This window comes from Schistocerca gregaria, chromosome 2, assembly GCF_023897955.1.
Source record: "Schistocerca gregaria isolate iqSchGreg1 chromosome 2, iqSchGreg1.2, whole genome shotgun sequence".
NCBI classification, from domain to species: domain Eukaryota; kingdom Metazoa; phylum Arthropoda; class Insecta; order Orthoptera; family Acrididae; genus Schistocerca; species Schistocerca gregaria.
In genome coordinates, this window is record NC_064921.1 from 59,956,606 (window position 1) to 60,533,321 (window position 576,716).

General features: G+C 40.0%; 2 protein-coding genes across 8 annotated transcripts in view; both read left to right on the forward strand.

Moving 5' to 3' along the window:
• The window catches only part of LOC126336312 (uncharacterized), an 11,482-nt gene extending 2,134 nt beyond the window's left edge, over window positions 1-9,348 (forward strand). For both annotated transcript variants that reach the window (XM_049999852.1, XM_049999853.1), the window contains exon 2: window positions 3,692-9,348. In XM_049999852.1, the coding sequence (XP_049855809.1) occupies window positions 4,906-6,015 (1,110 nt within the window). In that variant the 5' untranslated portion in view covers window positions 3,692-4,905 and the 3' untranslated portion in view covers window positions 6,016-9,348. The remainder of the gene's footprint in view (window positions 1-3,691) is intronic.
• An 86,186-nt stretch (window positions 9,349-95,534) lies between these two features.
• Window positions 95,535-418,478, forward strand: LOC126336313 (E3 ubiquitin-protein ligase UBR5). Of its 6 annotated transcripts, none has more exons than XM_049999857.1 (46): window positions 95,535-95,948; window positions 126,362-126,562; window positions 132,078-132,483; window positions 132,650-132,858; window positions 133,083-133,252; window positions 136,278-136,477; window positions 157,522-157,790; window positions 169,755-169,906; window positions 172,490-172,759; window positions 183,858-183,968; window positions 190,397-190,539; window positions 190,726-190,837; window positions 190,936-191,090; window positions 201,456-201,729; window positions 201,844-201,939; window positions 206,437-206,556; window positions 207,664-207,828; window positions 207,907-208,045; window positions 219,273-219,516; window positions 219,620-219,858; window positions 240,764-240,891; window positions 243,407-243,511; window positions 255,921-256,066; window positions 266,782-266,948; window positions 267,032-267,212; window positions 267,604-267,805; window positions 268,000-268,266; window positions 283,750-283,891; window positions 292,905-292,999; window positions 307,011-307,282; window positions 307,532-307,913; window positions 319,533-319,759; window positions 320,226-320,550; window positions 321,248-321,551; window positions 331,310-331,734; window positions 340,781-341,091; window positions 359,439-359,608; window positions 365,901-366,120; window positions 366,309-366,497; window positions 371,747-371,872; window positions 378,361-378,691; window positions 380,979-381,177; window positions 397,675-397,881; window positions 398,025-398,172; window positions 402,598-402,828; window positions 416,960-418,478. In XM_049999857.1, the coding sequence occupies exons 1-46, from the start codon at window positions 95,887-95,889 to the stop codon at window positions 417,170-417,172; spliced, it is 9,450 nt and encodes a 3,149-aa protein (XP_049855814.1). In that variant the 5' UTR covers window positions 95,535-95,886; the 3' UTR covers window positions 417,173-418,478. The 6 variants fall into 6 exon arrangements, with proteins under 6 accessions (XP_049855814.1, XP_049855815.1, XP_049855811.1 ...); XM_049999858.1 differs by having other exon boundaries at window positions 292,905-292,996; XM_049999854.1 differs by having other exon boundaries at window positions 95,538-95,948; window positions 207,652-207,828.
• Window positions 418,479-576,716: the final 158,238 nt, after the last annotated feature.

Here is a 576,716-nt window from a genome sequence, read left to right on the forward strand (position 1 = left end):
AGATGGTCATGTTTGAAAGTTAACTGTGTTCTGTCTTACGGTGCAGGGTTTTTTGGCTTTGGGAGGTGGAATTACATAACGGTATGCACAACAAACTGCATATCATTAAGGAGTCTGTGAATGTGAGGAAATCTTCCATGTGGTCGTCTCACAGTGAATCAGTTGTCATCTGCCGGCTCTACATTGGCCATACATGGCTAACGCATGGTTACCATCTCCGCCGTGAGGATCGCCCTAGGTGTCGCTGTGGCTTACCAATGACGGTTGTCTACCTCTTGCAGGACTGCTCACTTTTAGCTGCTCTGCAGTGGACTCTTAACTTTCTCAGCACCCTACCTTCAATGTTGGGTGACAATGCCTCAACAGCAGCTTTAGTTTTACTTTTTATTCATGAGGGTGGGTTTTATCGTTTGATCTAAGTTTTATCACTTGTCCTTTGCCCCTCTGTGTCCTTCACACTAGTGATTATAGGATGGACGTTTTAATGTGTTGCAGAGTTGCTACCTTCTCCTTTTTATTCTCATGATCTGCCAGGCATGGTAACCTGCTCTCTTGTTTTGCTCTCTTCTACATGTTTCTTGTACCTCTGTATTTTTCTTTTCCAATTTTGTCCGTTTTAGTGTTTTTTTTTTTTTTTTTTCATTCTTGTGGTTTTCTCCTTTCATCCAGCTGAGCTGTGTTTTGAATGTCTCGATTATTTTACTCCCACCCTTGTGGAATTATTTTAATCGGAACAAGGGACAAATGGTCTAGCAGTTTGAGCGCCCCCCTCTCCCCCTCCCGTTTCAAACCAACCAAGCGTACATCCAGATTATTTTTATTGTTGTCGTCGTCAGTGGCAGTGGGAAGTATGTTAGCGGCAGTGGTTGTTAGAGAAGCAGTTAGTTCTTCTACTCCCATGCATACTAGTGTGCCCGAGAAAGTTGTGTGGTGCCTAATAAATTAGTGATTATGGCAGGCACATAGTTCCAAGAAAGAAATGCAGTTGGCTGACTCCTAGCCACTGCCATGATCACAGAGTTACTTTAGTTAAGGTGTAGTGTAGTTGTGAAAAACCAGTTCAAGCTGAACTACGATCTGCACTCTCAATACAAGACAGAAATATGGCTTTCGTGTAAACTTTAAATCCTTACCTAGGATCTAACAAAGTTATGTAGTATGGTGTGAAGACGTTTGAAAAGCTCCCATTTAACATACAGCAAGTAAGTATAAAATTTGAAATTTTCCCGGCGAATCAATTGTTCAAATAGATTTCGGGCTTGCAGCCGGTCGTCGTAAACTTCTTCGCACGATATTTCGGCTGGACAACTGCCAGCCATCTTCAGGTGAGCCGAACGAGGACTGACGAAGACGTTCTCCGTTCCGTCTTATCTAGTACGCTGATAGTACTGCCGCGCATGCGTTGCAGTCGCGTAGACAGAAGAACCACACCACCCAGCAACAGCGCCTTTCGCTGGTGGAACTGCGAAACTCAGGTGCCGTCGGTATTGTCGCTGGCCGCAGGTATCGATGTCTTCTGGCGTCTTCGTCTCGAGAAAATTTCTGTGATGACGGGATTCCATGCATTATTCAGTTGGTAACCACTGTCCCGGTTCATTAAATTTCCAGCACTGCGTATTTCAACGGATTCTCTTAGAAATACAATGTTCCGCAACTGCAGATTTACTGGGTTGCAGTAGACGGGTGCAACGTTGATGTTCTATACAACGCTCTTCCACAGTACGTGTTGTCTGTCCTATATAGGCCATACCGCACTGACACGGTATTTTGTAAATTCCCGCCTTCCGCAGCAACAGATCATCCTTCACCGAACCCAGCAAATCTGAAATCTTAGAAGGCGGACGAAAAACAACTTTCACATGAAAAGTATTTAGAATCCTGTCTATTTTAAAAGAGATATTACCAACGAAGGGAAGAAAAGCTAGGGACTTGGCTGGCGCACTCCCTTCTTTATCCACTTCCCGGTTCCTGGCTCTAGTTGCGAAGGTCCTGTTAATTTTCCGGGTCGAGTAACCATTGTCTCTGAACACCGTCCTTAAATGTGCAAGTTCCTTAGGCAAATTTTCTGCATCCGACACCGTGTGTGCCCTGTGCACAAGGGTTTTAAGTACACTCATGGTTTGGGATGGGTGATGGCAACTGGAAGAATGCAGGTACAAATCAGTGTGACTCGGCTTTCGGTAAACAGTGTGTCCCAACGAGCCGTCACTCTTCCGTTTAACCAGAACATCCAGGAATGGAAGGACACCATCTTTCTCTAGTTCCATGGTAAATCAAATATTCTGATGGATGTAGTTAAGATGATGAAAAAACTCCATTAACTTTTCTTCTCCGTGGGGCCAGACTATGAAAGTATCATCGACGTACCTCCAGAAAATAGTAGGTTTACAAACCGCTGATTCAAGTGCTCTCTCTTCAAAATCCTCCATGAAAAGGTTAGCCACCAGAGGGGACAGAGGGCTGCCCATGGCGACACCGTCAGACTGTTCAAAAAATTCCTGGTTAAACATAAAATAAGTTGAGGAAAGAGCATGTCGAAACAAAGCAGTGATGTCCGATTCAAACTGTTGACCAATTAGAAACAAGGAATCCCCAAGAGGTACTTTTGTGAAAAGGGAAACTACATCAAAACTCACTAGAAGATCCGAACTACTTAAGTGGAGAGACCCCAGTCTATCGATAAAATCAGCAGAGTTCCGTATATAATGTGAACATTTGCCCACAAATGGTCTCAGCAAGGAAGCTAGATGTTTGGCTAAATCATACGTGGGTGCATCAATATTACTCACTTTAGGTCATAAAGGCAGACCTTCTTTATGCACTTTAGGAAGACCATACAGTCTCGGTGGTACGCTGCCATGTGGTCTTAACCGCTTGATGGTCTCTGGAGCTAACGACGAAGAGTTTAAAAGTGCACACGTCTTCCGTTGCACACGTGCTGTTGGGTCGTGATCAATCTTCCTGTACATGGTATCACTCAGTAGACTATACATCTTCTCTAAATGCAACCCACGAGGTAACAAAACGGTAGAATTACCTTTATCAGCCTTCAGCACCACTACTTCCGGATCTTGTCGAATGTTCCGTAGTGCAGCCCTTTCTTGAGCGGTTATATTACTGCATTGGGGAGGCGCTTTCAGAAGAACCCGACTAGTTTCCCTTCTTATTTCTTCAGCAGCGTCCAAAGGAAGGCGACGAACAGCTTGTTCAACACCACTTACAAAACTAATAAGAGGTACTGCACTTGGTGTAGGTGCAAAATTAAGACCTTTGCCCAAAACTGACAGCGTCGCATCGTCTAAAATCTTCTCCGTGAGATTGATCACGGAACGTCGCACAGTAATTTCCTGTGGCGTCGGGTGTTGTGGCGCCAAGCGATCGAATTTCGACATCTGCCGGGAACTAGCAGCCTTATATACCCAGTCGAACTTGGCTGAAGTCACCATTTGACAACTTAATATTTGTGCAAATGTACTCCTAGGTACTTCATTTGAAATTGATTTGCATCTCATTGACGAAGGAGTGGTGTATGCTAAATACAAAATTCATATTACTGATCTGTACATTCTTGATTCTTTTCTAATTTAACATTAGTGATGTTATTCTACTTATGTTTGTTCTTTCCATTACTGCCAGGTTCAATCAAAAGATGTTCAGTAATTCATTCAACATACATTTGATTTATTTTCAGAAACACACTGCAAATCCAGTACCACACCAGCACATGACTACAGAATTGCACAACCAAACTTTCTCTGCCACCACCCCGTATGTTCTGGGATGGTTACTAAGAATAGGCCATGGCCAATACTCAAGATCTTTATTTCATATTTTACAATCTGTGCCAAATTAATGTATCTGTAATATAGTGTGTCAGGAGGAAAGATACATGCTTTGAGAGGTGATACTAGTGGTGATTCTGAACAAAGAACTCCTTTTTCAGACCTTTTCTTTACCATTTATCGGTAAACTAATGAAAACAAATAGGAACGGAAATATGCAGCATCGTCCTTACTAATCGTGTCAGTATGCAGTTCACTTGAACGTGGTGCAGTTGTTTACCTCAAGTCTCAGTGTCCCCCCCCCCCCCAATCACGCGTGCGGGTTGGGGGGGGGGGGGGGGGGGGGGTAACAATAGGCCCGTGGTAGGCCTGCCTGTCGTAAGAGGCGACTAAAAGGAGTCTCAAAAGTTTCGGCCTTATGTGATGGTCCCCTCTCGGGTTTGACCTCCATCATTCCAAGTTCTTCCGAAGAGTGAGCCAATTGGTGAAGGGCGGCTTACATGGTGCATTGTATCCGTCGTGCATTGAGAACTTTAGTCAGCTTTCTCATCATCGCAATGCTGTCCCACTCGTTTTCCATCTCTTGGGGGAGGATACGTTCCTGGGTGCATTACCACTATGCACTGTGCAGTGTTGTTTTTTGCAGACGGTGACCATGGACGTCTTTGCACTTAATATCCAGCACAGTAGCCAGTCCGTTGTGGTGGGGCCGCCATGTACCCAGTTGGTTCTTGCCCCTGACAACACAAGGATCGCTCTGCCTGCTCCGTTAACTCCCCACGTATGCCAAGGCATAGATTCCCATCCCTCTGGGGCATTGGGACTCCTGTCAATGGCCATCCTGCCAGGTGGCCTTTGCTGCAGCTGGGTGGCACCCGTGGGGAGGCCCCCTGGTCGGAATGGGTGGCTTCAGGGCGTATGACATGCAATGTAGGGTAGTCATTCATATCTTGCTGGAGTGATTATGAGCTAAGTTGAATGCACAGAAGCTCAACCTCGTAGGGCTTCGCAATCCTCCTCCGTCCCGGAGACTGAATGGGTGAAGCCCTCCGAGCCAGTGAGACCCAAGGAGCAGCGAGAGAAGTCCAAGAAAAAGACCCCTCCTAAGACCAAGGAACTAGCAATGGCACCCCCCCCCCCCCCTCCCACTGCAGGCTCTGCGTCTGAGGATGAGGTGGAGATCCTGGCGTCCGCGGAGGACCTAGATCTCTCCAGTCCCTTAGCCACAATGGATAGCACTTGCACAGGTGCTCAGTTGGTGACAGCAGGTGAATCAGCGGCGTATTCTGCCTTCCCTTTCTCAGACATGGACAATGTCAACCTCCTGTGGAACTGCAGTGGTTTTTTCTATCATCTTTCTGAGCTCAGACAACTTCTCAGCCTTCATCCATTCCTCTGCATTGTTCTTGAAGAAACTTGGTTTCCAGTGTTGCACACCCCTGCCCTCCATGGCTGTCGGGGTTATTATAGGAACAGGGCAGCTTACGAAAGGGGGTCTGTTGGCATCTGCATCTATTTCCTTCACTCCCTTCACAGCGAGTCTGTCCCTCTACAAACACCTTTAGAGGTTGTTGCTGTTCGAGTGTGGATGCCACAGGCTGTTAATGTCTACAGTCTGTATCTTCCACCAGATGTTGATGTCCCACAGCATGTACTGGCTGCTCTGATAGCCCAATTGCCTACACATTTTGTGTTACTGGGCGACTTGAACGCCCATAACCCTCTGTGGGATGGAACAGTGGCAACAGGCCGAGGCAGCACCGTTGAGCATGTATTGGCACAGTTCGACCTTTTCCTTTTAAATGATAGTCCCTTCACACATTTCAGTGTGGCGCATGGCACATACCCAGCCATAGACCTTTCGATCTGCAGCGCTAGCCTCTTACCGTCTGTCCAATGGAGTGTGCACGATGACTTGTGCGGCAGTGACCACTTTCTGATCTGTCTGTCACTGCCACAGCATCTCTCTTCTAGGCGCCCCTGCAGATGGGCTATGAATAAGGCTGACTGGGACTTGTTCTCCTCCATTGCCACTTTTGAGCCTCTTTCCACTGACGCAATTGATGCTGTGGTTCACTCAGTCGCCATCGGCATCATTACTGCAGCAGAATCTGCCATTCCTTGTTCTTCTGGGACCCCTCGGTGGCGGACTGTGCCTCGGTGGTCGCCAGAGATCGCGGAGGCGATTAAAGATCCCAGGCAGGCGCCCCAGCGTTGCAAGCGGCATCCCTGATTAGAATACCTCATTACCTTTAAACGTCTCCATGCACGGGCCTGCCACATCATTCGCCAACACAAGCAGGAGTGCTGGGATTGGTATGTCTCCACCATTGGCCTCCATATCTCTCCGTCGCAGGTTTGGGCCAAGATTAGGCGACTCTATGGCTATCGGACTCCCGTCATTGTCCCTGTGCTTTCACTGAATGGAGCAGTTTGTACTGACCCCGACACAATTGCCAACTGCTTAGCAGAGTATTTTGCTCAGAGGTCTGCTTCTGTGAGTTACCCATAGGCCTTCCGCTCCATTAAAGAGGAGTTGGAACGTTGGAGCCTTTCATTTCACACGTGCCACCCTGAATGCTACAATGTTCGTTCAGCGAGTGAGAATTCCAAAGTGACTTAGCCGCTTGCCCTGATATGGCTCCCAGGCCAGATCGCATCCACTGTTAGATTCTCAAACATCTCTCAGTGGACTGCCAGTGCCGCCTCCTAGACCTTTACAACCGTAACTGGGTTGAGGGTGCGTTCCCGTCGCAGTGGGTGAGAAAGCATTGTAATCCCCGTTTTGAAACCTGGCAAGTACCCACTGGAGGTCGACAGCTACTGCCCCATTAGCCTCACCGACATTCTTTGCAGGTTACTCCAATGTATGGTGAGCCGGCGGTTGAGTTAGGTACTCGAGTCTCTGGATCTTCTGGCTCCATCTCAGGGTGGGTTCCATAAAGACCACTCTACCCCCGATAATCTGGTGAGCTTGTAGTCTGCCATCTATACGGCCGCGTATCAGGGCTCTGGCATTGTCTACACCGATGGTTCGATGGTTGCTGGTCGTGTCGGTTATGCTCTCACTCTAGGGGACCATTACGAACAACACTCATTGCCGACTGGCTGCAGCATTTTCACTGCTGCGCTGGTCGCCATCTCTCGTGCCTTAGAGTATATCCGTTCCTGCTGAGGTGAGTCCTTCGTTATCTGTAGCGACTCCGCGAGCAGGTTATGAGCTATCAATCAATGTTTCCCTCGCTCTCGTCTGGTGGTGGCTATCCAGGAGTCCCTCCATACTCTTGCCCGTTACGGCCACTCTGTGGTCTTTATCATGTCGGTCATGTCGGCATCCTGGGCAGTGAACGTGTTAACATGCTGGCCAGACAGGATGTCGATGCACCAGCCTTATCGATTGGGCTTTCCCAGAGTGATCTCAGGGCAGTTTTGCGGCAGAATGTACTTCGCACCTGGGTTGAAGAATGGTGCACCCTGCCTTCACCAAACAAACTTCAGGCCATCAAGGAGGCTAGCGGTGCGTGGCTCTCCTCCTTGCGGGTCTATTGGAAGGAGTCTGTTGTCCTCTGCCGGCTGCACATTGGGCACACCCAGATGACGCACAGCCATGAGGACCCACCTCTATGTTGCTGCAGATCCGCTTTGACGGTGGTCCACATTTTGTTGGCCTGTCCCCTTTTAGCTGTGCTCAGGCATACGTTTGCACTGCATGCTCCCTGTCCTTTTAACAGATGACACTGTTGTGGCAGGCTTAGTTTTGCGTTTTATTCGTGCAGTGGTCTTTTATCACTTAATCTGAGTGTTTGTAATTTTTTGTTTTGAGTCTGGCCTTTGGCCTACGATTTTAGACTGGGTTATTTTTTTTTTTTTTAGTGTGGCTCTAGGTGGTAGGCTTTTCCTTTTTTGTCTCTATGGTTGGCCAACCACTGTCAGACTCTGTGTGATTTTAATTACTTATGTCTGGTCTCTGTCTGAGTGTTTCTTGTACTGTGTCGCCTGTTGTCATCTCCATTGTTCGTTTTTATTCTGTGTGGGTGGTTGAAGTTTTGGAAAAAGGTATGGATGACCGTAGCAGTCTGGTCCCTTCAATCCCACAAACCAACAAAGTCTCAGTCTGACAGTGCTTGTCGTAGTGCGAGGTACAACAGTGCTGTTATGTGAACAATGAATACAGTTTAGTGTAGTCAAAATGCCACGAATTTTCACACATGCAGAGTATGCTGACATGGTGTTGGTCTATGGTTTGTCCAATGGGAATTTCAGAGCTGCTGTGTGAGAATACCAGCAGCGATTTCTGAATCGCAGAGTGACAGGCAGCAGGGTGTTTCACAGATTGTGTGCGGGTGGTATGCTTCCCAGTGTAAATGTTGTCTCTGAATGTCCTATACAACAAACTCTTAATGGAGGTGAGAACATTATTCAAGTAGTGGAACACAACACTACTACTAGCTCTAGAATATTCCACAAACATGAGTACAGTCTGTATCCCATTCATGGGCAGAGTGTACAACATCTACATGAAGGAGATGCTGACTCCCGACAAGAATTTTGTTAATGGATCATTGTCAGTGAGCAATTAATTCCACATATTCTGTTCACTGATGAGTCAACATTTACCTGAAACAGAATCAACAATATGTGCAACATGAAATGTGCATGCTACTGTGGAAACAAATTTTCAGTGATGTTTCTCAGTCAACGTGTGGTGCGATATTTTTGATGACCAACTCATCAGTCCAGTTATTTTACATGACAGTCTTGCTGGGATACAGTATCTTGAGTATCTTCAAAATGTGTTACCAGAATACGTGGAGGATATCCCTTCGGCAACATGAGCTTGTATGTACTTTCAGCTTGACGGAGCTTCTACACAGTCTGTATCTCAGCACAACATATCCTGATCATTGGATCGGTTGCCATGGAGTCATTGCTTGACCACAGAGGTCACCTGATCTCACCTCATTGGATTACTGTGTGTGGCGGTGGCTGAAGAGCAACATCTACAATCACAGTGTGGACACAAGAGAGGAACTTCTCACTTGTATTTTACATGCTTGTGCCCAAGTAAAGGATTGCAAAACTGAGCTCCGATCGGTGACACAGCACCTGTCTACAAGAGCAGCAACATTGAAGTTGGCGATGGACTGATCATCTGTGAGGAAACATATACAATTAAACAAACCATAACATTACAGTATCTTAATTTACCGTCACCTGCACCTTTCCCGTTCCTAGTAGTTTCCATTGGGTTACTCAGAGATGGTTAAGAAAAGGGCATATGTTTGTTAGAGGGTTTTTGTTCAGAATCACCAGTAGTATCACCCCTCAAAGCATGTACCTTTCCTCCTCACTCACCGTGTATATTAATGTGATGGCATGAACAATAGTAGTATAGAAACATGAAGAAAATGAAATGGTTTACATTCCACTGTGAAAACCTCTTGTTATGTTTATTAAAGTTGATTACACTTGTATCTCGTGTGTTCGAGTTGACTGTTGTAATGAATGAGATGTTTTAAGTATGTCATGTTAAAAACAGCTGTAGTAAAATAAATTTGTTTATTGCAAAAAAGGTTATGTGTCTTACATATGTTACATTGTTCCATTTGATAAGTGTGTTGTTCACAATCCCAGCTCCCATCACCCATCCCCAACCAGAGAAAGTAACTACAGAATCATTGCTGATGTTCTGCACTGTGTGTTTGTGTTTGTGTGTGTGTGTGTGTGTGTGTGTGTGTGTGTGTGTGTGTGTGTTGGAAGGGGGAGGGGAGGTGAGAGGAATGCAAACACTTTTGAGAAGAGTGTTTATTGGTCCATCCACTTATGATTGTAAGTGCAAGGATAATATTTTTTGACTGAGTTGCTTATATGGCTTCAAAAGTAAAGATGTGAAAAGTATGAAATTAAAATATTTTGTGATTGACTGTGGGCATGGAATGTTGTATGTGTATTATAATATATTCAATTATCAAAATTTCTTCACTTACTCTGAGCTGTTAGACATCAGCAGTATTAGGAATAAATGTAATACCTATTAGTGACATGAAAATTTCTGCCTGACCGTGACTTGAACCTGCTTTTCTCTCTTATTGCGGGGAAATATTCCATAAAGTTCTGGGTTTGCAGTCAGATGTTACTGAACCTCTCTTTTTTTGACAGCATAACTTCTAGCAATACCAAATGTTGATAGAATGAAGAAATACTGAAATCCATCTGTCCTAGAAATCTCATCAAAGATTCAATGTGTATAAGTTATAATGAGCCAATTGTAATACATTCAGCCAATAATGTACAGCTTCTTACTTGTCATGTGTTTTGTTCTTTTTCCTCCTCATCTGCTTGTTATTTCAGACTGATCATTCTCTGAGAGTATATAAAGGGCTATAAAAGTGAACCCTTATTTACAACAGTTTCTTCTATGTTTGTTCAATTTGGTATTAATTCATATTAATTTGGCTGCCGTCGTATGCCACTATCACTAAGTTTGCTTTTGTAGATCTGTGTACACATGTGCTCTATCATTATTATACAGAATTTTATTATTTTAAATACTGTGTTCTCCTCAGAAACTTGCAGTTATGTGCTGGGTTAAAGATTTCATTAAATTTGGTAGGTTTTCATAATCCAGCTAGCTTATCTGCAGTGCTAAAGCAATCAACAGTAACTTCATAAACATTGATTTATGTCCGCCATTTTCGATTTGAGAACTGTAGACTCACTTTTTTGAGGTGGGGGCAGCAGAAGACATGCTTCTACTGTACAAATGAGGAACTTGAAACTTTAGCAAGTTCAAATAACACGATTTGCTACAGCTCTACTTCTTAGATAGCTTTTGCCTTATATTATGCTGGTAGTAGTTCTACATTTACTCTAAAGCACCAAAAATCTTATTTATGTGGTGTTTCAGTAAAAGTCATTATTCATCCGTTAGAGTTCTGCTAATGCCAATGGTATAGTTACTTTTTCACTATACATGCTCTTTTGAGATAAATCTGAAATTTACTTTATTCAGAAGCCATATGCTCAGCAACATATCATGGAGTAACAATTGTTTATTTCCAAAATGACATAAATTATTTGGAAGTCCTCATTTCACTCTTTCAGTAAACATTTTATTATTTGTGAAAAGTTATTCATAATTAAACTTTCCATCACTCGGAAAATATTATTTCGGCCTAAGTATCTTTATATCATCATAACTGTAGCTATAATTTTCTTGCCCCAAATTTTCTGAACTAGAAAATAGTTTGTTACCAGAGTAATTTGACAATTAAGAAATTAAAACTACTATCCTGTGAAATTTTCAAGAGGCTCAGTAAACCCACACAGAAGTGCACATTGTGTGAATAAAATAATCAATCCAATTTTATTTATATCGCAATCATCTGTCTTGCTTCCCCATAATGTCATTGCCACTAATTTCAACATTGTTCTCTTCATATAACAATATGAATTTAGCTCCTAGTAATCGTTACAGTAACTTCTCCATGTTAGAGTGATTATTATCTATTTTCACCTTAAAATCTCAATGTAAGAATTCATAGAGTGCGCTCATCCATTCCACATTTCTGTGTCAAAGTCACTAATATAAGCAGATCTTACTGTTACAACCACTCAGTGTGATTATTTCATGAACTTGTTTGGAAAATCTGAAAAAGTACTTGGAATCATTTTGTGTGTCTGCATTGGCACTAATGCATTTATGGATACCAGTGCAATATTGAACATCACTGTAGATTAACCAAAATCCATAACTAATGGTTCAATCAGTTAATGAAGTAAGCCACCTTGTGCTTAACAATTGGAGTAACAGAAGTATAGTGGTCAAAGATGAAATCTATTAAGCACAGAGTCAAAATCTGCAATGTAAAATGTGGCTACTTCTGAACTTTAATTATAATTATCTTGTAAGTTAAATATTTCCACAAGATTTTAACTATGTTGATGAAAAGTTGGACTGCTAGTCTTTACAATGAGTAGAATTGTCCTTTCCAAATGTATGTTAGCTCAAAATATTTTCACTGCCATTTACTATAGCAAAATTTTTAATCAGACATAACTTTTAATTAACATGGTTTTAAACAAAACAATGAAATCTGACCTAAATAAAAAATGTGTAGATTTAGGCCTACATCTCATATGAATATTACTAAAAATCAGAACCAAAAGTTGCCCAGAGACAGAAAAGAGAGAAAGTTATTTGTATAGTTGGGGTGTAATTAGAGTAGATGGAGGATGTCAGCTTGATCTGTCACAGTATGCCAGGACTGACATATATCAACTTACCAAACGAAAGCGTTGGTACGTTGATAGAAACAATAACAATCACAAGCACACACACAAATTTCAAGCTTTCGCAACCCCTGGTTGCTTCATCAGGAAAGAGGGAAACGTGAAATTACCTTGGGGGGAAAAAGGGACAGGTATACAGTTGCTCACACACGCACGCACGCACGCACACACACACACACACACACACACACACACACACACACACACACACACACACACAAGCAAGCTTACATTGTATGCTCTTTGTTTTCATCCTAATTCTGTGTATTTGTTTCTTACTAATATAGTTGAATATTTGTAATACTGTCCTATGAAATGTAATTGTTTCCCCTTTCATGGATTTGTAGCAGCAGTAACAGTAAATATGAAAAGATGGTCAAATAATGTAATACTTAAATTTCAGTCACTGCATAGAAAGTAAACACTGTGACATATGGAAGTCATGTAATAATCCTTGTCAAATGTTCTCAATTATTTATCATGAAATAAACTAGAACTACTTATTGCATGTGGTTAAAAGACAGTACACCATTCGGCCATTGCATTTTTTGTAATTTACGTACAATGTATGTTATGCACTCATGAGGTGCTTGTTTATTATCCTGTATATGCTTTCTGAATTTACCGTGCAGTTTGTTTTTATAACAAAACGTGCAATAAGCATGGCATGAACACAGACATCATGTTACTCTACGTATCACTATGTTACATGCAGCTCAAAATAACTTGACACCTGTGCAGAATCAGTCTTGTTCTCAGCTCCTGGTTGTCTACCTTTTTGTTTAAGATATGTGACCATCTTACTCTGCAGTCATTTGCTGAGCAGTGTGCTTTGTCCACTATCAGCAGTTACCATAGTCGTCCTTGTGGTGCTTTTCTTATTAGGCACTCAAGTCAATTATATTCTTATATTAAAAACAAAGACATATTTACCCCTTAAATATGTCTGCTTGTGTCTGTGTATGTATGGATATCTATCTCTCTCTGTGTGTGTGTGTGTGTGTGTGTGTGTGTGTGTGTGTGCGTGCGTGCGTGCGTGCGTGCGTGCGTGTGTGCGCGCACGCGAGTGTATACCTATCCTTTTTTCCCCCTAAGGTAAGTCTTTCCGCTCCTGGAATTGGAATGACTCCTTACCCTCTCCCTTAAAACCCACATCCTTTCATCTTTCCTTTTCCTTCCCTCTTTCCTGACGAAGCAGCCGCCGGTTGCGAAAGCTCGAAATTCTGTGTGTGTGTTTGTGTGTTTTATTTATTGTGCCTATCTACCGGCGCTTTCCCGCTTGGTAAAGTCTTAGAATCTTTGTTTTTAATATATTTTTCCCATATGGAAGTTTCTTTCTATTTTATTTAGAATTATATTCTTAGTCGTACTGAGATGAGTTGTCTTTATGATCTTTTTCAGTCTTGCTAACGGTAGCTTAGAAGTTTTGCTTTTGAGTAGGCTTCATCTGCTGAACTACATTCCCTTACCAGGTAGTGCTCGCACACAACAGAACCCCCTCCCCGCCCCCCACCAACCCTACCACCACTTCTTAAGGGTGTCAAATATGCATCTGTATCTTTATTATTTTCAGTTAGCTATTCTCAGTCCCAGTATTTACTATCAACAAACATTTGATATAATAGTGAATGGATGTATAATTATTTCTGACATGGTTCCAGCGTGTTCAACAAATACTTAAAAAAAAAAAAAAAAAATCACCGTACGAGCAGGCCTTGAAGGCCCAACGTATGGAGGGCATGTGGTCAGCACATCACTCTCCCAGCCTTTGACAGCTTTTGTGACTGGTGTTGCTACTTCCCAGTCAAGCAGCTCCTCAATTGGCCTCCCCAAAAGCCTAGGTGCACCCCACTTGCCAACAGCACTCAGCAGACCCGGACAGTGACCCATCCAAGTACTAGCCAAGCCCAATAGCTCTTAAATTTAGTGATATGATGGGAACTGGTGTTACCACTGTGTCGAGACCATTGGCCAAGAAAATACTGGTTTCATTTTAATTGTGTTCTGACTACAGGAAACTAGGGTGCAACTGTCTTGTACATGTTCCTCAGTGTGTTACATAGCTCACAGAATTCAGTATGTTTACACAAAAAAACATAAAATACAAGTAATTTTTAATCACTATGGGCTCCTAATATATAGGTTTTCTATGTAGTATCATCAGTCATACCAGATTTGTATGTTTGCAATACTTTTTATTTCTGTATTACAAAATCACTGATTAAAACACAGGCCACTTAGAAATTGCTTTTCCACAAATAAAGAGTATTAGATACTTATTTAAACACAGGAAGCAGGTGTACAGGATAATCCCCCAAGGCAGAATTCAAATCCCTTTGTAGTACTTAGTGGTGTTACTAACACAATATACCTTATGCCCTTGGTCATTGCAAACCAAGTTCAACCTGGAATATTAAACAATGAATATTAGTGTAATAAAATCTCAATCAGTATTGTAACGTTTAATACAATTGCAATTCCACATTTTGCTCATCTTCACTCTCGGTGCATTTCATTTGCCACAACTGAGTAATAAAACTGTAAAAAAGTGATTGTAAGGATCACATTACAGTGTGTAGATATACTATCAGTACTGTATTACAATATTTAAAAATGCACCTTTATGCAAGACTTCAGTGGATACTGATACTTTACTTATGGAAAGTAGCAAAACCACTAACATTGACAGAGGCCAATTAATATCAAAATACTCAATTTGATATTTCAATTAAAGGTTGTCAACAATATGTTGAACAGAAACAAGCACACACATTGTCTATTTTCTTTATTAACAACACTTGGTTTGAGAGAGAGAGAGGGTGGCAATTTGTGGCATGTTCTGTTCATTAATTTGGCCAATGTATTTAATTTCAGTCTCAAATATTTTCCAGTCCAGTTCTATTTTGGCCACCCTGTGTCATCTCATATTTATGAAGACTTTACAAACATTTTACTAACCATTCATAAGCCATTACTGAAGAGACGAGACACAAACTTTACCCAAAATCTCACAGATTTCTTTGGAAATTGTGATTTCATTGAACTTAAACATTTCAGTTTGAATTGTATAATTAACTGTAGCTGATGTTGTTATTTTGAATAGTCAGAAGTATTTGCGTGTGTTTCTAAAAGAAAAAAATTGAGCCATACTAAATTCAGAATGCAGTGAATACTGTTACTAGCTAACAAGAATAAACGCTACACTAACCATTGTTGATTAGTATGTTTATGACTTTAATGTAGAATAGAAGTAAATTCTTCAGAGAATATGGCATTAATAAAAAGGAAAATCTTTGTATGCATATTCAAATAAGAGTTTAAAACTGCACCAGAATTATGGCCACAAAGGATGAAACTCAGTTAATGTATAAAGAACTGTTCTTCACCTGTTGATAGGGAAAATGAAACTACCTTAAATGCACATATCATAAAGCTATTTCTTTTATGTTACTTACTATCCCATGATAAGAATATAGTCATTTTTTTAGCACTGTCATAACATGCTCTTCCTGCCCATGTAATCTCAAATAGCCAAAAAGCTGTATTCATCTTTGAAGCACATAACAATATCTTCTGTTGTACTGTATGAACATTCCTCAAGGATGCATACAAATTCTTAGTATGAACTCATCATTCCAGACAATTCTCACGGCCAAATTCACAATTGCAAATGCTGAATGCATTCCTTGCAAAATTAGCAACAGTCCAAATTGTCTGGATTACATCTACATGACTACTCTGCAATTCACATTTAAGTGCTTGGCAGAGGGTTCATCGAACCACAAACATACTATCTCTCTACTATTCCATTCCCGAACAGCGAGCGGGAAAAACGAACACCTAAACCTTTCCGTTCGAGCTCTGATTTCTCTTATTTTATTTTGATGATCATTCCTACCTATGTAGGTTGGGCTCAACAAAATATTTTCTCATTCGGAAGAGAAAGTTGGTGACTGAAATTTCGTAAAAAGGTCTCGCCGCGACGAAAAACGTCTATGCTGTAATGACTTCCATCCCAACTCGTGTATCATATCTGCCACACTCTCTCCCCTATATCGCGATAATACAAAATGAACTGCCCTTTTTTGCACCCTTTCGATGTCCTCCGACAATCCCACCTGGTAAGGATCCCACACCGCGCAGCAATATTCTAACAGAGGACGAACGAGTGTAGTGTAAGCTGTCTCTTTAGTGGACTTGTTGCATCTTCTGAGTGTCCTGCCAATGAAACGCAACCTTTGGCTCGCCTTCCCGACAATATTATCTATGTGGTCCTTCCAACTGAAGTTGTTCGTAATTTTAACACCCAGGTACTTAGTTGAATTGACAGCCTTGAGAATTGTACTATTTATCGAGTAATCGAATTCCAACGGATTTCTTTTGGAACTCATGTGGATCATCTCTCACTTTTCGTTATTTAGCGTCAACTGCCACCTGACACACCATACAGCAATCTTTTCTAAATCGCTTTGCAACTGATACTGGTCTTCGGATGACCTTACTAGACGGTAAATTACAGCATCATCTGCGAACAATCTAAGAGAACTGCTCAGATTGTCACCCAGGTCATTTATATAGATCAGGAACAGTAGAGGTCCCAGGACGCTTCCCGGGGGAACACCTGATATCACTTCAGTTTTACTCGATGATTTGCCGTCTATTACTACGAACTGCGACCTTCCTGACAGGAAATCACGAATCCAGTCGCACAACTGAGACGATACCCCATAGCTCCGCAGCTTGATTAGAAGTCGTTTGTGAGGAACGGTGTCAAAAGCTTTCCGGAAATCTAGAAATATGGAATCAACTTGAGATCCCCTGTCGATAGCGGCCATTACTTCGTGCGAATAAAGAGCTAGCTGCGTTGCACAAGAGCGATGTTTTCTGAAGCCATGCTGATTACGTGTCAATAGATCGTTCCCTTCGAGGTGATTCATAATGTTTGAATACAGTATATGCTCCAAAACCCTACTGCAAACTGACGTCAATGATATAGGTCTGTAGTTAAATGGATTACTCCTACTACCCTTCTTGAACACTGGTGCGACCTGCGCAATTTTCCAATCTGTAGGTACAGATCTATCGGTGAGCGAGCGGTTGTATATGAGTGCTAAGTAGGGAGCTATAGTATCAGCGTAATCTGAAAGGAACCTAATCGGTATACAATCTGGACCTGAAGACTTGCCCGTATCAAGCGATTTGAGTTGCTTCGCAACCCCTAAGGTATCTACTTCTAAGAAACTCATGCTAGCAGATGTTCGTGTTTCAAATTCTGGAATATTCCATTCGTCTTCCCTGGTGAAGGAATTTTGGAAAACTGCATTCAATAACTCCGCTTTAGCGGCACAGTCGTCGATAACAGTACCATCGGTACTGCGCAGCGAAGGTATTGACTGCGTCTTGCCGCTTGTGTACTTTACATACGACCAGAATTTCTTCGGATTTTCTACCAAATTTCGAGACAATGTTTCGTTGTGGAACCTATTAAAGGCATCTCGCATCGAAGTACGTGCCAAATTTCGTGCGTCTGTAAATTTTAGCCCATCTTCGGGATTTCGCGTTCTTCTGAACTTCGCATGCTTTTTCCGTTGCCTCTGCAACAGCGTTCGGACCTTTTTTGTGTACCACGGAGGATCCGTTCCATCTCTTACCAATTTATGAGGTACGAATATCTCAATTGCTGTTGCTACTATATCTTTGAATTTGAGCCACATCTCGTCTACATTCGCATAGTCAGTTCGGAAGGAATGGAAATTGTCTTTTAGGAAGGCTTCTAGTGGCACTTTATCCGCTTTTTTAAATAAAATTATTTTTGTTTGTTTCTGATGGATTTGGAAGAAATGGTATTGAGCCTAGCTACAATGACCTTGTGATCACTAATCCCTGTATCAGTCATGATGCTCTCTATCAGCTCTGGATTGTTTGTGGCCAAGAGGTCAAGTGTGTTTTCGCAACCATTTACAATTCGCGTGGGTTCGTGGACTAACTGCTCGAAATAATTTTCGGAGAATGCATTTAGGACAATCTCGGAAGACGTTTTCTGCCTACCACCGGTTTTGAACAAATATTTTTTCCAACATACCGAGGGTAGGTTGAAGTCCCCACCAACTATAACCGTATGAGTGGGGTATTTATTTGTTACGAGACTCAAACTTTCTCTGAACTGTTCCGCAACTGTATCATCGGAGTCTGGGGGTCGGTAGAAGGAGCCAATTATTAACTTCATTCGGCTGTTAAGTATAACCTCCACCCACACCAATTCGCACGGAGTATCTACTTCGACTTCACTACAAGATAAACCACTACTGACAGACACAAACACTCCACCACCAATTCTGCCTAATCTATCTTTCCTGAACACCGTCTGAGACTTCGTAAAAATTTCTGCAGAACTTATTTCAGGCTTTAGCCAGCTTTCTGTACCTATAACGATATCAGCTTCTGTTCTTTCTATTAGCGCTTGAAGCTCAGGGACTTTTCCAGCGCAACTACAACAATTTACAACTATAATTCCGACTGTTCCTTGATCCAAGCACGTCCTGTAATTGCCAAGCACCCTTTGACATTGCAGCCCATCCCGCACTTTCCCGAGGCCTTCTAACCTAAAAAACCGCCCAGTGCACGCCACACAGCCTCCGCTACCCGTGTAGCCGCCAGCTGAGTGTAGTGAACTCCTGACCTATTCAGCGGAACCCGAAACCCCACCACCCTATGGCGCAAGTCAAGGAATCTGCAGCCAATACGGTCGCAAAACCGTCTGAGCCTCTGATTCAGACCCTCCACCCGGCTCTGCACCAAAGGTCCGCAGTCGGTTCTGTCAACGATGCTGCAGATGGTGAGCTCTGCCTTCATCTCGTAAGCAAGACCGGCAGCCTTCACCAAATCAGATAGCCGCTGGAATCCAGAGAGAATTTCCTCAGATCCAAAGCGACACACGTCATTAGTGCCGACATGTGCCACCACCTGCAGCTGGCTGCACCCTGTGCTCTTCATGGCATCCGGAAGGACCCTTTCCACATCAGGAATGACTCCTCCCGGAATGCACACGGAGTGCACACTGGATTTCTTCCCCTCCTTAGCCGCCGTATCCCTAAGGGGCCCCATTACGCGCCTAACATTGGAGCTCCCAACTACCAGTAAGCCCACCCTCTGCGATTGCCCGGACCTTGAAGGCTGAGAATGATCCTCTGAAACAGGGCAGGCAGCTGCATCTGGCTCAGCCATGTAACGTTATGGACATTAGCCAATCAGCATCAATATTTGGGTGTAGTCTGACAGTGCTGAGACAATACGCAATAGTTGAACTGGATGTGATAACTTCTGCGAACTACGTTACTTCTAGTCTTGTGTTATTTTATCAAGTTCTGTCAAATAATAGTTAAAGTAAGACACACCTTTAAACTTCATATTTCTAGTTCATTAATGAAGGTACTATACACGAACATGGATTCAGCCTATTTACAATGAGAACTGTCACAGACCTTGACATACTTCATTGGGAATGCTATATAATTTTGTTGTGAGGAGCGTACAGTATGCTGACTTTGAAGCAGCCTGCCCCTACTGAAGGAAGCCTACTGAGCTGCCTACCACCAGCAACCATAAGCAGAGTCACGATCGATGTAAGTCAGCGCACAAATGGGTGTTACGACAGCCTCCCAAATTAAAGATTACTATCAACAACATGAGAGACACAGACACCCCAGATGGACAATCGCAATGGTCGCCCCGAGGTGAAAAGCAAAAAAGGTGATTTTGGCCAACTGCGCAACAGAAACGATTGAGGCTACCTGGGGAGACAAACAATGAAGATTTACCAAACAGTGATAATTGATGAAGTAATCCACTGCAAAGTGTGGCTCACACTGCAGGAAGGACTGAATAATAGTACACACATCAAAAATAGTTTTGCATCACCTCAGTTCCAAGAGTTCCGGAACGTGTACAGAAAATGAAAACCACACATTGCATGTTGTACCACAATACAGCAAGACCTTCAGAGGTGGTGGTCCAGATTGCTGTACACACCGATACCTCAATACGCAGTAGCACATCCTCTTGCTTTGATGCATGCTTGTATTCATTGTGACATACTGTCCACAAGTTCATCAAGGCACTGTTGGTCCAGATTGTCCGACTCCTCAACAGTGATTCAGTGTAGATCCCTAAGAGTGGTTAATGTGTCACCTCATCCATAAACAGCCCTTTTCAATCTGTCCCAGGTATGTTCAATAAGGTTCATGTCTGGAGGACATGCTGGCCACCTAGTCGAGCAATGTCGTTATCCTGAAGTAAGTCATTCACAAGATATGCACGATGTGGGTGCGAATTGTCATCCATGAAGACGAATGCCTCGGCAATATGCTGCCGATATGGTTGCGCTATTGGTCAGAGGATGGCATTCACATATTGTACAGCCATTACTGTGCCTTCCATGGCCACCAGCGGAGTATGTCGGCCCCACATAATGCCACCCTAAAACTGTAGGGAACCTCCACCTTGCTGCACTCATTGGACAATGTGTCTAAGGCATTCAGCCTCATCGGGTTGCCTCCAAATACATCTCCAATGATTGTCTGGTTGAAGGCATATGCGACACTTACAACTAAAAAGAATGTGATGCCAAGCCTGAGTGGTCCATTCAGCATGTTGTTGGGCCCATCTGCATGGTGTCACGGTTGCAAAGATGGACATCATCATGGATGTCGGGAGTGAAATTGCACATCATACAGCCTACTGCGCACTGTTTGAGTCATAACATGATATACTGTGGTTGCACGAAAAGCATTATTGAATATGGTGGCATTGCTTTCGGGTTCCTCCAAGCCATAATCCGTAGGTAGCAGTCACCCACTGCAGTTGTAGCCCTTGGACGGCCTGAGCGAGGCATGTCATCAACAGTTCCTGTCTCTATGTATCTCCTCCATGTCCGAACAACACTGCTTTGGTTCACTCCGAGACGCCTGGACACTTCCCTTGTTGAGAACCCTTCCTGGCACAAAGTAATAATGCAGATATGATCGAACCGTGGTATTGACTGTCTAGGCATGGTTGAACTACAGACAACACGAGCTGTGTACCACCTTCCAGGTGGAACACCTGCAACTGTTCGGATGTCGGACCCCATCTGTGTAAGGTGCTGCTCATGTACGATTGTTCACATCTTTGAGTGGGTTTAGTGACGTCTCTGAACAGTCAATGGGACTGTGTGTGTGATACAATATCCACAGTCAGTGTCTATCTTCAGGAGTTCTGGGAACTGCAGTGATGCAAAACTTTTTTTGACAGTTTGTATTAGCAATTTCAAAGGAGATAAAAGACAGTGGAGACTGAGTGGTCTCTGAGAGACCATGGCAAACCATTATGGCTACTACACTGAAAAGGAAAAGATCAGTCCCAGCTAAGGCTGGAACTTAAGAAAATACCCCAACGCATAATATTATTTATTTGCCATTTTCTTATCATATTTTCATGTACTACACATTAAAACTGAAGAAACTGCAAAAAAGTGGGAATTTAAGGAGATGGGACCTGGATAAACTGAAAGAACCAGAGGTTGTAGAGAGATTTAGGGAGAGCATAAGGGGACAATTGACAAGAATGGGGGAAAGAAATACAGTAGAAGAAGAATGGGTAGCTTTGAGGGATGAAATAGTGAAGGCAGCAGAGGATCAAATAGGTAAAAAGATGAGGGCTGGTAGAGGCCCTTGGGTAACAGAAGAAATATTGAATTTAATTGATGAAAGGAGAAAATATAAAAATGCAGTAAATGAGGCAGGCAAAAAGAAATACACACATCTCAAAACTGAGATCAACAGGAAGTGCGAAATGGCTAAGTGGGGATGGCTAGAGGAAAAATGTAAGGATGTAGAGGCTTATCTCACTAGGGGTAAGATAGATACTGCCTACAGGAAAATTAAAGAGACCTTTGGAGAAAAGAGAAAGACTTGCATGAATATCAAGAACTTTGATGGAAACCCAGTTCTAAGCAAAGAAGGGAAAGTAGAAAAGTGGAAGGAAAATATAGAGGGTCTATACGAGAACGATGTACTTGAGGACAATATTATGGGAATGGAAGAGGATGTAGATGAAGATGAAATGGGAGATACGATATTGCGTGAAGAGTTTGACAGAGCACTGAAAGACCTGAGTCTAAACAAGGCCTGCGGAGTAGACAACATTCCATTAGAACTACTGACAGTCTTGGGAGAGCCAGTCCTGGCAAAACTCTACCATCTGGTGAGCAAGATGTATGAGACAGGCGAAATACCCTCAGACTTCAAGAAGAATATAATAATCCCAATCCCAAAGAAAGCAGGTGTTGACAGATGTGAAAATTACCGAACTATCAGTTTAATTTAAAGTCACAGCTGCAAAATACTAACGCAAATTCTGTACAGACGAATGGAAAAACTGATAGAAGTCGACCTCAGGGAAGATCAGTTTGGATTCCATAGAAATGTTGGAACACATGAGGCAATACTGATCCTACGTCTTATCTTAGAAGAAAGATTAAGGAAAGGCAAACCTACATTTCTAGCATTTGTAGACTTAGAGAAAGCTTTTGACAATGTTGATTGGAATACTCTCTTTCAAATTCTGAAGGTGGCAGGGTTAAAATACAGAGAGCGAAAGGCTATTTACAATTTGTACAGAAACCAGATGGCAGTTGTAAGAGTCGAGGGGCATGAAAGAGGAGCAGTGGTTGGGAAGGGAGTGAGACAGCGTTGTAGCCTATCCCCGATTTTATTCAATCTGCCTATTGAGCAAGCAATTAAGGAAACAAAAGAAAAGTTCGGAGTAGATATTAAAATCCATGGAGAAGAAATAAAAATTTTGAGGTTCGCCGATGACATTGGAATTCTGTCAGAGACAGCAAAGGACTTGGAAGAGCAGTTGAATGGAATAGACAGTGTCTTGAAAGGAGGGTGTAAGATGAACATCAACAACAGCAAAACAAGGTTAATGGAATGTAGTCGAATTAAGTCGGGTGATGCTGAGGGAATTAGTTTAGAAAATGAGACACTTAAAAAGTAGTGTTGTGTACATACTTCGCGTAGTTAGCGCGTACACAACTTTCCCACTAGAGCGCGCCCTGCTAAGCACAACAGCGCAGGCGCAGCGCTCGTCCATCTCCGCACTACGAGATGGCGTTGTCTTAGAGACAGACCAAATTCTGCTTCCACTGATCTGTGTATTAATATGTAAAGCAGCCAATGAGATTGCTGCAAACGTAGAACCTGTTCTCCTTGCGGATCACATTCGCGCAGTGGTACCTGAATGCTCGAGGTATTATAACGAGTGTACAGACCTCCGATTAGTCAGTCTGCATTTGTCTGTACCAGTCTATAGTCAAGTTTCAGTAGGTACTGGGAGATGAGGAAGCTTGCACAGAATAGAGTAGCATGGAGAGCTGTATCTAACCAGTCTCAGGACTGAAGACCACAACAACAACATATAAATTCAATTTTCTTGTCTTTTCCTTAGCTATATGTCTTATTTACGTGTAAAATTTGTAGGAACAATCTATAGAAATAACTTAAAATTGTAAGATTGAAATAAACAAATTACACACTTTTTGCACAAAAAGGGAAATAAATACAATAAAAATAAAATTAGTTAAAACCTATGGCTGTAAAGGGTAGTTAGCATGCCCTCAAACAGCTTGCTACTCCCCTCTGTGGAGGAGATGGGAGACGGGGACGGAAGGATCATAATGTACTTACCTTAAATTTTAGTGGCCGGGAGACCTTGGATACCACTGGAGCAATTTACGTCTGCTAATAGTAATACATATAAGATATAGTGTTAAGCCATGTTGCTAATGACATGTCATATCCACAGTTCTTAATATATGTTACTCGGTGAATGTAGTTGATAATTTTTTTATCTGTATTATTTCTCTGAAATAACACTGTTTCTTAAAACAGTTAAGAAGATAAGTTAACTGATGGACAACCTGTAGCTTGTCGCCTTTGTTATACCCCAGGAAAATGAAGAAAAGTGGTAGAATAAATTTATAAGCTTTTGAAACTTTAGGAAAATACTCATACGAGATGTAGTAGTGAGAAACATAAAAGTTCCCTCCCCTAGTGGACGAGAATCTGCCCCACCCATTAATTTACAATACTGTTCACAGTTTAAATTTAAAAACTGAGTGCACAATACATGTGACACTTATAAGCTAAATTGTTCTGTATGTCAAAATTTTACATTGCCCAAACTTGTAGCAGTTTCAGCACATGATAACATGAACACATGGATGGTTTCAGTCTCACCATTCTAAATAAGTCAACTTTCACTACTCACTCGGAACACAGATAAGCACTGAAGAAAACTTAGAGATATATTTTGCTGATAAAGGATTACAGATTTTTTTGTTTAGAGGAATTAGAAATATGCAACCACTTTCACTATAAACCTGACTGCATACTGAATGATCAACTGGAATTATAAGACCAAGAGTACCTCCAAAATTTGATACAACTCCTCTAATTAGAAATAATAAGAATTTTCTTTCTGATAATTTATTCGCCGTTATCCACACCTTTCAAACCTAAATAAGTAAATGTCTGACTATAAAATTATCTGTACTATAAATAAGTACCTTTGAAGTAACTGCAGAAGTGTGCCACACACACACGGACCAGGACTCGATCCCGGACTTACCACTTATCACAAGTGGCCACTGTACTATGCAAGTCCAAGCATGACTCACTGCCAGACCCAAACTTCCATATGTCATCACTCAGGTGGCTACAACCTGTACTTTTACATCAATTGTGTATATTCCTCTACAGGAGAGACATTGTACATGGGAGTTGCTTGTCTGGTGTTGGAGGATAAATATGATATTGCAGTGCCTGTGTTATTCCGAATTATGATGCATATGGAAGTTAGGGTGTGGCCACAAGTTGTGTTTGGCTAGCGAAATGGTTAGGTGACCACTTGCAATAAGCGAGAAATCCGAGTTCGAGTCCTGGTTGGGCACACATTTTCACTGTCATCATTCCATTATACAGCAGAGTCTGCTTTCAGCAGGGCAGCGGCCTGGACGTCATGTTTACATCCCTGCCACGTTAGCACACATGTGGTGTTGTTGCGATTTATAGCCGACTCTATGCAGCTTACTTCCTTTGATTCACCACGACATTGACAATGAAGATAAACATTGACGTTCAGTTTTATGGTCGAGTACGCGCAACTGAAAGCAATAGACTATGAAGTCTTTCGCGATGGAGTACTTGCATAAAAAGTTCTCAGTTTACTTGCTGCGTCAAATTTGGATAAAATCCTGAACTTTCAATGACTACCTCTGTCATCTTCATCAGGGGTAAAACTGACTGTCGTGGACTGGTGAGGCTTCCGCTTTTATAAGCAGTGGACGGCTTCTAATTGGCTGGATGACGTCACGGTGAAAACGGCATGTACGGAGATAGCGGCCTCTATGTTACTGTTAAATAAACATGAGATTCTGTTCGATGAAACAAATACTTGCTCACGCTTCAAACTATTGGGACTAATTTCAACTGCTTCCCTGATGACAGAATATGTGAAAATAATTTCAGCAGACTCTGGATATGCACTCAGCAATGCATGGAAGTGCGCAGTTGGTAAAGAAAGAGTGCAAAGGGAGGCTTCTTACATTCCTTGCAGTTCTCTGCCTGTTGAGATGGATGGCACTGCAAGCAACGCTGGACAAAGCATGCAGACAAAATCTATGGACATAGAGGCCGCCACCTGTCGCTGTTTTCACTGTGACGTCATCCAGGCAACGAGAAGCCATTCAGTGCTTATAAAAGCGGAAGCCTCACCGGTCCATGACAGTCAGTTTTACTCCTGATGAAGATGACAGAGATAGTCATCGAAAGCTCGGGATTTTATCCAAATTTGACACAGCAAGTAAACCGAGAACTTTTTATGCAAAAGCATTAGACATTGAACAGTTTTTACGAAGTGATGTTCACTTCGATTATTACGACCTAACGCAGATTTACCTTTCCATCGTGAGCAGTGTGGTCTACGTGGAACTTGTGAGTGACGCAACTTGTGAAAAGTTCTCAAAAGGACGAGCAAACTTCAGTTCAGCCACATTGGCCCTGTGAAAGCGGAACATTCAGATCTAGGCCAGAGGATGGCCTGTGTGTTCAAGTTGGAAACTGAGGTGCTAGTAGAGATGGTGATCACAGCATTGAGGCCCTGTGGTACTGTGATAAGACATATGCTGGAAAGATGGGCACACTATACTATGTACCCCATTCTGGAGTAGTACACAAGCTGAGCATTGACTTACTAACAGTAGTGGATGCCACGCCGTTGTAATTTCCAACAGCCAACCAAAGACTTGTTAGTGAAGTGGACAAGTGGGACTTCTCAGATCAACCTGTATGCAATGTCACATCACGCAATTGCTGACGGGGTGAGGAGATGATGTCACCCAACCCAACCATGCTCCAACTGACTTACCTGGAGGTCCTTGAAACTGCTCCATCTGATCGGCCATCAACAGAAGTGTTGCCTCGAGTTGACACTGAGCAGATTCTGATGCGGTGACAGGCCACTACAGATGGACATTCTGCACTGACAGAACAAGCCCCGGCATCAGCTTTGCAATGCAAGGAGGGAACGGCGCTCCAGGAGAGTTTGGCTACTGTAGACTTGATGGTGATAACTACTTTTCTTCCTGATGGCAACCACCCCCAATTGTATTTAATACCTACATCTCAAAAAAACAATGGGCTCCAAAGTGACAGAAGAAATGTCGACTGGCTCTATCCTATACCTGCAGCAGAAAGTTAACAGAAGACAAAGATCTCAATGGTGATGACCTTTCACAGTAGGAAGATATGATTGTTGGTTCTGCTGACAGGATTCGATCAGTAGCACATTTGAATGAGATCTCTCATAGTGCCACACTTCTGGATGAAGAGCAGCAGATGGATTCAGTATCTGATTAAGTCACGACTGTATAACAACCTTCAGCTATCCCATTAATTCTCAGTGATGTTTGTCAGCCCATGCAGGCAGGCTTACATTGCAATGTTGAGCATGTGATGTCTGTTCAATGGCTGAAGTGGTTGCAGTTGCTTCACACCACAACAATTATATGCCAGTGAAAATAGGAGGAGATCCATTGTTGACAGTGGGGCCTTCTTCCAGTCTCCCAACACACACCAACAATACCTCCTCCCAATGCCAGACCTACCGGATTGGCACCATCAGTCTGATTTCCAACTGTTCTATGGTCAAGCTGCAGATATTTTAAGATTTCTTGTGTGTTGCAGATCTCTTACATCACTCTCCTCCAGGATGTGTGCATCGAAAAGTTTCCATCTATTTGTGGATATGACATTTATAAGTGCAGTGCACAGATAATGACAGTGGTATGGTCGTTCTTGTGAAGGAAAGTATCGTGATCTGTGGTGTGACCTATTGAACATCAGCACGAAGACTTGGTATCACATACCAGGGCGTCAGGATTGTGAATGTGTATGCCCTCCATCTTGTATGTACAAGAGGAGAGAGAGCTTCAGATTTTATGTGGAGGAGGTTGCATCCTTATTCGAGGGATGCTACAATCGTATCATCCTAGGGGCGACTTCAATCTTGTCCTGTCACGACAGGATCAAATATCACACTTCAGCACATACAGAGAACGGCAACGCTTGGTGTAAGACCTTCACCTCGTCGACACATGGCAGAGTATCCACAGCAACAGCTACACGTGTTACCAGGCATTGAGTGAGTCATCTTGACTGGGTCTAGGTCTCCCAAAAACATATGGTGGCAACGTTTTACGTTGGTATGTGGCCAGCAGCCTTTACAGATAATAAAGCCAACCTCTGCACCATCTCCCTCCACAGAGGGAGTACTTGGAAGGTGAACATAACACTCCTGGAAGATTCAGAGTGTCAGCAGAAGACAGTGTAGACCTGAAGGGATTCAGAGCCACCACTGGATCATGGAAAGAAAAGTCAGATGCCGCCTCTATTGTGTAGCACCTTCATTGTGGCATCTGAAGATGAATTACAGTTGAGGGGCTGTTGGATGACAATAACACATCATAGAATATCTGCTGCAGAAGATTGCAAGCAATCTTCAGATGTCATCCACCCAACCTTCATCATCAAGACGTCAGGCTAAGATCACAATGCTTACATGTTGTCTCATGGGCACATGCTCCGTCATGACTAGCTTTGGCATGAACTGCCAGCCATGCATCTCATTGTCCATTAACGTTGCAGATGTTGCAGAGCAATGCTCTCCGTGCAGGATGTGTCAGATGTCTGGCTCCCGATGGCCCAAAAGGATATTTCCGAAGCCTTCTTGGATCACTACCAGTGGTTCTACATTGTGGAAGACCAGGATGTGGATTAAGTCTTCTGCTAGCTACCTTGTATCCTTAATGTCAATGCAACGGCAACATTCACAGACCCCATAATGGTGGAGGATGTCATCGATGCCCTGAGGAAATGGGCCACCAACAAATCGCTGGTCCCAGATGGTCTGCTGAAACGAGTTCTATCATACATTCCATGACATTATGATGCCCAGATGGGTTACAATATTCCAAGAACTGATCGACCCTGCAGTGCAGTGGCCACCTGCCTTTGTCGACAGAGTCCTTGTATCAGCCCCCATGCCATATACTGGATGGTAAGTTTACCATTACTAGCCTTTTATGCTGAACAGCGATTCAAGATATTTACAAAAATTCTGGGTAGCAAAATTCAGAATGTCCTGCACTGTGCCCTCTCTATGAACTAGATGTGTCTTTGTGGTAACAGCAGCGTACAGATGGTGCTCAGCAATTACCACTATGTCATCACACTGGCAGAGGCATGTGATGTGAGTAGGGCCTTTGTGTCTGTGGACTGACCACACTTTTGATAGCATATGCCACGATTATCTTGAGGAGGTACTGCAGCAGCTGCCTTTCCCGTAGGCCTTCATAAACAGCCATGCATCTTATGTGTGGTGCAACTTCACAGGTTACAATCAGTTGTCATATATCTCTATCACCTGCTCTGTGAGACAAGGTTGCCCCTATCAGTGGTTATGTATGCCATTGCCATAGAGCCACTGTTCAATGGAATATGATGCTGATGCCAGCTGCAGGGAATTACCATACCTTTTGTCTCCCAAGCATATGCGGACAGTCTTTTATTTTAAGTGTGTTCACCAGCTACTATTGTAAGGTCACTGGACTGGATTGCCCAATACAGTGCCATAGCCGGAAGTTGCTTGAACTTGGGGAATTTGAAGTGATGGTAATCAGCAGCAGCTGACCAGAAGGGAAATTGGACCGTATTCACTTTGGGACACTATGAAATGTTTGGTGTTATCTTTACATGAGACACTCATGCCTTACCTGTAGTCATCTAATACGACACATACATACAGATGTCTGTAGCAACTTGCTGCAATCTTTGAACATGGTCCACTAGGTGGCTTATATCGAGATGTATCTGGCAAGATGATACTTTTGGCCATGATCCTCCTGATGGTTGGTTGGTTGATTGGTTGAATGGGTTTGAAGGGACCAAACAGCAAGGTCATCAGTCCCTTGTTTCAAAGGTGGTCCATTTGGATGGACTTACATCTCAGAAGAGTCATGACAATAAAAGGTAAGGCTAAAAAATTTAAAAGTGCTGTCGTGTTGTCGATGGTGAAAACAAAAGGAGGGAATTCAGCAAGTGGGCAACCCCAAGGCCATTCTAGAGGCAAGAAATATCCCAACTCTGATGCAGTACAGGCAAGACCACCAGCTATTCAAAAGCATTCAACCCCTAGAATGTAAAAGTGTGTATTGTGAAAAGGAGTCTAACCAAATCTAAAAGGTGATGAAAACAGAGCAAAATGGGGAGAAAAGAGGATCTTGGTCAGGGAGGAGAGTCAGGAAGCTTCAAAACACAGCTTACAGTGCGACACCCCCAACCCTAACCACCCTGTCCCTACTCCAGAGGGAGAATAAAAACCTTTGAACTGAAAATAAAAACCACTTTCACAGAGGAAACTGAGAACCAGTTCAACCATCCGGGTATCATCTGCATACTAAGTACAGGCTTTCACACACTTTACCTTTGATATTGGCAGAGCCAAAATGTGGGCTACTAACTGGAAGGCTCAACAACCACAAATTGGGGGTGGATCATCATGCAAAAGAAAACCATGGGTCAGCCTGGTATAGCCGATGCAGAGACGACACAAGGTGGTAGAGTCCTTTTGTGAGAGGCAGAAGGAAGAACGTCACGGGACAGGTGTCACCATCATTGCATGAAGTTTATTAGGCAGGGAGGTAGCCTCCCAAGAGTTGGCCCACAATTCTGCAAAGTGGGATTTGATATGAAGCCGTAAATCTGCTGCAGGAGGGGTTACAGAGAAGGGGGGTAAATGACTCCCCCCCCAGACAAATGATCAGCAAGCTCATAACCTGGGATACCCACATGGCCAGGGACCTAAAGGAAGTCAACGAAACAAGCAGCATGGCGAAGGTCAGTGAGTTGGTCATGGATGGCCGAGACCAAGGGATGACACGAAAAACACCAGTCAAGAGCCTGAAGGCCACTCATTGAGTACGTACATAACAAAATGTGGTTGAGTTGGGAAATCGCCATCAGTTCCACAGTAAACACCCCACATTCAGTTGGAAGGAGATGATATTCCATGCCAACAGAGGGTGTGAAGGCATACCCCACACGATCAGCATATTTAGAGCCATCGATGTACAAAGCAACAGCATCCCGAAACTCCTATAAAATGTGGCGGAAAAAGCAACGGAACACCATCAGAGGGGATGGAATCTTTTGTACCTTGGTGGAAATCCATCCGAATCTGGGGCCAAGGAACTAACCAAGGAGGGGTGCTGTGGTGGGATCGTGGGAGACAGGACAAAGAAGGAAGCTGAAAGTCACAGTGAAGAGACCCAAGGCGGAGCCAAACTGCTAACCCACCCGAGGGCGGGAATCAGGTGAGCGACATCCTTGGTCTGGGAACAGGATAGAATAGGAAGGATGAGTGGGAGAGGAATGGACAGCGATTGCAGAAGCTGGGACTGCCAAACAGAAAAGGGGGGGGGGGGATCCCAGCTTCAATGAGGAGACTATCAACAGGGCTAGTAGGGAAGGCACCGGTGGCAAACGGATGCCACTATGATGGACCAGATCCAGGAAGCACAGTGTAGGAGCAACAGCCGAACCATATACTTGACAATAATAGTCCAAGTAAGACAGCACTAAAGTCCGATAAAGGTGGAGAAGAGTGGAACGATCTGCACCCCAGGAGGTGTGAGCAAGGAAGTGACAAACATCGAGTTTACAGAAACATCTTATCTTCAGAAGCCCGATATGAGGCAGCCAAGTGATCCTGTTGTTGAAAAGAAGACCAAGGAAACAAAACTGTACGAGGACAGGTAATCATTATGCTTTGAGGTACAGCTCTGGATTGGAGTGGGCCATATTACGGTGACAGAAGTGGACCACCCACAATTTTAAAGGAGAGAATTGAAACCCGTGTGAGAGGGTCCATGCAGAAGCATGCCGTATAGCACCCTGGAACTGCCACTCTGCAGAAGTCATCGAAGAGGCATTAATCCAAATGCAGAAATCAGCCACAAACAGAGCAGGGGTGACCAAAGGACTAATGGATGCCACAAGCCCATCTGTAGCAATGAGGAAAAGAAGTACACTCAATCCGGAACCCTGTGGGATGTAGGACTTCATCAGTACAACCAAACAAAGAGATAGAAAAAACGACCTGTGAGGTATATAGAGGCCAATCAGCAATTTGGAAAGACCATCAAGGTAACCTGCCCATCGAGGAGTGGGAAGGGGTCACTATCGCAAAGGTCATCGTATGGCGACCAGTGTAATTAAGGGAGGAGGGAGGGAGAAGAAATGAAGATCAATGGCAGAAAAGGTGCCTTCTTAATGACGGCTCCACTACCCATTTCAATACCATTCATGGTACAAGTTGTGTTGTGCAAGAAACTGGTCTATGAGGAGACCCCAACTAGATGGAAATGCACTGCCCCACAAGGGATGAGGAGCATTAAAATCCATGAGAAGAAGGAAGTTGCTGAAAAAGGGCAGTTAAGGCAGCAGGTGTTGAGTCCTGTCAGACAGGTGATAAATATTTGCAAACTGTTACTCCAGAGACCAGGTGGACCCTAAGAGTAACCGCTTCCAATGTAGTTTGAAGAGGAATCCACACGCTAGCAACGTCTGTACGGATCAACGTACAAACTCCACTAGAGGCCTGCATGGGGTCGACCCCATTTCAACAGAAAGCACGAAAACCCACGGAGGGTCGGTGAGTGATCATCAGTAAAATGAGATTCCTGCAGAACCACACAAGCAGCAGAGTAAAACAAAAAGAGGGATGTCAACTCCAGACGGTGATGGTAATATCCATTACAATTCCATTGGATAATCACAGGACGACGATTCAAATTGGGGGTGAACAAGCTAAAGCCACTCAAGGGACTGAGTCACCATCCGTCACCGACAAGAAGGGGGCAACATCCATGAACAGCGGGTCAGAGTCAGGTTGTGAAAGTGAGGACGGGACTGCTGGTGACACCAGAGACTCCTTGTCCTGGGACTTATGTTTCCTCTTCTTTTCTGCTTGTGATTGAGGGCAGCTGTGCTGCAAAAGGGAGCAAGCTGCAGCAAGGTCTGGAAAAAAAGAGAGTGGGCGACCTGGGGGCCCACAGACTGTGGTTCTCTACATCTACATCTACATCTACATGATTACTCTGCAATTCACATTGAAGTGCTTGGCAGAGGGTCCATCGAACCACAATCATACTCTCTACCATTCCAATCCCGAACGGCACGTGGGAAAAACGCACACCCAAACCTTTCTGTTCAAGCTCTGATTTCTCTTATTTTATTTTGATGATCATTCCTACCTATGTAGGTTGGACTCAACAAAATATTTTCGCATTAGGAAGAGAAAGTTGGTGACCAAAATTTCGTAAATAGATCTCGCCGCGACGGAACACGTCTTTGCTTTAATGACTTCCATCCCAACTCGCGTATCATATCTGCCACACTCTCTCCCCTATTACGTGATGATACAAAAGGAGCTGCCATTTTTTGCACCCTTTCAATGTCCTCCGCCAATCCCACCTGGTAAGGATCCCACACCGTGCAGCAATATTCTAACAGAGGACGAACGAGTATAGTGTAAGCTGTCTCTCTAGTGGACTTGTTGCATCTTCTAAGTGTCCTGCCAATGAAACGCAACCTTTGGCTCGCCTTCCCTACAGTATTATTTATGTGGTCTTTCCAACTGAAGTTGTTTGTAATTTTAACACCCAGGTACTTAGTTGAATTGACAGCCTTGAGAATTGTACTATTTATCGAGTAATCGAATTCCAATGTATTTCTTTTGGAACTCGTGTGGATCACCTCACACTTTATGTTATTTAGTGACAACTGCCACCTCTCACACCATATAGCAATCTTTTCTAAATCGCTTTGCAACTGATACTGGTCTTCGGATGACCTTACTAGACGGTAAATTACAGCATCATCTACGAACAACCTAAGAGAACTGTTCAGATTGTCACCCAGGTCATTTATATAGCTCAGGAACAGCAGAGGTCCCAGGACACTTCCCTGGGGAACACCTGATATCACTTCAGTTTTACTCGATGATTTGCCGTCTATTACTATGAACTGCGACCTTCCTGACAGGAAATCATGAATCTAGTCGCACAACTGAGACGATATCCCGTAGGCCCACAGTTTTATTACAAGTCGCTTGTGAGGAACGGTGTCAAAAGCTTTCCGGAAATCTAGAAATATGGAATCAACTTGAGATCCCCTGTCGATAGCGGCCACTACTGCATGAGAATAAAGAGCTAGCTATGTTGCACAAGACCGATGTTTTCTGAAACCATGCTGGTTACATATCAATAGATCGTTCCCTTCGAGGTGATTCATAATGTTTGAATACAGTATATGCTCCAAAACCCTACTGCAAACCGACGTCAATGATATAGGTCTGTAGTTCGATGGATTACTCCTACTACTCTTCTTAAACACTGGTGTGACCTGCGCAATTTTCCAATCTGTAGGTACAGATCTATCAGTGAGCGAGCGGTTGTATATGATTGCTAAGTAGGGAGCTATTGTATCAGCATAATCTGAAAGGAACCTAATCGGTATACAATCTGGACCTGAAGACTTGCCCTATCAAGCGATTTGAGTTGCTTCGCAACCAAGAAGGTATCTACTTCTAAGAAACTCATGTTAGCAGCTGTTCGTGTTTCAAATTCTGGACTATTCCATTCGTCTTCCCTGGTGAAGGAATTTTGGAAAACTGCGTTCAGTAACTCCGCTTTAGCGGCACAGTCATCGGTAACAGTGCCATCGGCACTGCACAGTGAAGGTATTGACTGCGTCTTGCCGCTTGTGTACTTTACATACGACCAGAATTTCTTCAGATTTTCTCATGGTGGTTGTGGTCGTCATGTGACAGCAGACCGTTTGCCTGGAAGATGCTGGGAAGGGGGGCCCAGGAGGGGCGCCCTTGACTGGCAGACGCCGAAGAAGTGGACACTTCTCCAGCTGGGGAGGGGGAGCGGTGCCCGGAGGGGAGGATGTGGGAACCGCAGGGGAGGAGAGGGGTTCGGGACTGGGGTAAGGAAGGGGAAGGAAGGGGTTAAGATGTAACTAAAGCATAGCTAGACGTCATTGACAGAGGATGAAGATGTGCATACTTCTCATGCGCCTCAGTGTAGATTAGACGATCAAGGGCCTTATAAGAAGGGAATGAAGATACAGGAGTATAAGCCAGCCAATCTGGAAAACATGGAGAATGATTGCCATGACAATTAACACACACAGGAGGGGGAACACAGGAACTCCCCTCATGGAGTGGACGTCCACAGTCACCACAGACAGGGGTCTGCAAACAGTGAGAAGATGTGACCAAAATGCAAGCACTTAAAACATCTCATAGGTGGTGGGATATCCGGCTTCATGTCACACTGATAAACCATAATCTTGACCTCAGGGAGGGTATCCCCTTCAAAGGCCAGGATAAATTAACCAGTATCAATGCAATTGTCCTTCAGGCCCTTCTGAACACGGCGAACAAAGTGAACATGCTGAACAACGTGAACACCCCGCCGTCCTAAACTGTTCTTAAGTTCCTCATCAGTTTGAAGAATTAGGCCTCTGTGAAAACTTACACCTAGAACCATATTCAAAGACTGGTAGGGGGTAACGGACACCGGAATTGTGCCAAGATGGTCACAAGCACAAAGGCCACAGATTGGGCAGCTGAAGCAGTTTTGATCAACAATGGACCTGACCGCATCTTGCTCAGGAAGTCCACTTCGCCAAACTTGTCATCAATGTGTTCCACAAAAAATAAAGGTTTGGTATTGGTGAAAGTATCCCGATCCGTCCTGGTGCAAACCAGATAGCGGGGGAAAGGTTTCGCCCCTAGCCGACGAGCCTGACCCTTCTCCCAGGACGTAGCCATGGAAAGGAAGGCCGAAGGGGCAGAAGAAGCAGCACGAAAAGAATCACTTCCATTCAAAGAGACGGCTGTAAAGGATGGCCAGAGTCCTGGACCCAAATGTGTTTCATTTGCATAGTGTCCACCCTGGTACCACCCACTCTCATCAGGGGTTCTCCCCACAGGCACCACCCAGCCACAGCTAGGGCTGTCTGGCACGTGGCCATTGCCGCGAGTTCCAATGCTCCAGGATGACAAGCAACCACTCTTACGCTTACATGAGGTGGTCACAGCTCAGGTATCAGAAGTGTGATCCCTGTGTTTTCAGGGAGCTCAGCCAAAGGGTACATAGCAACTATGTACCCTGGCTGGCTATGTACCCTAGCATCAGACAACGATGTAAAGGAAAAAGTGGAAGGAACGAGGAGGGCACATGCCTGAGACACTAGGTAAGCTGCTCTTCCACAAATGGCTCACGCTATGGAATAGAAATTTAGTAATGAATGTCAAACCACAAAGAGGGCCCAGAGAATGCCAAAAGGATGAGGTAATTACTCAACAAAACCAAATCTCAAAGCCAACATAACGAGGAGGATAGCGGGGCAACCTAAACAAGGACAGCAAGAGAGGGAGAGGAGAGGGTAGTGAGGAAGGGGCAAGGACAGGAAAAGAGGGGAAGGGAAAAGAAATGCAGACCGGGACAGAAGGAAGGCTGCAATAGTTCGGGGACCAGTGGTCACCACACACATACTCATGAAATGACCATGAGCCCCCAGGGGGGAGGGGGTCCTCCTGATGCCAAGTTGATAGCCGACAGTTTAGAAGCAGTCTTTGGTTCCTTTTCGAAAGAAGGAATGATTGTCAAAGTGCAATGTGACACTCTTCCTACGTCAGAGGGCAATCTTGGAACAGTCAATGTGTGGGTTAGTGCAGCTGCCTTATATGTTGCCACGATGATGTGGAACTACCGCCAGGACAGCTTCACAGGTACTTTGAACAACTGGCCCCCTCCTCTCACAAACCACCCACTGCAGTGGCACAAATTCTACCACCACTGTCTCACTTAAAGGAATTTTTTGTGGACTTCAGGTATGTCAACGCTGACCTGCTAAGTGAGTGAATGCAGAAGGAGCCCATGATGTTAACTGCCATATGATTTGAGGTGTGGCATATAATTTTATATATATAAATTTTCAGTTCCTCCAGTGTTACGTCTTTCAGTGTCACACCAATTTTTATTTTTAAAGGGGATCAAATTTCTCCCTCATACCACAAAATTGTCGTCTGATGTAGTACAAACTGAAAAAATAAATTCCTTTTAAAGCACAGTTTCGTATGTAATTTATATTCAAAACCTTACACCTATGTCACAGAACAAATTCTACATTGAGAATACTGTACACAAGTTTAAGGGAAGAAATGCTTCTGATAATTACTACAGTATTCAAAGAACATCAAAATATGAACAGGCTGAAATGAACAAACAGTACACGAGACTATGTTAATCAATTCAACTGTAAAAAGCTAAGGAGCATATTATTATCAAAATGAGAAATATGCAAAAGTGAAATGCCAAAATGAGCACTTCTCAATTGGTAGTAAATCAAAACAATCAGAATGACTGAAAGAGAGCACAATAACATGAGCTATAAACGAATAAGAGCTAAGCAATTAAGCAAATAAGAGAATAGGCAAAAATGAGATTCCAACCCAATGAGCCTGGCCGAACTCTGTCGGCAGTTATGTATGGTTGCGCTAGTGGCAGCACCTCCCGGCCCGTATGCAACACGCGCGTCTTCTATCGCAATGCACTCTTAGTGCTTGTGGCGGCGTCTAGGGCTCATACGCAAGTTGTGCGATTACTGTCGCAGGTCGACCCTTAATCTATGATGTTACAGAGGCCATCCCAGAAACCCAACTGAAAGCTGTCTACCCTCTGTTGCTTGGCCAGTGTTCTGGCATCTTGTGCATGGTTCTCTTAATTCCAATGCCAGAGTGGCCTGGTATTTGGTGGTCAATCATAAAAATATGAATCACCAGAGAGACTCTTTCATATGTATGGCTGATTCTCTGTTATGTCCCCAGTGCTGTCTACCTGATCCAGATGAACACCGTCTGGAATATGGGTCCACTGTGGAAGTTTATGAGACTGTTGTAGGGTCCTCTGCTGAATGAAGACCAAAATCAGTGACTTCAACATCTCTTCCTATTCCAAATATGACACTTTATCCATATCCTTAGATGAATGCAGTGATAGTTGCCTGTACTTGCAGTTAAAAGGACTTTGGTGGAATGCCTTGCTTATTTTGAATTAATTAACGTAAAAGAATGAGAATACTGTTTTATTCAGTGATTACTACATTATTACATTATAACTAGTAACAACTCTGGAAAATCACAAAAGGATTTCTTGCTTTGTTCTAAGGTTTTATTACTTTAGTACCCTGGATGGAGACAGTAAGAAAATTTTGAAACATGTCCGGTGAAATGTTCAAATTAGCACTCCTAACCTCTGATTTTATCATGTGTACTCCCCTCCTCCTAATACCAGAAATTTTGTGAATTAGGTTTCCTTTACAACTAGAGACAGGGTGCAACTTGACATCTGAAATACTGAATTCTCTATACTATACACCAAGATGTAGTTATCATCAGCCTAGTTCCTTGAAACTTTCACCAGAAAAAGCAGTTGGAGGACTCATATCTTTAGCACACAATGCTACACACTCCCCTGTTGTTCTATTTTTTATTACAACCAGTATTCCTGGAAGATCCATGTCAATGTAAGTTTTCTTACAACTGTGTGTGGCTTTCAATGAGTGGTAACCGACTGGAAACACAATAATGCAAAGTAGTATATGTGCAATATGTATGTAGCAGACTTGCTGTTTTCATCCACAATCTGAATTTATCCCATACTTCACTGTTTAGATCCCCTATTTACTTCAATATGTACACTTTGATTTTAGTCTTCCTCCTCACTGCATTGGCTCTCTCCTGCAGCATTACTTACACATAAATGAGAAGACATTACTGGATGTGGTCAAGCACTATAGACATGCTAAATGTGTTTGGAGTGAAACATGATCTAGGGCTAATGAAAAAAGTTTCTTACATACTAGAACAGGACATCAAAACAGCTCCATAGTGACAGATCAAAATTTCTTCCGTACCAGGATTTGAACAGAGATTTCTCATTTTACACGATTTGTCACCTTAACATCCAGCTATTAGAGCATGTTTCCTATCTGGCCCAAATCTCCATATGCTGGGCACTACTCAGTAGTGTACCCAATGTGTTATTCTTTGCCTGTAGGTCTACTACAATCCTGTTGGCTATCTGACATAGAATATTGGCCTTTCAGTCCAAATGCACTGTCAGGCACATATATTTATAAAGGTGTTGTGTCTGTTCTTTTGGTCACACATCCAAAAGAACAGACACTATGTCTATATATCATCTAGGGTTCAGTCACATCTTCTGTGCTTGGCTATGACAGTTGGTTTAGGCAGGCTATCAAGTTAGGGTGTGGTCACCTAATGGTTGGTTGGTTGGTTAAAAAGAGGGGAGAAGGGACCAAACCATGAGGTCAACAGTCCCTTGTTCCTAATGAAACAATGCCACAAGTGTGAGGATAAAACAGTTGAGACATATAACACAAAACAGAAAGAAAGGAAAAACCACAAGGACAAAGGAAAGGCAAAGAACACTAAAAGGAACAAAGGAGGACAAGAAAACAACATAGGCACTAGAAACAGAAGAGAGAAAAACAAGAAGACAGATTGCAGTGGCTGGCCAACCACGAGAATAAAAAGGAGAAGCCAGCCACTCTGCAACACATTAAAACCTCCACCCTAAAGCACTGCCATGGAGGACGCAGAGGGACAAAGGACATGCGCTAAAACTTAGATCAAATGACGAAAGCCACCCTCATAAATAAAATGTAGAACTAAACTAGTCAATGAGGCATTGTCAGATAAAATGAGCAGCAACGAGTCCGGTAACCCAAGATTTCGTTGCTGGGCAGTCGAATTGGGACAGTGCACCAGAATATGGCCCACTGTCAACCGGGTGCCGCACCCACACTGAGGCGGGTCTTCACTGTGCAAGAGGTAACCGTGGGTTGCCCAAACATGGTCAATGCAGAGCCAGCAGAGGACAACTGATTCCCTGCGAGAGGCCCACATGGAAGACTTTCACACATTCGTAGTCTCCTTAATGACACGCAGTTGGTTGTATGTATTGTTATGCCATTCCATCTCCCAAAGCTGAAAAACCCTATAGTGTAGGGCAGAATGCAGAACAGGTTCAGAGATGCGCATCTCCAGAAGTGGTTTCCATGTAGCCTGTATGGCCAGCCTGTCGGCAAGTTCGTTGCCTGGGATGCCGATGTGCCCTGAGGTCCATACAAACACCAGTGAACGATGGGACCAGCCCAGGGCATAGATGGACTCCTCGATGGACGCCACCAAAGGATGGTGAGGGTAACACTAGTCAATAGCTTGTAGGCTGCTCAAGGAGTCAGTACACGAAAGAAACAATTCCTCGGGGCATGAACGGATATACTGAAATGCACGAGATATGGCCACCAGCTCTGCAGTGAATACACTGCAGCCATTGGGCAAGGAATTCTGTTCAGTATGTCCTCCATAGACATACACAAAGCTGACTTGAGTATCAGCCATCGAGCCATCAGTGTAAACCACTTTGAGGTCTCGGTACTTGTGTAGAATCTAGAGGAGGTGGCAGTGGAGAACCATGGAGCGAAGCTGTGGCCTAAGTGTACACCATGGAGGTGGACCTCAAGTATAGGTGGTTAAGGCAAGGATTCCAGTTCAGAAAGAAAGGGCCAGATACGAACTGTAATTGGAAGACCTGACATGGGACACCGATGTGTGAGATAATCCGCTGTGTGTGGGAAAATGAGATGGTGATTCAGATGCGCAGGAGAACTACAAATGTGTGCTACGTAACTGGCCAGCAGTTGTGCATGCCTAACTTGCAATGAAGGCACTCCAGCCTCTGCCAGGACACTGGTCACCAAACTCGTCTGGAAATCTCCCGTCGCTAGTCTAATGCCACAGTGGTGCACTGGGTCAAGTAAACGCAACACTGAGGGTGCCGCCGAACCAAACCACACTCCCATAGCCAAGGTGGGATTGAACAAGGGCTCTGTAGAGCTGCAGCAGCGTAGAGAAATCTGCACTCCAGTTGGTGTTGCTCAGGCAACGGAGGGCTGCCAGCACTTCCACTTAAGCTGATGATGGTGAGGAAACCAAGTCAATGAGGCATTGAAAACCAGTCCTAAAAATCGATATGTTTCCACTACAGAGGGGGGATCGTCAGTAAAATAAAGTTCTGAACAGTGTGATGCCAGCAGAAGTGCATAATACAACTTTGCTGCTGAAAACTGGAAGCGGTGGGCGAGAGCCCATGACTACACCTTGTGGATGGCTCACTGTGGGCGCCACCCAGCTACACCAGAACTGGTGGAGCAGTACAACATACAGAAATTGTCTGCATACAGAGACGGTGAGAAGGACGGCCTTACAGCTGCTGCTGGACCATTAATGGCCACTAAAGATGGAGAGACACTCAATACACAGCCCTGTAGGACCCCAGTCTCCTGGTTATGTGGGGACTATCGGAGGGGTGGAAGCCACCCTGACATGAGCCAGAAGGCCACATGACTCCAGGACCCAACCAGACCAACCCAACCGCCGACACACCATACATTCCAGCAACTTACAAACAACATTGGTGAGGCTGATGGGCTGATAGCTATCCACATCAAGCGGGTTTCTACCAGGTTTGAACACTGGAATGATGCTGCTCTCCTGCCATTGCAATGGAAAGATGCCATCGCATCAGATCCGCTTGCAGATGATGAGAATATGTCACTTGTAGTCGGATGAGAGATGTTTAGTCATCTGGCTGTGGATCCTATCTGGTCCAGGAGCTGTGTCGGGGCAATGTGCATGGGCACTCAGGAGCTACCACTCTGTAAATGGGGTGTTATAGGATTCACTGTAGCGTGTAGTGAATGAGAGGACATTCCCTTCCAGACATCGTTGGAGAGTGCGAAAGGCTGGGAGTAATTCTCTGATGCAGAGGTTTGAGCACAGTACTCAGCAATCGCGTTTATGTCAGTAGATAACATAAATGGCGTGTTAACACTGGGAACACCTGTTGGGATCTGGTACCTGAAAACACATTTGATCTTTGCCCAGACTTGGAATGGTGATGTACGGTCGAGACTTATCTCACATAACACTCCTGCTTCAGTCATCTGATAAGTCGGGGTATGCAGGCACGGAGCTGTTTAAAGGCTATGAGGTGCTCCATGGAAGGGTGCCACGTATGCTGCTGTAGAGCTTGCCGATGCTCCTTAATTGCTTCAGCGACTTCCAGTGACCACCAAGGGACTGTCTTATGCCTCTGGCACCCTAAAGAACGAGGGATCGCGTCTTCTGCCACAGAAACAATTGTGCTAGTCACCTGCTCAACAATCACATCGCTGTTGCCGTATGGGGGAGATTCAGTGCTGACAGCAAAGGTGGAAGTTCCCCAGTCTGCCTTGTTCAAAGCCCATATGGGCAGGCGTATGTGTGCCTGATGCTGGGGCAGTGGCAGGAAGATGGGGAAGTGGTCACTACCACATAGGTCATCATGTGCTCTCCATTGGAGGGATGGGATAAGTCCTGGACTGCAAATTGATAAATCAGTGGCCAAGTAACTACCTGGTGCCACACTGAAAAGTGTGGCGGACCCAATATTTAAGAGGCAGAGGTCAAATTGCGTCAGTGAAGTTTTGACATCTCTGTCTCAGCCAGTAAGCAGGGTACCATCCCACAGGGGGTTATGGGCATTAAAATCTCCCAGAAGTAGGAAAGATTTAGCGAGATGATCAATCAGTGCAGCTAATATATTCAGGGGTACTGCACCATCTTCAGGAAGACATACATTGCAGACAGTTTCACAAGCTGCAACATTGTTGTGAATAAAACAGTGACCCATATATACAATAAGTTTCCTTTAATTTACATCTATGGCCACAAACTTTTTGTTAACAGACTACCGGTTTGTCTTAAATGACCATCATCAGATTTGCAGCAAAAATGGTAAAAAACATAAATACACTCGCAGATTGTCTACAGCTTAAAAACAATAAATAGACCATAATGAAAAGGACTACTGACAAATATATGCATTTGTGCGCTTTAAGTATGAAGAGGCATACCTGTTTTATAAAAACAATGTTGTAATGTAGTGTAGCCATAGTGGCATCGTCAAATGTTAAATGAAAAATCAGCACCAGCATCGTCAAATACATATAAATAACATCATATGCACGAGTCATGTCAGTAGCAGTACTGTTCAAAACAAGCTGCCGTACAGTAGCCACAAGATGTTGGTGTTTTAAGTTCACCAGATGTCACTAATGTCGGCATACACTAGTTTTCAATAATTAATTGAACAGCGCAAAATAAAGGGGGATACAATAGTTGAAGTCTGTAATGAGCTTATAACGTGTAAAAGGCATTACAGTAATAAAAAGCTATGCACTAGAAGACGACAAAAGTCGGATAATTATTTTGGGGTCAAAAACAGTGCTGAGCTAGCAAATACAATCAAAGGTATACATATACCAAATAATGCGACATTAGCATCCTTCGATTTAAAAAATCTTTACAGTAAAAGAAACTATAGACATTCTTAGACGTAATCTCCTGTGCCACAACAAGACTAGTACTGCAGAGTGTACAGAAGTAATTGAATCTCTAGATTGTTTCTTAGCTTCCAATTTTTTTTACCTTCAATGAAAACATTTATTATCAAAAAGATGGACTTGGGATGGGTAATTGCCTCCTTTGCAGATATTTTTATCCATGATTTAAAATGTAAATCACTGATTGGCAGATTTTGCAACCATATGTTTGTTCCATAATTGGATCAATTACAAGGCTGTTCACCAATTCTTTTAGTTTGAATGTATTTCAGGTTGCTACCATGTAAACCTGACTTATTGATTACTACAACATATATATGGTGTGTTCTGACTAACAAAACAGGTCTGTTCCGTCACACGTCACAGTGGCTTCAATCATTAATATTTTGAGGGAGACTCCGACGTCAGAATCAATTTGGCAATGAAGTAATTCATGGGTGAAAATTTGAGCAAGACTGGGACTTTAATCCAGATTTCACACTTTATGCAAGTGGTCACCTTAATGACTCTCCAGCTGACCCGAGTTCTCAACCTCCCTCTCATTACACCCATTCAGTTACCTCACTGCTGCAGTATTTCATGTGTTCTCACAAGAGATTTGAAACCTACTGTGCATCTACACTGATGATGTCATAGCAGGCAGTTTGCTTAGTTTGAGAATATGGGCCAGATGGGTAGGGGCAAACACATAAAGCAGGAAATCCAGCTTCAAGTCCCCGTCCAGCACAAATTTAAACTTTATCCACTGGAATTATTTCAGTGGCTAATAGCTGCTGATGTCGATACCTCCCTCGAACTACTTGTTAATCAAAGAGTGAAAATAACTAATCAGTGCTACGTAAAAAGGTAGTCCAGATTTTAGGACAAAACGTCTGGCTAAATATAACTCCGAGTCTGACTCTTCTGGTTTTGGACCTGAAAACCTTAGCTCCATCGCTTAGCTTACTGTTACTAAAGGTGGGCAATAAGCTCCTCAACTGCTTTGGTGGCAGAGCAAACAGATGCATTCATGGTTTCTTCAATGTTTTGAGTTTGTATGTATCTGTGATCTTCTTACAGATTCTGACGTTTTGTAAAGTATTTGTTGTGCTCTATGACAGGAATTTGAGTCGTCTCAACTACGAATGAACAACTGTCATTATCTCCTAAACTGCCAACCAATTAGAACATGGATAAATCAGTGACAGCATCAGTTCCACCACTGTTGCATCCTGTAACTGTGGACATCAGGTGTAAAGAACACCAAAGACATACCAGACTCAGGCAGGCAACTAAATCAGCCATAGCAGAGCATTGTTTGGAACTTGGCCACTCAATGGATTACAGTGACACCCAGATTGTGAGACAGACCTCAAGATTTTGGGACAGTATCATTAAAGAAGCCATTGAGATTAAGGTCACAGACAATATAATCAACCGTGACTCGGGATACCAAATCAGCACTGCCTGGAATCCAGCACTTGAGCTTGTGAAAACTCAGTGCAGGACACTCTGGGATTATACAAGAAATAGAAGTGGAGACCGAGAGAACAGTCGTGAGACAATGCGTCAGACATTAGAGACCAGATCTGACACACCCCAGATCATGAACTCGGCTTCAGGAAACGGCTAGGCCGCGCGCGGACGGCCGAGGGAACACTGGCGACCAGAGAGGGACAATTTAGCCGCGTCTGGCGGGCGCGGACCTCAGACGGAACACACGAGGCGGCGAGGACCGATTAGGGAGCACCCAGCACGAAACAGAAGTGGAAATCATAGTAACAGTCATGAGGTAGAGTATCCAACATCTCAGATTGGGTCCGACACACCGCAGATGACAACCACAACCGTTGAGGACGGCCAAAACGGGCGCCGACGGCAGTCGGAACGTCCGCGACTGGAGGGGTCCGTTGAAACCGAGTCTGGTGAGCGTGGGATGGAACACTCGACTCGGCGCGGACCGATTAGGGAACGCCCAGCTCCTCCCAGGCATAAATACTGGACTCCATCGACCCAAGGACCAGTCTCAGGTAGCACCTGAAGAAGACAGCGAGGCACGCTGTTGAAATATCGTGCGAGAACGACGCGAACATCCGGCTGGATTACCGAATATCCAATATGTCACTGTTGCATCCTACTTCAGAGCCACTTATAACATCAATCACGCAGGAACATACACCAGTTTCTGCACCAACAGCCTCTATTACGACCACAGCACCTAAGTCATCATGCCAATCTGGACCTGCATCGTGCTTTGCCTCTGCCAAACTGTGACAATGTGAAATTCCTGCCACTGGGTCGACAAAAAGAATTGTGGTTTATTGAATTGGGAGCAATATTTCAAACAAAACTGAATGCTGTAGAGAACTGCCGGCCATGTATCTTCCCATCAAATACTTCCAACATGTACGAGAAGGTCAAAAACACGTTGCAGTGTTTATTGATCATCAGCCTCACGTTCATTCTCCAGTTGGCCAATGGTATGTGCCGCATCACATCAAGCCAGACATGTAGACTTAGCTCAATTCTGAGCTATCATTCACCACAACAAAGGCAAAGGTAACACTATCGCTTAATGCATCTCACAAGCGGTGCCAAGTATTAACAGCACAAACTCTGCCTCACTTTCTCTGGCATACGTACTGGTTCATGGTTGCTCATATGAAACATGGTGTGACAGCAGTGACAACCAACTACGCCCACTCATACTGCCAAAACACGACTGAAATGTTTCCAACACAATCCCAGTATCAAGGCAATGGTCAAATTTGTGATGAGCAAGGTCGTCTGCACTGGGATCAAAAAGGACAGTCCTATGTGGTCCCATTCCTGCCCTGCACACCAACAAAAAATCTCACGACATGTGAATGCCACTACTCAGGACTTCCCTCTACCACTACCATGCCACTGGATGGTGCAGCTGATCCCGGCAGAGGTTTGAGTCCTCCCTCGGGCATGGGTGTGTGTGTTTGTCCTTAGGATAATTTAGGATAATTGGGTGTAAGCTTACGGACTGATGACCTTAGCAGTTAAGTCCCATAAGATTTCACACACACACACTACCATGCTTTACTCACATCCATTTACATCTTGTTGCCCCCTACCATGCATTAACAGTCAACGCTACAGCATGACCATTGTTGATCATTACACCAGGTGGCCTGCAGCCACACCTCTCACTGACATCACAGCTGAATCTGTGGCCACAGCACTGATTACTTGAGATCTCTACTCTAGTATTAATATAAACAACATCTGTATCACTTGCTTCCTGTTATCTTAAGATATTTCTGTTCGTGAATAGTGGAAAAACATATGACAACACAAACGTTTGTTTTTGGAAGTAACACTATAATTTGTTAAAGTCTGCAGTTCAACATGGTCCAATTAAATGATATAAAACATATATTCCATTTTTTAATAACTTGATGCAATAGAAGCCGAAGAAAAATCAGTGTCTTGTTCAGCCTACTAAAGTTTGTTAAAAGAGAGACTGATGAGCTAGACACTGTCTAAAGTAATGGTTGTTGGCGACAAATAGTGTGGCTGAGGCCATTGTATCATCATATTCTGTGCTGCTGTGAATGATTGATAATAGCTGGTGTTCCTTTTTGAGTATGCAGTATTGTAGCCCAGTGTCACAAAAATGAATATTGAGGAATACTTACCATAGATACTTGCTTCTATTTGCAGTTGAAGAAATGCAGAGGAAATGCTTCATGTGTAGTCAAAGAGTTAAATCAACAGGGTCACCCCAACAGCCCTTACACATTTTGTGATGTATGCCATTGTATACTGAATGACATTAATGAAGGGGAAAGCAAACTGAAAATACTGAAAAAAGAAATTGTGATGCAAATGCTCGATCAAGATCCACGATACCATCTCCATGGAGCTCTTCATTATATGACCACAGCAGATATTTCGCAAGTGAGTCACGTTTTTGATTTTTCACATATATGATTATTTTGTTTGTTTCAAGACATCTTGTGTTAGCAAGTAATATCAAATTTTAAGGGGTTTCAGCAAACACAGGGAAATGGATGGGTGGAGGGGCAAATTGTGCAATCATTCTGGGTGAGAATTGTTTATAGCTGTTGTAATGAACATTTTGTGTTCTGGTAGTAGAGGGAAACTCTCATGCTCTCTCTCCTGTTTTATATTTGATTTCAATATGGAAGTGTCTGCTAAACATCTCTGATGGAACACTCAGATCCCTGCGACTAGTGGAACACCTTGCTTTTCTGAATTAATAAATGTGAAATACAGAGAATCCGTTTTACTCAATGATTACTTAAATTTTAAATTATAACTGTTAACAAATCAGAACAAATCAAGACATCCTTTTGTGATTTTCCACAGGTTTTATCCTTTTGGTGACCTGACTGCAGACAGTAAGAAAATTATGAAACAAGTCTAGTGAATCATCCTAAACAGCATTCCTCACCTCTGATAATTATCAAATTTACTCCCCTCCTCCTATCATCTGGAAATTTAGTTGTAAAGGAACCCTAATTCACAAGAGACAGGGTGCAGCTTGACATCTGAAATACTGGTCTCTATACTGTGCACCTATATTTCTTAATCATTGGCTTAGTTATTTGAAACCTTCACGAAAAACGGCATTGCAAGGACTCCTATCTTTAGCACTTCCCTGTTATAATATCCTTACTTTCAGTATCAGTGAAAGAGCTGTGTCAGTGTGTGTTTTCTTACAAATGTGTGTGGCTTTCAATGAGTGGTACCCAACTGGAGACACAATAATGCAAAGCAGTATATGTACATAGCAGACTTGCTGTTTCCATCCACAGCCAATTGAGACTTATAGACTTATTCCATATTTCACTATTTATATCTCCTATTTATTTCAATATGCACAAACTGGTTTCAGTCTTCCTCCTCATTGCATTGGCTCTCTCCTGCTGCAGGATTATTCACACATGTATGAGAAGATAGTGCTGGGTGTAGTCAAGCACTACAGACATGTTCAACGTGTTTGGATTGAAACATTATATATGGCTGATGAAAGAATTTCTGTCTTCTACTGGAATAGGACAATCTTGAACAATGAAAATTTGTGTGACCAAAAGAACAGACACATTATCTAGGGTTCAGTCACATCTTCTGTGCCTGGTCACAATAGGTGATATGGGGAACCTATCAAGTGAGGCTGTGGTCTCCTAATCTCTCATTTTTTGCTTGCTTACTGGCTTATGCAGGACTGGTGGAGCAATGGGGCTGCAAGAGATAGAGCCAGAGGAGCAGCCAGCAAGCCCTATCGAGGAAGAAGGCCCACCTCTTCTGGTGGACTGGTTTCCTATATTGGAGGTGAGCAATCTCCACTTTAAAGGACTGAGATACTTCAGAGGCACTACAACAAGATTTGTGACTGCAGCAGTGAAGGCTAGAGTCGGCCGGAGCTCCAGTCATGTCAGACTGACTGTCTGGTTGGCAATTTGTTCTTTGTTAACAATAGTAAATGTTTCAAAGGTTAAATATATCATCGTACAACAGTTTCTTAGAAGTATCTACATATGGACCTTACTTTCTTTCTGGTATTTAGGTTTTTATTTGTTAATTTTTTTTGTGCCTGCAGTTAATTGGCATCCTCAATCATATAATGACTTCTGATGGATTAAAAAATTTACAGAGTGGGAAATTTGAAATGCTGAATAAGCAGCAAGGTAAGCAGGTATCTGCATGTTTTATAGGAAGTACACCTTCAAAGCAGCAGCATCATCCTGCAAGCAGATCAAGCAGATCAGGATCAGAGCTGACTGATGTTAAGTTGTGTAGTGGGCTCATCTAATTCATAGTGTTGGTATGTGGAATTATAAGCTGGAAAGCTTCCAGGCTGCAAAATGCGATCAAAAAGGATGAGAAAACTCTGACCAATATCTGAGATGAGACAAATATCTAGGATCACCAGATGTCACTAAAGTGACATGGACTAATTCCAAGACGTCTATGACTGCGTTTGAAAGCACATACTCATTTTCCGCGCACCCAACTGTGCCTTCCGATTTAAGAAAACTTGTACGCACACGGGGAATCCAGTTTGAGGACCTAAGGGATGGTACAGAAGATCTTCCCATCGAGATTCTTATCGGAGCAGATTACTATTGGAAAATCGTTAAAGATTCCCCTCCGATTCGACTAACGTCATCAGTTGTTCTGGTACCTTCCATTCTAGGTTGGATTCTTAGTGGAAGCAAACAAACACCACAGCTAACCTTGTGACGGCAAACTACATCAGTTTAGAGACAGCTACAACAGCAGACGATATTTTACGTTTCTGGAATTTAGAAACAATGGGAATCACAAAAGATGAAACAACAACTCTGAATCAGAAGAAATTGGCGTTATTGCAAGATTTCTCAAAATCCTACTGCATCGAAGACAAAAGAAGAGTGGTGTCTTTTCCCCAGAAAACCCGATGCTATGTTATCTAATAATCTTCAGCAAGCAGAGAAGATTTGCTTCATTGGAGAAAACATTTACGAACGACAAGAAACTGAAACAAATTTACGAGGCGCAAATGATAGAACACATCAAGAAGAAACATTTGAAAGTCACCCCTTCTGGACAGAAATTGCGTTACACATTTTATCTGCCACATCTTGCAGTAAAGAACGAATAGTTAGGTGTCGTCAAATGGAGGATTGTATTTGATGGTTCGTCGCACGACCAGAATGCACGTTCATTGAATGACTCTTTAGAAATAGGTCCTAATTTACTTCGTGATGTTCTTTCAATATTACTGAGATATCTTCTACATCACGTAGCCTTAATTGCCGATATCAAACAAGCATTTCTACAGTTAGTTCTTCACAGAAAAGACAGAGATCTCACGAGGTTTTTTTGGTACAAAGTAATCGTAGATCAACAAGGAAACTATATTACAATTGACGAAAGGGTTACATACCGCTTCACACGGCTACCTTTCGGACTTAGCTGCAGTCCGTTTCTTCTTGGAGCCACGCTGAAAGAACTTACTGTAATGCACAAAACGAATTTTCCGCAAGCTGTTTTACTTGTTGAAGATAATATGTACATGGATGATTTTGTAGCAGGTGCTAAAGATGACAATGCCGTAATTAACTTATATTATGAGCTTACATCACTCATGGGACAGATCAGTCTACCAATGGCAAAGTGGACCACAAATTCAAGCCAACTGATTGGAATATGGCAATCAGAAGGTGTCATAAACACTACAGATACGGAGGTACTGGGAGTTCACTGGAACACACAGACTGATACGCTCAGTGCTGTTCACAACAATGTTACCGACAATCGCCCTGCCACTAAGCGAGAAGTACTACGAAACACTGCTAGATTCTATGACCCACTGGGTTTGTTGACGCCTGTGTCCCTCACTGCAAAAATAATCTTTCAAGAAATTTGGTCAACAGGAATTGAATAAGATGAGCCTTTACTCCTTGATCTTAGCAAACGCTGGCGAATGTGGGTATCAACATTGCCATCATGTTCACACATAAAAATGCCGCAATGGGTTGGTGTATCTGAAAACACTGAGCCAGAAATCCATGTCTTTTGCGACGCATCAGAAAAGGCCTACAGAGCAGTCCTTTATGTATGGCGCACCACAACAAATATGGTATCAGTCCATTTAGTTTGCAGTAAAAACCGACTAGCTCTCATAAAAAAATAACTCTTCCAGGGCTGAAAATTCTAGCGACACTTCTTGGATCAAGACTACTTCATTATTTCTGTAAGCCACAAGCTATAATGCAAGTCGTGCAACATTGTGGACTGACTCAACTGTAGCCTTAGGATGGGTACAACATGACCCTAATGGAAGGAAAACCTTTGTGTCAATCCGTGTTACAGAAATACAACGACTAACGAATCTGTCACAGTGGAGGCACTGCCCTGGTGACGAACATCCAGCTGATCTAACCTCCAGAGGTACCATAGCAGATAAACTTCACCATGCTTCTGTATGGTTCCATGGATCTGCTTGGTTAACAAAGAACAGAACACACTGGCCTCGAATTTTACAGACAGAAGAGCACTCCTTGCCAGAAAGAAGAAATTAACAGACCAAGTCTTCATGGTACAAACAACGATTCCTATTTTAACTGCTACATGGTACAGTAGTTACTTCAAGCTGTTAAGAGTTACAGGATGGGTACTTCGCTTTAAACGGCACTTATTGAAAGAAAACAGAACATCTAAAGAACTAACAGCATCAGATTTGGGCGAAACACACTCACTGGATTCAAGTTGTTCAACAGCAACATTTTGCGCTCGAACTGCATGCACTGTACAACAACATGCCTCTACCACGTAATCCTCAGATAGCTCGCTACAACCCATTCTTGGATAATGGCCTTATTCGTCTTGGTGGACGGCTGCAGTTTGCAGAATTACACAGAGATCATCGCCACCCGATTCTTCTTGAAGGACATCATTATTTCACACGTTTACTGATCCAGCACTCACATTCGTTTGTATCACCTCGGAGTAAACATAGTGTTATCTGAACTGAGAACAGAATTCTGGATCCTTAGAGCTCGACAGGCAATTAAACGTGTTCTACACCGTTGCCTACCTTGTAAGATGGTGAAAGCTCACGTTGTTCATCAAACTGAGGCTCCATTACCAGCTGAACGAGTCTCACCACTGAAACCATTTACAGTAACAGGTATTGACTTTGCTGGTCCATTATATGTCAGACAGGGACATATTACGAAGAAAGCATATATTGCTCTATTCACATGCGCAATAGCACGAGCCATACACCTGGAACTATGCTCAGATATGTCAACTGACAGATTTCTTCAAGCCCTACAAAGGTTTGTCGGAAGACGTGGAGTGCCCAGCACAATTTACACTGGTAATGCTACTACCTTCCATGCCACGTACTTAGAGCTCAAGGCGCTCTGGCAGGCTCTTATGGCAAGCAAGACGCACAGATACCTCACCCAACAAGCCATCACTTGGAAATTCATCGCCCCACACGCGCCTTGGTGGGGAGGATTCTGGGAACGGATGGTGGGATCTGTCAAATGCTGCCTGAGAAAAGTTTTAGGACAGTCACAGTTGGACGAAGAAGGTCTCAACACAATCCTGGTCAGCATAGAAGCAGCACTAAACTCTTGACCAATTACGCAAGGCAGAGAGGAATCTGAGCCACTGCCACTGACGCCCGCACATTTCCTTGTAGGTGATCGACTCACAACACTACCTACTGGTCCAGAATCACCAGTTAGAAAGGACTTGTCCAAGGAATTTCAACTTCTGCAGAAGATGGTAGAACACTTCTGGAACAGGTGGAAGAAAGAATATCTGATCCTGCTCAGAAACTTCCATGAAACTCATCAATCAAGGCCAGGTTCAGGAAGGCTCCAGCTGGGTGATGTCGTTCTTCTGCAAGAAGATGTTCGTCCATGACACATGTGGAGGAAGGCATGGATAGAAGATCCTCATGAAGGTAGAGATGGGAAAATACGAACTGTAACCTTACAAAATTCAGAAGGATCCATAATCTCACGTCCCGTTCAACTGGTCATTCCTCTAGAAGTTGACCAGGGTGGGGAGGGTGTTGCGGGTTGATATTTGTAATTATAGACTTTCTGGAAATATTGATTATCCTTGAATTAATGTTTTATATTCCATGATGCACGTTCCTTGGAGAGAAATAAATAAATGTTGTATTGGAATCATGGTGTTGTGTGTCCGTAATAACAACGTAGGGAAAGCAAAACGGATGATCCAGTGTTTCTCATTCAGCATGTGAGATAATTTTCCGTAACGTTCATAATCATCTCAAAATAAAAACGAAGAAAAAATACATCGAAAGCTTATTTGAATTGAATATAGTGTAAGATATCAAACGCTTTGCATCTCGATGTCAAATGTGTCCACGTGCAATCTTTTGCAGCATACACATAGAATGTCAAAATTACCACGAGAATGAAGAAATATGTTGGTAGGGATGGAAGCAAGAGGAGACACAGTCAACAAATTTTCGATTTCACATGGCATTCATTTCATTTGAGATTTAAGAAGAAGTAAAGCGCGATATTACCTTCGTTAACACGAAAGATATGCCGCACATATGGATAACGAGGAAGTCTGCGTCTTCATAAGTTTCCTCCTTGAAATATGTATGCTCTATGCATGATCATTGTTTCCGTAATGTTATCCTCTTGTTTGGCCCCTAAACGATGAACAGATTCCAAATGCATGTCTCTGCATGAAAGTAGTTGTTCGAACCATTCCTGTATTTTTTGGCTTGGAATTCATGAAGCAGACCACTGTGCCCCCCCCCCCCCCCCCCTCGAGGGTTAGGTCTCAAAACTAAACCATTTTTTATCCACTAGCATAATTTATTCAGACAGCATCAGCACAAGACTATCAAACAAAACCTTCGTTTAATATCTTGCCTAATGATTGTCGTTTCTTTCTTAGTAGTGATTCTTGACAAAGCATTTTAACGAAGTTTATATTTTTGTATCTCAGATAACTGAAAAAAAATATATTCTTTTATTTTGTCAGTCTTCGTTTCTCCACTGCGTTGTAAATGGTTCTATTTATAAAACGCGTAGTAACGTCACAAGGGCGACTGTCGCAATGCAGTTGCAGTGGAATAGAGAGTAGGATGCGTGTGGTTGCACTGATTGAGCATGACAGCTATACGGCATCAGAAGCTGGAGAAAAGTCTGGAGTACCGGCAAGAACAGTTAGACACTGGCGGAAAGGATACCAGGAAAGGGGTTATGTAGGGCGGAAAGGAGGAAGCGGCCGGCTCCGTGTGTCTAATGCAGCAGATGATCAACGTGTTTTGGAGAATATACGTGCTAATCCATTCCTAAGTAGCCGTACCCTGAAAGAGCTACCTCAGTTTCCCGGCAGCGGAAGGACTGTTACGAAGAGACTGAAAGACGCCGGATTATATTGTCGGAGAGCTGCTATAAAGCAGCAATTAAACAACTATCAGAGGATAGACCGCATAGCTTTTTCAGCAGAAGATGTCGATTTTGGCTGGAGTAGAGTAATCTTTTCGGATGTTAAAATATTTTCTTCCTGTAGCTACGCCCCTGTTCAGGTGAGACACGAAATTTTCTCCGTGTAGTTATTAGTTTATGCTGTTAGCGACTTTTCATTTGTAGTAGGCACAAAATAACAAACAGTTCCCTATATCATGATTTTAGTAGTTCATCCTTCATCTGATAAATAAATGTTACCCTTGAATTTGTGAATATTTGCATTAACACGCTAATGTTTTTAGCGTTTGGTATATTTCCCACGAGGACAATGCTTCCAGCCATTAGCTTTTCTCATCTTAGGCTTCTCTCCACAGTTAATTCTTATACAACTCTGCGATTCGTTTCTATCTCCTTCTACCTTGTTTTGGTCATTTTTCGCTACATTCAGTATCCTGTTACCTGTAGGTGGACCATACTTTATTTTTTCAGGTCACATCTTTCACTTCCAATGAAAAGAGTACTCCATATAATCCATTTTGCAGTGTGTTTCTATATTTCTATCACTTGTACGTTTACTTCAAGGAATGTTATTCGTAAACATAAATGGTTTTCTATCGCTGTTCTTCGTTTTACTTTTGTTAAGCATTTATTTCTCTCTGATTCTGGTATGAATTAGCTGAAGTGCTGTACTTTTAATGCCATCAGTTTTTGTTGCTGTGTTCATATGTTGTTCTTACATTCCAGTGTTATTTTTTTCTCGATTTTTTGATAATACCTGAAAAATGTTGTTCATTTTGTTTCTGAATTTGGAACTATTAGAAAATTGTTAACAAATGTGATGCAGCATATCTTTTTACAATTGAATTTAACTGTTAATGTTTCCTGTTCTGTTGTTTGTATTGCTTCTGGAATATATATACACGGTGCTAAGGAAAGTGGTATTCCATATTTTGCAAATCGGTAGTACTGACTAAAACAAAAATGGTTCAATGGCTCTGAGCACTATGGGACTTAACATCTGAGGTCATCAGTCCCCTAGAACTTAGAACTACTTAAACCTAACTAACCTAAGGACATCTCACACATCCATGCCCAAGGCTGGATTCGAACCTGCGACCGTAGCGGCCTCGTGGTTCCAGACTGAAGCCCCTAGAACAGATCGGCCACAACGGCCGGCAACTAAAACACGACAAACTGCATATCGCAGGAGCTACACGCACTTCTTCAGTACAACAGAAGTGTTTTAAATATAACAACAGATGTGTTTCACAGTAGTAAAGGTGAAGAAGTGCTCATTGCTCTTAAGATATTGACTTCAGACTCATTTCTCTTGATTAGTGGATATATTTGTCTTGCTTTTGTCTATCCTATCAGCTCTCGAAATATGGATTACTTGTTTTTAATACCCTGTATTCGAAGCAGATATGTAGACAAAGGACGTCCACGCTTACTCTTTCCAGACTTTATATTCCTATTTTATTCCTTTTGTATTTTTTATTGGGATCTAATGTATTAAAAAATTGGAACTAATCAGCTCAGTCCAGGCCAGTTTTTATAATAGTAAAATTATACCTTCCATTTCGAACCATTCCTATAGCAATGAAGGAATTATTTCTTTATCGGTTCATTTTTTTCTCTTTTAACTACCAGCACATTCAAACCTGTAATTGATTTGATTGTTCATACTTTGTTCCCGAATAGTGCTGCCCCAATAAACCGATATTACCACTTATTAAAATTGTACGATGTTCATACGTTTCTTGGAGGCTTGTACTTTTCACTGTTGACTTTCTTAGCTGATTTTTCTTTTAAAGTTAAGCATAAGATAAAATATACTTCACAGTACCTTACTAACTTTACAGTCTTGATATATAACATATCGCCCAAGGTACACACTCTTTTTCTCCAGGTGATCTGTAACATGTCCCCCAAGATATACACCCTTTTTCTCCAGGTCACTTCTCGTAACTTAGAATAATATAATTGCGTAGTAATGTCCACATGTAAAATTAAAATGAGTTCAACGTTTCGTAAGGGTATTTCCTCACCTCCTGGCATGGTTGAATGATAACATATCTGTCAAACAGTAGAGGCGATGTCTGTATCACCTAATCCCAGGTCGTTCGCGCTTGTTTCTGCCAGCCACTTTGACATGGGAAGTGCCTGACGACGGGCCTACGAATCGGAGAGCGAACGTACTGGTGACATAGTTTGAGGTTGCTGGTGTCTCAACCTAAAGCCGTTCACCCTAGTGTGCTTTCTGTCAGGAAATATAGTCCTCGGAAAGTGGAAAGGATGGTTTTCTCATCCTCTGAAATTGTGAGACAGCCGCATCAGCTCGTTTCCAAGATAGTACACTGCTGTTCACGAGATTTGTTTCTTGTATATCTCTTTCTTTATTCCTATTTATGTTCAAATTTGATGTCAGCTGACAACTGCCTGCATTGCCTTGATTAAAAATTATATGACAAAGAAACAAATTGTTTTCATGTTTAATATTCTGTAGGCGCATGCAAATATATGAATTAGGTTACGATTTACAAAAATGGTTCAAATTGCTCTGAGCACTATGGGACTTAACTTCTGAGGCCATCAGTCTCCTAGAACTTAGAACTACTTAAACCTAATTAACCTAAGGACATCACACACATCCATACCCGAGGCACGATTCGAACCTGCAATCGTAGCGGTCGCGCGGTTTCAGGCTGTAGCGCCTGGAACCGCTCGGCCACCTTGACCGGCTACGATTTACAGCCGAGCGGTCTATCGGCACGGTAGCTCAGCGTGTTCGGTCAGAGGATTTAGCTACCTTCTGAAATAAAAATAACTGAGTGAACGGATTAACGAACACCTGAATGAGTGTCATCGGACGTCCGTCACGAACAAATTCAACGAACAATATAGAACAAAATGAGATTAAAAAAAAAAAAGAACAGTCTAAGGCGCTGCAGTCATGGACTGTGCGGCTGGTCCCGGCGGAGGTTCGAATTCTTCCTCGGGCATGGGCTTGTGTGTTTGTCCTTAGGATAATTTAGTTTAAGTAGTGTGTAAGGTTAGAGACTGATGACCTTAGCACTTAAGTTCCATAGGATTTAACACACATTTGAACATTTTTTGTTACGATTTACAGAGTTTATGATCTTAGTCATAACAGCTACGTTGCATAGACGAATTGTTCTTGAGCAATGAGTATTACACAAAGATACGTACTCGTAGTGGTATTTAGTTCTCACTAATATGAAAGGAAGACTTATTTCATTAACATTACTGGAATCAGCTATTTATCTGAACTGTAGGCGTTTACTCCGAGCGCAGGGCCGCGTTGACACGAGGTGTGAACATTCGACGTCAGCAGCCACGGTCACCTTCGGTAAATGCAACACATAGAGCGAACGAGCACGTGGAAAGTCCGTACAGAATATCTCGCTATAAAACAGATTTGTTTCTTCTATATGTCTTTCTCAGTGGAAAGATAAAAAAAGAATTGTATAGTGAAGGCTAGCAATAGTTTTGAATAAGCGAAGCAGATAAGTTTTACAACCATGCAACAGAGTCCAACAGTTCAAGAGACTGCTGCACTGCATTGTAGCTTGGACTACACAGCCATTGCAGTTGTCGAATTTTTCACAGTATGGAAATTAAGTATTCATAGTATTACTCAGAAGTATTTAATTTCTAAGTTAATGGATGATCATTTTTTTACAGCACCATAGCCCGATTCATAATAGCAGAGCCGTCCAGAACTGGTTCCAAGGTCAGCAGAGAATAAAACTTCTTCCTTTAGTGCCAAAATCACCAGACCTCAACCCCACTGAAAATATGTGGTTCAAAAATGCCTCTGAGCACTATGGGACATAGCATCTGAGGTCATCAATTCCCTAGAACTTAGAACTACTTAAACCTAACTAACATAAGGACATCACACACATCCATGCTTGTAGTATTAACCCCAAATTTGGTACACTGTTAATCAACCGACTGTGTTTAAAGAAAATACATAAGTAATCGGAATCGTAACTGGGCCTGCATAATAACTCCTCCTCCATTCTGTAAGCCATTTCTTCGCATTCTGTCTTACTTTCATCTCTCAAAACATAACAACAGGATTACCAGTAACATACAGGATAAAATTTTGTAACAGCTGATCTTGTAACAGCACATATAAAGATATTTTACTTACTATGGTTTCTCACTCCCGCAAAGGAATGAAGGATAACCCACAATGCTTGATTCATAACGTCACAGCACATTGTATCTCCACGCGGACGAGTACTACAAAAATTTTGTAACTTCTGCAATCACACCTCTCATATATTGACGTACATAAATGTTAACTAAGTCTCGCGTGGCTGGAAAGTTCACAAGGTCCCGGTTCCGAAATTTACGTTCCTCTCATATTCGTGCGCGGCGCGTTATTTCAACTGAAAAGAAGTCCTCTACAAGTTACTTAGACTGATTTTTTAATTATATCTCGGCACCATTAAATAATATATCATCCAAAACGTCCTCCCCAAAAGATACATAAATACATACACAGAACTTTTCACAATATTTACAGTTCTTGTATAGCGTGCATAGCAGGGCAACACGAATTACTGTTATGCTGTTTCCCCTTTATTTAATTCAGGAAAGCGATCTCACTGATTCCCACGAATCTTTCAAATCCCGTTGTTCTAAAAATCAGCTTCACGCGTAAATTTCTACTGACTCATTTCACAAAAGGTGACTTCTTATTCTTTCATATTAAATTAGCAACCTTGCCTTTACCCACGAATTTCAGAAACTCGTCAAATTACAAATTGAAACACACGCAAGCTACAAATGGCTCCTTTGAAAACTAATTCTTTCAGATCAAAATTAAGAGCATTACTTTCTACCATGAATTTCTGTTACCAGCTTGATTAGTTAAAGCCACGAGATAATATTTTCCTACACTTCCAGATCAGATTTTGAAACAAACTAACCAAAATCAAGAAATTTAAATTTATTATTACTAAAAACAATTATGGTAAACCAACACATTCCTACTTATAAACTAATGGTCCCTAGCACCCAGTCATCCACTCTTCATCATTTTCATCAGCCCCATGTGGTGAGTGCCAGGTCTTTAGGCTATGATAGTTCGTCACATGTATCCTATTTGTGTCGTACGTGCTTTACAATTGCATTCTAACACTTCACTGTTCACCGAATTACTCAAACGAAATACCAAATTCCGTTAACTTTCAAGTTAATCTTTGCGGTAGTGACATAGTATTCTCATATTTGCCTATCTTTTACCTGCCTATTAGCAATTTGGTTCCTTCAAAAATGTTATATTAAATTAAATGTACCGTGAAAGAGAAGGTTTCCTCGTAGGGTGGAACATTAAAGCATTAAAAAACCCATTCCCTTTCCCTTTGAGGAGAGCATTTTGCTCCGACACTTCCTCAGTCCATCCGGCTGCTTCAGTCGTCCCCAGGCAAGTGCGTAGTGATGGGCAAGAAATCGCGTATCTGTTAGAAATCACAGTGATTGAGAAGTCACAGATATCACAGTAACATCTTTACAAAATCTAACTGCGATTTCAGTCGCAGCTAGCAGTCGCAAGTAGCATTTCACAATAAACGCCGTGAGCCATCTGTTGACCGAATTCCATACTGCTTTCTGCGATTTCAGTGACAAATCGCAACTAAGAGTCGCAAGTAGCAACTAAAAAGAGCAGTTAACAGTGCCATCTGTTGGCCAAAGTTCGTACTATGCTCATCGCTGCGACACGCTATCGAGTCTAACTGCGATTTCTGTGACAAGTCGCAACTAAGAGTCCCAAGTAACAACTAAAAAACGCAGTTAGCAGTGCCATCTGTTGAGCAAAGCTCATACTATGCTATTCGCTACCGAGTCAAACTGCGATTTCCGTGACAAATCGCAACTAAGAGTCACAAGTAGCAACTAAAAAGCGCAGTTAACATTCTTTTCCTAGTGCCATCTGTTGAACGACGAACGTACTTCGTTATAAGAACCTTGTGCCTCACGAGATCGGGGTGCTGTGTGTGCGTATGAAGGACTTATTTCATTAGTGGTACAAGTCCATTATTGTTCATTTTGATATACGGAGTCGTAAAGTTAAATGAGCACTGAAAAATCTACAGTTGAGATACCGAAAATATTCAAGCATATGGCTTCTTGCTAGAAATGAACCTTTATTAATGTTTGTTTGGATCATTAATTTCAGAAGCATTGTAGACAGAAAAGTGGAGGTAATGGACTTGTACCAGTATTGAAATAAGCCCTTCATATTATATGACGACATGCACATTCAGCACCAGTTATGATTGGTCAAACACAGCTGTAACTCTGAATGTATTATATTAATAAGAAGCAACATTGCCTGTTTCTCCTAAAAATATCAAGTAACGTAACAAATGTGATTCCAATATGACAATTTTGGTTAATACTCCGCATGTCTACAGGACTTTGCAATGTTAACACAGCAGAACTCAGACATCTGTATAAGTGTAGTGAAATGAAAACTGCACTATTGAGTCAAATGAATGCCTCACTTTTATTCTGGCACAGTTCAAGACTCGGGATAAAAGTTTTGCCCCTGGTTCTGCATGGCAACTTCACACACAAGAACTTTTTGCCGACACTACAACCACTTACATAAGTAAACTTTTCCTGTGTTACTTTCAAGTACTGCACTTAAGCTATTCCTGATTTAACTGGAAGATCTGTACTTCCCACTTTCATATCAACAGCCTCAAAATGCATATTCTATACCTCGGGCTATGTTACAGGTCAGTGTCACACCAAGATTGTGGAGGGTTGCGGCGGCATGTCACTCTTCAACTAGTGTTTACCAGTAAATATGTGGCGGAAAATTACGGGTATAGGACGGCTTAAATATGTTTAAAATGAGATTTTCATTATTCAATCACTGTATTTAACATTTATTATTCCTTTAAAATCGCATAACAACTTCAATAAAACACAGTTTAATCACTCATCTGCACACTTATTTCACAATTATGTCACTTTTAAACTGCAAATCTTCTAAGAGCTGTCTTGAATCTTCACGAGTCTCTCTCAATAGCCTTGATGTGGATAGATACGTACAGCAACCAGCAATCAAGAGTCAGAACTGTGTCTGCAAAATCACAAGGATTATTAAACAATTTTTGCTGTCACTAATTACAAGCAATATAATTGACACAGTAGATTGCTAATATTTGCTATAATGAAAGCCACTCAATGAGGTATATTTCACATTTGCAAGAACGATCTCACTGAAGTAATTAAGTCCATCAAAACACTTAGAAACTAACCTCTCGTCTGACAAAAAAGGTCTAAAGACGCAGTGGCAATTTCTCCAGATCTCTTGACAATGATATTTTGAGTTATCAATTTACTGAGTGACTGAAATGTAGTTCGGGTACCTGTGAACATAACAATATGTTAGAATTCATTTTCTAAACATGAACTATTACGCTACTGTATGGCTACTTACATATTAATTACACTATTAATATTTTCACAGTTGTTTCTTTAATACATAATTAAAGCCAACGGAAGAACAAACGTAAAACTTACTTACCAATGACAGATTTGTTGAGATGCAATTTTCTGTGTGAGCAGATGTAACTTTTTCAAACGGTGGTAAATCGCAGAAATATCAGAAGTCACAGAAATCGCAGAAGTAGCAGAAGTCACAGAAATCGCAGAAGTAGCACAAATCGCAGAAGTAGCAGAAGTCACAAAAATCGCAGAAGTAGCAGAAGTCACAGAAATCGCGGAAGTAGCAGAAATTGCAGTGGCGGAGGGATATGCGACCTACAGTCCTTAACTGCGACTCTTAACTGCGACAAATCACATTTAAGAATAGCAGATACTGAAAAGTAGCATTCACAGAAATCACTGATATCGGAAAATCACAGTTTAGCCCATCACTACAAGTGCGTTTCTCTAACCATGCTACCGATCTCCCCCTCTCTACGGCAGGGGTGGTGTGCACCCTGGCCAATCAAGGCTCCAGAATTTCAAGCATTTGAAACTCCTGGCTGTCTTCTGCACAGCACACAATAAAATCTGCCCGCACTTTTCTACTCAATGAGCTTAACGTAAGAATACAGACAAACCTGGCCCCCTTCTCTCCAATGTCAGAGACAGATCTTCTACCTCAGAAAACTCTCATGTCACTGATTAGCGACACGTCATTGCCTTCCCATGATTCCAATAATTTTGTTTCAATATTCACTCCCATTCTATCCACACTGCATACTATTTACCTTCATCTCAAACCGATTGTGGACTATTTAGGATAAGATAAGTGTAAAATGTGTATTTTCATATATTATACCAAAATAATAAACTCATCCAGTTGCTCTGATCAATTTCCTAAACACAGCAGTTTATTTCAATAAAATTCAACAGCTCAGATCGAGCGTCTGATAACAGATACCTGATACCCTACGTAGCAAGATATTCTAACAATTACATGTTGCTAGTAATTCCCATCTGAATAGGCAGATATTTTTGTAGTGACAGTGCCTTTGGGCTATCAGGAAGTAAATTCGGAGGAATATGGCCAAATTCAGGGCGCTGCGTTGACCGTGCCGGTGCTCAATATGATCAGCCTGTTGCTCTTACTGTTATTTTGTTTCTTTCGTTCTGAGGTGTGATATAAAATTCTCATCCGCTGAACGATTTTCGCTTCTACTCCAAAAGCTTCTTGAGTAACCCTGCAGCGAACATTAAATAGAGATGATTCTTGTAGTTTTTGAAGTATAGGCATATGTTTAAGGATAACGAACTGTAGTCGAAGTTAAACCAGATGATGCTGAAGGAATTAGGTTATGACATGCGGCAGTGAGAGTGGTAGCCATTGTTTGTTATGTGAAAAGCAGGAAACCTGAGGCCTTCAGTGGTAAAATGCATGTAAAATGTAATAACAAGAAATCGTTTTTGATGGGGTAAGGATGCTAATATCATATATATTTGAGGTTCAGGAAACCTTATCTGGAAGTATATGACAGGCATCCTGCTATTATGTAATGTCGCTTGCTTTCAGTAGACAAACAGATAACCCATGTTAGGGCTTTCTCGTCATCTGAATCACATAAATGGGAATAACAATCAGAGGGTTATTACTAAATTGTAGGTGCATGGCCACACCGCATATCTAAAATTTGGAGAGCAGACTCTCTTGTGATAGGTTAGATGTCCAGATCCTATCATGAAATATTCAGGCTACGAAAATACGTTCTTCTTCCTGCCAGCGTGGTCCAGACTGGAATGTTGTAGTCATCCTTTGGCAACCCTGATGACATAACAATGATTTGCAGCTGGGGACTGATTTATCCTGTTAAATTCACCTGACATTTTCTTGTCATCTGTATGAAATATTCTGAATATTTCCCCTGAAGATATCTTACTGAGTTTGTGAGTACAATGACATTTAATGCAGAATCTAACCCTTGTCTAATCCTTCACGTTGCTAGTTATCAGTTATCTACTGCAGTCGCGATTATGGCAATGAGAATGTTTATGCAGGAATTCCTTGGCATCGTAGTTGTAAAGTAGTGACTTTATAAAACGGTAGTTCCCTCTGAAAGCAGTTCCATGTGTGCTGCAAAAGATGTGTCATATCAATTCCTTTCGGTAAGTTTTAAATGAGGTGATACCTGTCACATGTAAGTGTGTTCTAGCAAACTGGCAGGAGTTGCCATGATTGTAGACCCCACTAATCTTAAGTCACATCAAAATTACTGACAAAATTACTGAACAGATGCGAAGCATCTATAAGAGTTACGAATTTTTACTTTATTCATCAACTCAGTATGAAATAAGAGGGCAAAAACTACATGTACAATGACCAAGTTTGTTAGTATGCATTATCTGTGGTACATGTGGAGGTGAACACGTATGAAAATGCACAACCGCACTTTTGCAAACTTCTGTTTCATTTTCGCATCAATATTATTGTGAACCCACCATCTGGTATCAATGCTTTACATTGGCATCCATTATATCCAATCATTTTGAAAGTACACCTGATAATATGGATGAGTAGGACGCAAGACAGGACGTAGGTTAATATCTGTTTGACGACAACAGTGTGTACATTTTACTTTTTCTTAATAGGACAATGTTGCTATCCAATCATTTGAGGTTTAGTTAAAATAAGCTTACGCTGCAAGAGAATTCTCTTGTATTTTTCAATGTATGGTCAGTTGTCAGTCTGAAGGCCTTGAATTTCCATCGGTAACTTAGTGCAGCTCCACTGAGGGCTGTCTGGAGTAGGGTGGAGATAGCAATATGAAAGTGGCGATCTGTCGAAGACGATTTTCATATTGTGAGTGCGATTGGGACTTAGTATATTCTTCATGACGCTTAGAACCTTTGCGGTCAGTCACCCAATTTCAGAATTCATGTTGAGAAATCCTGCTAAATTCTCATAATATTGTCTTTTTATATTGGTGAGTCATCTGGATAGTCGTAACGTTCAATTGCCATCTCCATCGCTAATTTAATATTACGATCCTAGGAACTACCTTGCAATACGTTTTGTATTTCATAATCGGAACTATATGCATTAACCATCATTAGAAAAATGTCAGGGAGCACAATGCTGCAGTGCTTTGGTAACTACTAGGGAACCTGCTTGAGTCGTGTTCTAAGGAAAGGGTAGCTGCTGATTCACATTATATTACACTAGAGACAAGTACCGAATTTTCCTTTTTCTCTGCAAACATACAGAACTAAATTCAGTAACAAAATTCTATGAAGATATTTGCATTGTGCAAGCTCAACGATCAACCTGTTTTTATAGATTTTTTGCACAGCCATTCTCATTTGGCATTGCAACAAACTTCATTCATTACCTGCTTCTTCTTGTTACAATTATTATTGTCATTCTCTCACTTGTAAGAGTTTTCACATCCCTATTTGGTATTGATGCACATGAAGATTGGCTATGAAAGAAGGGAATAATGAATGTCACGTCATGCAAAATACACTCATTTATTTCGGCATCTCATGATCAGCTCTTCAGGAGAAGTGAGATACATGAAGATGTCAATGGGAGGACAGATACGCTGGCACAACTCTGCAACTTCTTCTGTTGATTTAACACAGTGTTACCAGATCAACTGGTGCTGCTGATTCAAAAATGTAGTACGGACTTTGCCACAGTAGCAGAGAGCAGCTAATTTAGGACCATGACCGTCAACTGCTGGTTAATGTGTTGCAACTGTAAATGGATGACTTTGTTTGATAGTCTTGTGCTGATGCTGTCTAAATAAATTACGCCAGTGGATAAAAAACGGTATAGTTTTGAGAACTAACCACAAAAAACAATGCATGATGGGTTTGAACAACTACTTTCATGCAGAGACATACATTTGGAGTCTGTTCATCGTTTACAGGCCAGACAAGTGGGTAACATTACGAAAACAATGATCAGGCTCAAATGAAATGAATGATATGTGGAACCGAATATTTGTTGACTGCGTCTCTTCTTACTCCCATCCCTACCAACATATTTCTTAAATCTCCTGGTAATTATGACATTCTACATGTATGCTCCAAAAGATTGCACGTAGAAACATTCGACATCGAGGTGCAAAGCGTTTGATATCTTACATTATATTCAATTCAAATAAGCTTTCGATGTACTTTTTCTTCGTTTGTACACTCCTGGAAATGGAAAAAAGAACACATTGACACCGGTGTTTCAGACCCACCATACTTGCTCCGGACACTGCGAGAGGGCTGTACAAGCAATGATCACACGCACGGCACAGCGGACACACCAGGAACCGCGGTGTTGGCCGTCGAATGGCGCTAGCTGCGCAGCATTTGTGCACCGCCGCCGTCAGTGTCAGCCAGTTTGCCGTGGCATACGGAGCTCCATCGCAGTCTTTAACACTAGTAGCATGCCGCGACAGCGTGGACGTGAACCGTATGTGCAGTTGACGGACTTTGAGCGAGGGCGTATAGTGGGCATGCGTTAGGCCGGGTGGACGTACCGCCGAATTGCTCAACACGTGGGGCGTGAGGTCTCCACAGTACATCGATGTTGTCGCCAGTGGTCGGCGGAAGGTGCACGTGCCCGTCGACCTGGGACCGGACCGCAGCGACGCACGGATGCACGCCAAGACCGTAGGATCCTACGCAGTGCCGTAGGGGACCGCACCGCCACTTCCCAGCAAATTAGGGACACTGTTGCTCCTGGGGTATCGGCGAGGACCATTCGCAACCGACTCCATGAAGCTGGGCTACGGTCCCGCACACCGTTAGGCCGTCTTCCGCTCACGCCCCAACATCGTGCAGCCCGCCTCCAGTGGTGTCGCGACATGCGTGAATGGAGGGACGAATGGAGACGTGTCGTCTTCAGCGATGAGAGTCGCTTCTGCCTTGGTGCCAATGATGGTCGTATGCGTGTTTGGCGCCGTGCAGGTGAGCGCCACAATCAGGACTGCATACGACCGAGGCACACAGGGCCAACACCCGGCATCATGGTGTGGGGAGCGATCTCCTACACTGGCCGTACACCTCTGGTGATCGTCGAGGGGACACTGAATAGTGCACGGTACATCCAAACCGTCATCGAACCCATCGTTCTACCATTCCTAGACCGGCAAGGGAACTTGCTGTTCCAACAGGACAACGCACGTCCGCATGTATCCCGTGCCACCCAACGTGCTCTAGAAGGTGTAAGTCAACTACCCTGGCCAGCAAGATCTCCGGATCTGTCCCCCATTGAGTATGTTTGGGACTGGATGAAGCGTCGTCTCACGCGGTCTGCACGTCCAGCACGAACGCTGGTCCAACTGAGGCGCCAGGTGGAAATGGCATGGCAAGCCGTTCCACAGGACTACATCCAGCATCTCTACGATCGTCTCCATGGGAGAATAGCAGCCTGCATTGCTGCGAAAGGTGTATATACACTGTACTAGTGCCGACATTGTGCATGCTCTGTTGCCTGTGTCTATGTGCCTGTGGTTCTGTCAGTGTGATCATGTGGTGTATCTGACCCCAGGAATGTGTCAATAAAGTTTCCCCTTCCTGGGACAATGAATTCACGGTGTTCTTATTTCAATTTCCAGGAGTGTATTTTGAGATGATTATGAGTGTTACGGAAAATTATCTCACATGCTTTATGCTGAATGAGTAACACTGAATCATCTGTTTTGCTTTCCCTACACTTGTAATGCCCCCCTTGCCCTCCCCCCCATGAATCATGGACCTTACCGTTGGTGGGAAGGCTTGCGGGCCTCAGCGATATAGATAGCCGTACCGTAGGTGCAACCACAACGGAGGGGGATCTGTTGAGAGGCCAGACAAACGTATCGTTCCTGAAGATGGGCAGCAGCCTTTTCAGTAGTTGCAGGGGCAACAGTCTGGATGATTGACAGACCTGGAATTGTAACACTAACCAAAACGACCTTGTTGTGCTGGTACTGCGAAGGGCTGAAAGCAAGGGGAAACTACAGCTGTAATTTTTCCCAAGGGCATGCAGATTTACTGTATGGTTAAATGATGATGGCATCCTCTTGGATAAAATATTCCAGAGGTAAAATAGTCCCCCATTTGGATCTCCGGGCGAGGACTACTGTCTTATGTCATTGTCCTGAGACAGCTTAACTGATTTTATGGTCAGATGCGAAGATAAATTGTCTCCAGTGAGAAATTTCTTACTTTTCAGCTTTTTCAGATATAGGGCAGCAACTGTAAGGACACAATCGTCGAAGCAGAACGAATCAAACCAGCCACATTTTGTATTTTGTATGATTGTGTCTTGCATATTTTGACCCAACTTCAGCCCAGCTTCCATATAAATGCAAAGCCTTATATACGACATAAGGGGGCAAACATTAGAGAGATTGATGCCTTTAAGGTGTTCATGACCCTTTTGGGATATTTTGATCCCCTCCGTGTGACTACCTTTCGTTTTCCTGGATTATATGTAAAGTTTGTCTCATCATAATTTATTATATTAAACGGCAGCACATTCTCCAATTTCTTTGACAGTTCATCGAAGTAACTGTGGATAGTGCCCGGTGTAACACCAGTTCTGGAGCGTTTTGTGTTTTGGCACATTCACACTGCTAATTGATCTTTGTGTCGCTCATAAATTATTCCACTGAATCACGGCCAGGGAGATTATTTGTAAACCTTCTCACTTCCTTCCCCTTTTTGTTCAAAGAATCATTTACTAGAAGTCTCAAGGTTATAAAGTCACTGGGATAGCGCCATTCACTGCATATTTTCAATCTATCTTCTTCAAAAGACAAGGCAGTTTGTCCACCCTGAGGGTTAATGTTGACGCCTCTTTTTAGATGTCTGTATAGTTCGCCAAAATGAATCCAATGTTTTTCAGCTACCTTCCGCAACCTAACCCCCCCCCCCCCCCCCCGATTTCATGCCAGAGAAGGCATTGTTTATACGAGTAGGTATGTGTTTTTTTTAACCACCTCCTATGATGGGTTTGTATTTCCCCAGCATATTTGAACATCAACTTTGAAACAAGGAAGGTACATTAGTTTTGCATGTAACGTAACTAGAGAATTATATAGTATTAATATGGCATATTAATAGTTTTTTTAGATTTTGTTATTGTGGGGTGAATAGAAACACCAGAATTCATATGTTTCTATTCACCCTGTAAAGTTGATAAACATAACCTAAAAAATTTGAAAATTCACAGACCTGATTTCATTGAAAGTGAAACAAAAACCAGTCCTTACTGTTTTATATAGATGTTATACCTAGTGCTTACAACGCCATTAACTGTCATATGTAGAATACATGTTTACTTATCAGAGAAGTTCAAAGCATGTAGGAAAACAACTTAAAAACTATCGACACAGACACAAGGATAAACATTAACCTAGAATGCTGCCAACACAACAAAACATAATTTCCTTGTTAGTCTGAAGTGTTCCCAACCCAAAAACAGTAATAGTTACTATCCTGTATAACCTTATAGTATTCAAAGTACTTGTGTATACGACGTTTTGTTTCTATTCACCCTGCTGTTTCTATTCACCCTGTTTTACAGTGTAGGTTCGTCCCAGAATCTTGTATTGTTTAGATATTCTTCAAATACTCTCAGAGGGTATCCTGTCTGTTGTTAAAAGAGCTCTGAGTTAAATACATCATTCCTGTGTGTTTCCTGCACACACCTAGACAAATACTTTGCCAAAAATGCCCATCAAAATAGAGTATTATTGTGGTAATTGTCTACTGTCTCAGTGCCTGAAGGGTGGCTTCCCCAGGGATGAAGCCTGTTATGCACTGAATTCTTTGTTTATGACTCAACAAGTTGTGTAGCATCTTTTTGAAATCCTTGTTGAACATGGCAGGATGTATTCTTTTTCCCACAGGAATGAATACTTGAAATTGCCTGTGTTTAAGTAGAATTTCATCCAATATAAAAGAAGATAATTATGACACTGCCCCCATACAATACATGGTCAGGCGATATGCCACTGTGACTAGATTCATTCCTGTATCATTGTCCACAAGACACAGGACTACTGCTTTCATTTACAATGATAGAAGTGGACGATGACTCATTTACACATCATGCAGCCTGGGTCAACTTTTTGGCACCATTCCACTACGGCTGGATGTGACATTCAATATGGCCCACCAGTTTTTCAAGTGTGCAAATTTGGAGTACATTTCCAGTTGCTGTGGCTTTTCACCCTGACACTATGGCGCACCTGTTATCTGTATCTGTGCAGAACTGTGTTGAAGGACAACCAGAACATTCTCTTCTTACAATGATCTTAGTATGGGACAACATCGGTACTTTTGGAAGTCCCTACTTACATGGTCCATTTTGCTAATTTTCAAGGAATTTTGAAAAACATTTCCTTTTCCTGAGAAACAAAGTTACATTTAGCATTTAGTGCACTGCACAAAAGTGAAACCCTTCCATACAGGCGACAGATATCTTTCTAAAACAACTTTTTGGATTTTATGCATCACACATGCTATCCCATGAAAATCTAGCTAGAAAGTTGTTAGAGCCAAATTTATGTGATGAATACCTATATCTTCCATAGTGCTCGCGAAAACAATATTAGACTAACTACATTGTGCACAGAGACATTAAGTAATGATTCTTCTCGTGCTCCATACTTGAGAGAACAGGAAAAAGCCCTAATAACGATACAGTGGGATGCAGCCTCTGACTTGCACTCCACAGTGGTCTGCAGAGTATATATCTAGATCTTAGGTAGGTGCATGGCATGGAACATTCTCGCTGCTGGAGGCGGCGCAGGCTTTGGAATCTTAGTATTTCCTTATTGGAAATGCTTTCTCTTCTTTTACACTGTCTTCTTCCTCTTGTGTTGTCTCTTGTGAAAGGGAAACTATTGGTCGTTAATGTATGTAGACCCAGCCCAACTTCGTGAAAATGTGTCGCTATGTTGTTGTAAGGAAGTGGTCGTCGTTGGTTGATACGCTGAGTTTTCGTTTTTCTCTTGCATTTCCATTGTTGCATCGCAGTTCAGCTACGAAGTCGACTTCGATTGTTTTACACAACAATGAAGGCATGAACCACGAGGCCAAGTGGAAGGTGGAGGACGTGGTTGGGCTTGACGAAATCTGCATCTCCGACGTTTTTTTTTATTTTCCTGCCTCTGACGTTTCATCTCAAAATGTTTTAGACAGCAGCTGAAGTAGTTGTACACCAACGGTTACCATCTTCTGCTGTGCTGCACCAGTTACTCCTATCCATGTTTAGTCCCTAGACTCTCCTTGAATTGGTTATAGCTCTTCAGAGAAGCACAAGGGTGTACCATCACTATACACAAGGATGTCTGTCGTTTCTCATCTGCTGAACATCTGAGTTGGTGGACAATAACGCTGCGTTCTATACTTTACACATTTGACTTCCCAAGAACAGTAGGTTTGACATGAAGCCATGAAATCTCCAAACTGCTGTTGGTTGAAGCATTCTAGTTTCTTAAAATCACAGCGATATAGCGTCCAGGTTTCTGAACTATAGAGCACGGTAGAAGCAACAACTGCTTGATACAACACTTTGTTGCCTAGTGTCAGATCTTTACTCAGGAAGAGCTGATATAGAAGACGACCAAAAGTAACTTGTTCAGCATGACTGCTCTGTATCCTTTTCGATGAGCGGTTATTTCATAGTACACCTCGTAGGTAGTGGTGGTGATAATCTACTTGTTCCAAAAGTGTGCTAGAAATAGAGTTATTGAAATCCAGAAGCATAGTTGTAGGAGTGGACTGTGTGAGTACCTATATTTTTTTATGTTGATTGTCAGGTCAAAACCGTTTATATGCAGTATTTAAAACAATTTTCAGACAGGTGCCGCTCTGTGGCTGTGTGAAATGGAGAAGCATTGTCATCTGGTCACTGTAATTCAGTTATCTAATCGAGACTTGCGAACTTTTAGAATACAGTATGGAGTGATTAAATGTCCCTCTGTCAAAACTGTATTTCAGTTCTACTCTTGCATGGCTTACAGACCTTGTCTCATAAAACATGGCTGATAGATACAGAGCGAACAACATTGGCGCAGGAAAACGTCCTTAGTAGAGCTCTTAAGTAATAGGAAATTTGTCAGATGTTTACTTATGGTATAGCACTTGGCCAGACATATTGTTATAGAAAGCTTGAATCAATTGAAAAAAGTGTTTGGGGTAGTCAAACTGTCTTACGATCCTCCACATCACTTCTCATGTCACTGTATCAAAGGCCTTTTCTAGGTCACAGAACACAAATAGTAAAAGCTTATTTTGTAACCTGCTCGTCTCCTGCAAGTGTCATGCACGGATCATATGAATTGTTCCACCTAAGAGCCGAAATCGACGCTGAGATTCAGGAAGTACAGTCTAGAAACAGTGTGAATGCGATTCAACAGAATTCCACCAAAAATTTTATCAACAACGAAGACCAAGATCATGCCTTGGTAATTACCACATATGCTTCAGTCGCTCCTATTAAAGTTGGTAACTTACATGTTTCCCACATTAGAAGGAACACAGAGTATTGTCTGGTTTTTGGAGTCAAGCCACAAATTCTAATCATTTCTAGGGGCATGTTGTCAGGTCCAGGTGTCTTTCTGGGTCTCATACTAGCTGGAGTCTCGTTGAATTCATGAAATGTCGGTGGAACTGCCATCCAAGGTGGTGTCGGCCGTTGTGTAACATATTTGAGAAAGTCATCAGCTGCAGTAGAAATACAGCTTAAGAGAATCTTAAATGCCCTTTCCAACGATTCAAGACGTCCTGGCTGTAAGTGAGTATGGTTGTACTGTCCACAGCTTTCAGGGTTCCTGATGAAGAACGAAAAGGCCCACATATTTCTTTTATTCGAGCGTAAAAATCCCCCTGATCCATGGTATCTGATACACTTTGAAGTTCCTTGGACATTTGTTGTCACAAGTTGTTTTTGATCTTATGGTAGTTTGATCTTTCTGCTTGAGCCCTTGAAAGTGTATTTTCTTTTCCATTGACGTTGGATGTTGGGTAAAAGCTAGGTAAGCATCGTGTTTGATCTTAATCACTTCATGGTTGTCATCAAACAAGTTATTTCTGTTCTTCGCATTGAAACCAATGGCCTCAACAGGCCTTTTGATGGTGGTTATTTTTTTTAAGTGGTCCACTCCTGTTAAACATACGTTGCGTTAACTGGCATATTGATAAATTGATGTAAAAGTGTGCCTTGCAGCTGAGAGGCAACAGTTTCATTCAACAGACTATTTATGTTTAATTTTCTGATGGAAGGGTTTGAGAAGTGAGATTGTGGTTATGAAGAGTAAGATTGTCAGATGGCTAACCAGCAGTTTGTGATCAGGCCAGCAGTCATCACTGTTTTGGGCTACTTTTGTTCTAAAAGATCATTAACAACAGAAAATACGTGTGCAATAAGAATGCCAAGTAGCGGCAAACAATTAATTTATATACATGTGACAGGTGTAAGAGTTAGTATCTCAGATAATTTTTAGTTCTAAAACAAAAGACAAAAACTTCAATAGTTATTTGTGTTCAGTTCTGTCTGTCAGAGTTTGAAGAGGAAAGAAGTTTAAGCTAGTAGATGCTGTACAGTTATTTAGTTGATCAGGTAAGTCACCAAAAATACCAGGGTTTTATTTAAAATGACAGTATACTCATTCTATTTGCTTTGTCATAAGGAATTTGTATTTGTATATTAATAGTTCACAGCAATTAACCAAGATAACTGATGTAGCATTACAGCGCTTAACTAACATTATATCAGCGATCTCGTATTGTAATATGTGTCCTTTCAGAAGAGCAACTTGTATCTTCTATATATCAAAGGCTAATGTATCCTTGTCTGGCAACTGTAGAAATTCTAATTTGCGAGAATACAACTCAAACTTCTCTTAAGAATAATTATGAAATTGTTCAATAAGTAATCTATATTGGAGATGTGCATGAAAGGACTATTGTAATTGTGTACTAATATTTATTTTATTTGTTGTTTAATGCTACAAACTGTTGAAGTTCAGGGAAACAATGTAACCAAAAATTAAGATTTATCTGACGAGAAAATTAAAAGCAGAATTGACATGAGAAAAACCAGAAAAGGTAAGGTCTAGTAAGGCTTAGTGGTGAGGCATTGGCAAGAGTGCACAACTGTTGTAGATTTTATTATGTAAAATGTTGTTTAGTTTGAAGCTGAAGCAACACCTTTTATTTCAAAATTCATGGAACATACACTCACCCTGCAATAGGGTATAACAATAAAATGTAGAACATTATTCTAACAATATGGTATCGTTTCCCTGCATCTTTCATAAAATGGCGAAACGCCATTAAGAAAATAACACTGAGAAAAAAATCTATAATTTCAATTTGTTAATTTTGGTAAGAGGGAATGTTTAATAATCAGACATCTGCTGTAAAAACTAAATTTTATTAACATAATTTTTGTACAGGGGTGGTTAAAACATATAGAAAATTAACAAAAATGGAGCATAACATTGAAACTGCACATTCTCACATAGCCAATGTTGTAGATAACGAAAATGACCAATGTGTGTTACAGAATATCACTGTAAATACACAAAACGTAGATAATAATGAAAACATGATACGAAATACGTTTAGTAGGATAAATTAAGCTCTGTCGCAGCCTTTAATGGTGGCTGACGTGTCAATGTTAGACGCAATGGCTATGGTCCAGCCTGCGGCGCCATCAAACGTCACTAACCCACTGCAAATCGTATTAAGCAAACATGGTAAACTGGACACAATGCAAAATGAATTGAATAACATAGAAAATTATCTCACTACCGAAACTGGACATCTTTAGACAAAAGCAGAATTAACCACACTCCAAAACAGAGACACTGCACTAAACACAAAAGGTGACAAAATATACACTCCTGGAAATTGAAATAAGAACACCGTGAATTCATTGTCCCAGGAAGGGGAAACTTTATTGACACATTCCTGGGGTCAGATACATCACATGATCACACTGACAGAACCACAGGCACATAGACACAGGCAACAGAGCATGCACAATGTCGGCACTAGTACAGTGTATATCCACCTTTCGCAGCAATGCAGGCTGCTATTCTCCCATGGAGACGATCGTAGAGATGCTGGATGTAGTCCTATGGAATGGCTTGCCATGCCATTTCCACCTGGAGCCTCAGTTGGACCAGCATTCGAGTTGGACGTGCAGACCGCGTGAGACGACGCTTCATCCAGTCCCAAACATGCTCAATGGGGGACAGATCCGGAGATCTTGCTGGCCAGGGTAGTTGACTTACACCTTCTAGAGCACGTTGGGTGGCACGGGATACATGCGGACGTGCATTGTCCTGTGGGAACATCAAGTTCCCTTGCCGGTCTAGGAATGGTAGAACGATGGGTTCGATGACGGTTTGGATGTACCGTGCACTATTCAGTGTCCCCTCGACGATCATCAGAGGTGTACGGCCAGTGTAGGAGATCGCTCCCCACACCATGATGCCGGGTGTTGGCCCCGTGTGCCTCGGTCGTATGCAGTCCTGATTGTGGCGCTCATCTGCACGGCGCCAAACACGCATACGACCATCATTGGCACCAAGGCAGAAGCGACTCTCATCGCTGAAGACGACACGTCTCCATTCGTTCCTCCATTCACGCCTGTCGTGACACCACTGGAGGCGGGCTGCACGATGTTGGGGTGTGAGCGGAAGACGGCCTAACGGTGTGCGGGACCGTAGCCCAGCTTCATGGAGACGGTTGCGAATGGTCCTCGCCGATACCCCAGGAGCAACAGTGTCCCTAATTTGCTGGGAAGTGGCGGTGTGGTCCCCTACGGCACTGCGTAGGATCCTACGGTCTTGGCGTGCCTCTGTGCGTCGCTGCGGTCCGGTCCCAGGTCGACGGGCACGTGCACCTTCCGCCGACCACTGGCGACAACATCGATGTACTGTGGAGACCTCACGCCCCACGTATTGAGCAATTCGGCGGTACATCCACCCGGCCTCCCGCATGCCCACTATACGCCCTCACTCAAAGTCCGTCAACTGCACATACGGTTCACGTCCACGCTGTCGCGGCATGCTACCAGTGTTAAAGACTGCGATGGAGCTCCGTATGCCACGGCAAACTGGCTGACACTGACGGCGGCGGTGCACAAATGTTGCGCAGCTAGCGCCATTCGACGGCCAACACCGCGGTTCCTGGTGTGTCTGCTGTGCCGTGCATGTGATCATTTCTTGTACAGCCCTCTCGCAGTGTCCGGAGCAAGTATGGTAGGTCTGACACACCGGTGTCAATGTGTTCTTTTTTCCATTTCCAGGAGTGTACACTCAACTCACTGATCAGGTTATAGGTATACATACACAGGTTCGCCAATGACATTGTAATTCTGTCAGAGACAGCAAAGGACTTGGAAGAGCAGTTGAACGGAATGGACAGTGTCTTGAAAGGAGGATATAAGATGAACATCAACAAAAGCAAAACGAGGACAATGGAATGTAGGCGAATTAAGTCGGGTGATGCTGAGGCTATTAGATTAGGAAATGAGACTCTTAAAGTAGTACATGAGTTTTGGCATTTGGGGAGCAAAATATCTGAGGATGGTTGGAGTAGAGAGGATATAAAACGTAGACTGGCAATGGCAAGGAAAGCGTTTCTGAAGAAGAGAAATTTGTTAACATCGACTATAGATTTAAGTGTCAGGAATTATTTTCTGAAAGTATTTGTATGGAGGGTAGCAATGTATGGAAGTGAAACGTGGACAATAAATAGTTTAGAGAAAAAGAGAGTAGAAGTTTTCGAAATGTGGTGCTATAGAAGGATGCTGAAGATCAGATGGGTAGATAACATAACTAATGAGGAGGTATTGAATAGAATTGTGGAGAACAGAAATTTGTGGCACAACTTGACTAGAAGAATGGATCGGGTGGTAGGTCATATTCTGAGGCATCAAGGGATCACCAATTTAGTATTGGAGGGCAGTGTGGAGGGTAAAAATCATAGATGGAGACCAAGAGATGAATATACTATACAGATTCAAAAGGATGTAGGTTGCAGTAGGTACTGGGAGATGAAAAATCTTGTACAGGATAGAGTAGCATGGAGAGCTGCATCAAACCAGTCTCTGGACTGAAGACCACAACAACAACAACAACAACATTAAGCACACAAGTACTAAGTGTTGGTGAGGCGCACACTTCTCTAAACACACATGTCGCAGCGCTAAGTAGCAAGGTAGATGGATATATTAGCAAATACTGTGAATGAAAGTTTGTAATTAGAAAGCAACAATAATTTTAGTCAAGTTAACAAAGATTTTCACCCTTTACTGGAGGAAAAGAATAAGAATTTTGAAATTTTTTTACAACAAAATTTTCCCACGACTGTCAATGATATAATTAAAGAAATGTTGACGGGTGATACATATATTGTACATTTTCCACCACAAATCGTCAGACAAATAGACAAACAGTCAAGTGATTACATAGCTAATCATAGATATTCTTTTGAGCCCATTCAGCAACAACATGTGTATGAGAATGTACTGCAGTCGCATGGCAGCAATATAAATAACATACTGTCTCCAATGTATGTGGGAAACGAGCATATTTTAGATAATGGGCAGGAATTGCATTAGCAGAAATGTTATAGGGTGAAAGTTTATTAAAATTCAGACAATTCCAAGTCTTCATCCATGAAAAGAGAACAGTCCATCCAGTTGTTTTTCTCACAGCTTTTAGACACGCCTTTCCCAGTATGTGGACAGATGGACAAAAGATATTTTATGTCCTCGGATTCATACAAGGTGAAGCAGTCATGTGTGTGTGTATTTTTGTCGATCATTGTACATATTGTGAATAATTCGAGCGAACTTTTATGGACAAATTGTGGTCAACTACGGTCCACGAGAGGCTTCGAAAAATGGTGTTCGATCCAGAACAGTTCAGTTCACAGCAAGTTAATCTTCGTCGTTTCTTTGGGAAATATTTGAACATGACACACTACTGGGATGATCCTGTGTCTTCCCGAGACATAACCCGCTTATTAAAAACAATATTACCATTCCACATCAGGGAAAAGGATCCAGAACAGTTCAGTTCACAGCAAGTTAATCTTCGTCGTTTCTTTGAGAAATATTTGAACATGACACACTACTGGGATGATCCTGTGTCTTCCCGAGACATAACCCGCTTATTAAAAACAATATTACCATTCCACATCAGGGAAAAGTGAATACGTGTACCAGATCATGGTGTAGAACAATTCCTTTCAGTCTTAGATTGCGATCATTAATGAAGACATGCAGAATGTGCAGAATGGCAGTTATGGCACACTTCAGTCAGAAATGCAAATAGCACAGGTTAGCCAACATAATCCACACACACAGAATAATTTCAACTGCATGACAGAGCGAAACATGCAACTATCTTTGAATGCATACAGTAATAACAATGGGACGCATTCAAATGGACACAATCTAAACAAAAAACGAAAATCTGGTAACAATAACAACAACTATCAGAATTACAGTCAATATGACACCCAAAACTCACTGTATTAAAATAATCCACAACCACAGTATTATGAAAACAATTATGGACATGGTGGTTTTTTCAACTTAAAAATCAGCAATGTAGTTGGGAACCACCAACAAATGTTACGCAGAAAAACAGTAATTTAATGGATCATGGTCAACCAAGCAACAATATGAAAAATCAACACACAACACCACACGTGCTAAGATAACAAAACAGTGAGTGGAACACATAATATCCGATAGTAAATATTATGGAGATGGCGAGTGAAGTCCCTCCTACAACCACACATTTGACAAACTAAATAAGGTCACATTTAATCTCTAGGTGGTGACTGATGATGCGTGGTGGATGATGATACAATAACAGACATGTTTGACACAGCAAATGAAAAACAGTACACAAACACAAGTGTAACTTGGGATGTATACAAGCCACATATACTTTTACTAAAGTACAATCATGATGTAAGTTTACCAGACAAGCTACTTGAGGATTGTACTCAGTGCTGATCACCAGTAAAACCAATACTTCTAGCAACAACTAAAAGTATTATAGGTGGTATACCGACGAGTATTATGATTGATATGGGAGTGGTGATTAGCGACAAATCTCACAATTTTATAAACAAGTGGTTGAATTAGGATCGATACCTGAATTTCTGGTTCAAAAATGCCAAATCTTGACTGCAGTTGGATGCAAATCAAAAAGGGTAAGTAGGTAAATATTTGTGACTCTGCAAGTAGGAAATGGTACACTAGAATGGCCATTCCTTGTCGTAGAAAACCTGATCATAAATTGCCTGACAGGCGAAGATTTATTGAGAGAGAAGGACAGCATAATTGACTTCTCACACCATAAATGTTTTATGAAGCACAACGGCTGTCTGATCGACATTAGTCTGGAAAAGAAGACACTGGACCACAATAAACACTGTCAGGATACAAAACCACTTATTATGTAAACAAGAGACACTACTAGCAATGAATTTGTATGTGATCATGAGATGGAAAACCAACAGTCCTTAATTAATGGTAAAGTAAATGAAACTTTAACTATTAACAAACAACAACAAAAAAAACCCTACACAAACTATTGCTAAACTACATCTACCTATTTACAAAGAAACCAGACATGGTTAATATGTATGTATATAACATGGAAGCTAAACATCACAGAATCTATTGTTATAACACATTTAAGATTCCTCTGTGCAAGCAGCTTATACTGCATGAAGAAATCAAGCAAATGCTTAAGTGGAACAAGATAGAACCATCAATATCTCTTTATTGAAATCCGTTATTACCTGTAACAAAACCAAATGGAAATATATGCTTAGTTCTGGATAAGTGTACAATCAACAATACCATCATGCCAGTCCACAAAATTTCGAAGAACAATTGGAGAAATTTTTGGGGTTAAAGTACTTATCAACTGTGGGTTTAAAAAAATTCGTTTTGACTAGTACCGTTAAGCAAATATTCAATGAAGTACACTGTGCTAATTTTTGATGGCCACAGTCTGTACTACCATTCAGACTCAATGTAAAGTCAGGTATTTTTATTACTGCTCTAGACAAAGTTCTAGGCGCAGAATTACTGGAAAAGTCAACATTGCACGTTGATAACATTCTTATAGTCACACATACATGAGAAAATCACATATACATATTAGAAAAGACATCATATAAATTCGCACAAGCTGGTGTTACAGCAAATCTAAATAAATCAAATGACGTTTCTGGACACATAATCAGTTATGAGGGCATTATCCCAGATCCTAGCAAATGGGAAGCAGTTAAGAATTTTCCTTGCCTGTGTACCAGAAAACAATTAAAATCTTTCCTATGCTTAGCGTAATTTTTAGGCATTTCGTGACAAATCAATTAATTGACAGCAAACACTTGCTGCCACTTTTAAAGAAGATTGTTGCTTGGGTTTGGACAGAAAAATGCACAGGAGATTTTAACAGAATAAAGGAAGCATTGGAAAACTCAAATATTTTGAGTCATCCTGATCTTAATGAAGATTTCCATACTGCAAGCGATGCATCAGACACAGGGCTTGGATCATGTCTCTTTCAGGTAATTGGAAATTTAACTATTATATTTAAGTATTATATTTTTGGAAGACATGTGAAGCTATAAACTGACCACCATGCATTAACCTTTTTAGTGACATGCAAACTCCTACATCTTCGATTATCGCGATGGGCAATGACCTTGCAGAACTACTCCTTTGAAATAGTATTCATTAAAGGAAAAGTCAACATAATTGCAGTCGCATTGTCACATCTGCCTCAGGGACTACCTCATGATATAGATGATATGGAGCATATGAACGATTATCGTGACGTGTTGATGCAGGACAAATACTACCATCAATATTGTCGCAGAAGAAGCCAAATAACACAGTCGCTGTAGTGTAATGGTTATGATACTAGATCGTTGCATGGAGGGTCACCTGAACTTAAACATTTTAATTTCTATCTTCGGTTCGAGTACATTCTAGAAGTATCCACAAATGGCAAGAATCATTGTACTGGAATGTTCTGTAGCAGTGTATATACTGTATGTGTTGTGGCCAGAGGCTCTTCGCTCCGCGCTCTTGTATGTGCAAGTGCTGAATAAACCTTCGTTAAGTGAAGTTGGTGTTCAGCATCCATCTACTTACACCTTCCTCAACGTGACGTTATTCTGATGGAGGCGCCGGGTATTGGAACTTGAGCTACCGCACATTATCAACGACACAGTGGCTCCCATGAGACCGCGACAGAGTCGCCGTTTACGTGGCGAGAAACCCGAGTTCGAGCTATATTCAACAGGTCGCAAGCTACCGGGGACAGAAGAAGAAGAGGACGTCACGATTACAGCAACTGTGTGCCACCACATGAGACATCTTTCCGGGTTCTCTGGTGACGATGGCCAATATCCAAACAAGTGGCTGAAGGTATATGAGCGCATAGCCAAATTTAACAAATGGAATGACTCCGTTTGTTTGGCTAACGTATTTTTCTACTTGGAGGGCACCGCCAAGCAATGGTATGAGAACAACGAGGAGAAGTTCACAAGCCAGGAAGTATTCCAGGCGAAACTGCGCAAGTATTTCGGTGACACACAACGACAGAAGTGCAAGATTGAAGATAAATTAAAGTGCATGGCACAGCGTCCAGGAGAAACGACAGTATTCTGCATTTAAGACGTCTTGGAGCTGTGTAAAATAGTGGATCCTCGAATGAAGGAGAAAGAAAAGGTTGCACATCTCATGAGGGGTGTTGCTGAGCACATGTATCAAGCCCTACTCCTGAAGGAGGTTTCGACAGCAGACGTCTTCATAAAATAGTGCCAGTACATCGAGACTATGCATCAAAAAAGAATTATACGTAAGAAGTTTGAACGGCTTCCAAACGTCGTATCGATGTCTGAAATGGAGGAATAAACTGATTTCCCAAGAATTCTTCGTCAGACAGTGAGAGAGGAAGTTCAGAAGGCACTTGGATTGCTTAGCGAGCAAAAATCAAAGACGCTTCAAGAGGCCATAAGAGAGGAAGCGGAACAGACATTGAACCCAATCTCTCGTTCTTCATTTCCCTTTAAAACGTTAAAAATGTCGAGACCCAGGCGAAGTTATGTTCCTACAACGCCGCATTAGGAACGTGTTTGGGCACCACAGAAGACTGGTGTCTGGAGGACCCAGTATAACCAACCAGTATGTTTTCACTGCGGACGACCGGGACATGTGGTGCGTTATTGTCGAGAAAGGCGGCGGATATTTGATGACGCCCGCTCCAGAAGACAGCGGACCGATCTTAGCTGACTCCAACTCCAGGACGACGAGGATGAACACGAAGAAGTGAGTGCAGGACGTAAGTCACCTCGCCGCAAGCTAGCCGCTGGAGAAGACGTTCCCCAACACGCCAAACAAGGTCTCCATCGTCTTTTAGAAACTCCAGCCGATCACCTAGCCACCGCAACCTGGAGAACTAAAGGTTGCGACCTTCCTTGGATGTGAGGCCGCCGAAGAGAAAAAACTCTGCCGTCGATCACTACAAAAATGATAGGAAACTTCGTCGATATCCTCATGGATGGCCGACCACCTTAGCTCTTGTGGACTCTGGAGCATCATAATCAGTCATTTCGGAGAAGTATCGTCGCCAGTTGCAGAAAACCGTATTCGTCGACAGCAAAACATCCCTGTTGAAGGTGGCTAATGGGAAATATGTAAAACCTATAGGACAATGTGTCATTTGTGTGGGTATAAGTGGCCATACACAGGCCTTAGAATTCATCATATTGCAAGAATGTAGTCATGAAGCGATTCTCGGATGGGACTTTATGAAAGCTTCTCAAGCAATTATAGATTGTGGTCGCTCGAGGCTTATGCTAGACGAGATGAGATACTGTGGACAGGAAGATGCACATCCGAGTGTGTGGAGACTATGTGTACTGGATGAAGTGATCATTCCTGCAGTGAGCGGTAGAAAGGTAGCTGTCATGTGTCATGCCACGCATCAACCCATACATCTTGTAGTGAAATGTAAAAGAAGCATACCACTGAAGAATAACTTGGTCATCCCAGGCTCTGTCGTCTCGTTTAAGAACGTATTCGGTGAATTGTGGGTAGTTAACTGTTGCCGAGAACAGCAGATCCTTCCAAGACGCATGTGTGCAGCAAACGCTGAGCTGTTAACTGCAGAACAGCTGACATCATAGAAACCACCCATGCCGAGTCTGTGGGCGAAATTAGCGCTACCACTACGAGACAAGATCTTCTAGTATGACTATCACCAGATCTCACTAACGAACAACAGAACAAGCTACTTGCCATTCTTCAAGAGTTCTCTGAATGCTTCAATCCACAGGTGAAGAGCAAATTAGACAAATCGACGGTGAAGCATCGGATTAGCACTGGAGACCAATCAACCAATAAGCCAGAGAGGATACCGTGTGTCAGCAATGGAACGTCGAATAATTCGTGACGAAGTAGGGAAAATGATGAAGAATGACATCATTCAGCCATCGCAGAGCCCATAGTCGTCACCAGTGGTTCTCATCAGGAAGAAGGATGGCAGCTGGCACTTTTGTGTTGATTACAGAAAGCTTAATAAGATAACTAAAAAGGACGTTTACCCTCTTCCACGAACTGACGATACACTTGATTGTCTGAAGGGGGCTAAGTTTTTTTCAACCATGTACATGTACTCGGGATCGAAGTAGATGAGGCTGATAGTGGGAAATTGATCAGCCCTGAGGGTCTGTATGAGTTTAAGGTAATGCCGTTTGGTTTGTGTAATGCACCAGCAACATTTGAACGAATGATGGATAATCTTCTAAGGCTCCTGAAGTGGACAATGTATCTTTGTTATTTAGATAACATTATACTGCTCTCAGAGACATTTGATGAACATATAAAAAGGCTGAGGGCTGTTCGTAAGTGTCTCCAACAAGCCAGATTGAAACTTAATCCAAGAAAGTGTCTCTTTGGAGCCAAAGAAATCAAAATACTTGGGCACCTTGTGTCAAACGTAGGTGTGCGGCAAGACCAAGAAAAGGTGAGAGCTATAACGGAATTTCCTATTACTAAAAGTATTAGAGATGTGAGAAACTTTCTCGGATTGTCTTCGTATTACCGTCGTATTATCAAAGACTTTTCTATCAAAGCCAGGCCACTCCAAGAGTTGTTAAAAGCCAATGCTAAATTTATCTGGGGTGTTGCTCAACAAGATTCTTTCGATGTGCTGTCTGTATGATGAGAGAGCACCTATAGAACTACACACAGATGCCAGTGGGTATGGGATCGGTGCTGTTCTAGTGCAGATTTTGGATGGAAAAGAGAAGGTTATAGCCTATGCTTATCGGACACTTACTCAACTACAGAAAGAGAATGTCTTGCTGTGATCTATGTGCAAATTTCGACAGTATCTCTATGGAAGGCCAGTCACAGTTGTTACAGACTATCATTCACTTTGTTGGTTGATAGGTCTTAAGGATCCAACAGGACGACTCGCAAGGTGGGCACTACGTCTTCCAGAGTATGACATTACCATGGTGTACAAGAGTGGAAGAAAATACCAAGATGCCGACTGTCTCCCAAGAAACCCTGTGCAAGACCATCAGCACTTCTACTGAGCAGAAGAAGGACGCCAAGATATCTTAAATTATGCTTGCCTTAACTCGGTCAGAGGATGTGAAAGGACAATTTAAGGTAGTTAATGGATTACTTTGGAAGAAAAACTTTGATCCATTTGGAAAGAGGTGGCTATCAGTGATTCCTAAACACATGCAGTTAGATGTTCTACAGAAATTCCATGACACATCTGAAGCTAGACATTTAGGATTTATTAAGTCATACGATCCCTTGATGCCTCAGGACAATTTAGCATTGGAGGGCCATGTGGAGGGTAAAAATCGTAGAGAGAGACCAAGAGATGAATACACTAAGCAGATTCAGAAGGATGTAGGTTGCAGTAGGTACTGGGAGGTGAAGGAGCCTGCACAGGTTAGGTTAGCATGGAGGGCTGCATCAAACCAGTCTCAGGACTGAAGACCACAAGAACAATAACAAGTCATACGATACGATGCGCAAGAGATTTTTCTGGACAGGCTTATTTAGCAGTGTCCGTCACTAAGTGTTGCACTGTCGAGAGTGCCAGAGGAGAAAGGCAGTTCCTCAGAAACCACCTGGCCGACTCCAATCAATTCCACCAGCCGAAACGCGTTTCCAGCGTGTTGGGATTGACCTCCTCGGACGATTACCAACGTCTGCTAGTGGCAATAGATGGATTATTGTTTGCACTGATTATCTGTCGCGCTATGGCATTACAAAAGCCGTGAAAACAGCCGAAGCATTCGAAGTAGCCAAATTCATCGTAGAAGACCCAGCATTAAAACACGGTGCCTCAAGGTCGTTAACTACGGATCGAGGGTAAGTTTTTCAATCGAATCTTCTGACGGAGATAAACCGTCTGTACGATATTACTCATCACATGACGTCTGCCTACCATCTGCAAACTAACAGGCTTACTGAACGCCTTAATAAAACCTTGGGAGACATGTTCGTCAGTCTTCAAGATACATATGTTCGTCAGTGTTGAGCAGAGCAACTGGAATGAGATGCTACCTATAGTGACGTTTGACTACAGCACCGCCAAATAAGACACCACAGGATTTACGCCATTTTTCCTAGTGCATGTGCGTGAGGCAACGACGACGATGGACATTGTTTTTCCGCTACATCCTGATGACGTGAACGACGACTACATCGGCCAGGTGTTAACCAGAGCTTAGGAAGCTCGGCAGTTAGCTACACTCCGAGTGGTGCAGTCTCAAGAAAACGATCGCCTAAGGTATGACGCGAGCCACCTCCCTGTTGTCTACCAGCCTGGTGACCTCGTCTGGATCTTCACTTCTGTTTGGAAGATTGGAATCCCTGAGAATCTACTCAGGCGATACTTTGGACCTTATAAGGTTGTAAGACAGTTGTCTGATGTTACTTATTAAGTTGAAGATTTCGACCCCAACACAAGACGACGAAAGATCAGGGATACGGTCCACTTCCTTCGAATGAAGCCCTATAAGGATCATGTAACCCAGGGTAAATTCGAAGCTCCAGCGACAGGCAACAAAGCTCCAGCGACAGGCAACAAGCGGAAAGATAACGAAGAACGTAGCGGCAACGGAAGTTCTAAGATGATAACCGTCAGAGCGAACATCAGTCATCGGGAGTCGGAGTATGCACGACCGAGGACTTGTTCCCGCACTAGGAGGACGTAACACCGAGATGTTGTTCTCTTAAGGAGGGAGAAATGTCGCAGAAGAAGCCGAGTAGCGCTGTCTCTGTAGTGTAGTTGTTATTGTACTAGATTGTTGCATGGAAGGTTAAACATTTTAATTTCTGTCTTCGGTGCGAGTACATTCTAGAAGTATCCACATGTAGCAAGAATCGTTGTACTGGAATGTTCTGTATCTGTATATATACCTTATGTCTTCTGGCTGGAGGCAGTTCGCTCTGCGCTTTTGTATGTGTAAATGCTGAATAAACCTTCATTAAGTGAATTTAGTGTTATTCATTCATCTGTTTACACCTTCCTCTATGTGACAAATTATCTAGACCTGCATAGTAACGAGTCAACACTGTCAACACTGCAGAAGACTGACAGTATGTGGAGCAAAGTAAGATCGACAATAGCAAACAACCCTGACCATCCTATTTGAAAGCATTACAATCTATATCAGGACATCTTATTCTATCATCGCCGTTCAGATAGTAATCAATAGTGCATTTGTATTCCACAAGAATCAGAAGAAAATATAAACTGACATATACATTTTACTTGGAGACACTAAGGCACAAAAAAAATTATGCAGAAACTAAACACTTGCTGTTATTTCACAAACATGCAGAGGAAAATTGACAAACTTATCAAAACATGTACTCTTTGTCAAAAGGCAAACCCTGAGAATCTAGGTTGAAAATGTAGAATAGCATCTGATTATTGACAGTAAACCTAAAGAAACTGTAGCTACTGACATAGGTGGACTGTATGCTAGAAGCAGAGGCGGTGTCAAGTATATACTCACTCTGTATGATCTTTTCTCAAAATGTGTGAAACTAAATGCCATGAAATGCGTGACAGGTAACACACCATTAAATGGGCAGTAGAGGTTATATAACTAAGATTGACAAACTGTCACCATCCTTTCGGACAATACAACGTATTACACAGGTTATAAATGGATGAAGTTTTACAAAAATAATGACATCTGAATTATTCTTATCTCACGATTTAAACCTCAATATAATCTTTGTGAGAGGATATTCAAGAAACTAAACTGTTTTATGCAAACGTACATACCAGAGAATCATTCCAAGTGGGTGAACTATTTGTCTCTTTTCGAGGAAATTTACAATAATTTGCCAATATATGACTGTAATTATACACCCACAGAAATTATGTCGATGTATAGGAAAGTAACGAATGGTATGACCCCTTCCAAACATCCCTGGCAACTGGAATCCTATGGCAAGATATGAGATGTATTAATTAACCTAGAAAATAACGCCAGAATTAGAAACCACAACTTGATAAAACTATAAGACAAACTCAGGAATTTACAAAAGGATTGGAGGTACTTTTGCATACTCACCCTAAGCGTCATACATTGGAGCGATGTAGCGCTAAGTATACACTTCTTAATGCAGGTCCATACATCACTGCTCACATTCCACAAGCTGACTCATATTTGCTACAAAATCTCAAAACAAACAAAATAAGTGGATAATTCTATCATAGAAATTTACATAAGTTTCATATAAAAGCATATACAAAGTCACTAAGAGATAATCAGGAAAGTGAATCACAAACCACAAATATAAAGCACAACACCGTGTTCACAGCTTACAAATATTCAAAATCGTCTAAGATGTTTTATTTCAGGTCAGCAGCTAAGAAGAAAGAAGAGATGCAGAAGAATAAAACTCTATTATGATTTAAATGATGTGAGAACTTGTCAACTGTACTAGTCCTTCACATATGGTATGTGTTGTAGAAAGTATTAAGAAAAAATTCCCTCGTTGTTAATTAAATGTGCTGGTTGTGTGCAGTATGTTCTAATTTACAAAAAAAAAAACTTTCTTACCCGTTACCAGGAAAGTAAACTTCTTCCATTGCTCTTGAAAGTAAGTGAAACACCAGCTGAAATACATCTGTACCAGCACCAAAGTATATTACGTCTGCATAAGTGCTTAATTTGAAGACGGTCTTGTTTGGAAAAGAATTCTCCTAAAATAACTAGCCTGTAAATTTACTTTTATACTTTGTAGGCAGCTGACAGTGAGACTAAGTCACCTTTTAATTATTTCTCACATCTGTCAATCTTTTTCATGTTTCTTTTTCTGACATTGAGTGGTAGCTTGTTTTTACCAGATAATCAACATATTTTGAATATTCTCTCTTGTTTCTATGTTTCATGTTTAATTTGTAAATTATTGAGAATGACAAGACCTCAGAAACTTGAAGGTAAATAATATTTTTTTTCCTGATAACGTGTATAGTTTGCTCCCCCCACTCCGTCACTGATAACATTATCCAGAACACTAGAGTGACCCATTGGGGTTTATCATTTTTTCTTCTGTCATACATCCTGAAACACTGAAACGCTAATAACTCATTAATTGACATTTAATATAAATAAATTGAACCTTTCGAAAGATTCTCAATGTACTAGTGGTTTGGAATGGCTTTTATTCATTGGACATTAGCTATAATACAGTTATAATATGAAACACATCAAATATGAGCTTGATGAAATCCAATATGGCGTCATACAGGTACCTCAGCCAAAGCACATCATTTAAAGGGGTGCAGCCACAGTACCTCTTGGATTCTACATGTGTCAGACCATTATTTATGGCCTATGTCATATGCAAATAAAGGAAACCTTCTGTGCTAAGTCAAGTGACTGTTTCTTGCAATATCTTTGTGTGTGGCATTCGACATCACAAATGAGGTGCACTAATAGTTTCATACTTAAGTTTCATATAGTACATTCACCCAGTTTCTGACCTGATTATAGATTACAATAATATTTCATTCAGTGGTGAGTTTTTATGTAATACATTTATTTTATGATTGTACATGACCTCGGTCAATTTGTACCTTGGTTTTACCAGGTTTGCTCTCCTACTGTTAGAAAAATTTAGTTTGTGCATGTTTGCTGAAGCTATCAATGCCATGCATCTATTTTGTAGATATTGTGCTACTGTAGGCCCAAACATCTTTTGTTGAACTACATCCCTTTTAGGATCAATTTGATGAAAGGATAATTGTATTCCAGATATCTATTTTTCTTTCTGGTGCTACAAGTTTTCGCATTAACATTTCAAGCCTATTATCTCCTCAATTAACTCTCTGTGTTATGAAGCTACATGGTCACATTTTAAATATGGTATTTATTTTTACATATCTGTAGTGAAACACCATTTTGCATACAAACACATAATATCTTTTGTAGGTTATTTCCTGCATTAATTCTGTTTACAATTAGTCGCTTTTCAATTATATAGGAATGTGTATGAAATGACACTGATGCTGCACATGTTATCTTATCAATAATAGTATTAGTAGCAATAAAAATAATTAATAGTATTACCATTACAACATTACCATGTTTATAATTCTTCGTCTCACTGCTTGGTTTTGAAATCATGTCACACAAGATGCACTTTTAGTTATTATAAAGTGTGAATTATTACCAGCTGAAAGCTTTTCATCGTTATTAGAAACTACATTTGCAGAAGGATTAAGCTTACATTCAGTGAAATGACAGTAGCAAATGTAATTATCATTCCTCTAAAATTATTTATCATAAATATTGCCAAGAAATAATGGTTCTAAGCGCAGGGCTACCAAATACTTCACTTGGGAAATCGAGCACTTCTTGCAATATAATGAGGTATATGTATGAGTCTAGCTTTTTACAGTTGTTTCGATTTCGAAAAGAAACATTCTGGACCATATTGCCAAACAAAGTGATCTTGTGGCCATTGTCGAAGAAGGATGATACTTCAGTTATTTTGCGGACACTTGTAAGATTTTTGTTTCATTCGAACAAAATCGTGTCTGTAGCCAATAAGAGGTTTGATAATATATACGGCTTTCAGTTTTCTGTCATAACAATGCAGTTTCTCTAGAAGAATACTGCTATTTAAAGATTAGAGATGTTCCAAAAGCATTCCAGTGGTCTTGTAGGGACTGAGATGACTTTAATTTTTTCGCATTTTGTGTCTCATATTCATAAAAATTCTCCACAATGTGAAATGCGTCACTAGGTTTAAAAATAAGATACATTTTCTCTGAATGAAGAGTTATCCATTTATAGTTCTGACTTTTTTTAAAAAAATTAATCTATAACTAAAATTTGATAAATCTAGCCCAGTCATATACATAATATCTACTCAGAACTCTGTGTCACAACAGGAGAGTTGTAGAGCAAATATGGTTTCAATGTGTTTTTAAAACCTTCAGTGTCCATCAGAACCTCTAATTCAGAATTGAGATGGTCAAATATTTTCGTATCTACACAACATGCTCCTCGAGAAGAGTTAGGAAATTTTTTCTCCCAATCGTTTATTAAAGAAGCTACTATTTTATTAAAAAAGAATTCTTCACAAAAGATTTATAACACAAGAAATTGTTGTGAGGCTGCAGTCAATGCTGATTTTTTTTAAATAGTTGCCTACATGAAGTTCAAAGAGGGACAACAAATGTCCTTACAGCAAGTTTCTGTGCATTGAAAATTTTGTATGTGTGAGTGGAATTGTCCAGGTGCATTATTCCATATGAGATCAATGAGTTAAAGTATGTAAAGTAATTTGATATCCCCAACCAAATCAGCAATTATATTGGGAGCAAATTTTGTTTAATTTTAACTTTTGAGATGATCTATAATACGTGATTGGCAGTTCAGTTTCTGATCACTGTGGGAACCAAGAAATTCTGAACATTTGCTCTGTAAACGTTAGTGATCCGAATACAGTAATTTCAAGAATTTATTCTCTGAAGATCCAAAGAAACTGATTAGGCATGCATATTCAAATACAGACATATGTAAACAGGCAGGATACGGCGCTGCAGTCGGTGACGTCTATATAAAACAACAAGTGTCTGGAGCAGTTAGATCAGTTACTGCTGGTACAGTGGCAGGTTATCAAGATTTAAGTGAGGTTGAACGTGACGTTATAGTCGGCGCACAAGAGATGATGGGACCCATCATCTCCGAGATAGTGATGAAGTGAGGATTTTTGCATATGACCATTTCACAAGTGTACTGTGAAGATCAGGACTCTGGTAAATCATAAAGTCTCTGACATCACTGTGGTCAGAAGAAGATCCTGCAAGAATGGGACCAACAGCGACTGAAAAGAATCGTTCAACATGGCAGAAGTCCAACCCTTCCTGATGTTGTTGCAGATTTCAGTGTTGTGCCATCAACAAGTGTTAGGGTGCATACCATTCACCGAAACATTACAGATATGGACATTCGGAGCTGGAGGTCCACTCGTGTACCTTTGATGTCTGTACAACACAAAGCTTTACGCCTCGCCTGCGTCCATCAACACAGAAATGGGACTGTTGATGACTGGAAATATGTTGACTGGTTGGATGAGTCTCGTCTGCAATTGCATCAAGTGGCTGGATGTGTACAGTTATAGAGACAATCCATGGACTCTGCATTTCAGCAGGGGACTGTTCAAGCTGATGGGGGCTCTGAAATTATGTAGGCATGTGCTGCTGGAGTGATATGTATTTCCTGATACGTCTAGATACGACTTTGACAGGCACTTCAGTCTACTGTCGCAGGTTCGAATCCTGCCTCGGGCATGGATGTATGTGATGTCCTTAGGTTAATTAGGTTTAAGTAGTTCTAAGGTCTAGGGGACTAAAGACCTTAGATGTTAAGTCCCATAGTGCTCAGAGTCATTTGAACTATTTGAACGACTTTGACATGTGCCACATACGTAAGCATCCTGTCTGATCGACTGCATCCACTCATGTACACTGTGCATCCCGACGGACTTGAACAAATGCAGCAGGACAATGCGACATCCCATCCATCCAGAATTGCTATGTAGTGGCTCCAGGAACCCTATTTTGAGTTTAAATACGTCCGCTGGCCACCAGGCTCCCCAGAGATGAACATTATTGAGCATGTACAGCCTGCCTTGCAATGTGCTGTCCAGAAGAGATCTCCACCTCCTAATACTCTTACGAATTTATGGACAACCCTGCAGGATTCATGCCATCAGTTGCCTCCAACACTACTTCAGACATTAGTTGATTCCTTGCGATGTCACGTTGCGGCATTTTGGCGTGCTCATAGGTGCCCTACATGTTTTTAGGCAGGTGTACCAGTTTCTTTGACTCTTCAGTGTAGACTTCCTTCATGTGCTGCAACAAAAGTGTTCTTAGCTACATTCCAATATCTTCTACAAAACCTTTAGAATAAAAGCAAGAGAAACCTTGTGATTGCAGCGGACTTCAACATAAGTATGTTAGTTGAAAGCACTGATACCACAAAACTTCTTGATTTAGTTCATAAATTAGTTTCAAGTTAAATTTTTTGGGGCCACTAGAAGAAACAACAGACCAGTTATCTGAATTCACATCATTATTACAAGCTATCTGTTCGAAAACGTAAATAAGTGCTGCATAGTCCAATTTATTTTGCATCATTCAGGTCTGTTTATTGAGGTCCCAAAAGCAGACAAATTAAAGCCTATAGAAATGTATACAAAATTAATTTCAGCAAAATCAATATGCATTTATTACTCAATTTACTAAATATTGCAAGCTGGCTTGTAGACCATTATACTTTAAGCACCATAAACAATCGGAAATAATTAAATTGTTTTCTTAGTTTATTTAATAAAACTTTTGATCCTAGATCTTGCCAAAAGAAAGTAAGTAGTAATCGTAAAAGGATTACATCAAGAATACAAATTTGTAGTGGCAGCAAGAGATAATTACATAATGTGTCAAAATGAAACAGTTATCCTGATTTGGTTATGTATGTCAAACATTGTAAAGCTGTATTCAGGAAAGTTGTAGTGTTAGCTAAATAAAATACCAAGTAATACATTTATCCTCAAAGAATCAGGAGCAAAAGTGAAAAATTAACAGATCTACAAATTGAATTTCAAATTACTTTACAGTTTAAATGTCAAATTGTTTCAACCAATTCTTTTTAAATATAGCAAATATGCTGTAAATATGGCAGTCTATCAATGCAAAGCAAATGTTGCGAGCTTGGAAAACCACCAGACCACACAGTTTAAAAAAGCCAAAGGGCTTAATAAATAAAATGTTCTTTAAAAAAAAAGAAACTCATATATGTTATATGAAATACCCACATCTGTAATGAAGAACGTGTATAATATCATTTCACAACGACTGTCGGTTATTATAAGCCAATCTTTTGAGAGGAGATGTTTTCAAGACCTATTTAAATACGCTGTAAAACTATTATTCGGAAAGAGAGCGGCAGAAAACATGGGCATTACCACCCTATCTCTCTTCTGCCCGTCTTCTCTAAAGTGTTTGTAAACATTGAAGCAATATAAAGTCAAAATGTTCTTAACTGACATAACTTTTAATAATCGGTTTGGATTCCAACAAGGAAAAAGCAGTTGACCCGAAAAAATATGTTCCACATTAGCTAAGGGTAAAAAGGTCACAGGAATATTCTATAATCTGACAGAAGCCCTTGATTCAGTGAACTACCCCTTCTTGTTCGCATATTAAAGATATATGGAATCAGGGACACTACCTTGGGTGGCTCAACTCTTATATTGAGTCCATGTCTGTTCCTTTTCTACAAAGACGAGGTATCACTTGATACTGATATTCATTCAATTTTATTTGCTAACGACATATCAGATGTAATTGATAATGAGGTAACTAAAAGAGAAAGTGTCAAAAATACGATAGAAAAACTTGAATGATGGTTACTAAATGTAACTAAAACTCTAGCTATGCAATTTTGAAGATAAATCATTAGGACACAGTGAAATAAAGGTAACTTGCAACGATGAGGATACGATACGAGCAAACCATATGACTTTCTTATGCCTAAATCTTGATTATAATCTAAATTGGAAAGCGCACATTGAGTACTTAACAAATAAACTTAACAGTTTAGCATCTGCAGTTTGTATTTTAGCAGGTGTCACAAACATAGACACCAGAAGGGTAGCATATCATTGCTACTTGTGTCAGTTATTTGTAATGACACAATTTTCTGGAGAAATTGAACATATATCAAGAGATATTTAGTATTTCAAAAGAGAACAACTGGGAGCATGTCTATTACCAAACATGGGGTATTCTGTCAACAAATGTTAAAAGATTATAAAGTACTATCTATTCCCTGTCTGTACATGTATAAAGTATTGCTATTCTTATATAATAATACTGAAAACTCTTCCCATTTCAAGCTCAACTGCAGCTCTCCCCACAGTGAGAATTTTGAACTCCCAACACTCTTCTCAGAAATCAATGCTCAAACACCTGACTATATATATCGTTTAAGATTTACAATAAAATAAAAGACAGTAGTGTATTTGACATGGATCTTAGTCCATTGAAAATATTACACTTCCCTTTTCTGGTGGAAAAGTGTTATTATTCCATTGAAGATTTAATCAACGTCGGTTTCACAGTTTGAACAAGGTAATTATACACTTTATTTGTGTGTAGCAGAAACTGCAGCATTCATTTGTGTAGCTGTGTCTCAGAAATGTATATAATATAATGTAAACTTTTTTATTTCTGTTAAAAATTTTCTTGTTAGAAATATTGACATGCCTCCTGTGCATTAAATCAAATGGTCTGAAAATTGTGTGTTGCCAGATACATATGTTACACATTTCACTCAGTTTTTTGTTATTCTTGTCTATAACATTTCTGAATATGTCTTTTATTGCTCTACATGGCTTGATTATGATGTTTGCATCGTCAGCAAACAAGAGAATATCTACGTCAACAGAATAATATAGGAGATCAGTTACATGTAATGACAACAGGAGTGGTCCCAGAATTGAACCATATGGAACGCCACTAGCAATTTGTACCTGCTCGCAAGAAGATTCATCATGAGAGGTACAAGAACAGTGTAACACTGTCATTTGCTTGTAGTAAGTTGAATCTGAAGGGAAGAAATTACTCATTGTGTCCCAAAAAATATATCAATTTATATTTTCTACAGAATAATGTTTATATCTACATCCCCTAATGCTTAAGGCAGATAAAATATCGCAGTTCATGAAATTTTTTGTTCGGCAATTATAAAACACTTGTGGAACATCAACTGTTACTGACTGCGAAACTTATGCTTTCCCATATAATCAACGTTTCTTAAATAAATTGCACTTTTTCAAAGTTATTATATTTATTACGAACCTTACTACTCAACGTGGACATAACTAGCAAACGAATATAATTATGACTTTTAGAATTCTCGAGTTTCCGGCGGAGTCATTTCGTAATTCCTCAACCACATTTCGACGAATAGACTGCCAGACTATCGTGGAGGAATTACGACATGACTGTGGCAGACCCCTCAGAATTCTGTAAATTAGAAATACGACGAGACAACATCAGAGTTACCAATTTAGCTTCTGTTTAGTGTGAAGCACGGCACAATATGTTTTAGATGTCATCTGAACATTATCACATTGCTAGCACTAACTTTACTTCCATTTAACTGTTTGTTACTACGTTTCGAATTACCGCGGTATAGGTTTTTCTCGGTGTCGTCACTTGTTTTGTTCGTGAACGTTCCGAACTGTGATATCTAAATTCTTAGTTGAGTTGCATGTTTAGTGGCATGTGAATCTGCGATTGTTTCAAAACAAATACGAGGCCTCAATATTTGGAAGCCTCCACTGGTTGTTTATTAAAGATAAACTGTAGTTCTAATAATGTGTTGGATTTTCTTAGTCCTTTCAATATATTGGTCGGAAAACACAGAGTGCAGCACAATCTACTCGTAGTTTGATCGCTGTCGTGGAAGATGGCTGTATGTAGTGATTGTTGATGGGATTGTGTGAAATTATGTGTGTTACAAATCTGATTTGAAAGAAAACATTTGGCGCAGGAAGAAATAGAAGAAATGTCGTCATTGCATTTTGTTGTTCATCCACTTCCAGGAACTGAAGATCAGCTGAATGATAGGTAAAAACATCATCAATTGAAGATTTAAACTTTCGATAAACTTGTCGTTATTCAGTTTGATATTGCCTGACTTTGTTTTACATACGTAACTTCGAAATATCATAAATTTAGGTTTCTGCATCATATGACGTTGTCTACATAAATTGCAAAATCAATACTATAGCAATAGGACCACCATCTTCGTCAGCCGAAAAAAGTATATTTTTCTGCTTAAGAATTTTAGGAATCCATTTCTGATGTTCAATTAACGGGAAGGCAGAAGTTTCATAATATTGTGACGTAGAAAGTTAGATTGCGCGAAACTTGAGTGTAGCGTGTAATCGTTAAATTGTTGAACTCTGATGTCCACGTAACGGATGGTTACTTGTTTGCGTATAAGAAGAAATAGTTTAGCGTTATGAGATATAATTGGATAAAGACTCATTTAAGAGAGATTGTTTGTTCTATTACTGTATGTATTTTATACTGCATGGTAATGCTAATGACAACACACTACTAATACCATTATTACTTTTTTCCAAATGCGAGGGTTTTACGGATGTTTCAGACATGTCAGTAAGTTTGGGTTAGTGGAAAAACTTAATTTAGTGTTCTATTATCAACCTGTAATGTGCTATAAATAATATTTATATTTTCTCTTACGTTTGAGTTAGTTAAGTTGTAAGTATATGCGAAAAATTTAATGAGAAATTCTCTTCCTGGTGAGAGTGGAGTAGGTTAATTTGAGTCAAGTATCAAGGAAAACTGCTAGCCTTGAAATTTATCAAGCTCAATATCTGTAATTTGTTTATATTTTGGATGTTGTAATACCATGCAATCTGTAGATGCCAGGATGGGTCCCTTAATAAAGTCACTGCCAACCATGTGGCTTTCCCTCCCACATGTAGGCTATCTTCATATGCCTGTATTTTCTTGTGTGTGATACTGATGATACTTGGATACTGCCTGACATCAGAAAAGAAAATTGTAGTTGATATTATACATTTGTGATCAGTGTTATTACCATTTTTTGTTTTGGGAGATGTAGAAAACGGTTATTGTAAATCAGTGTTTTCATGTGATGCCACAACATCTTATTTCAGTTTTGTGGTTATATTGGTTAGTCTAGAGGCAGTTCATGAGCCTGTGATAGGTCTCACAAAGTTCTGTGTATTGGAAAATGCTATTATGAAACAAATTCCCTGCCTGTCTGATTCACAACATAGTGTGGTAATTATTTCTTTGTGTGCATAACATTCTGTATGAGTGCCTGTTTTTGGCTCATCCTTGGTAACGCCCTCGATTGCAGTCCTCTGAACTCCTGTGTCAATCCACAGCGACATGGTTTGTGTAGCTGCAGCTCCAAGCGCACACAATGAATGACCAGTTAATAACTTGATGCTCTTATTTTGTATGATAACCTTATTCTCTGTAATTATTGCACTGCCTGGGTTATGCAGGTGCAAGATTTGTTGACATAAAGATACTAAGCTTAAGAGATAAGCAAAAGATTCCACAAATATTGTCACATATTGAATATGGAACATCCCACCTAAAGAACTATATTGGTCTTACAATGAAATCGTGTAATGCATAATAAGAATGGCAAGTGAAAATTCTTCTGGGGCTCAAATTGAATCTCACGTGTTTTTATTATATTCTGCAGTTGTAAAATTCTTTTTATATAAAATGAAAGGGCATAAAGAATTCGGTATTACAGTTGAATTAGTGTTATCTTTTTGTGTGAGTCTAATGATTTGAGGAAATCACTTGAGTGTGTCAGCATGGCAGTCTACAGTGTAAAAGAATGCATGCTACTTCACTGAGAAATGAGTCGTGGGCCAGAAATTGTAGCATCTGCAGTTTCGGGCTATTTCATACATCAAGGTACAGGAAATTCTTTTGTGTTGTCAGATGATCTATACTGATCGGGACACACAGGATACGAAGCAAATGTCGATGGATAAATCTACTGAAGAAGTAGAAAGAAAAATTTGGAGTCCGTCACACCATCATTACATTGATAAGGCATCAAAGTTTGCGTCTCAAAGCCCTTACATTTGATCTATAGGAAGATGAGCTTATTAAGCTAGTGGTTTTTTGTGAAAATAATTCATTTACCATTCAGGATATAATGCAAGGTTTTCGTGACGGAAATAGTCGAGTATCAGTCCTTTCGTTTGTTGTCTATTTTCCTCATAATGAGGTAGGCGGAGCCTGTGAGTTTTTATATTGTCAGTGACTCTCTAACATGGCACAATTACTGTTCATGTTTTCATCAAGGAGCTGATCAAATATGTGAAAATACAGTTAATTCAGCTTTCCCACACCCATTATCTTATTGTTGACTACAGCACATAGTGTAAAACTACCAAAAATTTTCTCAGTTAGTGCTATTGTAAAAGATACTTTGGAATGAGGGCTGAACAGAATTTTTTTGCTGCAAATCGTGAAAAGTTGTGTTGTGCTGGGATTGGATGCACAATACAGTGATTGGCAGCAAGTGCAAGTTTGTGAGGGGCCCATTAATTGGCAGATTCTTATGCCTAAAGAGCTGTTTCACTTCTGCATTGAAAGCATAATCGCATTGAACTTAGTTTCATGAGTGAAGAAGAAATTGAGGAAAATGAAATGTCAGAAGAAGAGAGGTTTAAACTAGGGCATACCAATACTCTTAACAGGAACTACAGAAAATCATCATTGTTTTCAACAGTAATTCAGGTCAGCAGAAATTGAAATGGCGTGTTCTTTTTTCTGGCAAAAATTAGTTACAGTGAAAAAAGTATCTTAACATTGGACCTGGAGAAAGGACAGTATGCTGCATGCATGTGTGAAAAAAAGAGTGGTGGATTGGAAACTTTTCTAAGGCTTCCACAGAGCAGGGGGACACTTTTGTAAGCTTTAAGCATCACATGGCCCAACAAATTAATTTTATTGGCCCTCAAGGAGTGAAAAGTGCTAGGTTTTGGATTAGTGCTTTATTCCTGCTCTTACAAGTGGCAACATCTGCCTGGCAGTGCAGTTTTCTTGTGATATTCAGTGACACCATAATGAAACTTCTGAAACATTTAAGTATCTTGGAGTAAACAAAAGGTTAAGATCATAAAGGAAACCTCTTCTAGATTTGGCTTGTAACACTTAAAGAAATGTATCACCAGGCTTGAGACACTCTGGTTATACTTTTCAGGCTTAGGATCCTGTGGTAAAGAAACCCAACCAACCACCCATGGCCACCATGGTGATGGAATTCTAGTTTTCTCACTGCAAAAGAAAGCAGCAGTTGTTAAGCCACCATGCTCCGTAGCAACACATTTATACAGTTTTACATCAGTACACCTACGTTCCACATAAACTGCAAACTATGCAATCAGAGAATATCTATACTTTGGACCAGAATTAAACATCAGTTGTATCAGAAAATAAAAAAGACACATTCAAAATTCTTATTAACATGAATCCTCTTCAAAAAAATGTCAGGCAGGCTGCTATTAACTTCACCAAAATTCACACATACGACAGTAGTGTAAAACTTTATAGAATGTTTGTTGCAGTTATTCTGCAATAATTTTATTACTGTGATCTCCAGTTCCTCAGTAATCCACAGTTATATTTCGAAGTTTATAACTAGTTTAATTCTCACCTAATGCAGTTCTTCATAGACTTGTCTCCTTGAGCGGTGTCTACGGTGTTGTTTCGATCCTCTTTACTTGTGTAGCATAGGCAATGGATTTCACTTTTCCACTGACAAAACTGTATCTACAAATTTCTGGCAGCGCAGTTGGTTTCTTCTACCATCATCACATCTTGGGCCTGTTGCTCTTCCGTTCGTTGAAACTAAAAAGTTCTTAGGGCTCATGCTCTATAGGAAACTTTCTTCATCCTTCCACGTCTTATGTGGCCGCCATCTCTACCCAGTTGCTCAATGTCCCAAGTTTCTTCAGCAGTACTTCCTGGGGAGCAGATAAGACCACCTTCCTCCGTTTGTACGGGTCCCTTGTCCATTCGAAACTAGGCTATGGGTGCTTCATTTATACATCTGTCCATCTTACACTGCCTCAACACAATACACCATTGTGGCATCCGTTTGGCCACTGGTGGCATTTACACTAGACTGGTTAAGTGTCTGTATGCAGAAGCTGCAGAACTACTACTGTTATACTGTTTGTCCTTAGCAGATATGCATGTCATTTGTCTGCCATACTAGGCCACCCATCTTATGCCTCCTTCTTCAGTGACTCCTTTGATTGCCTGTATGGAGTGTGTCCCTCTTTTCTGTTACCTCCTGTAGTTTGTTTTGACTATTGCTCCGGCGGCTTATCTTCGTGCTACCTGCCACTTTCCCAGAGCGTGTGAACCCTTCACCACCTTGGCTTCATGTGCCAGCCTGTGTTCACCTTGGACTTCACTTGCTTCCTAAGGACTCCCTCTATCACCATGTTTTTCTAACTTCTCACTGAGTGCCTTTGTCTACACTTCATTGTTGGCACTAATGCTTTTTGGTATCAGCTTCTGGAACACTGCACAGTATTTACAGCGGAGATCTTTGCCCTGTATTTTATGGACCCTTCACAAAGTCCCATGTTTTTAGCTATCTTTCCTTCCGTCAATTGGGCTTAATGTGTAGTCATTTTTTACTCCTTTTTAATCTTCGTATTCTGAGGTTCTGACATGGGCGCGTATGACCCTTGTTGTTTTTGTGTCTTAAAACAAACTAGTTTAATTCCATAGAATTTATTACCCCAAAGAACTGACTTAAATGTGTCAAAACGGGTCATGACAAAAGCTGATTTAAGCTTACTTCCTATTGATCAGGATTTTTTATACTGCCTTCCTCTTAGTGCAGTAAATACCTGTAAACATGATAAAAAGGTCAGATTCAATTTTAGAACCAGCAGAATATGGTCAGTGATTTCACTGGACCTTCACCTCTTTATAGTTTGCATAGAGTCTTGTTTGCTCACATTGCAAAACCAAATTTAGTTTTTTGGGTGGGTTAGAACGTAGTCTTTCTAATGTAAATGGTTTATGTGAGATTGCGGGAAATGCTTTTTGTAAGTGGGCTGAAAATATTCCTTTTTGAGATTTTTTTTACAAAAGTTGTCTACAGAAATTTTATGTTTGAGCAGCAAATTATCACATGCAAAGCTTCTGATTTGTTAAGACTAGCTTAGGGGATATAAGAAAGCTAAACTTCAAGTGCCAATGTTTTTTTTTTGTCCGATTTTATTCAAATTATCTGTATAAAAATTGCTCATGAAATTTCTTTTAATTATTTAACTGCAGAGAATGCAAAAAGTTGTACAAGATTCCCTAGTCCTGTTTCTTTCAAGAAAATATTTCCGGATATATTATGTCTCAATGTTGCCAAAAACTAATGGGTACGCTGTTGATAGAGCTTTCAATGCAGCTCTGCATGAAAGGGGTCAAACAAGAGGCAAGATCTCTGCAAGTATTAAATTAGTGATCATGGAACTTCACTAGTGTTTATTGGAAAGGTGCAAATGTTCAAGCAAAATTTCTTCAAAATACATTATGGTCATGTGAGAACCTCAACACCAATTGATGTGCATTGACCCAGATCCATGAGTGTGAAAAGAGGAAGAAGTAGATAATCTGTCCAAATTAAACTGAGGATAATTTGCTGTTGTGTATAATGCTTGAGACATTCAAATCGGCTCAAGAGCTGATCTGATGTAGGGTCTACTTTAGGTTTTCCATGATTCAGCTAGATCACTTAGCCTAAATGCCATTATGGTGCCTTGGAAGAAGTCATAACTGGTTTCAAGTCCCATATGTATGGCAGTCTGAATGTTAATCTGTAATGACATACTGTAGTCATCAGTATTACATCTAAATCTAATGCTCATTTTCAAATAATTAAGACTAATACTGCCTCGAATTTAACAGTTGCCTGCAGAAACAGAATTTTCCTGTTACTGTAGGCTGTGTGGTAGGTTGAAGGCTAGTTGAATGCTGGGAACTGTATTCTAAAACTGCAGTTGATTCAAGTGCAGTAAATGTTGAGACTAAGTGTTGTAAAAAAAATAATAACATAGATTAGACACTCATGTTCTGCTGCAAGTAATGTAAAGAAGACTGATGTGGATTACACAGTTAACAATTAACATGAATTAAACAGGTGTGTTCTGCTAGTGTAAATAGTTGTGTGCTTTGTAACCATATGGTTTTTTTCATAGTGATTCATTTGTACAAGCAAATTGCATGTACATTCTTTAACATTTTCCACTGAACAAGATGGCACAGTGTTGGAAATTGGACTCATATTTGGGAGAACAATAATTCAAATCCTCCTCTGGCCATCCTTTTCTAGGTTTACTGTGGTTTCCCTATATTGCATAACATGAATGCCGAGATGGTTTGCCTGGATAGGAAAAGAGAGGAAAGGACAGGACAGGTCGAATTTTTTCTCCAGTTTGAGTTGCTCCATCTCTTACTTACTACGTTATCGATGAGATGTTAGAACAGTTTTTCAATTTGAATGTGTTATGTATGAACTTCCAGATAATAATATTTGATGCGACATTTATTTACGTTTAATAGAGCTACTACTATCAGATTGATGCAATTCTCAGACAAATATAGCAGTAGTTGTAATTCACTTTGTTGTTTTACTAGGCTCTATTGTGGTGTATATCTGGAGGCTATTTGTGTGCTGACAGGCTCCTTGCATAATGTTTGTAATCTGTAAATAATCAGTTTTGGGAATCTGATGTATTAAAACAACATTTTTGAATGATCTGCACAACGCTTTCTTTTGAAATATGGTGGTGGTCGTCTATGTGTTGAACAGGCAGTTTCACCATGTATTCCGTAAGGTACAGTCAAATGAAAACAAGACAGATGGGTGGGCTCACATATTGCCAAGGTTGTTTACATCTACATTCATACTCCGCAAGCCACCCAACGGTGTGTGGCGGAGGGCACTTTACGTGCCACTGTCATTGCCTCCATTTTCTGTTCGTCGCATATGGTTCGCGGGAAAGCCTCTGTGTGCTCTCGAATCTCTCTAATTTTACATTCGTGATCTCCACGGGAGGTATAAGTAGGGGGAAGCAGTATATTCGATACCTCATCCAGAAACGCACCTTCTCAAAACCTGGCGAGCAAGCTACACCGCGATGCAGAGCGCCTCTCTTGCAGAGTCTGCCACTTGAGTTTGCTAAACATTTCCTTAACGCTATCTCGGTTACCAAATAACCCTCTGACGAAACGCGCCGCTCTTCTTTGGACCTTCTCTATCTCCTCCGTCAACCCGATCTGGTACGGATCTCACACTGATTGAGCAGTACTCAAGTATAGGTCGAACGAGTGTTTTGTAAGCCACCTCCTTTGTTGATGGACTACATTTTCTAAGGACTCTCCCAATGAATCTCAACCTGGTACCCGCCTTACCAATAATTAATTTTATATGATCATTCCACTTCAAATCGTTCCGCATGCATACTCCCAGATATTTTACAGGAGGAACTGCTACCAGTGTTTGTTCCACTGTCATATAATCATACAATAAAGGATCCTTCGTTCTATGTATTCGCAATACATTACATTTGTCTATGTTAAGGGTCAGTTGCCACTCCCTACACCAAGCGCCTATCCGCTGCAGATCTTCCTGCATTTCGCTACAATTTTCTAATGCTGCAACTTCTCTGTATACTACAGCATCATCTGCGAAAAGCCGCATGGAACTTCCGACACTATCTACTAGGTCATTTATATATATTGTGAAAAGCAATGGTCCCATAACACTCCCCTGTGGCAAGCCACAGGTCACATTAATGCCTGTTGACGTCTCTCCATTGATAACAACATGCTGTGTTCTGTTTGCTAAAAACTCTTAAATCCAGCCACACAGCTGGTCTGATATTCTGTAGGCTCTTACTTTGTTTACCTTTAGAGTACATTGCAGAAGTTTCACTGGGAAGACCTTTCAGGTTGTCGATACTGTCACAATCTCTGCCCATGTGATTTCCAGTTCTTTGGAGGCCTGAGGAAAAATGTTTGTGACTGTTGATTTACTTCTGGTGAAGCGCTGCATGCCTGGGCACATCATGGTTCTGTTGCAGTTGCAAACATTTTCCCATGAAGGCATTGGCTGTCTCGTTTCACAGAGCACTAAATGTATTTAGAGTTATGGTCATTACTTTTGAGTTAATAAACAGTTTACTTACCATATTTTCTTTTCTTTGTTTAGTACAGGGTGTTTCAAAAATGACAGGTATATTTGAAACGGCAATACAAACTAAACGAGCAGCGATAGAAATACACCGTTTGTTGCAATATGCTTGGGACAACAGTACATTTTCAGGCAGACAAACTTTCGAAATTACAGTAGTTACGATTGTCAACAACAGATGGCGCTGCGGTCTGGGAAACTATAGTACGATATTTTCCACATATCCACCATGTGTAGCAATAATATGGCGTAGTCTCTGAATGAAATTACCCGAAACCTTTGACAACGTGTCTGTCGGAATGGCTTCACAGGCAGATGAGATGTACTGCTTCAGCTGTTCAATTGTTTCTGGATTCTGGCGGTACACCTGGTCTTTCAAGTGTCCCCACACAAAGAAGTCATAGGGGTTCATGTCTGGCGAATAGGGAGGCCAATCCACACCGCCTCCTGTATGTTTCGGATAGCCCAAAGCAATCACACGATCATCGAAATATTCATTCAGGAAATTAAAGACGTCGCCCATGCGATGTGGCCGGGCACCATCTTGCATAAACCACGAGGTGTTCGCAGTGTCGTCTAAGGCAGTTTGTACCGCCACAAATTCACGAAGAATGTCCAGATAGCATGATGCAGTAATCGTTTCGGATTTGAAAAATGGGCCAATGATTCCTTTGGAAGAAATGGCGGCCCAGACCAGTACTTTTTGAGGATGCAGGGACGATGGGACTGCAACATGGGGCTTTTCGGTTCCCCATATGCGCCAGTTCTGTTTATTGACGAAGCCGTCCAGGTAAAAATAAGCTTCGTCAGTAAACCAAATGCTGCCCTCATGCATATCGCCGTTAGTGAACGTCTCTTGTGCAGCAATGGTAGCGGCGCTGAGGGTTTGCCGCGTTTGAATTTTGTATGGATAGAGGTGTAAACTCTGGCGCATGAGACGATACGTGGACGTTGGCGTCATTTTGACCGCAGCTGCAACACGGCGAACGGAAACCCGAGGCCGCTGTTGGATCACCTGCTGCACTAGCTGCATGTTGCCCTCTGTGGTTGCCGTACGCGGTCACCCTACCTTTCCAGCACGTTCATCCGTCACATCCCCAGTCCGTTGAAATTTTTCAAACAGATCCTTTATTGTATCGCTTTTCGGTCCTTTGGTTACATTAAACTTCTGTTGAAAACTTCGTCTTGTTGCAACAACACTGTGTTCTAGGCGGTGGAATTCCAACACCAGAAAAATCCTCTGTTCTAAGGAATTAACCACGTTGTCCACAGCACACTTGCACGTTGTGAACAGCACACGCTTACAGCAGAAAGACGACGTACAGAATGGTGCACCCACAGACTGCGTTGTCTTCTATATCTTTCATATCACTTGCAGCGCCATCTGTTGTTGAAAATTGTAACTACTGTAATTTCGAAAGTTTGACCGCCTGAAAATGTACTGTTGTCCCAAGCATATTGCAACAAACGGTGTATTTCTATCGCTGCTTGTTTAGTTTTTATTGCTGTTTCAGATATACCGGTCATTTTTGAAACACCCTGTATTTTACATGTATCTCTTAAAAGCAGACCAAGGAATAGGGAACTCATCCCTCTTAAAATTGGGGCTTGTTAATGTTTCTCTATGGTTTTTATTCAAATTTGCCAGAGATAACTTGGTTTTCACTGCAGGACTGAGACCACTCTGCAGTATACATACGAACTTTGTCTTGATCGTGAGAGAATGTTGACGTTCTCAGTTCTACTTTTACCACTGCTTCATTCCAAGATTGACATAGCACATCTCGTTCCTTCTAGTTTGCAGCAATTTTCTTCTGTTTTGTACTCCTCAGACAGACAGACAGACATAATTGCAGCTTAATCTGTATTTCAAATTTCCTCTTTCTCCAGAAATCCAAGATCTCGTTCTGGATTTTGTCCAGGATTATTCTTTATTTTATTGTATTTGTTTTTTTGGTCATTAGAAGTATGAAATTGTGGCACTTTTGTGTTTCTGCAAACAAATCTGTAATCACTTTGTAGAAATATTATTTTGTTTTGTATGTATCATTTCATCATTGTTCTTTTAAATTTAATCATTGTTCTTTTAAATTGATTATTCATTTATGTTTCAACCACGTTTCACTTCACTAGTGATTAATACCATACCGAAAGGTTCTTGTGTACTTACTTACTTACTTACTTACTTACTTACCTCTACAGCCCTTGTTAGATCTAGGCTTCCGTGACAATATCCTGCCATTCTGTCCCGTCCATGGCTTTCCGTCTCCATGCTCTGACACCCAGCTCTTTTGTGTCTTCTTCAATTCGTCCACCCATCTCTTCTGTCATCTGCCTCAAGCCTTGCCATCAAAAATCATCTTACATATTCTATCTTCCTCCAGTTTGACCATGTGTCCTACCCACTGCAATCTTCTTATTTTAATGGTAGTGACAATGTCAGTTTCTTCAAAAAGTTCTTCTAATTCTACATTCATATGGATGTGCTAACCTTGTTGAACGTATATTGGACCGTATATTTTACACGGAACCTTTCTCCTAAATGCTAAGGATCCTTTCCTCATTTGCTGTCGTGGTCCATGTCTCGACATCATACGTATCAGCTGGTCTTATAATTGTTTAGTAAATTAAGATTTCATATTTTCGTGACAGTTGTGAGTTACTAAGCATGGGTAGTGTGGCAAAGTAACATTTGTTGTGTACTGCTGTTGTAGCTTTCACCTCGCTGCTGATGTCATTTATCTCTTTGATAGTCGATATGAGTTTCTTGAAGTCTCTCACCCTTTGAAACTCTTGTCGGCTGTCATGAGATTTGGTAGGTTTCGCTGGTTGGTCATTGCCATTTATTTGGTATTTTTGTCATGGACTACAAGGCCAAGTTGCCTTGTACCTCCTTCTCCAGTTGTTGATAGGCATCAGCCAGCACAGCTGTGTTTTGTGAGAGTATTGCCACATTGTCTGTGTAGGCTAGGTACTGCAGTGAATGATTAAAAATGGTTCCTCCTCTATAACTTTGATTTAAGACTTTTTCTAGGCAGAGGTTGAATAGCAGTGAGGAGATACTGTCACACTGTCTCAGCCTCATCTCCACTTTCACTTCTATGGAGATTTTGCCCTGTATTTTTACTTTACAGTTGGTTTCACTGACGGTCATCATAGTAAGTTTAACAAGCTTCTTAGGTATTCCAAACTCTTCCATCACATTCCACATTGCCATTCTTGAGATGCTATCATAGACTTGTTTAAAATCGATATAAAGCTGCTGTATGTTTATTTGATGTTCATAACATTTTTCAGGTAGAATGCATAATGTGAATATTTTGTCAGTTTTTGGCCTATTCCATCTAAAGCCACTCTGATATCCTATTCTCCTATCCACATAGGGGTTAAGCATCCCAATTAGGATCTTCGAGAACAATTTATATGTAGTATTTAGTAGGGATATTCCTCAGTAATTCTGCAGTTTAGAGTATTTCCTTTTTTATGTCTGAAGCACATAATAGCTGTTTTCCATTCCATTGGAATGCTCTCCTCCTGCCAGATGCTCAGTACTACTTGTGTATTGCTTTCCAAAGTGCTTACCCACCATATTGGAGAAGTTCCGCTTGGATCTGATCTTCTCCAGGTGCCTTATGTGTTTTTTAAGGTCTTAATGGCATGTATCACTTCCTTCAGTGTGGGTTTTGGTGTTATGACCTCTGCTTCATTAATAAGTTATTTCTACCAGTTTGTCTTGTTCTAATCCTACTACTTCTGGGTTCAGGAACTCTTGAATGTGTGCTGCCCATCTGTCTTGTATTTTATTACTCTCTTCTATCAGATTCCCTTCTTTTCTTCTGCATATATGTGCTCTGGCTTAAAATCCGGCCTTTCCTTCTTTAATCACTGTTCACTCTCAACTCTATGCTGTGAGACTTTTCTTCACCGGAGTTTTGGCATTGGAATGTCTTGCACACGTATGCTCGCCGACAATGTTACCAGCAGGGATCTGTGATGTGTTTGGTGGGTTTACATTTGAGGCAATCAATGTCAAATTGTCCAGACTGGTTGCTTGACCATGTCAGAAAAAAATTGATATTCATTAGGTGAAGTCCCTCTTGTTTGGTGGACTCAAAAATATTTTCGAACTATTTTATTCGTTATCATTTAGAAACAGCAGCCATTTTTGTTGCAGGCCGCAAGCAGTTTTTAGCATTTATAAGCATCTGTGGTTTATTAAATTATTTAGTAATGGTTGCCCCAGACCTTTCAAATAAGAAGCATTTAGTTCAGCTGACACCATGATCACCTTGCTGAATGTACTCCTTAAATATATTTGCAATGGCTCGAAGTTATTAGTTAAAAAAAAATAGAAAAAAACCTCCCTTTCTGAATAGTATTCTTCCAAAGGATTAGTAATTTCTCATCCTTAATATTTTTTGTACTATTACATGACGCAGTGTAGTTACTTTTTATAGAGTATCATTGATGAGACACTTACGCTTTAAAAATGCACTATTTAAAAAAAAATACGTCTTGAATTTTTCCTTCTTTAACCTGCAGTATCTTTGTTAGGAGACCAGATTAGAATCTGAAAATTTTATACTTGATAGACCTTGATTATATCAAACGCTTCAGTATAAATTTCAACTTGAGATTCAGTGAAAAGTTATGGAAAAAATAGCAATATGAGTAAAAAATATGTTTCTTAGTATCTGCAATAACTGGACTAATGGATAAAGTGTATCAGTTACATAATTGGAACATATCTGTGATCACTTAAAAAAAATGAGCTACCTAATTACATTATCTTGTTCTCACCTTATTTGTTTTTACTACATTGCTCATTAAACAACATAGGAATTTCTTCACACAGTTTGAGTGTTCGATTAAAAGCTTGCCCTGACGTAGGTGTAAATTGGGGGGGGGGGGGGGGGGGGGAGAGCAGCTTCATCAGTAGGCATCCAGGTTTTGATGCTTTTCAACTTTTTTAAAGGAGATCCTTGGTTCTGGTAGGTGGTAAAATGTAACATGCACATCTTGGTTTTAACACTCAATATTATCAACTTTGGGATTCCCACTACAGAAGGCCATAAACACAAGCCACTACCTCCATATTTTATACTGTCAGTGGTACAAGTTTTCCACATTGACGAAGTTTTGATATTTTCCCCATGATCATACATTTGTAACTGTCAATTTACAAACCAGAACATCCAAAAGATGTTTATAGTTGACAATAAGATTGGCCCCATCTATCATCAAATTTTCATTCTGGTGATACAAACTAACACACTGTTATGGGCGCTAGGTGCCCCCATAGCAATATGATACCACTTTAGTCCTAACTCTCAAAATTTTAGCCTTCCAATTTTAATGTCAGTGTTTTCTTTTTTGAATTCAGTGCATAGTCCATTTAAATCATACAGTATAAATAGTTTTTGTCTCTGAACCTTTGTACCATTTTCTTTCTTTTTTGCAAAGCATCAAATGGCTGTAATTGTCATCCTCATAAAACCTAGTACCTTTTCGACCATGTTTTTGTACGTCAAATTTGATGCATTTTTCTTTGTTGATGCTGGTAAAATTCCCTGCTCTTTTACTAACTGCTTTGTTAATTTAATCACATGTTCTCACACATTATATTTGCACTAACTTTAGTTAGACTCCAAGAATTCAGTAGTAAACCTATTAATTTTTCATCCATGTTGCTCAAAATAAGACGTTTAATTATTAACTTTTCCATCAAATCATTACATTCAGTCATGGAATTTTTAGAAACTCCATCTGTTTTCATGCAACTTCTCTTTTGAAATAAGACTTACAAATTCTTTTTGACAGTAGTTGCCACTTTCCAATTTTTGTGTTCAGTGCAAAAAGTCTTTTTATCACTTACTTTTCCAATTTTAGTATCAGGTGATACATGTAGAATTTCATAAGCTAATTTAACTTTTTTAATAGTTCCTGATGATGAGTCACAAAATTCTTTATCTGGACTGTCACAAACCCTTTCTTTGTTAATGACAAATGTTTGAGAATAATGTGTTGGACACAGTGACTTTCCTGGTATTATATTGATAAAAGGGCTTTTATATTTAGAATAATGATAAAACATTATTCCTCTCAGACCTTTTGTTACAGGCTTCTTATGTTTCTTAAAAGCGTCCAAGCAAGTCTGGCCAAATAGTTCTTTAAGTATTTAATTTCATGGAACTTGCTAGTTGAATTAACCTCTGAGCAAACTCGTTAGTAAAACATCACTTTTTCTTCTTCACTGTAATCATCAGTTGAAGTTATGTCTTTAGGAACTCTCCATAACACCTTTATGGCAAGCCAGACATTATTACATCTACATGATCACTCCGCAATTCACATTTAAGTGCTTGGCAGACGGTTCATCGAACCACAGTCATACTATCTCTCTACCATTCCACTCCCGAACAGCGCGCAGGAAAAATGAACACCTAAACCTTTCTGTTCGAGCTCTGATTTCTCTTATTTTATTTTGATGATCACTCCTACTTACGTAGGTTGGGCTTAACAAAATATTCTTGCATTCGGGAGAGAAAGTTGGTGACTGAAATTTCATAAATAGATCTCGCTGCGACAAAAAACGTCTTTGCTTTAATGACTTCCATCCCAACTCGCGTATCATATCTGCCACACTCTCTCCCCTATTATGTGAAAATACAAAACGAGCTGCCCTTTTTTGCACGCTTTTGATGTCCTCTGTCAATCCCACCTGGTAAGGATCCCACACCACACAGCAATATTCTAATGGAGGACGAACGAGTGTAGTGTAAGCTGTCTCTATAATGCTATGAAATCTGGCATAGTTGCTCTAAAAATGAAGTGCAGCAACTACTCAGCCAACCGCTGAACGAGGAGGTGGCCACTGGCAATATTTTATTTTCAAATATAAGTGAGCTGAGGTTCACAAATAGTATGTATTTGCATAATACAGTGTCAAGATTTGAGTTTGTGAAGATTGTAGGAATGAGCTTAATCAGAAGACACAAAAAGAGAAGGCTTCAGATTCCAAACTTACCAGATGAATGGAAAACTATTTCAAATGTTTTGGGTGAAGAGCAGTGAGATGATGATTCACCAAAAAGAGTTGTGGATGGCCTTGATGTTAATAAGGCATTCCTAAGAGAACTGAAAAGGCAGCTCAAAATCAAAGGTAATTCAGAGGGTCTCATGGTGTTCGACCTTGGGACATACACAACATGGTGGCTTTGCGACAGGTTGTACTAGCGTTGGTTGGAATCATGTTCAGTTTCTGAGAGCTTTATGTAATATATTTCAAAATGTTTCCTCCTGCCAAGCTGGTTTCAGCAATATTACAAGCACCTGTTGTTTCCACAAAGAAGTTTTGTGCTGTCTAGTAGGAGGAAAATAAAATAGTATCAGTCTGGGCTCAGCTAACGTTTAAAAATGTGTAAAGGAAGGAGAAACTCTTGTGCACAAAAGGTATGCAGTATACTGCTGCATCCATTTTTGATATGCTAGCACTCGAATTCAAAAATCTTGCAGTAATCCATGCACTTTCAAATAGAAACTTCAGAATTTCCTCGTGGATCACTCCTATTCTGTTGAGGAGTTCCTTGAAAAATTAAGCTCATTCTTCTTGCATTGTTGATTGTGTTTAAGTAAACTTATGGATTGTCTTTTTTTGGGTTCATAAACATTTTATTTTTATCTGTTATACTTTATGTTGTAATTTCATGTACTGACACTTCCATGAACTTGGAGATTTGTTCCTCAATTTGGTCCTATGCAGCTTCCATGTAAATAAATAATAAATAAAAAGAGTAAAGAAGGAACAGAAGTAGATAACACAAAAACCTAAGGTCACTACTAGAATTCCTAAGAGTCTTTGTTACCCCAGGTAGTGTGTAAGTCTTTGAGATGCTGATTGTTCATCTTGCCCTTTTTGCTGCTCAGGTTTATGACTAAATTTTTATGAGATGCTCCCATGACTCATTTTCTCTGTAATTCCTTCCACTCTATTGTCAGAGACGTAATTAGAAAATTTGTCCAACCAGAAATTTGTAGAAACAGACTACCTGCGAAACAAATCTGAATAATAACAAAATCAGTTACAGCCTCGTAAAGTGAACATCAGATAAGAACCAAAAATACTCTGGGTCAGTGTGACATATCGGAGGAAGTTGTCTTGGCATTGAGGAATGAGTGCCTTACATTTATTAAGAATATGGTATCCAAAATTCTGGATGAAATATCCCTGGCTTATTTCTTTACGAAGGGCATTCCGTGTTCATTCCAAGAAGTAGCAGTTAATGTCAACCATGAGATGAGACAGTTAGGCATGGCATTGACACCTTAAATTGCTTTGTTGGTCATGAGGCTAATGCCATTGCCCACGAGTTCTGAAGTCTAGTAGAGATCATGTCAGTGAAGGAAGTCCTTAAAGAACTTTATGTAGATTTTGTTCGCGTCAATCAGTTCTGTATTATGGTTGTTGGGAACAAGAATGGACAAAAAATACGAGGAGATTTATCAGTGTTGTTTGCAGTCTCTTCCACGGCAATGGCAGCCTTGAAAGAGGTTTCTCTGACAACTCCATTCTGTTCAAAAATTTGACTCAGTCGCGGCGATGCGGTCAAGATCACGGAGGGTGTTGATCTGAGTATTTAATGCACATCTTTTGAAATGCACATGGTAACAGGTTGCCACAAGTTTTGGAAATCAGGGAATTTCAAACATGTCAGGGAAATACCAGGAAAATTTGGAAAAAACTGGAAAAATCTCATTTTTGGTTTATTTACTGAGTACATGCATTGCCTCCCTACTCCTTCATTCTTACTGCTTCTTTCCCTTTCTACCACTTCCTTGAGCCTGCTACCAGCATTGCCCCCACTTCTTGCCACTAGCATAGCAGCTGCTGATAGGAGGCAGGGAGATGTGAAGAGTGGTTTGTTTGGATCTGAGTCTCGGAGACTGTTGATACAGCAGTCAGAGACAGCAGTCATGTGCACAAGTTGTGTCTGGGTGAGTGTGTATGTGCTCTCGTTTTCTGACAAAGGCTATGGTCATAAACTTAGTTGTTGAGAATATGATTGTCTTTTCTATGTGCTTGTCTGTGGCTCGGCGATCATCTGTACAGTGAGTTGCTACCTGTCCTAAATAGTATTGATTCTCATTGCATTCACTCAAGTTGTCTGCTGCATGGATGATCACCGTGGTCTCATTTCATCGACATGATGTCTGTGACGTATGAATAGCTGGCCACACAAGTGGACTTAAGGCCAAAACTGCAGGTCATTTTTGTGGGTATGTTAAATGGATTGGGCCTGCCGATCTGAAGGCCATTGTTTTCCAATAATCTGCAGGCCCTGCCCGTTAGATCTAGTTTCACTGATCTGCTGACAGGTTGGGTCTGTTTATATGTAGCATAATGCTGCGGCTCTTGGTGGTTTATCTGTGGACCTAGAACTATGGTGCCTCTTGGCAGGCCATGGGCGATGGATTTCAGGAATTGTGACTGTATCACGAGTACATTGTACAGTGTGGCATTTTATAGATATTTTATTTATTATAGTACATTTTGACAATTCGAAAATATTTAATATATTAGAAAGTATGGGCAATACAGAGAAGAAAATTGTGGCTGTTCATACGCTATGCGCTCGTGTATTTCTTGATAGAAAAATCTCACAATACCTGTAAAATAATAGACATAACACAGTGAGCGATAACCAGCAATAATGAACATAGTAGAACCAACATCTTATTGATAGTCACCTTTGGTGTTGGTTTACACATTTTTTTCCCTGCCTTATACATTTCTTTCAAGAGGTCTACTTTTTACTGAGGTTATTTCTGAAATCAGTGAAGCTGTTTTAAAACTGTCTTATGACTCCAGGGAAATTTTTTTTGTCACCAAATTTGGAAATGCGTATTTTTGTCACCAAATGTGTTTCATTTTATTGAAATAAAATAACATTAGTGGTCTTAATGAAACATATACATGATTTGGCTTTCTTTCTCCACCTAAAACAGTTCATCACAAAATATGGTGATGCTAGTAATTAAGATTTTTACTTACAGACTTAGAAATACATAAGTCCTTACATTTTTTTGCCAACTTACGTTTTACTAAACCTTGAAATCTCCATGTCAGGGAAAAATGCTAAAACTGCCCTGGAAATCAGGGAAATACCAGGGAATTTCACTTGAGAAAACTTGTGGCAACCTTGGGTAGGTATAGTAAAACAGTAGCAGAGAAAATGAGAGCTGCGAAGTCCTCAAAAGAAAATTAGGAAAGAAGGAAGTGAGTAGAGACAACTGAAGAGTGTTAGAAACTATAAAAATGAAATTCATGGAAAGTGCTGAGAAGAGGTTTTTCAGATTGAAGAAGTAATTCTATCACTAAAAACAGCTTGCTTGTGACTTCACATAAGTCCATTTGTGTGTCCTTATCAGACTAGTCTGTTATTGTTTCTTCTCAGATTCAGGAGAATGGTATTCCACAGGGTTCTGTGCTAAGTTTCACTCTCTTCCTCAGTGCAATCTATGGGCTTGTGACCTATGTTGGGCCTCTGGTTACCCCGTCATTGTTCGTCCACAATTTTTGCATCTGGTGCAGCTCCCACTTGATAGCATGCATCTACTGAGCGCCAGCTCCAAGGCGACATCCAAGGGGCCTCTGCGTGGGCCACTGCCCATGGCTTCCAGTTTGTTCCCTCCAAAACGCAAGTTATGCATTTTTGTCGTCGACCCACAGTACACCCTGAGCCAAAACTTTATTTTGGCAACCAGTTCCTCAGTGGTGTAGCACAGTCACGTTTCTTAGGCCTTGTTTTTGATAACAAGTTGACATGGCTGCTGCACCATATTTGCCACCTAAAGACTACATGTATGTGGAAGCTTAATGCTCTTTGCCTCCTGGTTCACAAATCTTGGGGTGCAGACCATTCCACTCTCCTCCATCTTTACTGTGCTCTGGTCTTGTACAGATTTGGTAGTCAGGTTTATGGTTCAGCAGCTCCTTCCACTTTGAAACTCCTTGACCCTGTCCATCATTGTGGGATTCCTCTCGCTATTGGTGCCTTTGCGGCACTAGTTCCTCACAGAAGTGGGGATTCCCCCTCTACACATCTGATGGAGCCAACTCCTTGTTTCTTACGCAATTTCCAATTCCTTGACCATCCTGTGTACCCTGTGCTCTTTTCCTACGAGGGATGCCTCCCTTTCAACATCCGCCCATACGTGGATCGCCGGTTGGCATGCGTCTCCACTTCTTGGGCTGCACCCTGTGTCTCTGTTCGTCATATGGTTTTCTGACATCTTGTATGTGCCATCCATGCAGAGTTCCAGGGTGCCACCATCTTTTACACTGATGGTTCTAAGACAGTCAATAAGCTGGGATACGCTTTCTTATCTCCTACGGGCTTCGAACACCATTTATTGCTGGGATCATGTAGTGTGTTCACAGCAGAGCTTCTAACCATTCACGGGGACCTCATTATTGTTTCTCAGGCCTCCTTGCAGACTTTGTGAGCTGCCTGCAGGCTGTCGATTGTTGCTACTCTTGTCACCCTTTGGTATCTGCTATCCATAACATTACCTCTGGTATTGAGCTTGCCTCCTGTTCAATTTCTTTCTCTGGGTTCCAAGACACATGGTCATCCCAGGGAATGCACTGGTTGACCGTTCGACTAGAGAAGTAGATACTTATCCCCATTTTCTTTCATGATTCCCGATGCGGATGTGCAGATCTGCATCAACTCTCTTCGTTCAAATTGGAATGCCATCTGGAGCGTTACTGCTCATGGTAATAAACTCCACACAATCAAGGAGGCTACGGCAGTTTGGCGCTCTTTCTTTCACTCCTCTCAGGAGTTCACTGTTTTATGCCATTTACACATTGGTCTAGCACAGCTCACCCATTGTTTCCACCTATGTAACGACTCTTCACCCATGTTGTGGGCGACGATATCCCACATATTGGTGGACTGTCTCCTTTCGGCCTTTCATATTAAGTATAATCTTCCCGATTCCTTAAATTTAATATTAGCAGACGATCCACAGGTTGTTGAACTGGTTCTCAGTTTCCTCTATGAAAGTAGATTTTATTTTCAGGTGTGAGGTTCTACATTAGTCTTCTCTGTCTGTGACTCCATGACTGCCCCCCTTGTTTTTTCAGTTTTTGGATTTGATCTCACTTTTCATGCCTTTCTTTGTGAGTGTTCTATGTTCATTATTTTATAATTTGATTCCCCTGACTGGATCCGTCCACTTTTAGTGGTCCTTCTTTCTTCTGTGATTAACTTTGGAATCACAGGACTGATGACCTCGCCGTTTGGTCCCTGTCAGATAATATATCAATCAGTTATGAAAAGGTTACCTGTTGGCACACAGTGGATGTCCAGTAGCTGTAATTGTGTGCAAATTACAGCCTTCGTCGCCAATGAACAGCTGTCAGTGTAGGTGCATGAACTAAATGCCTGCAGTGGAGGCGCATACACAGCAACGTTTTCTGAATGGTCTTTGAGGAGAGACTATTGTTAACCCATATATTCATTTAGGTGGTTAGCTGTTCAGCAGTTGCATGTCTACTCACCTGCACACATCTCTGCACCCGTAGTTCACCCCCATCAGTTACAGCTTGTGGTGCACCACTGTTCCCTCAGTGCTGGTTTTGGGTAGTACTATTTTTCCATGCACAGTACACTTTAATCATGGTGGCATTTGAACAGTTTATAAACTTAGATGTATTGGAAATGCTTCCACCCTTGGCCCAAAAGCCCTTTTGGATGTCGGATAAATCACGGCATTAAGACGATGACTCCACTGTTTTCTGCATCCCCCAACATGCCTTACACACCGTCCCCTACTAGTGCTGCCATCTGTGAGTGGTTCTTACACATTGACATCAAACATAGGTGGTGGTTACATTAATGTGTCTGAATTGGATAAATTTGTGTTAGAGTGCACCTGTAAACGTACGAACATTAGTGTTACAGTGCATCTTTAGACTTGAAAATTAGTGTGGAACATTACTATTTTTTTGTTCATGTTACATTTCACACTTAATTCTGTTGTCACATCCTGGTACATTTACTTCTTGGTTAAAATAAACAATGTTGATTTTAAAGTGGTTTTTTTTTTTTTTTTTTTTTTTTTTTTTTTTTTTTTTTTTTTTTTAAGAAAACTCAAGAGTATGACCCTCATTATCTTCTTGTACATTGACAAAATTGGTAGATTTTCTCATTAAATCGATCAAAGTTGGTTAGGCTCCAAGCACAACGCGAACTGAAAAAATCAAAAATTGTCCTGGAAAACACAGTAAAAAAATTTTTTTGAGCTTTGCTTGACACCCAGTTAAACTATCAGAGTATTTCTACATTCTATCTAAAATTTATTGATTCTGTATAAACTATTTATTCTAAAACCCTCATCATACGTCAGTTGCTCATTGTACTTACGGAAAGTACAGTCAGAGTGGACAGTATTTTGTGGAGCAAAATTTGAGAAATTTTTATGATTGACCTAGTTATTCGCATGCAGTTAGTGGTTACTATTTTGCAGTGCAAAATTTGAATAATTTTTATGTTAGACATAGTCATACCAAGGTCAAAAAATCATAGACACTTAAAAAATTAAATTGATTGCTGATGTTGAGCAAATATAATACAAAACTGGCATATTGTAGTCAAAATAATTAATCACAGCCTTCATAAGTGAATGGAAAAACAATTGTTCATTTTGTTCAAGTATTTTATAAAGAACTAGTTGTAGAAAATAGCTTTGTCTATGCATTTTTTTGTTTCTGATGTTATTCTCAAATTTTTATTGTCCTCCATCATGATTTTACTTCTTTATGATAGTCTATGAGTTAAAATTACCTATACTGTAACAATCAACACTGCACGGTTGAAAAGAATTCGTATATTTTTTTCATCTGGTGCTTATTGAACTTGTATAGCTGAGCTGAGTTTGCACATGGGTAAGGATGATCCAACAAGGGTACTTCTTGGGAAATAGGAACAGCGCGTTCATCTGTTGATGATGGCCATTCGAAAGAATTTGCTGGACCATGGTATGCCATGTTGTTGTTGTGGTCTTCAGTCCTGAGACTGGTTTGATGCAGCTCTCCATGCTACTCTATCTTATGCAAGCTTCATCTCCCAGTACCTACTGCAACCTACATCCTTCTGAATCTGCTTAGTGTAGTCATCTCTTGATCTCCCTCTACGATTTTTACCCTCCACGCTGCCCTCCAGTACTAAATTGGTCATCCCTTGATGCCTCAGAACATGTCCTACCAACCGATCCCTTCTTCTGGTCAAGTTGTGCCACAAACTTCTCATTTCCCCAATCCTGTTCAATACTTCCTCATTAGTTATGTGATCTACCCATCTAATCTTCAGCATTCTTCTGTAGCACCACATTTCGAAAGCTTCAATTCTCTTCTTGTCCAAACTATTTATCGTCCATGTTTCACTTCCATACATGGCTACGCTCCATACAAATACTTTCAGAAATGACTTCCTGACACCTAAATCTATTTTTGATGTTAACAAAATTCTCTTCTTCAGAAACACTTTCCTTGCCATTGCCAGTCTACATTTTCTATCCTCTCTACTTCGACCATCATCAGTTATTTTGCTCCCCAAATAGCAAAACTTCTTTACTACTTTAAGTGTCTCATTTCCTAATCTAATTCCCTCAGCATCACCCGACTTAATTCAACTACATTCCATTATCCTCGTTTCGCTTTTGTTGATGTTCATCTTATATCCTCCTTTCAAGACACTATCCATTCCGTTCAACAGCTCTTCCAAGTCCTTTGCTGTCTCTGACAGAATTACGATGTCATCGGCAAACCTCAACATTTTTATTTCTTCTCCATGGATTTTAATACCTACTCCAAATTTTTCTTTTGTTTCCTCCACTGCTTGCTCAGTATACAGATTGAATAACATCGGGGAGTGACTACAACCCTGTCTCACTCCCTTCCCAACCACTGCCTCCCTTTCATGCCCCTCGACTCTTATAACTGCCATCTGGTTTCTGTACAAATTGTAAATAGCCTTTCACTCCCTGTATTTTACCCCTCATACCTTCAGAATTTGAAAGAGAGTATTCCAGTCAACATTGTCAAAAGCTTTCTGTAAGTCTACAAATGCTATAAACGTAGGTTTGCCCTTCCTTATTCTAGCTTCTAAGGTAAGTCGTAGGGACAGTATTGTCTCACGTGTTCCAACATTTCTATGGAATCCAAACTGATCTTCCCCGAGGTCGGCTTCTACTAGTTTTTCCATTCGCCTGTAAAGAATTCGCGTTAGTATTTTGCAGCTGTGTCTTATTAAACTGATAGTTCGGTAATTTTCACATCTGTCAACACCTGCTTTCTTTGGGATTGGAATTATTATATTCTTCTTGAAGTCTGAGGGTATTTCGCCTGTCTCATACATCTTGCTCACCAGATGGTAGAGTTTTGTCAGGACTGGCTCTCCCAAGGCCGCCCGTAGTTCAAATGGAATGTTGTCTACTCTGGGGGCCTTGTTTCGACTCGGGTCTTTCACTGCTCTGTCAAACTCTTCACGCAGTATTGTATCTCCCATTTCATCTTCATCCATTTCCATAATATTGTCCTCAAGTACATCGCCCTTGTATAGACCCCCTATATACTCCTTCAACCTTTCTGCTTTCCCTTCTTTGCTTAGAACTGGGTTTCCATCTGAGCTCTTGATGTTCATACAAGTGATTCTCTTATCTCCAAAGGTCTCTTTAATTTTCCTGTAGGCAGTATCTACCTTACTCCTAGTGAGATAAGTCTCTACATCCTTACATTTGTCCTCTAGCCATCCCTGCTTAGCCATTTTGCACTTCCTGTCGATCTCATTTTTGAGACGTTTGTATTCCTATTTGCCTGCTTCATTTACTGCATTTTTATATTTTCTCCTTTCATCAATTAAATTCAATATTTTTTCTGTTACCCAAGGATTTCTAATAGCCCTCGTCTTTATACCTACTTGATCCTCTGCTGCCTTCAATACTTCATCCCTCAAAGCTACCCATTCTTCTTCCACCGTATTTCTTTCCCCCATTCCTGTCAATTGCTCCCTTATGCTTTCCCCTGTACAACCTCTGCTTCTTTTAGTTTATCCAGGTCCCATCTCCTTAAATTCCCACCTTTTTGCAGTTTCTTTAGTTTTAATCTACAGGTCATAACCAACAGATTGTGGTCAGAGTCCACATCTGCCCCTGGAAATGTTTTACAATTTAAAACCTGGTTCCTAAATCTCTGTCTTACCATTATATAATCTATCTGAAACCTCTCAGTATCTCCAGGCTTCTTCCATGTATACAGCCTTCTTTTATGATTCTTGAACCAAGTGTTAGCTATGATTAAGTTGTGCCCTGTGCAAAATTCTACCAGCTGGCTTCCTCTTTCATTTCTTTGCCCCAGTCCATACGTTTCCTTCTCTCCCTTTTCCTACTACCGAATTCCAGTCACCCACAACTATTTAATTTTCATCACCCTTCACTATCTGAATAATTTCTTTTATTTGATCATACATTTCTTCGACATCTGCAGAGCTAGTTGGCATATAAACTTGTATTACTGTAGTAGGTGTGGGCTTCGTATCTATCTTGGCCACAATAATGTGTTCACTATGCTGTTTGTAGTAGCTTACCCGCATTCCTATTTTCCTATTCATTATTAAACCTACTCCTGCATTACCCCTATTTGATTTTGTGTTTATAACCCTGTAGTCATCTGACCAAAAGTCTTGTTCCTCCTGCCACCGAACTTCACTAATTCTCACTATATCTAACTTTAACCTATCCATTTCCCTTTTTAAATTTTCTAACCTACCTGCCCGATTAAGGGATCTGACATTCCACGCTCCGATTCGTAGAACGCCAGTTTTCTTTCTCCTGATAACGACATCTTCTTGAGTAGTCCCCGCCCGGAGATCCGAATGGGGGACTATTTTACCTCCGGAATATTTTACCCAAGAAGACGCCATCATCATTTAATCATACAGTAAAGCTGCAAGCACTCGGGAAAAATTATGGCCGTATTTTCCCCTTGCTTTCAGCCGTTCGCAGTACCAGCACAGCAAGGCCGTTTTGGTTATTGTTACAAGGCCAGATCAGTCAATCATCCAGACTTTTGCACCTGCAACTACTGAAAAGGCTGCTGCCCCTCTTCAGGAACCACACGTTTGTCTGGCCTCTCAACAGATACCCCTTCATTGTGGTTGCACCTACGGTACGGCTATCTGTATCGCTGAGGCACGCAAGCCTCCCCACCAACGGCAAGGTCCATGGTTCATGGGGGGGAGGGTATGCCATAAAGGAGACAATTACATCTTGCAGCTCATGAAAGACGCTAATTATATGTCCCACCCACCACTCACAGCAAAGCCATCTAAAGTATACTGAGGTTCCTGCATTTCACACACTGTAACAGGCTATATTTTGTGGAGAACTGTTCTTGTAATGTATATGCCACTCTTAAAGGGAATTCCACTAACTAGAAGTAAGTGTTCTGCATTTTGTAGTAATTTTCATATGATCTGTATAAACCCAATAGCATCTCTTATAGCATCAATGCTAGAGGTTAAATCTTGTTACATTCAAACAATGGAAAATCCAGGCTGTTTACAGAGGCCTCCTAAACCTTCACATGTTGCTGAAAATGTCCACTTTTTTGTCTCAATTCTTGTACATTGTTTTCCAAGTAAAAGTGGAAAGCGGTTTTCAAAGAGATACTGCATTTTCTCTCTCTCTCTCTCTCTCTCTCTCTCTCTCTCTCTCTCTCTCTCTCTCTCTCTCTCTCTCACACACACACACACACACACACACACACTCGGTTAGGAAATGTGTGGCCTCTGATGCTATGTCATCAATTATGCTGACAGCATAACGTGCATGTGCACTATCATGAATGAGATGGTCGCTGACGACAACAAAACAGTTTGATGTTCCAAGTATGTGAGCAACACCTTGTGAATATCGACACTTGTAATGTTTGCCAGTGGCAGTGTTGAACTTCGTTTCATAAAGCAACAAACCAGTTCTCAGCAAAGTCAAAATGAAGAACTAATGTGTCAGTAGTGTGGACTGTGGCTGATTTTACTACTGCAATGGCCTGGATCTGAATCCTATGGGCATGATGATGAGTTACTTCTTTCATGACCCAATGCCTAATCTCTGTAACAAACTTCCTTAGCTCGAGTATCTTCTTCACCTACTCTCCTCCTTCCCACAATGCATAGGTTATGTCATTGTCAGTATCCTGAAGCTATAATGCTTCAATGACCATTCCTTCAACACCAGGACACAGAACACACTCCTGCAACCAAAATTTATCTTAACAGCTCATGACATGTACACAAAAGCATCAAGTCCATCTCTCTGTATTTCTTGCCAGTGACACTGCTTATGATGAAACAAATAAGTTTCAAATTAGTGCAATAAACACATGTGCATACTTCCTTCACTGGCTGGCATCTTACCCATTTTGGTTGTAAGGAGTACAACTTCGTTGGACCATTTTCCCCTTTTTCATTAGAAGATATGTTTGTCTTAATGATCTTATCATATTTCCCTTTACGTTTTTTAACGTTTTCAATAACTCAGATAACATCTGCATGATTAAGACTTTGCCTGCTGCAGTCTTTGTCATCACGTAGATAATATTCCGGAGCAGCATTAAGTGTACCATTTGGCAGTGGATGCCTACAGGAAGAATCTGGGCATACTCAAATATCTTTTTCATTCATTATTTAACGAGCTTTTGAAATTAAATTATAGGAGGAAGTGGGTATGTATTTCTATATCTGCTGCTTGGAGTAACTATCTGATAACATTGTCAGTAATTGCTCCTTCTCAGGATAGATCTCTGCTGAGATAGTAATGTTTAGGTTTTGAAACTACATATCACATTGGGTGCACATGTAACTTATCTTTTGGTTGAGCACCAACTGCATGTACATTATACATTTCACAAAGCTTTGAAGATGTTGTTTGTGTAAAACATGTTTCAGATTCTTCCACTTTTCTTTGTACATTCCGTTTTCTTTTTGTGGTTCTGGTGTTGCCTGGACGTTTAATGATAGATATATTAGGGGCTACAACAGAACATACACTTGCTCATGGGCAAGTTCTCACTAGTGGAGTGCTGGAAACAGTGTTGCGAACATCCATTTTTTACCCTAGAAATTCAGTGATGTGAAATATACAGAATGTTTAAAAATTTCTAATGCTTTACACACAAAGGTATTACCCACTGAGTTTGCATTAATTACCATCACATTACCCAAACAATACATTGTGCAATTTTCATAAGTTTTGTGATGGGGTTATTCGAATACATAATTCGTAAAAACGTAAAAATGCAGTTTTTAAATTGTTAGTAATAAATATTTATATAATAACAATAGCTGGAACAAAGAAGACATTGTTTATAATTATATGTTGTATCTAGTAATATAAGAAGAAAGTCAGCATTCTGTGACTTTCCAAACTAGAAAAAAAAAATTCAAATTGTGTATTTTCTTTGTAGATCTGTATGTTAAGAGAAAGTCCATTAATATGTGTGTGTGTGTGTGTGTGTGTGTGGGGGGGGGGGGGGGGGGGGGGGGCGGCGGCATGACGGGGATGGGGAGAGAGAGCTAAATTTGAACATAGAATGGGGGGAGCTTTAAACCTTAACATCTTCCACGTCTCCAGCAGTTGTGGTGTATTAGGTATATTTTTTTTAGTTCTCTACTGTTTTAAGAGTTGTGTACAAAATATACATTTTTCAAAGTTCTATACCATTTTCAAAAACCAAGGTAGGTGCCTTACATTTTTTTCCATGGAATGCGCATGATATAGAGGTCTAACATTTATTTTTTGCCCAGAGGAATTCATGATTATGAATTGAGGTGTCCTGTATGATTTGAGATAAAATTGCCCTACATGATTTTTGAGTCTAATATTATACTCGCACTTCGCACTGTTTTATAATCTTACCAAAAAAACTTTGTGAAAAAATGTTTATTTAAGGGGAGACAGAAGGCAATTTTATACCTAAGTCTGCCAATACTATTTCACACTTTGAATTGGTATATTTTTCAAAGGAACTGTAAGTGTTAAAACAGCGAAATTTTTGCTGAATGTGTATAACATATATGCTTGCGTTTACAAGTAAAATGAACAAAATACGTCTTATGGATTTGAACAAAAAGGTTTTTATTTTTTCACTAATAAAATTTCACTTTTTTTGAATACATTAATTATTATAGAAACAGTTTCTGTTGTATTGGTGGTTCTCAATTTACTTGTAATAACCTATAACTACCCTGAATACAAATTAGCCAAATTTCATATTTATAGTCTATTTAGTTTAGAAAATAATGGTACACAAAAGGCAAAAAAAAGTAATTTTGAGGAAAATTGATTAGAAGTTTAATATTGCAATTTTATTATAGTTATGAGAATTACTTACCACTAATATTTTCTTGTACTATTTTGAGCACCATCTGAATTGTACTGATCTTCTTCCCTTCTCTCGGTCCCTGTTCTTTTCCATCTAGCTTCTTTTTTTCATTTTGATTAGCAATTAATTTATGCTTTGTGGATTCTCTCTTTTATCTATTTGCACCAAGGATTATGCAGTGTTTCCACTAGATTTTATGCCCAGTACTTCCAAAACATCCAGTTTCCATGTTACATGCACATTGAAGCTTAAAATATCATCATAAACACCAAATTTGAGTGTTTTAATCTGAAGAAATACTGTTTTTGGTAACCAGGTCCAAATGACAGAAGTCAAACATTCAATTAAATTTTGTGTTTTCCCATGAAGACATTTCTTCAACAAAATATCTTTATAGTGATCTCTAAATATAGGTTTAATTTAATTCATTACTGCTGCAGGTAAAGAATGTTTGTCGTCTCATATATTTAATTTCTCCTGTATTTGCACCAAGTGCCAGGATCATTCGGGCTGAGACAGTGCTTAGGATTTTCAATTGCAGAAAGCTTATGGAAAAAGATAGGCTATACAGCTTTTTTCATATTTCCCAAATTCCCAACATTTCTTCTTGTGGCCAAGCCATAACAATTCTGTTAACTATCTTTTTCAACATTTGTCTTCTTACCATCTTCCAGTACTATTTTTTAATTTTCTTTTAATAATCTTCTCAACATGGACCCCATTCTCTTCAGGACATGCCCCTTGCATTCAAATTTATAAGTTGTGACATTAAGACCATAGGTTTGTCATGCACATATCAGGTCATATGCGTTGCTGTCACTGTACCCTAAATACTGTGTGTGTCTTGACACCTCTGTTTGCCACTGAACAATAAAAATACTGAGAACTCCTGCTGCTTGCATCCTACCACTTGGGAAGCATAATTTATCTGCAGTAATGTTCATGCTCTTTCTCAGTTACTGCCACAGTTATACAGTACTTGCTTAGAATCTCTACATCAGTTACCTCACCTGTATCAAATTATGTAGCTGTCATGACCCCATTTAGTGAATATGTCCACATTTCTGTCAACTGCCATCAAAACATGCACAAATATTACCACCTTCACTGTCATCCGTTTACTTGAGTGCTTCTTCGGCTGCTTCCTTTATTGAGATGCTACAAACTTCAGCAACAGCAGTTCCAATAATTTTACTCTAAGTCATAAATTTTGCAGGTGGGTTTGGAATGTCAAGTAATGCACATAGATCTGAGACCATAACTAGCCTTATGTTAGTCTCGCACAAATTGTTATTTACCATTTCTGATGTCATTGTTGTAGCAATTACACCACATTTTATACAATTCAGCATCAAGTTTGACGCTGATTCTCTCCCAAGGATATATCACCATCACATATTCTGCTCACAGCATTTTTGGAAATGAAATCACAGAGCATTCTAAGGTTTCACACAGACACTATTTCCAAATGAGAGTTTAGTTCCACAAGCTGACTGGGAGGAAATGCCTTGAAGGCACTGCAAAATCATAGAAAATATAAGTCGAACTCCACTAAGTACAACCAGTAGCACTCAAAAATAATAACAAACATGACTGGAATGATGAGTATCGATAGTAGATACAGGGTAGGAAATCTGGATGCAATACCACAAAAACAATAGAAGCAGGAAATAATTTGTTCGTGTGTGTGTGTGTGTGTGTGTGTGTGTGTGTGTGTGTGTCCAGAAAAATAATAAAAATAAGAATGGATTAGGGGTATGATTGTTTCATGCAATTCTTTTTTTTTTCCAGGTTAAAAGAAGTTTCAGAGAAACTTAATCGGTTTGGTGTCGTGACACCGGCTGCGTTGGCTAATTTGAAAATATCAGTGAAGAGAATAGTCATTGGTCCAACACATTTTGCTCTTCTGCTGGACGATGGACGTGTGTGCAGAGTCTCATTCTCTATTATATCTGACAGGCTAGATCTTAGTAAAAATGATTCCTCAAAAAGGTAATTAAAGTTTCCCATTTACTGTTATTATAGTATTAGTAAACCATTCATATGAAGGCATCCAACATGTCAGTAATTGTTTGTGTAAAAATTGTTATAAAGAAAGTTGGTGATTACATGGAAATATTCAATATTAAATTGTCGGTTCATTACAGAGTCCCTTGTTTGAGGAACTACTGACAGTGAATATAATTTCTGTAATTCAAGTTTAATGATGTTGTTATTTGGCATGTGTAGTTCATGTTGACGTGAAGCTCCCCACTCTTGATACTGAGTACAGCCTACTCCCAGCATTTAAGTGTACACAGTTCTGAGTGCCCAGTGGTAAACTGTGAAATGTCAGTCAGAAGGTAGAAACCTTTCCTTTAGTTCAGTTCAGTCTCCAGATATGATGCTCACCTCCCTTGGACTGTTCTTTACACTTTCTACATAGTTCCATTGTTTTCTTATGTCTTATTTACCGTGTATCTAAACATTTTTTTTCCAATCATGGTAATTAATTTTTGTGAATTATTAAACCTGAGAACAAGTTTTTCGTTTTTCCAGACCCTATTAGATAAGAAAATACTGATACACACTCTTGGTGCCAATAAGAATAAATTAATCTTTAGTTGTTCCCAGTGTACATGTTCAGAAGTGAAGGCCTGGGTTAAAATTCAAAGTGCTCAACTCATACTTGGGCAGGGGATTGCATGTACAAAAGAAGTTTGTAATTTGCGCACTTGGTTTGTTCCTAAAGGTCATTTAGTTTTTATAAGTATTAAATTTTGCTCCTGATTTATTAGTTTAAAGGTGTTATGTTTTATTTGTACTTAAACAATAAAAATGAACTAGGTAGTTCATTTTAACTAGTTCAATAAGAAGAACTATTCAAAAGGAATGGTTCCATTAAAACAACGACTTTGCCCATTTCTTATTGTTATGGATTTTGGTTGTTGTTATTTTATTAATGTTGTTGTGTCCAGGTTATAGAATGTTTTGGTATTATACTATCAGTATCAACAATTTTTTGTTAGTAAATAACCCCCTTGGAACTTTCATAACATCTGTTTTATATTTATACAGAGTGACAACATATTCATTGCTGGCAAAAAAGTGAAGCGCCTAGAAGGGGAGGAGGAAGTGAAATGAAACTTCACTTTTTTACGGAGTATGTGATGTTATTTCAGTGCTTACATAATTGAATCAAATTTACAAAGAACTTGACAGTATGAGCCCCCTTATCAATATGACATCACACCCCTTGTTTATTTTACAGCTCGCATGTCAAATGCAAACAAAACGGATTTTTGTGGGTGGAGCTATCAAGTGAATTTAAATACAATCACATAATTACAGAAGGCTGAAACATATTATTAGTTTCAGTTTTGTGCTTTCATTTCCACAATTTTGGCAGTCAAACAATAAACGCGTTGCCAAACAATGAAGTTGTTTTCTTCGGTTTGCTAATGAAATTTGGCTTTTATTAATATTTTTTGGTGAAGCACTCAATTTATTTGAAATGAAGCATTTCATTCCACAGTATAGGCTGATTCCAAATGTTCGCTGAATTTCAAATGCACATTTTCATCTTCTGGCATGTACGGCATTTTGCTGTAGTATAGAACCAAACATGAGGTAGTAATTACGGTACTTAAAGAAATTTTCATCCAAAATATCACACTGAAAAGCTTAATATGAGGTTGGGGCCTACTTCATTGTAAATATGGACATACAAATGTGCACTTCAAGCCGCATTATACATTTTACTGTGGTTTATGAAATTCCCATGCTCTTGGAGTGTCATCCGATGTCCTGTTTCTTTTATGACGTTATGTAAGATCTCTTTACCGCTTTATAGGTATGAACATAGGGGCTTCCTACACCATCGTAGCTGCACGTGCGCAATAACGCCTGTTTTCTGGCGCTCTCTGGCAACCACTGATACGAATCTATTTCTGACAGGTCCCAGGAAAATATTGCGAATGGTGATATGAAAAGCGTTACTTTCAAAGTAAATTCCTTTTTACGCAAGATGAACTTAAAATCCCCCCCCACCTCCAATGTAATTATGAACCGTCCGTCCGGTCATTGCTGTTTCTGTGTGTTATGAACTGAATTGTCCATTTGATCATTGACATAGCTGTACATTATAAACTGTGCGTCCGATCATTGACGTGTATGAACATTGTATTCAAATTTCTGTCTGTGTCACAGTGTTACATCCTTTTGCAAAGTGAGTAGTAAGGAAGAGACGTATAATGAAAGTTCATTCTGCACAACTACTTTATTAGCAGCTGAAAAAGGAAGTGGCTTTCGATTGGGAACTGCAAGCATTTGATGAAAATGCGCCAAATCAACATAATTCTCCACTGGAAAACACATCTGATATGTCATACAAGACATTAGGGCCAGTACGTGTGTATGAATCTTTTATTGACACACCTAGCTTGTACGCCTGATGAGTGTTGGAGATAGACCTTCTTGCCCGATTTTGGTGTTCTTATGGATGTGGATCTTATCACTCCCAAAGAAAGGATGAAACATATCAGTTTGTCACATAAGCTGCAAAAAATATACACAACAATTTCAGAATCGCACAGTTTTCCCCATGCTCTATAAAAAATATGTTTTTAATGTTGCATTCTATTTTGGAAGTTTTGACTCTTGAATTTCTTTGTCGTAATGTTCTTCATACTCGTTTATTTGTTCTTTTTATTTTTGTGAACTGTATAGGTGGTATCTTGCCTGCTCTTACTGTTCATCATATTTACTTTTGAAGTATCGCATGACTCATATCCTGTAACCATTGTACAGTATGACAACTGTCAAGACTACAGAAAGAGAACAAACATTTCAGTGACTGAGTGGGCAGTGGATAATTTTGGAAAAAAAATGGGGGGTGGCACTGTCACTGTTTAACCACTTGGACTGTTCGCTGTTTCTAGTTTGCTCTCCATGCATCGACAGAAATAGTGAAAGATAGCTAAATTTTCAAGCTGTAAAATGATGTAAACCATTGTATAAATAAACAGGTCTATGTACTTCTAAAAAAAATAGGAGGCCTTACTTGTGGGATTATTTTCATACTTTCAGAGTTACACACTTTAATTTATCTTCAGATACTACTTCAGTTTTCACTACTTTATTTCAACATTCCTAATATACTATTTTATCCTCCCTTTACAGTTTTATGCCTCCATTCTGGTATCTTAACAGGAGGCTTTTTACATTATTGACTTACTGCGATTTTAGTAGAAGATCCTTTCTCATACTATACCCAAAGCGTCTCTGCAGGTACCCACCTCCCCGCCCCATTCTGCCTGCTCTCAGTCTCACCTTGAAGCATTTATAATTTCACTATTTAATTCTGTTTACATTCTACATGCCGATATTTCTATGCTGCTAGTGTTCAAAGATTTACATAAATATACTGGACGACTTATCTTGTTAAACTCTGACATCTCCACCACCCTGTCCATGCTTCTTTCCACTCCCCTGATCGACCTCACTGCCCCCTCCCCCCCCCCCCCCCCCGCCTGCCCCCACCTCAAGCATAAACCTGTTTAAAACATTGACCACAATTACAAACCATAGTATTCTGATGTATGGATCCGAGTAAAGACAGGTTGCTGTCACAACTGCTTAGGTAAGTTCTACAAGTAAGTAAAATTCTTTTTTATTTATTGCTAAATATTAGATTACTTTTACTTTTTTTTTTATCTGAAGATGATCCGGAGAGATTGAAACATGGAATCTACTTAAAAATGTGCAACTGAGATGGAACATTAAATGAGAACTATCTTAGCAGATGGAACATCTTCATCAAGCATGTTTGAAAATTTAATCGATTCATTGCAAATGAAATTGTTCAGATCAGCTTGAAGTGTTCAAATCAATTGATTGGTAGTTGTCTTTAGGGAAATTAGTGACTGGATCTTCTGATAAAGAAGTAAACAGAATAGCAAAAAAGTCTCTTGCACTTTAGGCAAACTAAATAGAACTTTCACGACCATGTATCTAATATGCTGGAAACAAAAAATTAGGTCTGTAATATTACCCATTCTGACATAGGCAGTGAGACACGAACATGTGATGCAAAAACCTTTCGAAAACTGAAGTTGCTTATTGAGAACTGAAGCAATGCGTTTTGGGGATTACTGGGAATAATAAGGGGAAAAAAAAATGAATTGAGAAAAAACGGAAGACATTACTTTGCTTGTAATGAAAATGGTTTGGAGGTGGGCAGGACATCCCACCAGGCAAGTTAGCAATAAATGGCTAAGGGATGTTCCTCCCTGGGTTCTAAGAGGAAGGAAAGAATGAGATGGTGACATACTCAGTGTCTGGTAGACATATACGCATATACCTGGAGATGTAATTGAGTGTTGAACGAACATATTTACAACATATTGTAATTCTTGTTGCTTGGTTTCTATGTTGTTTGTCTATTTATTCAAGTCAGAAACATACAGTGCATAGTAATTACAGCTAAAAATAAATTAAAGAAACAATTAACAAGTTACACCGAAAAGCTGATGATCAGAGAGTTGCACTCTGTGTGACAAGTAGATCATCGTCTTCCGTGCAGGGTGTATTTGACAAGTCAGTGCATTTACCATCACCTAGCCTTCTTCGCAGACACAATTGGTGGTATCCACAAGGATCTGCTGTTCCTGTAGATTTTTCCTGAATCTTATGATTCAAGAATGACAATGGATGAGTGACCTCCACACAATCCAGTTCTGTTTGTGCGCAGGTGGGATGGGTTCTGAAGTGAGAGGCCAGGCAGAGTTATTCGGTAGTTCGAGAAATCCACAATTGTTTCCTTGCTGTAGGTGCTGTTGTCTGCAAGACTGATGTGGTTTAGAGTAAACTTTTCCTTGGCCTCAATCTTGTGCTCACACAGTGGATGGTATTCCATAGGAACCAGATATGTTCTCCGGGTTTAGAGAAACTTTATAACCTAAGCCAGTCGAGTTTTACAATTGTTGCAGGTTTCAGATGAGCTGAAACAAGCTTGCACCTTTCGTAGACTGGGCACACATGCTGTGCAGTACTTTTAACATGTCGCTAGTACTGTTATTCTCAAGTTTTGTTGTCGATAGTACCACGTTTGTGTTTTGTTTGATCTATATGATTGGACATTGTCAAAGTTTCACTTCACTTCAAAACTGTAGACTTTTTTTTGTATATGTGAGACAGAAACATGATTATAAGTCCTTCTTGAAGGTAGTGAATACATGAGTTACAAATAATTTGACTTCACTGAGAGCAGCAGTTTCATACTTTCCTTCTGACAGTTATTAGTGCGCTCACAGTTGTTGTTGACAAATCTCTAGTTGAAACATTTGCGTAGTGGAAGTGTCAGTAGAATCACGTGGTGGTAATTGCCTTCAGATTGAAGGACTTATGAAGCTGTGTGTCCCACTCTATTTGTGGTTAAGATTTTTTCATGCTTGTCATATAGTTTAAAATTACTGCTGCTTCTGCTTGTGACAGATTTAAAAAGCTGTAACTATTTATTCTTTTGCAGTACAATCGGAAGCAGTGGTACGAGTAACGGTGTGGGTGCAGTAGGAGGAGGAGGAGGTGGCAGTGGGGGAGCTGGTGGAAACGGTAATGGTGGCAATGGTAGTAGCGGCAGCAAAGTAGGGAACAGTGGAGGAGCTGCCAGTTCGAGCTCTGGTGGAGGAAGGCAGTTGCAGCGTAGCAGGGCACGCATAGTGCGTACCAATGCTTCCCTGCGAGGAGCAGGAGGGGGCGCGGGCGCAGCCAGAGGGGCCCCTGGTGTTATCATGGGGGCCAGCGGAGGCTCTGGTGGAAGTGGCAGTGGGACACGACCGATTGTACCGGCACCCTATGTGCCGGAGGAGCTCGTCTCGCAGGCCCAAGTTGTTCTGCAAGGAAAGAGTCGCAATTTGATTATCCGGGAGTTGCAGGTCAGATGCTGCAAACTTCTGTAATTATATTTCTGTTGTAATTGTATTTCTGTTGCTACTTATCAGTCTAAACTGTAACTTAAAATGTAATTAATTATCAAAATGTACACCAGTTTTTTTCCTAGTCAAGTTCAAGTAATTTATTCACATTGTACTCTTACAATAGCGCACTAATCTGGATGTTAATCTGGCGGTGAATAATTTACTGAGTCGTGATGATGAAGAAGGAGATGATGCTGATGATGCTCCAGATTCGTATGTCCCAGAAGATTTAATTTCGTTGCTAGATGGAGGCTTTCATGCTGATCATTCTGTGATTATTGATGCCGATGCTATGTTTTCGGAAGACATGTTTGGATATTCGGCTGTAAGAAGGTTAGTGGTTTAGCCACTTATATAGTAAACTCTAGCTAGCATAGTTAATGTTTTATCTCTATTTTTTTAGTGATTAAAAGTAGTTAATATCCAGACTGTGTGGTCTTCCTCACTTACAAAATTATTAGTTTGCTCCAATATGCGTCAAGTGGCTGCAGGTGATTGATTGCGTTTCTTCATTTTTTCGTTTATTATTCTCACCAGGGTTTTCTATTGTCTTTCAGCCGAGCTAGCTCCAGCAGCCGCCGATTAAATGCTGATCGTGACCGTGATCGTGAAACAGATAGGGAACGGGAAAGGGACAGTTTTTCTCGTTGGAGAGACCGTCAGTACTATGGACCGAGGCGATGGTTGGAATCTGCTTTGAGGGATTCTACATGGGATAAAGATCCAGGTAAAATTTTTACATTTACACTTATGTTCAGTAATTCCACTGCTCCCCTTCCCCGCACACCCCATTTACAGCTTAACATATATTGAATATTTATTATTATTATTATTATTATTATTATTATTGGTGTTTTGCCCTTAAAGGGCGCATTTGGACTAAACTACATGGCCAGTTCCCTTTGCTGCCTTCCTTGCTGCCCAAACTTCCCTCATTCGCTCGCTGTGTTTCTGTTTCCGGTCCTCTGTCCATGCTTCTTGTCGGCTTTGTGTCTTCGGCTTCATCTTGATTGCCTTTTTGGTTGCGCATATTTCTTTCATCTTCTGGCTGTGATCTTGCTTGCGTTCTTCGGTCCACTTTATGCCTGTTCGTTTGTCACATTGTATCTCGTGTGGTTCCACCAACGGTGTTTCTGTGTGAGTGGTGCTTGTGCTAGTTTCATGGCCTCTCGGATTCTTCGTGAAAGTTGTCTTCAGTCTGCCGTTTTCTCCATTTTAATTTTGTGTAATATTTGTGTCTGGTTTAAAGTAACATATTCTGGATCTGGTGTAATAATTTTGTTCTTCTGGAGCTTTTTCTTGGGCAAAAGACGAATCCTGATCTGTAGTAGGTGGTGGTCTGAGTCGAAGTAGCCTTTACGGGTGTCTAAGTTCAAAATTTCTTTTTGTGAGTCTTTCTAGTCTATTACGTAGTTGATTTGTAGTTCTTGCTTTCCGCTGGGGAATTTCCATGTGGTAAGTTTTCTTGTTGGTTTCTTGAATTTTGTTGACAAAATGGCGAGGTCGTGGCTTTTGCAAAAGTCTTATCAGATGTTTTCTGTTTTTGTTGGTGTCCTTGTGTGGAGTATGTTTTCCTGTGATATGTCTGTACATCTTTTCTTTTCCAAGTTTAGCGTTGAAGTCTCCCAGTATTATTTTGACTCTATGTGCAGGAATTTTTCTGATAGTTTCTTCCATTGTCGTCCAGAAGTCATCAATTTCGTCCGGGTTTTTCCTGTTGTAGTCATTAGTTGGTGCATGTGCGTTGATTATTGTGTAGGATTTGTTGGCTGATTTCACTGTGATGGTGCTGATTCTTTCGTTTGGTGACGAAAAGTCGATTATGCTGTCCGTGATCGACCTGTGTACTGCAAATCCTGTGACAAAAAGCCTTGGGTTTTTCAGTTGTCTCGACGGTTTTCCTTTGTATATTCTGAAATTCTCAGTGTTGAAATGGTCTTCATCTGTGAATCGTGTTTCTTGCAGTACACATATTTTGATTTGAAAATTTTCAAGAGTGTCTGTCAGTTGTTTCATCTTTCCTGTCTTCATTTGTGTGTTCAAGTTGAGTGTGCCAATGTAGTGTTTGCGTTTGGTCTTGAGGGAGTTTGAGAAGCTCCGATTCTTCTCATGATGTCCGTGAGCCCCCGGAATCTGATGCTCACGACGATCCCAGTCTATTGACTGGGGCCCGGGGTAATGAGATTTTTCTCGTTGTACCATCATGATGTTTAGTAGTTGGATGTATGGCATGCTGCCGGCTACAACCTGACTTTCCAGATCAGGAGGTTGGTTGAGGCCGCCACTGACATGTGGAGTAGACGCCTTTTGTAGCCGCCCACTGTGGGAACAGACGCTACTAGTAGTTTTGGTCTGCCCCGAGTATTTCATTTCCCGGTACCACCTATATCTATTAGGCATTCCCCTATTCGCCACTTGGGGAGGTGCTTGGTTGCGGGTCTACTAACTGCCCCGAGATATTGAATAATTATTGTTTTATATTGTAGCTCCAAATATGTCATAAGAGTATTCTCTTCCTTATCCTTCTCCTCCTCCTCCTCCTCTTTCTTCTTCTTCTTCTTCTTCTTCTTCTTTTCTTCTTCTTAAAAAGCATTGTACAAGAGTTCTTGTGAAATATCTGAAGTTAAAATGTAGTACTACTGAATTAAGAATTAGATGACTAAAAACTAAATGTTAGTATGAGAAGACATAATGCAGTGATGATGAATAATGTACTCCACTTGGTAGAATTTTGCACAGGTCATAATTTAATCCGTTAATGAAGCTAACTGCTCCCACTCACAGGTTTGAGGAACTATCCAAACCAGCAAAATCAACATTGCGAAGCTGTGCTTTCTGTGTGCTACTGCAGATGAACTAACACATTAACTAACTGCTTTGAAAACCTTATAAGTACATCTGTTTGCTGTTGCTGAACTTTCTGCAGTGTTTGCTGCTGCTGCTTATGCTGAATGAGTTTCACTAAGACTCCATACAGAACTACTACACATGAGGGATTATAAACTCCTCATTGCCTGCTGTTCTGGAGAAGGAACAGCGTTAGTTGGAATAACAAGACACAACCTGCACAGTGTGGGACACACTCTCAGTGATGGAATCAAATACCTAAATCAGTCTTTGGGATAGGCTGCTGTTTTATTGTAGGAAAATCTAACATGCTGTAGCACTGGAAGCAGTGTTTACAAGATGAACCCAAAGCATAAATACTAGACAAATCACAGTTCGTAGTATTCTTTCCATTTTCTCATCTTCTGCATCTATCTTTACCCCTCACTTTACTCCTACCTTCTGTCATATTTGAATTGAAACTGTCCTACAGATGTGCTGTCTTTACCATCTCTTCACTTTAACACCTTCTCCTTTACTTTAGGTTCCCTTCCCTCTCATACACCTTTCTGATTGACCTGCCATTGCTTCCCTTCCCATCCAAGTTCTACACTTCTTCCCTGAAAAAGAAACCTGTGGTATTTAAATCCAGGAGACCTTACTCCTGCCAAAGGTCATACTGGACAAACATTTGTCTTTGTGAATTTAACTATTTTGTGTACAGGATATTCCTTTTGATAAATCACCTCTTTTTACTGCTCTTGCCAGCATCTGCCCCCTTAATGATTTCTCTTTTGATTCCCTAACCCATAGGGAATTGAACATGTCTTTAGGAAAGTTATAATGTTTGACCAATGTTTTGTATTTTAAAATGCCAAATTTTTAATGCATATTGCTTTCTAACTGTGTGTGTTCCATTTTTTCAGAGAGTAAAAAGAAAGAGTTTGCTGCACAGAGTCCACTGTGGATGTCGGATGAGCTTGAATTCTGGCCAGAACGAGGCAGTGAACCACTACCACAATTTATAATGATAGCGGCGTTGTACAGTGAGTTAGTTGCTGTTAGTTCCTCTGGACAATTGTACCAATGGAAATGGAATGAGACAGAACCTTACCGACATTTTGAAGTAAGTGTGTTTTTTCCTTTTGTAGCCTTTGATTTGAATTTTGCTTCCTGAAAAAGTACAAAGCCCTTGCCAGTATAATTGTTAGAGTAATATTTCAAGGTAGTGGTGTTCCTCCCATTGGTGAAGATTATGTATACAAAACATTTTTAGCACATTCTTTGAAAATTAAAAAAAATATATTAGTACGTTACAATGAATGAAACTAAATATTCGGAGAAATATCCCAGGAAATCAGAGAAAGAAAATTTGGATAGAAGGCTATCTGACATGTTACAGGCTACAAAGTGGTGATAACTAGCTCTATTACTCTCCACAGAATGAGAGAGACACATGAAACTGAGTCAGATGATGACTCAGTACATCTATGGAAAAATAATGCTTTAATTTCCCCCTTCCCACCTTCTTTTGTGAATGGAGAATCAAGAATAATAAAGTAGTTAAGAATGAACAGGGTCTGGTATTGTTTTAAAGAAAAAGGTTTGTGTTGTAGCAACTGGCAAAATTGTGTGGTAGTGAGGGGTAAAAGCAAATATTTGAAATTGCCATGTTATTTGAGTGACATGTTGACTGTCCGGTGTTGTATTATTTGTCCAATTTGTATACATGCGTAGCAATTGAGAAATCTCTAATGTTGTACTAAAATGTTGCTCACGTGTGGAACATAAGTTTTGCACCTCACAAGATAAAAAGAAACACAGCCCATCAGGCGAGTAAATCTCGAGGGCTGAGGGGTCTTGTGTGAGTCGATTAAAGCTGTACTCATGCTCAGTTTCATAGTGACATAAAGACACATTCAAAATAATTTGGAGTACAAACTGTGGTCAGACTCCAAAACCATAAGTGGCTTCATCCAGATCAAACTGTTACTACACTTCAGCCACAATACAATTTCGTGTCTAGCACGACCAAATTATTTGTCACATTCATCGGGAGTATTCACTGGTAGCCGTATACTTGTCACAAATGTGTGTGTGTGTGTAAACATGCTAGTGCTGTCTTCAAAGAAATGAGTTGAGTGACAACAGTGGGGGTCGTTTACCATACTTATAACTTTTTTGGACCTGAATCGAAAGCGAGACTGCTCTTGTCAACTTTTCAGTTGTACAAAATTAGACTGCAGGAATGTTCGCTAGGTAAGAGAATTGTTGAAATGTCAGAAAATATCGCAAGAAACCAAAAGGTCTAATATTACTGGACGATTACAGCAAAAGGGAAATTCTTTAGAGAAAACTTGCGAGATGTATTTTCTGGCCATCACTTATCTTCAGGGTGTGATACATACTGTTCTACCTTTTAGAGCAGATAATTCCTTCCCTGGTGTTGGATTCGGGAAGGATAAAAAATAGGGGCTTGGTCACTTGGAACCTAATATGAGAGAAAGAGTTATCTGTAGTGAATGATACAGTTTTTTACCGACTTTGTTTGTGCAGTTCTTTACATGTGGCTAACACGGCATGGGTTCCATATACGACCACTTGTTTGACAAAGGAAAAGTTATATGTAATTCGCTGTGTAACTCGAATTGACAGTATACAGCAGATACGCTCATATGGAAAATTTGGTGATCATTGATGTGAAAAAGACAGTTGTAATAAATACGAGATGTCCTCTGCCTTGATCACTTTTGACCAGCTTTCAGGTCCATATATGAGTACACCTCTGATGTGAATCATAGTGAAAGCTTTTATCACCTCGATGTCCGTATGGATGCCTGTTAACAAACTTACAACATTCTAGAATGTGCACTTACTGAGGTTTACACTTCATATTTATCAGTTGTCTATTATGTTCAGAAATGTTGGTTTCCATATAGCAAACAGTTTCATTTGATCTCTCTTAGAGATACTCTGTTTTTGATTTGAAATAGTTGTCTTGCTTACTACTAGGAGCTTTGTCTTATGTGCATGTAACTTCTGTTTTTAGAGACAGTGCTAGTGCAACCCAGAATCCTGGACATGTCCTAATCTGAGTCTACATCTAGCAATGTCATCCAACGGCCGATTCACATATAATACTCTGTCTCTATACATGTCTGCAGGTGCAATAAATTGCCACAAATTTTGTGCATTTACACGACACAGGTTTCATTTACTGCTGAACTGCAGTCTGTTGGTCTAGGAAAGAAGGTATTTTACTTCAGGAGACTAAATTTAGAATGGGGATATTCTCTTGGGATCCGTTTATAGAAAGATCTAAAAGATAAAGACAATGGCTCCTTAAGTGGCAGTGGTTTTCATATTTTAATTTATTTGAAGAGTTCCTTTGCAAGCCACCTTATATTTAATAGGGGAGGGTTGTTTCAGTATTGCCCCCCCCCCCTCTCCCAATCCCCCAAATCTCCCCTGGTTCTGTTCCATTTCCAGAAGGCATATCAGAAGAATCATTCTGAGTAAACCTCCATATTAGCTCCAGTTGCCCAACTCTTCCCAGAATCTGCATGGTGAACCTAGAGAATGACAAAATTACTTGTGAGCAAATATGGAAACGTACAAATGTTTATCTATTGATGCTCATACAAATACCGAGGTTCGTAACTCCTGTTTACAAAATACTTGTTTGGCGGAAGAAAATACACAGTGTGGCGAATTGACAGCGGCATTACTGTATCTTGGCAGCAGGATGAAGGATTAAAGATTTAAGATTTTTTGACTGCAGTGTCAGGCAAGCATTGAGGTAGGACCCTACACTTTCAAAGCTGTATACGCAGTTCTGAAAAAAGTTTTCATGAAGGCAAGTCAAGTACCTCTTTTACGTAGTATATCAATTATGGCATGTTACAGAAAACATTTTTTATGTTTTGACATGTTTTAAATTCCAAGTATTCTAATAAATTATAAGTGTGTCCAATGAGGTACATTCTGTTTTTTAATGTCCAGAGATTTTTTTATTCCCAGCGTTTTTTTTATTCCCAGCGTGAGCTCTACCAACTACCTGTTTTAGTGCCAAGATTGTGTTCAGTACTATTTTTATTCCTGATTACCAGTCTTAACAGGTAAGACTGTCATCTTCTTATCTTTAAAGAACATGTTGTTTAACGTCTTATTCCCTTATGACCATATCACATATACAATATTGACATTCTTGCATAACTAGGAATATCCACATACATCCACTGATGCTTGATAGATGTTGAATTGCATAACAGTGTACATTTCTGCACTTGTTTGCATTTACATAGCAAGTTAAATACATCATGGATCCACATTCTTCGAAGTACACAAGAATTTCAGCATGGTATGTGTGATTCAGTCATAATGAAACAGTATGTATAACAACAAGTTTTTTTTAATGATCGAAAGACGACAATCTTGATTGTTGAAAACAGTAATTAGGAATAAATAGTAATGAATACAATCTTGGCTATCACATTGCCCCAAAAGAAATTACAGGTTGCTACTTCTTATCTGTGTGAGAAAATTATCAACCTGTTTTAATCTTCCAGAATTATAATTACTTTCTTATCCCTTTCGGTATATTCCATTGCTGTTAACTTCCCACAAGCATTTCTGGACTATTCCAATAATTCAACAATAAACTATACAGAGCAGAGATTCCCAAACTTTCCCTCTGACAGAACACTTTGTGAATCATGGTGTACTTTGATGAAACACCTTGTTTATTTTGAAGGTTAATAAAACATTCAAAAATAATAAAAACTTGTTTTATGTAGTGATGACTTGAATTTTTAATCATAACTAATAACGCAGAAGCCATAGTAAAATTTTTAAAGAAGTTAATATTCAGAGAGAGAGAGCGAGAGAGAGAGAGAGAGAGAGAGAGAGAGAGAGAGAGAGAGAGAGAGAGAGAGAATCCAACACATGTGGAAATGTCAATTTCCAATTTACTATGTTGAAAGTTGTTTCCAAAACTGAATGTGGCAATGGTCGTCCAGGTCACTTTCAACCTTTTTTACACGGTTGTTTAAAAGGTTAAAATTAGTTCTCCAGTTCCTCTTCCTAAGCTAATTTCATGATATTCATGTAAGTAAATGTCTGACTTAATTCTGTAAGAAGTCGGCCAGTATGTTGTCAATTACTGTTGCTTTTGCATCGTGACTTTCCATCCTTGGTGAATGTGGGTCCTGTGCCATTTGTATTCATGCTTGATACGTTAATCCTTCTTGTCACTGAATTCTCTGTAGTGATGAAGATGTTAGGTGTTATATATATACATATTCTTCCCAGATTTAGAAGTTTCTTCACAATCAGTCCGTTCTGTATATCTTCATAGAGCAACCAGCAATAAATTTATTGAATGAAGACCTCTTCTTAGTTATACAACCAGTTTCCACATAAAGACATTTTCAGAGTTCACTCTGACACACTATTACTATTGAATCCCAAATATGTTTTGCAATTCTATGACATATGGGTATCAGTAACATTGCATGATAGTTTTGTTGCTCACTTCTGCAAGCCTGCCTTCAGATGAGTGTAACCTGTGCCTTCTTCCACCTGCTAAGCAAAGTTAGTTTTTTTAAAATTTTTTATCTATAGTATATATAATGGTTAAGAGAGGCTAACTCAGATTCAAATTCCATAAGAAATGTGAGAGGGATTACACTGGGCCCTGGAGCTTTGTTCAGTTTTAGCGATGTCAACTGTTTATCACTGACACTAATAACTACATCATTTATCTTTACTGTAAGAGAATTGAACTGGAGCAGTACCCCTGGATAAAGAAACATGTGAAAACACTCCAACACGCCAACATTTCTGCTTTTGCTTTCCTGACATCAGTTTAAGTTCCTGCATCATCCATGAGTGTTTGGACATTTACTTTGGTGCCAACAACATCCTTTACTTGTCACCATAATTCCTGAGAGAGTTGAGAGAGATCTTTCGATAAGATCTTGTATGCATACATAAAAAGTAACTAAGCTGGTCACTACTAATTTTTGCCATAAACAGCTCCTCATTGGTGCAGTGGTGACCAGTTTGACACTCATTATAATCTCCATTCTTTCCATCTCCTTTGTTCCCACTGTGTAAAACTATATTTTTTGTATAGAAATTGGCAGGCATAATCCGTATCACTACAGGCAGGGAGTTACCTTCGTAGTCCCAAATGTTATAAAATTTAACATATGTTAAAATTCAGAAGTAAGAAAGAAACACACATTATTTGTTTTCTCCAAAAAAATTCCTGCCCTAAGATACAGGCCTCCAAAGATGGCAGTGTAAACACCATTTTGCAGATGTGAATTTCAGAATTTGTTTAAAAATGCTGTATCTCTGTAACAGTTCTAAATATTTTGTTAAGAGGTTTTTTTTTAATTTGAGTATCAAGTTGGGCAGCTTTTATTTTAAAAAATCATTTTTTTTAACTTTGAAGGGTAATGTATGTCTTCACCAAAGTTGTTTGTTACTAACTTCTTTGTTACAATGTTTATTTCTATTGTGTTTGTTGCAGTTATTTCTTATCACTTTCATTGTTGCAGATATTTCTTACACTTTGTTGTGGATTCTTGTGTTTCTATGCCGTGGTTGTTCGTTGCAGGTGTCTGTATTGTAGTTGTTCTGTGCTAATTTGTTTACTGAATAGCCTTCTAAGAAATCTGAGACCATCCAGTGAGTTCTGTGTTTTGTGAGGAGTTTGCCAGTCGACACAGTTGCAGTGTGTTTTGTGAAAAGGACTGTTTGAAATGCTTCCTGAATGGGGCTACAGGAGAGTGAAGGTGCTGAATGTTTGCATATCCATAAGATTTGCATATCCATAAGATAGTGATGTATATAAGACAAACAAAAAAACGGACTTTGTTCAGGTTGGGAATAAATGTTCTCATTTGAAGACTCTGTTTAAAAGTGAAGATGTTTCCAGTGATGACTTTTTGTGTTCTAAATGTTTTGACAGAATAACAACAATGATAGTATCTGAACAAGATGAAGCCTCCCATGGTGCAGATGCAGATCAATAGAGGAAGAATTAAATACCCTGAATCTGTCAACTATGGAGGTGGATGTTAGTCCTGTTAAGAAACCGTGGTCGAGTCATAAGCTCTATGTATCAAGAAAGGGCAGAGAAATTACTAAAGCTATGGACGAATACGCTACAGCAAAACTGACACACTCTTGAAAGTAGAAATTCCATCTTCAGAAGAAAATGAACCAAAGCACTCTTGCACCTCTTGCCAGGAATTTTTCACAAATGTCAATTCAGATTTTAAATATGTGCGTTCTACAGTAAAAAGGTGCAAGTTTTTAACTATTATTCCAGAGACATTTGCAAAGAAAACAATTTTGAACCATGTTCCATCAGTATCAATGTACATGGTAGACAAATTAAGAAATATGAGATCTGTAAAAGGAGTCTTTGGAAGACCAGATCCCTATTATGGTCATCCTGTAGAAGCAGCTCAAGGTCAAATAGTGCATTCATTTTATCTGGAATATAAATAGGACTGTTCTCACCAGAGTGCCAACAAAGAAGACACTATAACTGTAACAGAAGAAGATCTCAAAGTCGTGAAAGTGAAGAGGTACATGACTCTCAGTATTAAAGAAATTTCTGATATTTATAAGAGCAACTATACAACTTCACATATTGGAAGATCAAAAATTTATGCTCTGCAATCTAAGTGGGTAGTTCCACACCCATCCAGAGTTCTCTGCTTATGTGTGTACTGCGCGAATTTTGAACTTTGTGTGGTAACTTTGAAGAACTTACAGGCGCACATGACGTATGACACCTTGGTTGGGTGTGTGGAGTCATTAGTAGTCTGTGACATAAAGTGAGAGACTTGTTTGCTTCAAGAATGTGGTGACTGCCCAGGAAAGGGAGGACAGTCTGTAGACACTTGGCCTGGGAGACGTAGCAGATAACTCTTCAGAAATTGCATATGCGACATGGGATGACATTGATGAACTTGGTAAATGGCCAGTGAAAGCAGTGACACACCAGCATCTGAAGAAATTACGACAACACATGGCAGAAGTGAAAGGGTGTGTAGAACTATGTTTAGTGCTTCACTGTGATTTTGCTGAGAACTGGTCTGTAATTCTCCCACAAGAAGTACAATGGTATTATTGGAGTAATGACCAGGTTTCAGTTTTTACAGGAGTGACATATTTTCAAAACAAGACCACAAGTGTTGCAGTTATAAGTGATGACACGGGACATTACTCAGCACCTGCTTTGCTAGCAATTCCCAAAATTCTTCAACTGCAAACAGAGGCAGAGAAAATCATCATGATTTCTGAGGGTGCTCCTAGTCATTGTAAAAATCGTTACCAGCTGTTTGAACTGAGTAAGTCGTTTGTGCCAACTGACTGGGTATACAGTGCTGCTGGTCATGGAAAGAGGCCTTGTGATGGTGTAGCAGGCCTGCTGAAGCACCATGCTACAAAACATAATTTTTGCTGACAAAATACAGCTGCGATTAAGAACGCTGAGGATTTTGCGAGAGTTCAAAACGCTATAGTAAAAGAACTTTGACAGGTATGTCCAAATGGAGGATTTATTTGTAATGATAAAGCAATTATCTTTCAAATAAAACCAACAAAATATTTAGAACTGTTCCAGAGATACAGCATTTTAAAATCTTTTCCAAAATCCAAAGTGGTACGTGCAATGTCATCTTTGGGGGGCTGTAGCTCAGATCAAAAATGTTTTTGGGAGGAAAAAAATACTTGTTTCTTACTTAGTCCTTCATTTCAACAAATGCTAAATTCAGTAACATTAGAGACTATAAAGGTAAGATTTTTTCCTAACTAGCCTGAATTGATATGGGCTATGCCACTATTACCTTTGTTTTGGGCCATGTTCTCTGAGCACAGTAATTTTTTTTATTTCGTTTTTTACAAATAAATTAAATTATTGGTTTTCAATGAAGTTCCCACATTACAGATGCCAATCTTCACCTTATTCTTCAGCTGTTAGCAACAATAGGTTCAGTAGCTGGTATCTTGCTTTACAGACCAGTTCTCAGCAAAATCACAGTGAAGCACTAAACATAGTTCTACACACCCTTTCACTTCTGCCATGTGTTGTCGTAATTTCTTCAGATGCTGGTGTGTCACTGCTTTCACTGGGAGGCTTTGTTGCTATCTGTGTGCCTTTCCATCCTGGACCTTGGGTTTTGGTCCTCACAGCCAGTAATAACTTTCTTCCATCGTGATTGCGTTCTTGGTGAGAACATGTGTGCTGTGGTATCCCATTGACTTTAGATTTTCTTGTTTTATTTGACAGCCTTAACATGGAGAACTGACACTGTTTATATCTGCTCCTGACACAGAACAGACAGTGCTGAGGATAGCAGTTTTAGTTTGTCTTGGGTGTCTTTATTTCTGCTGTTCACACCTCGATCTGCCACAGGTGTCAGTGCTCTTGGTTCGGTAGTAGCAATATAAAGTAAGCAGTATTTTATATTAAAATTAACAATGTAAAGTAAAGGTAGATGGCTACTTAGCCTAAAGATGACATGTTAAGTTGCAGACAGGTACAACTAAGACACTAACACATCAGCTTTCGGCCACTGCCTTTGACAGAAAAAGAATTGCACACACATTCAGTCACACAAGCAAGCACAACTCAGGCACACATGACATCCATCTCCAGTAACTTGGACGAGAGTGCAACTCTCATGTAGAACGTAAGCTGCAATCTGGAGGGGCTGTGGAAAGGAGAGGGACGATGGTATGCTGTCTGGCGGAGTGTGCAGGGACTATACTGCTTACAGGTGAAGCGTCAATAGGTTGTGAGGTGAAGTGGGTTGGGGAGAAATACACCGTGCATCCGCCTTCTGCATGCTCCCCCAAAATCCACAAACCCAACAGTCCTGGATGCCCCATTGTGGCTGGTTATTGTGTTCCTGCTGAAAGAATTCTAGTCCTATTGACCAACATCTCTAACCAATTGCCCCTGATCTAGCCTCCACATCATAGATACTGACCAATTCCTTCATACTGACCAATTCCTTCACTGACTCTCCACCATTCCCACCCCTGTACCTCCTGGATCCCTACTACTCACTGTTGACATCAGCTCCCTATACGTCAACATCCCTATGCCCACCGACCACCTCATTCCACATACAATTTACTAACTTTATCCTAACTCACAACTATTTCTCCTTTGAAGGGAAACTATACGAAGAAATCTGCAGTACAGCTATGGACTCCCACATGCCACCCTTCTATGCCAATCTGTTTGTGGGCCATCTACAGGAGACCTTCCAAGCTTCCCAAAACGCCATACCCTTAGTCTATTTCAGGTCTATTGGTGATACCTTCATGTTACAACCTCAGCACCTTCCCTTCCATCTGGTTCATCTGGTTCTCCTCAACCCAGTGTGCTATCTTCCTGGATGTTGCCCATCTTCCTCTGTGATGACTCCATCCACACTTCTGTCCACATTAAACTCACTATCTGTCAACAGTATGTGTACTTCGACAGCTGTCATCCCTTCCACACAAGAAAGTCCCTCCCATACAGCCTGACCACCTGGGGCAGTGGATCTGCAGTGACAAGAACACCCATGCCCAGTATGCTAAGTGTATCACCAAGACCTCCTCAGACAGGCACTATACCCCAGACCTAGACTGCAAACAGATATCTTGTGCTGTTTCTCATCACACCCCAGATCCTCCCACCTCATCCCAGAACCATCCCACAAAGGAATGCCCCCTTCATCACCCATTACCATCCCGGACTGTAACAATTGAACCATATCCTTTGCCAGTGCTTTTTTTACCTATCATCATGCCTGAAATTATGGACATCCTACCCCTCAGAAAGTTTTGTTCCATTCGCCAGAAGACCTGCTCAATCCAACCACTTAGCACTTGCTATTCCAGTCCTGTCACAGGCTTATCCTACCCCATCAGAGCCTGGGCCAACTGTGAAAGCAGCCATGTCATATACTAGTTCTCCTGCAATCATTGTACAGCTCTTTTGGTTGGTATGGCTACCAACAAGCTGTCCCAGTTTACCAATGTCTCTTCTTTTCTTGTATCTTGATCCCGGCTTCTTGAGATCTCTTGTGAAGAGTCACGATAAAAGTTTGGTAGTGGCGTGGGACAATCTGTTGTGGGTGAATTCGTTTCCAACTAATAATCTGCCCAGTTAATGTGAAGTAATGAAGTGTGATGGAAGTGTTCAGATTAACCTTGTTACACTCCCACAATATTTTAATTATTCCACCTGGTACAGTTTATCCTATAACTGGAAGCTGATTGCTCTGTTTTAATGAAATGATTCCCATTCAGTTGTATTGGCATTTATTACTGGTTGTGAGGTGAACTGCTGCTTGGCAGTGTTCATGAATACTCAAAATCTACTTGCAATTAATGTTCATTTATCAATAAGAATAGTGTTTGTCAGTGAAAGGCAATACCAGTGAAGTTACACAGCAGTTGGCAATTTAACTTTTGAAACCACTGGTTTATTGGCATTTCTGGAAAAGAACACTTATATTCTCATTTGATCAGCAAATTCCGTGTAACTATTTGTATGTGTAATGGGACTTATTATGTCGCAAATTGTACTGATGAATGAAATTATTTGCATTACCGTATTGCTAAGCAACGTGATCAGCAAGGTGTAAGGTGATATGTGTCCTAATTAAAACAGGACCTCGATATTTTGAATAAATTTTTGGTTCCAGAATGAGATTTTCACTCTGCAGCGGAGTGTGTGCTGATATGAAACTTCCTGGCAGATTAAAACTGTGTGCCCGACCGAGACTCGAACTCGGGACTTTTGCCTTTCGCGGGCAAGTGCTGTACCAACACTTGCCCGCGAAAGGCAAAGGTCTCGAGTTCGAGTCTCGGTCGGGCACACAGTTTTAATCTGCCAGGAAGTTTCAAATTTTTGGTTGTTTTTATCAAAAATCAGTATTTGTCTTGAAAAGTAATTTCAAGCTTCGTGCATTAAGTCCAAGCATGGTTGCAATTATTGTACGCGATTTACTGGAAACCTCAATCACGCGCTAGCGTGTAACATGTTTCAAATTGAGCGTGCAAGTTTCAATATTCGCTGATGGGCTAAACGTCTTTTTGTAATAACGTGATGTGTCTATCTCATGTAAAGTCTAAACGAAACTGTATTTGTCTCTATTCGACTCAAAATCACTAAATGAAATTCACCGCACAGGTCAGCGAACTGTACATGCTCTCTTATATAGCACTCTTAAGTGGTAACTTGCCAAAGAGTAAAAGCTGCACATAAATTCACGCTTTTTAAATGCATACAAAAATCAAAACACCTTTATATTAAACAGATAAATTAATGCATGCAATTACTAACCAAACATTTCCTATTCTAAATAAACTTAAATAACTTGTATTTCATAATCAGTAATATTTTGTCCCGTGAAAGAAACAAATAGTGTGCTAGAACCGATTCATGTTACTGTCAACTCGTGTCTGGACGATGATGTCACGAATTGGTACTTGCTTGGAATGATCGAAACACCTGTACTGAATAATACTATCATTTGAGTAATTTACGGACTTTTATGATAAATTTGGTACCCCTTGTATCGCTACACTCCCTCCCCCCTCCCAATCTGTAATGTTGTGCTAAGATCGTAGACTTTTTGCAGGATTCACTGGAGCGTGCTAGTTTTGTGTACTGTGGTGTTGTACGTTAGTTCAGCCATTCCAAGATTCATACCACAAGTTGTAACATACACTTTACATCAAATTTTACATGAGTAATTGCAAATGGGGCCCTAGCAGAAATGGCCCATTTAAATGAGTCCTCAAAAGTCACTGAATTTGTTGGAATTTGACTTTTGGACATGATGCATTTCACACACACACACACACACACACACACACACACACACTCTCTCTCTCTCTCTCTCTCTCTCTCTCTCTCTCTCTCTCTCTCTCTCTCCACTATTTGGTGAGAAGCCCTTTCAACTGGCTGCACAAGGCAGGGATTGCAGCCAGTTCCGATAGAAAATTGATAGAACTGCGACCTCCACCGAGCCGTATATGCAGCTATAGTTGGCTCAGTCATCTTCTTCTTTCTTGCTTTTCAAGTGAGTCATGTACAATGTTTGGTTGGATGACATATCAGCTGGTAATATCATCTCTGCTTCTCCACAGGTGTCTTGCGAGTGTCTATGGAGCGAGTGTCTTCATCTGATATTGTTTTGTCAACGGAAAAACAAAGTAAATGCATAATTCTGGACCGCTCAATTCTTCCAGTTTGGTGAATGTGTTTCATAATTTGTTCAATAAAGATTATTTCCTTGAAATTGGATTACAGCATTTGTTGTCTGCTTTAAGGCTTGAAGTTGCTTACTACAGGTTGGCAGTACTCACGCCGATGTGTGTATTGTGATATACCGCTGTGTTTAAAAGATTTCATTCGTTAACTGTCAAGTGCTGGTTTATTGTTATAGAAAGTGTGCTAAAGATTTGCTTGTGCATTTTCCCCTTATTTTGCAGATTTGCATCTTCATCATAAATACTGTATTGTTCACCTGCGCTTGTTTTGGTGCAGTTTCTTCCTAGCCAAGTGTTCTATATTCGGGTGTAGCAATATTGGGCTAACTTGCCTTTGTATTTTAAAGATCCAAAGTGTCCCCACACTGTGTGTGTATAACACAGTAAAGATTCCAGATGCTCCTTTGGAATATATACTTCCCTGCTTTGGTATGAGTTTTTCTTTGAAATAATATATTAGATTGTAAAGTATATAGACTACCAGAATGATTCGTAGCTCTTTGGCTGATTACATCTCGAATAGGTTTCCAATAGGGATCTTGCTCTTGTAACTGCAACATATTGTGACACAACTTTGAAATTTGTTTCTCACAAAAACCAATAGAAAGATTCATTATTTTGAAATCTAAAGTCTGTTCTTCAAATTTTTCATCATCCTGTCTTCTAGGCAAATAAGATAGAGCATCAGCTACAATGTTGTCTTTCCCTTTTATATATTGCAATGAAATGTTATATTCTTGATGATGTAACAAGGCCCATCTGGTTAACCCCCATCTGGTTAACCTTGAATGAAACATTCTTCCCATTAAAATATAAGACAAAGCTTTATGGTCACAAAATGTGGTTATTCTTTTTCCATAGCCAAATATCTAAACTTCTTAAGCGCCCATACCACACTCTGTGGTACAGTATGCCCTTTCACATTTAGAGAGCATTCTGCTTGCGAATACTATAATCTTAATGGTATTTATATCTTGTGGATTGTCCATTTGGAAAAGCAAAGTGCCTAGACCTGTTTAGGAACCATCAGTGACAGTGTAAAAATCCTGTTCTAAGTTTCATAATACTGATAATAAACATTCTTGGCTGATTAATTGATTAGGCAGAAATCGGTGGAAAAATAAGGGTAATACCATGAAAGATTTTAATTCCTTTTTACATTTAGGTTAGGGACACTCTTTGATAGCACTCATTTTCTTAGGGTTCGGCATAATACCGTGTGGCATAATTACAGGTCCTAGGAACTTCTGTCGACTTCTTGCAAATCTTGATTTCTTTAAATTTACTGTTACTCTGTACTATAAGAATTTCGTAAATACTTTTTCAAGCAGATTGAGATGCCCCCCCCCCCCCCCCCCCCCACACACACACATTTCAGTAGCGATCAATAGGTTGTCCACATACAAGGTAACTATAGAGAAAATCTCGTCCAAGTACAGTGTCTAGTGCTGGTATAAACACACCTCCACTAATATTTAGTCCCAATGGCACGCAGTGAATTCGTAACTTCTGCCCAGAAAAACAAAAGCAGTATACTTTATAGAGATTCATTCGAGATTTTTATTTGCCAGTACGAACTTCTCATATCAAGGGATGTCAGGAAGTGGGCACCACAGAATTTCTAAATTAACTCATCCAAATTCTCAGGTCTTGTGTGTACCAGTATGATAATCTTGTTTATCTCTCTGGCAACTAGAACTAATCTGACGTCGCCATTGGCTTTGAGGACTGCTGAAAGAGGATTACAACATTCAGAATGGGAGGGCTCTATAATTCCCCACCTTAACATTTTGTTAATTTTGCCTTTCTCTTCGACCAAGGATCAGAGTAGGAAGTGCGACAGAAAGATTCTTGTGAATACTTCTTAATGTTGTATTCAAAACCTTTGATTATTTCGGGATGTTTGCTAAATACTGGCAGCTAGTTAATTAACAAGCAACACAAATCTTCTCGTTGACTTGCAGATAGGTATTTGGATTCGGAGATTTTCTCCTGAAGGGAAACTTGACTTACTTCTTCTCCATTATATTCAATATAGCAAATACCATCAACTAAATTACAACCACTACCAATATAGCTAACCATTAACTTCATGCAATGCTGATCTGGGATTATTTTGCCCTTTATCATAGAGACTATCAAAATGTCATCTTCGGAGTCCAAGGTACATGTTCCTGATGATGACTGGTGCAGCATCACACACAAAATCTAGACCCCACACACATGGTACGGTCATTCTTTAAACAATTAAGAAGGTACTTTCTATTGAAGCTTCCTGCACCATAATGGTGACTTGTGCCTGCTTTGAGCCCTTTTGCACTTTCACACTAAATGTTCCAGGTAAAGTACACCCAGTAACAGGAAATTTAAGCACTTTTACTCTGTGACTAATTTGTTATAGAACAATCTTGCGTCAGTATGTTTATGGTTGCTCCAGTATCGATCAAAATTTCAACATCAGTTCCATTTATTACTGCTTGAACTACTGCCTGCAAAATTCGTCCACACTTATTCGGAATGTAAGGTGTTTCTCCAATCAGTTCCTCCCATAGGTTCAAATCATCATTATACCTCATTCACTTTAAAGTGATGCCTGTCATCCTCATCCTTTCTAGTCATCCTAGGAAGGCTATTGGTGACCAGTTCTAGTTTAATCCTTTGGTAGATGTCGTGTTCGGTGGTTCATGTACTTCACCGATACGTGCAGTATGGTCGCAATTTGGTGGTAGTTCCCTTCGTGACTGTATTGCTCCGTTACCCAGTGGTATCGGTCCTTGTGGTTGTTGTGCTTGTTGAGTTACATTTGTATGTACCCATTGAACTTCAGTTGTCGAAGGGTCTTTCCAAGGTTGTATACTATCACGATTGTCTTCTGGGTATATATCACATCTGTGTGAATTACCATACTGATTATTAGAATCATTATATCTGCGTTTATGATTTGGTTTTCCTGTACGAATGTGATTCACCCGATTATTATTATTTCCATAGGTTTCTTTGGAATAATAGGTGTTACATTTATATTTATTATTATTATTATTATTATTATTATTATTATTAGCTCTACTCATAAGATGTCACTTGCCCTCTTTTGTGTAGTATAGGTTTAGTATTTCTATCTCAGTTGTCGTTGTTGTTGTTATTATTATTATTATTATTATTATTATTATTATTATTATTACATTGTGAGGTAGACATTTGATAATTATTCCATACTCGAGCATCTTATAGTTTAATATCGATCGAATTGACTACAGACACAAACTGTTCCATGTTATAGTCAGGGACATTTATAAGTTTCTCATGTATATGAATAGGTAATCTTCCTTTCAAAATACGTGTCACTTCTCTATGGGAAGTACGATCACTCCAGTACCTCGTTTTTTAATGTATTTTTTCGAAATAGTCTTAAATGAACTTCGTTTACCATTATAAAACTCTAGTTGATGCATCTCCCGGTTGGTACATCTCCTTTTGTAGCCTCTCTTTTTTGCTACTTGATCAGTATTTTGCTAAATATTTAAATATTTATCTGTGCCCTTGCAAGTGTCTGTTTCAAATTCTGACATCTTTTTAGACAGATCCTCAATTTGCACATTAGTGTTAAAGTTTACAGTTACAGATTTTATCTGACACATCACTATGCTCCTTTGAAATAGTTTCACATTTATTCTCCATCTCATTACTTTTACCCCTTAATTTCGTTGTGTGGGTTAGTCATATCCATGGAAACTTTTATTTCTAATTCACTAAATTTAGTATTTAATCGTTCTTCCCATTCTATCGAATTTCTCATTTAATTATCTATTATCATCTTTAAGTTAAACAATTTGATTTTCTAGTGACTCGAGCTTGTCAAATTTTTCATTTAGTGAACCCATATTTTCTTGGAGTAAACCCATTTGAGTGTTGAATTTTTTAGTTTAGGAATCAAATTTAGTATTAAACTTATCATCTAAACGTCGCATATTCTCAGTTAACTAACATTGCATACCTGCCATGAATTTAATAATAATATCATCTTTAAGGTCTGTAACATTTGATTTAAGATTCACTCTTTCCTGTGTAACTATGGTATTCATAGACTCCTGTATATTACTATATCTACTTGTACGCGAGTTTGCTTCTACTGTCACCTCCATGTCAATGATAGTAATATGTGATTGCTGTCCTACATTTATTACATTTGGCACTCCTTCTTTAAGATTTTCCTTGCTCAAATGATGTGATTGCTGGTCCAGACTTGGTGCCTTAGTTACCTCTACATGAGGATTATATTCACTTCCACTTCCGTCACCCGTCACTTTCAAACTCTGAGTTGCCTTATCACACACACTCCTTTTTCATGTGTACATTTTTCCTAATATCTTTATACACAGATCAAATATCAATATCGACACAACACACAAATTATTTGTCCACAACATATAAGAACAACTGTGCTCTGTTTAAAGAGGATTGTTTATGATAAAATCAAAATGTACTTTCACCAACAGTAGAACTGTTCTTTTATACTATGTCTGTCCTACTCCTACCTGCGAGTATCTCAAGTTAGCTGTGAGTACTTATCCTTTCCAACGAGCCTGAAATTGTTGGCATATCCTTTTCAGGCCCCACCCTGGGTGCCAGTATACCAATGTCTCTTTTCTTGTTTCTTGTATTCAAAATCTACTTGCAATTAATGTTCATTTATCAATAAGAATAGTATTTGTCAGTGAAATGCAATACCAATGAAGTTACACAACAGTTGGTAATTTAACTTTTGAAACCACTGGTTTATTGACATTTCTGGAAAAGAACACTCTTATATTCTCATTTGATCAGCAAATTCCGTGTAACTGTTTGTCTGTGTAATGGGACTTATTATTGTCGCAAATTGTTCTGATGAATGAAATTATTTGCATTACTGTATTGCTAAGCAACGTGATCAGCAAGGTGCAAGGTGATATGTGTCCTAATTAAAACAGAACCTAGCTATTTTGAAAAAATTTTTGGTTTGTTTTTATCAAAAATCAGTATTTGTCTCGAAAAGTAATTTCAAACTTTGTGCATTAAGTCCAAGCACAGTTGCGATTATTGTACGCGATTTACTGGAAACCTCAATCACGCGCTAGCGTGTAACGTTTCAAATCAAGCGTGCAAGTTTCAATATTCGCTGATGGGCTAAACGTCTTTTTGTAATAACGTGATTTGTCTATCTCGCGTAAAGTCTAAATATAGCACTCTAAGTGATAACTCTCCTAAGAGTAAAAGCTGCACATAAATTCACACTTTTTAAATGCATACAAAAATCAAAACACCTTTATATTAAACAGATAAATTATGGCATGCAATTGCTAACCAAACATTTCCTATTATAAATAAACCTAAAGAACTTGTATTTCATAATCAGTAAAATTTTATCCTGTGAAAGAAACTAATAGTCTACTAAAACGGATTCAGATTACTGTCAACTCGTGTTTGGACGACGAAGTCACGAATTGATACTTGCTTGGAATGAACGAAATACCTGTACTGAAAAATAGTATCATTTGAGTAATTTACGGACTTTAATGATAAATTTGGTACCCCATGCATTGCTACGCCAGAATGAATTCCCATTTCCGAACCATGATCAAGAACAAAATAGGTCACCCTGTGGCACAACATGCAGCTGAACATAATATGCTTGATTTCCATGGCTGCTTCACTAGCTGAGCCATCTGGTTCTTCCCCTCCACCACCAACTTTTCTGAACTGTACAGTTTTAGAGCTATCCTTAAAACACATTCTCTACTCCCAGAATAATCTGGGGGCTCAACCTGTAGTAACACACTGTCCCCACACCCTCCACCAATGGTTTCCACCCCTTCTAACCTGTCACCTCCTCCCGTTCTTGTCTCCCATCCTCTTCGTGTGCTACTCTCTGCCAATGCACCTGACCGTCTTTCCTCACCCCCTTTCCTTTTTCACTCCCTCTTCCCCCTCCTCACCTCTCTGCTCCACAGCTTCTTCTCACTGCACCGTTCAGCAGTATAGTCCCTTCACACTCCACTAGACAAATTGTCCCCCCCCCCCCCCCCAACCCACCTCTCCCCGCAACTGTTATCCCTTCCTCTTCCCTGGCCCCTCCAGGTTGCTGCTTCCATTCTACTTGACATCTGCATTCCGGTCAGAGCTGCCAGAGATTGTGATTGTGTGTGTGTGATAACCTTGCTTGTGTCACTGGATGTGTCAATTATGTCCACAGATATAAAAAGCTAAACTTCACTTCTTTCAGCATCTGTTTTTTTGATCGATTTTGCTTCAGATTATCCATACTCAGATTGCTCAGGATATTTCGCGTAAGAGAACACAAAAAGCTGGGCTAATTCTGTTTCTTTTAAGAAAATATTACTGGAGGTATTATGTCTCAAAGTTGACAAAAACTCAAGGGGGAACTGTTGACATCTGCACTATGGGGTCAAACAAATCACTGTATCTGTGCAAGTATTAAATTGTTCGAAGTAAAAGTTTACCAATATTCACTGGGAACATGTGTGAATGTTCACACAAGATTTCAGTAAATCCCATGATGGTCATGTGGGAACTTTTTCCGAAATAAGATTAATTGCCATGAATGGCCGAGTATTAAAATTTGGATTTATCAGCAATTTCATAGCAGTATTTTTTACTTTTACTGACATAATTATATTTTTAGTGGTCTGAAAACAAATTTCAGGATATTTTAGCTTTCATATTGTAAATATATTTTTCCATTATCACAGATTTTAGAAATAATTTTGAGTGACACAAACGTCTGCTGTCATTGTAAAAATGAATCAGTATTTTTTGAAGACTGTCTTCATGAAGACCTGTTATTACAATGGGAACAGAAACTTCATTCTTCTCAAATATCGCTGTGAATCGAGCACTCTAGATTGCCCATGTTAGCAACACCTATACTTTTTTTAGTTTTAGCACACAGTATGTCAAAAATATTCTTTTTTTAATATGAATGTTTATTTGTTGATGAATGCATGAATACTTTGTGTTAAATCTTAAAAATATCAAAATTCGAAATGATTTCTCTAACCACATAAATTACTTGTAAAACATTGGTATACTGATGTGAAATGTTATCTTGATTTTAGTGTACTTTATGGTCTGTTCTTAGTGTGTTTAATAATAAGATATGGAACCTGTTAATCTTGTTGAGACTCGGATGTTTTAAGCTATTATTCTTAATTAATAGTCTAATTCTATTTGTAACTAACAGTACTGAGGCCGCCGTGAAAGATATCCATATCGTCGGCCAAGATATGCGGTTTGAGTGATAGTATCACATTACTTTGTTTACAATATTATTGTGATGTTATCACTTAACGGTTGCCAAAAATCTTCATGCAAGTACTTTAGAAAGACAGCTACACCATTTTTTTCTCAACATTACTCAACAAATGTAGAAAGTTGCAGTAAATGTTCTCGGTGCATTAATTCTATGTAAAAGTCTGAGATTTCTAAAACATTCACCATTAACTTAATTATGAAAGCCATTTAATATCAAAAGTAGTAACAGAATCACACACATGTAAGTGATAAACTGGTACCCACTGCAACCAGATATTACATTGTTGTTAAAAGATCATCAGCCGTGTCTGTTTTTTCATCACTGTTTATTATGATACAGAATGGAGTCCTGTGCAGCTCTCAATATTATGTGCCCACTGCCATGAATAACTGAGTGCTTAGCCTTTATCTCTACTAGAGTTTTCTAATTTCTAATTTCCACAGCCTATTTCATAAGTGAGTCTCAGTAGTTAGAAGTATGGTCCAGAACATGTGTCAACTCATGCTAGACCATTTACTTATTTTTAAGGCTATATTCAATGACACATTGTGCATAGAAATATAGAATAATCTTTTGTTGTCGATGTTGAGTACAGTGCTAAGAGAGAGTTCAAATAGACTGTTCCACTACTGCCGCATTAACGTGGAATGTTGTAAACATCTGCAAGAGAAATCTGACTCTCCTGTACAGTGCACAAATGTTCTGAGAACATGTAATACAAGACTTCTGGAGGAAATAGTAATAGCCAAGTACTTCTCTAATTTGTGATCTTGCAAATATTTATTTGTTGCTGCTTGGGAGCTTATATTGCAAGTACGTGCACCCATGTGACGATTGTCTGTGTTTTTCGCAAGACCAAATTTAATGTACAGTGGAGATAGTTACGCATATTGGGCTCAACAAGAAGAGTGTTCACCGCATTCTTCTGTCCAGGCAGTTCTTTCGTAGCAGCCATTGACACACACACACACACACACACACACACACACACACACACACACACACACGCACGCACACACACAGTTGTTTTCCCTATCTATGCTGTTTAAGTAGCATAAGAAGAAGCAGTGCTTTATTTATTTGAGCTACATGTTAGGTAGATGGGCAGTACAGATCTGTCTCATTTATGTTTCTCGTGTTGATTGAGACTTAACAGCAGATATAAGTTCTGATTTGTTACCTTGATAGTGAGTTTGGAACAAAAGGAAATGTGTTAACATCGTTGAGAAGTTCTGTTTTGTCACAAACTGTTCATAATTAGGAAAAAATTAATTTGATTTTTGAATTCAGCTTCTATTATACAACTAAGGCCACCAGTCAAATTCTTTGTGATAAAACTTTTATTGGGACAAATAACAGCTATTGTTTTGAACCCTATAAGTCAGGTTAAAGCAGGCACATTCATAGAAATAAGCTTCCTTTACATTGATTTTAATTTTTCTTTTCTTTTCTTTTTCTTTTTTTTTTTTTTTTTTTAAATGGCTGTTTGCGAACCACTACTGAAACAAACCAAAACTTTTTGTTATTCATTAATTAGTCAAATGTAAATTTTTTTCCAGAACATGAGTGTGCATCACCCGAAGACTTTAGGATTGGGGCTGCTATCAGAACGGGTTACTCACATTTCAAGTGCTGTAATTAGATGTTCTGTTGCAACAGAGAGTGGAAAAGTAGCAACGTGGTTAGACGAACTGTTAGTACATGCAGCTGTACGTCTGGAACATCCTGCTCAAAGCTTCTCAGAATTTTCTGTTGACAGAATAATATCTCTACATACATGTACTCTGTATACAGTGGCAAGGCTTGAGAGTGGAGCACTCTATTGGTGGTTTGTACTTTTTTGTTCAGTAATATTTTTATTAGTTAAAAATCAGTTTTACAATGATCATTTAATGTAGCATGTAGCAATTTAGTTTAAATTTTATCAGTTACATCTTTTGAAGATAACAAAGGTTTTAAAGGTCACAAACAAAATTGAGGATCATGTTTTATATCTTTACAAATAGCACTACTTCACAAATGTTAGTTGTCAATGTGTACTTTTAAGTAATGTTGTTGGTGCCATATTTAGCAAAAATTAGATTAAAACACGAAAAGTTGCCATCAGGCCAACAAAATAATTGTCTTTTTATATGCAGTATGCACTTGAATATGCACTTTGTTTATTTTTATTGTTGTTTCTATGTGTAGTACAATTCAGCCTGTCTGATGGAACCAGTGGAAGTTGGCTATTACTCACTTCTTTCACTCTCCCCTCCACCCATTGCCAGTTTTACTTAATGTGTATCAGTTCTGTGTACAGTGTTATATTAATGTTGTATTTTGCAGTTTGTAGTAATAAGATTTCAATTTAGACTACATTAATGGAGTGTTACCTCTACATGTCACTTCATCTATAGGAACACCAGAAACATGTTTTATATACTGCTTTCTGTGCAAGACGAGTGTATTTTGGGAGCAGACACCGCTTACATATGCTTTAAGCCCACAGTGTGTCAAGTACAAATTTACATTACGCATATAGTACAGTATCTTAATAATCTCACAATTATTAACAGTTAGTTAAAATGCAAGCAAATACTTCTTATTGCTGATAAGAATGTTTCACGTGGGTAAAATCAGCTGCACTGGTTGGTGGCACCCTCTTATTTTATTGATGTTTTTACTTGTTAGCTCTCATGGAAGATAAAACACTTGAATCATTAATATTAATGGGTCAGTGATACTCACATGAGGAAAGAGGGGAAGGAAGGGGGTGGGGTTAAAGTATAATTAAAGTTTGTCCTTGCACTTTGTTAATTGTAAAACTGTGGGCGGATTTGATTGGAAATTGCAGTCTTCTAAATGGGAATGGCAGTTCAGTAGAGATCAGTGGTGTTCTGGGGACAAATAGTGTGTTTCTGTTGTACTTCCCAGTTATGTTTGATTTCAATGATGTTATTAGACAGCTGTTTGGCGGATCATCCTTTTTCCATTACATGGTTTTGGCGAGTTGAGATTTCCAGATAGTATGATCGGAGGTGCAATTTTAAGTCGAAAGCAGTGTAATGGGATTTTAGAAATTCTGTGGGGAAGTCCACACTTTCTTCAATGTTTACCATTGTGTCGATCGATTTGCGTATTCTCTCTTTATCGGGAATTTTCTTTCGAATATTAATGTTGATATTATCAACAGTATTATTTATAGTTGCTAAAATTGTCTTCCAAGTAGCCAGTCTGGATTGGTGTAGTTTGAACAATGTTTGAATAAATTTGGTCAATGGGTTTGTTTTCAGCACTTTCTATATTGCAGAAATCACTGTTGAATTTAACGAGCTTGGTAGTCTGGTCAGTAGGATATGACTTTCGTGTATTTGTAAAAGGTGTCAAGGAAAATGTGCTGTTTTTTAATCTTTCGATAGTTCAGTTCTCACATTATTGTTAATCACAGTATTTGTATGTGTGGTCAGAGATGTGATTTTTTTAAAGCATGCATTGATCTTGTCTGCCTGTGTCGATGTGGGAATAACTGGAAGTGTTTGTCAAAAATCTCCTAAGAATATGAGCAGAGTTCCTCCCATAACTTCAGAGTTTTCTCACAAGTCTTGTAATGTTCTGTCCATGACTTCGAGTGATTTTTTGTGTGTCATTGTGCATTTGTCCTAGAAGATAATTTGAGCCTGCTTTAGAAGTTCACTCTGTCCAGTTGTTCTTGAGATTTTCTTTGGTTATTATTCAGCAGTAGTTGTAGGGTGGAATGGGCAGTTTGTTGTCCTTCCACAACTGTGGCTGCAGTACCGGATGATGCCAGTGCAAGTGTTGTTTAGCACGAATTTCCACCAGCAATAGATTTATTTGAAACATTTTCCTGGTGCCACCTTGTGCATCCATTTAATAATTCTGCCAGTATCGTAGTTGATTTGGCCCATGATAACGTTGTAAATTTTCTTTAGATTGTCATTGAGGAGTGGTTTGTTGTGGGCAATGTATTGAAGTAGTTTGTTGATGTAGCTTTCTTCTGTTGTATTTTTGAAGTTTACCACACTGATAGCATCCTTTTGTGATGCTTACATCCCAAGTTGTACCAAGACCTGGTTGTTTATTGCTAAACTTTCATCGTCTAGGCAAATAAGTGTTTTATTGAAAATGTCATCGTTGAATTTGATGGTCAGCTCGGGATGAGCTTGTGAGATTTGGTACAGTATGTCGTCACTCGTACTCTCTTTGGAGGAGTCCCAGTGCTGTTTTAGATTTGGTGGGTCACATGTGGTTAGAGTTATGACTGAACAAGTCTCTTGTTTGTTTAGCTGACACTTTGAGTGAGGCTTCTTGTAGTGTTAATTCCTGGTGGTTGTTCTTTTTCAGTAATACTAAGCATTGGCACCCTTCTCTGTACGTCTGTACTTACAGACCTTCAAAAGTCTGGAGATCTGTGGAACATGTTGTACCCCATATTTTGTGTAGCAACATCTGGAGATAGAAACATTTGGCATTGTGTGGATGTATGGTGTATATTCGGCCTAGTGTGCCAGTTTTCATGATTCCTGGATGATATTCTACTGGAATTCCTTGTTTTCTTTGTTCAAAAATTTTTGTTGTTGTGTTTCACGTATGGTAGGTAGAAATTTCGACATACAGTAATGGATCCATTTGGCACAGTTGGTAAAAAGTTGTTGTTGTCATATTCTGAGGTGGTTCGCTTGCAGTTTTTCTGCCAGTGTCTTTTTCTTGCAGTCTCTTTCGCGAAGTAAACTCTTTATGTCCATTTTCCAAATGTACTGCTAGACGTTGCGCAGTTGGTTCGCATTCATGTGTGGGAAAACCGAAAATCCCCCACACTGCTTAGTTTTTATCTAGCTTCTCGTATGGTGCATGAGGATCTCATCATTTCTGTTTTGTTGTTCACTGTCTTTGGCTGTTTGAAATACTGCCATTTCACTGCATTGGTTCACATACTTAGACATTTGCTGGATTTGACTGAATTGCAGTACAGTGAAACCTCTATATAACGTTTTTCAAGGAACCACAAATTCTGAACACTGTATAGAGGAAAACACTATAAAGAGGAAGGCTTCCAAATAATAATTATAGGGCACTACTGAAGATCAGTATACCACTTACTTCCCTCCACGAGTACATAATTAAATTTATTGCCTGTAAAATGTTCAGTTTCAGTTGTGATCTTTGCTGGCTTCCCGGTTTTCTTTGGTCCATCAAATTGAAGGCCTTTTTTTACAAGGGCTGTCCTATATTTAACCTTAAGGGCGTGTATTATGCCCAAGTCCAAAGGTTGCAGACGGCTGGTGCAGTTGGGTGACTGGAAAATTACTTTAACATTTCTCAGAAAGGGTACGTCTGGCGGATGTGCCGCACATCTATCCACAAACAGCAGCACTTTTCTTGCAGCACTCCCCATTTTGCGTCAAATTCTCATAGAAAACGTAAAAATATTTCACTCATCATCCATGCCTTGGCATTGTTTGTATATTTGCACGGAAACGTGGAAATGTTTTTGAAGCACCTCGGATTTTTTGGCTTCCTGATAACCAAAGGTTTCAGTTTTTCACTGCCATCAGCGTTTGTACACAACAAAATGGTAAATATATTAAAAACAAAGATTCCAAGACTTACCAAGCGGGAAAGCGCCGGCAGACAGGCACATGAACAAAACACACGAACACACATACAGAATTACTAGCTTTCGCAACCGATGGTTGCTTCTTCAGGAAGAAGAGGGAAAGACGAAAGGATGTGGGTTTTAAGGGAGAGGGTAAGGAGTCATTCCAATCCCGGGAGCGGAAAGACTTCCCTTAGGGGAAAAAAAGGACAGGTGTACACTCGCGCGCGTACACACACACACACACACACACACACACACACACACCCACACACACACACACACACCCATCCGCACATACACATGTATGTGCGGATGGATATGTGTGTGTGTGTGTGTGTGTGTGTGTGTGTGTGTGTGTGTACACCTGTCCTTTTTTTCCCCTAAGGGAAGTCTTTCCGCTCCCGGGATTGGAATGACTCCTTACCCTCTCCCTTAAAACCCACATCCTTTCGTCTTTCCCTCTCCTTCCTGAAGAAGCAACCATCGGTTGCGAAAGCTAGTAATTCTGTGTGTGTGTTTGTGTGTTTTGTTCATGTGCCTGTCTGCCGGCGCTTTCCCGCTTGGTAAGTCTTGGAATCTTTGTTTTTAATATATTTTTCCCATGTGGAAGTTTCTTTCTATTTTATTTACAACAAAATGGTAAGACGTTCCTTGCTCTTCTTAACCGCCATGGCAATTTTCCCCACGAAAAGTAAATGTCTTATCCGACATTAAATTGAAAAACATGCCGGTTTCGTCAGCGTTATAAATGTCACGCAGTTTGTAGCCCTGTATCAGATTAGGGAGAGAGTGTATCCATTGAGCTACAGTTGGTTTGTCTACACTTTTACTTTCTCCACATTCCGATTTGTACACAACACCATGACACTGTCGAAATTTATCAGTCCATCCATTGGACACCTTAAAATTGTCCATTCCTAACTGAAGTGATATTTGAAGCGCCTTCTCCTTCAAAATAGTTCCGTTTATAGGAATGTTTGCAGTTAATAAAACTTTCTCCATTTCGTCGTAAGTCGATTGTTTCAAACGCATACGTTTTGAATTTCCACAATTGTCAAACCCTTCCATTATCGACGATCTGTTTTTCATAATAGTGTTGAGTGTTGAAGGGGCCAGTCCCAATTGCTTCGCTAGCTCCGCGCGACTCACGCCAGGAGATGCCTCCACTTTTTTAATAATAGAAACCTTCTCTTCCAGAGATATATTCTTCTGCTTTTCACCCATGTCCACTGATGAAAGCTTTAAAAAAAACGTTATATCGAAGACACACACTTAACTAGGCACATGAACTGTTTGCTGCTCAGCTCACACAACACGCTACTAAGTACTGATACAAAGCATCGACTGTAATGGCGCCAAAAAGATCGCAAGCAGAATGTGCGTCACATGTCACGTGACCGGGTTTTGCCGCTGACATATGAAATACGCTGAGCGTGGGCTTTCCGAGCCAGTGCAAACTGTGAAACCACATAACGGAAAACGATGCGTCTACATCCAGTCACTTAAACGCTATAAAGAGGTAAATAATTGACCAGGGTTCCAAAAATATGAGCGTTACATGGAGGAAACTGTAATATAGAGGAAACGCAGTAAAGGGGAAAATTTAACATTGTTTATATGGACCTTTAGTCGGGACCGAAAAAAACGGACGTAACATAAGAGAAGAACATTATATGGAGGAACGTTATAAAGGGGTTTCACTGTATTCTACACTTGTGTGTGCTTGGAACATTTTGGAAAGTAGTGTGTTATATGGTACTATCCACTGATTGTCTGTTTCCAGTTTGTCACTGCCTCCTATTCATATTTTGCTGTGAAGCCACCATTTTTGGGTGATTGTCTTCTATATTTTGGATAACCATCAATTACAGTTTGTGTGTCGTCCAAGTATGTTTTATATACTGCTGAATTGAGGTTTAATGACTCTCATTGTCCACGAATCATGTTTTTCACTACTATGTCAAAGAGTTCCATATCATCTTGTGGATTGGGAAACACAGCTTGGATGATTTTTTCGATATTGTGTAGCCATATGAGATTGTGTGAGAGATGCAGTCCTCCTTTTTGCCATTTGATTGTGTACACCCTGCATCTAATGGTTCCAAGATTGTGGTACTTTGTGATGACTTCAGTAAAGCTTATTTGTTTTTGTTGGAAAATGCTGTCTATTATGTTGTGTCCTTGCACGAGGGCTCGTCCATATCTTAGCTGTTTTTTGATTTCTGTCCGCAACAAGTTGTACGTGAATTTTATGAAGAGGCCAGATCGTTTATATTTTTGGATGTAGGTCGTCATGGCATCTTGAGTATATTCGTGCATGTGCTCCCTATATATGTTGATGGTAAGATTACCACTGTTCTAATGTTATCAATGTTTCCGTCATTTATTATTGCGTCTCGAACATGGACATACTCTTCTGTGCATAGCTGATTCAGTCTTATCTAAAGCATCCATTCCACTTTTGTTGTTGAATACATATCTTGTCAGGAATTGTCGAAATAAATGGCGAGTATTGAGAATGTGATTGAATGTTTCATTGTCTCTGATCATTTAGCGGTAAGCGTAGAATTTCTTGGAAGTGATATTTTTTTGTTTGTTTCTACACCTCTTCAAGTTGGATTTGTTTCACATAAAAAATATCCATCCTCTCTGTGCTGAAATATTAATGGGCATTGGAGGGCACCATATGTTTGGTGTGTGTGTGCAATGCATTGTAGTTCTCCTCTTCTTCATTGTGCAGTTATGTCACGACTTGTTTTCATTGTCCCAATTACGATGGCAACTTTGTCTATCTGAGGTGCATTAAAATGCTGTTTCTCCAGGTGTCTTGTTGCTCAGATTATAAATTTATAGTCATTAGAAATTGTTCTGTCTGATGCTGGTTTGAGTATGTGAATCAGTTGATTTTATTCGTATGGGTTCCTCTGTACATTTCGGACTACCACTCGTCTCACTGCACTGATATTTGTGCATTGTTGATCCGTTTCTGTTTCTTCATTTCTGATGAAATATGCTTGCAGAAATTTATGGTCCTAATTGAATAGTGGTAGTAATGATCCCATGTTGTGATAGATTTGTCCTTCTGATGAATAAAACATAGTATTTTTCACCTCGTTTGTGTTGATCAAAGTGATAATGAAGGAAGTCGTTTGGGAAGAGGCATTGTTCACTATTATATTTTGAGAAAAGCGTTTTCATTCTGGAGTTTCCCCAGTCATGTAATGTAAAAATTCCTTTGGAGTTACTTCCAGTGGTGGTAATCAAATTTTTCCATTCATGAAATAGAATTCTGGTGTTTCTGTACAGAATTTTTCCACGTTGCAAAATTGGCAGATGTTACTACTTTTGTTCTTTACATCTTCCACTTGTTATTCACAAGACAAAATAACTCTCTCAGTGTGAGCATTACTTTCTGGTATGTTTGTAACATAATCTACCAGCTTACCCAAGTTTTTAAAATTCACGTTATTTGATTTCAAAGTTGCTAAAACCTTTAACCATTTCTGGCTAATGCTATTCTCTAAAGAGACAGCATTGTTAGAACTACAAAAATCATCATATAATTCATTTTCATTTACACAATCCAGCCTGACACATGCATGTCATTGAATATTAATTGTTAGACATATTTTAAAGAGTTTAATCCCACTATCATCAAATTTGTTAACTAAATAAGAATTCAATGAAGTTGTTATCACTCGTAGATTTCAAATTTGAATCAAGAACAATGACTAACAATTTATGAGTACTGCTGCCTAAAATACATCTTCCTTTTTCTGTTAACTTCATCAACTGTACAGCTTCATGAGATTCCATAATACTAAGATCAGATTTTTCCAAGTACTTCTCTTTTTGAATGAAAACATTTCCAATGTTCACAAAGAAACTAATATCTGCGTGAACAATTGTATTTACTTCTGTTTTTGCATTGTAAAAATACTTTTTCAGAACTTTAGGACAGTCTGAATCATCTATGCTTTTAAAGTAGCTTTTTATAGGCTCCCAAATTTTTAAAAGCCTTCCAACAGCAATTGTGAGAGAACCATCTAGTATTGACATAACCTTTTAGTATTTACATGCCACAGGATTTCAGCCCATTCAGCATAAAAAATTCAAAAAATGAGTTTAATGTTTCACTTTGATTGGCAGAACAGAAAAAGTTACTTTGTTGTTGTTGTTGTTGTTGTTGTTGTTGTGGTCTTCAGTCTTGAGACTAGTTTGATGCAGCTCTCCATGCTACTCTATCCTGTGCATCTTCATCATATCCCAGTATCTACTGCAACCTACATCCTTCTGAATCTGAATCTGCTTGGTGTATTCATATCTTGGTCTCCCTGTACAATTTTTACCCTCCACGCTGCTCTCCAATACTAAATTGGTGATCCCTTGATGCCTCAGAACATGTCCTGCCAACTGAGCCCTTCTTCTAGTCAAGTTGTGCCACAAACTTCTCTTCTCCCCAATCCTATTCAATACTTCCTCATTAGTTATGTGATCTACTCATCTAATCTTCAGCATTCTTCTGTAGCACCACATTTACTATATATTTTCAACACTAACACTTCATCATCATCATCATCATCATCAACAACAACAATGGGTTGTCTGCCTTATGGCAGGTATTGACATCAAAACCCCTCCATGCTTCTGTCTTCTGCATTCCTCGTCATTATTTGGTACCCTCCTTGTGGCATGCTGGAACCTCCTCCTGCCCTTCCCTCTCATTCCTGGAATGAAACTTTCAGTTGCCTCTACTAGAAGGCAATCTCTTCTTAGATTGTGGCCTGTCCAGTTTAGTTTCCTGTTCTTCAACGTCAGCATCATCCTCCATTCTTCTACAACTCTCCTCAGTACTTCATACCTGACATTATCAGTCCAGCTGATCTCCATTCTACGCCATATCCACATTTCACAAGCTTCAATTCCCTTCTCATCCTGTTTTCTCAAAGTCCATGTTTCTGCTCCGTACAAGGCCACGCTCCATATTAAGCACTTAACCGGTTGCTTCCTTAATTCCTTGTTTAAACAACTAGTTAGGAGTATTCTCTGCTTTTGAAATGCCTCTTTCGCCAGAGCCATTCTCACTTAGATATCTTGTTGTCAATCCATGTCCTCTTTAATCCAACTTCCCAAATACTTGAATGCTCTTACCTGTTCTGTAATTTCTGACCCCGATCTTAATTTTTACTTTTGTCTTCTTTGGCCTCTGACAATGCTTGTGGTTTTCGTTTTATTAATTTTCATACCATATGCTGCACAGGCTTCATTTAGCATTTGAATGAACATCACTTGATTATCTGCGAGGATCGTCATCTTATCTGCAGATCTGATACGTCAACATCTACAGATTGCAAACAGTCGCATGCATTTTTCATGGCATTATGAAGCACATGGTTAAAACAGTTGACTTTGAGGATCTTTTCATTCTCATTATTTAATAGTTTCACGGTTGAAGGGTGCTTGCCATAATTTATGTTGCCACTATCAGCACAGTATGATGATTTATTACCGACATTCAAGTTATTATTTGACTTTTTTTTTTACAACCTACTGCATTTTCATCTGCCTGTTCTAAGAAATACAACAGTTTGTTTTCAGTTCCACTAAAGAAGTCAGAATGTTGTATTACAACTAGAAACATTTCCCTGTTTAGGTGATTGGAGGCATCTGTTGCTAAAGAAAAGAACAAGCTACATTTTATGGGGTCATTTAAAACTTCCAAGAAATTGTTCACATGACATGGGGCCAATATGTTCATTATGATCATTTCAGTTTTAGTTCATCCCCAAAATACAGGATGATGCAGAATAATGGGAATGTTTGAAATGAGCACTGGCAGCCATGGGCAGGTGCCAGCACTATGGGTTCATGACATTTAGTGAGTAAACAGTCCGCCATTTCAGTAATTGTGGATCAGTGGAGTGGACAACTGCATGTGTTAGCCATAAAAATGTTTTATAAAAACAATGATTGGTAGCGGCGCAGAGGGAGTTTCGACATTTTTATAATTTAGGACATCATGATGCTGTTCTGTCGAAACACGCGATAAAATGTGGATTAATAATTTGAAGAGACTGGATCTGCCCTCAAGCAGAAACCAACAGGAATGTGTTCTCTAGTGAGTGTCTTACAGAGCCCACAGCATTCAAATTGTAAGGAAGCGGCTGTGGTTGGAATGTCCCAGGAGAGTGAAGAATTGTTTATCTCAATTTAAAATTTCATCTGTACAAACTACAGATGGTGCAACGAATGAAGGACAACGATTTCCAGTTATGATTAGGATTCTGTCAACAAATGATAACAAAAAATAAACAATGACGACGAATTTCCAAACAGGTTGTGGATGTCAGATTCGGCACGTTCCCCTCTCACAGGTTATATGAATAAACAGAACTACCATTACTGGGCAAACACATATCCTAGTGATGTTCATGAGTGCCATTTACATGCTAGTAAAGTGACAGTATGGTGTGGTGTTTCATCACATGGGATTATCGAACCCTATTTTTTTGCAAATGAACTGATTGTTGTGTGGAGATGTTATTAGCTTTCATTACACGTACATTGAACAGCTTTCCATTCAGGCAGCCTGGTTTCGACAGGACGGATCAACATCACACACTGCATGGCAATCAAAGGCAGATGTGCGAGAATTGTTACGCAACCGTGTGATCTCATGATTCAGTAACATTCCCTGGCTCCCTATATCACTAGATTTATCCATTTGTCATTTTTGCTTGTGGGGTTACCTCAAGAGCAAAGTCTACACAACTTGATCAAGAACCCTGGATGACCAAAAACAGAGAATTCGGGATGCAGTTCACAGTATCCGAGCTGAGATGCTGCAGCGGTCATTGGAGGAATCTCAACAGCAGATTTCATGAATTGTTCATACAGATGTAATTAAAAAAAAAATGATAAATGCCATGAATGTTTAGTAAGGTTTCAATTACTATGAAGACAATTTGTTTCCTTCATCACTTCCAGTGTTATTGGATTGTAGAAATGTTCCCATTTTTCCGTGACACTCTGTATTTTCTTTGACACATTAGATCCACTGAACACGTTTTTTGTATTTTATTTGACACATTAGATCCACTTATCACGTTTTATGAAAGTTTTATTGCACAGCCCAGGCTCCTACAGCTTAGATTGTGTTTTACTGTGTGGTAGACTAATGAAAGTTCACAAGCAATGGTTTTCACATCATTTGTTAGATCTTTGTCCAAGTGAGGAGAGTTGAAGAAAGTAGTTATCTTGGATGGAGTAGTGAGATCATTTGCTTTGCATTCATGATCTGCAAGCAAATACAAGAAATTAACTCAGAAAATTACCAATTAGAACATGTTCAACAGTAAGATATATTTTTTTATAATACATAGTAATACTTATTACCTGAAATATTCATGTGCTTTACACAGTTATGCTTGCTGCCATGTGCGATGCTAAACTGACGTTTGCTGATTGAACTGTTTACTTTATAAGCATTTGACCATGCTGGTTCAGTCCAGGAATAGAAAGTTTCCCACTTTATAAGATATGCACACATATACTTCATGTTTTCTTTTTTCATTGCTGCCCATCATAAAATCTTGGAACAATGATTCACAGTAAGCACTGGCACTGAAACAGTCATGTCTAACCACCCAAGTGTCGCTTGACCATTTTCTAAAATAATAGACGTAATGTCGATATTCAATCAGCTGTGTCTGCTGTGCAATGTTTCAATGACTTCTACAATGCATTCAGAATTTAAATACTTAGAAAATATTTGTACATGTGAAAAATAGCTAAAATAGGTGAAAACTGCCCAATGAGCAGAAGATCATGAAAAAATATGTTCAAATATTGGAAAGTTCGTCGCTGTACACATTTCACATAAAAATGGGAACCTTCTTCATGAATGAGGGTAGAGGGCTACCGCATCATGTAACCCTTGATCGTACTGGGACGCTTTTCTGAGTTTTAGGGCCACATGCACTGTACACTTACTTTTATAAAATATATTGAATTGATTGAAATTTTAGCTAAATTCTCAGTGATACATTTTTGCCAGCATCCCCCGTCTCTTTTTTGCCATCCCCCCCTCCCCGTCCACCTCCAATTCATGGAGAAATGCTTAAGAGGTATATTAGATAAAAAATTTTGCTATTGAGACTATCAGTGTCTGACTCTTGCTTTTTTTTTTTCTAGGGGTGTTCTTCCATTTGGACAACGAAAACGCTTGTGGGAGAAACACAGAGCAAAAACTCGGAAGCGTAGACCATCCACAGCATCGGCAGAAATAGTGTGTGGGAGCCAAGTTTGCATGAAGAATAGCCCAATGTATCAGCCAGGAGCTATAGGTTTGTTTTTATTTTGGACCTTTTATTATTCTGAAGGTAATGTACTGTACTGTTGTTTTGACTGTAAACTGCTAATACTTTGGCAATTGAACACAAATGAATTTCAGAAAACAATACGCTGAGTAAATAGATAGTGTCAGAATTGGATTCTATGTCTCGTCTAATAATTAGATAGAAGATATTTTACAGGCAGAACTGAAGCTTGAACAAATTAATGAACTACAATAGTAGAATAAGAAAGGGAAGATATAGGCATAATTTCCTCGTCAGAGATGGATCAGAGTTCAGACAGAAAGTGATGGTGGAGGAAATTGTCTATGTCCTCTTCAGAGGATCCACCCTGGTAATGTCTTATAAAGGGTTAAATACAGTAATCAAGCAGTAAAGTTAGGCTAGATTTTAATTTTTGTTCCTAAAAAATATGAATTTTAATTTCAATGTATTGTGTGAAGTATGCATACAGGCAACAAGAAAACCATGCACTTGGATAAGGAACTACTTCACTAATGCCATAATTAAGTTAAAATTTGGTGTTGCAAAAATGTTGATTTTTCTGTTTCCTTGATAACTCAATTTGTAAAAAACATTTTGCATTTATTTTTATCGAGTTTTGTAGCTTTAACCCATTGGTGCAACATTCATTAGGATCATCAGTTCACTCCTTGTGTAATCTTTTACAATAAATTTGAGTTCCTTATTGGATATATTTTAAGCCAAGGAGGTTAAAAAAGATTCGCTTCAAAATTTTATTCCATTTTGAAGTCCCATTTCTCAAATGAAACGCCTCCAATTTTTTAGCGTATCCATCATTTGAAAGAGTTTGTTTCATGGGGACATTCTATGAATAGTCCGTAAATGAAAAAAAGATAAATACCTCCTGCGATGTTTTCAGAAGTTCAATATTTATTTCATAGTGGATTGCAGATTCAGTGGTAATCACAGTACAGATTTTAATTGGATGAATAGAGAGATAGATACTCATTTTGTTCCATAGATGTGTTAATTTTCCTTATGCAGTTCCTAATTGAACATTTGAGAAAGTGAAATAAATAAAAGATCTTAAACATATTTTTGTGTTTATTTATTATTTCTACTATTGAATCCATTAAGTGAGCTTCTGATATGAAAAATAGATTATTTGTGTCAAGTTCCATTCAGAGCCTGTGACTTGCCCCAGTTGGATATGAAGCACAGGAAGTTTAAATACATGGATTGAACTGACTTCTTTCTATTATTTTCAGAAGTTTTTGATTCATGGGCATACATATACAATATCCAGAAATCATCACCAGAGGTGTCAAAAATATATGTGTCAGAAGAAATCCTAAGCCTGACTGGGAATTAAACCCCAGACATTTAATCTCTGAGTCACGTGGAATGTAAAGTGTACCAAAACACCCAGTGTGAAACTCCGTTCACTCTTCTTCTTCTTCTTTTTTTTTTTAAGCAAATGAGCTTTGCTACTGTTTTTTTTCCTATGGCAGTACCAAAGTTATGTGATCGGTTGACACTAGTCGGTAACAGCGCATGCACTGATTAGCTCTACTTACTTCATTTCTCCTAGCCGGCTGCTGACTTCCTAATTGCCTCCTACAGTAGTGTTGGAGGTAACTGGAAGGAGTGTGCTAGTGAGATAATCCCACTTAACCACCAATTAACCACATACACTACCTGGGTCCAAGCAAATTGTAACAATAGTCCAGCCTCACAAAACTTAGGTTGTGTGACATTGACAGAGTTAAAGAAAGATCACTGCCACATGACACACAGCTTTTTCCTTCAGAAAACAAGCCACTGTGCTGAGCCAGTGAGCCATTCTCTGTAACACACAAATGCTGCCCTCCCGTTTAAATGACATACTGGTGAATATAGAGAAACTGTGAAAAATCCCGAGTCCAGTTTGTTTCTGAATTGTCTGAGAACATTGTGTAAGAGAGAACTGTTGTTTGTTAAAGACATATTATTATTATTATTTTATTTTTGCCTTAAGTCAAGCCCTAATATTTCGTGTCGTGTATGTGTGTGCATGTACACCTGTGACATGTGGCTTTAGATCACTTTAGGTAAAATTTGATACTTGATTTTTTTTATGCAAGAATTCTAAAGACCAAAGTGTTGAACTTCAAGAATCTTCAGTTGATCAGTCCCTTGTGATTGATTGCGATTGATATGAACAGTTCTGTTCTATTCTGAGATGTGCAGTGACTGAAGATGATGTGAAGGTGTTTCCTGGTCTTGTTACGTAATTGCAATTTAGATTTGATCACTTCGGGAAAGTTGCGAGAGCTTGTCATGGAACATCATTTTGTACATCGTGAATTCCAATATATGGCTTCTAGGCAATTGGTCATATTTGTGAGATAATTACGTGTGTGTGTGTGTGTGTGTGTGTGTACAGTGAAAAAAATCTAATCAATAACAAAATCTTCTGTATTTAAGATTCTGCCCCCATCCCATTATAATGTGCTCCACATTTGTTTGTATATGCATGTGAGTTTGAGAGAGTGTGTGTATGTGTGTGTGTTTGTTTTCAATCAGATGTAGTATGACCAGAACTCAGGAACATAACTTTTTCTTTAACAGGTTTCACCATATCAGGTGGGGTTCCAAAAGTGGGCCAGCTGCTGAATGCTGCATGGAATTTGACTGATGTATGCCGTTTCAAGCTGCTAAATACAACTGCACCTGATCAGCAACGTCGCGATGCACAGAGCTCGTCTGGAACATTGCCAGCTCCTAGTTCCAGTAAAAGCAACAGCCACAAGGAAACAGCTGATAGGTTGGATATGCCACCACCTCCCTCACCTGCTTCCAGCACGTGCAGTGATACAGGCAGCATTACCACCAGCCACAGTGAGTACTTTTACATAACTCTCTGAATTGTAAAGTGATTATTCACCTTTTAACTGTACACAGTGAATGAACAAAATGAACTCATTGCTACGTATCTTAAGCTTCAGGGTTGACGTATAATACAGGAAAATGTATTGCTACTGACAAGAGATACTTGAGTTCCTAAACGTCATTAGAGTGAGGGATACATGCAATTAGCTTGTATTGGGCTTTATGTCAAAGCCATTGCTTATTTAAGCGGCAAAATATAAAATATTAACCTAATCCTTTTGACTAACTGTTGACATATCTCTGTCCTCAGGGAACTATACTACACCTCCCAGGGTTATAAGCGATTGTTAAGTGTGTTTGGTGGTATATTTCTTGATAGTTGTGATTTATCACTGAATTTCACAAAAATAATTTCTCCATGTTCTCTCTTGTGCTGCTGCTGCTGCTGTTGATACATAGAGTTATATGTAAATTAGCACCATAGCTGCTGGTAAGAAGATAATTTTTGCTAACACAGAATGTTTCCTTTGAACATTTTAAGGTGACTTGTATTGGACACACATAATTGAGATATGTAGCTGTCACTAGTGAAAATTAAACAGTTTTCTGATATACATACATCATATTGCAGTTGACAGACTTTTAGCATGTTTAGAAAGAAACTTCCACATGGGAAAAATATATTAAAAACAAAGATTCCAAGACTTACCAAGCGGGAAAGCGCCGGTAGACAGGCACAATAAATAAAACACACACAGACACAAGCAGACATATTTAGCCTTTAAATATGTCTGCTTGTGTCTGTGTGTGTATGGATGGATGTGTGTGTGTGTGTGTGTGTGTGTGTGTGTGTGTGTGTGTGTGTGTGTGGGCGCGCTCGCGCGTGTATATACCTATCCTTTTTTCCCCCCTAAGGTAAGTCTTTCCGCTCCTGGGATTGAAATGACTCCTTACCCTCTCCCTTAAAACCCACATCCTTTCATCTTTCCTTTTCCTTCCCTCTTTCCTGACGAAGCAGCCGCCGGTTGCGAAAGCTCGAAATTCTGTGTGTGTGTTTATACTGAAAATTTTGCAAGTATCTGGAGTGGAGATGGATGATGTGAAAATTATACTAAGAGCACTAAAGGAAGTATCAGAGAAGCAGAATGTGTCTACACCCTTGCATGCTCAGATCTCACAAGTAATGGTGCATTTTCCCATATAGACATGTATATGTTGTGATGATGAATTCTGCTCCATACTAGAATGCTGTGGCTCTGTACTGAATTCCAAAAATTTCTCTGCCGACCATAACCTTCACTTTGCATCCTATGGAAACATACAGTGCCCCCTTCAGCAAATAGGAAGGCCAGAGTGCAATAGCACAGTCCGATGACATGTCTATGGGGCCTGACCAAATCCATAGTTGGATGTTGATCTTTGCAGTGGAAACTTCACTTGTATTGTCTTCATCTTGACAAGAAGAGGAATTCAAATAATAGTGGCTTCAATATACTGACAGTGATGCCTTCTTGCCAAATAAAGACCCAGATATTGTAAACATTTGGAGGACACTCTTAGTGACCAAAGTGTAATTCACCCTACTTGAAAAGATCATTTACTGTCTGCAGTGGTGTCTTGAATTAGAGATCTCTCTTCTTGACTGCAGTGAAATTTCCACATGTTACGAACTATGACCGACCACGTGTTGTGCATGCAAACTGCAATTAGAGAAACTTTTCTACTTGGACACCATTTAATTCTTGTATTTACCCAGCATAATAGTGTTCCGTTCTTCATGAATGGGAATTCTAAGACTGCTTGCCAATTTTCATCCAAAAACTCTTTGTCGCTTTGTGTTTTCTGGGCTGGATAGGGGCCACTTGCAGCAATCCCTGTGTTCAACAGAACTTTAGCATGCAGTCATTGTTTCTGCACGTGACTATATTTGCAATTGCCATCATCACTGTTGTATGTAATGAGTTCTGATTTGCCCACAACAATCCTTTATGCATGCCTACTGTTGAGCACAACTTCGAGAAGCTATGAGCAGCATACAAAACTTGGACTTTGAAGTGCGGATATGATTTGTTCCCTCCAAAACCCTTTTAACGACCTGCAGACGCATCATTTCACCCGTCAGACTGACATCTACTCAAGAGATGATCTGTTAGGTGTTCATCAGAGTTCATCAGTTAATGTGTATTGTGCTTTCCCATATGCAGAATTTTCAACTTTCCATCCATCGAAGGACAGTTTTAATATTTTATGGTTAAGGTGGGACAGATCAACAGAAAATAACTTCCTAGTACATAAATGTATAGTGAGTTAATAAATTCCTTTTTTTCAATAAATACTTTTCTTGCTATTTCAAGTGCGTATTATATGTCCTCTCCACATAGGGGTTCATGAGTTATTTTACTGCCTAATAATAGACCTTATTTACAAGCTTTAATGTTTGATTTCCTAATCCTTTTCCCTCAAGCATCACTTCATTTAATTCGGCTAAATTCCATTATCCATGTTTTACTTTAGTTGATATTCATCTTAGAGCCTCAGTTCAAGACTTTATCCATTTCAGCTACTGTCCATTATTCTTGTTTTACTTTTGTTGTTATTCATGTTATAGACTCAATTCAAGACTTTATCCATGCTATTCAATTATTCCTCCAAGTTCCTTGCTGTTCTGGTAGAATTAACAGTGCCATCTACAAACCTCATAGTTTTTATTTCTTCTCCTTAAAATTTAATTCTCTTTCCAAATGTACCATTGATTTCTTTTATTCTCACTCAGTGCACAGACAGAATAACATCGGGGATAGGCTACAACACTGTGTTGCCCCTTCCCTTTCATGTCCTTCACTCTCATCACAGCAGATGTAAATAACCCTTTGCACACAGTATTTTTTCCCTATTACCTCCAGGATTTCAAACGTTTTATTCCAGCCAACTTATTTGTAAACTTATGTAAGTCTTCAAATTTTATATAGGTTTGGCTTTCTTTGTTTTGTAAGATGAGTCATATGGTCACTGCTGACTCACGTGGTCTCATATTTCTCTGGACCGAAACTGTTCTTCCCTGATCTTCTATCAATGTTTTCATTTTTCTGCAAATAATTTATCAGTATTTTGCAGCCCTGACTTATCAAACAGTGGTTCTATAATATTCACATTTTTCAATTATTCTGATGGGAGTGTCGTCTACTCCAGATTCCACATTTCTATTTAAGGATGCGAATGCTCTGACAAATTCTCAAGTCTCCAGTCTCATTTTATCTTCTCTTTCCTTACTATTGCCTTTAAGTTCATTTTCTTTGTGTAGTCTTTCAGCCTCCTCTTCTGTACTTAGTACCAGCCTATCATCCAGGCTCTTGAAACTAATGGAGGTATTTATTCTACAAAGTCCCGTCTCCCCATTAGGGGCGTCTACCTTTCCTATAGTAATTCATGCTTTTACGTACACATTTTATCTCTCTTCCCCAAACCATTCCTGCTTTCCCATTTGTAATTCTTCAAACTATTTTTAAACATCTGTATTTTATCTGCTTCATTAGCTGTGTTTTATATTTTGTCCTTTCGATCAGTGAAATTCAATTTCTTGTGTTTTATTCGATTGGGAGAATAGTGGGAAAATGCGGTCTACAGAGGAGATTGCTTTCAAATCACTTGTACAAAGGCCTAACATCTGTTTTTGAATGTGTACAGAGAAGGGCAGCATGAATGTGACAGGTTTGTTTGACTCCATGAGAGAGTGTCACAGAGATGCTGAAGAAACTGAACAGGCAGATTCTTGAAGATACAAGTAAACTATCCTGACAAAGCCTACCTACAGAGTTCCAAGAACCAGCTTTGTTTGATGTCTCAAGGAATATAGTACAACCCACTGTTTATCGCTCAAATAGGGGTTGTGAGGACAAGATTAATTACGTCACACACACAGACATTTAAATAATATGCCTTTCCCGCACTCAATATGTGAATAGAATGAGAAGAAACCCTAATAACTGGTACAATGGAGTGTACCCTCCGTCATGCACTTCACAGTGGTTTGCAGAATATAGATGTTGATGTCTGTTGGGTCTTGTCTTTTATCCTTATTTGGTCATCTGCTGCCTTCACTAGTTCATCTCTCAAAGCTACCCATTTATCTTTTGTTGTATTCTTTTTCCCTCTTTCATTTGATAGTTTTCAAATGTTGCCATTGAAAGTACATACAACATCTGGGTGTTCCAGTTTATACACTCTGCATCTCTGTAATTTCTTACTCTTGTGCAGTTTCTTCCGTTTCAATCTGCAGGTCATATGGCCCCCCAGGCTCTGCACCTGCCTTTGGAATTGTTTTACAGATTGAAATTTGGTTTCTGACACTCTGTTTTACCGTTACATAATCTCACTTTTGGTGTCTCCAGGCCCCAATCACATGTTAATTTTTTCACGTTCCTGAATAAAGTGTTAGCAATGATTAAATTGTGCTGTGTGTCAAATTCTACCAAGTAGTCTCCCTTTTTATTTTACTCCCTTTCCCCTGTTTGTTTTCTAATACTGAATACCAGGCCACCACCAATATTAATTTTTTTCTGTCATTTTGATCTGAAATATTTCTTTTGTCCACCATGCAAGCTTTCATTATCACCTTAATTTGCAGAGTGGTCATACATACATGCACTTTGTGCTGTGTTGTGCGTTCGAAAATTTAATCGGCATTCTGTTCTAACAATGTTGTTATTAAAATTGGACGAAAGAAGTGAGTGTTTTAATGGTATCATTCCCACTACCTGCATATTGGACCGCTGCATTGTATGATTAACTCAGCTGCTGATTAGTCAGCTTGTAGATTACCAAATGATGAACTGCTTGATGATATCTGTTGTTTAGTGAAGAGTTACTTGAAGTAAGGGTTCAAGAATTCTGAGGCCTTTGCAACAAGGAAACAAAGAAGATATTTCAATATATTTTCACAAGATTTCTGTCATGGTGAAGGTTTTCATAGAGCCCAGAAATCGGTATTCCAAGCCTACTATTTCAACCTTATACATATGACAAGCTGTATTACCACAGACAAATATTTCTGTACTGAGTGAATCTTGTACTCACAAGTGTGCTGCTCAGTTAAAGGTATGTGCCTGGCACTCTCACACAAATCTTTTTGTGGGTCATCTGTCAGAATGCTCCCTGTGAGCACCAATTTGTAACTCTCTTATTAGATAAAGATTTTTTAATCATATTTTCGTGATAAGGATTGTGGCAAAACATGGCTTTCTAATTCTTCTTCAACCTGTTTCATGTAGACCCTTTCCACTTCAGCGTAATATCTGTCTCATCCCCTGTGATGGCTCCACGAAACCTGTTACAATATGGAAGCCCACGGACCTCAACAATACAGGGTGTCCCACTCAAAGCTCGCTGATTTCAAGGACTCTGGAGAGAAACCACAGCATATACATCAATGAACAATGCACCACATTGCAGAGCATCTGAAATAATTTATATTCCCATGTCAGAAGTACCAAGTATCGTCACCTGAGTGCATAGTGAAGTGAAAATGGCGACTCCATAGCAGCGCACACAAGCAGTAGTGTGGTTTGCAGAAACAAAACTGCTGATTACTAAATTATCGTCGTGCATATGAATGTGGTCCACCTGATATGAAAACAATTAAGGAATCGTATAGGAAGTTTCTGGTAACAGGAAGTGTTCTGAAACATTCTGGCGGTGCACGTTACGGAGTTTTAGAAGAGACAGTTGGGGACATAAGACAAACATTTCTCAGAAGTCAGTTCGTTGAGCATCTAGGCAATGTGATGTACCTTGATCAACATTGCATCATGTTGTTCACCAGCATCTTTGTATGTGTGCTTACAGAGTGAAAATTCTGCAACAGCTGACGCCGAACGACAAAAAGTTTGCTGCGGATATGCTGCAGCATATTTATATGGATACCAGCTTTCTGGAAAGATGTTTATTCTCAGATGAGGAAACCTTTCATCTATCAGGAAGGGTTAACAAGCATAATGTTCAGATTCTGGGTTTGTAAAATCTGCACATTGTCATTGAACATGTTTGTGATAGCCATTTTCTCTTCATGCGACCATGCTGCACTCTGGCGACAATACGTGGCACTTCTGACGTGGGAATATAAATTCTTTCAGATGCTCTACAATGTGGTGCATTTTTAATTGTCATATCTACTGTGGGTTTTTTCCCCTGTGTCTTTGCAATCAGGGAGTTTTGAGTTGAACACACTGTACTTCGCTGTCTGCACCTTGCCTCTCCCGTTCAGTCTCGAAACAACTTTGGATCTCACGTTCCATTGTGGTGAAGGACTTGCAGAGGGCTTTACAGGTGGGTGGTTCCAAATAGACTGGTCCGTAGACAGACCTCCTTTGACCTTTCGCACCCTATAATCAGCTACGAAGGTCCATTTCTCATTAATACTCAATTTTAAGTTAGAGTGGAAGTAATCCATACGAGAACCATGGCTTTAAGCAACTTTTATTGCCCATTGAAATGAGGAATGTCATCTTCAAAGTCCTTCCTAGTTTTCCAAAAGCACTTGTCAAAATGTTGGTCCATCCCACGAAATATCCCGCTCTATTCTCTGGCAAATTTTGCTTCTAACCCTTGTTGCGTGGTCTGTACCTGTGTGAAAGGCCCAACCATGAGATCATTCCTGTTCACAAACCTGTCATGTATCAGACCAGTAGGTAAATCCTGTGGATTTTAAAGGACCTAAATGTAGCAAGCATAACTAGTCTTGTCATTGTTGGATATATCCTGTCATATGTTGATGGTGTTAGGACAGCAACCAGCCACAAATTTACTTTCAGTTTCTTTATTCAAAGGGTACCGTTACCGATTTCGACTCATTGTGATTCATCCTCAGACGGTTTACACGCTTTCTTTATGACAAAACTACACACCACGTCATAAAGAAAGTGTGTAAACTGACTGAGGATGAATCACAATGATTCGAAACCAGTAGCGGTATCCTTCGACCAGCCACGGACTCCATCATGTCATCAAATGACAAAATTGCATATCCTGTCATAAGTGGGGATGCAATGTGTTACTATCATCGCAGCTGCTGGACACGCTTTATCACAGAGACAACTCTAACCAGCCTGTTATTCGTAAGGATGGCACCAACTCCAATGAAATTGCACTTGTGAGAACTGTTCCTCCAGGACACACTTTCCTTCCCAAATCTCCCTTGCCTCCTTACTGTATGCGCCTCTACACTGATTGCCATATTTTTTCTGCCCAGCTTCCTTCCCTCCACCAGCTTTTAGTTCACTTCTCACTTTTCTTGCCTCGCTCCCTTTTGCACCCACTGTTGATGTCGATATGAAGATGGAGTGGCACTGGAAGAAGTGAAGTTTAGATGCAGATAAAACAGTGATACAATTATAGGAAGAATATCAATTTTTTACTGTATAATGTAATTGGATAGATAAAAAAACCTGCTCACCAATTGCAGATGTCAATGCTGGGCATTGTGGTTATGACCTCAATCATAGATGCATCAAAAGGAGGAGAAAAATGTGGGTAAGAGGGGGTGTGATGACCTTCTAATTGAGTGACATGTCCACAGTGGCATTGGGCAGAGTTGTGGTGAGGTTTGGTGCCAATGTGACACCATTAACCCATTTACGCCGCCACATGAACTTCTTGGATGTGCCCACCCACCCACCCTCCCGCCCCCCTCCCACAGGTGTTGACACCTTGCTGTTTAAAGCATTGTCACAGAGTGCCACACTTTTTCCCTTAGGAGACGAAAATTATACACAAATTTCAAACTTCAGTGTTGCAATGGATGGGAAATGGAGTTTTGGAAAAATGATCCTTTAAATCTGTTGCACATTGTATTATTTGGACTGGTATGTAAAAGAAAATTAGGCTTCGCGAGTATGCAGGTAAAAACTGCATATGTTCGTAATGTATTTCAAAGCATAAACAATGTTGATAAAACATACATAAGGGGGACAGAGGAATTATTGTGCTGGAGTTTTGTTACACACTGAGAGTTTACCTGCATACTGCACCACCATTTGCTATGGTGACAGTGATGTCAGCGGTGCAGAGAATCGGTGGTGGCAACAGAAGTACAGTTTTTGTGGAGACTGTAGCATTGCACGTTTTGTCTCTTAATGCAGACCATCTATGAGTGAGTTCTTGTACCACCCTGGTAACCGTTAGTCTTTCTTCTGAGGTTAACTGCAGAGAATCGGATGCACTGGCTTCCTCCCAGGGTGCCACACCTCTTTGGTTTTGGAGGCATGTTCCTCACACAGGAACTACAGAATTTGTCACTATTAAGTTTCCTGGTAAGATCGGCTTAGTGTGAGACCTGTGACTGACTTTATCTTTTGTCTTCTCCACTGAGCATGAAGAACGGCTTTGGTATGACTTCCTGCTTCCCCCACCCAAGAAGACACAATCATACAACTATATTCCCCCCCCCCCCCCCCCCAACAGCTAACCATTAGCCATGTGTTGCTGCCAGTTCCTCTCCATCGTCTCCCTTGCTCACATCATTCATTAATTGTTTTTCCTTTTCTTTTCTTTCTTTCTTTCTTTTTTTTTAATAAAAAAAGGTCTATGAACAGCTGTTGACCTCAATATCACAATGTATTGATTTGATTGATTGATTTCTTTGTTAAACCGTGAAAAAATTTTCATTGTATGGATTTTGTCATTCAGAATTGAAAATAAACAGCTCAAAATTACTTTCTAACACAATTTCTTTTAATCTTGTTTTGTAGTCTTAGCTAATTATTATTTGTATATGTATTACAGAATTTCTTAATTAGATAATCTGTTTTAATTCAGGTACCCCATTTGCCATATAAAAGCTTTTATTTTACAAATAATATTTTAGTTTTGTTTTGAAAGAACAGATAATATCTATGTCTTTTTATATGTTGCGATAATTTATTATATAATTTGATGGCACTGTACAAGAAACCCAGAGTTTTAACTTAATTTTTTCTGTGCATATGGAAAGTACATTTCTTTTAGTTTCATAATTATGTACTAAACAGGTTTTAAAATAGTAATCAATATTTTTTTCTTTTTTTACTTGCATAACACTCTGAAGAATATATTCTCAAAGGGCAGTTAAAATTTCTAGCATTGCAGTAAGCCGTGCTGCCGCTCTTGGTCATGATACGTACTGCTCGTTTCTGATTGAATATTTTTGCTTTTCACTCTCCAGAAAATTACACTGTAACTAATAACAGAAAGAATACAAGAAAAATATAGTGATCTGATACATGAAATGTTATATACAGATGTAAGAATTTGATTCACAGATTTCTGTTGCTAAGTATTTTTACACGCGCTTCCCACTTTGAGAGTGAGCATGAATTTTTAGAAATGTTGTGCTTTTCACACATTTTATGAATTCATTATTTGTTTTCAGGTTGTGGTAATCTGGTTTTTTGTTTACTTGGAATTTTGTAATGTTTGTTTTCTTTTTATTAAGTGTGACTTAATTGTTTATTTCCAGCTTAGGTACACTAAGTGTTTTTTCAGCTTTCTCTTGGTGCTTCTTGTGACATGTCAGTGATCAGTGCACTAGTGTCATCTGCAAACAATTATTGTTTGCTCATGCTTAATGCAGTGTAGGAAATACATTTTTAAATATACAGAGTGATTCAGATGCCCCTATATATGAATTTTATGGAACCCCCAACACCTCCAGAAAACACAGAGATTTTCATATTCTTGCATTTTCTTCATATGCTCGCTACATGCAACCTATTGGTCCTACAGAAAAAAAAAAAAAAAACAAGAGGACCTTTTTGTGGAAAAATAATGTAATTAAATTTTGTACTGTGATAGGTTTTCGCTGGAGGCCACAGTTTTCGAGTTATTCAAGAAAAAATTGTTGAAGGTCACTTTTGTTTGTTTTTCTTGGATAAATTGAAACCTAAGACTTCTAGCGAAAATATATCCCAGTATAAGATTTGACTGCATTACATTTTGTAGAAGATGACCTTGTTCATTTGTTCTGTAGGACTAATAGTTTGCGTGTAGCGAGTGAGAGAAAATGAAAATTGAGTGTAGTTTTTGAAAACAGTGCAGGTTGCTTAAAACCTATAGGTATGGGCAGCTGACACACTCTATATTTAGTGTTACGTGATATATATGTGTAATTTTAGTTAACTGTACTGTATTGCAGAGATTACTGGAACCGCTCTTTCACCATCCCCTTATTCAGAGTTCGTCTAGCTTATTTGACAGATTTTGTGATCAACTGTGTCGAATGTTTTAGTTGGATAGAGAAATATACCTGTCATATAGTCCAATGCTTTTAGAAAATTTTGTGAGATATGCTGTGATAGAAACCAAGCTGGTCATTGGAAAGTAGTCTTTTTTAAAATATTTTTTTAAGTAGTTCATTAGTCTATCTTTCAGAATAGTTTCTATTATTTTTTGAAGCACATTAGTAGTGAGGGTGCTCTGTAATTTTCTATAGTTAGAACTAAAATAAATGAAAGGCTACACGACCACATTAACAGTTTATTGTATTCCATTAAAAAGACCCACAGCCAGTTTCGAACCTTAAAGGGCCATCCTTGGATGCATTTGTGCATGAAAGAATTATAGTTTTCGATTTTTTTTTTTTTTTTAAACTTTCACTGCAAATGCTATTCTGTGATCGCCATTGTTTTAAATGTGTGTGTGTGTGTGTGTGTGTGTGTGTGTGTGTGTGTGTGTGTGTGTGTGTGTATGCATGCGTGCGTGCGAGTATATACCTATCCTTTTTTCCCCCTAAGGTAAGTCCTTCTGTTCCCGGGATTGGAATGACTCTTTACCCTCTCCCTTAAAACCCACATCCTTTGAACTTTCCTTCTCCTTCCCTCTTTCCTGACGAAGCAACCACCGGTTGCGAAAGCTCGAAATTTTGTGTGTGTGTTTGTGTGTTTTATTATTGTGCCTGTGTACCGGCGCTTTCCCGCTTGGTAAGTCTTGGAATCTTTGTTTTCGATAAAGACTGTAAGTATATGAAATTCTTGACCAGTGACAAATAGTTGGCTAAAGGATGATGTCCACAAATTTGTTAATTTGACCATTAAACATGTCTCATGTATCGTACATAACAAAATTCCTTCTTTTTACACAGAACGGCAGAAACGTGTAGTTCCTAAAGGCGAAGAAGCCGAAAAGAAAGATGAAGAAGAATGGCAGTTAAAGGATGTTGTTTTCGTCGAAGATGTGAAGAGTGTTCCTGTTGGTGAGTAATATTTGACATTAAAGACTATGTTACACAACTTTTATAAAGTTTATTCCTGTTATGTAATTTTTTTTAAATATAAAAATTGATATTACTGTTGCCAGTGAATGGGGAGAGATAGGTGTTTGTTTGGGTTGTGGCAAATTATTGCTTAATACTGGGAAGAATCACAAAACTGTGAACCGAGCGAGGTGGCGCAGTGGTTAGCACACTGGACTCGCATTCGGGAGGACGACGGTTCAATCCTGCGTCCGGCCATCCTGATTTAGGTTTTCCGTGATTTCCCTAAATCGTTTCAGGCAAATGCCGGGATGGTTCCTTTGAAAGGGCACGGCCGATTTCCTTCCCAATCCTTCCCTAACCCGAGCTTGCGCTCCGTCTCTAATGACCTCGTTGTCGACGGGACATTAAACACTAACCACCACCACCACAAAACTGTGTATATGGGAGGTCATGCATCTTCTTTGTCCTCTTGAAAGGTTTGTCAATGTGTCAATCTGCAGAGTTACACCGTGGTTTGGAATCCATGTTAAATTGCACTGGCTAACAAATGAAAACAATTTTGAAATGTTTCCTGCACTTATGAGTCAAATCTTAATGATTTTGGATTGAGGAGAACGAATATGACACTGAAGAATTTTCCTTAGCTCTAGTCTCCGTGATACACAATAGATGGAAGTGTTTCATATTAACAGATTAAGTGAAAATTATCATTTTTAAATACAGATGCTAACAACTTTGAAAGGATATTCGAATTTTTAATTGGTAGTTGCATTTTACAAGTTCTAAATTCCTGGAAGAATAACCTCACAGATGGTTGGATCTGAAGAGAATCATGGTGGCTGCATGAGATCATAATCTTGTAGCTTGCCTCTTGTAAGAGAGTTTTGGAGCGTCCCTCCACAAAGACCAACAGTAATCCGCAAGCATTGCTTCATTCCAGTAGCCTTGAAATCTTTTTTCCATCACAGAAATGTCCTGATGAAATCTTTCTCCATGTTCACTACTGACAACTCCGCAACTTGGAGGAATTTTAAGGGACATGCTGCATCCAAGATTATGGTATTTTTGCAGGAGCACTGTCAGCAACTGGGTGTATTTATGTCTTTTGTTGCCTAAAAATCCATGAACTACTCTCTTGAAAGCTTCCCAAGCTTCCTTTTCTTTCCCCTCTAAAACTTGGTCAAATCCAGGATCCTTTCCAAGGTCTCGAATTTGTGGACCGATAAAAATACTTTCCTTAACTTTTGCCTCATTTAATTTCAGAGATTTCACTATATACTTAAAGGCTCGTCTTCCTCAATTCATATTGTTGACAAAATTTTTCATCAAACCCAGCTTCATATGCAAAAATCATCAAACCCAGCTTCATATGCAGGATTTGAAGAACAATATCTTTCAGGTCCATGAGAGGCTCGGCAACGACATTTTTCTTGCTAGGGTTAAGATTTCTTGCAGGCCAGTCTGCTTTAATATAATGCGATTTCTTATCCATGCTGTCTTACCATACATACCAGCAGCGATGTTTTGTGTACCCGAGTTGCATTCCTAAGTGTATGACAATGACTTTTAGATCACGGCAAATCTTCTATTTTTGATCATGATATTTGATTGAGTCAAAGAGGGCTGTCATATTTGCATGTCTCCTTCACGTGAACTACATGACCAACAGGAATAGATGAAAGATGGCTGTCATTGTGAAGCAACAGAACTTTCAAATTAAGTTTGGAGGAGTTTATGAATGGCCTCCATTCAGTTGGATCATGGTTCAAATTCAAAGATTTCACCAAGCCATTAATGTCTCGACAAAGAACAAGACTGTTTTTCTTCTCTGAAAAGGGAAGCAGTTCTGTGTGATATTTTCTCTACTGTGAGACTGTGACATCACTTTTGAGAAGAATCATTCCATTGCTGTAGTAGATACCCAAGCATTTCTGCCTTCTCCTTTGACAGGTCAAGGTCTCTAATGAGACTACACAATCCTGCTTGACTCAGTCTGCGTGGTTTATCATCTTTTCCCTCAAAATCAGGGTCTTGGAATGTGGAAGAATTGTTTGGTTCTTCTCCTTCTTCTTGTTCCACACTGTCTTCATTTTCAGGTGAAGTACGAACTGGTAAACTATCTGAATGCTGAATAGGTCAATTAGCGTATTGAAGATTCAGGTATTGAACTGTTCCTTTCTTCATAGGCTACCCTGCCTTTATAGGTGGAGTCAAGCAGAAATGCGAGTCACCTTGTATTGTTTGTAGGCTCCTGTCAAACCATAGGCACAGCAAAAGCCATAGATCATTTCTTGTTTTTCAGCCATTCTCGCAGTGCAACTGAACATACATTGCCACTTATATGTGCAGCCCAAGCCATGTCCCCCCTACTTTTATACTGAAATAATGCTGATAGGAAGTCTTCACAAGAGACGTTAAATAGTGTTTCTGTGAGCAAAATGTTATTTCACCACAAATGTGACAAAAATTATTCACCTTATTTACACATTTTTGTGGATTTTACATTACAAAAGCACTCTCAAACCAGAAATTCTGCTTTAATTATAGCAGAAACTAAATGAAACTCATAGTCACAGCAACAGTATCTATGTTTATGACTTACAAACAGCTGAAGAGCATTTGTGTTTTGCTATCAGACAGGTGTGGTAACTCGTAAAATAAAATTTCCTGCAAACTAAAAATGTTGACTGTAAAAATGAAATGTTACTTTATTTCCAAAATAAGAGCTAGTCTGTCATTGTGGTGGTGATTTTTTCATTAAGCTGATGGAAATACAAAGGAAGTAACTGCTTTTGAGCCCGAAACATTTTCATTGTTCACCAGTGTTATACGTTATGGATAAGTTAATAGGTCGGAGGAAGGCAAAGGTATACCACCTCCAACCATGCCTAATAAAACGCTTTGATTGTCTGGGCCAATCTTCAGAGGATGGCTGGGTTTGTTTGACCTCACTAGATACAATTGTTGTGTTACCTGAACATGTTTAGTGACTGCATGCAGATGTTGTGTGGCCCAAATATGAACTCGGTTAAAAAAAAAAAAATTGCAATCAGCAGAATATATGAGTGACCCCTTCATCCTAGGGTCTGAGTGACCTGTCTTCCATTGTTAACCTTTCCCACTTCACCCCTCTCTTCCTCCTTACGGAGGAAGGAGTTAACAGTTCCAGAAGCGAGGGTAATGCCATTGCTTCCACTTTCATGCATGTCTCTTGACAGTACTAAACATTTTGCCATATGAAGGTAAGTAAGTACGGTTGTCTTCAGTCCAAGGACTGGCTGGATGCAACTCTCATACTAGCCTATTCTGTGTATACATCTTCATTTTTGCTTAACTACTACAACCATTTGAACCTGCTTACTGTATTAAAGCCATGGTCTCTCTCTCTCTCTCTCTCTCTCTCTCTCTCTCTCTCTCTCTCTCTCTCTCTCTCTCTCTCCAATTTTTAACTCATTATATGCTATGATCCCCCCCCCCCCCCCCCCCCACTCTAATTTGATTCAGTAGCTCATCATTAGTTACTCCTTATACTCGTCTACACATCAGCGTTCTTTCTCTGGCACCACATTTTGAATGTGTCTGTTCTATTCTTGTCTGAACTGTTTATCATCCACATTTTACTTTGTGCAAGGCACACTCCATACAAATAATGCCAGAAAATTCTTTCTCACCCTGGTATAAATATTCAAGGTTTAAAATTTCATTTCTTATCTGTGAGCTTTATTTCCCTTTCCAAACTTCGTTTTGGTGTCCTTAACTGCTTGCTGGATGAACAGATTAAATAGCATTTTCAACCATGGGTTCTCTTTCATGTGATTCACGGTTGTAGATAACCTTTTGCTCCTTGTATTTTATACCTGCTACCTTCAGAATTAGAAACGATAATCCAGTCCACAAGGTCAAATACTTTACTTAAGTCTACAAAGATATAAACATTGATTTGCATATCGTTAACCTATCATGAAATAAGAAATTAAACTTGCGTTTTTCTGAATATAACTGACACATTTATTTTTACAGTGTTACGAAAAAAGTTATCAGATTTTCCGAGCCAGAAATTTCGGGTTGAGGCATGTCCACCCAACTGACCATAAATGTAATATAATTACGGTTTGGGATAGTCGTGTGCCACCATTATAGTGGCTGAAGCGTGGAATAAATCTGCCTGATGTGGGGAGTAAATCATTTTTTAATTGCGACAAGTGTGCATAGGAGCTGTGCAATGGTGGCATGTTGGGGAGACATGCCAGAAACAACTTTTCAGTAAAGTGACAACAATTGTCCGAGTACAACAATTCAGTTTTTAACCTTAGAGTGACATAAGCAGACCTAACAGAGAACAGCATTTATCAGGACAAACAGGGCAAAGCAGAATTAGAAACCAATTTAAAATGAGCGTAGGGTATGAAATCGGAAAGTGAATCCCCACACACACGCACACGATTGTAGCTCCTGAGGTGTAGCAATTGCCACCTGTACATGTGGGGGTTTGCAGTGAAATGGGTAATTGGACTTACATGAGACAGCCTTAAAGTAGAATATAATATCCTGTTCTGGCATGCCATTTGATGTCTTGATATTCATACAGCTGATTTTCTTTCTCCAAGGATCCTTTTAATTCTCCTATAGGCACCATGTGTCTTTCCCACACACATGCATGCATCTAAAAGCTTGCACTTCCCACTTTTTGCTTCCCACTTCGCTATTTTGCACTTCCGTTTTCTGTCATCAGTGTTCCCGTTTGTATACTTCATTTGCTGCATTTTCATATTTCTACTTTCATTAATTAATGGTAATATCTTCTGTGTTATCAAAGAATTTCTACTGATCCTTGTTTATTAGCTATTTGAGCCACCACTACCTTCAATATTTCATCTCTTCAAAGTTAACCAACCATCTTCTGTTGTATTCCCTTCCCTTGTTTGTCAATATTTGCCTTAATGATATTTATGAAAGCCACAACCACTTGCGGTTCTATCAATTTAGCAAGCTCTGCACCTACTTAATTTCCTGTCTTTCTGCAATTCATTTAATTTTAATCTGCAATTCATAACAAGTAAATTATGGCTGGACTCCACTAGCCACTAGCAATACTTTGCAGTTTAAAATCTGGTATTGAAACCATGTTGTACTATTAAATGAACCGTCTGAAAGCTTCTGGAGTCTACAGGTTTCTTCCACATATACCACTCTTCTTTCGTGGTTCTCAAACCATAAAATAGCAATGATTAAATTGTGCTTGCTGCAAAATTCTACCAAGCAGCCTCTCCTTTCATTCCACAATGAAATTTTCGTCTCCTGTCGCTATGTGAATGATTTATTTTATCTCATGATACATTTTTTCAGTCTCTTAAAGTGATCTGCATAGCTAATTCACATATTAATTAAAAACGTGTGCAATTTTTGTGTATGTTCGCTCCCTGTCTATGTTGGTTATTGATAATATCTGCACTATGTTGCTCATAGTATCTTAATCTTATTCCCATTTTCTTATTATTAGACCTATTCCTACATTATCCGTATTTGCTTTTGTGTTGATTACCCTCTCCCGTCCTGACCAGAAGTCTTGTTCTTCTGCCACTGCGCCTCACTAATTCTTACTCCATTTATTACTTTATGTATTTTGGAAGTTTGTTGTAGTACTCCCTCTGTAGAAAGACAGCAGTGAAGAAGTATCAAACGGTAAACAACAGTAGTATTTTCATATGTTGCATTACCTGAAATATGTTATATTTTGCTGCAAGGTGAGGCTTTCTGCATGGAGATGACTAATACCAAAGTGGCAGTTTACACAATTGGGTAGTGGCAAAGTATACGGGTTAGGCTCTACAACATGAGTCAAGCAAACTAGTTAGTGATATCTTGGAGGGCTGTTATGTACTGTGTATTTTTATCAACTATATGAAGAGTTAATTTGAAAATTTTGTAGACAAAATTTTCCTCGTGAAATGAACTGCTGCACTGTACTGTACAATTACAGACACATTTCAGAGCCCTTTGGTAAATAATTGTAGGGTACTTGTAATGAATCATTATCGGATGTCCCTACCTTTTCCACAAGAAAGGTTTCCAATATCATAAAACACAGTTACCAGTTCACCAATACTTTTTGTTTAATGAGACTTGTGTTCCACCCGCTTGTTGAGTTTCTATTTGCACTAAAGTGTTCCGTGTTTTTCCATGTATCAAACTTTCCTGACTGATAGGTAGTAAACATGTAACTTTGGCTGGGTCTAGTGGACAGTAGGGCAAGCTTTTGAAATGTAATTGTAATATCTGAATTGCTGATTCTTGATGTTCCAACAGTAACCCCTCTCTCATCATTTAAATTTTATTACAATTGATTTTTATGTTAAATAATAGAAAGGAACACCATATTTCTTCTCAGCAGTGGTGTAATGCTCTTTTCCTCTTGTTTTGAACAGGTAGAGTGCTGAAAGTTGATGGAGCCCATGTAGCAGTGAGATTCCCAAGTAATAAGGACACCAAAGAAACCAAAGAATTGTCCAGTGATGACACAATCAATCTTCTTCAAGACTGTCGTCTTATGAGGAAAGATGAACTTCAAGTAAGTTTATTATTAATTATTCAGTATTTATATTATGTAATTTTCTAAGAAGCTAATTGAAGAATTATTATTATTTCTCACTAGTGTAGTACTGATAGATTCAGACTTCTTGAGCTTTTTGTGCAAGTTGTTATCTGATTTAATTAATAATAAAAATGAGAAGTTAGTCACTGATCTTAATTTTAGGTTATTAAGTCCGGAGCGACATCTCGCGCCCCCGATTGCTTCCAGCGCTTCCCTAGGCGTGTGAATGTTGCTGAGGGTGGCCAGATACTAACGTTGACTGTTGATGGAATTGGTAGGAATCTCAATTTTATTGACAAACTGAGTTGCTGAACACATTCCTACATTTAATAAATGATAAAATTCTAATTTACATGTCATATTTCTTTGCAGGAATACACGCTGTCGTCAAAAATAATTCTAAACTCAGCTATGTCATTTACAACCTTAGCACTGGACGAGCTGAACAGGAGAGCCCTTTTCCATCAGATACAAACTCCTTTTTGGGCTTGGATCCTCAAAATATAAGCCTTATCAGTGCAGGAGAGGTGAATATATATATATGGCTTTGGTTTGTGTGATGAGAGAAGTTCCCTGTATCTTTTATGACTAGAATGTAATGCAGAGTTTTTCACAGCAGTTGTTTGAATCCATAAGTGTTCTTGAGAATCTGTTGGCTTGGTATTAGAAGTACTGAATAGTCTATCACAAAACTATTCTAAAGGAAAATGTCCAATATTGTATCTTCAAGAACTGCTAGTGACGTGCAGTCCTTTATATGACTGACCTGTCATGCTAAGAAGAAATAGCTAAATTTAGGGTAACTAATTAATAGTAATCTAAAGGTTAGTCTGGATGATAATGTGAACAATATTTCAATAGTGTTTTATCAGCCATTCCTCTCAAATGGTAGCTGTGGAAGCAATTTCATAACAATACTTGTTGTCTGATGTTTCCTCTGTGCTTGCACTTGGTGGGAGTTTTGTTTTGCTTTTATTGTGTGTCTTTTTGGTTCTCGTAATTTTGGTTGTAGGGTAACACACACAATGGAAGACATTCCTTGTTTTTATCTTACTATTCAAAGAGGATGCAAGCAACGAATGTTAATTACATTCATGTCTGTAGAGAGGTATCACTGTGTGCTCAAGCAGCAAAACTCAAAAGATGAATTGAAAACTCTGTAAGTCCATCTTTATCCAGGATATTTGCTGGACTTTGGCTGTTCAGTATTAAATGTCAAATTAAAACACCTTCAGACATCTCAATTTACGGTTGTATTTTACTTTGGCTTCCAGTTTCAGCATTACAGTACACCATCTTCAGGCTCTCGACCGACGTTTAGGAAAAATCCCACCTCTTGTACAATCGAAATAGGGGCCAACATACAGTCAGTGGTATTCATAGACTTCTTTTTAACAAAGCATTGAATATTAATTACACCCGTGTCAGTAGTATCACTTGCAAGTGATACTCAAAAAGAAGTCGGCGGGTACCAGTGACTGTATGCTGGCCCCTATTTTGATTGTACAAGAGGTGGCATTCCTCATATGTGTCAGTCAGGGGCCTGAAGACAGTGTAATGTAATGCTGAAACTGGTAGTAAAAATAAAATAAAACTGAAAATTTAGATGGCTGAAGATGTTTTGATTTGACATTTTATTTGAATTGAAAACTTTCATCTCTAATTTCTCTTTTTTTATTGTATAATTCTGCAATAGAATAAATGTAGGCAGCATGGAAATTAAAAATTGTGTAAGAATATATGTTGTTCTGATGAGTAGAAAAGTGATAAATGGATATTTGGGAATATATCTTGATCTTATCCGTATCGGTTTTCGTGAATATGCTGCCAAGGGAAAATAAATTAGTACACCATTTTAGCGGTTTCCAGTTCACTTAAAGATTTATTGTTACAACAGTACATATGGAGTACATGAAATGATTACATTTACACATCAATAGCACAAGCATTTCTCAGGTACCAGGTGTTAACCAATGCTGAAAGACCCATAGTAGTTCAAGGTGTAGCCTCCACAGGTCGAAATGCAGGCGCTGGGCATCCAGTTGATCATACAGATGGCAAATACTGTGCTGGGATACATTATACCACATCTCCTCAATCTGATCATGTAGTTCTGCAAATGTTGCTGGTTGAAACGTCACATGGGTCACTCCTCGTCCCATCATATCCCACATGTGCTCGATTGGAGACAAGTCCGAAGATCCTGCTGGCCAGTGAACTTGCAGCATGTCTTGAAGATTATGTTGAGTTTCACTGACAGTTTGTGGGTGAGCAATATCCTTGTGGAATAACACATCAATTTTGTGTTGCAAGGATGGCAGAAGAGTGGATCTAATAACATTCTGCACATACCAAGTGCTGGTTAGCATCCCATCCAGAAACACCACCATAAGGTTTGGGGTGGGGCTGTGTGTCTTGGGCAATTGCACTCTATTACAGGCAGAATCTGCTTTCATTGCTGAAGACCGCAGTGTACCATTCTATCTTCCTAGTGATCCTCCGATGGTGCCAATCAAGCTATGCATGTCGATCCTGTGGTGTGAGTGGAAGATGAGCTAGAGGTGTGTGTGGCTGTAGTTCCACTGCTAATAAGTGGTTCGTAACAGTTTGTGGTGACATGCCTGTGCCTACAAGCCCTCCTATGTATTTTGTATTAGCAGTACAATCTGGTACTGCTGCCCATACAATATGTGCGTGGATGTCCAGAATCTTGTCTATGCATGTGAGAATGTTCACGTGACCACTGATACCAGCATCATTGCATGACTGATGCAGGACGTCCAACTTGTAAATGATTCTCTGAAAGGACCATCTCGCCGCTCAGAATTTGATACCTTTCAAACTTGCTCTGTTAGCTGTGGGAAGCATGAGAGCATGGTTGCCTGCATGCTTCACAAGCTTCTACCATGGTGAGTCTTCTCGCTGTGAACATTTCCTATGAAGAGGTTCTCTTGTAGCTATGCCAATATGCCATCTGTTGGCAGACAATGTTGAACTGTTGTAAGTCCATCTACTATGCCCTTGGTGGCATATGCCGTCTTGCAATAAAAATAGATGTCTTATTTCCAGACCCTACTAATTTTTTTTATCTGCAGTGCATATCTGGCTGAAGGTATGCATCAAATGCTCACATTTTTTAAGTATGTGGAAATTTTCTTTCTGAGCTTGTATACAAAGTAGGTGTATTGCAACAAAAAATATTAGTTTACCACTGAATCCCAGTGAACTTTATCATGATGCGCCGTAGCTAACATCTGTAATTGCTTTTGGTGCACATGTGTGAGCAATCTAAATTCAGCAAGAAATCTCTTCAAATCTTCTGAAGAACGTAGCACAACAACCTTAAAAGTATCTCTCATGCGTACCAGACAAAATCAGTAGGAGGATTCTTAGCGTTACTTCTAATATATCCGATCGACCTACAGATCAGAAGAAGGTATGCCGAATATTGGCTCTGAAAGGACAATTTTGGAAAGCTAGGGAAGTAAATACTAAACTAACATTCACAAGGAGGAGCTTAAAATGTAGATGACTGATGAATGACAATCTGGGACACTACCAGTACGAGGGAGGAGGAGTGTGTGGTATTCTATCAGATGTTGCAGAACATGCATTGTCATAAAATTTCTTTGAAGGGCATGATCTACTTCCTGATGGGACATGGACCATATTGATTTTCAATGAGCTACAACCGGAATTAAAAAATCTTTGCAGTAATTCCCGCAGTTTCAAGTCCACACCAAGGAATTTATTGACAACTTGCTCCTGTTGTGCCATTGATTTCGTGAAAAAAATTTAGGCAAACATCTGTGTGATATTGTTGATTACGCTAACTTATATATTTAGCAGCCTGGTATCTGCATAGGATCTGTGTAAATTTTATTTATTACCAACTTTCTGATGTTAATTTTTCATTTATTAACCCGTTTTATGACCATGGAGATTTGCTCCTCTAGAGGTTTGTCTTGCAGAACTAGATGTGTAAAATGAAATGTGTTCGAATATGTGTGAAATCTTATGGGACTTAACTGCTAAGGTCATCAGTCCCTAAGCTTACACACCACTTAACCTAAATTATCCTAAGGACAAACACACACACCCATGCCTGAGGGAGGACTCGAACCTCCGCCGGGATCAGCCGCACAGTCCATGACTGCAGTGCGTTAGACCACTCGGCTAATCATGCGCGGCTGTAAAATAAAATAAAAGCTGAACAATGACAGATGCATTTGTGGTGAACCAGGACCACCTGAACATGTAATGATAGTATCTCAATCGAAGGCTAACAGCTGATGCAGATACAGACAACAGTTTAACAGACCATAGTTTGTATGTAAAAGAGAAACATGCAGTGGTCTGAACAGACGTATCAGATAGGACTTTGGTACAAAACAATTTTCATTTAACATCAGCACTACGTAATGAATGTGTTATACCCCCCCAATGTATCAGGATCCTCAATTCTTAATGCCAACAAAGGGCTGGAAGACAGTGTGTTACATCAGCAGTGTCTGCAGAGCATGACAAAGAAGAGTACGCCAGTTACATCCAGTGGACGACACCGACATGCCAGAACATGAGGATCAGTGTGAACGTTGTTCGAATGAGGGGGGCCAGATTCTCAGACTCTCCGACTCTGTGAGCCAGGGGTGCTACAGTGCTTCAGATATGTAGACGTGGGCTGCAGTTGGTGAATTGTGATGTGGACATCTCCAGAAGTAGATAAGAGAGGAAAGAGAGAATGAGATTGTGGAAGACAAGGTATTATCTAATGACAAACTGATGTTAAAAATAATGACCAGAGGTACCATTAATGGTGGAATTGCCTTTTCAAAACTTATTTATAAGGTGGTGTACGTTATGGCACCAGGTATGACATTGTGGAGTCATTCATCAAAGTCATCCGCAAACGATCGATGAAAAAGAATTTCGTGTTATTCTGTAGAGCAAGAGTTCCCAGACTTCTTGTCACTGTGTCCCACTTGACATTTCTAGAAATTTAAGCATACCACTCCAGAAGGTTGTGTGATGACTGACTACAGCAGGGGTGAGGACCCGATGGTATGGAGGGAATAATTTTTGCCCAGTGCTGGCAACACACACAGTTTTGCCATCATGCCTATCAACTACTGTGTGTGGCAGAAATGTGACACACACAAGTAATAAGGTTTCATGGTAGCACCACCACCCCCCCCCCCCCCCCCCCCCCAAAGTCGTTTATGGTCGCATGTACAGATTTGCAGCAAGTAATGTGAAATTAAATTATGGCAGTTCTGAAACAAATATTCATTGAGTAAGAGAGGAATGACATTTTACATATTTATTAAACTTGCACATCACAAATAATGTAAACGAGTTGTCCAAGAGAGTAATAAACTGAAGATGGAAAGTAGTAAACAAGAGTCAAGAAATTGCAATCAAATCGAGCTTTGGTGGTAAATCAGACTTCAAAATCAGTAATTAGTTTTCTAATGAAAAAACCTATACAGTACATGCTTTGGTTAGAAGAGTGTTGCTGTTTTATCTTTTAATCAGAGTTTCAAAGTCTGGCTCTATTTAGCTCAACTTAACTCTTAACCTTTCTTCAACAGTAAGTCTGTTTCAGTATTCACTTTTTGAAGTACTTCCACCCCGCATTCATGTATGTAAGTAGTATCAAATGACATTCAAATTCGGATTGCTTGTCTGAAAAGAGAAGGGCATTTTTTATTTCCCTCTCAAAAAGAAAGTTTTCTTTTTGAAAGCATCTTCCACCGAACTGCGCTAGTCAAGTCGATGAAAGTGTGTTTCGTGATTACTTCTTCCAGTACTTTTTGTGGGAATTGATTTCTTATCCAATCATTTTTGTGATATCTTTGGGAAAATCCTTTTCAAAACTTTTTTGAAGGCCCTCTAAATGTATAATAAAGTCTCAAACTAAATCTTCCATGGGAGTTAGTTCACTGTCTTCCAAAAATCATGTAAGAGTAAGTAATGCCAAAAAGTTATTGCTCAGTACTTTTGAGCTAAAAGCAATCAACTTTCTTTCAAAAGACAATATTTTGGTAACCTGCTAAGACAGTTGTTCTGACACATCCTTGTAGACCCGTATTGAAAATGTGAAGCATATTAAAGACATCAGCTAAATAAACCAATCTTTATAACACCGATCATCGAAAAAAAAAAACTCATGTCATTGTTTTTGTCAGTGATAAATAGAAAATACTTGGCCCTCAGGAAACAAAAATCCCATCACAACTAGAGCTTTCTCTTATCAAAGCAGGAAATTTTACTTAATCTTAATATCTTTCTTGTCCAAAAGGTAACACATTAAATTGGATCTTAACATTTCTCTTAAAAAAAAAAAAAAATCGAATTAGTTTAATCTTAATTTTTCCTGACCAAAGTAACACTTTTAACTAAGGCTTTATCAAAAGATAAAACATGCATAAATATCGTACAATAGCAGCAACCCTCACAATGAAACACCTGTGATGTTTATAATAGACAATTCTCACACACCAGTGCTTTGACAGTATCCCCTAAAAGTGCAATTTACAAATTAGTGAACCAACAAGTTACTTGGTTTTTCTTGGATCCAAGGGCTTGCCCATGTGTCACATACTAGTTCAGTTACAAACAATCAAACCCAAACCAGCACATCTGTCACACATTTCCAGTTGGAGACTCTATCTGATAAATACTGCCAGCAGGCTATTCGGATTTAGAAATATTAAAATAGAATTACTGCCATTGTGCTACCACTCTTGCGTTCTGCAGTAAGACCATAGACACGATGCACAGTACTTTATTTCTCACTGTACCAAACACTCCATGTTGCCCACGTGTCTGTAAACAAGACTAATCGTCCGTCGCATACTCTGGTTCACTCAGGCCTGTATATAACCAGTGCAGTCCCAAAGTCCACCACAGCATCCCACAGTGTTGGTTAGTAGTTTCCAGTGCAGTTCCCCTTCTCCACGTTGACAGCATTTGTTTTCTTCACCATGCCTTCAAAGATCCAGTCACCTGCCCACCATTCTGTTTCTCCCACTCTGCCCACGTGGCTCTGGTCACATGCCCAAGTAGCTGCCAATTCCCACCAGTGGAAATTGGCTACCAATGGCCGATAGGCCACATGGCTAATTTGATATGTGTGGGCAAACAACACAATATGAAGAAGTAAACTTTTAAATTTACTTCCAAGATTTTCACACAGCAGCACGAATGACTGCAAGTTTAGAGCCTTTATTTTCGTGAAGTGTGTAACTTTCACTGGTCTGTCAAAACAATATGAAGAGTATCATACATATCCTTAGAAGCAAATGCTTCTCGGTGTGTTACGCAGTGTGTGCTTCAACGTCAGTTCAACTTTCATTCGCTTTTGTTGCCAACCCTGTGACAATACATTACCTTGGCCTCGTCTGCACAGACAGCAACACATTTTTTACAAAGGAATACCTACTTTTAACAAATAAAGGTCAGTCATATTACAAATGTTTTCTGCTGTAGCATTTGACTAAAGTAGTTTGTTAATAAAAACTCTTTCTCTAAACTATACTGTGAAGAGGACAGATTGCTACTCACCGCAAAGATGACAGAGTTGGCAGACAGGCATGATTAAAAGATTGTTCCATTGTAGCTTTTGGCCAAAGCCTTCTTCAGAAAAGAGAAACTCACACACACACACACACACACACACACACACACACACACACACAACGACTACTACTTCCTGTGACCATTGGCCAGACAACAACAGAAACACATTGAATGGGAGTAGTGTGGGTGGGGGGGGGGGGGGGGGGAAGGGGAGAGGGATAGCAGGGTTTGAGAGCAGTGTGGGCTGCGGAATGGGAGAGGGATACCAGAGTACAGGTGGGGGAAGAGGAATCAGCATTGCCTGAAGGAGCATGCAGAGACATTAGCCTGTGGGACAGGGCTGATAGGCACAGTGTTGGGAGGCTGTATGGGGGAGAGAGGAGGGGGCAAAATGGGGAGCGGAAAGGAGAGGAACAGAGGAGGGAAAAGACCAGTGGATTGACGAGCAGAAAGCAGTGCACAATGAGGATGAGGGGAGATAAATTGAGAGGAGGTGACAGGACAGGTAGTAGAAACAATTTGATGGGGCGTGTGAGGAGAGTAAGCTAATTGTAGGTTGAGGCTGGGATGATTTTGAGACTGGAGGATATGGTGTAAGGATAACTCCCATCTAATCAGTTCAGAAAAGCTAGTTGAGGATGGGAGAGTCAGATGGCCTGCGTTGTAAAGCAGCTGTTGAAATCAAGTATGTTATGTACAGCTGCATATTGCGGCACAGAGCGGTCCACTTTGCTCTTGGCCACAGTTTGGTGGTGACAATCCATCCTCTTAAACATAATGACTAGGATGTTGTGGAGGTTAGGTGGGTGACGAAACACCACTTCAGGAGGGGTGGAAGGATCTGCGGTAAGATGTCACACATTTCAGACGATGGTAGATAACAAAACCCCTGACAAAGGATGTAGTTCAGTTGTTACAGTTGTGAATGGTATTAGGTGATGAAGGGGTCACTCCTTTGTGGCTGGTTCTTGGGGGGTGGTGGGAGAATCGGGAGTTTGTGGGGTATTGTATGGGAAATCTGTTTGTGAACTCTGTCTGGGGGATAGTGTCTGTTTGTAAAGGCCCATTCAGCGTATTCGTGTTGCAGTTTGTCAGAAGTGGCTGGAGATAGTGGTCATGTGTGTGTGTAAGGTGTGCTTGATTTTGTGTGTGTGTGTGTGTGTGTGTGTGTGTGTGTGTGTGTGTGTGTGTGTCATTTACTGATGAAGGCTGTGGCCGAAAGCTTTATGTGAGTGTCTTGTAATTGTGCCTGTCTGCAACTTGATGTGTCTTCTTTATGGTACATAGCAATCTGTCTTTCCCTTTAATATCAAAGAGTCACTTTTGGAATTGACCAACTTGTATAAAAACCTAGAGGTAGCACTTTGTAGGGATGTGAAATGGAATGATCACATTGTCTCAGTTGCAGGTAAAGCAAGTGGTAGACTTCAGTTTAATGGTAGAATACTGGGGAAGTGCAGTCAGTCTACAAAGTAGATTCCTTACAAATTACTCGTGCAACAATCCTAGTATACTGCTCAAGTGCATGGGACCCATACCAAATAGCACTAAGGGGGGATATTTAATGTAGATGGAGAAGAGCAGCATGAATGGTCACAGATTTTTTTAATCTATGGGGAGTGTCACAGATACTGAAGGAACTGAACTGGAAGACTGTTGAAGATTGATGTAAACTATCCCGAGGAAGTCAGCTAATGAAGTTTCATGAGCTGGCTTTAAATGATTATTCTAGGAATATACTACAATCCCCTATGTATGACTCACATAGGCATCATGAGGATAACATTATAATAATTACTGCACACAGAGAGGCATTTAAATAATCATTCTTCCCTTGCTCCATACATGAATGGAACAGGAAGAAACGCTAATAACGGGTATCCCTGGGTCATACTTTAGCCATGCACCCTATGTTTTGAATGCCCATCAACAAGACCCGATCAAAATAGCACTATCTTTAAAACAAGATGAATCATTCCTGGCTAAGGCTGTGGATACAATCAGAACTTCTGTCTTCTGAGTACAGTCCAAAACATGCACATGCACTAAATCCATTTCCTTTAAATTAAACAGACACTTTTTTAATCTGCCAGTTTTCTTAGTGTCATTTTACTTTAAAAATAAAGTAATAAGACAGAATAATTTTACTTAGATAAGTATGTGTTTAATGTAATTGTACATGTACCATTTGAAATGGCCTTGTGTACCACTATCACTGTCTGGAAACCTGTGCTCTCTAGAAGCTGAAATGCTTGTAATAGTATTTGTTCAGAGTTGTGGTGTAGCATAGTGGTTAAGATACATTCCTGACATGCAGAAGGTTTGCATCAGAATCTCTTCAGTACTTCCGAATATCCTCAGTACTTTGAAATTATTTGTGTGCAAATCATTATTGATATGACTTATTATTATTATTTTATTCAGTTAATTTGTTTAAATGTAATTTTTTATTTCTAATCCTTCACCCCATCATTTTCCTCATAAAAAGTTACATTTCAAATATTTGTTTTACAATTTCCATCCATAAAATGCCTTACTTAATAATTAAAATCACATTGACAAAGATTCCAAACAAAAAGGGAAAATATGAGAGCAAATGAAAAAGTTCATACAATGATGAAAATGACATGGTAAAGGATCAGAAATAAAAAAAATACATTTAAACCAATTAAGTGAATAAAAGTAATAATCAAAGTCATACCAATAAAGATTTAAATATAAAATTTCAAAGCACTCGACGAGATTCTAACCCACAATCTTTTACACATTGGGAAAGTATCTTAACAATTGTGCGACATCGCTACTCTACATAACACATTTAATATAAAGTGTCTAGAGAATCGGGCAAAATTCTTTTTTGTTGATTACTTGCAAATGAGGGCACACTTCGATGAATGGCTGCAGGGTGTGATACCTGGGACCTAAAACTACAGCATCATATGGGTCGTTTCAGAAAAGTTGATCCAGCTGCAAGGGACCTCTCCTTGTAAGTAGTGTAATGTGATGTTGGTTTTTGTAGATTTACAGGTAAGTTATTTATAAATGAAGGAAAAGAAAATTATGAATTTACTGTGACTTGAAATAAACTCTCCAGTTAACTGTATAACAGTGAATTGTGGTCTATTATCGTATTCATCGTTTATAGTCAACCAGAACACTTTGTTAAAACTGTTGTCGTGGTTCATTTTTAAAGTTTAATACTATTTGTCAAGCCAAGTTGTTGATAACATGTTTCATTAAGGATTTGTATTGAGAGCAGTGTAAAATTTCTTCACATTGAGATCCTTTCAAAGTCTGTATTTTAAAAACAGGGTAGTGAAAATGTGGTGATCTTACGTGATGGGAACAGTACTCTGTACCCTCTGGCACGAGACTGTGCTGACAGCATCCGTGATCCTCAATGGCTAGATCTGCCTCCTGTTCGATGCATTGGTGCTGGGACTGTAGCTCTCGGAGGCTCGTTGCGTAGCCAGGTTGCCGTGCTAGCGTTGGCTGTAGAACCGCAGTTGCTTTTACCTAGGCTGCTACGCTGCGACCTGGAAGGTGTTCGTTCTGTTCTCTCATCACTCGACTCACGGACAATTGGTAAGTAGCTCAGCAACACAGCATCTACAAACTTTGTAGAAGTTTAACAAAGTATCCAATTTGTGTGGAATGTATATATAATTTTTGTGCAAAAAATGATTTTTACCTTTTCAGATGCTATATTAAATGAACGTTGTGATGGCAACAGGAACATTCTGCATGCTTGTGTTACAATGTGTGCACCAACATCAAACAAGGATGGAGAACAAGGTAAGAATTGGTGAATTAATTCATAGTTTCATTAAACCACAATGAGTTTTTGATCTGTTTTTGTCCCCCACTCCACCTCTGTCCCCAAAGGCTTCATCCTGTTAATTCAGCCTATAAATGGTCATTATGTACAGTACTGTTGAAACTGTTTCTTGTGGTTTGTTACCTCTTCTGTGTCAACAAACATGCAGTGCAGAGGTGACAACGAGGGTGCTACCCACTTCAGCCGAGATGGGGCACTTAATGCTTATTCTTCAGTTTAATTTCGATGCTTTTGCTCCAAAGTATGTAGACTGTTGTATACCGTCGGAAACAACATGGTACATTGTGTGGAGGTTCAATGAGAAAGTAGTACTTGCTCTACAGTGACCTCATTTTACAATGATGGTCTAACAGTTAAACCAGAGGTATTTCGATAAGGGATTGGTCCATAACCATTGTGTAGTTGCCAAATATGGCAATTGCGGTTTACATCAAAGAAAAATTTTGTTGAAAAAACTAATGTAGGAAAAGACAGATTGCTACTTACCATAAAAAAAAAGGACATTTCAAGTTGCAGACAGGCACAATTAAGACAATTAAGATACTCACGTATAGCTTTTGACCACATCCTTTGTCAGTGACACACACACACACACACACACACACACACACACACACGCACACTCACACACACTTACCTGTGTGGCTGTGGGTGTGTGCGGATGTGGGTGTGCCTGTGCATCTTTTACTGATGAAGTCCGTGGCTGATGAAAGGTATAAGTGAGTGTCTTTTAATTGTGCATGTCTGCAACTTGACCTGTCTTCTTTATGGTAAGTAGCAATCTGTCTTTTCCTATATTGTTGATAATCCTACTTGGAGTTTCCGTTGTTTAATTTGTACTCACCGTCAAGAGGCAAAATGTGTAATACTGATAACAAGACATTTGTGAAAGTAAAAGGGACACAATAATTTGCTTTCTGAATTAATAGTTCCTTCATCAAGAAGGGCAAAGGGATATGTTGGGGAAGCTTAAGAAGGAAGGGAGATCATTTGTCTTTTGCTTTCCAAATTATGACGAAAATTCCATGTGTTCAAAACAAAACTTATGACTTGGAAAGTGGCATAGTAAAAGAGAGATATGGGTTTTTGAAAAATAATATATATATTTCAAACACACATTTTTTAAACTGTAATGCATACAACAATGGAATTTGTGACGCACTTGTAGTTCGTCCCATACTTGGGTAAACGTGTACATCATCACTGATGTTTAATGTCAGTACGGATCTGGTTTTCCAACACTTCTAGGTGCTGTGATAGCGTTGGTGCATAAACATTGTTCGTAATGAAACTCTACAGGGACAAGTCACAGGGCAGATGATCCAGTGACAGGAGGCCAGCTGAGAAGTGCAGTTACTGGCTGTTTGTTGACCAGTCCAACAGCTTGGCAGAGTTTCATTCAGATTTTCACACATTTGGCAACTCAGGTAGTGGAGTGCCCCATCTTGTTGAAAAACATATTTTCTTTTATACGTACAGTAAATGTATTATGTGGTGCGTATAATTATTTTGTTGTATTAAAAACAAAGATTCCAAGACTTACCAAGCGGGAAAGGGTCGGTAGACAGGCACAATAAAATAACACACACACACACACACACAAAATTTCTAGCTTTCGCAACCAACGGTTGCTTCTTCAGGAAAGAGGGAAGGAGAGGGAAAGACGAAAGGATGTGGGTTTTAAGGGTGAGGGTAAGGAGTCATTCCAATCCCGCGCGCTCGTACACACACACACACACACACACACACACACATATATGTATATGCGTATGGCAATAAACAAACTGCCTTCATTTAGTTGCATAGATGGTACATACCTCCACGAATTTAAAGTAACTAAGAGAAAGACGGGGAAAAAAAGACGACTTTTTAATAGATTTAGTCTTTTTTAAAGCCTGTATTATAACCATGGATTCATAGCATTGACAATAGAAGTGTGTGTGTGTGTGTGTGTGTGTGTGTGTGTGTGTGTGTGTGTGTGTGTGTTGGGGGGGGGGGGGGGGTAATGTGTCACAGATAGGTAGCTGCTGCCATTTTTCACAGACGTTTTGCATCAGTCACACTTCATCTATAAGTAAAGTTCTCTACTGCATGATGTATTCTCTGCCATCTCTGGATGTGACCAAGAAAATATGTGCAGGTGGCATGGTTTTATGCTTAATGTGACAGCACCATTTAGAACTAAATTGTCTGAAGCTAGACGTTCCTTAGTTGTTCTCTTTGGTGACTGTTTCATATTCATTAAATAAATGGAAAAGAGCCAAAAATTTTCCTGCTTCTTAGTGCAATGTTGCACTGTGTGAATGACACCCATTCTATTTTTAAAGATTGAATTTGCAATTTCGTTCTGTTTTATTTTTTGCACATTATCAGAAGGTATTGTGTAGTTGACAGGGGAAAGTATTGTTAATTTGCATGTTTAACTTTTTTCCTTTAACCCCTTAAGGATTTTTTCAAATTATATTCAAAAAAATAATAATCTTTCATTAATGAAAAACATTGTATAATGAATACACTACATGTAGACATCATCAGTAATAAACTCATGGGTGTACTTTCGCACTGGACTCTTGACTAAAATATCCTGAAATGTGAAAGTAATTTTTTTTTTAGTTTCTGTGTAGCTTTGATGTCTAACTATGTATTTCACAACGGATCAGTAGATTCCTGTAACCCCAGGTTAGCCGAGGGCGCTAATGCATTGTTTTCTAGACTCAAGTAGGAACGCTGGCCCTGGATCGAATCCGCCCAACGGATTCACGATGAGGGCCAGTGAGCCAACCATCTTGGATACTCACATATGGTTTTCCACATCCCACTAGGTGAATACCAGGCTCGTCCCCGTGTCCACCTCAGTTACACGACTCGCAAACATTAGCAAAATGTTCGCACTATTTCATGGCCTACACTAGACGCAGACAGCTGGGGTACACTAATTTAGTCCTGATTGGTTTGGGGTGACGACAGGAAGGGTGTCCTTCCACCCTCTCACACTAACATCGTCAAATCCATAGTAACAAGGCCGACCTCCTGTTGAAGTGGGACAGAGGCCCCCGAAATTGATGATGATCATCATCAGTAGATTCCTGTGAACATAAGACTTGGAGGAGCTAGCTGGAGCACAGTTGATATATTTCTCTTGTACCATTGGCAAGCACTTGTCACTCAACTGTCAAACTGTAGTCACTTTCAGTCTATAGTGAAGTAACATCACACTCTTGTTTAGTTTTTGAGTTGCTCAATTGAATATCAGACTCAAGATCAGTATAGTAATCCTTTTTTTGAAAGCATTGCTTAAACAACAATATAGGAGAGTCTGAAAGTGTGTGTTTTGTCGTCAAGTATTCGAGGCAGCACACAGTAGAGATGATACAAAAGGCAACTGCCTCAATCAAAACACAGAAGCCAAGCTACAAATGTAGTACCAGATGATTTCTGGTAACTACCACACTGAAATGAATATAATTGTTTTTTCTTAAGTTGCCTTTGTTTATTCAGGATTTAAGTTTCAGTCAAAATATTAAAAATGAGATAACTCGAAATTTTCTTTTAAGGAGTTAAGCAACAAGAAAAAAATGTTATTTCATGTGAAGGAAGGCTAAGGAAAGAAATAAAGAAAAATATTGTAGAGCGGCTATGGTCCATAATGGGAAGTTGTTTTTTGTCATTTTGCATTAAAGAAAACTTGCAGTAATGAAAATTGAATCTAATCAGTTTTGAAAGTTGAATTGTAATAAAATCATATTAAAATTATCAGTTCTTTCATTCATCACTAATTTTGCAACAATAAACAAATAATTACACCCCATTGTAAATACAGAGATTAGAATAGGAACAAAAGTGTAAGTTAAAAATATGCATTGAACATTAAAATACGCCTACTAAATTACAGTCTCAAACCCAAAACAAGATTCATTCTTGTTGTCATTGGAGATCAAAGACCGGGACAGTAGATTCTATATTTTGGTAAACATCTTGTAGGTTGTAACCTGCAGGTAACACAATTCTTCATAGTTTGTTACAAAAAATATCCCATTTCATGGGAGGAGGGATATAGATCATTTATCAGGATGCAAGATGTGTTAATATTGATTTTATGAGACAGAAGTATAAAAAATTAAAAGAACTAACAAGTGGTTTCATTCTCTGTGCCAATCTGTTTTATGCACTCTCTTCCTTACTACTGACATTTGTACACATTTCCGTAGAACACAGGTCTGAGCACTGTTTATAGATTCTAATGTTTGTTTCATGATAGTTTTTAAAAGATTACTTGTTATGCATGAATCTGAAAAACTTTTTCTGTATTCACACATTTGTATATTATTCTGTCTTGGCTCCCAAAGACTTATGGGCAAAATAGCAATGATCTTTCATTTATATTGTAGAAATGTTTCGTAATAAACTTTCATGGATCCCCTCCATCTATATCAAATGTGTTTTCTGCTCCTCAGAGGGCAGTAACAGCAACAGTTCGGGGCTAGAGTCTATCAACGTGATCACCAATGCCTTAGGTTCACGATCTGTGAGCCTGCGTGAGATGATGAGAAGAGCTACAGCAGCTGTGAGGTCTGGTGAGTGGCAGTGAAAGATGTATTGCAATGCAACATGTCGGTGGGGTCCTGTTTTGTTGTCTTAGTTCAGTACCCACCCGTGAATAATTTTGCATTATTCCTAGGTAACTATTTCATAGTGAAGATCTTGTTCGTGAACAGGCTCAGGAAATTGTTTAACATGCAACAGCAGGTTACATAATTGTGCAGGAGTGCAGCAACAACATTTTGTTTCGTTGCTGATGTATAACAAAGAAAACATCAAATTTTAGGTGCATGAATTTTAAATTATTGTAGCCTTGCTTGAACCGATCCTCAAAAATTATTTTTTGTTGTTAAAATATTAAGTCTGATTTGCCATTGCCTTTTAGATGTTGACAGTTAATTCTTAATGTCATTTTCTAGTTACTGAAGTTGAAGGTGGTGTGTCATGGTTTTGGTTAGAAGTGTCTGTAAATTATACTTATCTTTATGAACATAAGCTGCTGTAGGAATATGCAAACAAAAAAGATTAGCCATAGAAAGAAATTGTTATGAAACAGTTTTTCTGCATAACATCTCTTCGGGGTGAAATGTACATTACTCTGTCAACTGAGCTTAGAAGTGTATGTGCAGGGTGGGAATTTAAAGTGTGCATTATTTGAGAACATATCTGCAAGAGGTGTATAACCTTCCGGAATTACGCTGTAAGTTTATTGTAACACAGTATCCCGTATTATGGGAGCAGGAAATGGGAAACTCGCATACATTGTTAAAAGATTGTCCTTTCAGTTCTACTTCTGGATTAGGTTTTTCATACTCGGGGTGCAGTACATTGTTTTCGCAGATGTAATATTGTTAAACTATGCTTACAAAGATATTCACATAGTATTGTTTTCAAAAGAAAGAATTGTCTCAGGAATTTGCAAATCGGTATAAAATCTGCATATATTGTTCTTGTCCTAATTACAAGTACTTATCTTCGTTTGTGAATTTTTCCCAGCTCCTGTGGTGGCTCACTTAATGAGTAAATATGTTGTTCAAATACATTCTATCTCTCTCTCTCTCTCTCCCCCTCCCTCCCTCCAACCTCAGCAAAGTCCCAAATTGAAACATTAATTACTGGATTAATTATAGTTATTGTTGCAGAACGCGAAGTCGCTGTTGACAGCAGTGCACATCAACATATTTCAGATGAACCTATTCCAACCCTTAGCTGGCCTCCTGAAACATTTGATCCTGCGTCAGGTGATGAAGACAGCTTGATGGGGCTCGGTGGATCAAACGCTGCAAATAATAAACCATCTGCAAGTGGCAAGTATTTTTTGTATATACTTCTACACAGCTGTCAGTTAAATGCTGTATTGTAACTGTTGTTGTTGTTTGTATTAGGTTCAACTTCTGGTGCAAGTCCTAGCAACTCGTATGTCGTGGATCCCATAGAACGGAAAAACAATGCAATTGTGTCGTTGCGCCTACTCTGTGAGAGTCCAGGTCTTGCCCCTCATCTGGGCACATTACTTGGTGCAAAGTAAGTTATATCTTTTTCACTGTAATGTGTGTCACTAATTCATAAATCGTAATAGTGTGGGAAGCGGTAAGGACACACACACACACACACACACACACACACACACAAAATACAGGTTTAGAAGTACATCAGTTGTAAACTTCTTGCTACTTTTTGTTTGTCAGTAGGCAACAACAAGTGCTATGACCATCAAGATGTATCTTTGCAATAGTTACCCTCCACAAGTGCTATCTTACACTCTATTCCTACCTTTATTTCCAAAATACTTGCAACAAAGAAATTGTATGTAAATCAGAGGTAATACTTTCCACATTTACTAGTTTACATTTCATATGCTAAATGGTTAGACACGTTGAAGCTTAGGAAGTTGTGGCTGGATTATGATGTGGAAAACATTCCTCTGTTGTTGTAAATTCTGGACATTACTTTGACTGTGTGTGATAAGGCATTTGTTTCTCGCAATTATGAATTCCATAAAATAACTTAAAAATGGAACATAATGTAGTTATCGAGCTGCACAATTGAAAACTTCCAAATGAACTGGGGAGTACCTGGTTATGACTGAGTTACTCCACATGTTTGTGATTTTTAGACAATCATTTGTACATGGACTATATGCACGTATGTTGAAACTATAAATGAGTAACCATTTCACCACCACTTCCAAATTGTAATATTTATTAATCGTGAATGTTACCGCTGTTATTGGAAGAGAACACGTGTTTCTAGTTCCTCAGCACTGCTTTTAAGAAGTTGACAGTATTGAAAATTGCAAAAATGAATGGCGATTTATCTTGTGAGTTAACAGAATGATGTATCTTTGAGAAATGTGTCATATACCTGCTCTACATGTGCCTCTGCTTTGTATACTTTCCTAGTGAGATCAGAATTCAATTCTTGACACACTATAAAACTCTACAAACTGTACCAAAGATATTGTAGGTTCAGTGTATCTTCAGCGCTGCTACAAAAGGGACACCCTTGACTTTAGTGACACCAGGATCAATGTTTCTAGTGGCTACTTTTTCTGTGTAGACAATAAAATCTGTGTTGTATGCTAAAGACAATAGAACACTCATTATTAATAACATACATTATAGTATATTACATGATTTTTGTGTAAGTTCAAAAGTCATGCTTTGTAAATGTTTTAACAGATTGCTGTTAATAGGAAACACTTTTGTGTTGTGGCTATACAGCAGGCTTTTGTAAATAGACCATTTCTGATCCTTATTTATTTTTTGTTTCTCAATACTCTTGCAAAGAAACCTGTGATGATTTGTGGAGAAATTGAATTCAGATAGTTGAAAGAGTGGTGATTTTACAGACACCTACATGTATGTGCCTTGTGTTCTTACATGTTTATTGCCTTCCTCTGGTGTTTCTTTTTCTCAAATTGATTTATATCGTATGTGAACTGTTCTGAGGAAGATAATGTAGTCCCTCAAGGGTTGTTTTTAAGTGTGACTGCCATTGTCATCATAATCAGAACATTCATAGCAGGAAGCTCATCATCATCATCATCATCATCATCATCATCATCATCATCATCATCATTTGTGACAGTCACTAGATTGAATTGTGGAGAGAGAAAAAAAGAGGACTGTGTAAAAATTGGGACTTTGTCCAGGTGCTAATAACTGCGCAGTTGAGCACCCCACAAACCTAATATCAGGAAGCCCAGCACTGCACATTAATCATAAATGATTTTGTTGTTTTACTCTTCCAACTTTATGAAGACATCCTGTTATCTGTACTAACTGTCTTCGTTTCAGACAAGATTCTTAGTTCTGAAACTTTTGTGAGGTGTATAACATTCTTGTTTGAGTTGTTTACTACCACTCAAAGACTTTGACTTATGCGGAAATCTCAGATACTCTTGACAAAAAGAAATGTTCTGAGTCATTTCGTTTAAAACCACTTTGCTTTGTAAACAGTTAGTTTTAGAATCCTGTAGCATAAAGTGAAGGGGAGCATTGAATTGGTGTAATGTGATTCCTCAATGATAGCTCTCTGTAGTGTGTTCACTGACCACATTAGCGCTTGTTGTTGTCTGTGGATTCTTGGGCTAGAGATCCATTTCCTATTGCACGGTTGTGAGTGTGACGCAGTATAATGTGCATGTGAAAATTTATTATATTGCTGTTAGCTTCCACATAAAAGCAGAGGTTTTTATTTTTTATGTAACTTTTAATGTATAAAAGAAATGTAAATACGGATCTGTATTTGAACATGGATTTTTTTTTTTTTTTTTTTTGGGGGGGGTGGGGGCAGCAGTGAATATACATTGAAATTATTAAAAAAGAACCTGAAAAGTAGCATTGTCACGTTAACAGTGACAGGACAGTAAGTAGCTGCTCGTGGTTTGTCTATGCATGTTGGTGTCATCTACACTGTTTAAAGTATGATTTGTTGATGATCCGGGGATAAGTCAGAATATGTAATGAAACCATTTGAGTGACTTCGGACTGAAATATGTAATAAAAAAAATGCAAGACAGTCACTGTATTTTATCAAGGTCTAGTCTCTAAAGCTTTGTATTCTGCAAATCGATGACAGTGCACATAGATATCCAAAACTGATTTAAAGTTGTTGGCCGCATTCAGAATTGTAACCTTGGCACGGCATACCAGCTGATAGTGCTGTATGATTTTCCAGTACACAAACCATCAGAACCCATTCAAGCATATATGGACTTAAAAATGATGTGTCAGAACCATTTTTTGCAACATATATATGTAAATTTGTTTAAATTACCCCAAAAGCTTGTTTCTCTGAAGATTTGGATTTCAGTGTTACCAATAGTAGTTTACTACTTTCGTGCACCTGTAACACCTTCACATATTTACAAACATCTGTATCTAGGTGTAATCATGTATGTCTTAACGATACGTAAATGCAGAAGAAAGTAACTCAAAGGTTGCGAGTTGACAATTTTGATAAAGAAAATAAACTTAAGTAGTAAGAACTATAGGAATTCATTAAAATGAGGATAATTCATACGGACAAGGAAAGCTGTCAAGGACAGCACATTTCTCATCATGGCTTATTTAATTTAATTAAGGTCTCAGTCAGGAAGAAGCCATTCAGGTATAAAATTTGATACTTGTGCTCGGTTCCTGTTTTTTGCATCCCCCATTACACTTTTTTATTCTGTGAAAATATTTCATGACCATAACTGTCAGTGCCCCTCCATGAACCATGGACCTTGCCGTTGGTGGGAAGGCTTGCGTGCCTCAGCGATACAGATAGCCGTACCGTAGGTTCAACCACAACGGAGGGGTATCTGTCGAGAGGCCAGACAAACACGTGGTTCCTGAAGAGGGGCAGCAGGCTTTTCAGTAGTTGCAAGGGCAACAGTCTAGATGATTGACTGATCTGGCCTTGTAACAATAACCAAAACGGCCTGGCTGTGCTTGTACTGCCGTAATTTTTCCCGAGGGCATGCAGCATTACTGAATGATTAAATGATGATGGCATCCTCTTGGGTAAAATATTTCGGAGGTAAAGTAGTCCCCCATTTGGATCTCCGGGTGGGGACTACTCAAGAGGATGTCGTTATCAGGAGAAAGAAAACTGGTGTTCTACGGATCGGAGCGTGGATCGGAGCGTGGAATGTCAGATCCCCTTAATTGGGCAGGTAGGTTAGAAAATTTAAAAGGGGAAATGGATAGGTTAAAGTTAGATATAGTGGGAATTAGTGAAGTTTGGTGGCAGGAACAAGATTTCTGGTCAGGTGACTACAGGGTTATAAACACAAAATCAAATAGGGGTAATGCAGGAGTAGGTTTAATAATGAATAGGAAAATAGGAATGTGGGTAAGCTACTACAAACAGCATAGTGAGCGCATTATTGTGACCAAGATAGATACAAAGCCCACACCTACTACAGTAGTACAAGTTTATATGCCAACTAGCTGTGCAGATGACAAAGAAATTGAAGAAATGTGTGATAAAATAAAAGAAATTATTCAGATAGTGAAGGGTGACGAAAATTTAATAGTCATGGGTGACTGGAATTCGGTAGTAGGAAAAGGGAGAGAAGGAAACGTAGTAGGTGAATATGGATTGGGGCTAAGAAATGAAAGAGGAAGCCGCCTGGTAGAATTTTGCACAGAGCACAACTTAATCATAGCTAACACTTGGTTCAAGAATCATAAAAGAAGGCTGTATACATGGAAGAAGCCTGGTGATACTGACAGGTTTCAGATAGATTATATAATGGTAAGATAGAGATTTAGGAACCAAGTTTTAAATTGTAAAACATTTCCAGCGGCAGATGTGGACTCTGACCAGAATCTATTGGTTATGACCTGCAGATTAAAACTAAAGAAACTGCAAAAATGTGGGAATTTAATGAGATGGGACCTGGATAAGCTGAAAGAACCAGAGGTTGTACAGAGTTTCAGGGAGAGCATAAGGGAGCAATTGACAGGAATGGGGAAAAAAATACAGTTGAAGAAGAATGGGTAGCTCTGAGGGATGAAGTACTGAAGGCAGCAGAGGATCAAGTAGGTAAAAAGACAAGGGCTAGTAGAAATCCTTGGGTAACAGAAGAAATATTGAATTTAATTGATGAAAGGAGAAAATATAAAAATACAGTAAATGAAGCAGGCAAAAAGGAATACAAACGTCTCAAAAATGAGATCGACAGGAAGTGCAAAATTGCTAAGCAGGGATGGCTAGAGGACAAATGTAAGAATGTAGAGGCTTATCTCACTAGGGGTAAGATAGATACTGCCTACAGGAAAATTAAAGAGGCCTTTGGAGATAAGAGAACTACTTGTATGAACATCAAGAGCTCAGATGGAAACCCAGTTCTAAGCAAAGAGGGGAAAGCAGAAAGGTGGTATATAGAGGGTCTATTCAAGGGCGATGTACTTGACGACAATATTATGGAAATGGAAGAGGATCTAGGTGAAGATGAAATGGGAGATATGATACTGCGTGAAGAGTTTGACAGAGCACTGAAAGACCTGAGTCGAAACAAGGGCCCAGGAGTATACAACATTCCATTGGAACTACCGACAGCCTTGGGAGAGCCAGTCCTGACAAAACTCTACCATCTGGTGAGCAAGATGTATGAGACAGGCGAAATTCCCTCAGACTTCAAGAAGAACATAATAATTCCAATCCCAAAGAAAGCAGGTGTTGATAGATGTGAAAATTACCAAACTATCAGTTTACTAAGTCACAGCTGCAAAAATACTAACGCAAATTCTTTACAGGCAAATGCAAAACCTAGTAGAAGCCGACCTCGGGGAAGATCAGTTTGGATTCCGTAGAAATATTGGAACACGTGAGGCAATACTGACCTTACGACTTATCTTAGAAGCTAGATTAAGGAAGGGCAAACCTACATTTCTAGCATTTGTAGACTTAGAGAAAGCTTTTGACAATGTTGTCTGGAATACTCTCTTTCAAATTCTGAAGGTGGCAGTGGTAAAATACAGGGAGGGAAAGGCTATTTTTAATTTGTACAGAAACCAGATGGCAGTTAATGAGTCGAGGGACATGAAAGGGAAGCAGTGGTTGGGAAGGGAGTGAGACAGGGCTGTAGTCTCTCCCTGATGTTATTCAATCTGTATATTGAGCAAGCAGTAAAGGAAACGAAAGAAAAATTCGGAGTAGGTATTAAAATCCATGGAGAAGAATTAAAAACTTTGAGGTTCGCCGATGATATTGTAATTCTGTCAGAGACAGCAAAGGACTTGGAAGAGCAGTTGAACGGAATGGATAGCGTCTTGAAAGTAGGATATAAGAGGAACATCAACAAAATCAAAACGAGGACAATGGAATGTAGTCGAATTAAGTCGGATGATGCTGAGGGAATTAGATTAGGAAATGAGACACTTAAAGTAGTAAAGGTGGTTTGCTATTTGGGTAGCAAAATAAGTGATGATGGTCGAAGTAGAGAGGATATAAAATGTAGATTGGCGTTTCTGAAGAAGAGAAATTTGTTAATATCGAGTATAGATTTAAGTGTCAGGAAGTCATTTCTGAAAGTATTTGTATGGAGTGTAGCCATATATGGAAATGAAACATGGACGAAGAAGAGAATAGAAGCTTTCGAAATGTGGTGCTACAGAAGAATGCTGAAGATTAGATGGGTAGATCACATAACTAATGAGGAATGGGGAGAAGAGAAGTTTGTGGCACAACTTAACCATAAGAAGGGATTGGTTGGTAGGACATGTTCTGAGGCATCAAGGGATCACCAGTTTAGTATTGGAGGGCAGCGTGGAGGGTAAAAATCGTAGAGGGAGATCAAGAGATGACTACACTAAGCAGATTCAGAAGGGTGTAGGTTGCAGTAGGTACTGGGAGATGAAGAAGCTTGCACAGGATAGAGTAGCATGGAGAGCTGCATCAAACCAGTCTCAAGGCTGAAGACCACAACAACAACAACAACTGTCAGTGATTTTTCTCATTAATTTTTTTTTAACTTTGTGATGTTTACATAAAAAATTCTGCAGTGACAAATACTGCCACAGTATCTATGTAGTAATTGCCAAGCAGCATACTGACTTTCCACAAAAAGCTGTCCTCTGCAGTACCTGTTACATGAGATGACAGGGGTCAAAGTATTGAATTTATATTTGAGTGTGTCCAGTTTCAAATCTAGTATTTTGAGAAATAAGTGTTGTTTTTCTAACTCACCTTGTGAAAGAAATATGTTGGAATATAATTAATGGAAAGGCATAATCAATCTTAAATGATGATGATGATGATGATGATGATGATGATAAGTAATGGAAGTTGTAAAGGTAGCCACTCATGACATAGTTAGGGGATTGTGTGGTCAATACCTAGGTAAACCAGGCTGTAAATGTTCCCAAGCTTTTGAAAGAACATTGTCTTCCTCCTGAGCTGACTAAGACAGACCACCCCCACCCCTTTCCAACGCTCATGCGTACGGGCATGCATCCACGCGCGCGCGCTCACACACACCCACACACCCACCCACCCACACACACACACACACACACACACACACACACACACACACACACACACACACACACCTCCGTAAGGCTACATTGTGCCTGTCAACTACAGAAATTTTATCTCCATAGGCCTTATGTGGCAAGATTCTTAAAACAATTAAAACAAAATATTCTGACCAGCATAAGAATAAAGTTTTGTCGATGCACTGGGATGAACTAGGTGTTTGTAATAAAGTCTAATTGTATGATTCCATGAACAACTTGCAAGGAATCCTGTAGCCTTTTGGATTGTAAAGATAAATTTTTATCCTGCCATTGAAGGGGGCAAAATGAGGTTAACGCAATGAAATTATTGTACTAAAGTAAATATGTTCAGGAAATGAAACTTAATTTTGGTTAAATATATCTTCGGTGGGGGAAGGGAAAAAAATGATGAGGTTACAGTCAATCTAAATGATAACAAATCAGAATATTTCTGCTTTCCTTGTTACAAATCCAGAGTTACAGAGAGGCCATTATCAAGCAAACCACACTGAAACATCAAAATTTAGTATTGTCAGAAGTATGGTAACAGTAACACACACATTTAATGTATCTTTCCATATTGTTATTGCGGTCTGCAGTCCAAAGACTGGTTCGGTGCAGCTCACAACACGTGCCTATCCTGTGCAAGCCTCCGTATCTCAGCATTTTCAACGTTGTTTAATGTAGCTGAGCCTCAATCTCCCTAAAAGATTTTTACCTCCCGTACTTTCCATGACCAAATCAGCAATTCCTTGATACCTCAGGGTTGTCCTAGCAAATGATCATTTCATTTTGGCAAGTTGTGCCATAAATTTCCTCTCTCTCTAATTCTGTTAATACCTCTTCATTAGTTATCACCACCATTCATCTGTAGCACCACAATATATAAAAGCTTTTATTCTCTTCTTCTCTGAACTGGTGTGCTTATTGTCCACCTTTCTTTTTTGTACAAGACTACGTGCCAGACAAAAATCATTGGTTAAGACTTGTTAGTACCTAAAATTACATATAAAGTTAGCATTGTTTTCTTTTTTTCCTTTCAGAAGCAATGCCTTTTAAATGCTCTCTACTTCAACAGTTACCATTTATTTTGATGCCTAAACAGCAAAGCTTGTGTGTTACTTTGTCTCGTTTTCTTTGCTAGTTTGTCTCGTTTTCTTACACAATTGCCTCAACAATGCCTGATATTGTTCAGCTACATTCCATTATCGTTATGTTACTTTTGCTAACATCTTATAACCTCCTTTCTGTACTCATTTACTTTTCTGTTTGTCTGATATTCCAAGTCATTTGACAACTTGAGATAATTAGAATGTCACTTTAAATTTCTTCCAAAATTTCTCCTTGGTTTCCTGTACTAGTTCCTCAGTATACAGACTAGATAATATTGAGGATAGCCTACAATCCTGTCTCACTTCCTTCTCAAACATTACCTCTTTTTCATGTCCTTTGAATCTTATTACTACAATCTGAGTTCTGTGCAAGTCCTAGATAACCTTTTGTCTTCTATGTTTTATCCCTTCTACCATCAGAATTCTAAAGAGTGTATTCCATTCAAATTACCTAAAACTTAATCTAAATCTACAAATTCGATAAATATAGGTTTGGCTTTCTTCAGTCTGTCTTCTAAGGTGTGCCATATGATCACTGTTACTTCACATGTGACTACATTTCTCTGGCACCCAAAATAATAATCTATGAGCTTGACATCTGTGTCACTTACCCACACCTGTCAGTCTTCTTTGTAGTTGGAATTGTTACATTCTTTACCTTTCTAACTCTCTGTATTTCAATTGTTGCATTTGTCTTGTCTACCATCTGGTATTGGTTTATCATGGTGTGTTCTCCCAATGATCTCAATATTTCTTAGGGAAAGTCATCCATTCCAGGTGCCTTGTTCTGACTGCGATCTTTCAATGCTGTGTCAAATGCTTCTTACAGTATCATATAGCCCAGCTCATCTGTACTTAGTTCCTCCTCTCTTTCTATAATATTGTCCTGTGGTTCGCTCACCTTATATAGACCCTCTATATATTCCTATCAGTGTTTCCTTCTTTCCTAAGCACTGACTTGCCATCTGCAGCTCTTGATTTTCATATGGTTGCTTCTTGTTCCTTCAAAGATTTCTTCAATTTTCATATAGACAGTCATTCATACTTCTGCAGCCTGGTATTTGTCATCTAGTTATACCTGGTTAGCTATTTTGCTCTTCTTGTCAGTCTTTTGTTTTAGAAACACTATTCCTATTTGCGTGCTTCATTTAGTGCATTTTAATATTTTATTCTTTGAACTGTTAGATGCAACCAGTAAAACCACATTCCCAATTCTTTAAAAAATGTACTTTTGTGTATAAAACATCATATATCCTGAACTGTGGATAGTTGCTACTCACCATATAGTGGAGATGCTGACTCGTAGATAGGCACAATAAAAAAGACTGTCACAAAATAAGCTTTCGACTAAGAAAGCCTTTGTCTGGCTTCAGCTGCTCGTGATGGAACAATAAGAAACTTCCACATGGGAAAAATATATTAAAAACAAAGATTCCAAGACTTACCAAGCGGGAAAGCGCCGGCAGACAGGCACATGAACAAAACACACAAACACACACACAGAATTACTAGCTTTCGCAACCGATGGTTGCTTCTTCAGGAAGGAGAGGGAAAGACGAAAGGATGTGGGTTTTAAGGGAGAGGGTAAGGAGTCATTCCAATCCCGGGAGCGGAAAGACTTCCCTTAGGGGAAAAAAAGGACAGGTGTACACACGCGCGCGCGCGCGCACACACACACGCACGCACGCACGCACACACACACACGCACACACACACACGCGCACACACACACACACACACACACACACACACACACACACACACACACACACACACACACGTATCCATCCGCACATACACCTGTCCTTTTTTTCCCCAAAGGGAAGTCTTTCTGCTCCCGGGATTGGAATGACTCCTTACCCTCTCCCTTAAAACCCACATCCTTTCGTCTTTCCCTCTCCTTCCTGAAGAAGCAACCATCGGTTGCGAAAGCTAGTAATTCTGTGTGTGTGTTTTGTTCATGTGCCTGTCTGCCGGCACTTTCCCGCTTGGTAAGTCTTGGAATCTTTGTTTTTAATATATTTTTCCCATGTGGAAGTTTCTTTCTTTGTTGACTTGTTTAAGCTTATTTTGTGGCAGTCTTGTTGTTGTGCCTATCTGAGACTCAGCATCTCTATGTGGTGAGTAGCAACTATCCTTTTATAATAATCTTACATTCCACCCTGGATTTTCCATTGTTTGATGTCTCTGGAACTATGTGTCAGTGATATAATTTTGCTGTTGCATTCAGTGATATATGTGGATACTGTCTGCAAAATGTGTTGCAAGTAGACTTAACAGTGAGGAAGTACTAAGTTAAAGTTATCATTCTGTATGCCGTAGTGTTACTGCATGAACAGCGAAAATGTAGTACATAATAAACTTCTTTCCTTTCATCATTTTTTGGGTGTGTAGGAGAGAATTTTTTTTGAAAAGGTTTGAAATTATGTGTAAAGATTGTTGGAAGTCGATACGTGCTCTCATTCTTAAATAATGGATGAATATAGTTTGAATAATAGTTGTAACATCAATTATGCTGCCTCAGGCATATTGACTTACCGTGTTCAACCTTTAACAAGATTGTAGCTCATAATGAGTAGTTTATTTCCAATTTCTGTCAATAACTGTATGAAATATTGAAAATTAAAATTTTGTTGCCTCTGGAAGCCATTCGATAGGTAACCTGCAACTAGTATCATACCCCAGGTTAGCCATGTAGTAATATAGATATCTTGTGTGTTATCCAATGATATCTACTGGGTCTTGTCTTCTAGACTAATTACTCTTCTTCCATCACGAGTCGCCTCATAAAGTTGTACACTTGTCTTCCAACACACTGTATTCCTTTTTTTCAGTCAATCGTTGTGTAATGCTCCCTTTTAAACTTATATCAGCCACTGATTGTTTCAACTTATCCAGGTCCAATCTCCTTAATTTCCTGTAATTTCTTCAGTTTTAAAATGCAGTTATTAACCAATAAATTTTATGGCTCTACGTTTGGTGAGCCAAGTGTTACCAATGAAGAAATTGTGTTGTCTGTAAAATTCTTCCAGTGGCATCTTGTTTAGTAGTTGTTTTATATTGGCATTTGTTTCAATAACATATAATTGTCAAACATCCATTCAAGATGGCTAGTGTCTAAAATTTTAAATAAATATGTTGCAGAGATGCGCAAGGGCAGACACCTTTCATGTTGGCTGTGTCAGTGCGAGCATACACAGCAGCTCTGACACTTCTAGACACTATTCAGCGAGTAGCAGCCAAGGAAGAAGGTGAAGCACAAGTGAAAGCACAAATTGCCTCAATGGTTTACCCACCTGGCTCAGCTCCTGATGATTCACCACTGCACGTCATTTGCTGTAATGATACATGTAGCTTCACCTGGACTGGAGATGTCCACATAAACCAAGTTAGTAAAAAAAAGAATATTGTGAAGTATTGTTTGTGCTCTTTCTCTCTCTCTCTTTTTCTCTCTGATTACTTCGCTATTAACATTTATTTTGTTTTTGCAGGACATATTTGAATGCAGAACTTGTGGTCTAACAGGATCCTTATGTTGCTGCACTGAGTGTGCCAGAGTTTGTCACAAGGGTCATGATTGTAAGTTGAAACGCACTTCCCCAACTGCGTATTGTGATTGCTGGGAGAAGTGCAAGTGCAAGGCACTCATTATGGGACAACAGTCGGCACGCTTTGAGCTGCTGTGCCGCCTTGTAACTGACACTGATCTGGTGACTCAGCCAAACAGCAGGTATAAATTGATTCTTAATTATATTTACCTGTACACTATTTAGTTTTATTTGAAGAGTTTGAGTGTTGGACTACACACACTAGACACCCAAATATTTACTCATCAGAAAATTGCTGTATTTATCCTATTATAAGTTTATAATGTCTTAGGATAGGGAAAAAAAAAACATCTACTCGCCATGCAGCAAGCACACACATAACAATTATTACAGTTTGCAAGCTTTCAGAGCCAGTCACTCTATCTTTTGGCAGAAGAGTTGTTGGAAAAGGAAGAAGGTAGAAGGAAAAAGGTAGAGTTCAGGAAAGCCACACAGAACACCAGGTACTGTCTGGTAAGTTTCCCCTGTCCTGGAGTTCAGGCAACCCCTTTTCCTAAACCTCAGCAGACATTCTCCTTCACCCCTCTTCCTTCCCCTTTAGACTTCTGCCAGAAGAAGGAGCCACTGGCTCTGAAAGCTTGCAAACTGTAATACCTTTTATATGTGTGTTCTCCTGCCATCACATGATAGTTTATTTATTTATTTATTTTTTTAAAATCTATATCCGAATCCTGCTCCAGCTACTGCCGGGTCTGGGTGCTGATGAGTCCTCTCCATTTGGCTCAGTCCTCCCACCACTTTTCTTCTCCACTTGCTGCCAGGTCACACCTCTCCTTTCTACAGATATTCTCACTCCCATTTTCCACCGTGTTCTTGGGCACCCTCTAGGTCTTTTCCCATCCATCTTTAGTTATTCCATAATTTTTTTATCTATCCAGTTAAATTATGTTTTCAAAAATTGAATATTTTCATTAATCTATAATAAGTTTAGGCTGTTTCCAAAATTTGTCATTCGAAAATACAAGGGCATCTTACATTCGCAGATTAATTTACTACTACTACTACTACTACTACTATTGAGTTCAACATTTTTACATTGTGTAATAGATTAATGTAAAGATCATCTTACATTTACAGATGGATTTTTGGCAATTGAGGTAACTTTATTTTGAAGAATTTGGAAAGGTGATGAGGTGTCACCATTGCAGAGGGTACCACACACGACTATTAGTCATTTCCTTTCCTGCCACTTTCAAATAGAGTTAGGGGAAAAAAATTATCTGAAATCCTGCATGTGAGCCCCAATTTCTCTCATTTTATCTTTGTGAAGTCTAGATTTGTGGCAATAGAATCGTTCTGCAGTTGGCCTCAAGTATTGGTTCTCTAAATTCCCGAATAGTGCCTCATGAAAAGAGTATCGTCCTCTCCCCAGGGATTCCCATTTAAGTTTATAAAGCATTTTTGTAATGCATGATGTTTATAAATTACTTGTAACCTTTAATTGTGAAAAGGGTATGTAACACACAGAAATGTTTGATACAATACTGATTACATCTTAAAGTTTTACCGAATGCATTATATCTTAGTTTTGTTCCCGCCAAACACTGTTAATTCCCAACATTCCCGCTAGATGGCATGCACGAATGAGATATTCCAATAGTCATCATGGAGTTGTAGAATGATGCAGAGCATGCACTGTGTTATTTATGGTTTCATGAATCCAAAGGTGCTAACACAGTTCAGGGGCAGTTCAGGACTAAATATTGCAAGCGATCACCTCAAACAAAAGCATTAATTGGTAGAATCATTTCATCTAAACTGGCTGTAAATCATGTAGGACACTGGGTGAGGGCCAGTCAGCAATCTCTTGGTGGAACAATTTGAAGAAGTTCGTTATGCTTCCATTCAAAGTCTGAGTAAATCAGTGAGATATGCCAGCTTAGAACTGAATATGCCTAGTGGAACAGTTGGACATAATTATGGAAACTTACAAATTAGAAATGGTTCAAGCTCTAAGGGAAAGAGACTAAGAGAAATGAGTTGAGTTTTGTGTTGATATGTTTAACAAAATGCGGACTGAAGACTATTTTCATAATAAAATCGTTCATTGACAAAGCCACCTTTCCTATCTGCGGTAAAGTGAATTGGCATAATGTCCATATATGGGGGTGAGCAGAAACCACGTCACGTAATTCAGCACATATGGGAGTCGCATAAGGTAAATATCTTTAGTGCTGTACGCTGCAAGAAGATTTATGGTCCTTTATTTCTTGCTGAATCAGTATAATTGGCATATCAAGATGACACACCAACACATTATTATCGGGAAGTTGTCACAGAACCCCGTAGGAATGTGTGTACTTGGATAGGACATGGTGGAAGAATACTTTGGCCACCATTGTCACCTGATTTATCCCCAACAGACATCTATGTATGGCGTTACATTAAAAGACAGTGTGTTTGTTCCTCCGCATTTGGGAAACATCAACAAGCTGTGACAACATATAATATAAGCATTGCTACTTATTGCAGATATGTTCTTTTTTTTATGCTACATTGAACATTTGTGAAATAGAGCTTGAAGGTACACTGCATTCAGTGCTGTATCAAACATTTCTGTAAGTTATTTACGTTTTTCACAGTTAAAGGTTAGTTTTGTATAACTAATTTATAGGCACACAGTACTTGCATGCTGAAACATTTCTGTAAGTTATTTACTTTTTTTCATATTAAAAGTTACTTTTGTGTAACTAATTCATAAACACACACTGTACTTCTGTGCCGTTCGAACCTTTCGGTAACAAATCTAGCAACATGCATCTGAATTGCCTCAATATCTTTCTCTAATCCGACCTAGTGAGGATTCCAAACACTTGAGGAGTTCTCAAGAATGGGTCACAGTAGCATTCTGTATGCCATCTCCTTTATAGATGAGCTATACACTCTGAAAATTCTCCCAATAAAATAAACATTATTCGCCTTCTCCTCTAATGACCTGACACACTCAGTCAATTTTATATCACTTTGCAACGTTCTTCCTGGATATTTTATCGATGTGACAGAATCAGGCGACACCCTACTAGTGCTGTACTCGAATGTTACAGGATTGTTTTTTCTACTCATCCACTTACTTAGAGCAAGCTGACATTCATCACACCAACTAGAAATTCTGTCAGGGTCATCTTGTATCATGTTACAGTCACTCAGCAGCAATATCTTCCTGTACACCACAGTGTCATCAGCAAACAGCCATAAATTGCTGCTCATCCTGTCTGTCAGGTCATTCATGTATATAGAGAAGAAGAGTCGTCCCACCACCCTTCCCTGGGGCACTCCTGACGATACCCTTGTCTCCGAGGAACAATCGCCATCAAGGAAAACGTACTGACTTTTATTACTTACAAAGTCTTTAAGCCACTCACCTATCTCAGAATCTAATCCGTGTTTGTTATGTCGTAATTGCTTTTCGGAATTGAAGATGAGGTCCGCCTATTGCCCTCCCTCCATGGTTTGTGGAATATTGTGAGAAAAGGGCAAGCTGAATTTTGTACATGTGATATTTTCTAAATTATGGTGATTTGTGCGCAGAAGCTTTTCTGTGTCAGGGAAATTTATTACATTCATCAATGAGACAGCAGCAGGCAGATGACGTGTTTGAAAGCAAGAGACCAAGGAAAATATTACCACATTCTTGTGTCAGTATAGATGCATAATCTGCTTTGTATTCAGAAAAAATAGCTGTCTCAGGTCTCATCATAACTACAGCCTCTGCTATCGCAACATATTCAGACAAAACAGTGAAATATTTGTGACAACCAAGGTTATAAATTTCATTATGAGGTCTCATACTAGTTGTCAGCTTGGAAATCGTTACATATTTGCAACAAACAAACAAACAAACAGTCAACCATTTGTGACAACCATGATTACAAATTTCATTGCTGCTTGTATATAGAAATTCACTGCTTCTTTCCTCACCTCTCATAGTCTAAATACTAAGCAAAGAAGGAAATGAAGGAAATAATTGAGGAAAACTTCTTTTTTATTTTTATTTTCAAAATGTGGATAATCAATAAATTGCATTAGTTTATGTATAATGTTTACTTTCTTAGGCAGATACCTTATATCTCTCATTCAGTTTGTAATTTTAACCAGTCAAAATATGATAAAAATAAAATTTTCCGTAAGTGCTGCTTCAACAAATGGGAGGGAGGGGTCCGGTTATGTTCTGGGTTGTATTATACTCTGGTTGACACCATATGTAGAAACTTGTTCTGAAAAATACTTACTTATTGAAATTTTCATTTTTGTCTTGTTTTTACTTCTGACTCTGTGAAACCATTGATGTTGGGCCCGAGACTATGGTAAGAGCTGGTATGCACTAGTTAATTCCAACTCAAAACATAAGTTTTCTGAACAACAGTATATGCAAAATCAGACAATGGAAACTCGAGATAGGAATGTCAGCAAAGTAGGAAAAGATAGATTGCTACTTAAAGTAAAGAAGAAACTGTTTTACTTGTGCCTGTCTGGAGAACAATGTATACTTTAAACAAAATGTGCAGCAGGTCTGTCCCAGTTACTGTTGCACCCCTTGCTGCCCCACCTGTTCTGTGCTGAATATTTCTGCAGTGACTGCGACTCGGCGTGAAATATTGTCCTCTCGCGGATGATACAGGATACTCATAAATGCTCTCGCTACTTAGTTTCGCTGCAGGTGAATTACTACAGAATCAAACTGTCTTGTAAAACTATTTTCCGTCACCAAGAATATCATCTTGCACTATTTTTGTAGATTATGCCGAAAGCGACGTGATTCGTCAGCTTTAATTCAATAGTTTATTGTTCTTTCGTGGATACCCGTTTGTAATGTCTGCATTTATCTATTCGTTCCTCACCGTACTATCTCAAGAACGAATAAAATAAGCCATAGATTACTGTACATTATTTTTGTTGTTGAGAACATCGTATTATATGGTTTATAGGAGAAAGCGACATACAGATCATCTTTCATATCGCACAACAACATCGGAATTTAGTGTGAGCAACGGTTAGAACAATTTTACTTCACATCGTTAAATTCATATTCTCGTGTGATAAGAAATTTCACATGGCCTACTGTTTGTATCACTGAATTGCCCGAATATTTGTTGAGCTTTGTAGTTATCCAATTATGTGTAATTTTGTTTCTTTGACGAAATTTGTACAATACTTGTGATTGTTGCACATAAGTATTCAACAGATTTTCCAACATTTGAAAGCTGTGGAATCTCTGTCTTCTTGTTAGCACATTAAATTCAGTTATAGAGAAAATTCAGTCATGAACTGTAAATTTGGGCGTTACTTTTACACTTTGTGAATATGTTTCCCATCCTTCTTTTTGATCTGGGCTTTGGACCGGCACTGGCAAAGTTAAAAACATTTAATTTTGTTTTTCCCTTTTTATAATTTTTTGTTTTGTTTTCAAAGCTTTTTTCTAATAGCATTATTGTATTTGTTCTATGCTGCAATTAGTAATTCTGTTTTGTGTGGTATTTTTCAAAACAGGGTACGACACACAATGGTACCATGCAAGTTTTACATTCGTACCTGCTTTCTGGCTGCACTTTTTGTTTCCAACAAACAATGCATCTACGTGTTAGTGCACTTTTCTTGGATTGCTCACTTGTTATAATGTCTGGAAAATGCCTTCCCACAAATCTTAGAGTATTATCATCAGAACACCTTCCTCTGCCATCTTTTCTGCACTCTTAATGCATATGTTTCTTTAAGTTCCCTTACCAGTGACAGATGAAACTCTGCTATCGTCATTTTATGGCCTGTTAGTGATCTGTGTAGGACATGAGCATTTAAAACACACAGATCTAGAACGTGAAAAAAGAACTTTTTATACCACTTCATTGTTTTCTGTATACATCCGACAGAGCTAAGTAGCATGTCAGAACGGTCAACTGCTCCCATATTCAAGTTGTAATCTACAATGCTTTGTGGTTTCTTAATTTTTTCTCCAGTATTCCTGTCAATCCTTCCTGTGTCAACCATTTCTGTCGTGTTAGATGTGGTCAACATCCACACTTCCCTTTTGTCACACCACTTTATAGCAAGCATTGTATCAGTACACATAAATTGTATATCTCCACGTTCCAGTTTCTTCTGAAGTTTCGGCATGTTGCGTCTGTTCTTACGGATAGTACCACATGCGTTCGTCCCATGACTGTGTAGCAAGGCAAACAAGTCTGGGCTTGAGTACCAGTTATCGACGTGAGGGTATGTCCATGTTCTAAATAGGGCTTCATAAGTGTAGCCACTATGTCACCACTTTTCCCCAAATTGTGGAACTCAGTTTCTGTTGATGCCCCTGTATAAACAATGAAATCCAAGACATAGCCAGTCTTACAATCATATAACACAAATGTTTTTATACTGAATCTACTCTGTTTTGATGGATGAATTGTCTGAAAGATAAGCGTGCTTTGAATAATAACAAACTTTCATCAATGCAGAGTTTCTGATGTGGATTAAATACACAATGGAAAGCTGTACAAACTTTATTGACAATGTTCCTAATTTTGAATAATCTGTCTCCTCCAGTATCGGCAGAGTTGTCACTGAAATGTAACATTCTCATAAGTAACAAAAAAACGGTCTCTTGACATGAGTTCACTAAAAATTGGCATATTTAGAAGACCATCTCAGGTCCACTATTCGCTAATTTTCAGTTTTTTCACGTGAGGTATCAGAAGACAAGCTATGAAACAATACATTTCTTCATATCCAGTATCTTTCCACTTTGAGATTCAAAATTGCGCTAATTCGAGAGTATTCCCCTTGGCGAATAAATAAAACCAATTAGTTTCGTCAGCTATATATTTCATCAGTTCTTGTGTAAAGAATAACATGAAAATTGACAGAATACTTGACTCATTCCCTATTTGACACACATGTCCCAACAGCGTGTCATCAAATGCGTGACTAACTGGCTTAAAGTCATTCCCTTTCCAGTCAAATATATCACTAAGACGTGCTTTCTTCGTAGGTGTTTCACCATCACTTTCTGATTCTTTAGATTCAGAACAACTACCATCTCTTGTTAAAACATGAGACTGCTTTGACACCCCTGCTAACGTGTACGGTTTATGAATAGAGCTTTTAGACTCTGTGGAAGACCCATCACTTTCGTCAAAATCATGTAGTTCACCCTCACTGTCGCTCCTCGTAAGAATCTCTGATTTCTTCCTCAGTGCAACCACGACGTCTTGCCATTTTACTTGTAAAACACAGGACGCGAAGAACACTGATGTAAATTCCGATGAGCAGAAAACTGTAGTGTGAAACCTAGGCTCACAACAGACAAGCTAGCGGCCAGAACTGCTAAAGGCTACTGAGACATAGGACGGGAAGTCCGCTGTCCAAATTATCTTGTCATCAGCACTCCGGTAGCAGTGCGCCTATACACGTCGTCAACGCTCAGTGGCCGGCAAGCAGGTGTGACTTAACTCATCAACAGCGCTCAGGGGAAAACCGGCGGCCTCTACTATACTCGTCGTTAGCACCCAGGGAGCGGCACACAGCATGACGAGTAAACTCGTCAACAGCAATCAAAGGGTTAACACAGTCTCCCAAAAGAAAATTAATATCTAGGGTGGTTGTTGTTCCTTGTGGTGGTGGTGGTGGTGGTTGTGTGTGTGTGTGTGTGTGTGTGTGTGTGTGTGTGTGTGTGTGTGTGTGTTTTTTAGTAGAGAGTACTTAGTGTGGTACTACATGCCAGGGATTCTACTTGTTCCAATTGTGTATGTAGCACAGAAAGAATGATTGTTTGAATGCCATTTTTGGATGATGAATTTGCCTAATTTTGCTGTAACAATCTTTTTGGGATCAATACATAAGAACATGGAGATTGTATCTAGCTTCTTCTCTTAATTTTGGTTCTTGAGATTTTATAAACAGGCTTTCATGTGATAGTTGCGTCTTTCTACAGTGTCTGTCAGTAAATTAAATGTCCCCTGTTAGTTTCATTTGATATATGGGTCACACACACAAGTGATATTGGAATATGAGATGTGCCAGTGATTTGTAAGTAATCTCTCTTGTAGACTGGTTGTGTTTTCTCAGTATCCTGCCAGTGAACTGATGAACTGATGTCTGCCACCTGCCTTACCTACAACTGCACCTACTCGATCATTCCCTTTGTTACTCATATTATTTACATTAGTTGACTGTTTTTGGTCATGAATCGGTGATATTATTGTCGTGGGTCGTCATTGCAAACACCCCCACCCCCAGATAAAGTGCAAAATTTCACATATCTGTGAATTTAAAGCAAATTGGCAATTTTTGCATCTATTTGAAATATCACAGTCTGACTCAAAATGTGTGCAGCTTTTTTCAGGCAGTGCTTCATTATTGACAAATGCATCAGCTCTGAAAAGCTGGAATTCCCATGTCGTCAGTATAAAAAATGAACAATAAGACTCCCAATACACTTCCATGGGGCACACTTGGACGTGTGTTGATGACTCTCGGTCAGCTTAATGTGCAGTGTCCGACTATAATGTAATCGACCGTAGGGAATAAGGTTCATCTAAAGCAAAAAGTACGATACCCATAGTAAAGAGTTGAAGTAATTTCATGATTGTTTTATGTTGCCAGAAAATATGCTTAATTTATTAATATAATTATGACTATATTCTTTTGTAATAAATAATGAAATTGTTTAAGATGTTAAATGCTATATATTTATAAACAAGGGTAATCCCAAAAGTAAGGTCTCCTATTTTTTTTTATAAGTACAGAACTCTGTTTGTGTGGCAGTTGGTCATACTGTTATGAAGAGTACTTCATGCCCTGTGTGTAAACATGCGCATGACGCGCTGAGGCACTCAGTCTTGGCTTGGCAGCCGTTTAGACTGGAGCTCCCGTTTGATGTTAGTGCCAAGTGTGAATTGTGAGTGTTATTCGATTTTTGAATGCAAAGGGCACTGCGCCGATTGAAATCCTTCGCCAATTGATGGAAGTGTATGGCGAGTCGTATATGGATGTCAAAAATGTTTGTGAGTGGTGTAGAGAGTTTGCAGATGGTCGGACTAATAGTCATGATGAACAAAGGAGTGGGAGACCATCAGTTTCGTCAGTTTCTGAGGAGACAGTGTTGAAGGTTGAGCAAAGCACGCGTGAAGATCGGTGGATGACCCTGGATGATCTCTGCGCGTTGGTTCCTGAGGTTTCCTGAAGCACCGCTTACAGAATTTTAATGGAAACATTGAACTACCGGAAGGTGTGGGCAAGATGGGTGCCATGCATACTGACTGAGGACCACATGTGGTAACAAGTTAATGCTTCCCGCACATTTCTTCACCGTTTTCCAGCCGAAACAGGACAACTTTCTGGACTCAGTTGTCACGGGTGACGAACCTGGGCATACGACTTTGCACCTGAGACCAAGCAACAAACATGCCAGTTGCAGCATCCTTCTTCGCCAAAGCCACGGAAATTCAAACAAACATAGTCTGCCGGTAAAATCATGACAACCGTTTATTGGGATTGGAAAGGGGTATTGTTGGGTCAATTTTATGCCCACTAGGACCACAATTAACGCTGACAAATACTGTGAGACTCAGAAAAAACTCGAACAGGCAGTTCAGAACCAGAAAAGAGGAATGTTGAGCTAGGGTGTACACATTCTCCATGACAACGTTCACCCACACATCGCTCAGCAAACAGTTTCAGTTGGACCATAATAACTCACCCACCCTATAGTCCTGACTTGGTGCCCAGTGACTATCACCTGTTCCCTAGGTTAAAAGAACATTTGGCCAGAAAGCAATACAGCTCCGACGAAGAGGTGAAAGAAGAAGTTCATAACTTTCAGAACAGTATGGCGACGATTTGGTATGACATGGGCATACAAAAACTGTCACAGCGTCTACAAAAATGCATTGACAGAAATGGTGATTATGTCAAAAAATAGCTAAATGTTCAAGCTGTAAACTGATGTAAATGATTTTAGAAATAAACAGGTCTGTGTACTTATAAAAAAATAGGAGACCTTACTTTGTAGGATTACGCTTGTATATACATATATCTTTGGAGTGTAGGTGGTCAGTAGACCAAAGAAGCTAAGAAGCAGGAATATCTACAACTTACAGACACATGTTGGCTTGCCCACCACTTGTTTTTCAGTTTTGGAGGAAGCCAGTCGTGCCTTTTGTAACCAGTGATGTATAATGGAGTTAGATAAACAATGTTGATAGTAAAAATTTTAAGAAGTGCAAACTTACATTGCAAATAGTGTAGTTCGGAACAAAACAAGTTTGAATAAATATAATGCTTAGCAAAAAGTATTTCCAATTGAGTGGAGTTTATTTAAACAGAAGAAAACCTCGGCCATGCTTCATGTTGGAATGATCATTTCGCAGACAAAGAAAACGATGAAACCCCCTTGACAAACGAGATCTGCAGTTATTGGGTATGTAATCTTTCAGCAACTACTAACAAATTCATGCTGAAATTCAAATAGCTTATTGAATGGAAACCAATAACACATGGTGAGAGTGCTGTACTACCACACTATACTGCATAAAGTTCTATAAACAATTCTTCAGGTATTTAACTGGCACTACAGTACACTACAGTGTTTAACTGTAAGAAGGCTGAGTTGTGAGGGGAGTGCGGGGAGAGGAGGAAGCAAGCAATGGCTGGCGAGGCGAGAGGAGTCGTTGGGTGGGTGGGGGGGGGATTGGGGGTGGGGGAGAAGGCACGCCTACCAGTTGCAGTGCTGGCACTACACATTACGCGTCATGCTTACACGAAAGCAGACGAAAGGCTTGGAAGTAAAACTCGCTTTAAATGTTGTTCGTAAACGAAACTGAAATTGTCATGTACATTAAAATCTATATGTATAAAAATGAATGTATGTATGTTTGTCTACTACGCGCTCTCAAACCATTCATCTGGTTGCAATCAAACTTTGGTGAGTTGTTCTCCGAACGTCCGAAAAGGGTAATAAACAATGTTTCAACAGTTACATCATTGTAGCGCAATTGATTAGGTAAAGACTTGTCATGCAGCGGACCCGGGTTCGATTCCCACTGCTCGTCCCCCCCCCCCCCCCCAAATGTTAAGCTATTAATTATAAAATTTAAACAGGTCATATAGTATAACGTAACTGTCAATCTCTATATATAAAAATGTATGTGTGTATGTCTGCCCTCTGTGCATTCCCAAACCATTCATCCAATTGCCATGAAATTTTGGTGATTGTTCTCCGTATGTCCACGAAGGTTCCTAGATGGGAAAGGGAGGGGGGGGGGGGGGGGAGACATTCTTGAGGAGATATGACATCATAAACAATGAGATGCCACTGCAGGAAAATACGCAGAATTATGCATCCACTACTTGAGAATGAGAGCACTTAGCGACTAGCAACAAACGTTACATACAATTTCAGACCTTTACGAAAATTTTTCTTGTTGACACCTCCCACAAAATAATAAAGGAAAAAAGGTTGTTGCTTACTACATTTTCTCAGTACATACCGTAATTCTGCCGCAGTAGGCATGACGTTTTAATGTATTATTTCGTTACTATTAACTCTAATCGCAACATATTTCGCCTACAGTATCCACATATATCAGTAAATGCGCCGGCAAATTCATGTCTCTTATTTATCTAAAATTTAAGTGTGAATCGACACTCCCACCTACAATACGGTATTGAGATTTGGTATGGGGCACCAACAGTATACATGGATAGGGCTTTTAGAGCCCAGAAGAGAGCAATTTGGATAATAGCGAATATTAGTAAACGTCAATCCTGTAGAGAATACTTAATTAACTATAATATACTAACAGTGTATTCATTATATGTTCTAAGGACTGCACTGTTTTTAAAAGAAAATATGGAGCACAGTATAATAAATAGTGATATCTGTCGTTATAATACAAGGAAGAAAGAAGATTATCGCATAAAATTCAGAAATAAAAAAGCAACCGATCATAATCCATTTTCTGCTGGAAGATTTTTTTACAACAGACTTGCCAAATACCATAAAAAACATTAAAAGGAAACATTTAAAATAAAATTAAAGCAGCTGTTAATTGCTAAATGCTTGTACACCATCAAGGATTTTTAATGTTGTATGTACGTTATTTCTACTACTAAACTATTATTATTGTTCATGTATGTACTTACTGGGTATGTACATGGCTGTAAAAGTTATTATGGACAAATAAACCATTATTATTATTATTATTATTATTATTATTATTATTATTATTACTATAGGGAAATGGAGGCTGTTTATTTGTCATGGTGTAGAAGATACTCAAATATACTAAGTAGAAATTGAAGCTGCATGTGAAATTGTATCTGCAAGCTAATGGGAACGAATAGACCTGATCTCTTTCAGGATGTCCTCATTGAAACTGATATCTGTGACCATGACATGGTTGTGGCAACAGTGATTATCGAAGTACAAAGGACAACTAAACAAAGCAGAAAGATGCATATGTTCAGTAAAGTAGATAAAAAATCAGTAATGTCAAACACTGGAAACTCTAGGGAGCAACATCAACAATTTAGGAAAAGATAGACAATGTTGCACACGACGTCCTTTACTACCAAGCTAGAGTCATCAGCAGACAGAAATATTTTAGAGGTACCCGTAATACTAGAGGGCATATCATTAATATAAATAAGGAACAGGAGTGGCCCCAATACTGATCCCTCATCCTTCGTCCTGACCGTACCTCACTCAGACCCCACATCACAGCCATTCTTAATACTGTGAATAATGACCTTTCGCTGTCTGTTGTTAAAGTAAGAGGTGAACCAATTGTGAGTCATCCCCCCATATTCCGTAATGGCCCAGCTTCTGGAGTCTGGGTATTTTGACATTGGCCTCTCAATGAATATATCCTTTACTGTCATTCCTTGTTAGTAATATCAGCTTATTCCCAAGAGTAATCAGTTAATACTCGGCAGAAATCCACCTTGCAGTTGTATCGGGCAACCGTAAGTCTTGTGCAGAAAGGTGTGCAGTATACTGCTGCATCCATTTTCAGTAAGCTACCACAAGAATTAAAAAATCTTAGGAGTAATCTACTCGCTTTCAAATCGAAACTGAAGAGCTTCCTCATGGATCACTCCTTCTATTCTGTTGAGGAGTTCCTTGAAAACTTGAGCTGTTTCTTATGTTACATTGTTGATTTTATTTACTTTAACTTATGGCTTGACTTTTTTTGGGTTAATAATTATTTCATATTTATCTGTTACTACTTTTATGTTGCAATTTCATGTGCTTACATGTTCCTAGATCTTGGGAAATTTGCCCCTCAATTTGGTCCTACGGAACTTGATGTGTAAATAAAATAAAATAACAATAGATTAGCGAGTCCCCCCCCCCCCCCCCCCCACACACACGCACACACACAGAGTGCCAACTCCTGTATCTCAAGCCGGAATGGCAATGCCGGAAAATCAGTCATGTCATATCTCAGTCAGGAACTTGAAACTTTTAGTACAAGTCAGGTGCATGTAGAGGAACACTGGCTCAAGTTTAAAAGAATAGTTGACCACACACTGGATAGATATGTACCCATTAGAACAGTTCATAATGGGAGGGAACCTCCATGGTATACAGTCACTGTAAAGAAACATCTAGAGAAACAGAGATTACTGCATAATAGGTGTGAAAAAACAAAGCATGGGGCTATAGATACAGAGATGTTGAATGAAAGCATTTGGCTGTCAAGAGAGAAATGCCTTCAGTGACTACCATAGCAGATTAATGTAAAGTGATCCTTCACAGAACCCAAAGAAATCCTGGTCATATGTAAAGGTTGTTTGTGGTACTAAAGTTAATGTCTGATCCCTAGTGAACGAGACAGGAACTGAAATTCAGGGTAACAAAGCAAAAGCTGAAATGCTTTTCAAATTTTCCTTTACAAAGGAAAACTAAGGAGGATCACCTCAATTTAGTTTCCGTAGCACTCAGTAGACGAATGATATAAGTAGTAGAGTCAGTGGTGTTGAGAAACAGCTGAAATCATTAAAATTGAACAAAGCTCCAGGCCCCAATGGAATCTCTGTCAGATTCCATACTAAATTTGGATTAAAGCAATCTGGTAGATGCAGTATTTCTTGATTTCCAAAAAGCGTTTGACGCAGTACCACTCCTATGCTTATTGTCAGAAGTAACATCATATGGGATCTCAAGTGAAATTTGCAACCTGATTGAGAACGTTTTGGTAGGGAGGACACTGCATGTTACTTTGGATGGAGAATCATCATCAGATGTAGAAGTAACTTCGGGTGTGCCCCAGGGAAGTATGTTGGGACCCTTGTTGTTAATGTTGTATATTATTGTTAATGTTGTATATTAATGACCTTGCAGACAATATTAATAGTAAAATCAGGCTTTTTGCAGATCGTGCAGTTATCTATAATGAAGCACTATCTGAAAGAAGCTGCATTAATATTCAGGTAGATCTTGACAAGATTTCAACATGGTGCAGAGATTGGCAACTTGCTCTAAATGTCCAAAAATGTAAAATTTTGCCCTTCACAAAAGGAAAAAAGTGTAATATCATATGAATATAATATCAGTGACTCACTGTTGGAATCGGCCAACTCATATAAATACCTGTGTGTAACATTTTGTAGGGATATGAAATGGAATTGTCATGTAGGTTCTGTTGTGGGTAAAGCAGATGATAAACTTAGGTTTATTGGTAGAATACAGGAGAATTGTAATCAGTCAACAAAGGAGCTTGCTTACAAATCACTCGTGTGACGGGTTCTAGAATATTGTTAAAATGTGTGGGACCCATACCAGGTAGGGATAACGGGGTATATTGAATGTATACAGAGAATGGTCACAGGTTTTCTTAGTTCATGGAAGAATCTCACAGTGATACTGAAGGAACTGAACTGGAAGACTCTTTAAGGTATACATAAATTATCCCGAGAAAGTCTATTAACAAAATTTCAAGAACCACCTTTCAGTGATTACTCTTAGGTATATACTATAACCCCCAACATATTGCTCACATAGACACAGTGAGGGTAAGATTAGAACAATCACTGCAAGTGCAGAGGCATTCAATCAATCTTATCTTTCTTCCTGCACTCGATAGGTGAATGAAACAGGGAGAAACTTGAAATAACTGGTACACTGGGAAAAGACCTCTGCCATGCACCCCGTGGTGGTTTACAGTGTATAGATGTAAATACTGTGGCTAACCAAGCTGCAATTTCTGTATAGCATCTGATAGGGAACCCTTCAGACAGTGGGGTCTAACAGAATATTTGCAATTTTTTACTTTTCTCAGTTTCAGTGGCACTAATATCTGTATCACTCATCTTTGCAGAGTGGTGTGAAGTAAACTGGGCTAGCGTTTCTGTATCTTCCCCAATAAAAGACCACTTGAAAATTTCACTTCAATATTTCTCATTTTGATATGCTACCTCCGTGTCTGGTCACTAGCTGTGGTGCCATGCACAGCTTCTTCGTAGGGCCAGAATTTCATAGTATCTTGTGAGAGATTTGTTGATATATTGTACCATACATTGCCCTCTTGGTGGCCAAACACATTTAATTCAGAATGTCTCAATCTTGAGACCTGCTATTATACACAAATTACTGTTTGCATAGAAATTTCTGTTCAGTGACTGTTTACTGTGGAGAGTTTTTCCCACCCACTCAATCTTGAGACCTGCTATTATACACAAATTACTGTTTGCATAGAAATTTCTGTTTAGCGACTGTTTACCGTGGAGAGTTTTTCCCACCATGAACTGTTCTATGACATAAATGTCTGTATATCATTTTAAGCTTGAGCCGCAGTTCTCCTGTATAGGTAGATACTTTGAATTCCTCTTTGACATTTGAGATGATGCTCTATTTATTTAACTTACTAAATACACAAAACTTTCTACTTGTTTTGTTTCATCTGTTTTTGTGTTTTAGCAGTCATTGTTAATAGTATTGTCTCATGGTAACTGTTATCAGTTTGAATATGAGCTCCCCAAAGAGATCATATAGATACATTGCTGTTGGGTCTAATGTATTTCCATCATGAGTAAGCTCCTGAGCTACGTGTTGTAGGTAATTTTTAGATAAAGCTTTTCATACTATTTCAGAGGGGCAGCAGCCTTTTCAGTAGTTGCAGGGGCAACAGTCTGGATGATTGACTGATCTGGCCTTGCAACATTAACCAAAACGGCCTTGCTGTGCTGGTACTGCAAACGGCTGAAAGCAAGGGGAAACTACAGCCGTAATTTTTCCCGAGGACATGCAGCTTTACTGTATGATTAAATGATGATGGCATCCTCTTGGGTAAAATATTCCGGAGGTAAAATAGTCTCCCATTCGGATCTCCGGGCGGGGACTACTCAGGAGGATGTCGTTATCAGGAGAAAGAAAACTGGCGTTCTACGGATCGGAGCGTGGAATGTCAGATCCCTTAATCGGGCAGGTAGGTTAGAAAATTTAAAAAGGGAAATAGATAGATTAAAGTTAGTATAGTGGGAATTAGTGAAGTTCGGTGGCAGGAGGAACAAGACTTCTGGTCAGGTGACTACAGGGTTATAAACACACAATCAAATAGGGGTAATGCAGGAGTAGGTTTAATAATGAATAGGAAAATAGGAATGCGGGTAAGCTACTGCAAACAGCATAGTGAACGCATTATTGTGGCCAAGATAGATACGAAGCCCACACCTACTACAGTAGTACAAGTTTATATGCCAACTAGCTCTGCAGATGATGAAGAAATTGAAGAAATGTACAATGAAATAAAAGAAATTATTCAGATAGTGAAGGGAGACGAAAATTTAATAGTAATGGGTGACTGGAATTCGAGTGTAGGAAAAGGGAGAGAAGGAAACATAATAGGTGAATATGGATTGGGGCTAAGAAATGAAAGAGGAAGCCGCCTAGTAGAATTTTGCACAGAGCACAACTTAATCATAGCTAACACTTGGTTTAAGAATCATGAAAGAAGGTTGTATACGTGGAAGAACCCTGGAGATACTAAAAGGTATCAGATAGATTATATAATGGTAAGACAGAGATTTAGGAACCAGATTTTAAGTTGTAAGACATTTCCAGGGGCAGATGTGGACTCTGACCACAATCTATTGGTTATGACCTGCAGATTAAAACTGAAGAAACTGCAAAAATGTGGGAAATTAAGGAGATGGGACCTGGATAAACTGAAAGAACCAGAGGTTGTACAGAGTTTGAGGGAGAGCATAAGAGAACAATTGACAGGAATAGGGGAAAGAAATACAGTAGAAGAAGAATGGGTAGCTCTGAGGGATGTAGTAGTGAAGGCAGCAGAGGATAAAGTAGGTACAAAGACGAGGGCTGCTAGAAATCCTTGGGTAACAGAAGAAATATTGAATTTAATTGATGAAAGGAGAAAATATAAAAATGCAGTAAATGAAGCAGGCAAAAAGGAATACAAACGTCTCAAAAATGAGATCGACAGGAAGTGCAAAATGGCTAAACAGGGATGGCTAGAGGACAAATGTAAGGATGTAGAAGCTTATCTCACTAGGGGTAAGAGAGATACTGCCTACAGGAAAATTAAAGAGACCTTTGGAGAGAAGAGAACCACGTGTATGAATATCAAGAGCTCAGATGGCAGCCCAGTTCTAAGCAAAGAAGGGAAGGCAGAAAGGTGGAAGGAGTATATAGAAGGTTTATACAAGGGCGATGTACTTGAGGACAATATTATGGAAATGGAAGAGGATGTAGATGAAGATGAAATGGGAGATACGATACTGCGTGAAGAGTTTGACAGAGCACTGAAAGACCTGAATCGAAACAAGGCCCCCGGAGTAGACAACATTCCATTAGAACTACTGACGGCCTTGGGACAACCAGTCCTGACAAAACTCTACCAGCTGGTGAGCAAGATATATGAGACAGGCGAAATACCCTCAGACTTCAAGAAGAATATAATAATTCCAATCCCAAAGAAAGCAGGTGCTGACAGATGTGAAAATTACCGAACTACCAGTTTAATAAGCCACGGCTGCAAAATACTAATGCGAATTCTTTACAGACGAATGGAAAAACTGGTAGATGCAGACCTCGGGGAGGATCAGTTTGGATTCCGTCGAAATGTTGGAACACGTGAGGCAATACTGACCTTATGACTTATCTTAGAAGAAAGATTAAGAAAAGGCAAACCTACGTTTCTAGCATTTGTAGACTTAGAGAAAGCTTTTGACAATGTTGACTGGAATACTCTTTTTCAAATTCTAAAGGTGGCAGGGGTAAAATACAGGGAGCGAAAGGCTATTTATAATTTGTACAGAAACCAGATGGCAGTCATAAGAGTCGAGGGGCATGAAAGGGAAGCAGTGGTTGTGAAAGGAGTGAGACAGGGTTGTAGCCTCTCCCCGATGTTATTCAATCTGTATATTGAGCAAGCAGTAAAAGAAACAAAAGAAAAATTTGGAGTAGGTATTAAAATTCATGGAGACGAAGTAAAAACTTTGAGGTTCGCCGATGACATTGTAATTCTGTCAGAGACGGCAAAGGACTTGGAAGAGCAATTGAACGGAATGGACAGTGTCTTGAAAGGAGCATATGAGATGAACATTAACAAAAGCAAAACGAGGATAATGGAATGTAGTCAAATTAAATCGGGTGATGCTGAGGGAATTAGATTAGGAAATGAGACACTTAAAGTAGTAAAGGAGTTTTGCTATTTAGGAAGTAAAATAACTGATGATGGTCGAAGTAGAGAGGATATAAAATGTAGACTGGCAATGGCAAGGAAAGCGTTTCTGAAGAAGATTAATTTTTTAACATCGAATATAGATTTATGTATCAGGAAGTCGTTTCTGAAAGTATTTGTTTGGAGTGTAGCCATGTATGGAAGTGAAACATGGACGATAACTAGTTTGGACAAGAAGAGAATAGAAGCATTCGAAATGTGGTGCTACAGAAGAATACTGAAGATAAGGTGGATAGATCACATAACTAATGAGGAGGTATTGAATAGGATTGGGGAGAAGAGAAGTTTGTGGCACAACTTGACTAGAAAAAGGGATCGGTTGGTAGGACATGTTTTGAGGCATCAAGGGATCACAAATTTAGCATTGGAGGGCAGCGTGGAGGGTAAAAATCGTAGAGGGAGACCGAGAGATGAGTACACTAAGCAGATTCAGAAGGATGTAGGTTGTAGTAGGTACTGTGAGATGAAGCAGCTTGCACAGGATAGAGTAGCATGGAGAGCTGCATCAAACCATACTCAGGACTGAAGACAACAACAACAACAACAACTATTTCACAAGATGTCTTGTTTTGTCACATCCACTGCTTACAAAAATGGTGATATTTGCAATTTGTTGTTGGTTGATTAAGATCTCTACTCATGATAGTAAGATTGTGGAGCTTTCTCGCGGGCAAACTGTGGGTTTGTTGAATGTTTTCAGTTTTATTTGGGTGAACACCTTGGGGACAGTAGAAAGATTAATTACAAATTTATGACCATCCTTGACACTGAGTCTTGTCTAGAAGGTCTTCGTAGCAGTTTCAGTTTGTCTCAGTGGAGTTGAGTATCTTGTCTACTGTGATAAATACACCATTCCCATTTCCCATTAGTCTATCTTCGTGACATGAACTTAGATTTTACTGCTGTCAATTTTGTGTATAACTTTCTATGCCTAGAATTACTTCAAACACAGTCAGTTTTTTGGGAATTCTTTAACAGTAAATCACTAGGATTGTAATTGTTTCATCTGTGGCAGCAATTTCTTTGAATCTTATCCTAGTATGTGGGAGTCTCCTACAGCTATCATTATCTGGAACAGATAGTGTCACGTGAACTAAAAACCCTTGTATGCCCTTCACGTATGGTCAGCCATATGGAAAGCAGCATCTGACGTGTAGTGCATCCCTCACCCACTTAGGGTTACCCTTGAATTGAGGAAGTCAGAAACTAGTTTGTCACAGAACCCATCATGTTTCCACTTCAAGCCTTCTATTAGTCATCTTAGAACAGGGGGGAGGGGGGGGGGGCTCTGTTAGTTCTTGTTTTGGGACAGTGATGTAAATTATGCGCTTTGTTAAAACTTGTTGAGTGGGACTGGTACTCTCTGCTAGTTACTGGACTGGTCCGAGTAGACATAAGATGACCAGCATCATTTGTTACACTAATGCAGTGAGCTTTGTAAGAGCTAAGTTTATGTTGCAGTTGTAAAATTCCTAAACTAATTAGCTAGAGACAGGCCGTGTGTGCATAAAAGTGGAAATACTGCACAGAACGTGTAAATATGTACTCTGCAATAAAGCATGCATTAACCAACGAAAGATGTTTATGCAAACTTTTATTTATTTTGTTGTTGCAGGGAATATTTTAGCATCTCTAACTATATTCATCATTCATTAAAAACAAAGATTCCAAGACTTACCAAGCGGGAAAGCGCCGGCAGACAGGCACATGAACAAAACACACAAACACACACACAGAATTACTAGCTTTCGCAACCGATGGTTGCTTCTTCAGGAAGGAGAGGGAAAGACGAAAGGATGTGGGTTTTAAGGGAGAGGGTAAGGAGTCATTCCAATCCCGGGAGCGGAAAGACTTCCCTTAGGGGAAAAAAAGGACAGGTTTACACTCGCGCGCGCACACACACACACACACACACACACACACACACACACACACACACACACACACACACATATCCATCCGCACATACACAGACACACACACAGGCTTGTGTCTGTGTATGTGCGGATGGATATGTGTGTGTGTGTGTGTGTGCGCGAGTGTACACCTGCCCTTTTTTTCCCCTAAGGGAAGTCTTTCCGCTCCCGGGATTGGAATGACTCCTTACCCTCTCCCTTAAAACCCACATCCTTTCGTCTTTCCCTCTCCTTCCTGAAGAAGCAACCATCGGTTGCGAAAGCTAGTAATTCTGTGTGTGTGTTTGTGTGTTTTGTTCATGTGCCTGTCTGCCGGCGCTTTCCCGCTTGGTAAGTCTTGGAATCTTTGTTTTTAATATATTTTTCCCATGTGGAAGTTTCTTTCTATTTTATTTATATTCATCATTCTTTATTTTCAGAGGGGAGAGTATCCTGCTGTTCCTGGTGCAGACTGTTGGTAGGCAGTCTCTGGAGCAACGTCAGTACAGAGCATCAAGACCCCGCAGTGCATCTGCATCGAGTAGGAAGACTCCGTCATCTGATCTAGGTTGGTTGTTATATGTGTGCTATCAAGACTTTTGATCAATCTTTTCCTTGCTACAGACATGTTCTTCGCATTCTGTGATGAGAATGGCTTTTGTTACAGCTGAATTGCTTGTCAAATACTGGTGCCTGTGCTGAGACACAGTGTTCCAGTTGATGCGAAATACTTACTGTGTGATTTTTCAAATACTGTTTGGTGAAAATATTTTATTTTTGCAAGCCTCACAGTGTGATATCTTCACTTGATAAAGAACTGAATTTTTTTTCATTATCCGTCAAACTACTGCACTGCTTCAAATTAATTAAAATAGTGCGCAATATTTTAAAGAGTTTACAGATGTAAAAACACATTATGTAAACTTAGTGTATGGTTGATTTTAGCACATACATTGCAGTGAATGAAATGTGATACATACCGAAATGTTATTTAAAGCTGAGAGGGGAACGATATCTCTTTTTATATCTCGAGTTACTGGGCTTCAATCCAGCATAGGGTCGTGCATGATGCACCCATTCACATTCTTGTACATCGTGAATTGTGTGGTCATAATAACCGTCATATCTCATAAAAGATTCAGTATATCTAAATGAGGTTTCTCGCAAATCATAGCGCACAGTGAGGCACATACGTTCTATGATAATTACTTGAAACTTCCCCCCCCCCCCCCCTCACCAGTATGTGGAAGTAACTCGTCTGCAGCAGTAAGAGCTTAGTAGCTCATGATGCTTGAAGACGTCCATTGCAATGTAGGAAAGCACATCTGGGGAACAGCTTAGCAGGAGGTGTATACATGTCCACAGCAGTGAAAGGCTTAAATTACTGGGTTTCTGATCTGCCTGTTATGCAAACAACTGTTTGTATGTGAACCCAGACATGCTTCAGCAGCTACTCTGTGTTTAGTACTTAATTTTTTCTACATTGTGAGGTTTTATGTGACTCTCTGTACATTGGAAGCTTGTTGATAAACAGTGACTTTACACACAGGTGCAACACATGCACTGTGTTTTGTAATGTTGTAAAGTGTTGCTTGCGAGAGAAGTTGTGCAAAATCATGTTTTGCTGGTATGTACATATCGTCAACAAATACAAATGAATATTTCTAAACTATGTATAACTAGCTGTCAGCATAAAGTATTGTGCAGAATGTCGTACATAATCCAGCAATGTAGGAAAAAATAACTGAAGATGAAGATGAAGAAAGGTGGAATGAAATATGTTTGGATTTATGTAAAAACCAGTGAGTAATACTTCTGATTGATTTCCATCTCAGTTTTTGTGCACTTGAAGGTTTTAAGTGTGGCTTAACCAGCCTCTTATGACTAGCTTTATACACTCTTGAACAGAATTCCAATAACACCAGAATGTATCTTGAATGTAAATCTCTGGTGGTTAGGTTTTTGTTGACAAAAACCTAAAACCTATAGAAATTTATTGTGAACTGTGCGAAGTGTACGGAAACAACGTAATTAGTTAGTGTTCCATCTGGAAATGGTGCATTCGGTTTAAAAATGGCGAAACCATTATTCATGATGAAGAGAAGAATGGATGATCTTGTCGCCAAAGTTGATGAAATGATTCATGAAAACCGTCGCTTCACAATAACAGAGCTTTTGCTTACTTTTCCACAGGTTTCACAGGCTTTGTCATTTGAAATTTTCACTCAAAAGCTAGGCCACCACAACTTTCGTGCATGATGGTTGCCAAAAATGCTTACAGAGCACCATAAAGAATAGTGAATGGGGGCAATGTTGACATTTGTGGAGGCCTACCACAAACATGGCGACTCATTGCTGGATTGAATGTTAACCAGTGACGATACTTCAGTGAAACATGTCAATTCCGAGACAAAATTACAGTCCATGGAGTGGAGGCACACAAGGTCCCCCCAAAAATCAAGAAAATGTTTGCAAACCTTGTCTTCAAGGAAGTTCATGGCTACAGTGTTTTGGGGTAGGCAAGGTGTGCTTCTTATTGATTTTCTCGAACGTGGAGCAACTATAAATTCTGCCTGCTACTGTCAAACTTTGCACAGCTTTAGAAGAGCAGTTCAAAACGAATGCTGAGGAAAGCTGATGTCCAAAATTTTGTTTTTGCACAACAATGTCCGACCTCACACGGCACACCGCACTAAAGAACTCCTTAATTCATTCAAATGGAAATTTTCCTTCATCCGCCCTACCACCCCAATCGTGCACCAAGCGACTTCCAATTGTTTCGCAAGATAAAGAATTGGCTTACAACGATGCAGAGCTACAGGTGGGTGTGACTCACTGGCTGAAGTCTCAGTCGGCGGAATTTTATGACAAAGGTCTTTAAAAGCTTGTCCACTGCTATGATAAGTGCCTCATTGTGTTTGCTGACTGTGTGGGAAAGTAGTATATCAGTCGCTCTTTTAGATGTATATAATAAAATGTATTTCTTGTATTTAATCTTTCCCTACTTTCTGAATAACCCTCATAAGTATGCTCACAGTACAAGTAGATCTTACGGTTATTTTTCTGTTTCTGTTTACTTCCAGAACCTGATATGCCTGACCACGACCTTGAACCTCCTAGATTTAGTCGTCGTGGTCTGGAAAGGTTGTTGAATGATTGGTCTGCAGTGCGAGGAATGATAATGTCAGGTAAGATGAATAGGATATGGCAGTGGTAGTTTCTCAGTTCTTTGCAGATTTAAAGTGGTGCATAGTAAGCATTTTCAAAACGAGCTTGGAATGAGACAAGAGCTTGATCTTATAGAAAGCAAAATGCAAGAAGAATCCTTGGTATACCAGATTGGAAGAAGATGGGACTGGTAGATAATCTTTGTAGGTAGTTGCTTGTATCATGGGAGAACCACCTAGATTTTATTGCTGCAGTACTCCATGTAATTTTGTAAGTGATTTCTCTTTGAGTTGCTGTGAGAGATTATGGAATCAGTTATAATAAATTCGGACAGTTAGTTGTGTATTCTTGGGAATTAGTTTCTTGTTCACAGTACCCCGTTTGACACACTTTGGTACATATTATCATCTGTGGAGAGACATAAACTTCTGTACCGTGTGTTGCTTTTCATTCCTGATCAGTTCACGCTTCAGCAGAGATTGCAGTTCCTATATAGTCTTTATATGTTATAGGTTCTAGTTAGGCGTAAAAAGTAATCAAGCCAACTAAGAATCGTAAGATTTGCGGTCATTTTTTGTTTTCTGTCCACTTGCTGGAAACCATAATACAGGATGTTTCAAAAATGACTGGTACATTTGAAACGGCAATAAAAACTAAACAAGCAGCGATAGAAATACACCGTTTGTTGCAATATGCTTGGGACAACAGTACATTTTCAGGCGGACAAACTTTCGAAATTACAGTAGTTACAATTTTCAACAACAGATGGCGCTGCAAGTGATGTGAAAGATATAGAAGACAACGCAGTCTGTGGGTGCGCCATTCTGTACGTCGTCTTTCTGCTGTAAGCGTGTGCTGTTCACAACGTGCAAGTGTGCTGTGGACAACATGGTTTATTCCTTAGAACAGAGGATTTTTCTGGTGTTGGAATTCCACCGCCTAGAACACAGTGTTGTTGCAACAAGACGAAGTTTTCAACAGAGGTTTAATGTAACCAAAGGACCGAAAAGCGATACAATAAAGGACCTGTTTGAAAAATTTCAACGGACTGGGAATGTGACGGATGAACGTGCTGGAAAGGTAGGGCGACCGCGTACGGCAAACATAGAGGGCAACGCGCAGCTAGTGCAGCAGATGATCCAACAGCGGCCTCGGGTTTCCGTTTGCCGTGTTGCAGCTGCGGTCCAAATGACACCAACGTCCACCTATCGTCTCATGCGCCAGAGTTTACACCTCTATCCATACAAAATTCAAATGCGGCAACCCCTCAGTGCCGCTACCATTGCTGCACGAGAGACGTTCACTAACGATATAGTGCACAGGGTTGATGACGGCGATATGCAAGTGGGCAGCATTTGCTTTACTGACGATGCTTATTTTTACCTGGACGGCTTCGTCAATAAACAGAACTGGCGCATATAGGGAACCGAAAAGCCCCATGTTGCAGTCCCATCGTCCCTGCATCCTCAAAAAGTACTGGTCTGGGCCGCCATTTCTTCCAAAGGAATCATTGGCCCATTTTTCAGATCCGAAACGATTACTGCATCACGCTATCTGGACATTCTTCGTGAATTTGTGGCGGTACAAACTGCCTCAGACGACACTGCGAACACCTCGTGGTTTATGCAAGATGGTGCCCGGCCACATCGCACGGCCGACGTCTTTAATTTCCTGAATGAATATTTTGATGATCGTGCGATTGCTTTGGGCTATCTGAAACATACAGGAGGCAGCGTGGATTGGTCTCACTATTCGCCAGACATGAACCCCTGTGACTTCTTTCTGTGGGGACACATGAAAGACCATGTGTACCGCCAGAATCCAGAAACAATTGAACAGCTGAAGCAGTACATCTCATCTGCATGTGAAGCCATTCCGCCAGACACGTTGTCAAAGGTTTCGGGTAATTTCATTCAGAGACTACGCCATATTATTGCTACGCATGGTGGATATGTTGAAAATATCGTACTATAGAGTTTCCCAGACCGCAGCGCCATCTGTTGTTGGCAATTGTAACTACTGTAATTTCGAAAGTTTGTCTGCCTGAAAATGTACTATTGTCCCAAGCATATTGCAACAAACGGTGTATTTCTATCGCTGCTCGTTTAGTTTGTATTGCCGTTTCAAATATACCGGTAATTTTTGAAACACCCTGTATTTGAACAATAGTGGCTGCAGTATTATTGTACTAACTATCGATAAATGCTTTGATTCATTTTGCAAAGTAAAAGTGTGCTTGTGGGTGAAGGCTATAGTGTGTTGTCAGTGAAGTGTCTCTTGAGCCCACCATTCAGAGATTGTGATTGCAGCAGTTGAACTTCAGTACTTCAGTTGAAGGGGTTTGTGGTTTTCTTTGGACATTTAACAAATGAAGAGTGAAAAGAGAGAGGGGTGGATAACTCCATTAGTATTACCTTATATAACAGATAAGCTTATTTACCACTAGAATTGGAGGAACATCATTAATTGTACACAAGATCATTGCACAGCAGACCATTAAATGAAATTGTGAGACAGTTTGGAAATTGAGGTGAATAGTAATGCAAAGGTTTTGCTTCTGGCTATGGAATAGAATGGCATAGGGCAACAGTGACAGGATCAGGACACCATATCACAAGTATATTAAATCAACTGGCTGTGGTTTTGAGTAAAGGGGGCCAGATATTAATAGTTTGGAGAGCAGGCAGAGCCTAAACAAGAATATGAAATGTAATGTAAAGAGTTAACTGGACAGTTAAGCACAGCAAATTGGCAGATGAATGTGGGATTCATTGAAGGTCAGAAGTTGCATGATAACATGGTGCCAAGGGGAGTTAACCAGAAAATGAGCAGATTGCTGTGGTCTTCAGGTAGGGATCACATTGGTGCTGTGTCAGTTGCTATTGGGAGGTGTTCGTGCACAAGACATGACCTACATCTTAACAGCAGGGAGAAACATACATTAGTCAAATCGACTGCTAAAAGTATAGAAGAGGCGATAGATACCATTGCTGAGAGTGGACTTCCTATGATAATCAGATTGTAAGTGTTGGCTGTTGTAGGCCAAATAGCTTATTCAGACAGACTGCTGTACAAGATGCTAAGACAAAATGCAGTGTTACTATAAAATAATGTTGTGTGAATAAGTTTCTATAGGCACAACAGAATATTCAGTGATTGAAAATTAATTCTAATAATGTTTTTGTATGTTTATATGAATGGGCCACTCGAAAATTCAGGGATACAGTATTGAGAAGGAGAATAATATAGATTGGCAACCTCTCAGGAAAAGTTGGTCAAGGGTACATGCACTGAGCCTTTTATGAGGCAAAGTGATAATTTGTGCAAAAATATTTATTAATGACTCTTCCAGTCAGCTTCTTGGCCCTCTAAGGGTACACTACCCGTCCTCACACTACCATAAAGCTGTTGCAACATTGTCTTTCAAACCACCATTGTAAATATCCTCAAAATCACAGGATAACAAACAAGTAATTTTGACAGTGGTCAAACTGTATCTCACCATGTCGACACGACTAAGCAGAGCCTTATTTCCGCACCAGATACATATTAGCTGTTCAACATTTGGTGATCTCTGTTGTAGTCATTGTGTGCATTTGTTGTTGTGGCGTTGTGTTTTTTTTTGTTTTCATCATCTTTACGTGGTACTATTGACTAAGATTTGGTTTTGTTAAGAAAGTGGCACATCTTTGTTTTTAATAGAGGATGAAGTTTTGGAAATTCTCACTAGAAGTGAAACAGAATGAAATTGATTGTGATGATTGGGAAGACTTGAAGCGACAGTCTTAAGCTATGGTATCAGCTTAAGTTTGTTTCTGTAAGAAAAGAAAAATTTTCCAATCATATTTGATTGTGAGAAAACGAAGTTTCAACCATTTTGTCCATATATTTGGGAATTAAGTTTCAGGATACAATCATTGTGGATTAGGTTAAGACTCTAGCTTTATGGTAGTTTTCTGGTAGTTGTAACAGATCAGATGGAATTTTTACCAGATGAAACTGATAGATTTTATTTGTATAGTAATTCAGTTGCACTAGAATTTATGCATTCTATCTTGACACTTGATCTTGAAGCATGATTTGAGAAAGTGTTCTCTTCATTGCTATTTGACTGCTTATACATTGTGTGAAAATGCTGAAGAATAGTACCTCCCAGTTTAGAGGCATACTCTCCAACAATGGAGAAATTATGTCGCTCCACTACTGATGACACTAGAGCTGTTGTTGTAATAGGATCCTAGGTAACAAGGACCAGAGACGTGTGGCACTGACTGTAGATTTCAAACACAACAAAAATTGTGGCTGTCGGTGAATGCTGATCCATCTCTGCAAGTTTCTGAACAATCATTGCAAGGGAACTGCATGCAATGGACATTAAGTCTGGCACCTCGGAAATGATCATTGCTCACAGTGACACGTGAAGTTGCATGTCTTCGATGGGCCAAACAACACAAACTAGACAGTAGCTGACTGGATGTGTTTAGAGTGGTTCAATGAGTAGTGATTAGGCCTGGTTCCAAAAGATGAGAGGCACTGAGTGCACTGACAGCTCGAATAGGTGTTTACATTCCGTGTGCAGAGAGCGTAGTTCAGTTCAGAGGTAGTTCTATGATGTTTCTAAAGTGTTTACTGTACTTGACTTAGGCCCAGTCATTCGCATTATTGCCTACACAAACTGATACTTTTATTTGAACATTCATGGTGACAGAGAGTTTCCCCTGTCTTCTATATCTTGAAGATGAGTTAACTGTGAACACACACAACTTGCAAGACAACAACTGTATTCACAGGCTTTCACACGTACATTTCAAGTTTGACAAAATGGTCTGGCCCCTATTGCAAGAGTAGGTTGCTAAATCGTCCAAAGTGGGTGAAATAAAGTAGTAAATATCCTTGTAGTTTGGTATCTCTAAAGGAAATAAAATACTCTGGACTGACCAAAACTAGTGGAACCTGGTCAATGTCTGTATATCCAGTGAATGCAGTCACTGTTTCTTGCTCCAGGAACTAACAAGGCCTGATTCTAATAATACTTGGAAGCAGGAAATACATCTTGTTTACAAGCTACAATTATTTGTGCAGTTATACATTCCCCTTCTGTTATATGTTCTCTTGGAATTCAATGTCATCTGGTTCTTCCAACTCGTTCAGGTCATATCTTCATAAATTTCTACATTTTACCAGTTTCTTCAAGTTTAGTATGCAATTCATAACTGGTAAATCCCAATCGGCTCTTGGATATTTTCTACAGTTCAAAATCTAATTTCTGAAGATATTACTTACTATTATATAATCTATTTGAAATCTTGTGGTACATCCAGGTCTCTTCCACATATACAGCATTCTTCTTTCATTTATAAACTGAGTTTGAGCAGTTAATAAATCGTATTCTGTTCAGAACTCTCCTAGGAAGCTTGCCCTTTCGTGTCCCCACCATCTCCCACTCACCCACCTTACAGTCTGCTTTCTTCCACAGTCTTCTTCTTCTTCTTCTTCTTCTTCTTCTTCTTCTTCTTCTTCTTCTTCTTCCTGCTAACAGATTCCAGTGTCCCTTCACTATCAAATTTTCATTTCCCTTAACATAATGATTAATTTGCTTTATCTGATACTTTTTTCAGTCTCATCATCTGTGGAGCTACACCATGTTCAGAAGAACAAAGTCAATGATTATGGAGCTTGGAAGAGGGCAATGTTGCAATTTGCCATTAGCCGTGTGTACAGCATGGTTATAGCAGTTATGCTACTGGACTTGCTCACACGTTCTGCGTGGTCCCTTGAACCAATTAAGAAAGTTCTCACAATATATCTCTTTGTAATAGTTGTTTGTTTTCTTAACTTACAATGCAGCAGATGTTCTGTAAGAAACCATTAGTAGTTCCACTGCTTGGGAGAATGCTACCACAACTGTCATCTGCCTAGTGTTTTTGGGCATAATGACCAGTGCTAATCCATGTTACATCCAAACACACAAAGTCTTATTATGGGTTCCACAATAACTCAATTCTCATTAGTTTTCTTGTATCTGAAACTATGGAATTTCATATCTGTTCGCAACGAAGTCTCGAGGCCATTGAATAATTTACTTTATTTCGTTCTTTTATAATAGCCCTATATCTGATGACAAACTGTCACTTGCTGCAGTGTGACTTCGTAGTACTGTGTGACCATAGCATAGATGAGCCTTGTTTATGCTCTGCACAATATATTTCTTTGTTGGCCATCTTACAGTGTTTCTTTTGGATCTTCGTGACAGCCTGAGTTCTTTCCAGTACTCACCCTCTCAAATTTTAATGTGTTCCAGAGGAGGAGAGCACACAACAAAACAAAATGTAACAATTACTCAATGGTAAAACCATTGTAAGTTTCCACCAAGGCTGTAAAGTTCTCTGCACATGATGTCATGTTAACGTTACATTACTGGCCAGTTTCAAATGCAGTTGGTGGTATTAATGTCATATTCAAAAATCATTTAATGCTGCGTGGGAACAGACACACATTCCCACATACATTGAAAATATGAATATATGTATTCTTGCCCTTCACATAATGCATACAGGATTTTATGAAAGCAGTTCAGAGGTAGGCTGCTAGATTTGTTACAGGTAAATTTGATAAACACATAAGTGTTATGGAAATGCTTTGGGAACTTAAATGTTCTCCCACAATGTAATGTTATGAGAGATAAGTGAGTGAAAATAGGTTGAGAAATTCAACTTTATATATCAAACAATGGTAAATCCAGGATGGAATAATGACAATGTGATGAAAAGGCTAGACTACTACTCACCATACAGGCAACTCAACAACTCCTATACACACTTCCTCCATATACTGAGTAGCAATCTATCCTTTCCATAATGTAGTGGAAAAGCTGAGTCACAGACAGGAACAACAAAAAGACTGCTAAACAAGTAAGCTTTCGGCCGAAAAACCTTCTTCTGAATTAGACATTGTCTAATTCCGAAGAAAGCATTTTGTCTGAAAGCTTACTCATTTGGTAGTCTTTTGTTGTGCCTGACTGCTACTTACATGTGGTGAGTAGCAATCTATCCTTTTCTTTAACTGGATAGATAAAAAAACCAACTCATCAAACAGTGGCAGAACACAAACATAAAAGATGGTTGCTATCAGCAAGTTTTTGGGGCAAGTGGCTCCTTCTTCAGGCAAAAGGGTTGATTTCGGAAAAGTCACCCAGAACCACACGGGTTAGGGGAGACTTATCATTCAGGATTTCCATCTCAAGAAAATTGCAACCAGACCTATAGGTGAAGTTGTAGCCTGCACTGTGCTCAGGCTGTCGATCGCTCTCTGAAGTGTTAAAAACTATTCAGTGGTAAGATCAGATGCTTACTCCCACATAATGTAAAAAATCTACATGTATAATGTTCCATATCTCATACTGCCTACATGTTGAGAAAGGTATTTTTCAAATAATTTTTCAGGTTTTTGCAGCATGATTTTTTAATGTTGTTCTTCTGGGTGTTCAACCAAGATGTTGAACCAGTACTCAGTATTTTGATGTCAGACCCACTGGTCTTCTTTTTGTTTTGGGAATTGTCCTGCTGTGTGTATCCACTGCATGGGCCCCTACCAGCCTGGGAACTAGCAGAGTTTGACCGCTGGTGCATGCAACCTTCAATGTTCTTTTGTTTCCCAGAGTTGGCACGGGTGCGCCGTGAAACATACATTTTAGTAGAATTTCCCAGCTCTGGTGGAATAGGTGGCTGGTGAAATGTTAATAAATTGAGTGCCGGACTCCAAACGTTGTTTAAAATGAAACAATTACGTACATTTGCTCAATAAGCTTTCTATAAATAAAAGTTTCATTTTCGTTTTGGTCGGCCGATTTGGCAGTTAGTGTGACATATGCATAACGCAACATTGTGCAATCATTCAGGTAGCAATTTCAAAATGATTTTTGTGTGGAAATTGTGCAGGTTTATTTTGTTCACTTTTGTGTGCTGTTAAAAGAATCTTTAACGATTCGACTGAATGCTAAACTTTGGAATTTGCCACTGTATGGGAGGGCCATTGTCGACACTACGTATGAGATGGTCACTCTGTTTCATAGGTCATTTGTAGAGTCATATCTTTGTGTGCTGTTCTCATTTGCTTCCAGCATATATACAGACAATTGTACCATGCATTCACCAGTAATAACCACATTGTTCTTAAAACATGCAAGATAGATGTGCTCTGTTTTGGTAGGCTGCACCAAGAGTGGAATGACTACAAGGTATTCTTCATTTTCCAGTGTGAGCATTGAGATACCTTTGATTATGTTTAACCTGTCCTGTGACAAGAAGTGTGTTCTGAAGCACAGGTCAGCAATTTTGGGCAAATACTCCGTCTTTTGTAGACTGCGGCAAGTATTCTGCCGAGTAATGGGTCTCAGTTCATTGTATTGGCTAATTGTGGTTAGTGATAAGGAATTTGTTAGGTCTATGTTTCAGATTAGCAGTGGTGTGAAAACATTTAGCCATCTTCTTGTGGAATTAGTAAATGAGGCAAGGTGTTGACATCAGCATGTTTAGAGATGGTCTCAGTAAATATAAGTTCAAACAGTTACTTAATAATTACAGCGTAACTACTTTAAAACATTGATAATTATTGATTTTCATATGATTTCATACAGTATTTTATGTTAACATCTATTGAATAGGCCACTTTAATGCACACATCTTTATTTTATGGTGGTGCAATAACGCAGGTATTGAGATCATTTGACAGCTTACGTAACTACATTGCACTCTGCCAGGTACAGTGACAAAACCACAGTACATCAGTGCATCTCGTATTTTTCTTGATGACACTGTGGTTCCACTGGCAACTTCAATCTTGGTACTTGTCATCCTAATACTTAATGATGTCAGTGTGGTCCAGGCGTAATCATTTGGGTGATGCAATGAAACAGGAGCCTCCTTAATATTGCTTCTACCATAAATGACCATGTTTATATAAAAATTTTGATAGTATAAATAACTGACCCATTAAATTATATGAAATAAAGGAAAGGCAACCACTCACAGCTGACGTGTGTGGCCTGTAGAAATGCACAAAGGAAAACGGTATTGACACTAGCTTTCAAGCTCTTGTCTCTCTCTCTCTCTCTCTGTCTCTCTCTCTCTCTCTCTCTCTCTCTCTCTCTCTCTCTCTCTCTCTCTCTCTCTCTCTCTCTCTCACACACACACACACACACACACACACACACACACACACACACACACACATATATATATCCCCCCCCCCCCAAAAAAAAAAAATTTGAAGAAGGGGTATTTTGAGATATTAAAGGTCAAAGGGTAATGTCAGTGACCTTGAATGTGAAAATTCTTAGAAACTTGTCATATTGCAGATCAGTGTAAATATTTACTCATTAGCTATTCAGTAATACAAGTTTCATTGATCTATGTCGATTAGAACCAGAACTATAACCATTTATATTGACACAGATGCATGTAAATTTCACACAATTTCCAAACTCGGCAAACCTGTAATGTTCTTCACAATTGTAATATGCCTTTGCAAATTGGTAGTTTCCCATCTCTTATCTGGACCATTGTCTGGACCATTGAATGCACCAAATTTGAAAGAAATATGAGACAGTCAGGCTGAAAAGTCACTGTTCTGCATTGAAGCCACATAGAATTACCTGTTCACACTACTCTGAACATCTTTGTAGTCCCCCAAATTTCTGTCGAACAGTCTTCCTCACTATCTCATCAAGACTGATATTTGCCCGGACTGGATTTGACTCTTGTCTCTGTGTTATGTGGCTGTAAACTTTCAACTTGTGATAAACAACATATAAAGGGTTACTTTTTTCTGTATGTCAAATAATTCATTCAATCTTTGTGTCAGTCATACTGCCAATTAATAAGATTGCATAAAATTGCGACTCACTCATGTGTAAGTACATTGGTGGATAACTTAACCCTCTCACACCTGTGAACTTCATGAGAAGGTAGAGGGACTGTTGCAGAAGACTGATGTCACTCACCCGGTGAAATGTTGTAGCACTTCACCTGGTATTTTTCTGCTTCACTTCTGTGAAAGTTCGACCTATGCGGCATCTAGCAGCTGTGTTGGAAGACTGTACTTAGCTGCAGAGTCACCAGATCGCAGCTGCATCCAGTTTCAAAGCATAGTTCCACTTTCTGTTGAAATATTAATGTCCATCTTGTTTCAGTTCTGTACTGATGTGTTGAGCTCCTCACATAGTTGTGTTGTAAGCAATCCAATACAACACTGTGCGTCATTCCTTGCTTGAAGATTTGTCGTACACAAACAAATTTTTGAAGTGTAAAACTCTGTGCAATGAAATTGATTTAATGTAGTGTACTGACATATAATCTAAACCAAATACCGAGCGAGGTGGCGTAGTGGTTAGCACACTGGACTCGCATTCGGGAGGACGACGGTTCAATCCTGTCTCCAGCCATCCTAATTTAGGTTTTCCGTGATTTCCCTAAATCGTTTCAGGCAAATGCCGGGATGGTTCCTCTGAAAGGTCACGGCCGATTTCCTTCCCAATCCTTCCCTAACCCGAGCTTGCGCTCCGTCTCTAATGACCTTGTTGTCGCCGGGACGTTAAACACTAACCACCACCACCACCACCATCTAAACCAAATATAAGTAATGAATTGTTTAGGAATAAAGGAGATGACTCACCAAAAGACAGAAGCGGTGCAGTGTTGGTAGGCACACAAAACTGAAGGTATGGAGCTTGGCTATCTTCCACAATGCAATTCCTTTTTCTAGTTTTAGGAAACGCGCGCGCGCGCACACACACACACACACACACACACACACACACACACACACACACACACCTGTCTCCGTACATTGTGCTTAGTCGGCTACCAGCAGTGTGCGCGTGGGCGAGCAGGCGGGCGTGTGTGCGTGCACACTTGTTCATATGTTTTTCCAACATCTAGAAAAAGGAAGTGCATTTTGAAAGCTAGCCAAGCTCCATACCTTCTGTTTGAATGCCTGTCGACAACACAGTGCTTCTGCCTTTCAGTGAGTCATCTCCTTCATTTCTAAATAACTCATAATTTTAAACCAGAACATTCCTTACAATAAATATAAATAACGACAATATTATGTAAAGGATAGTTGCTACTTACCATATAGCAAAGATGTTGAGTCACAGATAGGCACAGCAAAAAGTCTAGTTGCAGATAGGCACAGCAAAAAGTCTGTCAGACAAATTTTTCAGCCAAACAGGGCTTCATCAGAATTAGACCACACACACACACACACACACACACACACACACAAATGTGACAACAATCTCTCATTGTGAATAAACATTACTGTCCATGTAGAAATATAAATAACATTAAATATATATATTTTAAACAACAAAGCACCCTCCTCCCCAGTGCTGTTTCCAAAACCAGTTATCTGATAGAAGGTACCAAAAAATTACACAAATTGTCTAAAAGAAGATCTAGAACCAACTTTTTATTCAAAATGAAGATCCAAGGCAGTTGAATGTATGTAAAAATGTTTTCTCAGATAAGTATACAATATAAAGTCATATTAGTGTGCTTAAACTATGAGTGTGGAGGCAGTGACAGAGAAGTATCGGGTGGTAGTGGGAAAAGTATGCTATACAGCAAGTATGCCCAGGCGGGACTGGCTCGTGCCCACTGCGTATGACTCGACTATCATTTCACTTGTGCGAAAGGATTAATAAATCAATTACATTAACAACAGCAACAATAACAATAACAAGTCAATAGGAGGCTGAGATAATCTCTCACAGCAACTGGCTTTCTACTTGATATGCATATTGTCAAAGCCATATTATACAAAGACATTGTGCCAGTAGAGTTTCCAAGCAAGCATTGCTGTGCCGCACCATGTACTCGTGCTCATATGTGCAAGAAGTACACATTTTATTTCTTGCTGTGCATAATTTTACCAAATTATGAGAGAACCATTTGCAGGATGATGTACGAGTGTGTCTTGATTTTAGTAAGGACTGATGTCTCTTCATAGATAAAATTAAAATTCATCATTACACCTATTTCTCTTCTCCTGCTGTTTAATAAGACTGGTACTATATGTAACTTCCACAGATTGTGCGCGTCACTGTTATCAAACTGTCTCCCATTCTTACCTACCATTGCTTTCCTGTTCTGCTGTTATAGTAAATGATTCCAGTTTGTGGTATTTACCATATGTCTGGGTATCTTTTTCTTAGCTGCTTTTTCTCCAAGACTTTGGCTTAAATGTTAACAGAATGCTATGTTACTTTTCGTTAATTTGCATTATGTCGATACACAGCAGTTTTATCTCTAACATAAGTAACATGTTCAGAGTCCTTATTTAATTTATTCACATCCAACATGTCCCTAGTAATTTTTATTTAACTGTTGTTACTTTAAAGCATCACTTTGTTTCTGTCTGTCATTTTAGGTGTGAAAGAACCGTCTGCACAACAGCCTCGTCAATCTACAACTACACAGACCTTATACGAAGATCAAGATTTCCTTCAAAGTCAGAGTGGAACTACACTGCTTGATAAGTTCACCTACTGCTTGCTGGTCAAATGCAGTGCTGAGGTATGAACTAGAAATATGTATTGTATTTAATATATTATTTTTAGTCTCGATTTAGCATTCTTACTGTCATTTACAAGAAATAGCTATATGCTGTTATTTATTAGGTTTCACCATTGTGAGCACTATGTACGTAAAAGCAAAAATTTTTTCCGCTGACAAAGTGGCAAAATTTTAGCAGTTCATTGGTGTATGTTGTGTTCTATAAATCTACCAGGTCAGCACACCTTTCGAACAATTGCAATTCAAGTTGGAGTTTACTTAGTTTTCTTTAATCAGGGAACGCAAATGCCAGAGTGGCCACTTGAATGACATCATGAATATTTCCTTCCCATAATCGTGTTAGTGATAAACCAAAGATTATAAATATAAAAATTAGGCTTTTTAATTATAACATATACAGTGTTGCATTAATGACTGTGATATTTATATGAAGGGAAACTTATTTCCTAGGTGTCTTTCTTAATTTCATTATTTGCTCATTTGTTGAAGTGTTGAAGGGAAAGTATGATGTACGGCTTATCTCTGACAACTTCAGATAAATCAAAGTACATGTCGAATTCTTGTGTAGACAATGCTGGAGACCTCAGGGCAAAACAGCCACCCACATTTTTTACACATTGTGTGATATAGTGGAAGTGACAGTCTCATTTGCAAAAACAGCGTGTGCACATGACATTTCCCTAGCAGAATGGAAATAACACTTTGGTATACAACCATCATCTATGATTTATCAAAGAAGATTTAGCTTGTAATTCAGAAATGGAGTGTTGTGCAACAAAAATGAACATTTTAATTTAGAGGTAGTTACCATTGAAGGGTTAAATGCTCATAACTGTATATTTTGGTAGTAAACTTACCAGTGTAATAGAAACAGTGCCACACGCTTTATCCCTTATTTATAAGACGTGAGGTGTAGGGATTTTTCACTTTATGACATGTATCTCATAGAAAGTATCGAAATATAGTGATAAATGGATGGATCGTGCATTGCTTGCTATTTTCACGTTGTTCTATAAGTCGTGCTCACTCTTGAGTGGTGAGCGTCTCAAACAGCTCAGCTAACAATGTGTTTTATGTTGTTTGAAATCAGAATTCTGTATCTAACACTGATCAGCACAACCAGTCTTCTATGATTGTTAAGTGCTTTATGTACTGCAGTTGTCACCATTTGATCTGAAAGTGGAAAATTGTATGTTTCTGTTTTCGCTGAACCAGCTGTTTTACCATTTGATCTGATAGTGGAATGCTGTATGTTTCGATTTCCACTTAACCAGCTGTATTACAGGGACAGTAGAAACGTTGCAGTAAAACTCTAGAACCTTAATGTGTGATGATGTGCATTACTCGTGATGAAGCAAGCTGGGGTATTTTTACTTCCCCTCTTGTTTTGCCATCTGCCTCCTTAAATTCATTTTTTCACTTTTAAATAATTACTATTAACGTACATGGGTATAATCTACATTTTCATGAAAGAGAAAGGTTGGCCCTTAGTTTTAAAGAATATAACATCAGATCTAATTTTGTGCTTAGTTTTATGCATGTAATTGATTTTCTAATTTATTCTCACTATGCTAAGGTAGTATCTTCTTTTATAGGGTGAACTCAGTAATTGTTTCGTAACTTAAATTCTATTGTTGAAGTTTAAACAAATATAAATTCTATAGCAATTGGAACATTTGGAAGACAAAACACGAGCATTATTTAAGTATTTATTTGACTTTATTTGAAAACATGTTAGCAAAACCACCATCTAATTAATTCCAAAGTAATTAACAGTTTTGTCAGAAGTATTGTTTGCGTAACAATATCTGTTAATTTCATCATTTAAACAAATAATTCGGCTTAAACCTTGTATTAGAAGAAACTGTTAAAAAGAACCAATTTTTCGATGTATTCAGTTATTTTAATGAGTTAAGTTTTAATTGCAATTTCTGTACATTTAACTTCATACACTGTGTAGTTTCATTACCTATTATTGTGAGTATATATAAGGGTCCTATTTTTGGTCACAAGACAGTCAGTCCACAGCCGAGTTTCAGACGAGGAACCTGTGTTGATTAGAACAACAACAATGCATCAACTTAACAGTGTAATAAGTGTTATACAATTAGGCCGTGTGTTAAAATAGTGACAGTGTGTGCTCCATATGCACCTTTCTATTCTTCAAGAACTGTGAACTTTGTGGTTAGGCTTTTCCTGCTCGTAGATGTTCAACAGTAAACTAATGTAGCAGTATGTGGATGGTTTGCCTGATACCTATTAATGAGGCTTACAGGAAATTAGAACAGTAGTGCACTGGCCATACATAACTGTGTATCTGTCGGCTACATCAAAGTAGTCAGTGTTTACTTCCAAACCCCGTTATATAGCCAGTGTAGCAACGCAGTATGTCGACACTGAAGACAGTCAACAAGCAAAGAAATAAATAAAGCAGGCAGAACCGCTAATACTGCCATGAGCTTTTTGGAGATGATTAAGTTATCTTTAATGAATAGGACAGGAAAATTTTGTGAAAACAATATGTGATACATATCAGATCAGCTTGCTTTAGCAAAATTACACAAAATACGGCCTTTTTTCTGGGATGTTGCAAAAATTGACATTTTCCTGTATGAAAATGTTATGAATCAAGGACATCCATTTATTAAAAAATTTTAACTGAATGTTGAAATTGAATTTTACTTCCCCCCCCCCCCCCCCCTCCCCTCCCCTTAAAGGCTGAGATCATGTGTAGTTTCCCATGTAGTAAACTACGATGTGATGCCAAACTGCACAACAAATTGTAAAGGAAATGGCACATTTGGTCCAGTTCTTCAATACAGTGCATCAGTTAAGCTGCAGGTTTTCGTAGTACGGAAGTATAAATAATAAAACCACTAAATACAGCACTTAAGTTTTCCAAACATGAAAAGCAGCGTAGTGTCTACTTCATTTGCCAATCGTGGAACAGCATACATTATGTCGTGCAAACATCACAGTTGCCACTTCTGTCACAGATGGAAGAATTTGAATCGTGCTGCACGAGTAGTGTATTTTATTGTTTCATATGTGATGGAATAATTTATAAGAAAAATTATAATTAATAAGAAAAAATTCCAAAAACTTGCCACCCGGAAAATGCAGTCTGAATAAATACATCTCCAGAATGACACACATGTATTAACATCAGAAATGGTAACATCAAATAACAGTTAAACCTCCCGAAACTACAAAAGTTGTTTTTAACCTGAAAAGCAAGAGAAACTGTAATGTAGTAATGTATTTGTAACAACTGTATAACTCTTATTACAAACATAAAACAAACTTGTATCACAGACATCTGAAGCTCCTTCACATATAAAAGAAGTGAAATACATATTGGGGGGGGGGGGGGAGAAGTGCTTTTCATTTAGTTGCAAAGATGGAATACCCCTCCGTGAAGTAGTGTGAGTGATTGGATCTTATGGAATCACTTTCAATGGTTTTGCCAACTCTCGGCAAGCTTACCACCTTTCAAAATAACTTAGACCTCGAGCTAAGCAACAAATCAGGCCCCCCCCCCCCCCACCAAAAAAAACAACAACTACGGGTGTTTGTGGAACGTAGTGCTTCCCAATTCTTTATATGGTGATTTCGTTGATGGACCTACAACCTCACCTCTGCTTGTACTGCTTAAGGTCCTCAAAGGTGTTCTTTAAGATTTGGAAACAGACGAAAATTGGATGGGACCGTATTGATCGATAACAGTTAAATGTGGAGAATAATCAACGGCAGTTAACCCAAGGCTCGCACTGTTACAGGTTCGTAACATTTGCGTGCAGCCTGGCATTGCCATACTGAAGGAGAGAGTGCTCCGTGTGTGGACAAACTCTTCAGTCTGACAACATAGTTCACTTATTCAGTGCCTTGTTAAGTGCTACAATTTGGAGCATTCTAGTGGCAGAGTGTTGTAACTTGCATCAGCAAAGCAGAGAAGTTAACTGAGTAATATGAATGAAATTTAATACCTCAACCAGTATTGAGAACAGTATGAAAAATTCGGAGGCATTACTTTTCAGGAGGGCCTGAGACATTCATGAAATGGGAGAAATATTATTGAATAAACATTGAAATAAAAACTCTCAGTGATCTGCTTGACAAGCAGAAACACGTTTGCATGATGTCTTGTGCTGTGTGCTGTAATTTCCTGATAAAAGCAAATCCAGCCTGCATCACGTTTTACCTGTTTGTGAAGCTAAAGTGCTGTCTTTGGCAGTTTTTGCATCTTTACTTAGTTACTATGAAAGCAAGCACTTTGATGCATGATGTTCATGATATCTGCAGTTTTTTCTTAATGGAATTTTTTTCCAAAAAATATTGGAAAATGTGACATCGCCAAATGAAACTACCATCTCTGTTCCAAATTAAAAGAATCTTTTTGTTATTATGGTAAAAATGAATTTTTGGTTATGAAACAACCAAGCTTCTGAAAAACAATATAAGACAAATACTGCAGGCAAAGGTGAAGAAAACACTGAAACATACAGGATTGCACCTTCAGACTAGGCTAACAACTCTTATCGCCACAGGTCCATACATATCTGTGTTCCCCACCCTAGGTTCTTGTTTCCAACATAGAATCATACTGATGAACTTTAGTAGTAGTGCCATGTATGAAAGTCTGTTTAGTATATGTATGCAGAGCTATGAAGAGGTAACAAATTTCTTTGTAAATTATTGGAAAACCAACTTTCCATGCCATCAGGAAATGTGGACATTGTTGAATGTCTCGTGTTTTTTGAAGGCAAATATGCAGGTGGTAGTTCTCACATTACAGTAAACTGTTGCCCAGGGTCAAAATTTGAACTTCATTGCAATTTCTTGAAGTCTGAAGTTTATCTTAAGTTCTTCAATTAAGATGCCCGTATCTTTACATTCCTGGCACTCTTCCATTTGTATTTGAGCAATATCTACTTGGCTCACACCAGTAGCTGTGATTAGTTTCGAAGAATTCATTAGTGTAGATGACGATGTTGTTGTATGTGCTTGTGTGGAATCGGATGTGTCAAAAGCTGGGAACGAGTTTCAAGAAGGTTCATCAGAAGAAAGTCTAGTGGAAGAGAATACTGATACCATTCCACCTACCCGTCAGGAGATGTTTATAGCCTTGGACTGTTTAGAACGGTTCGCTTCCACATCTGACGTCACTGTTGGGTTTATGGACGCTATCATTACAATTGGTTGTGAAATTACAAAATATTATCGTTCCCATGAACGTCAGGAAACCGTGACGGAATTTTTTCCAAGAAAGTAATGTACATAATTTGTGAGTACATGTAATTTTACAATCACTTTATAGTGTTATAAATCAACAATAATGTGATTGATGGTGTAGTCTATTACACCTTAGTGTACTACTGTACATGTATACTTACTAAAATCTGTGTTTTTCACTTACACTAAATTTTTTAACACGAACTCCTGAGTTTTCGGTCCCTTCGGATTCGTATTAACAAAGTTTTACTGTATTGCTGCTTTATAATGCCGATGGAAACTGAGTGACATTGCAGATATGTACCACCATGTGTTGTAGGATTAAAACGTTCAAAAGCAGCATAGCATTCCATTATGATCTTTAGATTTTTATGATGAAGTTTATTAATTTTTTGTGTTTATCAATAATCCATGTTCTCTACTTTTGATGGCTATTCTTACGCATCAGTATGCAAGATCCAGAAATTAAACAATATAGCTTTGAAAGCATAAAACATATTCTTTCCAGCTGTGACAAAAAAAAAAAAGGCTCTGAAGTTTTGGTGTGATTAGTTCATAGGAAAAGTAGCCTTGGTCGGTCAAAACTTGGTTCTCAGAATAGCGCACCAAATTTTTTTGCCAATTTAGAGGCTAGTATCTATATTTAGGTAAGATTAAATTCCAAATTTTTGCCATGGTGTGATTCAGCATAAAAAGTTGTTATGTATTTTAAAGCAAATGACCAAATGCTTGCTAGAACTTTTAAAAAAGCCTTGCAAATTTGGCACTTTTTTATCTTGGTATGTGATGCAAAGATGAGTAGCCTCTCTCTGATAGCCTCCAAAAAGTCAACCACTGATGATAATGAACTGAAATTTGGTTTATAACCATCAAAGACGATATAGAACCTTCACATTAAATTTCATTAGATCGGGAGATGCTCGAGTGGGGTCACCGTTTAATAGTAGTCCCTTTGATGTGGAATGACCCATATGCTCAGTAGATCAATAATGTGAAGGGAAATCAACTGGCCTTATTGAAGGAACCTTGATGCCATTTGCTGGAAGTGGAGTAAGAAATATAAGTGTCATCCCTGGATGGCTGTCTGAGCCAGTTTACATTCTAGCTTGGTATAAAAGTAACAATGAGTATTATAGGTAAGGAAATTGTAAACTGCTTGATTAGGGAAACAGCAGAAAATAATTTAATTGCGAAGCCACAGGTTACTGTTGGTTGTGAACTACAGAGCAACCGCAGCAGTGAAGTTTCAATTTTGTAATAAATATGATGGACAGAATAAGCAAAGCCATGAATTGTGACTTTGTTGTTGTTGTGGTCTTCAGTCCTGAGACTGGTTTTATGCAGCTCTCCATGCTACTCTATCTCGTGCAAGCTTCTTCATCTCCCAGTACCTACTGCAACCTACATCCTTCTGAATCTGCTTAGTGTAGCCATCTCTTGGTCTCCCTCTACGATTTTTACCCTCCACGCTGCCCTCCAATACTAAATTGGTGATCCCTTGATGCCTCAGAACATTCCTACCAACCGATCCCTTCTTCTGGTCAAGTTGTGCCACAAACTTCTCTTCTCCCCAATCCTGTTCAATACTTCCTCATTAGATATGTGATCTACCCATCTAATCTTCAGCATTCTTCTGTAGCACCACATTTCGAATGCTTCTATTCTCTTCTTGTCCAAACTATGTATTGTCCATGGTACACTTCCATACATGGCTACACTCAATACAATACTTTCAGAATTGACTTCCTGACACTTAAATCTATACTCGATATTAACAAAATTCTCTTCTTCAGAAGTGCTTTCCTTGCCATTGCCAGTCTACATTTTATATCCTCTCTACTTTGACCATCATCAGTTATTTTGCTCCCCAAATAGCAAAACTCCTTTACTACTTTAAGTGTCTCATTTCCTAATCTAATTCCCTCAGCATCACCCGACTTAATTCGACTACATTCCATTATCCTCGTTTTGCTTTTGTTGATGTTCATCTTATATCCTCCTTTCAAGACACTATCCATTCCGTTCAACTGCTGTTCCAAGTCCTTTGCTGTCTCTGACAGAATTACGATGTCATCGGCGAACCTCAACATTTTGTTTTCTTCTCCATGGATTTTAATACCTAATCCGAATTTTTCTTTTGTTTCCTTCACTGCTTGCTCAATATACAGATTGAATAACATCGGGGAGAGGCTACATTCCTGTCACTTCCTTCCCAACCACTGCTTCCCTTTCATGTCCCTAGACTCTTATGACTGCTATCTAGTTTCTGTACAAATTGTAAATAGCTTTTCGCTCCCTGTATTTTACCCCTGCTACCTTCAGAATTTGAAAGAGCGTATTCCAATTATCATTGTCAAAAGGTTTCTCTAAGTCTACAAATGCTAGAAACGTAGGTTTGCCCTTTCTTAATCTAGCTTTTAAGATAAGTCGTAGGGTCAGTATTGCCTCACGTGTTCCAACATTTCTACGGAATCCAAATTGATTTTCCCCGAGGTCGGCTTCTACTAGTTTTTTCGTTCGTCTGTAAAGAATTCGCGTTAGTATTTTGCAGCTGTGACTTATTAAACTGATAGTTCGGTAATTTTCACATCTGTCAACACCTGCTTTCTTTGGGATTGGAATTATTATATTCTTTTTGAAGTCTGAGGGTATTTCGCTTGTCTCATACATCTTGCTCACCAGATGGTAGAGTTTTGTCAGGACTGGCTCTCCGAAGGCGGTCAGTAGTTCCATTGGAATGTTGTCTACTCCGGGGGCCTTGTTTCGACTCAGGTCTTTCAGTACTCTGTCAAACTCTTCATGCAGTATCATATCTCCCATTTCATCTTCACCTAGATCCTCTTCCATTTCCACAATATTGTCCTCTAGTACATCGCCCTTGTATAGACCCTCTATATACTTCTTCCACCTTTCTGCTTTCCCTTCTTTGCTTAGAAGTGGGTTTCCATCTGAGCCCTTGATGTTCATACAAGTGGTTCTCTTATCTCCAAAGGTCTCTTTAATTTTCCTGTAGGCAGTACCTACCTTACCCCTAGTGAGATAAGCCTCTACATCCTTACATTTGTCTTCTAGCCATCCCTGCTTAGCCATTTTGAACTTCCTGTCGATCTCATTTTTGAGACGTTTGTATTCCTTTTTGCCTGCTTCATTTACTGCATTTTTATATTTTCTCCTTTCATCAATTAAATTAAATATTTCTTCTGTTACCCAAGGATTTCTACTAGCCCTTGTCTTTTTACCTACTTGATCCTCTGCTGCCTTCAGTACTTCATCCCTCAGAGCTACCCATTCTTCTTCAACTGTATTTCTTTCCCCCATTCCTGTCAGTTGCTCCCTTATGCTCTCCCTGAAACTCTGTACAACCTCTGGTTCTTTTAGTTTATCCAGGTCCCATCTCCTTAAATTCCCACCTTTTTGCAGTTTCTTCAGTTTTAATCTACAGGTCATAACCAATAGATTGTGGTCAGAGTCCACATCTGTCCCTGGAAATGTCTTACAATTTAAAACTTGGTTCCTAAATCTCTGTCTTATCATTATATAATCTATCTGAAACCTGTCAGTATCTCCAGGCTTCTTCCATGTACACAGCCTTCTTTTATGATTCTTGAACCAAGTGTTAGCTATGATTAAGTTGTGCTCTGTGCAAAATTCTACCAGGCGGCTTCCTCTTTCATTTCTTACTCAGAGTCCATATTCACCTACTATGTTACCTTCTCTCCCTTTTCTTACCACCGAATTCCAGTCACCCATGACTATTAAATTTTTGTCACCCTTCACTATCTGAATTGTTACTGTGGCAAGTTTATACAGAAATGTCAACAATAATCCAATGTTTGAGACGCTCTATTTGTGAAAATGGTATTAATTAAAAATTGGAGATTAACCCCCCCCCCCCATCCCCCCACTGAAATTAAGTTCAGTTTATGATGTTGGCTAGTCATAAATGTATTATTTTGATAATGTGAAAATATAGTGAAAGTGCTGTTGTATATTTGGTTCTCTTCCTGAGAGTTTGTGTGTCAGTAGCGGCTCCATGAATGTCCAAAATGTGTGTTTTGTCTCCTGTGCACTGCTTGCTTCAGTTTATTACATAAAAATGTTTTGTGTAAATTTGTGCTGGAAACAACTTTGTTGTTTATTAGTTTTGGGAAAAGTAGATGGACCCGAAATCCATCTTTTGTGCGTATATAGTTCATTGCTTGTTGCTTTCAGTTTACAAATCTAAATGGATCGGTCTCTTTACTAAAGTCTTGAGTTAATACCTATATAGAGTGTTCAAATGAAAAGATACAGTACATTGTAACGACCAAACTGGTTTGAATTTGCATGTGCCACTTTTGGATTACATAGTGAGAAATTTAGGGGTGCAGTTGTAGTGTTCGGCGTGGTTGTGTTCACGTGTGGACTCGTTATGCAGGAGAGAAGCAGCCATTTGTGCGTTCTCTCCCTTTGATGCGACAGTGCGTGAGAGCATATCATGGTATTCACATTGCAAAATTAGATAACTGAGGAATGGCAACATGTTATCAGGTTTCTGACTGTGGGGGGGATTAAACGGGCTGATATTCATTGCCAGATGGTGGCTGAATGTGGAGGAGACTGTGTGTCCAATGACAAAGTGGAGTGCACATTTTCGTTTAGGCCAGGAGGGTTCGACTGATGAACCGAAACCAAGACCAGGCCAGGCAAACACAGTAATCACAACCAAACTCATTGACAGGGTGAACAATATGGTGAGAAGAGATCGACATTTGACAATGCGAATGGTGGCAGTGATGGTGAGGGCCAGTGTAAAAGCATCAGCAAACAAGATGATGCTCACTGTCATTTGCGATCTTCAATTGCAACAATACTCGTTGATTTCCTTGAACATGGAAAAACATTTAACAGGGACGTACTGTGAGACACTCTGTAGCCTACACAAGTCTATCAAGAGTAAACAGTGTAGGCTGTTCAAGGAGGGAGTGATTCTCTTGTACGATAACATGTGTCCACATGTCTCCATGGTCACATAAAGTGTAATGGCCAAGTTCAAGTTGGAGAAGGTTGGGCGTCCACCCTACAGCAGTCACACTCTCGGAGGGAAGTGATTCAAATTGGACAACAAATTTAAGGACACAGTGGAGGGCTGGCTGCTCTCACGGCCTTGGGAATACTGGGAACAGGGAATTGTTAGGCTCGTGAAACACCCGGATAGTTGTGCTTAGGCCTCTAGTGATTACTTTAAAAGAAAAAAAAGAAAAAAGAAAAAAAAAAAAGAATAAAGGCTTCAGTTATAACCACAGTGTTCTTTTGTACCTTTTCTTTTGAACGTCTCTCACAAAATTGAAGCATTAAAAGTGGTGAGGGTGTTTAGTGACAGTATTTATTACAGGTCTTTGCTGCTGAAGTATTTAATAGAAAAGAGCACGAGGTAAATTTATCATGTTTGCATTATAGTGTGCTTCAGCTTCTGTTTTCCTCACTCATTTCTTTTCTTTCAGATGCTGGATACATTATTGACGACTCTTATACGTGAACTGCAGAATGAATGTATACCAGGGCGACAGGAAGATGCAAAGACAGTGGCACGTAGATTTGTACGCTCTGTTGCACGAATATTTGTAATCTTCAGCATAGAAATGGCTCCTAACACAGCAAAACGAAGGAGGTTCGATATAGTTCATTTATTAAATTTCATTGTTAAGACACACATAGTAATTGTAAAGCTGTAACATTGTTTTCATTTTCCAGCCTGAACAGCATGTCACAACCTCTCATGAAATGCAAACGTGTGTTCCAAGCATTGATTAAATTGTCAGTGGAGGAACTTTGTGAAACAGCTGATTCTTTAATTGCTCCAGTTCGTCATGGTGTTGCAAGGCCAACAGCACCATTCAGCCTGCTTAGCTCTACAGTAGAAGTTATTAATGGGGTATGTTCTCATTGCTTTCACTTTCATTATGATTTTCACTCTGCCTTTCAATCAATGTGATGTATCACTGGTTACATACTTCATAGATATTAACTCTCATGTGTGCTCATTTTAACAATATTGTGAAAATGCGGAATATTTTATGCAAACAGTTTGTTCAAGAATTTGTTTGAATCTTTATTTTATTATTACTTTATTTAACTATTTAGGCGTCAGCGGAGAAACAAACATTCATAATAGTGGCATGTGGTTTGAGTTATCAATATAAATAAGAAATCAATTTTGTGATAAATTAAAGTGAATCTCTTTGTAGAGTAATTTCCCAAAGCAGTTCAGTTCAGAATATCTTTCTATATGTAACACTCTACTGTATTATAAATTCATCATACAGGTTTCTGAAGAGCTGTTTTCGGTGGAACCTCTAGCACCCCACACAGGATTTATCGCAGGGCCAGGCAGAACACTGTCATCAAATATGTCGGGTACAACTAGAGCTGGAGAAACGGCCAGACCAATGGGTCTGGTGTCCAATTCTCCCAGAGTACGCACTGTTGGAGGCATAGAGCTTATGGATGACACAGACACAGTTGAAGGTTAGTCTAACTTTATTAATGCTTTGTTGTAGAGCGTTGTTCACACCACAGTTAGCAAAACTCATACGCCTTCAGCAGTCATCGTATGTTATTCAATAAATTGATCCAGTATCCAACTACTCACTCATGCCTTCTCATTTCATACCATGGCTAGTTCAGAAAATGTAGGAGATTTTTTTTTTTTTTTCCCCCAGGCCTCGTAGCTGAAGATGGTGATGGAGAAGGAAGCGAACAAGAAGATGCAGGTGACAGACCTGTCGGGGTGCCAGTTCCAGGAGAGCCTATGGAGAGTGAGGTATCAGATCTAGTTGGAGCAGATAATCAAGGAGATGGGGAATCTGACAATGAGCTAGATTTATTAGCTGAGACTGAATCTGATTCAGATGATAATCATAGTAATCAAGATGCTGCTTCAGCACAGAGGAGCGTACAGACTGGTGCTACAGCTGGTTCTGACACAGGTACACTACATGTTTGCTTGTTTGTTGCTGAATTTAAATTTATAAAATTATGAGATAGAGGAATTGGCCAGTGCTGACCTTCTGGGGGTGAATATTAATACTAAATGAAAATAATAAAATACACAACACTATCTTAGTTTTCGGAACTATTAGTTCCTTCCTCAGGGAGGAGAGAGGAATACGTTGGACAAGGTACACCATGAAGTAAGTATCTTAGTGGGACAGTAAGCAGTAGGTGTGTTGTTCGTGTACAGGCAAACAAAGATTACAGTTTCAGAAAAAATGGACGATTTATTCAAGAGATAGTGTTCAAAAATTGAACTGATCCGTCATTTGTCGGTCCACCTCTGGCCCTTATGCAAACTGTTTTTAGGTTTGGCATTGATTGATAGAGTTTTTGGAAATCCTTCTCAGGAGTATTGTGCCACATTCTGTACAGTTGGCGCATTACACATTCAAATCTCGAGATAGTTGGAGGGCCCTGCCCATAGCACTCCCAGCATTCTCATTTGGGGAAAGATCCGGCAATCTTGCTGGTTAAGGTAGCCTCCGGCAAGCACGAAGACAAGCAGTAGAAACTCCTACCACGTGTGGGCAGGCATTATCTTGCTGAATTATAAGCCCAGAAAGGGCAACAAAATGAGGCGTGGAACATTGTTGACATGCAGCTGTGATGTAAGGATGCTCCTGACGGCAGGCATAGGGATCTTCCTATGAAAAGCAATGGCACCCATGCCCATCCCTCCTGGTTATCAGGCCATATGGCAGGTGACAGTTGGTTTGGTAGCCCAATGCTGTCCAGGACATATCAAGACATGTCCTTGACCTGGAATCTTATTGGCAGGAGTAGAAGTTTCTTCAGTGAGAGTCCAGTTTTCAACTGAGCCTCAATGACAGGTACCAATTGGACAGAATTTGTCGTCAGATCCCTCAGGAGAACATCCAGCAACTCCATCAATCAATGCCAACCCGAATAACAGCGTGCATACTGTCCAGAGGTGGACCAACACATGACTGGCCTACTCAAGTTTGTTTAGCTCTTTCTCTTAAACTAATCCTCCAGTTTTTCGGAAATATTAATCATAATTTGTCTGCATATCAAATCCACCAATTTCCATACCATTCCAGTAATACCTTCATGCTCTGGCTTCTTTATATATTTATTTTTTAATCAGAGTGCATTAGAATTACTTTTCTGAATCTAGTGACTAACAATTGATTTGCAAATCCCGAACTGGTTCCTTCCATAATCTACACCTTCTCATGTGAAATTTGGAGTCTTTCAATTGTACTGTTTCATGTGGCATATAATACACAGACTTAGGAAACACATGGCTTGGTAATAATTTAAAACTGGTAATGCCACCATGTCTGTGACCTGAGGCCGAAATCATAGTAAAAGCAATTCAGGTATTAATTTCTTGTCTTTTGTCATCAACTCTCTTAAAATGGTTTGAGCACAGACCTGTAATTTATGGAGATTTGTTCTGTTGTGATATTCAGGAAAATCAGCCCTTTTACAATATCTGGTGATGGTCTTTAAAAATTATCAGATCTAAAATAATGCCCGCAAGTCAACAAATCATACCTGTTTCATTTACCTCCTGAAAGAAAGGCCATGAATGTCATACAGTGGCAAGACCCAAACTGAAGTTCAGAGGATCACAGCGCAACTCCTCAGTGAAGGAAGCTACTTACAGGACACTTGTAGGTACCAACCTCTGTGTGCTGTTTTTCCATCATGTTTCTGTATTGAGCCAGATCGACTGGAGAATTAGCAGGATGTCAGTGTATGGTTTACAAGAAGCTCTCTCTCTCTCTCTCTCTCTCTCTCTCTCTCTCTCTCTCTCTATATATATATATATATATATATATATATATATATATATATATATATATATATATATATATTTAAGAGTGCACTGCAAACTCCAATAGGACTACCTTTCTCTAATACCCTGAAAGCTGTTGAACTTGAGCCATCCTCCTTTTTTTCCTTCTTGTCATTCCAGCAGCAAACACTTCAAAAGGAAAATAGGACTGATCATCATAGTATCTATCTTCTGCTGTCTTGAGAGGTTCTGTGTGTGAAAGTAGATGCAGTTTTCTGTATAAATAGAGATAGTATTCAAATATTCCCAAACTTTGCTATTCTGCTGTATAGTTGGAAAGCTTAGAATTTAATTTAGATAATGCCAAATAAGGAACCAAAATAGATCATGAAAATAAATAGGATTTCTAATGTTCTAGTTTAGCTCCTTGGCAAAGAGGTATCAAGGACAGTTAATAATATTGACAATAGGACATTTATTCTCTCCCTCTTTATGTAACTTACTTGGTGCACATAATTGAGGGATGGATGGATCCATAACTTCCATATGTAACAAACGTTTTTTGAAACATTCTTATTAGATCCTTGTCTAAATCATTAGCACATTTGTTACTTTTCTATTTTTTAAATACATTCCAGAAAAAAATGAAAAAAACTTCCCACATATGCATAAGAATGGTGTAAAAGTTCCCAACTGGCTGTTACGGAGTTCTCCAGTATGTGTTGTTTGCAGTGCAGATCTCTCATGAAAATACACCCACTAAAAACTGTTTTGGTACTAATTATTTATTTCAGTAACAGTTGCCAAATGATATAACTGATTGTGACTGGTTTTGGATGTTACGTTCCTTCAGACCAATGACACACACAATTAATGTGAATAAAGGAAGATGTCTTTGGGATTACTTACTTACTTACTTCCACACACACACACACACACACACACGCATTCTGTGACAAATCTACAAAGTTTTGAACGAAAATTTACCTTGACCTCATAAATTTTGATGAAACTTGGTATATCTAGTATTCCTATATAATTATGAATGAAAACCTTAATTTTTATTGTGATTTACGTAAAAATTTATTAAGCCTTGCATTTTCAAATTTTTGTTGAATATTTCTACGCTCTGGAGTAATTAATTGCCATTCCATCAGTTACAATATGAGATACATATCTGGAAAATGTCTTTAGAGGGACTTTCAAGTGGTATGCAACATGATGGGGGTTTAAAAATAGATTTAAAAAAGTTAATGAATTTTAATTTTCCAAAAGGATGACATATTTTTAAAATTTTGAAAAATCACAGAATTTCCTTGCCCTATATTCTTACACATCTGAAGTTCCATTTTGTGATCACCATGGGATCAGGTCAAATGAGGAGTAAATCTACTAAATTAACACATGCCCGAATCACATTAAATGAGACAGATATTGCTAACTGCGCAACTATATCATAAAATTTGTGGCAGTCTGTGTGAATGGTAGCTCACAGTGTCACTGCAGAATGTTGTGAGTTGTTTATGTGTACCTTTATTACATGTTTTTTATATCTCTGTCCAATATTTCAAAGTATATGGATGAATTTGGCCAAAAATGGACTTTTTTAAAAATTAAAATTACATTCTTTCTATTTCACTTTAGTAACTTTCAACGCATATTAAGGAAGTCCATCATTAGGAAAACGTGATATGGATTGTGATAATGAATACTGCTACAGTTATACTCTCTTCATTCCATGCTGAGTGCTGCTTTTGTTGTACAGCTTGACTGTGCTGAGAATGGTGTCCCGGGCACTATGAAACACTTATTGTTCAATTTTATGGGAACTATTTGCCAAAAAAATCAGATTTTTGCACATATTCCAATTTGATATCTTTGCTTCATAAAGGACTAAATCTTTTTTTGTTATTCCTCACAGTTATTGTGCAGCATAAAACTGAGTAAAGTGTTGTACAAAATTTTGAAGGGTTTGCAGAGATAAAATCAGATTGGATAGATTTTGTGGATGGTTGATTTTAGATAACACTATGCAGAGAATAAAATCTGGACAAGATATCAAATTTTTATTTAAAATTGAGAGCAGAATGATAGCCCACTACACCCTCAAGATTTTGGTTTTTATATCCAGTAGACAGTCAGCGAAGGGGTGTCAGGAAAACGTGATCATAAAAATCACCATATTTCATAAATGGTTCAAAATACTGAAAAGAGGGTTTTTGAAAATGATAGCATGCAAAGACACACATTGTGCAGTAAACACCCAGTAATTTTTATCCAACTAGGTATAAAAGGAGGTTTTCCGCAGCAGAGAGAGAAGGTAGGCAGAATGCCATGCGTAAAAACAGTGGGATCGCAAAGGCGTTGACGTAATTATTCAATAGAAATCACTCAATTTTCTGTATACAATAATTTGCCTCAGTCAATATCATGAACAGATCTATCTAAAAGTTCCAGATCATAATTACACCACACTTTAGCACCTTTCTTCATTTTATACATTCTCACCATTGTCCAAAATTGTGCCACACAGTACACATTTTTGTAAAAATCATTGTTATGAAATAACTTTTCATGAAAAACTGGTATAGCAATTGTCTCGATGCTGTAGGCTACTGATCTCATTGATAACTGCAATTGTACTACTTTTCCACCAGTTGCAACAATAGAAAGTTTTCACTTGATGATATTGCATAAACTTTCAACAGTGAAACTGTGTCTTAGGTATTTACCTAGATAAACGTTCGACGCAAAATAAGTCATATAACACAGCAAATGCAACAATGTGCTTAAAATAATTGTTTCACAGAAATGAAAATTAGTGGTAATTCGTTGCAATGCAGCAAGAAAGAGCAAAGAAATCATATTGTCAAAGATCAGCATGGTGTCGGAAATCACCTCATTTGAAGAAGTAAAATTAATGTACGGCTGGGCCCCTACATGATTTTCGTCACATATTGGCTCGGTCTGGAATACTGTCATGCTTTACCATTGCTGCAAAAGGCAGCAACCTAACATTTGTTGTACCATAATTGTGCAGTGAAGATAAATGTTGCAAGTTGTGTTGTCAATGCTGATCGTGGATAATGTCGGTATTTCCTGTCTTACATCTCCCCTCTGTGCAACAGCCTAAGTTAACTACACCAGCACCTGCAATGCAAATTGTGTCAAGAACGACAATCGAGGTAAGCCTTGCTAGGAAGAAATGTAAATTCAGGTAATTTTTAGCATTAGTCTTATAAATTTTTCACGGGGACTACGAGTTTATGGCATAGAATCATGTTGCTGATTTAAGACATTAAGATAACAAGATGGAGAACAGTGATGTGTGTAATTTCACATTGCTTCACTCTTTTGGGAACAGTGAACCATAGTTGCCTAACAAAAGGACTGAGAGCTGTTTCAGAATGGATGTGCTCATTTTTTGTTCCTGAATTGCCAAAATGTGTGACAGCTGTAAAACAGAGTTAGGTATAATTCGGAAAGAGTAGAAGGCTGCAGTAGAAACTGACCACAGTATGAGGTCATACTCCAATCAAGATCCCATTTTTACTTTTTAGGTGCAGGTTTTGCTGTCCCTTAACACATGTGTTCAGAAGTTAGGAGAGTCTCCTGTAAATAAGAAAAAGATAGCATTTAAGAAATATTATAAAAAGGAATCTCCTTGTCAACACAGCCTTCTGAAAGTTTCACGGGGGGGGGGGGGGGGGGGGGGCTCAGGAAATGCAGTTTTAAACAATCTGATGGCCAACTTCACAAATTTAAGCAGCAGTAAAAATAGCATCATGATTTTAACATGCCTTCTTGAATCATGGAATGTAAGGCTGACAAAGCAGGAGTTCAGTGCCCCAAAATACATGGAGATGAGGTTTAAAAACTATTCTAGCAGGCTCCTGTGGTACACACACAATGTGCTTATGTGCCATTCACGAAAATTAGAAACTTACGATTGAAAAATGTGAGTTTGAACTCGGTAACAAGTGGATAAATACAGACATATAAACATAGTCTTGCAAAGGTTCTGTGCTATTCACCATCAGTAGATAGTCAGTTGGAAGACTGTAATTCATGCCTTGGAAATAGGGAAATCTAGACCATACTTCAGAAGACACTCGATAGACAATATCATCTTTTGACAGTGGATTTCTGTGGACAGGTGTAAATTGGAAACATTACAAAAATCAACTGCAGAGCTCATCAATTTATTATGCAATAAGTTTTCCGTGTTGGTCTGTCATGACTTGTTGCAAAACAACAGAGTTCAATGATACACTTTAGAGGAAGCCTACAAGATTCATAGTTCGCTGTGTGCTTTGGGTTTTCTGAGAACTACTCATTTTTGAAGCAGGATGAGGTCCAGAGCTATCGTTGGACAAGTCAGCAAGCCACTGTTCACCCATTTGTTGTGTACTACAAAGGAGAAACAGAAACACAGCATCACAGTTATGTTGTTATTTCAGACTGTCTCGAACATAACACTGTGGTTGTTTACTGCTTCCAGAAAAAACTCATTGAATTCTTGAGGGAGCACTTTGAACCCAAAAAATATACTTCTTTTCTGACAATGCTGCTGCTCAGTACAAAAACAAGAAAAGCTTTTAATTCAATGTTTTCATCAAGCTGATTTTGGTATGGAGCCTGAATAGCATTTTTTAGCAAAAGCTGATGGAAAAGGCCCTGCGATGGAGTTGGTGGCACAGTCAGGGTCTTGGTGGCACAAGAAAGTTTGGAACAGCCACATGACAATCAAATTCTTACACCTTGGCAGATTTTCAACTGGACAGTAAAAGACATTGCTGGAGTATGTTTTAAATTTGTAACTCGGGACAAATAAATAGAGACAGCCACATTTCTAAACCGTTGCTCCAGGGTCTTATACGTTTCATGCATTCACTCTTGTAGTTTCAGATACGACAAAAATCTTTGTCAAGATATTCTTATATGCTCAAAGTTCATTACAACATACACCAAACCCCAAGAAATACTTTCATTGACAGGTATAAATGGATAAATAACTACAGTATACAATCACATGTGGTGGCTTGCATACATTTTGGTGAACACAGAAGAAGAAGAAAAAGAAAGTGATGATGAACTAAATGTGATATTTCTTCATCCATGAAGTCTATCTTCTTTTGCGTACCCAGAGAAGCCAAAGGGTAATTGGATTGGTGTGGGGGGTGTTGTATGTAAGATAACCCAGTGACATCAACAGGCTGAATATACACTTGACCTGAAAATGACATGGTCAGAACCAACAAAGCCTTCACACTTAATTCCAATTTATAAGAAGTTTTGATAGACACAGCTGTTCATAAGAATAATGTTGTAAGTAAATTTTTTGAAATTAGTTTGGTGACTTCTGAGTGTAGAACCTCTACGCAACAATATTATGAAAAGGAAAGCCGCTACTTACCATATAGCAGAGATGCTGAGCCGCAGATAGGCACAACAAAACAAAAAGAATGTTAAAGATGAAGCTTTTGGACAGTAAGGGCGTCATCAATGAGAGACGAGACACATACGTAGACATGAGACTGCAGTATCTTGCCTGAGACTGCAGTGGTGTGTGTGTGTGTGTGTGTTGGCGAAGGCCTTGCTTGCCAAAAGCTTTATTTGTGACATTCTTTTTGTTTTGTTGAGCCTATCTGTGACTCGGCAACTCCGCTATATGGGGAGTAGCGGCTTCTCTGCTGTATGGGGTGTAACAACTTTTCTTTTCGTAATATCATTACATTACATTCCAAACTGGACTTTCCATTGTTTGATTTGAACCTCAATGCAAGTCATTTTTCACGCAACACATGAAACTTACAGAGGTGTAAGAGCATAAGCAAGGAAATTTTGTAAGTTTTTCCAAATTTTAAAAGTATGCCATTTTTTAGAAAATTAAATTTTAAAATTTATTTAATATTTTAAAAACCTTTAATTTTTAAACATTGTCATGTTGCGTACCGTCTAAAGAGCTTTAAAATGACACATTTTGCAGGTTGGTATCTCATCTAGGTATGGAGAAAATGACAATTTAGTACCCCAGGCTGTACCAATTTTTAACAAAAATATGAAAATTTAAAGCTTCATAAACTTCCAATTACATTATGAATTTTTTTATTGTTTTATTAATAATTATGAAGAGACACTAGGTACACCTAGTTTCATCAAAATCTGAGAATTCAGTGTGTTGATTTGACACGGAATGACATTGCTGTATCTAAAAGTGTGACAAGAGTACTTGTCGACCTTCAGTGACATGCGTCTGCTGCTGGTGTTGGACGAGTCTCTCTCTCTCTCTCTCTCTCTCTCTCTCTCTCTCTCTCTCTCTCTCTGTGCTTTTTTTCTTAGTAAATGAACCAGTGATGAAATGTGCTACTTCTCAGTAGAGATTGAAAGATGATTTTGTAACTTACCTCCTTTGTATATGGACTTCACTTCTGGAGAATTCTTCCGTTTGATATTGGTCTGGCATCTATCTTTGCCGCAGTTAATTTTATCTATTTGTTCTTTAAATCACAAAGATATTTCATTAGCGTAAGTCTTTCACATTGCATTTAGCAACATGTGCTATGGTACACTGCAATCGACAAAATGAGCTGTAGGCAGATGACAGATCATGTCAAGGGGAACAACTTTTTTGTGAAGAGACAATATGTTTTCTGGTGCTTCCTGGAGCCGCTAGGCATCCTTTGTATTTTCTGGCATTGGGACGAGGAGATTCACCAAATTAGCACGATTTCTACAAGAAAACTTCAAGAATAACTCTCTGTCTAAGTGGAGAAAGGTGTGTTAGAAATGAATTGGGATCGTTAATTGTGCTGGGCCCACCTTTTTTCCTATGGAATGGATGACTGGGTAATAGGCAGCACATAAGATGTATGCATGCTGCAGACAGTCTGCACTCTGCCAGATCTCAGGGACATAAACATTGTAAAAGGGTGGCGACGGATGGTATCACCGGAAAGCTTCAGTGAGCATTTTGTCTCTAGCAAAAGTTATTCCCCTTGACGTGATAAGCCACCTTTAAACTTTTGATGCAAAGACACACACACACACACACACACACACACACACACACACACACACACACACACAGGCAGAGGATGTTTGTGGAGGAAAGGTCAATATTTTACACAGTGATAGTATAAGTAGTTCTGAACAAAAAAATGTTGTATAAAGATAGGTACACAAATGCTGTATTATGGAGGTATGGATATTGAAAGGAACTTTAATTCTGCGAAATTGATGTGCACAATGTGAACGTATTTGCAATACAGTTGGACTGTAACGTGATTTTCTGGAAAACAATGTTACAGAGTAATAGTTATGTTACATATTTTTACATAATGTTTATTTACTTTGCATTTAGTACATAACACATTACACCTTGCATGTTACATGCATTCAGTTGAGATAGGTGTACCACGTCTTTTACAAATGGCTTTAAGACTTATCGTACTGATGATGTACAGTTTACAGAACAGGTTCAAATATCCCACCATGAACATCAATGCACTTTTGTGCTCTAGCAATAACATGTTGTGTTGCTTGTTCAGTTGCCTGTGGTTGGTTCCTAATCAATTCACAGGGTGTATACGATCTGGAGAAACCCGGGAATTTTTTTCATCCGGGAAAAATCTGCGAATATTTTAGGATTCCGGGAATTTTTCATTGTTTTAGTCTTCAGTTAAATTTTTGTAATTCTGACTGGTAAGAACCGATACACCAACAAAGGATATTACTGTATCCCACTACTGCAGAATAATACTTCAACAATAAAACATAAACACGAGGAAAAAAAAAACGAAATTAACTTAAATTACAAAGGAAATGCGCCATATACAATGACGACACACAGTGCTCAAGCAAGTGTCTGCTAACAGCAAAATGTGTCAAAGGCTTTACGAAGACTGTGCAATGCTTCATAACAACAAATTGCCTCTGATGAACATGAAGTTAGAACTGTTTACATTAGATTCATTTTAGCAGTTACGAGTGGGCTCATGCGCATGCGCAGCTGAGTCATGTTTGAGCAGCAGATTCTCTCGTTTCTGGCTACAGGAATGTGGCTGTTGGCTGTGCAAGCAGTCGCAGCAAGCAGCTAGATGCTATTGGGAAAAGGAGGCGCCAAATCCATAATCTGGAAGGAAAAGAAACTTGTCTCAAAAGCATCTAGCATGCAGCTCACATTTGTCTATTGATTATTTGGAAACTGCTTCTCTGTTGGGTTTTGAACACATTTTAATTCCTGAATGAATCATAAGTTGATTTTTGAAAGCATGCATAGTGTAAGTGATGTCTCTGTCAGGAGAATCCTCGTCGCATCTGTAAATAAACTGTACGCAGACGAAAGGTGTCGGGGCTATATGAGCTGGGCAGAGTAAAGCCGAACGGATGACTGCCAATCACTGTCTGATTATGTGGTTGATTTTGTTTGCAAATGATCGCTACACTAGTAAGGACCAGTTGTGCAGTCCCCAGCTAGCAGCTGCTTAAGTTCTATTCTGGAAGTAACGCGGAAAACGTGTGGTACGAACATGTAGTAACGCCTAACCGGAAAACAATTGCAGGATAATTAAACCTGTGATTCTGGCAGGGTTAGTTAAATTAATCAGCGAACAAATTTTGACAATGGTAGGAATAGCTGCAGAATTGATGATGGCAAGATTGTTTGTTAGAACGAGGAAGGAGAGGAAATGGGGACATCACACAAGTTATGGAAGAATAAGAAGATTCCAAATTTATATAAAAATTTCTTAATACTACTTTTCGATCTCAAGCTTGAGAAACTGGTGCGTGTGAATGAAATGGTTCAAATGGCTCTGAGCATTATGGGACTTAACATCTGAGGTCATCAGTCCCCTAGAACTTAGAACTACATAAACTTAACTAACGTAAGCACATTACACACATTCATCCCCGAGGCAGGATTTGAACCTGCGACCATAGCGGCCGCGCGGCTACAGACTGAAGCGCCTAGAACTGCTTGGCCACACCAGCCGGCCTGAATGAAATGTGAAACTATTTCCTAACATTTTTGCTTGTAGTAGGCCTAATAAGCATTTGATGTTGGCACTTTGTGAATTATATTCTGTCGTGCTATAAAAATGGCCATTAGTTTATTTTTATTTGGTGTGTCTTACAAAATTGCTCCAATATTAGAAACGCCTCTTTTGTTTTATCTAGCAGACAGTGACAAAATAGATGTAAGCAGATCGATAAACCACACCAGTCTTGGGTATTATATTTGTGTTAACAGCTTTTTTAGTATTGGATAACGACATTTCGATTTTTCATGTAGTGAATTGTTTGATGAGCTTTGATGAAGTAATAAATTCTTTCTCAGAGAGAAAAGCATGTCACGTAAAGCTGTAGCAAGATTAGAGAGGGAAAAAATGCTAGGAGCTAAGGACGGAAGAAATGTGTAATTTATTGCTTGTCTCTTTTCTTTATTGGTTTTACATATCCTATGTTTAATTTTATGTCACACAAAACAGCAAGTTTTTAGCTGATATGCAATAAAGAGGGCAAATATTATGAAGAGTTCTTGTTTTCCTGATTACAAATAATCCCATCCGCTGTTAATTGCGAGATTTTTTTAAAAAGAGGGGCAGGCTGTCAAACCAGCTGACTGGGAGCAGGAGAGGATTACAAATAATCCCATCCGCTGTTAATTGCGAGATTTTTTTAAAAAGAGGGGCAGGCTGTCAAACCAGCTGACTGGGAGCAGGAGAGGCACCACAGGGCATTTCAACTTCGACTGTCCTGAATATAGTTTGATGGCATCCAGTACAAAATATACACGTTTCAATTCCACAAAGCGAAATACAATGATGTGCGATAGAAGAATGCTTTATGAAGAGGCGTGGCACTGCACTTTGGCACACTTAAGACCAAGTAACATGTGTTCCATTTTCTCGAACACGTATGTTTTATGTTTAAGACTTTTCAGAAAGATGTGCACTACAAGATGAACATATTTTTAAATTTATTTTTATTTATTTATTTATTTATTTATTTTTCTACGCAGAGCAGTCTGAGCTATAGTGGATAGCCTTCACGTGACCCGTGTTTACATTCAGCGATTTTGCTGTTTCGCCTTAGTTTACTCTCACATCAAATGAAAACGAAACATCTGTGGCCGGGAGCTATCATGTGAATTAAAATACATTCACATAATTACGAAAGGCTAAAATATGTCATTAGTTTCAGATTTTATTTTATTTCCACCTTTCTGACTGTCAAGCATTAATCGCCTTGCAGAACAATGAAGTTGTTTTTGTCTGTTTGCTAAAGAAATTTGACTTTTATTAACCTTTTCCGCAGAAGTAGTCAATGTATTTGAAACAAAATGTTTGCTAGTTTCAACTGTTCGCTGTATTTAAAGCGCAAATTTTCATCTTCTAGCACATATGGTGTTATGTCATAATAAAGAACCAAACATGATATAATACAGTACTGGTGCTCCAAGAAAATTTACATCCCGAAAACCACACTGAAAAGCTTAATATCAGGTCGAGGTCTACTTGATTGACAGTCTGGACATAGGAATGTGCACTTTAAGTATGCACTTTAAATGTGCACACTTTAGTTATGGTTCACGAAATTCCGATGCTCTTGGAGTATCCTCTGATGTCTTGTTTCTTTTGTGACGTAATGTATGATCTTTCAATGTTTTACACGTGTGTACATTAAGTCTTTCTGCGTCATGGTAGTTGTGCAAGCGCAGTGACACCTGTTATGTGCGCTCTGGCAACTGCTGAAATGAACCTATTTCTAACAGGTCGTGGGAAAATATTGCGAATGGTGGTTCAAAAAGTGTTACTTTCAAAGTAAATATCCTTTTACGTAAGTTGAATTATGTGCGAGAATGTACCATGAATTTCCTAAATGACAGAGCGTTTGACTCTCATTTAAAAATCAGCTCTTTGATGACAAGCCATTAAGAAGAACTTCGAACCCTCAAGATCAGACATTTGTCATTATTAAAAATTTTACTGGCACATTTGTGTGATTCTTAAAGTGTAACACGCGCAAAAAAGATCAAAATTATATGTGAAATCATAGCTTCTGTTGCAGATTATTAACCTTTGAGACCAATATTATATGTGGAAGTTTTTCTTTTCTTGTAGCAACACTATGTATATTAATTTAAATTATTAACTCTCCCTGTTTGAGTTCGCGCTATGTAACAGTGATGTTGCGGTTGACTGACTACATCACGCGTCCTATGCCCTGAGTATCCACTGTCATTGTGTGCTGCCGAGATCACATGACTTGAGCTATGACTGGCTTACAGAAACGCATCGCAATCTCGATTTCAATGGTTCGGAAAGTGATTGGTGGAATTCCAATGTAAACTTTCGTAATACGAAAATACGCAACGTACATGTTGCTGCACATGATATTTCCAAAACGCATCTTTTTCTCTGAGTTTCGTTTTCTAAAGTGCCGGGAAATTCTATGCCCGTGTATAAAACCTTAAACATTCAAAGGATTGATAAGGGAAAATATTCTATCACTTAACATGGAAAAAGTGTGTTTTCACCCGGGAGAAAGTGTATTTTTAACCGGGAAATCTGGGGAAAATCCGGGAATTTTTCTTCCTTATCCATGTATACATCCTGATTCAACAGTGTCCATGTGATGAAGCAGTTCATCTCATGTATTTTTACCTTCACTTTGTGCACATCTGATTTCATCCAGCCCTATAAACAGAAATCTAAAGGTGTAAGGTCAAGTGACCTTGGAGTCCGGTTAATTGCACCGCCATGGCCAATCCAGCAATTAGGGTAGGTACGGTTCAGATGGTCTCTCACACATAAGGTAACATGTGGAGGGGCACTGTCATGTTGAAAGTACATTCCAGTTTGCTTGGCTAAAGGAACGTCTGCCAATAGTTCCACAAATGAATTTCAAAAAATGCAGCTACATCTCTCCCGTCAATTGATGGATAATAAATGGACCTATCAAAAGGTTACCAATCATGCCACACCAAACATTTATGGCAAATGAACTTGTAAATTGCTTTCCACTGAAGCGTGTGTATTTTCCCATGAGCATTGATGATTATTGTGTGTGTTGTTTATTCCATGTCGTGAAAACTGGACTTTGTTAGTGAATAGTATGTATGGAAGCAAATAACTATTCTCAATCACCCACTGACAGAATTGAAGTTGTTGGGCATTGTCGCCAACGTGGAGATTTTGGACATGCTGTATGTGAAATGGATATAGGTTTTCCGCATGTAATGTTTCCCCATACAAGTGTGTGTGGGACATTCATATGCAGGGACGTTTTTTGTATGCTCGTACTGGGACTCCCTCAACACTTGCGATAATTTCTTCCTGTTCTTGCAAAGTATGTTGACGTGCGCACTCGCACAAAAAATGTCTACTTGGAAGAGACCCTGTTGAAGGCAAAGTGAGATACAGTTTGGTAAACACCATGCAATCAGGTAAACGCCGAGTTAGATTGTGCCTGTGGTATGGTGCATGGTAGTAAGTGTGAATGGGGGAAGTACTGTCTACTACAAAAAAGAACCAGAACTCTAAAGCTAGTGAAACTGTTTTTATCACATGTTTTCTGTGCACCACATGTCTGTCTGCAATAGGTGCACCATAAATATACACCATATCTGAATATTCCTCATTACTGTAGACTTCTGGCAGTGTTAGCAGCGCTTGTACGAACACAGTTAACACCATACACTGCACAGCTAACTGATCCATCACTGGTACACTACATAATGCGGCTTACACAGCACAACTGCACAAACAACGGGTGATTGTACTGCATTGATTGCAAGAAAATCACATAACGTTCCAGTTGTATTGCATATACTTTATGCACGTCAATTTTGCAGAATTCAAGTTCCTTTCAATACCCATACCTCCTTAATGAAGCATTTGTGGACCTGTCTTCATATAACATTTTTTGTTCCGAATTACTTATACTATCACTGTTCAAACATCCTAAAATACTAGTGGTGCAACTTTTTGTGACTGGTAGGCCAACAGTCTCAGTTGTGTTTGTTTTGAAATTAAAAGTTAAGTTGTATTTTGACTTTGCATTAATCTAGTGCAGATGCTTACGACTGTCTTTAGCTGTAGCCGATGCTGTCACCTTGTTCAGTTCCTCTCAACTTTACATAAATAAGAGAAGGCCAACCACTCACCTATTGCAGACAGACAAGTGGTGCATATAAAACATGTGACAAAAACAGTTTTATTAGCTTTAGAGTTCTGGTTCTTTTTTTGTAGTACACACTACTCCTCCATTCACACTTACTACCATGCAGACACACACACACACTACAACATACCCATTCAGCTAGTGGTACATTCTGTCTGGTATGCACAAGCATAGACTCACACCCAAAAGGTCTTTTTTGTATTCTTTACCTTTATATTACTTAGAGAAGAATTCAAAGATAATTATCATTTCCATTATGTTTCTTACGTTGAAACATAATTAGTGATGTGCAGTTGCTCATTGACTTTCACTTTCAACTATCTAACACAATATCAGCATTTGTTGTTTTGCCAAGTTTTATACTTTGGTTCTGTTAGTTCTTTATCAGGAAATTTGTTTGTTTCTATGTACCATTACTGCATGATATTCAGAAGATTGATGATCAGCTGCTGGAGTGTTGCAGGTATTGCTTCATTGCTGCTTTTCCCAGAGGATGATTCTGCTGAGTCTAGTCAGCAGGAGGATGATGAATCAGAAGCTGGTGAATCTGATGAACATGATACAGAAGAATTTGCCTTGGCAGATGAACAGTTGGAGAGGAGAAGGTATGGCTCAGACAATAACATCGATTTCTAATATGTTAACTGTGACTTTAAGCATGTTGTTGTTGTGGTCTTCAGTCCTGAGACTGGTTTGATGCAGCCCTGCATCTACTCTATCCTGTACAAACTTGTTCATCTACCAGTACCTACTGCAGCCTACATCCTTCTGAATCTGCTTAGTGTATTCATCTCCTGGTCTCCCTCTACGATTTTTCCCCTTCACGCTGCCCTCCAATACTAAATTGGTGATCCCCTGATGCCTCAGAACATGTCCTACCAACTGGTCCCTTCTTCTAGTCAAGTTATGCCACAAGCTCCTTTCCTCCCCAAATTTATTCAATACCTCCTCATTAGTTATGTGATCTACCCATCTAATCCAGCATTCTTCTGTAAAACCACATTTCGAATTGTTCTATTCTCCTCTTGTCCAAACTATTTATCGTCCACATTTCACTTCCATACATGGCCACACTCCATACAAATACTTTCAGTAACGACTTCCTGACATTTAAATCTATACTCGATGTAAACAAATTTTTCTTCTTCAGAAACGCTTTTCTTCTGATTGCCAGTCTACATTTTATATCCTCTCCAAATAACAAAACTCCTTTACTACTTTAAGTGTCTCATTTCCTAATCTAATTCCCTCAGCATCACCCGACTTAATTCAACTATATTCCATTATCCTCGTTTTGCTTTTGTTGATGTTCATCTTATATCCTCCTTTCAAGACACTATCCATTCCGTTCAACTGCTCTTCCAAGTCCTTTATTGTCTCTGACAGTTTTACAATGTCATCGTCAAACCTCAAAGTTTTTATTTCTTCTCCATGGATTTTAATACCTAATCCGAACTTTTCTTTTGTTTCCTTTATTGCTTGCTCAATATACAGATTGTACACCATCGGAGAGTGGCTACAACCCTGTCTCACTCCCTTCTCAACCATTGCTTCCTTTTCATGTCCCTCGACTCTTATAACTGCCATTTGGTTTCTGTACAAATTGTAAATAGCCTTTTGCTCCCTGTATTTTACCCCTACCACCTTCAGAATTTGAAAGAGGGTATTCCAGTCAACATTGTCAAAAGCTTTCTCTAAGTCTACAAATGCTAGAAACGTAGATTTGCCTTTCCTTAATTTTTCTTCTAAGATAAGTCATAGGGTAGTTATTGCCTCATGTGTTCCAACATTTCTACGGAATCCAAACTGATCTTCCACGAGGTCGGCTTCTGTCAGTTTTTCCATTCATCTGTAAAGAATTTGTGTTAGTATTTTGCAGCTGTGACTTATTAAACTGATAGTTAAGTAATTTTCACATCTGTCAACACCTGCTTTCTTTGGGATTGGAATTATTATATTCTTCTTGAAATCTGAGGGTTTTTCACCTGTCTCATACATCTTGCTCACCAGATGGTAGAGTTTTGTCAGGACTGGCTCTCCCAAGGCTGTCAGTAGTTCTAATGGAATGGTGTCTACTTTAAGCATAAACAGTAATTTATTTTGATGTGCAAATACTGAAAAAGGAATAAATGACAGGAACAATATGCGGCAAATTCCGTAATTCACCGTTACACCAAATGATATAACTTAAAATTGTGTTGCATTTTCTTTCTACAGTTCATGTTGCAGGTAATAAAACAATTATTATACAGCCCCATATAATACATACATCATGCCTTTACATATATTCCTTATAGAATACATAAGTTGCACTTCCCAATGATGTTTAGTAACTTGGTGTGTACTTGAAGTCCTGATCTGCATTGAAATTTGACTTGAATGACATGAATGCAGTTGGCACTCAAGATTGGAGAATATGACAGGTTAAGCAGATATATCATCTCCCACATTCAGACACATTATTCAGCAATAGAAAGTCACAGTTCTTGCCTTATGTTATTGCAGTGCATCTGTACATTTAGTTTAAAATTCCCTGAGTTCTCACTAGTTTACTGAATCTCATTGTGCAGTCTTTCCACCACTCCTTTAGGTACAAATGGCTAAATGTATCTGATTACACATACTGGCTTTACATGTTATTTTGTTGTTGTGTTTGTATTGCTATTAGCTTGTCTTAGTACTGGTTGTCTGTGAATGTAGAAACTTTGTCCAAGTACTCACATCTGGTTACCTACCTTTCACATTCTATCTGTGCTTCTTGTCCTGCTCCAGCATGCAGTTATAATTTGTAAACCTGAATCTACAAAATGTGTACTTCATTAAGTGTAGGCTAATTTGATCGTGTGTTAACTCTAGGAGCAACAGAGATATCAGACTCACTGTCCTATGTGTGCCCTTGTAGGTGTTAGTCTTGCACCATCATTGGAAAGTGTCTACTTAGGAGTGAGTGAGGAGCTTGAGGGCAAGTTGTCCTGTGAGGTGTTCTCAGATCGTGCACTGCACATGAAAAGCAGGTACCCAGACTGATGTTCTGGTTTGGCACACGGTTTTATCTTATCCTTTACTGTATAATTATCTGTTTTAATATGATGTGTAAAGCTGTTGTAGAATATAAATAATTTTTTAATAAAGGTGACAACCCACTGAATAGTAGAGGCATCAAGTGCACAAATGAGACTGGAAACTTGGATTTGTCTGAAAGTTAGTGATGATTTCATCCGTATCTGTGTGCCTGTCAATGACACAACATCTTTACTGTTTCATGAGTTTTTACGTATACCAAAATCATTTGACTATATCCTTATTACTGGCTCCATATCACTCCATATCGCCGACTGGTGAGACTAAACAAGAATGTCTGTTGTCCTGCCATTTCACTGAATAAGATGCTTCAGTGGTTAGCACACAGGATTCCGTGCGGGAGGACAGCTGTTAAAATCCCCGTCCAACCAATCGAATTTAGATTTTCCATGATTTTCCTAAATTGCTTAAGGCAGATGTGAAGATGGTTCCTTGAAAGGACGTGGCTGATTTGATTCCCCATCTTTCCTTTTTCCGAGCTCGTGCTCAGTCTCTTTATGACCTTGTTCTCGATGGGACCTTGAAACAGTGATCTTCCTCTCTCCTTGCCACTTTTTCTTGCAACTTAGCAGACAAGAATTGTTCCTTTGTGCTGGTCCTTTTTTCTCATTCATTTCTCTTTCGGTATTATTTTTGTGCCATGGAACCTTTCAAAGAGGCCAATAAAACTTTGGGGGAGGGGAGGATGGACAAAGTTTGTCCAGGTTTGCGCTGTCATGAATACTAAGTATTAATGTCATGCATCAGCAAGAAAAATTATCTGATGTGGGGATCTATAGGATTTGGTGTGCATATTAAAGCACTAGAAATACTATGTATTAGATCTGCAACTAAAAGTTTGAGTTCTTTTGCCATGAAAATTAGTAAATTAAGTTATTTTACGTATTTCTGTTCACTGGTGTCACACAGAATAAGAGAAAGCATTCATAGCAGGAAAAAAAGGGATTATGTGAAGAATTGCATATTACTGTAAGCAACACATTCTGTATCAGCTGGGAGTTTTAACCTCAGTTGCACTGAAGAAATTAGTTATAAACAATCAGTATGTATATAATCAATGATTGAAATAAGTAAGAGGAGAAATGTTCACCTCTGTCCTCTAGTGAGTCTTAACTTTGGCACAGTAAGAATTGCATTGTTGCTTCTCGTAACAGCTAGTATACTGTAACTGAATTGTTGAATAGAAGTAAAATGTCAAGGGAAAATTTATAAATGGTCAACATGCAGCTTTATTAATGTATTTATGAACTAGTGTGAGCAACTTCTAGATGTCTCATAACAAGTTTCACTATGAATGTGATCTACGGGAGACTGTTCTTCACAACGGCATGGATGGACTTCATCTTCTTCATGAATATTGTTGGTATCTCTTTCTTGAAGCAGCAGCTGAGAACAGAAATGACAGAGAACTGTGAATTGTCAAAATATTGGACCCAACTCTTCACTTGCATCTAAAAAGTTTAGTGTTTGTGCATAGTGCAATATCATTTATTTCCTAATGATTGAGAATTTATTTGAAAACACCTTTATTTGAGGAATAATTATTAAGCTCTTGCTTCAGAAATTGCAGTCAATTGCCCATGTTTTTGGCAGTTGTCCTTACATGTTCGTTGCTATTGGGCAAGTTCTGTAGTTTTTTTCTTTCTCAAGAGCTGTAGATAAATCCTTATTCGTCCACATCTTGAAATACTGCAATACTGACTTTTATTAATAATGCCACTATATTCATGAATTTTATACAGAATGTTTATAAGGTACAGCAGTCAACAGCAACAAATTGCTTTTCATTTCAAATTTACATATTCATTGCTAGATGGTTTACATACTTTTATCAAGATGTGTGGTGTTTTGATTTATAGATAATTTTCCCTAGGATGAACAGAAATTAATAGTTTCAAAAGTGTGACAATGATGATTATGCTACTTACTCCTGTTAGAATACAACTTACATCACATAGCCATGTGGAATATCTAATTACACAGTCTCCAACAAGTAACACTCCATTGTTCTTGATGATTTTACATTCTCTCTTTGTGTTCTTTATCAGTCACTTTTGTTACGCAACAACACAAGTTATCAAAACACAGTACATGTTTCGAATCAGTATTGTTATAAAGTCAGTAACAGCTGGGTTATTCCACATCAAAGGGACACGATATTTAAAAGTTTCTCCATTCGACCATCTCCAAACCTAAAGAAATTTGGTGAGAAGGTTCTGTATGGTATTTTATGGTTATATACCAAATTTCAATCCAGTGTCTTCAGTGGTAGAATTTTTAGGGGCTTTAAAAGAGAGGCTACTCACCTTCACATCACATACAAAGTTGCAAGTGTGCCAAGATTGCTAGGCCTTTTTAAAAGTTCTAGCAAACATTTGATCATTTGCTTTAAAATACATAGACAACTTTTTATACTGAATCACACTAGGCAAAAATCTGGGATTTAGCCACACATAATTATAGATACAAGCCTCTAAAAGTGGCTAAAAAGTTCGTTGCATTATTCTGAGAGCCAAGGTTTGACCGATGACTACTACTTCTCATACAAACCAACCACACCAAAACTTCAGAGGGACCTATAATGGGTATATATGGACCAAATTTAAAGACAGACATCTGCAAAGTTGGCCAAAATTTTCTACGGGCAGATTTTAGGGTATTTTTGGGGGTCAGTACCTTAACTGTGTCTTGTTCAATCAGTTTTTTTTTTTTTTGTTCCACAACAGGAAAGAGCATGTTTTAATTTTTCAAAAGCCGTATTGTTTAATTTCTGTATCTTGCAACTTGATAAGTAAGAATACCTATCAAAAGTAGGGAAAATGAATTATCGATAAGTACAAAAAATTAATAAAATTTCAAGTTGCAAATCAAAAAATGTGCATTGTAGTGTCTGATTTCAACTTTGAAAACTGTCCATTATAGGTTAATAAAATTTTGTATAAACTGAACCACGAGAACATTGTTGTACCCAGCTACTTTGGTAGATCTGATGGAGCTGATTGTCGTAAGTCATCACCTTCTATTATGACAAAAGTCAACTACAATCAGTTACTGGAAATTTCACCAGTGAACATGGAGTTTCTGTAACTTAGGCCTGGGCTTGATTTTAATGAAGATGCCCAACTTTGTCCGTACCATAATACCTTGTTGATGACAAAATTTCAGTTTCTGCAGAAGACTTTGAAGTTTTTAAACCTGGTCAGAAAATTTGTACCAAATGTAGACATGAAGTTGGGGGAGGGGGAAGGTAGTATATCATCCCATTAGGGTAACAAGTATCACCATCCACTGAAGACATGGATGTTGTTGATGCTTGCGTTACTGATAATACTTCATTATCATCACTTGGAGAGCAGCTTCAACATATCAGCAAAAGGGTTTCAATGAGATACATAAAGAGCAAAGTTCTGAAAGCCCAAGGCAGCATTCCTAAGGTATTTGCCACAGCTGATGGTGTGAGCCAAGTAGATATTGCTCAAATACAAATGGAAGAAGCCAAAAAACGTAAAGACATGGACATCTTAATTAAAGAACATAAGCTTAAGCTTTACAGTTCAAGTAATTGCAGTGATATTCAAATTTTGACTCTGGCCCCAAACAGCTGAACTATTAAAAAACACAGCCCAAACAATTTGCTGTGTCAACAAAAATGGCGAAGAAGTCTAGGAAACTAAAGATGGAAGATAGGATTTTGGCAACACCTGCAAACCAAGAATTGGGAAAAGCTCAATAATGAAGTAAAAGAAAACGTCCTCATATTGTTTCGTGGAGACGATGAGTTTTCTCATTTATGCCCACGCTAAAGCAATTGTATTGCAGTAAGAATAAATGGGAAAAAGATTCACAAGCAGAAACACATGCTGCTCTGTAACCAGAAAGAAATGTTCATTGTTTATCATAAGCAACATGGAAATCAACTGAGATTCTCAAAATTTTGAGAGCTCAGATGGAAATGGTGTACTGCAGTTGGTGCTTCTGGATCACATTCAGTATGGGTATGTGCAGTTCATCAAAATGTCAAAGTAATATTGGGTTCAGAGACATCCATTCAAGCTGACTACAGGACTTTGCGAAAAAATACGGTAAACAGTTTGGAATCAAAAGACTGTATGCTGCATCGTTGTAAGGAAAGTCTAGGGAAAAATACAACTAGAGCCTTTTTCGAAGATACTTTAAAGGCTATGACCCTGAAGAAACAATATAATACAAGCAATGGGTCGATACTGACAGACACATTGGAGACATGTCAGAGAACTGTATAGGATTTCATGGAGTCACAGATTTTGAAAATTACTGGTTTAAGAAGCAATCACTTTGTGACAAAACACTAAAGTTTATACCTTAAGCAGCTAAAAAGAAATCTTGCAGAAAGTGAATTGATAATATTGATTGATTTTGCTGAGAATTGTTCATTTGTTGTTTAAGATGCTGTGCAGTGATGTCATTGGGTGCATAGTCAGGGCATATTACATCCATTTGTTATCTATTTTGGTAGCAAAGAATGTCAGAGTATTAGCATTTTTGTGATCAGCAACTGTGTCTGTCATGATACCGTTGCTATTCATGCCTTTCAAATAAAGTTAATAGCACATTTTAAGACAAAGATTGAAAACATTAAGAACATTTATTTCTTGAGTGATTGTTCAGCTGCTCAATATAAGAATTCCAAAAATTTCATCAGTTGGGAATTGCTGCATGAAAAGAATTTTGCCATCACTGCAGATCGTGGTGGGTGTTTTTTTTTTTTTTTTCCTTTTCTTTTTTCTTTTTTCTTTTTTTTTCTTTTTTCTTTTTTTTTTTTTTTTTTTTTAAAAAGAAGACAAGCCACGGTGAATTTCCTGTGGGGGCATTGCTGGAACAGCAGGAAGACTTAACAGCCCATGGCAGTTTGAGGGGCCCTTAAATAACCCGATATTGCCTCCGTATGATTCGTTCAAATTCTGTGACGATACTATTCCAGGCGTAACTTTTTTTTATTGGCCAAAAGAAGATTGCGAAAAAATTCAGCCTGATCAAGAAACAAGGTTTTCCATGGGACATACAATATCTGGAACAACAGAAGATCTTTAGTTTAAGCCAATTAATTGTAATCAGCTTTCACAGTTGATGCCTCCGAAGCAGATGAAGAAATTCCAGCGATCTCAAGTTGCACTTTTACAACCAGGATGGTTGCATGTTTGTGATTTCTTCCACTGGCCAACTGCTAAAGACACCTACTGGATTCCTGAGCAACATATTTTCAAGATTTTAGAAGCACCATCAGCATCATCATGAGGAAGACAATACAGTTTTTGTGGAACTATTTAACCAAAAATGGAACTGACTCCAGTGTTTTTGTTTTGCAAATTGTCTGTGTTGTGTATTGTATCTGTTTTATGGCACAAATCAATGTTTGAAACTGATTTATATACTCGAATCAAAACAATTAATTATTGGACTCAATGAACGAAATATTTCACTACCAGTCTTCTCGAAGTGCTACAATAATATGTTTTGAAACGTGTTTTAGTCATCAGTATGCATTATCCAGAAATTAAACAATATAGCTTTGAAAACTTAAAACATTTTTTTTTTTCAGTTGTGATAAGTGGAGGGGGAGAACAGATTGAGGAAGACACAGCTGAGATATTAACCCCCAAAAATGCCCTAAAATTTATGTAGAAAATTTTGGCCAATTTTGCAGATGCATATCTTTTCGTTTAGGCATCCAACGTTAGTTAAATTTTATCCATATATAAACATCATAGGTAGGAACAACACTCTGAAGTTTTATTGGGATTGGTTAATATCAAAAGTAGCAGTGGTTGGTCAAATCTTGGTTCTTGGAAAAGTGTGACGAATTTTTTAGCCACTCTAGTGGCTTGTATCTGTATTTATATTTGTATAAATCCCAGATTTTTGCCATGGTGTGAGTCACCATAAAAAGTTGTCTATGTTTATTAAAACAAATTACAAGCTATTTGCTAGAACATTTAATAAAGCCTAGTGAATTTGGGTTATTTTCACCTTGGTATGTGATGCGAAGATGAGTAGCCCTTTCCTCTGAAGCCCCTAGAAGTTCAGTTACTTAAGGTATTGAACCAAAATTTGGTATAGAACCATCAAATACCATATAGAACCTTCACACCCTATTTCATTAGATTTGGAGATGGCCAAGTGGGGCCCCCCAGTCCCCTTGACATGGATGGAATGACTCAACTAAATAGTCCACATTCATTGTTGTCCATTTTATTAGGTTTTGTATTTACTAAGAGCATTGAAACTAAACTTGGCATATTGAGGTTAAAATATTAATGAGAATATGTTGTAAAAATGTGAACTGAAATTATTGCAAGGAATACAAAAATTGACGCGACGAAAGACCGCTCGTCCTGTAGAGGAAATTCAAAGCAGCATGGAGTGCATTTTATATTGCTGTACACGGCTGTTAGAAGAATACCTTCTTTATACAGTCATTTGTCTTTCCTCGTGTCCCTGTTAACATATGGTACTATTAATTTTTATTTCTGTATATGGCATTTGGTTTTTCTGTTTCAGTTCAAACACGGGACATGGTAACCGTAGCAATCTTGCACCTCAATCAATGCAGTGGGCAATACGGAACAGAGAACCTGGGAATCGAGCTGGAGGTAGTTGCATTTTGTACAGTTTAGCCCAGTACTAGTTTTAAAACAAGTCAGTAAATTTAAAATAAATGTGCAGAAGAAAAGCAGTCTTTTTGAAAATGATATGAAGTATCTTAAATTTTAATTGCTTGAATAACTTTCGACTGATACAACTAAGTAATTTGTGGAGGGTGGTGGTGGTGGTGGGTGAGGGATGGAGAGAGAGAGAGAGAGAGAGAGAGAGAGAGAGAGATGGACTGAACAAAAGTGCTATTTAAATAATGATAAATACAAGATATCACCCATAAAAAAATAAAGAACCCAATAGTTGATAACAACATTGGTAGGTTTATTAAGCCTGTGAGAGCATTTGAATACCTAGAAATAATACTGCAGAGTTGTATAAAATGGGACAAACGTGAGAAATCAGTAATAGGGAACTTGAATGAAAGAATTATTAGTGGGATGAATTTGGGGGACTGCAGCCCATCTGTTGAGCAAACCATGTACATGCATGAAGTTCGGGATGCTGCTCCATTTTGAGGGATTCTTAGTTATGTGAGATGAACTGCTAGGTTCATAAGAAAATCAATAGACAACACAAAATTGTAGCAGAGGTTTTCTAGGGATAGACATGGCATTAAACCCTAATTGTCCTTCCTCCCTCTAGGAATAATTAAATGAAAGGTTCTGTATTCTGGCATAATGTTGTTTAACAAATTTGTAGAGCAGATATTAGAACAGTTGAACTGTTAGGCTGCTCTACTGTCTCGATTATATATCTCATATACAGATTATAATAATAAGAGGAAAATTTTTTCAGAGAAATCCTATTGGTCATTTTTCCTTCATGCCTTGTACAAATTTAAATGTGTCAGGTGTGCTAATAATTATACCAAGTATTAGTTGATACATTCAACTAATCTGTTAATGCCCTAATTTCTCAGCCTGTATTTTTCAATCCAGTAATAAATTACTGGTTACACAAGTATTATGAAAATGAGATACTCACCGTGAAAACGAGACTTTGAGTTGCAGACAGGCACAACAAAAAGAATGTTACGTATTGAGGTTTCAGCCAAAGCATTCTTCAGAAACAACACACACACACACACACACACACACACACACACACACACACACACACACACACACACACATTAATATAGGCAGGCACACATCGTGCACACAACGATCGCTATCTCCAGCCAGAAGCAACTGTGTTGAATAGAAGCAGCAATTTGGAATGTGTAAGGTACTGTGGGTGTGAGAAATTAGTGTGGCCTGGCAGAATACACAGGGACTAGATAGTGCAAGACAAGGCGGCCAGGTGCATTGTTGGGACATGGTTGGTTGGGGGTGGGGGGGGGGGGGGCAGGAAAGGGGGCAAGGCTGGTTGGTACGTTAGCAGATAGCAGTGCACAGTAAGGGTGAAGGGACATGAACTGGGAGGAGGGGATAGGACAGAAGGGAGTGGAAACTGTCATGTGGAGGGTGTGGGGGTAGTAGATCACCTTAGGTTGAGGCCAGGGCAATGTCAGGAGCTGAGAACATGTTGTGGGGACAGCAGCCATTGAAAACAAGCATGTTATGTTTAGCTGCATGTTGTGCCACAGGGTCAGCCACTTTGCTCATGGCCACAGTTTGGTGGTGGTCATTAATGCTGGTGGGGAACTTGTTGATAACCATACTAGGCACCACATGCAGCTGAACATATACCAGGCTTGATTTTAATGGCTGTTTTGCAAGTCGGGCCATCTGGCTCGTGCCCTCAACCGTTCACTATTCTGAACTGTGCAGACAGGAGTTATCCTTACACACATTCCCTGCTCCCCAAATTATCCCGGCCTAAACCTATGGTAACCTACTGTCCCTCCACACAACTGTTTCCACTCTCTCTGTCCTAAAACTTCCTCCCAATTCATATAAGTTCACCCTTATTGCACTTGCTTTCTGCCAACAAACTCACCAGTCTTATCTCTTTTTGTTGGTTTCCTTTTCTGCTGGCGGCATCAGCATAGTCTTGCCAGCAGCTAATCCCTGTAAGCCCTTTCAGGCAGTGCATGCTTCTCTCTCTGCCCTGTCATCCTTCCCCCTTCCCCTTCCCCACCCCACATCAGATTGCTGCTACCCTTTTGATGTTGTTGCGTTCTGGTGGGAGGTAGACGTCGTACAAGTGTGTGTGTGTGTGTGTGTGTGTGTGTGTGTGTGTGTGTGTGTGTGTGTGTGTGTGTGTTTTCATTTCAGAAGGTGCTTTGGCTGAAAGCTCATTGTGAAACAGTCTTTTTCTTGTGCCTGTCTGCAACTCAGCATATCATCTTTATGGTGAGTAACAATCGATCCTTTACGTAATATTGTCGATATTACAACCACCTTGAGTGTTTATAATTGTATTTGACATTCAGTGCTTCAGGTTCCTTTTGATGTTACAGTACATATCGAGATATTTGTTCTGAGGCACTTTCGTACTCTGTATTCTTGTTGTTATTCATGATTAAATCCAATAAGAAACAGTACTTTCTGATATTTAAAGAATAATATTCTATTGATTTCCCGTGCGTAATAAAACCAAGAAAGGGAGAAAAATTTGCCTTTTGCACAATACAGGAGTGTGATATTAATATTGCACATGGTACAGGAAACAATTTAAATAATTATGTGAAGTGCGGTAAACATGTAAGTGACATTAATATCGAAGGAAGATAAGAAGAAAATCATCACCACTTTTTGCCAAATCTGGAAGCTTTGACAATGGCATTAGGGCCAAGTGTCTGTGTACTTCCTTTTTGGTGGCACACAATGTGCCCTTAAGTGCGGTTGATCTCGCTGGTGTTTTATTTAAGATGATGATTCCCACATCAGGAGTTGCAAAGAAATATAGCTGTGATCACACAAAAATGGCAGGCATTGTAAATAAAACGGCAAAAAAAGGCATTATCTGAAGTTGTTAAGTGCCTACAGAACGGACTGATTTCTTTGGCAAAGGATGGAAGCAATCATACAAATATCAGGTTGTATCCTGTCGTTGCATTCTATGATACTCCGTGGGAAAAAGTAGTGAGCACTTGCTATCCATACCAGCGTTAGGTGGGGAGTCAATAGGGTGACACATAGGTAACCTGATGTTATCACAGCTGAATTTTCATAATATATGAACTGCAAACTGTGTTGTTTTCTTTTTCGACAGTGCTCATGTTATGATAGGACGTAGAAATGGGGTTTCAGCAGTTCTGAAGGAAGTTCAACTAGGTTTTGCCATCATATGTTGCATTTGCATTTGCCACCTGATTAATCCAGTAGCTGAAAAAGGTGCTGGAAGATTACCACTTAAAATAGATGAGATCCTTGTTGGTATACTTTATTTTGTAGAACAGAATATCGAAAGAAAAGAACGCCTTCAGAAATTTCAGAACTTGCACAATCAAGAGCCAAAAAAATTCTGAAGCTTTTATCTACTAAGTGGGTATCTTTAGGCAAATGTTTGAATAGACTACTGGACCAGTGCGATCCACTTCTTTTTTTCTTCAAGGAGGAAGTAATATTATGCACCCAAAGCATTTCCACAATTGTACGTCATTCCCAATACCTCGAGGTCAACAAAATGGATCCAAAGAGTATCAGAAGAAGAGAATTCTTGATTCTGCTGCTACACATATTCCTCTCAAGTGCGACAAACCAATCCTAAAAAGTAAGACTTTTGCTACATCGCACGAGGAAAATTTTCTTATGTTCCTGTCCTCAAACTTGAACATGGCAGTTTGCACTCTCCTTCATTTGACTGTTTCTGTATTTGACAAACTGAATGTTGCCTTTCAGGCTTCTTCCTCACAAGTTCACCTTGTTTTAGAACTTCTAATGGGGTTGCTAAAGCAGTTTTTTAAGCCCAAAATTTCCAAAAGCTTTCATTGGTTGCAGTTAAGTACAACTTGATTCAAAACCAAAGACATTCAGACTTTGAACATACTGAATGATCCCCAATATACAGATAAAATCAGTTTTCTTTTTGTCGGTGAGAAATGACTTTTGTACCGCCTGTGACTACATCATTAACAAGTTTCCACACAAGGATGATGTGTTAAAAAAACATGCTCAACTTTCTAGGTTAAACAAAATTGAAGATACACAGTTTTGTTCCGTTTGTGTGTGGTTCCCCCCGCCCCGAAAAAATTTCCTGTCATTCGTTGCAAGGAAGACAATGAAACTACAGGTGAGGTGGTGAATGAGCTTTAGAGGCAGTTCACGCTCTTCAGGTAGATGACACTTTGGTTGCAAGATGCTACAAGTGACTCCAGTTGGGCATAAATACTAGAGTTTGTGGAGCTGATGGACTTCTTAAGTATAACCGAATTTCTAGTGTGATGCTCTTTACTGTCACAATACCCCATAGCAATGCAGAATATGAATGTGTTTTCAAGCATGTGAAGAAAAATAGAGTTTGGATCATCCATGTCAAATGAATCTCTGGAGTCTACTTCAGTTTTGAAGACATGGAGGTCTGGTCCCGTTATGACAGAACATTTCCAAAGACTTTTTTCAAGAAGCTAAAAAGACCACAACTATGACTAAGTCCAACTAGCATGTGATTTGCAGTGTTTATTGTATTACTTCTTCCCTTTGTTACATTAAACAAGTTTTATTGTGTAAGGCCTTTTCAGTTATCGCATATCTGCTTTATTTATCAAGGAAGTCCTGCTCCAAACCAGTATTCACTACACCCACTGCTGATTAACATGGATCTCTTTTTGATTGTTATGTTCATCTACAAATCATTGGCCTTATTGTATTTTATAGCCTCGAAGTATCATTTTCTTCAAGCCAGGGAATGTAGAAAATCGTTAGATTTTTTTGTCATGCGTGAGTTTTACTGACACCCCTTTTCAAAAGTTGGTTGGTATGCTTTTAAATAATGGTCCTTCTGTGAGTTTTCAAATATAGTTGGATTAATTAAGAAAGGCAGGAGAAACAGTTCTGAAAACTAGAAGCGCTTGCTATTTGAGACTGATTTTTACGCATATTTTTGAAGGCAACTTACTCTGTTGAATAAAGGAAGATCAAATGCATTATCTACATCTACATTTATACTCCGCAAGCCACCCAACGGTGTGTGGCGGAGGGCACTTTACGTGCCACTGTCATTACCTCCCTTTCCTGTTCCAGTTGCGTATGGTTCGTGGGAAGAACGACTGCCGGAAGGTCTCCGTGGGCGCTCGAATCTCTGTAATTTTACATTCGTGATCTCTTTGGGAGGTATAAGTAGGGGGAAGCAATATATTCAATACCTCATCCAGAAACGCACCCTCTAGAAACCTGGACAGCAAGCTACACCGTGATGCAGAGCGCCTCTCATGCAGACTCCGCCACTTGAGTTTGCTAAACATCTCCGTAATGCTGTCACGCTCACCAAATAACCTTGTGACGAAATGAGCCGCTTTTCTTTGGATCTTCTCTATCTCCTACGTCAACCCGATCTGGTACGGATCCCACACTGATGAGCAATACTCAAGTATAGGTCGAACAAGTGTTTTGTAAGCCACCTCCTTTGTTGATGGACTACATTTTCCAAGGACTCTCCCAATGAATCTCAACCTGGTACCCTCCTTACCAACAATTAATTTTATATGATCATTCCACTTCAAATCGTTCCGCACGCATACTCCCAGATATTTTACAGAAGTAACTGCTACCAGTGTTTGTTCCGCTATCATGTAATCATACAATAAAGGATCCTTCTTTCTATGTATTCGCAATACATTGCATTTGTCTATGTTAAGGGTCAGTTGCCATTCCCTGCACCATGTGCTATCCGCTGCAGATCTTCCTGCATTTCGCTGCAATTTTCTAATGCTGCAACTTCTCTGTATACTACAGCATCATCCGCGAAAAGCCGCATGGAACTTCCGACACTATCTACTAGGTCATTTGTATATATTGTGAAAAGCAATGGTCCCATAACACTCCCCTGTGGCACGCCAGAGGTTACTTTAACGTCTGTAGACGTCTCTCCACTGAGAACAACATGCTGTGTTCTGTTTGCTAAAAACTCTTCAATCCAGCCACACAGCTGGTCTGATATTCCGTAGGCTCTTACTTTATTTATCAGACGACAGTGTGCGGAACTGTATCGAATGCCTTCCGGAAGTCAAGGAAAATGACATCTACCTGGGAGCGTGTATCTAATATTTTCTGGGTCTCGTGAACAAATAAAGCGAGTTGTGTCTCACACGATCACTGTTTCCGGAATCCATGTTGATTCCTACAGAGTAGATTGTGGGTTTCCAGAAACGACATGATACGCAAGCAAAAAACATGTTCTAAAATTCTACAACAGATCGACGTCAGAGATATAGGTCTATAGTTTTGCGCATCTGCTCGACGACCCTTCTTGAAGACTGGGACTACCTGTGCTCTTTTCCAATCATTTGGAACCTTCCGTTCCTCTAGAGACTTGCTGTACACGGCTGTTAGAAGGGGGGCAAGTTCTTTCGCGTACTCTGTGTAGAATCAGGTCCAGTGGACTTTCCTCTGTTGAGTGATTCCAGTTGCTTTTCTATTCCTTGGACACTTATTTTGATGTCAACCATTTTTTCATTTGTGCGAGGATTTAGAGAAGGAACTGCAGTGTGGTCTTCCTCTGTGAAACAGCTTTGGAAGAAGGAGTTTAGTGTTTCAGCTTTACGCGTGTCATTCTCTGTTTCAATGCCATCATCATCCCGGAGTGTCTGGATATGCTGTTTCGAGCCACTTACTGATTTAACGTAAGACCACAACTTGCTAGGATTTTCTGTCAAGTTAATACATAGAATTTTACTTTCGGATTCACTGAACGCTTCACGCATAGTCCTCTTTACGCTAACTTAAATAGAAAGACAATAAAATTCTTAAAATTCACACAAAATCTTATAATTAGATCCACCAATAAGTTAAAGCATGTTAGACGTGATTTGGTGAACAGTCACAACTGAGGATTCTATTGATAAGATCAAAAAATTTGGCTTCAGTTTGAAGTGAATGCTGTTATTATTTTTGTGGTATTTTTGTATAACATTTTCCAGTGACCAAACGAATAAGAATGAGTTAATTGTAATCGTGAATTGTCACAACCATAGGATGTACGATGGAAGGGAAAAATGATAATCTCATATCTGAATATTTTTAAATTACGGATATTTGCGCAGTTACATAACATTTATTAAACATTCATCGCTGTTGAATGATTGCGTCAGGCCAATGTCCAGTGTTGGCTATCATCATTATTTGTGTAATCTTCAACCACACAAGTTCATTGAGATTCTAGTAAACAAAATTGTTAAGTGGAAATTATTGGCCTTCATCCTAATAGACCTGGTCCCAAGCTGCAGTCAAGAAATTATCATTCATTGAGAGCACAAAGAACTCGATTGTTCAGTTACTAAACACTCTGCCACCAGCTTATTTAGTATGGCTAGAAAATTAAATCCGCATACTAAGTGAAATGACAAGAATGAAAAATAATCGTTTCTAAGAAAGTAACAAACCATTGAATGTAATAACATTATTATTGATCGAATAATGTACAGTTAACTTGTGTGTATTTCAGACAAAAAGTAAAGTGCAGTGCATTGGCAGAGCTGTTATTGGTACTCTGGTGATTCATGTGAAAAGGTTTCCTACATGATTATTGCTGCACAGTGGGAATTAACAGATTTTGAATATGGAATGGTAGTTGAAGCCAGACACATAGGACATTCCATTTTGGAAATCATTAGGGAATTCAATATTCAGATATCCATGTGTCAGTAGTGTGCCAAGAGCACCAAATTTCAGATTTTAACTCTCACCATGGACAATGCAGTGGCCAAGGGCCTTCATTTAATGACCCAGAGCAGCAGCATTTGCGTAGAGTTATCAGTGCTAACAGATGAACAACATTGCTTGACGTAAGTGCAGAAATCAATATGGGACATAAGACGAACGTATCCATTAGGACACTGCGGCAAAATTTGGTGTTAATGGGCTATAGCAGCAGATTACTGATAAAAGTGCCTTTGCTAACAACACAGTATTATCTGCAGAACCTCTCCTGGGCTCGTGACCATATAGGTTACCCCCTATACGACTGGAAAACTGTGGCCTGGTCAGATGAGTCCTCATTTCAGTTGGTAAGAGCTGATGGTAGGACTCGAGTGTGGTGCAGACCCCACAAATCCATTGAACCTGGTTATCAACAAAGTACTCTACAAACTGGTGGTGGCCCCATAATGGTGTGGCCCTTGGTTCCAACTGAACCATTCTAGGCATGTCGAGCAAATTACTTGGCCACCCATATCTCCAGACATGAATCCTATAGAACATATGTGAGACATAATCGAGAGGTCAGTTGGTGCACAATCTCCTGCACCAGCAACAGTTTCGCAGTTATGGACAGCTATAGAAGCAGCGTGGCTCAGTATTTCTGCATGGGACTTCCAACGACTTGCTGAATCCTTGCAACATTGAGTTGATACAGGGTGTTTCAAAAATGACTGGTATATTTGAAACGGCAATAAAAACTAAACAAGCAGCGATAGAAATACACCGTTTGTTGCAATATGCTTGGGACAACAGTACATTTTCAGGCGGACAAACTTTCGAAATTACAGTAGTTACAATTTTCAACAACAGATGGCGCTGCAAGTAATGTGAAAGATATAGAAGACAACGCAGTCTGTGGGTGCGCCATTCTGTACGTCGTCTTTCTGCTGTAAGCGTGTGCTGTTCACAACGTGCAAGTGTGCTGTGGACAACATGGTTTATTCCTTAGAACAGATTTTTCTGGTGTTGGAATTCCACCGCCTAGAACACAGTGTTGTTGCAACAAGACGAAGTTTTCAACAGAGGTTTAATGTAACCAAAGGACCTAAAAGCGATACAATAAAGGACCTGTTTGAAAAATTTCAACGGACTGGGAATGTGACGGATGAACGTGCTGGAAAGGTAGGGCGACCACGTACGGCAAACATAGAGGGCAACGCGCGGCTAGTGCAGCAGGTGATCCAACAGCGGCCTCGGGTTTCCGTTTGCCGTGTTGCAGCTGCGGTCCAAATGACACCAACGTCCACCTATCGTCTCATGCGCCAGAGTTTACACCTCTATCCATACAAAATTCAAATGCGGCAACCCCTCAGTGCCGCTACCATTGCTGCACGAGAGACATTCGCTAACGACATAGTGCACAGGATTGATGACGGCGATATGCAAGTGGGCAGCATTTGGTTTAGTGACGAAGGTTATTTTTGCCTGGACGGCTTCGTCAATAAACAGAACTGGCGCATATGGGGAACCGAAAAGCCCCATGTTGCATTCCCATCGTCCCTGCATCCTCAAAAAGTACTGGTCTGGGCCGCCATTTCTTCCAGAGGAATCATTGGCCCATTTTTCAGATCCGAAACGATTACTGCATCACGCTATCTGGACATTCTTCGTGAATTTGTGGCGGTACAAACTGCCTTAGACGACACTGCGAACACCTCGTGGTTTATGCAAGATGGTGCCCGGCCACATCGCACGGGCGACGTCTTTAATTTCCTGAATGAATATTTTGGTGATCGTGTGATTGCTTTGGGCTATCCGAAACATACAGGAGGCGGCGTGGATTGGCCTCCCTATTCGCCAGACATGAACCCCTGTGACTTCTTTCTGTGGGGACACTTGAAAGACCAGGTGTACCGCCAGAATCCAGAAACAACTGAACAGCTGAAGCAGTACATCTCATCTGCATGTGAAGCCATTCTGCCAGACACGTTGTCAAAGGTTTCGGGTAATTTCATTCAGAGACTACGCCATATTATTGCTACGCATGATGGATGTGTGGAAAATATCGTACTATAGTGTTTCCCAGACCGCAGCGCCATCTGTTGTTGACAATTGTAACTACGGTAATTTCGAAAGTTTGTCTGCCTGAAAATGTACTGTTGTCCCAAGCATATTGCAACAAACGGTGTATTTCTATCGCTGCTCGTTTAGTTTGTATTGCCGTTTCAAATATACCGGTCATTTTTGAAACACCCTGTATATACACCAGGCAAAAGGAAGTCCAACACGATCTTAGGAGGTATCCCAAGACTTCTGTCACCTCAGTGTAAGTTGTAAATGATATTTTATTAGCACGACATCTTCGGGTGCTACACTTCATACAGGATGTCAGATCGGTCTCTGAAAATTGCCTTGCTAATAAAATATCATTTACAACTCAAGTGGATTTCTCAGTGTTATCAGTTACTTAAAGAGTCTTTTCAACAGGTGAACTTGAAACCTAAAAATTGATATTTATCGACAACAGTGTGTTTATACTTTTCTCCATAAGCGACTTACGCTATGCTTTCATAGAGACACTAACCCTTACAGAATCCATGGTTTCTTAATGTGCAAACAAGAAGAGTTGTTTGATTTTTAGGTGTTAGCACATACCTGGAACCCATGGAGCAGGTCTACAAATGTGGTGCAATTGTCATTAGCAACTGCCAACGCAGCAATTCCTGGTTTTATATGTGAGCCTTGTCTTTGTTTGGTGACTTTAAATTTAGTGAGTAGTCTTCCTTTTACAATGGAATACGCCTCAAACCACTGACTAGAATCCTCTTCAGTCCTCTCTTTTGCCACAGATGTTTTATTCACCTCTGCACAACTCAGTCTGAAATATTATTGGCCTCGTAGTTTAAACAAAGGAAAATCCAGGACAGAAGGTAACAATATTATGAATAGGAAAGCTGCCATTCGCCATATAGTTGGGATGATGCATCACAGATAGGCACAACAAAAAGACTGTCACAAATAAAGCTTTCCGCCCGTAAGGCCTTTGTCAAAAATAGACGAAACATGTACACACATGCAACTCGCACACATGACTGCAGTCTCTGGCAACTGTGGCTACAGCCCCCCCCCCCCCCTTTCTCCCCCCCCGCCTCTCTCTCTCTCTCTCTCTCTCTCTCTCTCTCTGTCTGTCTGTGTGTGTGTGTGTGTGTGTGTGTGTGTGTGTGTGTGTGTGTGTGTGTCTTGACTAATGCCTTACGGGCCAAAAGCTTTATTTGTGACTGTCTTTTTTGTTGTGTCTATCTGCAACTCAGCATCTACACTATATGGTATGTGGCAACTTTCCTTTTCATAGTTCGATGTTTAAGGCCTTGCAAGTCATGAAATCTTGTTGTGTCGTCTCTTGGCTGTAGTTATTGTCTGCTTATGACTTACAAATGTTCACAGAAATTACATTGTATCTGTAACTATCCATAGTTGACCACATTGAACCTAACGTGTGGTTTAGTTTTCAAACTTTTGTCAGTATACAGTACTTTGCAAACAATAAATCAAACATGTAAAGTGTGGCTGCCATCCCGTATAACAAATTATTTTGTTTCTTATTTGAGAAACCTTAAAACATCAAAGTCCTTAAGCCACTTGTAGATTGTTACAATATCAGTTCAAGATTATATCATCCACTGAAACTGTCACTGAGCTAGAACTAGGAACATTCACTTCACATGTTCGGAAACCTGCTCTAACGTAACAGTACCTGTTACGGAAATGGCAGCATGAGATGGGAAGGAACACCAGCTGCATTCAGTGTGCATTCCTGAGAGCCTTAGTCATAGTGTTGAAGAGGCTGTTCTCACAACCACAGGGCAAGTAGGGTGCAATCGATGCGAATTGTGGTGTATGTTGGAACCAACATAGCCTGTTGTCTGGGCTCCGAGGTCAAACTTGCCATTCCTGTGATTGGCAAGGAAGGGTTCATGTGCATATGAACTCTTTACATGTCCTTCCTTCACTCTGTTGCTATTGCATTTCTGTTACAACCACATTACATTTGTCACCCGTGATGCTTTGTACTCAGTCGTCAGATCTGCCACAGATCATCGCATATCCTGTTTTGAGTGTTAAGTCACCAACCTATACATTCAGTGATGAGACGTGGATGTCTTGACACCTTGCCACCGGCTCACAGTTTCACCATGCTAAAGACCATTCCCATAGAGTCCATAGATATTTGCGGCAGTGTCACTTGAATAGGGAACCGGCTTCCCGTTTCTGAGGTACTAGCTCCGTGGAAATAGGCCAAAAAATCGGCCCTTTGTCAAAGTGATATATGTCATTGGATTTCCCCATTAGCAACCTGTTTCCTATCTAGAATAATTCCCCATTCCTCATACAGACTTCCTTTTTGCACGATGTGCTCACAAAGGCACCAGGCATGAATCAGTCTCCATACAGGCAGTGGTCATAACAGGTCATGACATATAATATAATCAGAAGCTTTCTCACAAAATCCAAAGCAATTTTGGTTGTATGTAAAGGCTGTTAGTGACGCAAAGTTACGGTGGATGAGACAGAGACCAGAATTGTGAGGAGCAAGACAAAAGCAGAAATGCTGATCTCTGTGTTCCTTTAGAAAGCAAGCTACTGAGTTACTGGGCCAGTTTACTTCACGCACCACTGGAAAGGTGAGTGAAATTGACATGAGTGTGAGTGGCATTGAGAAACGGTTGAAATTGCGTAGATTGAACAGAACTCTAGGCCCCCATAGAATTCATGTGAGATTTTACATTGAAATTGCAGCCGCATTCTGTGTTGTATTTCAATGGTCTTGCAGATAATATTAATATGAGCGTCAGTGAAAATGTTACGTCTCCTACTTCTTGTCAGGAACTTCAAATGCAACTGCATAGGTCAAAAAACATACCATTGATAATTAACTTATGACTTTGACATAATTTCCATCCATTTCCACAGGTTTGGTCTGTCGTTTAACAAGGGGATATCTTTCAATATGGTAAAATGCATGGACATTGTGATGGCCTCCCTCATCTTCAGAGAAAATCCCACGATGAGCTGCTTTTAGCGTCCCAAACAGATGGAAATGCTGATGGTGCCAGGTCAGGGCTGTATGGAGCCTCAGGCAGGACTCACCATCCAGTTTTCAGCATCTCTTCATAAGTCTAATGACTAGTGCATGGTTTTGCATTGTCATGTAAGAGAACAACATCCGTCATAGCTTTTGTTGGGCAAACTCACTGAAGACCTGTCTTTACTGAGGGATGTAGTGCAGCAACACAAATCATGTGCAGTCACCCACTGGTCTCGCCAACTTGTTGAATGTGACTGCTGTCACCGGCTTTTCGCTCCATGTTTTGTCAGCCAATGGGTGTTTACCCTTCAGATTCATTACGGTGATGAACAACCCTTCAGTCATGCATGAATATAAATAAGCATTTCGTGAATTCTATCACAGAACGGTGTCCAACACTGACAACATCGAGTCAGCCTTTTTGCAAGGTACTGCAATCTGTTGGCACAAGAAGTGACGACAGCAGTGGATTAGGGAAGAAAATCTGTGGAATAGCGCCAAATCGAAATTACCAGTTTTCGAACTTAATTTAAAGAGAAAAAAATAGGTGAATTCCTTCTTACTAACCCTCATTGTAACCTCATACTTTTAATCTATAATGAAGAACTGTTTGGAGAAAAGGGCAGAAAGAATATTGTATGATTCCAGTAGCAGTGAGTTATACTTAAGAGTTAACTAATACAAATATCTGTGTTTAAATTTTCTTAGAGTTTTTTCCCAATTGTCTGGCATTAAGGAATGTGTTAACTACAGAGCTGTTTGGTGTCATAACAGAAGGTTATATCTTTGGTACGCTCATTGTATCATTAGTGACTGCTAACTGAACACACTAATGGTTACTACACAAAAATAGTACCAATGGTGAAAGTGTAGATATAATTTATGTCCTCCAGTGTAAAATGTCTGTGCAATGCAACTTTATTGTAGTGATAAAGTAATAATTGTGTAAAATATACAGGAATATGCAACACTATAAGGAGACGGAGAAAGCTAAAAAGTCATAATTTTAGCATCTGTGCTATCATTAATAACTTTACTTTTGATTAGTGTCAACATATCTTAGAAGCATTATGGAAGAGTATAAAATCCATCACTGCCAGACATATTCTTTCACCCAGTAAAGTTAGTAGTAAAGTTAGGAATTGCAGAAACCAGTATAGCTAATTGTCGAGAGTGTGGCAGGGGTTCGTGTTACAGGAGGAAGCAGCCTCGTGTTTATAGACCCATCATCCCTGAGACGTTCAACAACAGCAGCGACAGCAGCAGTAGCTGCAGCCGCAGCTGGCCAGGAACCAGTTACCATGGCTACAACTGCGAGCTGTCTTGCAAGGGCATTCGGTATCGTTATGCGCCAGATTGCAGACCTTCTTACAATGCTGCAAGATTACCATGCACTAGCACCGTCATTGCCACGCACTCTTGACATATCGTATCAGGAGTCACTTAATTTGCAGGTAATCTTGACTGTGAGGTTTTTGGATATTCTCTAGTACAATCTATGCATTACTTTGTCTGAATTGCTTTGTTAAGAATTTTTAACTTTCTGGTTTCTTTTCAAACTTTTCGTCTCATTGTAAATGTAATTGAATTAATTTAATCTGCTTAACAGCCTCATTTATGACGAATGAATTTGTAATTCTGATCAACATGCACACAGTTTTATGCCTGTGTTACAGTTTTTTTCCCCCACTCCAATGTTGCAGTTATACTTGGAGTACCGGTTGAAACCAACATGGGATTGGTTGGTGACTGTTATGGACTCTACTGAAGCTCAGCTACGTTTTGGTGCATCTTTGACACATTCATCAGATCCAGCACATCCAGGACACCCTCTGCACCAGACAGCAGGCTTGGGGCTTGGTGGTGTCCCAGGTGGCCTTGGGGGTCTTATTGGGCCAGCAGCTCTTTCACTCTCCGTTTTAGGTGGGAACACTGCAGGAAGCAGTTCCGCCAATAGAAATGGTGGCACAGGGCATAGAGCCAGTTCTGCTAGCTCAACACCTCCAGTCGGTTCATCTTCTGGCCCTCGAATTGTTGGCTTTGCTACTGGTGCTGATGGGCCACGTACAACACGTGATCGTGAAGGTATGGCCTCTGTTACGTTTGTACTCATAGTGAATGGTAGTAAAGGTGAATTGGAAATAACAAATACAGTAAAACCTTGCTTAAGGGGGGAGAACCACATTAGGAGGCTGTTTGACAAATTTTGACAACATTTAATTCATATTTTGAACAGTTTTTTTTTAATAATTTCAGCAAAAATAACTGTGATGTCTACTGAAGGTTGAGGGTATAGTTCTCCAATTGCATGCAGTGTGGCCATTCCGACTTTCATCTTAAAGCAAAAAGGTTTTGATTTTACATTAATAACATATTTTCTAAGAATATGAACCTCAATGCAGGTGAAAATAATTAAAATTAAAAATTTTGCAAGTGTTGGAACAATTTACTTCGATTTTCACAATTTTTTTCTCTAATCATGCAAAGAGAAATACCCTTAAAACCATGATACCATCGCACAAGTTGGTTTATATAATCTGTGATTTTATAAAGAATCATACTAACAATTTTCATAATGATCGGTTCTATACTGTTTGAGTTAGACTGCATGCAAATGTGAAAAAAGTCATTTTGAGATAAACGCATTTGAAAAATAAATTCTCAGAAACTAGAAATTCAAGGAAGTTAACAATAATGTAAAATGTTTACCTGTTAATCTAAGATTCCAGCACCATATAGTAATCCTTATGCTTCCCCACAGGCTTCGTTTTGCGCTTGGCAGCAGTGCTTTCTGAGAGCTTTCCGAGCTTCCTTTGATTCCAATGAACTACGTCGATTCTGTTGGCTCACGTGCTCGTTATCCATTTGATCGGCATAATTGAAGCTTTGTGTGCCTATTAAAATTCCTGCCTCGTTCATGACCAGAAAAGATGAACTTCCTTCATTGAATAAGCCCACAGCTAAATACAATGCCGATTCAACGACTTTTAGTCAAGAGTAAAAGTGTTTAGGAGCTCATCACCAAATAGTGGAATTAAAACTTTCATTCGCATTTTGTGTGTGACCACCTAAACATCTCTCCAGTAATTCATCTTCATATATTGGAAGAATTTCCCTCTGTATGTTCCATTCCAAGGGCTGTTTGTTTCTGCTATTCACACCACATGTGTTCTCCCTCTGGGCAATGCTTGGGTCAAGGATTTTCACCCATCTAAATCATATGATAGTATGTCGCCATAATTGCTTTTTTCATGTCTTGCACTCAGCTCTATGCTTATAAAAAATCTAAACAAATGCGAACTTTGAAATTTTGACAGCTTATTCTTAGATAGTTAAGCTAATGATTTATGCAATAAAAAAATTAAAAAATCGGATTTTTTTGAACCTTCTCATGTGGTTTCCCTCCTTAAAGTTGTAACTAGTGCAAAATCCTGTGACTTTCTGCCTTTCTCTTTTGGAGTGTGTGTGGGGGGGGGGGGGGGGGGGGGGGGGACATTTTGAAGACCTATCTTATTTTAATAGAACACTAATCTCATCTTTGCTTTTAGTGGCTCATTTTGCAATTATAAATTTATGATAATCTTAGTCTCCAATTCTGCTGTAGCCCCATTTACAGTACTCGTATTTCATTGTTGAACACTTTTGTGGATAAAAGTACAGCTCAAGAACTCCATTACTTAAAAGCCAAAAGTGGTCACATTATAGTAAAACTGAAGTAACCCATTGGTAGCCATTGTAATATCATCACATTTACAGCATATCTCTGTCATTTCCTTTCACAGATAAGGGTTGCATGATAACTTAACTACTTATGTGCACACATTTATAAAACGAAAGGTACAGTTTATAACATTTCCCAACACAGCATTGCACTTACTGCGTGAATACTGAAGTTCTAGTAATAGTCACTACTTTTTCCATAAATCTCCATCTTATGCTTTCTTTCTTCTTATAAATTTTTGACTGACGACGACTCAAAGTTACAAGCTATACAAAGCAATTTGGTCATCAGATTCCTTCCAAAGGCAGCACTAATAAATGATAGAAATTGCAGGTGAGACAACTTCCATATAAATTTCTGAGCTTCCATAACTTAAATCGGGACCCCTTTGGTTGGCCATTAGTAGCTTCAACACAAAACATTATACGTTGTAATGACAAGCTGTTTTGTGTCGAAACATGGATGGTAAAAAACTGGAAACATATGAATAACTATTTCCAATTACATGAGCAAAATTTCAGTCAATATGGGATGTAAAATTTCTTAGAAATCTAATTCAATTTTTACAGCTTCTCTCATCACCACAATTCATCTCAAATTGTGAGTCTTCAGAATGAAGCTGAAACAAATCATATTTTATGGACAAATTCAATATTCTGTAGGAAATTCACAACAAAAATGCTAATTACATGTCATATTTCTTTCAAAATCCAGTATCTCGGAGATGCTGTGTCCCATCGCTCTCCCACTTCATCGCTATCTCGAAATTGCTGTGTCCCATCACTTGTGGGCCGCCTATAACTCCACGTTCAAACTGGATAAAAAAATTTGCTGTAAATTTTGCTTGAATCATGAGATAAATTCCAGCATCTCATTTGAAATGTCTACTGAGGCCTTTGGACTAATCAACTATGAGTAAGACAAGAGTTTATGTGTGGTATAAACATTTCAGAGAGGGTCAAGATGATGACAAATCTCCTGGATGTCCTAGTGCATCAATTACTGACAACATTGTGGAAGAAGTAAAGAAAATGGTTCTGTAAAATTTAAATGAGCATCAGAGAGGTTGCTAATCATGTCCTTTGACTCGTGCCAAGCAATTTTTCAGTTGTTTTGGACATAAACTTATAACAGAAAAATTGGTTCTAATTGCTGAATTCTGACCAAAAAACAATGTCGCATAGACCCTGCTCAGGAATTGCTGACTGAAGTTGACAACGATCCAAAACTTCTAATAGGTGTTTATAACAGGACCAACTGTCATATTGGGAACTACCTGAAGAGCCAAGACCCAAAAAAGTTTGGCATGTTCAATCACATGTGAAGGTTCTTTACAATTGTGATAGTGCATAGTGAGTTCCTGCCTTATGGTCATGGGGTCAATAAGGAGTACTACCAGGAAGTTATGTGCCATTTACATGAAGCAATCAGAAGTAAATGACCAGAATTGTGGCAGAACGACTGGTGGAAATTGAATCACGATAATGCTCCTGCCGACACCTCAATGCTTTTTAATAACTTTTGGCAGAAAACAAATCCATGATGCCTCAAACACCATGTTCACTGGACATGGCCTACTGCAATTTCTTTCAATTCTTGAGGCTGAAGAGAACAAGGAAAGGACATTGTCGCACCACTATTGATGAAGGGAAGGGGGGAGAACACCAGAATAACTGGAGGAGCTGAATACCATATCAAAAGTGAGTTTCAGAATTGCTTCTGAGATTGGAAAAGGCTCTGGCACAAGTGTATTATATCCAGGGGGAATTACTTTGAAGGCAACAAAGTTTATGTTGATGGGTAAATAAAAGATCTGTAAGAAAAACAAAAATCCCTGTTTTGATCACATCTTTTATATGGCTGTGGTACCCTGAATAAAGAATATTTTTCTGAAGTTGTGCTCAGAAATTGATTTCTGAAAATGAAATGCTCACTTTTAGCAATCAAATCCAATGTTCTGGCATGTAAATGTATTTTTTGCTTTTGACTAACTTTTTGTATTATATCAAAGTCTGTATCGTGGGGCAAGAATGAACACTCGACCTCCTGAACTTAAAAGCTGCATTTCTTTCTTCTTGTCAGTTATTTGTCTTTGCTTTGTTAGACTTTGCTTTGTTGTGAAGCAGTCATGAAGCATGTGATGATTACAATTATACCTCAAGGGGCTAATCCCTCATTGACAGAGGTCAACATAAGTAGGCTATTGGATTCTGGGGAGCCTGCATCATGTGCGAAACGTAACTGCAAACCTACCAGCCCCTCAAAATCCAATCTAAATCACGGAAACGCTTTTAAAATGCGGACTAAAAACACACAGACAAAGATGTGTAAATAAAAGTTCTGTAAGAAAACAAAGCAAGTTCTTGACACTATGAGAGAACTTGGGATTGGCATATTGGCGCTACAGGAAACTAGATTCAGGAACAAAAACATGATGGAATCGAAGGGATATGTAATTCTGAAAGGGAAACACGGTGTTGGGGAGCCAAAGCAACCTTTTATGTTCAGCACAGTCTTGTGGTACATCTAAATACCTGGATAGTATCACTGAGTGGATGGGCATAAACGAGAGGCTGTCATATCTGACAATGAAAATAGGAAACAAAATGTATACAATAGTAAATGCACATGCACCAACAAATGACATGAACAAAAAAGACAGGGCAGGAACTGAACATTTTTGGTCCACTTAAGATAAGGTAGTGACATAAGTGGACAAAAGAGGTGTCACTATTTTGCTAGGAGATTTTAACGCACAAATAGGCACTGAAAGGAGGTTTAGAGGTCCTGTGGGAGATAATCCAGCCCATAAGAGAACAAACAAGAATGATGAGAGATTAGCGGACATGTGTAGGAGACACAATATGAGAATAATGACCACCCATTACAAAGCTAAGGCAAGCAAGAAAACAATGTGGGTCAGCCCTGGATTGGGGAAAAACGGCTAGACCCTGTAGCAATCTGTTACAAGAATCACAGAGAGAGTATGGACACAAAAGTGAGGAAAAACATCAGGATGGAATTAGATCACTACCTTGGCGAAATAAAATGCAGATGGATACCAACAGAGCAAGGAAACTTACGACCATAAACACCCACAGAATTGGCCTAGATCTTCTGAAAAAACACAGAGCAGAATATGCAAAGAGAATGGTAGCTCAGAATAATTGGAAGATAGTGAGAGATATGATGGAAGAAGAGGCAGTGAAATTGGCCACTAACAACCAGAAAAGAAAACAAGAATGTTGGACGGATGAATGTGAGAATGCAGTTGAGACAAGGAGGAAGCCATGGATGAAATGGCAATCCTAGGAAAAGCAAGAAGACTGGGCGAAATTCCAGAATGCGAGAACAATTGCTAGCAAAACGATCAAAAATGCCAAGAGAAGTAGATGGAATGAGAAACTAGAAGAAGCAAACACAGCCTTCAAGAAACACGAATCACATATCTTTTTCAGAGAAATGAAGAGCAGAATTAAAGGCTTCGAGGCAAAAGAACCCTTCATAATAGGACAAGATGGCACAATAAAAATTGCTGGGAAAGAGGTGTGCGAGGAAATGGCTAGGTATTTTAAGGATTTGGTGAATGCAGAAGCACCAACAGTAGAGTGGACACATGTATGCTCTAGGGACAAAAGTTAAGATAGTCTATACAATGTACCCACCAGGTCAGAAGTAGCAGAGGCAATTAAAAACCTCAAAAACGACATCAGTCAGTGATGGTATCTGTGCTGAAGAGATCAAGTGAGGTGGGCCTGAAATAGAAAGAAGTATGTACAATATAATAATGGATATCTGGAGAAATAAGAAGATACCCATAGACTGGAAAAAAGCCATTATAATACCACTACACAAGAAAGTACTGCATAGCTACAGGGCCATCTCTCTCTTAAACATGGGGTACAAGGTTTTGTCGAGAATTTTGCTGAACAAAGTTGAAGAACAACTGGTGAGTACCAGAAGTACTCTGGTTGATGTGTTAGATGATGGAGGACTGGATGCTACAACATATTTAATAATAAAGGAAAAGTTAAGTGACACTGCTGCCAGGATCAGGCATCGCAGTACATTGTCTGACAGCTTCGAAATAAATACAGGAGTCCAGCAAGGGGAAGGACTGTCACCAATTTTATTTAACCTGGTTTTGGATGAAGTAGTGAGACACTGGAGACAACTAAATAGTAACATGAAGATCAAAGGTGTGCAAATGCGTTCAAGGTCAAACATAATGCAACAGTGGACTGCCTGCCATTTGCAGGTGACATAACACTTTTAAATGAAACAGAAGAAGATGCAAAGACAGCACTAAAAAATGTAGCCGAAACAGCAGAAAAGGTTGGACTGAAGATTGGATATAACAAGACCAAGACATTGAACACTGAGTCTGACTGGAGGATAGATGGCCAAGTGCTTGAGAAAGTCAACAGTTTTCGCTGTTCAGGGGAGAAGATAACTGGTGGCATACAGACGAACAGTAGCACAGTAGACAGGGCACAGCTTTTGCAGAAGCTTCGGTGTGCTGTGAAAACAACATACGGCAAGAAAAATCTGTCACAGAATACCAAACTGCGACATTACACAGCAACTGTAAGAAATGCTGCTCTGATTGCATCAGAAACGATTTTACTCTGCAAGAGAACTTGTATACAGCTGGAGGAGGAGGATCAGACATAAGGGGATATCTGGATACACAGAACACAACAGGAACTGTATGAAAATATTGAACCCATATCAAGCAAAAGAGGTTAAGATTTGTTGGGCACATCATGAGGATGGACGAGGATTGGTTGACTAAGAAGATATGGAATGCAACATGTCCTATGGGAAACAACTGAATGAAGGAAGTGAGAGATGACTGGAAGGCTGTAGGAATAAAAAAAGGAATCTGCAGGCAGTATTACAGGACAAGGAGAAGTGTAAAGGGTTGGTGGATGGTCACAGGTGGCCGGACACCAAAATCAAAATGTCTTAACAGAAGAAGGAAGATACAGAAGCAGCGAAAGAATGAAGAGGTATTGGGAAAAAAGAAGACGGGCAAAACAAGCCACACTTGATCCTGGAGGGTCCTAACAAAGCAGAAGGAGATGAAGTGTCAGTCCGATATTCCGATTTTGCCCAGAATTACATGCCTGAAAATTTGTGCATTCTCTTCAAATACTTGCTGCTACGTGATGCTGTTAACTTCCCCCACTTCATTAAACTATTGAAACTTATATGTCAATTATAACTTCTTTTATTTAGAAAACATTTAAACAAAAAAGGTGCAATGAATCTGTTAGTGTCATAAAACTAGATGATTGTGAACTTGATTCACTTTAGCTCTGAAAACAGTTGACTGTTGAGAGATTCTTTCTGGGATACCAAATTAAAAATAAATAAATATTCTTGAAGAATATTTTGTTGCATATGTTAGTAACTTTTTCTAATAATTCCTTCAAATGAATTTTCACTGCATAGGATAACAGTGCAGTTATTGCTTGATCATATGCGGTATGCTTTCTGCATGGATAACTCAATTATTGTTTGATTTCCTGGATACCGTACTACAGTTACAGTAACCCATCCATTACCATGTGTATTAGCATCATTATTTCTTTTATCCAAAGTAAAATTCAGTATGTATCCACAAAACACTGAAGGACCATGCAAAAACACTTGTGAGTGCTCATCTTGTTGTTACCTACAGCTTTATACACTGTAAGGCGCAAATGCCTTCTCCTCCTGAAATAACATGGCATATCTGTAAGTCGTCCAGTGCTGCTACATGCGCGGCTGCTCGATGACTGACGCCATCGTTCCAGATAAATTACTTATATAGTACCATGTGTCCTAACAGCAACTTCCGGTCTCGAGCTATCGCCCAGCTGCTTTTTGTTTGATCTGTGCATTTTGTTTTAATATGTATTTTTTGTTAGTGGTTCTTGTTGGACCCTTCTCAAAGGGGTCCCTCCAGCATCCTTTTGGCATTGCATACCTCTTGATGTAGCTGTTGATATGTAAAAGCCTCTGCTGACGAGCTCCGACTGCTCCTCATAGTGCAAGGAACACTTTAAATAAATAACAATCACACAAACAAATATCTGTACTAACATAACTTATTGTGTGCAAAAATGCGACCTTTGCACTATTTGAAACCTGGTCTTATAACATTATTATAAAAAGGAAAGTTGCTACTCGCCATATAGCGGAGCTGCTGATTCACAGATAGGCACAACAGAAAGACTGTCATAAATATAGCTTTCGACCATTAAGGCCTTTGTCAACAATAGATGCGCGCGCGCTCACACACACACACACACACACACACACACACACACACACACACACACACACACACACACACACACGCAACTGCAGTCTCAGGCAACTGAAACCCATGAGACTGCAGTCATCTGTGTGAGCTGTGTGTGTGTGTGTGTGTGTGTGTGTGTGTGTGTGTGTGTATACATCTCTTGTCAACGAAGGCCTTAATGGCCGAAAGCTATGTTTGTGACAGTCTGTTTGTTGTGCGTATCTGTGACTCATCGTCTTTGCTACGTGGTAAGTAGCAACTTTCTTTTTCATAATATTGTTACATTCCATCCTGGATTTTCCATTGTTTGATGTTTACTATAACATTACTAAGAGACATGATTATCCATATATGTATGATAATGGTGCAGAACACCTTGCAATTCTGTCTTGTAAGGGAACATCCTGGCACAAAAATTCTGTACACTTCCACGGCACACACACACACACACACACACACACACACACACACACACACACACACACACACAACTCCTTGAACGCTCAGAATGTGTTCTATCAACTGATTCCTTCTTTAAGTCAAGTTATGCCACAAATTTGTGTTCTTCCCAATACTAGTCAGTACCTATCATTAGTTATGCAACGTACCCATCCAATCGTAGCACTGGTTCTGTTGTCTTTTTGTCTGAAGTGTTCATCGTCCACATTTCACTTCTGTACAATGCAACACACCAGACAAATGCCTTCAGAAAACACTTCCTAGCCCTTGTCTATATTTTTGTGTACTTTGGCCATCATCAGTTATTTTACTGCCCAAATAGCAAAACGTATCTACTTCTTTTAGTGCCTCATTTCCTGATTTAATTTCCTCAGCATAGCCTGATTCAATTTGATGTATTCTATCACCCTTGTTTTGCGTTCATTAATGTTCATCTTGTATCCTCCTCTCGAGGCACTGTCCGTTCCTTTCAACTGCACTTCAGAGAACTTTGCTGTCTGACTGTATTACAGTATCAGCAGATCTCCAAGTTTTTATTTCTTCTCCGTGGACTTTAACGCCCTCAAAAGGACTGCTGAGTTTTAAGAAAAGGGATAGAGTTTGGAAAAGTTACCCAGAACCCCAGATCAGGGGAGACTTACTGGACAGGATGAGAAGGAAAGACAGGCTGTTCGGGACTGCACTGGATGAGATTTGAAAACCTGAGACCTTGAAGTTGGAAGACAGGGTAATATGTTGGACAGAGATTACTGCTAAAACATTGTGCATGCATTATTAGAGCAAAAAGCTAAGTGCATTCTATGTTTTAGAGATGGAAGGAGAATGGTGAAAAATAGACAGATCAGAAAATGAAAGGTGTAAAAAACTAAATCACAGTGAAGAAAGGAATAGTTACTGTGAAGAATTGTTGAGACGGAAGAAATTAACATAAATTAGTGCCAAATGGGTTAAGAGACTCAAGGACATGTAGCGCCAGTTCCCACCTGCGGAATTCCCAGATACGGATGTCTGGAGGAAGAATTCAAATGGTGCATGTGACGAAAGAGGCACCAAGGTTACAACCGTCATTTTGTGCTTACCCTGCAACAGGATATTCTGTGTTGACAGTGCACACCCTCTGCCTATGCCCATTCATCCTAACTGATTATTTGGTAGTTGTCATGTCAATATAAAAGGCCAAACAGTGTTGTCCAGGACATTTAAGAACACGCACAGTTTTCTGCATCTAAACACCTTCAGTGAAATTGGTACATTTTTCCAAACATGCAAGACCACCATCAGAACTGACATTAATATATTTGCCTCTTTCTGCTACTCGTGGCATCATGCCACTGGATGTGGCACTGACTCAACAAGTCGTTGGAAGTCGCCTGTGGAAATATTGAGCCAGTATGCCACTATAGCTGTCCATAATTGTGAAAGTGTCACTGCTGCAGGATTTTGCACACAATATTTCCTCTTGAATATTTCCTATAAAGGTTTGATGAGATTCGTGTCAGATGATCTGAGTGACCAGACCATTCTCTCGAGTAGTCCGGAATGTTCATCAAATCAATTGTAAACAATTGTGGCCCGGTGTCATGGCATGTTGTCATCCATAAAAATTCCATTGTTCTTCGGGACATCCATGAATGTCTGCAAAAGGTCCCCAAGTAGCTGAACATAACTGTTTCCAGTCAGCAATCAGTTCATTTGCACCAGTGGACCCAGCCCACTCCATGTAAATACAGCCCACACCATAATGGAGCTACTACCAGCTGGCACATTGCCTAATGGATATGTTCGTCATATGTCTCACATTGATTTCTGTGGTTATGTCACACGGTGTCGCTTGTCTGTTAGTAGGGACAACTTACACAAATTCTTGATCATTAAATGAAGTCCATCGGCCAGTGTAGCGCATGTTTAGAGGTACTGCCTGAAATTTCATTTTCTTGGAACACTGTCTTTTGGCCATTACAATGTTGGAAACCTTTTCACATACATACCTGAGAACAAATGGCATCTCTGGCAATGCACTGTCCATCTATACCTTGCGATCCCAATAGTATAACCCCTATATATGTGCACAATACTGTCCCATGACTTTTGTCACCTCAGTGTACTATCAACATTCGCACAGTTGTATAGATATTTTCAGTGCAATGCAGATACAAAGATAAATGGAGATACGAAGCAAATGAAATTCAGTTCCTGTGTTATGAGTATCCAGAGCCACGGGTCCCTACCAGCGTCCAAATTTTTTTCAGTGGCGTTACGGTCCACCAAGTGTATTCTAACCACATATTACACTAATGACTGTCTTAATTCACATGAGAAGCCAAACAACCACGACCACCACCACCACTACCACCACCACCACCACCACCACCACCAGTTTTCCTATTATAACTCATTCTGCTACTGGATGCAAAGTTAAAGGTGCAACATCAAATGTTAAACAAAAATTGCGTTTGAAGAACCAATTTAAGTGAAGAATATAGAAATATACTACAGTTATTTACATATCTTTCCTATAGGAACTGCAAAGACAAAATTAATGTGAACACATCATGAACAAGGTGCATTTAAACATTTTTCTCGAACCCTTGATACGAAAGAAACAGAAAGGAACCCTCATACGTTATTCAGTGGTAAGTACAGTTAACAGTGCTTTGCAAGGTGTGTTAGTAGAGGTAGCTGAGTATCTTTCTGGCTTCTGGCTCTCATTCACATGCATTTTTCTTTAATTATTCTTTACTTCACCATCATGCCTTGTGAATTAGTCTTGACTTACTTTACAAAATGTAGCCTACTCCATCATATCCACTGAATGAGACAGCTCTGTGTTGTAGTACACTAGATTCACATTTGGGGAGGAATGAGCTAAAGTGCACACAGATTATTGTCCAGCCCAAGTATGTGAACCACTTCTGGCAATGTCATCACAAGATCTCGTAATCTTACTTCTTTCCTGAATGAAAACCAATGAATAGTTCACACACACACACACACACACACACACACACACACACACACACGCGCGCGAGGCCCTCTTGAATGTGAGTTTATTTATTAGTGCTATTATGTATGTTCAAAATCTTTATGGTTAATCTAGTGTCTCATTTTATATGTAAGATTCACTGACAGATTTCCCCCCCCCCCCCCCCCATCATTACTGTTAGACGAGAAATAAGTTAGAGATAATCCTCTGTATATCAATTCATGTCTTTTGCTCTTCCATTTCATGTAGCTGCTGATCCCCATTCAGCTCGCCGGGAGTTCCTGTCATACTGTCTCTCCCTTATGAGAGCACACAATGGTGAACATCTTGACAGCCTGCCGATATTAGATGTGTCTGCTCTGAAACATATAGCATATGTGTTTGATGCACTAATATACTACATGCGTTCTGGAACTGAGACTGCAGATGCTGAAGTCTTGAGAGATGGCATGCCAATGGAATCATGGAATGACCAGGTACTACAGCACTTGCACAGTTATGAACTCATTATATCTGCAAGTTTTGTATTTTGTCTGGTTTCACACAATCACCGTGAAGTTTTAATTGTTTGTTTTGCATAGCAAATATTTTCTGTGGTAATGGTGTGCCAAAACATAAAGATTGTAGTATCTATTTAACATGTAACTGTAAACAAATTTTACACTTTGAATTCAGTTTACCTCTTGGTGCTACAAAGTGAGTTCTTGGACAGTGGATTCTTAAAGGCATAACATTAGCATAAAAATTATAAAAAAGCAGTTTTGTTGGGCAAGAGAAAAACTGATAGAGCCAAACTTGCAAAGTTTTTTTAGTCGAGTCTCGCAACATCTCTGTTATGTATTTCTGCAATTTCTTTTGAAGTTTTTTCTTGCACACTTTTGTCAAGATAACCTTAAAATACAAAATTTGTTGTTTAAGGCAAATGCAATATTTAAATTTCAGGATGAAAATGATAATGAGGAGGCTGATGATGAGTTGAGCCATACAGCAGCTATGGAGACTGATTCACTAGATGATCAGGAAGTGTCTGCGCCTCCCCTTTCTGGAATATCTGGTGTCGGACCTGCTGGAAAGGGACGCAAAAACCCTTTCTTACAGCGATCTGACTCAACTCTATGCTTAGGCTGTCCACCGCCAGATCCATTTGATACTCCGATGGCAGAGGCATTGCCTCTTGCGGACCAGCCTCACTTACTGCAGCCTAATGCTCGTCGTGAAGAACTCTTTGGGATGCCTAAACAACCTATAACAGTACCACCTGCAGCAGGTATGGTTTAAAGTAGTTAATTTGTTGTTGTTTTATGTATTACTACATTACTATTGGTAGAGTGTTTGTTGTGACTGGAACAACTTCCTTCCTTCTTTTATCAAAAGCACAGCTTAATGTTTGTTTTTCCTATTTATTCTCCTGACAAAGTGACTTCTAAAGAGCAGTTTGTGCTTCGTAAAGTTTGTGTGTGTGTGTGTGTGTGTGTGTGTGTGTGTGTGTGTGTGTGTGTGTATGCTCGCCCACGTCACGTAGCTTGGTGGAAAGGGGGGGGGGGGGCAGTTCATTTCAGCTACTCGTGTTTTGGCATTTCGTATGGAAACTCTAGCTCTGTTTCAGATTTTAGTTCTGTAGTCTGAGTTGTTTGGTGATGTAAGGAAACACTGGCTTGTGGAAAGTGTGGCAATTCCAAGTAATAGAAAAACAATGTTGTGACTGCAAAGTCACATTATATTGAAGCCGTTCTTTGGAAAGTAAATCTTTCTGATTTGTCTTTGTTTCTCACGTTCACCGTAATATTCAGTTTTCGCAGAAGCATTGTGTTTTCTTTTGTCTATCTAAAATTTATTTTACTGTTTTCCAAACAGTAATAATCACTGTTTTATGGCAGTAAAATGTCACAATCAATATAAACGAATCTTGAATCACATCTTCTCATTTTAGTAGCTGTGAACTAACTGGATCGTGAATGTGGCAGGTGTCAGCACTCCAGGTATATGCAACCCCCTGGAAGTACTGCCAACACGACTGGGACTATCAATGAGGTCTTCGGACTGTGGTCCGGCAGCCACTGTGAGCTCAACACACTTGGGTCCGGCAGCGCCGCAGCCGCACTCGTCACCCCAGCCAGCGGCAAGTGTTGCCACAGCTACTCCTGTTCCTGCTCCAGTTGTTCCTGCAGAAGGCACAAATTCTGCAGTTCCGGGTGCGCCCTTGCAAGGAACCCGTGCAGCTGAAGGCTCTGCTGCTGCACCTGCAAAGGATATTGTGTCATTTCCAAGGTTTGTTGCATTCTTTGGGTATTCTACTTTTAAAAAGGAAAGCTTAACCTTGAATACAAGTTGGGAAAATGATAGTGGTATCAGCTGTTCCAGGCAGCCCAGTAAAATTTGACAGCCCAGACATTTTCCAGTTACCTGCCCAGCTCTTACCTATGGGCTTTGAAGTTAAAAGAAAGACATAATATTCTGTAAACAGTGACCCACCAATTTTTGATGTTAAGACTGTTGTACCTAACATTTCCAAATCCATAAATAATTGCTGAACCCGTGGCGAAGCAGGATGAAGCCAAGGAAAAAGTAAAATAAAGAAGACACCTTAGTTACAGGTCACTAAATTTTCATAATTTTAAAATGTGTTTCAAAACAAACTTTTCATTTTTTGTGGTAGGTGTTCGATAACTGGAAGAACAACTCGTATATAACAAGAATATGCGTTTTGGTAATACATGCTGATTAAAACCAAACAAAAATAAAGTTTTGTTAAAAATTAAAACAATATATGCAGTAGCAGGCTTTTATTATAAGATTACTGTGCTTATTGCAGAACTTTTATTTGCAGTCACCATTTGTTTTGAAATATTGCTATTTATTTTTCCTGTTGCCTCTACTAAACATTATTGTTTATTTGTAAACTGAGATGTCAAGATTTTACACTCTAGCGGAGTGTATACAGTAGTGGTCACTAGTGACAAGTTACAACTGTGTGTCAGACCAGACAAGAAACGTGGTTACCTGCCTTCAGTGGGCAGTGCACTGCACTGTTAGTTGCATCTGAGCAGACATCTCGAACCTACTTAAGTTTCAATGTGTTGCAAGTTTCTTCCTTTATTCTTTCATAATTGTTTCTTTCAAATTAAACAATGGAAATCCCTCCTCCCCTCCAGTGTCCTCCTTACCCCCACCCAATTACCTTTCCCGTAATGCACTGCTGCTGCTGCTGCTTCAGCTGAGACAGATTGTAGTCAGCTGCGTGCATGTGTGCACGCGCGCGAGTGCATGCATGTGTATGTGCGGATGGATATGCGTGTGCGCGTGCGAGTGTACACCTGTCCTTTTTTCCCCCTAAGGTAAGTCTTTCCGCTCCCGGGATTGGAATGACTCCTTACCCTCTTCCTTAAAACCCACATCCTTTTGTCTTTCCCTCTCCTTCCCTCTTTCCTGAAGAAGCAACCGTTGGTTGCGAAAGCTTGAATTTTGTGTGTATGTGTGTGTTTGTTTGTGTGTCTATAGACCTGCCAGCACTTTTGTTTGGTAAGTCACATCATTATTGTTTTTAGATATAGATTACTTACTTTGATATACCAAACTGTTGATAGAGAAGTATACAAAAATATACATCAAAGTTCACAAATTGTATTGTGCACCGCATTGAAATAAGTCCCTTCAGTTCCAGAAATGTAAGGGAGGGGGTACTGCTAGGCATACTTACTTACTGTACATCTTTCCTTTATTTGCATCACTATGTACTCTGTGCAGACCACTGAGAAGTGTGTGACAGTGAGAGTTTCCTGTTGTGCCCGTTATAGGGCTTCTTCACATTCCATTCATGTACTGAGTGCAAAGAGGAGAATTCCTTAAACATCTCTGTATGCGCTGTAGGTAGTCGTAATCTTGTCTTCACAATCCCTACATTAGCCGTCCTTATGAGCTGTTTCTTGAAATGTGTTGGCTGTTAGGGCATTGTTTGCGTCTATCTGTAGGAGTCTGCCAGTTCCATTTTTTCTGCAGATCTTGTCACTCTCTACCATGGGTGCCTAACCCTGTGACGATTCGTGCTGCCATTATTTGTATGTATTCGACATCCTGTTAGTCCTGTTTAGTACAGGTCTTATAAACTTGAGCAGCGTTGTAAGATCGGTCACCCAAGTGGTTTGTCAACAATCTCCATTGTAGACTGGTTATATTGTTCTGCTATACCTACAGCTTAGTCTATGTGATCTTTCAGTATCCACCGCCTGGAAATTGTTGCATCCAGATATTTGTGAGAGTTGACTGATTCCAATTGTGACTTCTTGTTGTTGCAGTTGTAGAACACTATTTTTTTTCATGTTATGAAGTATAAAATTTTACACTTCTGTACATTTAAAGGAAGTTTGCAAACTTCTCACCACACAGGGTATGACTGGATGTGTTTGTAGCTTTCTTCAGATAGTGCTTCATTTAGATAACTGCATCATCTTCAGAAATTTTGCGGTTACTGTTAGTATTGTGTACACTGTCATTAATATATACAATATGAACGGCATGTGTTTGGACAGGCTTTCTGTTGCAGACCAGAGTTCACTTCTGCTTCTATCAATGACTCCCCAAATGAGATACCATGCTGCATTCTCCCTAGCAAGAAATGCCCAATCCAGTTGTAAATTTTACCGGATATTGGTTTCAACAATAAGCGTAGGTGTGGTATTGAATCAAATGCTTTTCAGAAGTAAAAAGTTCTGCGTTACCTGTATACGCAGATGTGTGAATTTCAGGATGTCATAAGTTGAAAATTGCAAAAGAATGTCAAATGATTAGTGTTTTATTAATCCATGCTGGTTGGGATGAATGCGATCATTATGTTTGAGGATTCTGCAACCTATGCATGTTAGTCTGATAGGATGAAAGTTTGATGGATCACTTTTGCTGCTCTTTTTGTAGATGAGTTTGACCCGTGATTTCTTCAAATAGTTGACTCAGTTTTTTTGTTTGTTATGTATGGTATATTAGAGTTTAATTCAGTTGCAAATTCTCTATATAATCTTGTAAGTATTCCATCAGGCCCTGGAACTCTTTCGAAATTGCCAATTTCAGCTGACACTGTTATCTATATTTTTTTGTCATTGCACTGAGTCGTATCCCTGTTTTAAGTTACATTTTCGAATGAGTCTTGTGGTTAGTTCAAACATTCAATTAAAAGTTTATGCCCAAAAAAATCTCATATGCTACTTCAATTTCTATCTCTGTGGATTTGAGTTTTTTGTCTGCCGTGCTGTGTACACCACCTCCATTTCTCATTAGCCTATTCTTTCAACATTCAGTTAAAATTTCCTAAAAAATCTCAGACCTATTAATTTCTAGTTTAAACCAGCTTTCTGCTTCTATTATTGTTTTAGTTTTGTCACTTCAAACTCAGCTCTTGGCTGTGAATGTTTCATCAGTTAATCAGTTAGATTTTCATACTCTTAACCTGTGAGAGTTTTTTTGTTTGATGTTACACCAATGCTTCAGGCTCTCTAACTGCTGCTGCTATCTGGACTGGATGGAGACTGGCTCAGCTACCTGAGTAGCAGCCTGTAATGTGCAGTGCACACACAATCCATTTGAGGATCCTACAGTTCTCTGCACTGTACCATAAGTATAACAAGTTGTGGCCTAGCATCTCACAGTTCATTTGAAGTCTCTGGTTCTGTTTGACTCAGAACTAGAGGGCCACAATCGGTTCTGAGGCCAATGATACGGATTGTTAGCTTCATTGATATCTGCCAGTCACTGGAATGATCTAAGCACTATCTCTAGGATGTATACGCCCCAGGAAATACCCGGGAATTTTTTTATCCAGGAAAAACATGGAAATTTTTTATTGTTTTAGTTTTCAGTTATTTTAGTTTTCAGTTATTTTAGTTTTCACAGTTATTTTAGTTTTCACAGTTATTTTAGTTTTCACAGTTATTTTAGTTTTCACAGTTATTTTAGTTTTCACAGTTATTTTAGTTTTCAGTTATTTTTGTAATTTTGACTGGGAAGAACTGATACTCTATCAAACTATTACTGTTTCCCACTACTGCAGAATAATACTGCAGCAATAAAACATAAACAAGAGAAAAACACCAAAATAAAACTACAAAAAATTACTGTGGACCCACAAGCATCTGCCAACAGCAAATTGTTTCAAAGGCCTTAGGATGAAGTACTTCATAACAACAAACTGCTTCTGATGACAGTGGCATCACAACTGCTTGAATTAGTTTAGTTTGAATGTTTGCCAGCGGACTTGTGCGCTTGCACAGTTCTGTTCCATATGAGCAGTACCTTTTCCCGCATCTGACTACATGAAGCCAGATGCTAATCAGAGAAATTTTCATGGCGCATCCAATCTGACAGATTTGCACATGCCCAGAGCAGTCTTGAGTTGTAGTGGGGATGGGGTAGTCTTCATGTGACCCGTGTCTACTTTTAGTGGCTTCACTGTTTCCTCTTCATGTACAGCTCTCATGTCAAATGAAAACAAAACGGATTTCTGTGGCTGGGCACTACCAAGTGAATTAAAGTACTTTCACATAATTACAGAGGACTGAAATATATTATATATTATTAGTTTAAGTTTTATGATTTTATTTTATTTTATTTTTATTTGGCTTTTATTAATCTTTTTCGCTGAGGCAGTCAGTTTATTTGAAATGAAGGGTTTCATTCCACAGTATAGGATAGTTCCAACTGTTCACTGAATTGCAGGTGCATGGTTTCATCTTCTGGCATGTATTGCATTGTGCCATGATAAAGAACCAAACATGAGATAGTACAGTATTGATACTCCAAGGGAATTTATTTCCCAAAAACCACACTGAAAAGCTTAATGTCAGGTTGGGGCCTACTTCATTGTGAATCTGGACTTACGAATGTGCACTTAACGCTGAATTATACATTTTAGTATTGTTTATGAAATTCCGATGCTGCTGGAGTATCCTCTGATGGTCTGTTTCTTTTATGACTTAATGTGAGATATCGTAAAGCTTTATGTGTACATACGAACATAAAGACTTCTTATGCCATCATAGCTGTGCAAGCCCAGTAACATCTCTATTTTGGTGTTCTCTGGCAGTTGCTAAAATGAACCTATTTCTAACACGTCTTGGGAAAAAATTGTCAATGGTGGTTTGAAAACTGTTACTTTAAAAGTAAATTTTCTTTTGCACAATATGAATTACGTTACATGTGAGAATGTGCGATAAATTTCTTGAACTGCAGAGCGTTTGACACTTGTTTAAAGCTTAACACTTTCAGGACTGGCCACTTAGAAGAATTTCGAGCCCAGAAGACCAGACATTTATGTCATTATTTTAAATTTTACTGGCACATTTGTGTGATGTATCTGAAAGTGTAACACATGCCAAAAAAAGACCAATATTACACGTGAAAGCTTAGCTTCTCTTGTAGGTAAACTTGTATATTAATTTAAGCTATTAACTTTTCCTATTTGTGGGTTCGCACTGCTTAAACAGTGATGTTGCTATTGGCTGAACACATCCCATGTCCTGTTCTCTCAATATCTGCTGTCATCGGCTGGGGAGATCACATGACACGAGCTATGTTGGCTTACAAAAGGGCATTGCAACCTCATTTTCAATGCCTTAGAAATTAACACTCCAAGTTTTGTGGAATTCAAATTTATACTTTCGTAATTACGAAAATATGCAGCATATTTTAAAATGAAAACATGCAAGTACTTACTGCTGCACATCAAAGATCTTCTAAAGATTTTTTTTTTTTGGGGTAGGGTTTGTTTTGTGAAGTGGTGGCTGGAAGCTCTACGCCAATGATGTAGAAAATGTTAACCATTCAAAGGATTCATAAACAGTTCCATGGGGAAGTCTACCGTCGCTTAACATGGAAGAAGTCTATTTTCACCTGGGAAAAAGTGTGTTTTTTAGCTGGGAAACGGGATTTTTTTTCCTTGTCCGTATATAGACTTTGGATCTCGAACCATAGATGGCAGTCATTGTCTGTTCCTCCCCCAGAGTCTCAATGTTTGTTTGCTGCATACAGGCTTTCGACCACAGGGTTTCAAAGAGATGCCAGAGCTCTGTCACCATAAGCTCTGGGCATGCTACAGTGACCACTGTGTGGCACAGTGGTGGAATATTGTGTGTTTTTGAGAACAGGCGTCCTTGCTTTACCGCTTGGACTGTGAGTAAGGTCCAGGTTGTTTCCCTAGCGTCTCATGGGATCCCTGTGGAACGGTCCCATCAAACTAGTACTACTGACGGAACGGGTGTACAGTCAGGTAGTACCTACAGCCTCTCATCAAAGAGAGCTTGGTTGGTCAGACCTCACGAAAAAGTGTCTCGGAATCATAGCAACAGGCATTAGTGTGCCATAGCATTTTCATTGTAATCAAGCAAACAGGGGGTACCTCTGAGAAGGTCACCCCTTTCTATATTCACAAGGCATTGGAAGGTATTGCTAGGGTCTCTAAAAAGTGTCAAACGACTTCATAATGGAACACTTTTAGCTGAAACTACTACTTCAAACCTAATATCTAAGCTTCTGGGATGTAAAGCCTTAGGTGACTACCCAGTCGAGGCTGAGTTGCATCACACCCTTAACTTTAGTAAGGGGGTGGTTACCTGCTACGTATGGCAGTTGTGGAGGCTCAGCTCATGAATCGGGCAATTCTTGTACACTCTCTGCGAAATGTGTTAACTGCTCCAAATCACCCAGTGTGGAGCAGAAAGTGAGAGGTTTACAATGAGGAATTCAGGTGTTGAAAGTCAAGAGGAAGATATCCTATAGTGAAGCTAAAAAAGCCTTCAGAGCTATGAAACCTGCGGTTTTTGCTACTTATTTTGCATCAGCCCTTAATGCACCAATCACCAAATGTGATGCCTCCACACAAACTTAGATCACAGATTCGAGTACAAGCACATGCACTTGTCGATGTGCCTGTGGGGAAAATGCTCCACTTGAAACTGAAGTTGTTCGAAAGCCGTCATCAATGAGCTTACCACCTAAGCCGCATGCCACAGCTCACCATCAGCAGCCAACTAAGCCATTCCCACAATCCAAGCAACCACCTCTTCCCATAAATAAAGGAAAACCTCCTTCAAAAAGTAGTTCAAAATCCAAGAAAACAGTAGTTAAATCTTCGGATCGGCGAGCTCTCTCCCATTCTGATGGGGACTATACTCTTGGGTATATGGACTTCCAATCGAAGGAAACAGAGAGCCAGAAACCAGCTAACATTTCCCCTGACCTCCCTGGTAAATTGCAACCTCGTAGGGAGAAAGACAAGAACAATCTTTGCTAAGCAATGGCTTCCACATGAACTTATGTGTGTTGCAGTTTGATTTAAATGGATATCGCTCACATTTGGAAGAATATAAGCTCCTGGTCCAGGAGAAACCATTGTGCATCTGCTTATAAGAAACGCGTCTTGAAGTCATTAACAGACCTGCATTATGGGGTTACCACCCATACAGGTAGGACGATACTACTGGACACAGGACTAAAGATGAAGTGGCTGGTTTCATTGCTGACAGATGCCACTCTTCTCCTGTCCCTCTTTACCACAATCATACAAGCAATTCCATGAAAGTTCTAGCACCTTTTAATGTCTCAGTGTGTTCTTTGTATCTCCCACCTAATGATGCCATGCATACTGACACACTGATATAACTCTTCCAGGCACTCTCAACACCACATTCCTTGTTGTGGGTGGGACTTCCATTGTACACAATGTGCTGTGGTGATGATTGAGCGACTTATCCATTCTGAGAATATCTGCCTTATTGACATGGGTCATATGTCACATTTTTACACAGCTACAAAATATTTTTCATCCACTGACCTTTGTTTTTGTTCCCCAGCTATTGCAGGAGAGACAGTGGGCCATATTACTCGTGAGACCCAAAGGGCTGCCGTAGAGTCCATCCACCAGTCTAGTAACCATCTCAAATGATGGCGTGTACCTTGGTGGAATGACGATTGTCGATTGGCAATTAGGGCCATACAAACAGCTCTGCAGAACTTCAAACACCATGAAACTGCAGAAAACCTTCATACCTTCAGATCTGCGGCAGCCGCATGCAATGCGAATTATTAAAGTATGAAAGAGGGCTTCCTGGAGGGAATTCACGTCTTCCATTAATTGGTCCACTTCCAGAAGTTTGGGATTCAATATGATGGATTTCCGGCAGTACACGTCCCCTTATGGCCCTGTCAAGTAATGGGATCTTGATAGGCACGCGTGAAGACGTGGCTTGGACTTAAGCTGAGCACTTCTTTACTGTCCTACGTCATTCAGACAATCTCCTGCTTTTCAAGTGTTCCATAGGACTGTGGAGATGTGGAAGCTCAATTTAATCTCGGATAATGGTGAAGTCTACACGCTATCGTTCTCTATGTGGGAACTGGAATCAGCCTTGTCTGCGGCCAGAGTCACTGCTCCGTGACCTGATGAGATCCATTATACCATGCTTCCTCATCTGTGTCCTGAACCGGGAGAGCACCTCCTCTATTGTTTCGATCAGATTTTGTTTGATGGACAGTACCCCCAACTTGGAAGGTGGCAATATTAATTCCAATCTGGAAACTGGGCAAGGACTGTAGCGGCCCTAACAGCTACTGGAATGTAGCACTTAGCATTTGTATATTTGTATGGGTAAGACCCTTGAACACATGGTCAAACGCAGCCTCGTTTGGCTGCTTAAATCCAGAGGTCACCTGAGCCGCTCCCAGTGCCGTTTCAGGCACTACCATTCGACCCTTGGCAACTTAATTGTACTGGAGACAGCAATACTAGAGTTCTTCTTACGCTGAAACTATTTTAAAAGAAGCTCTTGAAAGCATATGACACTACTTGAAGGTACAACATCCTTCACCAACTTCATGAATGTGTACTATATGGACGCATGCCACTTCTTATCCAATCCTTTCTTGAGGACTGGCGTTTTCAATATCACGTTGGCGATGCCTTGTCTGACTGCTATATTCACGAGAATGAGAACCCCCAAGGCAGCGTCCTCAGTATCACATTGTTTGCCATTGCTGTCAATGGCATTTCCTCTGCAGTTGGGCACCCTGTCGAGTGCTCCCTCATTTTTGGATGACTTTGCAATCTTCTACAATTCCTCTGATCTTACAACGATGATGAGGCAGATACAGCTGACCATTAGGCTGGAAACCTGGGCCAGGACAATTGCTTTTTGGTTCTCACCAGAGAAGGTTACAGGTGTCAGTTTTAACTGTGCTCTTCGAAGTTTTAACCAACCAGTGCTCCCAATGGAGGACAATATTTTATGTTTTCAAGGAACTACGCCCTTTTCGAGTTTTGTTATTTGACTTGAAATTAATTTGGTTTCCACATCTGAACTACCTACGAACAAAGGGCCTTCAGTTATGGAATATTGTGAAATGCCGTAATGGAAAAACATAGGAAGCTGACAGGTCCCACTACCTGCAGTTTTACAAGGCATTTGTTCGATCACATTTTAGATTGTGGCGCCATGGTGTACGGATGAGCCTGTACTTTCCTACCTCAATATGTTAGATGCTGTCCACTGTGGGAGCATTTGGATATCGAGTGGAGTCTTTCTTACCAGCCCAGTTCCAAGTTTGTGTGCAGAGGCTGGTGGACCACCATTCTGGATTCAGCGACGTATCCTTTTGACTTGACAGGCTCTGAAAATATCAGTGTCACCTCAGTCATTGGCATTTAGTTCAGTGGTCCAACCCACCTTTGAACGGCTGTTCAGGAATCGGCCCCATGCGACCAAGCCATTTGGGCTATATGCTGCCGACTGTCTTGAGGATCCGGATTTATCAGACATCAAAATATACAGCCAGGGATGGAAAGCATTGCTGCCTTGGCATTTTCAGAGTGATTTTAAGCTGGACATACTGCAAGAAAACTGCAGTATTTATCTCTGTCTGTGCTAAATAGTTCAAACTTCCTGTAATCAATAAGAATTAAAGAATCTAGAAAAACATCATTAATTAATTGTAGTTGGTTTTTCACAAATTGACATCCTTGTTAACGGGACTGTTTTGTTCTTCTTTAGGTCAAACTTTGATGCATTTGATCATCTTTTCCGTGAAATAGAAGAAGAAGAAGCACAGCAACTTCCAGAAATTCCAATATCAATGGATAACAGTAATAGTGGAGGGAATAATGTCGGAGCAGCTCAGACGTCATCGTCAGCAGACGAATTCCCACAAGATCTCTCTTTCAACAAGGAAACCCCAAATAGTGCAACATCTGCAGAGATTGAGAAAATGGATGTGGACAATGAAGATTCTCAGGACTATGTGTCAGATTCAGATTCTAGCAGTCCATTTTCTCCCAAAAAAGTGTCTATTCTGTCTAGTAGCTGCGAGGGTCCAGCTGACCTTAGTAAGCCTGGTCCAAGTGGGATACGGGCTACTTCCAAATCTGCTTCAGCTCAAGACACGAGTGTTGCACTTAATCCTCCTCCAGCATCTGCAGGTGAGTGCTGTTATTTGGCTTATCTACATATTTACAGAGTACCCTAATTTTGTTGCAGAAACCTGTCTTGTTAAATAACAGTTGTCAGTTATTATTAACTTATTGCATGTTTGTGGCGTGCCTTTTGCCATCAGCATTTCCTTTGGACTGTGAGTGTGGTGGCACAGCTTTTACTTATATTGGGAGACTGTCCAAAATTTCATTTCCCATCTTTGTCTAGAAGTGATAGCTAGTGCTTCCTTCCTTCTTTCCTTCCTTTTTGGAAATTTCCTTATTTCGTTGCTGATATCTAACATCGCCATGTAGCTTTTTGTTGAGGTCTTTTTTGTTGAGTCATTACAAAATCCAGGGAACTGCTGTAATGCAGGTAAACACAAACAATGGGATCCTGATTCTGTGTGTTTTTTTAATCATCACAATGTGTTTGGTGAGTTTCACCCAGAGAAAAATATTGAGACATCTGTATTTGTACAGATTGATAATTCAGTGTGGAGTGCAAATTGTACCATGGGCAGGAATGTTTGATTGGTGTGACCAATTTGATAGCCGTTCAACCACAAGCACACATGACTAAAAGTTATTTTATTCCGGAGAAAGTAAAGTCTCCACAAAGTTCGTCCTTTAGGAGTAATTGCGTGTTCCATAGTGTGTGTATGACGGAGATGATGTGTATGATCCATCTACTGAAGCAAAAGTGGGCACACTAATTTTTGGATGGTGTTGCATATAAGGTTGTTCTTCATTTCAATTGTCATGTACACTTAAGTAAACCGTGAAATACGAAGCCAACATTAAGAATATTGTGTGATAATGCAGCTTCCCATTTCCAATGGAAGGTGCAGTATATAACATTTTAAAGTATCAACTGTAAATGAAAATATTTATTTTTTAAGCGATGTCATTTGGAACTTGGGACACATCACTCTTGTTCTGTGAGATGTGAGTTGAAACCGGCCAGGACAAGAATTGCTTTATGATACATGCAAATATTTATATTGGTCCAAGACACAGTTAGTAACTTCTAGGAAAAAGGGATTATGAACGGAGTACATATTCTAGCAGTGCTTTACAAGACCATGAAATTAGTCTGAAGCATATAACGGAGATGTTGGTGCTGCTAGATGTGGCTGTCTTTTTTGCTGGTACTGCTCTTTTGAAAGGTTGTTCCGGTTCTGAGGATGAGATCAGATGATAGGATGTTTGCTGCCAAAAGCATGGACCCAGGTTATAATCTTTAGTACGTTGTTATAATCTGTCTGGAAGTTTCGTTACAGTATGCGCTTAACTCCAGAAACATAAACAGCAATTAAGACGTTTCTGAGCTATTTTTATTGTCAAGACAAAGGAATTAAATAGACAGCTGACAGTGTGCATGGGTTTATGTAACGTCTAGTCCTGTCTCTCTTAAGATTTGTAACTTCTGAGATGGTCATTACAGTAGATGGAACAATTTGCTTATGACTTTGTGGCTTGTCTGCAAATTATTTGTTGTTACAAATTGATTGAGATTTAAAGATGGCTGCACCATCAATAGTTTCAATGCACTTTTACTAACCTATTTTGAAAGTTACATGCCACTTTAAATATGCATCAGTATTACAGTTTTCCTTCATTTGTTACATGCCTGTAACACCTACTGTATCCCATGTATTATTGTTAACTATATACAGAAATAATCAAATTTGATTTTAGTTAAGCAGGTATTTTCATATCACACGTGGTTTTTTACACTCTGCTGTTGTGCAGATTATTCTCTTTCATTGCATGTGAGAGTATTGTTTTCTTCTATAGCTGGCATATTTGTAGTCAAAAGCTTCTTGTTGCTTCTTACGGTAACCAAAATACACTGATTGTCTATGCCAACATTGACATATATTGCTGGCCTGTCCGTTATGAACAACGGTAAGAACTTTTTAACTTCACGCTATTGTATCATGAGCTGGGTTATACCTTCATAAACTATTTTTCTGTAGACTAATTGAATGCTTAATCCCTGGAGAAGCAGAGAATGCTTATCTGTAATAAGTACACTATGGAAACAGTACATTTATGGAACAGTGATCACCCTGTTACGGCATTTGGCACTGCATTTCATAAATTTTTGATAACTCCTTCTCCATTAATGACATAATTCTCTGTCAGGCAGCTAAACCTTAATGTTACCTTAGAGATCAGGCTTATATAATATGAAATGTCTTCATACTATGTATCTTTCCACTTTGATAATCAAGCATGCACTGGAGTAGTTACCCAGTGAAGTGGAGCAGTGGTTAGCACACTGGACTTGCACTCGGGGGGGACAACGGTTCAAGCCCGCGTACGGCCATCTAGATTTAGGTTTTGTGTGATTTCCCTAAATCAATTCAGGCAAATGCTGGAAATGGTTTATTTGAAAGGGCAAGGCCAATTTCCTTCCCTATGCTTCCCTACTCCAATGGGACCGATGACACTGCTTGGTTCCTTCCCCCATATCAGCCAACCAACCACTGGAGTAGTTTCCTTTGTGAATAAATAATACTGGTTGGTTTTTGTTGGCAAGAAATGACATCCTACCTTCTATGATAAATGGCATGAAGAATGACTGAGTGTTTGGATCATTCCCTGATTGACACTTGTGTCCTGAAGGTAGATAATCAAATGCTTACTTAAGTGGCGAAAAATCATTTTTTTTCCTATTAGATTTGTCGCTTTCAGCTCCAGAGGAACTATCAGTTAATGAATGTAAGACTGTTGCTATACCAGCTGACAGAGAGGGACCTTAAGGTGGTTGCTCTCAGAATTGGAGTTATCAAGTACATTGGCATCTGACAATACACCCTCACTCTTGCTCTGTGTGAGTATCTTCATGAACTCTTCTATAGTCATCCACAATGCATTGTCATTTTTGTTGCAGAATAGATGATGATAAAAATGCTGTGACGTCGAATTCAGAAAAACAAAATTACAACATATTATCTGAACATAACTTGGTGACCATAACTTGTAAAGCTACAGGTGCACAGAATGGAAAATCCACCATACATTTAAACTTGTCAAAACTGTACAGGTAACTGAGTAAGTGATGACGGGTCTATACTCGTCATTAGCATTCAGGGTAGGCAAGGAGACCAGAGTTAAGTCATAAATAGTGCCCAAGGAAGACCAGAGGCCATACTTAAACTTGTCAGTGTGAAGTAGAGAAAAATGAAAAGCCAACTCATTAACAGCAGTCAAAGGGCTAAAGATAATAAGATACGTATGTTATTGAGAGCAAAAACCTGGCTGAAACTGAAAGTGAACGGCAGCTAAATCCTAACTTCACATTGGAATATACATATCAATGTTGGGGGAACTGTTATTGGTGGCTGCTTGTTGATTGTTGTGAAGAACTGTATAGTGTATAGTGAAGTTAACAATTGAATCATAATCTGGGTCAAATTAAGCAACCAAGGTGGCCAAAGCATGGTAATGAGATGCTCTCATTGACCATCTGTAGCGACATCACTGTTCAGAGAGAACTTTGAGAATATTGCGAATAAATTTGTTGATCGTGTTATTGTAACGGGAGGAGGCTTCAATTTGCCTGCTGTACAGGGTGTGCCATAGGTCCGTTGTCAGTAGCAATTCTTAGACTTTATATTTTGACCAATGTAGTGATAGTCAGCTGTGAACTTGACTAGTGTGTAGTTCCCATAAGTTAGTTGACACTAGCAGTTCAAGGTTATGTTTGTTGTTATCTGAGAAACAGTGACTAGAAAGTTAACTACAGAATAGCGCGTAATTGTTTTGCAAACATGGTGGAAACATGACCATTATTACAGTGATGTTTGTAGAATATTTTCGAAACGTCCTACCCACATCTCAACAAGGTATCAATCAGTTAAATTCGAGGTTTGAACAATATTAGGAAAAGAATAGGGATTGCTACTTATTATATAGACGAGACTTTAAGTTGAAGAAAGGCACAATAAAAATACTCTCGGACATTTAGGCTTTTGGACAAAAGGCATTCCTCTGAAGTAGCAAGTGCATGTACTCCCCAGCCCTCCCACCCACACACACGTTAATGACTTAAGCACACTTGAACAACTGCTGGCTGTGCTGCTGTAGGCAGACTATGGACTGCAACTACGCTTCATGGGAGCAGGGAAAGAGAGAGGTTGGTGGAAAGCAGGGACTAGTGAAAGTTGGGGGTAAGGGGAGCATAGGAGATATTGCAGGAAGAGTTACCATCTGTGAAATTAAGAAATACTGATGTTAATAGGAAAGATCTAGATCATGCAGACTGTGAAGCAGTCATTGAAGCAGAAAACATTGTATTGGGCAGCATGTTTATGTTTAGCATTGGGGTAACCCAGCTGTCTCTTGGTCTTGGTTTGTCAGTGGCCATTCGTGTGTACAGGCACCTTATTAGTTGTCATGCCAACATAGGCAGCAGTAAAGTGAATGCTTTCAAAGGTAGCCTAGACTTTGATGGAGTAGAAGACGTTGGCGACCAGACTGGAGTAGGAGACGTTGGTGACCAGACTGTAGTACATTGTCATGGTAGGCTGTACGGGGCAGGATTTGCATCTAGGTCTATTGCAGGGATATGAGCCATGAGGGTAAAGGGTTGGGAGCAGGGGTGCAGTAGTGGTTGACAAGGATATTCACATAGGTTCAGTGGATGCCGGAATATTTCTGTAGGAGAGGTGGGAAGTCAGATCAAATGACCTATGTCACATACAGTGCTTAAATAGATTTCTGATTTGTTCAGTGCATTTGCTGATCTGCTACAAGGGAAGCAGTTATTGACTACAAGCTGGGTCCAAGTCAACCAATTTAATCGATTACCATTTCATGCATCACACGACAGAAAGTGCGACCAGTGTGAAACTGAAAGTAAATGGAAACTCACTTGTACGCCATCTTCAGAGGGCCTGTAACACCTAATTGCAAAATTTGGCATAGCTACTTTTCTGTAACTTTTCATACACACTACTGGCCATTAAAATTGCTACACCAAGAAGAAATGCAGATGATAAATGGGTATTCATTAGACAAATATATTATACTAAAACTGACGTGATTACATTTTCTCGCAATTTGGGTGCATAAATCCTGATAAATCAGTACCCAGAACCACCAACTCTGGCCATAATAACGGCCTTGAAACGCCTAGGCATTGAGTCAGAGCTTGGATGGTGTGTACAGGTACAGCTGCCCTTGCAGCTTCAACATGATACCACAGTTCATCAAGAGTAGTGACTGGCGTATTGTGACAAGACATGTGCTAGCCAGGGCAGCAGTCGAACATTGTATGTATCCAGAAAGGCCCGTACAGGACCTGCAACACCCGGTTGTGCATTATCCTGCTGAAATGTAGGGTTTCACAGGGATCGAATGAAAGGTAGAGCCACGGGTCGCAACACATCTGAAACGTAACTTCCACTGTTCAAAGTGCTGTCAATGCGAACAACAGGTGACAGATGTGTAACCAATGGCACCCCCATACCATCATGCCGGGTGATGCTCCAATATGGCGATGACAAATACACGCTCCCAACGTGTTGCCAAACACGGATGCAACCATCATGATGCTGTAAACAGAACCTGGACTCAACCGATAAAATGACGTTTTGCCATTCCTGCACCCATGTTTGTCGTTGAGTACACCATCGCAGGTGCTGCTGTCTGTGATGCAGCGTCAAGGGTAACCGCAGCCATGGTCTCCGAGCTGATAGTCCATGCTACTGCAAATGTTGTCGAACTGTTCGTGCAGATGGTTGTTGTCTTGCAAATGTCCCCATCTGTTGACTCAGGGATCGAGACGTGGCTGCACGATCTATTACAGCCATGTGGAAAAGATGCCTGTCATCTCGACTGCTAGTGATTAAGAGACCATTGGGATCCAGAACGGCATTCTATATTACCCTCCTGAACCCACCGATTCCATATTCTGCTAACAGTCATTAGATCTTGACCAACGCAAGCAGCAATGTCGCTATACAATAAATCGCAATCGTGATAGGCTACAATCCGACCTTTATCAAAGTCGGAAACGCGATGGTACACATTTCTCCTCCTTACACGAGGCATCACACAGGGTGTATTCGGCCCGGGACATCCAGGAGATCCGGGAAAAACCCGGGAATTTTTTAGAATTCTGTGATTTTTCATTGTTTTAGATTTCAGCTAAAGTTTTGTAGGTTTGACGTGTAAGATGATCTGATACGCTGACAAAGAACTTTAGTCCACTACTGCTGACTAATAGTGCAGCAATGAAACATAAATCAGAGAATAACACCAAAGTAAAAGTTTAGTTGCATACAAAATGGGTAATTTACACAATGCACAGACCAGTTTGCCGACACCGAAAAGTGTCAAAGGCTTTAGGTCGAAGATTATGCAGTACTAATGTGCATTCAATGTGCATGACGTCACAATTGTTTACATTTCTAACAGATCATCAGAAAATATTACGAATAGTGGCTTGAGATGCTTTACTTTCAAAGTAAATTTCCACGCAAGATGATTCGTGGTACGTGGGAGCATGTGCAGTGAATTTCTTAAATCACAGGGGGTTATAACTCTAATTCAAAAATTAACACTTTGAGGATGAGCCATTTGAAAAATGTCGGGCCCAGAAGATAAGTCATTTATGCAACTATTTAAAATTTTACCGGCACATTTGTATTTGATATGACTTAACGTGTAACACACGCTAAAAAAAGACGGAGCTTCAAGTTAGTTTTCATATTTAATGTTGTTCTTTCATAGATAAAAAATTATGCAATCGATGGCAAAAAGTGTAATTGACCTTCAAACAAATGTGCGTAATGTGTTACTGAGCGATGTCACAAGTCTCTTCATGCCAGAACACTTTGACTTTTTTAAGCAACTGATAATCATTTTGGCACGATTTTAATTGCCAAATTAGAGCCTGTTAGTAGGCCTACGGACTTCCTATCATTGTCGGACTAATAACAGTGGATGCCAATAGACAATGCAATACTCGTTCGTACATACACATCTACTTACGAGTTAACCGGTGTAGAAACGCACTTTGCTGAGTTGAGCGAGCTCGGCCTACCTTCGTAACGTACGTGCCGCGCGGCCTGTCTTTCTCGTAGGCTTCATGCTCTGAATAACTGCCGTCATTCGCTATCGAGATCACGTGACAAGAGCTATCACTGGCTGAGAAAAGTCCATCGCTCAACGCAAGCTCTATTTTAGAGTTTCGGAATCTACCGTGCTGTAATTTGTGTGTATACTTTCGCAATACGAAAATAAACTCTGTACATATTGTCTCGCATGAAACAACTTTTTGTTTTTCCTGGATTTTGTTTCCTAAAGGGCTGGGATGTCCTCCGCCGGTATAAGTCCTTTACGATTCAAAGTACTGATAGGTTTTACAGCTCTGAGGGAAAATATACTGTTACTTAACACGGATATATTTTCACCTGCTTTATACGTAATTTCATCCGGAAGAAATTGTGTTTTTAACCGGGAAATCCGGGAAAAATCCAGGAGTTTTTCCTTGTCCACATAGACACCCTAATCACAACAACGTTTCACCAGGCAACGCTGGTCAACTGCTGTTTGTGTATGAGAAATCGTTTGGAAACTTTCCTCATGTCTCTACGTTGTAGGTGTCACCACCGGCGCCAGCCTTGTGCGAATTCTCTGAAAAGCTAATCATTTGCATATCACAGCATCTTCTTTCTGACAGTTAAATTTCACGTCTGTAGCACATCATCTTCGTGTTGTAGTGATTTTAATGGCCAGTAGTGTAATAAAACACACATGAAGAGCTGTATGCTGACAGAATCTAGTAATGTTTCTTCAGTTTCTCTTGGTATATTGGTTGGTCAAAAAGTCCACAGATGCAGTGCTAGTTTGTTGTTTCATTGTGTCCAACCGGTACAATATTTTGGTCATCAGACATGTTGCTTTAGTCATCACACATGACAATGGTGACATGTCCAATCATTGAATTACAGTACCCACAGGGCACTGGAAACTGCCAGTACACCTATGGACTGTCCTGATGAGAATCCACCTAATCATGCTCTTCCATGTGCACAGATGTTAGTGGTTGCTGGCTGCAGTTTTCACATATTTTGTAGAAAGGGTAAAGATAATTTTATTGTCTTGTCCAGTAAGACTTTAAAATCGTCCTGAGACATACTCTACCATTATCTGATAATTGTGAGTGTTGTTGTTGTTGTCTTCAGTCCTGAGACTGGTTTGATGCAGCTCTCCATGCTACCCTATGCTGTGCAAGCTTCTTCATCTCCCAGTACTTACTGCAACCTGCATCCTTCTGAATTTGCTTAGTGTATTCATCTCTTGGTCTCCCTCTATGATTTTTATCCTCCATGCTGCCCTCCAATGCTATCGAGCGAGGTGGCGCAGTGGTTAGACAATGGACTCACATTCGGGAGGACGGCGGTTCAATCCCGCGTCTGGCCATCCTGATTTAGGTTTTCCGTGATTTCCCTAAATCACTCCAGGCAAATGCCGGGATGGTTCCTCTAAAAAGGGCACGGCCGACTTCCTTCCCTAATCCGATTAGACCGATGACCTCGTTGTCTGGTCTCCTTCCCCAAAAGCAACTCAACCCTCCAACGCTAAATTTGTGATCCCTGGATGCCTCAGAATATGTCCTACTTCTTCTTGTCAAGTTGTGCCACAAACTCCACGTCTCCCCAATTCTGTTCAATACCTCCTCATTAGTGATCTACCCATATAATCTTCAGCATTCTTCTGTAGCACCACATTTCAGTTTCACTTCCATACAAATACTTTCAGAAATGACTTCATGACACCTAAATCTATTCTCGATGTTAACAAATTTCTTTTCTTCAGAAATGCTTTCCTTGCCATTGCCAGTCTACATTTTATATCCTCTCTACTTCGACCATCATCAGTTATTTTGCTCCCCAAATAGCAAAACTCCTTTACTACTTTAAGTTCTGTGAGTGTATAATATATCTGTGAGTGTATAATATCATAATGAGTTTATTGTTGTCATTGTTGTAATATATTACTTATAAGGTTATCACAAAATTCAATATTATTACAGAAGCAACCAACGAAGACGGTCACCGGCTTCTCGGCGAACAGAAAAGGGCTCCGATCATCGTATCTGCGCACAAAGTTGCAGTAGCACTTGCTTCGGCCATGGCCTGCTTCGAACCAAATTCCAACACGGGCACTTGCGACACAAATAACAGTGTGACAACAGCGTCGATTCCACTTCCAGAGGGTGAGGGCCCCCAGCCTGCAGGCCAGAACCGTGTTTGCACTCCTCCTGAAGAGACCTCCGTAACACCAACTACAGCACCTGTTAAGAGTGTCATTGTGCGTGCTGGGCCAGGACCCGCCACATCTTCTGTAAGCTATTGACTTGATTTATATCTGGAAAAATTCAGATTCCTTTTGGATGACTAGCTGAATAATAATTGGGGTATGCCTTACACTTAGAATTGAGACGTTAAATAATACAGAAATTTTCAGTACTCTTTTTTTTATAGCTCCCTTATTTTATATTATTTATTTAAGAACACTGGATAATGGGTATACTCTACAGCACAATATTGATGGGACACTAGGATCTCATATAACTGTCGCTATGATGATTTCCTTCATTGAGTACTATTCAGTAAACTTATTTTGAAAGCTTTATGTATATGTGTGCTTTAGTTTGTTCAGTCTAGATGACTATTAACTCCTAGGTGCTTTCATCAGTAGAGTCATTGGCACATATTCCCTCCAGATATGTGAGGTAAAAAAGGTTTTTGATTAATTCAGCTACTTCAAATTGCAGCGAATATTACTGCCATTGCATTATGTCTTAATTCATGTATGGTAGATGTATGCCCCACAAGCTGAAATACATATGCAGTTCCATTGCCTCAGCAGAGAAAGAAGGAAACAAAATTGGATAAAAACTAGTGGCAACTGTATCCTGGAAGTGATGTTTTAGAAGGTTAATCCATGCACAAAATATGTGTCCACATATGTCACACCTAATTGCCAGTTGGAGATGGTATTATATTTGGCATATTTTCCACTTTTTGCCTTGTACGGTCCCATTCAAATAATGTGCCTCGGTTAAGTTGACTGAATGTTGGACAGTTCTTTAAAGTCTTTGAGAAACATGATCTACTGTCTTGAGATGATGGGCTTATATTCTTTTATCTTGTTCCAACAGTCATATGATTGTTTTATAATGCCTGTACTGGTTTTGACCAGCCAGTGTTCATTTTTAGATTGTTAATATACAAAAAGAGGATTCAAAGAATTGTTGTATAAGAAAGGAATATCTACTTTGGTAGGTTTTCCAGTTCCATTCATTATTGTAATGTGGTAAATTATGAACATAATCATTCCACATTATAATTATAAAATATGCCAAAGCAGATATTCCTTCTGTGTATACAAACAAACTTTTCACTCCTCCTACAGAATTGTAATCTAATCTGCAGTTGCGTTCAATATTGTTGATAACATAACTGAAATTGCTTGCAATATGTGCCTTTAAGTAGGGCCTAATTTTTTTTACATAGATAGTTACTTGGCAGATTTCATAAGTTATAGAATGATTTGTATCCCCTTCTTATTTAGTAACAGTTTGGCTGATTGAAAATGGTGATGGCATTGTGAAACATTCATGAGATCATGCCCAATAAATGAAAAAAATATGAGACTTTGTTGAGCTGAACCTCGTAGTGAACTAGAGGGCCACAGTGGGAGTTGTTCTGTCAGTAGAGAGATTGCTGCTCAGAATTTGTTGAAGAAGCCTGCCATCAGTCGTGAACCAGATTTTGCGACTGTGTCTGATAATATCGACTTATCATGTCTGTTTTTCTAAGAACTCGAACATTGGTTATATAATTCTCCCTGTGGAGATTCGTGAAACGACTTCCTATTACACTACCAGTTTAGTGACTATTCATTGAGAAAGACCCATTGGCAGACCTCTCCAAAACGATGTGTGGGCAACATAAATTCTATCTTCCACCCCCCCCCCCCCCAAAAAAAAAAAAAAATCACTACACACCCACCCAACTGTGCCTCCTTTCCCCTTCGAAGCAGGTTGTACAAGATCTTTGGTTGGAATTTTTGTTTTTCTTCAAGAATCTTTATTATTAATTCATCATCAACAACAACAACAGCTCCTTAAGCAGTGCTGTGTTTATCTCATCAGTGGTGGCAGAACGACATCTTTCATAGTTCTCTTCAATTACCTTCATTAGGAGTTTGGGATTATTGTGAACTTCATTCAGCAATTCCTGAGTGATGTTGTTCTTGGTTGAAGTTCAACAATTTCGGAAAAAGCTTTACTGTTACTGTTTCATGCCCAAAACATCTGAGCAAATTGCTTGGCATGAGCTAGAGGATATACTTATACTGTCAGTAACCTCTCTGATGATGATTTGGTGATTTTGAGAACCATTTTCTTTACTGCTTCCACACTGTCATCAGTAATTTATGTGTTAGGGCATCTAGGGCAGTCGTCATCTTCAACATCTTCTTGACCTGTGAAACGTGTATATCACTCATAAACTCTTACCTTACTCGTAGTAGATTCGCCAAAACCTACAGTCAACATTTCGAATGTGCTGGTGCACTTTGTTTCATTTTTCAAGTAAAATTTAATGCAACTTCTATCATCCATGTTTTTCAAAAGTAAAAATTCTCTGAATCCTCAAAAACACACACAAGCTTTTCGTCTGTCAGCAATGAACTAAACATTCAAAACAGCCGAAAATGCAAACATACATCAGAACATATATACAAATAAAATTAAAATAAAAATGAAAATTGGATGTATAAAGCCCATGGAATTAAACAATTCCTGTTGCTATTTAATCTAATTTCATGTGTGATCTCAAAGCAGACAGTAGATCATTGAGGCGTGTCAGGTGTACCAGGTGGATCAGCATTGTTCGTCTCTGCTACCTGGGAGACTAGTATGAGTGTAACCCAACGTGTTGTCAAAATTTTGTGCATTTGGAGTACAGTCTTGTTTAAGTCTACATGGCATGGAAGAGAGTATCTGTTGTACCCTGGAAAAGCAAACACCTAATTTCTATAGGGAGTATATTCTCTGAAAGTTGGAGGATGTTCAGCAGAATTACAGCAAAGGTTCTTCATTTGGTGGAGAGCATACATACACTGAAGTAACTGCTGTAGATTACACCATTGCATTCCTCAAGAGTGGTAACTATTGCAGCATTTGCCATGCCATGGTGCAGTTTGGGTTTCCCATTAAAAAGAACAGAATGAAGATTAAGAGCTCAATAGCTGATCTACTGCTCTGTAAGAGTTCTATTGGCATATCCTCTGGGCAACGAGTCTGCATCGGTTTTAGGTATTTGATGGATCTGATGAACTCTGTGACTGATGGTGGAGGATGTGGAACATGTTGAAGAAAGTCTTCTATAGCAGAGGAAATTCAGTTTGATAGCAGATTACTTTCTGGAATATATAAAATAGAAAGAAACTTCCACATGGGAAAAATATATTAAAAACAAAGATTTCAAGACTTACCAAGCGGGAAAGCGCCGGCAGATAGGCACATGAACAAAACACACACACAGAATTACTAGCTTTTGCAACCGATGGTTGCTTCTTCAGGAAGGAGAGGGAAAGACGAAAGGATGTGGGTTTTAAGGGAGAGGGTAAGGAGTCATTCCAATCCCGGGAGCGGAAGGACTTCCCTTAGGGGAAAAAAAGGACAGGTGTATACTCGCGCGCGCGCGCACACACACACACACACACACACACACACACACACACACACACACATCCATCTGCACATACACAGACACAAGCAGACACAAATATGTCTGCTTGTGTCTGTGTATGTGCGGATGGATATGTGTGTGTGTGTGTGTGTGTGTGCGCGTGCGTGCGAATCTGTGTACCTGACAGAATCTCAAATCCGGAACCTTGCCTTTGCTGGGCAACATTCTTACTGGCTGACACACATCTCGGCTTCAGCTGCAATTCTATTAGTTCCTCTGTCCTACATTCCAAGTTTTACTGAAGCTTTCCTGCGCACTTTTCCGTACTACTACTCCTAGCAAGAGAAGTATCACGGAGAAATTGCCGAGCCTTAGCTAAGGGGACTGTTTCCAAAGTGAATCCATTACTCTGCAGCAAAATTTCTTGACAGATTAATGCAAAGGTTACTAGGAAAGTTCTGCAGTACGAAGCAACAATAAGTTGCTGGAGGAGGATTGTTGCTGTGTTCTGAGAATACTTCATACTTGCATTTTAGCCACTGTGCCAAGTTTGTGGACGCATTAATTCACTTGCAGGATTAGCTTGAGTGCTTGGTCTGGATCGTGGTCACGAACTGAGATTTCGACAGTTTTGTGGTACAACTCTGCGTGTGGTGTAAACATAGATCAGTGCTTTGAAGAAATGACCCTTGCACTTGGTGATGTGTCCACATTGTACAACTGTATTCAGGTGGTACAGAGTATCACAAAGAGGAAATTTTACTCTGGAGGATGCTGAGAGGTCAGGAAGGCCATGATCATCGGTTATGGAGGAAAACATTGATGTTGTGAGAGGAAAACACTAGACAAAGACAGGCAAGTGACCTATAAGCTGATAGAGGATACTGTAGGGCTAAATGCTCCAGCAATTCATTCGATACTGCACGATCGTTTACACCCAAAGAAAGTTTGTTGTCTCTGGGTGCTGCATAGACCAATGGAAGAGCAGATTTTGTGACGTGTGACTTGGTGCTGGGAGATGTTTCTGTAGTTTTCTAAGGGACAATTTCAGTCTGTAAATAACATTGTGGCAGGTGACGAGACTTGGCTGTACTATTGTGACATGCCGACCAAGACTCAGAACGAAGTTTGGGTCTTTGAAGATGACGACACAACCGTAACTGTCAGAAATTCCCGATCAGTAAAGAAGCAAATGATAGCTTTTTTAAAATCAAGTTGAAATGTGGAGCATGTGGTTGTGGACACACAGAAGACAACCACAGGTAAATGGTACACTGAGTAGTGCCTCCCAAAGTCATTCAATCTTTGAAGAACCTGCAACCGAAGTCAAGAATGGACACCTGGTTCCTCCATCACAACAACACTCCAGCTCACCGTGCCAAAGCACGTACCAAATATTTGTGGAAAACAGAACTGCCACTACTTGAGCGGCCTCCCTACAGTCTAGTCCAGAACTTGCTCCTTGTGATTTTGTACTTCGAAAAAGAAGCTGAAAGGAGCACAGGGGCTACAGAAATTTGGGAGAACTAGTTCAGGGATTGGTTTCAGAGGATGGAGAGGTGTTTCAGTGTGGCGGAAATTAATTAAAAAAAATAAAATCAATAAAGCTGTATTGCAAAACTTTGCTGGTACCCTTTGTATGTGCCCACACGGGATACAAACCTAGAACCTTTCCTTCTTGATTAGAGTTCCAATCTGTCTCAAAGATTTCATCTGTCAAGAATTTTCAAAATTGTTTGCTTTGCTGCAGAAAGAAACATTCGCTGTGGAAACAACCACTAGGTTGTAGCTAAACCGTGCACAATGAAACCTTAGTTTTACAATTTCCAAGGGGCTTTAAAAATTGTCTAAAATACAGGAAATAAGATTTCAGGTAGTATAGGATCCCCTCTGCTTGAATTTTTGTAGTTCATACACAATATAAGTACATAAAGGGTGTTAAAATACTCACCGGGGGGGGGGGGGGGTTTGTTTATTACTTAATAAAGGTTGCCCGAATTTTGTTCTGCTGTCACAAGTTTAACTGGGAACTTACCAGCATTTAATGTTTTTGGAAAGCCTGCAACTGTGCCATTTGTTATTTAAATACTGAAATCCTGCACCAGTAACATAAGGTTTAATGCTTACCATGACATGTTTTGAGGATTTATTCTCATTTTCAATCATAAATACGAGGGTTGAACTTGAATAGTGGCAACTATTTATTTACAGTTCGTACAAAATAGATACGTGTTTCAAAGTTTTACTGACCTTCAAAGTAGTCACCAGTATTGTGTATAACCCGTTGCCAGTGATGTGGAAGTCATAGGATAGTCTTAGTAGTGCCAGTTGTGTTGACAGTTTGAGCGGCGTGGTCTGTTGCCTGACAAATTTGTAGCAGTTACGAAGCGAATGCTGTGAAATGTTTCCTTCAGTTTAGAAATTGAGTTGAACTCACGAGGTCTTAATTCAGGGGAGTGCAGTAGGTGGTACAACACTTAGCAGCCCCATTGGTCAAACAAATCAGTAACAGCTTGCACCATACGTGCTATGAGCACTGTCCTACAAAATGATGGTCAGGTTGTGCCAAAAGTGTCATCGCTTCTATTTCTAAGCTGGTCATAGGTTGTGCTCCAAAAATGAGCAATAAAAAATATTGTAAACGTGGGAAAACATTAATTCCAGGAACATAAAAGCAAGGTTATACTGTACTACATCTATACTGGGCAAGCACCTCCCACCCCTTACTGTGTGTGGCTGATTGTTCACAGAAGTCTCCTTAATTTGAAGAACACTGTGTAAAGCTATACATTGCTGTCGCATGTCCTCTAGATCTTGTTGGTAGACGGAATGAGCAGAGTTCATCAAGTTTGCAGTTTTTTTGAATCTGTGGTGATTCCTAATAAGATTTTCTCCCGAAGATCACAATATATGAGGACAAAAGATGTGATATAATTCTACAACAATGTGACGTCACCAATATTGTTGTGTGAATCTCTGTAACAGCACTTCTTTTCTTTTCAGTTGGGATGGGGGGGGGGGGGTTCCTCCAGCTTTTGAATTGTTATGAGCACTTTGTTGCTTCAGTGAACTGTGATGAACTACTGCTAGACTGTTAAAAACATTCTTTGGCACAATTTACATCAAATCCTTCAGTATTGTGTCAGGCAGTATTGCGTCAGGCTTTCCCAGTGTTGAGCAATTTCAGCTGAAGTTTTGTGCGATAGCTGAAAGTATTTCACAGCAAATAAATTTCGGAACACTGAGTTCAGTATTTTGCGGGTGCCATACTTTGCTTGGATGTAACAGGCATTCTTAAACAACTGTGTAAGCAGTTTTGGCTTGTTTACCTGTTTTAGGTAAGACCAAATCTTGTTAGGATCTTCCATCAGTTCAGAAGCAAACTTTTTCGTATAAAATGATTTAACGGTCCTCATATTGCTCTCCTTGTGTGTATTTTGATGTTTTTCAGATTGCTTGTCAACAAGGCTTTTTCAAAAACTAAGAGATGAAGTTGTGTGATATGTTTGCTATCGAATTCCAATACTGCTACTTGTGGAAGTGTAAAACATAGTGGATGTCAGCAGCCCAGCACAGCCACCTGTGTGTACACCTCAATAGAAAACTGTACTTAATGTCCTAGTCAATTGTGCAATATGATTGTGGCCTTAGAAACAATCTTGTTTTTCTCCATTTATTTCTGCTCTTTTCAGTGACAGTGATCTACTTACGTTGGGAGTATTCTAGAGGGCGAAGAATCTCTCTCAGATCATCTGAGTGCGGTGAACATTTTTTTAAAGAATAATAATTTAATATATCCTGAGAAAAATTGTTTAGTGTAATTGTTCACTATGATTCCTGTCAGTGTTGACTGATTGACAATTGTGACAAAAGTGATATGCAAGTGATTAGCTTTTCAGAGCATTCACACAAGGTTGGCACCGGTGTCGATACCTACAACGTGCTGACATGAGGAAAGTTTCCAACTGATTTCTCATACACATACAGCAGTGAAACGTTGTTGTTATGCCTCATGTAAGGAGGAGAAATGTGTACCATCACGTTTCCAACTTTGATAAAGATCGGATTGTAGCCTGTCGCGATTGCGATTTATCGTATCGCGACATTGCTGCTTGCGTTGGTCAAAATCCAATGACTGTTAGCAAAATATGGAATCGGTGGATTCAGGAGGGTAATACGGAATGCCGTGCTGGATCCCAACAGCCTCGTATCACTAGTAGTCGAGATGACAGGCATCGTATACGCATGGCAGTCTTGAGCCCTGAGTCAGCAGATGGGGACGTTTGCAAGACAACGACTATCTGCACGAACAGTTCGATGATGTTTGCAGCGCTCGGAGAGCATGGCTGCGGGTACCGTTGACGCTGGATCACAGACAGGAGTGCCTGCAATGGTGTACTAGACGACGAACCTAGGTGCACGAATGGCAAAACGTCTCTCTCTCTCTCTCTCTCTCTCTCTCTCTCTCTCTCTAGATGTATCCAGTTTCTGTTTCTCTCTCTCTCTCTCTCTCTCTCTCTCTCTCTCTCTCTCTCTCTCTCTCTCTCTCTCTCTCTCTCTCTTTTTCCAGATGTATCCAGTTTCTGTTTACAGCATCATGATTGTCGCATTCGTGTTTGTGGACATCATGGTGAATGCGTTTGTCGTTGCTATACTGGCATATCACTGGCAGTTTGAACAGTGGACGTTACATTTCAGATGTGTTACGGCCCGTGACTACCCTTCATTTGATCCCTGCAAAACCCTACATTTCAGCAGGATAATGCACAACCACATGTTGCAGGTCCTGTACGGGCCTTTCTGGATACAGACAATGTTCGACTGCTGCCCTGGTCAGCACATTCTGCAGATCTCTTACCAGTCGAAAATGTCTGGTTAGTAGTGGCCGAGCAACTGGCTCGTCACAATACGCCAGTCACTACTCGTGATGAACTGAGGTATCGTGTTGAAGCTGCATGGGCAGTAATCGCATGTCAGTTATAGTACATTATATTTGTCCAATGAATACCCGTTTATCATCTGCATTTCTTCTCGGTGTAGCAATTTTAATGGCCAGTAGTGTGTGTCTCAGTTGCAATGCATACGCGGATAGTAGCTCAGCTGTAGGTTTGAGTTCTTCACATGGAGCCTGAATGCAAAAATTTCCCAATACTCTTTGTATGATATTTTTTGCATATTCTAGTGGGTGACTGTTGTAGACTGTCAGAAGGTGATAACATTGTGGTGTCATAAAGGCATTGCAATTTACCCCACATGTGACCTGTTGTGTTGAAACTAAAACGATGGAGTGAATTTTGGAGGCCATTAAGTGTTCAGAATAGGTGTGACTAACTGGGTGAAAGACCATCAGGCTTAAGTACAAAAACCAGATGCAGACACCCAGTTACCCAGTCAGTTCTGAGTCTTCTTCTGTCATTTGTTATCTCAGCCACCTTTGCATACCTGGTGCTTACTGAGTGAAGCAAAACAGACTGCTATAGCCAACACAATACCTAAAACTTATATCAGTGGCAGCTAAAGAAAACTGAGTGCTGTGCTACACTTCAAAGCAGCAAATATACTCAACATTATTTTTCAGGAGTAAACTTGTTTCTGTAAACAGCTGACAGAAAATTCTACCAGGCCACAATGACAGAAATCCGCCCTGGATCACAGAGTCGTATGAGAACCGCTATGTGAATGTTCTTATTTTGAAAAAAATTATCTCTTTCAGATGTTCTTCCTCTGTTGCATGGACATTGTCGTCTATGGTCGTTGTCAACAGCCTTCCTTCCCAATCAGCAATACCCATGTCTGTGCAGCCTTGGCCAAGTTGTTGGCACAATTTCACTATGCCTGGACACAACGTTTCATTCGGTCTGTACACTGCCATGGTGAATCCATGTGCAATTTAGACATTCTGTCCTGCATACTTCAACTTTGAAGTGTTTCCATTTGCACTTGCATCATGCTATGTACCTGTTAACTGTACTGCAGCAGAACTCTCACTGCAAGAAACCTGGAACATGTACTTTCTTCTGACAATACACTACTGTTGTGTGTTGGTACAAGTTGGTTACAGTCTCTTCTTAACTTCTTGTTTGTACACACATTCTTCATCTCAAAACAACTTTTTGGGTAATAAATGGTGTTAAATAATAATGGACACACTACCATTGCTTTAATTTGACTAATTTACAAATTTATTAAACTTGAATTTACTTTTGGAACAATGGCCAGTTTCTTAACACATTGTGTAAGGCTGAGGTAGATTTAAGTGGTTCCATGTCCAACTGTTTTGGATGAATCACATAAATTTATTTTTTTCATTCTGTGCACATTTTCTGTGATGTAGTGCTCATGCCATTAACTATTTCAGTTTAACAAAAGGTTGTGTGTGAATTGAATGGTTCAGTGCCGTGAAAAACAGTATGAACTTAGTTTTGTCTTTTGTTTTACCACCAACTATTAGTACTGCAAAATACTCAGCACTGGAGTTGTTGCCCTGTGCGGTGTGGCATGAAAACAGTTGAGAGGACGTGAGATTATTGGTGAACTGTTTGCGGAAAATTGTTCTTCCAGGTCATACAGATGATGTTACAGATAGTGGTGCTGGAAGTGATGAGAACAACATGGCGATAATCAACCAAAATGTGATACTGTGTGCAGTTTAGATGACAGAGCTTTTGAGTGTGAAACGTGGCTGAATAAGGCAAGACTTAGAAACATTTAGAGGAATTCCAGGTGTAAAAAACCCTACCCAGTTTGATCAGCAGTATTATAAGCACTGTGAAATTATTTCTAATGGATGAATTGTTCAATCAGAGGTCGACACAAACAAATTTGTATTATGAACAGAATGTTAAAAACATTGAAGGACTATCAGTGAAAAGATCCCCTAATAGATATGTCAGTTTTTGGCAAACTAATGAGCAGTAATCAGTTGGAGCAGATACAGAAATCTTAGAATTTCAATGACAATTCGTATAGAGTGGACAGGAAAACAGACTCTACTAAATTGAAGCTGTGCTAAAGTGTCACCTAGATAAATTTCAGACTGTATAAAAACCTGTACAGAGGGGCACCACAGGACAGTTTTAATTTCCACTGTCCTGTATGTAGTTTGTTGGCATCCATTACAAAATATACATATTTGAATTCCACAGAGCAAAATACAGTAACGTGTGATAGAAGAATGCTGTGTGAAGAGGTGTTGCACTGAACTTTGTCATACTTATGACCAAATAAGATGTCTTAAATTTCCTCGAACATACATGTTTTATGTGTTAGACTCTTCAGAAAGATGTGCGCTAGAAAATGAACATATTTTTTGAAAAGTTGATTTAATTTTTGACGCCCTATCCCAAAACACTGGAGGGAGGGGCACCACTATCTGCTATCTGGTATTGCCCGGTTCATACATATTGTGAGGATGGGGGTAGTCTCCCTGTGACCCGTGTTTTCATTTAGTGATTTTGCTGTTTCCTCTTCGCTTACAGCTCTCATTACAGAAGGCTAAAATACATTATTAGTTTTAGATCTTATTTTATTTCTACCTTTCTAACAGTCAAGTATTAATCGCCTTGCAAAACAATGATGTTATTTTTGTCAATTTATTAAAGAAATTTGGCTTTATTAATCTTTTCCATTTATTTATTTATTTATTTATTTGTTTCAATTTATTTGAAACGAAGTGTTTAATTCCACACTGTTGGCTAGTTTCAGCTGTTCGCTGCATTTCAAGTGCCCATTGTCATCTTCTAGCATGTCTGGCATAACCCCATAGTAATAAACTAAACACGAGATAATACAGGACTGGTACTCCTAGAAAACCACACTGAAAAGGTTAATATCGGATCGAGGGCTACTTCATTGGGAATCTGGATATGCGAATGTCCACTTTAAGCCGAATTATGCATTTTAGTACGATTCACAAAATTCCAATGCTCTCGGAGTATCCTCTGATGTCTTGTTTCTTTTATGATATAATGTAAGATCTTTCAATGTTTTACAAGTGCGAACATACAGGCTTCCTATGTCATCATAACTGCACAAGCAGGGTGATGCTTGTTATCTGGCATTCTCTGACAACTGCTGAAATGAACCTGTCTCACAGTTCACGGGAAAATAGTGCAAATGGTGGTTTGAAAAGCTTTACTTTCAAAGTATATATTTCCTTTTATGCAAGGTGAACTACGGGCGAGAATGTACGATGAATTTCTTAAATCATAGAGCATTTGACTCTCATTTAAAAGTTAGCTATTTAGAAGAATTTCAAGCCCAGATGATCAGATGTTTATGTGATAATTAAAAATTTTACTAGGATATTTGTATGATGTATCTTATAAATAATCACTCGCACTCCTGTAACTTACTATGAATAGTTTTAGTCTTGCAGCATATACACTATGCATGTGACAGAGAGCACGTACTGCATAGAATTGATCTTGCTGCGGTAGGACTGCGTTATGTTTGGGAGGGAAAGTATACTGTCACTTAACACGGAAAAAGTGTGTTTTCACCTGAGGGAAAGTGTATTTTTTACTGGGAAATCCGGGAATTTCTTTTCCTTGTCCGTGTAACACACTGTGTTGATAGGAGTGCAACACTAGCTAGTTTTGTTTTACTTGTTATACAATGGTCTTTGCATGGGAGGACATGTATAACTTACTTTTTGGAAACCTTGCATAGTTTGTCCATTGGTGGCTATGAAACGAGGAAATTGAGGAGGAGGTGGAATTTAATGTTGCTCAAACGCTTGATCAAGATAAAGACAAATAGCGGTAATTAATCTGAAGCAGAAAATATTTTTGATAAGATTACGTCATATATTTTTGACTGATAACTTGTACAACGTGGGGATCTTGTGCAACATAGGATGTTTATGCTATGGATCTGTTGCAGTAGTTCTTCATTTTTAATGGTCCTCCCTCTCTCCCCTCCCCTCCCCCCTCTCTCCCCCCTCCCTTTCTCTCTCCCCCTCCCCCCTCTCTCCCCCTCTCCCTCTCCCCCCCTCCCCCACTCCCTCCCTCCCTCGTGTGTGTGTGTGTGTGTGTGTGTGTGTGTGTGTGTGTGTGTGTGTGTAGAGCTAACTTAAAAATTTTTGCAGAACCCAATTTGTATTAACTTGTCAAAAAGTCATGATTTTCTTCCATATTAATTTCATCCAGTTCTAAAACCTCTCCATTTCTGGCATTGTTTTGTAGAAGTTTTCTTTCTGACACTTTTACTGGCATCTTCAGTAAAGTGAATTCCTTTTCTTGCATTGTTGTCATGACACTCATATAATGATGTTTGAAAGTTTAATTTGATGATTAAAATTGATTCATAAAATCTTATTGTGATCGGAGAGAAAAATAACTTCTTTTGACGATCTTTGGTTTTAGACTTGAATGCAGTTTTTCTGAGTGTTTATTTTTAGCATTAGTTTTGGAAAGTGTGTAGAAGGCTAGAAGTAAAACTGGAGTTGAGAATTCATGCAAAGAAAATTTCTTCCTATGGACTCACACAAAAATTAACAGAAACTTGTAGCTTTCAAAGATAGGTTCATCTGATAAGAGGGAAGGATTGGATGCAATTATGTTACTCAGGAGTGAAGTAGTGACCTTAGATCAGGGGAGAGAGAGAGAGCAAATTGTCACATTGAGTTTTAATACCTACAAATTTAGAGTGGAATAATGGGCTGTTGACAGATTAGGATTAAGGAGAAACACTAGCTAATGAAAGCATATTTCAGCAATAACACGGACATCAACAGGAAAGAAATGAAAGAACAAAGATGGCAGGGATGAAAACTTAAGTAATGAAGAAACTTTAAGACATAAAAAAGGCAAAATAACATTACGTGAACTAAATAAGACAACATTCTTTAAATATTTTTACAAGTTCCTTTTGTAATACTGTATTATTTTTCATCTAGCATTAATCATTTCTCATGAAACAACATCATTTTCAGATGGCTTTCCTCTACTCGTATTTCAAATTGACTTTCCTTTACCCATATTTCATTTGATAGTACTTCTGACATTAAGTTATTTTCATTTACATTTCTTGTTCATGTCTTGGCCCCTATTAATGTTGAAATAAACCTCCAAATGTTGCCTTTCTTAAGTCTTAAATCTTTGTGTTATAGTCAGTTTCAGTTATGTTAAACTTGCTTGATTTTTTTAAATGTTAATATCACAATTCCACTGGGACTGTAAACATTTTGTCAAGATTAAAATTTAAAATACATTGACTTTCGGACTGCTGGGTTTTTAAGCCTTTTTTAAATGATACTCTGTCTTGTCAGTGATGAGCACTGACACACTCATTGTGATATGTCTTACTTTGTTCACTTGTCAACTCTGAAAATACACACAATTGACAAACTAATAGGCTACAAATACGGATATTACTTCATGATGCACATGCTCAGCAATGTATGTGCGCTAATGTATCTGCCAGTGTGTGTGCAGCCCAGAGTGAAAATGTAGCCACTGCAGAAATGTTGTTGATGGATGTCTATTTGCAAGTAGAGCCTGAGCACTGTTTAAAACCTGGAAGAGGACTGTAGTGGGTGTAATTCTGGCAAAAACTTTACATCCTTGGGGAAACCGCATTATGAGTGTTTAACAGATTCTTAGTGGTCGTGGAACCTAGTGTAAGGAAAATTATTATTACTGGATGTAATGTGATATGGCCTCCCTGTTGGTCTTGTAATCTGCACTGATCAGTCAGAACGTTATGACTACCTACCTAATGGCCAGTATGTCCACCTTTGTCATGGATAACAGCGGCTATGTGTTCTGGCATGGAAGCAGTGAAGCCTTGGTAGATCGCTGGAGAGAGTTGACACCACATCTTCATACGCAAGTCACCTAATTCCTGTAAATTCCAGGGAAGGTAGTGTGATGGGCTCTGATGCCACCTTCAATTACATCACAAATGTCTTCAGTCAGGTTCGGATCTAGCGAGTTGAGGGACCAGCACATCAATTGGAAACTCACCACTGTGTTCCTCGAACCACACCATCCCATTCCTGGCCATGTGATGCCACCTTCAATCACATCGCAGATGTGTTTGATGGGGTTCAGATGTAGAGAGTTCAGGGGCCAGCACATCAATTGGAACTTACCACTGTGTTCCTCAAACCACTCCTGCCTGGTGACATGGCACTTTATCTTGTTGAATAATGCGAGTGCTGTCAGGAAACATGATCATTGTGAAGTAGTGTATATGGTCTGCAACCGGTGTACTATACTCCTTGGCCATCATGGTGTCTTGCACGAGCTCCCCTGGACCCATTGCTGCCCACGTGAATTTTCCCTAGAGCGTAATGGAGCTGCCACCAGCCTCTCTCTCCATCGCACAGTACAAATGTCAAGTAGCTTTTCCCCTGAAAGACAACGGGTTTGCATCCTCCTACTGGCACGATGAAGAAGGTATTGGTATTCGTCAGACCATGCAATGCTCTGCCACTGCACCAACATCCAGTACCAATGGTCATGTGCCAATTTCAGTTGTAGTTGCCAATGTCACACTGTTAACATTGGCACATACATGGGTCATCAGCAACAGAGACCCATCATTAGGAGTGTTCGTTGCACTCTGTGTTCAAACACACTTGTATTCTACTCAGCATTAAACTCTGATGTTAGGTCCACCACAGTTCGCCACATGTCCTGTTTTACCAGTCTGTCCGACTTAAGACATCTGACATCTCCAATGAGGGGGTGGCTGCACAACCCTATGTCTGGACGTGGTTTCGCCATCTGTTGAAACGTGGTTTCGCCATCTGTTGAAGACACTCATCACAGCAATCCTCAAACATCCAACAAGTCGTGCAGGTCTACATCTACATCTACATGACTACTCTGCAATTCACGTTTAAGTGCTTGGCAGAGGGTTCATCGAACCACAATCATACTATCTCTCTACTATTCCACTCCCTAAAAGCACGCAGGAAAAACGAACACCTAGACCTTTCTGTTCGAGCTCTGATTTCTCTTAATTTATTTTGATGATCATTCCTACCTATGTAGGTTGGGCTCAACAAAATATTTTCGCATTCGGAAGAGAAAGTTGGTGACTAAACTTTCGTAAAAAGATCTCGCCGCGGCGAAAAACGTCTTTGCTGTAATGACTTCCATCCCAATTCGCGTATCATATCTACCACACTCTCTCCCCTATTACGTGATAATACAAAACGAGCTGCCCTTTTTTGCACCCTTTCGATGTCCTCCGTCAATCCCACCTGGTAAAGATCCCACACCGCGCAGCAACATTCTAACAGAGGATGAACGTGTGTAGTGTAAGCTGTCTCTTTAGTGGACATGTTGCATATTCTAAATGTCCTGCCAATGAAACGCAACCTTTGGCTCGCCTTCCCCACAATATTATCTATGTGGTCTTTCCAACTGAAGTTGTTCGTAATTTTAACACCCAGGTACTTAGTTGAATTGACAGCCTTGAGAATTGTACTATTTATCGAGTAATCGAATTCCAATGTATTTCTTTTGGAACTCGTGTGGATCACCTCAAACTTTTCGTTATTTAGCGTCAACTGCCACCTGCCACACCATACAGCAATCTTTTCTAAATCACTTTGCAACTGATACTGGTCTTCGGATGACCTTACTAGATGGTAAATTACAGCATCATCTGCGAACAACCTAAGAGAACTGCTCAGATTGTCACCCAGGTCATTTATATAGATCAGGAACAGCAGAGGTCCCAGGACGCTTCCCTGGGGAACACCTGATATCACTTCAGTTTTACTCGATGATTTGCTGTCTATTACTCAATTGCCTGCGCCAAGCCTCTGGGCCATCACAATCTGATACTGTATGCACCATGTGTTTGTCTGCCTAGCACTCAACCCTCACCAGGTGACACTGCTATGCCTGGATGGGTTTACACAGATAGTAGCTTGGTGGTCATAAGGTTCTGGTTGATCCGTATACATTCCTTGTTTTCTGCCTGGTGAGTTTGCTTCACATTTAGCATATCAGCCGGCAATACTGATAAGCAATCCACATGGTAACACTGTTCTGTTCTGTTCTGTTTCTCATTCTCTCAGAAAATTTGTGTCCCCTTGATGTTGCTGTTGATTCTTAACTTAATGCTTCTTTTGATAGCTTTGTCACCTTTATTGAACACTACATGTGTTAAACAGCCTCACTGTGCATTGTCTAATATATGGTAAATATTCAGTGTATGCTACAAAGTGTGTATGACAGGCAGATGGGGCATCATGAGACTAGGCTGGCATGTTACATAGTACCCTGCCACTCTACTCAGTATCATGTATCATCCTCACTGAACACCTTCTTATGTGTATATCACTTGAATCTAGGTACTCTTTAATTTAAAAAAAAAAAAATGTTTTAGTACTGTCACATCCTGTAAAATTTCTTAATTTAGTGATAACATACAGTCAGTTTCATTTTTAGTCACATCTGCACCTTGTCAGGTCCATTTTGTATTTGTTTTCTTGTGGAGAAACATAGGCAGACAAATTGTTCCAGGCAACTACTATTAACACATGACTGGTATAGTGCCAGAGATTCCAATTCAAGAATGGTTTTTTATTTTTTTTTTATTTTGCCCTGCTTAGCACTAAATTTATCCATTATAATATTTCATTTTGGTGTGATCTCTCTATCAATTTTTATAATTTGATCTTAGAGGTATTCTAACTTCATTGAAGTGATCATGGATGTCTTTTGTTTATTTTCAAAAAAATCTTGGTATTCTATTTCATATCCTTCAGTGTTTCAGTATGTAATATTGTTTTTAATTTAACTGTTTACAATAGATCCTGTTCTTAAATTTCCTCCCTGGTCAGTTCCTCTACAGGAAAATAAGCATGCATAATTTAGTTGTATTTGGCTGTAAGTTTTTCATCACATGCCTGATGATCGTAATGCATTTCATTCAATCTTATTTAGTTCTGCATCCTGTCTTCTCTCTAGGTCAACTGATTCCTTCTTGACACTGTGTTTGGCCATGGTTCACCCATTCCTGCCAAGACCATCTGAATAGTGGCATCGCTCCTATTCAAATGTCAAGCTATATTTGCCAATTAACTCTTAACTGGCTTCGTTGAACCCAGGTACTCGTCCTCTCTCTCAAATGCTGACTTCTGCACATATTGTTCACAGGCCTGTCTGTGAGACATAGTTACTGTCCAGCTGAGTACACAGAATGAAATTCACAGAGTCTTTATGCCCTGGTATAGACGTGGCCCATTTACTGTCGTTGCCACTGCACGGTGAAATTACATTGCAGCATCACACATTTATCCATCGATCGCCAAGGTTTACAGTTTTGTATTTTTCATCTATACCTGTTTGAATATCAGTTTGTGACCAATTTGTGGTGCGTCATTTTTGTCTTAAAGCATATTTAGGTAGACTTAGTGTATAAACGTACAACACTAGTGTGGCATTCCTTACAACCCAAAACCATTGTCAAAATTCCAGTGTCTGCTATTGTCAATATTCTTTCACCCAGTGAGTGGGACGTAGACATCCCAGGAAATCGAACATGGCAAAAAGACCTCACACGACTATAATCCTGGATCGCTAGCAAAAGTTGAGATGGTTTACCGGTTTAACTTTGGGTACTGACAGTTGCATTGAGTTAAGTGTGTGCATTTGACATTGAGATCTACTTGTGCGGTCACCTTGATCCATACTGACATGTAAATGGAAGCAGTCTGCTGCTCTTTACAGGCATTGATGTTTTTGTTAGCATTGTGGAAACATATTTGGTAATTACAACTGTTTGCAGCAACAAATAGTAGTAGACCTGTAACACAAAGTAGACTTCTGATGAGCAACTGTAAGCCACTAAAGATTGCAACAACTACTTCATATCAAATGTATTGGACATTAAATGCGATTGCATGAATAGAACGATTTTGCACAGTGTGACATCGTATTTCAGGACACTTTAAGAGTGTTTTATAAAATGAAATTAAAATGTTGGTGTAATAGCGCCAAATATTTTTTTGTTTTGTTTCAGGTTTCTGGTACACAGAGGAATGATGCAACAGATATTCCCGTGACAACAGCTAATGATAATCGTCAGTCAGTAGCTACTCCTGCTTGTACGGCAGCAGATGACAGTATGAATAACCAGGATATATCAGCTAATGTTACTGTGGAAACCAGCCGTGTAAATGATCAGTCAAGGTAATGAGCAGACATGCTCATAAACTATAACAAATCACTGCTATCTATTAAATATGCCAAGTGAGGTGCCCTAGTCCTAATTAGTGTTTATTTCGTACGGAAAATCCGGAATAAAATAACAACAATATGAGTTAAGATTGATTGATGTTCAGAATATGGGATGACGAGCAACATTTATATATAAAAGTGGACGAGACCCTTTAACACAATCACGTATCAGACATAGAAAAATTACACATGGCTACTGAGATCTTTGAGCACTGGGGCCTGATTGAAGTGAGTAGCCACCTCAGCTGGGTTAAGTAGTTGAGATACAGGAGAGGGGAGAGGCGTGGGATGAAGAGGACAGAAACTAGAAAAGGTTGATGCCAGGAAACCAAGCACACTGTGCTGTGGGGCATGCTCGGCAAATTACATGATCTAACTGACGGACAGCTTCTTAACAGTTGTGCCCACATAGATTGCTGCACAGTGGTTGCAGCTGAGTTTGACAGGACTGGAGTGTGTGGTAGCAGAAGGATCTATGAGACAGGTCTTGCATAGATATATTATTAGGATATGAGCCACAGGTCAACAAGTTACGAGCAGGGGTGGAACAGGGACTGACAAAGTTATTGCGAGGATTGGATGAGTGGCAGAATACCACTTTCTTAGGGCTAGGGAGGATATTTCTCATTTAAGGACACTATATGAAATAGTCAAAACCCTGGCAGAGAATGTGATCCAGTTGTTCTTATCGTGGGTGATATGGAGTCGTAGGGGCATTTCTTTGCTGCCAGTCAGTGAGTATGTGCAGAATGGTAGGTGTTTGGGGACACACGACACGGGAGATTGTTTCTGGGCAGAATGTTAGTTGTAATTTTCAGTTCAAAGCCATTGGAGAATTCCACCAATTACTTTCTTTCACTCTTAATTTTTATCTACTCTTGAACCCTTTTTTTCTGCCATCACTTGAACAGTAATGGAAAAGACTGCCTATGTGCCTATGCCCTTTTTAATCCTGGCGCTATTGTGCTGGTCTTTCTTTCTTACAAATCCCTTTTGACTTGTTTCCACATTGTATATTATCCAGCTCACATCTGTTTATGTAAGTATTTCAAACATCTTGTCTCATTTTATGTTGTTGAATGTCTTCATTAGATCCACCATCTCTATGAAACTGTCTTAATGTTTTGTAAGTAGTGTCTTCCATTATACAGTGCAACACGAGAACTGCCACTCTGTTAGCTTCGTGGAGCGGACACTTTAATGTGAGCAAATGCGGACAAATCTGTCCCTCCCACAGGACTGACAGCTCCCACCCTGGATTTTTACTCCTCTGAAAGCAAAACTAGCATATGGTCAAGGGGATTGCTGACCCTTTCTAGTGTTGTGGGACTCTTACCTTAAACCTTTAATGGAGTAGGATTAGTCTCTTCATGTACTTAAAAGTAAGAAAAGAAAATAACGGCCTGTACAAAACACAATGCAAAGCAGACTTCGCCTGAAGATTGGCAAGGAAGAAACTTGCTGAAACATTGCTGGAGAATAACACATTGACTCAGCTGTCAACCCGAGAAGATTTTATCATAGAGATTCGCTGAGAAATCCTGCATTCTCATATTCGCTACTCCCGTAATTGCCCTGGTCTCCATCTCAGGTAACCTTGTGTCCCCACACTTCCACCCAACAATTTCCCCTCCCTGTATCCTGTCACCCCCTCCCAATTCACATTCCCATGTTGCCTTCAGCATGTGATGCTTCACATTGCCCACTATAGTCGAGCTAGCCCATATACCTGCCACCCCTTCCTCTCACATTCCTAGCCGGAAAAGAGGCCACCTCCCTTGAAGCTGCTGGCAACGTTCATCCTGCTCTCCAGCTCCCTCTCCCAAACCCTACCCAACACTATCTTCACCACAACCAGTTCGCCTGCGAAAAAATAACATTGGCACTGTTAGTATACCTGACATTATGTAGGAGTGTGTGTGTGTGTGTGTGTGTGTGTGTGTGTGTGTGTGTGTGTGTGTGTGTGTGTGTGTGTGTGTGTGTGTGTGGGCGGGCGCTTTTGTGTGCCTATCGACATCACAGTGCTTGTGATTTTTGGTGTGTGGTCTCCTTTAATACAAGAGTATTTACATTTTATGAGAACTTTATTTATGTAACATAGAATAACAAGCCTCTTAAACTTTGTAGTGGCTGTGTCATTTGTTATATAACTAATGAAATGTTTTCAAAGAACTTTGCCCTTCGTCCACAAGTTACTCAAGTAATTGGCAGATGTTTTGTATCAACCTTTACTCCTTACCCTAGTGACAATAATATTCACACATTTGCTGCTTGTCAAATACATGTATGTCTAGCCACTAATGCAGAATGGAGGGTAAAGAGCTACTTTACTCCAGATCTTCTGTTTCAAATGGAGAATACATTCCATTCATTCAGTAATTTGTGGATTAAGCTTCTCGGCACTAGTGTTTCGTTTGTTCTTGTTTTACACCTCTTGTAATGTTAAAAAGATTATATCTGAAACTGAAGTGATGGTCTATTGCTCTTCAACAGTGGGAAGCAAGAAGGTGCTTAAAACATCAGTGTAGGCCTGTGCTGTGATAGGGCCATCCAAATTAACAAGGGGTGCAAGGCCGCCCCCCCCCCCACTCCCAAGAAAAAAAAAATGAAAAACACGATCATACCATAACACCACCGCCTCCAAATTGTACTGTTGGCACTACACAAGCTGGCAGATGACTTTTACCGGGCATTTGTCATACCCACACACTACCACTGGATCTCCACATTGTGTACCGTCATTCATCACTCCACACAATGTTTTTCCACTGTTCAATTGTCCAATATTTATGCTCTCTACGCCAAGTGACACATCGTTTGGCCTTTACCGTCGTAATATGTGGCTTATGAGCAGCCGCTCGCCCATGAAATCCAAGTTTTCTCACCTCCTGCCTGTCATACTTGCAGTGGATCCTGATGCAGTTAGGAATTCCCGTGTGATGGTCTTGATGGATGTCTGCGTATTACACATTATGACCCTCATAAACTGTTGGCAGTCTGTCAGTCAACAGATGAGGTCGGCCTGTACGCTTTTGTGCTGTACATGTCTCTTCCCGTTTTCACTTCACTATAACATTGGAAACAGTGGACCTAGGGATGTTTAGGAATGTGGAAATCTCGCATACAGATGTGTGATACAAGTGACACCCAATCACCTGACCACATTCGAAGTTCTTGAGTTCTGCGGAGTACCCCATTCTGCTCTTACGATGTCAACTGATTACTGAGGTCGCTGATATGGAGTAGGTGGCAGCACAGTGCACCTATTATGAAAAACATATCCTAATATGAAAAACATATGTTTTGGAGGATGTCCAGATACTTCTGATCACATAGTGTACATTTTAATTTGATTTAGCATGTTTTTGTAGGAAACTGATGCATTACTTGATTTATGTAAGCTTTTGTGCAGTAATAGAACATTTTGACATTATTAGTTATTAAATACAAAATAAAATATGGGTAATGTGGGAGTAGGTTTAATAATGAATAAAAAAATAGGAGTGTGGGTAAGCTACTACGAACAGCATAGTGAACACATGATTGTAGCCAAGATAGACACGAAGCCCACGTCTACCACAGCAGTAAAAGTTTATATGCCAACTAGCTCTGCAGATGACGAAAAGATTGATGAAATGTATGATGATGAGATAAAAGAAATTATTCACATAGTGAAGGGAGATCAAAATTTAATAGTCATGTGTGAATGGTATTTGATAGTAGGAAAAGGAAGAGAAGGAAAAGTAGTAGGTGAATATGGAATGGGGGAAAAGAATAAAAGAGGAAGCTGCCTGGTAGAATTTGGCACAGAGCATAACTTAATCATAGCTAACACTTGGTTCAGAAATTGTGTAAGAATGTTGTATACTTGGAGGAGGCCAGGAGATACTGGAAGGTTTCAGATAGATTACATAATGATAAGACAGAGATTTAGGAACCAGGTTTTAAATTTTAAGACATTTCCAGGGTCAGACGTGGACTCTGACCTCAACTTATTGGTATCTGTAGATTAAAACTGAAACATTTCGGAATTTAAGAAGATGGGACCTGGATAAACTGAAAGAACAAGAGGTTGTAGAGAGTTTCAGGGAGAGCATTAGGGAACAATTGACAATTGGGGGAAAGAAATACAGTAGGAGGAGGATGGGTAGCTTTGAGAGTTAAAATAGTGAAGGCAACAGAAGATCAAGCAGGTAAAAAGACAAGGGCTAGTAGAAATCCTTGGGTAACAGAAGAAATATTGAATTTAATTGATGGAAGGAAAAAACATAAAAATGCAGTAAATGAAGCAGGCAAAAGGGGAATGCAAACGTTACAAAAATTAGGTCGACAGGAAGTGCAAAATGGCTAATCAGGGATGGTGAGAGGACAAATGTAAGGATGTAGACGCATATATCACTTGGGGCAAAATAGATGCTGCCTACAGGAAAATTAAAGAGACCTTTGGAGAAAGGAGAACCGCTTGTATGAGCATCAAGAGCTCAGATGGAAATCAGGTTAAGCAAGGAAGGGGAAGCAGAAAAGTGGTAGGAGTGTACAAAGGGTCTATACAAAGGTAATGTGCTTGAGGACAATGTTATGGAAATGGAAGAGGACGTAGATGAAGATTAAATGGGAGATATGGTACTGCGTGAAGAGTTTGACAGAGTACTGAAAGACCTAAGTCGAAACAAGGCCTCGGGAGTAGACAACATTCCATTAGAACTACTGATAACCTTGGGAGAGCCAGCCCTGACAAAACTCTGCCATCTGGTGAGCAGGATGTATGAGACAGGCGAAAGTCCCTCAGACTTCAGAAGAATAGAATAATTCCAATCCCAAAAAAAGTAGGTGTTGACAGATGTGAAAATTATCGAACTATCAGTTTAATAAGTCACGGCTGCAAAATACTAACACAAATTCTTCAATAAAGATGAATGAAAGAACTGGTAGAAGCCGACTTCAGGGAAGATCAGTTTGGATTCCATAGAAATGTTGGAACACGTGAGGCAATACTGACCCTACGACTTATCTTAGAAAATAGATTAAGGAAAGGAAAACCTACATTTCTAGCATTTGTAGACTTAGAGTTTGTGACAATGTAGACTGGAATACTCTCTTTCAAATTCAGTAGGTGGCAGGGGTTAAATACAGGGAGTGTAAGGCTATTTACAATTTGTACAGAAACCAGATGGCAGTCATAAGCATCGAGGGACACGAAAGGGAAGCAGTGGTTGGGAAGGGAGTGGGACAGGGTTGTAGCCTATCCCCGGTGTTATTCAAACTGTATATTGAGCAATCAGTAAAGGAAACAGAATATTAATTTGGAGTAGGAATTAAAATCCATGGAGAAGAAGTAAAAAAAAAATTTGAAGTTTGCCGATGACATTGTAATTCTGTCAGAGACAGCAAAGGACCTGGAAGAGCACTTGAATGGACAATGTCTTAAAAAGGAGGATAAAAGATGAACATAAGCAAAACCAAAACTAGGATAATGGAATGTAGTCGAATTAAATCAGGTGATGCTGAGGGAATTAAATCAGGAAATGAGACACTTTTAGTAGTAAATGAGTTTTGCTATTTGGGGAGCAAAATAACTGATTATGGTTGCAGTAAAGGGGATATAAAATGTAGACTGGCAATGGCAAGAAAAGCGTTTATGAAGAACAGAAATTTTTTAACATCGAGTATAGATTTAAGTAGTTTCTGAAAGTATTTGTATGGAGTATAGCCATATATGGAAGTGAAACATGGACAATAAATATTTTAGACAAGAAGAGGATAGAAGTTTTTGAAATGTGGTGTTGCAGAAGAACGCTGAAGACTAGGTGGGTAGATCACATAACTAATGAGAAGATACTGAATAGAATTGGGGAGAAGAGGAAATTGTGGCACAACTTGACAAGAAGAATGGATCATTTGGTAGGACATGTTCTGAGGCATCAAGGGATCACCAATTTGGTGTTTGAGGGCAGTGTGGAGGATAAAAATTGCAGAGGGAGACCAAGGGATGAATACACTAACCAGAATCAGAAGGATGTAGGTTGCATTATGTACTGCGAGATGATGAAACTTGCACAGGATAGGGTAGCATAGAGAGCTGTACCAAACCTGCCTATGGACTGAAGAACACAACAAAAACAACAACAACAACAACAGTTATTTCTTAACAAAATTTTAACATGTTTTGGAGAAAGTGAATTTTTGTTGGTATTCAAACTGTGATTGGAGATTGTCTTATCTTTGTCTCTTACATACGTTTCAGGCCACAGCCAACAATTGGTCAGTCTGTGTCACATGATTTGCTGCTCGGACGCTGGAAATTGTCACTCGATCTCTTTGGTCGTGTCTTTATGGAGGATGTAGGGCTTGAACCAGGTTCTGTAGTGTCAGAGCTAGGTGGATTCCCAGTAAAGGAAGCGAAATTTCGTCGTGAAATGGAGAAACTGAGGAATTCTCAGCAGAGAGATCTTACTCTTGGAAAGGTATTGGTGTTAGCTTATTCACTTAATTAATAATCATATATTTAAAAATATTATGTATATTTGACCTTCCTTGCTTAAAAATGTCATGTTATATTTGGGAGTATTAATTAATAGTACAGACATAATCAATCTTGCTACCTGTTTATTTCCCACACTGAAAATGTATTTTCAACTCGTTTTTGTTTTAGATTGAGCGTGATAGAACACAGTTGATAATACAAACACTGAAAGAGCTGAACACGCAGTACAACAATTACCACCGGAGGGCATCCAGCTCTCAGCCACCACTTGCAGTTAATAGAGTGAAAGTCACATTTAAGGATGAACCTGGTGAAGGGTCAGGTGTTGCACGCAGCTTTTATACGGCGATTGCAGAGGTATGTTACATTAAGAAAGACACAATTTTTTAAACTTCACAACGTATACTGTGACACTGAGGTACCTAAAATATTTTTGTAATCATATGTAATGCTTTATTTCAATTCCTGTTATGTGTTCCATTAAGATGTATTTCTGTTTGACATGGTACTCCATTAGTTACTTTCTTATAAATTTGGAATAGCAGCTACAGACCCACAACAATTTTCTTAAAATGGGGATTATCTTGGGACAAATTACTAAGCTTCTTTTGGAATGAAAAATGACCTCCAGGACACTATGCAAAGGCACAAAGTGCTAATAAGCTGAGCTGACAATAAAATATGATTTTGAAGTACATAAGACATATGTAGTCATAGAGTACAAAAATACATCATAATTACACTAAGAAAGATGATTTATGGGTATTAATATGGTGATATTTGTACCCAGGGAGAAATATCTTCTCTCAAAATGTGCCTTTGATCTACGCTGGCTGTCTTACGAAATTTGATGATGTCAGTATTAAAAACTGGCAATAAATGCTAGTGCATGCAATTGCATATAGAAAATATCGTGAAAAAGTACACTCACAACTCAAACTGTGCCTGCTATTGCTGTAGCTTTTATTGTAACAGGTTTTGGGAGAAAAAGATGTGGGCAGTTTCCTTTGCATCAATTCTTACGTTTTATCAGTGACTACTTTGTTGAATGGTAATATACACTCCTGGAAATGGAAAAAAGAACACATTGACACCGGTGTGTCAGACAAACCATACTTTCTCCGGACACTGCGAGAGGGCTGTACAAGCAATGATCACACGCACGGCACAGCGGACACACCAGGAACCGCGGTGTTGGCCGTCGAATAGCGCTAGCTGCGCAGCATTTGTGCACCGCCGCCGTCAGTGTCAGCCAGTTTGCCGTGGCATACAGAGCTCCATCGCAGTCTTTAACACTGGTAGCATGCCGCGACAGTGTGGACGTGAACCGTATGTGCAGTTGACGGACTTTGAGCGAGGGCGTACAGTGGGCATGTGGGAGGCCGGGTGGACGTACCGCCGAATTGCTCAATTCGTGGGGCGTGAGGTCTCCACAGTACATCGATGTTGTCGCCAGTGGTCGGCGGAAGGTGCACGTGCCCGTCGACCTGGGACCGGACCGCAGCGACGCGTGGATGCACGCCAAGACCGTAGGATCCTACGCAGTGCCGTAGGGGACCGCACCGCCACTTCCCAGCAAATTAGGGACACTGTTGCTCCTGGGGTATCGGCGAGGACCATTTGCAACCGTCTCCATGAAGCTGGGCTACGGTCCCGCACACCGTTAGGCCGTCTTCCGCTCACGCCCCAACATCTTGCAGCCCGCCTCCAGTGGTGTCGCGACAGGCGTGAATGGAGGGACGAATGGAGACGTGTCGTCTTCAGCGATGAGAGTCGCTTCTGCCGTGGTGCCAATGATGGTCGTATGCGTGTTTAGCGCCGTGCAGGTGAGCGCCACAATCAGGACTGCATACGACCGAGGCACACAGGGCCAACACCCGGCATCATGGTGTGGGGAGCGATCTCCTACACTGGCCGTACACCTCTGGTGATCGTCGAGGGAACACTGAATAGTGCACGGTACATCCAAACCGTCATCGAACCCATCGTTCTACCATTCCTAGACCGGCAAGGGAACTTGCTGTTCCAACAGGACAATGCACGTCCGCATGTATCCCGTGCCACCCTACGTGCTCTAGAAGGTGTAAGTCAACTTCCCTGGCCAGCAAGATCTCCGAATCTGTCCCCCATTGAGCATGTTTGGGACTGGATGAAGTGTCGTCTTACGCGGTCTGCACGTCCAGCACGAACGCTGGTCCAACTGAGGCGCCAGGTGGAAATGGCATGGCAAGCCGTTCCACAGGACTACATCCAGCATCTCTATGATCGTCTCCATGGGAGAATAGGAGCCTGCATTGCTGCGAAAGGTGGATATACACTGTACTAGTGCCGACATTGTGCATGCTTTGTTGCCTGTGTCTATGTGCCTGTGGTTCTGTCAGTGTGATCATGTGATGTATCTGACCCCAGGAATGTGTCAATAAAGTTTCCCCTTCCTGGGACAATGAATTTATGGTGTTCTTATTTCAATTTCCAGGAGTGTACATAAATTATTCAGTCTAACACAATACTCACAGTATACACCATAAAGTTTCAGCTGTGCTGCAAGTTTCACTGCCCACATATGCAAGTCAAAACAAACTTAGTGAGAGCATTATTGGTGTATGCCAATTATGTACTCTTAGTACAATGTTGTCTGTGCCATTTGCAGCAGGAAGCAGGTTAATGACTTGTACCGAAAATTGGTAATTGTCACAGAAGTTGACGTTTCTAAAAATGTTATTGAATTCTGAAAGATTTTCATAATTCTAAAGTTCTTGGGGGAGAGGGAGGTGAGCGATTTATTAACAGAAAGAAGTGTACTAGTCATTGTATTGCAAATCGCAATGATACTTTGCTACAGAAAAAATTGCTTGCCTGTTGTGTAAAGAAAGCTGAAGTAGTGCACTGAGTTGTAATGATAGATTAACAACCAAAAGGTTTTACATCGAAATACAAACTGAGAAAGTGTCCACTGATCAACCATCAGAGTGGAGACAGTTGTACAACATTGATGGTAATACCACCTTCCCAGATATGTTTAGTGTACACAGATGAAATCATCAAAGAGATTGGCATGGGGAAGACATAAGGATTTAATGAAGCAATCCCATCTCTTATATGAAGTCTTAATGGGTTGTCAGACGAGTAGCGTCATCGTCTCATAGTATTCCTCTTCCAGAGGAGTGAGACTCTGAAGAAGTGTGTCTATGAAACTTGAGGAGCTGGGAAGATTATAATTGACACAGTCCCACTATGCTGTTAACTCGTAGGCAGTCTCATGATGAGCAGCAGGTGTAGTGATGACACGGTCCTATGAGGGTGAGAGATCATAGCCAGTCTATTGTTACCGACACTTGTCACACAAGGCAACAACCATGTGTGGCAGTCACAATAAATAATGCGAAGCAGTGCCCTTGGAGTTGCTAGTTTAAGTGCACATCAGATATGACTCAGGTTGGAGGTGGCACAGCATCTTGGTGGGCAGCAAAGTGGCAGGAGCAGGCACTGTCCAGAGCAGAGACTTCGGGCAGCTGTTGGGTGCTTGGAGCTCGGGATGTAACTGGTTCTCTATGGCAGATCATCAAGTTCAATACACCACTGCAGAAGGATACAAGCATGGTATCACGTGAACATGTGGCCATGCAGATGTAAATTAGTGCCCGTGACTGCAGTGCTGTGTGCTGCAACTTTAGTGTCAACACTTGCATCCCCAGACGTTGTGGCGACTGCTGATTGCTTCGCTGTACGCAGTACCTTGCCTCTTCTGCTTACAAGTAACCTCTTAGGTGAAATGACTGTTCAGTCCTGTCTCTGGCCGTCCTGATTTAGGTTTTCTGTGATTTCTGTAAATTGCTTCAGGGAAATGCTGGTGTGCTTTCTCATACTTCCCGAATCCGATGAAACCTATGACCTCGCAGTTTGGTCTCCTCCCCCAAATCAACCCAACCCAACCTAGGTGAAACAGTGGCCGAAATACGCAGGGGTCAGCCCTACATACTAAACAGGCACTTGTGGCATTTATGTGTGAGAAACATGAGTAAAGAATTACAATTTCCTACAGTTTCATATGAAATAAAGCATATGAATTGGCACAGGAACATACTGTACACCACTTAGAGCTGGCTTTAAATTGGACAAGGACAATGTGACACAGTGGACTTTTGCTGTGATAATGAACATCTCTTGCTCAGCATCTTCCAGCATTGTACGTGGAGGGTTTAGTTGTTTATCTCCGACATGTTATTAGACTGAGAAAGGAATGTGTTTATCTCTTAAGGAAAATTGTAAATGCTGATGGGACTCCTGTTGACTTTGACATGCCATCCAGTACAGCTCTTGAAGAGAAAGTTGACAAAAGTGTATCGGTTCATACTAAGGGCATTGAGAAAATGCAGGTCACCGTGATGACGTGTGTGCTTGCCAATGGAACAAAGATGCAACCCTACATCACCCTGAATTGTAAAACTATGCCAAATGAAAAGCTGGCATGTTGTGTCATATTTCATTGCAATAGAAAAAGATGGATGATCTATAAGCTGGTTATGGATTGGCTCTGTACAGTCTAGAGCTGGAGGCCACATCATCTAGTAAAGAATCAAGGATTGTTGTTCCTTGATGCTTTCAAGTAGTCCAGCAATTGGTTACTTGAAGGTGGTCAAGCTCTGACCACTACCGGGAAGTTGATGAAGCCATGAGTATCTCTAATCGCAATTGCGAAACAGATCCAGCATACTTGAACACATGTATTCAGTACACCAGCTGTGAATGGCTTTAAGAAGTGCTTTGTAACAAATACATAAGATAAAAGTGAACATGATGTACTAGGGAAAGAAATGCAAGACAACCATGATAGTGGCAGTGTCATTACAGATTCTCTCAACAATTCCAGTGACCTACAGATGTCTTTATCTGATATTATTTTCTGTATACCAGTTGTTTTGTCGTCTCCTTCAGTTACTTGTATTAAGAAACAATTTGTAAGCATGTGTACAGGTATACATGCTTTTCTTTAATCCATTTGTTGAACAGTGGTGGGTCGTCTTATATTTGGAGTCATCTTGTATTCAGCTGTCATACAGTTTTTTCGGTATTACTTGGTAAGACTTTGTCATGCCATTGTTACGTGTGTAGTTTTCCCAGTTCTTACTGGGAAGCTCTCTGAGCTGCTGATACAAATGTTATTGTTGCAGTGGCAAAGTGAGTTGATCTGCCATTGTGCTGAATTCTGCAAGCTAGTGCCGAAAAGTCGACTGCAGAAACAGTTAAAAGTATACTACAGTATGGTAGATTTACAATATCTTCCTGTAGTACCTCTAAAGTAATAGGGACTGTTAGTTTTCAAGGAATGCTATAACGTCCCTTTGGTCAGAATACAGGATTTATATGCATGAATTAATTTTGCATACGAACAGTGTTCCTGGACTGAATTAAGTGGTTAGTCCAGTATCATCTCTCCTACATTTGCCCATCGCATGGAGATATGTTTTCCTGTCATACATCTTTACAAAATAATTTTATCTTTTAGTTATTCCATCTTAGGTATTGCTTTTGTATTGTTCTCTGCTCATTACCTTACCCTGTTAGTATGTCACTGTCTTAAATCATTTGTATGGTATTTGTTACAGGCACTGCTAGCAAATGAGAAATTGCCAAACCTAGAGTCTGTTCAAGTTGGCACAAAATATGCACAGTACAATGTTCTTCAGCGCATGAGATCTCGTGATCGAGATGCTGTTAGAAGACATTCACAGGTAAGCTTTCAGCTCATAATTTGTTTGCCACTATGTTCGTTTCAGAAGTGAATCATAATTTATCAGTATTAAAAAAATGAAAATGCAGTAATCATAAAAAGTCATGCACTGGCCAAAAGACACTAATAAACCAAAACACCTGGGTTCCAAAAAAAATCAGGAATGGAAAAAATTCAATTCTGGAAACAAAATAAAACAAGCAAGTAGGGTACATGGGAGCCTTGATCCAAGGATACCAGTAAGTCTTATGACAGTAAAAAATTATGCTTGTAGTCATGAAGGTTAGAGGAGCTGAAGTGCAGCTTTTATTACTATGTTTTCATTATACATTGTAAAAATAGGTGTACAGATTGATAAACACAAAGTGTATTTGAAGTACTGTACCCTCTTTACTCCTCTAATTCATTGTGACTGTGTCACTTTCCTCATTTCTTGGGCATGTATACTCCCATTCTCCTTCAACCGATTTAAGCCCTCTGTCCTCCACTGCTTGCTGCCAGTCCTCCAGTTTGTGCTCCACACCATTTTTTTTTTGTTGGTGCTGCACGAAACGATATCGTCTACAAATAACATGTACCAGTGGGCTTGCTCTCGAATTCCCTTTGACAGGACAAAGATGTAGGGACTAAGACCTGATCCCTGATGAAAGCCAATTCGAACTGAAATCCATCTATCATGCCTGCATTGCTTATTGTCCTTCTTATTTCATTTTTGTACGTTTCTTATGCAAAATTTACATACTGCTCTGACAGTAACTTCTTTCTCGTACATTTTTTCTTGCCGTAGCACTATCATATGCTTCCCAAGATCTACGAAGACCACATGCAATTCCTGATTCTTCTCGCAATGTTTTTCCATAAGCTGGTGGAAAATGAGGATTAAATCTGTTGTTCCTTTTCCATGGGGTTGCCACGAGTTGTGGAAAGTGGGGAATATCAGGAAGTTTCAAACATGTCAGGGAAATTGGGGGGGGGGGGGGGGGGGGGGTGGGGGTGTTCAGTGGAAAAATCTCGTTTTTGTCTACTCTCAGTAGACAAATTGATTTGTTTACTGAGATGTCATGCATCGTTGCTGGCTGGGCACAGCCGAGTACATGAGCTGCTTCCGTACTCCCTCTTTCGTACTGCTTCTTCCTTTTGTACCACTCCCCTCAGCATGCAGTCAGTGCTGCTACCACTTCTTGCTGCTAGACTAGCAGCTGTCAACAAGAGAAAGGGAGGTGTGAGGAGTGCTTTGTGTGGACCTGATTCTCAAAGATTGTTGACACAGTGACCGGAGACAGTGGTCATGTGTACATGAGTTGTATATTAGTGAATGTGTGCATGCTCTCATTTTCTGACAAAGGCTATGACAAAAAAATTAGTTGTGAGAGTGTGATTGTCTTTTCTATGTGTCAACATGGTGTCTGTGACGTGTAAATAGCTGGGCACATGGGTGGACATCCATGACTGGCCAAAACCACAGGCCATTTCTGCGGGTATCTCTAACGGATCGGACCTGCCAATCTGAAGCCCATCATTTTCCACTAATGTGAAAGCCCTGCCCATCAGATCCAGTCTCACTGATATGCCTGCAGGCAAGGTCTGTCCATGTGTGTCGTCATGCAGCAGATTTTCGTGGTTTATCCATGGGCTCAGGACTGCAGTGCTACTCAGCAGGCCAGGGGATATGGGCAATGGATTTCAGGAATTGTGACAATCTCACCACAAGCACGTTTTACAGTGCCGCATTTTATAGACATTTTATTTATTCTATTACATTTTTGGCACTTCGAAAGTAGTTTATGTATTAGAAAATATGGATGCTAAGAGGAAGAAAATTGTGGCATTCACTGGTATTTTGTACGCTATATACTCACGTATATTTCTTGAAAGAAAAACCACACAATACCTCTAAAATAGTAGACATTACACAGTGGGTAATAACCGACAATAACAAACAAAGTAGAACCAGTGTTTTATTTACAGCCACTTATAGTGTTGGTTTACACAACTCTTCCCTGCCTTATACACGTCTTTCAAGGGGCCTCCTTTTTCTGATGTTATTTTTGAAACCAGTGAAGATATTTTAAATCTGTCTTGCAACTCCAATGAAATGCGTATTTTTGTCATGAAGTGTGTTTCGTTTTGTTGAAATAAAATAATATCAGTGGTCGTAATGAAACATATATACGGTATGGCTTGGTTTATCAATCTAAAAACAGTTCATTGCAAAAAATGTTGATGTTAGTACTTCCGTAGTTCTAAACATGTGAGAAAAAAATGTAAGTCCTTACATTTTTTTGCCAATTTATGTCTTTACTTACCATTGAGATCTCAAAATTTGTCCCTCCAGCAGGCCCATAGCTCTTTTGTGGTATGTGTGTGGTGCACATGCATCCCTGAGCCTCTGCAGCCTTTATTCTTTTCCAAGCTGCTTTACCTTCTCTTTTCCTGTCCTTATGTTCCCTTTGCTACTTTATTTCCTTCTCTTGGTGTTCTTCTTTATGTCGGACCAGCCATCTTCATGACTTTGCTCTGTCTTGCTGTTTTCGTTGAGCTGCTTTTCCTCCTAATTTTCGCCCCCACCCCCCTTCCCCTGTGTTGTTTGATCTCCATCTCCAAAATTTGAAACTGTTAGGCGTGAGTGGTACCAGGGCACACATGTGGCACATGAAATGTGTTACTCTCCATCCATTCTACTCTTCCCCAACACAGTTCTGTCTTAGTCCGTGTCGTATGTAAGCAACAAAAGTGAGCGACTTCTGGATATGTGACACTCCGAAGCAGCAACATCGGGCAAAAACCTTGGGTGTCCTGCGTACGAGCGACCATGTCGCGCTACAAGATGGCTGTTTATAGCCACCCAGCTGTTTCTATAAAACAGCATCCCTAACCTGTAGAATACTGTAGCTGGAGATTAAAGCTGTAGAATTAGGTTTACTTAAGAAAACAAAGTGAAAAGGGATGATTTACAAAGGGAGGAATCTGCATGGAGAATTACATAAGTATCGTCAACTACGAAGATCACCGGTTAAGTTCCTCGAGTACACATGAATGAGCAGAGGAGCATTCGACTATCTCATCTATAATCATCTTGTAAGTCTTTCCGCTCCTGGGATTGGAACCACTCCTTACCCTCTCCCTTAAAACCCACATCCTTTTGTCTTGCCCTCTCCTTCCCTCTTTCCTGATGAAGCAACCTTGGGTTGCGAAAGCTTGAAATTTGTGTGTGTGTTTGTGTGTTTTTTATTGTGTGTATCAACATACCATCACTTTCTCATTTGGTAAGTTACAGCATCTTTGTTTTTTATATATATAATCATCAATAAATTAAATGCAAATGTTGTTTTACATGCTCAAGAACTTTTAACAGCCAAGAATGCAAGAAGCACACAGATTGATACCCTTGAACAATGAGTGGCTGTGGTGTAGGGGTAGCATATACAGTTCACAACTAAATGTGAGGAAAAGGTCCTAGGTTCTATTCCCAGTCGTTGTTATATTTTTACTGACTCAGTTACAATTCTGTCAACTAAGTTTTTATGTATACTGTTTACACTGCATTGCTAAGTATATTTGCAAGGTCTTGCCAAAGAACTTGCTCTTCACACCAATCCCAGTATATCACTCACATTTAATTCCTAATAAATTACAACGAACCATGAAAGTTTACAGATATTTGATGTTGCGAACGTAATTCATCAGCAGTCAGTGTTGAGACCAAGCATTTCAATTACTCTAAATAGTCTGTAAAAGTAAAGATTACAAATTTTTTGAAAAGAAGGTCAAACGTTTTGTGTAATGATTTGTCTAAAAGTGCAAAATAAAAAATATTGGGTAAACATTTGGTTTACCTCATTTTCTGATCATGATTTCGAGCATCATTCAAAGGCACATAGAATGTTTCTCTGATCTACTTATTTCTCTTACACAAAAATCATTTCATAAAATATTAGACTGATTTCTTCCAGTTTTGAATTTCAAGTTTTATTCAGAAAGCATTATCTTACTGACTCCTCGTTTGCCTTCCTAACGTACTTGAATCAAAGGAAGCCTTTTTTACATTTAAATACCACACCAATGTATCTTTTTATGTGCAAAATAGCTAGGTCTTGAACAGATGACATTTTTGACACTTCATTTACAGCAGCCTTTTGTGTAATATTTCAATTTTTCTTCAGCTTATTAATTAAGTTTTCATTCATCACCCTGATTACTTTCAAGCAGTTAAATATTTTCATGCCAAACTAGACCTCAATCTGGTCACTTTGATACCCCGTGTACCTGTTTCTCTCCCTTTGTTTGGCTATGAAAATTTGGACAAAACCTCGTGTTGTAAGTTATAGGTAGTCTTGTTTTCACTCTGCTCACGCATTTACAAAAACATGTCTAGTGTTAATCATATGATAAAATAGTCCTTTCTGCATACTGTCATTTCCAAAATTCGTAGTTTCGATATCTTGAACCTTTTATGAGATAGGTAATTAGAGAGATGGATCCTGGGGAGATGTTCTGGGATGGGCCTAAGGATTTGAGTTGTGACTGGACATCCTGCTGGGTTACTGGAATGGGGTCAGTGTGGCAAGGTTTGTAGGTGGAAATATCTGACAGTTGATGGAGTCCTTCCACCAGGTAATCCTTGCAGTTTAAAACAACGGTGGAGCATTTGTCTGCAGGTAGGATCATGAGGCTGAGATCAGTTTTTAGATGGTGGACTGCAGTTCTTTCTGCGGATGTAAGGTTAGTTTGCATGTTGAGGGATTTGGGGAATGATAATGAGGCAAGGTTCGAGGTTACGAAATTCTGGAAAGTTAACAGAGGGGTGGTTTGGTGGTAGTGGGGTGGATTACGGTTGGATAGAGGAGTGAACAGAGCTAGGCAAGGTTCAGTATTGGTCTTTGGTTGAGAGTGATTGATCAAGCTGGTGGCAAAAAAGTGTTTACGCTGTAGGGAGCAGGAGAAGCAGAGAAAGTCTGTCACAAGTTCTGAATGATTGAATTTGGGAGTGGGGCAAAAAGTAAGGCCTTTGGAAAGGAATTTGGAGGAAAGATTCACGACTGTGTTGTGGGTTGTTAGTTTTTCCATCATTCCGTAATCGTACCCTCATCTCCAGCATATCTTCATCTATATACATATTTCACAAGCCACCCTACAGTTCATGCCATCACTAGCCATTCCCTTTCCCATTCCTCTTGAAAAAGGAACAAGGGAAAAATAACTGTCTGTATTACTCCACAAGATGCCTAATTTCTCTTGCCGTTGCAGTTATTGCACAAGGTATAAATTATTGGCTGTAGGATCATTCTTCAGTCAGCTGTGAATGCCAGTTCTCTAAACTTTCTTAGTAGTTTTGCCAAAAAAGATTGCCATCTTCTGTCCAAGGATTTCCATACAAGTATTCTATATGTGGTCTCTATTACTGAAGAGCTACACTTTCCTAGAATTCTCCCAATAAACCAAAGTTGGCTTTTCGCCTTCCATATTACTGACATTACGCACCCATTCCATTTCATGTTAATCTGCAGTGTTATGTCTAGCTAACTAATTAACATGACCGTGTCAACCACTAATACTGTATTCTAACATCTACATTAACCTACATTTTTCTATATGCAGAGCAGGCTGTCATTCATCACACCAAATAGAAATTTAAAGTCATCCTGTATCCTCCTACAGTCATTGACGGTACTTTCCCATACATTACAGCACCATCAGAAAACAGTCTAGATTGCTGCTCACCCTGTCCGCCAGATCGTTTATGTATACAGAGAACAAGAGCAGTTCTCTCTCATTTCTCAGGGACGCGCACGAGTCCACTTTATCTGTAGTGTAATTAAAAGACTGGAAGCTTCTCTTTCCACCATCTTCCAAAACATTGACTGTTACATTGGAAGGCTGGAGGTCAGTGGAAAGGCATGCAAGGCGTGGTCAAAAAGTAATGGGAATTTTTTAATTTTTTTTATGCATCCGATTTTCAAAACATTTATTTTGTCATTATGCATGTTTCTGATTTGTGTTAGCATTTTAATCTGTTTTGAATATTTAGGGGCATTGATCGCATATTAAACAACACAAAATGGGGCGAGGGGGAGGGGGTGTTTCTAAGTTGACAGTGCACCCCCAGGAGGTCAGGTTTGCAGCACACCTAACAATGTGTCACCGAAATATTGTGGCCACCGGAAACTTGATATGGCAGTATACCTGTGGACTGTTCTATCAACTGGTAACACCAGGCGCAACTGAAGAGTTGTGTTCTAGCCCGTTAAATTTCTTGCTCCCGCCACTGTATAGGAAAATTACTGTAGCTGTTGATTGGAGGAGGAAAGTGGTGGTGTTCAAAGGACGAATTAGACATATTCAGCCTTTCTTTGCACATTCTAAAACTTTATTATCCCAGAGGTAAAATATTGGTTATGGTAACTCCTTTTGATTGGAAAACATTTACATGGATTCTTATGTTATTGTGAAGTTGTGAAGACATACTGAAACGTGTGGGTATTTTTTCAGGCTCCTCGATCTTCACTACGCTGTCGTGAGTCGCGACGTTCTCTGTCGTATGATGCTCGTCCATTTTCTGCACCGGGAGCAGAAGGTGCAAGTGGGGGCAATGACCATCTAACACACCATCAGCAGCAGCTTGGTGAGAGACTGTATCCAAAAGTGCATGCCTTGAGGCCATCATTTGCTGGAAAGATTACAGGCATGCTACTTGAACTTACTCCGGCCCAACTTCTCATGCTTCTTGCTTCCGAAGAAGCACTTCGGCACAAAGTGGAAGAAGCAGTTGACTTGATACAAAGTCACAGCCAGGAACAACTTGCTTCAGAGGCACTTCTCGGTAAGCAATATCATGCTTCCAGTAAACAGAGATCAGAATAGCATTAGTGTCTGCTTTAGAAACTGTTCCATACATGTTGTCAAAGTCTAATGCTAAGTATACAATAGGATACTTTTGTTGTTAAAAATGTGAAATTAACCTATTGCTTGGTTTTCAGTGTTCTAGAATCTATTCATGAACAGTTACTAACATCTCTGTAGACTGTTTACTTTGTAATGTAAATAATTCTTTTGCCCAGAATAAAATAAAAGAAAAATACAGTAGCTGTGCCATACTTGGAATTCACAACATATTGAATGATGTATGAGTACAGCATGGGCTTCATTGTGAATATTATTGCTCAGATTGTTCTCTCTGGAGTTCACTATTGCCAGGTGACTGTGAATGTGTGTCTGTCATTATTTTTATTAAGAAACCAGTGTCCTTCAGAAGATAGCGAAATCTGAAAAAAGTGAAGGGGAATTTTTGTCATCACTGCAGTATAAACTCTACAGTCAACATAAAAAATTGATATCTTGATATATTAATATAATTTCACAGTATAACAATTTGATCAACAGCTGAGTAACATCTGAACATTGTATCTTCAAACAGTGAACATTGAAAGGAAATAAATTACAAAAATGTTATCAAAAATTGGAGGAAGCAACTTTGTGGCATCTTGAAGGACATCTTCTTAAGAACTTTGGCAGGTGTAATACCATACAGTTCATGGCCCATACAGGACTAATGATTTCATTCAGTATCTGCTTCCACATGATGAAGAAGTAACACAATGGAAACACACACACACACACACACACACACAGCATAACATATTAAAATAGAATGCCTAGCAAATTTCTACATTACCTTGATTGTAGAAGTGGTCAAAATATAAGTGACAGTGTCAAATGGTCGATATCACAAGACCTGTATCTACAAAAATTTGTTCTGTCAAAGCTCTGATAAGCTGCGGAGTCCCACAAGGCTTGGTATTGGGCCCTCTCCTCTTCCTACTCTTTATCAGTGACCTTCCTCCAAGTCTCCCGAATGCCGGCCGTGGTGGCCGTGCTGTTCTAGGCAGTGGCCATGCGATTCTAGGCACTTCAGTTCAGAAACGCATGACACAGCTTCGAATCCTGCCTCGTGCATGGATGAGTGTGATGTCCTTAGGTTAGTTAGGTTTAAGTAGTTTTAAGTTATAGGGGACTGATGACCTCAGATGTTCAGTCACATAGTGCTCAGAGCCATTTGAACAAAGTCTCCCAAATACTTCTGTTCCGTTGTTTGCAGATGACACAAGCCTCTTTTTCCAGATAGACTCAGCTCTGCAATCAAAGTAGTAACAGAAACAAAGTTTATAGAAGAATTTGAATTTCAAACGAAACAGGAAGGTGTGTGTGTGTGTGTGTGTGTGTGTGTGTGTGTGTGTGTGTGTGTGTGTGTGTGTGTAAGGCCAGTGTATAAAATCTTATCAGTATATTGCATCTTCTTTATATGTATTTTTACTTCCTCTTGTATTTAACTCGCGTTTCAACAGTATCAACTCATGTGCTTTTAGAAAACTTATAGGAATTTGTAAAGAAAACTACACTGGTAACATTAGTTGATAATTTAAAGCCTCAGTTTTCCTTTAATACCGTCCTTGTGATTTGCAATATTCCTTTGGTTTTGTTTCTTTTCATAACAAGATGATGGCCATTATCTACAGATCTACACAGTCACAAAAGACATAATTTTCATTTTTTTCTTTTTCTGCCTAGTGGCTGAGAATATAGAGAAGTGCTGTGAATGAGGGAGTAACACATCCTGCTTCATTTCAGCCCATTTACAGCATCCAGATTATAAAAAAAGATTGAAGTAAACGGCAGAAATCTGTTGTCCATAGAAATAGCCATTGTTTCAAATAGTTGGAAAGAAATACAGCATAATTCAAATTTTATTAGCAGTGTTTGCTATGAACTTCATATTTGTAAGATGTAATTGTGTCATGAAATTTGACTCCTACATCAACAGTCTCATGTTGGCACCATACTGTACTCTTAAATCAGTGCAACATGTATCTTCAGGAGGACAGAAATAATGTAATAGATTACAGCAGCACTCACGCGCGTGCGCGCGCGCACACACACACACACACACACACACACACACACACACACACACACACACACACGATTGTATTAAATACAATTTTACTTTTACTACATATCTCTCGAGCCATTTACACTTAACAGCTGTGTATCTTTTATAACATTGTTTGTTAGTATCATTCTAACTGGGTTTTTCTTATTGAACTTTCTAGATTTAGATGTCTTCAGCCTTTCTGAGCGTGGAAAGAAGCCTTCTAGTGGAACTTCGCGAAATGCAGATGCAGAAGAGGCAGCAGAGGAGAGTGAAGACAATGCGCCGCTTTTCTACAGCCCTGGGAAAAGAGGTTTTTATTCACCTAGACAAGGAAAAGCCAGCTTTGAAAGACAGAATGCTTTCCGGAATGTTGGCAGGTAATTCTGCGTTAACACCGTTGTTTGACTCTTATCAATTATTAGCTCTGTTATTATTTATTATTACTTTTTACCTGATGGAAATTTTTCTTTGAGTAACTATCTAAAGAGTGATGCCATATGCTATTATTGAGTCCACAAGCCCATAATAGCAATTTTTTTTTTGTATCACTGGTAGCGTGAGAATTCTGAAAGCATACCAAAGTCTACCAAGCTTGTTTTACAGTTTTGCCTCGTGATGGTCTCACTGGAGTGAACTGTCAGTCCAGACTCCTATAAACTTTGTTTCTGTTACTAGTTCAATTTGTTTGCCATCAATCTGCATGGAGGTCCATATAGTCAGAATCATTTTGGGATGGGTGGAAGGGCATATGAGCGTCTTGTTTGTGTTTAAAAGTAAATTATTGTAGTAGGTCCATGAGAGAAGTCTTCCAGCTGTGTCATTAATTTCGAGCTTCAGTTGCAGAGCTGACTCTGCCTGGAGAAACAAGTTTGTGTCATCTACAAAGAACACAGGGGTGATGTATTAAGAAGACTTAGAGGAAGGTCACTGATAGAGTGGGAAGAGGATAGCTCCCAATACTGAGCCTTGTGGGATTCCATAGCTTATAAGGGCTATTTTTGAATAAATTTTTGTAGATATTGATCTTGTTATACCGACCATTTGCTTTTGGTTGCTGAGATAGGATTTGAACCAATTATTTGCTGTACCACTGATACACACTATAACATAGTCAGTGAATATACGCATGTGAATTATAAGAAAGATACACGTAAATCATATAAGTGAAAAAGCATCGCAACCTCAGGTTTCATCCCAGAAAGTATTTGTGCTAATGTGGGGATAGTGTCAATCATACTATGTCTACTAGTAAAATATAATATTTAAAAAGCTTTAAAAACCTCTAAAAAGTAAAGAAATAATATGTCTTTTCCGAAAAATACACAAAAAAAGCCTCTAAAAAGTAAAGAAATAATACCTATTGTCCATTTAAGTTTAATATTAGTAATAATATTGTGATCCAAGTAACATCGCGGTGGGGGACTGCTAAGTAAATAAAATAAAAACAGGATGGATCTAAAAATTATAGAGTATGAAATTTAAATACAAGTAAGTGACCTAGACAAAATAGATAAATATCAAAACAATAATTGTAAATCGTTGAGTCGAAGTCTTGATTAATTTACTCTGTATTCACAATATAGACACAATCATCACCGATTGCCACATTTGCTGATGCCCCACATGCCACATACTGTGCATGGCCTCCTAAGATAGGTTAATGCGTAAAACTAAGTTCATAGGTAATTATGTAAAAATATGGTGTAAAATAAATGGGTAGCTCTATTCGTTAACAATTACTGGCTACTTAAAAATGGATTTGTATTAATATTGTATATAATTTGTGTCGTTTTTTATGAACTATGAGACACACTTTTTTCTTCAAAAAATTGCCTCCAAAATTCAGGTGCGTTTGTTACTCGAAATTAATATGAGAGTCTCCAGTGTTTGATCTAATATTCCCGCCAATCTTAAAAATCTCCATATATTCGATTCTGTGGAACCTCTCTCCATCTGGCAACATTGGATTCAACTGGCAGCAGCAGTGCACTGATGCGACGAAACCATTTAAAATGTATATGAGAGTGGAATGGAACAAATGGGTGATGGAAGATAAATGAGACCCAACATGAATTCGTGCCGAAGTGAGCTTTAAAACAACCTACAATCAAACAAGTGTGTCAGGGGATAAAACAGTCTTGGTCTAGCGTAAGTAACACTCTTGGTGGCAGTGAAGGCTGTTTTTTATATATTAAAAGGACAATGAAGAAGAAGAAGAAGAAAAAAAGAAAGTTGAGATGATGATTTTCAGGGATTTTAAAGGCCAGTTCAGTTTTATACAGGAAGAATTTTTTTAGTCTGGCTTAGCAGTCTATTGATAAAAAAAAAGTTATTAAAAATTGCTTAGAAGTTAAGGTGTGTCTTATAATTCATAGCTTCTTATAGTCTGTGAAATGCGGTAATTATTTTGAGGTGTGGATGAGTGTTGCACAGGACTGGAAGAGTGACTCCAAACAGAAGAGATTTATACTTCGCAATAATGAGAGTATGCTGTTCTAGACAGGATGGAGGCAGTTAACTTGGTGTTTTTTAGCTGTCCCCTGATGCGATGATACTTGGATCAAAATATTGCTGCTTACATTAAACTTAAAGGAGCAATTCATATCACTTTTTTACTTTTAGAGGCTTATTACACATACATTTTTTAGTTGATTGAGACAGTACAAATGGATTTCCAAGAGCTTATTTCTTATTGATTGTACATTTTGGTAGGAAATGTGGAGGGCTGTGTTAGTATTTACTTTAGGGCCAGTGGGTTGGAGGTGTTTACTGTTTTAATAACATTTTTGTTACCATTACTATTTTGAGGACAAATGACTGTGGATGCTACCTGTTCGCATAATAGTTCATGGGGATAGTCGATCTCAGTGCTTCGGAAGCAACGAATTGAAATTACATAGAGTAACTGGCACAAGAGTTACAGCTCTCCTTGTGGCAACCAACTTCAACACGGATGCCATTTCGACGGTGGTCAGAACATTAAAGAGAAGGCCAACGAGTTAAAATCAGCCTCATAAATTCCTAGCATTGATTAAGTCTGTAGACACTAACAAGAGATCCATATAATTTTTGTTTTTTGTGTAGTAAACTTTATTAAAGTCTCCTGGTGAAATTTTATTGTTTTGATACCCCTGTTTATGATGATCACAGTTGTGATCTTTGAAGTCAAAAAGAAGCTGAAAGAATAATATGACTCAGTACAAGCACAGAATATGCTACTGAGGAAGTACATAAAGCAACTTAATTTGCAACACAGGTGCGAAAATTACTGAACTATCAGTTTAGTAAGTCACAGTTGCAAAATACTAACATGAATTCTTTACCGACAAATGGAAAAACTGGTAGAAGCCGACCTTGGGGAAGATCTGTTTGGATTCTGAAGAAATGTTAGAAAATGCGAGGCAATACTGACCCTACAACGTGTCTTAGAAGATAGATTAAGGAAAGGCAAACCTATGTTTTTAGCATTTGTAGACTTAGAGAAAGCTTTTGACAATGTCGACTGGAATACTCTCTTTAAAATTCTGAATGTGACAGGGATAAAATACAGGGAGCGAAAGGCTATTTACAATTTGTACAGAGACCAGATGGCAGTTATAAGAGTCAAGGGGCATGAAAGGGAAGCAGTGGTTGAGAAGGGAGCAAGACAGGGTTGTAGCCTATCCCCAATGTTGTTCAATCTGTATATTGAGGAAGCAGTAAAGGAAACAAACGAAAAATTTGGAGTAGGAATTAAAATCCATGGAGAAGAAATCAAGGTTTGCCGATTACATTGTAAATGAATCGGTGAGTGCAGAAACAGCTTCAGTCACAAATTGTAAATTTTTCAGGAGAGAGAAAAAGACTCATAATTCCTCCAAATTATCAAATATTTTAACTCCCCCCCCCCCCCCCCCCCCCCCCCCCCGGTCATAACTTGTATTTATGTTGCTGTGATGCAAAAATTTCCCAATTTCGACTTAAATTAGGCTGAGGAAAATTTAAAATTTGATCCGGACTTGCACTGTTTCTGCACTCAACTAGGTTTTACAGACAGCTGAAAACTTGGAAAAAGGTAATTGTTAATTTAAAGTTAAAGTATTGCAAAGTTATCAGAAAACAGGAATACAACAAAGTAAATCGCTCTTAAACAGATCCTTCTCAACCATTGTATCGTTGTCATGTGCAAAAGTGTGGGCAGGTAAATAGTTAATCATAAAAAACTTTAAAGTTTTTGGGAATATGAATTATTGTCTTCTTGGTGTCTTCCATTTTCTTGATGTTGATTGGAACTTTCCCTGATGGGTAGGCTACAATACTTGAAGGAAAATCAATATCTCTTTTTCAAGGAAGCAGGTTTCAACAGCTGATAGCTGTGCTTTTGTAATCCATCAATGGAAGTGTATGCTACGATTACCCCTTTTTCTTTAGAGTTATTATCGAGTGGGAGCAAACTTGAATTTTCCTTCTTTTGGAACACTCCTCCCTAGACATTCTCTGGCTAATGGGCTTTTTGTGTAATATTCCTTCTACCAATAATCAAAATTTTTTATGTCATGGTGAGTAGCTTGGTGATGTGAAAGTTGTTACTGGACTGAGTACACAACTCTTCATATTCATCAGGAGTATATATATCCGATCATTTTTGCGTATCATCCTCCTGATAGTACCAAAATCTTGATCATTTGGAAGATATGAATGCATTTGAACCGGAAAGTAATGAAAAATTTGTTCAAAACATCCTGTATCTGTAAGAGCAAGGCAAACTCTTATCATGGTGTGATTGCAATTCTGCCTGCAGGTGCCATTGGAAAAGAAATACAGATTTTTAACATTTGATATAATATTAGTGTCAGTGTATTTCAATAGCAGCTGTGTATCTCATTGGCTCCTTTGTGAGCTACAGGATTATTTCAGATGTCATAGTTTTTAGATTTTTTTATCCTAAAAATTTCACCCAAAGTTGCCTCAAGTAAAAAATATCCTGAACTGGGATCGCTGGAAAGGGGAGATTTTGCATAAAATCAAATGAAAGTGTGACTGTGTCTTCACATTCCGCACATAACTTGGCGACAATTTGAAGTTTATTGTAAAATATCTTGGCTCGTATTTTGTGGATAGCAAGTTGAGCCCCTTTAGCTGCATCACCATTAGAGTAGTTCTCGATTTTCACGTAAAGTTCTTCACAGTTTATGCTGGTATGTACCTGTGGATGTCCGAACCGTAATGAAAAGTTGTCATGAAAATATATAAGATAAAACTCATATTTTACTTCCAAATGAGGGTACTTTTCTTTAAAAAAGGAATTTTTAAAAAAAAAAAAAACATCAAGGCAGGCATCAAGATACTAGTTATCTTTGGTGCCATAGTGGGTAATCTTGGTGGGGAATGATGAAATATGCTCATGTATTTTAGAACAAACTTTGGCAGAAATCATGTTCTTCTTGAGATTTTTACCTTGTTTATCTGCAGCTGATTTACCTCTATTAGGAGATCAGTAAGCCTTCGAAACCTCCCCTCAGTAATGCCGTAGAATGAAATAAATGCTTTGTTACATATCATTTTGCTTCCTCCTCCGTATAGTAAGAACACCTTGAACTTTAGAGGTTCTAATGACATTTCTTCAATGTTTTTCTTCATTTCTCCTCGTCTTCTTAGGAGCTGTTTAATAATCAGTTTCACTGCTTGTGGTACTCACGGATATATTGAACATAGAACAGGAAATGTTAAGCATGAGTTTGGAATATGCTGAAAACAATCAACAAAACAATGACTTCGATAAGAGCAGCTGTTTAGGCTGGTAAACACATGGCACTTTCTCAGTAAAAGGGGCAAGACTAGTCATGCGATCTAGCGGTGGGAACAGAAACCACGTCAAATTCTGAGTCATGTCATTTCTGCACTCAGCGTTCGAAAAAGACACCCTGTATCTACAGATCCACTCAACAGACTGACGTGGTTCTTGGACTCAACACACTTCTTGGCTTTCTAAGCATCTTTTTATCGAAAATAATTTTTCGCATTTTTGTAACTGAAGTGGTTCCTGCACTCATCGACTGAATTCTGTCGGAGACAGCAAAGGACCTGGAAGAGCAGCCAAATTGAATGGACAGTGTCTTGAAAGGAGGATGTAAGATGAACACCAACAAAAGCAAAATAAGGATAATGGAATGTGATGCTGAGGGAATTAGATTAGGAAATGAGACACTTAAAGTAGATGAGTTTTGTTATTTGGGAAGCAAAATAAGTAAAGAGGATATAAAATGTAGACTGCCAATGGCAAGGAAAGCGTTTCTGAAGAAGAGACATCTGTTAACGTCAAGTATAGATTTAAGTATCAGGAAGTCGTCTCTGAAAGTATTTGTGTGGAGTGTAGCCATCTATGGAAGTGAAACATGGACAATAAATAGTTTGGACAGGAAGAGAATAGAAATTTTCAAAATGTGGTGTTACAGAAGAATGCTGAAGACTAGATGGGCAGATCACATAACTAATGAGGTGGTACTGAATAGAATTGGGAAGAAGAGAAATTTGTGGCACAACCTGACAAAAAGAAGGGATAGATTGGTAAGACATGTTCTGAAGCAAGGGATCACCAATTTAGTACTGGAGGGAAGAGTGGAGGGTAAAAATTGTAGAGGGAGACAAAGGGATGAATACACTAAGGAGATTCAGAAGGATGTAGGTTGCGGTAGGTACTGGGAGATGAAGAAGCTAGCACAGCACCACCTTCCCTGCCCTCTGGCTCCTACCCCTGTTACCGCCCCCGGTGTAAAACCTGTCCTATGCACCCTCCCACCACCACCTACTCCAGTCCTGTAACCCGGAAGGTGTACACGATCAAAGGCAGAGCCATGTGTGAAACCACCAACATGATTTACCAACTGACCTGCCTACACTGTGACGCTTTCTATGTGGGAATGACGAGCAACAAAGTGTCCATTCGCATGAATGGACACAGGCAGACAGTGTTTGTTGGTAATGAGGATCACTCTGTGGCTAAACATGCCTTGGTGCACGGCCAGCACATCTTGGCACAGTGTTAACACCGTCCGGGTTATCTGGATACTTCCCACCATCAACCTATCCGAACTCCGGAGATGGGAACTTGCCCTTCAATATATCCTCTCTTCTCGTTATCCACCAGGCCTCAATCTCCGCTAATTTCAAGTTGCCGCCACTCATACCTCACCTGTCATTCAACATCATCTTTGCCTCCACACTTCCGCCTTGACCTACATCTCTGCCCGTACTCTTTGCCTTTAAATATGTCCGCTTGTGTCTGTGTATGTATGGATGGATTTGCGTGTATGTGTGTGTGCGTGAGTATATACCTATCCTTTTTTCCCCCTAAGGTAAGTCTTTCGCTCCCGGGATTGGAATGACTCCTTATCCTCTCCCTTACAACCCACATCTTTTCATCTTTCCTTTTCCTTCCCTCTTTCCTGACGAAGCACCCACCGGTTGTGAAAGCTCGAAATTCTGTGTGTGTGTTTGTGTGTTTTATTCATTGTGCCTATCTACCGGCGCTTTCCCGCTTGGTAAGTCTTGGAATCTTTGTTTTTAATATATAATGTATATGAGGGGCCGTTACTTACATCAGCAACAAAATCTGGTAAAATTGTCATGTTCTAAAAAGAAAATACGTCAGCAGTAGCAGAGTTTCATATTGGAACGTGCAGCAATACAAATAACTGAAATGATAACACCAAGTCCCAATGTCTTATTTCGCGTACACCAATTTTTATAACAATGGAAAATAATAAATATAACTCCAATTGAGCTAACAATCCAAGTAGTTTAAAAGACACATTGTTGACTATAAATAATCTCAAAAGATCTCAGCCACATAATTCAAATATTACTAAATTGTTGCTAAAGTAAATACCTGTAATAACGCAAAGTGTGCCTAGTATTCAATAATCAATTAATGGTAGGATTTATTGCTTTTAATTTCCTGTAAGCATACATTTGCTATAAAAAGCATCAACAAATGGTGTAGAATAGTAATAGTAGCAAATTAATAATTTATTGTGTATTTATAAAGAAATTTGTGCTCTGTTCTCAAAATAGGACGCTGGTACTTAATGGGTTAACTGTTTCACACCCAGGAATAAACATCTGCACTGCCTTCTTCAGTTTCACATTTGGGTGATGGTGATCATTCAGTTGCATTGTCAGTAAATTTCTTCTTGTAATGGGTGTAGCAATTCCTGTACCATGAATATGATGCTAATACTGCTACTTGAGGATCAAGATATTTCTGCAATACCTCTGACAGATTTCCAACAACTGTGAAGTGAAGTGCTTTTCACTTTTCTTAAACACCATCTTCTTTCAGAGTTCACACCCTTCACTCTTTCACCACCGTATTTTCTCACTGACATTGTGTCTAACAAGAAGTTCAAACCAAACACAAAAATTGATGCAGAATGGTTAATGTGCAAGCTCTCACTCGTTTGGTTTAAACAGAAGAGCACTGGAAACGGTGTTGCCAACATTCATATTTTGCACTAGAAATTAAGTGATACGAAATGTACAGAGTGCTGAGAAATTTTTAATACTTTACACTGGAAAATATTGTCCACTTGGTATGCACTGACTGCTAACATATTAACCAAACAGTATTTTGTGTAATTCTCAAGTAAATAATCTATAAAAATTAATAATAATACATTTTTAATAATATATATTTACATAATGCAGATAGCTGGAGCAGAGAAGATACTGTTTATAATACTTATGTAGTATCTGCTAATATGACAGAAAATGTAATGTTCTATGACTTCCCAAATTAGAAAGAAGAAAAAAAATTTAAGTGGAAAAATTAACTTAAATTTCGTCTTTTCATCTTACATTTGTAAGTTAAAGGAAGGCCATAAGTGTGCGGATTTCAGCTTTAGTGCAAAACATCTGCCAGGTCTCCAGTACTTTTAGTTTATTATATTTTTTTGTGCTCTACTGTTTTAAGAGTTACTTACAATAGATTTTTTCCAGAGAAATTCACGACCAGGAGTTGTCATGTCCTGTATGATTTGAGATGAAATCACCCAGTATTAATTGTTTACTGTATGTAAATCTGAATCTTTTTGAGTGTAAGGTAAAGTTGCAAGACGACTCTATGCCAAGCTTAATTTATTTTAAGGTTCAGTGGAACAGTTGCCAAACTAGGTGTCACTGGAAATGCTGTAAAAGCAAAATGTCAATGAAAGCATTGTAAAAATAAAATGTCCGTAAAACATTCTTAAAATGAAATGTAAAATTACTTAATTTTTTTCCAAATCATTATCGTTAATGAATTACTTGTGTTGATTGCTTCTAATGCACAGTTTTTTTAAACAGTATTCTCAGTCATAGCGCACCCTCCCGCTCCCCCTCCCGCTCCCCCTCCCGCTCCCCCTCCCGCTCCCCCTCCCGCTCCCCCTCCCGCTCTCCCTCTCCCTCTCTCTCCCTCTCCCTCTCTCTCTCTCTCACACACACAGCATATACATCCTGTCATTCCAAAACGACGAGCAACTTACAACACAAAGCATTCGGGAACGGCAACCATGCAGTTGCTTGTTGAGGTTGGCACAGTATTGTCACAGAATAGACAGTATACAGAAAGAAAAGCAGAGAATTGCTCCTTTAGCTTATATGAAGTAGAGCATTGTGCTCGACGCCATATTGAAACCAAGTAAATACCAAAACAATAGCTGCTTATTACTAAGGCTTGAAATGTACATTCTTATGAAACAGTAGTAATTTAACCAAGTAAGGATAAACTTTTTTGACAGGAAACGCTGATGAAAGAACCTGTGGTAAATATTTAACTTCAAACTTAACTCATAAGCTTTTAAATTCATTATTGTTCACATATGTAAGCTGTAAACTGCAACTGCTTTTAGCTTCAGCTGGTAATGAAGCTACTTTGTTCTGTAAATATCAGACTTTTACGTGCAACAATTTTATTTTACTTCTTAATTTTACTTTTCTGTTACTGCAAGCTGATAAATCGACTTTATTTCCTACAAAAGCATACTGCAGGAATTGGGTCAGTGCTGGAGTTTTCATTCATGCTTTCAACCTAAAAGTAATGCATAGGTATTACTTTAAACTAAGACAGTAGGTTGCATTAAAATTTAATTTATAGAAAATTTTTTGAATTAGGCTCAGATCTATAAGTTCACTAAAATATACGTAATATCAGTCATATTCGTTTAATAAGTGTGTACTTGCACGAAGCCGGCCGCGGTGGTCTCGCGGTTCTAGGCGCGCAGTCAGGAACCGTGCGACTGCTATGGTCGCAGGTTCGAATCCTGCTTCGGGCATGGATGTGTGTGATGTCCTTAGGTTAGTTAAGTTTAAGTAGTTCTAAGTTCTAGGGGACTGATGACCACAGCAGTTGAGTCCCATAGTGCTCAGAGCCATTTGAACCATTTTTACTTGCACGAACTGTTCACAACTGAGCTGCAGGCTTCTTGCATGTGGCACCATCAGGCAGCGCACTCAAATAAAATACTTTAACTTTTTTAATACAATTAGAAGGAAAGTTGCTACTCACCATATAGCAGAGATGCTGAGTCGCAGGTAGGCACAACAAAAAGACTCTCGTAATTAAAGCTTTCAGCCACTAAGGCCTTCGTCAACAATAGACAAAACACACACGCGCGAATGCAACCTGACAAATGACTGCAGTCTCAGGCAACTGAAACCACACTGTCAGTTGCCTGAGACTGTAGTTGTGTGTGGTGCAGTTTATGCGTGTTCTCGTAATATTGTTACATTCCATCCAGAATTTTCCATTTTTAAAATTTTTTTCCTCCATACTGTAGTGAAATGTGGCTCTTAATTCCAATTTTGAAAACAATTTTGATATGTTAGCTACATTTAATACAAAGCAACATTTCACCTGAAATAAGCACATTTTTCCCTGCAAGCCCTGCAAATTTTATGCTGCAGTGTGCTAGAAAATTAAGTATCACAGTGACTAGACCATTATTGAAACAATTGATAGTTCATCATTAAGCTGTGACATGAAACTGTAAGGTGCAAAAGAAATCAATTTTGAGTGCCAGTTAGTTTCCCAAGAATCGGTGAAGGTATTACGTACAGTAGTGAAGAAAATGACCAATGTGAAACAAGTTGTTTTTAATTTTTTTCAGTGAAGAAGGAGAACTTTACCAAAAATCCAGCTGCAGGAGTTGATGTACTTTTGTGTCATTTACATACAGTATTTATTACTGTTCAGTGGGCTTTCGTTGTTTACTGGTCACTTTGTGAGAATGCTCTTTTTTCCTGTGTGGTCTTCTCTCTTACTACTGCTCATTATATATTTATAACTTTGCAGTGCTTCAAAAAACTGACTTCTCGCAAGCACACTAAAATTTGATGCATGGATTGGAGCCAAGTTTCCATTCCATTTACTTTCTATTCTGTGTTACTCTGAACAACTTAGTTCACACTGGCCTCTAGCAATATTCAAGACAACCAACAAATGTTCCACATAATTTGCCACTGTGTTACATTACATGGTGTGTATCTTACGTAGACCACTCAACCACCCACAATTGTGAACACTTTTCTGAAAACTGTCTGAAGAAGCTAGTTTGGCAGCTCACACGCATTGGAAATATTTTGGTCCTTGTAGCTACAAGCTACTTTATCAATGGGGTCAGTATAGAGATGGTGATTAGTGATCATGAGGTCATCATAACGACTAGTTAATAAATGAGTCAAGAGGGCTAGGAGAGTGTTTCTGCTAGAAAGAACAGATAATCTGTTGTTAGCATCTCACCTAGACAGTTTAGTTCCAGAATGATGGACATACAAGAATTATGGGCAAATTTTAAACTGATTGTAAATCATTTTCTGGACAAGTATGTGCCTAGCGCACCACCGTGATTTAATAAAGAAATTCAGAAAATGCTGAGGAAGTTAAGGCACTCGTGGTTCAAAAGAGGATGCACAAATGACAACAGGCAAAGATTAGTAGAAATTCTGGCGTATATGAAAAGAACTGTGCATGAAGCATACAACAGCTACCACCATCACACCTTGGTTAAAAATAGGACGGAGAACCCGTAAAAGTTTTGGTTCTATGTAAAGTCGCTAAGTGGCTCCAAGACTTCCATCCAGTCGCTCATTGACCAGTCTGGTCAGTAGAAAATAGCAAAAAGAAGGTCAAAGTTTTAAATTCCATATTCAAGAAATAATTCATGTAGAAGATTAATTCTGAGATACTGTTTGACCGCCACACAGTCCCCTGTATGTTTGACATAGTAATAAGCATCCCTGGCATAGTGAAACAACCGAAAGAGTTGGTAACAAAGAAGTCATTAGGTACAGATGGAATCTGAAATCAGTTTTACAAAGAGTACTCTACATCATTGGCAGCTTACTTAGTTTTCATTCATTGTGAATGTCTCGACCAGCACAAAGTGCCAAGTGAGTGGAAAAAAAAATGCAGGTGACTCATATTTATAAGAAGGTTAAAAGAAATGGACTTGCAGAATTACGGACCAATATCCTTAATATGTTTGTACAGATTTCTATAGTGTATTATGAGTTCGAATATAATAAATTTCCTAAAGGCCGAAAACCACATGTCCACAAATCAGCAGAGCTTTAGAAAGCATTGTTCATGCAAAACCCAGCTTGCACTTTTCTCACATTATATAACGCGAACGATGGGTGAAGGCCGACAGACAGCTTCCATATTTCTAGATTTCTGAAAAGCCCTGCTGCAGACTGTTAACAAATGTATGTGCATACGGAATAGTCAGCCAGATGTGTGACGGGCTAAAAGACTTCATAAGTAATATAACCCAATATGTTGTCCAGTATGTTGTTGTATTCATCGGAGACAGGAGTTGCATGAGGAGTGGCCCAAGGAAGTGTGATTTTCTATGTACTAAATGACATGGAAGACAGGATGGGCAACTATCTGCAGTTGTTCGCTGATGATGTAGTGTGCAGGAAGGTGTCAAAGACAAGTTACTGTAGGTTGATACAAAGTGACTTAGACAAAATTTCTAGTTGGTGTGATGAATGGCAGTTGGCCCTTAGTGTAGAAAAATGTAAGTTCATGCGGATGAGTAGAAAAAAACATCCATAATGTTCGGATACAGCATTAGTCATGTGCTGCTTGACACATTCACATTGTGATTCGATACGAAATGGAACGAGCATGAGGGGATTGTGGTAGGGAAGGTGAATGGTCAGCTTCAATTTATTGGGAGAATTTTACAAAAATGTGGTTCATCTGTAAAGGAGGCCACCTATAGGACACTAGTGCAATCTGTTCTTGAGTACTAGTCAAGTGTTTGGGATCCACACGTGGTTGGATTGAAAGAGGGCATCAAAGCACTTAGAGGCTAGCTGCTAGATTTGTTACCAATACGTTCAATGGGCATGCATATATTGCAGATATGCTTCAGGAGCTGAGGTGCAAATCCTTCAAGGGAAGAAGACATTCATTTCAAAGAATACTACTGAGAAAATTAGAGAAACGGCATATGATGATGACTGCAAAACCATCCTGCAACTGCCAACAATACTTTCTGCGTAGGCACCACGAAGATAAGATATGAGAAATTAGGGCTCCTGCAGAGGCTTATAGACAGCCATTTTTCCCTCACTCTATCTGCGAGTGGAACAGGAAAGGAAACGACTAGTCATGGTACAGGGTAACCTTCACCATTCACCGTACTGTGGCTTATGGAAATGTATGTAGATGTAGGATTAGATCAGTTTATAACCAATAGATTATGATCTCAGTCCTCATTTCTGCAGGTCTCTTCCAGGTATACAGTTCTCATACTCGATTCTTAAATTGAATGTTTGCAATGATTTAAGTTATGCTTTGTCAAAATTCTATCAGGTGGCTTTCCTTTCATTCCTTTCCCCCAGTTGATTTTCTCAAACTGTTTTTTCTTCTCTTCTTTTTCCTTCTATTGAATAACAGTCTCTTGCACAATTAATTTTCTCTCCATTAAAAATCCGGATAATTTCTTCTTTTCCTCATTGAATGTCAAATTTCACCTATGCAAAACTCGAGAATGACGCTGAGCAATTCAACCTATCAATTAGTTGTATGCTTTCTCAGTGACCACAGTTGCCCGGGGGGGGGGGGGGGGGGGGGGGGATAGATCTTTGGATAAACCATCATCTGAAAGTCAGTCTGGCAGTTATAAATTTCATATCTGTAATTTGTTTTAATATTTCAATGTGGATTTTCAGACACAACAACACTTCCACTTAAAAAAAACCTACAGAGATACAAATTCTGCATGAAAGCTGTTCACAAAAAAAGCTTTCCCTCTGTTGTCCACAGTATCAAATTTTGTAATACAGTAGCATACAGATAAATTATTACAGAAGTGCCCTACCCGCAACTGATTTAATTGTACCAAAAGGAGAAATGTCTTGAGAAAACTATAAAATTATGAGACAGACTTGCTAGCTCCTGTTTACCTTCAGGAGAAGTGTTGTGTTGCTGATTAGCCCAAATAAAACTACATGCATTATTATAACCTTCCTTGGAGTTGGGAGAGGGGAAGGGTAAGAAGGAAAAGCAGGTACTCAGCTCCTGCAGATAAAAGATAGTGTATTTATAAGTTTCAAGATGCAAGGATGTGATGGAGAACATATTCTCGTCTCCACAGATCAAGGAAACTAGTATCATGTGAGTGAATCCAAGTAGTCCATAGCCCATGTAGTTTGTTTGGCAGTCAGGTCCCTTCAGCCATGTTGTGAAGCCAGCTTTATACTGGGTACCAACTGTCCTTGAAGCAAACAGTTGTTCTCTGCCCATTCAAGTGTTCAGTCAGGTTAGTGGTGGTTATATGTACAGCAGTGTAACTGAGAGTTTGCTGAAAAACATGATCCACTGTTATCCTCTTAGGCCAATAAAAGATGATTCTGAAAGTGGAAAATGTACTTTAGGTAGTGAACATGCCTCTTTTCACACTTTATGTTGATATGTGCAGAGATGATGAACAAAGCTTGGACACAGGACATTGGCAGAGTGGAACAGCAATGAGCATCTTCACTTGGTGTAAAGGGGTCGTTTGGGTTTTGGCGCCATGGCGTGGCAGTGTTCTGAGTATCAGAAAGTGTCACTGTCTACTGATGCAAACACCCAATAAAGCGATTGAAATTGTTTTATGTCTGATATGATGTCACAGGATTCACTCCATAGATGTTGCTAGAGTTAATGTGAAATCTGTTCACCAGACTGTGCAGTGGTTTCATTTGAGCAACAAAATATATAAGAGTTCTTTCTAAAGTAGTTACGCCATTTCTTAGTGAGTCAGCATAGTAGTGAGTTCTCTTGCAGCCCTCGACCCTTTGCAGTTGTTAAAGAAGTCAATACAGTATAATTAGTGGTAATATGTAGCAGGTACACAGCTTCAAGAAAATACGACAGGACAACTGGAGGTTAAAATAAGGCAAAAGCTGAGCACGAGAAACATTGGGGTGACATCAGTCAAGAAGTGAGAACTTACTTGTAACTCATAACCAGGGAATCCCTTTTTGCTTCACTTCAGTACATACAAGTTAGTTGATAAACAATGTGTGGTTTAACAAGTTACTCTGCCTTTTATATTGTAGCCTCTATCCTCTATCCTCTCTCCACTGAGGCTACAGCTTTCTCGAGTCAAGCACCGTTATGAAGTCCTCTCTCCCTTGATATCCTCTTCACTCCACTTCCTGTCACCTTCTGTCACTGTCTTAATCTTTGCAACATCCTACTCGAACGTTGTGGCATTCCCAAATGGTTATCCCTACCCTTAAGTTCCTAACCCTGCACTTTACCACCACCCCCCCCCCCCCCCTCTCTGTAGAAACCACCTCAAGCACTCGCCCACTACAAGCTACTGTCTGTAAATCCTACAACATCAAAGACAGAGCAAGTCCTAAAAACCGTTTGTGTTGTTTATTCATTTGTGTCCACCGCACAATGTTTTATATAGATGAATGGCCTTTTCTTCCTCTTTAACCTTCCCCAGTCCTTCCGTGGGAAGCCGTAAGTAGTTCCGAAAGCTAGGATTCTCTATGTACTTTTTTGTGAGTCTGTAGGTAGTACTGATATTTCTCTTTGTGATGAGTACTGGCCAGCAATTCTGTCTCATAATTTTATAGAAGATAGACCTTTACACTCAACAAGTGCAATTAATTAGCAAAGAGGGGTGGGGAGCTGATGTAGATTACCTACTGTGTCACACAATTGGCACTGCCCATCTGGTAACAATCAAGTGCTACATAGGCAAGATTAGACCATGGCCAACTAATAGGTATCTGTTGCCTCAGAATCTCCTATCTTCATGGATGTGCAGGCACTTGGCTTTTCAGGCGACAAATCAATGCGGTTTGCCAATTCAGTATTTGATGATGGCAATTCATGAAGAGCCAAACTGTGCAGAAACATTTCCACATCAGGGGCTACATACAGGTACCACTGCCCCACACTTATTTCTCTGCTGACAAAATGACATTTTGACTGGCACAGGGACACAGCTGTTGGACACTGTGCACAAGAGGAAAGGTCAATTGAACTAATGTGTGCATAAAGGTACACTTGTTACAGTTATGGATTTGTCAAAAATGACAAAGGGCAATGCTTCCCACAGTCAGTGAGATTGTGGAGTTTTCTGTTATTATATAGTTCATGCCATAATCATCAGGGCAAAAGAGGTTGCTACATGCTACCTGGCAGGTGTGTCTAATTCAGTTGATAATTGATTCATAAGGGGGGTGGTGGTAGCTTATTGTATACTGCAATAGATTATTGTTAACGCTGTTTCAGAAACCATTAAGAATACATGAGTAGCACGTGTCCAAATGTTTAATGCGTCAAACGCAACTCTATAATGACCGGACTTTCATTTGTCTCTTGAATTTGTAAATTTCAGGCTTCTCGGACTCTGCCTGCTACAGAATGAGCTGTGTCCAATATTCCTGAATCGACATGTCATGAAATTTATACTGGGAAGGCCAATTCGATTTCATGACCTGGCTTTCTTCGATCCTGTTATTTATGAAAGCCTCCGGCAGTTAGTAGTTGATGCAGAGACTAAAGACAGCAATAGTTTGTTCTCAGCTCTGGATCTCACTTTCAGGTAAATTCATATTACTGTCTACGTTCTGTGAGATGTATGTACTAATGTTACTTATTTATTTATTTTATATTTTAGTTAGGCCTAGTGTGGAAACGAATTACTGTGTACAGTTGTTATGTGTATCCCTCTCTGTCATTTTACAGCATTGACCTGAGCCCTGAAGAGGGTGGAGGGTCTTTGGAGTTAATACCGGGTGGCAGAGATGTGGAAGTAACTGCTCAAAATGTGTATGACTATGTGCGTAAATATGCTGAATGTCGGATGATAAAAGTTCAGGAGAAAGCACTTGAGGTAAGAGTTCATTCCCCCCCCCCCCAGATCGTACACAGACTTCCTGGCGAGAAATAAGTTAACATAGCAAAGCACTTTTTCTTAGAGATAAATTTGTGGTTTGTAGTACAGTTCAACTGCTTTACCTTATTCTTAAGTTTTCTAAATTGTTAAGAGTTTTGCTGCAAAAAATCACATAAACATGGCTGAGAATCTTGTTAGCTTTCAGATGAATCCTTCTTCAGATCTTGAGTACATATTCAGTAGCTCTGAAAAAGGATTCGTCCAGAAGCTACCAGAGTCAACAGTCTCATATGTGTGCCTTACAATGATTCAGGGTGCTAAACTCCTATCTTACGTTTTCAAACGATTTCTTGCTCTCATTGTGGTTAATTTCTGTAAGAGATAATCAGAAGAGTTTGGTTTAAACATCTAAATATTAATTACCACTGTTAGTTATTAATAAGTCTTTCCTAATATGAAGTTCTATTGGATCTTTTTCTATTTGATTGATCCACAGGAGTCCAGTAGCTTTACCTTTGTTGGGTAGTTTGAAGAGGTTGCAGGACACTGTATTAATCGTACTGGCTATTAATTTAAAATCCTCGCTTTCACACACGTTTGATACTTTCTGAACAAATTGGTAGTTTCAACTTTTTCACACAAATATCCAGAATTATAGCTTGTTTAAATTTCTTTTAGCAGCTTATCTGGTTTTCTAGTTCGTAGATACAGTGGACCATTATTTCCATATTATTAACTGTTGCATTTAAAGCTTCTATAGACACTTTTCAAAGGTGACAACATTATTGTGTATATGCAGAAAGTATTTCATGGATGATCCAACTGCTTCTTTTCCCACATCGAAATGAAGAGGCTTTCACAGTCATTATCAGAAGCCAGATCTGGCAGACCTAACCCACTTCATCTCTTTGGAAGAATTTTGGGAATGGTGGAGTGGACTCCTTAACCCTCTCCATCCCTTTCAGCCTTGGATCACAAAAATAGATTTTTCTTTACACAATCTGTTTTAATATCAGAGGAAAAGAAGAATGGTACACAGATCATCTGGTGATGACTTGTTAATATGACAGAACTGGTGAACACTTGGGTAACCTGACTGTGAAATGTGTGTAAAAAAAAAAATTACAAGATTGCCCACTGTTTCCACAAGGCAGTATGCGTAGCCTATGTATGTTGACTATACAGGGTGGTCCATTGGTAGTGCCCGGGCCAAATATCTCACGAAATAAGAGTCAAACGAAAAAACTAAAAAGAACAAAACTTGTGTAGCTTGAAGGGGGAAACCAGTTGGCACTATGGTTTGCCTGCTAGATGGCACTGCCATAGGTCAAATGGATATCAACTGCATTTTTTTAAAAATAGGAACCCCCATTTTTTATTACATATTTGTGTAGTACGTAAAGAAATATGAATGTTTTAGTTGGACCACTTTTTTCGCTTTTTGATAGATGACGCTGTAATAGTCACAGATGTATAAGTACGTGGTAGCGTGTAACATACTGCCAGTGCGGACGGTATTTGTTTCGTGATACATTACCCGTGTTAAAATGGACCGCTTACCAACTACAGAAAAGGTCGATATTGTGTTGCTGTATGGTTATTGTGATTAAAATGCCCAACGGGCGTGTGCTATACATGCTGCTTGGAATCCTGGACAACATCATCCAAGGGTCCAGACCGTTCGCTGGACAGTTACATTATTTAAGGAAACAGGAAGTGTTCAGCCACAAGTGAAACATCAACCACGACCTGCAACAAATGATGATGCCAAAGTAGGTGTTTTAGCTGCTGTCGCAGCTAATCCGCACATCAGTAGCAGACAAATTGCACGAGAATCAGAAATCTCAAAACGTCGGTGTTGAGAATGCTACATCAACATCGATAACGCCCGTACCATATTTCTATGCGCCAGGAATTGCATGGCAACGACTTTGAACAATTTTTGCCTCTGGGCACAAGAGAAATTACGGGACGATGACGATTTTTTGCACACGTTCTATTTAGCAACGAAGCGTCATTCACCAACAGTGCTAACGTAAACCGGCATAATATGCACTATTGGGCAACAAAAAATCCATGATGACTGCGACAAGTGGAATATCAGTGACCTTGGCGGATTAATGTATGTTGCAGCATTATGGGAGGAAGGAGAATTGGCCCCCATTTTATCGATGGCAATCTAAATGGTGCAATGTATGCTGATTTTCTACGTGATGTTCTACTGATGTTACTAAAAGATATTTCACTGCATGACAGAATGATGATGTACTTCCAACATGATGGATGGCCGGCACATAGCTCATGTGCAGTTGAAGCGGTATTGAATAGCATATTTCATGTCAGATGGATTGGTCGTCGAAGCATCTTACCATGGCCCGCAAATTCACCGAATCTATCATCCCCAGATTACTTTCTGCGGGGAAAGTTGAAGGATATTTGCTATCATGATCCACCGAGAACGCCTGACAACATGCAGCAGCACATTGTCAATTCATGTGCGAACATTACAGAAGGCAAACTACTTGCTGTTGAGAGGAATGTCTTTATACGTATTGCCAAATGCCTTGAGGTTGACAGACATCATTTTGAGCATTTATTGCATTAATGTGGTATTTACAAGTAATCATGCTGTAACAGAATGTGTTCTCAGAAATAAGTTCACAAAGGTACATGTATCACATTGGAACAACCGAAATAAAATGTTCAAACGTACCTATGTTCTGTATTTTAATTTAAAAACAAAACAAAACAAAACGTACCTGTTACCAACTGTTTGTCTAAAATTTTGAGCCATATGTTTGTGACTATTACAGAACCATCTATCACAAAGCGAAAAAAGTGGTCCAACTAAAACATTCATATTTCTTTATGTACTACACAAATATGTAATAAAACATGGGGGGTCTTATTTTTTTTTTAAATGCAGTTGATATATGTTTGATCTATGGCAGTGCCATCTAGTGGACCAACAATAGTGCCATCTGGTTTCCCTCTTCATGCTAGGCAAGTTTTATTCTTTGTAGTTTTTTCGTTTTACTCTTATTTCGTGAGATATTTTGGCCTGGCCACTATCAATGGACCAACCTGTGTAGTGCAGTGTGTCAAGAATTGAACTTGAAAGGGATGCCTGGTCCTTCCCAGTAATTATCAAACGTAATGCCTTCTGCAAAATGGTTTTCCTCTAATGTATCTTCAGAACATGGATATTGACCAAATGCAAGGTCTGCAGTGTGCATGTGCAGTTTAGGTGGTAATAATTAAATTTGTAATGTGAAAGTCTACCAAGAGGTAGGCTCACACTTTTCCAGTAAGACTATGCAAATGTTATTCAGAAAGTTATGATGTTATATATACACTGTAGTTAGTGCACAATATTTTCACATTTTTAAAACTACAAGGTTTCTTTGATTTGCCAATTACAAGACACTTGATCTTTACAGACCTATCAGCATTGGTACTTAATATTACATTGAGGCAGACGTGTCGTATTTAGAAATATTCTGAAAGGAAGCCTGGTTCCATCAGTAATTAGTATGTCCACCTATTAATATTATGCTCAAATTCATTTTATCTGCCACTTTGCTATTCACTAAAATTTACTGCCTTTACCTTATAGTGTTCACCACATTGTAATCTTCTTAAATGTGTCGACTCACCCATTACATGCAGGAAGTCCTGAATACTGAGCTTATTTGCCACTTTGAGTGCTTTTTCACATGACATACTGCTCTCTGGGATACTGAAAATGTCTGCTGTCGACACCAGTTCTTTCCAGTTTTCTCCAGTGCTGCTTATGTCAGAAAACAAACAGTTTCCTTTAGGGTAATAACATTTTGTGCTCTCTGTGAGTGAACTCTGAAACTGGGACCCTTGCCACTTGTCAGATACAGAGATCTGCCTGTCTGCTAACAGTAGGTGGTGTCGGGCTACCTTTTAATTTTTCTGAATTAACATTACTCGGAAGCTAATTCAGTCATACATGTCTATCGTCAGTACTGCAATGTCGCCCCCAAAAGGATAGTAATGGCCGAAATCTGTCATCTTGCAACACTCCCCCCCCCCCCCCCCCCTCCAAAAATAATAATAATAATAATAATAATAGATGTGGCAAGATATAGAGCATCAGCTAAAGCAATTTTTCTCCGATGCTACTTCTACTGATTCAGAATTAGGAAGCCCAGGCCCCAAGAAAGTTGACAACATATGTTTGTAAACAATATTAGAGGGCCAGAACCACTCTAGTGTCATTTTGTGTTAATTGTACTTTTCTTGCTATTTATTAGTGGTGTTTCACATATTGTAAATTGCAGCTGAACATTAGAAAATTGCATTATCATGAGTAATAGATATTTTTTTTAATGTTAGCTGTAGTTTGGTATTCAAATCAGTTTATTAATATTGAAATATTTTTGTGAATTGCAGAGCATCCGTACCGGGGTATTTGATGTTCTCCCAGCAGGATCACTTGATGGATTAACAGCTGAAGATTTACGTTTGCTGCTTAATGGAGTTGGAGATATAAATGTAGCTGTCCTTATATCATACACAAGTTTCAACGATGAATCTGGGGAATCCAGTGAGAGACTTGTGAAATTTAAGCGTTGGTTGTGGTCGATAGTGGAAAAAATGACTCACATTGAAAGGCAAGACCTGGTAAGAATTTTAAAACTATTACTGGAAATTAATATGTGTGGTAATGAATCTAGTTTTCATCTCTCTGGCCAACTGGTCTTTGATAGATTTACAGTCTAGTATATTGAAAATAATTTGTTTTAAAATATTAATTTAGATTAATAATGGGCTAAAAATGGGTTTTATGAGCACCTTGTGTTATAGCCAGCACTGGTTTTTGTTGGGTGTGCATCATATTTGACCATGTTATTACAAATACGTATAGAGACCGACCCCAAAATGGCATTATAGGCAATTATTGATGGTAGGCAATAAAACCTCATAACTGCATTTTGTAAAATTTTGGAGGTGAAGAAAAACGGTTTCGCAAAAGATAATGAAAAGTGATAAAGTTGGTACATGTGTAGCTTTATAGCAGAAGCCTAGTTATTGACAGATAGAGAAATTCATGCACTTTCAAATCTCTTTGATTATGGAGTTACTGGAATTAAGAGTTTTCAGAGACAGATGGAGGTACGAAGTTTTCGTTGCCTACCATCAATTTAGGCTTAAAAATCTGTATATGGCCTTTTACCTCCCATTGCCAGTCTATGTTCACCCAGTCTACAGCATGTGAATACCCGAATTATGCAATGCTATAGTTAAATCCGTGAATGATGGTGGACCACGGAATGGAGAGGCACAGACATGAATTGATTGCCAGTTACAGATGATGGTGCAGTACACGCTTGGAAACTGAGACACTGAACAGTTCCTAAGCTTGTGTTTCAGGAGCAGTGGGCAGTGGAGAAAGTTAATCCCCCACCATCACATGACAACCATGGTGAGACGTCCGGATCGAAAGGAATGAGATGTGCAATGTTGCCTGGTACAGCAAGTTGCGATTTGTACTTCATCCGGTGTATCTACATACATGGGAATAAAAACGCTTGTGTCCAATGGCAAAATTAAATTTTACAGATAATAACTTTCATAAAACACCAAAAAACATTGCTGCCATGTGCAGCACTGAATTACAGCCAACATAGACACAGTCTATCAGAAATTACATGTTGTACAATATTCTGAAGGAAATAATTTTTATACCACAAGAATATTGCATGTAATATTGGAAAATTTTTCATATTTTGTGACTGTGATAAACGTTTTATGCGGACCAGGTGCATTTTGCGTTATTTTAAAGCACCTTGGATCAAAACAAAGTTGACCTTTCAGTGCAGTGTGCTAAAAAAATGAATCTCTTTGTGTGTGTGTGTGTGTGTGTGTGTGTGTGTGTGTGTGTGTGTGTGTGTGTGTGTGTGTGTGTGAGAGAGAGAGAGAGAGAGAGAGAGAGAGAGAGAGAGAGAGAGAGAGAGAGAGAGAGAGAGAGAGAGAAACAGCAATTGTTAAAATATAGGTCATTCGAGGCAAATGCTGAATATGATCTTAAGGCTATGACAGGTAATCAAATGGCTTAGCAATGCAGAAGCTAAAGTACTGTCCAGTGAAGATGCTTCAAAATAAAGCAAAACACATTTGGTACAAATAAGACTTTTATTGCAGTCGTAAAAGACGAAATATGCCACAGAATCACTGATAAAACTGTGGCTGCGGAAGAGAAACTGTAGGGAAAAAGGCAACATGATTATTTTATGTGTGCTTCACTTTTCATTGTTTACAATCGCTGCGACTCTCATCTGCATCATGCACATTCGGTGTCGTTGTTCAACTCGTCTGGTCTAGAGTGATATTGACGGGATCAAGCAGATTGTCAGTTAAAATGCAAAGTCACATTCGTGCTGAAGGAGTTATGCGGTCAAGTGATTTGTGCAAAAGTCTTTCTGTGACGCCAGTTTTAAATGTCGTATTTTGTTGTGAGGCATACTTTTTCACTTGTGCTTCTGCGAGTTCTATCTGATTGTACTGGCAATGATATGATGGCAGATGCTAAACTGTATGTCAATGTTCCTGTGTAGTACAAGCGATTTCATAGACTTTTACCCAAGGCCCGTGAAGCCCTACCAGTTGCAACAATTCACTCAGAGTTTCATTGAAAGTGTGCTGTATCTTTTTACTTGCAAGCTACGGCATGGGAGCTTTGTCAACAACAACTGAGTGATAACTTGCGTTGTCCATAACAATCATCAAATTTTCAGGGAAGTAAGGCAGAAACTATTTTGTAAACCATAATGGAAATGTCTCAGAATTCATTTCAGAATGGTAATCCCCAGAATTGACCTTTCTGTGCAAAAGACTTACTTGTTTTTTGGTATGAATCTGGAAGCAGAGCTAGCATGAAACACAATTATTTGTTCCCCTTTACCAACTGGTAATTTAAAGCCACCCGAACCGTCACTGTTTCTAACACGCTTTTTTACTCTGGTTTATCCTGGTTTCGTCCAAGTAAGTGATTGCCATATTTTTCTTATTTCAAGAATATGCCTTAAGAACTGTGCCTTGAAGCAGCGATATCAGAACTTTCCATTAAAAGTTTTTTTCTGTCATTTGTGTTTGTATATTTGAACCCAGTATCTTTCAGTATTCTTCGCATTGAGGTAACACTGCTTTTAAAATCGTTTCACGCATTTTCAGCGTAATTTTTTTGACAGTAGCAAATTCACCTACCTTATACATATTGACCATATCTTGTCTTATAACATTTCGACAAAGATGTCTGAATTGTCTAAATTAGTGACAGGCTTATCATGCCTGTGACGTTTCCGTGGCAATATGAAAACTGGTCTTCCACGGTCTGGACAGATAAATTATCTCCTCTGACAATCTACTGAACAGTTCTAAAGTTGATGCCACTCACTTCTACAGTGCATTCCTGAGATATGGTAATGTCTCTGATAGGTCCACTGTTTTCTGCTTCCACTTGAAGAAAGCATGTATCCTGGGAATTGTGTGTCTCACTTTTTTATGGAGAACTAGTCTCTTACCACCACCATCAGCCATGACAGATATCAACGAACTGAATAAAAATTCAGCAAATAACTGCCACAACCACATGTAATACTGGCACTAGCCAAGACATTCACAGCAGAGCACTAGGAAAACTGCTGAACATTCATTGACTGTAGGAGGATGTCATCCCAGGTGCGCAAAACGAACCGAAACTCAACTGCCATCACTCATGGCCCCAACTATATTTGGAGTTGCATTTAACCTACCAACCATAGTCTGGGACGTCTACAGATTCACTGATAGGGAGTACAGTCAGTTAGTTTTGCAAGTGCTTTTGAACACATTTTCAGAAAACTGTCTTGAGCAGCTAGTTAAGCAACCCTCACACAATGGAAATAACTTAGACCTAAATCAGTCAAGAAGACTAGGAGAGTGTTTCTATTAAAAAGTGCAGATAAGCAGTTGTTAGCATCTCACTTAGACAGTGAATTGACAACACTTACTTTATGTAATATAGACACAGAGTAATTATGCCCAAATTTTAAACAGATTTGAAATCATACTAGGAAGAACTTTGTGCTGAGTAAGTGGATTAAGGATAGTAAAGACCCACTGTGGTTTAACAATAAAATGCTGAGGAAGCAAAGGGTGTTGCACTCACGATTCAAAAGAGAACACTCAAATAATGACAGTCAAATGTTAGTAGAAATTCATGCTTCTGACAAAATATCTATCCATGATGCATGCAACTACTAATATCTTACCTTAGCACAAGATCTGACGGAAAAAACGAGAAAATTCTGGTCCATGTAAAATCGCTAATCGGGCCTAAGGCTTTCATCAAGTCGCTCATTGAACAGTCTGGTGTGGCAGTTGAAGACAACAAAACGAAAGCCAAACTTTTAAATTTTGCCGTCTCACACAGGAAATTGTACAAATATACTATAATTGGACAATTGAACAGATCCCAGTACGGATGACATCATAAAGAAATGACTGAAAGAGGTGAAAACAAATAAGTCCCCAGATCCAGATGGAATTCTAGTTTTGTTTTACAAAGAGTACTCTGCGGAATTGGTCCCTTACTTAACTTGCACTTACCATGAATCTCTCGACCAGCACAAAGTCCCAGGTGACTGGAAAAAAAAAGTCTCCTGTATATAAGTAGGGCAAAAGAAGGGACCTGCAAAATTACAGACCAATCTCCTTAACATTGGGTTTGTGCAGAATCCTTGAACATATTCTCAGTTAAATATAATAAATTTTCTTGAGACCAACAAGCTTATGTCCACAAATAAGCATGATTTTGGAAAGCATTGCTCATGCAAAATTTGGCTTCCACTTATCTCACATGATATATAGCAGAAAGGTAACAAGCAGTTACAACTTTTTTCGAGTTCCAGAAAGCATTTGACTTTGTGCCCCACTGCATACTGTTAAAAATGGTATAAGCATGTAGAACTGGTTCCCACATATGTGAGTGGCTTCAAGACTTCAAGTATTATAAGCGATTGTCGAGCATAGATAATGTGTCATCAGGAGTGCCCCAGGGAAGTATGATTTTCTACATACATAAATGATTTGCGCAACAGAATGTACAGCAATCTGCGGTTGTCTGCAAATGATGTTGTGTATGGGAAAGTATTGAAGTTGAGTGACTGTAGGAAGATACAGGATGACTTAGGCAAAATTTCTAGTTGGTATGATGAATGGCAGCTAGCTCTGAATGTAGAAAATAGCAAATTAACGCTGGTGAGTAGGAAAAACAAACCCGTAATGTTTGTATACAGCATTAATAGTGTCTTGCATGACACAGTCATGTCTAAATATCTTGGTTTAGAATTGCAAAGCGATATGAGATGGAATGATCATGTGAGGATTATGGTAAGGAAGGCAAATTGTTAACTTCTGTTTATTGAGAGAGTTTTGGAAAAATATGATTCATCTGTAAAGGAGACTGCATATTGCGACCTATTCTTGAGTACTGCTCAAGTGTTTGAGATCCATACCAGATCGGTTTAGAGGAAGACATCGAAGGATTTCAAAGGCAGGCTGCTAGACTTGAACAACATGCGAACATTTTGGGAACTCAAATGGGAATCCATGGAGGGAAGACAACATTCCTTTTCAGAAACACTTTTGAGAAAATTTAGAGAACCAGCGTTTGAAGCTAACTGCAGAGTGATTCTACTACCGCCAACATAAATTTCACATAAGAACCACAAAGATAAGATATGAAAAATTATGGTTCATGTGGAGGCATATAGACAGTCATTTCTCCTCGCTCTATTTTTGAGTGGGACAGGAAAGAAAATGACTAGTAGAGTACGTACACGGGACAATGCCAAGCCTCATATGGTGGCTTGTGGAGTACAGTGGCTTATGGAGTATGTATGTAGATGTATATGGAGACTGCACAGAGACCTGAAATAATCTCTCCTTTTTTTTTTAGCCTGTAATATGACAATATGAGACATTTCATGGCAGATAAAAATATATAATTTTAGGAATCTCTTTTTTTATTATAGTATCAAGTGATTTTTAGGTACAGTAAATATAAAAACTACTTATATTATTGTAGCATGAGTATTGTTAAGTGGAATTAAAATCATCACCTTCATCTACAATTATGGAAAACGTAGATTGCTACTCACTGTGAGTTGCAGACAGGCACAACAAAAAGACTGTTGTGCACAAAGCTTCCAGCCAAAGCCTTTTTAACAAAAGAAAGGAAGACACATGCACATTCACACAATCAAGAACACACACACACACACACACACACACACACACACACACACACACACACACACACAAACTTCTGTCTCCAGCTTCTCTAGCCAAACTGCAACATCTGTAACAAAAGCAGCAATTAGGAGTTGGACAGCAAAGGGAAAGGTATAGGAGAGCACATGTGGGGGGGGAAAGGAGAACACTGTCTGGTGGAGTGTGCAGGGACTAGAAGCCAGCAGGAAAAGGTTGCCAGCAGCAGCATCAGGAGGCTGTCGGAGAGGGTGGGGGCGACAGGAAGCAGGGAGGGGGAAAGGCTGGTGAATGCATTGGCCGAGGCCAAGCACAATGTGGGTGAGGGGGTGTGTTCTGGGAGGACGTTATTGGATAGAGGGGTGGAAACTGTTAGGCAGAGGGTGTTGAGACAGGAAGTTATAGCTGGAGACCGGTAATTTTGAGGGCGGAGAAATGGTTTTAATGGTAGCTTTCATCTGCACAGTTCAGGATAGCTATTGGTGGATAGAAGGATTCAGATATCCTGGGTAATGAAGTAGTCCCTGTATATCCTAGAACCCTACCTGGCACTGTTGATGCCACTCCCTATATACCACAGTTCGGTGGACAGCTGGTTGGTAGTCATACCAATATAAAAGCAGAGCTGGTATGTGAAATGCCCACTACAGTGGCTGGAGATAGTGGTCATGATTGTGTGAGGTGTGCCTACTTGTGTAAATGTATGTGTTTTCCTTTCTTTTCTGGAGATGGTTTTGGCCAAAAGCTTTGTATATAACAGTCTTTTCTTTGTGCCTTTCCACAACTCAATGTGTCAACTTTGCGGTGCGTAGCAGTCTATCCTTTTCTTAATTGTTGATGTTCCATAGCTTGATTTCATATTCTTCAGCTATTCGGCATACTGTAAGCCATGGTGAACAATCGATTTGTTCATTCGTTCATTTGTTTCTTTCTTCCTTCGTCCTTCCCCTCCCCCCCTCTCCCCCACCTTCCCCGCCACACCATCCCCGATAACTTTTTCAGTATTTTCACTTAAATTCTTTCTCTTCCCTTCTGACCAGGTGTTCTTAACTGTTGTACATTCTTTTTCCCAGAACCCCTTGAATATATTAATCTTTGTTTGAAAAACAAGTTACTGCCAAATAAAATTTATTCATGGTTACATCTTCATTTTGATATAATCTGTATACATTATTATTATTATATTATTATTATTATATAATTTTATTTCCACATACCATGTTTTGGTTGCTTGTAACTTGATGATGAAAATTTTATGTTTTGATCTGCCATCACACATTTTTGTCGAGTGTGCATAGATCTTGTATCTTCTCGTGCAAACCATGTGCCACTCTGATTTTGCTCTTTATCCTTGAACCTTCCTTTCCTTCTCTGGTTTTAAGTATATGTGAATGTTACATGGCTTTGTTGGTTGGGAAACCTTAAAGGGTACACTCAGCCACCTAACTGGAAAGGGTTTTTTATCTTCCACATGTAATTTAGAGTCTGAGTGTTATGTGTTAACTGTATGTGTTGTGTGTAAGTGACTTTTTGGATGTGTGTTCAGCATCATGTCGTGATTGTGTTGTCTGATGTTGAAAGAAAAGAAAGCTGGTGCCAATGCAATATGCTCCTCTCAGATAGCATCACAGTGATCTACAAGCTTAAAAGCCCCCATTCCAGTAGACAGATCATAATCAGTACAGTCACATGCCGTCACTCCATGAGAAACTGTGGGGAGGTTTCGAATTTAATACATGACAGTGGTGAAGAATGTGGTGATCAGGAACTTCATGCCCCAATCTCTCATCTTTCCTTCTGTTGCCTACCAAATAATGGTGGTGAAGATTAGAACAATTTACATCAGTCAAATGCCAACATGTTGGCAACCTTGGCTAAGGAGGCAGGTTTTTGGTCATAAAATCTTCCTAAAGTTCTTTCTTTTTTGTGTAGTCCACTTTTTTTCCTTTCTTTTTCAGTGTCAGATTTTCTGAACTGTAAAATACTTCTTTTTTCACTACCGTGATGTATTCTTAAACTTCTTTACAAGAAACTGTGTACTTTTTCTGTACATGCTAAATCAGCCTTTTTACTTTTTATCGAGTCAGAATGGTTTTGTCCATTCTCCTGGATTTTAACTTTATCTGGTCTCTTTGATCTTTTTATACTTCACTTTCTGATTGTTTATTTTGTTCCTATTCTAGGTATTCTTGTCATCTCATATCTCTTCAGTCAGTTTTTTAAAATAATTTTCATATCACTTTTTTTCCTAATAATGCATAATCATTTGTGACTGCTGTGTTCTCTACCTGTAGGCCACGTATTCTTGAGCTGTAATTATTGCATTCTACCAGATCCTCATCCTCCTTTATAGGATGTGATTAAACATTCTTGATGGTCCTAAAATTTCCATATCAAACTTTGTACATAGTCTTATAATGGATCTTGTCTTTTACCAGACATTAAAAAATCAAACAGTGCTGTTTCTTTGCTGCCTAACTTCCAATTTCCTGGTTTTCAGCAAATATTCCATCTTCCCCTAGAGCTTTATTGTTTTTATTTAAAACAACAGGAAAAACTAGTTGTTTTTTATTTATTTGATAATGATTTTTGTTCCTGTAAGCTTTGGCCCTCTTGAACTGTGTTAGATGGTGCCACTTATGTAGACTAATCCCCAGGCAATCAGAAGTATACGCGGAGCAACTAGCACCATCATACTGCTTCTTGTGAAGATTTAGCGCACCTACACAAATGTATACTTTGAGAAGGGTACATCTTAAATCAGTTATATATTTGTGCCTTAAAGCAGTAAACAATCCTTGTACTATTATGCAATTCACTGTAGCCTGCAGTGCCACCAATTACAATTACTTTATTCGTAGCATTGTGAGATACACCTTAGACATTCATTTGCTACAAACTATGATCTCTGTGATATTATGTTCCCAACATATATTACAGTTACTGTTATTAAAATAAAGTATGTTTTAAATGTCCCACAACCATGGTGTATTGTAAAAAGGGAAGATTGAATTATCACCAAAATAGAAATTTTTGCTCTATTTACACCAAACTAATTTCAGTTGTAGCATGTAATTATTTTATTTACAACGTTACAAATTACAGTGTGTGGCATCTGACAGACTATCATTCCACATCATTAGTTACAGTAAAACCAAAAGTCACAATTACTCGAGAGATGTGAAAAAATAAGTATATGATGACTAATCTCCAGCTGTTCAGCTGGGCATCAGATTGCCAAGGTGGCGTATTGTCTGAAAAATCAAAAAAATTCCAGGGACGTCATGCATCATGCTATGAGACCAGGACACTGCTGTGTTCAATTACTTTATTATTATTATTATTATTATTATTATTATAGTAGGCCTATTTTGGCATAATTGCCATTTTCATGTTATATCATGTGGTTTTGATATCCATGTGACATCGATATCTCAGTTGCTGACACTACCATACAGGTTTGCTCCTTTGATGTTGGTGGAGCTATAGCAGGTGTTAAACTTCAGCTGGAGCAGTTATTTCTGAACTTGTCAAATTATGAAAGTTCATGTAATAATGATGTTCACTTGGCAGCTGTACTACCAGGGTAATTGAATTTACTGGAAAAGTCAGGTAATTCCGAGAGACCAGAAAGTTTAACTGTTTGAAGACAGGAAGATATGTTCTGACTCGTTAAAATGATGAGATTCTGTTTAGGAATTAATTTGTTATGGAGTTGTTTTACAAAATGGGAAGAAGAACATTGAATTGTTGTAATGTTTGTTGCTCAATCATAGCTACCTACGACCTTGGAAATCTTTGTGAAAAGAAAAAAACAGTCTGTATTTAAAAAGTCTTTATTGCTAACAGTGCATTTCACGTGGCTGGTGTTATCTCCAGATATCTACAAGTGATAATGAAAACGCTTTTGTTACATGAACGTACATGAAACTATCTGTCACCAACAGTCACCGAGATTGATCTAATGTTCAGAAGGTATAAAAAAATATTGTATGTGCCTTAAAACTGCGAGAGATGCATTAGTCATATAATGGGAAGCCTCGGCAACATAAGGTAAAACAAAATACACAGTCATAAAGTTTGAACCATAAGAAAGGAGTAACATTGTTTCAAAACTGTAAAAAACTTTATTGAGCTCAGTTCTACTCTTGTAATTGAACTTACGTAATGTAGACATTTAGTTTTTTCAGCAACTGTTAAAATTTTATGACGAGTGAGAAGTGGGTTACAATGTGAGATTTGTCAAAGTCTTTTCATTGGGGAAGAATGCGGTGGGGAAACCAGTGGGCATTCTAGCGAGATCCTCTCTTGGAAATGCAGAATTTGTCGCAGAAATAAGTTGATAGAAGAGCAGATGCAAAGGAGGAGCGAGATAGGTTGAGGATGATGAATGGTGCTGAAGAATGCGAACTGGCAGTTGGTAAGAAGGCAGCTAGGAGGAGGAGATATTCAGGCAGTTGTACTTTGCATATAACCAGTAGATGTGACAAACTGTCAGAGTTTAGTGGTTAGGAGCCTCTTGCAGCAGTAGGTGTAGGAAACATGCAGCCAGTTCTCAGCAGTTAGGGAACCTAAGTCAGTTGCAAACTGTAACAGAAAGAAGGTGGTTCTGCTTCTAGGTAGTTCGCATGGCAGAGGTGTGGGCCAGCAGTTGCAGAAAGTGTTAGGGAGTGAGTACCAGGTCACCAGCACTGTGAAGCCTAGTGTGGGTTGGCTGAGGTGACTGTTAATTTAGAGGAGTTATGTAGGAATTTTACAAAAGAGGTAGGGATTGTAGGTGGAGCATAGATTAGTCTTGATAGGGATGGGGAGTATGATGTAGGTGGTGAAGATAGCCACTCAAACTGGGGCACTAATGTGCACTTTGTGCAGCTATTTCAGTGTCAAGATCGGCCTCATCTTAATGCATCTGTTAGAGGTGTTGCATGGGGCTGGAAAAGATACTGATGACTGAGGGTACAGATCACTTTGCAGTGGTACCAGTTGAGTCTGCCAGTAGATCGGATTTCACCAGGCATGGCCTGCATCTCGATAGGTATGGTAAGGGGAGGCTGACAAAGCTTATAGATGGCAGTGCAGTGGGCGGTGGTGGGATCACTCCTGTAGTAGTTGATGTTAGAGCTGCACTTTTTAAAAAAAAATTGAAGTCAGCTGATGTGTATCCCTGCTTAAAGAAAGGCTCTCTAACATAGAAATAACCTTCAGAGGAGATCAGGTATTCAAGTACAGAAGGAATTAGCATATTTCATCAAAATATAAGAGGTATTAGTGATAATGTTAGTGAACTGCTTGTAGATGTTGGCTCTGATATTATTGGTATATCGAAGTATCAGTTAAATATCTTAACAATTCAGTGGCTTCCTTTACCAGGAGACAAATTAGCTGGCTGTTTTTCAAGAAGTTTTTGTGGTGTGGGGAGTGGCTATGTATGGGAGGGGGGGGGGGGGGGGGGGGCATTCCATTTGAGTCCGTAGATGTTCACAGCACTGAACTGAATAGGGGCAGAGGAATTTAGTGAAACTAAACTTCTAAATGTTGCCGTTTATAGGTCCCCTAACTCTGACTTCAGAGCATTTCTGCTCAAGCTAGAGAGGGTTCTGATTCACTTTATTAGTTTTTATTATAGTACCAAAAATCAGTTATACTTGGTGACTTCAGTATTAGTTTTGTATGTGGTTGTGCAACAAAAAGGATGCTGTAAAATCTGCTAAATTCATATGATCTGATGCAGATACTTTTTTTCAACCAGTGTGCAGGGGAACTGTAGCACAGCTATAGACAATATTCTTATTCATTTTTTCATTAATAGAGGGGCATTCTGTTAGGAAAAGGGTGAATGGCCTTTGTACAAAAGCTAATCCAACGGCAATAGAGTGTTTTTTAGACCTCGTTAAGGAGCAAGAGTTGCAGGATATTTATAGTGGCGATAACACAGATGACAAACATAATGCTTTCCTTAACACATTTCTCGTGCTCTTTAAAAGTTGCTTTCCTTTAGAATGTTCTAAACAGGGTAGTAGCAATAAAAGGCAACCTGAATGGCTGACTAGTGGGATAAGAATTATCGTATAGAAACAAAGTGGGAATTATATCAGAAATGTTGGAAGTAGCCACAATCAAGCTACAGTAGCCCATTACAAACGGTATTGTAAGGTGCCTAAAAATGTTATTAGGAAGGCGAACCATATGTAGCTGTACACAGATAGAATAGCTAATTCACAGGATAAAATTAAAACCATATGGTCACTTGTGAAGGAAGTGTGTGGTAAGCAGCACAAAGTCAAACGATATAAAGTCATTTTGTAGTAAAAATATTACTGTTATTAAGTCAGACATACGCATAGTATTTAACATAATTAAATCACTGAAGACTAAGGACTCTCATGGATATGATTGAGTGCCTAGTAGAATATTAAAGTGCTGTTCTGCACATGTTAGCCCTGTACTGAGACATATTTGTAATTTTTCCTTTAAGAATGGTCAATTTCCTGAACGATTAAAGTACTCAGTAGTAAAGCCACTTTATGAAAGGGGAGAATGTAGACCATTTTAGACCCATTTCTATGCCATCAGTGTTTGCTAAAGTTATTGAAGAGGCTGTGTATGTAAGAGTAATTGATAATTTTATTTCACATAATTTGCTATCAAAAGGACAGTTTGGTTTTGGGAGTGATTTAACAACTGAAAATGCTATATTCTCTTTCCTATGTGAGGTACTGGATGGATTAAACAAAAGGTTTCAAACACTAGACATCTTTTTTTTATTTAACTAAGGCGTTTGATTGTGTTGATCATAAATATTGTTCCAGATGTTGGACCATTATGGAATAGGAGGAGTAGCTCGCAATCGGTTCACCTCTTTAATTTAGCAGTGGACAGCAAAAGGTCATTATTCACAGTGTTGAGAACGGCTATGATGCGAGGTCTTCAGTGGGGCATGGTCAAATGGGGGCTGTTGTCTCAAGTTCAGTATCAGTTTGTACAGTTTCTAACAGTTTAACAAAACTTGATGTTTTAATTTCACAAAATGAGCATTGATTAGTGAAGTTGAACAGTTAAAATTTCTAGATGTTCAGAAACATAGTAAACTGCCTTGGAAAGCCCACATTCAAGATCTTGTTCAAAGACTTAATCCTGCCATTTTTACTATTTGAATGGTACCTGAAGTAAGTTAGTTCGACATGAAAAGTAGTCTACTTTGTTTATTTTCAGTCACTTATAATGTATGGTATTATATCTTTGCATAACTCTTCCCATTCTAAAAGTATATTTTTGGCTCAGAAATGCGCGGTTCGCAGTAAGAGGTTTTTATTGTTTATTCACACGTCAGGTGCCATAGGATCAAATTGAGGAGCAAATCTCCAAGGTCATGGAGCGTGTCAGTACATGAAATTACAACATAAAAGTAATAACAGATAAAAGAAAATGTTTATGAATCCGAAAAGAGTCAGTTCATAAGTTTAAGTAAACGCAATCAACAATACAATAAGAATCAGTTTAATTTTTTAAGGAACTCCTCGACAGAGTAGAAGGAGTGACCCATGAGGAAACTCTTCAGTTTTGATTTGAAAACACGTAGATTACTGCTAACAACAGTAACAAAGGAATTTACAAGGTGCCAGAACCTTATAACTAATGAGTTGTTGGTAAAACTGGAAAGCTTAGCTGAGCTCAGAATAATCACTAATACGTGACACAGAACCTGAAAAAATTTCATTTGCACCCATGGAAACTAGTAAAGTAAAACTTGCCCTCACACACAGCAAAAACTGATCCAGAGAAATTCAGAATTTCAACCTGGAAATCTAGGAGAAATCTTTTGATGACACAGTCCTGTGTTATATTAGTGTCCCGTTTTGCCAAGCTGAATTGGAACACCATTGATTTCATTAACTCAGTCAGTTGATAAATGACTGAAGGGCCTGTCAAAGGTGCTTGTTATTTTTGTCCGCTGTTTTTAAGGTGCTTCCTCAGAACCACATAATAAAACAATCCATACTTCTTTATTGTGGAAGTTATGATGTATGTTGTGTGCTATGTCATACAAAAGTTTCTGTTTTACCGTTTTATGGTGAACTATATTTGAAACCAGTTCAGCATAAATAAAAAATAAATTTAATTTTTACAAAAATTGCAAGATGTTTTTGTTACAGTTGTTTCTATAACAACATTGCTTTCTTGATGAAAATGTGTCATTTAATTTCCGTTTGATTATTTATGTATTTGTTACAAATTTTGAAAGTTTATAAAATGTTGAATGTTTCTAATGATGTTTCGTGTTCTTCCTCTGTCCCCCTCCCTTCTACCCCCCTCCCCCTCTCTTCCCCCCTCCCCTCTCTTCCCCCTCTACCCTCTCCCCCCCCCCCCCCCCCACACACACACACATTAAGTTTACATGTGTTTTGTGGTTATTTTTATAATAAATTTGTCTACATAGTTTTTCCAGTAACAGTACTAAAGTTTATTTCATTCTTTATTCTTTTATGCCATACCATTTGTACAGGTTTATTTCTGGACGGGATCTCCAGCATTACCAGCTAGTGAAGACGGATTTCAGCCTATGCCAAGTGTAACTATTCGTCCAGCTGATGATTCTCACTTGCCTACAGCCAACACATGTATATCTCGATTGTATATTCCATTATATAGCAGTCGTGCCGTTCTGCGACACAAACTACTCCTCGCTATTAAAACAAAAAACTTTGGGTTTGTGTGAATGTAAGAAGAGATAATTATTTGATTTTGTATGACATGAACACAAACTTTAAAAATATCTGTAAACAAGTTAGCAACTTATAATTACAGTAGTTGTTGCAAGTGGAATGCCGTGAGGTGATATGACAAACATGTTAGTGAATGTATTTTTTGGAGAAGAAAGGACATCACATTAGTATGAATCAACTACTTATTTGGAGGAAAGTATAGGTTGATATCCTCTTTGGGAGCAAAATCGGCTCCTTCAAATCATTGCTGCAGTCAGTATTTTGTGAGAGAATATTGTGTGTGTGTGTGTGTGTGTGTGTGTGTGTGTGTGTGTGTGTGTGTCACAGGAGAAGAATAATTTAGTCTTGTAATTATAATTGAAATGCAGTATACAGTTTGAGATACTACATACAGAACTAGCATACATTGATTTTATTGAAAGCATTATTTATGAATTTTGTTTTGTCTATGAAATTATATGTGTGCTTCGTGATAGTGACCAAACTAGAATCTTTTAACTACCTAATATTAAGGTATTTGACATTAGTATTTCAATTTGCAAATATTTACATACATTACTGCTAAGCTATGATTATTCTGCAGCTGGAATTCCAGATAATTTTGTAATTCATCCGTTCTTTCTTCTGAGAAGGAAATTGCAAAATTATTTATTTGACAAGCAGTAATAGTTATGTTAAATGTTAATATCATTTTCAGCATTAATTTAAGTTGCTTTAAAATTATTTTATTGTTTCGTTTCACTCTGACAAAATTTATATATTCACAATGCCCATCTGAAAACAGTGGTATGAAATTCTGTATGAGCCAAGTGGCAGATATTTCAGCAGGTTTTGAATGTCACTTGTCACCCATAGAGAATACATTTTCAACACGTATTGCATCTGAGTGTATAATCAGTTTTGCACAATGAAGGGCAGTAAGATATAACCATACATGTAAATGGCTAAGCTTAAAAGCATTAATTAGCATGTATAGGGCATATATTATTTCTCAGTGACATTTTCGTACAGTATATATATTGAAATAACAAATCTGCTTCTTGTTAGAACATTCTAAAAATACCAAGGACATTAATTTTTCTACTGCAACAACCATAATTTTTGTTGAAATAGATTTTTTTATATATATATATATGTACCATTATTTGTGCGCAAAATTGAAGATGTAGACGTTCAGTCGATTATGATTTTCTCATTTTGTCATGATGTTCACCAAAAATGCATAAATACTGAATGTTTTCTTCATACCAAGTGTAATTCTTTCAGATTCAGATACCAATAAAGTTTGTGGAAATGTAACTTTCATTGTCACTTCCATTTGTGTATTCTTTCCTGATTGTTTTGATTACTGTGTTGTAAATGTAATCAGTTCAAATGTATCATAGCATCTGTGACATATTTTAATTTGTTGCTGTTGAGTGACTAATAGGAGGAGGAAAACAGCATACAGATAGTGAGACAGGTGTCTCTCTGTGGAAGATTTACTGGAGAACCATTTTCTGTGACAGTGAATGCTGTGCCAGAATAGTAGATCCGGAAAAAATCAAAGTGATAGGGTTTGTAACTGATAGGTAGCAAGCAGATACTTTCATAAAACAGCTAGAGATGTTTTAACGAAGTTACACACTGTGGAGAATTGTTATGTATGGCATTGAATGCTATGCTGCAATAGTCAATATGAGAAAGCCCAAGTTAGTATTGATGACAGTTTAAAGGCTGCCAGCAGGAATATCTTCACCTTCATGTAATAGCTGGTGACAGTATTATTGAAGTTATGCAGATTTAACTGGGAACAATAATTCTAAAATTGAATGCTTTGCTACATTAGTAAATTTGCAAACACACGAGATAGTATGTCTGAACATTCTACATGCTGCTATCTGGAATGTATTGAAATTCAAGAAACAAGGGGCAGATTTTATGAGCTGATGCTAACTTAAATGGAGGATCATTTCTTGTGTTGAATGCCGTGTTGCAACAATCCATGACCTTGCAGTGCAGGGTGCCAGAATTAGTATGTTAAAATCGATAAACCCGGTACATGTCATTATGGAGACTTAACTGCAGAATCATGGTTTGCATCGTGGAACAACCCGAAAACAACAAGGTAAAGTACTATCAGTTTATAGGCTGCAAGTAGGAACTACTTCAGTTTCATAAAGCTGCTAGAGAGATTTTTAATAAAGTTATGCATGGTTAACAGGAGAACCATTGTGTGTTGTTAAATGGTGTACCACAGTATTGCAGCCAGAAATACTCTTAAGTGACAAAGAAACTGGTATAGGCATGTGTATTCAAATACAGATATGTGAAAATCAGGCAGAATACCACACTGCGGTTGGCAACGCTTATATAAGACAAGAAGTTTCTGGCCCAGTTGTTAGACCGGTTTCTGCTGCTACAATGGCAGGTTATCAAAACTTAAATGAGATTGAATGTGGTGTTATAGTCAGCGAACGAGCGATGGGACGCAGCATCTCCAAGGTAGTGATGAAGTGGGGAGTTGTCTGTACGATCACTTCACAAGTGTACCTTGAATATCCGGAATCTGGTAAAACATCAAATCTCCAACATCGCTGCGTCCGGAAAAAAGATTCTGCAAGAACAGGACCGATGATGACTGAAAAGAATCATTCAGCATTTCAGAAGTGCAATCCTCCTGCAAATTGATCCAGATATCAATGCTGGGCCATCAACAAATGTCAGCGTGCAAACCATTCAAGGAAACATAATTGATATGGGCTTTTGGAGCCGAAGGCCCACTCTTGTACGCTTGATGACTGCTCAACACACAGCATTACACCTCACCTAGGACCATCAACACTCATATTGAACTGTTGATAACTGGAAACATGATGCTTGGTCAGACTAGTCTCGTTTCAAATTGTAAGCGGATGGACGTGTACGAGTATGGAGACAACCTCATGAATCTGTGAAACCTGCATGTCAGGAGGGGACTGTTATAGCTCAAGCTGGTGGAGACTGTAATAGTGTGGGGCGTGTGCAGCTGGAGTGATGTGGGACCCTTGATATATCTAGATACGACTCTGACAGGTGACACATACATAAGCATCCTGTCTGATCACCTGCATCCATTCATGTGTATTGCGCATTCTAATGGACTTTGGCAATTCCAGCAGGACAGTGCGACACCTCATATGTCCAGAATTGCTACAGAGTTGCTCCAGGAACAATTTTTTGAGTTCAAATATTTCCGCTAGCCATTGAACTCCCCAGACACGAACATTATTGAGCATATCTGGAATGCCTAGTAATGTGTTGTTCAGAAGAGATCACCACACCCTCATGCATTTATAGATTTATGGACAGCCCTGAAGGATTCATGGTTTCAGTTCCCTGCAGCACTACTTTAGTCAGGTCCATGCCACATTGTGTTGCGGCACTTGTGTGCTCGTAGGGGCCCTACACAATATTAGGCAGGTGTACCAGCTTCTGGTACACCTGTAGCTGGCTCTTCAGTGTACAAGCCACTAGATCAGACATTTTGTGGTCCCCCCATTTAGCACACAAAATTGAGTTATTAACATTGTACAAATGTACTGCAACTCAATAAATAAAGAATGTTAAATGTAAATATCTCCAGACACATGATCATGTTGCGTATTCCCCCCCCCCCCCCCCTAACAATAACAAATGTAATATAAACGTAAACAACTGTCTGAAGACAAACCTGTCAATTCAAAACTGGTAACAGTGCTATTTGTTTAAATAAAAAGTGTTATTACTAGTGGCTGGGTGCTGTTTTCTACTTTTCAAGATTAGGCTTGTATTTTGTGCATAGCCATGCTCTCAAAAATGTCAGCTTTCAACAAAATAGTGAGAAGAATGTTTTTGTTCCAAGTGCCATTAATACTGAGGCACTACTTCGTTTTATTTGCGATAATACAGGATGAGTCAAAAGTAATGAAGGGGCTATAACTGTTTTCAAACTAAATTGTGCAACCTTGGTTCAGTGAATGATACTGAATTTTTCCATGGTCAATCTCCCATACTCTGTCAGAATATCGAACAAAATAAAGGAGAAAAGAATAAAAAAATGTTATTCACAGTTCTAACCTCTTCAGGACTCTTGGCCATCCCTATACAAGTACTATACAGCATTATGTTTTTAACTAGTGGAAATGTAGTTGACGAAAACCACTTCTCACATCCTTTACATTTTGGAACTACAGAAGGAAGCACAACTTGGTGCAGAGACCATACACCATCTACTATCACATGTTTGAAATACTTTTCTCCATGGTTTGTCTCCTGGATCAAGTCTAGGGATGTGCAGCAGAGTACTGACAACACCATAATATTGAAAACTCATTTTTGGAAGAAAAAAAAATGGTACATTAGACCATCCAGCCTAATGTGGCAGAAGATCAGGCTGGGTAAGAAAAATCCACATAGGCCAAAGTTCTATAAATTCTGTCTTATGACCTTGGCTGTACCATTCTTATACCAAAACCTGATTTTAACATTTTATACTTCTCATATAATACATGCTAGTTACAGTGTTTGTTATGTACATACTGATCCCTTCAAAAACTATTATGGTAAATAAAACACGACGTGCATTGTAAGGTATGAGTGTATGAGTACACCTTCACCTTGTGTGAATGGCCAGGGCTAACAAAAAAGAAGAAACTCGAGATTTTAGTCTGATAGATGACAGTTTCTCTCTTGTAGTCCTCTTCCGTGTTGCAAATTCCCTCCACTTGTGCAAACAGTTCATCATTTGCCATCTATTCTGTGATGTCCTCTGCATCGACATCCTCACAGCCCGATGCATTTTTGAGCACAGAAACGATATCATCATTTATATCTTTGGTTTCGCATGTGACATCAAAGTTAAATCAACCAACTTCATGGTGTAAAAGAATTTCACAGGGGATATATTCTGAATCTCTTCACATGCTTCCACCAACCAACTTATAACACCTACAGGGTGTATACGACCTGGGACAACAGGGAGATCCGGGAAAAAACCGGGAATTTTTTCATCCGGGAGAAAACCAGGAAAAACATGGGAATTTTTTTAAAATTCCGGGAATTTTTAATTGTTTTAGATTTCAGTTAAATTTATGTAATTTTGACTGGTAAAAACAGATACTCTAACAAAGGATATTACTGTATCCTGCTACTTCAGAATAATACTTCAACAATAAAACATAAAAAAAAATAACCTACATTACAAAGGAAATGCGCCATATACAACGACGACACACAGTGCTCATGCAAGCATCTGCCAACAGCGAAATGTGTCAAAGGCCTTAGGAAGACTATGCAATTCTTCATAACAACAAATAGCCTCCGATAAGCGTGAAGTGACAACTGTTTACATTAGATTTGTTTTAGCAGTTACGAGCTGGCTCATTCGCATGCACAGTTGAGTCGTGTTTGAGTAGTAGAGTCTCCCTCTTCTGGCTCTAGGAATGTGGCTGTTGGCTCTGCTAGCAGTCGCAGCAAGCAGCTAGGCGCTACCGGTAAAAGGGGGGGTGCCAAATTCATATACTTGAGGAAAAAACCTTGTTTAACAAAGCACCTAGCATCCAGCGGACGTTTGTTTATCGATTATTCATATGATTTTGAAACACTTCCCTGTTTGTTTTTGAACATTATTGCACCCATTTTAAGTTGATTTATTAATGAATCATAAGTTGAATGCATGGTACGTGACGTCTCTGTCAGGAGAATCCTCGTCGCGTCTACAAATAAACTTTCTGCAGACTGAAGGGGATGAGGCTATACAAGCTGAGAGGGGTAAAGCCGAACGGATGAATGCCAGTCGCTGTCTGATTATATGGTTGATTGGGTTTGCAAATGATCAGCGTTCTTATAATTAATAGCGAAATCCATAGATTCAGACTACTAAAATGGAAATAAACGATTGACAGGAATAACAGGTGAGAAAGATTACATATCATATTCTCAGTGTATCCAAGGAAATGAAATTTTGACCGAAAATATTTGGCCAGATCGCTACACTAGTAAGGATCAGTTGTACAGTCCCCGGCTAGCGGCCGCTTAAATTCTATTCTGGAAGGAACGTGTACGAACACATAATAACGCCTAACTGGAAAATAATCGCGGGATTACTAAATCTGTGATTCTGGCAGGGTTAGTGAAGTTAATCGGCAAACAAATTTTGACAATGGCAGGAATAGCCACAGAATTGGTGGTGACAAGGTTGTTTGTTAGAACGAAGGAGAAGAAACGGGGACATTACACAAATCGTGGAAGAATAAGACGATTCCAAATTTCTATAAAACTTTCATAATACTACTTTTCGATCTCATGCTTGAGAAACTGAAATGAAATGTGAAACTATTTCCCAACATGAAGCTTTTTGCTTGTAGGAGGCCTAATAGGCATTTAATATTAATACTTTGTGAATTATATTCTGTGGTGTTATAAAAATGGCCAGTTGTGCCAAAACAGTCTCATTTATTTGGTGTGTGTTACAAAATTGCTGCAATATTTTTGTTTTACCTAGCAGACAGTGACAAAATAGACATATTCAGATCAAGAAACCACATCATTCTTGGGTATTATTTATGTTAACAGCTTTTTCAGTATTAGATAACTAATAGACTCTTTCGCAGAACGGCAAGTGTGCCATGTAAAGCTGTAGCAAGATTAGAGAGAAAAAAATGCGAGGAGCTAAGAATTGAAGAAATGTCTACTTTCTGGCTTGTCTCTTGTCTTTATTGGTTTTATGTATCCTATATTTAATTTTATGTCAAACAAAACAGCAAGTTATTAGCTAATAGGCAATAAAGAGTGCTAAATTTCTGAAGAGTTCTTGTTCTCCCGATTACAAATAATCTCATCCGCCAGTAACTGCGAGATATTTATTTTTAAGGAAAAAAAAAAAAAAAAGAAGAGGGGCAGGCTGTCAAACCGGCCGACTGGGAGCAGGAGAGGCACAACAGGGCATTTCAACTTCTACTGTCCTGAATATAGATTGATGGCATCCAGTACAAAATATACACGTTTCAATTCCACAGAGCGAAATACAATGACGTGTGATAGAACAATGCTTTATGAAGAGGTGTGTCACTGCACTCTGGCACACTTATGACCAAATAATATGTCTTACATTTCCTAGAACACACGTGTTATGTTTCAGGCTTTTCAGAAAAATATGCGCTACAAGATGAATATATTTTTGGAAAATTGATTTTTTTTAGTATTGACCCGGTTCGCAAATATCGTAGATCCGGGGCTGATGCACAGAGCAGTCTGAGTTATAGTTGGTAGTTCCATGCGACCCATGTTTACGTTTAGTGATTTTACTGTTTCTGCTTTCGTTTACTCTCGCATCAAATGAAAATAAAACGGATATGTGTGGCTGGGAGCTATGAAGTAAATTAAAATACATTCACATAATTACAGAAGGCCAAGATTTTATCTTATTTCCACCTTACTGATAGTCAAGCATTAATCACCTTGCGGAACCGAGGAGTTATTTTTGTCTGTTTGCTAAAGAAATTTGACTTTTATTAACCCTTTCCGCAGAGGCAGTCAATGTATTTGAAATGAAATGTTTAATTCCACCATATGGGCTAGTTTCAATTGTTCGCTTTATTTGTAGTGCGTATGGCATTATGCTGTAATAAAGACCGAAACATGATATAATACAGTACTGGTGTTCCAAGAAAATTTACATCCTGAAAACCACACTGAAAAGCTTAGTATTAGGCTGAAGTGTACTTCATTGGGAATCCGGCACTTTAAATGTGCACATTTTAGTATGGTTCACGAAATTCCGATGCTCTTTGAGTATCTTCTGATGTCTTCTTTTATGACATAATGTATGATCGTTCAATGTTGTACGTGTATATACGGGCTTCCTAAGTCATGATAGTTGTGCAAGCGCGGTGTTGCCTGTTATCTGCGCCCTCTTGCAACTGCTGAAACGAACTATTTCTAACAGGTTGCGGGAAAATGTTCCGAATGGTGGTTCGAAAAGCGTTATTTTCAAAGTAAATATCCTTTTACGTAAGTTGAACTATGTGCGAGAATGTACCATGAATTTCATAAATCACAGAGTGTTTGACTCTCATTTACAAATCAACTCTTTGATGACGGTCCATTTAGAAGAATTTCGAACCCTGAAGATCAGACATTTATGTCATTATTAAAAATTTTACTGGCACTTTTGTGTGATATATCTTAAAATGTATAACGTGCGCAAAAAAGATCAACATTATATGTGAAATCATAGCTTCTGTTGCAGCTTATTAACCTTAGAGACCAATATTATATGTGAAAGGTTTGCTTTTCTTGTAGCATCACTTTGTATATTAATTTAAACTATTAACTTTCCCTATTTGTGTGATCGTGCTACTTAACAGCGATGTTGCTGTTGGCTGACTACATCACGTGCCCTATGCTCTGGATATTGGGTGTCGAGATAATGTGACATGAGGTATGACTGACTTGCAAAACCGCATCACAATCTCAATTTCTGTGATTCGGAAAGTGACATGCGCTATTCGGTGGAATTCCAATGTATACTTTTATAATACGAAAATACGCAGCGTACATGTTGCTACACATCAAAGATATTTTCAAAGTGTGTCTTTTTTTCCCTGAATTTCGTTTTCTGAAGTGCCAGGAAATCTGACGCCCGTTTATGGAACCATAACCATAAAAGGATTGATAAGGGAAAATATACTGTCACTTAACACGGAAAAGGTGTGTTTTTGCTCAGGAGAAAGTGTATTTTTAACCGGGAAAAACCCAGTTTTTTTTCCTTGTCCGTGTATACACTCTGATCTAGTAAGTCAATCCTTCCTTTAATGCATTACACTGTTTTCATTAACATAAATTGTTGTTATCAGTGAACTGAGAACAAAGTGGCAGTACTACTACTTCAGCAATTTCAAGGATGCCCTGGTCCATTACCTGGAAAACAGGGATCACATTTGGTGGCTAAAATAATGCTTTGATATCTCCCTTTGTGAGTTTGTCTTTGGCAGGATGCAAAGGCACATTATTATGAAGCAGTGCAGCAGGGCTTTCGTCAGTAAATTGTTGTCTTTCAAGTATTTCTCTACAGCTGGTATGAATTCATTTTGGAACTGGGTTTTAAAGGTATCTGAATTCATCCAAGCTTTTTTTTGATGAGTGTAATGTAGATTAGATTAGATTAGATTAATACTTGTTCCATAGATCATGAATACGACACTTCGTAATGATGTGTTTCCTGATTTTTTAGGTTCTTGAAAGCTCTAGGTTCCTGTGATTTCCCTGTTAATGGAAGCCTAAGCAAGTGGTTCCACTTGCATTCCTGCAGGCCTATGAAGTATCTTGTAGTAACCTATGTGGTAGCCTGTGTAGTAACCCAACCAGACATCATCCGTCATTATGTCGGGCAGGGTTACAAAATACCTCTCCCTTTGAAAATGGCATGGCCAGTGCAGGGGAAGACTGCGTGGTGGCAGTAGGATAGTGCTGGAAAAGCTGACTGCTCACGTTGGGCTACCAGAAGCTACCAGCAGTGGAACAAGGTTGATGTCCATGGTGGTCTCCTATTGCAGGCACGAAAGAGGTGGAAGGACAAAACACCAGTTGTCTGTGGTAAAATGCTATAGACCACAGCGTGGAAGAGACTCCTACTGCGGTAACTTATCGGATGGTGGGGACATCTTGCCAGGATGCCACAACCAAAGATGATTCTGATGACTGTGGAGCAACCACTGTGCAGTCACCATTGGAAACAACTGATGGCCTTGTTGGGTGAAAATGACCCATGGATCTGACACAGAGTCCATCCAAAGGTATGTGCCCACATAGTAGAGCGCACTCAAAACGGCATTTCTTCAACTCAGTCAGGCAGCAATAGTAAAAGTCGAGCACCATCTGATGGGGAAGCCCATACATCAACTACACCAGTCTACATCTGTGGATATGCATTTGAAAATATTGCGAGCCAGTTGGGGTGCGACTGCTCTCATCCGGAGGTTTCTTATTTCTCAAATTGGATTTTTTTCTTTCAATTATCCCCTAGTTTGCTACCATTTCATATAAAAATGAATTGTGTGTAATTTGGGCCCCATTGGAAAAGTGAAATCCATGCACTTAGGCCCCTGCATTTGAAGAAGAAGGGGAAAAACAAAGAAATCATATTAAAACTTCATTCACGTTCTGTCTCATAAAATATTATACTGAAGTAGCTATTTGATCAATTACGTTCAACATAATCAATAAACTCAGGGTTGCCCCAAGTTATGGAAATCAGGGAATTTCAAACGTATCAGGAGAAGGTGAAAAAAAAGAAAAAACTAGAAACCTTGTTTTTGTCGTGGGAGATGAAGTGGTTAGTTTACCAAGATCTTGTACATCGTCGCTGACTGGGCGCAGCTGAGTAGGTGCACCTCTTCCCTACACTCTCATCCTCACTGCTTCTCCCCCTTCCACCACTCGCCTCAGCTTGCAGTCAGTGCTGCCACCACTTCTTGCCACTAGCCTAGCAGCTGCTAGTGAGAGGCAGGAGTGCGTGAGAAGTGGTTTGTTTGGATCTGATTTTCAGAGACTGTTGACGCAGTGATTGTAGGTGGCTGTCATTTGCATGAGGTGCTTCTTAGTGATTGTGTAAATCTGTGTGTGTTCTCATTTTCTGACAAAGGGTATGTCCAAAAATTTAGCTGTGAGAGTGTGATTGCCTTTTCTGTGTGCATGCTTGTGGCTCAGTGATCATCTTTACGGTGAGTTGCTACCTATCCTCATTAGTATTGTTTTTCAGAGTATTTGCACAAGTAATTTGTTGCATGGATTGATCACCACGGTCTCATTTCATCAACATGGTGTCCACGACAAATGAATAGCTGCCCACACGAATGGACTTCCGTGATGGGCCAAAACTGCAGGCCATTGCAGTGGTCCTCTTTAACAGATTGGGCCTGCCGATCTGAAGCCCATAGCTTCCCACTAATGTGCGGGCCCTGCCTGCTGGACCTAGGCTCAACGATCTACTCACAGACCAGGACTGTTTGTGTGTGGCATAATGCTTCAGATTTTTGCGGTTTATCCATGGACCCACGACTGTGGTGCTCCTCGCCAGGCCAGAGGCCACGAGTGTTAGATTTCAGGAATTGTGACTGTCTCACCCCAAGTACATTGTATAGTGTGGGGTTTTATAGACATTTTATTTATTCTAGTACATTTTGACACTTCGAAAGTAGTTTATACATTAGAAAGTATGGCCCATAAGAGAATAAAAATGTGGCAGTCGCTGGCAGCTTGTATGCTATGTACTCGTGCTTTACTTGAAAGAAAAATGATACAATATCTGTAAAATAATAGACATAACACTGTGACCTCCTCCCCCCCCCCCCCCCCCCCCCCTTGAGCCATGTACCTTGCCTTTGGTGGGGAGGCTTACGTGCCTCCTCAGTGATACAGATAGCTGCACCATAGGTGCAACCACAATGGAGGGGTATCTGTCGAGAGGCCAGACAAACGTGTGGTTCCTGAAGAGGGGAAGCTGCCTTCTCAGCAGGTGCAGGAGGAACAGTTTGGATGACTGATTGAACTGGCCTTGTAAAATCCACCAAAACAACATTGCTATGCTGGTACTGCGAATGGCTGAAACCAAGGGGAAACTACAGACATAATTTTTCCAAAGGGACTGCAACTTTACTGTATGGTTAAATGATGATGGTGTCCTCATGTGTAAAATATTCCGGAGGTAAAACAGTCCCCCATTTGGATCTGCGGGCGGGAACTACTCACAAGGACAGCATTACAGGAGAAACAAAACTGGGGATCTACGGGTCGAAGCTTGGAATGTGAGATCCCTTAATTGTGTAGGTAGATTAGAAAACTTAAAAATGGGAATCAATAGGTTATAATTAGATATAGTGGAAATTGTGAAGTTCAGTGGCAGAAGAAGTAAGACTTGTGTTTTGGTGAATATAAAGCTATAAATACAAAATCAAATAGGGGTAATGCAGGAGCAGGTATAATAATGAATAAAAAATAGGAATGCCAATAAACTACTATGAACAGCATAGTGAATGCAGTATCGTAACAAGACAGACACAAAGCCCACACCTACCACAGTGGTACAAGTTTATATGCCAACTAGCTACGCTGATGATGAAGAGGTTGAAGAAATGTATGATGAGATAAAAGAAATTATTTAGATACTTAAGGGAACCAAAAATTTAATAGTCACAGGGGACTGGAATTCGATAGTAGAAAAAGGAAGAGTAGTAGGTGAATATGGACTGGAGGCAAGGAATTATAGAGGAAGCTGCCTGGTAGAATTTTGCTCAGAGCATAACTTAATCATAGCTAACACTTGGTTCAAGAATCATGAAAGAGGGTTGTGTATGTTGAAAAGGCCTGGAGACACTGGAATGTTTCAGATAGATTATACAATGGTAAGACAGAGATATAGGAACCAGGTTTTAAATTGTAAGACATTTCCAGGGGCAGATGTGGAGCCTGACCACAATCTCTTGGTTCTGAATTGTAGATTAAAACTGAAGAAACTGCAAAAAGGAGGAAATTTAAGGAGAGGGGGCCTGGATAAACTGAAAGAAGATTGAAGAGAGTTTCAGAGAGAGCATTAGGGAACGATTGACAAGAACAGGGGAAAGAAATACCGTAGAAAAAGAATGGGTGGTGTTCAGAGATGATAATAGTAAAGGCAGCAGAGGATCAAGTAGGTACAATGACAAGGGCTAGTAGAACAGAAGAGATATTGAATTTAACTGATGAATGGAGAAAACAAAAATGCAGTAAACAAAGCAGGCAAAAAAGAATCCGTCCTAAAAATGAGATTGACAGGAAGTGCAAAATGGCTAAGCAAGGATGGCTACACGGCAGATGTAAGGATATAGAGGCGTATATCACTAGGAGGTATGATAGATACTGCCTACAGGAAAATTAGAGAGACCTTTGGAGAAAAGAGAACCACTTGCATGAATATCAAGAGCTCAGAGGGTAAACCAGTCCTAAGCAAAGAAGGGTAAGCAGAAAGATGGAAGGAGTATATTGAGGGTCTATACAAGGCTAATGTACTTCAGGGCAATGTTATGGAAATGGAAGATAATGTAGATAGAGATGAGGTGGGAGATATGATACTGCGTGAAGAATTTGACAGAGCACTGAAAGACCTATGTCAAAACAAGGCCCCGGGTGTGGACCACATTCCGTTAGAACTACTGATGGTCTTGGGAGAGCCAACCATGACAAAACTCTTCCATCTGGTAAGACGTTTAAGACATATAACACAGGCAAAATACGCTCAGAGTTTAAGAAGAATAAAAGAATTCCAATGCCAAAGGAAGCAGGTGCTGACAGGTGTGAGAATTACTGATCTATCATTTAGATAAGTCACAGCTGCAAAATATAAACATAAATTTTATACAGACTAATGGAAAAATGTAGAAACAGACCTTGGGGAAAATCAGTTTGCATTCCAGAGAAATTCAGGAACACGCAAGGCAATACTGACTCTACGACTTATCTTAGTAGAGAGGTTAAGGAAAGACAAACCTGCATTTATAGCAGATGGCAGTTATAATAGTCAAAGGGCACAAAATGGGAGTAGTGGTTGGGAAGGGAGTGAGACAGGGTTGTAGCCTGTCCCTGACATTATTCAAGCTGTATATTGAGTAAGCAGTAAAAGAAACAAAAGTCAAATTTGGAGTAGGAATTAAAATCCACGGAGAAGAAATAAAAATCTTAAAGTTTGCCGATGACACTGTAATTCTGTCAGACACAGCAAAGAACTTGGAAGAGTGATTGAATGGAATGGACAGTGTCTCAAAAGGAGGATATAAGATAAACATTTACAAAAGCAAAAGAAGGATAATGGAATGTAGTCGAATTAAATCAGGTGATGCTGAGGGAATTAGATAAGAAAATGAGATAATTAAAAGTAGCATATGAGTTTTGCTATTTGGGCAGCAAAAAACTGATTATGGTCAAAGTAGTGAGGATATAAAATGTAGACTGATGATGGCAAGGAAAGAATTTCCAAAGAAGAGAAATTTGTTAACATCGAGTATGCATTTAAGTGTCAGGAAGTCTTTTCTGAGAATATTTGTGTAGAGTGTAGCCATGTATGGGAGTGAAACATGGATGATAAAGAGTTCAGACAAGAAGGGAATTGAAGCTTTTGAAATGTAGTGCTACAAAAGAATGCTGAATATTAGGTAGGTAGAACATGTAACTTTAAGGAGGTACTGAACAGAGTTGGAGAGAAGAGAAATTTGTGGCAAAACTTGACTAGAAAAAGGGATCGGTTGAGTGGACAGATTCTGAGGCATCAAGGGATAACCAATTTAGTATTGGAAGGAAGCATGGAGGATAAAAATTGTTGAGGGAAACCAAGCAGATTCAGATCTGCATAACACTTTCCCATTCACAGACTCTGTTACTCGCTCCTGTTAATGGGAACTGTTATGCAGATTCGCTGCCTCTTGCATCCATCTAGAAAAAATAACCTGAAGATGCCTAAATAAGGCAAAACACGTCGTTTAAAAATAAAAAAAATAAAATTGCAATCAAGACTGTTTCTAACCAATACTATAGTATTGTTTTATTAGAAACAAACAATCCCATCTCATTATTGATGACTTATGGAATTTGATTGATTCCTACCTGATTCTTTTAATGTTTTTGTCTAATGGTTCTGTCTGATGATTTAATGCCGTCACTAATTTTAGTTTTGAATCTGAAGATGAAACAAAGTCAAAGAATGTCGAGGTGACATCGGAGACATTTAACATTAATAATTTTTCAGTTTTCATAAAATGCTGCAACAGATGTAATCGGCACTGTGATATTAATATTGCTTTAAAAGAACTCTGAAATACTTCTACACACTTCAACATACATACTGTCAAGTAAAATACATGTATCACAAATTAGGATTCTCTTTTTGTGTGATGATTCAAACTCATCACTGAACACAATCTTTTTCAAGCAAGACTTTAACCTTCAACCTTGCATGATGAATAGCCCATAGAGTACAGTAAGATACTCCATGGAATGATGCTTCACTAAGAAAGATGGCAGTTGATTCTAAAAGTTGCTGATAGTTCTTCCTAAGTAGCTGTTCGCTTGAAGTATGTCAAACAAAATCAAGTTTTCAAAACACATTCACTTGATCCATGCATTACTTGACTTTATTGCACTGAAATACAAATTGGAATTAATTAACATCAATTCCACCCAAAATATTTTGGAAATTTTCAAAGATTGTTGTAGTCGGATGTGTGCTTCTACATCAAACACTTCATCAAACACAATTTTGAGAATGATTCCACATTTGTGATGCACACAAGGTACGTGTAAGAGATCTTTTCTAAAAGGTTTTTAACAGAACACACACATGCACCTCAGAACATTGCCATATTATATACTATTGTGTCAAAACTGTTCTCAACATAGGACTGAAGACCCCATTCAGTGAAAGTTCTATACACAGCTGTAGCCCATTCTTCACCAGTTGCAGACCACAATGCAACTACTCCTAGAAATTGTTGCAACCACAGTTTGAAATAATCACAGGAAGTCTTTCTGGCATATTATCTGTTAATGCTGGTAGCAATTTACTATTCCAATGGTTCTTGACTTTAGTAGCCTTTTTCTTGCAGTTTCACTCAGGGCTTGTAAATTGAACTAATGTTGACTGCTAAATTTTCTGCTTCTTGACCTATTACTTACATTGCAGCTATCAAAATTTTAACTGCATCCCTGTCACCAATCCTACATTTATCAAAGGCAGCAGCAGGCTTGATAGTCATTACTGCTTGATGTGCTCTCTCTCTCTCTCTCTCTCTCTCTCTCTCTCTCTCTCTCTCTGTTTTTTTCTTAGCAAGTATGTAAACACTGAATGAGTTGTGGATTTCTTCTATTTTCAAATGTATTTATGTGTAAAGTTTATGCTATAAATTCATAAATGAATGCCTTAAAGAATTGCTGAGTTTCATATGTGCATTGCTGTCACCTCTTCCCAGCTGCCTTTGCTTGCTTGGACACTCTTTCTTGTCTTTCTCAAAGAGTTATTGATGAATCACATGCATGAACTTTCAACTGTTGCTTAATCAAAAACTGTTTATCTTCTGTAGCTATCATATTTAAAACATTAGCCTCACTATGTCAAAAAGTATTCAAATCTTTGGACAAAATCCGTGTCTTCAATTTTGAACACACTACTGTCTTCTAGCATATTTTTGCAGGTGCATCCATTATTGCTACAAAGCTTCTAATTTTGGAACACAACTTTTCTGTTCCTGTGCCTGAATTCTCGCTTTTTCAACTAAATCAGAGCTTCTCATGTTCTGAAACATAATTAATTTGTACACCTGCAAATTTTGAAAGTAATTCTATAACAGTCGACTGATGGCAGTTTGCTTCTAGATACTTCGTGGGAGTAGTACATGAATAAATAAACGATGATGATATCCTTGTTACTTTCCCTCAAAGCTGAAAGACTTCTGGGATGGTTAGGTTTTTGTCATAAAAGAGTGCAGCTCATGTCCGAACCTCCAGATGTCAGATACCCAGATCGCTATCAAATGATGTATGTCAATAGAGTATCAATAAAAACTTTGATTTAGTTCATTGTATGTGCTGTCATCCAGCAGAACAAGTGTGAACATTAATTAAAAACAACATCAGAACTACAGAGCACAAGAAAAGCATAACTGTGAGTATCTAATGTGTTTAGCTTGTGTGGGGATGTTGGTAGACTGTTCGAGTGTCTTACCCAGTGTCCTGGGTTCATATCGCAATTATAACAATTTTTTTCTGTATTATGTGTGAAAATGTTATATGGGGCTTTTAATACTTCCACACTTGTGGTGAAATTGTTTCTTTATTCTACTTCACCACTTGTTTATGTTTATTCTGTGAAATTATGAATGCGCACCCAACAGACAAGGATTAACTAGTGAAATAGTAAACTATGTTTTTCAGAAAATCATTAACTGGTTCTCTGAAAATGGCCTCTCATTAAACTTTGACAAAACACAGCGCATACAATGTCACACAGTAAATGGAATGGCACCATTAATAAATATAGACTTCGATCAGAAATCGGTAACTAAGGTAGAATATTCAAAATTTCTAGGTGTATGCATTGATGAGGGGTTGAACTGGAAAAACACACTGAAGATCTGCTGAAACATTTGAGTTCAGCTTCTTACGCTATTAGGGTCATTGCAAATTTTGGCGATATACTTCTCAACAAATTAGCTTACCCCACCTATTTTCACTCTCTGCTTTCGTATGGTATCATATTCTGGGGTTACTCATCATTGAGTAAAAGAATGTTCATTGCACAAAAGTGTCCTGCAGATACTTATTTAAAGAGCTAGAGATCTTCACTGTAGCCTCCTCCTGGAAATGGAAAAAAGAACACATTGACACCGGTGTGTCAGACCAACCATACTTGCTCCAGACACTGCGAGAGGGCTGTACAAGCAATGATCACACGCACGGCACAGCAGACACACCAGGAACCGCGGTGTTGGCCGTCGAATGGCGCTAGCTGTGCAGCATTTGTGCACCGCCGCTGTCAGTGTCAGCCAGTTTTCCGTGGCATATGGAGCTCCATCGCAGTCTTTAACACTGGTAGCATGCCGCGACAGCGTGGACGTGAACCGTATGTGCAGTTGACGGACTTTGAGCGAGGGCGTATAGTGGGCATGCAGGAGGCCGGGTGGACGTACCGCCGAATTGCTCAACACGTGGGGCGTGAGGTCTCCACAGTACATCGATGTTGTCGTCAGTGGTCGGCGGAAGGTGCACGTGCCCGTCGACCTGGGACCGGACCGCAGCGACGCACGGATGCATGCCAAGACCGTAGGATCCTACGCAGTGCCGTAGGGGACCGCACCGCAACTTCCCAGCAAATTAGGGACACTGTTGCTCCTGGGGTATCGGTGAAGACCATTCGCAACTGTCTCCATGAAGCTGGGCTACGGTCCCGCACACCGTTAGGCCGTCTTCCGCTCACGCCCCAACATCGTGCAGCCCGCCTCCAGTGGTGTCGCGACAGGCGTGAATGGAGGGACGAATGGAGACATGTCATCTTCAGAGATGAGAGTTGCTTCTGCCTTGGTGCCAATGATGGTCGTATGTGTGTTTGGTGCCGTGCAGGTGAGTGCCACAATCAGGACTGCATATGACTGAGGCACACAGGGCCAACACCCGGCATCATGGTGTGGGGAGCGATCTCCTACACTGGCCGTACACCTCTGGTGATCATCGAGGGGACACTGAATAGTGCACGGTACATCCAAACCGTCATCGAACCCATCGTTCTACCATTCCTAGACCGGCAAGGGAACTTGCTGTTCCAACAGGACAATGCACGTCCGCATGTATCCCATGCCACCCAACGTGCTCTAGAAGGTGTAAGTGAACTACCCTGGCCAGCAAGATCTCCGGATCTGTCCCCCATTGAGCATGTTTGGGACTGGATGAAGCGTCGTCTCACGCGGTTTGCACGTCCAGCACGAACGCTGGTCCAACTGAGGTGCCAGGTGGAAATGACATGGCAAGCCGTTCCACAGCACTACATCCAGCATCTCTACGATCGTCTCCATGGGAGAATAGCAGCCTGCATTGCTGCGAAAGGTGGATATACACTGTACTAGTGCCGACATTGTGCATGCTCTGTTGCCTTTGTCTATGTGCCTGTGGTTCTGTCAGTGTGATCATGTGATGTATCTGACCCCAGGAATGTGTCAATAAAGTTTCCCCTTCCTGGGACAATGAATTCACGGTGTTCTTATTTCAATTTCCAGGAGTATATATATATATATATATATATATATATATATATATATATATATATATATATATACCAAGCGGGAAAGCGCCGGCAGACAGGCACAATGAACAAAACACACAAACACACACACAGAATTGCTAGCTTTCGCAACCGATGGTTGCTTCTTCAGGAAGGAGAGTGAAAGACGAAAGGATGTGGGTTTTAAGGGAGAGGGTAAGGAGTCATTCCAATCCCGGGAGCGGAAAGACTTCCCTTGGGGAAAAAAAAAGCTAGCAATTCTGTGTGTGTGTTTGTGTGTTTTGTTCATTGTGCCTGTCTGCCGGTGCTTTCCCGCTTGGTAAGTCTTGGAATCATTGTTTTTAATATATTTTTCCCATGTGGAAGTTTCTTTCTATTTTATTTACATATATAAACAAAGATTCCAAGACTTACCAAGTGGGAAAGCGCCGGCAGACAGGCACGATAAATAAAACACACAAACACACACACAAAATTTCTAGCTTTCGCAACCGACGGTTGCTTCTTCACGAAAGAGGGAAGGAGAGGGAAAGACGAAAGGATGTGGGTTCAATCCTGACGCGAAATGAGATCCATCCTTCATGAAATCCTCCCCACTCCACCAAGAGTGTCTTTCCGCCGTCCACCTAACCTTCGTAACCTCTTGGTTCATTCCTATGAAATCCCCAAACCATCTTCCCTACCCTCTGGCTCCTACCCTTGTAACTGCCCCCGGTGTAAAACCTGTCCTATGCACCCTCCCACCACCACCTACTCCAGTCCTGTAACGCGGAAGGTGTACACGATCAAAGGCAGAGCCACGTGTGAAAGCACCCACGTGATTTACCAACTGACCTGCCTATTCTGTGACACTTTCTATGTGGGAATGACCAGCAACAAACTTTCCATTCGCATGAATGGACACAGGCAGACAGTGTTTGTTGGTAATGAGGATCACCCTGCGGCTAAACATGCCTTGGTGCACGGCCAGCACATCTTGGCACAGTGTTACACCGTCCGGGTTATCTGGATACTTCCCACCAACACCAACCTATCCGAACTCCGGAGATGGGAACTTGCCCTTCAGTATATACTCTATTCTCGATACCCGTCAGGCCTCAACCTCCGCTAATTTCAAGTTGCCGCCGCTCATACCTCACCTATCTTTCAACAACTTCTTTGCCTCTGTACTTCTGCCTCGACTGACATCTCTGCCCGAACTCTTTGCCTTTACAAATGTCTGCTTGTGTCTGTGTATGTGTGGATGGATATGTGTGTGTGTGTGTGTGTGTGCGAGTGTACACCTGTCCTTTTTTCCCCCTAGGGTGTGTCTTTCCGCTCCCGGGATTGGGGTGGCTCCTTGCCCTCTCCCTTGAAGCCCACATCCTTTCGTTGTTCCCTCTCCTTTCCTCTTTCCTGAAGAAGCAACCGTTGGTTGCGAAAGCTAGAAATTTTGTGTGTGTGTCTGTGTGTTTTATTTATTGTGCCTCTCTACCGGCACTTTCCCGCTTGGTAAGTCTTGGAATCTTTGTTTATATATATATATATATTAAAAACAAAGATTCCAAGACTTACCAAGCGGGAAAGCGCCGGCAGACAGGCACATGAACAAAACACACAAACACACACACAGAATTATGAGCTTTCGCAACTGGCAGTTGCTTCGTCAGGAAGGAAGGAAGAAGAGGGAAAAATGAAAGGATGTGGGTTTTAAGGGAGAGGGTAAGGAGTCATTTCAATCCCGGGAGCGGAAAGACTTCCCTTAGGGGAAAAAAAGGACAGGTGTACACTCGCACACACACACACACACACATATCCATCCGCACATACACAGACACAAGCAGCCTTGTGTATGTCTGTGTATGTGCGGATGGATATGTGTGTGTGTGTGTGTGTGTGCGAGTGTACACCTGTCCTTTTTTTCCCCTAAGGGAAGTCTTTCCGCTCCCGGGATTGGAATGACTCCTTACCCTCTCCCTTAAAACCCACATCCTTTCATTTTTCCCTCTCCTTCCTTCCTTCCTGACGAAGCAACTGCCAGTTGCGAAAGCTCGTAATTCTGTGTGTGTGTTTGTGTGTTTTGTTCATGTGCCTGTCTGCCGGCGCTTTCCCGCTTGGTAAGTCTTGGAATCTTTGTTTTTAATATATTTTTCCCATGTGGAAGTTTCTTTCTGTTTTCCTGACGAAGCAACTGCCAGTTGCGAAAGCTTGTAATTCTGTGTGTGTGTTTGTGTGTTTTGTTCATGTGCCTGTCTGCCGGCGCTTTCCCGCTTGGTAAGTCTTGGAATCTTTATTTTTAATATATATATATATATATATATATATATATATATATATATATATATATATATATATATATATATTCACTTATGAAATTTGTTATTAACAATCTGAACGAATTCAAAAGTAATAGCAGTGTAAATGGCTACAACACTAGGAGAAAGGATAATCTTCACTTCTCAAGGTTAAATCTAACTTTGGCTCAGAAGGGGGTAAATTATGCTGCCACAAAAGCCTTTGATCACTTACCTAATAGCATCAAAAGTCTGCCTTTAAAAGGAAATTAAAAGTATTTCTCAATGGCAACTCCTTCTACTCATTTGATGAATTTTTGGACATAGTAAGTGGGTAATTTCCCCAACCCCCACAAAAAATATTAAGTGTCATGTAATATTTTGTGTAATGTAATATCTTGCATGGACACCTTTTATTAACCTGACACATTCCACATCATTACGAAGTGTCGTATTCATGATCTATGGAACAAGTATTAATCTAATCTAACCTAATCTAATCGCACACCATGTGGGCTGACAGTACTACAATCAATCCACTCTTCAGCAGTAGACATACTAAAACAAAAAACAAGGAGACGTATGTAACATGAATTTGAAATTATTTTAAAAGCTAATGGTAATGGTGGAAAGCATAGTAATAATGCTGTCTTCATGAACCGTTTAAAAATAATGATAAAAATGTGGGCAGACAGCACAGTTAAAAGCACTTGAAGAACAGTAAACAGCTGAAAAACACTGAACACTACAGAAGAGGCACGGACCATTCAAAACAAAGCACCATACACTATCACTAAAACTGGAAAAGTACTTGCCCTGGAATGGTAGAATGTTGGCGAATAGAAAGGTGCGTTTGGAGGAAGATAGGAGTGAGGTGGTGATGAAGACTGGAAGCAGGTGGTGACCAGACAGAAGTGGCTGTGGGGGACAGAGAGAGAGGGGTAGGTGGTATTGGGATCTATAAATTTCAGAGGGAAAGAGGTGCAGCAGACAACCAACACAAGTGCTTTTGTTAATAGCATGACGTCACCTGCAGCACCTCTCCTGGGGTCATCTGACTAGTAAACCATAGCGTGGACAGAAGAGTCCCAATTGGTAAGACCTGGTGGTAAGGTTTGAGTGTGGCACAGACCCCATTAATTTATGGACCCAAGTTGTCAACAAGACACTGTGCAAGCTGGTGGTTGCCCCATAATGGTGTGGGTTGTGTTTACACTGAATGGACTGGGTCCTCTGGCCCAAATGAACCAAATGAACCAACTGCGACCATTTGCAGCCATTCATGGACTTCGTGTTCCCAAATCAGGATGGAAATTCTATGGATGACAGTGCACCGGGTCACAATTGTTCACAATCAGTTTGAAGAACATTGCAGACAATTTGACCACCCATTCACCTGGCATGAATCCCATAGAATATTCTGGGAGATAATCGAGAAGTCAGTTCATACACAGAATGGTCCACTAGCACACTTTCACGATTATGGACAGCTATAGAGTCAGGCTGGCTCATAGTTTCTGCAGGGTTTTCCAACAACTTGTTGAGTCCAGGCTATGTCAAGTACCTGCACTATGCTGGGCTAAAGGGGGTCCAATGCAATACTACGGAGTATCCCATAACTTTTGTCACCTCGGCATACAAGTAATGCAAAAATGAAATTTTATTGTAGAGAGTGCGCCTCAATTCTGTCATCACAGCACTTAGCAGACTTGCCAAAAGTGAGCAAATAATGTCGGCCTCCCCTCCCAAACAAACAAATAAAAAAACTGTTCCAGCCACTGTATCCTGGCTGACTCTAGTGTGGCCACTGTAGAACTAGAAGATGTGAGACGATGAATATTTTATTGTTTGTCTTCTAGTGCTGACAATATGCAAATTTGTGCAACTCCCACTGATCAGCTGCTGCAGTGTAAATTTTGACATGGAAGAACTAACATGGATTCGTGAATACACATGGTTAGAGACCGTTATCTTCAAAATGGGGGTTGGAACTTTAATAGTGGCAACTATTTATTTACAGCTGGTACAAAATAGATTCGTGTTTCAAAGTTTTACTCACCTTCAAAGTAGTCACCTGTATTGTGTTATCCCATTACCAGCTATGTGGAAGTCGTAGGATACTCTTAGCGGTGCCAGTTGTGTTGACAGTTCAATCGGTGCTGTCTGTTACCTGACGAATTTGTAGCGGTTCTGAAGTGAAAGCCATGAAGTGTTTCCTTTAGTTTAGATATTGAGTTGAACTCACGAGGACTTAAGTCAGGGGAGTGCAGTGAGTGGTATAGCACTTAGCATCCCCATCAGTCAAACAAATCAGTAACAGCTTGCACTGTACATACTTTGAGCATTGTCCTGCAAAATGATGGTCAGCTCCTGCAGAAAGTGTCATCACTTCTGTCTCTCTGCTGTTCATTTTTGGAACACTGCCTACGACCAGCTCGGAGACAGAAATGATGATAATGCACAAAGCATTTAAATATAAGTACAGCTACTGTTGTTAATCAATTAATCGTGTGCCCACACCGACAACACAGCAATACTTCATCAGGCAGTTAGAGTGTCACATCTTTGGGGTCACTGAAGATGGAAGCAATCTAAAACAGAGAACAGTCGACATGAAGTTTTCCCAGTAGTACTGACTTTTAACGATCACTACTTGGGGGCCTGTGGCATACTTACTGCAACCTTAATATAGCTAGTCTAATGGGGTCATATAACACAGTAATTTATGCAGGGTGCCAATCAATAATGAGATCAGACAATATGTGGTCCAAAGTGCAGTCCCACAGTGTCAGTATTAACTCTTGAGCAAAGAAGTTTGATGACTACTGACTTAATTCAATCATTGCTGTCTGTGACATGAGAACTCATTCAGTTATATAGAATGAAGTAAACAAACTCCTTACATTGGGTATGTGTGAATCTGTTATACAAAAGTATATTTTGTGAAGTTGAAGGTTTTATTTTTATTTCCAATTCTGAAGGACTATAGGCACTCCTTTCCCATACCTTACTTAACTCAAAACCCATGCAGTTCAACATATTACCTGTCGGCTTCTGTCTCAGTTTCTTCGGCTGATATTTGTTTGCCAGTTTCTTCGGTTGATATTTGTTTGCCAGTTTCTTGGACATTTCTCCACCATGAGCTTTATCAAAGTTTCACCATCCATTCCATTGGCAGGCTGAATTGGATCATTTATTGCATGCTGAGATTTGTTTGTTTTCCTTTCTTTCAGTTGTGGGGTTAATATTCTATCAGTTATTACTAATGTTTGACGTGTGCTGTGTGATACTGAACAATGTCAGAAGCAAGTTCATCAAATGTTATTCTGTGGAAACATTCAACACTGCCCTCTTGTCTACAAGATTTCCATATGAGTTAGCAGAGAGCAGTGCTTTACGCATTATGTTCCTACACTGCCAGCAATTGATGCTGATAATGTTACCAGCAATAACAGATAAAAATTGCATTATCTGCAATTGACACACTCATGTTAGCAACAAAGCCATTAGAAAGATCGCCACTGTCAATCACATGCAGCACATTGTGCTAAAACCATGGCACAATGAAGCTATTTTCATTAAATTTGCTATAGGAAATGATCACGTCGTTCAGTAATGGTAGTGACAGACTCATTTCTGGCATCTACGTTAGCAACAAGAGTGTCAGTAGTGTTTCTCCATCATTATCATCAAAAAGATGCACAGGTGGATTCATCTGAATATTTTGGTGTATGCATTTAAAAAACCTTCTTAGTGAAATTATATTTTGGGGTTGGCAAGTGAGTCCAAATGAAGCTCATCCCAGGAACTGTACAAAAAAATCGCTCTCTGTGCCTGTGTTATAACTGCTCCATTGCTAAGGTACAGTAGTGTATTTTGTGTCACTATTGTAGTTACTGACATCTTAGTGGATCAGAACTAGTGGCTTTCAAAAACACTGATTAATGAATGGTTACTACTTTTTGAATATTGCTTCACACAACATAAGGCATTGCATTATCAGATCACACTGATTCTTTTCCTTCCAGTGAACCTGCGTTTCTCAGTCTTTTCAGTGGAATGGTTTGTTTCTTTTCCCTATCAATCCTGATTGGTTAGATTATCTTTAACTTTTGATGTTATTGTTCTTGTCGTCATTGAGTAGGTCCCTCCCCCGTGACTCCGTACCTTGCATTGCGGAGCACTAGGAGAGTGTTGTGTGTAATATGTGTATGTAATACCCAGTAGTGGGAGAGCAAACATGAAATATACAGTCACACAACAGAACATGTTACATAAAAGAGCAACAATACGTAATTCCAATTACTGTGTTAAGAGAAAGAGAAAAAAATAAACACTGTGTAATATAAAATTGTAACACTTATAAGAACCTCATTGACAGTAAAAATGTAAGTGGTAACAGAATCAACACATATTTTATAGCAGAATGGATGTACCTGTGAGAGAAGTAAAGGTACAATGAAGGTGGCTGTTAACATTTAACATTATGACTGTAATTACTTTGGCAGGGAGAGAAAAAAAAATGAGGACAATTACTGCACAGGTAACTGTTAGTGCACAGTATTTGTACTGTAAGCAATGCTTTATTTATTTTTTATTTATTCAGCAACATAGTCCACCAAGTGTTCTGGTGGTCTGTTCCAATGTCCACAGCTGAATGTGTCAGATCAGTGTGTTTAGCAGTAGGAGCGTGATCTGGAGCAGTTAGCTTCAACTGTGTGTGATGTGAATCCTCTAACCATTTCTGTATGATAGGCATAGATGATGAAAATTGCAACTCGGGTGTTGTGTCTCCATCTTGCAAAATCCACACCAGTTTCAGCTAATATAATGAAACTGTCGATGGTCTTCCATACAGGATTATGTCAAAAGTGTTATAACCTCAGCATAATACTTTGTGTGGACCTGAATATGGTTGGTGAAGCAATAACCTTACTGTATCCTCACGCAACATTACAAAATCACAGTGATTTAGTTATTTGTGCACAAACAATCATGGAGAAACATGGCAACATGGATTTTTACTCATTTAACTAATTCAGGCAAATTTTTGGAGTCCTGTAGGGCTGCCAGTTTGATGAGTTCTTCAAAAGCTGGTTTCATGCCTAATAACACCTTAGGAAGACTCTTATCCACCCAGCCCCTCCCCCTGCCATGACGTATCAATGCCGCTTTTAAAGTGTGACGCCACCACTCTCTATCAACCCATTGTTATGCTGGTGGTAAACAATGGTTCGAAGGCATTTCGCTCTGCACATTTGACAAAAGTTGAATTAGCTGACCCAAACTGACAACCCCAGTCGCTTCAGGGCTTCAAAAGTGTGCAATCCATATTTATAAAAATGTGTTTGCTGTTGATTCTGCCATAATGTCTGGCAATGAAGTGGCCTCTACTCATCGCAACACTCTGACAACAACTGATAAGATGTATTTAAATCCTCCCATTACTGGAAGAGGGCAACGAAGTCCAGGTGAACATGCTCTAATTCTCAGACAGGAATTTTTAATGTGCCTGCAGCTGGGGTCGAGCATCATCTGATATTACTCCTTTGACAGTCCACCCGTTCACTGTGTCCAAAGTTGCCACTGCTTTTTCATATCTGGCCATGTAAAACTTTCCGTCACCAACCTAATGGATGGTCCTTTTTCCTGGATAAGCCAGTTTGTGCAAGTTGCTAAAGGTGGTTATTCTATAATTTTTTGTATGAATTGGTGGAATCATCATCCAAATGTGTCACACCATTACTTAATTGCTGTACTGATTATTTGCCAACATTCTAATTTTAGACTTGTATTGCTGTTTGATAACTGTTGGAGTTCCTCATCAGTCTCTTGTATTGCTGTAAGGTCTTAATTCTGAAAAACTAATCGGAAATCATATTATCTGCCTGCTTTATGTGTACAATGCCGGTGGAGAACTGACTAGTGTCTGAGACCTCATGGTGAAAAATCTTTACTGTGGCATTTGATGGCCTCCATCAGCAGGTGGTGATTGGTAAATATTTTAAATTTTCGTCCTTCAGTGTCCACCTTGATACATCTAATGGCTTCGTAAATCACCAATAACTCCTCATTAAACACAGACCATTTGTATTGAGCCATAGTCAACTTTTTTGGAAAGAGTCTCAGCGGGTAGTGTCTTCCGTCAATAATGTGGTGCAATACAGTGACAGTCACCACATTGCTTGCATCAGATGTTAGCGTTAACAGCATGCCCTCTCCAGGTGGGCTAGTGTAACTCAGCTTAGAACAAACGATTACTTGTTGTAAGCTGAGTTTGATCTTTTCAAATGCTTGTTGCATGTCTTCTGTCCATATAAGCTCTCACTTCCCATGATTATCCTTTTCCACCTGACCATCTGTCAGAGAAGCATGTAATTGCATGCTAGTGGCAAATGTCTCCTCTAAAAATTGATAGTCCCTACGAATTGGTGCAGCTCCATAAAGTTTGATGTTTTCGGCACAGAACGGGATATGTTATTATAATAATAATCAATTAAAAGGACATCTACTAAATGAAAAGCAAAATGAACACACATTACTTTCTTATTCTCTATAATGAAAATTATTTTTTGTCCGAAATTGCACTCGATATTATCAACTACGTAACAAAAATCGCTCCACTCCTTAATTAATAGTGTTCCCTTTTTCACATTTTTTATTGTTTGAAGTGAATATCGGTGGACTCGTGGCGTGCTGAAAAACGTTTAATTTGGGTTTCTATAATCTCAGGGAAATTAGTCTCCTTGCTTCGCGAGAAAATTCAGAATAGTTTGATTTAATTTCTTGGCTATGGCGTTGGCAATGTAAGAAAATATGTAGTAAAGCAAAATCTGCAACATTTATAAAGTGGTGAATGATGATCGTTACTATGAAATGAAAGCACAAATGCCACGTTAAACAATTATTATTTAACGAAAGAAGCTTTTTATACAGACATCTGACATCTCGTGCATTAATCTCACAATTTTGAAAATAACAAAGAATTTTTTGCCATATTCCGGCGAAATACGTAGAAATTACAATAATCTTAGCCCGACTCTGGAGCGAAAGAAAAAAGTATTCGTAGTAAAGTCATGTCAATAATCGCAATTGGCGATAATAATGACATAATTAAACAAATTCCTAACAGGAATACAATTTCAGTTCATTTGAAGAAAAGAAGAGTCTTATAGCGTAAGATGCTATCGGAAAGGCGCCTGACTAAATAAGAAGAGAGAGAAAAGACGAGTGCGCATTATTATACAGAACAAAATGCGAATGATAATGTTACGCCACTCTCACTATCCTTGGCGTACATTTCCGCTGACTTGCAGCGCAGTTTATTTAGCAGTCAACTGTGTTTTGATATCTGATTACAAAAATTTTGATCTGAAAACATATATGAATGTATGCCTCAAACAGTACCGGTATGTACGGCAAAGAAAAAAAAAAATGTTACCTTGTTATGTGTGTCAGTATATATGTTTGTGATGGCTAAAAATTTGTATGCTACTATGCTAGAAGCCAATAAAAAAAAGACTTAGAGGTTAAAATATATCTTTAACTCTTGGTATTTCGATAGGGAAGGAAAAAGAGTATGTTATTACGTCGCGGGCAGGACACAATATTACATCGCTCCCCGGACGGGAATTATTTACAATATTTTGAAATTCTCGTCGAATTTTGATAACAATAGATCCTCTGATTAGTCATAGACAGATACCAGTTACTTCAATTGATCATAGGGTTTACATTCCCTTTACAATGTTCATTGTTTAGCTTCCAGTGGCTTTTTATCACTGACATGTGCACCCTCACATTTGCACTACGGTTTTGTTAAATTTCGACGGGCTCACCCATTTGGCAGTGCAGGGTCCGGGAAACACAAAACCTCTAAAAAAAATTAAAAAAAGCCCCGTGAGCCGAGGGTTGCGCAGGTCTACTAGTTATATTACAATCAGGTCTTTATGATATTTTCAAATAGTAGTTATATACTGCAGTATTATTGAGTTTTCAGTAAAATTCCTTTTACACTGGCATTCACTACCTTTTTAGGTTGTGCTATTCGGAAGTAATGCTTTTATAGAATATTACCAGGTAGTTAATATTTAAAGTCAATTCATTGAACTGGTGTTCGACTACACTGATATCTTATGAATCCTTAATTACATGATGACAGAATAATAAATGTACCTTTTTTGCTATAAACGTCATATTGGTACGGAAAAGGATATTACTCTGGAATATGATTACACAACACATCATAAATTGTAATACAACACAGTTGCATTAAAATTTGTGTTTGTGTGAATTAACCAGATTTTAATCAAAGTATACTTTAGAGCTTCACTGCGTGTGTAGTGTATGTTTTGTGGTTATGCTTTGTAACAGCTTTCTATTTAAATTTTCACGTGTTGGAATTACAAATGACTTGATTGAAGCATTGGTTGAGGTGATGAAAAAATTTCGTCGCAATAGAACGGCGGACGGTGGGGACTTCTAGGTTCAGTTCTCACCCTCCCGTACGTGAATATTAGGTACGGATGGACCTGCTCTGGTTCACCGAAGGCTGTTGGCTGCGATTTTCATCCTTCCTTCCCCTCGGACATGAGCACTGCATTTCTCTGGAACCTGGCCCGTTATGGATGGGTGGCAGCTTGTTGCAGGTGGCCATGAAAAAAAAAAAAAAAAAAAAAAAAACAAGTACATGTTGTAATAGTTATATTTGTACACTCAAGCTTGTTGCCCTGTAAGGTAAGTCGTGTTATAAGACAGGTACTGCGTCCTGAAGTTTGCTGTTCATCCATAATATTTGACAGAGCGCGGAGCGCGATTGATAGACGTTGCGCGCGAAGTCTCTCTACAGACGGTTCGGCAAACAGTAGTTGGCTCCGCACAGCACTGCCTAAACCATTTCAACAATAGTTCAGGTGACGCTAGCGGCGGCTGGCGAGGAAATGTTCATGCCAAGGCAAGAATGTTGACTTAATGTTCCGACTACACAAACGAAACACAGTCTTTAACAAGCTGATCAAATTTGCAGTTCCCAGGCGGATTCTGTCTTATTGATCACAGTTGTTTTCGGTTTTGTGGCAGTAAAGCACAAAATTCATCGATCACTTTCTGTCTGGTTGCAGTTTATGGTCACTGAATGAAGCGCTTCCAAAACACTGAATGAAGAAACTAGCCAAAAAAAAGGCTACCACATTTACATCAGAAGGATGTATAATGTAATGGTCTAAGCAAGGTAATGCCGTTGATTCTCCAGAGACTATCTTAGGGTTCTATATTCACATTGCAAATAACACATTAGCATAAAAATCGAAATTATTTCATAAATAATTGGAAAAATGAAATTTAATATCATCAAGTGATTCAAAGTTTGAGTTTACTCATTGACTTTGCTAAGAAAGTCTAAAAGGTTTCTTTAACTACATTCCTGTCATGACAAATTATTCACATCCATTAAAGCAATATAATTTGAAAAAGTCCTTTTTGAAAAAGTTATCTTTGATTATTGAATTACGTTATTTACTTAACTGATGTAAAAGGAAAAACTTATGAACTAAATAATGAAAGAAAGAGATTCATATTAGTTATACACATGTCATGAAATTTATATACAAGTTAGATACACAGTACAGTTGTATACATACAAATACTGGTACACATGTAACAAAGGCCATTACTTCAAGTGGGTAAGTAGCACTTTGTTTACTAAAATTTGGTAATTCATTATAACGTCTTTAAATCTGTCTGGCTGTAAAGTCCACTGACTTTGTCAGTGAACGGTATCTTCAATAGATAGCTTCCTTCATGAAGAATTTCTGATATTACAAAAGGTTCAACGTATAGTCTCTGCCATTTTTTATTTAATTTCTTGAAGAGTGATGATTTACGATGATTCTTAACTAGAACTTTTCCACCAATTCGGAATTCGGCAACATTGTGCACACACGAATCGTGACACTTCCATCATTGTATGGCATGGTTTTGTAGGTTTTTCAAGGCTTCACTAATTTTATCTTCATGAGATACCCTGGGATGGTGAATCTCTGGTAAAGGTTTTATCTAGTTCTTGCCAAAGGTTCAGTAAATATTAATTCATGTGGTGTAAAATGTGGCGATGAGTGTGGTATGTGATTATATATCTGTGCAAATGGTTTAAGTAATCTATCCACTTTTCCTATTGCTGTGCGATGTAGGTTCTTACAGGGTGTTTCAAAAATGACCGGTATATTTGAAACGGCAATAAAAACTAAACGAGCAGCGATAAAAATACACCGTTTGTTGCAATATGCTTGGGACAACAGTACATTTTCAGGCGGACAAACTTTCGAAATTACAGTAGTTACAATTTTAAACAACAGAAGGCGCTGCAAGTGCTGTGAAAGATACAGAAGACAACGCAGTCTGTGGGTGCGCCATTCTGTACGTCGTCTTTCAGCTGTAAGCGTGCGCTGTTCACAACGTGCAAGTGTGCTGTGGACAACATGGTTTATTCCTTAGAACAGAGGATTTTTCTGGTGCTGGAATTCCACCGCCTAGAACACAGTGTTGTTGCAACAAGACGAAGTTTTCAACAGAAGTTTAATGTAATCAAAGGACCGAAAAGCGATACTATAAATGACCTGTTTGAAAAATTTCAACGGACTGGGAACGTGATGGATGAACGTGCTGGAAAGGTAGGGCGACCGCGTACGGCAACCACAGAGGGCAACGCGCAGCTGGTGATCCGACAGCGGCCTCGGGTTTCCGTTTGCCGTGTTGCAGCTGCGGTCCAAATGACGCCAACGTCCATGTATCGTCTCATGCGCCAGAGTTTACACCTCTATCCATACAAAATTCAAACGCGGCAACCCCTCAGCGCCGCTACCATTGCTGCACGAGAGACATTCGCTAACGATATAGTGCACAGGATTGATGACGGCGATATGCATGTGGGCAGCATTTGGTTTACTGACGAAGCTTATTTTTACCTGGACGGCTTCGTCAATAAACAGAACTGGCGCATATGGGGAACCGAAAAGCCCCATGTTGCAGTCCCATCGTCCTTGCATCCTCAAAAAGTACTGGTCTGATTCCAAAGGAGTCATTGGCCCATTTTTCAGATCCGAAACGATTACTGCATCACGCTATCTGGACATTCTTCGTGAATTTGTGGTGGTACAAACTGCCTTAGACGACACTGCGAACACCTCGTGGTTTATGCAAGATGGTGCCCGGCCACATCGCACGGGCGACGTCTTTAATTTCCTGAATGAATATTTCGATGATCGTGTGATTGCTGTGAGCTATCCGAAACATACAGGAGGTGGCGTGGATTGGCCTCCCTATTCGCCAGACATGAACCCCTATGACTTCTTTGTGTGGGGACACTTGAAAGACCAGGTGTACCTCCAGAATCCAGAAACAATTGAACAGCTGAAGCAGTACATCTCATCTGCATGTGAAGCCATTCCGCCAGACACGTTGTCAAAGGTTTCGGGTAATTTCAGTCAGAGACTAAGCCATATTATTGCTACGCATGGTGGATATGTGGAAAGTATCGTACTATAGAGTTTCCCAGACCGCAGCGCCATCTGTTGTTGACAATTGTAATTACTGTAACTTCGAAAGTTTGTCTGCCTGAAAATGTACTGTTGTCCCAAGCATATTGCAACAAACAGTGTATTTCTATCGCTGCTCGTTTAGTTTGTATTACCGTTTCAAATATACCGGTCATTTTTGAAACACCCTGTATATATCTGTTGAATTCTCGTAAAATTCGTTCTACTGGGTTGGATTGCGGTTATAAAAGTATATAAGGGTATGGTTAATTCAGTTTTCCTTTAAGAAAATTGTCCAGTATAACGACGTAAAATATGTGGTATTATCAGAAACTATGGTGTTGGGTTTGCCAACATTGGGAATGTAATCATTTGCTAATTTTTTTGCTGATCCTCTTCGAGGTTGAAGTTTGGACAGGATATAGTTTCACATATTTCGAAAAAATATATAAAGCAATATGTCATTTAACGCCTCCTCTACTGGTAGGTAGAGGGCCTGTGACATCCAGTGAGACAGTCTGCAATGGTTTAGTTGGTAGGATGGTTTGCAATAACACCTGATTACTAATGTTGCTTGGTTTGCACTTTTGACATGTTGTACCAAAAAACGGGGTGACTTAGGACAGTGGGGTGACTCGGGCACATTTTGACAGTGTTTTGTTTTTTATTATGTTGGCAGCAGTGGGTGGCCATAACTGTGTTTTGCTCATTGTTATCGTTTATATGATGGTGTGTTGATGTCCTCAGGTTGAAGGGAACAACTTGTTATCAATGTAAGTACTACTTTTAAATATTTGAAAATTGTCAAAATATTAACAAAAATATGATAATGAAATTGGAAGGCCTGCTGGTTGTTATGGATTAATAGTGGAAATGTGGTTAATGTTTAAATGAGACCACCATTTCTATATCTAATAATAACCACAGAAAGATAAAAATTTAGGCCCATATTTTGGACTGAAATTTTGAAAATGACAGCAAACTTGGGGTGACTTAGGACGTGTCGTTGATTGTCAGAAACCTTTCATTAGACTCAACTAAAGAGAGTTGTATGCACAAAAGTGCATTAAAATGAAGTTATTGGTGTTTCTTATACACATTGGACTCATTGTTAGTATTTTCTTATTGTTTTATGGTTAGGTTAAGGGGTTAGGTTAGGTTACATCACATTTGATATTACTGTGTGTACTTGTTTATCAATGTGTTTGGTTTTGCCGTATAGTTTGAAAAACATTTTACTTTAAATATCTACAAGAAAACTGTTAATGTTGTTTCAGATGCCTAGAGAGTATATTAGAAAGGTTGGTGGTAGGCCTTACAAACGATATGTTACGGAGAATCTTGCAAAAGCTGTGGCAGATGTTCAACCTAAAACTTTGTCTGTAAGACAAGTAGCTGCTAAGTATGGTGTCCCCAACAGCTCTATTCAGAGGTGGGTATCATCAGCAAAAGACTCTCCACCCAAGAAAGCTGGTGGCCAAACTTCCCTCAGTTCTCGTGAGAAAGACCTCATATAAACAATTTGGTAACTGTGAGTGAGTGGGGTTTTCCCTTGACTTCAATGGATATTAGAGTAATTGTCAAACAATATCTAGACAGGCTGGGGAAAAGAGTGAAAAAGTTTAATAACAACCTTCCAGGGTGGGACTGGATTGTGTCTTTCCTAAAAAGATACAAGCGAATTCTGTCTGAGCGATGGTGTATGAATATCAAAAGAGCGCGTGCTAGAATGGACCAAACAAAGATGCAAGAATATTTTTCTGAACTTCAAAAAAGTTTAGATGGCATTCCTCCTGAAGCAATGATCAATTATAATGAAAGCAACATTACTGGCGATCCTGGAGTTAAAAGGGTCATTGGCCGAAGAGGATCAAAATGTGTGTACCATAAAATGGACATTTCAAGAAGTAGTATTAGTGTCATATTATGTGGCACAGCTAGTGGTGAGCTACTTCCACCTTATGTAGTTTATGGTGCATCGCACGTGTATGATACTTGGAGGCAGGGCGGCCCAAAAGGTGCACTTTATGGATGTTCAAAAGCTTTCTGGTTTAATGAAATTATATTTTCAGATTGGTTCAAAGTGATCATACTTCCATATGTGAAAAAGCTGCCCAAAGAAGTGCTGAAGGCTGTAATAGGAGATAACTTGTCCACCCATATCTCCATAAATGCTTTACAGAAGTGCAGGGACCATAACATTAAATTTATATTACTGCCACCCAATTCAACACATCTGTGCCAACCTCTTAACGTGGCTTACTTCCGTCCACTGAAGGCTGAGTGACGCAAAGTTTTAGAAGAATGGAAGCTGAAGAATCAGGATCCTATTATGAAGGACAAATTTCCATCAGCACTGAAGAAGACACTCAACGTTATGAATTACAATGACCAAACGAGACACAACTTAAAAGCTGGATTCAAGAAAACTGGAATTTTTCCATTCGATCCACAACAGGTCTTGAATCTCATTCCCAAAACTACTGAAAATGAAGATGACTCTCAAACACTGGACAATGCAATTCATACATTTTTGCGTGAATTGTTCAGAAAGGAGATGCAGCCACTTTGTGTGAGATGAAAGAGACTTTCTGTTCCACCTGGTAAAAACATTTCAAAGGTAGATTTGGGTGACCTTGATGACTCACACTCTCATTGCAGTAGTGATACTAATGCTCCATTACTACCTTCAAATTCTAAGCCTTCTGCTGAAGACAATTTGAGATCAGAGAGTGAAAAATATCCGAGCTATGATAATGACACAGATGATCATCTTTCAACGAATGCAATGAGCACACAGATGCCGCAATTAGAGAAGCTAATAAACCAGTACCTGTCACTTCAGAGGATGAATTAAATGAAGGAGACTTCATTTCTGTTATGTTTAACTATGTTGGACGAAAATCCCAGGTTGTTCTGAAAACATTCATAGGGAAAATATTGCCCATAAAAGATTCCAAAGTGAAAACTTCATGTGTGAGAAGCAATCAGACATTTATGTATTTCCAAATGTAGAAGACATTCAAGAAGTTTCTATTTCACAAGTTCTGTGCAAACTTGTTCCCCTCTTTGTTCGTTGTTGTCGTTACAAGCTCCCATATGAAACTGCAGAGTATGTGAAAAAAATCTAATTACTCTAATTAAAAACTATATGAAACAATTGATTTTTTACTTTTATATATGTGAAACACTGTTTTAAGACAATAAATATCATAAACATTTCTTTCGATTCTTTTTTAACTTTGCAAGATTTGTTCTTAATTTTAATATATCATAATTTTGATTATTTCATCTTGAAAGACACTAAAATTGGTGTCACATATTTAAAATGAAAAAAGAGAAACATTATCACTTTTCCCAGTAACCTCTTTCGTGAGGTGAATGCAGTTTTGTGGATAATATTTGTAGGTGTCCCAAGTCACCCCACATGTCCAAAGTCACTGCACCCTGCAGGGTGGGACAGAATTTAAGATAATATTTGGTACATAAAGATAATCTACTGACCAAGACCTAACTTTTGATATACATATCCTTTTCATAAGTTGCATGGGCTCTGAGAAATTGCTAAGGAAACACAAAAGTGTCCCAAGTCATCCAGTTTTACGGTACATATTTTCAAAACGTTCAAGGCAACATAGTGTAAATTTTAATAATAGCAATAAGTTTGGATCTTTCTGGTACACTTTTCGGCTCCATATTGTCCCCATATGATGTGAGTATAGCAAATTAGTTCTACAATATGACTGTCCGGTACACAAATACACCAGCTATGAGAATTTTCATAATTGCGGCGATAATTAAGCCACTTTGTACAGAGAAATGTTTATTACAACAATTATTTGGAGTTTGTTGAGAAGTTCGCAGTATCTCTTCCCATTGGGGGGCGGAATTCTATAATGTTCTTATATTTTTACACAGATGGAGAAACCGGTTGCGATAATATTTCGCGTCTATTGTTAAGATTCTAAATTGCTCAGCTTTTTCAATTCAGTTGGAAAATTCTGTGAGGCCTTGTGGGAGTCTTGATAAATCATCTGCAATCACGTTGTTGTTGCCTGTAATATGCATCACCCATCGGGTGAGTCGCGCGTGTAACTGTTCACACGGTAGCAGAAAGCTGAAGGCCTGATAGTCGCAGTATATTCGTATACGTTTCCTGTACATGTAATAGTGAAACTTCTTTAAGGCCCATACAACAGCAAGAGTTTCGAATTCGGTTACTGTGTATGCCCTTTCGCATGCTGACAAAGTTCTGCTCACATATGCGATTATTTTTATCTCTGTTTTTCTTCGGTTTTAACGGTTTGGAACAGACACGCCCCCAAACCGCAAAAGGAAGCGTCAGTTGCAATGCAAAAATCCTGAAGCATGTCCGGATGATACAATAACTTTGCATTTCCAAGTGACGCTTTTATCTTGTCGAATGCAATTTGGCATTGATTATTCCGGATCCAGGGACTGTTCTTTCGTAGAAGTGATAAAATATTTTCGTCATTCAGTAATTGATTGGGCACGACACGTCGGAAAACCGAAATGGCTCCGAAAAAAGACTTCGACTGTTTGGTTGTTGGTGCAGTGATGTGTTCAATAGCGTCTAATTTTCCTGGCTCACGCATGATTTCTTCGGTCGAGGTAATGTTCCTGAGAAATTTTATCTCCGACCTCCCAAATTTGGATTTGGCTAGCTTGACAGTAATTACTGTTTCTTTGAATTTTCGGAAAATTGCCTGCTTATCTCAACGTGTTCATCCCACGTAGCAGTAGCTATTAACAATCGTCTACATATGTCGTGACTTTGTCAAGTAGAGCAGGGCCCAGAACCTTGTCTAACGCTGGAATGAAAACGCTCGCACTAACGTCAAGCCAAAGGGTAGGGTGTGGAATTGATAACTGCGTCCAGCAAAAATGAATGCAGTGTATTTTCTACTAGCTCTCGTCTTTTTACCTACTTGATCCTCTGCTGCCCTCACTACTTCATCCCTCAAAGCTACCCATTCTTCTTCTACTGTATTTATTTCGCCCATTCCTATCAATTGTTCCCTAAAGCTCTCTCCGAAACTCTTTACAACCTCTGGTTTAGTCAGTTTGTCCAGGTCCCATCTCCTGAAATTCCCACCTTTTTGCAATTTCTTCACTTTTAATCTACAGTTCATAACCAATAGATTGTGGTCAGAGTCCATACCTGCCCCTGGAAATGCCTTAGAATTTAAAACCTTGTTTCTAAATCTTTTTCTTACCATTATATAGTCTATCTGAAACCTTCCAGTATCTCCAGGCCTCTTCCATGTATACAACCTTCTTTCATGATTCTTGAACCAAGTGTTAGCTATGATTAAGTTATGCTCTGTGCAAAATTGTACCAGGCGGCTTCCTCTTTCACTCCTTACCCCCATTTCATATTCGCCTACTACGTTTCCTTCTCTTCCTTTTCCTACTAACGAATCCCATCACCCATGACTATTAAATTTTTGTCTCCCTCCACTATCTGAATAATTTCTTTTATCTCATTATACATTTCATCAATCTCTTCATCATCTGCAGAGCTAGTTGGCATATAAACTTGTACTACTGTGGTAGCCGTGGGCTTTGTATCTATCTTGGCCACAATAATGCGTTCACTATTATGTTTGTAGTATTTTTTATTCATTATTAAACCTACTCCTGCATTACCCCTATTTGATTTTGTATTTATAACCCTGTATTCACCTGACCAGAAGTCTTGTTCCTCCTGCCACCAAACTTCACGAATTCCCTCTATATTCATCTTTAACCTATTCATTACCCTTTTTGAATTTTCTACCCAGAACGATCCATCTCCTAAATATTAATTTTAGCAAATAGAACGAACATTTTTTCTAAAACCATTAAACGTATTGCTCTTAAATTTGGTCTACATGTTCAGTGAATATTTCTCTACAAAGTTATAATGCCATGTTAATGGTATTTGTTTTACAATTTTTTAAACAGATGCTAATTTTTTCTCTAAAATTTTGCACTTTTTCTTCTATAACACTTGAATTATACAATATTTTTTTACAATTTGTTATGAAAATGAAGGGAAAGAAGTAAACAATATTGTGTATAAATTTCATTTGTATACTGTTAGCAGTTTTTGAGAAAATGTTCCTCAAAGATGAAAATTTTAAAGTTATGGTAAATTGCATCCAAAGTTTTTAATACATTCCTGCCCCATATGATGGATTATCAGCATTCTCTGCTTTTCCCAGTGTTAGTTTCCTCTTCACTGGTCTTTTCTTCCCTTTCGCTGCATGTTGCAGGCTTTTGTCTCTTCTTCCTGCACCTCTTAGCCTTTCTCCATCAATTAGGTGCATTTTGGAAATGGTGCTGTGTCCTTGTTGGAAACCTAAACGTTTCTTTCATTGTGTGTTGCCACTGCATCACACACTGCAAATTGGAATGTTTTTATCTGTACAAACACTCTTTTGGGAATCCTAATCCAAATTAAATTATTTATACTTTAATTTGGATTTTGTGTTTTCCCAAGTAAACACTTTTCCAATAAATTTGGGCGTGATAAATCTCTGAATATGGACTTAATTATAATTACAGCATTTGTCAAACTGTTTTTATGGGCATATTTCCTTCCTGATTGGTACTTACACCATGAGACATCACCTGTGGGGCACAATGCATGTTGTGGGTGCTCATTTGTTGATGTAATATTAAAAAATAATGCCCATAGTGCTCTCCTCATACGCTCAATGCTTCTTGTATTTTGCCTAATTGCACACTCATAATACCAATGTAATCTATCAATTGCTTGAGCTGTCTATCTTCTTCTTCCTCCAAGGGTCTTACCATCACTCAGCTTCTGGGATCCTAATGTCTGCTTTAGTTCATGCAAGGAAGCCCCCATGCTCTTGTGCACATGTCCAATGCACTCTTGACTTTAATGTGAATTTCATTGCCATAAGGTTTGAGTTCCTCTACAGCTTTGTATCCCTTAGAATCACCATCTCCCAGACAATTAGTGTGTCTTACATTATACTACTCCTGTGATTTGGAAAAAAATGCTCTCGGAAAGGCATGGGACTAAAGGAGAAGAGAAAGAAAAGACATGCACGCATTCTTAAGTAGAATAAAATACAGATGATAATGTTTCGCCACTCTCATTATTCTGGGCATACAAATTTGCTGACTTGCATCGCAGTTCATTGACTTAGTGGTTAAATTGTATTTTTAACTCTTGGTATTTCAATAGGAAAGGAAAAGAGTGTGTTATTACATCGCGGGCAGGTCACAATATTACAGTTGTTTAAAGTCGTTAATGTTTAATCAGAATCTGGCTTCAGCTGCCAGAAATTGTGGTCGTGTGTGTGTGTGTGTGTGTGTGTTGCTGTCTATTTTTATAAAGACCTTGTTGGATGAAAGCTTATTTTCTGATAGACTTTTTTTTGTGCCTATCTGCAACGCAACATCTCTGTTGTGTGGTGAGCAGCAGCTACCCTTTTCATAAAATTATTACATTCCATCCTGGATTTTCCATTGTATGATTATATCTAAAGTTTTTTTTTGTGGTTCTGCTCACTGTATTAGCACTGTCTAATGCACTTATTTAATGAAGTGGTATACTTATTATTTTGGTGGAAAAATAAAAAGTTTAAAATAAACACTTGTGATAAAATCCTCACTATAAAAATAATCCTCACCATAAAAGTAATTTTCACTATAAAAGTATGCTGCAATATTTGACTTTTAGAAGTAGTTGCACTGTGTTGCAGACATGTCTTCCTAAGTTTCCTGCTTGAGTAGCCTTCAGCATATAGCTGTTCCACACATGTGCTCAAAATAGCATTGTGATAGGTCAAGCTGGATCACTGATCAGACTTGGCTGTGCTCATGGACCACAAGTGCGCTATGGGAGCACAAATCTTGGCTGGGCCTTATTAGGATCGTGGAAGTCGGAACATCTTAACAGCCAGAAAACAGCTAGAGAATATTTTAATGGGAGCCTGAAAATGATAATGGGGAGGGAGGGAGGGCGCTAGACATAGAGATGAGCCAGGACTCATAGCTGTGGAGGACGGCATTATCCTATCCGTACCCTATCATCTAGCTTGTGAGGCAACAGCAACATCCTCCGGAAATATGCTACCAAGGTACACGTCCAGGCCTGAGGGTGTATCCTGGGGCGATGTGTGCAAATTTATATAAACAAAAAATATAAATAAACAAATTGCTTGTATACTCTTGGCATACTTTACTTTTGTGTTTTTGCAGGAAATAAATTGTCTTTCGTTTTTAATTTATAAATCTAGTAAATTGTGGGGCAGTCTTGTCGTGAACTTTCTTCTGGTGTCCTTGGGTATATTCATCTTCTTCCGCCATAAGTATTCTCTTGACCGTGTGTTTAACATTGATTGGGATTTTTCTACCAATGCAGGCCGCTGACATCGAGATGATGCGTGGAAGAAAAGAAAACTTTCGTAGTTTTGCACAAATAACAATTATTATTCAGACAATAGAAATAGCTACCACACGCATCTTACAAAAAATTAGACTTCTCTACTCCAGAACTAAAGACAGAGTCTCTCTATTAACAAAAAAAATTGAATGGAATTTTTTATCATTTGTTATGTGCCTTCCGGGGTAGCAAAATATATCTTTATCGGCGCTTACAGCAGCCGCACTAATAATTATTATCATTGGTTTTAAGTTTTTGTCATAGCTTGTTGGGGCTTTTCCTGATGTACCTACACAATTGCCCCCATACTGTACAGTGACATGTAATGGAGGCCCATAGTGTTTTGTATATACTTTAGATTAGATTAGATTAGATTAATACTTGTTCCATAGATCATGAATACGACACTTCGTAATGATGTGGAACGTGTCAGGTTAATAAAAGATGTCTGTACAAGAAATTACATTACACAAAATATTGCATGACACTAATGATTAAGTTTTTTTTTACTTAGTTTATATCTAAAAATTCAGCCAATGAGTAGAAGGAGTTGTCATCTAGAAATTCTTTTAATTTATTTTTAAATGTTAGTTGGCTATCTGTCAGGCTTTTGATGCTGTTTGGTAGGTGCCCAAAGACTTTTGTGGCAGCATAATTTACCCCTTTCTGTGCCAAAGTCAGTTTTAACCCTGCATAGTGAAGATCATCCTTTCTCCTGGTGTTATAGGTATGCACACTGCTATTACTTTTGAATTGGGTTGGATTATTATCAACAAATTTCATAAGGGAATATATATACTGTGAGGTTACTGTGAGGATCCCTAGATCCTTAAATAGATGTCTGCAGGATGACCGTGGGTGGGCTCCAGCAATTATTCTGATTACACGTTTTTGTGCAATGAATACTTTTCTACTCAACGATGAATTACCCCAGAATATGATGCCATACGAAAGCAGTGAATGAAAGTAGGCATAGTAAGCTAATTTACTGAGATTCTTATCACCAAAATTTGCAATAACCCTAATAGCATACGTAGCTGAACTCAGACGTTTCAGCAGACCATCAATGTGTTGCTTCCAGTTTAACCTCTCATCAATGGACACACCTAAAAATTTTGAAAATTCTACCTTAGCTACAGACTTCTGTTCAAATTCTATATTTATTACTGGAGTTGTGCCATTTACTGTACGGAACTGTATATACTGTGTTTTATCAAAATTTAAAGAGAGTCCATTTGCTGAGAACCACTTAATAATTTTGTGAAAAACATCATTTACAATTACATCACTTAGTTCTTGGTTTTTGGATGTTATTACTATACTTGTATCATCAGCAAAAAGAACTAACTTTGCATCTTCATCAATGTGGAATGGTAAGTCATTAATGTATATCAAGAACAGTAAAGGACCTAAGACCGAACCCTGTGGGACCCCGTGCTTGATAGCACCCCAGTTTGAGGAATCAGCTGTTGTTTTCACATTACACGAACCACTTATTTCAACTTTCTGCATTCTTCCAGTTAAGTATGAATTAAACCATTTGTGCACTGCCCCACTCAAACCATAATGATTTAGCTTATCTAAAAGAATTCCATGATTTACACAATCAAAGGCCTTTGAGAGATCACAAAAAATACCAATGGGTGATGTTCGGTTATTCAGAGCATTTAATATTTGATCAGTGAAAGCATATATAGCATTTTCTGTTGAAAAGCCTTTCTGAAAACCAAACTGACATTTTGTTAGTACTTTATTTTTACATATATGGGAGGCTACTCTTGAATACATTACTTTCTCAAAAATTTTTGATAGAGCTGTCAGAAGAGAGATTGGGTGGTAGTTGTTGACATCTGACGTATCCCCCTTTTTATGCAATGGTTTTACAATGGCATATTTCAGTCTATCAGGGAAAACACCCTGCTCCAAAGAGCTATTACATACGTGGCTGAGAATCCTACTTATCTGTGGGGAACAAGCTTTAAGTACTTTGCTGGAAATGCCATCAATTCCGTAAGAGCTTTTACTTTTCAGTGAGTTTATTATTTTACTGATTTCAGAGGGAGAGGTTGGTGGAATTACAGTTGTTTCAAACTGCGCAGGTATGGCCTCTTCTATTAATAGCCTTGCCTCTTCTAGTGAAGATCTAGATCCTATTTTCTCCACAACATTTAAAAAATGATTATTCAAAATATTTTCAATTTCTGATTGTTTGTTAGTGCACTTGTCATTCAGTTTTATTGCACTAAAGTCTTCCTGTGCTCTTGGTTGCCCTGTTTCCCTTTCAATAATATTCCAAATTGCTTTAATTTTATTATCGGAGTTACTGATCTCAGACATGATACACATGCTTCTGGACTTTTTAATAACTTTTCTTAGTACCGCACAATAGTTTTTATAATATTGAACAATTTCGGGGTCAGTACTCCCTCTTGCTGTTAGATACAATTCTCTTTTACGGTTGCAAGATATTCTTATTCCTTTAGTTAGCCAAGGTTTTTTATATGTTTTCTTGGAATTATGTTTAACTATTTTCTTGGGAAAACAATTTTCAAATACCCTTAAAAATGTATTGTGAAATAAGTTATATTTCAAGTTTGCATCGGGTTCCTTATACACTTCATCCCAGTCTAGCTGCTGTAGGCTTTCCCTAAAGTTTGCAATATTTATATTTTTAATTGAACGCACTGCTTTGAAAGTCTGATTTATTATACTGCATGGAGCTATGTCATGTACTGTAACAAGCTGTGCACTATGATCTGAAAGACCATTCCCAACAGGATAAGCATTTATGTCCTTAAACTTACCTTGGTGTATAAAAAAGTTATCTATCAATGTACTGCTGTTCTTTGTTATCCGAGTAGGAAAATCAATGACGGAGCTCAAATTGAAAGAACTGAGTAATACTAACAGGTCATTCTTCATATTACACTCTTTCAGGGAAACAACATTGAAATCCTCACAAATGATAATTTGCTTCCCCCTGTCTGACAGATAGCACAACAAAGCATCCAAGTTTTCTAGGAATAGCTGGAAATTCCCTGAGGGGGACCTATACACTGTTACAATTATGAAAGTGCCATCATTTAGTTTAAGTTCAGTGGCACATGCTTCCATATGTTGCTCTACACAAAATTTTTTAGTTTCTAAATTTTTTGCACTGTGGAAGCTTTTGACATATATGGCAACTCCTCCTCTCATCATATTATCTCTACTTACATGTGCAGCTAATTTGTACCCATTGATGCTAACCTTTTGCATATCAGTGACAATGTGATGCTCAGACAGGCATAGTATATCTATTACATTCTTGGTTTCTATATCTTCTAAACAAAGCAGAAGCTCATCAATTTTATTCTTCAATCCCCCAATATTTTGATGAAATATACTAACAGTATTTTTCACTTTACTTTTGTGAGTATCTTGAACTTTTTTAACATCTTCAGTACTTTTATTCTTCAATCCCCCAATATTTTGATGAAATATACTAACATTAATTTTCACTTTACTTTTGTGAGTATCTTGAACTTTTTTAACATCTTTAGTACTTACCTGGCTGAGTTTCCCACTGGACACTGATCTTACACTAAAAAAGAGTTTCCACCATGAGATGTAGTTCCTCCCCCCTTTAAATTTCCTGCTATCAGCCCAGCCAGTTTACCCTTCCCTTTCCTGTTGAGGTGTAGGCCATGTCTAGTATAGTCCCACCTACAGAGTGAATCAACAGGAACCACACCAATGTGTGACCCTGCACCAGATCCAAGTAGTCGTTCCAACTCCAAATTAACTCTCCTGACAGAAGAGGTCAAATGAGGTCGGTCGTGGCGCTCCAGAACCAACACAAACCCAACACTGGTATGATTCGATGCCGATGCAATCTTTGCCAGGTCACACTTTATGCTGTACCCCGGATCTCTGTCAATACTGTTGCCCGGCCCACCCACAATAACCACGGTGTCTTCCTTAGTAAAACCTTTACATAGTAAACCTAAATCCTCTGTAACCTGCCCAAGTTCAGCACTAGGTTTGAAAAAACTTGTGACCTGGTAATCCAACCCTAATTCATCCTGCAGAAGTTGGCCCACACCCCTAGCATGCGAACTACCTAGCAACAAGACTTTCTTTCTCTTTGCAGACTTCCCTACATTCTTAATCAATTTGCTGCTGAAAGCTTGTTGAGCCCTGTCTACATGTACTTCTGTGAGAGGCTCATCAGTTTCTGACTGAGGCAACAGGTCAAACCTATTTTGTACATTAATAACAAAGCTCTCAGAAGAATTTCTTGGCCTGTTCCTCATGCCTGTTGCCACTTCCCACCCCTGTTTATCCTTCTCCCCCCTTAACCTGCTCAGTTCTCGCCTAGCCTCATCTAACTCAGCCTGAAGGGCAGCAATTTTCCCCTCCTGTTCCACAATCTTCCTATCTCTACTGCATAGCCTACAGAACCACTGATGAGTGCTTATTTAATTTGTGCCAAATGGAGTACAATGACCTTTATTTGTCGGCGTATTTCTCTTTGTATTTTTGGGTTGGGTATGCCAGCTTGTCTTGCTTACACATTATCTTACAGGAAATAGATGACTTACATATGGAATGGTAATTTACCAAGTATTTACGTGAGGGCGCTCCAAGAGCGGTTACTCGTCTCTTTGCTAACATTGCTAGTCTCTGTGCACATGCGTGCTAAATATGTTTTTTGACTGCGCAATAACCTTTAAATGTTCCACATATTATTGGGTACGGTCATCCCCGCTTGTGTCATTTTCACTCTGAGTGGCGTACTATCCGTCGTATAGGTCGTTGTGGGGTGGTTTTCCAACGCAAGTGCGATGCATGTGCGTTTACTCTTCAAAAACCGATGCTGCGGCAGTTAATTCACCTTCCATATGGCCCGGGAAGGATCTTCTCCAACGTATCCACATTTTCAGTGGGGTGAATACCGCACATCAACACCAGACGTCAATTGCACAATTGTAGTTTGCTGATTAATGTATCAGACATTGCGTAACATGAGATTACCATAACTGATTCGTTGCACTATTGCACACGTGTTTGGATACCACTGTCAATTTCGTCGTTCACTTTGGCATGAGAGTTGTTTTTAGTCCTTGAGGTTTTTTTCCTTTCTGTTTATTTTTCAAGGTCATCTTTTACATATCGCTCGATATACATATGAAATTCACATAAAATTTTTGACATAACAATATCTTACATTTAAGGCTGACACTCCACCCGTATTTGTATCAAACGTAGAAAATTCTAAAATACTAAAACATTACAAATTGCTTCTCCATTTACAGTTACTGGTTTCTACAGTTTGTTTGTTAACTTCAAAAAAATTTCTTTGTACGTAAACACAAGTAACTTATTTACATCGTGATACAATATGTTAATTTAATGCAGCCAAATTTTATTTTCCAGTCATGCATACATCAGTTATGCGAGTTCAATATTTTCCTTTTGAGAAATAGGGCAATACATTTACATCAGAATTTTTACATTACGCGTTGCTGGCCTAACTACGCTTTGGCGCAGACTCCTGCATTGGGGAGGGTATAAGGAATTAATATTCTACTGGTTTATGGATTACCAACGAAATGCTATTCGTCCTTTCTCAAATCACTTATCAGGGAACTCCCTTTTCATGGAACCGAAACGTATCAACGACTCATGTACTATATACCATTGTGTTGCTTATAATTGTTTAAGTGTAGCTTTTTGTGTTCGCAACACAAAAGTTTTTGCATTACGTCATGCTTACCTCTTTACGATTATGCCTAAATGTCGTTGTTTATATTGGAATGTGACGCGATATGAGTTGATTAGTTTTATTTGAGGTCACATGACTCCGTGCTTATGTTCACTTTGTAGTCAGTAGGTCCAGGTAAATGTATTGTAGTTGCACTGCGACGATGTGTATTCTTATTCTTCATTTGCTTGATGACCAAACTATACACTTAGACATACGAATAATTAAATCATTTCCTTGAGGTGAGGCCCGTTTTTTCATTTGGTAGCTATGACACCCGTCATAAATCTCTTCTTCTGCGCCGTGTTGATGCACTGGTCCCTGCAATATAAAAAAAACTTATAACTAACTTAAAAACTAATAGTGTTTCGTAGCTCATATGCCACACATTTACTCGGTCATCACATTCGTTGGCAGACGATTTTCATATTTCATTCTTATTTGTTTGTATATTTACCTACTTGCATTTGTATTCTTTAATTCATTTACCCTGCAAAGAAAGTTACTTTGACATCCCCGACAGTATCTCATCCTTTTGTTAGCTAACACGTCCTGAATGTGTTCGTTGTAATGATGTCTTTTAATCCTAGTTACAATGTATATATTTTAGTATTGACGCAACTTCGCATGTTGATACAAATGCAATATTATATTCCTTCGTTCCCTGATAGTAAATATAGTTGTTACGTGTTATTATTTATTTTGAAATTGGACTTAATACTTGTACAGCTTTGCGTTTCTATTTGCTTGCGCTGTGAGTTAGGCTGTTGCGCTTGCTCAAGGTCAATGTCTCTTCCCTAGTACTGACGTAAACATGCATTGTTGAGCGCGCACAGCTGAGTCGTACAGTGCTCCAGTTTGCATCTCGCTTCGTGAGAAGCTGTGCTTTTCCACGTCCTCCCAAACAAATGTTTGTCTTTGCTTACAAAACAAGAAAATTACTTGAGTTTATACACATTTTATTTAAAATACACACAATAAAATTTCCTACTTATAGAACTATGACATTACTTATAAATATATTTTACGACAAGAAAACTGCTCGTGAAAAGCTTTTAAGTCTTTGTGGGGGCGGAGACCTTTGTCTTTTCCTGTTCTTTCATATACCAACCTGTAAGTTCCAGGATAAGGCGTTTTTGCAATAATATAGGGCCCTGAGTATAGTAACTGCCATTTTTTGTTCATCTTACCGATATTTGTCGATTTGGGATGTGTTCACAAGACAACTCGTTGCTCTTCGAAAAAATTGTGTAACTCGTTTTAACTTTTTGTTGTATATTCTCTTTCTGTATTCTGCTCTATTCTCTAGTGTAATTACTGCTTGTTTGATTGTATCCCGTAAAGTTAACTCTTTAGTAGGTAATTTTGACACGGATGATTCCCATTCGTCAGTTTGCTTTTATGTTAAACGTAAGTTCATTAGGAGTGAAACCTGTGGAAGAGTGGGGGAGATTGTTTACTATTTGCATAAATGTAGTCACGTATTCAATCCACCGTCATTGTTTATTATGAGCGTAAGTCTTTATAAATCTATTGAATTCTTTAAACACCATCTCCACGGGACTTGCTTCTGCGTGGAACAAACTTACCAAGATGTATTTAATGTCCTGTGTGCTCATGGATTGTTTCCATTTTCTTCCTCCGAAATAGGCCGCATTGTCTGTTAATATGACTTTGGGTTTCCCTACTCTTCGTAAATAATCCTCTTCAATTCTCCTTATGATGCTACTGGCTGTAGTGGTTTTGATAGCTTAAAGTTTGATGTATTTTGTGAAAATATCATAAAGAGCTATTATGTACTTGACACCACCTTTTGCTCTAGGATATGGCCCTGCGATATCCAGAGAAACCATTTCCAGTGGAGCTTTGGTTAGTATGGGGTGTAGTTCTGTAAACTTTGACATATTGGATGGTTTTGCTGTTTGGCAAATAGCTCACTTTTTCAATATTTGCGAAACACGTGGTCGTAAATTAGGAAAGTAACAAAGTTTGGAAATCTTGTTTGTACATTTTGTTACTCCGTAGTGTCCCCATACTTCGTGTGTGTGTTTGATAAATTCGTCAATATATTCCTCTGGAAGGCATACACATCAATGGTTAGAACTTTCGTGCTCCGGTTGAACAAAACGGCTTTGTATAACTGATACCATTTACTTACCTTGTGGTTTGCCTTCCGGTTAAGATTTTGTATTACCTTTTTCCACCTGTTGTCTTGCTGTTGAATTATTCCCATTTTTTGCAGTCTGATTTTTGTGTACTATTTTGCATCAATAATGTACGGATTTCTGAATCGTGTTCAGACAGTTCACTGGACTCGTCAAGTTCCTGCGGTAATCTTGATAACGCATCTGCAATAACATTCTGACTGCCCTTTATTTATATTGTTTCAAAATTGAATTCCTGCAGGTACAAACACCACCACGCTAGTCTTCGGTGTAACAATTTACATGTTAAGAGAAAAGAGAATGACTGGTGATCACAATAGACTTTAGTGTTTTTACCACGAAGAAAATACTCAGATTTCTTAAACGCCCAAATTACTGCTCAACTTTCCAGTTCTGATACGGAATATGATCTTTCTGCCTCTGATAAAGTTCTGCTGACAAAGCTGATGACTTTGGGTACTGTTTTTCCTTCTTCTTGTATCGGAAACAAACATGCCCCCATGTCCTTGAGACGAGGCGCCCGTGCTTAAATAAAAGTCTTTGGACATGACAGGATGACTCAAAATGTTTGCTGATATTAATGCATTTTTAATTTTGGCGAAATCCTCCTGGCATCTCTCATCACATAACCAGGGCTTATTCTTTCTCAACAGGTTAAGTAAGGCATCGCTATTCATAAGCTGCTGTGGTATAAAATTTCGTAAAAAGGAAATTAGTCCTAGATGTTTTCAATTGTTTTCTGTTCCTCAGGAGTGGCCAATTACGTATGGCATCTAGTTTCTTTGGGTCTGGTAATATACCCTGTTCTGATACGACATGTTCTAAAAATTTCACTTGTTCTCCGCCAAAGTTAGATTTCTTTAGATTTTCTGTTACTCCAAACATTGTAAATATGTGATAAACCTTTTCCATTATACTGATGTGTTCTGCCCAAGTTGATGTGGCTATTAACATATAGTCAACATACATGGTAACTTTACTGAGCAATTCAGGTCCAAAGACCTTGTCCAAGGCTGGTATAAATACGCCTGCGCTAATGTTTAAGCCAAAGGGTAGAACTTGAAATTCATAACTTCTGCCATTGCAGACAAATGCTGTGTATTTTCTACTCTCCTTATGTAACTTAATTTGCCAGTAAGATTTTTTATGGTCAAGGGTGCTGAAATATTTGGTGCTATGAAATTTTGGCAATTGTTCATCTAAATTATCTGGTACTAGGAATTTGTTTGTGCCTCTAGCATCTAAAACTAGTCGTACTGATCCATCAGGTTTGCTGAATGGTAGTATTGGGCTGCAATATGGAGAAAATAATGGCTGTATGATTCCCCATTCGCACATTCTATAGATTTCCTGCTTAATTGCTTCACGCTTTGCCCACAGTATAGGGTAAGACATAACACAAAATGATTGGTGAGGATAGACAATAAGTTTATGTTCATAATCTTTGATAATTCCTGGATTCTTATTAAAAACACTTGCGTATTTAAGAAGTAAGTCAGAAAGCTCTTGTCGTTATGTAGCATCTAGAATATTTGATTCGTTCAATTTTTGTTCTAGTAATCCCTGGTTAACTTCACTGTCGTTCTCGTGTTCGTTATCACATTTGTTCACAATATACACGGTGGGAAATGAATACTCTACAGTGACATGGAGTTCTGGGTTTACTTTGTCATACCTTTTCAGTGTGGTAATCAGGCTGATGGCAAATCTTTGGTCCTTCACAAAGAAATGGCACTTGCAATTACCTATGTCTATTTGAGTTTTGTAGGTTCTAAATGTGTCCATACCTATCAAGCAGTTGACTATAAGTTTGTCTAATATTAAAAAATTACACTGCACACAGAACTGTTCAATGTACACGGTGATAAGAGATTGGTGGTTTACTAATTTGGTTTTGTCGCCTGTAGCGGTTTGTACTCAGCAGTTTTGCACTGGCAGAACAGGAAATGTATTCCGTCAGACATTAAATTAGTCGTGGACCCTGTATCAAGTATTAACTGTGTGTCTATACCAAAAATTTTCACTCTGATTATTGCTTGCACTTTTTCTTCTAGCGTATTTTTCGCCGATTTTAGTTTATTTTGGTATAGGTCGTTCTTTATGTCTCCTTGTTCATCGAATTGTACGAGACATGTTTGAAAATTTGATTTGCCCCCGTCGCTTACTAGGTCTATAGTATGGGACTCAACTACGACCGATTCTGGTTTTCCTGCGAGGTAGTCTGATCTACCTGGGTGCGGGACAATTTCTGTCAGTTGTACTGTGTGATTGTTTCTCCAGTGTGTATCATTTACAGTTCGCGACATGCTTCCTCGTGTGTTCATATGGCTGTTGTAAAATGTTGCCATATTGCGATTTTGCTGCGCAAAGGTTGGCTGCGGTGCGGCGAGTTATACGTTATTGTTGTTGCCGCGCGCCGGCCACTGGTACGGCTGACTGTTTTTATTTACACGCGGTGCATAATTTTCAGAGGAGGGATGTAAATTAGCTTGTGAATGGTAACCATTCCTGTTATACGGAGAGTTTTGTTTAAATCTCTTATTCCTACCGTTTCCATTCCCGTATCCATTTCCACGGTTAATGTATCATTGCGGTTGCGCGCACCAGCTTTGCTGTGTGTTCGTGTCTGGCTTTTTGTATTGACCATTCAAGTTACGTTGTTATTGTGTTTGGCTGTCTGGCGCCCATTTGTTACTACTTTCTCTTCACATATTAAGTCGACTGAATATAAAATGGATAGAAAATATTCTGTATTGTGCTCGGGTGTAGTAATTAATTTTTCACGATTGTGTGATGGAAAAAGACTTTTTAAAATTTTTAAAACATCCACGTGAGAAATACGATTCGCCCAGTAACGTGTTTTGTTGAGATACTTCTCAAAATATCTTCGCAAGCTACCATATTTGCTATTAAAAGGGGCGGGGTTAAAAACCTCTCGCCTGTCTCTCCTGTACGGTTTCTGACCAGTATTCGTCAAGAAATGGCCGTTCAAATTGTGTGTGGTACAACGCTCAGCTAGTTCGGTCCCCCACAAAAGTACATCGCCTTGCGTGTACACAACAACAAACCTGATCTTTTGTGCTTCCGTCCAATTTCTAGGAAACAGATGTCAAAAAGCACTAATAAACGCATCTTCTCACCTTCACTCGTAAATGTTGGAAATTGACGGTGTCTTAATAGACCTCCGGTAGCAATTGTAGTGGATAAGCTGTTTGCATTTTGTGCTGTGTTTACATAGCTGTCAATTATTTTCACTTCTCGTAGGTACTGGTTCTGGTGTTACGCCCCGTAAACTTACACTCTGCGTTCTGTCGTTACTACTGGCATTGTTTGTAGGCTTTGCAATGATTTCTGTGCATACATTACTTTGGTTTGCTGTGGCTGACACTTTGTTTATGTGTACAACTGGTGTCTCTATATCAGTTTCACCTAAGTAGTTGCGTATCCTGTGCTCTGTAGCGCGCAAATTGGTGTTCACTTTGTCGACAATGTCATTTTACTTTTGTTGAATAACCCTTTCAACTACATCATGATTAATTTACATTCCTTCACTACCTTCTCCACTGCGGTACTGTTTTAGTCTAAAGTACCTGCATCAGGTTGTGAAATTACGTCAGATAAATTTTCATTAACGTTGTCTCTTTCATTTTGGCAAAGACTGATTCGATTTCAAGTGATGCTACTTTTAAAGTGAGTTCATCTATTGCTGCTGGTATATTTTCGTAATCCTTGTGCAGTTTGTCTACTACGGTAGAGATGTTCTTTACTGTGGAAATTAATTGTGTGTGTGTGTAGCTTCCAGGTTCGTGTATGTGTCTTTCATCGCTTTTATTTGCTGCTCTATTGTATCATTCTGCTCATTAAAAATGTCTAATGTCTGTTTTATTTCCGTAATGTCATTGTTTACTTCGGAAAGTACATCTTGCTTTAGCTGTTTTTCTGTGTCTTTGAATGTTACACTCATCTCTAGCGAAAAATCTTTCTCAAATCACTGATCTGTTGTGTGACTGTATCCTTAAAATCTTTTAAAACTAGATTTTGTTTATGTCTTGTGTGACTATGGCAAAGTTTTGCGACAAACTTTCAAATTTTGTATTTATGTCTGCACGCAAATTGACGTTATTGGTGTTTGTATTTTTTTTCCCTACGCTCAAGCTATCGAGTTTTTTTTAAGTATAGCGGCAACTGCGCTGTTTTGGTTGCTATCTAATGTACTTTGGTTGTTAGCGACTGTATTTTGTAAATTGACATTTGGATTTCGTGTGATGGGCGACGATAAAGTGTCGTCAAAAATCATGTTATCTGCGCTTTCTATGTTTTCCTGTGCGAACAGAATAGTGCTCGCGGAGATACGTGATGTAGTTTCATCTATCGTCATCAACGTATCATCAAAGTTAGAACTCTATGGAAGTTCACTAGCACATGTTACTTGGTAATCTTCATCTCTGAACTACTTAATACAAAATACTCCTGAGTGTGGAGCTGGGATGCCGCGGGTGAAGGATGTGCGTTCTGATGCGACGGGTGTGGCGAATCCGTCAGGCGGAGCTTGCTTCGTCGGCGGCCCCATCCGCTCCCCCCCCCCCCTCCCCCTCCCTTACAACGACTACGCACACGACTACGGACACCGCTGGGACTTCAAAAAGGACGAAGACTGCCGCAGCCGGTGATGTCACATTGCCGATAACCACCATGTGCACCTCCACCATCACCACCACAACCATCACATCCACAGTCATCTGTCCCTCCCCTGCCACTCCCGGTCGCAGCTTCATTGTCTGCGCATCAGGGCCCCCTTCACGTGGGACAAACTCGCGTGCGCCGCGCTCTAGATCCCGCTTCCCCCCCCCCCCCCCTCCCCCCACACCAGACCACCACTCGACATGCCGGACATACAGGACGCTGTATGCGTCCCACAACAGCTTCTGGCACCACAAGAAGACCTCGCGTCGTCAATGATGTCCGACGCAGACATACAAGAGGGGTTGCAAGGACAACTGATCGCCCTCCGTGATGCCGCAGAGGAGGGGGGCCAGCAGGTCGACAGTGTTCAGTTTCGGCCCTCCTCTTCCCCAACATGGCTGCCGCGCCCGCCGACAGCGATGTCGGGAGCGTGATGGAGTTTGATGACGACCATCGGCGCCCGGTCGCCGAGCGTCGGAAGCGGCAGTTAGCCTCGTCCTCCGACTCTGAGGCCACTCAGCCTGCCGAACGTTCGATGACCGAGAAGAGAAAAGCCGTTACTGACGCGGAAGGTTTCCAGGTGCCGCGCAAAACGGCACCCCGCCGTCAGTTCACAACGTCATTGACAGATGTGCCCGTCAGCAATACATTTGCGGCTATTGATGGTGCCGCAGACACCCCACCAACTCCTCCCCCCCCCCCCACCCTCAGGCACCCCTCCTGACCCCCACCCATCTATATACAACACAAGGGGCCCTACAAAGAGCTTGCAGACATCCTAACTACTCACACTGATTACCCATTCCATATAAAATGGTCAGGCAATGACAATTACCGAATGTATGTCTAGTCCCCCACTGACCTTGCTAAGACCCTCATCACCCTGAGCAAGTTAAATATAGGTTTCTCCACCTCCCCCCTAAAAGGACCAACCTCCTCCGGGTCGTCGTCAGAGTGCTTCCTATGGCCAGTTAGTCTGGTGCCCTGGTGGGATCGGCGCCGCAGGCTTACTCCCAACATGCGTCTCGCTCCCATCCCGCCCCTCTGGGCTCCTACCCCCGCTCCTCTCCATCCCCATACCACCACCCCCCCTAAAGCCTTCCCTAATCTCCCCGCCCAGCAGGCGTCAATCACTGCTTCCCCCTCCCCACAGCGGATGACACGCTCCGCTGTTCCTTCCCCATCCCACCAGCAGGCGTTAAGCACTGCTGCCCCCCTTCCCCACCCCGGTACAATCCCAGCAGCGCCCTCTCCCCACCCCACCCTCTGTTCCAACGCACCTCAGTGACCTCATCAACAATGTTGTTGAGGCACTGACCTTGGCAATTTCCACCACTTTCAACTCCCTCCTCCAAACCATCCCACACCAACTTGCCACTGCCCTCTCCCAATCCATGTCCCCTATCACGACCACCACTCCCATTCCAACCAGTCATGGCTGTTAGACATCACGGACTGACAACCATGATCTGGAACGCCAATGGCCTCCCCAAACAACAGGGCGAGTTCCGACAATTCCTCCTTGATGAGGGGGGTTGATATTTGCCTTCTTGCTGAGACGCACCTCAAACCTGGTGTTTTTGTCCGTGTAGCGAACTACTCCTGCTACAGGACAGACAGGCCCACCGCCTATGGCGGCACGGCGGTGTACGTACGTAACACCCTTCGTCACCACCTCATTCCCCTCCCCCAACTTAACACTGTGGAAGCCACTGGCGTTGTCCACATGGTGAGGGGTCCCATCACGTTCGTCGCTCTTTATAGACCACCTCGAGGCCTTCTTGAAACACCAGACTATGAGGCATTGCTGTCGCTCGGCAACGACGTCTTCGTTGGCAGTGAGTTCAATCCCAAACATGCTGCCTGGAACAGTAGACTAACAAACATCTCTGGTCGTCGACTTCTCCGGGTCACTGAGCGGCACCATGCCCGCACCATCGGCCCGCATGACCCCACCATATACCTCACTGGAGGACGTCCCCCAGATGTCTTAGACATCGCAGTGGTGAAAGGTCTACCCCACCCCATCACTGCAGCCACCCGCATCGCTCTAGCCTCTGACCACCGGCTGGTCATCTATTCCATCGATCTCGTTGGAATCACAACCGCGCCGAGTGAAGGCCTGAACATCCGCGGTATTGACTGGCAGTCCTACCAGCGACGGGTCGAAGCAGCCCTACCCACAATCCCTGCTGCCGATCAAACTGATGCAGATCGCACCCTCATATACCTCACCACCATAGCCCTAGATGCTGCAGCAGCAGCAGCGACCGCTCACAGTCCACACCGGCCCCCAGACCATCTGTGTCCACACTCCCCCCCCCCCCCCCCCCCCACATCCTTGCTCTTATCACAGAGAAAAACCGGACCATCCGAGAATGGCAGCTCATTCTGAATCCGGCAACCAAGCGCCTCATCAATAGATTACAGCACCTAATCAAGGCTGCGGTGCAAGACCACCGCAATCAGGCATGGAAGAACAAAATCTCTGCCATTGACCTGAGTAACCCGTCCGCTTGGCGGCTCACAAAAATCCTTCTGAGACAAGAGCAACGGATTCCCCCCCTCCAGGTCGGCAATGATTTTGTGTCCGAACCAGATGCCAAGGCTAATGCCTTGGCTGATGTCTTCACAAACAACTTCACCCCGGTCAATGACCCAATTGACCCCGACCACATCTGCCTGGTAACGGCACGCCTCCCACAACTCCTTGCCGTTCAGGACCCTAAGGATGAAATCACCCCCATCAATGAAGAAGAGGTTGAACTGCAATTGCGGTACCTCAAATCCAAGAAAGCTGGTGGCCCCGATAAGCTGACGAATGCCTCCTCAAGCAGCTACCCCAGCTACTGTTCCCATCCTGACGGCCACCTTCAACAACATCGTCACAACCAGGCAATATCACACTGCCTGGAAACATACTGAAGTGGTCCCCAAGGCTGGGAAGGATCTTCGTTCCCCTGCCAGCTACCGCCCCATCAGCCTCTTGCCCACCATTTTCAAGGTGTTCGAGAGGCTGTACCTTAAACGACTGCTCATGTATATTGCCGGAGAACGAGTCCTCCCTGATGAGCAGTTTGGCTTCAGGCAGGGACACGCAACCAGTCACCAACTCCTGCGCCTTGTAGAAGAGGCACTGGACGCCATAGAACGTAGGGGGTACTTCGAGGCCATACTCCTCGATGTGTCCAGAGCGTTTGACTCGGTCTGGCACGAAGGGCTGCTCTACAAGTTATTCTCCCTCGGCTTTCCAGTGTCCCATGTACGGCTAATAGCCACATACCTGGAAGGTCGCACCTTCCACATTAGGATCCCTGACAGAAAATCTACACGAGACGCATTAGGGCAGGAGTACCACAAGGCAGCGTACTTGGACCGCTACTCTACTCCCTCTTCACAGCCGATCTGCCCTCTGCCCCGAGGGTACATTTAGCTCTCTACGCAGATGATACTGCACTCTTCTCTCGTTCTCGGAGTGCGGCAGGTCTACAACAGCGGCTCCAGGGGGCTACAGATTCCCTAACCGATTGGGCTAGGACCTGGCATCTGGCTTTTAATCCCTCCAAGACCCAAGCCCCTATCATCTGCCGACGCCATATTCCCATTTGGCTCCCTCAGGTGTAAGTCCTTGGTACCACAGTCCCCTGGACTCGTACTGCAAAGTACTTGGGTGTTACACTGGACCAACGCCTCACCTGGCGCCCCCACATCGATGACGTGCGTCGTAAGGCAATGGAGCGGCTATGCCTGCTCTACCCTCTCATCAATCCAACCTCTTCACTCCCCACACACCTTGCTGTTCGATTGTACACCTCCCTTGTTCGTCCCATCCTTGAATATGCGCCGGTAGTGTGGGGCAATGCTGCCCCCACCCACCTCCGCCGACTCCAAACCGTCCAGAATTGGGCTCCCCGGCGTGCCCTCCACCTCCCCTTCGACTTCCCAACCAAAGAGCTTCACAACCTGGCTGAGGTGCCGCTCTTTCGCACTCGCATCCTCTCCGCAGCCAATTCCTTCTACCAACAAACACGTCACTCTCCTAATCCCTTAATCCTCTCCCTGGGTACCCGTGTTCACCGTCTAGCCACCACTCAATGGCCTGACCTATTCCGCCCCCCATGAATTCGCATGCACAAGCCACCTCATCTCATGTCAACTACTCTTCCTCACATCATTGATCATCCCCAACATGTCATGTCATTCACCCCCCCCCCCCCCCCCCCCAAGCACGCCACCCCCCCCCCCCTTCCACCCACTCTGTCCCCAATGTTGGCATAATCATGACAGGCCCTTCCTCTTTCCACTTCTTCAGCTGTCACCCTCTGACTTCTTTCTCTTCCCCCGCCCCCCCAACCCACCACTTCAAGATTGTCTGCCACCACCATCAAGACGCCGCTATGAAGTAGAGGCCAGGATAATGGCCTTTCGATTTCACTCACTCTAACTATTCCTCCTTCTCTCCTTTATTCTATAATTTAATTGTAATATCCCCCGCTAGTCAATGGGCCGTTCTTTTCCCCCCACTCTTCTACTGTCCCTTCCTCTGTCCTGTTTTCTTAAAAAAAACAAGTGCCAATCAATTGGGCCGTTCGTTTTCCCATTTCTTCCACTATCTCCCTGACTATTCTTTCTTCCTAAAAAGAAAAAAAAAAACAGCACAAAAGTCAAGCAATCACCAAACTGTCACGCCATCCACATCACCCACATCAATCTTCATGTCAGAAGGAGAAGCGTCGTAGTTGCGCTAAAACTTCGATAACAGCAGAGGGTTCAACCCTCAGTATATGTGCGAGCGTGAGTGTGGAAGACATGGCGCTGGTACTTCAGATGTTCTATCCTGCAATTGTACGCCATCTTGGCTTATTGCGTTTTCGCCATTATCAGTGAAAACTGATTTTTGTGCCATTTTGCTTGCATATTAAAATTAAAATTTTGAAAAATTGAAAACTGAAATGTATTATTTTTGGGAATTTAATCATACCCTTTACGTGTTGTCAAGCGTTAAATAGCTACTTTTATGACACACAAAATGTTACGACACAAAACCTTCAAACTTTTCTCATTACGTAAAATTTCTGAAAAATTCACTACAATGCATTTAGGAAATGAAATTAAGGAAAAGTACTACTAATTATTACGCGGGAGACGCTACCAAGCATAGTTAAGCAAGCGGTTGCGTAGCGGTCCTACCTTTGCTGCGATGAAACAAAGAGCGTATTTCCAAAATTTTCCGCAAATTCCGGTTTCTTTTTGCTTCCTTTCTGAACTGGTTTTCTCCACAATAATTTTTGGTTCTGGTTATTTTGCTCGCAGTCATCATGTTGCACATGAAAATTTGAAAATAATTAGTGCACGCAAAAAAATCTCATACAATGTTATAAATAAATTTGGATAATTTACACAACTGGTTTCATGTCTTTCTCAATGTCATGTCACCAGTGGTGCAAATTTATGTGTACAAAAATATGTATATATAATAAAACAAATTGCTTGTATACTCTTGGCATACTAGGTTTTTTCGAGTTTTTGCAGGAAATAAATTGTCTTTCGTTTTTAATTTATAAATCTCGTAAGTTGTGAGCCAGTCATGTCGTGTACTTACTTCTGGTGTCCTTGGTTATGTTCATCATCTTTCGCCATACGTATTCTCTTGACCATGTGTTTAACATTAGTTCTTGATCGGGCTTATCTGCCGATGCAGGCCGCTGACATCGAGATGACGTGCGGAAGATAGGTAAACTTTCGTGGTTTTGCACAAATAATAATTATTATTCAAACAACACAATTGGCTACCACACACATCTCACAAAAAATTCGACCTCTCCACACGAGAGTTAGAGACAGTCTCCCTATTAACAAAAAAATAAAATAAAATTGAATTTTTTATCATTTGTTATCCGCCCTCCGGCGTAGCAAACCATATCTTTATCAGCGCTTACAACGGCCGCGCTAATAATTATTATCACTGGTTTTAAATTTTTGTTATAGCTTGTTGGGGCTTTTCCTTATGTACCTATACAGATGACAGATACGGCGAGAATGATGGTGGGTCCAGGTCCAAGGGGTCAGCGAGCGCGGACGGTGGAGGCGAGGGCGCATTGTCTATTGATCCTCCTTGGGTGCTCTGGTGGCACAAGGGGCAGCTGCGAAGACCGCGTAGTCCCATGAGGCCATGAATCTGGAAGCAGCAGAATCATGGGGCAAAAGACATGCGCAAAGTGGGTTCTGCTGGCAGCACTACAAATAATAGGGACCTGCAATCAAATATGTTGAAGGGGCAATGCGGTCCTGGATCACGCCTCTTTCCCAGTGTCCACGGTTACCATAAACTCTGAAAAGAACAGGATCGTGCAGCGCTAAGTAATACTTGCGTACCATTGGTGGTGTCAGATGCTGCGGTGGGTGTAGCAGCGTCAAATGGTGGCGGCCATGCAGAAGTTAACGCCAATGATGGTTCGTCTCGTGGGGGTGAGCAATAGGAGATGACAAAGAGTTGCAGCACCTGCTCCTGTGTGTGCGTGGTGCGAAGCTTGGTCATCTGTGTGTACAAAGCGTTCTGCTTCTCTGTTGGACTGCAGGTAAAATGGAGCAGTTGTTAGATGAAGAATGCCATTTCATTCACAAAATGGTTAAAAATCACGTGAAGTGAAGTGTGGTCCATTGTCCGACATAAGTACTTCTGGCAAACCTTCTATGCAAAATACGGAGGTCAACGCTTTAATGGTGCTATGTGATGTGTTGGAGTTCATAGACACTGCAAATGGCAACTTGGTAAAAGAGTCTACCGCTATGAGCCAACAAGTATTCCAAAATGGTCCTGCAAAGTCCATGTGCACTCATTGCCATTGGGATTGAGTCTTAGGACAAGCTGAGAATGCTTGGGGTGGAGCGGATTGGTAGTCTGTGCATGCATGGCACTGTGATGTCATCTGTTCAATGTTTAATTGTAAGATTACGCCGACTATCAGCGCAAAACTGAACGCTGGATACTGTTCAATGAACAAGGCCAAGACATGTGAATGTAATGCAACAAAATCTTGAGATCCAGGTCTGCTTCCATGGCTTGTGAAATTTTTATGTAGTGCAAGGGAAAAGATTCCAGCAATTCAGAGTCCTGCGCATTGATTTGGCAACAAGAAGTGGCAGATGCATCAAAATCAGAGTCTGGGCCAATCAGAAGGTGAGATAGGGCATCTGCTTTTCCATGCTTTGCCATAGGTCTGTACACAATTTCGTACTGATACTGCGAAAGCAATGAAGCCCACCGTTGCAATTTTTGGGTAGTGCATGCAGGAAGTGGCTTTTGTGGTTGAAACAAGGTCTGCAAAGACTTGTGATTGTCACTAAACAGAACTTGCGACCATACAAATAGTGATGGAATTTGGTCACACCGCGCACAACAGCGTGGGCCTCTTTTTCTATTTGAGAATAATGGCATTGAGTTTGAGTTAACAACTGTAAGGCAAAAGCCATACGTCTCCCTTGTGCACGAATTCTGAGCGGAAACACAGCACCGATTCTACAGGAAGAAGTGTCGACTTGTAAAATTACTGTCTTGGCAAGATCAAAATGTACTAAAGCTCTGTCTCTAAGTAAAGCATGTTTGAGTTTCTGAAAAGCATCTTGACAGTCTTTAGTCCACATGAAAGGCAAATTTTATCAACGCAAGTGATACAATTGAGCTGCATTTGGTATGAACTGATAGTGGTATGTCATCCTGACTAGTACTGACACATTGCGAGGAACAGGCAGATCATGTATGACGTCAGGTGGTCAAATGAGATTGGAGGAGGGGAACACCCTCACTGTTTATCACGTGACCTAAGTACTGTGTAGTTCAGTTTGAAAAAGTCACGCTTTTCGAGATGACACTTGAGTCTTGCTTCTGACGGCACTCAAAGAAGAGTACGCAAATTGGCAATGTGTTCCTCTGGTGTACTACCTGAGATGACAATATCGTCAAGATACTTTGAACAAAATGGCACTTTTGCAGTCAGCTGTTCCAAGTAACATCGAAAAATGGCAGGTGCAGAAGCTGCTGAAGGGCAAACGCAAAAACTTGAACAGTCACAAGTGTGTATTTACAACAAACACGTTCTGTGATTCCTCATCCAATAGAATTTGCAGATAGGCATCACACAAATCTGTCTCAGAAAAGTAACGTCCTGCTCCAAGCCTGTACCTGAGGGTGATCTAACTGATAAGTGTTAACTACTGTCTGTGGGTTGACTGTAGTTTTGAAGTCAACACAAATGCGGATGCGACCAGAGATCTTAGCCAACAAAAGGAGAGGACTCGCCCATTGACTAGCTTGAATGGAAGCAATTACACCATTATCTTGCAATTTTTTCAATTCACTGGCTGCCTTCTCTCTTAAAGGAATTGGAAAGGGGCGGATCTAAACCGAAAATGTTCTCACTGTCTCTGGATTTCAACACAGTAAAATTCACTGTCCTAGTGTGAGCTTTCTAAGTTTCAGGCAAACTACATTGACCAAGCACTGGAATTTCCTGTCCATCAAAAGCAGTGAGGTGATTGCTAAATTTAGAAAGGCGTGGTTAGCCTAACTGTCCATATGTGGCTCGATTTAGCAAAGTTGCTGAGCCACCTTTGCCTAACTGAAAGATCACACGACAGCCGGCAATTCGTAATGAGACTAATACTTTGTTAGAATGTCGTTGCACAGCACTAGGGCGAGAATGAGGCACAACCTGAATCTTACTGTTCTAAGAACCTGTTGTAGGTTTGGAAAACACAATGTTCACTTCGCGTGCACGAGCCTGTTCTTTTTTAGAGCGGGCAGTATTGGCGTTTTTGTGCCATTGCAAACAAACTGCTTGGACATGGGCTTTTTTACCACATGTGTAACACGTTATGTTACATGATGGGCAATACTGTCTTTTGTGGCAAGTAAAAGATCTAGAGCAAGACTTAACAAAGTTCACATGTCTGTTTACCTGTCTACGTGGCTGTCCATGTGGTTGTGTATGCGCTTGTTGTTGTAGCTGCCTGGGGCAGTCATGAGCAAGGCGCGAGTCGACCCAACAAATTGGGGCCTGGTCAAACTTTATCGGCTGCTATGGCAAATGGATCATACTGCTCTAAGATTTGTAATACTTGAGGAAATGATGGATCAGAATACTTTAGGATCTGTTCCTGCATTCTACTATCTGGGACACTGAATGTTATTGCATCCCTAATCATTAAATCACTGTAAGAGTTCCCATAACTACACTTCCTAGTCATGCCCGTTAGTTATGTGTACCACTGACGGTACGTCTGTTCCGGTTTTTTCTGCAAACGAAAACACTGATATCTGGCTGCAGCTGCTTGAACTTGCTGGTCATAATAGTGAGTTAATGCAGCGATTATTTCATTTTAGCTGAGTTCGTTGGGAGATGTAGCTGGGAACAGCTTTTGTATTAACCTGGACATTGGTGACCCCGCAATCGAAAGAAAGTATTGTAGCTTCACATTACATTGCACACAATGAACTTGACAATGTGTTGAAACTGAGTCAGGTACTCAAGCCATTCTTCTTCTGTGTCATTAAATTGCCAGAACATTGGTGTGCTGGTTGGCAGCACTTATTGGGCTTGTCCATCAGTTGGTCACAGTTGTGTGGGCAACGTGGCTTGTGCAGCCAGAAGTTGTTGGCACTCTCATCAGCAAAACAGCAATTTGTTGGTTATGAAACTGAAAAGCTTGTGTTACGTCTACCACATTGGCTGTGTGTGGCTGAGGCGCAGGGGCAGGAGGGAAAGGGCGGGGTAGCCATGGTATATACAAATGTGTTATAGCAAAAAGCAAGCAAAGCATCTGAAAAGAGAAATCTGATTAGTTCTGCGGCTCCCCTGCTGGAATACATGCAAAAACACAAAAACAAATTATCAAATAGAAAGGAGCACAGCTGCAAGCTAAAACAGAAGAGAAGCAAGCAAAATCTGCACTGAGTTATACTTGTTTATACTTGTCACCAGTTTTTGTGTCGTCTTGTTGTCCCTGTAGAGCTGTATCCATGAGAAGTAAGGAGAGGATGTTGTTCGGTGGTTGGTATCCTCTTTCTATAACACATCTGCATACATATATTTACAGGGTTCTTTATTAACCAAAACAAGAAGTTACTTACCTTAAGCTAGTCCATGTGGTACAAGCTCTTCTGCAATAGTCCACGTTAGCCTCACTGCTGGTGAAGTATAAGTTCGCTATGTACACTACTGTGGTCGCTAAGTACTGACTGACTCTGAGCTAGAGGCTGAGCTAACTGTGACTGCGACTCCCACTGGGCTGTGACTGATGACTTGACTCAATGACTCACTAGATGGCTGGCTGGGCCCTCCATTCTGCGTCTGTGATCTAAATACTGGCAGCCGAGAGTGCATTGGCGGCACGTTTCTTGCGAGTCTGTCTTTGGCCTCTCTCCTGATAGGCGCATTGCTTGTGTCTACTATCAACCTTCTGGCAACCTCTTTGCCACCTGGTGTGCTGGCAACAACTTACGCCAGCACAGGCAAGATTCACTATTAGTTTTGGTCTGAGTCTTATTGGTACGTTTGGTGGTGAAAATATGTTTCTGCAATGGAACCAGGAGAAGAAGGAAAGGTTTTTAACAAGCCCAGCCTGACTGCATTTGAAAGTGGAGCAAACGGTGAGGCTTTTTGGAAAGGACTGATATTTCTGTGTGGTTGTAAGTTATGGAGGACATATTCATAACTGTTTTAGAAATTTGTTTAAGGAGCAGGTTCTGTGGAGGGGAGGGGGGAGAGGGAACGGTTTACGGTTTGTGAGGATGGGGCGGTGTCGCTTTAAGGCTGAGTTTAGTAGGTAGGATAGGTTGTGGGGGAGGTTTCATGGGGGATCTTCTCATGGTGGCAAATAGTGCTAGTCTAAGTTGGGAGTATGAAGCGAACAGATTCGACAGATTTTTGAGGCAGTGTTTTGCATGTTGTCTAGTCTTCGGAGGACTAGGATTTTAATCTTTAAGATGGAATGTAGGAATTGGATGCTGACAAGCAGGACGTTTTTATGGCTGTGGTAGTGCAAGGTGGCATTTTCTGATTTAGATTGCTTTGCAGGACTAGGTTACAGACACCTATGGATTGACAGAACTTAACTGATAGAATTCATTGTGAAAGGATGGGTTGCAGCCAGAGTTTGGGTATTTCATGACCTAGGCAACAACACAGGAACAACATGTGGGACTGGGTTCTGGCAAAGGATAAGGAAACTTTTCTGTATTGGCACAGATGGACAAATTAAGATTCCATACTGCAGGATAAAAATGCAGGAATATTTTTAAAAATCTTGTAAAAAAAACTAAATAAGATGAAGTGTAGTAAGACGAGGATTAAAATGGAATAAAAATGAAGTGAAAATGGGATTCGGTCAGAGTCAAATTAGAAATAAAAATAAATAAAATCATTATGTGGGGTGCAAGTTGGAAGGCACATACCATGGGCAGTGGTTGTGAATGACTGAGAAAGGTCACAATGGTGTACACAAGAAGGTTAGGGACAGAAGCTGCTGTGAATTGGCTGCAAGAACATATACATGTTGTACAGGCAAAATCAGGAAATAGATGAAAGTATGTGTGGCTGAAGGGCAATTGTGGGATCAATTTGGTCAAGGAATAATTACATCTACAGGGGTAATGTGGAACACAGGGCGCTGCTCCTGCAATTGGCAGCTTTGATTTGTATGTTGACGAAACTGTTCCTACAGGACAGGGTGCTTGGTAAGTGGGTAGAAAGTGTATGTAGTTTGAGAGGCAATAAAGCAGCACAGGAAAGTAGAGAAAGAAATGGATTTGTGATTAGTAATGGAATGTGATAGAAAACAGTAACAAAGGGAAACATTACTCAGCTGTAAAATGAAGAGGAGCCACTAAGTGAAATCAAACAATGGAAAATCTGGGATGGAACAACTACAATGTGAATCCTGATAGATTGCTATTCACAGCACAGAAGGCATGTTGAGCCACGCAGACAGGTACTTTCAAATCATACTTCTCTTCTCCAGGTCCAGGGAAAGAGACACACACACACACACTCATAAAAGCAAACCTAACGTATATGCCACTGTCCTGTCCCAGCCCTGCGGCCTGACTGTAGGGAGTAGCAACGTTGACTGTTGTGGGTACTGAGGATATGGAAGAGACGTGGCCAGAGGAGAAAGACTGCATAGGAGTGATGCAAGATCCTGCATGCTGCCTGTTGGGGTGTGTAGGAGCGCAGCAGGGGCAGAAAGGTGGGCTGCTAAGTGAAGCATTGTGTGCCTGTGCTACAGGAAGATAGGGAAGAGGAGAGAAAAAGAGAAAGTATCACACAGGTCACTGGAGGACAGGAGATGCTAGTGTGGGGCTGAAATGGTAGCAGAGGAGGCTGTAGCACAGCAACTAGTGACTAGTAGGGTGATTACGGAAATGAACGATATGTTGCTGCCTAACTTAAAGCCCTTGTTTTATTGGGAATATTCCAAATGACATGGGCCATGAAGCAGTCATTCACGTCAACAACATGGAGACATGAAGGAGAATGACTGGTAGTGGTGCAGTGTGTCCTCCATCAGGCACCATACAGTAGCTTGCAGAGGGTGTATGTAGATAAATAATGGTGTAGATGTTGAATGGCTCACAATGGTTTCAACAAAGTTGGTAGATAACATGACTTCTTTCACAAGCCTTTAGTAGAAGGGAACTACCATTCATGATGCAGCCTTCATTATTGGCAGATTTCTGGTGACATCATCTGGAATGTGAGAGGACTGGTTGTTTTGGTTGGCAGGAGAGCCAACCGTATGGTTAAAGAAGGCCGAAATGTACGCGTTTCAGTTCATGCAGGCTGGCATGAGGTCTGGAACATGACAAGGGAATTAGAATTGAGAAAAACGGACGTAGCTGGTGGAATACTTAACTTTAATCCATTCATGGAGAACGTCGCTCTTTATGGTACATGATTCACAATATGAATAGTATGGATACTGGCGCCTTGCTAGGTAGTAGCAAATAACGTAGCTGAAGGCTATGCTAACTATCATCTCAGCAAATGAAAGCGTAATTTGTCAGTGAACCATCGCTAGCAAAGTCGGCTGTACAACTGGGGTGAGTGCTAGGAAGTCTCTCTATACCTGCCGTGTGGCGGCGCTCGGTCTTCAATCACTGATAGTGGCAACACGCGGGTCCGACGTATACTCCCGGACCGCGGCCAATTTAAAGGCTACCACCTAGCAAGTGTGGTGTCTGGCGGTGACACCACACTGGTTGCTTAAATGCCTCTGTGCCAGGTTTGAATAGTGTAATCTTGTCTTTGCGATCCTTGTGAAAGTGAACATAGAAGGTTGTAGTATAATCCTCGATTCATCACTTAAAGTTGTTCCTTAAAGCTTCCTAAGACTTTCTCACAATAGTTCACATCTATTTCCAATCATTTGCCAGCTTCTTAATCTTCTCTGTGACGTTCTTTCATGAGTCAAATAAACCTGTGACCATTCATGCTACCCTTCTCCATATAAATCCAATATCTTCTGTTAGTCCTATTTGATATGGATCCTAAACACTGCATCAATATTTTATAATGGGTCACATGAATGTTTTGTATGCAGTCTCCTCTGTAGACTTGAAGTGGAGAGGATGGATATCGCTCCTTGCATCTCGATCATGCTGTGAGCTGGCTTTACTCCCATGCCTACGCTCTAGCTTCAGGAAAGAGGCTATGGGGCTGAAAACAGAATGATCATGTTTACCAAATACACATTTACTAATAATACATCCAAATGATATTGTGTTCTGTTTGTAGATGTCAATCCACTTGTGATCACATGACTATGGTAAATGCTGGCAGCACAAATAGTTCACGTTGGTTGACATCACAGGACTCAGATACTGTACAGTCCCCAACTTTCTGCCTGGCTTGTGGGATGCTACGTCTTTCAAAGGCATGATAATATAACACAAAAAGAGCCCAATTAAGCTTTTTGGTGAGGAGCTTACAGTAAGGTCAACACATGTGATCTGCAGCAATCAGCATAAAGAAGTAATGAATTTGCTGTCTGGAAGATATGGTGACTCAGTGGCATCACCGGCAGTGCAATTGTGGCAGGGTGGGCCAGGCGCATGGTGGGCATGTCCTTGCACAGCCTGCTGTTTACAGCAGTGATGAGCAGCACTGGTAGAGAAGTATTGATAGTAATACATGGTTTAGGCATCAAGGCTCTGGGTCCCATGGAAAGACATTACCTCAAAAAAGATTAATGACACTGGCAATTAACACAACATAACAAAATAAAGTGTTCATGAGTCACAATGTCCAGAACAACACAAAATAACGTGGATGTTCCAACGTTTATGATTTACACTGTTCAGAGTTTACTGTTACACTCCCTCTATCCAACATCAACAGTCAATACAGTGAATACAGTGGAAGCACAGAAACTGTATACAGAGTGTCTATACTTTCATGAATACAGTTGCACTGCAACATGAACATAGATCCTGGATGTGGGAGGAACAAGCCCAGTGTCATATAGGATAATATCTGGAGCTTGGCAGGAAATTAAACAAGGAAACTGGTCAATCTGGCCTCAATGGCCAATGTGGTAGAGGCTGATGTGTGTGTGCACAATACCAGGGGCTGTGACAGACATGCAGCTGGATACATGACAGGTGATGTCCAGAGGTTGACAGAAGATGATCAGCTGATGACAGTCTGCTGGAGACAGTGTCTCTGCATGAGGTGGGGGTGCGGTTGAAACCCTGCAAGGTGGCTGGGGCACATTTGACCTGTGTCAAATGGCAGCATGTGGTTATCATGTGACGAGGTGTTTGAAGTGGATCTGGCAGCAAGCCATTAGATGCTGAGTGCTAGTTGATAGTCCTATGTAACTATTATAATCTACCAGTGATTGTGTTGACATTGCTGCAGGTGCCTGAGATAGGAGTATTATGGCTGGCTGTTCCAGTTGGTTGGATGAGGTGAGATAAAGCTGAGGTGCATATGGTGGCATAATGTCACTTGACAGTGCAATGACGGTTGGTGGCCGGTGCTTTGTGACTGGTGGCATCCATTCATCCCTGGCAGCTATAGGTGCAGGCTCTGCTGAAGCACTTGCCGGACCAATGCCGTAGGAACCATCATTTGTTGACAAGCCGTATTTTACCAGGTTGAAGAAATGAAGTGCAGCCCACATGACCATCATGTAAGCCAGCTTGACTCAGTCAATTAAAACTTTAGTTGGCTTTCCATTATGCTTGATGGTGAATGTTCTCTCAGCATGGGTGATCATGTGGTGCGGCCCCAAGTATGGCAGTCAAAGTGGTGGATGTACTTTGTTGGAGCACAACATGATGTGAGTGCACCTGTGAATGTATGAAGACTTTTCCAGTGTCCAGCCAGTGGATGTGTGTGGTCTTAGGGCAGGCATGAGGATGCATTGATTTTCTGCCAGTGGTGGTCTGAGGTGCCAGTTGGTGGTGGTGGTATTTTTTTCTATGAAATTGGCAGGAATGGTGAGTGTTAGTTTACAGACAAAGTCACCAAGTGAAGCACGATCTCTTCCTTCTGGATTATTTGCTGACCAAGCAGTACTAGTGAAAGTACTTCAGTTCAGTGGTGTTGTGCCAAGTTAAGGAGATGTTTAGTGTCCTATGGAGCCTTTTGACCATGCCATTAGATGCTGAGAGTTAGTTGGTAGTCCTATGGAATTGCACACAGCATAGTCAAGTGACAAGTGTGAATAGGGCACAGTCAAATTGGCGACCATGATCTGTCTTTACATGACTGGGGCAGCTGAACTATGTCACCCAGATGTTAATGAAGGCAGTATCAATGGTATCAGCCATGATGTCAGATGTAAGAATTGCCTGTGACCAGTGAATGAAGCAGTCCACAATTTTGAACAAGTAATGCTTGCTGTAGCATGGGAGCAGTAGGCCCTTGGTGTCCACATGGACATGTGCAAGCAGCTCATTGTGTCAAGAAAAATGCTGATGAGTGCATGGGTGTGCCTCCAGATTTTGATATGCTGGCTTTCAGTGTTGCACAAAGCCCTCCATAGATGAAACATGTGCATACAAGTGACACAGTAATGTAGACATGATAGTGTGACATTCCATGGACATGGTCAAAATCACTGCGTCAGAATTTCTTTGGGCAAATAGGCTGTATGTGACCATGGAAACGTCACACCAAATCTCAAAGGCAGAGCCAGGAGTGGGTATTAGTTCCAGTTGTAGGACACTGGAAGTGGTATTACTCAGTGGACGAATTCATGCAGGACAAACTGGAAATTTGAGCTGGATACAATGTGTTACTCATTTCAAGAAATATCCTTATAGTGTTATTATTTGTTATAGTGCTATTATTTATTAATGTAAAAATCATTGTAAGTACTTGTTTTGCAAATAAAACTGCCTTTTCCTGCTGCTAGTTACTTTATTTATCCCATACACGTTTCGCCTTCTGCTGTTCTAAGGCATCATGAGTGGGATCTATAACAATACAGCTTTGTTAGTTATAGATCCCACTGCTGATGCCTTAGAGCAGGAGAAGGTGAAACGTGTATGGGATAAATAAAGTAACTAGCAGTAGGAAAAGGCAGTTTTATTTACAAAACAAGTATTTATACGCTTGCTGCAGAGGATGACCACACAAACAAACTTGTTATCATTGAAACTTCCTGGCAGATTAAAACTGTGTGCCCGACCGAGACTCGAACTCGGGACCTTTGCCTTTCGCGGGCAAGTGCTCTACCAACTGAGCTACCGAAGCACGACTCACGCCCGGTACTCACAGCTTTACTTCTGCCAGTATCCGTCTCCTACCTTCCAAACCTTACAGAAGCTCTTCTGCGAAACATGCAGAACTAGCACTCCTGAAAGAAAGGATACTGTGGAGACATGGCTTAGCCACAGCCTGGGGGATGTTTCCAGAATGAGATTTTCACTCTGCAGTGGAGTGTGCGCTGATATGAAACATCCTGGCAGATTAAAACTGTGTGCCCGACCGAGACTCGAACTCGGGACCTTTGCCTTTCGCGGGCAAGTGCTCTACCAACTGAGCTACCGAAGCACGACTCACGCCCGGTACTCACAGCTTTACTTCTGCCAGTATCCGTCTCCTACCTTCCAAACCTTACAGAAGCTCTTCTGCGAAACATGCAGAACTAGCACTCCTGAAAGAAAGGATACTGTGGAGACATGGCTTAGCCACAGCCTGGGGGATGTTTCCAGAATGAGATTTTCACTCTGCAGCGGAGTGTGCGCTGATATGAAACTTCCTGGCAGTTATCATTGTAACTGTTTTACAAATTTTTGACATGTCTCCTGTATGCAAACCAAATGGATTGCAATTGTACATCATGAGATGAATAAAACACAATTCACAATAAATCCATTGAGTATATATGTGCTGTCAAAAAATGCAGCTAATAATTTCTTTTCTCCATACTTCACAGATTTTGAAGCCAATGATTGTGTAAATGGACACCTTGTTTTACTTGGAAAAAGTTGCTCATCTGATGTTATGTAAAATCAAACAATGGAACAATCCAGGATGGAATAATAACAATATTACAAAAAGGATAGTTGTTACCCACCATGTAGCGAAGATGGTGAGTTGCAGATAGGCAGAACAAACAGACTGTCAAACAAAGTTTTTGGCCAAACAGGACTTCATCAGAATAGACTACATACATCCACAGACTCATGTAAACGCAACTCATACACACATGACCAATCTGTGGCTGCTAAGGTCAGCCTGTGAGCTCATTGCAGAGCTTGCTTTGCCATCCGTGGTGATCACACACCCTGTTAAGAGACATGTCCAGCCTTTGGTAATGTCCAGGGGAACATTATAAATCACAGTTACTTCAGTGTACCAGTAATTATTGTTTTTGAATGAAAGCATCATGTCTGTTCATCTCATTGTGTGTTTTTTTCAGTTACCTTCTGTACTATACTTTTGGAGTTATTTCTATGTATGGTCTGAGTCTGATCAAGCTATGTTATTTGGTAATGACACATAATGTGAAAGTTACTTTCATCCTTAAATTTTTCACACCAGTGTAGTATGAATGTATAAGAGGATCCCCTCCCCCCCCCCCCCCCCCCAAAAAAAAAAAAAAGTTGAAATAACGGTGCCATGGGCGATGATTCTGTAGTATGCATTTCTGTCGCTAGGCATGTACAATGCAACTCATTGCTAGTTCAGTGCCAACCTGTGTTGTCAACCTGGCTTGTCCTTTTCATCTGCAGTGATTGTTTTTGCTAGCACTGTTTCATTCTTGTTTCATTATTTATGATGGCAAGTTTAAGTGAACAATGTGCAGATGTGAAATGTTGTTTTCTCCTCAGTAAAAATGCTGCTGGAACTGTTTTTAATGTTGAAAACAGCTTACCAAGATGACACTATAGGAAAAACACAAGTGTATGTGTTGTTTGCTCAATTTAAAAATGGTGACGTGTCAATTGATGGCAAACCTCATTCTAGACATCCATCAACTGCCCTAATCGACAAAAATATTGAAAAAAAAATCAAGAGCTTGTGCTCACAGACCATCAACAGACAATTGATCAACTGTAAGAGAGGAGGAGGAGGAAGTTAGTGTTTAACGTCCCGTCGACAACGAGGTCATTAGAGACGGAGCACAAGCTCGAATTAGGGAAGGATTGGGGAAGGAAATCAGCCGTGCCCTTTCAAAGGAACCATCCTGGCATTTGCCTGAAGTGATCTAGGGAAATCACGGAAAACCTAAATCAGGATGGCCGGTCAACTGTAAGAGATTAGTGGGTTATCTTGGAGCTTGGTACAGTGAATTTTAATGGTAGATTTGCTGCCAAGTTTGTTTCTTGAGTTCTGACTAACAATCGAAAGGAACATCATGTTGAAACATGTCATGCTGTGAAACAACAGTTTGAAACTGATCCAAATTCATGAGTCATGGTGCTATGGTTATGACCCCCAAAACAAAACAAGTCAAGCCCATGGAAGACATCATCGTCACTTTCTCAAGTCAATTCAAACATCAAAACAATGCTGATTTGCTCTTTTGCTGCCAAGGGTGCAGTTCATTCAGAGCTTCTTTCCCAGGTCAGACCATCAGTCAAAAATTTTATTTGGAAGTTTTAAGAAGGTTCCGCAACAGTGTTCATCAAAAGAGAGCCAATTTGTGGCAGACAGGAGACTGGTTCTTTCATTATGACAACACATCTACACACATAGCCATATCTGTTAGACAGTTTTTCACTAAAAATGCATAGTTGCTAGAAAGGTAAAAACATGAATATTTAATAAAAGATTGTGTAATTATTGTAAGATATAATGATTGTTTCAAAACTGCTGAATTGTTGAGCAGCAGTAAGTTTTTACAACACAGAGCATGTTATTATTTGACAAACTGTTCTGGAGAAATTAAAGTTTCAGTAAGCAATCAATGAGGATAATGAAGGCTTACAAATATGTAAGCACACAGAAAAATGTTTATATAACTTGAGATTATGATTCTTGCACTTTTGAATGTATGTGTTACCTCACATCACAGTTGATTTTGCACATTAAACAGCAATGTTCACAACTAAACAATGGAAACTCCAGGTTTGAATATCAATAACATAAGGAAAAGATAGGGGAAACTACAGCTGTAATTTTTCCTGGGGGCATGCAGCTTTACTGGCATGGAGAACTGCATCAAACCAGTCTCTGGACTGAAGACCACAACAACAAGGAAAAGATAGACTGCTACTTACAGAAAAGATGACACTTTGAGTTGCAGACAGGCACAACAAAGAGAAACTTACATATTAGCTTTCAGCCTGGGGAGAAGAAGGAGGGAGGGCTGGGGAAAAGGGAACAATGGGCAGGTATGGTGGCAGACGGCAACACACAAAGAGATTGGTAGACAAGAATAGGGTGGAGATGTTAGCACAGAGGGGGTGGAAGGTGTGGAGGCTAAGGGCAGGATAATATAGCAAGTGGAGGATGTGTTGTACGGATAACTCTTATCTGCACAGCTCAGTAAATCTGGTGGCAGAGGAGAGGTTGGTTGATGGTTGATTTTGAGGAGGAGCCAAACAGCCAGGTCACCGATCCCATCAGAATAGGGAAGGATGGAGAAGAAAGTCGGCTGTGCCCTCTCAAAGGAACCATCCCAGCATTTGCCTGAAGCAAGTTAGGGAAATCACAGAAAACGTAAATCAGGATGGTCGAACATGGGTTTGAACCATCATCTTCCTGAATGCGAGCCCAGTATGCTAACCACTGTGCCACCTTGCACAGTGGAGGGGAGGGTCAAAATGGCTGTGCAGAAAGGAAAAGTCCCTCTTACACAGCATGGCCACCCTGGCTTGCCATACCTGCTGTGACAAGAACCCTCTTGCCCATTATGCAGAGTGTCTCACCAAGGCCTTCAAAGACAGGTACTAATCTCCAGACCTAATATGCTATCAAATCTCCTGTGTCATTTCCCCACACATCCCCAATCATCCCACTAGCCCCCAGAACCAGCTAAAATTATCCAATACCACCCAGGACTGGAACAACAGAACCACATCCTCTGTCAGGGCTTTGATTATCTATCACCATGCCCTGAAATGTGGCACACCCTACCCAGGATCCTTCCCAATCCTTCTAAAGTGGTGTTCTGTATCCCACCCAACTTCCACATCATTGTAGTCCATCCCTATGCCACTCCCAAACCCAACTCCTTGCCACCAGGATCATATACTTTTGGAAAACCCAGGTGCAAAACCTGTCCAATTCGCCCACCTAGCACTTCCTATTCCAGTCCTGGTACAGGTTTATCCTACCAGATCAGGGGCCAGGCAACCTGTGAAAGCAGGCATGTCATTTACCAGCTCTGCTGTAATCATTACACAGCCTTTTATATTGGTATTACTACCAAACAGCTGTCTACCAGGATGACCAGCCACTGCCAAACTGTGGCCAAGAGCAAAGTAGACCACCCTGTAGCACAATATGCAGATGAACAAAATGTACTTCATTTCATTGGTGGCTTCACAATCTGACCCATCAAGACGACTCCTACGCCACCAGCCTTTTCGAACTGCACAGATGTAAGTTATCCTCACAATACATTCTCCACTCCTGCTATTACCCCAGCCTCAACCTACTGTCTTTGCATCCTCCACTCAATAGTTTCCACCCCCTCTGTCCTATCACCTGCTTTCAATTCTCATTCCCTCTCTCTCTTTGTGTGCCATCCCTCTGCCAATGTACCCGCCCATCTCTCCCCAGTCCTGCTCCTGTCCTTTTTCACTCCCTGTTCCCTGCTCCCCCCCTCCCCTCCTCTCCCCCGCAATAACCCCTTGCCCCATAGTCTTTGACGCTGCATTTCTTGGCATTCTAGTCCCTGTGTGCTCTGCCAGAAAGTTCTCTTCTCTCCCCCCCCCCCCCCTCCCCCACCCATACACTGCTTTCCCTTCTCCTTCCCCATCTACTCCAGATTACTCCATTCTATGACAGTTGCATTCTGGTGCAAGCTGCCGGAGATGGTGGTAATGTGTGTGTGATTTGTGCTTTCTTGTGTGAATGAATGTGTGTATGTTTCGTTTTCTGAAGAGGGCTCTGGGGCAAAAGCTAATGTGTAACTCTCTTTTCACTATACCTGTCTCCAGCTCAATGTGTCATCTTTATGGTAAGTGGCACTCTGTCTTTTCCTCATGGAGTTCACAGTTATTAACCCATAACTAAGTTATTTTCATAGAGAAGTACATAAGCGTGCAAAGTTGCATCAGAGTAAAATTCTCTTCATTGCAATGCCTGTACAAATGAACACCAAAACATAATATTACAAAGACCTGAGAAATTGATAACATTTTTAGAACCGAGGAATCATTTACTTACATTGGCACAAATCAGCCAGTTTGTTAAAGAATAACTATGCCATATTTAGTATATATTTCACATGAAGCATTGTTCTGCTGTCCCCTTTTTGTTTAGTTTATTGCAGTGCATTGAGGAACCATAACTATTTCCAAAAACCTGGACAAAATTTATACCTAGTTCTCCAATTTGGTAACCAACACAATATTTCATAAAATTTGATAGACCGCATATGTAAAACACACAAGCGGTGTAAGAACAAATGCTCTAAGCACACATATGCATGTAAAGTATCATGAAATGCATTAAACTATTCTTTTCAGAATGTTTCATTGAATAATAGACGATATTATGGTTCCAGCTGTCATTAATAGTTGACATCTTTGTTCACATAGTCAGAGGCTTAATGCAAAGAGAGGAAAAGAAAATTTATTTTATATTGCTATGGGAGATAATGTCTATGAAGCTCAGCATTAAGTTTACTGCAAACTGTGTCTAGAGCAAATTATGACATCAGGTTTATGTGAGGGAGCATTACAGAATTTCTTTTACAATTAGAGCTACATAATGAGGACAAATTGTGTCTGCATAAATTGCCAGCAGTTTAAACTTTGTTCCCACAACAAAGACATATTACAACATATTAACTAAAAGCAAAACTTTACACTGCAATCTATAAGGACTTTTGTTTAAGTGATAAGGTACTTTGAAAAGAACAGTATGACCATACCAAACGTCAAACATGGTATGAGTTCATCCTTCATGGTGTCCGCCCCCAGTAGCTGAGCGGTCAGTGCGACAGAATGTCAATCCAAAGGGCCATTCGGGACTGGGTTGGAGATTTTCTCCACTCAGGGACTGGGTGTTGTGTTGTCCTAATCATCATCATTTCATCCCCATTGATGAGCAAGTCGCCGAAGTGGTGCCAAATCGAAAGACATGCACCAAGCGAACGGTCTACCCGACGGGAGGCCCTCATCACATGACATTATTATTTGTCCTTTATGGTCTAAAAGAACACCCTTCCGGCTTGTGGCATCTGGTAGGGTTTCCTGTTGCTTCTAAAGCAATGTTTAAATCACAGAATTTTCAGCCACTGTAAAACTGTCATCAGTTTCTGACTTAATGTGACCTACAATTAGCAAACTTTTCATTTCAACTGACAAAACAACTATACATTACATTGTCTTTCCTGTGCAGCCCATAAGATCAACCAATCACCATTGCAAAATTCTGATAGTCTATGATTGCATGAAATCTGCCAGCTGCATACACCTTCTGACACTTATTAATCTTCGTCAGATTTTATTCCATGGAGTTTATTCTACATATGAATCTGCTGTCAGCTGGTGCCTCACTTCTAACTGAAAATACATATAATGTCTGTCACCTATACCTGTACTTGACACAATATGACACAGCAAATATAAAATGGTCTGAAGCAGAATGACACTGTGGGGGAACAGTGATTATAGAATTATTTTTTTATGTATAAGCAATACATTAACTTGCTTAGTGACAATTACCTTCACTAAGTTACAACAGCAGAAATGGGTGAGGCCTATAACCCAGGAAATCACACTACTCTACAACTTTAGCAAGGAAACACAAAACAACGTAAGTAACTCCACTGTTGCCCAAAGTGCTACATCAAAACTTTATAAATATATTGCTGCATCAGAAGTACATAAATATATTCAAGTGTTGCAGATGTCATACCTACAATGAACAATGCAACTTCCTACTGGACAGATGTTAGCTGCTGATTTATTTGTTTTAAGATATGTAAAACACATTTCAATAATGTTACAATATTATGAGAAGGAAAATTGCTACTCACCATATAGTGGAGATGCTGAGTCACAGATAGGCACAACAGATCTCTCTGCGACTCAGCATCTCTGCTATATGGTGAGTAGCAACTTTCCTTCTCATAATATTGTTACATTCCATCCTGGATTTTCCATTGATTTACATTTCAATAATGAATAGATAGCACACATTTTGAAGCAATGATAATTTAATTGTTATACTTTGACTTATTTTATCCTTTTCATGTGTACTTTTCTCTATGTTTCTTTTTTTTTTGCCTGTATCTTGTGTTTGTGGTTGTAATTGTAATTGTGATAAGTAATATATTGATATTCCTAATCTAAGTACCTGGAAAATTGTAGCATTAACAGCAGGTTACAGGCCCAGCTGCTAGGTTTTACAGTATAACAGATGAAGGTGGTACAGGACACCAGTGTCCAATGGCACAAACTTTAATAGCCGGAAATTTAGGATGGAAATACTTTTAAGTGAGCTGGAATTATTGAATTGTGTTAAAACATCCTACATAGAAATGTTAGAGTGTAATCAGGATGCCACTGCTGAACATTGTGCACAGAAGAAAACTCTTCTGAGAGAAATGGATGACACAACTGCACAATGAGCACAAAACAAAGCTCTTCTGAGAGAACTTACCAAAAATAATCCAAAGACTTTCAGACAGTTATTTGGAGTACGCCAAGAACAAGGAAACTGCATATGATTTTTGGAATTTTTTAACTTAAACTTCTGAGCAGAAAAGTGTGGCTAATCAACTTTATTAAGAAAGCCTATGTTGACAACTCTATTTTAAAGCAAATGATGATACTATTCAAAATCATTTTTAAGTTTGGTAAGTTAATACATGATCTGAAAGCATCAGGTGCCAATACTGAAGAAACTCATACAGTGTTCAGCTTGTTACTAACAATGCCTCCACAATATAAAGTTGCAGTTACACTCTAGAGACTTTGTCAAGTGACCAACTGAATCTGAGTTTTGTAATGGGTAAACTATAAGATGTAGAAGCAAAACATAATAATTCTAAAGGTAACAAAAGGTCATTAAATGAACTGTGTTTGTCGATAGCATTTGTCTCTTTGCAAGGCAGAAAGGAAATATCAAGTGACAACAAAGTCTCAAAGTATGTACAATTCAACTGATCTTGGTCTAAATACATTTGTTACAAATGTTGGAAACCAGGTCATATTAGGGCACAATGCACAGTTAAATTGTCACAAAAGTAACATTGCTGCAAATGTAGCCAAAAATGTACTGAAGACAGATGGAAAGCGAAAATTAATTTTTCTTTCTCAATTGTTGCTGGATGTTTTCCAGATGGCAAAGTAGAGTGGTTTCTAGACTCAGGGACAACAGAACATTTAGTTAATAAATCTGTTCTACATCTATATTCTTGAGGTGCATGGAAGAGGGTATATCCCATTATACCAGTTATTATGATTTCTTCCCATTGCATTCACATATGGAACAAAGGAAGAATGATGGTTTGAATTCCTCTGTGTATGCAGTAATTATTCTCATCTTGTCCTCATGGTACCTTTGTTAGTGTTACAGAGGGGGTTGTAATATATTCCTACAGTCTAAATTTAAAGCCACTTCTTTCTACTTTCTGAATAGACTTTCTCGGGATAGTTTACATCTATCTTGGAGGGTCAAACAAACCTGTAGCCATCTGTGCTGCCCTTCTCTGTATACTTTCAATATCCCCTATTAGACCTATATGGTAGGGTCTCTGATACTTGAGCAATATTCTAGAACTGGTCACAAGATTGATTTGTAAGCATCTTCTTTGTAGACTGATTACATTTACCCAGTATTCTACCAATAAACTGAAGCTTACCATCTGTTTTACCCACAACTGGACATATGTGATCATTCCAAAAAAGGGATCTGCACTAAATTAAGTACAATAAGCTGGTGGCCTGTAGACCACAAGAGTTCGAGCTCAATAAACTATGACAAATTCTTAAACTGTTTCTTAGAGGTATTTAATGAATCATTTCCTCGTAGATATAAGCAAAAGAAAGTAAATGGTAAACTCAAATGGATTACAACAGGAATAAAAATTTCTAGTGCCAGAAAGAGAGAGCTCCACAATGAGTTAAAATCAAACAGAAATCCGGATTTTGTTACTTATGTCAAACAGAATAAAGCTGTATTTCGGAAAGTTGTAGTGGCAGCTAAAAATAAAAAAGAAAAAAAATTCATACAAGAACACAGAAATAAGACAAAAGCACAAAAGCTGTGTGGCCAGTTGTTCAGTCTGAATTAGGAGGCAAAATAAAAATTCATGAGATTTTGAAAATTAGACGTGAAAATGAAATTATATTAAACCCTGTTTAGATGTCAAGTTGTTTCAATGAATTCTTCCTAAATATAGTAAGATCAGATGTAGATATGACATTCTATCAAGGCATCACAAATTTGGGAAACAGCCAGAACACATCTTTTAAACAATTTGAAAAAAATCGCCCAAAGGAATGTGGAAAAGGAAATATTGTCTCTAAAAAACAAAACCTCACATGGGTGGGATGAAACAACAACATCTGTAATCAAGTGTGTGTATGATATTATTTCTCAACCAATGTCAATTATTATAGATCAATCATTTGAACAGGGATGCTTTCCAAATGTATTTAAATACGCTGAGATGAAACCTCTATTAAAAAAAAAAAAAAAAAAAAAAAAAAAAAAAAATCTACAGAAGATATGGGGAATCACCGCCCTATCTCTGTCTTGCCGGTCTTCTTTAAAGTGTTTATAAAGATTGCAACAAAACAAAGTTAATAAATTTCTTATTGTAAATGATATAATTTTTAAAAACCAGTTTGGATTCCAACAGGGTAAAAGCACTGTGGATGCTATAAATGAGTTTATCCAAAAAATATGCTCCACATTAGATAAGGGTAGAAAGATCTCAGGAATATTTTGTGATCTAACTAAAGCAATCCATTCAGTGAATCATGCATTACTCCTCTACAAATTACAGATGTATTCAATTGGGGACACTGCTTTAAAATGGTTTAGCTCTTACCAGTTAGATAGGAAACAAAGAGTAATTTTAACTTCAAATGGAACCAGTTATTCCACAGACTGGAAACCTGCTCCCCCACAGAGTCCCACAAGGTTCGATATTGGGTCCCTATCTGTTTCTTTTTTACGTAAATGACCTACCACTTGCTATTGATGTTCATTCAGTCTTATTTACTGATCTGCATCAGTTCTAATTGATAATGAGATATGTGACAGTATTCCAGAAAAAGCCAAAAATACTTTAGAAAAACTTGAATCTTGGTTCTATCAAAGTTGACTAAAACTAAATGTAATTAGAACCAAAATGATGCAATCTGAAAGTAAATCAGTAGAAAGGACTGAAATAAAGATAACTTGCAATGATCAGGACATCACAGAAGCAAACCACGTGAAGTTCTTAGGCCTAAATCTTGACAAAAATTTAAATTGAAAGGTACACATAGATTACTTAGCTAATAAACTGAACAACATAGCATTGGCAATGTGTATTTCGTCAGGTGCCACAAACATGGATACCAGAAAGATAGTTCATCACTGCTACTTTGAGTCAGCTATTCGTTATGGCATATAATCTTCTGGGGGAAATTCAGCAAATGTCACTAGGCTCCTAGTATTACAAAAGAAAGTAATTAGAAACATGTGTATTGGGAAAAAAAGGGAATCCTGTCGACCACTGTTAAAAAATGTAAAAATACTATCTACCCCCTCACTTTACATATATGAGGTGGTGGTGTTCCTATATAAAAATCAACTTTCCGTTTTGACCACAACTACAGCATTTGCCACAGAGATAACTTCAAACTTCCAACACATCATTTCAAATGCCAGAGTATATGGCGTTAAAAATTTTCAATAAAATAAAAGGCAGTAAGATATTTAAGATGGAGCTTGGTTCACTGAAAAGATTGCTCTTTACTCTTCTGGTGGACATGTGTTATTATTCTGTCGATGAATTCATTGAGGACAGCTTCACAGTCTGGACACAGGGATTGTATTACATGTATTATTTTATTTACATGTGTAGCTGTAACTTAGAGATGTAAAATATAATGTAAACTTTTCTATTTCTTTTAAAAAAGAGAAAATATTTTCTCCTGTACATCAAATCAAATGATTTGTATGTAATGATATGAATAAATCACATATCACATAACCCTACAAAGTCTTACAACCAGGTATTTGTATGAGTTGGCCAATTCCAGTAGTGACTCATTAATATTATAGTCATAGGATACTGTAGGTTTCTTTCTTTTTTTTGTGGGGAATACAGTTTTACATTTCTGAACATTTAAAGCAAGTTGCCAATCTCTGCACCACTTTGAAATCTTATCAAGATCTAACTAAATATTTATGCAGCTTCCTTCAAACAGTACTTTATCATAGTTAAATGCATCAGCTGCAAAAAGTCTGAGGTTCTTATTAATACTGTCTGCAAGATCATTGATATACAACATGAACAGCAAAGGTCCCAACACACTTTCATGGGGCACACCTATAGTTACTTCTACATCTGGTGATGACTCTCCATCAAAGATAACATGCTGTGTCCTCCCTACCAAAAAGTCATAAATCCAGCCACAAATTTTGTTTGATACCCTATATGATTAAACTTTTGACAGTAAGTGTAGATGTGGTACTGAATCAAATGATTTTTGGAAATCAAGAAATACTGTATCTATCTGATTGCCTTGATCCATAGCTTTCAATATTGTTGTTGTGGTCTTCAGTCCTGAGACTGGTTTGATGCAGCTCTCCATGCTACCCTATCCTGTGCAAGTTTATTCATCTCCCAGTACCTACTGCAACCGACATCCTTCTGACTCTGCTAAGTGTATTCATCTCTTGGTCTCCATCTACGATTTTTCCCCTCTACGCTGCCCTCCAATGCTAAATTTGTGATCCCTTGATGCCTCAGAACATGTCCTACCAATTGCTCCCTTCTTCTCGTCAAGTTGTGCCACAAACTCCACTTCTCCCCAATTCTATTCAGTACCTCCTCATTAGTTATGTGATCTACCCATCTAATCTTCAGCATTCTTCTGTAGCACCACATTTCAAAAGCTTCTATTCTCTTCCTGTCCAAACTATTTATCGTCCATGTTTCACTTCCATACATGGCTACACTCCATACAAATACTTTCAGAAACTACTTCCTGATACTTAAATCTATATTCGATGTTAACAAATTTCTCTTCTTCAGAAACGCTTTCCTTGCCATTGCCAGTGTACATTTTATATCTTCTCTACTATGACTATCATCAGTTATTTTGCTCCCCAAATAGCAAAACTCCTTTACTACTTTGTCTCATTTCTTAATCTAATTCCCTCAGCATCACCCGACTTAATTCGACTACATTCCATTATCTTCGTTTTGCTTTTTTTGAGGTTCATCTTATATCCTCCTTTCAAGACACTTTCCATTCCATTCAACTGCCGTTCCAAGTCTTTTGCTGTCTCTGATAGAATTACAATGTCATCGGCAAACCTCAAAGTTTTTATTTCTTTTCCATGGATTTTAATACCTACTCTGAATTTTTCTTTTGTTTCCTTTACTGCTTGCTCAATATACAGATTGAATAACATTGGGGAGAGGCTAGAATCCTGTCTCACTCCCTTCCCAACCATTGCTTCCCTTTCATGCCCCTCCACTCTTATAACTGCCATCTGGTTTCTGTACAAATTGTATAGCATCGTTAATACAAAATTCAGTCATATAGGATGAAGTGGTATTCCAAAGACGCATTTACGAGAAATAACCTAGAAGTATGTCCATATCAGCAGACATGTGCCCGATATATGTCCGCTTCACTGTCAGTTTTCATTTTGAGTTACGTTTGCCGGTTATTTTTGTTGTAACATTTTCAGATTTAATTTGTTGCCTATTTGAAATTGTGTATTTTTGTTGTTAGATTATTATAAATCTATACAATAATGAGGAAGTGCAGAAACGTTTGAGTCAAAAAATGCTGAATGCACTACGATTATGTGCACCAAACACAAGAGATTTAAAAAAAAATTACTGCTTCGAAAGATCTGGGTGCACTGTTGTAACGTATATTTGAAGTGGCCAAACTTGTTTCAAGTAGCTTTTGTATTCCTTTTTGCCTGCTTCACTTGCTGCATTTTTATATTTTCTCCTTTCATCAATTAAATTCAATATCTCTTCTGTTACCCAAGGATTTCTACTAGCTCTCGTCTTTTTACCCACTTGACCCTCTGCTGCCTTCACTACCTCATCCCTCAGAGCTACCCATTCTTCTTCTACTGTATTTCTTTCCCCCATTCTTATCAATTGTTCCCTTATGCTCTCCCTGAAACTCTGTACAACCTCTGGTTTAGTCAGTGTATCCAGGTCCCATCTCCTTAAATTCCCACCTTTTTGCAGTTTCTTCAGTTTTAATCTACAGTTCATAACCAATAGATTGTGGTCAGAGTCCACATCTGCCCCTGGAAATGTCTTACAATTTAAAACCTGCTTCCTAAATCTCTGTCTTACCATTATATAATCTATCTGGTACCTTCTAGTATCTCCAGGATTCTTCCATGTATACAACTTTCTTTCATGATTCTTGAACCAAGTGTTAGCTATGATTAAGTTGTGCTCTGTGCAAAATTCTACAAGGCGGCTTCCTCTTTCATTTCTTAGCCCCAATCCATATTCACCTACTATGTTTCCTTCTCTCCCTTTTCCTACTCTCGAATCCCAGTCACCCATTACTTTTAAATTTTCATCTCCCTTCACTACCTGAATAATTTCTTTTATCTCATCATACATTTCTTCAATTTCTTTGTCATCTGCAGAGCTAGTTGGCATATAAACATGTACTACTGTAGTAGGCATGGGCTTCGTGTCTATCTTGGCCACTATAATACGTTCACTATGCTGTTTGTAGTAGCTTACCCGCACTCCTATTTTTTTTATTCATTATTAAACCTACTCCTGCATTACCCCTATTTGATTTTGTATTTATAACCCTGTATTCACCTGTCCAAAAATCTTGTTCTTCCTGCCACCAAACTTCACTAACTCCCACTATATCTAACTTCAACCTATCCATTACCCTTTTTAAATTTTCTAACCTACCTGCCCGATTAAGGGATCTGACATTATACGCTCCGATCCGTAGAATGCCAGTTTTCTTTTTCTTGATAACAACGTCTTCTAGAGTAGACCCCACCCGGAGATCCAAATGGGGGACTATTTTACCTCCAGAATATTTTACACAAGAGGATGCAATCATCATTTAATCATACAGTAAAGTTGCATGCCCTCGGGAAAAATTACGGCTGTAGTTTCCCCTAGCTTTCAACCATTTGCAGTACCAGCACAGCTTTTAATATGTCATATGAGAAAAGTACAAGTTGGGTTTCACATAATCAATGTTTTCAGAATCCATTGTGTTGGCATTGAGGATATCATTCTATTCAAGATACCTCACTATGTTTGAGCTCATAATATGTTTTGAGAATCTACAGTAAATTGATGTCAAGGATATAGGACAGTAGTTTCATGGATCCCTTTTACTGCCCTTGTTTTGTGCTTTTATCCAAGAACTGGGCACAGTTCTTTGTTTGAGGGATCTATGATAGATTGTACTTAGAAGGGGAGCTAACTCAGCCGCAGATTCAGTATAGGATCTGATAGGGATTCCATTGGCCCTGGAGCTTTGTTCAACTTCAATGATTTCAGCTGTTTCTTAACACCACTTACACCAATACTTATTTTCTTTTTCTTTTCAATAGTACGAGGATTAAATTGGGGCAATTTCCTGGCTTTTCTTTTTTCATAAGGAACATTTGAAAGTGGAGTTAAGCATTTTAGCTTGCACTTTGCTACCCTTAATTTCAGTTCCTGTCTCATTTGCTAGGGACTGGACACTAACTTTGGTACCACTAGCAGCCTTTATATATGACCAGAATTTCTTTGGGTTTTGTGACTATCTTTTGAAAGTATTCTGCTATGGTAGTCATTGAAGGCATCATACATTGCTCTCTTGACAACCAAATGCATTTCATTCAGCGTCTCTCTATCTAGAGTCAAACAATCTCTGTTTCTTCAGAAGTTTCTTTACATTGACTCAAGACTCTATGGGAGGAACATGTCAATCACATATGTGAAAAAATATCCCAGGTGGCATACCTTACCTTGAAACTAAGGGAGGTAGTGAGCTTGGAGTGCATTAGGGTGGCATACTTTGGGCTATTCCAGTCACATATTTCATATGGTCTGATTATATGAGGGCACTCTCCTCACATCAAGAACATTTTGAAATCACAAAAAAGTCTTATGCATAATATCTAAAAGAGGTTGTTGGGAGCACTGTCATCCTCTTTTTTCCAGACTTAGAGTACTCACAATTATAAATTTATACATTTATGTGTCCGTACATTAAAAATAATATTTCAGAATTTATTACCAGGGGGGAAATACGTGAACATGATACTAGAGCTAAGAGTCAGCTATGGGAACAAGTGCCAGTAACATACAAACTGTGTTCAAAATACAAAAAAGAGCCATAAGGATCATAACAAACAGCAACAACAGGGCCCACTGTCTAGAATTATTTAGAAAGCTAGGCATTCTAACTGTTTATTGTGAGTATATCTTTCAGAACCAAATGTTCATTAAGAAAAATCTCAACATGTACAACACAAACAGCCTAATACATGACCATGAAACAAGAGCTTGACACCCCCTCCATCTAGATAGAAAGAAAGAACAAGGCAAAGACGCAAAAAAGTATATTTTATAATGGGATACAACTGTATAACAAATTACCACAAGAAATTAAAGAAATAAATGAGCCCCTCTCTTTCAGACAAAAGCTTAAAACCTTCTTAGTAAGTAAATGTTGTTATAATGTAAATGAATATTTAACATAGATATAGATTATTAGCAACATATGACATTATCACCAAAATATTATGTAATTATAAATGTGTGTATGACTAGTTATAAAAACTACACAAAATATGAGAAACCTATTTCATTGTAAATGTAAATGTGTGCTCATGTGTTGTAAACTGACAACATCCATACAATATTTATTGTTCCACAGATGAATAAATAAATAAATAAATAAATAAATAAATAAAGTAATTTACACATACCACGACACAGATTAGCAAGAATAGGAAATGCCCACAAAGCAAATCCACTCAAAATGTTAAATAAACTGCCAATTCATGTTCAGTCTATGGATATAATTTTTTTTTTAATTAAGTGGTACACCTGGCTGTCAGATCATCCATTTTATGACATTAAAGAATTCTTTGAGATGCCTGAGGAAGACATTAGCATTTAAAAGTTTTCTGTGGTTAAACATATTATTGAGTGTTGGGGTTAGTTATGTTTAATTACATAGTGTATACAATATGCTACATACAAAGTATGCTAATCTATACTATACTGTATAATATAGTATAGTATAGCTCAATACATTAACTTTTTGCAACTATCCTGGTGTAATTTAGTACACTCCCATGCTTAAAATGTATACTATGATGTATTTATTTATTTTATTTATTTATTCATCTGCAAACTAATTTCTTGGTATGGATGTTGTCATTATACAAACATATGTACATTATTTTGTCACATAAGATAATGAAATACAAGCTATATATAATAAATTCATTATATACCAAACGAGAAAGTGCAGGTAGATAGAGATTACGGAAAAAGGGGAAGGTGAATACAAAGTGAAACTACTTGCACAAACAAAAAGACAAAGTAAGATGACAGATTTCGAAATGCAACAGTGACAATAATTGTTGGGTTCAAATTAATGATATGAATATAATAGAAAGAAACATTCCAAATGGGAAAAATACATTAAAAATCTATCTACCAGCACTTTCTTGTTTGCCAATTTTATGCTCCACGAATTCTCTTATCAAGTAAAAACTATTTTTTAATTAATATTATTTAAGAAATACTTTAAATTTACAGAGTTCCTTTATGTTTTTGATTTGTTTTGGCAATTTATTGTATATCTTCACACCTTGGTAAAACATAGTGGTTTCGGTTTTAGTTTTATTCATTCTGTCTAGGTACAAGCAATTACTGTTTCTGGTTTGGTGATCATGTATGCAGCTGTTTGCTAAATATTGCTCAATATTTTTGTGAATAAAAACTGTAGTTTGCAAGATATATACACTTGGGATTGTCAGAATGCCCCATTTTTTAAATAGCTCACTGCAGTGTGCTCCTTTGTGACTCTTGCTCATTATTCTGATAGCACATTTTTGCAATCTGAACAAATATTTCACATTTTGGGCATTTGCACCCCAGAATTTTATGCCGTAACTTATTGTAGAACGTATCTGTGCAAAGTATGTCATTCTCTGGCATGAACTGTTGCACACAGTGACTAATATTTGCAAGGCATAGCATGCTGTGCTAATTTTTTCCCAAGCATCGTAATATGTTCATCTCATTTTAATTGTTGCTCAACATACATACCCAAAAATTTTGTGCTGGCTGCACACTCTATGGTTTCATTTTGAACTTTAAGTTTTGTCATATTTGGTTTTTTCTTTGTATAGAAGTTTGTGTTATTAGTCTTTTTCACATTAAGGGTTACTTTGTTGTTAGTTGACCTTCGTATAGAGTAAACATACACAATTACTACACATTCAGTCTCATGTTTGAGCCAAATGACTACTTGAACCGATACACTGCATTGTATTTGGTCCTGTAATTCTTTCAATGGAGAGAAATATGTAGTGACTTTCACTGATGATTATACTGGCTGAAGTAGCTTACGCTCTTAAATCAAAGTATGAAGTGTTTCATTATTTTAAAGTGTACCATGGTATGGCTACTGTTCATTTTAACATGCAAAACAACATATTTAGATGTGACTATGGCCAAGCACACATTTCAAATAAAATAATGAAATTCTTTGAAGAAAAGGGACTACAGTTCCAGTTCACTATAAGGTACACACCTCAGCAAAACTGAGTGGCAGAATGACAGAACTGTACTATCACTGAAAAGGTTTGTTGACAGTTCTCGGGTCTAAATTTGGAAAGATATTTTGGCCAGAAGTGGTATTGGCTGCTGTTGTTATCATTAAATGTAGTCCTACTTTGGCTTTAGAAGGAGAAATTCCAGCAATGTTAGAGTATAAAAGGAAACCAAATTTGAAGAAACTATGTGTTTGGGTGTGTTGTATACTTGTGCATTCCATAGGAACTAATGACAAGTAAGTTTGATAGTGGGTCATTAAGTTTAAGTGTTTCATGACTTGATATCGTCCTAGTGGTTACAGATTACAATGTTCCAAATAACATGAGATTGTAGTTGTAAGAGCAGTAATTTTTTTAAGAAGGTACGTTTCTATGTATTTATTTGAAGGTAGTAATAATTGGATTCTAACTCTTTAGATGACAAGAAGCGATGTGGGGCTGGTTTGCGAATTTCCAACCTCTCTCCCACAGGTTGACTTACTTGGTATGCACAACTGATCTTCTCTGGATAGCTGGCCAAGTCGATCTCCAAAAACATATTCTCTGAAGAATAATGCTAGTTAGGGGAATTTATCAGACTCACTCTACTCTTGGAATAATTTAGTTAAGTGGTGGTATATTTCAATTTCCACCCAAAAAAAAAAATAAAAAAAAAATAAAAAAAAAAATAAATAAATAAATAAATAAATAAAAAAAATTCACCACTTCTCATATAAATATTCGAATTTGTGCAAGTGAACCAAGTTATCAAACATTGAACACTATTAGGATACATTTACAACAGGATTGGTTTAATAACCACAGTAAAATATGAACATATCATGCTTCTAGCAAGTCCGACACATTTGTTCTTAGCAATCATCACAGTCACTAAACCAGCAAAAAATAGCATAGGCTCTTCTCTACACATACACAAACTCTATGGATCATACAGCAGGTACTTGTCAACCGCAGCATCCACATTTTGCTCGTGCCTGTTTTTAGACCTGCACACACAAACATGCAAAGCGCAGTAGGTCGGATTCATCTCTCTCACACTTCTATTTAAAATGCCATGAATTCTAGATGGAGGAAGGCCAAGTGGTTCTAGAATTTATGTGGAAATTCTTGAAATATTAGATATCCCCCAACTCCCCCCCCCCCCCCCATCAGATCGAATACACGATATTTTATATACACTACCGGCCATTAAAATTGCTACACCACGTAGATGAAGTGCTACAGACGTGAAATTTAACCAACAGGAGTAAGATGCTGTGATATGCAAATGATTAGCTTTTCATAGCATTCACATAAGGTTGGCACTGGTGGCGACACCTACAATGCGCTGACATGAGGAAAGTTTCCAACCGATTTCTCATACACAAACAGCACTTGACTAGTATTGCCTGGTGAAACATTGGTGTGATGCCTCGTGTAAGGAGAAGAAATGTGTACCATCCCTGTTTCCAACTTTCATAAAGGTCGGATGATAGCCTATCACGATTGCAGTTTATCATATCGCCACATTACTGCTCGCGTTGGTCAAGATCCAATGACTGTTAGCAGAATATGGAATCGATGGGTTCAGGAGGGTAACATGGAACACCGTGCTGGATCCCAATGGCCTCTTATCACTAGCAGTTAAGATGACAGGCATCTTATCCGCATTGCTGTAACAGATTGTGCAGCCACGTCTCGATCCTTGAGTCAACAGATGGGGACGTTTGCAAGACAACAACCATCTGCACGAACAGTTGGACGTCATTTGCACCAGCATGGACTATCAGCTTGGAGACCATGGCTGCAGTTACCCTTGACGCTGGATCACAGACAGGAGCACCAGCAATGGTGTACTCAACGATGAACCTGGCTGCATGAATGACAAAACGTAATTTTTTCGGATGAATCCAGGTTCTGTTTACAGCATCATGACGGTCGCATCTGTGTTTGGCGACATTGCGGTGAATGCACATTGGAAGCATGTATTCATCATCACCATACTGGCGTATCACCCGGTGTGATGGTGTGGAGTGCCATTAGTTACATGTCTTGGTCACCTCTTGTTCGCATTGATGGCACTTTGAACAGTGGACATTACATTTCAGATGTATTACGACCCTGGCTCTACCCTTCATTTGATCCCTGCGAAACCATACATTTCAGCAGGATAATGCACGACCACTTGTTGCAGGTCCTGTACGGGCCTTTCTGGATACAGAAAATGTTTGACTGCTGCCCTGATCAGCACATTCTCCACATCTCTCACCATTTGAAAACGTCTGGTCAATGGTGGCCGAGCAACTGACTCGTCACAATACGCCAGTCACTACTCTTGACTAACTGTGGTACGATGTTGAAGCTGCATGGGCAGCTGTACCTGTACATGTCATCCAAGCTCTGTTAGACTCAATGCCCAAGCATATCAAGGCCATTATTATGACCAGAGGTGGTTATTCTGGGTACTGATTTATTGGGATCTATGCACCCAAATTGCATGAAAATGTAATCCATGTCAGTTTTAGTATAATATATTTGTCCAATGAATACCTGTTTATCATCTGCATTTCTTCTTGGTGTAGAAATTTTAATGGCCATTCGTGTACCATCATTATGAACATTTATATCACATAGAATAATAGTTGATATTTCAACAGTGTACCTTGTTCTTTTAATAACCATGAATACCCTTTTTCTTATTATTTAGCTATTCCTTATCTTTTTCATTTTACTTTAATTATAAAATGTGAATATCTCAATCAATGTTGGAGTTAGTTCTTTCAATATCTAAAAATTCGTGAGGACCATTTTTTTTCTTTTTTCTGCTCTTTATCCAATCATAAATTCTAGGTGTCCATGATACTTGAGTACTTTATTCTTTATTCTAATTCCATGTACTATTTTTTCCTTAGCACATACTAGTATCATTATTTATAGTAGATTGTAGTCTCTAGCAACTCTGGGCAAAATAAAAGTGTTCCTTTTTGACACTTGTAAACTTACCTAAAACATAATAAAGCTAGTGGTTTACGTAATTCAAAGTTACCAGAATAATTAATGTTAAATGTGTGATGTCTGTCACGATACTGTCCTTTTGCTCTAGGATCAGTACCTATACCTTATATGTGTGTTGACGCTATGAGTGCACTTCCACCTTCCGTTCTGGTAGGTATGCCCCTTTATAAAACATCCATATTTATCAGGCCACAAGTCATCTTATCTCTATGTAGGTACACCTGCCCTATATCCTTAGCAAATGCATGGTATGTGCCAATTATTCTTTATGAGTAGGCCTCATTGTTCATTGCCCTAGTGTACATCTTTATGTACACTATAATAAAATATTTCCTGGTAAAAATAAAATCTATTTTACACTCCACTCTCACTTCTTAGTACTTTCTGTAATACCTTAGAGTCCTCTTCCACTTCTCTACTACTATAATCTTAGCAGATACTATGTCTACATATATTATTCAACTCATGGTAGATACAATGTCTACACATAATGATCAAGTCCCACTACTCACTCTGTGACTCATCACTTCATCAGTGTGTTTGCTACCCAACTTTTCTTAAATGATTATCGTGATTAACTACAGCCTTGCTTATCACTGTTTTATAATTATTCCACAAGCTCTCCTCCTCCTATCTCTCTTGATACATGAATTGATTGCTACCATTCTTTCTTTCGTTTATATACAGCATAAGAAAAAAGAAAAGGAACAATGTAGAAACGTCACCTAAAAAACAATGTGTGCATCTTTCCAGATGTACACATACCTTTTTCCCCTACAACCCTTGGTGGTTCTTACATCCTTTTAATCTGTACCTTCATTGTTTGTGTATTCGTATTTCTTTGTGTGTATGTGGAAGCGTTTTCATGTAGTCTGATTCTTTGGTCTTCTTATATGAAGATAAGTTGCAGGTTATTGGAAACCATGGAAACTAGGAAGGACTTCAGTGATAGAAGTAGATGAATATGAAAAGAGGGAAAATAGATAGGTCCTCAAACGAGAAGAAAGAAAGGAAAGAAAGGTAGTTGTGGTTGCTGAGATCGAAGAAGAGAAAGAAGACAGCCCTAAAGACAGGTGTCTCCTACGGAATGGACATTCCCACATTCACCCTTGAGGTCCCCGAAGAAAATCTTAGCAAACCTATGGAAATGGCAAATGGTGTAGAATCAGGCACACTTTGCAAGGGTATTGTGAAAGGTGTGATGTGTGTTTTGTGTTAGTCATGATTTATCTGTTAGTGTAAATCATAATTTTACCTACACTACTCATGCCCTTTCGGCATCATTACAAACACTCCTGTCTATGTCACCTCATAAAAGGTATAAAATATTCTGTACCAAGTATAAAGTTATATATTCCATTATCACAGCCATTTAATTAGTTACACAATATTATGTTTTCCACAAATATAATATTCCATTCAGTTTACTAAGAAAAATATGCTTCAATGACTTTAACTCGATTATCTTAAATTCAGTGAGAGAATGGTATCCTCACAATTTCAGAAATCATTTTGAAAGTTATGTGGCAGGTACAGTTCTTCCTACTTAGTTCTATGTGACAAAAAAAAAAAGGATTACCAGGCAGCTCCCAAGAAAACAATTTTTGCAATCATTGTAATTATGATTCATTTTAATAGAATATACAAATTTAATGACGTTGATTTCACCCAGACTTCTGCCCACAGATTTGCACAGAAAACTGGTAGAGAGATTACTTACAAGGACTAATTAAGGCAAAAATAAAACATAACTATACGTGGAGAGCCCTTCGGCTACTGTCGACATTACAATGGAAACAGTGGGAGAAAATGGCTGGCTAGGCAGATTTAATCTATGTTATTTCAGGGATAATATGCAAACCAATTCCCACCCCATGTCACCACCTAGTAAAGTCAGGGTAAGTTGGGGCGAGCCGGGATGAGTCATGAAGACAGGTAAGGGAACTCCTGGAATAACCGAGGAAGATGCAATCAAAATTCAAAGTGGGCACAACCATCTAACAACCAAGGACAATGCAGTCACATACCAGGAGAAATTTTGGGTGATGTAATAAATTCTTGCTGATATGGTTTTTACCAGTACCTCTATGTGTGTGATGATAGAATAGTTTAAGAGTTTAAGGAAATTTGGTGCAGGAAAATTATTACAAAAGAAACATAAAAAACAACTCAGGATCCGATGGTCATCACTCTGCCCATTAACACAGAACGTTAACGTCTCTGGGAGATATACAACTTTATGTCCTTTACATTGTACTTTCCTTTTTATGACGCAGTTGTAGGATCCACTAAAAATAAGGTCTTGGGATGGATTACTGTTTGAATCTGGTATGGTCCTTCATACTTTTGGAAAAACTTGTGTCTCTTTCTTCAGGGCACAACTCTGAAGATGCTGTTTCACAAGGTCTAGATCATTGACCTTGTACTGTGGTTCAACAGCTTTCTCATTATGCTGACTCACTCTTTGTTGGGCCTTTTCAACTAAATTTCTAGAAACTATTTCCTGATTCGGTTCGTAGTTGACAGTAAGATTTTCCAGGCAAAGTATAACGTTTAATAAGAGGTTCTCCTACAAAGGGTTTGCCTAGTACTTCCAAAGGTGTTAATCTAGTTGACAAATATGGTAATTCATTTAAAATAAATTCAAAGTCTTTAATTTTCATTGCCCATAATGTATGTTTTTCATTGCAGTATGTGTGGCATAGTTTCCCAATTTCTTTCGCAGCTCTTTCACGCAGATTTGAGTACAGGTTATAGTTGAATATTAATACTTGATGAATATCTTCCCAAGCTAGAAATTCTTTAAATTCGTTACTGACAAATTGTGGTCATTATCTGTGAGACATTGTTTTGGTTTTCCCACCTCCAGAAAGTACTGTTGCTAACAGTGTATAACCATCTGTGTATTTACTCTTTGACCAGCACTCTATGGCGACCAAAATGTATGACACTACTCCCTTTCCTTTAGGAACCGGTCCAAAAAATCTGCTACTGTAAGGTCTGTAACAATTTAGGAAAAATTGAATACATTTTGTATTTAACATGAGTGTTACTCTCTTTCACCTTCTGACATATTTCATAGGTCCTAATTAAAGATGCTGCTTTATGTCCTAGCTTCTTAAAATAATAGAACTTATTCATATGAGCTATACACTTTTTTATTCCAAAGTGTCCATATCCTGTACGAATATACCACACAATTTCGTCTTACATTAACTTCTGAAAGCAAATGCGCCAATGTTGTGATGGCATACTGCCTCTCCAAAACAAATTCTGACCTATAATTTACCACTTTCCTGCATGATTAGAAGGTAAGGAATTTCTGATATACATAGCAAAAAATTTCTGTAAAATAGAGATCATGATGGATGTTTTCTGTTATTCTTTGGGCCACCTCTTGTACCCTGGTGTGCGGATATTCTAATGTCATAAAATTTAATTGCAAAAATTACTCCAGGTCCCTCCGTATGTTTTAACTCTTCCATGCCTACTAGGCAAAGCGTCCATTACAATATTCTCAGAACTTTTTACATACCGTATCCTGATGTCATATTCCTGTAAGAGCAAAGGAGCAACATCCATCACATTAATCAATTATGTAACAACTGATTACTCATTAAAAAAAGGTAGATCTTGATCTGTATAGACATGTATTTCTGACCTTCGTACTTGTGTTTGGAATTTTTGGATATTCCATACTATTGCTAATAGTTCTTTTTCAGTAGCTGTGTAGTTTAATTCAGGTTTATTAAGACAACTAGCAAAAGCTATGGACCTATGATTTACATTGTCTAGTCCCCACTGTCCTTGAAAAAGTTCTGCTGTGATACCATAGTCAGATACATCAGCTGAAATTTTAAATGGTTCTCCCATACTCGGATGATATAATGTGGGTGATTCTACCAGTGCTCTTTTTACATTTTCAAACGCATAATTTGCCTCTTGACCCCAAACCCACAGTATTCCCTTTCTTAATAAACGTAAAATTCTTGGGTCATTCAGTTCTTGACCTCGTATATACAGTCTATAGTATCCAGCCATTCCTATAAATCCCTTCAACTGCCATATGTTTCTAGGGGGTAGACCTTCTTTAATAGCTTTTATGCACTTAGGATCTGGTCTAATCCCCTGCACCTCTACAATATACCCTAGATACTTAAGCTCTTGTCGCACAAAGTGCAATTTAGACAGTTGCACTGCAGTACCTTTCTCTTTAAATTTGTTCAGGGTCTTACTCAAGGTTAGACAATGTTCTTCCCAGGTAGCAGATATTATGAGGATATCATCTACATATATTATTAAATCCTTCAATAAATCTCTTCCTAATGCCTCATCCAGGCATCACACACCTCCTGTAACCTTTTTACCACTACCAAAGGGTTACTCATGACTCTAGAACTACTATCTATTATATTTTAGTCAATCATTGTCAATTTCCCCCTTAACTGCTTCTTTGGTCTTTCAAACTTACTGGTATTGGATATGGCTTACAGAAAAATTGAATGTCATCTTTGATTTTAAACTTACATATGTAATTGCTGATATTACCGGGACGATAGGAAAATACTACTTCATATTCCACTAGAATTTTATATAAATCTAGTTTTTGTTCACTAGTTAATATTAGAGATTAATTTACTTTGTTTTGTGTGTCAGCTTGATGTGATATATGATTTGGTGACAATCGTGCCATATCAGTTGGTCGTAAACATTGACATTTAGTTGTTTGCCTTGCAATGTAATTATCAGTTACATACGGTATCCAACATTTATTGTCACCTTTACCAAAGCGAAGGTGATTTTCCTCGAAATTTCATATGATGTTAAATTTTAATAACCAATCTAGGCCAAATAAAGCATCTGTATTAATATTTTCTACAATTAAAAGTGTTTGACGAAATCTGATATTTCCGATGTGGCAGTTCACATGGGTTTCATGTTTCACAACCTTACTTTTCGTTCCGGTTATACCAACTATGTAAACTCCAGTTACTGGTAACAGCAGTAAGTACTGCTTAATCTGTGATGTGTTAAAGAACAGTCTAGAAATGAGTGACATCTCACTCCTCGAGTCTATAAATATGTTAGCTTCAGAAGTCTCCACGATTCCTGTTATTATTGGTTGTGGATTGCTGGTAGTAAAGCTTGGCTCTTCCAGTAACAACCGTTCTTTTGTAGGTATTTCTTGCATAAAATTAACATACTTATTACGAACCAGGCCTCCTAGTGTACCTCTATGACATGGGACTTGGCACTGCATTTTCCTCATTATTAGTAATCACTGGTTGGTTACCAAATCCGGGTACTACGTTACTGCTTTGTGCTCTATTATTATTTGGCACAAGTTCCTGTGAAGTTACTGGACCTGAATTGGAAGGTGAATGATTCTTCTGATAATTATCATTGCCATTATTTCTGTTGCACTGGTGTACTCTAGCTAAGTTGGCCTCATGTTTTCTTTTTTTAATTTCCTTTTTGTAATTCTGATTTTGACTTTGGTGTACACTCTCGTTGCAGTCCTTATTTAAGGCATCAAGTGCGTCCACAAAGGACAACAATTCTTCTACTGTTTTCCATCTGCTACACAAGATATCTTTTCTTGCATAGATACGTAAGCATCTGATTAAAATTCGAACTAATACTACTTCTTCCATTGGCTTATCTAAGTACTTCGCCCACGTGAAATGACAGTCGAAATAGTTTCTCATTGTTCCCCACGTATTATTGTAATACTTCGGGTCCCACAAATCGGATATTAATTTTTCCTGTGCATTTGTAGACCAGTATTCTTCCTAAAATTTCTTCTGGAAGTCTCTCCAAGAAGAAAAGTTCTCAATATTTACAGTATCCCCCTCTCTGGCTTCCCCTGAAAAAGGTACCCAACAGCAAATTCTATCTTTTTCGTATCTTCCCAGTTCTTTGGCAAGGCTTGGTTCAATCTTTTTAGAAAATGAATGGGATGTACTTCCCCATCTGGATTAAACTTAGGGAATTTCCTAGATTACCCTGAATTGGCTCTCCATTGTAAATCACTCATTACCTCACTAGTTAATTGTTGTGATAGTGCCACGACATTTAACAGTGCCGCCACGACAGTACGCGCAAACGGCGATAGAGGCGCTCCGCAACTCGGCTGAGCGCGGGAGCGCCACCTAGCTACGAACAGCGCCGGCCGCATGTCACGGCACGGCAGTCGAATACGAGAGACTGAGTTGTAATCATGTGATCAGCTATTGTTTCTAAGAGAGAGTGAATATCCACGCAATTATTGTGATTAAAGGTTATAACACTTTTTGGCGACGAGGTCGGGATATTTTCACTGCGTTGTGGATTTGCGTGTTCGTGACGGGGCAGACAGCTTATGCAAGCGCTCATTGAACAACAAACACAGCTGACGGCTACTATTCAGGCTCAACAAACACAGCTGACGGCAGCGATTCAGGCGTTGTCGACGTCGCTTACTCATCGTCTGTCTTCCTCTTGTCCGCCTCCATTCCCTCCTTACGACGAGGCCGCTGAAGACTGGGAGGATTATGAGAAGCGCTTGCGGCAACACTTCTTGGCTTTCGGCGTTGTCGACGCTCCTGCGTGTAAGTCGTTATTTCTATCTTGGATTTCCCCTCGAGTCTATCAGCTGCTATCTCAGTTAGCCCCTCTGCGGGAACCTGCCTCCCTGTCCTTCCAAGAAATGTGTGACTTATATTGTCTGACTATTATCGAAAAAACACCCACGTCGTTGCCGCCCGCCTGTCGTAAACAGCCCCATCAATCTTACCGGGCTTGGGCGGCGGAACTACACGGTCTGAGTAGGAAATGTCAGTTTGTCACGGACACACATCACGAGTCTTATGCTGACTCAATGGTTAGGGATGCTATTCTACGGCTTGCTCCTGATAAAGAAGTTCGGCAACGTGCCCTCCAACTGCCAAACCCGTCGTTGTCGGAAGTTCTAAGCATCGCTCAATCCTTTGAAGTGTCTCACGCTGCTGGTGCGCAAATCGACGCGTGGTGTGATGTAGGCGCTGTATAGTCAACTCTCGACACGGGCAATTTGCCTGTTTCACAGGAGAACGACGATGTGGCGGCGGTTCACTCGCGTCAACAACGTCGCGTTGGGCCGCAACGCTCGCAGCGAAACCAGCAACCACAAAGCCGGTTCGTTCCGCACTTCCTTCTTGCCCCCGTTGTTTCGTACAGCACTACAGGGCAGCGTGTCCAACACGTTGGGCCACGTGTAATTCATGTAGGAAAAAAGGCCACATTGCTTCTGTGTATCAGTCCCATAAAGTTCCTGTCGACGAGGACGAGGCGTCGGACATGGATGTTCACTGTGTGCTTTCTCAAACAAATAAGTTGTTTGTTACTGTTCGTGTTCTGAATAAAGACATCCGCATGCAAGTGGACACTGGCTCTGCAGTAACTCTCATTAATTCTCGCACGTATTTGGCATTGGGCTCCCCTCCTTTGTCTCCAGTTACGCGAAATCTGAGGACTTATAATAAACAGAAAATTCCTATCATGGGCCAGTTTGATGCTTCCACTGCCTACAAGTCTGTTGTTCGGCCCCTCACGTCTTATGTGGTGGATCATGCGGGCACTGAAAACCTGTTCGGTTATGATGCTTTCCAGTTGTTCGGGTTCTCCATTGATGATGATGTGCACCTCATATCTGAAGATATTCCGTATCAACAGCTGGATGGATTGTGTTCTGAATTTTCGTCCGTGTTCTCTGCTGGTCTGGGTTGTGCCAAGGATTTTGAAGCCCACATTACTCTTAAACCTACGGCTCGCCCTAAGTTTTTCCGGGCACGCCATATTCCGGTGGCGTTGCGTGCACCTGTCAAGGTTGAGCTAGACAGGTTAACAGCTTCAGGGATTCTCCTTCCGGTTACCTCCAGCGAATGGGCATCGCCGATCGTGGAGGTTTCTAAAACAAACGGGAGTCTGCGATTGTGTGGTGACTTTAAAGCCACCGTCAACGCTCAGAGCCTCATTGACACTTATCCTCTTCCCCGTCCTGAGGAGTTGTTTACCAAGCTCGCTGTGGGCCAGTTCTTTTCCAAACTTGACTTATCGGAGGCGTACCATCAGTTGCCGTTGGACGCTACTTCCAAGGAATTTCTCGTTATCAACACTCCTTGTGGGTTGTATCAGTACCAGCGATTACCATTTGGCGTCGCTAGCGCACCGGCCATTTTTCAGCGGTTTTTGGAACAGCTCACGGCTTCCGTTCCCGGCTGCATAAACTATCTGGATGACATTGTTGTCACAGGAGCCTCCACTGAGGAGCACCTTCGTAATTTACGTTCACTGTTTCGGGTTTTGCATTCGGCTGGGTTGAGGTGCAATCTGGACAAGTCACAGTTCTTCCAACCCTCCATTGAGTATCTTGGTTTCCACTTGTCCCGTGAGGGTATACGCCCTCTCCGTCAGCACGTTGCGGCCATTAACGCTCTACCCTGGCCGTCTACGGTCAAAGAACTTCAGGCGTTTCTAGGCAAGATTGCTTATTATCACAAATTCAATCCATCCGCAGCGGCGGTAGCTTATCCTCTGCATCAGCGGTTACGCAAAAACGTCCCCTTCTGTTGGTCCGACGGGTGTGAGCAGGCTTTTGTCCGCCTGAAGGCTCATTTGCAGTCGGCGCCTTGTCTTGCCACATTCCGTCCGGGTCAGCACTTGGTTCTGGCGACTGACGCGTCACAGTATGGCCTAGGGGCTGTTCTCGCCCATCGGTATGAGGATGGTTCGGAACGACCCATCGTCTATGCTTCCAAGACCCTCAACGAGGCGCAACGGCGTTACTCTCAAATCGAAAAGGAGGCGCTCGCTATCATTTATGCTCTCAAAAAGTTCAGCGTTTTTTTGTATGGTTCTAAGTTTCACCTCATCACCGACCACAAACCGCTGGTCTCTCTGTTCAGCCCATTGGCGTCACTTCCGGATAACGCAGCTCACCGCCTGCAACGTTGGGCCTTATACTTGTCTCGTTTTCATTATGAGATTCACTATCGCCCCACGGCCCAGCACGCCAACGCTGATGCATTGTCGCGATTGCCGATGGGCCCCGACCCTGTTTTCGATCGTGATGAACTCCTCTGTTTCCACATTGATGAGGAAGAACGTCGTGCGGTCGAGGGCTTTCCACTTACAGGTTCGCAGGTCGCGTCGGCTACTGCGCAGGACCCGGTCCTGCGTCGGGTGATCGGTTTTGTTCAACGAGGTTGGCCGGACAGGACCAAGGGCCGGGCATCGGATCCCCTTCGCAACTACCATGCCTTGCGCTTTCGTCTGTCTGTTCGTGATGGTGTTGTTCTTCTGCCCACGGATGGCGCATCTCCACAGGTCGTGGTGCCAGCCTCTCTTCGCAAAGATGTTCTCAAACTGTTGCAGGAAGGCCATTGGGGTATTTCTCACACTAAGTCCCCGGCCCGCAGGCACGTTTATTGGCCCGGTATTGATTCGGACATCGCCCATATGGTTGCTGCATGTGGTCAGTGTGCTCAACAACTGGCGGCACCTCGTACAATGCCCTCTCCGTGGCCTGATCCAGCTCAGCCATGGGAACGGGTGCACGCCGACTTTGCTGGCCCCTTCCTCGGTACTTATTGGCTACTGTTGATTGACGCCTTCTTGAAGTTTCCGTTTGTTGTTAGATGTCCGTCACCCACCACTGCGGCGACGACGCTGGCTTTGTCCAAAATCTTTGCGCTAGAAGGTCTTCCATCCACGATCGTCACGGACAATGGCCCTCAGTTCTATTCGCAGGTATTCCGTGATTTTTGTACTGGACAAGGGATTCATCATGTTACAGCACCTCCCTTCCATCCGCAATCGAATGGGGGAAGTCGAGCGCCTTGTCCGCACTTTCAAATGCCAGATGAAAATATTCCTTTGTGATTTTTCCACAGATGACGCCCTGCTGCAATTTCTGAGTTCTTATCGCTTCACGCCTCTGGATGGCCGCCAACCGCGCACTCTACTGCACCTGCTTCACCCTGTCAGGCCTTGTACTGTGTCCCCTAGTGCGGGAAAATACTCGGTGGGCGAAGACGTGTGGGCACGAGGGTATGGAAATCGACCTAAATGGATTCCAGGGGTGGTCAAGGCCCTTCGCGGCCGCCGGCTTTGTGAAGTCCGTACGGGCGACAGCACGGTTGTTCGCCATTACGACCAGATGCGCCCACGAGTGGTGGCCACGCCGGTGCCACCGCCCCATCCTTCGCCTCCACCAGCCCGAGACGCCAGTCCTGTCGCTGCTGCCGATCTACCGTCCGTGTTGATGCAGCCGACTTCGCTGCCGCTTCCGAGTATGCCGGAACCGGCCCCAGTCACGACGCTGCCTTCTCTGGGACCCATCTCGCTGGAGCACACTCCCAGGTCCATGACACCTATGGATGCTGCTCCGGAATTTTCACCCATCATCTCATCCAGGAGGCACGTTCCACGCACGAGCTTCCGTCCTGGACATTTTCGACCATACTCCCGTGTCTCTGCGCGGGATCTCCTCGGGGCCTCACAAGGGGCCATGGATGTCTCCGCGCTGTCCATGTCTCCAAGGAAGTGAGTGTTTATTTTTTTCAAGGGGGGAAAAGTGTTGTGATAGTGCCACGACATTTAACAGTGCCGCCACGACAGTACGCACAAATGGCGATAGAGGCACTCCGCAAATCGGCTTAGCGCGGGAGCGCCACCTAGCTACGAACGGCGCCGGTCGCATGTCACGGCACGGCAGTCGAATACGAGAGACTAAGTTGTAATCATGTGATCAGCTATTGTTTCTAAGAGAGAGTGAATATCCACGCAATTATTGTGATTAAAGGTTATAACATTAATATTATGTTAGGAGAAGTAATCCTCTTATCTACCTTGTCCTCAATAAGTTGGAATTCCATAATTCATCCATACCTTTCTTGGTATCATTGAGTTCAGAAGATAAGACAGGAGATACATTCTCGGGGATTATTCTCGCGGCAACTTTTTGGTCAATTATTTCCTCTGCCTGTTCCTCAAGAGTACTTTTATTTATTACGTCTGAGGTTGCTAGTATCTCTTTAAAGTTTCTTTCCGTATTATGTACGCGAATGTTAACGCCTGCAATTTGCGACTGGACTATTGGTATTAACTTATCCTGCTTTTCAACAATCTCAAATTGTGCAATCTTTGCTTTACAACATCAAATGTAACATTACATTCATTTTGAAATGATCCTAACTTCTCACTTAGTTCAGATTCTGCATTATTACATTTATCTTCAAAATCAAATTCTAACTTCTTTGTCAAATCCTGAAATTGCTCATTCTGTCTCTGATTAAAGTCAGTGAAGAGTTGATTTATGTGAGTGCTTAAAGAAATAGTTAGTTCACCTTTCAAATCTATGCTAAAATTTTCTACTTTAGTAGTTAAAGCGTCAAGTTCAGTTTTCAAATTTCCCCCGTCTTCACATAAATGGCTAAATTCCTTTTTTGTTCATCTACCTTAGAACTTAACAATCCTAAAGTTTCATTCTGAACACCCAGTTTATTATTTAATTGAGTATTTATGGCGTCTAATTTAAGACACTGAGAATTGAAAGTTGTATTTAGTTCCTTTCTTAAAGAAGCATTTTGAGCAGTTGAATCTGGTTTATCATTTAAAGTTTTGATCAAATTCACTAATTCAGGCCAGTCTGGCACCTCCTTACTCACTTTCATTGGCATGGCTGGTTCTGAAGTTTCTCCAACTAATTGTACGTTTTCCATGGTTTTACCAATTTTGCATCTAGTGAGCATTAAAAAAAATCCTAAGTATAATAAATACACAAATACAGTCTGTTGAACAGTTTCTTCAACTTTATACTCAAACAATTATTGTTTTTCACTCACCCGCCGTAGATTTTTATGCTGTGCTGGTGAGCACGTGTAGAATCAGCACCGGTGAACAGTAACTGGTGCAGGTGGCGTCGGTTGTTGGTTTCCGTGTTGGTGTCACCGCGATGTGTGTGAGGGCTGTATAATCCCCACACTGTATCTTCTTAGTTGAATTATTCTTCTCATATCTCTTCTTAGTCTTATATGTCGAGATCTCCTTTCTGTTCTTTTAATGTTATTACTTCCTTACGTCTTTCGGTTAGCTGCATACACAGATTCTTTTCATTTGATTTCTGGGCTAAATCAATTTTCTCGTAACTTTTTTCGTCTTGTTATACTTGGTTGCTATGGCAACATGCAACATCCACTTTTCTCGTTTTCGTCTCTAATTCCCATTTTTCCTTTTTCACCGGTCACCACATTCTAACGCTTTAGATGACATGAAGCAATGTGGAGCTTGTTTGCAAAATTCTCACCTCTCTCCCATAGGTTGACTTACTCGGTACACACAGCTAATCTTTCCTGGATAGCTGGCCACATCGTTTTCAAAAAACTACTTCTCTGAAGAATAATGCTGGTTAAGCGAATTTATCAGACTCTCTTTCTCAACTCTTGACATAATTTGGCACTCGAAGAATACTTTAAGTTCAGTCATGGTATATTTCAACTTCCACACTAACAAATTCACCACTTCTCATATAAATATTCGAACTCATGCGGGTCAACCAAGTCGTCAAACATTAAACACTATTAGGATACATTTACAACAGGATTGGTTTAATAACCACAAGAAAATATGAACATGTCATGCTTCTAGCAAGTCCAACACATTTGTTCTTAGCAATCATCACAGTCACTAAACCAGCAAAGAATAGCACAGGCTCTTCTCTACACATACACTGAAACTCTATGGATTGTACAGCAGGTACTTGTCAACCGCCACATCCACATTTTGCTCGTGCCTGTTTTTAGATCTGCACACACAAACATGCAATGCGCATTAGGTCAAATTCGTCTCTCTCACACTTCTATTTAAAATATCGTGGGTTCGAGATGGAGGAAGGTCAAGCGTTTCTAGAATTTACGTGGAAATTCTCGAACCACTACAGTGTCTTGAAGGAGACTTTTCAAATAGAAAAAGACAACAAAGCAGAAGAAAAGGACACCAGAATGAAACTAACTTTGAGGAAAGTCAATGAACTGTTGAAGGTAACTCAGAGGCCGTGACTTCAGAATAAGGAAGCAGAACCTCTGCAGAAAAGCAACAGAACAACAAGAAAACCTAGACACTGAGGATTATGCAGTGTTAGTTCTGAATGCAGAATCATTTGTGGAAAAGATTTAAAGATTTAAAGGGTTGGCATAATAAAGAATGGACAAAAGCAATAAAGGAAGAAATGGACTCCGTGTCGTCTAATGGAACTTGGACGTATGCACCACTTTCAATAAATAACAGTGTCATTGACAGTAAGCATGTTTTAAAAGTAAAAAATAGGTGCATCTTTAAATGTTGAAAGATATAAGGCATGATTAATTATTAAGGGCTGTTCTCACGTAAAAGAATGTGACCATGAGAAGACATATGTTCCAGTTGCTTGACGCACAACACTAACATCTTTTCTTAGTGTGGTAAGTGAGCATGATTTGTTTGTGGAACAAATAAGTGTACAAAATGTTTTCCTTCATGCAGAACCAACTGAAGAAATTTATATGAAAGTTCCTTGATAATAATATCAAGGAAACTGGGTTTCGGCAATCCAAAGTCGATAGGTGTCTATGTTGAAATCACTGATGATTATAATACTTATTTGATACTGTATGTGAATGGTGTTCTAATTGCTAGGAATTGTAAAAGGAAAATTACTGATATTAAGAAGTTAAAATTAAAATTTTCAATTCAACAATTTGAAGAACCAAAATTCCTCCTTGGAATAAATGTACAGAAGACTAATGGTGAAATGTTTCTTTGGGTGCATCCACATGATGCCATTTTGTGATCAACTTTTCAGTGAGCATATATTTCCAACAGCACAACTATCCATGCACAATTGTGCATGCATAATTTCCTGGAAATGGAGGCCATGCCTAATGCTCGGTCATAGTGGCACCGACAACAATTTTCAGACCCCGCTACCAGAGGCCACCCAATATCATTGGCTGACAGCTTGGTTATGATGCATCCAACCTCCTTCATTGGTTCGTGGCAAGGTCAAGAAAGTTAGGTTATGTTAGGTTAGAATCTATTCTATGTATGAAGTATAGGTTACATTTAACCTCCAAAGGTGCCTTTGTGCTTGGAGACGAGTGCTTCAGTCCAGTGTCTAGTATTGAAAAGATACAGAATTCACATTAATAAGCTCTATCTGTCTTGAAAACAGTGTGGTGAGTACTGTACATTCTGTCATCAGTTATTGGAATTACACAACGAGTTTCATGAACATGAGATGAAGAGGAAAATGCATGCTACAAAAGTTAAAAATACATTAACCATGTGACAACGTTTTCTGAACTAAGCTGAATATCCAAAGAAACTGGCACACCTGCCTAATATCATGGAAGGCCCCCACGAGCATGCTGAAGTGCAGCAACATGATATGCCATGGATTCAACTAATGTCTGAAATAGTGCTGGAGGGAACAGACACAATGAATCCTGCAGGGCTGTCCACAAATGCGTAAGAGTATGAGGGGATGGAGATCTCTTCTGGACAGCACGTCGTAAGGCACCCCAGATATGCTCAACAATGTTCATGTCTGGGGAGTTTGGTGGTCATCGCAAGTGTTTAAACTCTGAAAAGTGTTCCTAGAGCCACTCTGTAGCAATTCAGCATCTACAGCACACATGAATTGATGCAGGTGATCAGTCAGGATGCTTAAGTACATGTCACCTGACAGACACATATCCCAGAGACGTATCAGGGTCCCATAACACTCCAATTACACATGCCCCACACCATAACAGAGCCTCCACCAGCTTGAACAGACTCTGCTGACATGCAGGTTCCATGAATTTATAAGGTTGTGTCCATACCCTTCCACGTCCATCAACTTGATACAATTTGAAATGAGACTCGTCCAACCAGACAACATGTTTCCAGTCATCAACAGTCCAATTCCGGTGTTAACAGGCCGAGGCGATGCATAAAGCTTTGTGTCGTGCAGTCTTCAAGGATACGTGAGTGGGCCTTTGGCTCCTCAAGCCCGTATCCATGAGGTTTCATGGACTGGTTTGCACACTGACACTTGATGGCCCAGCATTGAAATCTGCAGCAATATGTTGAAGGGTTGCACTACTGTCATGCTGAACAATTCTCTTCAGTCTTCGTTGGTCCCACTCTTGCAGGATATTTTTCCAGTCACAGCAATGTCGAAGATTTGATGTTTTACTGGATTCATGGTACACTCGTGAAATGGTCGATGGGGAAAATCCCCTCTCCATTGCCATCTCGTAGATGCTATGTTCCATCGCTCATGCGCTGACTATAGCGCCATGTTCAAACATACTTAAATCTTAATAACCCACCATTGAAGCGGCAGTAACAAATCCAACAATTGCGCAAGACACTTGTTGTCTTATATAGATGTTGCCAACCGCAGCGCCATATACTGCCTGTTTATATATCTCTGTATTTGAATATGCATACCTATACCAGTTTCTTTGGCACTTCAGTGTATATCCGGATTATGATATTTTTATCCTCAGGATGTCACAAACCCATTCTCCCTTGGATTAAACGTAACAGCTCATATGTGAGAACATCAGTCGATCTGACCAAAGAAAACAAACCTATTTGAACTTCACTGATTGTCATCCGAAATCTATACGTTTGTGCAGTGATATCGGCCACAGTGTAACCATACTCATAGTACCGTAATGATTTTAAAAGATAGGCTAATGTTGGTCGCTTGAGGAATTCACGATATCGGTTACACCGTAGCCCGCCTCCAGTGGGAATGACTGCACCTTTTATCAGGACAGGCAGCTGGGCACCATATATATGTGATTGCTTAGTGTGTAGGGGTTGTGGTGTACAGTAATTTATGTGCCAAAGTGTCTGTTGGCTCCAAAGGAAGCACGTCTAAGTTTATGGATGATTATAGACAGAAAAGTAATATCATAGGGAAAGCTGCTTCTGAATATTGTTTGAATAAAATGCATGTAAAAGGGCTCCCATCATATTTCTGTAAAGAGTAAGTTACTATAAATTTCGAAGTAGGAAAACTGAATAAACCAAAAATTTATGAAAAGTATATATGAAAACTGGACGAACATTCATACTATGTCGACTTAAAAGCACATATGAGGAGCTTGACAGCTGAAGAAAAGAAGCGATTGGTCGTGTGTAGCTCCTGAACAAACTACTAAAAATAGAACTAAAGCACAATGATTATGAAAAAAAAACGAAACTGAATAACAACTTATATTCTAGTGGATTCTGCTGTCTACTAAATTCCCAAGTTCGTAGAGTCCGAGGATGTAATCTTCATATCATATTTCTTAATATTTAAATACAAATGACGCATTGAAAGTAAATTAGTGTTCACACAACAACTAAGAACCTCATATGAGCATTTCTCAGTTTCAGGAATAATCGTTTTTTATTATTTATTCGAGTTACATTTAACACTACACATGAGAATTGCTTGGATATGTAACCAGTCATAGTTATTCACAAGAACACTACCTATAGATGCTAATATATATATATATATATAACTTTTAATATTGTTTAGGATCAAAATACGTTAATAATTACAAACTTAGGCATTTCCCACAGTGAAAAGAGGTATAGAATAATCAAATAATAAGTTACAATTGTTCAACATTACAGGCTTCAGATTTGATAGAATTGAGATGCTTTGTTTTGAAATAAGGAATAAATAATTCAAGCGAGAATATAAGTTGCCATTTACTACCTAACAAACTTTTATTGACCGCCTTATCGCTGTAGTTTCGCAAGAAAAAGAATCTAAACTCTCGTTGTGACCTCCTCCAGAAATTTGCGGACCAAACGTTGTCATCATTTTGCTATTTTGTCTAAAACTGACATGGTGAGACCGTGGCTGTATACAATTAATGTACATATACTATACAATATTTGAAAAATGCAATCCTGCAACGTCGAAAAAATTTTCGCGGAATTTTCGATGTAAGTACTGTAACCACTTAACCTCACATATCTGTTTACTCTGTATTTCATCGTTTGGAGGTTAGTATGTTCACATAGGACGCTTATAACACTGTTTTCTACCGTAGGGCACCAACACACCAAGAATATTTCGCTGCAGTGGAAGCGTAAATATAAAAAATTGATAATTATGTAAAGTGCGTCTTATAAATATTGTGAACAGCCGTCTGAAGATGAACTTTTCAGTTCGAAACCGGTTACAGCGCTATTTACTTAAATAAATAGCAGTATTAATAGTGGCTGGTAGCTGTTTTCTTCTTTGTAAGAATCAACCTACATTAGTCATCATTTTGTATTTATCATGCCTCTGTTGTTTATATACTTCTTTTCCTACATGTGCTTTTGCGTTTTCTTTTTTGTCGCCTTTTCATCACAGCAAACGCAACGCAAGCTCCTAAGTAAAGAAAGGTATTCATAGCAGACTGCTTGCACAGAGAGGCAATGTGTGGACATGAGAACGCCCACACGTACATGCATTTATTTCACAAATTTGCGTGCCTGCCCTTTTATTGCCGTGCATCTGCGATTGTACATGACGAAAGAGGCCTCGTGTGGACATACATTTAGTCAATGTGTTCATCTTGAAAACTTATTGATAAGATTCAATATGGAAAACTGAACCCTGTAAAACACTGCTGGAAATCAAACCTAGTGAAGATGCTTGTGGTAACACTGTTGGAAATAAAACTCTACAGACAATTAATAGACTTGTAGGGACCGCAGCCAGCAGTTCTGTATAGTGTAGTGCGCGAGTATACAACTAAGGGACAGTTATCTTTGGTCATGCGGGAAGGAGGTCGATCTTTGGAAGAGGTGGTTGAGGGGTTGAGGGGCTTTGGATCAGGAGCGTGGGTTGGAAGAGATGGTGATACAGATGTGGTGTAAAACAATGTCTTGTTTCATATTATTGTAGAAGTGTTGAATGTAAATAAATGAATGAAATAGTGATGCGCAAAACTAATGTAACGTTTGCTCTCTAAAAATCAAAATACCACGTCGCCCTACAAACCAGTTTGTCTCATCCAAACACAAAGAAAACAGCTGGAACATCACAGTGGAATCACCTCTAGACTTCACGAAGACAACAACGCAGCCATCAATATGAGTTAAGTACCAAACTGTTCGTACTTGTTAACGACCTCAGACTATAAATTTGAATCTCCTGTAGTGCCTGAAGTCACCATGTGGACAAAGGAGTAGGACAACTTATAGACTGTGGAAATATTAGGAAAAGGTCTGTTAAACACTCTTCCCTAAAATTCTTTCAATGAACAGAAGTCAAGCATTCGTCTTCCCAACCACAGTTCCCACATGCTCGTCCCATCTCATACTGAGCTGAAAGACTGACTGTGTCAAGCAGGTCACTAGTAATACTGTATCCAAACATTACATCTTTGATCTTCCAACTCATCTCCTTACTGTACACGATGACAACATCAGCAAACAACTGCAGATTGCTGCCACCCGTCTGGCAAATGATTTATGTATATAGAGAAAAACAGCGGTCTGTCGCACTTCCCTGGGGTAATCCTGACGATACCATTGTCTCTGATGAACACTTGCAGTTGGGGACAACATACTGAGTTCCATTATTTATGAAGTCTTCTAGCCACTCTCATTTCAGAGAACTTATTTCATATACTCGTACCTTCGCTATAGGTCGCAGTACATCTTGTGAAAAAAGGGCAAGCTGAGTTTCACATGAGCGATGCTTTCTAAAACCATGCTGATTAGTGGACATAAGCTTTTCAGCCTCAAGAAAGTTTATTATATTCGAACTGAGAACATGTTCAAGGATTTCGCAGCAAACAGATGTTAGGGATATTCGTCAGTAATTTTGCGAGTCCTTTCTTTTACCTTTTTTATATACTTGAGTCAACTACACCGTTTTCTATTCGTTTGGACATTGTGCTGGGCGAAGGATTAACAATAAATGCAAACTAGGAAAGGGGCCAATGCTGTAGAGCACTCTTTGTAAAATCAGACTGGGATTCCATCCAGACCTGTTGATTTTTCCATCCAGACCTGTTGATTTATTTACTTTCAAATCTTTCACTTGTTTCTCTACACCAGGGTTGCTTGTTACTATGTTATCAATACGGGAGTCTGTCCAATGGTCAAATGACGGTATGTTTGTATGATTCTTCTGTGTGAACGATTTCTTGAACGTGAAATATAAAACTTTGGCTTTCGTTTTGCTATCTTCAACTGCCACAACAGACAGGGCAACAAGAGGCTGAATGGAAGCCTCAGACCTGCTTAGCGATTTTACATTAGATCAGAATTTTCTCGGCTTCTCTGGCAGATATTTTGCTAGATGCGACGTTAGTAGTTGTAAGCTTCACACAGATCTTTTCACAGATGCACCAATCTCTAATAAACTTTGCTTGTCGTCATTTGTGTATTCGCTTTTCAACTGCGAGTGCAACAGTCTCTGCTTCCTCGGCATCCTCCGAATTTCGTTATTGAACTGTTGTGGGTCTTTTCCATCCTTTATCCACTTATTAGGCTCATAATTCTCCAGACCACTATTTACACTCTGCTTAAACTTTGCCCATAATTTGTCTACTCATTCTTACTGGACCTCAGTCCAATTCACTGTATAAGTGAAATGCTAATAACTTCTTATCTGTCGTATAGCAAGAGCACTCTCCTACCCTTCTTGACTGATCTATTAAATTTCGTATCGTAGCTGCTATAATGACATCATGGTCACTAATCCTCATTTCTACACTGTCATTGTCGATAAAGTCCGACCTATTTGTAGCTACAAAGTCTGTCCGTCGAGTGTGGGCTACCAATCTAACAGACAGTTTTCAGAAAACTGTGTTCAAAAGTATTTTGCATGACAGTCTGTCTGTACCCCCCCCCCCCCCCCCCCCCAGCAATAAATCCAGACATCTCAGTCTATACTCTGTAGATTCAAGTCGCCTCCAACTAGTACTGCATGATCTGGGAATTTACGCGTTATTGACCGTAAATTTCTTTGCATGACTACGAGCAGGTGGCCAGTAAACACACCCGACAGTTAACTTGGTTTCACCAGCATCTGTTATGACACCAGATAACTTCACTGTCACATTCAACTTTGATCTCACTAGAAACAATGTTTTTGTCAACTGCAATGAACAGTCTGCTTCCTGTGGCCTCTAATCTGTCTTTCCGATATACATTCCATGGCTCACTAAATACCTCAGAGCTGTCCACTTCGGGTTTCATGCAGCTTTTGGTCTCATGAATAATTTGAGCACAAGAACCTTCCTGGGGAGTACTAAATTTGGGAATTTTACTATGAAGAACTTCAACAGTTTACTGAAAAAATTATGAGAGTCGACGTGTCTTTATTCTGAACATCGTTTGATTTCCCTTGCTGCACATCCCTGGAATGTGTTCATCAGAGCACCTCAAACTACTGCCTAGCCCAAAAACCCTCTCATGTGCACTCCACAAGTACTCCGCTACCTGAGTAGCTTATTCCTTTGTGTAGTGCACCCCTAAACTATCAAGGGGTGTTCTACAAATCCCACGAGATAACGCAGGTCTGGAAATCTGCCAGCAAGACCTTCACACAGTTGACGAAGCTTTTGGTTGAGACCTTCGACTCAGCTCCAAACCAAAGAACCCCAGTCAACTCTGGCAACAATGCTGCAAATTGCGAGCTTTGCTAGCAGCTAACGTGCGAGGCCAGCAGTCTTAATCACCACCACTAGCCACCCGTACGAACTGAGAATCACCTCATAACCTCTGCAACAGGTGTCATTGGTGACAATATTAGACACAGCCCCGACAACTGCATCCTGAACGCTTGATAGCCACAGGCAAGGCATACTCCACGTCTCAGATGAGGCCCCGCAGCAGATATTCTGAGTGCAAATTGGCTTTCTTTCCAGCCCTGAATGCTATCTGCCAAGGGGCTCCATAACATGCCCAACATTGGAGCTCCCAATAACTACTAAACCCTCCCTCTGTGTGCCTGCTTGGAACCTGCTGAAGGAGTGGCCACCTGTCCACTCACAGCATGAATGGGCAAGGTCAGGCAGTTAGTCTCCACATTGGCCTCCACTTTGAGTGATGTGAATGTGTTACCACCCACCACTCACCCTGCTGTGAGGGCAGATGCACTGGAACATGTGCACTAGGAGGTGCCTTGGAAGCAGAGCCTATGGACAAAACAATGGCATGTGAGGAGTCCCATGTGCCGTACCAGATTGTGTGCCTCTGCTACACCTTGAGGCAGCAGCCTGAAGGTGACTGACCATAGCCAAAAGCACATTCAGCCAGCTCCTCCTGTGTCTGCACACAGCATGCACAAATCTTAGCCATCCCAGCAAGACTAACAGAAGAAGTAAACTATAAAAGCAGACAGAATTGTAGATACACAACTTTGTATCATCCTGATGTGTCGCCAATGGACGTTCATGCATTAACGAACAATGTAGCTGGCTGTTTAGTGAGCAACTACTTTGCTGCAGATTGAATTTAAACTTACAAAAACACGAAATTAAACATCATAAACAGAAAAATACACACAAAATTTAATTAACATATCACAAGGAAAAAACAGAAAAAGGCAAACACTTAACTTGCTGCTCTGTAGTTGTATTCGTATATCAGCCAAGAGCTAGAGCCTGACTTGTGTTGCAATCTGGAGCGCCTTTAGATACAGTGGCAGAGCTAGCAGACAAGGTGCAAGACACTATATCACCCATGCCTATCAGTGTTACAACAGTATAGGATGCAAACAAGTTTGCCATGGTATAATGCACTGACTACAGTACTCTGGCAGCAAAACTAAATGTACTGAGAGGGTAGATTGCGCAGTTACTGTGATGCCAGCAGCGACTGTGGCTAATCCAGATTCTGGAAGTGATCATGCAGTAGATCGCCGGTCACGTCGACTATGACTGGGACAGAAGTGCGGAAGAGGTATGATGACACCAGAGCAGATCTGGCGATCAAGCATGTCGCTGTACCAAATCCTGTGCATCCCCAAATGCCAGTGGCAGTCGGATGTAGATGCTTTGTCCAGTTATCAGTCTGAGTCACAGCATCTGTTTATAAGTGATCGACGTACAGGACAGAAATACCTGATTGACACTTGTTCTGACCTGCATATCTTCCAATGAACAATGCTACACTGCTGTAGGCTGCGTATGTTGTTCTGTCTAGCTGCTGCAAGCAGTTATTGTATTACCACATATGACGCAATGTTCTGAGCTGGATCTAGGCCTATACAAAGCGTTTGTGTGACACTTCATGATTACAGACGTTGCAGAGCCTATAATAGGAGTGGACTTGCTGGCATACTACAACTATCTGCCTGACAACACTAACACACACATGATCGAACAAACCACCAGAGTGATGGCTGTGGTATTCCAGTGGCATGCTCATGCTACCACCTAGTCTGCTAAACTGATTGAAGCCACAGACAGTGAGTACACTGCTGTACTTCGAGATTTCTTGACACAGACAAGACTTCTTGGTATGTCGAAAGATGTGGTTTTTGTATCCCACCTGGAAGGCGGTGCGTGGGTCTGTTCATGTAAACTGAAGGGTAGGCTGAATGTAGGAAATGAGTAGGAGCAGGAAAAGGTGAAATGCTTGGTACTGCAATTAGGTTATAACTCTTTTTCTTAACTTCACGTACAGATGAGCTCGTAGGTGTGAAGGCGTTCAACAAGTTACTAGGTTACAAGTAGTGGTTCGCTCACTGTGAAATAGAAACAATGTTGCTAGGCCAAATGTTCAGAATCTGTAGTGGCTCTCGAAAGCGCCAGCTAGAGGGCGCTGTCATCAGTATCGGTGTCGTAGTGCCAACCTACGAACTTGCACCTACGCCGTGGCGTCGTAGCTATCGATACCACATCCCTCCCCCCTGAAATGATGCACCGTCGTTGAGTTGGGCTTCCGACGGCGGGTGGAGGGACCCAGAGGCGGCGCAACTGAGGGAGCAGACAGCGGAACTGCTGGGGCGTGCTGTCCACCTGCGACCGCAAATTGCTCACGAGGGGGGCGAGGAAAACTACTTCTTTCTTGGCTCTACATATCATGATGAACCTTGGCCTCTTCTACTATTTCCTTCCATCTCTCTCGGTCCTTTGCCAATCCGCTCCAGTTTCTATAGCCCATCTTCCTAAGATCTTCGATTACCCCATCTTTCCATCTGGCTCTTGGTCGACCAAGTCCTCTCTGCCCTCCTGGCTTTCCTTGTAATATTCGTTTTGGTACTTCTGTATCCCTCCCCCCATGAACCATGGACCTTGCCGTTGGTGGGGAGGCTTGCGTGCCTCAGCGATACAGATGGCTGTACCGTAGGTGCAACCACAACGGAGGGGTATCTGTTGAGAGGCCAGACAAACGTGTGGTTCCTGAAGAGGGGCAGCAGCCTTTTCAGTAGTTGCAGGGGCAACAGTCTGGATGATTGACTGATCTGGCCTTGCAACATTAACCAAAACGGCCTTGCTGTGCTGGTACTGCGAACGGCTGAAAGCAAGGGGAAACTACAGCCGTAATTTTTCCCGAGGACATGCAGCTTTACTGTATGATTAAATGATGATGGCATCCTCTTGGGTAAAATATTCCGGAGGTAAAATAGTCCCCCATTCGGATCTCCGGGCGGGGACTACTCAGGAGGATGTCGTTATCAGGAGAAAGAAAACTGGCGTTCTACGGATCGGAGCGTGGAATGTCAGATCCCTTAATCGGGCAGGTAGGTTAGAAAATTTAAAAAGGGAAATGGATAGGTTAAAGTTAGATATAGTGGGAATTAGTGAAGTTCGGTGGCAGGAGGAACAAGACTTCTGGTCAGGTGACTACAGGGTTATAAACACAAAATCAAATAGGGGTAATGCAGGAGTAGGTTTGATAATGAATAGGAAAATAGGAATGCGGGTAAGCTACTACAAACAGCATAGTGAACGCATTATTGTGGCCAAGATAGATACGAAGCCCACACCTACTACAGTAGTACAAGTTTATATGCCAACTAGCTCTGCAGATGATGAAGAAATTGAAGAAATGTACGATGAAATAAAAGAAATTATTCAGATAGTGAAGGGACGAAAATTTAATAGTAATGGGTGACTGGAATTCGAGTGTAGGAAAAGGGAGAGAAGGAAACATAGTAGGTGAACATGGATTGGGGCTAAGAAATGAAAGAGGAAGCCGCCTAGTAGAATTTTGCACAGAGCACAACTTAATCATAGCTAACACTTGGTTTAAGAATCATGAAAGAAGGCTGTATACGTGGAAGAACCCTGGAGATTCTAAAAGGTATCAGATAGATTATATAATGGTAAGACAGAGATTTAGGAACCAGGTTTTAAGTTGTAAGACATTTCCAGGGGCAGATGTGGACTCTGACCACAATCTATTGGTTATGACCTGTAGATTAAAACTGAAGAAACTGCAAAAATGTGGGAAATTAATGAGATGGGACCTGGATAAACTGAAAGAACCAGAGGTTGTACAGAGTTTCAGAGAGAGCATAAGGGAACAATTGACAGGAATAGGGGAAAGAAATACAGTAGAAGAAGAATGGGTAGCTCTGAGGGATGTAGTAGTGAAGGCAGCAGAGGATAAAGTAGGTACAAAGACGAGGGCTGCTAGAAATCCTTGGGTAACAGAAGAAATATTGAATTTAATTGATGAAAGGAGAAAATATAAAAATGCAGTAAATGAAGCAGGCAAAAAGGAATACAAACGTCTCAAAAATGAGATCGACAGGAAGTGCAAAATGGCTAAACAGGGATGGCTAGAGGACAAATGTAAGGATGTAGAAGCTTACCTCACTAGGGGTAAGATAGATACTGCCTACAGGAAAATTAAAGAGACCTTTGGAGAGAAGAGAACCACGTGTATGAATATCAAGAGCTCAGATGGCAGCCCAGTTCTAAGCAAAGAAGGGAAGGCAGAAAGGTGGAAGGAGTATATAGAAGGTTTATACAAGGGCGATGTACTTGAGGACAATATTATGGAAATAGAAGAGGATGTAGATGAAGACGAAATGGGAGATACGATACTGCGTGAAGAGTTTGACAGAGCACTGAAAGACCTGAGTCGAAACAAGGCCCCGGGAGTAGACAACATTCCATTAGAACTACTGACGGCCTTGGGAGAGCCAGTCATGACAAAACTCTACCAGCTGGTGAGCAAGATGTATGAGACAGGCGAAGTACCCTCAGACTTCAAGAAGAATATAATAATTCCAATCCCAAAGAAAGCAGGTGCTGACAGATGTGAAAATTACCGAACTATCAGTTTAATAAGCCACGGCTGCAAAATACTAACGCGAATTCTTTACAGACGAATGGAAAAACTGGTAGATGCAGACCTCGGGGAGGATCAGTTTGGATTCCGTCGAAATGTTGGAACACGTGAGGCAATACTGACCTTACGACTTATCTTAGAAGAAAGATTAAGAAAAGGCAAACCTACGTTTCTAGCATTTGTAGACTTAGAGAAAGCTTTTGACAATGTTGACTGGAATACTCTTTTTCAAATTCTAAAGGTGGCAGGGGTAAAATACAGGGAGCGAAAGGCTATTTATAATTTGTACAGAAACCAGATGGCAGTAATAAGCGTCGAGGGGCATGAAAGGGAAGCAGTGGTTGGGAAAGGAGTGAGACAGGGTTGTAGCCTCTCCCCGATGTTATTCAATCTGTATATTGAGCAGGCAGTAAAGGAAACAAAAGAAAAATTTGGAGTAGGTATTAAAATTCATGGAGACGAAGTAAAAACTTTGAGGTTCGCCGATGACATTGTAATTCTGTCAGAGACGGCAAAGGACTTGGAAGAGCAGTTGAACGGAATGGACAGTGTCTTGAAAGGAGGATATAAGATGAACATTAACAAAAGCAAAACGAGGATAATGGAATGTAGTCAAATTAAATCGGGTGATGCTGAGGGAATTAGATTAGGAAATGAGACACTTAAAGTAGTAAAGGAGTTTTGCTATTTAGGAAGTAAAATAACTGATGATGGTCGAAGTAGAGAGGATATAAAATGTAGACTGGCAATGGCAAGGAAAGCGTTTCTGAAGAAGAGAAATTTGTTAACATCGAATATAGATTTATGTATCAGGAAGTCGTTTCTGAAAGTATTTGTTTGGAGTGTAGCCATGTATGGAAGTGAAACATGGACGATAACTAGTTTGGACAAGAAGAGAATAGAAGCTTTCGAAATGTGGTGCTACAGAAGAATACTGAAGATAAGGTGGATAGATCACGTGACTAATGAGGAGGTATTGAATAGGATTGGGGAGAAGAGAAGTTTGTGGCACAACTTGACTAGAAGAAGGGATCGGTTGGTAGGACATGTTTTGAGGCATCAAGGGATCACAAATTTAGCATTGGAGGGCAGCGTGGAGGGTAAAAATCGTAGAGGGAGACCGAGAGATGAGTACACTAAGCAGATTCAGAAGGATGTAGGTTGCAGTAGGTACTGGGAGATGAAGCAGCTTGCACAGGATAGAGTAGCATGGAGAGCTGCATCAAACCAGTCTCAGGACTGAAGACAACAACAACAACAACTTCTGTATCATTCATGCCAGCCACATGTCCCGCCCACCTCAGTCTGGATGATTTCACTATCCTTCTGAAAGGTTGGTCTTTGTATATTGTGTACAACTCAAGGTTGTATCTCCTACTCCATCTTCCTCTTTCACAGATTGGGCCGATAATTTCAAATACATCCAGTGTTTCAATATCTTTAGTTGTTAATGTCCAGGCTTCAGAGGCACATGTAAGCACTGGTCGTATAAGTCATTTATACATAGTTAATTTCGTGGTACGAGTCAGGAGCCTTGAGGATAGGAGTCTTAGGGCAAAACAGGCTCTGTTGGCCAGTATTAATCTCTGCTTAATTTCAAAGGAGGTATCATTTAGATGTGTAACTGTCGAGCCCAGATACTTGAAATGTTCAACTCTCTCAAACGTATAATTGCCCATTGTTATTGCATTTGGCATATTTTCTCTACATGCTTTTCCAGCTGCCATATATTTTGTTTTTTGTTCATTAATAAATAACCCCATGTTCCTACTGAACTGTTAAAGAGCTGTAAATGTCTCTTCCATTGCTTTTTGGGTCCTTGCTATTACATCTATGTCATCTATGTAGGCCAGTATCTGTACCGATTTATAGAAGATCGTTCCTCTGTTCAGGACGTTTGCGTTTCTCATCACCTTCTCCAGGGCGGCATTAAAGAGAAGGCATGCCAGTGCATCCCCTTGTCGCACTCCATTTTTAATACTCAATGTGTTGGACATCATTCCTCCTATTCTTACACTACCTTGTGTTTCGCTCATTGTCATTCTCACCAGTCTTACCAACTTTCTAGAGATTCCCAGTTCATCTAGAGCTTGATATAACTGCTCTCTATTTATGCTATCATAAGCTGCATAGAAACCTATAAAGAGGTGATGCGTGCCAATTCGTTTGTTTTTTCCAGGATTTGTCTTAAGGTGAATATTTGATCTATGGTTGACTTTCCAGGAAGGAATCCACATTGGTACGGCCCCGTCTCCCTCTGTATGGTTGGGTGTATTCTGTCAAATAGTATATTAGAGTATTTTATACCCCAAATTAAGTAGTGTGATCCCTCTGTAACTGCCACACTCCATCTCATCTCCTTTCTTATATATGGGACATATGATACGCTTTTTCCATTGTTGGGACGTTTTCTCCTCTTCCCATAGTCTGGTGACCATTTTCAGAAGGCCTTATTTCAGCTCTCTGCCTCCTTGCTTAAACAGTTATTCTAGGGCGAGGAAAACACCCCGTAGAAAACCTGCCCACGCCGTGCTCCGCCACTGGGTACGCTCATATGAGGAGGCGGAGCAACGACCTCCATGGGCGATGGTGGTGGCAGCGTGACGGCGTCCATCGCTTCCGGCACCGCGGAGGAAAACGGCAGCGGCGACGGCAGTGGCGGCGGCTGCGACGACGGCTGGAGGTGGGGGCAGTGGCTGCAGCGAGAGGCGCCCGTCTTGTCCGCGTGACCGGACCGGCAGCGGCGATGACGGCAGGCGCGCCCGCGGCAGTGGCGCGAGGGGCGGCGGTGGCAGCGTTGGTGGAGTGATGGCTTGTGGCGGAGGAAGCCGCGAGGCCTCCAACTCTGCTGGAAAACAACCAGCGGCAGAAAACCGAGGACGGCACAGACGGATCTGGTTCCGGTGTCGCTTGACAGTGCCCGAGGGACCAGAAATGACAAATAAGGAGTGGCCAAGCAAGCTGGCGAAGAATGCGCCCCTGCTCCCAGCGCTGCCTGCCAGAGAAGACGCGATAGAAAACCAAATCATGCGGCGCCAAGCCAGAACGAGGCGAAGCAAGGGGAGTGCACGGCGGCGGTTGCAGTAGCTGCAGGAGCGAGCGATGGGCGCGGCCATGTAGCAATTCCGCTGGGGAACGGGTGCCGCGCGGCTGGGAGTGATAATCCACCGGAAAACCGTCAGCTAATTCCTTATCTTGCGAATTAATAAACATGCATGACAATCCGGAAGAATCAAACACTTCATCATGGCTGATAGGTAGACGGGACAAAGCATCAGCATTGCCATGCTGTGCCATAGGCCAAAACAAGATTTCATAATTGTAGTTAGATAAAAACAAAGACCAACGTTGCAACTTTTGTGCAGTACGGGCAAGAACTGGCTCTGACGGGTGGAACAACGACGTCAAAGGCTTGTGGTCGGTGACCACATAAAACTTACGACTGTACAAAAACTCATGAAACTCCATAGACAATAGCTAAAGGTTCTTTCTCGATTTGAGAATAGTTTCGCTGGGCAGAATCATAGAGTAAGTATCTCTAGAGTGAGCATTGCTTTCTGCGCACGTTGTCAAAATTATACCAGGATTGTCACGTTTTTTCGGGACTTCGCTGTGTGTGTGTGCTTTCCACAGCGTTTGAAGTTCATAATATCAAGAGTTTTTGTTGTATTTCACCGTTTGTTGATAGTGTAATAGCGTTGGTGAATTACTGTTTTTGCTACGGATGCAAAGAAAAATATGTGAAAGGAGGGATAGTAACTTTTCATGGATACATACCATGTAGCTCTAATTATAGTTATCATATTAGTAAGAGACACTGTACACGTAAAAAATTTCGAGACGCATTATAATTAAGGCTTGAGTCTGTAGACCTATTTTTCAACGATTTTATGACTATATAATAGATATTACGGCTCGTACAAAAGCTTACAAACAATCGATTCCTCTCGTAAATTTGCTAGTGAAACATGAAAGAGAATGGTTAGTTGTTTCAGCAAATACTATCCTCCATGCATTTATCAGTGACTTGTAGATTATGTATATAGATTGCTCAGTCTACCATTTATTTAATAAATTGGGAGCAAGTACGTAAAATGCGTTTAATAAATACTGCAAAGTGTCACAAGTAAGAAAAATAAAGCACGCTTTAAGTCGCAAAAACGAGAAAATAAATAAGCAGAAATAGCAGAAAAAAGACGAATTGGCAGGGATATAATCGCCAATGTGTGGCAAATTCGGTGTTTTTCGGACACTTGCAAAAGTACTAGCGTACTGTCAAGTCGTTTTGCAAGACTATCACTGCAAGAATGTACGTCAGGCTCTGTAATACTATAAAGTGCCGTTTCATACCGAAAACTACCAAAAATTGAGTCCATCTGAACCGTCACGCCTATCGCAAAGAAACAGAATGCAATATCACTTGCCCTTAAAAGTTACGTTGCTGGTTTATTTCCGGTGTCTAACGAATACTGTTAAAACGTTTGCGCAACATATATAAATAATCCACGACACTTACGAGAAGAATCCGTATGTACTAGGGATGTAGTGACACTAAATATACACGGCGCTATACGGACAAACACACGACGTCCCGAGAACACGCGACCAGGCCGGCAATGTATGTTGACAATACAAAATCAGTTCTGCGCATGTGAATGCTCACTCCAGAGATATTTACTCTATGGGAAGAATTGAGCAACTGAGACGCAGAAGCGATTGGGCGATCTACAGAATTAATGCGGTGCGAGAGAACCGCTCCGATGCTGTGACAAGATGCATCGACAGCCAAAACAACTGGTTTGGAGGGATCGAAAGGAATCAAACAGCGATCACTCAACAAAGCAGATTTGAGCTTGTGGAAAGCAGCGTCACATTCTGAAGACCAAACGTAAGGAACGTTCTTACGCCGAAAGCGATGCAAAGGCGCTGTAATCTGCGCTGCTTTCGCTATAATACGAAATTTTTCCCAACACCGATTGAAGTTCTTTCAAGTTCCTGGCTGCTGGCAAGTCTCTAACTCACTGAGATGTGACGGCGAGGGGTGAATACCCTGTGCATTAAACGTATGTCCTAAATACTAAACCTCAGTTTGAAAAAATTGCACTTGTTTCTGTTACACATTAGTCCTGCCTGCAAAAGAACAGAAAACAAGGCACACAAATTCTGTAAATGTTCGTCAGGGGTGCGAACTGACAACTACAGGGTGTTTCAAAAATGACCGGTATATTTGAAACGGTAATATAAACTAAACGAGCAGCGATAGAAATACACCGTTTGTTGCAATATGCTTGGGACAATAGTACATTTTCAGGCAGACAAACTTTCGAAATTACAGTAGTTACAATTGTCAACAACAGATGGCGCTGCGGTCTGGGAAACTCTATAGTACGACATTTTCCACATATCCACCATGCGTAGCAATAATATGGCGTAGTCTCTGAATGAAATTACCCGAAACCTTTGACAACGTGCCTGGCGGAATGGCTTCACATGCAGATGAGATGTACTGCTTCAGCTGTTCAATTGTTTCTGGATTCTGGCGGTACACCTGGTCTTTCAAGTGTCCCCACAGAAAGAAGTCACAGGGGTTCATGTCTGGCGAATAGGGAGGCCAATCCACGCCGCCTCCTGTATGTTTCGGATAGCCCAAAGCAATCACACGATCATCGAAATATTCATTCAGGAAATTAAAGACGGCGGCCGTGCGATGTGGCCGGGCACCATCTTGCATAAACCACGAGGTGTTCGCAGTGTCGTCTAAGGCAGTTTGTACCGCCACAAATTCACGAAGAATGTCCAGATAGCGTGATGCAGTAATCGTTTCGGATCTGAAAAATGGGCCAATGATTCCTTTGGAAGAAATGGCGGCCCAGACCAGTACTTTTTGAGGATGCAGGGACGATGGGACTGCAACATGGGGCTTTTCGGTTCCCCATATGCGCCAGTTCTGTTTATTGACGAAGCCGTCCAGGTAAAAATAAGCTTCGTCAGTAAACCAAATGCTGCCCACATGCATATCGCTGTCATCAATCCTGTGCACTATATCGTTAGCGAATGTCTCTCGTGCAACAACGGTAGCGGCGCTGAGGGGTTGCCGCGTTTTAATTTTGTATGGATAGAGGTGTAAACTCTGGCGCATGAGACGATACGTGGACGTTGGCGTCATTTGGACCGCAGCTGCAACACGGCGAACGGAAACCCGAGGCCGCTGTCGGATCACCAGCTGCGCGTTGCCCTCTGTGGTTGCCGTACGCGGTCGCCCTACCTTTCCAGCACGTTCATCCATCACGTTCCCAGTCCGTTGAAATTTTTCAAACAGATCCTTTATAGTATCGCTTTTCGGTCCTTTGGTTACATTAAACCTCCGTTGAAAACTTCGTCTTGTTGCAAAAACACTGTGTTCTAGGTGGTGGAATTCCAACACCAGAAAAATCCTCTGTTCTAAGGAATAAACCATGTTGTCCACAGCACACTTGCACGTTGTGAACAGCACACGCTTACAGCAGAAAGACGACGTACAGAATGGCGCACCCACATACTGCGTTGTCTTCTATATCTTTCACATCACTTGCAGCGCCATCTGTTGTTGAAAATTGTAACTACTGTAATTTCGAAAGTTTGTCCGCCTGAAAATGTACTGTTGTCCCAAGCATATTGCAACAAACGGTGTATTTCTATCGCTGCTCGTTTAGTTTTTATTGCCGTTTCAAATATAGCGGTCATTTTTGAAACACCCTGTATATACTCCAGATAATTGGAACAACCAGGACATTGGCAGACAACTGCCGCAAGTAAGACTTAAAAATAGCAGGAGCCGAAGTACAACCGAACGGAATGCGGTGAAACGTGAACAATCCAAGGTGGGTGTTGAACACAAAATAGCGCTGCGACTGTTGTCGAGCGGAATCTGAATGTATGCGTCCCGCAAGTCAATCATGGGAAAGAATTTTCCCGCACCAAGATTATCAAAAATGTCTTCAGGACGCAGTAAGGGAAACCTAGCTCCCACTGTCTGGGGATTTACTGTAGACTTAAAGTCAGCACAAATACGGAGACGACCGTTTGGTTTCTTCACACACACACTATAGGCGAAGTACATGGCTAAGCAGAAACAGGTTCAATGATACCACTGTCTGGCAAATGCGTAAGTTCAGCAGCTATGGCGTCGCGCAGTGCATGTGGTACCGGGCGTGTGCGCCGGAAAATAGAAATGGCATTATCTGTAACTACTACATGCGCTGTAAAGTCTGTGGCACAACCAAGGCCATCAGAAAAGAGTTCAGAAAAATCATCGTACAATGTGGCATCACTGTCTGCATGGTCACTAGTGTTGATGCAAAGTACATTGTCCTGAATTGCGAGGCCAAAAAGTTCAAATGCGTCCATGCCAAAAATGTTCGTACCATCACTAGAGCGGAGCACATGGAAAGACACTGTATGCGTCGTTGCACCAAACGTGGCTTGCAAACTACATACGCCGAGTACTGAGATTTCCTGTCCAATAAATGCAGTCAGCATGGCATGCGAACGATGAAGTGGGGGCGTAGCAAGCAAGTCGAACGTAGATTTGTTCAGCAAGGCAACTGTCACCAGTGTCCAGCTGCAAGTGAACAGAACGTCCACTAATGTGCAAAGTTACAAAAAGTTCACTCACATTGCGCTGAATGCGAGAGGAAGTGCCTGGCAAAACTTGATCCACACAACGAGCTGTTGGCGCATGTGAAGCAGAAGGCATTAAAGTCCATAGACTGATATGAATCCTGATCATGGTGGTTGCCGTTGTGGTGACGCCCACGCGAGTCACGCGAACGGGAGACAAGTTGTTAATCAGAGTTTCTCTTACTATACGCAGCTTGCACGTGTCCTTTCTTATTACAAAAACAAGACTGTGCGTGACGGGATGGACAACTGTCCCGTGGGTGGGCACGAAAGCAGTATGGGAATGGTTTCAGTTTCTACGTAGGTACCAGGCGTGAAACTTGTTTACGTGCACGCGAGCGGCGCGGCATGGCTGGCCGGTGCTGGAGCCAGGCGGAAGGGCACGTGTTGTGCCGCGCTAACAGTACACACACCCGGGCTCATGAATGCGGAATTAGCCATGTCCAAAGTATCTTGTCTGTCTAGCAAGTCCACTACTCCCGGCAAAGATGGGTTTTTAAATTTGAGGATTTGATCGCGGATGCGGTGATCCGGTCGTTTCTGAGAACAGTGTATCCTTTGAATTGTATTCGTTAGGTTGGTTGAAACCACGTTTCGCAAATACATGCTACTGGTACGTGGTTGCTACTAAGCTCCCGATAAAGACTTTCTCTGTTCGAGATTGCTCACTGTGCATTCCACTGGATTTGCATAAGTCTTCAACAGCATTACGTATAAGAGCCTGTGTCGTTACCATGTCTGTTTCATTTTTAAGAGAAAGAAAGTTCTGCATTATTAAAGCACAAAGGCTGTTAATAGTAGTTTCTCGACCAGTATAAGATGTTGCCAGAGGAGTAGGAGGATATGGATCGTTTTGTATTGAGTTCTGTGAACCCTAAAATTCTTATAACATATCAGAATACCCCTGCTTGTATGGACTGTGAGTAAATGATTTATTTTTGTAAGACCTGGGAGCTGGAACGTTCACAATTGCATGCTTAGGTCCCTGTTGTAACCTTCTGTCCGTCATGTTCAAACCTTTTGGTTTCTCGCATATTTTATGCCAGTCACTAGAAGACAGTACTCGTGTTGTAGAAACACCAGCAGTAGATTGCGAAAATGATGGTCATGGTGACAGGATGGTAGTTGCGTAAGAAGCGCCATAGGCTTCGCTGCGCTGCTGATAAAGTGGGCAACAGCGATCATTAGCGAGGTGGTTTGCGTTGCAATGCAAACACCTGGGCTCTCCGGCATGTCTGCACTGTGAGGTCTCATGGGCTCCCTCGCATTTGGCACAGTGGGCACTACTACGACATTGTAAACTTAAATAGAAATATCTAAGGCAATTATGACACTCCAAAACTGAGTGGACATACGGTGCAACAGGGCATCGCATACTGCACACTATCCATACTGAAGAAGTTGTTGAGATTTAAATGTTACAACATGTTTCGGTGTGAGAAATACTTTCAACTCTCCATTTTCTATTACTTTCTTTGTGAACCTTCGTACATCGGTTACTAAAAATTCCGACTTTATTTCTGCAAGGATGTCTTGGTGGGATGACGCAATATCAACATCACGGATAACTGCCCTTCTCTTTGTTAGGAAATTTGGAATATAAGCCTCCATATTCTTCACTCGAAAAACATCAAGCAACCGCGACCTGTTTGCAGACTGCCCTGTTTTGATTTCAGTTTTATACTTGTTTCTGCCAATAGCTGAGATATTAACTATTTCATGTCTCAAGTTATTATTTTCTGTAAATAATATTCTTCCAAGAGCCATCACGTGTAACTTTTTTCATCGCCATTTTCTCCCTCCACAAAGACAAACCAGGCACCCATGTCTGTTGATTGATATGTATTATCTTTACTAGCATATTTGTTGTAGGAGGTACCGTTGTGGTCACTGAATTGTCCAACTTTTACAACTAATGGACTTTTGGGAAGCAGGCTGCTCATTGCAATTCCTGTCTCCTATCTTTACACTCAAGTTACTGTCTACTCCTAGAAGTTCCACAGTGAATGCAGCATTATCAATATCTACCATATCTACGTTCCCTTCAACATTACTAACGTGCTTTTCGCTTGCCCTTTGTCCCCTTCAACATTACTAGTGTGCTTTTCACTTGCCTTTGCCTTCTTCGGAAAATTTGCGTCAGGAGCTGCTGATTGTTGGGGTGATGGTGATCGGTTTCTTGTCTTTTGTCGCTGGGTGTTGTTTGACGGACACTGCGACAAGACAGCTGAACTAGATGAATGCTGATCCATTTCCTTCTGATCATTCTGAGGACAGAGATCTTGAGAGCACATTTCGATGGTACCCAGTTAATGGTTATTTGTAATTAACGCTGTTCAAGTAGGGTGCATCATGACAGCCTCGATGTTATGACTCATATGCAAAGTGATAGCTGACCCTTGTCAGGTATTGGCTGGGATTTGGCCATTAGTTTCCATTTTAAAAATATCTCCTGAGAGAAATCTCCCAGCGACGATGCTTTGACCCTTGTTGCTAACTACTTCTAGGTAAAATATCCAGTAGATAACACTAAAAAACCTTGATAACAGTTCCACGAAATACATGTTGTAACCAGTAGCGGCCACTGTACGAAACACAAACGACTGCTCAGCACGGATTCCATAACTTTTTCAATATTCTTGAGAGCGATGAGATAAACAGCGTTGTTTATTTCGTTGCTAACCAAAGACCCTAAACTTAAGTGGCTGATCTGTTTAGTCCAAAAGCTCTATCGGTAATAATCAGGGTGTCCTAAAGATTGGCGGTCGCACATTCCTGAGCAGCTCCTCAGCTCAAATCCAGATTGGAAGGGAAAGAACGTAAAATGACTTGGGATGGTGAAGGGAGCTTGGAGTTTGAGTGCTTCTTAGTGGTTTGTCAATGTGCAGCACTTCTAAATGACCAAATTATATCACCGTTTGGTGAAAACTCCGAGATCAATTTCAAATTAGTGGCGGCAAGTGGCGTTTTTACAACTGAGTCAGCTCCCAACAAAAGTAGAATTATGATGTGTGTAAAGCGCAAAAAGTATAATAACAATTTGAGATACAGAATTCTATGCGACGAGGGTGATCGCTAGATACATTTTCTATGTGCAAAGTTAAAAGAAGACGATCTTCCAGACGAAAATAGTGAATGGCGGTACAAAGTTTGTCTGGAGGGTAAAGACAACATGGCTCCATTGGAAAAAAAAAATGAGCGTCAGGTAAACACAGACTATGAGACCCTACAACTTATTTTATCTGCTGTCATGGAGGAGAACTTAGCTTTGACTAAAGAAAACGAGAAACTGGAAAAGGAATATGCGATGATTGATTTGGAACCCACCAAAAAAATTTCTGAAGATAAGGTTAGTTCAGTAAAAATTTTCTCACAAGTAAATAATCAATGTAGGCCAAAGGGCAGTTTACAAAGAGAGTGACACATTGTTCCTATCACATAAAATGCATTTCTGCACTGAAGAAAGCTCATGTAAATTTTCTGGCCTTGAAAAATAGATTTAATGTTCTTGAACATCTTAATGTTACATAAAAAACATTGAAGTTGGCTTGCAAGTTAAACTGCATAACCCAAGTAAGCCTAATGAAAGTGAAGTGAGTAAACAGTATAGTAAAACTTTTAGATCAAATATGAGTGGAAGTAATGAAACGAAATGCCCAAAGACACCAAGCTCTAAAGGTAGACCTAGGCCTGTGAAAGTACTTGTCTATGCAGATAGCCAAAGGCAGAAAACACGAAATATAATTGAAAACAGTTCGAGCCATCTTGTGGCAACCACAGTAAAACATGGTGCAAAATTTGAAGATGTTGTGCAAGTTCTTCAGTTACTGATTATACAGAAATGACAGTTTTTCTTGCTGGAACAAACGATTTAGCGAAAAATGAGGGAAAAGGTTTCTTACTGTCATTAGGAAAAAGTTCCATGACGTACAAAACAGAAAAATTATCCTCTTCTCAATGCCGTTTTGGCATTATCTCCTTTCTGTTTGTGTGTGAGTGTAGAAGTGGCACGAGTAAATGAAGAAACTTAGTGAATACTTTAGAAATGTGTCTTTTGTAAATATAACTGATTTGGGTAAAAGATTCCATACCACCCATGGCCTACATCTGAATAAACTTGGGAAAAAGTATGTGAGTGATGAAATTATCAATCTAGCTGATAAGTTGAGCATACCACAAATTAATAAGTTAGGAACAATATCACTTAGTTTTAAGGAAAATTCTTTTCTAGAGGTAACGAGGAAGACCAGGGCCTAAGTGGTTTGCCCAGATTCATAATGTATAACCAGCTTAAAGATAAGCAAGATTTCATAAATATATCTACCAGGCCCTTGAATATGGTCAGGGAACATATTAAAGGACAGAACCAAAATAGCATTAAGAATTTTGTACCTAATAGTTCTTCCCCTTGCCACACAGTTAAGTATGAAGTTAGTCATTGTTTTTAGAAAAAACAGCAGGAATAAGGATAGCCATTATAATAAAACTTATTCATCAACTTTCTCATTTAACATAGGATATCTCAATGTTGAAGGTATGAGTGGAAAACATGTAGTTTTAAATGATTTTTCAAATGAGAATATGTTCGATTCATTGTTTTTGAGTGAGCACTGGTGCAAAGCTAATGAAATTTCTTTTCATATATTAGATGATTTCCAGTTTGTTAATAGTTTCAGCAAAGAACAATATATTCATGGAGGTGTGTCAATTTATGTTAAGAAAACTTTGACAAACAGAAGTGGTAGATTAGATTTAGGCTTTGTGTGTACTGAGTTGCACTTTGAAGCTACAGGTATATATCTTGAAAATTTTAAAACTGTCAATATATCACTTTACAGGTCACCTAATGGTGATCCACTAATCTTTTTAGAAAGACTTGGGAATTTATTAATTTTTTTTCATGGCCCCAGTGGAGAAAGTATAGTATAGTGATTGGTGGTGACATAAATGCTGCATTTGATATAACGAGAGATACACACAGTGTAAATGAATTTAAAAATGTGTTAAGACACCTTAATTTTAAATTTACTAACTGCAAACCTACAAGAGAGACTGCTTGTCTTGACAATATACACTCCTGGAAATTGAAATAAGAACACCGTGAATTCATTGTCCCAGGAAGGGGAAACTTTATTGACACATTCCTGGGGTCAGATACATCACATGATCACACTGACAGAACCACAGGCACATAGACACAGGCATCAGAGCATGCACAATGTCGGCACTAGTACAGTGTATATCCACCTTTCGCAGCAATGCAGGCTGCTATTCTCCCATGGAGACGATCGTAGAGATGCTGGATGTAGTCCTGTGGAACGGCTTGCCATGCCATTTCCACCTGGCGCCTCAGTTGGACCAGCGTTCGTGCTGGACGTGCAGACCGCGTGAGACGACGCTTCATCCAGTCCCAAACATGCTCAATGGGGGACAGATCCGGAGATCTTGCTGGCCAGGGTAGTTGACTTACACCTTCTAGAGCACGTTGGGTGGCACGGGATACATGCAGACGTGCATTGTCCTGTTGGAACAGCAAGTTCCCTTGCCGGTCTAGGAATGGTAGAACGATGGGTTCGATGACGGTTTGGATGTACCGTGCACTATTCAGTGTCCCCTCGACGATCACCAGAGGTGTACGGCCAGTGTAGGAGATCGCTCCCCACACCAAGATGCCGGGTGTTGGCCCTGTGTGCCTCGGTCGTATGCAGTCCTGATTGTGGCGCTCACCTGCACGGCGCCAAACGCGCATACGACCATCATTGGCACCAAGGCAGAAGCGACTCTCATCGCTGAAGACGACACGTCTCCGTTCGTCCCTCCATTCACGCCTGTCGCGACACCCCTGGAGGCGGGCTGCATGATGTTGGGGCGTGAGCGGAAGACGGCCTAACGGTGTGCGGGACCGCAGCCCAGCTTCATGGAGACGGTTGCGAATGGTCCTCGCCGATACCCCAGGAGCAACAGTGTCCCTAATTTGCTGGGAAGTGGCGGTGCGGTCCCCTACGGCACTGCGTAGGATCCTACGGTCTTGGCGTGCATCCGTGCGTCGCTGCGGTCCGGTCCCAGGTCGACGGGCACGTGCACCTTCCGCTGACCACTGGCGACAACATCGATGTAGTGTGGAGACCTCACGCTCCACGTGTTGAGCAATTCGGCGGTACGTCCACCCGGCCTCCCGCATGCCCACTATACGCCCTCGCTCAAAGTCCGTCAACTGCACATACGGTTCACGTCCACGCTGTCGCGGCATGCTACCAGTGTTAAAGACTGCGATGGAGCTCCGTATGCCACGGCAAACTGACTGACACTGACGGCGGTGGTGCACAAATGCTGCGCAGCTAGCGCCATTCGACGGCCAACATCGCGGTTCCTGGTGTGTCCGCTGTGCCGTGCGTGTGATCATTGCTTGTACAGCCCTCTCGCAGTGTCCGGAGCAAGTATGGTGGGTCTGACACACCGGTGTCAATGTGTTCTGTTTTCCATTTCCAGGAGTGTACTTACAAATGTTAGTAGAGATTTAATATGTTCCAATGTAGCTGTTTTTGCCTTCTCAGATCATAATTCAGAGTGGGTAGAAATAAGATGGCTTAATATGAAAACTACAGAGCTTGAAGAGCCTAAAGTGGCCATAACAAGACCAATAACACAGGACAAAATTTCAAATTTTAGGGTTTCACTCGAGAACTATGATTGGGAAGATTTGTTTAACAATAATTTTCATTGTTCTGCTAATATAATCTATGATACATTTTTCATGCTGTCTTAACTATTTTTGAGACAAAATTTCCTCAGTACAAATGTAAGGCCAAACCCAACACATGTAACACAAACAAGTATAGGCATAACAATGCGTGATACACTTTTGAACTAGCCAATATGAAAAACAAATTGTTAATGAATTTAGATTTTTATAGATTACACAAAACAGATGACGCTAAGTTAAGATACTCAAAAGGTAGAAAGGATTATAAACAAGCAATCAATGAGGCTAAGAAACAACATAACTTGTTTAGTATTGAGTCATCCAAAAATAAATGTAAGAGAGCATAGAACGTAGTAAACTCAGTGGCCAAAAACAAACAAAAGATATAGCCATATCACCAACTGAGTTTAATAACTTTTGTGTGCAATCTGTTAATGAAACTTGTGAAAGTATTGTTAGGCCTGATATTTAAAAAAAATTAATATCATAAGTTGTTCATTGAAAGACAAATTTAAGTATTGCAAATAATTGTGGGCCTTCTGACAGTGTAGATATATATGATCTTTCTAGTAATATGATAAAAAATGTAGCCAGTTGTATAGTACTTCCTCTCACTTATTGTGTAAATAAATGTTTAAATGAAGATGTACTTCCACATGTGTTAAAATTGTCAAGGGTTGTGCACATTTATAAGAAGGGAGATAAAAATTGCCATTCTAGTTATCGCCCAGTATCTCTGACACCAGTTTTTTCTAAGGTTTTAGAATCCATTATCTACTACCAGTTATGTGATTATTGTGAACATAACAACATTCTTTCTGCTGCACAATTTGGCTTTAGGAAGGGCAGATCTACTGTTCATGCTATTGACTCTTTGAGAAAAAACGTGCTTAGTGCTTATGAGGAGAACTGTGCTCTGGCTACTTTTTGTGACCTTAGCACAGCCTTCGACTCTGTAGAGCATAGTTCACTTCTCAACAAATTAGTTCATTATGGAATCATTAACAATAATGTAGATAATATATTTGAATCATTTTTTTAATAACCATAAACAAATTGTGTGTATTGGGAACGAGAGATCGCAGATAGCTGACGTTAAGTGCGATGTGCCACAAGATTCAGTTTTGGCACCTTTGTTATTCATTCTAATGATAAATGATTCGCCTTTTTATATAAATACTCCATCCTCTATACTGATGATACTACTTTTTTCAGTAATTATTCAGACTTTGATGCCCTTCAAACTATGACCAAAGGCACACTATTGCAAGCAGCAATCTGGTTCTGAGCAAATGGATTTTTGCTCAATGAGAGTAAAACTCAGCAAACAGTATTTAATTTAAGAAATTTGACAGTAGAAGACTGTCTAGGTAGTGTTAAGTTTTTGAGTATTGTCATTGATAGTAAATTATCTTCAGAGCCATACATTAAGTATGTTGGTGCAAGGTTGTCTAGAGTGGTGCACTTGTTAAGAAATTTTAAAAAATCATGTACCTTTGTTTTATGCAAGAACAGCCTATTTTGCTTTTTTTCACAGTATCATATTCTATGGACTTTTATTTTGGGGTATTAGTACACACATTCAGGATATTTTGGTACTACAGTATAAACGAAAGTTATTAGGATTATTACAAACTCAGAAAAACGTGTCCGCTGCAGGCCATTGTTTATTGACCTAGAAGTATTAACTGTAATAAACTTATACATTTACACTGTTCTCTCATATACAAAAAATAACTTACCAGAATACCTACTTAGACTAGATTTACAATCCCAATGCACTAGAAATAATAGGCATATTGACATACCTTACTGTACATTAACGAAAACATTGAAGAGCTATGAAGTTATCTGTATCAAAATGTCCAACAAACTGCCTGTAGGATGGGTAGAAGATCCATTCGAGTTATTTAAGCACAGATTGTACAGTTGGTTATTGATTAATCGTGTTTACTCAATTAATTAATTTTATGAATATGAAAATTTGATGCCATAGAAGTAACTGTTGGAGAGTGTACCATAATTTCTCTAATGCTGTTAATGTAAGATGCTTTATTCATATTTTTGTTATCCTGACATTGTCTATAGCTGTAATCAGTTGAATGACAATACAATTTAATTTAATTAATTTATTTATTTAAATAAACTGTTTATTTTATTTATGGAGATTTTCAGAATAAATGAAGAATTTTAGTCTTTGTAAGATCTTCTCTAGCAAATCGCTACCCCCTCCCTCCCCTTTTGACAAAATCCTGCCTATGTCCTTCTCCACATGTGAATGCAATGGGATATACCCCGTGCCATGCACCTCGCGGTGGCACCCCCCGTTGTATTTACGACGATGATTCACAGTTAATGAAGTATCACTCTACAATTTTTTTAACATCAATTCTTTTAGAATACTCATCAACGCCACACAGTGGGCGCAAGTTTCAGTTGAGTTAAGCAAAAACACACCCGCTACACTAAAACTATTTTATATCAAAAGATATCCAAAGTTTTAATGATTTCCACAATACAAAAAATTAAGCCTAAATGCATAACACATTAATTTTCGTGGTGAATATTGGTTTTAGGGGGTATGATACTCTTTTTTATCACTGATGCACAATGTTTACACCTCCGCAGACATGGTTCGCATCAGCAGTTGCCAGCGAGCTCGTGCGTATGCACAGAGCTGAACTCGCGTATGAGCAGTGCCTTCCTCCCGTGCGTGGGGGGGGGGGGGGGGGGGGGGGCGGTTGGTCTTTCCTCCACGTGACTGGTGTATATGTTTCGCGTCTTCGTGATATTGCTGGTCTCTTCGTTTACAGCTCCCACGTCAAATGAAATCAAAACAGATTTCTGTGACTGGGAGCCATCAAGTGAATTATATACATTCTCATAACTATGAAACACCAAAATAAGTTAGTAGTTTCAATTTTCTGATTTTATATTATTTCCACGTTATTAGCAATCAACCAGTAATGTCTTAATGAAGCTATTTCTGTCTGTTTTATAGAGAAATTTGCTTCTATTAATTTTTTTCCGCTGAGGCAGTTAGTTTATTTGAAACGAAGTGTTTCATTCCGCACTATTTGCTACTTTCAACTTCGTTCAGTTTCCAAGTGCTAATTTTCATTTTCTGGGACGAATGACATTATACACTATAATAAAGAAGCAAACATGAGAATACAGTACTGGACCTCCAAGAATATTGGTATCACGAAAACCACATGAAAAGCTGAATACCAGGTACTTCAGAGCGCATCTGGACATAGAAATGTGCAATTAGAGCGGAATGAAGCATTTTAGTATGGTTTATGAAATTCCGATGCTGTTGGAGTAGCCTCTGATGTCCTGTTCCTTTTATGACACTGTAAGATCTCTTAATGATATATACGTACGAACATAGGTAAACATTTAGTTGAAGCTAAGTGGGCAAATTTGGTCATTAGTTTTGAACTAAATATTTTGTTTCAAATATAATGACAGGTGCAGCAGAATTTTACAAATCTGCCTTCTGTGAAAGTGTTTATCGATTACGAGGCACTTGTCTCTAGGCCTGAAGTTATTTCTTAATTTGTGTTTACGTCTTAAATTTATAGAATGCTATTCTATGCTAAATTGTAGACTGGCAGCATCGTTTTAACTCCCCACATGGCTTCATTTATTCCTAGAGTATAATATAAACTGTCAGTTGTAGCGTTTCTTTGCCTCACAGACAACCTTGTTAATTTGTTACACATTTTGGAACAGTCTTGAAATTTATTGTCCTTTATTCCTAGGCTACACAAGAAACTGTTATTTTTTTCAAGAAATTTGTATTCCGTCCGATTAGCTTTTTGCAGTGCTGTGTACATGTAAACCTGTTGGAAATGCTACATAACAATATTGAAGTAAAAAAAAATAAAAAAAATCTGTCAAAGTCATCCTATAGCAAAATGTTACGGTACTTCGAGCTGCGGAGTCTAATTTTGAAATGATATTTTGCCAAGAACTGCTTCCTTATTTGCATCCTTTATCTGGGTGACATATGATAAAACAATTGCTCTGAGTACAACATGGTGTGTCCTCTCAACAACATGCCGCAGGGCTGCACATGGTCAGGTGATGCCCCGCCACGCACGAAATTCCACCTGGAATGCTACGAAAAGCGTATGAGCAGAGGAAGCTCCAAGCACGCACTGCCTACGTCATCGTAGCAGCGCCTGCGCAGTACAGCCTGTTGGCTGGCGCTGTCTGGTAACTGTTCAAACGAACCCGTTAATTTTCTACGTCATACTCACGAATTTCATGAATTTCACAGTTCAACATTAACAATTAAACATTAAATGTCTCGGAGAATTATGGCTTTGTGAGGACAAAAGGAGGCGGCACACAAAGTTTCATCGTTTGCCTAACTGGCAAGAAATGTGGCTTTTCGTTCTCCCAGCCGTTTCGTAAAGAATATTTGTGGATTGTGGAACACTCTGTACACCTCCCTCCCGCCCCCACGCATACACACGTAGCTTCTCTTAAAGTATAAACACAATACTATTCACCACTCTCATCTACCTTGAGCGGCCATTCAATATTGGATTCGCTTCGTCGGTTGTAGCTAATGTGTAGTGATTGTTTTGTGCAGATGTCAGTTTCATTCCTGTTGACATCCAACTTTTATCTTTAGCGAGAGTGTTATTGTGTTATGGTACTTGAATATTTGTGTTAAAATGACTGATGTTAGAGTTCCTTGCCCATCGCTGCCTTAAAGTTAAGTTATTAATCGAGGTTTGGTGGTTGATTTCATGTGTATTGCACAATCAGTAAGTGTAATAGTACCTGTTTCGTTTCACCTATCCAGTCATCTTATTAAAAGTGAAAAGTTCGTAAGAAGAGAAATTGCACGCTTCGATTGACCCAAATTTGTGTATGATAAACACGCGTTTATTCGAGATGATGTTCTATCGACTCCGTATTATGAATTTTGTTAGTTTTGGATTTTTAATTATCTACATCTACATCTACATTCATACTCCGAAAGCCACACAACGGTGTGTGGCGGAGGGCACTTTACGTGCCACTGTCATTACCTCCCTTTTCTGTTCCATTCGCGTATGGTTCGCGGGAAGAACGACTGTCTGAAAGCCTCCGTGCTCGCTCGAATCTCTCTAATTTTACATTCGTGATCTCCACGGGAGGTATAAGTAGGGGGAAGCAGTATATTCGATACCTCATCCAGAAAGGCACCCTCTCGAAACCTGGCGAGCAAGCTACACCGCGATGCAGAGCGGCTCTCTTGCAGAGTCTGCCACTTGAGTTTGCTAAACATCTCCGTAACGCTATCACAGTTACCAAATAACCCTGTGACGAAACGCGCCGCTCTCCTTTGGATCTTCTCCATCTCCTATGTCAACCCGATCTGGTACGGATCCCACACTGATGAGCAATACTCAAGTATAGGTCGAACGAGTGTTTTGTAAGCCACCTCCTTTGTTGATGGACTACATTTTTAAGGACTCTCCCAATGAATCTCAACCTGGTACCTGCCTTACCAACAATTAATTTTATATGATCATTCCATGTCAAATCGTTCCGCACGCATACTCCCAGATATTTAACAGAAGTAATCGCTACCAGTGTTTGTTCCGCTATCATATAATCATACAATAAAGGATCCTTCTTTCTACGTATTCGCAATACATTACATTTGTCTATGTTAAGGGTCAGTTGCCACTCCCTACACCAAGTGCCTATCCGCTGCAGATCTTCCTGCATTTCGCTACAATTTTCTAATGCTGCAACTTCTCTGTATACTGCAGCATCATCCGCGAAAAGCCGCATGGAACTTCCGACACTAATTATCTGTATTATTTTTCCTTGTCACCGCAATTACCCATAGTTTTTTCATGAGACCAGTAAGTTTCTTCCATATGTTAATGAATGAAGCATTTGCTTTATCTCATAGTTTTTGCCCTACTCTTAAAACTGTCATTGAAGAGATTCGTGATCATATTCTGTTCTGCCACAGTTATTTTGACGATCATATGTTCCTGCGAGTTTGATTGTGTAAGATTTAATTTTGCGACAGAATAGCAAGCCTTGCGTTTACTGTCGGCACTATTTATGTCTTTTACATCTAGTTGCTTGGTTGCTTGCAGTACTTTGGAATATATTATTTTTCTTGTATTTTCTGAAATACTTCAAAGTTTTCATAGTCGCTAGCTTTATGCAGCCTGTGCAACCTTTTTCTCGTTTATATAGAGCAAAACATGTTATATAGAGATGCAGGAAAAGAAAAGCAAACAGCAGTGCCACATACATACATACAGGCAAATTACATACATATGTGCTAATTACTACATTCTCTACCAAAGAAATTAGGAATGTAATTAATTCCCACCAAAACAAAACCTCACGGGGTGTTGTAAGGACCGTTAGGTTTGGTCCATTTAGGCTTTGTTTTTACTATATTTTTTGTACCTTTCGTTTTTAATGATATTCCTTAAGTGTATTGTTACTGGATCATGGGCTGACAGAACCATTTTTATAACTTCTCTTCTGTACTGAAAATCACATAGGTATGTGAATGTATAATCTATTTTTGTGCAGGAGTTTGCTGTTGTATGTGGTGGATCTGATATTCCATTGTTTAAGCCCTGTGTTTTCATTGTGTTTGGAAGGTCGCTATTGTCTTTGGAATTGTAGTATATTTATATCTAAGTCACCTGTAATGTAAGTGTGCAGGCCGTGATTTGAATGATAGGCCCTAGGTAAGATTTTGATGTTTAGGATGTGCACTGGGTGGCTACTTAAATTTAATTCCCGCACAATTGCTTTTACTAAATCTTCAATATTACATTTTTTGCATAAGTTAAGACTGTTTATACTGTTTCTGTTTATCTTATTAGATTCTCTTATTGCAGCTCCCCACTTATGTTAGTGTGTAATTTGCTGCAATAACATTTAAAACTTTGTGCCCATTTAGTCCACATTCTCTTAGAATTTAGTATTAAACTGAGTTCTTATTTGATGAGTTGCAGGTTTTGATGGATTATTTTTATATTTGAATGTTGTGGTCTCTTTTTGTGGTTTTGCTGTGTTCTGTTTCATGGATATCATAATTCTTTGTCTTTCAGTTGTGCACAAACTTGGAAGTTTGGCCAAAATTGTTCAAATCTTGGGGCACAAATCACATCAGCACCAAAAAATCATGGGACAAGTCTGGTGCGTGAAATGTGTTTGTGTTAGCTGCTCTGTAGTGTTTCTTGTCTTTGTGTTCACACTGAATACTAAACTGGTTTATATATGCCGGTGTTCGAGTGAGTTCATTGCCAGATTTGTCACAATATATAGGAGTCACAAATGTTTGTTGCAAGTCAGGAGCAAGGAATGCAGTGATCAGAACGAGGAGACACCTAGTTATAATTCTAAAGGTCTGTAACACATACTGGACAATAAATTGAAGTGTTACGGTGTCGGAGGTGTTGTTCTGGCAACTTTTCAGTCTTATCTGGAAAACCAGAGACAAGTGGTATCAATTCAAGGAGCAACATTACAAGAACAAAAGCTGGAATATGGAGTACCCCAAGGGCCCGTCATAGGGCCTCTCCTGTTCCTTATTTATGCCAATGATATGGGTTATAACAACAATATGTTACAGTTTGCTGATGACACCACCCTTTTTGCCACAGGAAGAACTGCTGCAGAATCACTCCAAGAAACAGATGTACTCTTCCAAAACATTAAAGAATGGTTCATAAAAAATAAAATGAAAATGAATGAAGAAAAACACAACATCTGATATGCAACATCGGGTGCCATGACAGTATGGAGGCTGTCAAACTGTTGGGCTTCATGATAGACAGGAAACTAACAATAAACGAACACACATTGTACGTGTGCTCCAAGCTCTCCCGTGTAATATACCTTCTGAGGAGGTTAAAAGATGTATTGAGTGACCAATATCTCATTACAGTGTATTATGCCCTATTCCATAGCCACATCAATTATGGCCTACTGTTTTGGGGACATTCTGCAGGTTGTAAGGATGTGCTAATTCTACAGAAAAAAGCTCTCAGAATAATCATGTCAAGCAAAAGACAGGAGCACTGCAGACCTATATTCAAGCAGTTAGGAATTATGACAGTCTTCAGCCAGTATGTGTTTTATGTCTCATCAGCGCGAAAGAAAACCAAGGAGTCTTCAGCATGAGGCAAGATATACATAATCACAATACCCATAACAAGAGGAGCGTCAAAATACACAGGTGTCGACTGACAGGAACGCAAGACAGCTTTCCAGTGGTTGTCCTAAAGATGTTCAACTCACTGCCTCAAGAAGTGCAATCCCTGCCGCTAGGTACATTCAGAAGGAGAGTAGCGCAGGACCTGAAAGAACGCCAATTGTACTCCATTGGTGAATTCTTTAATGGTGATCAAAGTGAACGGACAAACAAATATTGTTTCTATTAAGTATAAATGTCTAAATCTTGTGAATATTTTTTAAAATGTATATATGTAATTAATCTTGATGCAGTCTGTCCGGTCATGATTGGTAAACGACACAGATCTAGTAATAAAGTAATAAAGCTGATAGACTTCTGGTAGGGAAGTGAAAATTTCCAGATACTCTGAAACAAAACAGAAGGGACTCCTGTTAATGTATTAGAATATTTGGAGTTTCAAATATGTCTAAAAATAGTGAGAAATATATTAAAAACAAAGATTCCAAGACTTACCAAGCGGGAAAGCGCCGGCAGACAGGCACAATGAACAAAACACACAAACACACACACAGAATTACTAGCTTTCACAACCGATGGTTGCTTCTTCAGGAAGGAGAGGGAAAGACGAAAGGATGTGGGTTTTAAGGGAGAGGGTAAGGAGTCATTCCAATCCTGGGAGCGGAAAGACTTCCCTTAGGGGGGAAAAAAGGACAGGTGTACACTCGCGCACACACACACACGCACACATATCCATCCGCACGTACACAGACACAAGCAGACATATTTAGGCCTAAATATGTCTGCTTGTGTCTGTGTATGTGCGGATGGATATGTGTGTGTGTGCGCGAGTGTACACCTGTCCTTTTTTTTTCCCCCCTAAGGGAAGTCTTTCCGCTCCCGGGATTGGAATGACTCCTTACCCTCTCCCTTAAAACCCACATCCTTTCGTCTTTCCCTCTCCTTCCTGAAGAAGCAACCATCGGTTGCGAAAGCTAGTAATTCTGTGTGTGTGTTTTGTTCATTGTGCCTGTCTGCCGGCGCTTTCCCGCTTGGTAAGTCTTGGAATCTTTGTTTTTAATATATTTTTCCCATGAGGAAGTTTCTTTCTATTTTATTGACATCATCTAAAAATAGTGAGAGGTATAATGGATATGTAATCTGTATTTAAGAAACAGCGAAATTTCAGAAGAAGAGGTGAAGAGCTGCAGAGATTGAGGTCATTTGCATTGAATTAAACTATTTGAGGTGGGGATAAGAAACTGGGATGTGGGAAATACTAAAAGGAAAAGGAGTAGTTTATATAGTTGTGGTGCAGTTGAAGTAAATAACCGATAATGCTCTGTCACCTTTTGAAGAAAGGGAGCCTAATTCAGCTGTAGTAGAAAGTAACATGCAGCTGACTATTTGTAAAAATTTTGTAGATTGATTGGAAACTAATATTAGTAGTAAAAAAAAGAAAAGAAAAAAAATAGTTTTGCTGTTAGGCAGCAGTCATGGGAAAATAGTAGGCCAGAAACCACAGGAAAACTTAGGATCAGGGTACTATGTCATGAGCATTGTGAAACCTTTGGATAGCTTTGGCTGGGCAATAGGGAATATTGAAGTACTAACTAGGGATATGAGTGACAAGTAGAGGCATTAGTAGTGGAGGAGGAAGAGGAGGCAACAGCTTGGCCTAAATGGAAATGCAGTATCAGGAGTGCCCTAAATATACTGGCTGCAGTGATCTCTCACAGAGGTGTGGGGTTTGTTGATGTTCTGTGGTGACATGATCAACTCTGGGTGAGCAAGCTATAAGGTTAGGCCTAACAGAAACTAAGCAGCATGCTGCTGACTGCACATGGGGCTCACACTGGTTCTTACTAGTCACTGCTGTAGGTAGACAGGTACATACAAGACATCTCTTACATCTCCAGAGTCCACATAAAGAAGGTTGTATATTAATGTTACAAGCACTATACTTCTTTTGTTAATGTAATCTAATCTAATCTAATCATTTGAGAAGATGAGAATGGTGAGTGCATTCAGATATTGACTAAGCACAAATGAATAACATGAGAAAAATATGTTTACATTATATTCTCTGTATCTTTCAATAGACTGTTTTATCATAGTTAATACATCAGTACCTGTGCTCTTGACCTAATCTCTAATGCAAAATTTAGCCATACAGTATAGTGATGAATGTCGTGTTATTCACCTTGGTGCCTACATCAGAAAGGCGAAGAAGAAGACTGAGAGAGCTGAATATTGTGTAGTAAAACAGACAATGACTGTAATTTCCAACAGCTGTGCATAAAAACAGTTTGTCCTCTGTCTCAAAAATGTGACTGTATATGTAGTTAAAAACACTAGTTAGTTTGAGTCATAGATCATTTGCACAATAAATCATAGTGATGTGAAACGTATCATTTAACAATCACATCACAAATTAATTTTGTAAATATGGCTACACGCTGAATGTATATGCAGTTGTTTTGTTCTCTCTATGTATCAAATTATACTGATGTGAGTTCATAATTCCTAAGCACCACATTTTCACATTATTATAAAAGAATTTCTTCTATGGAATCAAAGTTGTCAAAGAGAAACTTTTGCAGTTTGTTTTCAAATTTTACTTTGCTGTCTGACAGACATTTTATACCATTGCGAAAGTTACCAGAAATTTTAGTTGCAGCATTGTGAACCCCTTTTTGTGGAGTAATGAATGCCATTTTCCCATGTGGTGTTGTAATTATGTACCTCATTATTCATTTTGAAATTTGGTGGAGTATTTACAACAACCATCATTAGGGAATAATTATACTGTGAAGCAGTAGTCAGAATGCCTGACTCCTTGATCAGGTATCTATAAGGTGATAATGGGTGAGCATCACATGTTTTTGTGGCACGTTTTTGAAGATAAGTTACCCCAGAACATTATTCCACATGAAATAATTTAATGAAAGTAAGCAAAATATGTCAACTTACTGTTGTCTCTCCCAAAGATTTGCCGTGATTCTACGTGCAAATGTAACTGTACAAATATGTTTTAGGAGTTCCAAAATGTGCTTTTCCCAGTTTAAATTCTCATCAATATGTACACCTAAGAATTTTGACATTCCACCTATGTTACAATACACCTGAGGGTGAAATGAATAACATTTGTTATTCAGATAAGTCTTCACATTTTGTACAATATATTCAGTTTCTTAGTTAAAATTAGTAGCTCTTGTTTGATGAATGGAAGAAGCAATAGTTACTTCAGGCTGATCACACCCATACTGAATTATAGTATCCGTGTACATTTGTTTCTTCTACAGCCAAAATGAAGTTGTTACACATCATAATTAGCAATGAGTATCTAGACAGCAACAGACTCGCACATGCCCAATACTTAATACTATAAATGTTGACATAAAATTGTACTCCAGATGAAGTGTGGGTATTACATCTACATCTACATCCGTACTCCGCAAGCCACCTGACGGTGTGTGGCGGAGGGTACCCTGAGTACCTCTATCGGTTCTCCCTTCTATTCCAGTCTCGTATTGTACGTGGAAAGAAGGACTGTCGGTATGCTTCTGTGTGGGCTCTAATCTCTCTGATTTTATCCTCATGGTCTCTTCGCGAGATATACGTAGGAGGGAGCAATATACTGCTCGACTCCTCGGTGAAGGCATGTTCTCGAAACTTCAACAAAAGCCCGTACCGAGCTACTGAGCGTCTCTCCTGCAGAGTCTTCCACTGGAGTTTATCTATCATCTCCGTAACGCTTTCGCAATCACCAAACGATCCCGTAACGAAGCGCGCTGCTCTCCGTTGGATCTTCTCTATCTCCTCTATCAACCCCACCTGGTGCGGATCCCACACTGCTGAGCAGTATTCAAGCATTGGGCGAACAAGCGTACTGTAACCTACTTCCTTTGTTGTCGGATTGCATTTCCTTAGGATTCTTCCAATGAATCTCAGTCTGGCATCTGCTTTACCGACGATCAACTTTATATGATCATTCCATTTTAAATCACTCCTAATGCGTACTCCCAGATAATTTATGGAATTAACTGCTTCCAGTTGCTGACCTGCTATTTTGTAGCTAAATGATAAGGGACCTATCTTTCTATGTATTCGCATCACATTACACTTCGCTACATTGAGATTCAATTGCCATTTCGTGCACCATGCGTCAATTCGCTGCAGATCCTCCTGCATTTCAGTACAATTTTCCATTGTTGCAACCTCTCGATACACCACAGCATCATCTGCAAAAAGCCTCAGTGAACTTCCGATGTCATCCACCAGGTCATTTATGTATATTGTGAATAGCAACGGTCCTATGACACTCCCCTGCGGCACACCTGAAATCACTCTTACTTCGGAAGACTTCTCTCCATTGAGAATGACGTGCTGCGTTCTGTTATCTAGGAACTCCTCAATCCAATCACACAATTGATCTGATAGTCCGTATGCTCTTACTTTGTTCATTAAACGACTATGGGGAACTGTGTCAAACGCCTTGTGGAAGTCGAGAAACACGGCATCTACCTGTGAACCCGTGTCTAAGGCCCTCTGAGTCTCGTGGACGAATAGCGCGAGCTGGGTTTCACACGATCGTCTTTTTCGAAACCCATGCTGATTCCTACAGAGTAGATTTCTAGTCTCCAGAAAAGACATTATACTCGAACATAATACGTGTTCCAAAATTCTACAACTGATCGACGTTAGAGATATAGGGCAGCAGCCCTGTAGCAAGTGCTGATATTGCTGAAGAGTACCTAAATTAACTGCAAAACACATAAAACATGAACATTACATATACATATTTCATTGTGGTGATTTCAAGGAAAATATTTCGTTGACGACTACCTGCATAGCAAAAAATGATTATTGTAATAAAATAAGAAAAATCAGAGCTAATAAGCAAAGAGTTAACATTTGTTTTTCCCAGACATTGTTTCAGAGTGGAATGGTAGAGAAATAGGAAAATGATTTCATAAACTCTGTCAGGCACTTAGGTGTGACTAGGAGAGTATTCATGTAGATGTATAATATCTGTTGTAGCTGGTGCAATATTAATTTCACAATATTCAGTAAAAATAGTGTTTCTTGCTGTAAGCTCCTATGGTCAGTTTAATTTATTTGCAACTGACACTCAGGACACGGTTTATCATTCCAAGAGTTGCATATTATGTCTTTATTCACAGAACTATATAGTCATGTAACATGTGAAATTTGCTTCTAAACAGAGTGAGGCATGCAGCAGCAGTGAAAACTGTGTGTAATTTACATTCCAGCCATACAGTGCTGATGTTATTTGCATAGGCAAGATGTTAAAAGTCAATTGTTTTATCATCCTTCAATCCTAGTAGTGTGCAAAGTTCATGCCAAACTGTGCAGTGTTAGCATCATGGTCATTAAAATGCATCCTGAATGTCAGTGACAAATAAATTAAATTGAATGTAGTGGCTTACAGGGAGCGATACTATTCTTTATTTTTTGTTTTTTTTATTTATTTATTGAATATTATATAGTTAATGTTGAACCAGCTAAGACAGACGATTATACATCCATGTGATTACTCTCCAGTTCACGTTTGCTTCTATTTTCTTACCGTTCCACTTTCAAACAACTTGTGGGGGGAAAAAAAGAATGCTTACATTTTTCTGAGTGAGATTTGAATAACAATGACTAAAGCATGAAGCAATCAGTTCAGTTGTTGTTTATTGGTGTGTAGCATCCAGCACATGTTCGAATGATTCCATGACATTTCACAACTTGGATAGTGTTCCACATGAAATCACCAATTTCACATTGCATAACACATGATACACACTTCTTGTCACTATGGAAACATCTAAGTGCTGAGTAATTTCATATGTTCTACCTGCAGCAGCACAAAGCTTGCATTGTGCACATCATTAAAGTACTGAATAAACAACAGTAGTTCTGAAAGCATTCCAGTTGCATAGTAACATCAAACTATGCCCCCCTCCCTTCCCCCTTCGGGGGGAGGGGGCGGCTCTCCACTCTTTGGCGCATTTGTGCTTGGCTACCACGGGGCCCCAGCCCTTACAGAAATTATTCCCTTCTGTGCTGCATGTCTATCCTCTTGCTGTTTTCTTTCCTCTCCATTCGGGACCATATCTGGGGTTTTATTGGGAATGTTTGTACTGTCTGTCACTGACGTAAGATAACAGTCTCACCATAGTTTTTCACTCCCTTTTTCTTTCTCTGTTTCCCTTCTCCTCTCGTTCCTCCGCTTCGCGTTTTAGGTTCCTCTTTCTCTTCTTCCTCCATGTGCGTTCTGAAGGCCATCCCACACATCTGACTTGTAACAGGTGACTGGGTAACACGTAACTCGCAGCCCCGGGTCAACGGGTGGGGTTTGCATGTACCCCCTGGTACAAGCAGGCCCAGGGAGGGGTGACTGCCTGAGCTGCAACCTTCCCAAATTACCAATTGGTCCTTCTGTCAGATGTTCAGGATGTGTGACCGGAGGTGTGAACAATCACTTAAGGTGGATGCACCCCCTTGTGAAGAGGCCCCCCAGTTGGAAGGAGTGTGCCATTGGAGATGCTGGCAATCATGGGCGATTTTCTCTCAATGAGTCAATCATCTTCCTGATCTACCTGTATGAAATGTAAACATAATGAGGCTAATGATTTAAAGACTCATCCTCCTGCTCCACAGTTCCTCGTGGTCTCAAGTACTGATTGCCATCCCCCCACCCCTGTCTAGCTGTGCAACAAGCCGCCAAGCTCTCGCCTCAAGGGATGAAGCCATCAGCTACACAAGTGGTAGGTCGGAAATGACAGGAAGAATACTCCCATGAAGACTTTCTCCATGCCTCCAGCCAAACGACACCTGAGTCTTCCTCTAACCAGAAAGGCTTGAAGGCGTCCACCAAAGGCAAATGGTCTTCTCCTAAGCCAACTCGAAGATCATCTTTGATAGTGACACCACTTGATACCATAGCCCAGTCGGCCTCAGTGTCGCCAGCGCACTCCACCAAATGTTTTTCAGCGTTGGACTGACTGCACCAGCAAACTGGTGCTTCTGTGGACCCCATGGGGCAGGATCCTCCTGCTTTTGTGCCCTGTAGTAACAACTCTTCACTGGCTGATACTAAGCAGCTGCTGGGATGACACCCTCACATCTCTTCCTCATCATGACTCTCATCCAATGGAACAGTCGCAGCCTTTGGTCCCCCAAATAGGATTTACTGCTGCTTTTAGCATCACAGCATCTCTTTGTACTGTGCCTTCAGGAAACGAAATTGCACCCTCACAATTGCTGAGCTTTCACATTTATTACCAATTCGTTTTGACCTTCTCCCTGAAGTCAGCATTCCATGTCATGGAGGCGTCATGCTGCTCATATGGGATGACATTCTTAGTCAGCCCATCTCCCTGACTACCCATTTTCAAGCTGTGGCAGTTAGTCTTTTCCTTCCCCACCTGATTTTTTCCCCGTTCTACCATTTATGTCCCTCCGTCATTCGATGTCACCAGGGCAGACTTCTTTCAGCTAATTGGGCAGTTTCCTCCCCCATTTTTGCTACTCGGTGACTTTAATGCACATCACCCCTTTTGGGTTTTCGCAGCACCAGTCAGAGGTGTCCTCTTGGCTGACATTCTTAACCAACTTAACCTCTTCTGCCTTAACACAGGAGCATCCATTTTCCTTTCTGACTTCTCATATGCCTATTCCCATTTGGACCTATCCTTCTGCACTGCCCAGCTTGACCACCATCTTGAGTGGTCCGTTCTTTCTGACACCTACTCGAGCAACCATTTCCCATGTGCTATCCGTTTGCTGACCTCTACCCCATCCACATGCATTCCCAAATGGCAGCTTGCTAAGCCTGAGTGGCAGCTTTATTTCTCCCTGGCGACCTTTGCAGAGCAGGATTTCCCAGTTGTGATGACCAGATGGAATATCTCACAAACGTTATCCTTACTGCTGCAGAACGTTCCATTCCTTGCACTTCCTCTTTATCACGCCGTGTCCCAGATCTTTGGTGGACTGAGGCATGCCATGACGCAATTCGCGCACGGAGACGTGCTCTTTGCATTTTTAACCATCATCCTATGATGGCAAACTGCATTCATTATAAACAGATACATGCAAAGTGCCGTCACGTCCTTCAGGATAGCAAAAGAGCTAGCTGAATTTCATTCACTAGATCTTTTAAGAGTTCCACTCCTTCCTCTATCACGTGGGCCAACCTCTGACAGCTGTCTGGGACCAAGATCCATTCCTCAATTCCCCCCTGCGGGTTCGGGGGTAAGAATAGGCCCGTGGTATTCCTGCCTGTCGTAAGAGGCGACTAAAAGGAGTCACAACCTTTTCGGCCTTATATGATGGTCCCCTCTCGGGTTTGACCTCCATCTTTCTAAATTGTTCCGAAGAGCGAGCCACTTGGGGAAGGGCGCCTTACGTGGTGCACTGTATCTGTCGTGCATTGAGACCTTTAGCCGGCTTTCTCGTCGTTGCAATGGTGTCCCGCTCGTTTTCCATCTCTTGGGCGAGGATACGTCCCTGGGTGCGATTACCACGCTGCACTCTGCAGTGTTACTTTTAGCTGCAACGACGACCTTATACATTTTTACACCTAAGATCCAGCGCGGTAGCCAGTCCGTTGTGGCGGGGCCGCCATGTACCCTGTTGGTTGTAGCCCCCTGACAACACGGGGATCGCTCTACTGATGCCTGCCAGGTGGCTCTTGCTGTGGCTGGGTGGCGCCCATGCGGAGGGCCTTGGTCGGAGTAGGTGGCATCAGGGCGGATGTCGCGCAATGAAGCATGGTACATCATCTCTTGCTGGTGGCCAGCCACCAGCAGTCTCTAAGCGTTCAAGGGCTCATTTTAAAGCTAACGTTTATGACCCCAAATCGTTCCCATCCCTGGCCACACCATGGGAGGAATGAAAGGCAATGAATGATAGTGACATGTATTCGCCCAGGTATCTCGTCTGTACCAGAGATGATGGGGAATCCTTTGTATCCATGAAGCCTCAGTTCTTTGTAGGGCATTTGGAGGACAAGTTTGGGGAGGTGGAGGGCTTGTCTAAAATGCGCTCTGGGTCAGTTTTGATAAAAACAGCATTCTCCGCCCAGTCACGCAGGTTGCTTGCTTGTGACAAGTTGGGGGATGTTAACGTTACCATCACACCACATAAGAGTTTAAATATGATCCAGGATGTTATTTTCCATAGGGACATACTTCTGCAGTCTGATGACGAGCTGCGCGCCAACTTAGAGCGTAGAGGTGTTCATTTCGTCCATTTCGTCCGGCGCGTTCATCGGGGTCCGAGGGACAATCAGGTTGCTACCGGTGCCTTCATCTTGGCCTTCGAGGGTGATACATTACCGGAGAAGGTCAAGGTGATGGTCTACCGTTGTGACGTCAAGCCCTATATCCCTCCCCCGATGCGGTGCTTTAAGTGCTGAAAGTTCGGCCATATGTCTTCCCGCTGTACTTCCAGCGTCACATGTGGAGATTGCGGACGCCCATTTCATCCCGATACTCCATGTGCTCCGCCTCCCATCTGTGTCAACTGTGGAGAGCCTCATTCACCTTGCTCGCCAGACTGCAGGATCTTACAGAAAGAACGCAAAATCGTGGAATATAAGACCCTGGACCGACTGATTTACACTGAGGCTAAGCGGAAATTTGAACGGCTACATCCCATGCGCATTATGTCATCTTATGCCTCCACTGTCACTCCTGCTCCAGCTCCTTTAGCTGCACCACAGACAGTCAGCTCTCAGCGCCAGAGGACCTCACCTGCCCCCTTGGCAATGGGGGCCCCTTCTCTTGCTGTTGCTCCCACACCATCTACCTCGGGAGCAGCACCCACTAAACCACCGGGGACACCAGTCCCCTTCTAAGCCGGAGAAGCATAAGTCTTCTTCGGCTTCTCTCGCTCAGAAGGCATCCCTTGAGTCACTCCCTTCCCAGGTTCCTACCAGCGGCACAGCAGACACCAACCAGTGGCTGAAGAAGCCACAGGCCACTGGTCGTCGAGCTTTGCGATCATCTTTGGTTCAGGAGACTGACTCCAATAAGCCCTATCAGCAACGGCAACCAAAGGAACAGCGAGACAAAACGACACTGAAGCCCTGTAAGACCAAGGCACCTGCGATGGCTCCTACTCCACCACTACCTACAAGCTCTGCGTCTGAGGATGAGGTGGAGATTCTTGCGTCTGCTGAGGACCTCGCTCTCGCCAGTCCCTCAGATGCAATGGATAGCATTTGCACGGGTGCTCCATTGGAGGCAGCAGGTGACCCAGCGTCGTAATCTGCCTTCCCAGTCCCGTCACGCGTTTCTCAGTCATGGACAACACCATCCTCCAGTGGAACTGCAGCGGTTTCTTCCACCATCTACCTGAGCTCCGCCAACTTATCAGCCTTCACGCTTTCCTCTGCACTGCTCTGCAGGAAACGTGGTTTCCGGCAATGCGAACCCCCGCCCTCCGTGGCTATCGGGGTTTTTAAGAGAACCGGGTAGTTTATGAAAGGGTGTCTGGTGGCGTCTGCATATATGTCCTGAACTCTCTTCACAGCGAGTCTGTCCCTCTCCAAACACCTTTAGAGGCTGTCGCTGTTCGGGTGTGGACGCCACAGGCTCTTACCGTCTGCAGTCTTTACCTTCCACTGGATGATGATGTCGCGCAGCATGTCCTGTCTGCTCTGATAGCCCAATTGCCGCCACTTTTCTTGTTACTGGGCGACTTTAACGCCTTATAACCTTCTGTGGGGTGGGTCAGTGGCAACAGGTCGAGGCGCCATTGTTGAGCATTTATTGGCGCAGCTCGATCTCTCGATATTAAATGATGGTGCCTTCACACACTTCAGTGTGGCGCATGGCACATACTCCGCCATTGACCTTTCCATCTGTAGCCCTAGCCTCTTACCGTCTGTCCAATGGAGAGTGCATGACGACCTGTGTGGTAGTGACCACCTTCCGATCTTTCTGTCACTGCCACAGCGTCAATCTTCTGGGCGCCCTAGCAGACGGGCTATGAATAAGGCTGACTGGGACTTGTTCTCCTCCACTGCCGCTATTGAGCCTCTCTCTAACGATGACATTGATGCAGTGGTTCAATCGGTCACCACCAGCATCGTTACTGCCGCCGAATCTGCCATTCCCCGTTCTTCTGGGTCCCCTCAGCGGCGGACTGTGCCTTGGTGGTCGCCTGAGATCGCTGAAGCGATTAAAACTCACCGGCGGGCGCTCCAGCATCACAAGCGACATCCGTCAATTGAACACCTTATCGCCTTCAAACGGCTGCGTGCGCGAGCCCGCCGCATTATCCACCATTGGCCTCCATGTCACTCCATCGCAGGTCTGGGCCAAGATTCGACGCCTCTATGGCTATCGGACCCCTGTCAGCGTCCCTGCGCTCTCACTGAATGGAGCAGTTTGTACTGACTCCGACGTCATTGCAAACCGCTTGGCAGAGCACTTTGCCCTGAATTCCGCTTCTGCCAACTACCCCTTGGGCTTCCTCTCCATTAAAGAGCGGATAGAACGTTGGAGTCTTTCTTTTCGCACCCCATCCTGAATTGTACAAGGTTCCATTCAGTGAGTGGGAATTTCGCAGTGCCCTCGCCACTTGTCCTGATACCGCTCCTGGGCCAGATAGCATCCACTCTCAGATGCTGAAACACCTTTCAGTGGACTGCCGGCAGCGCCTCCTCGACCTTTACAACCGCATTTGGGTCGAGGGTGAGTTTCCGTCGCAATGGCGGGAAAGTCTTGTTATCCCCATTCTGAAACCGGGGAAGAACCCTTTAGAGGTGGACAGCTACCGTCCCATTAGCTTCACCAACGTTCTTTCCAAGTTGCTTGAACGGATGGTGAGCCGGCACTTGAATTGGGTACTGGAGTCTCGGGGCCTTCTGGCTCCGTCTCAGGGTGGGTTCCGTAAAGGCCGCTCCGCCGCCGACAATCTGGTGAGCCTGGAGTCTGCCATTCGTGCTGCCTTTGCCCGCTGTCAGCACCTGGTCGCTGTCTTTTTCGACATGCGGAAGATGTATGATACGACATGGCGTCATCACATTCTTTCTACGCTTCATGGATGGGGTCTTCGGGGCCCTCTGCCGATCTATATCCGCAATTTTCTGTCGTATCGTACCTCCCGCGTGCACGTCGCGGCCTCATATAGTTCCTCCCAAGTCCAGGAGAACGGTGTGCCGCAGGGTTCTGTTCTAAGTGTCTGTCTGTTTTTAATAGCCATTAACGGGCTCGCTGCGGCCGTGGGAAATTCTGTCTCCGCTTCCCTGTATGCTGACGACTTCTGCCTTTACTACAGCTCTATTGGCATTGCAGCTGCTGAACGTCAGCTACAGGGCGCAATCCGCAAGGCGCAGTCTTGGGCTGTAGCGCATGGTTTTCAGTTTTCGGAAGCCAAGACATGCGTTATGCATTTCTGCCGGCGACGCACTGTTCACCCGGAGCCGCAGCTTTATCCCGACGGCGAGCTTCTTACAGTGGTGGAGTCACATAGGTTTTTAGGGGTGGTTTTTGATGCCCGGTTGACTTGGCTGCCTCATATTCGGCAGCTTAAACAGGCGTGTTGGCGGCATCTAAATGCTCTGCGATGCCTGAGCCACACCAGGTGGGGCGCCGACCCTCCTACGGCTTTACCAGGCGTAAATCCAGTCCCATCTGGACTATGGGAGTCTGGCTTATGGCTCAGCATCCCCATCTGCGTTGAGGGTGCCGGACCCAATCCTCCACAGCGGGATATGCCTTGCCACTGGTGCCTTCCGAACCAGCCTTGTGGACAGCATACTTGTGGAGGTTACGACGCCAAAAATTACTGGCTGCTTATGCTGCCCATGTTTTTAGCTTGCCCGGGCATCCGAATTATCGTGTCCTGTTCCCGCAGTCAGTCGTCCATCTGCCAGAACTTCGGCCCCGGTCAGGTTGTCCGATCGCCGTACGTGTCAAACAGCTTCTCTACGGGCTTGGGTGTTTCCCTGTTCCACCTCCTTTCCGGGCCCCTCTGCGTATACCCCCGTGGTGTCTGCCTCGCCCTTGCCTTCGCCTCAACTTGACACAGGGCCCGAAGGACTCAATCCCTCCAGAGGCCTTCCGACGCCACTTTTAAAACCATCCTGGACACGTATCAAGGCTCTGGCGTTGTCTACACTGACGGTTCGATGGTTGCTGGTCATGTCGGTTATGCACTAACTCTAGGGGACCATTCTGAACAACGTTCATTTCCGGCTGGCTGCAATGTTTACACTGCTGAGCTGGTCGCCACCTTTCATGCCCTAGCATATATCCGCTCCTGCTCAGGTGAGTCCTTCATTATCTGTAGCGATTCCCTGAGCGGTTTACGAGCTCTCGACCAGTGTTTCCCTCGTTCTCGTCTGGTGATGGCTATCCAGGAGTCCCTGCATACTCTTGCTTGTTGCGGCCGCTCTGTGGTCTTCGTGTGGACCCCAGGCCATGTTGGGATACCCGGCAATGAGAATGTTGATCGCCTGGGGAAAGAGGCCACCAGTACACCATCTCTGGACATTGGCCTCCCGCAGACAGATTTGCGAGCGTTCCTACGCAACAAAATTCTGGACCTTTGGGACACTGAATGGCGCGCCCTGCCTTCACGAAACAAACTTCGGGCCATCAAGGAGGCTACTGGTGTGTGACGCTCCTCCTTGCGGGCCTCTCGCAAGGAGTCTGTTGTCCTCTGCCGGCTGTGCATTGGGCACACATGGCTGACGCACGGCCACCTATTGCGACGTGAGGACCCACCTTTATGTCGCTGTTGCTCCGTTTTGACAGTGGTCCACATTTTATTGGACTGTCCACTTTTAGCTGTGCTCAGGCAGTCGTTCGCACTGCCTCACACGCTCCCTGCGCTTTTAACAGATGACTCTGATATGGCTGACTTAGTCATGGGGTTTTTATCGTTTAATCTGAGTGTTTTTGTGTTTCATTTTATTGTATTGTGTTGATTCTGGCCTTTGGCCTACGATTTTAAACTGAGTTTTTAATGTGTTCTCGGTGGTTGGCTTTTCTTTTTTTATCCCTATGGTCGGCCAACCACCGCCACACTCTGTGTGGTGTTACTTTGTTTTGTCTGTTCTTTGTCTGAGTATTTCTTGTCCTGTGTCGTCTGACGTCTTTCCTGTTGTTCGTTTTTCTTCTCTTTAGGAGTTTTTAGTTTTTTTTCTTGGAACAAGCGACCGATGACCATAGTAGTCTGGTCCCTTTAATCCCACAAACCAACCAACCATTCCTCAATTTCTGGCCTGACAGTAGCAGATGATATCGTAATAGATGCTATTGATATCTCCAACACCTTGGGTCGTCATTTTGCAGGAAGTTTCAAGATTTTCCCACTATCACCCTGCCTTCCTCCATCGGAAATGAGTGGTGGGGGCTTGGGTGATACTATTCCCTTCTCTGAATTGTGAGCGGAGGCGGCTCAGGCGATACCCTTCTCTTCACCGACTCGTGAGTGCTGCAATGCCGCCATTACTCTGAGGGTGCCAGATCATGCTCTCAATACATCACAGTTGTCTGCCCCAGGGCTAGACGCCATCCACATTCAGATGTTGCAGCAGCTTTCTCTTGGGGGCAAGTGCTTTCTGCTTAACAAGGGCACATTTCCGGATGCTGGCGTGAAGCCACTGTCACACCTGTACCTAAACCCGGTATGGACAAAAATCTTCCTTCTAGCTACCGCCCCATATACCTTACCAGCTGCGTTTGCAAGGTGATGGAACATGTGATTCATGCCCGGCTGGTATGGTGGCTCGAGTCTCACAATTTACTGACGAGTGCACAGTGTGGATTTCAAGTGCGGCGTTCTGCAGTTGACCATCTTATTACTTTGCCCACCCGTTTCATGAATGGTTTTCTGCGGAAATCCCAGACTGGCCGTGTTTTTCGAGGTCTAAGACACCTGCTGGCGAGATGGTATCTTCCATCCTTTTTACACGTGAGGCTTCCGTCGCCACCTGCTCTGTTTCTTTCAGGAATTTTTAAATTGACAATGGCTTTAGCTTCTTCACTGGCAAAACCGTCTTTATGAATTTCTCGCAACGCAATTAGTTTCTCCCTCCATCATTACATCTTGGTCCTTTTGCCCATCCATTCATTGAAACTACAAGATTCCTGGGGCTCATGGTTGATAGGAAGCTCTCTTGGTCCTCTTGGTGACTTACCTGGTAGCTCGCTGTATGCGGTACCTCAATGTCCTATGTGTCCTCAATGGTACTTCTACAGGTGCTGATAGAACCACCTTCTTCCCTTTGTACCGGCCCCTTGTCCATTTTAAACTCGACTATGGGTGCTTTGTTTATGCGTACGCATGTCCATTCCTCTTACGCCATCGCAACAATATCCACCAACATGATATCCATTTGGCCATGGGCGCCTTTTACACTAGCCAGCTTGTGCATCTGTTTGCTGAAGCTGCTGAACTACCAATGTCCTACTGCTGTGACTTTCTCCTCAGCAGTTTTGCATGCCATTTGCCTGCCATGCGTGGCCATCCATCCTGTGCCTCCTTCTTTGATGACTCCTTTGATCGCCAATATGGGGCATGTCTCTCTTTGTTACCTCCTGGAGTCTGCTTTTAGTACTTGCTACAGTGGCTTAACTTCACACTACTTGCAACTTTCCCGGTGGGTGTGACCCTTCACCAGCTTGGCTTCGTGAAGTGGCCCATGTTAACCTTGGCCTTTATTCACTTCCTAAGGGCACTACTCCAGCTTCGGTCGATCACCTTCAGTTTCACAATGTTGGCATAGAACTGATGGCTCTCAGACTGACCGTTGGGTCAAGTGTGCCTTCGTCATTAGCAACCGTTTCTTTCGATATCAGCTTCTGGCACACTGCTCAGTATTTACATCCGGTGACACAGCATTTTCAGTTGTGTCCTCTGCTCAGACTCGCTTAGCGCCCTTCAAAGTCTATGTGTGCTGTACACTGCGCAATCCTTAGTGCAGTGGGTCCAGGAAAACTGTCACTCGCACACTCTTGGTGGAGCCAGTGTGATGTTTCTGTGGGTTCCTGGTCATGTCAGTCTGCCAGCAAATGAGTCTGTTGCCAAGGCTGCAATCCTCGTACCTCAGCCCGCTAGTTCCCATATTCCCTCTGATCATCTCTATGTTGCCATCTGTCAGGAGGGGGTGTCTCTTTGGCAGCTTATTACACCTCTCCCAGCAGCTTGGATGACCTCCTCTCAGCCCTCCTGCAGGGAAGAGGTCATTTTAACTAGGCTGTGTATTGAGCACTGCCTTTTTAGCCATCGTCATTTGATAAGTGGCGCTACCCCATCACTTTGTACACACTGTGCCCAAGTTTAAACTGTCCACCGCTTCCTGTTGGAATGCCCATTTTTTAACCATTTACATTCCCGCTTGGGTTTGTTGTCCGAGCTATTGGCCGTTTTAGCAAATGACGCACAAGCTGTCGACCATATTTTATTTTTTACCCACCAAAGCAAAATGGCGAAGCCCATTTAATTTTTACTTTTGGACCTCCATTTTAGTAAGGTGTCTTTTTTAGCCCTTTTTACACGTGCCTGTTTTTAGCTGTCTTCTATTAAGAGAGTTGGGACTATTGTATAGTCGTTTTTTTAACTCCTCTCTGTCTTCATATTCTATAGTTTTGATTTGAGTGCGAATGAACCCAGTTATTGTTTGTGCCCACAAACAAAACAGAACTAAACAATTGGACTATGCATGTCTATTTTGCATATGGAGTAGTTTAATACATATCACCTGCAGCTCACATCAAGTTACAAATGCTGTCACCGTAGCTGACTGATAAATGCATTTAACACACACATGACCTGAATCAAAAATAGAAGACAATACTTTTCTTCCATCAACATGTTAAATCCCTGCAAATAACTATTAGAGTCTGTCAGGAGAAGAGTGTATCAAAGTGCTGAAAAAAATCATGTTAGTTGGAAACATGAGAGTGGCCATAAATGCATTTCTCATCAGATAATATCCTGTTTCTAGTCATGCAAAGTAAAATTACCCATTTATAGACACAACTTTGATCAGACTGCATGAGTACCAGATACATGGCAAATATATCAGAATTCAGTGTCAGATATCATTGAAATGTGACTGTAATAGTCTCTCAAGACTAGCATATTACAAGTGAAAATTTTGCCTTATAGCTAATACACATAGACTAAAATTAAATAATGGAAAATCCAGGATGGTATGTAACAATACTGCCGCTCGACTAACCTTGAAATGAGAAATGTCCTGACCACTATCCATCGCACCCCTCCCACAGTGGTATTCCGCCATCCACCGAACCTATACAATATACTCATCCATCCTTACACAACCACTATTCCCAACCCCTTACCTCATGGCTCATACATCTGTAATAGACTTAGACGCATGACTTGTCCCATACATCTTCCCACCATCACCACCTACTCTGATCCGGTCACTAACATCACCTATCCCATCAAAGTCCTGTGAAACCAGTAATGTTGTCTACAAGCTGAGCTGCAACAACTGTGCTGCATTCTGTGTGGGCGTGACAACCAACAAGCTGTCTGTCCGCATGAGTGGCCACCGACAAACTGTGACCAAGAAGCAAGTGGACCACCTTGTTCCTGAACATGCCGCCAAACATTACATTCTTCATTTCAATGACTGCTTCACAGCCTGTGCCATGTGGATCCTTCCGCCCAACATCAGCTTTTCTGAATTGTGCAGGTGGAAACTTCCCTGCAATATATCCTACATTCCCATAACCCTCCTGGCCTCAATCTTCATTAGTCACTGTCCTCACCCATCCAGCCCCTTCCCTGTTCCCATTCCAGGACTATGCAGCCCTCATTCCGCCATATCACCAAATCTTTTTACTTCTCTTCTTCCCCAATACTCTCCCCCTCCCCACCTCTCCCATCCTCCGTGTAACCTGCAGCACTTCACTGTTCCCCATCGCCTCCATACTATCCCTCCTCCTCCTCATCCCAGCTTCCTTCTTAACCGTCACCCAGTCACCATTCTCATCATGCACTGGTGCTGCTGCATGTAGTGTGGTTTCAGTTGCGTGAGACTGTAGTCATGCGTTGTGCACGCGCACGTGTGTGTGTGTGTGTGTGTGTGTGTGTTTGTGTCGTCTATTGTTGATGAAGGCGTTAATGACCAAAAGCTTTATTTCTGACAGTTTTTTTGTTGTGTCAATCTGTGACTCAGCATCTCTGCTATATAGTGAGTAGCAACACATAGACTAAAAATATTTTACACACACACACACACACACACACACACACACACACCTGTGTTATTGTTGTTCAACGTGTGTCTACAAATGACATACATAGAAATGTAATGGTATTAACTCCACGCATAAATTCTGTTGTATGATATGTATATAGCCCCTATCTGTCCATATGTCACTTGTGGAAAGTTTTAAATTGTGAAAGGGGTATAGCCTGTTCACCCTTCCTGATTCAGGATAAACTAGCATATAGCTGCCTGGGTTTGGTATTTTGGCTACCACGTAAGGGTGTAATAAAATGGCAACAAACTTAAGGACATGGGATCTGGATAAGCTGACTAAACCAGAGGTTGTACAGAGTTTCAAGGAGAGCATAAGGGAACAATTGACAGCAATGGGGGAAAGAAACACAGTAGAGGAAGAATGGGTAGCACTGAGAGATGAAGTAGTGAAGGCAGCAGAGGATAAAGTATGTAAAAAGATGAGGGCTGCTAGAAATCCTTGGGTAACAGAAGAAATATTGAATTTAATTGATGAAAGGAGAAAATATAAAAATGCAGTAAATGAAGCAGGCAAAAAGGAATACAAACATCTAAAAAATGAGATCGACAGGAAGTGCAAAATGGCTAAGCAGGGCTGGCTAGAGGACAAATGTAAGGATGTAGAAGCTTATCTCACTAGGGGTAAGATAGATACTGCCTACAGGAAAATTAAAGAGACCTTTGGAGAGAAGAGAACCACGTGTATGAATATCAAGAGCTCAGATGGCAACCCAGTTCTAAGCAAAGAAGGGAAATCAGAAAGGTGGAAGGAGTATATAGAAGGTTTATACAAGGGCGATGTGCTTGAGGACAATATTATGGAAATGGAAAAGGATGTAGATGAAAACGAAATTGGAGGTAAGATACTGCGTGAAGAGTTTGACAGAGCACTGAAAGACCTGAGTCGAAACAAGGCCCCCGGAGTAGACAACATTCCATTAGAACTACTGACGGCCTTGGGAGAGCCAGTCATGACAAAACTCTACCAGCTGGTGAGCAAGATGTATGACACAGGCGAAATACCCTCAGACTTCAAGAAGAATATAATAATTCCAATCCCAAAGAAAGCAGGTGTTGACAGATGTGAAAATTACCGAACTATCAGTTTAATAAGTCACAGCTGCAAAATACTAAGGCGAATTCTTTACAGACGAATGGAAAAACTGGTAGATGTGGACCACGGGGAGGATCAGTTTGGATTCCGTAGAAATGTTGGAACATGTGAGGCAATACTGACCTTACAACTTATCTTAGAAGAAAGATTAAGAAAAGGCAAACCTACGTTTCTAGCATTTGTAGACTTAGAGAAAGCTTTTGACAATGTTGACTGCAATACTCTCTTTCAAATTCTGATGGTGGCAGGGGTAAAATACAGGGAGCAAAAGGCTATTTACAATTTGTGCAGAAACCAGATGGCAGTTATTAGAGGCGAGGGGCATGAAAGGGAAGCAGTGGTTGGGAAAGGAGTGAGACAGGGTTGTAGCCTGTTCCCGATGTTATTCAATCTGTATATTGAGCAAGCAGTAAAGGAAACAAAAGAAAAATTTGGAGTAGGTATTAAAATCAATGGAGAAGAAATAAAAACTTTGAGGTTCGCCGATGACATTGTAATTCTGTCAGAGACGGCAAAGGACTTGGAAGAGCAGTTGAACGGAATGGACAGTGTCTTGAAAAGAGGATAAAAGATGAACATCAACAAAAGCAAAACGAGGATAATGGAATGTAGTCAAATTATATCGGGTGATGCTGAGGGAATTAGATTAGGAAATGAGACACTTAAAGTAGTAAAGGAGTTTTGCTATTTAGGAAGTAAAATAACTGATGATGGTCGAAGTAGAGAGGATATAAAATGTAGACTGGCAATGGCAAGGAAAGCGTTTCTGAATAAGAGAAATTTGTTAACATCGAATATAGATTTACGTATCAGGAAGTCGTTTCTGAAAGTATTTGTTTGGAGTGTAGCCATGTATGGAAGTGAAACATGGACGATAACTAGTGTGGACAGGAAGAGAATAGAAGCTTTCGAAATGTGGTGCTACAGAAGAATGCTGAAGATTAGATGGGTAGATCACGTAACTAATGAGGAGGTATTGAATAGGATTGGGGAGAAGAGAAGCTTGTGGCACAACTTGACTAGAAGAAGAGATCGGTT

Coding starts and splice junctions, on each gene's coding strand:
- LOC126336313 (XM_049999854.1), top strand. CDS start 95,887: ATGTCGTCATTGCATTTTGTTGTTCATCCACTTCCAGGAACTGAAGAT. Junction 183,969..190,396: donor TGTGAAGAGTGTTCCTGTTG/GTGAGTAATATT, acceptor TGTTTTGAACAG/GTAGAGTGCTGAAAGTTGAT. Junction 268,267..283,749: donor TACAGCTGGTTCTGACACAG/GTACACTACATG, acceptor GGAGTGTTGCAG/GTATTGCTTCATTGCTGCTT.